Source organism: Phodopus roborovskii, unplaced genomic scaffold, assembly GCF_943737965.1.
Source record: "Phodopus roborovskii unplaced genomic scaffold, PHOROB, whole genome shotgun sequence".
In the NCBI taxonomy this organism is placed as follows: domain Eukaryota; kingdom Metazoa; phylum Chordata; class Mammalia; order Rodentia; family Cricetidae; genus Phodopus; species Phodopus roborovskii.
The window spans coordinates 30,210,298-30,760,443 of NW_026126434.1; the positions used below are offsets into that span (position 1 = coordinate 30,210,298).

At 47.0% G+C, this 550,146-nt stretch overlaps 29 protein-coding genes, 1 long non-coding RNA gene and 2 pseudogenes across 50 annotated transcripts; 10 read left to right on the top strand and 22 right to left on the bottom strand.

The window, feature by feature from the left end:
- Positions 1-8,418: 8,418 nt before the first annotated feature.
- Positions 8,419-20,764, bottom strand: Muc21 (mucin 21, cell surface associated). The gene is made up of 3 exons (XM_051186598.1): positions 20,689-20,764; positions 8,915-10,230; positions 8,419-8,577 (listed from the first exon to the last, which is right to left on the bottom strand). The coding sequence occupies exons 1-3, from the start codon at positions 20,762-20,764 to the stop codon at positions 8,419-8,421; spliced, it is 1,551 nt and encodes a 516-aa protein (XP_051042555.1).
- On the bottom strand, positions 20,650-28,748 carry Mucl3 (mucin like 3). Its single transcript, XM_051187456.1, has 4 exons — positions 28,656-28,748; positions 23,153-24,026; positions 21,322-22,522; positions 20,650-20,962 (listed from the first exon to the last, which is right to left on the bottom strand). The coding sequence occupies exons 1-4, from the start codon at positions 28,735-28,737 to the stop codon at positions 20,816-20,818; spliced, it is 2,304 nt and encodes a 767-aa protein (XP_051043413.1). The 5' UTR covers positions 28,738-28,748; the 3' UTR covers positions 20,650-20,815.
- A 3,953-nt stretch (positions 28,749-32,701) lies between these two features.
- Positions 32,702-33,753, top strand: Sfta2 (surfactant associated 2). The gene is made up of 3 exons (XM_051186568.1): positions 32,702-33,006; positions 33,199-33,287; positions 33,427-33,753. The coding sequence occupies exons 1-3, from the start codon at positions 32,946-32,948 to the stop codon at positions 33,511-33,513; spliced, it is 237 nt and encodes a 78-aa protein (XP_051042525.1). The 5' UTR covers positions 32,702-32,945; the 3' UTR covers positions 33,514-33,753.
- A 4,612-nt stretch (positions 33,754-38,365) lies between these two features.
- On the bottom strand, positions 38,366-48,121 carry Vars2 (valyl-tRNA synthetase 2, mitochondrial). The gene is made up of 29 exons (XM_051187376.1): positions 47,901-48,121; positions 47,720-47,801; positions 47,501-47,601; positions 46,997-47,118; positions 46,834-46,900; positions 46,639-46,736; positions 45,826-45,907; positions 45,573-45,692; positions 45,172-45,283; positions 44,708-44,796; positions 44,321-44,411; positions 44,022-44,149; positions 43,826-43,929; positions 43,556-43,637; positions 42,920-42,996; positions 42,772-42,847; positions 42,507-42,612; positions 42,304-42,374; positions 42,079-42,204; positions 41,894-41,998; positions 41,737-41,805; positions 41,561-41,639; positions 41,343-41,470; positions 41,105-41,257; positions 40,257-40,463; positions 39,213-39,324; positions 38,966-39,141; positions 38,724-38,846; positions 38,366-38,636 (listed from the first exon to the last, which is right to left on the bottom strand). Exons 1-29 carry the CDS (start codon positions 48,099-48,101, stop codon positions 38,541-38,543), a joined length of 3,183 nt encoding a protein of 1,060 aa, XP_051043333.1. The 5' UTR covers positions 48,102-48,121; the 3' UTR covers positions 38,366-38,540.
- A 383-nt stretch (positions 48,122-48,504) lies between these two features.
- On the bottom strand, positions 48,505-53,637 carry Gtf2h4 (general transcription factor IIH subunit 4). 2 transcript variants are annotated; one of them, XM_051187377.1, is made up of 14 exons: positions 53,524-53,637; positions 52,581-52,723; positions 52,224-52,328; positions 51,486-51,617; positions 51,201-51,297; positions 51,028-51,116; positions 50,755-50,866; positions 50,537-50,605; positions 50,285-50,368; positions 49,962-50,094; positions 49,657-49,787; positions 49,442-49,489; positions 49,220-49,298; positions 48,505-48,791 (listed from the first exon to the last, which is right to left on the bottom strand). In XM_051187377.1, exons 2-14 carry the CDS (start codon positions 52,718-52,720, stop codon positions 48,619-48,621), a joined length of 1,392 nt encoding a protein of 463 aa, XP_051043334.1. In that variant the 5' UTR covers positions 52,721-52,723; positions 53,524-53,637; the 3' UTR covers positions 48,505-48,618. The 2 variants fall into 2 exon arrangements, with proteins under 2 accessions (XP_051043334.1, XP_051043335.1); XM_051187378.1 differs by having other exon boundaries at positions 48,642-48,791; positions 49,657-49,746.
- A 5,061-nt stretch (positions 53,638-58,698) lies between these two features.
- Positions 58,699-79,012, bottom strand: Ddr1 (discoidin domain receptor tyrosine kinase 1). Of its 6 annotated transcripts, none has more exons than XM_051187380.1 (18): positions 79,004-79,012; positions 70,800-70,929; positions 70,604-70,706; positions 69,983-70,211; positions 68,271-68,418; positions 67,956-68,055; positions 66,314-66,500; positions 65,970-66,216; positions 65,139-65,222; positions 64,897-65,048; positions 63,914-64,079; positions 63,240-63,350; positions 62,046-62,290; positions 61,749-61,876; positions 60,994-61,212; positions 60,318-60,552; positions 59,780-59,929; positions 58,699-59,665 (listed from the first exon to the last, which is right to left on the bottom strand). In XM_051187380.1, exons 2-18 carry the CDS (start codon positions 70,885-70,887, stop codon positions 59,525-59,527), a joined length of 2,733 nt encoding a protein of 910 aa, XP_051043337.1. In that variant the 5' UTR covers positions 70,888-70,929; positions 79,004-79,012; the 3' UTR covers positions 58,699-59,524. The 6 variants fall into 6 exon arrangements, with proteins under 6 accessions (XP_051043337.1, XP_051043338.1, XP_051043336.1 ...); XM_051187381.1 differs by lacking the exon at positions 79,004-79,012 and adding an exon at positions 77,446-77,516; XM_051187379.1 differs by lacking the exon at positions 79,004-79,012 and adding an exon at positions 76,019-76,229.
- Positions 79,013-181,902: 102,890 nt separating this feature from the next.
- On the top strand, positions 181,903-183,160 carry Ier3 (immediate early response 3). The gene is made up of 2 exons (XM_051187389.1): positions 181,903-182,125; positions 182,236-183,160. The coding sequence occupies exons 1-2, from the start codon at positions 181,916-181,918 to the stop codon at positions 182,506-182,508; spliced, it is 483 nt and encodes a 160-aa protein (XP_051043346.1). The 5' UTR covers positions 181,903-181,915; the 3' UTR covers positions 182,509-183,160.
- Positions 182,853-183,613, bottom strand: LOC127224366 (uncharacterized). Of its 2 annotated transcripts, none has more exons than XR_007834701.1 (2): positions 183,372-183,613; positions 182,853-183,124 (listed from the first exon to the last, which is right to left on the bottom strand). It is a non-coding gene; the product is annotated as an uncharacterized LOC127224366 (long non-coding RNA). The 2 variants fall into 2 exon arrangements; XR_007834702.1 differs by having other exon boundaries at positions 183,315-183,613.
- A 7-nt stretch (positions 183,614-183,620) lies between these two features.
- Flot1 (flotillin 1) lies at positions 183,621-193,553 on the top strand. 3 transcript variants are annotated; one of them, XM_051187385.1, is made up of 13 exons: positions 183,621-183,711; positions 184,009-184,065; positions 184,302-184,377; positions 184,462-184,552; positions 184,725-184,868; positions 184,984-185,103; positions 185,578-185,673; positions 185,853-186,005; positions 190,193-190,374; positions 190,479-190,524; positions 191,115-191,252; positions 191,395-191,559; positions 193,287-193,553. In XM_051187385.1, the coding sequence occupies exons 2-13, from the start codon at positions 184,023-184,025 to the stop codon at positions 193,317-193,319; spliced, it is 1,287 nt and encodes a 428-aa protein (XP_051043342.1). In that variant the 5' UTR covers positions 183,621-183,711; positions 184,009-184,022; the 3' UTR covers positions 193,320-193,553. The 3 variants fall into 3 exon arrangements, with proteins under 3 accessions (XP_051043342.1, XP_051043343.1, XP_051043345.1); XM_051187386.1 differs by lacking the exon at positions 184,984-185,103; XM_051187388.1 differs by lacking the exons at positions 183,621-183,711; positions 184,009-184,065; positions 184,462-184,552.
- Positions 193,554-195,151: 1,598 nt separating this feature from the next.
- On the bottom strand, positions 195,152-198,677 carry Tubb (tubulin beta class I). The gene is made up of 4 exons (XM_051187390.1): positions 198,408-198,677; positions 196,986-197,094; positions 196,514-196,624; positions 195,152-196,405 (listed from the first exon to the last, which is right to left on the bottom strand). The coding sequence occupies exons 1-4, from the start codon at positions 198,462-198,464 to the stop codon at positions 195,348-195,350; spliced, it is 1,335 nt and encodes a 444-aa protein (XP_051043347.1). The 5' UTR covers positions 198,465-198,677; the 3' UTR covers positions 195,152-195,347.
- Positions 198,678-201,232: 2,555 nt separating this feature from the next.
- On the top strand, positions 201,233-219,089 carry Mdc1 (mediator of DNA damage checkpoint 1). Its single transcript, XM_051187391.1, has 15 exons — positions 201,233-201,439; positions 204,114-204,252; positions 205,442-205,822; positions 205,906-205,981; positions 206,377-207,674; positions 207,794-207,856; positions 208,005-208,097; positions 209,434-210,129; positions 210,235-210,278; positions 213,172-214,797; positions 214,873-214,995; positions 215,076-215,258; positions 215,519-215,644; positions 215,769-215,879; positions 218,136-219,089. Exons 2-15 carry the CDS (start codon positions 204,117-204,119, stop codon positions 218,301-218,303), a joined length of 5,124 nt encoding a protein of 1,707 aa, XP_051043348.1. The 5' UTR covers positions 201,233-201,439; positions 204,114-204,116; the 3' UTR covers positions 218,304-219,089.
- Positions 219,090-221,428: 2,339 nt separating this feature from the next.
- Positions 221,429-224,946, top strand: Nrm (nurim). The gene is made up of 4 exons (XM_051187392.1): positions 221,429-221,659; positions 222,891-223,087; positions 223,686-223,862; positions 224,135-224,946. Exons 1-4 carry the CDS (start codon positions 221,527-221,529, stop codon positions 224,414-224,416), a joined length of 789 nt encoding a protein of 262 aa, XP_051043349.1. The 5' UTR covers positions 221,429-221,526; the 3' UTR covers positions 224,417-224,946.
- A 758-nt stretch (positions 224,947-225,704) lies between these two features.
- Ppp1r18 (protein phosphatase 1 regulatory subunit 18) lies at positions 225,705-235,618 on the top strand. The gene is made up of 4 exons (XM_051187393.1): positions 225,705-225,783; positions 226,775-228,375; positions 233,501-233,714; positions 234,732-235,618. Exons 2-4 carry the CDS (start codon positions 226,780-226,782, stop codon positions 234,749-234,751), a joined length of 1,830 nt encoding a protein of 609 aa, XP_051043350.1. The 5' UTR covers positions 225,705-225,783; positions 226,775-226,779; the 3' UTR covers positions 234,752-235,618.
- A 1,728-nt stretch (positions 235,619-237,346) lies between these two features.
- Dhx16 (DEAH-box helicase 16) lies at positions 237,347-249,984 on the top strand. The gene is made up of 20 exons (XM_051187394.1): positions 237,347-237,622; positions 238,744-238,988; positions 239,081-239,246; positions 239,689-239,745; positions 240,244-240,498; positions 240,610-240,813; positions 240,897-241,091; positions 241,681-241,791; positions 241,904-242,019; positions 243,140-243,350; positions 243,529-243,627; positions 243,735-243,887; positions 245,417-245,557; positions 245,647-245,809; positions 245,895-246,013; positions 246,138-246,205; positions 247,142-247,304; positions 247,383-247,544; positions 248,515-248,688; positions 249,768-249,984. Exons 1-20 carry the CDS (start codon positions 237,416-237,418, stop codon positions 249,894-249,896), a joined length of 3,138 nt encoding a protein of 1,045 aa, XP_051043351.1. The 5' UTR covers positions 237,347-237,415; the 3' UTR covers positions 249,897-249,984.
- Positions 249,985-250,036: 52 nt separating this feature from the next.
- On the bottom strand, positions 250,037-254,501 carry CUNH6orf136 (chromosome unknown C6orf136 homolog). The gene is made up of 6 exons (XM_051187395.1): positions 254,312-254,501; positions 252,498-252,899; positions 252,049-252,137; positions 251,672-251,872; positions 250,400-250,469; positions 250,037-250,315 (listed from the first exon to the last, which is right to left on the bottom strand). The coding sequence occupies exons 1-6, from the start codon at positions 254,381-254,383 to the stop codon at positions 250,202-250,204; spliced, it is 948 nt and encodes a 315-aa protein (XP_051043352.1). The 5' UTR covers positions 254,384-254,501; the 3' UTR covers positions 250,037-250,201.
- A 202-nt stretch (positions 254,502-254,703) lies between these two features.
- Atat1 (alpha tubulin acetyltransferase 1) lies at positions 254,704-266,852 on the bottom strand. 4 transcript variants are annotated; one of them, XM_051187396.1, is made up of 12 exons: positions 266,705-266,852; positions 266,212-266,272; positions 266,037-266,128; positions 265,859-265,919; positions 265,617-265,730; positions 265,330-265,431; positions 260,949-260,994; positions 258,735-258,806; positions 258,222-258,465; positions 255,512-255,591; positions 255,383-255,425; positions 254,704-255,054 (listed from the first exon to the last, which is right to left on the bottom strand). In XM_051187396.1, exons 1-12 carry the CDS (start codon positions 266,809-266,811, stop codon positions 254,880-254,882), a joined length of 1,197 nt encoding a protein of 398 aa, XP_051043353.1. In that variant the 5' UTR covers positions 266,812-266,852; the 3' UTR covers positions 254,704-254,879. The 4 variants fall into 4 exon arrangements, with proteins under 4 accessions (XP_051043353.1, XP_051043355.1, XP_051043357.1 ...); XM_051187398.1 differs by lacking the exons at positions 254,704-255,054; positions 255,383-255,425; positions 255,512-255,591 and adding exons at positions 256,579-257,608; positions 260,763-260,831; XM_051187400.1 differs by lacking the exons at positions 254,704-255,054; positions 255,383-255,425; positions 255,512-255,591 and adding an exon at positions 256,579-257,608.
- Positions 266,853-267,205: 353 nt separating this feature from the next.
- Mrps18b (mitochondrial ribosomal protein S18B) lies at positions 267,206-272,824 on the bottom strand. The gene is made up of 7 exons (XM_051187404.1): positions 272,701-272,824; positions 271,502-271,607; positions 271,293-271,390; positions 271,101-271,169; positions 269,157-269,223; positions 268,212-268,271; positions 267,206-267,781 (listed from the first exon to the last, which is right to left on the bottom strand). Exons 1-7 carry the CDS (start codon positions 272,821-272,823, stop codon positions 267,492-267,494), a joined length of 813 nt encoding a protein of 270 aa, XP_051043361.1. The 5' UTR covers position 272,824; the 3' UTR covers positions 267,206-267,491.
- On the top strand, positions 272,084-289,272 carry Ppp1r10 (protein phosphatase 1 regulatory subunit 10). 3 transcript variants are annotated; one of them, XM_051187403.1, is made up of 20 exons: positions 272,084-272,149; positions 273,635-274,153; positions 279,761-279,878; positions 280,504-280,590; positions 280,712-280,847; positions 281,387-281,438; positions 283,440-283,517; positions 283,654-283,827; positions 284,009-284,227; positions 284,668-284,768; positions 284,974-285,121; positions 285,221-285,379; positions 285,472-285,718; positions 285,875-285,938; positions 286,047-286,241; positions 286,518-286,593; positions 286,841-286,954; positions 287,104-287,463; positions 287,554-287,889; positions 288,144-289,272. In XM_051187403.1, the coding sequence occupies exons 3-20, from the start codon at positions 279,772-279,774 to the stop codon at positions 288,251-288,253; spliced, it is 2,763 nt and encodes a 920-aa protein (XP_051043360.1). In that variant the 5' UTR covers positions 272,084-272,149; positions 273,635-274,153; positions 279,761-279,771; the 3' UTR covers positions 288,254-289,272. The 3 variants fall into 3 exon arrangements, with proteins under 3 accessions (XP_051043360.1, XP_051043359.1, XP_051043358.1); XM_051187402.1 differs by lacking the exon at positions 272,084-272,149 and adding an exon at positions 272,876-273,105; XM_051187401.1 differs by lacking the exon at positions 272,084-272,149 and adding an exon at positions 273,272-273,420.
- Positions 289,273-292,662: 3,390 nt separating this feature from the next.
- Positions 292,663-307,918, bottom strand: Abcf1 (ATP binding cassette subfamily F member 1). The gene is made up of 24 exons (XM_051187405.1): positions 307,731-307,918; positions 301,513-301,559; positions 300,849-300,941; positions 300,637-300,766; positions 300,287-300,324; positions 300,108-300,212; positions 299,736-299,810; positions 299,528-299,641; positions 298,410-298,508; positions 298,109-298,231; positions 297,770-297,870; positions 297,610-297,695; positions 297,333-297,472; positions 297,094-297,242; positions 296,778-296,861; positions 296,526-296,650; positions 296,087-296,371; positions 295,677-295,751; positions 295,522-295,592; positions 294,060-294,092; positions 293,800-293,968; positions 293,613-293,677; positions 293,449-293,521; positions 292,663-293,339 (listed from the first exon to the last, which is right to left on the bottom strand). Exons 1-24 carry the CDS (start codon positions 307,888-307,890, stop codon positions 293,173-293,175), a joined length of 2,607 nt encoding a protein of 868 aa, XP_051043362.1. The 5' UTR covers positions 307,891-307,918; the 3' UTR covers positions 292,663-293,172.
- Positions 307,919-310,744: 2,826 nt separating this feature from the next.
- Prr3 (proline rich 3) lies at positions 310,745-322,997 on the bottom strand. Of its 2 annotated transcripts, XM_051187444.1 has the most exons (5): positions 322,775-322,997; positions 322,394-322,516; positions 315,416-315,478; positions 312,478-312,768; positions 310,745-311,963 (listed from the first exon to the last, which is right to left on the bottom strand). In XM_051187444.1, exons 1-5 carry the CDS (start codon positions 322,935-322,937, stop codon positions 311,857-311,859), a joined length of 747 nt encoding a protein of 248 aa, XP_051043401.1. In that variant the 5' UTR covers positions 322,938-322,997; the 3' UTR covers positions 310,745-311,856. The 2 variants fall into 2 exon arrangements, with proteins under 2 accessions (XP_051043401.1, XP_051043400.1); XM_051187443.1 differs by lacking the exon at positions 322,775-322,997 and having other exon boundaries at positions 322,394-322,768.
- A 357-nt stretch (positions 322,998-323,354) lies between these two features.
- Positions 323,355-331,600, top strand: Gnl1 (G protein nucleolar 1 (putative)). Its single transcript, XM_051187409.1, has 12 exons — positions 323,355-323,560; positions 323,966-324,131; positions 324,408-324,544; positions 324,867-325,018; positions 325,115-325,186; positions 326,588-326,795; positions 326,960-327,055; positions 327,401-327,595; positions 330,225-330,403; positions 330,483-330,645; positions 330,872-331,012; positions 331,252-331,600. Exons 1-12 carry the CDS (start codon positions 323,488-323,490, stop codon positions 331,494-331,496), a joined length of 1,827 nt encoding a protein of 608 aa, XP_051043366.1. The 5' UTR covers positions 323,355-323,487; the 3' UTR covers positions 331,497-331,600.
- Positions 331,601-338,606: 7,006 nt separating this feature from the next.
- Trim39 (tripartite motif containing 39) lies at positions 338,607-438,415 on the bottom strand. 3 transcript variants are annotated; one of them, XM_051187412.1, is made up of 10 exons: positions 437,933-438,412; positions 436,264-436,359; positions 431,307-431,537; positions 429,929-429,951; positions 429,305-429,420; positions 428,586-428,770; positions 425,611-425,711; positions 425,443-425,525; positions 424,027-424,152; positions 423,751-423,879 (listed from the first exon to the last, which is right to left on the bottom strand). In XM_051187412.1, exons 1-10 carry the CDS (start codon positions 438,383-438,385, stop codon positions 423,773-423,775), a joined length of 1,521 nt encoding a protein of 506 aa, XP_051043369.1. In that variant the 5' UTR covers positions 438,386-438,412; the 3' UTR covers positions 423,751-423,772. The 3 variants fall into 3 exon arrangements, 2 of the variants coding, with proteins under 2 accessions (XP_051043369.1, XP_051043368.1); XM_051187411.1 differs by having other exon boundaries at positions 428,424-428,770; XR_007834703.1 differs by lacking the exons at positions 423,751-423,879; positions 424,027-424,152; positions 425,443-425,525; positions 425,611-425,711 and adding an exon at positions 338,607-338,617 and having other exon boundaries at positions 427,261-428,770; positions 437,933-438,415.
- LOC127224385 (H-2 class I histocompatibility antigen, Q10 alpha chain) lies at positions 345,036-389,191 on the bottom strand. 2 transcript variants are annotated; one of them, XM_051187424.1, is made up of 6 exons: positions 389,096-389,191; positions 388,624-388,893; positions 388,109-388,384; positions 384,836-385,111; positions 347,329-347,559; positions 345,036-345,948 (listed from the first exon to the last, which is right to left on the bottom strand). In XM_051187424.1, the coding sequence occupies exons 1-5, from the start codon at positions 389,166-389,168 to the stop codon at positions 347,369-347,371; spliced, it is 1,086 nt and encodes a 361-aa protein (XP_051043381.1). In that variant the 5' UTR covers positions 389,169-389,191; the 3' UTR covers positions 345,036-345,948; positions 347,329-347,368. The 2 variants fall into 2 exon arrangements, with proteins under 2 accessions (XP_051043381.1, XP_051043380.1); XM_051187423.1 differs by lacking the exons at positions 384,836-385,111; positions 388,109-388,384; positions 388,624-388,893; positions 389,096-389,191 and adding exons at positions 347,665-347,940; positions 348,242-348,517; positions 349,289-349,588; positions 353,652-353,780.
- LOC127224404 (H-2 class I histocompatibility antigen, D-37 alpha chain) lies at positions 366,564-370,017 on the bottom strand. The gene is made up of 8 exons (XM_051187449.1): positions 369,876-370,017; positions 369,418-369,687; positions 368,788-369,063; positions 368,080-368,355; positions 367,836-367,952; positions 367,631-367,660; positions 367,450-367,497; positions 366,564-367,309 (listed from the first exon to the last, which is right to left on the bottom strand). Exons 1-7 carry the CDS (start codon positions 369,943-369,945, stop codon positions 367,454-367,456), a joined length of 1,083 nt encoding a protein of 360 aa, XP_051043406.1. The 5' UTR covers positions 369,946-370,017; the 3' UTR covers positions 366,564-367,309; positions 367,450-367,453.
- LOC127224384 (H-2 class I histocompatibility antigen, Q10 alpha chain) lies at positions 373,766-377,741 on the bottom strand. 2 transcript variants are annotated; one of them, XM_051187421.1, is made up of 9 exons: positions 377,630-377,741; positions 377,173-377,442; positions 376,743-376,994; positions 375,752-376,027; positions 375,529-375,642; positions 374,960-374,992; positions 374,782-374,828; positions 374,554-374,650; positions 373,766-374,224 (listed from the first exon to the last, which is right to left on the bottom strand). In XM_051187421.1, exons 1-8 carry the CDS (start codon positions 377,700-377,702, stop codon positions 374,558-374,560), a joined length of 1,158 nt encoding a protein of 385 aa, XP_051043378.1. In that variant the 5' UTR covers positions 377,703-377,741; the 3' UTR covers positions 373,766-374,224; positions 374,554-374,557. The 2 variants fall into 2 exon arrangements, with proteins under 2 accessions (XP_051043378.1, XP_051043379.1); XM_051187422.1 differs by lacking the exon at positions 375,529-375,642.
- Positions 389,170-395,895, bottom strand: LOC127224410 (prostaglandin E synthase 3-like; annotated as a pseudogene).
- LOC127224411 (H-2 class I histocompatibility antigen, Q10 alpha chain-like) lies at positions 399,935-400,464 on the bottom strand (annotated as a pseudogene).
- A 17,643-nt stretch (positions 438,416-456,058) lies between the features above and the next one.
- On the bottom strand, positions 456,059-459,077 carry LOC127224389 (patr class I histocompatibility antigen, B-2 alpha chain-like). 2 transcript variants are annotated; one of them, XM_051187430.1, is made up of 6 exons: positions 459,003-459,077; positions 458,558-458,833; positions 458,047-458,187; positions 457,319-457,594; positions 457,124-457,228; positions 456,059-456,356 (listed from the first exon to the last, which is right to left on the bottom strand). In XM_051187430.1, the coding sequence occupies exons 1-6, from the start codon at positions 459,070-459,072 to the stop codon at positions 456,352-456,354; spliced, it is 873 nt and encodes a 290-aa protein (XP_051043387.1). In that variant the 5' UTR covers positions 459,073-459,077; the 3' UTR covers positions 456,059-456,351. The 2 variants fall into 2 exon arrangements, with proteins under 2 accessions (XP_051043387.1, XP_051043385.1); XM_051187428.1 differs by having other exon boundaries at positions 456,230-456,356; positions 458,047-458,322.
- Positions 459,078-462,229: 3,152 nt separating this feature from the next.
- LOC127224412 (class I histocompatibility antigen, Gogo-B*0101 alpha chain) lies at positions 462,230-464,510 on the bottom strand. Its single transcript, XM_051187457.1, has 5 exons — positions 464,441-464,510; positions 463,943-464,212; positions 463,583-463,762; positions 462,640-462,915; positions 462,230-462,234 (listed from the first exon to the last, which is right to left on the bottom strand). The coding sequence occupies exons 1-5, from the start codon at positions 464,508-464,510 to the stop codon at positions 462,230-462,232; spliced, it is 801 nt and encodes a 266-aa protein (XP_051043414.1).
- A 30,296-nt stretch (positions 464,511-494,806) lies between these two features.
- LOC127224413 (class I histocompatibility antigen, Gogo-A*0101 alpha chain) lies at positions 494,807-497,811 on the bottom strand. Its single transcript, XM_051187458.1, has 5 exons — positions 497,688-497,811; positions 496,666-496,941; positions 495,840-496,115; positions 495,604-495,714; positions 494,807-494,811 (listed from the first exon to the last, which is right to left on the bottom strand). The coding sequence occupies exons 1-5, from the start codon at positions 497,809-497,811 to the stop codon at positions 494,807-494,809; spliced, it is 792 nt and encodes a 263-aa protein (XP_051043415.1).
- A 12,710-nt stretch (positions 497,812-510,521) lies between these two features.
- LOC127224415 (patr class I histocompatibility antigen, A-108 alpha chain-like) lies at positions 510,522-513,466 on the top strand. The gene is made up of 5 exons (XM_051187459.1): positions 510,522-510,537; positions 510,837-510,847; positions 511,127-511,240; positions 513,045-513,261; positions 513,387-513,466. The coding sequence occupies exons 1-5, from the start codon at positions 510,522-510,524 to the stop codon at positions 513,464-513,466; spliced, it is 438 nt and encodes a 145-aa protein (XP_051043416.1).
- Positions 513,467-525,984: 12,518 nt separating this feature from the next.
- On the bottom strand, positions 525,985-528,030 carry LOC127224416 (H-2 class I histocompatibility antigen, Q10 alpha chain-like). Its single transcript, XM_051187460.1, has 5 exons — positions 527,895-528,030; positions 527,477-527,746; positions 526,939-527,214; positions 526,182-526,457; positions 525,985-526,064 (listed from the first exon to the last, which is right to left on the bottom strand). Exons 1-5 carry the CDS (start codon positions 528,028-528,030, stop codon positions 525,985-525,987), a joined length of 1,038 nt encoding a protein of 345 aa, XP_051043417.1.
- Positions 528,031-550,146: the final 22,116 nt, after the last annotated feature.

The following is a 550,146-nucleotide window of genomic DNA, read 5'->3' on the forward strand; positions in this document are numbered from 1 at the left end:
ATGCACGTTGTACTCAGCTTTTTTTTTTTTTTTTTTAAATATAGGAATTTTGAACGCAGTTCCTCATGCCTGCACAGCAAATGTTTTACTGAGGAGCCATCTCCCCAGCCATTAAATTTACTTTTTCTTTTGAGACAGGGTCTCGGTGGGTTGCTTAGACTGGTCTGAAATGTTCTATCATCTTGTCTCAGCCTTTCAGTAGCTGGGGTTAAAGGCCTGTGAAACCAATCCTGGCTTCTGTTTCTGGACACATTTTATCCAGCAAGCCAGCCACCCCGACCCCTAGAGAGATGTCATGGTGTCCTTGTCAGGGGCCTGCTTTTCAAGAGCTACTGAGCTCCAAGTCCTGGAGCGAAGGTCAGGCCTGAAGGAGCAGGTTCTCTCTGCAGGATGCTGCTGGTTAGACAAAGGTGTTGGTAATGACCTGTCTTCCCTGTGGAGCTCTCACACCTGGAACTGCCTGCTGAGAGAGAATCTGACCTTGATGGGGACAGGCCTATCAGCAAGCCACACAATGCAGCCCTCTTCCTGACCTGGTCCGTCTCACTAGACTGTGTCACTGGCTGTGCAGCACAAAGCTGTGCCATCCACACCTGCTCCCCAGTTTCACTCAAGGTGTTTGAGAACCAGAGGAATTCTAGCAAGAGTGTTCCTCTGCGTCTTGGTTAGCCTTAGCTCTCAACTTGACACACCTGAGGAGAAAACCACAATGGAGGAATTACCTAGATCAGGTTAGCTTGTGGGCACAGCTGTGGGAGGTTGTCTTGATAGCTAATTCATGCAGAAAGACCTGGATAGTTGGTGTGCGGGTGTGAGTGTGTAGTCCTGGCTGAACGAGAAAGCCACCTAAGCAGGACCGAGTGAGCCAAGGGAAGTCAGCAAGTGATGGATTGTGACCTGGAAATGTAAGTCAAATAACAAATAAATCCTCTCCCCCAAAAGTTGCTTTCAGAAAGAATTTTATCTCGGCAACAGAGAACAAAGTACAACACTGGGGTATGGCGCCTAATCTTCAGTGACATGTAAACATCCGGTTAGGCTACTGTGTGTATTGGATTAATTTATTTTTATTTAATCACACAGTAATGGCTTTTTCCCAGTGGGAAGCCACTCAGGAGGGAGGCTACTTGGCTTCAGGGGAGACAGGAAGCTTCCCCTACAAGTCAGTTCCCTCCCTCCTGCTGAGGATGTTGAGATAACTTCACCTTTGGGACACTCAGGCACAGCGTCTCCCAGTCAGTTCCATGGCTGCAGGAGGACTCTGGTCCCTGTAACCAGTTCTGGTGACACTTGGCCCATGATAGCCTTGAGGGTGTAGCCCATGGCTAGGGCCATGGGGATGGTTCAGGTGGGGAAGTTCCTCAGGCAAGGGCAGCCTCTCAGGGGCTGAAGTTCTTGACAGGCATGTCCCTGCTTCTATCTCTCCATCCCTCACCCCCTGCACCCTTAGCTCTTTGGAGCTCACACCTTATTTCTTCTGTCCAACTATACATCATCTAGTACCTGGCTTTCCCAACCCTCTCTCTTGCTAGTTTTAGCTCCTCATTTCTGTGTAACTAATTTTCAATCCCTCTTCTTGTTATACCCACCAAGAGACTCTGTCTTTACTTGCCTGCACTCCTGGATAGAAAAAGGGTTTCCACTCTGTAGGTAGTCACAAGAGAGGCTGCGAGCCTGGTAGCAAGAATCATAGCCATGGCCACTGAGGCCATTGCTATTAGGGCAACCTCCCATGGTCTCAGCTGGCCCCTTAGGCTTCCTTGCTTCCTGCATATGTACATACATGCAGGGAAACCATTAACACAGATAAGATAAATAAATCTTCCAATCCAGCCAGAGTTAGCAAACCTGCTAGCGTGCTCATGTGTTACCTAGTTTTCTGAGTGGCAGGCTTCTCACTGCCTAGTGGCTGGTGGGGCTTCTCATTGTAGGCTGGCTCTGAGGACTAAGTGGTTGTGAATTCAAATTCCTACCTCAGAGCTTGGCACACAGAAGCCTTTCAGAATGAAGACATAAGGTGTTTTAAAAACTCACTTTGTCAAGAGTCTGTATACCTTCCTGAACATTAATTTCTGGGGTGTCTATAAGCTTTTCCTTGGTCACTGGCATCTGAATGTGTCCCCCTGAATTTGGAGGTGGGTTCCATTTTCCACCTCGGTGTCAGCATGTCTGATGTTGACCCTCCTGTCTGCCGTGTGTTAGAAACGGTGACGACACCCAGATGACCCAGACACTTTCCCCATTGTGGGAAGCTTGGAGAAAGCATCCTTCAAAGTTGATTTTACTGGGGCTGGTGAGCCTGCTCCTCCAAAGGGCTTGAGTTCAGTTCCCAGTAACCACATGGTGGCTCATGAACCATCTGGTGCCCTCTTCTGGCATGCAGGGATACACGTAGACAGAACACTGCATAATAATTAAATAAATCTAAAAAAAAGTAGATTTTACCATATAAGGTCAATCCTTACACGCTATATGAATTAGCATATGGGCATTTTGAGGACCATTCTTCTGTCCACTAACACCTTAATTATTTTTATTTTTAATTTTTGCATCCCTCTCCCCTGTACCCTATTCACTCCTCCTTCACTGTTTCTCCTCAGATACAGGCGGGCTTCCCATGGATATCAGCCAACCACAAGACTCTATGTTTTTTCTTTTTTTTTTGGTTTTTCGAGACAGGGTTTCTTTGTATTGTTTTGGAGCCTGTCCTGGAACTAGCTCTGTAGACCAGGCTGACCTTGAACTCACAGAGATCCACCTGCCTATGTGTATGTATGTGCACCATGTGTGTTCCTACAGATGGCTGTGAGCTACCATGTGGGTGCCGAGAACTGAACACAGGTATTCTGCAAAAACAGGAAGTGCTCTTAAGTGCTGAACTGTCTCTCCAGCCCTCCCATTTATTTGTTTTTTTTATTTCCCTTCTAATGAGATTTATTTATTTTATACATATGAGTATTTTGTCTGTATGTGTGTATGTATGTTCGTGTACCATATATGTGCCTGGTGCCCTTGGAGGTCATTGGATCGCTGAAACTGGAGTTACACATGGCTGTGATCCACCAAGTGGGTGCTGGGAATCGAACCTGGTCATCTTCTAGAGCAGTTAGTGCTCTTAACTGCTGAGCCATCTCTCCAGCCCTCTTAATTTTTCTTTTAAGAGTCTCACTATATGGTCCTGTGGCTATTTGAACTCACTCTGTAGACCAAGCTGGCTTTGAGCTCACAGAGATCTGCCTGCATCTGCCTCCGGAGTGCTGGGATCAAAGGTGTGCTTTGATTTATCTTGTGTGACTGACTCCAGTTTGTCCTCCCAGAAGGGCTGCTTGAACCTTCCTTCATCAAGGCTTCAGAAAAGAGAGCACCAACCAGCATCTTTGACAAGATCTCAGCAGCTCTTTGACAGCTCACAGTGGTGAGATGTCTGGCCTCCTTGATGGCAGTGGGGAGGTTTGGGGGTGTAGCTCAGGGGTAGAGTTATTGTCTAACATGCACAACCCCCCCAAAAAAAACTACATGTTCCATTCCCAGCACTGCAAAAAAGTTATGGGTTGAATCACTATAAATGGAATTCTTGAACGGGCTTTACAAGCAAGATATCACCATAAATCACTCCTTCAATGATTTCAGGGGTCATGGCAGGGTTGTGGGGAAACAATGGCCTCACCCCCCATGGGAGCCTCAGCATGTCTACACTTAGGTGTCCTTGGCCAGTTACTTAATCACAGCGCTCCTGGAAGTCAGATATGAAATTAGCAACTAAAATTTCACCTGGGGACCTGGAGCGGTTAAGAGCCCACACCCTGCTTGCAGAGGATCCAGGTTCAGTTCCCAGCACCTACAGGCACCTACTCACAGCTGTCTGTGACTCCAGTTCCAGGGGCCTTTTTTAGCCTCTTCTAGCACCACACACATACAGAGTGCACATACACACATGCAGGCAAAGCACAACATTGTAAACACACTTAAGCATGAGTTTTTCTGTGATGGAAGCTGGGGGTTTGGAGGGTGTTGCTGTGTGATGACATGTGCCCCTGGACTCCTGAAGGGTGGGGGAGGTAGGTGATGACTGAGTAGTGATGGCTTGTGGGTACTGTAAAGCAGGCTTCTTCCAGGAGTGGGGAGGAAGTTCAGAATCACCCATTCCCCTGGATCTGTCTTTCACGATGGCTTCTCAGCATTGGCCCTGGTTCTAGCCATCTGGAGTCCTGATTTTAGCCAAGTCACAGGTGTAGGAAAAGGCACACTTCAGTTTGCTGACATTGATCTGGCTTAGTTCTCGTTTCCATTGGTGGCAGAGAGGAGCATCGTTGTAGGTGGAAATTCACATCTAAATTTGCTAAGTACAGGAGCTTCAGTTCAGATCTCTAGGAGTGGCTATTCTGTGGCTCCAATAGTGCAGAGGGTAAGTTCAGGGGAAAAGTCAACCAGTGATGATTAAGTTGAAATAGTGTCCACTTCATGGTGGTAAGAATGAGGAGGGGCAGGGAGGGGCAGGGAGGAGCCTCTTGGGGAGAAGGTAATATATTACTAAGCAAAGTGCTGAGTTAAAACCCGATGACTTAGAGCAGGCTAAGGAGGCCCTAGAATTGTAGCCAGCCAGAGTGACACAGTAAGACAGACAAACAAAACTAATCCAGTCAGAACTTTGAAGAAAATGGGGGCGCATCTTCATCTCTCCTTCAACTCTATAGACCACGCTGGTCTCCAATTCACAGAGATTCACCTGCCTCTGACTCCCAAGTGCTGTGATTAAAGGTGTGTGCCACCACCATCCCGGCCAGATAAACTTCTTTTTGTAAGTAGATCATCTCAGCATTTGGTTACCAAAGCAGAACATTGGCTAACACACTCCTCCATCAGTGGCTAGATGGGTTTGTCTGCCCCCACCCCTGTCTGGGATGGTCACTGTTAGAATGTATCTAGACTATAAAACCACCTACTTTGAGGAGGCTTAGCCACATGAGTTTGAAAAGCAGCACCACCAGAAGTGACAGGACACAGTGGATGACTCTGGAGCAGTTTGACCTGGGGAAGCTGTCAAGTCGGAGGCCAAGTTTTGCATGGTCTCTTTGGAGTCAATGGCTGCAAAGGAAGGCACTCGCAGGGACTTGTGGCTTAGGGCTTTTGTTTGTTTTTCAGTAAGAGAGGTCAGTTTTAAATGAAAAAAAAAAAAAAAAATGAGGACCTGAGTGTTCCTTATTATGGTTGAGGAGAAGGTTTTTTTATTGTAGATATGAAGGAATGAACAGCCAGGGCATCTGGAAGAATCCAGACTGAACTGGGCCATGGGAGGGAGTGGGGGGGGTGGAGAGGAAGAGAAAAGAGTGGGGAGCAAGCAGACCGAGGAACCTTGGGACCAAAATAGCTGAGTTATTATGTAGGGGCCAGACCAGAAGCTAAGGGGAAGGGAAGTCCAGCCCCTGGAGGGAGGGGTTTAGTGTGAGAAGTGCTGGGGGGAGCCATAGGTACTGACTGAGACTTGACAAGTTTCTCTGAGACCTGACAAGTTTGCCACAGCACAAGGAATTTAGGGGCCAGAACTTTTTTTTTTTTTTTTTGGTTTTTTGAGACAGGGTTTCTCTGTATGGCTTTGGATCCTGTACACCTCTGTAGACCAGGCTGGCTCAAACTCACAGAGATTCGCCTGCCTCTGCCTCCCAAGTGCTGGGATTAAAGGTGAGGACTACCAATGCCCAGCTAAGGGGCTAAAACTTTAATCAGTGTGAGGCATTTAAGAATCAAGTATGTGATAAAGTAGATTTGTATGTTGTGAGTGATTATGCTTGGAGACAAGTGACTACCATCTGGGGTTCAGTTGTGTCTCTGTGCAAAAGATTTATTCCATTCAGGCTTCTTGACTATTTACACCCCTTCGTGGAGGGTTAAGGAGAGTCACAAGACCCACACATGGGTATCAGCAGTTCCCTATATATGAAATTCTGCCTTAAGTGCATGTAGCTTTGGAGAGGAGCTAGAGTATATAAAGGCCAGGGAGCACAGTGGAGGGGGTTCTGTCTATGAAACTATGGGAGACCTGTATACTTGTTGGTTAAAGCCTCTCTGTATATGCATGACATATGGCAGGGTGCGTGGAGACCGGAGGGCTCCCTGAGTGAACGTGTGTTGTTGACAGGGACTCCATAACCTCAGACTCACTGGAAAATGGTAAAGCCTTCCCTGCTAGGGTGAGATCCAGAGTGACGACAAAGCCTTCTTGGGTCTGGGTATTGATAGTGCGTACAGAAAATGTCTACCAAAGCTTTCCTCTCTGGGTGTTTGTAGCCTGAAGACTGCTCCTACTGAGATTAGCTAAACAGGCCACCTTGTTTAGCTGTGTGCATTAACCCCGCCTCTCTGTCCTGCTCTATATAATGAATATGTTCATTTTCCTGGGGTGCTGCAGCTTCATTAGAGAGCCTGGCCCACCTGCGTTTCTGTAGGTATCTGTCTTTCTTCATTCTCCTGCTGCCCTAATCACGTCTACTCCTGAAGCCATGCTGGATGTGGCCAAGAAGAAGCCAGCCTATAAGCAACCCTGTATCTACACTCTGTAGGGAAGCCAAATAAACTCATGGGTTCTCCTAGAGTAAATGCTGGGAGAACTGTGCCTCAGTTTGTCATTGGTACCCCAGGAGGAGGGATGGAGACAGTTCATGTCTTCCTCCTGGGAAGGAATTTTAGCAACAAGATATAAAGACCCAGCATAGCTTTGAAACTGATCTTGGTGTGGTTTAAGCTACTAATCTTATTTAGCAAATATGTTATTTGCTAAATACTTCTCACTGTCACATCAGCTCTTCAACAGGGTTCAACAAGTCTGTGTTGTTTCTTATTTTAGCCTATTCCTGGCCCCAGCACAGCTCTGCTCATCCAGACATGAAGACTGTTTCCACAGTGCAGTGAAGGCCTCCAAGGTGCATTCCTACAGGACACGTGGTTTGCAAGAAAATAAATACACAAAAGGACTGGGAGTGAAGATCAGAGGCACACTGTGCACTTAGCATAGGCAAGGCTCTGTCTGCAGTCCTCTGCCTCGGGGATGGCTCAGTGGTTAAGAGCACTGGATACTCTTGCAGAGGACCCAGGTTCAACTCTTAGCATCCACAGGGTTGCTCACAACCACCTGTAATTCCAGTTCAAAGAAATGGGACACCCTCTGATGGCCTCAGCTAGCACTGCACACACATGAATATGAATAAATGGAAATGAGGTCGTTCGTGAATTCAGCCTGGTTGGTCTAAGCCTGCATCCTGTCTTCACAAGCTGCCCCCAGCCAGTAATTAGGGACCAGTGACACTGGTCCCTCAGACTCAATGAGCTCTCATGAAGCTACTTAGGCTCTGTTGACTAAGCCTCCACTGGTGTGGAAATGCCCTTGTGTGCTTGAACAGCAGTGTTAGCAGTTATTTTGATCTTCTGTGGATATATTCTCAAATTTTTTTAAAAACTGTATCCTATATATTTAACATTTGTCATAAATTTAGTAATCTCAGAGAACGTAGTTTGTACTCAACTGTGAATACAAATGTTGAAATAATAGCTTTATTACCCTTTAGAGTGTTTTTGCTTAAGTTGGGTGTCTTGGTGGGCTTGGACATTGTCGGGATAGAGGAGTAGAGCACCTGCCCTAGACCCTTCCCCTGAATCTCTCCCCCATCACTTTCACCAACTCCATTTTCCTGACCCTCCAGTTGTGGGGGTTTGAATGAGAATGTCCCCCAACAGGCTCACATAGGGGAATGCTTGGTCTCCAGCTGAACTGTTTGGGAAGGAATAGGAGGGGTGGCCTTGCCAGAGGGGGTATGTCACTTAGAATGAGCCTTAATGTTTCAAAATGTTGTTCCCAGTGTTCCTCTGTCTCTTAGCTGTGTCTCAAGAAGGAGTGCCTGCCTGCAGTCATACTTCCCCGCCATGCCTCTTATAGACTCTAAACTTCTGAAAGTCTAAGCCCCTAATGGACTCTTCCATAAGTTGCCTTGGTCATGGTGTCTCATCACAACAATAGAAAAATAACTAAAACAGCAGCATAGTGGATCATGCTTGGAGCAGGAAGACTAAGAAAAGGGGAACACACAGATCTCAAGCAAGGCCTCTGGGTTTTGCTGTGGAGACTGCGAAGGCTGCTCTCTCATATAACTAACTGGACAATTTCCTTCAGAGCTCCAGATGCCCACCCATGAACACACATTCTCTCTTTAGACATGTTGGATGTATCTATTTCTTTGTGAAATGACAAATGCATTATCCTCCTTCCCATGTCTGGTAAAGACAGGAAAAGGAAAGAATTTATCTTTCTCAAATATGTCAAGGATCCAAACAAAGTTGGGAAGGGACTCCTGGGGGGGGGGGCGCAGAATAGGAAGCAGCTCAGGTCTCCTCTGAAGGGTGCAGTCCTGGGCTTCTGGGTGGCACTTGTTATTTCCCGTTCATCTCCATGACCCCAGCGATTACTGGTCTCCTCCAGGACCAGGTAGGGCTCCCTGGAGGCGTATGGGTTTCTCCAGGAGAAAGGTTGGAGTTGTGGGGGTTGTAGAAAGCTATGTCGGCACCATTTCTCAGAGACAGGTATCTTCTCTAGAAAAAGAGCCCATAGTGTAAGAACCATGTCTCCCTCTTCCAGGCCCTTACCATGGAAGACTCTGCAAACATCCCCGTTCCCCACAGGTCTTCCCCCATGCTCCAGCCATCTCCTCCTCGCCTAGGACTCCTCCAGCCCACTCATGTTCCTCCTTGCACTCTTTACCCAGACTCTGTGGTTTATTGAGATGTGGATACACCCATCAGATCATGTGTTTTTACTTGTAATTCTCCCCATCTCTACTCCCTCCCTATCTACTTCTTCTGAGTTGGGAACTCTGGAACCCACCACCCCTCCATTCCCTAAGCACCCCCTTACAAAACAGGCACTCACCACGAAAAAAAAGACCCCAGCAAAGAGTGCCAAGGCCATGACAACAGAGGCCAGGGCGATGAGGAAGATTTCCCAAGGCTTCAGGGCCCCCCTGGATTTCACCTCTTTCACTGGAGGTGCAATTGGGTGGGTGTGTTTGGAAGTGGTGTATGTTCCAGTAGACACTGCCAGGTTAGAACTGCTATGCGTGGTTGTCCAGCCAGAGTCAGAGGCGGTGTTGGTCCCAGCTATGGCTGAGGCGGGTGTAGAGTCTGAGGCGGTGCTGGTCCCAGCTGTGGCTGAAGCGGGTGTAGAGTCGGATGTGGTGCTGGTTCCAGCTGTGGCTGAGGCGGGTGTAGAGTCTGAGGCTGTGCTGGTCCCAGCTGTGGCTGAGGCGGGTGTAGAGTCGGATGCGGTGCTGGTTCCAGCTGTGGCTGAGGCGGGTGTAGAGTCGGATGTGGTGCTGGTCCCAGCTGTGGCTGAGGCGGGTGTAGAGTCGGATGCGGTGCTGGTCCCAGCTGTGGCTGAGGCGGGTGTAGAGTCGGATGCGGTGCTGGTCCCAGCTGTGGCTGAGGCGGGTGTAGAGTCTGAGGCTGTGCTGGTCCCAGCTGTGGCTGAGGCGGGTGTAGAGTCGGATGTGGTGCTGGTTCCAGCTGTGGCTGCGGCGGGTGTAGAGTCAGAGGTGGTGCTGGTTCCAGCTGTGGCTGCGGCGGGTGTAGAGTCCGATGTGGTGCTGTTCCCAGCTGTGGCTGAGGTGGGTGTAGAGTTTGAGGCTGTGCTGGTTCCAGCTGTGGCTGAGGCAGGTGTAGAGTCGGATGCGGTGCTGGTCCCAGGTGTGGCTGAGGCGGGTGTAGAGTCTGAGGCTGTGCTGGTCCCAGCTGTGGCTGCGGCGGGTGTAGAGTCGGATGCGGTGCTGGTCCCAGCTGTGGCTGAGGCGGGTGTAGAGTCTGAGGCGGTGCTGGTCCCAGCTGTGGCTGAGGCGGGTGTAGAGTCGGATGCGGTGCTGGTCCCAGCTGTGGCTGAGGCGGGTGTAGAGTCTGAGGCTGTGCTGGTCCCAGCTGTGGCTGAGGCGGGTGTAGAGTCTGAGGCAGTGCTGGTCCCAGCTGTGGCTGCGGCGGGTGTAGAGTCAGAGGTGGTGCTGGTTCCAGCTGTGGCTGAGTCGGGTGTAGAGTCTGAGGCGGTGCTGGTCCCAGCTGTGGCTGAGGCGGGTGTAGAGTTGGATGTGGTGCTGGTCCCAGCTGTGGCTGAGGTGGGTGTAGAGTCGGAGGCTGTTGTCTTGTCAATGGTTTTTATTGTTGGACAGTTCAAGGTTGTTCTGCAGTTAATGCTGGTATTTACTGTGGTATAAGAGAAGGTGTTTTTGTAGATATAACCACGAATGATAACTGTCTAAGTTAAACATCCTTGCTTTGTGCTCTCTGCTTTGTCAAATTAATTTCTTGGGTGATTTTATTCAGTGTTCATGACTGATCTATGGACACAGTTATTAATTATTATCTAATGAAGAATTAGAAATATTTATGTGTGCCTGGTGCCTGTGGAGGGCAGAAGAGTGTGTTGGATCCCCTAAAGCTGGAATTATTGATGGTTGTTGGCCACCGTATGCATTCTGGGAATGGAACCTGGGTTCTGTGGGAGAGCAGCCAATGCTCCAAACTACTGAGTGATCACTCCAGCCACATGAAAACATCCAAGTTTTGCCAAGCATAGGCAAAACCATGTACTTGAGCCTCAACACAGATGTAAATACACACACACACACACACTCTACACACATGAGAGACAATTTTTTTCAGGTAAGTGGATAAAAGTTATATATGTGTATATAAATATATAACATATTCTGTTGCTGTTATAAAATACCTCAAGGAGAGCAATCTTAGAGGAAGGATTTATTCACAATTCCCAGTTATGGTCCTTCCTGTGTGCTGGGATAACAGGTCCCCAGGCCTTATAGCACTGTCCTGGGGGCTTCTCACATACTGCAGTAACCTAGCCTTCATTGAAGCATATCTGAAGCTTCCAGTGAGAACCAAAGACCACCGGGGTCTTTTGTCTTCTGCTCTTTTGTAGAACCCAGAAGGTTTTCACTGACGTCTACTTGAGACAGCGCTTTCTTCATCACCTTCTCACAGAGGCAGCCTTGATTTGTTTGTTTGTTTGTTTGTTTTGGTTTTTCAAGACAGGTTTTCTCTGTTGCTTTGGAAGCTGTCCTGGAAATAGCTCTTGTTGACAAGGTTGGCCTCGAACTCACAGGGATCTGCCTGCTTCTGCCTCCCAAGAGCTGGGATTAAAGGTGTGCCTCACCACTGCCTGGCTTAGAGCCTTGATTTTTATGATCACTGTTGTCTTTGTAATTAATTTGTGATAAGTCAGTTATCTTCTGACCATTTCTCATTTTTAGACAGGGCCTTTGCCAAATAATCCTGGCTGGCTGCTGAGACCTCAGACACAAGGGACTACACCCGGCTCTGCTTGTTTAATTTTATCTTTCTGTGTGTGTGTGTGTGTGTGTGTGTGTGTGTGTGTGTGTGTGTGTGTGGAGTTTCAAGCCCAGGGCCTCTCATATGCCTATGCAGGCACTCTACGCATGAGCTATACTATAGCTTTCTTCTTTGTTTTATGCTGTGTTATTTCCAGATAGGGTCTCACCACATTGACCAGGCTACTGTTGGACACGCTGACAGCCCAGATAAACCTTGCCATCCCAGCCCCACCAGTAGCTGGAATTACAGGACTGGCCACCAGCCCCAGGTTGGTGTTTGGACAATGTTCTTGCTCTGAGGATGACTTAGGCTGCTGTGGAATCAGAGTTACAGACAGGAGGGAAATTCAATGTCAAGAATATGAAAAACTGAAATTAAGAAACAGCTCAGGACTGGAGAGATGGCTCGGTGGTTAAGAGCACTAGCTACTTGCTCTTCCAGAGGACCCAGGTTCAGTTCCCACCTGTACCCTGTACCCACATGGCAGCTCACAGTTGTCTATAACTTCAGTTCCAGGGGATCAGATGCCCTCACACAGAATATATACAGGCAAAACACCAGCACACATTACATAAATAAATAAATATTTAAACAGTTAACTTTTTTTTCTATTTAAACACTGACCCACACTACACGTTATCACCCTTTCACAGACATGTAAACTGAGGCACAGGGAAGCCAGTCCTCCACAGTGTGGTTAGTGGAGCCATGTCTTAGGTTGTAGGCAATGTGAGACCAGAGCCCACAGTGTAGCCACTGACTCATGGGTGATGATACAATGTTTCCCTGAAGAGATGAAATGATGAATCTCTTCTCTGGGGAGAACTAGAGTTTGTCACAGCCTCCCCCACCTCCTCAGAGGCTCTCAGATCGTCCACATTTAGACAAAACTACTTACTACCTCCTAAAAGCAGGAACTGCACAAGCAGCCAGCACTGGAAATTGCTTCCCCTCTGCATCCCTGTGAAGGCACCTGGGTCCCAAATGCAGCCAAGTTCTAGAAAGTTCTTGAAGAAGATGAGATGATGATGAGCTCCCGGGAGCCCTGTTCTTCTAAGAGCTTTGTTCCTGGGAGGCCGGGGAGGCAGATGCCTTAGCTGCTAAGTCTCCTCAGTGATAGGCTGTCTTGTCTTTCTCATCATCAAAATGCTCCTGCCACCTTTATAGATTCCTGTGGGCCAGGGAGAGGCTGACAGACTGTGAACCATGAGTACCTAAGGAAACAGAACTAAGCCTGGGAAGGCATCGGCCTAAGGGTCAAAGGGATAGTACAAAAAAAAAAAAAAAAAAAAAAAAAAAAAAAGCGTGACATGATTACACCGGGCTGGGTTGAAACAGGAAGAGAAAAAGGAGCTCAAGAGTGTCAGGAGGGACCCACCCCTGAGGCAGGGATGGGGTCAGAAACCTGCTCTAGTTCAAGATTTTGTTTCCTGGTCCAAGAAATTCTGTGGTTTGGCTTGAGCAGAGAGGAAGCCCCAAGGATCTCAGCTGAAGAGCAGGACCCTATTGATTCCAAAGGAAGCAGTCATGAGGGAGCTGGGCTCCTGGGTTGCAGGTGTTGAATCAATAGAGGAAGAGACTGCCATCCGTAGTAAACCTGTCTTTGGGTTCTATCTTTGTTCATTTTCTGCTATAACAAAGTACCTGTCCTAGTTTGATTTCTGTTGCAACTTGGGGAGGAGAAGACTTATTTATTTGGCTCACACTTCCAGGTCATAATCCACCACTGAAGAAAGCCAGAGTAGAGACTCAAAGGAGGTTGAAGCAGAAACCATGGAGAAAGGCTGTTCTCCTGCTTTGCTGTCTGGCCTCCTTGATGGCTCATGCTCATGCTCAGCTAGCTTTCTTATACAATGAAAGCCCACCTGCCTGGGGATCCTGCTGCTCCTGTATCAATTAATAATCAAGATGGTTTCCTACAGACATGCACAGGCCAGTGCATTCTAGGCCATTTCTCCATCCAGACATCTCTCAGATGATGCTAGGCTGTGTTAAGTTGACAATTACAGTCAGTCAGGACAATTTCTGAAGCTGGATACTTTATTAAAAAAAAAAACTGATTTAGCTCATACTTTAGGAGGCTCAAAGTCCAAGATTGGGCAGCCCCATCTGCTTGCCTGAGGGGACAATATGGCGGTTAATGTCATGGTGGCCCCTGTGAGCGGAGCATATCACATGGTGAGATATGAAGAAAGGGATTTTAGGAATATGCCAGGTTCTCTGATCACACCTGCTCTCTCCAGAGCCAGAAAGCCCACTCCTATCATGAGAAAGCATTTATACCCCTCAAGATGTCAGTCACCCAGCTGACCTGATAAGGAGGAGCTCATGGACCCCCAGACTGATAGCTCCTCAGACTAAGGCAAGAAGAGCCTTCTGTGACAAGGGAGGTTCTAGGTTTCCTGTAACTCTACAGCTGAAAACTTGATGGCTCTCCAAGAATGGGACCTTGCCAGCCCAATCCAGACTTAGCCAGAGGGAAGGATCTTAGATGCAAATTCAGAGTCTATGGCTTAGCAGCTTTCTGAAAGCTGTGCCATGTGTACTGATCAGAATCTAAAAGTAACTAATCTCTTGTGCTCACAACAGGGGACTTGGAACACCTTGATAATTCTCATGACTCATCTCACAGGTCACACCTAAATGCCATAAGCACTTTCATTCTGTCTTTTGAGATCTGTGAGTTTGTTTGCTTCCTGAGACAGGGGCTTGCTACGCAGGCCAGGTGGGCCTCAAACTACAGACCCCCCCAACCCCTGCCTTATCCTCCTGTTGTTAAGTGTGCACCATCACACCCAGCAAATTTCTTGCCTGTTTGTGTCTGTGTGGTGCTTGGGGTAGAACCCTGAGCCTTCTGCATGTCATCCAGGGCTCTACACCTCCACAGAGCTACGGCCCCCAGGCTTAAATTTTACTTTATTTCTTTTCCTTTGTGAGAAATTAATGTTACTAGTTTACATGTCATCAAACATTGTCACACAACTACATGAAGATGCAAGGGAAACTGAGGAATACAACTTGAGCAACCTTACTGGGTATGACAACACATGTCTACAATGCCAGGACAGGGGAGGCAGAGGCAGAAGAATACAGGGTTCAAAACCAGCCTCTACTACACAGTAAGTTCAGAGCCAACCTAGGTTACATGAAACCCTCTCAATACACATCTAACCCACCCCTCAAAAACAAAAGCCCAACACCAAAGGTGTCTAGGGATGTTTGTGGGTAGCTCTGAAGGCACCACACACATTTTAAACCCATTTACTTTATAGTCTACATTTAATGTTTCTAACATCGAAGCTTTTGTAGACTGAAACATACTTTATTTCATGTTTGTTTGCATTGAAAATTTCTAATACTGTGTTGATATCTCTTAGAGTATCACCTGTAGATGTTATCTGAAGGCTGAGCTGAAGGAATGACCTTCCTCAGAGAATGTGCATAATTTTTCTAAGCATACACTGGTATGGCCGTTTGAAGATTCTTTAAGTTGGGTTATAAAACTGAGGTCTTAATCGGGAGGTGGTGGCACACACCTTTAATCCCAGCACTTGGGAGGCAGAAACAGGAGGATCTCTGTGAGTTCAAGGACAGCCTGGTCTACAAAGCTACACAGAAAAACTCTGTCTTGAAAAACCAAAAAAAAAAAAAAAAAAAAAAAAAAAAAAAAAAAAGTCTGAGGTCTTTTCCAGTGCTATGACTCCCGCTGGAAGTCATTTTAAATACTGCTGTGTTTACTGTTGGTTTCTCAAGGCAACACCTTCCTTATTTACCCTTCCCTGTGCCATGCCTACAGGCGGGTGGTTTTACTTGTATTCTAGGAAGGATGAGTTTCATTTTAGTTTGTGTTCTCAGGGAGGGTTCCTAATTTAAATGAGGGACTACTGGACAGGCCACCTGAACTGGTCCCACCAAGGTAGAAATATCTTGAGCTCAAATTCCGTGACTTCTTAACTTCGGCTTATCTAGCTAGGGTCATGCCACATAACCCAGGCTGCCCACAAACTCTTGTCCACCTCGCTCAGACCCCTGAGTGCCGGCTTTATAGGTGTGTACCACTGTGGTTGACTCATTTTTTTTTTTTAAGGTTTATTTATTTTATGTATGAGTACTCTATCTGTATGTCACTTTTGTGCCAGAAGAGGGCACCGGATCTCATTAGAGGTGATTGTGAGCCACCGTGTGGTTGCTGGGAATTGAACTCAGGACCTCTAGAGGAGCAGCCAGTGCTCTTAACCTCTAAGCCATCTCTCCAGTCCCTGGCTTATCACTTTTTTAATTTTAGCACTGCTCATTTTCCTGTCAACTTAACTCCCTGAAGATTTGCCAGCTCATCTCTTTTCCTTCAAGGTATTTTCAGTGAGCACTCCCAGTCCATTACAGAGTGTTGCAATTTTTTCGTTGCTGCGATAAAACACCCCCACCAAAAGCAACTTAGACAGTTTACTGTTCCAAATCACAGTCCATCACTGAAGGACTCGAGGCAGGGGTTGGAAGGGCACTCTATGCTATATTGTACAATTTGAAGGAAACGGAGTCTCACAGTCTAGAGCTGCCATGACCCCTAAAGCACAGCCCTGTTCCGATGTAAATTTGTTTAAACTTCACTCTAGAACCCGCAAGATGGCTCAGTGGGTAAAGGTGCCTGTTGCCCAGCTTAAAAGCATGAAAGAGTTTGCTTCCCCAAGTTTTTCTCTGATATGCATGTGCACACGAGGTAGGATACTTCCTGCAATCAATAAATAAATGTAATAAAAGTTTTTTTCAAAAAGTAAATTCTGAGCTGGGTGTTCGTGGTACACGCCTTTAATCCCAGCATTTGGGGGGCAGAGACCAGTCTGGTCTATAGAGTAAGTTCTAGGACAGGCTCCAAAGTAATACAGAAAAACCCTGTTTCAAGAAACCAACCAACCAACCAAACAAACAAAAACAAACAACAACAACAGAAAGGATTCTATTTAAATGTCACCAGAACCCCACAGGTTGGATACTAGAAAAAGGGGGCTTTTCCTTTTCCATTGAGAAGCTCCTTAGACCTTTTGGTATGGCTTCTGTTGATGCAGGACCTGACCTTGGGAGGACACAGGCTTGTCCCTGAGTTCTTTGGTGATTTGGGCTAGGAAGGTTCCCCTGTTTCCACACAAGCTCACTCACCATGCAGAAACTCAGTGCCACAATACCCTTAGTAACTAAAACCAGAGTAATGAGGATGAGGGATGGGGTGAAAACATCCAGCTGTTTGTTTGTAGGGGCGGGGTTGCTTGTTGTTACTGGCCCTATTATATGGCCCTGTCTTTGGGAGGGGTGGTCGGTTAGTGGATGGACTTTCTTGCCTTTGTTGTTTGATTATAATTGGCCTTCATAAGCTCATAGGGAATGGCACTATTAGGAGATGTGGCTTTGTTAGAGAAGGTATGGCCTTGTAGGAGGAAGTGTGCTACTGTGGAGACAGGCTTTGAGGTCTCCTACACTCAAGCTATGCATAGTGACACAGTTCGCTTCCTGTTGCCTGCAGATCAAGATGTAGAACTATCAGCTCCTTCTCCAGCACCATATCTGCCTGCATGCCATCATGCCCCACCATGATGACAATGGACTAAACCTCTGAACTGTGAGCCAGCCCCAAGGAAATATTTTCCTTGAAAATAGTTGCTGTGGTCGTGGTGTCTCTTTACAGAAATAGAAACCCTAACTTCGACATTGGTCCTTCTGATTTACAGATGAGGAGGTCAATGATGCTGCCACAGAGATATGCTCAGGAGAGAGGCATTTGGAGCTGTTGAGATTGTACATGGAGTCCCTTCCAGGATCATAGAATCAGAAGCAAAAGTGGTCATGTTAGGTGCTCTAGTTTCTGTAGAAGACACCACCATTGTTCAGGGTCTCTAATGGAAGTGGTCTCAGAGCCTGAGCTGGAAGGCAAGGTGGACACAGATCCTGCAGAAGAGGAATTGACAGTCTCAGAAGTGGTGGGGGACCCTGTGGTGGCCTCAGCAAGTGTGTTGGAGACATTCATTGGCACAGAAATGGTGCTGGAGGATATGACAACCTGGGAGGGTGAAATGGAAGCTATGTGTTCTCAGAGAGTGTGGGGGAGGTGTGGTGGTGTGAGCAGATGTTATCATGGAGATTGTGAGAGGCAATGATACTGTGACAGCAACCAAGGTGACTGCGGGTGAGGCTTGGGTTGTTTCAGACGTGAAGAGAGGAAGAATCCCTAGTGTGTTGGGATGGTTGACCACTATCTATGGATGCGCAGCACTGACAAAGAGTAGTTTTTGTGTGTTCTGCTTGGCTGTGGGAGAGAAATCCAGGCTATCCCATCTGTGATTAGGGCAGAAACTGACCTAGTAGATCTCATGCTAAGAGAAGGGAATCCAGAAACACAGTGAGCTCTATTCCACAGAAGAAATCCAAGGTCCACCCATCAGGCAGAGCCTCAGGAGAAGGGAGGGCTGCAGATGGATGAACTGGAGGCTAGCCTCCGGCCCCTGTCCACTGGGTCTTAGGCACTCCAAGCTCCTGTAGTGACCCTTAGGAGGCACAAGGACACAGACAGGACATGCAGAAAAGGAGGTATCTCCCAGACCTGCTTGTTAAGTAGTTATGCTTCCCGTGGGTCCAGTCTGGAGCTCATTAAAGGACTTCCCTGCAGTTTCAGGGTAATAGTTAGCAAGCCCCAGGGAAACTGTGCTCAGCTGGATGTAAAGGCTCTAGGAGGGAAATGATTATTATTATTAGCATCCAGATGGGAGGAATTCAGCTCAGGGAGGGGGGCACTGAGCTGTTTAGCATCCTGGGAGCCCAAGGTCACTCACTGTATGGGGACAGCTAAGTCACATCTGTCCAGACAACTGGAAACCACACACCCTTCTCTTCTTCCAGGAGACCCTGCCTGCCTTAGGCTTCACCAATGAGCTAAGTCTGGGATCCCTCTGACCCCCCATGTACTCTTTCTGAAGCCCAGTTGCTAACTGTCCCCAGAGGAGCCTGTCCCCTCCATGAGACATCTAGAGAGACTGTCTGTCCAAATGCATATCAGAGTTGGGATTCTGTCTTTGGGGGACTTGTTAATACCTAGAAATGTGGGAAAGTAGCAAATAATGACCTGTGATCCAGCTGCCTGGTTAGGGTTGGAGTTATTGTGCCCAAATTCTGAACCCTAAAATCAAGAGACCCATTCCCATGCAAAAGCAAATTCTTTTATTGTTTAACGAGTTAACTGTCTTAACTCAACCCCTCATCCATTCATTCATCAGAGCAGGTGGAGGGAGAAGGACCCGAAGTAGCTTTGAGGCAGCAAATTTACTGGGATATACAAGGGGAGTGTCCAGGGGTATGCATCAGTCTCAGGATTGGTCCAGTTCCCTGTCCTGGGTTGAATGGTTAACTGGTTGCTATGGCCTATAGGTCCTCCCAGGTGGTTGCTATGCTCTTCATGTCACTGTTATATTACTTTTACCCAAAAGCTTGTCCAAAGCCTGCCAGCTAACTTCTGATTGGTTCCTTGCCACATGGAGGGTATCTGACCTCCTAGTGACTGGGAGGAAGGGCAAGGTCAGGAAGCTCAGCATGTCTTGCTGAGTCAGAGGCCTACATCTTGCTGGGTCTTTTCTGCAGCCTGTCATGGCTGCTAAAGCAGGAGGCTAGGTGATGGTCTGGTCCCTTCAGAGTGTGGCTGGAAGGCCTGTGGCACACTGAGTGCCTTGTCAGCCACCTTTCTCCAGCATCAGTGGACATCAAGGCTATTTGGGTAGTGGGCCAGTGCTGTGGGAACTTATGGTTTTGGCATCTAACAGAGACATGGCTGCTTGTAAATACTGGTTTAATTACCTAGGTTATTTAATCTACATAGCACTTCCTGTCTATAAGTACTTCCTGTCTGTATATCACTTCCTGTGGTGACTCTTGTGGAAGTCTTTTAGTGTTCCTGAATTTCTGTCTCAGGCAGGAATGTTGTCATATATGTCTTTATATCAATAAACTATAGATGTTGGATGCTTAGAAATGTTGCTTCTAGGTCTGGAGAGACAGCTCAACCGTTAAGAGCAAGCACTGCTCTTTCAGAGATCTGACTTTGGTTCTTAACACCCATACTGGGTGGGTCACAACCTCCTGTAAGTCCTGTAAGGCCAGGAGAATATGATGAACTGCACACACACACACACACACACACACACACACACACACACACACACACGAGTCTTAAAAAAAAAAAAACAAAACCTTTCTTATCAATACTAAAATCCCCACCCCCCTCCCTTTTTGCCATGCAGATAAATCCACAATGAATTGAACTGAGCTTTTACCTAAACCCACAAATGGCCATTTTAGAAACAGTAGAAATTCTGTCTCCTCTCTCTGGCCCTTCAAAGAACTCCTGTCCTGCCCTCCAACCTCTCCTGTCCAGGGCCACCCATACGGTCACGAAACCAGGGAACCTGAAAGTGGAAGTCTGGAGTCCCTGGAGTCCGTACCTTACAAATGTATTTGCTTTTTTACGGAAGTCCAGCAGAGGGCGCTACACTGTGTCTACTGCGTAGATTTCCCCCAAAGCACACGATTAACTGCCTATAAGACTGAAAGTCAGAGCGCTGTGGGAGAGTGAGGAGAGGGGACGCTCTGGGGAGAAGATGGTGACTCTGCAAGAGGAAACTAGCGCCAACTTTTAGTGAAAGGTACAGGAATACAATTGCGGAGTGGGTGCACAACAGGGCGTGTGGCTGGTTGGTAAGACTGCAGGCAAACATATACCCTTCTGTATGTACCCATCCACAAACGGAAAATCCACCACAGACATCCGGGGTAATCAAGGGACTCACGAGAAGGGGGGAAGAACCACGTAGAAGAGGAGTTTTATGATCTTTGCAGGGTTGGGGGGGGTGTCTCTCTCTCCAGGCAACAGAGACTATGGAAAAGAAAACTCTCCAATCTCCCTTTATTCTTTGGTCCTTTTTTAATTAAAAAAATAAGATCTAGTACTCTGGGAATTCAGAAGAGTGTGCACCTTAAGTGGGGGTGGACAGAATTACTATAAATTAGTTTTTAAACCTGGGCCTGCCTCTATTCCTTGTGCTTCCCAGGGTCCTCCTTCACTCTCGGGGTGTTGTCTTCTGAGGTGCTTATGCCTCGCTTATAGCCGTGCCTCTTAGAATTTGGAGTGGTCCCGCCCGTGCTGTCCATTAAGTGCCTTCTTCTCACACCACACTCTACAAACAGCACTTGCATTATTCGCTCTTTCTTCCCTTTCCTCCAAATGTCACCCTTACCACCTCGATCCTCAGCTAGTCAGTTAAGAACATGGCTGACAGGGGTTGCAGCTGTTACTGTCAGTTTTTGCTGCCCTTTCTAAGTCCAGGAAGTTGGAGCCGTAAGTCCAATTCATCTTCCGGGAAAGGGAAGAAACCCGGAAGAGCAGGGGATATAGGTCTCCAGATCACGGAGGGGAAGGGATCTGGTTTGGTTTCAGGTTCTGCTGCTCCATCAGATAGACGGGGTAAGAATTGCGGCCCCCTCTCTCCTCAGGGTCGGAATCCTCAGAGTTCTGGGCCAGTACTCGGCGTGGTCTTGATGCACAGGCGACCTGAGATGACAGAAAAAGATACCACCAGCTGTTTGATTTCATCAACTATCCTTGGAGCTTTTATCTCTGATCCTGTACCTTTTGCTTGTCTGAGATCCTATCCAAGCCTTGGTCCATACCCCAGATCCAATAGAGTCCTGGATACACTGCCCTATCCACCTTGGCTTTATATCCCAACCCTCACACCCAATACTACCATATTTTCTCACATACCCCTGCCATCTCAGCCACAGCCTTCTCTTCCAATTGTTGTTGGTTTTCTACTGTTCTCACATTCCACCCCAGCTCTAACTCTTAAACTCTGACCTCTAATCTCTCCTTCATCTCTGTCCCCCTTACGCCCATCCCATTGCCCTTACCAAAACGATCAGGCCAATGGAAATCAGCAGGACAATCACTGCCATGAGGATAACAATAACTATGGCCCATGCAGGGAATGAGTTGCTCTCCCTGCTCGACCCAGCTGTGTGGAGGCCTGAGTTGTGGTTATTCTGCTGTGGGTGATGAGCTTCTGAAGTGGTGGTGCCCAGGTCCCTTCTAGTTGTCACAGAGCCAATTAATCCCTCGTGTGTGGTCTCAGTTTTATGGAAATGAGGAGAGAGAGCAGTAGACTTATCCTCTGTGGCCCTGACTGCAGGTCTGGTGGTCTTGAAGACTGCTACTGTTTTCTCTGGGTTTCTTGTAGCTCTTATGGTCTTAGTGGCCAGTGTGGTTTTTCTCCAGAATACTGTGGGACTTTCTGAGACTTGTGTGGCTTCCTGGGTGGTTGATGTGGCTTCTTCTGGGTGTTCTGTAGACTTTGCTGAGACTTGTGTAGTCTTTTCATTGGCTGGTGTGGTATCATGTTCTATAGGCATCACTTGGGATCCTGTGGTCCACCCATTACCTGATATGGTTTCTCCTTCACGCTCTGTGGATGCTGCTTGGTATCTTGTGGTCCTCTCACTGGCTGATGGAGTCTCTCTTTCATATGGAGTGGATGTTGCTTGTGATCTTGTGGTCCTCTCACTGGCTGATGGAGTCTCTCTTTCATATGGAGTGGATGCTGCTTGGGATCTTGTGGTCCTCTCACCGGCTGATGGAGTCTCTCTTTCAGACTCAGTGGATGCTGCTTGGGATCTTGTGGTCCTCTCACTGGCTGATGGGGTCTCTCTTTCATATGGAGTGGATGCTGCTTGGGATCTTGTGGTCCTCTCACTGGCTGATGGAGTCTCTCTTTCATATGGAGTGGATGCTGCTTGGGATCTTGTGGTCCTCTCACCGGCTGATGGAGTCTCTCTTTCAGACTCAGTGGATGCTGCTTGGGATCTTGTGGTCCTCTCACTGGCTGATGGGGTCTCTCTTTCATATGGAGTGGATGCTGCTTGGGATCTTGTGGTCCTCTCACTGGCTGATGGGGTCTCTCTTTCATATGGAGTGGATGCTGCTTGGGTTCTTGTGGTCCTCTCACTGGCTGATGGAGTCTCTCTTTCAGACTCAGTGGATGCTGCTTGGGATCTTGTGGTCCTCTCACTGGCTGATGGAGTCTCTCTTTCATATGGAGTGGATGCTGCTTGGGATCTTTTGGTCCTCTCACTGGCTGATGGGGTCTCTCTTTCATATGGAGTGGATGCTGCTTGTGATCTTGTGGTCCTCTTACCGGCTGATGGAGTCTCTCTTTCATATGGAGTGGATGCTGCTTGGGATCTTGTGGTCCTCTCACCGGCTGATGGAGTCTCTCTTTCAGACTCAGTGGATGCTGCTTGGGATCTTGTGGTCCTCTCACTGGCTGATGGGGTCTCTCTTTCATATGGAGTGGATGCTGCTTGGGATCTTGTGGTCCTCTCACCGGCTGATGGAGTCTCTCTTTCAGACTCAGTGGATGCTGCTTGGGATCTTGTGGTCCTCTCACCGGCTGATGGAGTCTCTCTTTCAGACTCAGTGGATGCTGCTTGGGATCTTGTGGTCCTCTCACTGGCTGATGGGGTCTCTCTTTCATATGGAGTGGATGCTGCTTGGGATCTTGTGGTCCTCTCACCGGCTGATGGAGTCTCTCTTTCAGACTCAGTGGATGCTGCTTGGGATCTTGTGGTCCTCTCACCGGCTGATGGAGTCTCTCTTTCATATGGAGTGGATGTTGCTTGGGATCTTGTGGTCCTCTCACTGGCTGATGGAGTCTCTCTTTCATATGGAGTGGATGTTGCTTGGGACCTTGTGGTCCTCTCACTGGCTGATGGAGTCTCTCTTTCAGACTCAGTGGATGATGCATGGGATCTTGTGGTCCTCTCATTGGTTGATATATTCTCTCCCTCGTGCTCTGCTGTAGTCACTTGGGCTCTTGTGGTCTTGTCACTAGCTGATGTGGTCCCTTTGATGTGTTCTGTAGTCATTTGGACAGGCTCATCTGAGGCAAATGGAGTCCGGTGTTCTTCAGCTCCTGATGTTGCTGGGGTCCTTGGAGTCCTGTATGAGATCCTTGGAGCTTCTGAGAATTTTCCTGAGGAAGATGTAGTTTTTCTACTGAGCTCTGAGTCGTGGGAAGGAGTTGTAGATTTGCGTGAGTGTGTTGTAGATTTGTGTGAGGTGGTCATTCGCCTAGTGCTCATGTCCACAGTTCTTGCCAGTGTACCTGAGTTCCTTGTTACTCTGGTTTTACTTGTGGACTTACAAGTTGTTCTTCCCTTGGGTGCTGAGGTTGAATGACTTCCCTCTGATGCTTTCTCTGTGTTAGTGGGTTTGGGGTCATTGGCTGAACGTCCATTCCTGATCATTGGGTCTTCTCTTTGGCTGGTGGCATTCTTTTCCATACCAAGAGTCATTTCATGATGGGCAGTAGCATTTTGGTTATCTGTGGCTTTGGAATTGTCTATAGGTTTATGAACTGGTTTGGCAAAGTGTACGGGGTTGCATGGCTTTTTGGGCTTCTGGGTTGCTGTAGACTTAGGGTGTCCTGGAGGTCGTTGTCCTGGGTCTAGGTCAGCATGGGCAGAAGGAGACCTGTGAGTAAGGCTTGGAGTAAGGGTGAGTAAATGGTCAGATGTTGAAGGTTCAACAGTCTTCTGAAGTTCTTGAAATGTGTTGGCACCTGTGGAGAGACAGACAAATAAGAAACTTTCTTAAATTCTTTTCTGCCTCTGTACTAGGCACCTTTGGGATGTACAGGTGTCTCCTCAGGAAGGCTCATTATAATATCACACTGTTTAACCCTATCCTCACCTCTAACTGCTGAACTTTTGCTCAAAATGTACCTTCAGCAAACATCCATTCATTCTTCAACTTTGCTGTCAGTCTTGGGTATCTGTCTTGGTTCTAGATCTAGGTGTCTCTCATTGGTTGATATGGTCTCTTCCCTTACCCCATGGGTATTGCTTGGATTCTTGTTGTCCTTCCATTGGCTGACACATTCTCAGACAAAAGCATCATTTAAAACTTCTCCAATTGCCTTTCACTTGCTTGTGTGCTTGTCGATATCCACCTCCTACCACACCTTCCTAGAACTCACTTTGCGTGGAAGAACCAAGAGGAGAAGGAATTCGCATCCAAAGCTTTGTGTTTCTGTTACATCAGTTCCATTCCAGATGTAACACTATGAGAAACTGAGGCAGACTCCTGGCAGAACTGTCCAGGTGGAGAGGTGCGGGAGGAGGATGAGGTAGAAGAGGATTGGGGAGGAAAATGGGAAACTTCCATTCTGGTAATGAAGTATGGTCTGAGAGTGGAGGGAGGTATAGTTCTGTCCCTGTAGCCTACCCGTATTGGGTCCCTCTCTTTGTACACATGTCTGAGAATAGATGAGGGTGATTCTTTTGACAGAAAATGGTTTCTCCTGGCAGGTCCTGACAGTGGAGAGCAAGGCTGCTGGATTCTGGGAGGGGCTCTGTTTAGGGACAGGGTGTGAAAGAAAACACACTTTTATCAGGTACTTGCCTTAATTCAATGAAAAAAACCAAACCAAAACAAAACAACTGGACAGGGACAATTCTAACCACAAGAGCTGGAGACTGGAGATTACCAGGGAGTAAAGAGACAGTTGAGATCGTCAGTCAGCAGTTGGCTCAGGGTGGTACCCAGAATCTGGACCGATTCCCAGTCATGGGAAACTGAGCCCCGCCCTGCCCACCTTCCCAGCCATGAAAATGGAGTCTAGGAATTCAGTCCTAGGGAGAAGCATGGGAAGAGAGGACAAGAGCGTGAGGAGAATAGAGATGCCCAAGTCCCACGAGGGAACAGAGTTTACAGGTGCAAGGAGGGGGCCTCGCTGCCGATCCCATCCCCCTTCCCTCTCAGTGACTGGGAGCACTGTTTTCCAGGTGCCACAGTGTAGAGCCAGACTGCCCCCAAAGGAGTTAAATGCTTAGTCCCCAGATTGTCACTACTGGAAGGCAGGGCCTACGAAATGAGGTTAGGTTATGGCAGCATACCCTTGACGAGACTGCTAGGATACCTGTGCCTTCCTCTTTCTTGTTCTTGGCCAAACAGTGAATGGCTTCACTCTGTCATACAATCCCATCATGATGGGCTGCAACAGGTTCACACCACCAGGGCCAGTTTTTTTTTTTCCCATGATTGCAATCATCAAAAACTATGACCCGAAACAAAACTTTTGTCTTCATAGTTGGTAATCTCAGGTATTTTGTCACAGTTATAGAAAGCTAAAACAGTCTGATTTCTTCACAGATAGTCTTTCATGATTGTGTTCCCAGCCCTCACCAGGCTCTTAGAAGCTGTCAGTCTCCCCATTTTTCTATCTGTGAAACTGGAATCTCATGGAGGAAGCGTTGCCACCTTAGCAATAGCAACGATAACTTTTGATCAATGTTTATTTTCTATAAGCCTGCCTCATTTATTTACCACAAGAACTCTCTCTCTCTCTCTCTCTCTCTCTCTCTCTCTCTCTCTCTCTCTCTGTGTGTGTGTGTATGTGTGTGTGGTTTTTTGAGACAGGGTTTCTCTGTGTAGCCCTGGCTGTCCTGGAACTTGCTCTGTACACCAGGCTGGTCTCCAGACCCTCCTGCCTCTACTTCCTGAGTGCTGAGATTAAAGACATACCCAGCAAGTAACATACATCCTGGGATGCCATGCCAGCCCCAGTCTAGTATCGCTTAAGACCTCAGCACCCAGCATGGGAGCCAGGCCAGTCTCTCGGGAAAGGAAAAGGCACTGTAGCAGCATGCTGAAGTATGGTTCTGCAAGTTTGCTTATTTAATCTTTTACAGAAACCCAGGATGTGGGAGTTACAACCTTGAGGTTTTACAGGTGGGGAGAAGGTTGAGATCTAACTAATGGGCATAGCCAGGTTCCCACTACACTCCATGCTTCAAACATGATAAGGGCCCGATAAAGACCCCACCAAGCGAACAAATATGCCAGTCATGGCAGAGAGTGCTGAATTCCCCTGGCCTTGCAGAATTGAGGAACAAGGCTGAAGTCCAGGCTTTGTCCCCATCAACTTTGTCCTCGCTCAGGTCACCTCATGCTTGGAAGCTCAGATTAGCAGCTTCCCATAACAGGCAACGTCATAAATACTTGCTGAATTGTCAGAGAAAACTGTTGAAGAGACTTTAGAATGCCCACCACCTTCTACTATGCACATTAAGGGGAAAAAAAAATACACACACATACACACACACACACACACACACACACACACACACACACACACACAGAGTGACTTCCAAAGGTTGAAAGATGCTGGGTGGTGGAGCACACTTTTAATCCCAGCACTCAGGAGGCAGAGGCAGGCAGATCTGTGAGTTTCAGGTCAGCTTGGTTTACAGAGTGAATTCCAGGACTGGCTCCTTAGCTACTAATGAGAAACTCTGACTTGGAAAAACAAAGCAGAAACAAAAATGAAGACTGGAAGACTCAGGACTGATATCTTCTGTTAAGTGACTTCCCAAAATGAACATGTGAAAGGAAGATGGTGGCCACCAAGTCTGGGGTGAATGTCAATTTCACAAGTTCTCACACAGCTCAGGCTGGACCTTGGAAACCAGGCTGACCTTGAACTTATTTGATCCTCCTGCACCTACCTCCCTAGCGTTAGGATTACAGCTGTGTACCGCCACAGTGCTGGAACCTTACTCAGGGTTTTGAGCACACTTGGTAAGAACTGTACCGTTGTAACTACATCCCCAGTCCCTGTTCCCACATTCTCCTACCTGAACTTTCCTTGCTGTGCTTTAACCTGGACATTGCCCCTGTATCTCTGGGACTTCCTCTGGCAGACTCTGGAGTTCTGTGCCCTACCTGAGTCTGCAGACCAACAGGTCCTGTGGATAGATGCTGGGCCAAAATGGTCCAGGAGGCTTCACCCATCCTGAGCGGTCTCTTCTCTCTCTCCCCTGACCTCTCTCCGTTGTACACAGTCATGTGCCCAGCCCTGGCCCAGCCTGCACCCTCAAACCCCCGACTTGTCACCATCTCACTCAGATGTGCCTGTGTACCCTCCAGTTTCTCCCAGCATCCTACCCCACAAGCTCCAAGGGCGCTTCCCTGGCCACACCCATGACTGCTGCACCCTGCCTTCTGTCCTGATGCAAATCTGCAGGAGATGAGGGCGAACTTGCTTTCCCACACCCCCCCCTGCTGGTTTGTTCCACTTGTGCTGTGACTTGACACCCGGGTGGGCCTCGACTGATACAGGGAAAGAGAAGCAGATAGGGAAACTGAGGCCGGCTCCAGTGCTCTGCCGTGATAGCAGCTCAGAATGCTGACAGAGCACACTATATGGGTCTCTCAGATGCACTGAAAGAGTCTCAGATCCTAATCCTGCCATCCCATGAGACCCCAACCAGACCCTGAGCTCAGGGAAGGAGCCTCAGCATAGTTTCACCCCCAGTTGGGACTATTGGAAGAAGATGCTGCTTGCTTTGTCGCAGAAGAAGCCACCCCCAGATCTCTGGTTTGGGGTCTCACATCTGCTAGATCATAAAGACCTTCCTCAGATGCCCAGACCACCTCAAAGTGCCCCTGCATTTGGCATTCCTACTTCCTGATCCAGCACCGTCTTTTAAGTCGTAAACCGTCCTAGCATTGCCACCCTCTCCCCTAGCAGCTCTTATCCGAGGCAAACATTTCTCATCCAAGTCTTGGGATGTTTTCCACCTATCAGATAGGGACAGAACCTCAGTGAGCTGCCATGAGGGTCAGACCATGCGGAGTAGGTTGTACCCCAGCCACTGGCACAGGCTGCCAGCATCCTTCCCGCTGTACCGTTGACAGGCGAGCTAAATGGCTGAGTCAAGTGGAAGAGCCCAGTCTGTATAGAACCTTCTGGACCATCCCGTGCTCTTAGCCACCAAGCTTGCTCTCCTCACAGCTATGTGACTCCTCGGCTGGAAGATGGGTATCATTGACCCTCTAGGGGTTAAGGAGACAGTGGGAGATGAAACACCAGTGGGTTCCTTGCATGTGGTGAGTGCCCAGTATGTGCCAGCTCCCTTGCCTAGAACTAAAGCCCACACTGTGCCTTTACCTAAGCTTGACGCTCTGAGCAGGTGAAACCTCTCAGACTGTCTCAAAAGAAACGGCAGAATCTAGATCTCTATCCTGCATGTCCTGAACTCACTAAGCAGTTTCACGGCCATCCATGCCACTCGCCTTCGTTAATTTCTGTGAGCACATCCAGCCCCATCAATAATGAGAAATAAGACCCTTCATGATTTCTACCCCCTATATAGTGGTGGCCCCGTTACCTCTCTGGGCATCTTACCTGCCTCCCAAGAAGCTGGAAGGAAGAAGAGGCAGCAGATGAAGCCAAAAGAGGAACAGAAGCCACTGGTCAGCTGAGCCATGTCAAAGCTGGGAGGCTGCTGAGGGACCATGGGCTGGGGGCCCTGCATCTTATAAGGGGTCAGGTTTGACGTCATGGGGGCTGAGGCTACTCTGAGCTAAGCCTTAAGCAAATGGAGCTGCCCCACCCTAGGGGCGCCCTGATAATGGGAGAGCGCAGCTGTGTCACAGAGCTAGGTAGTTACCTGGGCTCCACCAAAGGGGTGGGATCTACGGACATGGAAAGGATCTGGGTGGGGTAGCCTGCTTGCCTCCTTATCCAACTCCTGCAGAAGGAATGGCTTGTATGGGGTGGCCTGCAGGCTCTGAGTCAATGCTCATGTTCTAGAAGGATTGGATAGGGCACAGGACAGGTCCAGGCTCTGGGAGGAGGCACATACTCACCCTCCTCTGTCTCTGTCGTCATCCAGCTCCACACCCCTTACTCACACATGGCCACACTTTCTGCCTTGGGTGGAGTGTCCCCAAGATCAGGTGAAAGAGCAGAGAAGGGGCAGCCCTCACGTGGTCCACTGCACACAGACAGCTGCTTTCGGGTGGTAAGGTAATAGGACAGGCTGTGGAACAGCTGAGACAGTGACAGGGACAAGGCAGCAGGGAACCCTGGGACTGACATCATGTGTCTAGCCTTTGGGGGACACCTGTCCTTCCTACCCCTCCCCTGCCATCCCAGCCCAGCGGCTGCCTCTGCCTCAAGTCTGCATCTACCCCTGCTCAGACATGTGCACCTTCTATTTCCAGACATTCCAGCCCCCTCTGTTTCCTCACTGAAAGGTCTTAGTTGTGAGGCTCAAGGAGGAATCACGCACATATCCCCTTTGAACCCCATACCTGAGACTTCACTCATTCTCTACCTAAAGCAAGCATTCACTTAGAGACCCTTCCCTAAAGCTGATTTACTTGAAGGCCTCCTACATTGTGAGCACCCCGAGGCAATGTCTTTGTCCCCATCATATCCATAGCCCCAGACAGTGCCCAACATGCAAGAGACAGCCAGTCAGTGGTCCTTTGTCAGTGTTAGGGATGCGGCTCAGTGGAGAGTGCTTGCCTAACACTCACAAGGCTGTGGGCTCATACCCCAGCACCCTAAAAACTGTGGGTCCCCTGGTGAGTTGGAAGCAGGGCTGTTGCTCCCTTAGGGAAGTGGGCAGCAGAGGGGATGGAGATCTTCAGGGTAGGAGGCCTGGAGCTGGGGCCACAGGGACTCATGGGGACTAGTGGTCTGGCATGACTAGTGCCTACGCCCTTAGGCAGGGCTGGATCAGGAAAGAGGAGAAGCAGCCAAATGCCTATTAGCTCAATTAATGGGAGATTAATGAGCCTCTGTAGTTGTGCCTAAGACTGATGGCTCAGAAGTAGACAGGCTGTGAAATAGGATAGTGCAGCCTGTAGGATTTAGAATCCGAAGCAGAGATTTCCCCGTGCCTCTCTCTGGACTCCCTTTCCACTAGTCTTCTATACCATTCTTTCTCTAAGGTTCCTACCCCCAATACACTGTGGGAAGGGCCAAGTTTGCCTCCCAGGGGAGATATGGCAATTCTAGGAGCGATCCTCGTGGGATGTAGCTGCTGGTATCTAGCAGGAGGTGCTAGAGATGGTGCTGGCCCTTTGTATGCCTTGGAACACTTTCCAGATAGAAGAATCATCCAGCCTGATGTGTCAATGGTGCGAAGGGTAAGGATTCCTGGTTTAGAATAAGATTCAGCCAGAGTTTATGAGCAAACACCCTCTTCCCACTTTTGGTACAACTCCTCTAGAGAAGAGGAACCTGATGTAGGTAGAGCCCAAGAGCCTCTCAGGTTTTTGTTTTGTTTGTTTGTTTGGTTTGGTTTTGCAAGACAGGTTTTCTTTATGTTACAACTCTGGCTGTCCTAGAATTAGCTCTTGTAAATCTACCTGTCTCTGCCTCCTGGGTGCTGGGATTAAAGGCGTGCGCCACCACCGCTTGGCGCCTCTTGGTTTTGGTTGCCTCTCTGTTTTTTAAATAATTCACTAGGTGCCATTCTTTTAAGTTTGCTTTGTTATGTGTGCATGGGTGCTTTGCCTGATGTGTGTCTATGAGCCACTTTTGTACAGTACCCATGAGAGCAAGAATAGAGACTTGGATCGTCTGAACTGGAGACTGGAATTACGGGCAGTTGTGAGTCATCATGTGATTGCTGGGAATTGAACCCTGTTCCTTTGGGAGAGCAACCAGAGCTCTTAACTTCCCTAGTCCTCTCTTCTCAATGTATTGTTTTACTTTTTTTTTTTTTAACTTGGCTTAATCCTATCTATCTATCTATCTATCTATCTATCTATCTATCTACCTACCTACCTACCTACCTACCTACCTGTGTGTGTGTGTGTGTGTGTGTGTGTGTGTGTGTTTTGCTTTGAAACAAGGTGTCCTGAACTCCAAACTGGACTTGATTTTGCTATGTAACTGAGGATGACCTTGAACTTGTGATCCTTGCTCCTCCATCTCCCATGTGCTGGGATTACAGGCATGCACCACCATGCCTGGCTAGTAATTTTTGGAGGTGGTGGGTTTTTTTGTTGTTGTTGTTTATTTGTTTTTGTTTTTTGTTTTGTTTTGTTTTTTGAGGTAGAATCTTGGTATCTTGCTTTGGTTGACCTAGAGCTCACTATGAAGACCAGACTGACCTCCAATTCATGGCTGTCCTTCTGCCTCTGCTGCTTGGGTGCCGAGGTTATGGGAAGAAACTACCATGCCTGACCCAAGATGGCATCTTATGGTCAAAAAGGTGACTTTGAGTTGGAGCCAGTCACTAGAGCCTGGTGACTCTCTGTGTACATTAAATATCTCACCTGTGAGAAATGATGAGGTCAGCAATGTCACCTTGCTTTTTCCAGATGAGGGCAAATGGCTCTTAGCCATCTCAGCCCTACCCCTCATGAGCGTTACTGGCTGCCAGCCTGATGGTGGCCATGTAAGAGGTCACAGCTGTACCCCAAACTCATCTCCCTCAGGACTGTCAAGTCTGTGAGATAAAAAATGGATAGGATGTCAGAACTGGAGAGATGGCTCAGAGGTTAAGAGCACAGGCTGCTCATCCAGAGGTCCTGAGTTCAATTCCCAGTAACCACATGGTGGCTCACAACCATCTGTAGTGAGATTTGGTGCCCTCTTCTGGTGTGCTACACACCTGAACACAGTACACATAATAAGTAAATCTTAAAAAAAAAAAAAAAAAAAAAATGGATAGGATGTCCTGATAGGGGACCTGGCGGGGGGGCAGCTGCCCAGCTCTTGGCTCTTGCCATGGAGTCCTTCCTGTGATCACCCAGGCCCTCAGTGTCCTTAGCTGAGCAAAAGTAGCAGTAGAACTGCTTGCTCAGCACTATTAATGCTTCACATATGCACACATGTGATGCTCCTAGCTACCTCTGTGAAGAGTGTCACCAGACTGTGATGGTCAGCACCAGCCACACATCGGCGCCATTTAATAATTATTATTGAGCTGATTGGTGCAGTGTTTGCCACGCAAGCATGAGGGCTTGAGTTCCATGTCTGGAACACACATTAAAAAGCCTGGCACAGGGGCTGGAGAGATGGCTCAGGGGCTAAGAGCTCTTGTTGCTCTTCCAAGGGGCCCCAGTTCGATTCCCAGCATCCATATGGTAGCTCACAACTATCTGTAACTCTGGTTCCAGGGGGATCCCACACTCTATTCTGGCCTCTGTGAACACTGCACAGTGCTACTCATACACACATGCAGGCAGCACACTCACCCACATAAAATTAAAACAAAATCTCAAAGGTGGAAGCTCCCCACAGCCCAGATTTCCTACCTGGAAAGCCACTGGGATGTTAAGACACCTCTTGGCTGGGGCAGGCGAGGCCTCACCCACCCCTCCCTTTGCAGCCCACATTCCAGAGCCCTTCTTTGGCAGGAATGATGACAGCTATGAACAGTTAATCATTAATCCCTCAAGAACCACAGAGGGGCCCAACACCTGCAGGAAGGCCCCTTCTTGTCCCCACTCCTCCCTCCTCAGAGATCTGAAACAAACAATGGGGGGGTCTACCCCCCACATTACCCAGGAGCCAGTGAGTAGCCCTCTCCAGGGTCATGGGAACCACTCTGGGAGAACAGGAAAATCCAGTTGCCATGTCTCTTGATGCCCCCAACACCAGCACTGAGGGCCCAGGGCAAAGAGGCCATTTCCACATCTCATCTGCCATCTGAGAAGTGAGGTAGCCACAATGGGGTCTTGGATGCCTCTCTTCCTCCTCCTGGTCCTCCTCAACAGTTCACATGCAACAGGTGAGGGCTGGAGGGTAGACGTGGAGGTGAGAGAGGGGAGGGCGTCCCTTGGTACTGAGTCCCTGATCTGAGTGTTGATGGGACAGCACTGGAGGAAAGGAAAGGGAATCTGGAGGCAAAGTGGGACATGCCTCCCCGGTGGGTACCACAGCCCTGACTGCAGGGTCTTCAGGCACATTTCTGGGTTCCCAGGGCCAAAGGTGACTTTGAAAGTAAAGCTGAGGGAGGCCTTCCAGGCCAAGGTCTCCCAGGACTCCAGCCTTCTCCACATGCTCCAAAAGGTATTTCTGAGAAAGGGGATAGCGGTGCTGGGTGCTCCTCTGAGCTCCTGCGGGTCTCTGCTTGGGCTGGGGCTGGCTGAGCGAAATAGGAAGTGGGGTGCCATCAACACCTTGCCCTCTACTCACATTTGTTCCCCAGATCTGCATCCTCCTCCACCTCCCACCAGGGGCCAACATGACCCTCCATCACAAAGGGCCACCACACCACCTAACCTGCAGAACCTGAGGACCTGTGTGGAGCCTGAGCACAGGCTTCAGGAGTAGGCACTGGGAGTGAGCATGCAGACCCTTGCCCTACCGAATGCTAATAAACAAGTGGAATCTAATGACTGGCTTGGTGTATCCAGTGGGTCTGTGCGCACAGGGCAGACAGGAAAAGGGAGCTGTATGCCAGGCTGTCTGACTGATTCTCCTGTTCGCTGAGAAGAGGTGCCAGGTGACGATCCCTGAACACCACTGAGGCCTGGAATAAGAAGAGTGAGGTAAGGACAGATGGACGGACAGACAGACAGACAGACACACACACAGACAGAAGGCCTATCCTGCTGTGGTCCTCTTTGTCCTGCCCTTTCCACACCAAGTCTGTGTCAATTCTGAACCTCTGTAACATTGTCTTCTTTTACAAGAGAAAACCCAGGCTTGGAGAGAGGGTTGCTCTCCCAATGTCCAACTGCATCTAAAAAAAAAAACAGGCAGCATGCAGATGTCTCAGCTTAAGCAGACTTTTAATTGTAGCCCCTTGTCCTAAGCTTTGGGGCTGTAGGCTCAGGAACCCCTAGGAATGTGGACGGAACATCTCAGGACATAGCCCATTGGTCCAGGGTCCTGGGTGGCCTGCACAGCTGGTCAGGGTGGAAAGCAGGGTAGAGGGAGCTGAGAGGGGAGTGAGGCATGCAGCTGAGAAGCAGCCAGCAAGCCCCAGTGCTGGAGGAGGAAGCCTTAGAGGAGTGTGTGACACCTGACATGTGGACCTGGGGTCACAGGTGTCCTAGAAAGGTGGCTCCTCTCCAAGCTCCTATTTACCCACAAGATGGGGATGGTGGCAATGCCTGTATGCTAGGACTCCTCTGAGAGCACTGTGGGTAAACTGCGGAGGGACGGTCCACACACAGAGCCTGTGATGCTGTAGGTGGCACATTTGGGACAGACAGATGCCAGTGGAAGAACCCAGCCTTAACAGTTCAAATCCTCTTGGGGATCCAGAGTCCTCTTCCTGACTCCCTCCCTCAAGATTATTTGAGCTGAGCTTATCGGTACACACCTTTCATCCCAGCACTCAGGAGGGAGAGGCAGGCAGATCTCTGAGTTCAAATCCATCCTGGTCTACAGAGTGAGTTCCAGGACAGCCAGGACTACATAATGGAACTCGGTCTCAAAAAAAATAAAACAAAACAAACAAACAAACAAACAAAACCCAAGATAAATTAAATTACCTTGGCTTCTCACTACTAACTCTTGTAGCCTAGACCTGACTGACCCCTTGGGAGTGTTAAGATGACTGCTACTGTCCTTCCCAGTCCCTGTCCATGCCACCATCACCCCATATAAGAGCTAATTCCTGTGGAGGCGCAAGATACTCCAGAGAAAACATCTCTGAAGATGAGGAAGTGTAGAAGAAAAGGAGGTAGGAGAAGAAATGTTGCCTCCTTTCCCCTTGACCTGGAACATGTAGCATCGAGGACCCCAGTGCTCTGCGACTTGCCCTTGCACTAGCAAAGAGGTGGCCCCCATGGAGTCAGGGTTGTGAGACCAGCTGGAGGCTCCTAGAACTCAGGACCTGAGGTCATCAGGGTGCCATTCCAGATCCTTTTCCTAGAGCAATGGAGATAATGCCTTGGGGTTCACCATAGCTGTGAGGGGGAGCTGGAGGGATAAAAGCAGACAGGGAAAATGAAAGCACTTTTACTGAGATGAGGGCTTCGTGTGTTTTTCGAGACAGGATTTCTCTGTATAACAGCCGGGGCTGTCCTGTAACTCACTCTGTAGACCAGGCTGGCCTTGAACTCACAGAGATCTGCCTGCCTCTGCCTCCCAAGTGCTGGGATTAAAGGTGGGTCCACCATTACTCAGTGGGATGTTGGGGAGTGGGTGGGTGGGGGGCTTCTTGTTCCCAGAAGATATTTCAAGAAGAAATGGCATAAAGCATAGGGGCGGGGTTTCTAAATAGGGCCAATAGGTGAAAGGGGGCGGACCCAGGGACCCTATATAAGACCCAAGCCAGAATCTTGTTTCCTGATTCTGCTGCCTAGTCTTCCTCTTTCTCCGATACTCAGCTCTCCGGGCGACACACTCAGCAGCCTCCCTCCATGTGGCCAGCAGCACCCCATTACATTTTATAGGGCATTTTGTCCAGGATTTGAGAAGACTTCAATTCAAGGTAGGATATACTTGACTGAAAAGCACCGGGACTCGGAAGTAGCACACTCATCTAGCACTCCAAGGGCCCCTTCCGAGCAAGGGGACACCCTGACCGAGACTGACTGATGGGAGCCCTAGTCTACCTCCATCTGGAGTAAGGAGTCAGCGACTTTGAGCTCTGTGGCTAGTCTGAGATCTCTCTCTCTTGAGAACCAGGGTGGTGGGTTAAGCAAACCACTCCTAAGCGGAGATGGAACAAACCGGACCCCAAAGCGGGAGGAAGGGTTGGAGAGGCCAGACTCTCCACTCAACACACCTGAGAAAGGGCCATGGGGCAGGTCCTTTGTTTCCTCACCTGCCTGGCTCTCAGGCCCTTGAGCTCAGGTGGGCTGTGTGGAGGCAGGGAAGACTTGCTCAACTTATTATCTGCACGTGCTTGCATTCGTGCGCCTGCGCCTCTCAAGAGGCTTCAGCTGGAGTTATAGGCAATTGTGAGCCACCGGACGTGGGTGCTGGGAATGAAATTTGGGTTCTCCGAAGAGCTGAGCTATCTCATTGGCCCGCCTCTACTGCTTCCTAAGCAGTTGTCGCTTAGGGAAATTCAAAGTTTTCGGAGAGAAAAAATGATGGGCAAACTTGCTTTAAATTGGAAGTGCCTGAAATTCAAGCCGAGGCAGCGACAGGTGAGTGGTTCCACGTGGGAGTAGGAAGGTTTTGCTGGATGCTGGTATCCCGAGGTGCTTTTGCTGTTAGAACCCACATGGCTACTGCTGAGGTAATGAGACAAGTGACCTCTTCACCCCATACCCTATCCTCTAAACCAGGATCTCCCCACTCCAGGCCCCACCCCCATCGCTGCTCTCCTTGGCCTTGCTGAAGACACTGAGCTTCAAGGGTCTGAAAGCTTATGGGAGAGTGGGGAGAGGGATGGGGGAGTGGGGAAGGAAACAGGATCAGGCTGTAGGGCTGTGGGTGGGGCTCAAGGATTGAAGGCTTGCACAAGGCCAGGGTTCTATCCCCAGCACTGAGTCAGATTCTGGCCAAGCTGCTGGCAGTAACTGCTGAGCCCAGCCTGCTGGGGGAGGCTGGGGTAGAGGGTGCCACTGGATCTTCACACTGGCTCTTTCCACCCCGCATCTCCAAGCTTAGTTTTTTATATTTCTCTAGCTCACAGCTACATGTGGTAAATAACTCACCCCAAGTGCTGAGCTTGCTTACAGATTATAAACTTGAGGGAAAAAGAAAGTTAAATGAAATGTTTAGTTGTTTTGAGTGATGGAGTTTATATAGGAGAGATGACTCATTAATCTGAACAAGCTCCCCCTTTCTCTTTTGGTCCTGTGAGAAAGGTACCCATACCAGGTCTGTAAGACCCCAAGATGCTCTGCAGCGGGAGACACGGTCTGGAAGACGTTCCAGCGTCTCTAGTCTAGGTGGTCCTCATTGGCAGAGCATATTGTAGACTGCCCTTACCAGGTCTATCTGATCGTGGGTCTAAGAAAGGGACACCTGGTATTTTCTGTGCTCAGATCTGACCTCAATATAAGCTGGAGGATTTTTTTTTTTTTTTTTTTTTTTTTTTAACGGCCTCTAGTAGATCCTGACATGGATGATAGTGAGATGAGCGGGTTCCATGCTGGCAAAGTCTGAAAAGCCGTTGCAGATTTGCTAAGCACTTCAGTTTCTGCTAGGGGTTGTAAATGAAGGAGGCACTTTCAGGGAAGCCCCCAGGAGCAACAGGGGCACAGTTAGTGTAGCAGGGACCGCTCATTTCTGCACCACCACTGCCCAATGCCATGGACTCTTCTGTCTTTGGGACTGGGACCACTTTCCCTCCCAGTTGGGTAACTGCCCCTCCAGGCAGTTTGAGGCCTCAAGGATCCACTCAGTGGTTTACTGCTTTCTGCCTTGAACCCTTGGCCTCATGAGGAACAGCCAGTTTCCTGATATGTGGGCAGAGTGGCTAGCTTGTGCTCTGGTCTTGATGCTGTCCTGGCATGCCTGAAAGCTTGCTGGCAGGTGTTTCAGTGGCACTAGTGTCGGGTGTGGAGCTTGAGTAACCAAAAAGGCTTCCAGCCTGTGTATCTGGGGACCAAGCAGGAGATGGGCAGCAGAGGTAACCCTGGGACCGGGTAGGCTTGCCAGCTATGGCTGATGATGGGATAGTTGTCTGACTCGAGGTTTCATAGGACTGGCAAAGAACCAATAGACATTCTCCTTTGCTGGAGCAGTGTAAATTTTAGCTGGAAACCCGGTTTCTGATGAACACCTCCCTGCCTCCCTCTGCAGCTAGCTTGGCTATGATACTGTATTCAACACGATGCATGTGGGAAGTGTTAAATATCCTTGAGGAAAGGGCTTCTGTTTCGGAGGAAGTCCAGCCCTTCAAAGAGCCCCCACAATGTGCACGTCTGTGGCAACCTGCTTTGTAACTGGCCCCATGCAACAGCCACTAACTGTAGTTTGACAGAGCTCTTCCAGCTGAGGCAGCTGGCTACAGCACAGCCCCACCACACCCCTCTGCTCTCTGGACCTCCTCTGGGTCTCCCTTTGTGTGCCCCATCTAGGCATTTCTCTGAGGAACTTTTTTCCCAGCATTCACTTGGCTATTCTTGCGCCTCCCAGAAATCTTTGCTTAACTCCATCTAAGATTCACTGTGACCCATTTAATATTCCAGCACAGGGTGATGAAGAATCACACACAGGTATGTGGGGGGTTGTATCCACTTTATCTCCATCTACTCATTCTTGCATCACAGGGACTTCCGGTTTGTTTCCTTTTACAAAATGAAGGTGGACAGTGTCACCTCTGAAGCCCCATTGTAGCAACAGAAGGCAGATCTGTTCTCAAAAACCGGTCTGAGAAGGGATGCTGGCATGGATGTTGAGGAGAGCTCAGAGTTCCCTGGTGCTGGGAGCCTCTTCTAGCAGTTGCTGGAGGTGGGAGGCTGCCTGGTCCAGCTTTGAGAGTTCCAGGCGGAGGGCGGAAAGCTGGACAAGGAGAAGGGTTGGTTAGGGTGGGTGAGCTGGCCTCCCTTACCCATGTCCCACCAGGAATTCAGGCTTCCTCAGCCTTACCCTCTGCTGTCTCTCTGCAGCCCCCTCTGATGCAGTCTGGTTCAAGAGGCCATCAAGCTGTTTTTGTAACTTCTGCCTTCGGGCAGCTAGCCGAGGTAGCTGGCTCTGGGGGTCCACCAGGCCCTGCATAGCAAGTGAGAAGTCTGAGTCACCCCACAGCCTGCTCAGCCTCCCACTCTGAAGCCCTTCCCTTCCACACCCCACCTCCCACCCCTGAAATCCTTTCAATGGCCTCTGGTCACCTGCAGCTCCATGTAGATCTTAATGGTGTTATCCAGTGGGGCCAGGGCCCAGCCTGAGGGAGCTGCTGCCCCTGGGGGCAGAAACCCTACAGCCCTACAGTGGCTCAGGGTGCCCAGGGGCTCCAGGAAGGGCTGGAGTAGGTCCTGGTCTTCTGGGTCTGAGCTCTGGAGCAGCACTAGTGGAGGCAGGGACAATGAATCAGGGTCAGTGTGGGAATCAGCTCCCACCACTGCTGCCCAGCCTCACCTTGGGGTCGGGCTTTTGTGATCTGGTATGTGGCTCGGAGGGCGCGTAGTGCCTGTACAACCTCTTGGACTCTGGAGAAACAGCGCTCCAGCTCAGGCTGGCGCCAGGACTCCTGGTGAAGAAACCCAGAGTCAACAAGGAAGCTCCTGGGAAACAGCACTGGTGCTACTGATGTACCCTCATCAGCAAGCATAATACTCCGCCTCTGGGAGCAGAGCAACATGTGAGGGCACCATCCAGGGATCTGCAGGACCAGTGGCTGATGCTTGTACTCGCTCTGAAGTTACCAACCAATCCCAACCAGGCTAGAAATCTAAATGCTACCAAAATGCAAATCCCAGTGAGTGTCAGATCTAAATCTAGAACAATTTTACTTTGAATATTTTGCAAGCATGCATTATGTGTAAGCACATACATGCCTGCTGAATCCCCTGGAACTGGGGTTACAACTGTGAGCCACCAATGTGGGTGCTGGGAATCGAACCCAGGTCTTCTGCAAGAACAAATGCTCTTTAACTACTGAGCCAGCTCTCTAACCCCAGACATTTTTTTTTTTTTTTTTTTTTTTTTTGAGACAGGATCTCTATGTAGTCCTGGAATTTGTTATGTGTACCAGGCTAGCCTCAAACTCTCAAAATCCTCCTGTGTGTATCACCACACCCAGCTCGAACATTAATTCTTGAGGCTGAAAACAGCAATTACAGCAATTTAATGAGATAATAATAATAAAAAAAAAAAAAAACCAGGGCTGGGCATGGTGGCACATGCTCTTAATCCCAGCATTTGGGAGATAGGGGGGGGTCTACATAATAAGGTCCAGGACAGTCAGGGGCTACACAGAGAGACGCTGTCTCAAAAGAAGAAGAAGAAGAAAAAAAAAAAAAAAAAAAAAAAAAAAAAAAAAAAGGAGCTGGGCAATGCTTGCCAGGCAAGCACAGCAACCTGAGTTGGAAACCCATATAAAAAACCTCAGGGCTAAGTGACAGTGGTCCCACAACCTGCAGCCATCACAAGTCTGTCCCTGTATCCCTGCCCATGACTCACCAGGCTGTGGGCACTGGGGTAAGGAGCCACACAGATGCTGGGGACAAGGGCGCCACCTTGCCTGGGGGGCAGCCTTTGCCAAAGTTCTTCTGCCAGGAAGGGCATCACTGGGGCGAGGAGGCGCAGACCAACATCAGCACAGGAGAACAGGACCTGAGGGGGTCCTGGGGGGCAGGGTTCCTTTGCCAACACTGGCTTCACCGCTTCCTAAGGAGGGAGCTAACAGGTAGAACATCACACCACATCCTGCCTCTCCATCATTGCTGTGCTGGAGGAGACCAGTTCCTGGGACAGCTATCCCTGAATGTGCATGTGAACAGGGCCCCGTGCAGTGATCCCCAGAGAGAGGGGAGAGGAAGTAGCAGTTTAGGAAAAAAGTGTGTGCTTATCAGAAACTGGTTTTTCCTGCAGTGCTGGGAATAGAACCCAGAGCCTTGAGCCCTAGGTAAGTCTATAATGCACAATGTCCTCTGCCCTGGAACAAGGCTGAGAAATAGTAAAGGAAACCAGCCCATAGCTGCCACTACATGTCCTAAAAGGTCACTGAGTGGGGAACTGAGGTGGACAAGCATGCTGAAGGACTCATGGGACAGTGCTTAAAGACCCTGGTCTGGAACCCCAACACATTGTCCTCCTAGGATGTAGCTGCCCACATTCTAAATGTAGCAGCTAGAGTGACTGAAGCAACTTTCTAGATTCTTCCAGCCTTCTTTCTCTCTAGGATAGGCAGGCAAGAGCTCTGGGCTACACTACAGAGCCCAGGCCAGTGATGGAGTATCGTGCATTCCCTGACAACTGGACGTACCCATGGAGCTCTGGAAACTGCTAGGCTACGCCCTACCACTTACCAGGTAGACATCGCAGAGGTTGTGGAGCCAGAAATGATACAGGGTGTGGGTGACTAGCGAAAGCTCCCGGCTGAGGAAGCCCCTCTCACACTCCTGGGCTGCGAAGGCCAAGCGGCTCAGAATCCAGGCATCCATGGGGGAGGAGGGAGACACCTGTACGCAGGTGGACATGAGGACCTGGAAGGCTGGAGCCCTTTCCCTGCCACCTCTCAAGGCTTGCTGTCCTCCCTCCTCCCACCTTCTCTGCTGGCTGGGGTACAAAGTTCTCCCCCAGGGCACGGAGAATAAAGCGCAGGGCATTCCAGAGCTTGTTGCAGAAATGGCGGTAGTTCAGGACCTCAGAGACAGACAGGTGCAGGTCGCCCCCTGGAGGGAAAGAACAAGGAGTCTCCTTACCCCCAGCCAGCAGGGCTGTCCACAGGGGTGCCCTCTTCCATGCCATCCACTGAGGCTCACCCAGGATTCCATGGGAGCACAGTGCAAATCTCAGGGCATCTGTCCCACACTCGGGGATTCCGTAAGGGAAGTCCTTTTTCTGCAACCAAAGGAAGACAGGTGTGGCCCGGGCCTTCAAGGCTGCAGAGGAAGCTGGCAGCCAAGTTAGAGGCCTGGACAAAGGCCACAGGTCTCACCTGTGCTGCGGCTGCAATGGCTAGCTCTCCCAGGTCTAAGTTGCCATCTTTCAGCTTGGCCTGGAGCACCTGGGGATGAGTGACAAACAAGGTCAGGGCCACTCTCCCCATGACTTCCGACCTCTTCATCCCTTGAGCTAAAAGCCTTTGTTCTTACCTGCAGCTCCTGCCCACTGATGATATCCCGAGGGTCTAGCACATTCCCCAGGGACTTGCTCATCTTCCGGCCCTGCCTGTCCCGAACCATGGGATGCAGAAGCACCTGGAGACATGGTGAGGGGTCAGCAGCAGGGCTTAGGAACAAGGAGGGAGAACAGGCATGGGGGCACTAGAGGACATTACCTTGCTGAAGGGGAGCTGCCCTGTGAGCTGGGTCCCCAGCATAACCATGCGGCCCACCCAGAACATCAGGAGGTCACTACCGGTTTCCAGAAGTGAAAGGGGGTAGAAATGAGCGAGGTCTGGCGTCTAGGACAAGATGAGCAGTAAGGTCCAAGCCTGCCTTAGCCGGGCTCTGTGCACCTGTGTGCTGCCCACCTCCATGCTCTCCCTTTTAACCCACCTCACCTCTTGGGGCCAACCCAGGGCAGAAAAAGGGAAAAGAGCCGAAGAGAACCAAGTGTCCAGGACATCAGGGTCTGGGAGACAAAACAGGCAATGGGGACAGCTAGAACCTTGGGCTCCAGCTGCTAGTCCTCCCCAAGAAGGGCTCACCGTCTGCTCCATTCCCAGCGCCTCTCAGATCTGGCCAGCCTCTGCGGTGCACTCACCCCTCTCCAGGGTCAGCTCTGCTGCTGGTCTCCCGGTCAGTTTTGCTGCTACTGCTCGGGCCTCAGCCTCTGATCGTCCAACCACCCAGCATTCCTTCCTGTCACCCTGGAAAAAAGGAAGGGCTTAGTATGACAGGCTCCTCTAGAGGATGGGGGGGGGGTGGGTGAGGGGACTGTCACAGGTTAAGTAAGCCACCTTCCCAGGCACTGAACTCCCCGCTGCCTGACTAAGGTTTCCTTCCCCACCCAGTTGTTTCTCACTGACCTCTGCCTTCTCTCCAACCACCAGGTAGGCCGGAATCTGATGGCCCCACCACAGCTGCCGGGAGACACACCAGTCCCTGTCAAAGCGGATGCCAGTTGACACCTCCATGTGACCAGTGGCCCTCCCCAACTTTGAGAGCCCCTCTTACCCAATGTGGGTAAACCAGTGCTGCCATGTCTTCCGATGGAAGGGGGGCCAGAGCTCCAGAGCCCCTGACTCCACAGCCTGGAAATAAAGGTGGCCCACGCCTTTAATCCCAGTCATAGGCAGGTAACCTCTGAGTTTGAAGTTAGTGTGGTCTACACAGCCAAGTTCCAGCCAGCCAGAACTGCACAGTGAAGCCCTTACTCAAAACTACGAAAGGTGGCTTAGCAGGCAAAGAGCTTGCTCAGAGCATGACAGCCTGAGATGAACTATCTGGATACCACAACACACACAATTAAATAATTTAAAAATTTTAAGCTTTCATGCTCATGGATGATGCATATGCCAAAAATGTAGAGGTCTTAGTTGTCCCCTCCACCGTGTGTGTGTAGGGGGGTGGGTGGCTGGGGGACTGAGCTCCTGTGGCCAAGCTGCCAGAGCTTTTGTCTATAAAGCTATCTCAACAAAAATTCTCAGAAAGGACCCTGACTGCAGTCCAAGAGATTGTAGGCTAGCACATGCCAGCCCTCTCGGGTCACCCACCTCTATCGCCACCACACTCTTTAACAGGTTCCCGGCCTATGCTTGACAGTCTCAGGCACTTCCCCTCCTCCCACACCCCGTCTCTCCCTCCCCTTACCTTGGCAGCTTGGTCCCCCATTTCCTGGCAGCGGACAAACCACTGGCTCTTCAGCAGGTACTCCACCACATCCCCAGAGCGGCTGCAAGGGTAGCAGGGTTAGGCCCCGTGTGCTAAGCAATAGCTGGGAACAAAAATCTCACAGGAGCCTGGCCTGGTGGCACCCTCAGAACCCTAACTCTTGAGAGGCTGGGTTATAGCATCAAGCCCATCCTGCTGTCACTCTTACTAATCATGCCCCAGTGGAGGACTAAAATGGTGCTACTCTACCTGCAGATGGGGAGCACCATAGGGTGCTCCTGCAGGCCACGAAACAGGCCTCGTTCCCTCAGTGTGCACATAATCTTTTCCCGGGCCAAAAATCGGTGAAGACCCTGGGGAGAAGTGACAAGATCAGAGGCCTCAGACAAGATGAGGCAGGGCAGAGGGTGTCTTCAGGAGATGGGGTGACCAAGGCTGGCCCCACCTGCAGCCAGTCTCCGCAGAGGGCCGTCATGGTTCCATCCTCTGCAATGACACTTAGTGGGGTCAAGCCATGCCGGGCCCCCATCTCGGCATCTGCTGGACTGTGAGCTGGAGTCACCTTCACTGCTCCTGGGGGTAAACAGCCGCTGTGAGACCAGCCCTGATTTTGGTCTTGGGTTTCGAGAAGCACATATATCCCCCACCTCAGCCCCTCCTGCCATGACACATTCCCACCAGCAGCTCTCATGGTTTTCCCGTTCTGTTCCCTCCCTTCTTCCTGAACCCTCGACTTCCACACACCTGTGCCCACATGTGGCTCAACGGCGGTGTCTGTGATGAGGGGGAGAAGCTGCTCCGTCAAAGGGTGACGAAGCTGCCGTCCATGTAAATGCTAAAGGGAAAGGTGAGCAGTCAGGAAGAGGGGCGAGTACGGGGCAGCGGGTCTGGACCGTGAGAACCCAGAGCAGGACGGTGGAAGGCAGAAGCAGACAGTCCCTGACAGCGCCTCCACTGCTAGGGTGGCTGCTGCAAGAAACACAGGAGCCCATGAGTCTGGAAACACAGATGGGCAGCAGCTGCACTTGGTCTAGAGCCACCTGGGAGCAGAGAGGAGGGGGTCTCAGAAGAAGGGGCCAATGGTGACTAGAAAGGCTGCAGTGTGGGGTGCAGGCACACTCTGTCACTCACTGTGTATCGTGTGTCGTCTGGGTGGACGGCCACAGCCACATCTCCGGGCAGCGTCTCGGGCCTGGTGGTTCCCACCACGATCTCCGCACCTGGAGACAAACGTTCATGCACTGAGGTCGGCTGACATCGACCTCCTCCCACACAGGTGAGGCAGTTGGAGATGGGAGCAGACAGGGTCCAGCTGGCTAAATGGGACACTCAGAAACTACACTTTAGAACTCATCTTCCTTTGCACTGTTTTACCTAGACACAGGGGCCTCATGTAGCCCTGGATGACTTGGAATCTGCTATGCAGACCTGGTGAGCCTTAAACTTGGAATCTTCCCACCTCTGCCTCCCAAATGCTGTGATGCACCATCATTAGCTTAGAGCTAATCTTTCACCTCTTAATGCGACTCTCACAGAATCACACTAAGTTCCCAAAAAAGAGGGCCATGTGCGTTTTATTTCAGGACTACACTCACCAGGCTCACCATCTACAGGGAAGGCAACAGAAACAAGGAGCCCAAAAGACACAGGGGTTGGGCAGCTGGGCAGCTGGAGCACCGTGCGGCCAGGCAGGGGCCGGCTCTCCACCTGGAAGGTTGAGGATGCAGGTGAGAGAGCAGCCTCTCTGTAGGGCTCAAATGTGAGAGTCCACCTCAACCCCATCCCCATTCAGAGGGCTGGCTGGGGAGCCATCTTCTGTAGTAAAGTTACAGAGCTCAGATGCCACGGCAGCTCGCTATGCTGTGATTCTTTACAATGTCCCTATGAGGCATCATGCCACCATCTGATGACAGCAGTGGCCAGAGCTTGAGAAACTCACACACTGCCGGTGCCAAGGACCTGACTCTGTCAGCCCGCCTTTCTCCCTCTTCCTCACCTCAATGTCTGAGATGGCTGATCTCAAAGTACATGACCAGTTGACAAGCTGACTGCTCCGGTACAGCAACCCCGAATTGTAAAGTCGCACAAAAGCTTCTGTGACAGCTGCTGAGGAGCCCTAGAATGACCTGAGTGTCCACACTGCAGTCCCCCCTCAGCCGAACCCAGGGATTCCCAAGTTCCTCTCCCAACACATTCCACACTGCGACGCCCTCCCCACAGAATCCACGGGGACTATAACATGAACTCACAGCATCCATGGTGAAACACTCTCGATCCCAGTCTAAAGAGGCACCCAGAGCGCACAGCTGTTCATAGATCTCCCCTCCTTTCCTGTACCAGAGGTTCCTGTCAGTAAACATGACCAGAGCACCTCCCACACACCTACCAAGGATGCTCACCAATGCCAGATACCAGAAGAAATAAAGTGCAATGGCAGTGACCCAGCAGAGACTGGAAGCTGATGGGAACAGAACCACACACCCAGGGTGGGGCTTCCCCAGCTTTAAAACACACATAAAGGTCTCTGCAGGAGTGTCTAAACTTTTGGCGTCTCTGAGCCACACAGTGGTGTGCAAGCTGTGGCCCCAGGTTATAAGAACATGCATACATACATGTACACACACACACACACACACACACACACCCCTAAGCTGCAGCCCATGGGTTGTGAGCGCATATATACATTTATTTTTCGTAAAACTGTAACATGACATAGCTATGATGGGATGTGTGAGGCCCATGGGCCATGGGTTGTGCATGCCTGGCTGCAGCAGCCACTTTGTAAAAAATGTAAGAAAGTGGGAGAGACAAAAGCACATGACAACAGCTGTGGAAGGAGAAGGGCCAGGCGCATGACACTACACATACAAAGTGTGTACATCCTGACATAAACATAGCACACGCGCGTGCACACACACACACGACTCGGACACCCTGTCCATCCAATGCTCAGAATTCCAAAGCTTCTGCTCTGAGGCATTTAGGAACAACTGAATGCTACCGGTCAGGAGTGGTGGCAAGCAAAGATCCAGCCAGTCATGCAAGTGGCCCCACCATCTTACTCATGTTTCCACTGCCACACGGCCTTAAGGAAGTCTTCCCGGCTCAGTTGGTGTCTCCTCACTCCCTGCTCCTTCCACAGCTGCTTCTCCACCACAGCCTGAAGCGGGATCAAGTGCAAACGAAAAGTTAGTCAAGATGCTTAGGATAAAGACAGCTCCGTCAACCAAGGAAAGGAAATGGGACAAAAGGCCCACCTGTGTAGCAATTCCTGCGTGATCTGAGCCAGGGATCCACAGCACGCGATCCCCACGCATCCGGTGCCTGAGGTGCAAACACAGTAAGGGACCCCTGAGTTCACTTCCTCTCACTCACTCCAACCTCCCCTTCAGGACCCGCAGCAGCCCCACTGCCTCTTACCAGCGCACAAGTGCATCCTCTATCGCCACTGTCAGTGCATGGCCGATGTGCAGGGAGCCAGTGACATTGGGAGGTGGGATACACATGGAGAAGGTCTCCCCCGTAGCATGGGACAGCCGTGCCTAGACGAAATGAGGAAGTCAGAGGCACAAGACAGGACTGCTGCTACCTGAGGAGGAACAGCGCCCTCTGGTGACCTCGGGGCAAAAGGAACTTCAAGGAGGCCAGGTGTAGTGAATACCTTTTTTAATCCTAGGAGGCAGAGGCAGGTGGATCTCAGTGAGTTTGAGGCCAACCTGTTCTACATAGAGACCCTGTCTCAAAGAACCAAATGATGATGATGATGATTATAGAATTTCCAAGAATATCCAACGTGGGGAAAGCAAAAAGAAGCCAGGGGCCAAAAGAATGTTCGGCTGTGTAGCTGGCCTGTGCCCACCAGGTTTGTAGGCTGCTGTTCATCTGTCCTGGCAACCTCATAGGCCCGGTCCGCCCGGCACTCACCTGATACTCTGGCTTGAAGAAGCCCTCTCGCACCCACCACTGGTACCAGGCCGCCTCAACATATCGGGGGCTGTAAGCAGGAGGCAGGGACCCAGAAACATCTGTACAAACACAAGAGAAACCCACTACTGAACTGCATTTTGGCAGACTAAAGAGCAATTAAAAAAACAAAAACAAAACAACAAAAAAAAAAAAAACAAGTATCCTACAGCAGTTTACCTTTCTTTTCACCTGGCTCGGTGGGGGTTTCATACAACACTACTTCCTTGTGACTCCAGGCCTTAGTGGGCACTGCAGGTGACTGTGGGAGAAAATGGGGGTGCACCAGTCATCTGGATCCCCGCACCAGTGTCCTTCGGCCCCTTCCCAAGGCTTGGAGACCCAAGGACTGACCCCTGACCTTGCTCGTCTCAGCTAGCCCAGCCTCCAGGGCCGCCTGCTTCTCCCGCAGGCGCTTCTGTTTGGCTTCACGGTTCCTCCGAGTGAGGGGCGAGCTTTGGAGCTCTGGCTGTGTACAAAGTGACTGGGGCTTGGGGGGCCCCCGGGCGGGCCTCAGCACCCAAAGCGGCGGCCGGAAAGAGGCCAGAGGTAAGTGAGGCATTGTGAAGAAGTCAAGGTCTGCTCGCTAAGAGGACGTGGGGTGCAGGAGGTCACACTCCGTCACTCCCACCAGCTGGACCCTCTCGCTCTATGTCCTTCCGCCCAGGCGCGGAGCGCATGGTATCAACAGCGTTCTGGAGTCGCTGAGCCCAGGGCTCCAGCCACCGTCACCCTGCGCTAACGCGGACACGCGGAAGACAAGGCCCGGGTTCGGGAACCAGGGAACCCCCTGGTCTCCACCATGCGCCTCTCCGGACCGCCGCAGCGGAGTTTGCGAGCAGGAACGCCGCCGGCTGTGCGCACGCGCACGAGGGCGGGGCCACGCCGGCGCGTGCGTAGGAGACACTGGCTACCAGGGTACCACGGCCTTGGATGGGAAAACGCGGGCAGGTGTCTGGAGCCGCTTAGCTTTTTACATTAATTTTATTAAACAAGAAGTGTCCCGGTGTGTAAACAAAATACATCTGAGTTGGGAAGCTGCCCGCTCGCTCGTCCGCCTGGGCCCGGACCCGGCTGGCTCAGGAGCTGTGCTTCTGCCGCTTCCAAAAGCGCTTGACATCGCTGTGCCCAGCCGGCGTCACCACCATCAGCCGCTTGGCCGAGTTCTCGAACACGAGCACGCCCAGCTCCCGCGCGTGGGCCAGCAACAGTTCAAAGTCCACTTGCGAAAGGAACTGGTTATACAGGACACCTGGGGGGGGGGGGCGGGTGGGACAGGCAGGAGGTGAGGGGCTGCAGTGGCCTCGGCTCCTCTGGCCAGCATCCCGGCAGGGACAGCAGGCCAGTCTTAAGAGCAAATTCTCTAAGGCACCCAGACATTCGAAACGACAACAGAATACAACAAGAAAAAATGTGCAAACCTACCCGGGGAAGATGACTTAATTACCCTGCCTCCTACCCTCACCTAGCTAGCTTAATACAACCGCACTGATTCGGGACATATTTCCTGCTACCGATATATCAAAATAATGGGCCAGCTTTTCTCTCCCTCTCTGGGAGTGAGGGTGGAAGGCAGGAGTAAGAAACGCACAAGACACTTTTCATTCATCACAGCCAAGTTGCTGGCTTTACCTCTTTAGCCAATGACCAAGATTAAGATGGTCAACAGAAGCCACTCACCTTCAGTGAAACGAAGTCTGTCCCTTTCCAGCTCCCATAGCCGAATCTGGTCTGTAATGGTGGGAGGCAGCACCGGAGTCTGAGGGGGGAGAGGGGGAGGGGCTATAGGACCCAGGGCAAGTGCCCAAAGCAGTCTCTGTGTTAGCTGCCCCATTACCACCCATTCTCTCTTTGCTAGGTGCCCAGGCTGCCAGCTTCCAGCATCCTGGTACCCATCCATACCTGTTTGAGCATCACAGGATGGGCCCTTGTCCTTAGGAAATGGATGATCTAGGAAGACACAAGGATGCAGAAAGCCATCCAGGCAGTCGCCAAATGCTGCTGAGACAGCATCTCCTGCATTTGCCTAGCCAGGGGACCCTGGCAGACCTGAGACTATGTTCCTGTGGTGGCAGTACCTTGTCCCATCTCCCGACCTCCACTCCATGTAGGGATACCTGCTGGGCTGTGATGCCGCTGGCGATGGCCTGCTGCACACTCTCCCGGGTCACTTGGGCCACCACCATGTTGGGGAACCGGTAGAGCATCTCAGAGAAAAGAGCGATGAGAGCAATCTGCAGCTCCGACTCTGGTCGGGGGGGGGAGCGGTGAGGAGGCGGCTACCTGTTCCTGCCTCCCTCTAGCCCGGACCTCAGGTGTTAGGAGAGATACCAGAGAGCTCCTAAACCACACACATGGCCGTAACTGCATTTCCTCCGTGCCCCACTCCACTCCCTCCCTATCCACCTCCCTCCAGCCTCACCAGTATAGGCATACAGTCGGTAATTGGTCTCGACGACAATGAAGCCTGGCTGATGCACGGTGCCCCCAGCCCCGGAGACACCAGATGAGAGATTGATGGCCAGGCGTGTGGGGTAGTAACGCCGGGACTTCCTCTGGAAGGACACGGGGAAATAGGGTCCTCTTTCAGGTCACGGCCCTAACAGCTTCCTCTTAGACCAGTGCCAAACCACCAAACTTTAACTTCCCCCCTCCAAATGATCCAAGTATTAAGTTCTGGCAAGGGCTTTTTGCTACACCCCAACACCCCACTCTCCTCAAAGCCAGGTGGCTGGGTGTGCGTACCTTTCTCTGGAAAACAAGCCCGAACTCACGCAGGTGTTGCAGGAAGTTCAACAAAGAATCACTCATACCCTCTACGGAGTAGTCCTGGGGGAGAGATGGCAGCCGGGGACTGTGACACATGCCCCCACTCACCACCCAGCCCCTGCACTCCCTCCCCCCTTCTCTTGCTTCTCAGGTAGCTCTGTGGTCATTCTTACCATTCTACTTCTCCATACCTCTCTTTATCTCCCTGTCCTCCAGCCCCCTACTTACCTTGCCCAGAGTAGAGAAACTGAGCTGGAAGAGGAAGGAGAGAATCTCCACTAGGTCCATTCCCCGACTCTGAGGAGAAAGGGGCAGAGCAAAAGGAGAGATGAAAAAGGAAATGAGGCAGTGACAGGCAGAGCGAGTTAAGAAGCAGAGTCTGAGATGGTTGTTACTCAGTGGAACCTGAAAAGATTGGGCACACCATCCTAGGCCCTGACTCCTACCTGGGCTGTCTGCAGATACTGCAGCATGAAGTACCAGAGCTGGGCTGATGTGTCCAGTAGCAGGAACTGGAAGCCAGCAGAAGTGATACAAGGTGGCTCTCCAGGTTCAGCACTAGAAACAGAGAGGCAATGGGAGCAACATGCAAAGGGCTACCCATGTCCAGTTACACCAACTCAAACTTCTTTTCCCACCCAACTCTTTTTACTCCCTCCTAATCCCAGGCACCCCAGAGACTGCCGAGCAGGGAACGGCTGTGCTCTGCACCCCCTCACCTTTTCATGAGCCCAGCCTGGCTGAGGAGCTGAGCCAGGTCCTGGCTGACAGCTGCACTGGGGGAGCCCACCATGAAGTGCAGGACCACCTGCAGACGAAAGCATCAGACTGGGATCTCAAGGGCTACAGAGGATGGGGGCACAGCAGAGCCACACAGGGGCCTGATCCTCACCTCCCAGCGCTCCTCGGCATACTTGTCAAGTGAGGGGACGTCCCTGGCGTGCTTGTCTGGTCCCAGCTGACTTGTGTCATCTGACCAGGCCTTGCCCCTGTGGCCAGAATAGGCAAGAGTAAGGAGCCCTGTCTGTTTCCTGCTTCCCCATGGGCCATGGGAAGGGAACATTTTCTACACCCTACACCCACACCTGGTCCTGTGGAATTTTGAAGAAGCTTCTCTCACATCACTGTAATCAGCAGTTCCCCTGGCCTAGCTCAGGAAGAGAGGGAAACGACATACCCACCCAGAAGGGCAATTCGGAGGTTCTGGCGGAAGATGGGGTTGAGGATGAGGCCCTGGAGTCCACCGGGGAGCAGCTGGGTATGCCAAATTCGGAGGCCACTGAGCAGCCCTGTGCTTTCCTCCTGAGCCCTGGACAGGAGTTGAGGGGCATGCCATGAGCAGAAAGGAGATCTGCAGGGGGCTCCACTTCTACATTTTCTAAACTGGTGGTCCTTGGAACAGTATCCCAGAGTGAAGCTGTCTTTTCTTACCTCAGATGCCTATACTACAATGCTAAGTGGAGCCTAGTTTTTGTTTTTATTATTGTTTGTTTCTCTGTTTTGTTTTCTAAGTCAATTCACTTTTTTCTTTCTTTTCTTTTTTTTTTCTTTTTGTTTCAAAAGGATCCCATGAAGTTGGGGACAGCCTCAAGCTTACTACATAGCCCTTGAATTTCTGATCTTCCTATCTCTACCTCCCAACTTCCGGGACTGCTTTTTTCTTTTCTTTTGTCTTTTTTATTTTTTTTAAGTTGGCATACAACTAACTAGTTAGTTACAGATGTCACAACTCTGCAAAAGGGGAGACACTGTAAGTGAACTTTGGAAGGGGTTCCCTGTGTATCACAGAGCCTGTTGTTTGGTCCTGAGATCCTGTGTGTGTCCTGGACGTTCAGTCTGAGAATGCAACCACCGGGCAGCCGGCACCTGTACTCAGCACAGGCTGTACTCAGAACCTGCTGTACTCAGGACTCACTTGCTGAACTCTTTCTTCACCCACAGGGCCACCGCAGCCTGCGGCAGAGGCTGCTCCAGAAAAAGCATCCGCATCACCCAATTCTTAGCCAAAGAAGGGAGCTCCCTGTAAGGTTCAGAGGCCAAATGTTACCAGAAACTGCCTCATGCCTGCATCTCTGCCCTTGTTTGCCTCCAAAACTTCTCACCCCCATATCCCACCTCGTTACCAGTCCCACTACCCTCAGACACTTTGGAGTAACCTCTAACAGGCTGGTAGTCACACTAAGCTAAGCCTCTCCCCATGAACAGCTAATTCCAGTCCACAGACCCTGTTACATTCCCCAGACCATGGCCCTTGCTTTGAAAGTCTCCTCACCTGAAGACAGCCAGACAAGTGGCTGGGTGCCCATACAATCGGTCCAGCACCCCAGGGCTCAGGCCTCCTAGGAACTCCTGTAGATTCCTGCATTGTAGGTGCGCTCTGTTCAGCCCACCCCTTGCAGGGGTGATCTCCATCACCTGAGAGGCACACATGTCAGAGGCACTCCCCCATAGTCCAGGCCAGTGTCACTCTGACTCCAGATCTAACAGGTCCACTCTAACCCGTCATTTCTATACTTTCCTCTCTGGTGCCACTCAGCACTTATTTCTCCCAAACCCCTCATATTCCTGTTTCTTCATCAAGCCCCTCAGGGTCACCTCGAACTTGCTATAAAGCCAAGGATGGCTTTGAACACCCGATCCTTCTGCCTCCACCTCCCAAGTGCTGAGAGTACAGGAATGTAGCATAGTTGGCTTTTCATCCAACATCTCCCCTAAAATTCAATCTTCCCTCAGTCTCCAACTGGTGAAATTATTATTATTATTATTATTATTATTATTATTTTAATGTATGGTCCAGAGAATCAAATCCAGATCCTCATTGAGTGTGGACAAGTGACAAAAATATTTATTGTTCCATACTTGCAAAATTGTTGTGCATATTAACGATGCCTCAAATTCATCTAAGCGGTGACAAAGAGGCTTATATGAACCCAGCCTTCTCTCTCCTCCACCCTCCTGGTCAGATCACTCTACCATCTCCAAATCCGTCAGGTCCTTAGCTCTCACCTGGACACACCGGTATAAACTACCTCCATGCTCACCAACCTAAATCCCTTTCTATCCCTTTCCCTCCAAGCCAGCCTCAGCCTTCTCACTGAGACCCACGCCGTCCGAACCCCTCACTTCCCCCTGCCTTTCCTTTCACGCCACCTCTCATTCAACTCTCTCCCTTAGCCCTCTCATATCCCCTCACCACTCGTATCTCCCTCGCGTACCCCGGGTCAGGAGGCGTCGCTTAATCAGAGCCAATGTCTCTCATTGGCTTCTGGAAATGAAGGATGAGAAAAAACGGTGGGAGAACCACGAAGTCTTTCACAGACAGGAACAAGCCAAAAAATGGGGAAGGGAGCACAGGCTAAGTAAGAAGATTAAAGGGGATGAGAATAGGCGGTGCACTCGCCTGCCGCTTGGCATGGTGGGAATTGTAGTCGTCTCCTTGCTTACATTGGAGCACCGTGAGGAAGGTTTGACTACAATTCCCGAAAGGCACCGCAAGAAGACCAACCCAGAGAAGCTCCCTTTTCATTGGATTCCCTAAGAACACTCTAAGACAGATAATTTGGTTCCGCATCTTTCTTTTCCTAGCAACTAAAGCGACTTCTCTGTTCCTCCAGGAGGAGGCACCCAATCTGGAGGAGCTCCCAAGGCCTCCTATTGGCCCGCTGAGGCAGATCATGGGTGGTGTATTAGATTTAGAGATCTCAAACTTGATGCTAGCCATGAAACTGAGATAATGCACAGCGCAGAGCATTTTCACGAGGCGAGGATTAACACAATCCAGTTCGCCCTTATTTGGCAACTAAACGCTCAGTCTTAATCTCTTCCTCCACTGCCTTTCCAACTCTCCCAAGTAGTTATAAGACTCCATTACAAATTTTAACAGAAAACTGCTGTTTACTCTGATTTATGAATTTACTGGAGAGAAAGGCAAAACAAGAAGACATCAACTAAGATCAACTATAGTTTCTCCAATTCTTATGCGGCAAATTCTGGTTTTTGTTTGTTTGCTTTTGGTTTCCTGTGTCTTCCTGGATGTCCTGGAACATGTTCATAGACCAGATCTCTGGCCTTCAACTCAGAGATCTGCCTGCCTCTGCCTCTCAAGTGCTGGGATTAAAGGCGTGCCCACCACTGCCCATTTTAAATTTTGTTATCCTTACATCACAGAATACTAAACCCAACAAGAATAAGAAATCTGAGCTGGGAGGTGTTGGCACATGTTGTTAGTTCCAGCACTTGGGAGGCAGACACAGGTGGATGGATCTCTGTAAGTTGGATGCCAGCCTTGTCTACAAAGTTAGTTCTAGTTAGTACAAGCTCCAAAGCTACAGAAAAACAGGCTGTCCTACCTAGAGAGTTGCAAGACAGCCATAAAGAGAACCTGTCTCAAGAAACAAACAAACAAGGCAAGCTGTAAACTCCTGATCATACTACCTCCATTTCTGGACTGCTGATATTACATGGCAAGCATTGTCACCCCAGCTTCTACAAACAATTTTAATATGGTTATTCTTTGACCCAGAAAAGCCACCATTAGAATTGCATTATCCAATTCTTTAAACCCAAAACACATGAGGTAGAGGCAGGCAGATCTCTGTGAGTTCAATGCTAGCCCAGTCTACAAAAGCAAATTCCAGGATAGCCAGGGCTATTTTACAGAGAAACTCTGTCTCGAAAAACCTAAAAAAGAAATAAAGAGTTGTATCATCCTGAAATCCTCACCCATAGAATAGATTAGATGCAGAGATACCTGTGGCAGAGGCCAGTTAAATAAAACACAAAGCATCCCAACAAAGTGGAAGACTGGGCAACCCTGAGAAAGGAAAGGCTGTATGTATGTTAGGGCCTTGAACTGCACATGACCCTTCAGCAGAGGAAGAAATGCAAATTACAAAGTGGCTTGAATAGCCCATAAGAAACTTTGATATGTATATAAAATGGGAAGGTAGTCTGGGGAGGTGATTTAGTGACCAAAGCAACTCGGTGCAGGTTTAAGGGTCAGAGTTCAGACCCCGGGAACCCACACCCACCTGTATGACTAAGAGCATCCCCAGAGCAGCTTTCAAGGAAACTATCCCTATCATAGAACTCTGGGTGAGTGGAAACCCTGCCTCGATGGATAAGGTGAAAGCCATGGAGGGGGTGGTTCAACTTGACTCTGCTTGGAAATTTTCAGTTAGAGAAGGCAGCATTGCCTAATAAGGTCACATGGAGCACAGACTTAGATCTTGGATCTGTTTTCAAAGAGAGAGAGAAAGAGAGAGAGAGAGAGAGAGAGAGAGAGAGAAAGAATGAGAGAGAGAGAGAAAGAATGAGAGAGAGAGAGCAAGAGAGAAAGAGAGCCTGATGATTCCCTAATGAATTAAGCCCTTTGTTCCTTAAATTGGCTGTTTTGCAGCTTACAATCTCACAGTTGAGGAAACATGTCACAGAGACAAATACACAAATACATGTGAAATAGGGCATACAAGGGAACAAAGATCTGACCTGAAGATTGCTGAAGGGCTAGCAACACACACACACACACACACACACACAAAAAAAAACAAACAAACAAACAAACAAAAAAACAGAGAACACTGTTCCAGAACAAAAGCACATGGCAGAGGCCACATGCCAGGGGGTCTGTGACCTCGGGGAAACTGAAAGGACAGTGTATATGCAGAAGAGTGTGCTGGACTCTGTGGGTGCCCATAAAGATGACTGAACTCCATCTTGGCACAAGGACAGAGAGTTCAAAGCTGTCAGCAAATCACAAGACCTAAAGGTCAAGGTGTGACTACAGAAGGATATTTCAGCCATCTTAGTCTAAATAACAACAGACCTGAATCTGAGGTGTGGCTACCTTTGACTGTCAAGGCTAAGGAAGGAGAAATTGGATCTGAGGTATAGGTACTCCTGACCTCAAGGCTAGGGAAGAAGTTAGAGCTAAGGTGTGGTTACTGAACCCTTAGAATGAGAATGGAAGAAAAGTCTGTTCCATACACATGATACTGTGTTCCACTTTTTAGTTAAAGTGGTGAAAAACAAACTCGTGGCATTTCAGTATTGATTGATCTGCCGTCCTGACCTTTATTCTGTCTCTCTGTCTTTCTTTATTATCTATCTATAACTAGACTTTCCCTCATCCACACTCCCCACTCAGGTACAGACTTGGGGCCACTCGGCTGGCTCCCATTGCAGCCCCACAAAGACTGCTCCTGACACTGGACAGGACAGCCAGCCTTGGGCAAGCTTTTGTTCTAAAAAGATCAATCAGAAAAGGAGTTGGTGGAAAACACTTCAAATATAAGCATTCAGGAGACTAAGGCAGGAGGATTGTTAGTAGTGAGATCCTACTAGCAAAAAACAGCCAGGTATGGTGGCACACACCTTTAATTCCTGAACTCAGGAGGCAGAGTTCCACAGATCTCTGTGTTCAAAGACAGTCTGCTACATAGGGAGTCAGGCCAGTATTGGCTACTAGGTGAAACCCCACCTGAACAAAACAACAGAAAGATCTGGAAAAGGGAGTAGGAGTATAGCTCAGTGGTAGAGTGTTTGCTTAGCGTGTACAAGACCCTGGGATCGACCCCCAGCATTGTAACCATCATCGTCACCATATAAAATACACATATATACACATAAAATAAGCAAAATGTAATAAAAGGCACTTTAAAGGGGATGGTGAAATGGCTCAGCACTGAAGGCAGTTGCTGCCACACCTGAGTTTTATACCCAAGACCACCAACATGATAGAACTAGAGAACCAATTCCTGCAGCTTCTCTCTCTCTCTCTCTCTCTCTCTCCCTCTCTCTCTCTCTCTCTCTCTCTCTCTCTCTCACACACACACACACACACACACACACTGTGGCACCTGCATACACATCTCCATGAACATTCATGCACACAAAATAAATGAATGTAATAATTTCTAAAATGCAAGCTAGAGGACCTGGTGTGGTGGTGCTGTGTGCCTGCAGTTCCAGCACCTGGGAGGTAAAGGCAGAGGCATCACTCCCAGGCTATTCTCTGTTTCACAGCAAATTTGAGACAAGTCTGGGCCATTTAAGACTATAAGAGCTAGCCTCCAACAAAGGTCACTGTGGTTGCAGAACTAAAAACAAGCTGGAGAGCGACAGAAGCAGTCCTGGGTGACTAGCTAGATGTCAGTGTTGTGGCATGTACCAGGGCGGTTGAAATGTCAAGGAAGAACAAAGATCTGCCAGGCAGACCTATGAGATTTGTGCTGGCCTGGGTTTGGCCTCAAGAAGGATCAACAATGACTCTGGTGGATCATCAGAGTGGCTGCTGTTGCCGCTGTGGGAGAGGGGCAGGTTTGGACATGCCAGACTGAGCTCCACAGGAACCTAGAGTTACATAATTCTAAAGCTTACTTAGAGCAAGTCTGGGCACAGAGCTCTGGGAGCTATGGCTCCCTGCCAGGAATTCCATTGCCTATTATTCTAAAGTCTGACCTCTGAACTCTAACCCATCAATGTCTGTCTTAATCTTAAGGCAGTAGTCTGCCCTCCATAGCTTTAACGAGACTGTCAGATTTGTGACCTGGGCCCTGAGAGCCCAGTAATTCAACCTCAGATTAAATTAGCTTTACTGTTGTCCTCTCATTATCCACTCGGTTCACTTTGTGAATATCGTCAGTCAAAACCCCAGGGTCCTTATTTCTCAGGAATGACTATGCTTTCTCAAAACCTGCAATTAAGACTACAACTAGGCTTCCACAGTGGCTGCAGCTTGTCCCTGTAGGCCCGAGACAATCCTGGCTCATATTTGTGGCTTCCACCAGACAGCTCAGACCCAAGAGACATGTAATGCTTTCAAAACCTAACCCAGAGGTCGCCCGTGTCTCCCCAGCCCCTGGGATTCTAGGATTCGGACAAGGAAAAGAAATCACTTTATTGTTGATAACCTCAAACCAAAATCTAGCACTGCTCTCTATGACAAATGAGAGCGAAGCTCCTAGTGGCTTCCAAGGTACCTGTTGACTAGCCACCACTACTTATTTATTTGCTTTTAATTATTTATTAATTTTGTGTGCATTGGTGTTTTGCCTCTTTACGAGGGTGTCAAACCCCTGGGGAACTGAAGTTACAGACAGTTGTGAGCTGTAATGTGATTGTTGGGGATTAAACCCAGGTCCTCTGGAAGAGCAGCCAGCACTCTTAACCACTGAGCTATCTCTCTAGCCCCCAACGGACACCACTATCTATATTCTCCCTGCAGAGCATCCGAGTAAACAGGGCCCTCATGGTGCAACTACATGACAACAGACCAGTGCTGGAATACACAGGCAGGATGTGGGGCATGGGCTGGGGAAAGGGAAGATAGTGGGCTGGGAGTGAGGGGAGTAGACAGACATTACCCAAACCCCAAGGAAATGCACCCACAGTTGTGGAAAAACTCAATGTTTATTATTACCTGCCTAATGCAGGAGATTAAAATTGCCTCAAGCTAAGTCCATATATTAGTGTAAAAATCTGTGTCTCTCCCCCCAAAAAATGTACAAACCCACGTGATTATAGAAAAACCAATGTGGTAGCTACAATAGAGATTCCCAACCCCCAGCCTTGGGCTATTGATCCCTGTCCCCCATCCTAGTATTTAGTCCACAGAAACATACAGGCTTTGACAAGTTCTAGCTGCAGCACAGCGGGTGGGAAGGAGGAGTGTGTGACCGAGGATCGAGGCAGGGATCACCCCCAGGTCCAGTGTGTCAGGGGCAGAACAGAAGGAAGCCAGGGCTGAGGACCACTGTAGGGGTTAGGCTTCTTTGTCCACCTCGTGCCCCCCCCCCCAGTTTCTCAGTGGGCAGTGTCCAGTGTGTGACAGGAAGGAGGCTGGAGGCACAACCACCTCCCCAGAAACCAGTGTTGTCCAGTGGGGCCCAGGTACTCCAGTGGGCCTTGTCCAGTGTGTGCCCTCCATTGGCCCCATCCTTCCCCAGGGGATGGCTGGAAGAAGTCAGGCAGGATCCCAACCACAGGGCCAGCTGGGTGGGTGGTGCTCAGGAGGAGGAAGGAAGAACAGGAAGGGAGTGTGTATCCAGTGACAGAGGCTTCAGCTCCTTGGGCAGGCCCAGCCCACCTGCAGAAACGCTGCCTCTTGGGAATAGCAAGTCAGGGTGGGGTGGGGTGGGGTGCCATAGGCTTCTCTCACTTTCGTGTCCAGCTTCCCCCGAGTGCCTCCCAATGGTGAAGGCCTGCAAGGTCCTGAGTTTACACTGTGTTGAGCGCATCATCTGCCAGGAACCGATGAAGCTGAGCAAAGGGCGGCCGCTGATCGGGCTCCCGGCTCCAGCACCGAAGCATCAGCTCATAGAGGGTCTGTGGGCAGGCCGGTGGCCGGGACAAGTATACCTGCGGAATACCATGTGAATGAGAGGCAGGGACAGGTGCCTTTAGTCTCTGTCACCACATGGTCTGCCCCTCCTGGCCTCTACCACAAGCCGCATCCCCTCCCTCAGCTCTGACCTGCCGGCCCTGGTCCCTGAAGAACTCCCCGGCGTTCTCGATGACCTGCTCGTCGGTAAGCTGCCCAAAGGGCTGGGACCGGCAGAGCATCAGCACCTCCCATAGGGTCACTCCAAAGGCCCACACGTCACTTGCAGTCGTGAACTTCCCCTGCGACACAAGAGTGCAAGAAAGTCAGAGAAAGACCTCAGACAGGGTAGACCCAGGTCTATCCATTCTCACACTGGACTGTCCTTCTACCTGACCCTCTGTTCCTGCCTCCTCCTCTCCCTACTCTGACCCCATCTTTCTCTGCCAGCCTCCTACCTGCTGGTCATGAGCCTCTACCCTACTCCAACCCCTTCTACCTCCAGTTTCCAACTCTAACTCCTCCAGCCCACTCTTGGCCCCTGGATCCCTTTTCCCATGCACTATTCTTCCTTCTTTTCCCAGTCCCTTGACTTCCAAATGAGAAGATGCAGCCCCAGAAAGGCAAATGGCTGGTTGGGGAGCCACAGAACTGGCAGAGGGCAGCCAGTGTCCCCTCCCAGCTGCTCACCATAAGGATGCACTCCCAGGCCATCCACCGGATAGGCAGCACTGCCCGGCCCTGTACACGGTAATAATCCCCAGCATAGAGGTTCCGGCTCATGCCAAAGTCAGCAATTTTGATGGTGAAATTTTCCCCAACCAAGCAGTTCCTGGTGGCCAGGTCCCGATGAACAAAATTAAGTGTGGCCAGATAACGCATGCCGGAGGCGATCTGGGCTCCCACGTGCAAAAGCATAGGGTAGCTGAGTGAAGGAGGCAAAGAGAAGGTCACATGGCATTCCAGAAGCCTCCCCTCCGCACTCTACATATTTCTGTTTGGGAGAGGGAGGGAAGCCCACACCTCAACCACTGGAAAGGTTGCTCCTGACCCAGGTAGGGAAGAGGTTCGGAATGGGGCAGGTCCTACTCCATCCACCCAGTCCCAAGCAGTTTGTGCTTTGTTAGGCCAGGGCAAGGGGGATTCATGGAAGCTCCAAGCCTCTGCACCTGCTCCTCCTAAGATCTCAGCTTTTCTGGCCTTGTTCATGTATGACCATGGACATGAATTCCTCATCTTAGGTCCCTCTGGGATGTTTACCTGCCCATCCCCACCCAATGCTCCCCTCCTCTCTCCCTTGCTTAGTGAAGGTCAGGAGGCCCACTTGGGGTGCCCTTAGGAAGTCTCTGCTTCTGTGAGCGGGTACCTGATTGTGGGCCCCTGGTCAGACTCTCTGTCCCCAGGAACCCCCTGAGCTGCCTTGTTTTCCAGCTGGTGGGCACTAAGGAACTGGTTGAGGTCACCATTCTCCATGTAGTCTGTAATCATGCAGAGGGGGTCATCCTGCACGCACACGCCCAGCAGCCGGATGATGTTCGGGTCCTTTAGCCGAGACATGATCTTTACCTCCTTCAGGAAATCGTTCCTGGAGAAGCAGGGAGAAGGCTGCACAAGTGCCATGGCAGTGTATCTTCCTTCTCTCTCCCAAGGGTCTCCCTCCCAGACACCAGGCTGGGCTGCTCCCTGACCTTCATGGCCCCTTTCTAGACGCCCCCCCCCCCTTTCATCTCTAGACATTACCTAGCATTTTTTAAATTATATTTAAAATTTAATTAATGATGACATTGTTTCCCCCTCCCTTTCCTCTCTCCAACCTCCTTCGTGTACCCCCACCTCACTCTCTTTCAAATCTATGGCCTCTCGTTCTTTAATTATTATTGTTATATGTATGTGTGTGACTAAATCTATAAATGCACTCTGGATCCATTTAGTGTTGCTTGTATGTGTAGCTTTTAAGGCTGACCACTTGGGATTGAATAGGCATTTGGGGGCTGGTCTCTGGGGAAGATTAACTCTGCCTCTCTCAGAAGCTGTTAGTTGCCTGTAGGTGCATGTAGGCACCCCGTGTGACCTCCCCTTTTGCACTGGCATCTGTATCACTATTGCCACCATGGGTCTCACCTGGCATTTTTGGTGGCATCTGGCCGGAGGATTTTCACTGCTACCAGCAAGGGCTGTCCCTTGTGCACACTGATAGGGAAGTCACTACTGACCAGATCTTGAGGATTCTCTACTTCACACAGGTGCACCTGGAGAATGAAGGCCATGCACTAGGGCACAAGGTCCACCAAGGCCACAGTGTCAGATGGGATGTCACAGCACAAATGACAAGTAGTCCAGCCAAGGAAGCATGCAAGCATGGCCTTAAAGCCTTAGTCTGGCTAGACACAGTCAAAGCTGGGCAGGCATCCTCCTTACCTCCCCAAATTGGCCCTCGCCGAGCTTCTCCTTGAAGCGGAGCCGTGACCGAGGGAAATCCACTCGGGGGGGCCCATCCCCAACCGCCCCTGGGGGCAGAGCGGGCACAGCATAGGTGTTGCCCCCAGTGACGCCCTGCAGGGTGACAATGTCAGCCTCGGCATAATGGGGAACGCTGTTCTGGGGAGGTGGGGGCAGCAGAGGGGCGCCTGGCTTCTCAGGTTCCATATAGTCCCCACTGCAGGCTGGAGAGGTGAGGGGAGAGAAGACAGGATGAGGCATCAGGAGCAGCTCTGAGCAGCACGATTCTTCATGCCCCAATCTCCCAGAAGCCCCTGCTTCTACGTCCCCTAGGTCCCAGCTGCCAGCCTCAAACCAGAGAAGGCAGGTGTGAGAATCAAGACACACACCCAAAGGGTTTCAAGGTAGCACAGACAGTTAAGCAGAAGGTACCAGAAAATTTCACCCTCTGGGGTCTCCTAGCACAACCCCAACCACTAGGTAAGCCTGGGTTGGAAGAGAAACTCCACCCTCCTCCACCCAGCATCTGAAGCGGGCCCAAGCCATGAGTCTCTTCTGTATTCCAATCCCTCATCCCACTGACCACCAGCTCCCACTGCTGTCAGCCCAGTTCCTCCCTGCCAATCCCAAACACGCCAAGCTCAAAGACAGGCAGAGACAGGGCACACATTGAGGGGAGAGGGTGACAGGTCCTCACAGGCCCCTAAGACAAGATGTTTATGGACAGGAGGAAGGCAGAGCTGTCCCCTCCAGGCCCTGGGGTTAGGGCCACAATGAGAAAGCAACACAGAGGAAAGGGAGCAGACAGGAGGGGCGGCATGAGCCTTCACCTCTGGGACTGCGGAGAGAGGACACAGGGGGGAGAGGACAAGCGCCCAGGGTGAGGCCCTCCTCCTCGCAGCTCTAGAGAGAGGGGAGAATAAAGGAGGAGTTACAGAAGAGCGGCACTATAGCAGTGTCCTCAGTGGCTCTGGAGAGCAGTGTGAGAGGAGGGACAGAGCTAGGACCAGTAGCCTTCCTCGTGAATCCAGGGGTGGCAGAGCTTCCAGATGGGGGGCTCAGGAGAGCGAAGAAAAGGCCACAGTGGAAAAGTGGACAGTGCAAGGTGTGAGGGCTCTTCCCTGCCCAGTAGAGGTACGGGAGCCCGCAGAGCCCAGCAGCAGAGGGGCTTACCCTGGGTGTTGGTGGGTTTGGCCCAGGCGGGTGTGGGGGGGCCCGGGCCTCGAGGGGGACGGGCGTAAGTGGCCAGAAGGAGGCGGTAGGCCGGATTGGAGAGCAGCAACGCTGTCGGGAGAAGGAGGGGGGGAGACACCGGGAAGGGATGAGACTCAAGGCTAGACAGACAGGGAGACCTGGAATCAGGCAAGACTGGGGCTTATGGGGCTGAAAGTGCAGGCCCTCAAGGGTAATGGAAAGCAGAATGGATGATGGATATATATGGATGGAAGAGTGGATGATGGGTAAGTGCTAGAACTGCTGTCTGAGTGCTAGATGCTAGAGAGACAAATGGGTTTATGAATATAGATGGGTGGATGGATGAGTGGATAGATGAGTGGATAAATGGACCAAGACAGATGCATGGCAGATTAGGTGTGTGAGGATGGGTGGATGGATGGAAGGATGGATGGATAGATGGATGCAAGGAAGGAACAAATGTCAAGGGGTAAGGAGACAAGAGGGTACAACAGAAGTCTATGACACAATGACAGGGTGGGACCACCAGCATTCTGGGTAATACACAGGAAAACCTTGGGGGAGACTGTATGGAGGTACATAGAAATAAGACAATGAACTCAAACAGAGTATAGACAGTAAAAAGAACAGGCAGAGGACAAGGCAGGCCTTACCAGAGCCATTGGGGACGCAGGGTGCAGAACGGGGTGGAGTCCCCCGAGGCCGGGGCTCCTGGTAAGGGGGTGGCTCTCGAGGCCCTGGGCGGTTGTTGATGAGGATGGTATCCCCAGGGACAGAGAGGTGAACCGTCAGCTCCTCCTCCAACACCCGGCGCTCAGCCTTGTAATGGGATTAGATAACATTAACTGAACCACTGCTTACATGGCTTCCTGGGTGCTCGAATCAGAGTCAGTCTTTTCTCTCCTCATGGCAACCCTGCTTCCCTGATGTCACGCTATAGGACATCACCCTTCCAGACATGGGGGTCCAGGGCACACGGAGAGCAGACGCCCGCCTCTCGCCCCCTTTTCTCACTCATGGGGGTCCAGGGCACACGGAGAGCAGACGCCCGCCTCTCGCCCCCTTCTCTCACTCTTCTCCAGTTTTCGCTACCAACAGGTTGGTTGGGCTTTGGTTAGAGGGGCCCAGATGGACAAAGCTTGGCTGGAGGACACAAAGTGAGGCAAGGAGATTTGTTCTCCCGGCCCCTCCCCAAGGGCTGGTCGGCCACCTGCTACATCGTACACTGGATGGGCCCTGCCTCTTTGAGGGCACCCTCCAAGGACTTGCTCTGCTCTTGCTCCTCCCTGGCTCTGGTGGTCTTCCTCTCACACACCATGCTTGCTCCTTTTTTTTTTTTTTTTTTTTTTTTTTTAAGATTTACTTATTTATTGTGTATACAGTGTTCTGCCTGCATGTATGCCTACAGGCCAGAAGAGGGCACCAGATCTCATTACAGGTGGTTGTGAGCCACCATGTGGTTGCCGGAAATTGAACTCAGGTCCTCTGGAAGAGCAACCAGTGTTCTTAACCTCTGAACCATCTCTCCAGGCCCCATGCTCGCTCTTGAGAGTGGTCTATAGATCCTACCTGGCCCGACTGAGCTCCCATCCCCAACCCCACAGAACCCCGCCCACAAACACAAAGCCCCGCCCACCTTGCTGAGCAGCCGGCGCCAGTGCAACCTCCAGAGCATGAGCGCGATGATGAGCAGCAGCAGCAGGATAATGGCCACCAGACAGCCGATGAGGATGGCAGTTGGGCTCCCCTCCGCCTTGGCCACTGGCTGTTGACCCCGGGGTTCCAGCTCTGACAGAGGGGAATGGTCAGCACCACAGCAGGTGTCCTGCCGCACCTGAGGGGGAGACCCCGGAGGAACTGTGCCCAAGGACTGCTCACCAAAGCTGCTGAAGTTGGTAGGAGGTGGACCAGGCGGCCACCAGGGGGCGGGTGGGTAGGTGTCAGAAGAGTCGTTCACCACATCTGGAAAGAAGAAAGCAAAGAGAGGAACAGAGTCAGAGCAAGGGACCCGCGGGGACACACACAGGTGCATGAGACTTGAGACAGAGGGAACTGAGGGGACATGGTGGCTAGGAAACGAATCAGAACAAGCCAATTGGTACAGCATTCTGGAAGTCCCTGGCTAAGGGGAAGGGGAGAACTCAGGGAGGGCCTCATGGATCTGCAGGCTTAGAGCAGATGTTCTTTCTCAACTAGACAGAAGTCTTTCAAGCTTAACCAGAACTTCTGTCACTCTTACTCAGGATAGATCAGAAATGAGGGACTCACAAAGGATGTGGAGACAACAGGGATCCTACACATCTATAATCTAATGTGTGTGAAGCTGAGGCAGGGGGATCACAAGTTTTAGGCTGGTCCACATGACACTATTAGACCTGTCTCCAAAAAAAAAAAAAATTTTTTTTTAAATAAAGAATCTTTAAAAGTTAAATTAAAACAAGAATCTACCTGGGTGTGGTAGCACATGCTTTTAATGCCAGCCCTGCCTGCATGCCAGCCAGGACTACATGGTGAGACTTTGAATAACACAAAACAATAAGATAAAAAAGAATCTATAAAACACCAAAACAACAACAACAACGAAAAAGACTCTGTGAAGGTTTGGGGGCTGAGTGTTCTGCCCTAGTTTGAGAAATCTCACAGGTGACAGGCGACATAATACCAGGGATCCATATGCAGGGATGATGCCAGGCACACTCTGGGGCTTACTCGAGATGAAAGAGATTTCGCTGAAGAGTAACCAGGGTCCCGCAAAGAGGAATCGGCACTGCAGGAAGCGGCCCACGCGGCCACCCAGAGGCACTGAGATGGCCCTGGCTCTGGGGTCTCCAAGGCTGCCCCCCAAGGCATGGCGCACAGGCTCTCCCTCCCAGGCCATGGCAGGGCCTCTTTTAAATCGGCATTCCACACCTCCTGGCAGGCGGGCTCCCAGAGTGTGCATGTTGTTACAATGGACCTGAGGGAAGGAGAAGGGACACTGATTCAAGGGCAGGAAACCCCGCAGCAGCACCTCCTCTGGCACTGGTACCCTCCGGAGGGCGGAGCTCACTCACCTGCATGGTCTGGAAAGTCCTTAGCCGGTCAAACTCAAACTCCATCTCCACGTAGCCACTGGGGAAGCTGTGGTTGCTCCATCCCACATAGTCATAGCCTGGCCAGACCCGCAGCTCCTGGCTCTGCCTGAAGTCATCCAGACCCACCACGCCATCTGCCAGTTGGCCCAGACCGCCATACTGCAGCCTGATTGGAGGCAAGGAAAGGACTGTTCAGAGGGAAGATGACAGACACCATGCAGGTCTTGCAGGCACACCCCCAGCGGTGGACGGAATAGCCTGATTCTCACCCACTCTCCTTTCCCAGTCTATCACAACATCATGCAACTCTCTCCTCTCTTATGTGCATCATACCCCAGACTACCACAAGGTATTCTCCATGAGGTACATGCCACGCAGAAGTGCCACGGTGAAGGCACACGGTTCAGTCTATAGTGTATGTGTTTAATTTGACAAGTCCAACAGATAGTCTTAGCTGGGGGTATTGTCTCGTTTTGTTTTTAGATAGGGGATTCGGGAGTCTGGCTGGCCTATAACTTGCTATGTAGCAAGGGTGAACTGAAGGCCCTGATCCTACTGCCTCTACCTCCCAAGAGCTGGGGTTACAGGAGTTCTGGATGCCCTGCAGGTTTTTGTACAAGGTGATTCTTGTCTGGACATGGGGTGCCTCTTTCTAATCCAAACAACGTGCCACTTGGGCTAGTGCTCACCTTACTATCCTGCATTCCAGGCCTGTCCTTTCATTTCACTGCCCAGGCCACTTCCTGCTCCACATCACCTCACATGCACGCATGTGCACATGTGTGCGCACACACACACATATATACACCACATACCACACACAATATACCACATACCACATACATACACTTAGACATACCACATCCCCCCCACACCACACACATACCACATACACATATCACACACATAACATACCACACACATATGCCACACACCACACACACCACATACCACACATACATACCACACACACATAGCACATACCATACCACATACCACACACACCACACATACCACACACACATAGCACATACCATACCACACACATACCACACATATACCACATATCACACACATACCATACCACATACCACACACACACACCACATACCACACACATACCATACCACACACACACACTTAGACACACTACATCCCCCCCACACCACACACACACTACATACCACACACAATATACCACGTACACACACTTAGACACACTACATCCCCCCCTACACCACACACACACCACATACCACATACTCCCATATACATCACATACCACACACACATACCACACACACACACCACATCCCAACACCACACATACCACATCCCCTTACACACACCACATACCACAGACACACACACACACACACACCACATCCCCCCACACCACATACCACACATCCACAGTACATACCATACACACACATACCACATACATACCACACCCACACACACCACATATACACACATCACCCAGATACACACACATGCACACACACACACATATTACATACCATACACACATACATACACATGCGCACACACAACACATACCACACACATATGCACAGGCCTTCTCCCATCCCAAGCTCTGTGCAGGTCACCCCCTTACCCGCCAGCAGTGTATCCATCATAGGTGGAATCATTGAGATGCACCACCTCAGATAAGTACATGGTCTGCCCCACAGGGGCTGTGTACGACAGGAGTCCATCTGGGAGGGCGGAAAGAGGGGAGTTAGAGGGAGGCATCCAGCCTGAGCAATTTCAGACCTTTCTTACTGGTGTAGAGAAGGCAACACTGTCTAGTCTGCTCTCTCCTCAGTCAGTGACAGCTTCCTGACAGAAAAGGACATCTGATGCCCCTCCTCAGTCTCAATTTCCTGCTTCCAGGACTGGAAAGAGGTTCTTGTGGGGCTGACCTACTCACCCCGCCAGAGGCAGCCATAGAGTTCCACCCGCAGACAGACACTCATGACTCGGTCAGCCCGGGGGTAGAAGCGGACCAGCCGGGCCACCATGGGGGGCCCAAGGTCCTTCAGCACCACTCCACCAGGATCCTCGTTACCCGAAATCACCTGTGGGCCAGGAAAAAAAGGGTGGCTAGGTGGGTAGGGCTGCAGATCAGACCTTAGCTCCCAGCCTTAAGCTGCTCCCTGGCTCAGCCTACAGGGGCCACCGAAAGGCTGGCAAAGGGCAACACTGAGCACGCAGTACTGGGGGATGCAGCTGGGCATTTTAAAAGGAGGTTATGTAGCAGTGGCCACTGATGCCTCTGGCAGCTCTGGAGGTCTGTCCTCAGCCATGCCTCGCCTACCCTCTACCCCTGCCTGCCTCCATGTGTCTCCAAAGCATTTGTGCTGCTGGACTCTTACACAGAATCCTATCTCAATATCCTTGCCTGCTTCACCCCAGTCCCTCTGTTCAATCCAACAGCTGACCACGTGCCCACTCTGGACCAGACATGATCTCAGTGATGAAGTCAACCCCTCATCACAGGGCAGCTGTGCGGAACAAGAGGCAGCGTGTGGGGCAGAGGTGGGTGTCCAGACCAAGGTCTGCAGGAGGTGATATCTCCAGGGAGAACTGGATGGAGTGAGTGGGAGCATCTGGTGTCTGGGGGAAGGGCTTGCCAGGCACAGAGAGCAGCAAGTGTATGGACTGTGGGGAAGGACCTGGCTGGTTCCACACACAGCAATAAAGGCGGGATGGCACAGTGTATGTGCATGGGTGTGGCTTTGCACACACAAATGCAGTGCTTGCAGAGACAGGGGGGTGGTGCAAGACCTCCTAGGGCTGGAACTGGGTTAAATAAAGGCTTTGAACTCAGTCAAAGAATTGGGGTTTTTTGTTTTTGTTTTTGTTTTCTGATAGAGCCAAAGCCAGTGCTAGGCTGAGAGCTGGGTGTGTAGTTTGTAGCCCAGAGGAAGAGGTTTGATAGGTAGCGGTCAGAAAGGGACAGAAGCAGGCTGAATGGTTTCGACTTCATCCCAGCTATATGAAAAAATACATGGCTTAGAGCTGGGGGTGGGGGTGAGATGGAGTGACGGGATTCAGGAAATGCCACAAAGGTGGGCACAGAGAGGAGCTGAGAGCTTGAGTGAGCCACCAACACCATTCCAGTTTGTGGTCATGAGATGGGGACAGGGATTAAATTTCCCCAAGCTGAGAACAAGAAAAAGGGTCAGGGGCTCGGTGATGGCGGTGCCTTTAATCCCAGCATTCAGGAGGCAGAGGCAGGCAAATCTCTGTGAGTTCAAGGTCAGCCTGGTCTACAGAGCTAGTGCCAGGACAGGCTCCAAAGCTACAGAGAAATCCTGTCTCAAAAAAGAAAAACAAAACAAAACCAAAAAAAAAAAAAAAAGAAAAAAAGAAAAGAAAAGAAAAGAAAAGAAAAGAAAGAAGGAAGGAAGGAAGGAAGAGAAAAAGGAACGGATCTGGGACTAATCCACTACAGAGGTCAGTGGTGAATTTGAGACTGGCACAGGATATTAAGAGGCGGCCAGGCTGGCAACACTGTGTGATGCTCCTGGTGGAGTCTGGAGCTGGAGATGCTAGCACATGGGCCGTGGCAGATGCTGTTTAGAGCATGGCAAAAAGAAGAATGTGTCCTTCCCAGGTACCTTCCCTCCCCAGCCTCACCTCCTGACCCCAGCGGTCCTTCCAGTCCATCCAGCGGCGGCCATCTCGGGAGTATCGTAACCGGTAGCTGCGGGAGAACTCTTTACCCAGGCCCCCAGCATGGCGGCCCTGTGTGCCCACCAGAGCCACCAGATGCAGCCTCCGAAGGTCCACCTGCAGGTATTCCTCTTCTTTGGGGAATACAGGCCCTGCAGGACACCATGCCCCATCTCCATCACTGCTCTCCAGCCTGGGAGGAAAAAGGAGATCAGGGCAACACTTGACCCCAGGTCTCTTTTATTTTTGAGACAATGTGACTTGTATCTCAGGCTGGCCTCTGCTATGTAACTTTGAACTTCTGTTCTTCCTGCTTTTGCTTCCTGAGTGATGGGATCATAGCATCTGACACCTCGACCATTTATGGGGTGCTGAATACAGACAGAGCTTCATATTAGCTGAGTACCCTAACTGAGTCACATTGCCAGCCTGGTCGTGGGTCTATTTAAACCCTGTTCTTCCCACTACATAGATCTCAGTGGCCCCCGGCCTTCTCAAAAGCCCCTTGGCCTGTGCAAAGGGGCTGGAAGAGCACACAGGGGTCCATTAAAGAGCTCCTTCAAGGCAACTCCCAGAATCAGTTACCTGCTATGGCGGGCAGCGGTGGAGTCCGACCAGGAGCTGGACACGGAGATGTCACTGTCGGGAATGGTGCGGTCCTGCATGCCCAGGGCATAGCGGCACTTGGCTGAAGGACACAGGCACAGGATGGGTCAGCATTCCCCCACCTTTCTGACTCCCAAGCTCTATTCCTCAGGGACCCAAGATTCAGTCTCCTCACCGGGGTCAAAATGTCCCTTCATGTCAGCATCTCCAATTGTCACCAAGTGTAGCAGCAACAGTAGAGATGAGAGGACCCCTGTCCCCATTGCTCCTGATCCCTCCGGCCTATGGAGGAGGGGGCAGCATCTCTGCAGGGGACAAATAGGGAGGAGAGTCTACTCACTAAGGGATGTAGGTACAGCAGGAGACAGACAGGAGGGCTGCTTTGGGGATAAGAAGAGTAAATGGCCAACTCACTGCTTAGAGCATGGCTCTACTTTTAGACTGACTGCCTCCTACACAGCACAGGCACTGAACATAACTTTATGGTCAGCCACTTTATAAGGTAGATGTTATGATCCATATTTAACACACAAAGACACCAGATACAGACCTTCTCAAAGAACAGAGCCAACATGTCTAAAATATATTGTCTTTAAAAATCACCACGTTCACTAGAACTAGAATAATACAAATCAGACTGACAGAGAAATGTTTTGTTCTTTCAGACCAGGTCTTACAGTGTAGCCCAAGCTGGCCTCAAGCTTATTATGTAGCTTAAGGCTGATCTTGAACTTGCAAAAATCTTCCTGCCTCAATATCTCAATATGCTGGAATTAGAGATACACACTTGACATGCTTAATTTGACAAAGTATTTTTTAAGATTTAAGTTTTTAAATATTTATACATATTAGTGTTTGCCTGCATGTGTATGTACACCACATGTATGCAGTACCTGAAGGGGCCAGAAGAGGGAGGCAGAACTCCTAGAACTTGAGTTACAGATGGTTGTGAGTGGTCAGGATGTGGATGATGGGTCCACTGCAAGAGCAGTGAATGCTCTTAACCACTGAGCCATCTCTCCAGCCCCAACAAAGTATTTTTAAATGTTATATCTTCCATGGGAAAAGGGACAAAAGGAAAGCCACCATTGGGGGGGGACGTGCTATTACAGTATCAGAATATACTTGGAAAGCAATCTAGCAATATGATCATGGCAAAAGATTCAAACACAGGAAATTGGAGAAGTGTAAGGAAGTAAGATCTCAGAACTGTCCCACATGTCCATCCCTACACTATGTGAATGCTCACAGGGGATGTTCTGGGGGTTTGGAGTGGGGTGGTAGTGGTTAAGCTTCTATGTAGTTATGAAAAGAGAAAAAAGTAAAGGGCCAGAGAGATGACTCAGAAGTAAAGGCACTTGGCTCCAAGCTTGAGGACCTAAGTTCTATCCTTGGAACTCATGGGTGGGAGGAGAGATCCAGAGTGGAAGGTGAACACTGACCATTTTTTATTTGTTTCTTTTTGAGACAGAGTTTCTGTACATAGCACTGGCTGTCCTGAAACTGTGTAGACCATGGTGGCTTTAAACTCAGAGATCCACCTGCTTCTGCCTCCTGTGTGCTGGGATTAAAGGTGTGATCCCCACTACCAGCCATCCTATGACCTCACACACACAAATAAATGTATTTATTTATTTATTTAAAAGAAAGGAGAGACAGCTCAGCAGTTAAGAGTACTGGCTGCTGTTCCAGAGGAGCCAAGTTAGGTTCCCAGCACTAACATGTCAGTTCACAACTATCTATAACTCAAGTCCTAGGGCATCCCATGCTCACTTCTGGCCTCCAAGGGCACCATGCATGTCTGTGATACACAGACATACATGTAAGCCCAAACACTATACATAAGAAATAAGAAACACATTTTAAAGAAAAGCAGTAAAGAGTATTTGTTGCTCTTGCAGAGGACCCAGGTTCAGTTCTTAGCATCCACACTTAGCATCTGAGTCATGACTCATCCATAACTCCAATTTCAGGGAATCCAATGCTTTCTTCCTAGCTTCGTGGGTTCTAGGCGCGCGCGCGCACATGCACACAAACACACACACACACACACACACACACACAGACATACATACAGACAAAACACTCAGAAATAGAAAATTAAAAATATAGAGAGACATAAATACACACACACATAAAAATTAAATTAAAGAAAAATTAGTGTGAATCTAACTTGGCATGTGTTCCCTACTTTTTTTTTTTTTTTTTTTTGGTGTTTGATTCAGAGTCTCAAATAGCCCAAGCTGGCATTTACCTTTTAAGTGAATTGCCAGTGTGTGCCACCACACCCTGCCTTTCTTTAAAATGTGTTCCCCATGCCACTGGGCTTAACATGGAAAGCCACACTCAGAAAGTATGAGAATTAATCCACCACATGAAAGCAAAGGATAAACAAACCTACATCTGTTCACACTCTCACCTGTACACCTAGTGAGGCTGTGCAAGGCCACGAACAGGGCAAGAGAGGGAAGCACACTCGAAAAGCAGTAAGATTGGCTGGGTTAGTACTCTGTAAAAACTTGTGAGGCAGTAGCATGCATTTACATAAAATCTTATAACACTCAAGCCAATGTAAAACTTACTCTGGTTTTCAAAACCTAAGTCCTGGAGAAGTTTACCTGCCTTATTGAGGAAAATACAATAGAAACACCAACTTGCCTGAGCCCCTCAAACCTCTAAGGACATCAATATCCAACCAACTTCATGGTCCTCTGCGATTCCCTATCCCACTGTGGTAGCCAGAACAGCAGACTGGACATCCTCTGACACTTGGCAGAGACTTGGAACCCCATCTGGACCCTCTGTCAGAGGCCCCATAGAACTGCTTCCTCTGTTCCTTTTGGGGTATGGGCAGTTTACCCTCTCCAAAACCATTCCAGCTGAAGTTTCTATATAAATCCAGGGATCTACTGTCCTCTGTCCTGGGGACAGAAAAGCTCTCCTGACACCTGGTAGTGCCTGAGAACTGTACTGAATTCTAAAGGTCCTAGAATCCCAAGGGATACTACCTACTGCCCTTTTCACACCCCTGCCACCAGGTCCCCCCAGCTCTCCTTCCTCTGCCTTTGACATCCTGTTCCCCAAAGCCCCAACTTACTGAAGGTAGGTAGCAGAAGAGCCTTGCTCTGAGAAGGCTGAGTTGCCTTGGAGATGAGGGCGGGCTTAACTACAGGGGAAGCCAGGTCACCCCAGGAGGTAGGAGGAGTTGGGGGAGTCTCCCCCATCCCTTTGTCCTCCAGCTGCTCCCACAATGCTCTAGGGCAGGAATGTAAGAGGCAGCTGAGAACCCCCCATCACTGAAGCAGCAGCTGAAAGGGCTGACTGGATTGCCAGAGGCCATTTAGCTATCAAAAGAGAGCCTAGATCCAAAAGGCACCACGACCAGTCCCTTGCGGGTACAGCTCCATGGTAGAGGGGAGCAGGCCGCTGGGACTGGGAAGCCTGGCAGGGAATTCCTGGGTGCCACTCTCCACCCCCACCTCTGTAGAAACAGCAGGGCCCTTGTTCCCCTGAGTAACCTTCATGCCTATCCCAGATGACTCATCGGAGCCAGACAGTGCTGAGAGGAGCCTGGGGCAGAGATACAAAGCCAGGCAGGGACAGGAGGCTGGGGGAGACAGGGCAGAAACACAAAGCTGGAGGTAAACAGAGCAGGCTCCAAAAGCAGGGCACCGGGCCAAGCAGAGGAGCTGTTGAAGCATAACTGACAAGGTCTGGGGCTGTCCCTTTCTCATTGTCCCCTAGGTCTTGATTCCCACAATCAGATAGGCTTAGGAGTTTCACCTCATTGGCACCCTACCTGGCCCCTCTTCAACCCATCACAAGTCAAGGGTCAGGTAACTCTGCTTCAGGCCTTTCTTTGTCCTCTCCTAAACACCATCTCCCAATCCAGAGAACAACAGCACACAACTCCACATGCACACACACAGGGAGGTAGAATAAAACTTTACAAGCCCTCTGTAAACACTAGAGTAAACCAAATGTACCATGCTCATACCTCTGGGAGCCTTATGGTCTCTCACGAGCGTATTATTACCTTTCTTCTTTTTAACTCCTAATCCCCCTGCCTCTTGGGCATATCCTATGTCCCACCAAGACCAGCTCACACACAATTCTTACTCACTCCATACACATCTTGGCATCTTTTGTTGTTTGTATTTGATTGCTTTACGGTTTTTGTTTTGTTTTTTTTCGAGACAGTTTCTCTGTGTAACAGAACTCACTCTGTAGACCAGGCTGGCCTCAAACTCACAGAGATCCACCCGTCTCTGCCTCCTGTGTGCTGGGACCGTCCAGCCATTTATGTTTTTGAGGTGGGGAAAGGGTTGGTTAGTTGGGGAGATTTTTGTTGTTGTTTTGGTTCTTTTGAGACAGGGTCTCGCTATGTAGCCTTGGTGGGCCTGGAACTAGCTATGTAGACCAGGCTGACCTGGAATTCAGGGGGCGCCCCTCTCTCACGAGTGCTGGGATGAAAGTCATGTTCCTCTATAGAAGGATGGTTGGATTTTTGAGACAAGGTGTCAAGTAGTTCAAGCCTCCAAACTCACAATGATACCAAGATTTAAAGGCTGACCTTTAATTTTTGATCCTGCGGCCTCCACCTGTCAGTGATTACAGGAGTGTGCCACACACCTCGAGGTGACCTATAGAGCCAGATCTCACCATTTAGTGAGTTGCCACTTCTAGACACCTGTGAATACCAAATGTCAGGCAATGTGAAACCCACTCGGGCCCTGGGTACAGGATCCCCAGAGAACTGCTCCTCCCAAGCACACATGGTGACTAAGCCTGAGGGAAGTCAAGAGCAGGTGGGGACAGATGGGACTAGGTTAGGAAAAGTGGCAAGAAGGACAAGGCCATTTCTCGCTTTCTTACGCATTCTGTGACCTGTCCCTACAGTGCCGCTAGGGTCTGGACACACCTCCATCCTCTCAGCCAGTCAGTTCCAGGCCAGCCGGGCGGTGGCTGGGAGAAGGTGCTGGGCAGGAATGCCCGGCCAGAAGGGGACCCTGGGAGCGTTGCTCATTGGGTGGTGACTTGTCTCTTGGCACAACCCGGCAACCACCGAGCGTGGCTGGTCTGGTAGGTTGGGCGTCAGACTGGCTCCCTTTGGCGGGGCAGCTTAACAGAGCATGCTCGTGGGCACTGCCCAGAGAACACCGATAGGATGACTCAGTGGGCTACATATGCGCACCTGTCCTCTTGGGGCTCGGTTTCTCCCCTCACCCAGGAAAAGACAGATCCTTCCTTACGAGAAGATACTTTTTTCGGAAAGTCAGGGCCCTCTCTGTTTTGGATGCGGAATCAAAAGCCTAAGGCGGCGCACAGAGCTGAGGCTCCCCAACCCGCGCCCCCTGCCTCCTGCGCGCCACCCCCCATCGCCTCGCCCCCTACCTCTCATCGCTCTCCGGGGCCGACTCAGGCGTCCGGCCCCGGCTTGGGGCCTCCTCGGCGGCGGGGCGCGGGAGGGGAGCGCAGGCGCCGGCGGGGCTCGGGTGTCGGGAGGCGGCTCCCGCGAGCAGCTGTCGGGGGCCTGTTCCGGGGAGAGGAGCCAGCGCCGGGCCGGATCGCGCCCAGGCGCCGCCTCCCCACGCTCGTCCCCCGCCCGTCCTCCCGCCCCGGCGCCCGCTCTCCCACGCCCAGCGCCGCCCCTCGTTTCTCTCCTAACGCGGAGCCCGCCCCGCAGGTCCCCCTTCGCGCCTAGTCTCCCCTAGGTGATCCGCACGCCCATCCCCCGCCGCCCCGAGGCTACAATACAGCAGGGGCCCCGCTACAGCTCGCCCAGAACCCCAACGCAGTGGCCCCGCGAGGAGATGGCGCGTTCCCTCCTCCCCTTTTTCTGGGCTCGGTTCCTGGAGAGAGAGGGAGAGAAGCACGGAGGAGCAGCCCCAGGGCACGCAGGAAGCAGCGGGTTCCCACAGGCCCAGCACCGGAGCCGGAGCCCGGTTGGGGGAAGGGAGCCGGGCTCACCTGTCTAGCCAGACCCGCTTGGCTTTCACCTCCACCTTGCTACATTTGGCAACTCCTCCCCCCCCCTCCCACCGGCTTCCAACCTAGATTACCCCGGAGCCTGAGGACGGGTCACACTTTTAGTCTCCACTTCTTTCTGTCCCCTTCTTCCAGAACCCCTCCCCAACTTTGCAGCGCCCTCCTGTTCTCTCAGGAGCCCCGAAGTCCAGACTTCCAGGCTCTGAGTCCCTCTGGGCTCCCTGCTCCATCCAGGCTCGCTCTGGAGTTCTCCTTAGCAAGCCTTCCTCAGTTCCCAGCCAGCTCAGTCCCTGGTGGGAGCAGAGTCTGGGTTTCTGGCAAGAAGAGGCGCAAAATGGAAGACGGGAACGCAGATCCAGGGAGCAGCAAGAGCTGCTGAGCCACAGAAGGGAGAGATTGGGGGGGGGGGCTCGCGGCAGCAGAGCTTGTGTGGGAGGTGCTCTGACCCCATTCAGCACCACCTGTAAGTCCTACCTCTCTCCACACCCCACACACCTGCCAAGTCCCGGACAATGTCAGGTCACAGTAAAGTCTCCAGCAACCTCGCTGGCCTCACCACTCTGTAGCACCTCCCAAATGATTCAAAACTCACACCCAGAAGCATTTCCAAAGTGTCAAGAAAAACCAGGCAAGAACAGGAAAAAAAGCTACCAGGAAGATTCGCGGCCCCGAGGGAGAAACCGAGGCAGGCTGGGTCTCCAGTTTACAAACCCAGGGAAGCTCCAGATGCTGAAGGACTTGTTAATAGCCCCTATGGTCACTGGGAAAACTGCCTCCAGCCTGTCCATCGAGCCCTTAGGGACCCCCCCCCACACACACACCCAATTACCTACCCCTCTGCACACAGCAAAAGGAAATCAGGGCCCTGCAGAGGCTGGGCGGGGTGTGGAGTCCGGCTGGGGGTGGGGCCAAGGCTTCCCAGTAACCTCACCTGCCACGGCAAGGGGCCTTCCTCCCAGGAGAGACACTCTGGGGAAGCCCCGGACAGGCGGAGCTTCAGCTTCTCACACCCAGTGGGACTTTGCACGTCCCAGACTCACACTGACCAGTGAAGGGTCCATGGGAGGTGTGGAGGAAGGCAGAGTCTTGAAGCCTCTGCCCCCTTTTCACTCTCTCAGGGAAAATTCCTAGTCGGTGATGCCCACCTCGACCCAGACCAGGGCTGGAGAAGTAGGAGGGACACAAGGCTGGGGCCCAGCGGAGTCAAGTGACAGCAGAAAAGGAGCTGGAGCCGGCTGGAATGTGCTGCTTGGAGCCCAGATTCCCAGGGGCCAGAGAGGGAAATCCCAACCATCCACGGGCCTACAGAGCTGAGCCAAGAACCAAGATCGTGCCTGTCTGTGGCTCCCCAAGCCCCATGCTCCTCTCTCTCACTACTCACAACTCCAGAAGCCCGCACTATACCCTAGAATCCAGGAACGGGTCTCCCCTATGCTGGACTGATTTTCCCCCCTGAAAGCCCAGGGAGGAGAGGGGAAACAGCTGGGGGGAAATGTGAAGAGAAACACACAAGAGAAATAAGAGCTCAGCCACAGGCCTGCAGACCACCCGCCACTGCTGGGAAGCAGGACAGGACAGGAGCGAGAGGGGGGAGAATCAGATGGGCCTACCCTCACGGCCCTCAACACACACTAACCACAGTCCTTGTCCTGAGATGCAGCTGCCTCTAGGGAAGTAGGTTGGGTCAGCAGCTGGGGAGAGTGAGCCGCCTCTGGTGGTGATGGGGGGGGGGTGTAGTTGGAAAAGACCCTGGTCATAGGTCATGTTTTACAGCCACTGAGTTCAAATGTGAAACTGAGACCTGGAGTATGATAATAAAGGAAGATAAATCTAGGACATGAAAGCATAAATCTAGGACAGAAAATGAGAAAAATTAGCCATGGATAGTCTGGGAAAGAGGCCCAGAAGGGATGGAAGACCAGAGGAGAGAGACTGGTGGTTATGGAGAGACACAACTGACTCCAGAGAGGGAAGTAAGACAAAGTGAAAGATGGGAGAAAGAGGGAGGAGAAAGGATGGAATGGAGGCTGATTGGATGCAGAAGGAAGGCAAATGTTGGGGACTTGGAACAGCAAAATGGAAAACAGAAAGGAGGTTGGAATGAAATTAAGATCTGAGGGGGAGGTAGAGATTGAGATATGGAGAAAGGAAGGAAGGAAGACACGGAAGGGGGGGCAGACTTAGAAAGGAAAGACAAACTCAAGATAGATGGAAGGCCCAGGGATAGAACTGAACCCATCCTGCCAGCTGGCCAACCTGTTTTGCCACAGGGCCTCCATCCTTCTCCTCTCCCACCACGCCTCCAGGCCTACCTGGCCCCTCCTCATAAAGGCAGCCCAGCCCCAAGGTCCGCTGCTGCTCTCCAGGGTGAGTTGATTCCCTCCCTCTCACCTCCACGTTCTTCTGAGTTTCAGTGTCCCTAGGCTCAGGCTTTTGGGGATCCAGATCTGAGGCCGATGAAGCCTCCTGGCTTTGTCCAAACTCCAGCCTCGGGGGCCCGAGAGCAGCTGCCCTGGCCAGCTGCGGCTGGCTTCAAGGTGACCATGGCAACCCAGCCCCGCTCCCCTAGCTGAGCCTCTCAGCCCCCGCAGAGAGGGAGGGGACAGCCTAACCCAGAGAAAGAGAGGAGAGACTGAGAACTGGGAAACTGGACCAAAGGGGGTCTCCTAGACAAAGAGACCCCAGACAAAAAGACCCCCAGACAAAGGCCGCTGAGGAGGCGGTCCAGTGAAAAACAGCTTGGGCTGGCTGCAGTCAAAGGCTTAGACCTGAGAGCTCTCCTTCCAGACCAGAGGATAAGGTGAGATGTAGGTGCTAAAGTTGGAAGCAGAAGTTGGAAGCAGAAGGGCTCAGAACTGACTGAGGGTGGTCCCTCGGAGACCTCCTTCTGAGTCCCCAACAATGCGTGCCCATCCCCCCTTTCCCAGGACTTTGTTTCCTGAGAATTCCAGTTTCTTAACTGGCTATCTCTAAAGTATTACACTGTGAGAGCTCTCCCCCAGTTGTAGCCGTGACCCATAGAAGCACCCGAAGCCAAAAGGCAACTTCAGTTTTAGGAGTTGATTGGGAAAAAAGCATCCTCAGAGGACTCCCTCCAGTCTGTGATTTGAAAACTGTGAACTCCAAAGCCAAAGGACATTGACTGATTGGGCTGGCAAGGGATGGGCCACCAGGGGGTGGGGCCGGGAGGCGACAACTCCTCTCAGCCGGTAAGAGGAAGCCAAGCTCTGTCCTCTGAGCTCTTGCAATGTTGACTCCCCATCCCACCCGCCTTCCCTTGGCCGAGTTCCCTCCCACAAGGATGAGGGGCCTGGAGTTGGTGTGGGTGGTAACTCCGCTAGCATCAGCTTCCTCTGTGGCTTTCTGATGTGTGGCTGGGGATCTCTGAGTCCCGCCTCCTAATCCATTTCACGGAGAGTTACTAAGACTTTGCACGGGGCAGGACTCTGATTGAGCTCTGAGAGGTGTGTGAGGAGCGTGCTCTCTTCAAGTGCTCCCGCAAGAGGGAGAGCCTGTAGTCTTCCAAGGCAGGCTCCGTGTGCGCTGTACATAGAGCTGGGAGGAGCTCTATGTAAGCCTCCTCCTGAGTGGAGTGGGAGGGAGTACAACTTCAAGTAGGTTTAGGTGAGTTCAAGATTTGCAGATGAAGCTGAGCAGTGTTGATGCATGCCTTTATTCCCCGCATTGGGAGGCAGAAGCAGGCGGATCTCTGAATTCAGGGCCAGCCTGGTCCACAGAGTGAGTGCCAGGACAGGCTCCAAAGCTACAGAGAAACCCTGTCTTGAAAAAAAAAAAAAAGATTTGCAGATGAGGCACTTCCCACTCAGAGCTCCTTCCATATCACTTTTCCAAAATGAGGGTGGGGGGGTCTAGCATGGCTCCCTGAACGCACTCTTGGGTTCTGGGCCCTAGGCAAACCTCTGTGTTGATACAGACTTCATCCGTCTTCCATAAATTTCCAAGCTATAGCAACGAACAAGAAAACCACTGGGGGGCGCTGCAGCGCAGGTGACCTAGACGGAACGCGGAGAAAGGGGAAAGGCCTCGGGATGGAAAAGCTGGCAGAGCAGGGGTGGGGGTGGGTTGGGGAGGGTGGGGGTGGAGTGGGGGGTGGGGGCTGGAAGGAGAGGAGCCCCAAACCACAAATACCAAGGGATGGGTCAGAAACGCTGAATGTCAGCGCCGGGGGGCACCAAGCTGTTTACATTTGTGCTCCAAAACCAAAATGTCACTTTCTCTCCTGCTGTCATTTGCTAAGCGGCCCTCAGGATCCGCAGCCGGCCTGTGATGGGCCAGTCTGCTCTCCCGCCCTTTCCAGACTTTCTCAGTTTGATCCACACAGCAGTTGTTCTATGGTGGGGAATTTTTGTTTTGTTTTGAGACAGGGTTTCACTATGTAGCCCAGGCTGTTCTGGAACTCGCTATGTAGACTAGGCTGGCCTAGAATTCAAAGGTATCTGCCTGCCTATGCCTCTCCGGTGTATCAAATCACCATGCCCTGGTGTGATGAACAATTTTAAAATATGCTCACTCTTGCCAGGCATGGTGGTGCAGGCCTGTGATCTCATCACTAAAGAGAACATACAGACAAACAGGTAGGCAGAGACAGACTGGTGGTACAGGCATGTGATCTCAACTGCTTGAGAGGCAGGATCAAAAGTTCAAAGACTTCAAAACCTAGCTCCCCAGTAAGTTCTAGGGATCAGGTTGCCCTGTGGATCTACTATCTGCCTTCCTAGGCGCTGGAATCACAGGCAGGCCAACACCGGGTATTTATGTGGGTTGTGGATGTCTAAACACTGGTGGTCACACCTTGGGACAAGCAATTAATCATTGAGCTATCTTCCTAGCCTCACAATGAATTCGAGGCCACCCTGGGCATATGAGATCTGTCTCAAAGGCTGCAGGCACGACTGGAGGGAAGGCTTAGCAGTTAGGAGCACATGTTGCTCTTCCAGAGGACTTGAGTTTGTTTCTCAGCACCCATGTTAGGTGACTCACAAACACCTGTAACTCCGGTTCCTGGAGACCCAACATGCTCTTCTGGCCTCTGAGGGCACCCACACAGACACATAAATATAAATAAAAATAAGATTTTTAGACAGAACACTAAGCTTTTGATCCCATCACCCAAGAGGCAGAGGCAGGTGGACCTCTGAGTTCAAGGCCAGCCTGTTCCAGGATAACCAGAGCTACAGACATAGAGAAACCCTGTCTTGAAAGAAAGGAAGGAGGGAGGAAGGGAGGGAAGGAGGGTGACCTTAACTCCTTCATCTCTCAGGAAGAATACTAGCAACTCCCTCTGTCTTTATTGTTTGTGTACAAAGAATCGGCAGAGATCTGAAAATGGCCAATGAGGGGCTGGGGGGAAGGCTCAGTGGTAAAGGGCACTGGCTGCTCTTGCAGAGCACCTACATGAGGCTCACAATCATCTGTAACTCCAGTTCCAGGGAATGTGACACACCCTTCCAGCCTCCACAGGCATTGCACACACACAATGCACTTGCACACATACAAATCAAACACTCATACTCATAAGAATAAATTCTGCTGGGTAGAGCAGTGGTGGCACATGCCTTTAGTCCCAGCACTCGAGAGGCAGAGGCAGGTAAATCTCTGTGAGTTCCAGACCAGCCTGAAAAGAATAGATTCAGCTGGGAGTGGTGGTACAGGGCACATAGCTTTTAATCCCAGCTCTCAGAGGGCAGAGCCAAAGGATCTCTATGAATTTTAGGCCAGCCCAGTCTACCAATGAGCTCCAAGCTAGCTAAGACCCTGTCTCAAAAAACCAAAATGCTATTACTAATAATGATAATGGTAATACTATTTAAATATTTTTTAAGCGGCAAATGATTAGCTTAAGGCCACACTGGAATCCAAGGTCAATGTTTCCCAACCAAGTCAATGAGGCTTTGGTGGGACTATGAGAGAATCATTCACTCCATGTTTTCATTTTCTTGTTTACAATCATGGAATGCATGTGTGGCTCACACATGAATGACTGCCTGCATGTGAACACCTGACTTGTGTTTGTGCTTATCCTTGACAGACTCAATGTCTTGGTTGGTTTCATACCAAGTGAAAGCCACGAGGCCAGTACTAATATATTTCTTGGCAATTTGAATAGATTTGAGCCAGGGAAGAACTGAGTCATCACTGGGCACAGGGTAAAAACATCGTGTCGAGTTCAAAAGAACCTAGTATTAGGCGGGGTTCATGTTATTTCAGAAAAACAACACAATTCATCACTTTAAATTGGTGTTAATTTTCACCTTGCCCTATGTTTATGTTAGCAGCTACTCTGTTTGGAGGTTTTTATCACTGTTTAATTGCTAAAGTATTCAGATTCATAGCTAGCTGATTTGGCCCGCATGATAAAAATAGCTTCAGCCAAGCTCATAAAAATGACTGTTCTTCCAAAAGTGTCTGTTCATGCAGCCATGCATGCTTCTCCAGAGTCTCCTCAGTGCAGGACTAACATGAACCTGGGCCCCAGGGGACTCGGAGGGAAAACGGTGGTGCTGGGATCCCTCATGAAGGCCAAAGTCCTGTGTGCCCTCCCCACCCCACACATACACACTCCTCAGCTCCAGAAAGTTGGAGGCCAGTGGTGGTGGCCTTTGATCCCAGCACTTGGGAGGCAGGGGCAGGTAGATCTCTGTGAGTTTAAGGTCTACAGAGTGAGTGCCAGGACAGGCTCCAAAGCTACAGAGAAATCCTGTCTCAAAAAACAGACAAAAAGAAAGAAAGGAAGGAAAGAAGGAAGGAAGGAAGGAAGAAGTTGGAACCTGGGGCAGAGTGGAGAGAGTGGAGATGGGGCAATGTCAAGGCAAATTTAAAGGATAGACTCAGGAATTAAAGTGAGAGACCTGGGATGTATCTCAGTTGGCAGAGTGCTTGCCTGGCATGCACAATGCCCTGGGTTCAAGTCCAGCACTGTATACAACTGGGCTGTCTAGGCCAAGCACAGTAGTGCACCCCTTCAATCACAGGAAGGAAGAAGCAGGTATAGCTCCAGGACAGCCTGGCAGCTGGGGCTACACAGTGAGACACCCACCCCCAACCTCTCACTCTTTGAGACAGGGTCTCTCTGCACAGCCCTTGCTGTCCTGGTATTCAGGCTGGCCTAGGACTCAGGGAGATCTGCCTGCCTCTGCCTCCTGAGAGTTAGTAAAATCCTGCGCCACCACATCTGGCCTTTTTTTTTTTTTTTTTAACTTTTTTGTTGTTGTTGTCTTTTTCTCAAAACAACAAACCCAACCTGGGCTGTCTAATTTTTCCCCTATATATACATACTTATTTTTTTTCTCTTGGTGACACAGTATCTCCTGTATCACGGCTGACCTCCATCTTGAGATATCTTCCTACCTCCATCTCCTAAGGACAGGATACACAGGATACCGGGCTTTACGTAGTACCAGGGACAGAACCCAGGAACTTTTGTTTGCTAAGCAAGCATGCTACCAACTGAGCCTTAGCCCCTGCAATAGCGATATGCACACCTTGAAGGCCCTGACTTTAAATAGTATGCTTTTAAGAATGCTGTGGTTGGCTGGGCATAATGGTGGACACCTTTACACCCAGAGCTTAGAGGCAGAGCCAGGCTAGTTTGGTCACTTAACCAAAACTGCTGGAAGGTGCTGGCTTGGTTTGGATGTCGTCAGGTCACAGCAGGTTTTTCTCCCTGCTCACTTCCAGACATTGACAGGATGTCTTAGCTGCAAACATCACATCCCCACAGCTCTCCCAAAAGTTCCCTGCAGACTCGCCATGTCTCTGCAGTGAGGGCTAGGGGAGGCTGACTGGCCCTAAGAGCATTTTCCTGAACAGCTTTCTAAGGTTGTTGTCTGCCTGGCTGGGGCCAAGGAGCTTGGGTTCAGAGACCTATAAAACAACAGAATTGAGCCTGTGCAAGGTCAAATAAAGATGTGGAGAGAGGGTGAATTAGGCAGGGTATTACTCTGTGTCCCAGGCTGGCCTCCTGAAAGCTGGAATGACAGTAATGAGCCACCTGGCTTTTTTTAAGTCTCCTGTGGCTGGGACTGAACTTTCTGTGTAATTTTTTAAAGATCTGTTTTTTTATAATATGCAGTGTTCTGCTTCCATGTCTGCATCTATCATTGAAGGTCAGAAGAGGGCATTAGAATTAGATCTCACTAGAGATGGCTGTGAGCCACCATGTGGTTGCTAGGAATTGAACTCAGGACCTCTGGAAGACTAGCTAGTGTTCTTAACCAGTGAGCCATCTCTCCAGCCGCTGAACTTAATTTGTATTTAAGGTGCCTTAAACTCCTGATTCTCCTGCTTCCTCCTCCCAACTCCTTGGGTTGGGAAGGAACCACCCTAGACATAAAGTGGGTATCTTTGGAGGTCATTGTCACTTTCTACACACTGAGTTAATCTCCTAGGGGAAGAGAGCAGCGCTGGCAGCCTGGGGGGGAGGGGGAGGGTCTGGGAAGCTTCTGTGCTAGGCTGGCTGTCAGGGCCCATCTGCTTGAGAGCTCACAGGCCTAGTACAAACTCATCCAAGCAGAAGCAGCAGCGAAGCCTGATGAACTTGATCTGTGCCAGAGCCACTGACCTTAAAGCTTAATGCTTTTTATTGCTGTTCATACGTGTGCTGTTCTGGTCCTAAACTGCATGTATGCAGAGACATATTGTGTTTATCCTGTGCACCATGTGGGGATCCCAAAGAGAAGAGGACTACAGGAAACATTTGCTGAATAAAAGGGTAAGTGCACGTGGCTTGTCGCCACATCTAATCCAGGCCTGCTTCCACCCGAAGCAGAGGAGTGTGGAAGCTGTAGGACCCTTTGACATGTGGACAACAGGGGCAGACATTGGACAAAGCCACTGCCTGCTTGGTGTGGATGTGGGAGATCTAAGGGCTCAGATTCCTCAGAGTGAAGCTCCCTGGAGGCAGAGTCTGAGCACAGACAATTGAATCAGGGTTTGAGGGAACATCCCTGAAGTCCCAGAACTCGAGGTAGAAGCAGCTGGATTAGGAGTGTAAGGGCATAGTGAGTATGAGGCCAACTTGGGCTACTTGTGCCCCTGTCTCAACAAAGACAGAAGAGAAGGACAGAGGGGAAACGAAGGGAAAAGAGGAGAAAAAGGAGAAGGGTTTCCAGGGACAATGATAGCCTTCTGTACAAATCCCACAGGTCCCTGTCCCCACTAAGTACAGCTGTTCTGTAAATGATCCAGGGAAGTCTTACACCTAAATAAAGCTTCTTCAGGAGGCAGGGGCAGGGGCATATCTGTGAGTTTGAGGCCAGCCTGAACTACACAGTGAGCTCCAGAACAGCCAGGGCTACACAGTGAGAGCCTGTCTCAATACAAATAACTAAACAAAAGAGGCATTCAACACCAGGCTCAGACATTTAGCTAAAATTCCTTAACCTCTGACCTGTGGTTGTCAGCCTTGAGACCTTCTAGCTGAAAATACTTTATTCTTATGACCTGGGCTTGAAACTGCAGGACCACACTTCTTCGACACATCTGCTGTTTTTCCAGCACCTGGGATATCCTTTAAATGAGTTTTTCTGTTCTTTTTGAGAACAGGGTCTTGCTATATATCCCTGCCTAGCCTGAAACTTGATGTAATCCTCCTGTATCTGCCTCCCCTGTGGTGATACTTTGTTTATGATCTAGTAAAGCTAGCCACAGCCATAGAGGCCAGGCAGTGGTGGCACACACCCTTAATCCTAGGACTCAGGAGACAGAGGTGCATGGATCTCTGTGAGTTCAAGACCACCCAGGGCTACACAAGAGTGAATAAGTCTAAAAAAGAAACAGAGCTCATGCCTTTAATCCCAGCACTAGAGGGTTATATAACATAGGAGCTCAGAGCTGGCAATTAGTCTCCAGCCAAGATTATTCATGGAGCCAGGATCACCACCCCCCTCCTGAGTCTGAGGTAGAGATAAGAGCTAGTGGCTGGCTGCTTTGCTTCTCCAATCTTCAGCTTGAACCCCAACATCTGTCTCTGGGTTTATATTATTTGTGTTACCCTCCCTATTCTGGGGTTACACATATGTGCTCCCATACTTGGTTTCAAAAGAAAAAAAATCCAACATAAAGTTTATTCAAAGATAATCATCATATAATAAATTGCAGAAATGCAAAGCATGTACTTTAGCCTGGTACATGTCTATAACCAAGGCAATTCCTGAGCACACAGCAAGTTCAAGGCCAAACCAGACTATTTGAAACCTGTCTCAAAAAAATGAACAAACAAAAAACAAAAAAGAAAGGAAATAAAACAAAGATAATCCAAGTCCTTTGATAAGGGCAGTCACATGTGAAGCCATGACACCTCGTCCCCAGATAGGGTACACATCTGTCACCCTCCCTCCTTCCTTCCCTCCATTCTCAAGCAAACACTGACAGGATTCCTGCCTCTACAGAGTAGTGTGCATTTTCTAGACTGTTCTGCAGATGAACTTATACAGTCACTCATCTTTCTGGGCCTGGTTTTGCTCACTTTGGCTGTCAGTTTGAGGAGACAGTGTTTTCAGTTCAGGAACCAGGGCAGGGAGCTCCTTCCTGCCTCGCCTGGGAGTCCCAGGGTTTTGTTTGTTTAGGCTGTGTAATTTTTCTTTTTCTTTTGTTTTTAAAACAATTTATTTCCTTTTATTTTGTGTGCATCGGCATTTGCCTGCATTTACCTCTGTGTGAGAGTGTCAGATCTTGGAGTTAAAGACAGTTGTGAGCTGCCATGTGGATACTGGGAATTGAACCCAGATCCTTTAGAAGAACAGTCAGTGCTCTTAACTGCTGAGCTATCTCTCCAGCCCCATAGGCTGTGTAATTTTTCTACAAGGATGCCTACAGTACATTGTAGTTAATGGATCTCTCTTAATGAGAAACAACATGTTATATTATTATTTTTGCCAGGCTATATGACCTTGAACACCAACCTTACTTTCCCCCACTGATTCTTAGCAAAACCTCAGCTGGGTGTTATAAAGGGCACAGAGGAATCCTTGAAGAATATTCAGTCCCTTCAGCTACCTCATTTCCTGTATATCTGTATAGTCCTCTGACCCCCAGACAGGGTTTATTTGTTCAAGCAATATATCACCATGTAATGAACCTCAGACACTTGCAACAGTGGCATGCTATTGTGTATTACTGTATTTTGGATTAGTGTTAAGTGATTCATTGACAGACTCTTAACACTTTAGCCTAGACCTACCTGGAATTTGCTATATAGCCTAGATTGACCTTCTAACATGTGATAATCCTCCCCTCCTGCCTCCACTGGGATTTACAAGTATGAACAGTTAACCTGGTTAGAATATATCACTGTTTTTATTTATACTATATTGATTTATTTTAAAAGTTATATTTATTTGTATGGGGGTGCACCTGGATGCATGGCTTACTTGTGGAGGTCAAAGACAACTTTCTGGAGTGTTTCTCTCTTGATGTTGGGTCCTGTGGATTGAATCCAGGTTGCCAGGCCTGGCAGTGAGTCCCTTTACCTGTAATGAATATCTCCTTTCCCCACTGGGCTGGTTCATCAGCCTGATTGTCGTTTTAAACCTTTATCGAATGTCTTACAGTGAACTGTGCGTTGGCACTGAACTTTCAGCCTACAAGGAGTCAGTAAGGACTGAAGGTGAAATTGTATGGTGTCTGGAATTCGTTTGAAAAGATCTCCAACAAGCCAGGCAGAGGGTTCAATACCTGTGATCTCAAAACATAACAAGACCTTCAGCCCGAAAGTGAAGGGGCAGATCGATTTTGGGCAGTGACAGAAAGGCTTTTTTGGCTCTCTCTGGGGCTTTTGTATGTTTGAAGAGACCATCAGTTTTCTAAGCAGACTAGGAAGTACTCCAGTGTCTTTATGAGGGACCCTGTGTTGATAATTAGTCATTTCCAAACCACTGTGCTTCCTATGATAAACTTTCTAAGGGTACTTACCTCAGTCCTCCTCCCTGACACAAAGAAAGCACTGAATAAGCCATGGGTGTCTATTAGAAAGCAACTATGTTAGCATTGATCTACCTGTATCAGTAGCCACATCTGCCTGGAACTTGGAGGTTTCCTTTGATAATGTGCAAAGAACAGAAAAAAGAAAGTGATTCTTCTGAAAGGCTGTTTTTAGGAAGTTTCCTGGGAATATACTGGACTTCAGAAGTTTCCTTCTTACCTAATTTATGACAGAACCTGGAGACTCAGCCTACTAGAGATGGAACTCAGAGTCTTGGTCTGCTAGGCAAGGACTCTACTTCACAGCCCTTACTCTGCCCCCAAATTCCAAGTGTTTCTGAAAGAACTTTTAAGATGTCTAGAGTCTCCCTGGATGTGGTGGTACACACCTATAATCTACTCACATGGACGGTGTGGACAGGAGGGCCACCAGACTAGTCAGGACTACACAGTGAGACCCCATCTCAAAGGATCCAACACAAACAGACAATAAACCAAAAATATTTCTGGAGTCTCAATCCAGGGGGTAAAAAATATAATAATATAAGGGGCTAGAGAGATGGCTCAGTGGTTAAGGGTGTTTGTTGCTCTTACAAAGGACTGGAGTTTGGCTCTCAGCATCCACACAGGGTGTTTCACAACTGCCTTTAACTCTAGTTCCAGGGGATCAAAAACCCACTTCTGGCCTCCCCAGACACTGTATACACACAACACATGGTGATCTCTGCAGAGTAGTAAGTGCTCCTAACCACTGAGCCATCTCCCTGGTCTCTACAATGGAGAGACTCTCCTCCAAATTGCTATGTAACCAAGAACAACCTTGAGCACCTGCTCCTCATGTCTCTGCCTCCTGAGTGCTGGGGTATCGAGTGTACACCACCACACCTGGCTAAATGCCCTTAATTGTAAGTTAACAGCTTTCCACGGTATCCTAGCGCCGTGGTATACAATGAGCTAATCTAGATCAGCAAGGTCATAGATGGGTGGTTAATGATTATCAGGTTGCTAGGTGAAATCAGCCATGACTTCTATGAAGTCATGCTGCAAGGTTTTAAGCGGCTGGGTGTACATATCAGACATCTGTATCCCAGACCCCAGGAGTGGAGGAGGCCAGTCTGGGCCACTTAGAGATGTCGTATCTTTAACAACCCAAGTTGTTTGAGACATGGTCCTAGGATGTCCTGAAACTCGTGATTCTCCACCTGCCTCAGCTTCCCTAGCTCAGGGATTGCAGGCATGTGACAACAAAATCTTTTAAGGGTGTGTTTCAGTCAACTTTGTGTTGCTATGATAAAATGCCTGGGATAAACTACTTAAAAGGAAGGAAAGTTTACTCTGCTTTGTGACTCTTTGGTCCCAAAGCTACAAGACCAGGGTGAGGGAGAACTCCTTGGCTGGAGAACAGGGCTGAGCAGAGCTGCCCACTTCATAGTAGCTGGGAAGCAGAGAATCCATAAATGAGCCAGTACAGCTGAACATGTTGGTACTAGACCTGTCTGCAAGCCACCGGGGTTGGTGAGCAGGATGGCAACTTCAAGGTCGGTCAGAGCAACTGGCCACTTCAATACCCAGGGAGCTGAGTTCACACATCCACAGGAGAAAACTATGGCAGAGTTGAAACTAGGGGAAGAAAAAATGTATGCCCTGTTTCGTGACTCATGTGATCTTTGGCCTACATTCTGTCCTTTTGTTTTGTTTTGTTTTGGTTTTGGTTTTTTTGAGACAAGGTCTCATTGTGTAGCCTTGCCTGTCATAGAACTATCTCTGTAGACCAGGCTGGCCTCAAACTCACAGAGATGCACCTGCCTCTGCCTCCCAAGTGCTGGGAATGTGCCACCATGGGCAAGCACATTCTGTCCTTTCTTAGTAGGTTTTCTGCCTCCTGATAATAGATGTGTCCACCAATGCAGTAAGCCAGATCAAGCTTAATTGAAAAGTGTAACAGTGGGTATACTGAGCAAAGCAACCCCTAGGTGGGTTCTCCAGTCCCAGAGATCAAGGCCAGAGGAAACATACGCCCAGCCCAGAGCAGGAAAGTTTTATAGAGTGTAGGCCAAGGGTGATGATATGTCTGCCACAAGCTGGGTTTGTGCCTAATGGTCAAAAGCTGTGCACTTAGGCGGGGACTTGGTCCAGGACCATACAGAGGAGACTAGCAGCTCCAACGAAGCACTTAGCACCTAACATTACCCTGTTTGGTCTCGTTTCTAAATTTTAGACTATACTCATTTTCAAGGAGGGAGGGACTTGGTAAACTGAACATATTCCTTTTTTTTCCTCTATATAAAACTGTATCGAGCTGGGTGGTGGTGGCACACACCTGTGATCCCCCCACTCGGGGGGCAGAGGCAGGCGGATCTCTGAGTTAGAGGCGAGGCTGGTCTACAGAGTGAGTTCCAGGACAGCCACAGCTATACAAAGAAACCCTGTCTTTGGGGCTGGAGAGATTGCTCAGAGGTTAAGAGCACTGGCTTCTTCTCCAGAGGTCCTGAGTTCAATTCTCAAGCACCCACATGGTGGCTCACAACCCACTGTATACATAATAAATAATCTTTAAAACAAAACAAAAACAAAAAACCCTGTCTTGAAAACCAAAACAATAATAATAGTTTGTAATGCCAGTTACAATAGATCTTACTAATAAAAGCCCCGACCGAGTCAGATAGGGGTAAAAGCTGAAAGATCAGAGAGATGAGGAAGCAAACAACAGCCACACTTTACCTGGGTAACCTCCCAGATGAAAAAAGATGGAGTTCCTGTTTCCTCCTGCCTACAGTCCTCTCTCCGCCCAGCTGTCTCACTTCCTGTCTGCCTGTTGGCAAGCTCCACCCTCTGACCTTCAGATATGCTTTATTTGTACAAACAAGGTATCAATCACCACAATTCACCCTGCATGATCCCCCATCCCCTGCCCCCCCTCTCCAAACCCTCCCACTCAGAGAACTTCCTAACAAAGGGAGGGCACCACTTTCTTGGCCACTACTGCAGCTTCCTCCCTGGGCTACCAGCTACCCTGGTCCCCACCTAAGCTTTAGACCGTACTTGGGCAAAAAGCCAGCTTAAGGCAGACAAATCATCACCCCTCAACTACAACCTATAAAACCTTCCTGCCCTGGCTCGGGAGCACAGCCTCTCTGGCCTCAGTCTCTGAGATCTGTGAGCCAACCTGGGAGTTGTTTTGCTCAATATACCTGTCGCTATATTTTTTCAGACTTACTGCATTGTTGGAAAAATTTATTATGGGGGGCAGAAAATCTATTAATAATAATAAAACTATATCAAATCACCCTTCCATCTGCTATAGAATATGTAAGCTGTGTTGTCATTTCTTTGTCTTGCAAAGTCTAACAAGAAATCTCGGGTAAGAAGTGGAAGACTGGTTGGCATGACAATGGATTTCCAGTGGCTCGTCATCATCATTGACAGTCGCTTTGTTGGCACAGTTTGGATAAACTGTAGTGTCATCTGGAAGTATAGTCACGTATCAGGAGGCCAGCTTCAACATCTGGTTTATAACTCTGTAATCCCTGTATCCTTTGGGAGTTTTGCCGTCATCTGCGACTTTAGGCATGCTCTCAGGACAAGCCATCTTGCCAGACCCCACAATAACTGGTGGTCAGGCTTTCCCATCTATCACTCAGACTAATAGCCTTCAGTTCTGATCTTGGTGTAAGTTCTTTGCCTGAGATAATTTTTCCAACCCCTGGTGTAGCAATCCTCCCTCACATGCTTTTTTCCCCTTTATGCTTGTCATACCGATTAAAGGATAAAATGACTACTTACTTAATTCTGCGGGTGATGACTCACCTATAACATTGCTGACAAAAAGAGTTGAAGCATGACCAACTTTCTCTTAGATTTTTAACCCTGTCATGCCCTTTGGGGTCACATAAATAAAGATCCACACCCTTAATCTCAGCACTTGGGAGGCAGAGGCAGGTGGATCTCTGTGAGTTCAAGGCCAGCCTGGTCTACAGAGCTAGTTCCAGGACATCCAGGGCTTTTACACAGAGAAACCCTGTCCCAAAAATATGAAAACTAAAATAAAGAGCCACTCTTTCCCCAATGTGGTGTCCCCTTTGGGTTCAGTTCCCAGACTTGACAGGTTTGGGGTATGTATCTCTTGAATTTAATATCATTGACTGGAACAGAACTGTTTCAGAAAGGATCAATACCCCTAGTTATGGACAGGACAGAGTCTGGGCTGAGGACCCTTCTGCCATCCTTTGGTTGGATTCATGCAATACACCTTGAAGATTGCTGGAACTCCTGCTCATCTGTCACGACGCTCACCGACTCAAGAAAAGTGTGTGGTTCCCTGTTGTAAGATATTTGTTTACACTGTAAAAATGTATCTTTGCCAAGGCATCTTCTGATTGGTTTAATAAAGAGCTCAATGGCCAATAGCTAGGCAGAATGAGGTTAGTCAGTACTTCCAGAGACAGCGAGAACCTGGGGAAGAAAAAAGACAGAGTTGTCAGCCAGACACAGGAAGAAGAATGAGAGGTACAAGATGGAAAAGAGGTAACGCCATGCAGCAGAACACCGATTAAAAAAATATGGATTAATTTAAGTTACAAGAGCTAGTTGAGACAAGCCTAAGGTAAAGCTAAAGTAAGCTTTCATACTTAATAATAAGTGTCCAGGTCATTATTGGTGGGATGGCGGTCCAAAGAGAGCCTGACAAGACAGGCTGCTGCAGCTCCCCATCACAGGGCTCATAAGCAACCACTGAAAACGCCTTGGATTAAGATCACATTGGAAAAATTGGGCACACAGATGGGCACACAGAGCTCACAGGTCAGCACCCCCGCCCCAGCCTCTTCAAAGCTGGGAATAGACTAAATGGCACTTTATTGTTCCTAACTCCATGCTGCTCTAATGCTCTCAAAATGGGTCCTGGGGTCCTGGAGGTGGATTTTTTAAAATGTGTCTCCGAAGCATCTAGTGTCCCTGTTGTAGGTCCTGTCATGACCTTTATATGCTCAGATTTGGTGAACAAATTGGGCAACTTCAGAGATAAGTTGATTAATCCTTCCAGTCATTGATTCGATATTTTTGGATAAGGCTCTGCTTATCTGGAAATTTGTTCTTAAATTTAGTTAATGCAACAGCTAACATATGAAGACAGCGGTGTTTGATATCTTTGTTGTTGTTGTTTGTTTTTGGAGACAGGGTTTCTCTGTGGAGCCCGAGCTGTCCTGGAATTCACTGTTTAGATCAGGCTGGCCTTGAACTCAGAGTCCTTCCTGTCTCTGCCTCCTGAGTGCTGGGATCAAAGACATGTGCCACCACCACCCAGCTGCTTGCTGATATCCTGCTGGAAGAACTGTACCACTGTTTCAAGTAAGTCAAGCCTGTGGGAGATTGAGGGAGAGGTGTGTGTTAACGACATCAGACTGGGTGACAAGTCTGTGTCCTTAGACTGAACATGGTGACCATGGGAGGCCCCTCTGAGGTGTTGGCTTGCGGTGCATCTCCTTGGGTTTGTCTGAGTGCAGTATGGTCTCTGAGGATATGAGCATGAGGTTAAACATAGGAACTCAAGTTTGCCTGAGACAGTGTCCTCAGCCATCAGCATCCAAGCACGTTGGTTACTGGGGAGACAGGATTCTTCTTCACTGGGAGAAGGGGCGAGACACACCTGTGTCTGAAGGACTAATGCTTAGAAACTGAACTCTGTTCCGGGAACTTTTCCTTAAGGCTCTTCCTAAAGTATGATTTTAAAAAAGGAAAAGTATGGGTCAGAGAGATGGCTCAGGGGGTAAAGGAGCTTACCAGCATGTCTTAGGACCTGACTTCAATCTCTGGGAAGCACAGGGTAGAAAGAAAAAGCTAACTCCGCAAAGCCTTCCTCTGACTTTCACTGGAGTGGCATGGGGTATGTGCACACCAGTGTGTGACATAGATAAAAGTGTAATAAAATAGAGAAGTGAAGGGAGCTCCAGGGAATGAATGAATGAATGAATGAATGAATGAATGAATGAATGAATGAATAAATAGGGGGTATGCTTCGGTGGTGAAGAGTCTGCCAAGCACTTGTGAGGCCCCAGGACAGAAAAAATAAGTCAACAGTAGGGCATAGCGGTGCATACCTGTGTCCAACCACTAAGGAGGCCCAGGTAGGAAATCTTCCCGAGTTCCAGGTATCCCTGGCCTGGAGGTTACATTGCAAGATGATGTTCTTTGTTTGTTTGGTTTGGTTTTTTTTTTTTTTAAATAAAAAAACAAGAACCCACAGTCAAGATGGCACACACCTGTTATTCTATCCCTTAGGAGGTAGAGGCCATCGGACTGGGAATTCTAAGTCGTCCTCAGCTATGAACCAAATTTGAGGCCAGGTACCAAATGATAATCCAATTACCCCTTAAAGAGTTCCACTTCCATCTGCCATACTGGGGACCAAGCCCGTGAGCCCCTGGGTGCATGCCTGATTCATACTGCAACAGTGGACAAACGTCTTTTTCTTTCTCAATTGACAAGTGTTTCTTATGACCAGCATTCATAGTCTCGAGTTACAAGGCGACAGTTTGAGCAACAGCTGTGGATCACAAACCGGAGGTGTTTGTGAGAGACTCTTGTTAAAGGGAGTGACCGGGCTGCATACAGAAGCTGGGCCAGGTGGGCTCCCCTCCACCAGGCACCCGAGACACTGCTGCTTCGGGGACAGAGACAGGCTCCCCGGCATCGAATACCCAAGGCACTGCCCCTCAGGGGACAGAGACGGGCTCCCCTCCATCGGGCACCCCAGACACTGACGCTCAGAGACAGGTCCTTGGCCTTGGTGATGGTGTCCTTAAATCTCTACCTTGAAGGATATGGAGCACATTGGTGTCCGCTCAGCCAAGAGGTGAGGAACTAGAAGTCACCAAGAAGGCCCTAGGGGAACTCCTGAGTGTCCTGCCTCGGTTCCCAAGTGTACAGCATGGTGGGGTTCAGCACCACTTTCCTACTTGCTGTCTTTTTGGGAAGTGGTCCCTGCAAACATGAGAACGTACAGTATCCCAGGGACCCCTCTCTGAGACAGCCATCCTCCCCTCCCCCAGCCCCGCTGCCCACCTCTTTCAGAGATGGACCCTGGCCAGGTCCTGCTGACAGCTCGGAGAGGCATTGACGCCAACTCCCTCTCTCTTCTGACTCTCTCTCTGCTCAGCACCCCGAATTCTCTAGATTCCAGGGAGGGAGTTATCTCAGTTTCCAGCTGCTTGTGAGAAGTAAGCACAGCATTCCACACACTCCACATGTCAGAGAGATGGAGGAGCCAGAGAACAACATAGCCTCTCACTCGGACAGAGGACGGTGGAAAGATGGGAGGCTACTGAAGCCTCCTCCTGCCCCCAGGGACAAGAAATGCCAGCCTCGCCCAGGCCAGGCTCAGCGGCCACCACGCCTCAGTCTTTCGTCTCTCTTTCCTCTGCAGTCACCTGTTTACCTCTTCCTCCCATTCTGCCTTACCTTTACGTTCCTTTCTTAGCTCTTCACCCTTTCCTTCCCTCAGGGATCCACGCTGGCCTTACAAGTGTCAATAAGAACAAGTCCTTTGTGGGGCTGAGCAATGCCCCTGATGTTCAGAGCCTGTACTGCTCTTACATAGGGCCCAGGTGCAGTTCCCAGCACCCCACCCTAGAGCAGCTCACAACGTATTGGGGAGATCTGAGGCCTTCTTTTGAACTCTGAGAGCACAAACCCATACTCAGTCAACCACAAACATAGATAACGTAAAATTAATTAATTATTTGTTTAATAAAAAAGTCTAAAGCTGTCCTTAGGCCAAGTGCTATGGTGCATACCTGTATTCCCAGCCTCTGAGACAGGAGGATTATTTTAACCCAGGGCTTCAAAGTCATCCTGGGGAAACTAGGGTAGACCCTGTATCAAAAGAGAAAGAGGGCTGAGTGGTGGTGGTGCATGCCTTTAACACCAGCACTTGTGAGGCAGAGGCAGGAGGATCTCCATGAGTTCGAGGCCAGCCTGGTCTACAGAGAGAGTTCCAGGACAGCCAGAGCTACACAGAGAAATCCTGTCTCAAAAACAAAACAAAACAAAACAAAGAAAGAAAGAAAGATTGCAGCAGTGTAGGGCCTGGGAACGGAACCTGTAGAATTCTTCCTTAGCATGAGGCCCAGAGTTCTGTCCCCAGAACTGCAAAATGTTTTTGTTTGTTTTTTATATCCTAGTCAAGCATGGTGGTCCATACCTGTAATCATATCACTTGGGAAACAGAGGCAGGATGATTTTAAAAAGTACAGGATCATTCTGACCTACATAGCTAGCCTGTGCTACATGAGACTTTGTCCAGGAAAATGAAGAAAAATAAATAAAAGAATGTCCTAAAGACCCTTCAGTGTACCTTCAGTTCAGAGCTGAGGTCACACCCATAGGCCCAGCAGCAGCAGCAGCAGCAGGGGAAGTCTGTTTTCTGACTAGAGAACAGACTCCCCAGAGGTAATGTATACTTTGCTTTTCTTTACCCAACTTTACCCCCTCATCTGCAGCCCATACTTCCAAGCCAAGAGAAAGGACTTTGGACTCCCTTCGCCTAGGAGGCCAGAACTCAGAAGCCTCACACTGGCCGGCTTTTGTTTGTTAGAGCCTGCAGTGCCTTGTGAGGGTCATGTGGTGGGAAGTATGCAGTGCCCAGTGGCTCTGAGAGCAGCCAGAGAGGAAGATCCCTGGGCTGGGAAGCCCACGGGTCCCTGGACTGCCTCTAATTCCATGGCCTAGGGCAGCTCAAGGTCCAGGAAGACCTCAGGGGAGGCCAGCTACCAAGCAGGGCAGGACTGCTTTACCAGCCCTAAGAAAGAGCCAAGTATCATCTCATGGGAGGTGAAGGCAGAGGCAGGAGGATCACCATGGTGATGTCAAGGTCAGCCTGGGCTAGATAATCAGACTCTGCACCAAAAAAAAAAAAAAAAAAAAAAAAAAAAAAAAAATCAAGGACACAAGCCAAGCACACAAGAGACCCCTATCGCCAATTCTTTTCCCAGAATGCCTCATGTCTGAAACAGGAAGTCAAATATGCTGCTGTGACCTGCTTTCTGCTGAATGTGGGGGAGGGGGGTGGAAGAGAAATAGGGAGAAAGTGGTGGGGAGAAAAAAATTAAAATCTGATTTGGAGCTCGGCACCTCCGCCGTCCCTCTCTGTCCTTTAACACGGATGGCTTGTGATGCTCTTAGCCACTCTCTTACTCTTAATAACACAGGGGCTGGAGAGATGACCCAGCAGCTGAGAGCACAGGCTGCTCTTCCAAAGGACCTGAGTTTAGTTCCCAACACCCATCCACAACTCCAGTTCCAGGAGATCTGATGCCCTTTTCTGGCCTCCACAGGTATTAAAATAAAACACAAACACAGGGCCTACTGGAGGCCAAGGAGGGGAAAAGAGGCAAAGTTCAAAGCCATCCTAAACTGTATGAGACTATGCCTCAATCGAGACAAAACAAGGGCTGGAGAGATGGCTCCACTGTTCTGTATACAAAGCCAGGTGGATCACAGAGATCCACCGCCTCTACCCACTGAGTAGAGTACGGGATTAAAGGCCAGAGCCAACCCCACCTCATCAGGTTTTAATTTGTAGTTTTCTCAGCTCTACTTATTGCTGCTGCTACAGAGTTAGCCAGACATTTAATCCCAGTACTAAGCGTTTAAAACCAGCCTGGGATTTGAAATCAGTTGGAGACTGTACAGTGAGACCTTGGTAAACAACTCCATCTCTAATAATTTTCAGGATTGTTTTGTTTTGTTTTGTTCCTGCCTCACATAGTCTTTCCTGTCACTGCCTGTCTTAGTCATGGTGACTACTGCTGCCATGAAACATGAGAACCAAAGTGGTTTATCTGACTGACACTTCCACATAATTATTCATTATCTAAAGAAGTCAGGACAGGAACTCAAAGGGGTCCGAACCTGGAGGCAGGAGCTGAGGCAGAGGTCATGGAGGGTGCTGTTTACTGGCTTGCTCAGTCTGCTTTCTTATACAACCCAGGACCACCTGGACACCCACAGTGGGCTGGGCCATCCCCCATCACTCACTAATTAAGAAAATGCCCGTGGTTTGAAAGAAAATGACCCCCAAAGGGAGTGGCATTATTAGGGGGTGTGGCCTTATTGGAGGAAGTGTATCACTGTGAAAGTAGGTTTTGAGGGCTCTATATGCTCATGCCACGCCCAGTGAAACAGACCACTTCCTGTTGCCTGCATGCCTTCATGTCCTGCCATGATGATAATGGACTAAACCTCTGAAACTGTAAGGTACCCAATTAAACGGTTTCTTTTGTAAGAGTTGCCATGGTCATGCATGTGTCTCTCTTCCCAGCAATAGAAATTGTCCCTAAGACAATACCCTTCAGACTTGCCTACAGCACCATCTTATGGAGGCATTTTTAAAATTGTGGCTCCCTCCTCTCAGATGGCTCCAAGTTGTATCAAACTGACATAAAACAATGCAGCACACTACCCCCAATATTTGAGTATTTAACCCCCTTTTTATTTACTTACTTATTTTTCCCCTTTGTGGGAGTTGTTGGGTTTTTACTTGTTATTGTTATTTTTAATTTTTTGTTGTTATTTGTTTTTGTTTTGTTTTGTTTTTTGAGGCAGGGTTTCTCTGTGTAACCGTTCTAGCTGTCCTGGAATTCACTTTGTAGACCTGGTTAGCCTCAAGCTCACAGACATCCACTTGCCTGTGCCTCCCAAGTGCTGGGATTAAAGGTGTGCACCACCATATCCAGCTTTAAATTTTTTTTTAAATTTATGTGTACATGTGTGTCTGTGTGAAGGGGTGCCGCCTATGTGTAGGTATCCATGGAAACTAGAAGAGGACATTAGATACTTTGGAGCTGGTGTCACAGCAGTTTTGAGTCCCTGATGTAGGTTCAGGAACCAAGTTTAGAACTTCTGGAAGAGCAGCAAGTGCTCTTTATCACAGAACCATCTCTCTAGCCCTCACCATTTAGAGGAAAAGGAGAATAGCAGGTCTGGAGAGACAGCTCAGAGGTTAAGAGCAATTGTTGCTCTTGCTGAAGACCGGGGTTCAATTCTCAGTACAACCATCAGTAACTCCAGGTCTAGAGTGCCCAACCCTTCTGACCTCCCTGGGCACCAGGCACACATGTGGTACACATACACATGCAAGTACAACACTCATACACATTAAATAAATACATCTCAACAAAAGAAGAGGGTTAGGGACACCAAGCCCACACAGGGATACTGGGTGTCCTTTGGTCCCTAGGTCACAGGCATCCTACTGCACATCCACTGTGAATGTCCCCAAGACCATGAGCTGTGCCTGCTGAGGAGACCCATACCTTCTGTATCCTACATCTGTCTACCTTTGGCAAAAGCCACATGGTAACCATTCATCTACTGATTGCCTCAGGAACATCAAGGAGACCTCAATTTGTCCTCCTCAGACACCACAGAGGATTCAGAACCTCATCTCCTGTATTCTCTCTCAACTTCAACCCGCACCCTATCTCTTACAATCTGGCAACGCTGTGTTGAACATGGCATTTTTCTAGAAAAACATACCATTCTCTCAGCTTTATCCAGGAGATTTCTGAGCCCCATAACCTTGAAATCCCTTCAGACTTGCTGGATGACTTCCAATACCTTCCTTGCTTGTTTTGACCCAGGCTGGGGTGAGTAGTGCTTTATACAGAGGCAGAGTGTGTATGGCATTACATGATGCTCTCTATGCTATTAAATAAAAGCTAGCCTAGTCCCTTGGGTCCTGTTCACCTTACCTGGCCTCTCTGCAGCCCTCACTTTACTGTGCCCCTTGCTTCCTCTGCTTGCCTGTGCTAGGCGGCAGGTCAGCCAACAGACCCTGAGCCTCACTGCCTGGAGCTCCATCTTGGTTGCTGTGGGATAATCTTTTCATTTACTGTGAAGAAGTGTTCTTTGCCAACTCAGCTTCTAACTGGTTTAACTGAATGGCAGAAGAGAGTAGATGGGATTTCGGGGAGAGAGAGGAAAGGGAGATGAATCTAGGAATGCAGAGATGCCATCGAGATTCAGACCAAATTGGACTTAAAGAACGAAGGAGAGGTTTAAAAAAAAAAAAGGCAATGGGACAGAACGCAGATTAATAGAAGCAGGTTAATTAAGTTATAAGAGCTTGCTGGGAACAAGCCTAAGCTAAAGGCCAAGCTTTCATAATTAATAAGATGTCTCCATGTCATTATTTGTGAGTTGGAGGCCCCAAAGAAAGTCAAACAAAACCTGTCTATGACACCTGGCAGGAGACTGAGAATTTGCCAATGGCCCTGAACCTTTTGTTTTGTTTTGGTTACGAGACAGGGTTTCTCTGTGTGCCCTGGCTGTCCTGGAACTCACCTTGTAGACCAGGCTGGCTTCAAACTCAGAGATCCCCTGCCTCTGCCTCCAAATGCTTGGATTAAGGGCACATACCCCCACTTCCCTGCCAGCCCTGAGGCTCTTTATTAATGCCATTGATGGTACCTTCTAGAGGGTGGCAGAATTCATCCAGAAGCGGGGATTCATGATTCAGCTTCCACACACCTCTCCTCCCTCCCTCTGCTGGCCTCCAACCACTATTTTGTGACCCTGACAGCGTTTGAAAAGTGAGAGCAGGTTACCACACCCCCACCCACCGCGCCTTGTCAAGGGTTGTTACGTTACGTAACTAGAGCCGCGTGTAACTACGAAGTATGACAGACACAAGCTTCTGTAGAAGACCGAGTTGAATACATCATTTGGAAAAGCTGAATCACGACTTTGTACTGCAGTCCTAGAAAAGCCATTTGCAACAAACACTCGTACTAGCGAGCTTGCTCTCTAGATGTGAGGTGTGGAAAGGGTGCCTCCTGGTGGCATCCTGAAGGATCTGCACGCCCCACCCAACGCAGCTCCGCAATCTGCTATCTCATGCACAATTGGAAGGCTTTTCTTCCCTTGGGGCCAAGTTTCACTCCCAGCATTCTCTGTCCTGAACTGACACCCAGTTCCAGGAAGAACCGGCCTCTGGAACAAACTGCGGACTCCATGCGGGTTGTCTAAAGTAACTTTGAGAAGACTGCCCACACCAAGTGGCCCTGCCCTGCAAAAGGAGCCGGGATGCAGCCAGGTAGAGGGCCTCGGTCGCTCTCTGAACATTAGCTGCCCCATATCTCCCGCTTTTTCAAATACTCTGGGTCAGCCACTGCTAGAAAGTACTAAGTGGAAAATTCCAGAAACAAACAATTCATAGTTCTAAAGGCTTCCTATACTACACAGCGTTCTAACTGTTAGCTGCTGTTAATCTCTTATTGTGCCTAACCAGTTAAGACAGGCATGATGACACATGACTGTAACCCCAGAACTTGAGAGATTGAGACAGAGGTTTGAGGAGTTCAAGACCAGCCTGGGCAACATGAAACCCTTTCTTTAAAGAAAGAAACAAAAGACTTAGGGGCTGGAGAGATGGCTCAGCAGTTATAGGCACATACTCTTGCAGAGGACCTGGGTTTGGTTCCCAGCACCCACAATGAGCAGCCCATAACCCTAAAATTCCAGTTTAAGTGACCTGACACCTCTGAATAACTCAAATACCTATACTACACACACACACACACACACACACACACACACACACACACACATGCACACTAAAAAATTAGTTATCGTAGGTATACATGTATGAGACAGGCAAAAATGCGGCATGGGTTTTGGGCATCTCTTGTGTCGATATGTAAACTACAGCTTTTGCCTTAAAGAAACTAAGAGATAGCCATCGCTCAGGAACACATACTTTTGTTACCCCAGATTCTATGTTACAATATTTTTTATAGTTTTACAGAACCTGGCTGAGGCTTATTTAACATATCAAAGTGGACCTGGCCACCAGGTTCCCCCAGCATTCCTCAGTCCCTACCTGTTACAGGGTATGGCTGGCATATCCTGCCCCTACCCAAATGCTCCAGGCCGGGTGCTGGGATGCCCTTCCCCCAGAAGCTCTTCGCTATCTAACCCAGCTCCTTCCCGATCCTCACATGGCCTGGCCCGGCCTCATGCCCACTCAGGTTTCCCCCAGATGTCTCCGCCCTCCCTTTTATCTGCAACAAACTTTCTCCTCCACCTAAGACTCATTTTTTTTTTTTAAATCTTTTTCCTTTTTTTTATTCACAATGAAACTCATAAATCAAGACAAGTTTAAAACACGCTGGTGGGTTCACCAGAGAAGCAGATACTTGGATTGTGTCAATAGCTTCTAAGAGGTTTTTATTTGTTATCACGAGTTAAGGAGTTAATGAGTGGGCAAGGAATGGCTGTTCTTGGAGGCTAAAACTAGCTTGAATAAATTAGCTTCTGAACCTACAAAATTCCGACCCCTCTACAGTACTGAAATTTCAATTGGTCCATCTGTCTCTGCAGACACAGAGATTCCTTCCAGGAGCCTTGTGCTTATAGCCAGACACAGATTCTTTTCAGGAATTTTCATTTATACTTGAGAATCTTAGCATGAGTTTCCAGTGGCTAAGGCAAGCCTGTGCATGTTGCAAAGGAGGCCCACTGCCTATGCAGTGTCCTGCCCAGAGCACCTTGCCTGTGTCACCGAGAAATACTCAGTGCATCAGGAGAAAATTCTAGCTAGGGCAGCTCTTGCATTCTGCCTCTGGAATCAGTCACTGACTAGGTCAAAGAGGATTTGCAACATAATCAATTTACTCATCTGGATTTTAGAACCCAGGCATACAGCGCCCTGGGGGCAACCTGGTTTCCTTGCCCAGCATTTAGTTCCTGAGGGAGGAAAGTTTCCCATCACACATGACATCCAGGGACTCCCAGGGACTGCTGGCACAACCCTTCAGATCAGAGCTCCTCAAATTCGTCCTCCAGGTTGGAAGGAGGGTAACAGATCTTCCTTAGTTCTCAATTGCAGTCACTGCTTCCAGGGCTCCCACATGATCCTGGAGAAAGTGATTTGAATGTGATTAGAGGCTGTTAAAGTGCCTCCTGAATGCCCAGCCTAAAGCTACAGTAATTAACACGTGCAGAGATGGATGCTCTGCCTGCAAACCAGAACAGTTAGCCCAGCAGCTTCCAAGACAACAGTGAGGAGAGACACAATATTGATGAAAACACCTTAAAATCTATGCTGGGGTAGGGTGCATCCCTTTAATGCACACTCTCAGGAGACAGAGGTAGGCAGGTCTCTGAGAGTCTGAAACCAGCTGGGCTATAGTGGGTTGGTTCCAGGATAGCCAGAGACACAGTGATACCCTGTCTCAAAAAAAAAAAAAAAAAAAAAAAAAAAAAAAAGGGGAGGGGTGTAGTGAGATAGTCCTTCTGTGGCACTGACCACGCCCATTGGGGGGTGGAGCCATGGGCGGAAGTGACCTGTGGAAGAAGTAGGAGGGAGAGACGGGAAAACCTCTTTTACTGGTGTGACTCGGACAGGAGAGGATTGGGTTGAATTTCCTGGTGTTCATCTGTCTAGGTTGTAAGTTATTTCTCCCTGAATAAACATCTGTTCGGCCTATTTGTTTCTCCTGATCCTTATTTAACCACGTTATCTGGTGTCAGAAGTGGATGCAGAGAACAGGAAGGACAGCACACAAGGCTGCTTCAAGAGCTGCAGAAGAAACTCTTGGTGGTGCAAGCCTTTAATCCAAGCACTTGGGAGAGGCAAGCGGATCTCTTGAGTCCCAGGCCAGCCTGGTCTACAGAGCAAGTCCCAAAACAGCCTGAGCTACACAGAGAGACCCTGTTGTAGCGCTGGCAGCTGCATCTGGAAGCAAAGGGTTATGAAAGCAGCTAAATGTCAGGGGTTAAAGTGCAGAGCAGCAAGCCTCTGGCCTGAGGGTTTGCAGCCCTAGGTTCTGGCTTCTAATTCCTGGAGCAATAGGCTCTAAGCCATGGGCACCCAAGGGCTGGGATTGTCACTTCTGGAAGAGCTTCCTTCCCCTGCCTACCCACAATTCCTAGCCAAGTAGGGCCAAAGTCAGCTCATAGGAAACATCAACAGCCATCACAGATAGCTCATTTTTCATTCTTCTCCCAGGGAGCTTTTTATACATGAGCAAGGGTTGATCTTCAGAACAAAAAGCCTCAGAGAAGGATTTGTTACTTAATTTTAAAAGCTTTTTAATTAAAGAAAAAAAAAGTCTTAGGGACTGGAGAGATGGTCTGGCTATTCTTCCAGAGGACACAAGCTCTATTCCCAGCACCCATGTCTGATGGCTCCCACCCACCTATAACTCCAACTCCAGGGAATCTGACACCCTCTTTCTGGTTATGCACCACAGCTCGCGTGGAGATCTGAGGATGGTGTTCAGCAGTCAGTTCTCTCTTTCTATCATGTGCAATCCGGGTTTATCAGCAAGCACCTTTCCCTGCTGAGCCACATTCCTGTCCCCTAACCACCTCCGGGTGGCCTAAACAACCAACAGCATTTTCCCTCTGAGCTTTAGCTCCAATCCAGCATCAGGCCTCCTCATCCCACCCACCCTGCTTTTGTTTTGAGACAGTGATTCACTGTGTATCCAGATCTGGCAGGCCTGGAACTTGCTAAGTAGACCAGACTGTCCTTCAACTCAGAGAGCCCCCTCTTTTCTCTCAAGCGCTAGTATCAAAGATCTGTGCCACCACCCCAGGGTCTCCAGCCCCTTTAACTTCATTTTTAAAACGTTTGTTTGTTTGTTTAGGCTTTTCAAGACAGGGTTTCTCTGTGTAGTCTTGGCTGTCCCGGAACTTGTTCTGTAGACCAGGCTGGCCTTGGATTCGCAGAGATCTGCCTGCCTCTGCCTCCCTGAGTGCTGGAATTAAAGGCACTCAACACCACCGCTCGGCTTTATTTTTAATTATGTGTATGTGCATGTGTCTCTATGTATGTCTATACATGAGATTGCAGGTGGCTGTGGAGGCCAGAGGCATCAAATGCCCCTACAGTTGGATATGAGCGTGCTGGGAACCAAACTTGGATCCTCTGAAAGAGCAGTACATGCCCTTAACCAGTTCTCCAGCCCTTTTTCCCCCCAACTTTTTATTTCGAGACAGGGCCTGCTAAATCGCCCAAACTTGACACAAACTGTCTGGAATCACTTTGGACTCTTACTTGTGGCCACTGTTGCTTGGTCTCTGGGCTACCGGAATCACAGGCCCACCAAGGAAAGGATTTCTACCCTCACCATTGCACCGGTGATGAACAGGAAACCACACTAAAATGCCAAGGCACTGAGAACAGGCGCTGGAATGTGCTTCTCTGGTGGTCAGCATCTCCATCAAGTTTCTTTAGTCTTTTGTCTATGAGCCTCCATCTCTGGCCTCTCTCCGTTCCTCATTGACTCAGTGCTGCCCTCTAGTGGCCACAATAATTAGAACTGTACATTCGCTCTTCCCTGGTTTGAGCAGGGCGTTTGCAACAATGGAAAGTACTAATGTGTTTTAGAGTCACTCCCTTTCCCATCAGCATCTAGCACTCCCCACATCAGGAAGTATCCAAGGCATTAGCCGTGTTCCTGTCTAGATCCTGAGTGGAAAAAGTGAGGAAGCTTGGTCTTGACATGAATGAAATCGGTTATGACAAGAGGCTGGGACTGTAGCATACATAGATGGGAAAGTGCTTACCTCACATGCACGGAGCTTTGGGTTCTAACCTCTAGCACTGTGTAAACTAGACACCATTGCCCACACCTGTAACCCCGCATGTGGAGGTAGGAGGATCTAGAGTTCAAGATCAACTCGTGGGTCACGACACCTTCCAAGTTGACCAACCCTTTCACAGGGGTCACCTAAGAAAACACAGATATTTACATTACAATTCGTAACAGTAGAAAAATTACAGTTGTAAAGTAGCAACAATTTTCTTTTAATTTTTTTTTTTTGGTTTTTTTTTGAGACAGGGTTTCTCTGTGGCTTTGGAGCCTGTACTGGAACTAGCTCTTGTAGACCAGGATGGTCTCGAACTCACATTGATCCTGCCTCTGCCTCCCGAATGCTGGGGTTAAAAGTGTGTGTCACTAGCGCCCAGCAACAAAAATAATTTTGTGACTGGGCGGTCACCACAACATGAGGAACTGTATTAAAGTGTTGCAGTATTAGGAAGATTGAGAACTACTCACTGTTCTAAGCTATATCCTGAGCTACATGAGACCCTGATTTTAAAAAGAAAGGGGCCTGTGAGATGGCTCAGAGTTTAAGAGTACCTACTGCCCTTCCAGAGAATCAGATGAATTCCCAGCACCCACAGCGGCAGCTCATAACTGCCTGTAACTCTATCTCCAGGGTCCTATGGCTTCTATGGACCCTTCCAGTGCCAGCACTCAAATGTGTATGTCCACACAGAAACAGATTTATATGCATCACTAAATATAAGGAAGAGAGAGGCTTTTCCTCACACTCCATGATTTATTGTCTCCAGGTGAGAAATTGAGCAGTCTTGAGCCCCTCCAACTCCCCTGAAGGAAGTGTGTTAGCTGACTAGAAAATGGTGAACAGCCATTAGCCGTGGGGATTACAGCATGACCCCAGAAAACGAATGCCCACAGGTGGTCTACACAGGTTCCCAAACAAGACCTAACTATGGGTCACCAGTCACCACCAGTAGTCACCGAGGAGCTGTGGGAGGCTGGGGTAGCAGCGCTCTGACTTCCCAAGGTCCACCCCTCCTCTAAGGCCCCAGTGACAAGCACAGTTCCACCAAAGTTCACTCTGGGAAACCAATGGGCTTCCTGGCATAGCACAGGTGAGGGGTTGCTTACAGGAGTGTGCGTGATCTTCCCCAACAGGCCACACACACCTGAAAACCTTTACCCACCAGGGATGAGGGTTTCTCCATAGCCAGCTGCAAAATGGGTGCCCCACCTTCCCTGGCCTATATACTGTAGTTCCCGCTTCCAGGCCACAAGCAGTCAAGACAGCTGGATATTCAGGTGAGGTTTTCCTGACCCTACCCCTCCATGGGCAATGCACAAAGCTCAGCTGGGATGAGCCTTCTGCAAAGGGCAACTGCTGAACTCCCCATGAGGGTAGTGCTGTGCAACAGACAGAAGATAGGTGACTATCAGAACTACAGGTCAGCAGCCTTAGTGTGACTGTGGCAACCTTCAAGTGAGATCCAAAATTTATCTGGGCATGGAGGCTTGCACCTGTTGTCCCAGAGCTTGGGAGACTAAGGCGCAGTCCTGGCTACATAGTATCAAAACAAAACAAAACATGTGACCACCAGGGGGCGCTAGGAGCTCATCAAGGACAAGTCACACCATCTTTATTCCTCTCTATCCTCAGGGCCTCTAGATGGATAGGATCAGGCAGTAGGGGATGTTAAGGGTTCTACCCTTCACTATGATCTGCTGTCTCAGTTTAGATTTTTATTGCTGTAGTAAACACCATGACCAAAAGTAACCTGAGGAGGAAAGGGTTTAGTTCATCTCCCAGTTGGAGTTCATTACAGAGTGACATGGAGGCAGGAGCCTGGAGGACAGGGAGGAACACTGCTTACAGACTTGCTCCACATGGCTTGCCCAGCCTGCTTCCTTAGACAACTCAGGACCATATGCCTGGGTGGCACTGCCCACTATGGGCTGGAAACTTCAATTGGGCTTGCCCACAGGCCAATCTGGTGGGATCATTTTTCATAATTGAGGTCCCCTCTTCCAAGATGACCCCTGTTTGTGTCAAGTTGACAAATAAATAAATAACCTAACTGCCACACTTTCCATGACACCCACTTCCACCCCTCTGAAGCAAATGGGGAAATGGGTAAGGGAGCTACAACCAAGAGGAACTGTGGTGAATTCAGTGACGGAGTGGAGGAGCAGATTCCCACCATCTGCCCATTCTCGGCCCTTTCCTGGCTCTTCAAATCCATCCATTAACTCCTCCTCCAATTCTAAGTCTCCTCTGAGCTGGCTCTGTTCCTTCCTCTCCTTCCTACTCTTACAAGGCAAAACAGGTTAGCCAGGCAGGCATGGTGGCCCATGCCTTTAATCCCAACACTCAGGAGGCAGAGACAAGTGGATATCTGAGTAGCAATGGCTACACAGAGAAACGGGTGGGTTGGAGGGGAGACATGGACAGACCAAAATTCCCAGGTTTTTGTTTTGTTTTCCTTTGGTTTTTCAAGACAGGTTTTCCCTGTATGGATTTGGAGCCTGTCCTGGAACTCACTCTATAGACCAGGCTGGTCTGGAATTCACAGAGATCTGCCAGTCTCTGTGTCCCAGGTGCTGGGATTAAAGTTGCATGCCACTACTGCCAGACTCCAGGCTTGGTTTTGTTTGTTTGTTTTGCTTTCACTCTTTCCCTCAAGCTGCATCTCAAAGGGGTTCAGACCCAAAGAGCTTCAGGCAGAGAGTTTGGAGCAAGACTCTACAGCCCTTCCAGGCTAGGCACTTCCTTCCCTGCCCTCAACCCAGAGGAGCTGTGAGTAGGGAAAGGAGCCAAGAGAGTACAGCCTGGGGACCTGAAAGGGCTGACAGCTGGAGCTGTTCACTGACCCTGGGTCCTCCATGGAGATTCTGGCACACATGCCCATGTCTGTCATACTTTCAAGTGCTTCTCTTTCCTCCATGGCACACCTCAAATCTACCTTCAACTCCACTTTTATTACACTATCCCATCCCTTCCCCTTACAGTGTGTTTGAAACATTGATATTGATACACAGTATCACAAACCACTGCCATCCATTGCCCTAATGGTCTCTCTCTCTCTCTCTGCTCTCTTCATTTCCACAATCATCTCTTCTCCAACCTCTTAACATTCCCAGAGGTGCCTTCCTGAGTTCCACGGCATCTTGTGTGTTTTCCATACACGTCTAAGTGCTGGGCTTCATCCTCCGTCCCTTGGTCCATTGTCTGCCAAGCTTTCCATTCCCCTCTCCTCTCCTCTCTCCCTCCATCCCTCTCTCACACACAAAGCAAAGTGCCTCTTGGAGCTAGAGATATGGCTCAGTGGTGAAGAGCATGTATGCCTGTATTGCTTTTTTTTTTTTTTTTCTAAAGGTTTTGGTTGCCAGCATCCATGTCTGTCATCGGACAACCATCTGTAACTCCAGCTCCAGGGGTATCCAATGGCTCTGGCCTCCATGGGCAACTATACTCACATGTGCCCACAGGCACACACGTACACGCATGCACACACACTTAAGAATTGAAAAAAACAAAAACTTTTACTTCCTTTTTATTTTATATGTGTGAGTGTTGTGCCTGCCTGTATGTTGTGCACAGTGTGCATGCAATGACTGTGGAGGCCAGAAGAGACGTGTTAGATCCCCTGGAACTGGAGTTACAGGTGGTTGTGAGCTGCCATGTGGGTGCTGGCAACTGAACCCATGTCCTCTGTAAGAGCAGCCAGTGCTCTTAACCACCAAGCAAGCCATCTCTCCAGCCCAGCTTGAGACAGGGTTTCTCCATGAAGCTTTGGAGCCTGTACTGGAACTCGCTCTGTAGACCAGGCTGGCCTCAAACTCACAGAGATCTGCCTGTCTCTGCCTCCCGAGTGCTGGGACTAAAAGCATGCACTACCAATGCCCGGCAACTTAATTTCTTAAGGCTATGTGTTTGCACCGTGGGTTTATGTAGGGCTAGTGAAAGACCGAGAAAACTCTCTGGCTCCCAGCAGCTGGGGAACCAAATCTGGTCTTCCCTGAGAGAAGAGAGCGTTGTTAACCAACCAGCCATCTCCAAGCTTCCTCATATCTAAGTGGCTGTGGGGTGTTCAGGTCAGCAGGACAGTAAATTCTGTATCTCCCTGAGAGAGGCCAGCTAACTCCATTACAGTGTGAGAACTGAAGGGATCTTGGAGCCTCTGGCTCAGGCAACCAACCAGCCTGTCCCTGCTTGTGTAAGAGAGAACCTAGAGGGTATCAGGTTACTGAATATGGGGGACTTCCCTTACTGGTCCATAAATAGTTGAATGTTTGAGTATTGAGGCCAAGAAAACAGTCACCTGGCCACACCCACTCCTTGCCTAACTAGGTGTGAGCTCTGACTCAATGGGTCCCTAGGAAAATTATTCAGAGTTTCCTCATCATAGGTGATGAAAGGTGCCAGGGGTTTGTCTTATAGCTCCTCTAAGAGTCCCTTCAGCAGGTGGGTCTTAGCCACACCTGTCATCCCTAGCTAGGCCTAGACCTGCTTGATGCAGGAGGCATGCCTCAGGGGATATTATCTCCATGTTATTTATTCATTGTACTTGCTATATATCTGTCACCTCTCCCAAAATTGAAACTTTTAGTTGAATTTAATGAGTAATCATGGACAAGGCCAAGCATAGTCCCAGTGCAAGGGTATATAGTCCCTGCCTTAGAGGCTAACACAAGCACAGACCAGCACCCACAGCTCCAGAAAGCCTCTGCCACTGAGTGATACGGGTTTCCAGGGAATGCAAGGGCTCCTGAGGTGACCTAAGGACAGAGCAAATCTCAAGGAGAAATAGCAATAAGCAGGAGATAATGGTGGCATGTTGTTGATAGAAGAAGACTGGCCAGTTTCAAAAGCTGTTGGAAAATGTATCATCAGAAAATTACAATATAAGCAAAAAACAGTAGCAAGGAACTTTTAGAGTCAAAGCCAAATTCTGTAGCAATAGAAATACCCTGGGAGGTTAAGGAGGGACAAGGCCAGGGACTGAGGGACTGTTAACATAATATTTGACTTATTTGGTTTGAGATATAATGTGACATCTCATTTGTTGCCTCCCAGGTTCTGAGGATGAGACGCTGTGTACAGTGTGACAAGGTCATGTTTTGGGTATCACAGGCTGAATCAATGAGGCTGAGTTCTTTGGTTTTTTTGTTTTGTTTTGTTTTGTTTTTGTTTTTTTTTTTTTTTGGACAGGGTCTCACATTGCCCAGGCCTCACATTTACTATGACTGGCCTTGAACTCTCAATTGTCCCAATCTCCCAAATCCTGAGATTACTCTTGTGAGCCACTCAGCTGATGCTGAGTCTGCCCAGGGCTTGTGTTTTCCAAGTTTGTTCTGGTTGCAGCCAAAGTTCAGTTCCCAGTGGCTGTGGGCTCTAAGGCCCCATTGTCTTGCTGGATGCTCAGCTCTTAGAGGCTACCTGTGTGGACCTCTTACAAATCAGCATTTACTTCTTCAAAGCCAGGGAAACGTCAGGAAAGGCCACATCCCTGTCCCCGGCCCCCTCCCCCGACAGGCCATAGCTCAGACTCAGTCTCCTGTTGTACTTTGTTTCACCATCTTCATGGATAGGATGGAATTAGTGGCCCCATCACAATTATCCCCCTAAGAAGGACAATGCCCATCAAAAAAGAGGTTGCTATCGGGTATGGAGGTACTCTTTTTTAAAAAATGCACATCAACCTCTGTGTTTCAGTTAGCTTCCAGTTGTGTTTCAAATCATGCTTTGCAAGTCATCATTACACACAAATTGTGAATTTCATTATGTTGCAATAATGAAGATTAGAGAAAAAAATGTTTTACACTGCTTTCTGACTACCAGGACTTGAGAAAGGAGTGAGGCACCCTGTCTCTCTTATTTCAGGGGAGTTAAATGCAAATCTTCTCAATTTTTTTTTTTTTAATTTTATTTTGAGGTTGGGCAGATGGTGCCTTTAATACCAGCACTTGGAAGGCAGAGGTAGGTCCTCTATGAGCTTGAGGCCAGTCTGGCCTACATAGTGAGTTCTAGTCCAGCCAGGGCTACAAAGAGAGGCTGTGTCTTAAAAAAAAAAAAAAAAATCAGTTTTGATGCAGGATTTTTTTGTAGCCCATGGTAAACTTGAAGTTGTTACATCACTGTGGTGACTTCTATATGGATCTGGCATATGTATGGCTCTTTAAAACAAACAAACAGCAGCAACAACAGCAAAAACCAAGCAGAATTTATGGGCAAATGCAAATTGTAAACAAGACAAAGATTACAGGTCAGATTTGTATTTCTTCCATATCCTCTGCCACCCATCCTTAGATCATAGAAGCTATTCAATTATAACTTACTGAAAATACGTTTTAAAAAATTAAAACTCATCCATAACAGTGTTAGCTTTTTCCCACCTACACAGACACTGTCATCTAGTGGCAGGTGTTCAGTGGCCCCTTAACAAGTTGGTCACCCAGCCCTGGTGAAGGATGGCAGGGGCTGGGGATGCAGGTAGGCTGGTCTTGTATGTGACACTTGTCTATCAGAGACCACTTGGGTGGTTGTGAACACTGCGATTGGGAAGAACAGCAATCAGAAGATCAGGGCCATCCTTAGCAGGACACCCTCCTCAACAAAGAAACAAGAAGACAATTAGACAGGGACAATTTATTGAACGGTCATTTCATCAAAGCAGCAGGCATGCTGATACACAGACTCCATGGTCTGTAGCAACAGTCAAACTACAGACAGGTTTTTTCTATTTTATTTGTTTGTTTGTTTGTTTGGTTTTTTGAGACGGGGTTTCTCTGTGTAGCTTTGGAGCCTATCCTGGAACTAGCTCTGTAGACCAGGCTGGGCTCGAACTCAAAGAGATCCCCTTGCCTCTGCCTCCTGAGTGCTGGGATTAAATGTGTGTGCCACCAATGCCTGGCAAGGCTAAGTAATTTTTTAAGACAATCTCATGTAGTCCAGCCTGACCTAGGAATTGCTATGTACCCAAGGCTAGCCCTGAGTTCCTGCCTCTACCTACCATACCTGATTCTGATATTTTTTTAATCAACAGAAAAGAAAAATAATATACAAAAGCATTTATGAGTTCCCTAAATGTCCTTGCAATGAATCTCTCTTTCTTCCCTCTTTGTTCTCCATTCTGATAAGAACTTGGAACTAGCAGCCATGATGAAATGTGAGTCTTGATTGTGTACAGTGGTGATCCACACTGCAGATGCCCTGTCTCTCCTCTGAGTTCTCAGGTGCAGACCACATCACATAGTGTAGAAGCTCACCTCCTGGTGAAACTCATCAAGGGCTACGTATAACATTCATCTTGAATTTGGAAGGGCAAAGTAAAGATTAAGACTATATTCCTTGAGGTACTATTTGTTGGAAATCACTGGATACAGTCAAGGCTCTTGCTTATAAACCCAGCTTGTCAGAGGAGGGTGGGGGCAGGAGGATCAGGAATCCAGCCAGTCTCAGTCTCAGCTCTACAGTGAGTTTAAGGCCAGCTTGCATTTCATTAGACTCTGTATCCAAAAAAAAAAAAAAAAGTAAAAACGGGGGGGGGGGGGGGGGGGGGGAGGGCTGGAGAGATGGTTCAGAGATGGAGAGCACCAGCTGCTCTTCCTCAGGACCTGGGTTCAAGTTCCTGCACAAACTAGGCAGCTCACAACCATTTGTTACTCCACTCCCAGGGGATATATGATGTCATCCTCTGGCCTCTGCACACATGATACGAGGATGGCATACTTCCTTGCAAAATACCCACAGGTGTAAAAAAAAAAAAAAAAAAAAAAAAAAAAAGAAAGAAAGAAAGAAAATACCAAACAGACAAGAACCAGAAGGATTTCTCAGCGGTGGAAGGTACTCTCCAACAAGGCTTTCTGCCAAAGGCACTAGCCAACAAGGCTGAGAACTTGAATTTGATTCTTTGGTCCCCACATAATGGAAGGAGAAATGGAGTTCTGACCTCCACACATACACATGGCTCTGATAAATAAATTTGATTTTAAAGCATAAGCTAATTGCTAGGAATATGAAATAAGTAATTGTGAGTATGAAGAAGGGCTTCCCAAACCTTTCCTAGAAATACACACAGAAAATAATATCTGTGATACACAGATAAGAAAAGCAAGCCTGTCCTAAGCTGTACCCTCACACTCAACAGAAAGTCTACAGATAAAGTGATAACCTATGAAAGTTGTAGAAAAATGCTGACAAGCAACTCATCACTGCAAATCCCTTGGCGATTTCCCAGAATTCCAGAACTAAGTTCACAAAAGTAATTTCAGTCTTTTGCTTATTAATATGCAGGAAAGAGGAGTTGGGGGCATGGGTCACTTGGAGTGTTTGCCTAGTGTGAAGCGTGCCCTAGGTTCAATCACCAGCACTGTGTTAAACAAGGCATGGTAGAGGACACCTACAATCCCAGCACTTGAGATGTGGGAGCCAGGTAATATGTTCGAGGTCATCCTGGGCTATATATCAAATTTGAGGCAAGCCACAGTTATATGAGACCCTATTTCAAAAATAAAGATAATTAAAATTTTGGGGAAGAAAGCCAGATGTGGTGGCACATACCTTTAATCCCAACACTTGAGAGGCAGAGGCAACAGGTGAATCTCTGAGTTCAAGTCTACAGAGTGAGTTCCAGGACAGCCAGGGCTACATAGTGAAACTCAGTTGTCTCAAAAACAACAAAATCAGGAGTTTCTCTTTGCTTAACATTCTCCTGGGGGGTGGGGCGTAGAGACCCTGGGCAAGAGCAGAGGCGAAAGTGAGTGTCCAGGACAGGCTGGCCACTGCTGACACTCAGGGAAAACACCCCACTGGGTACAGTGTGTGCTTTAGCCCACAGGCCACCTCTCACAGGCCTTTGTTCATAAATGTAGAGTGAAGCCCTAGGAGGTGAGGAACTCTCCCATCTGATGACCTCTGGAGGTGAGGTTGGCAGCAGCACCTCTCTTCCCTTTGGAGAGACTCTGTGTCTTAGTTTGCTTTCCATGGCTGTGATAAAAGCAATCTGGGAAAGAAAAAGGATTTATTTGGCTTACATATCCAGAGTCACTGTCCATTGAGGGAAGCCAAGGCAGGAACCCGGAGGCAGTAACTGGAGGAATGTTGCTTACTGGCTTGCTCCCCTTAGCTTGCCTAACTGGCTTTATTATACAACTCAGGACCACCTTCCCTCGAATGGCATCACACAGAGTGGGCTGGCATTTCCTACATCAATCATTCATTAAGAAAATGCCCTATAGAATTGCCTTGAAGCAACAGGTTCTCTACTGAGGTTCCCTTTCCAGATGACCCTAGCTTGTGTCAAAGTTGACAAAAATCTAACCAGGACAGACCCTAAAAATTTTGAAGAGAATGGGGTTGGATTTTTTGCTTGTTTGGTGGGCTCGTTGGCTTTTGTTTTGACACAGGATCTCACAGTGTTGTTTAGTCTGAACTCAGACTTGGAGCTTCCCTCCTGCCTAGTCTTTCTGAGCGCTGGGACTGCAGCCACACACCTCACACATGTGCTGGATTCTAATACGCTATGCTATGGAGGCATTAAATCCCCCAACTTACAGAGACAAAAGTACACCCCAAAGCTGTGTGCTTTCCCTGTGAGGAGGCACAGGACTAGAGAGAGAAGGAAGCAGTGTGGGCCTTTCTTATGTGTGTCTGTTCTAGTGCATTTTGTATCTGGGAACTAATTTGGGGGAACACCCTTCCAGGCAAGAACGGATCAGACTCTGTACCCCGTAACCCTACCTCCACCCACAAAGTTACATGGACAAGAGTTGGGCTACTTTGCAGGTTCTGAGCCAGCACATGGTGTTGGGAATGGAACCTGGCCCTCTTCAAGAGCAACAAGTGTTCTTAACTGCTACACCATCTCTCCTGTTGTGTGACATGTTGATCACATTCTGACAATAAAGTTGCTTTGAGTCAGAGGGCAGAGGTAGCTACTAGCTGACCAAATTTAACCTTAGAGGTTTTAGAGGACTGAGGATAGAGAGACAGGAAGTAGTAGGGCAGAGCCTTAGAGAGGGTCCTGGCCCTTTTGGGTGGAGGAACCACAGAGGTAGGGTGTCACTGGGCACTTCTCCGCTGCTTCTCTGATCATTCAGGTTCTTACCCCGGGATCTGACTCCTGAGTTTTTATTGATAAAGAATAATTAGATAGACACACCATCTCCAGCCCTCTTACACTTGACTTCTTTGACTAACAAAACCTCAATGCAAAGCCAGAGGTGATAGCACAGGATTATAATCCCAGCACCCCAGAGGTGGAGATAGGAGGATCAGGAGTTCAGGTTGGGTACATAGTGAGTTCAAAGACAGTTTGGGCACATGAAAGAAAGATGTAATAGGCAAACTGGAGCTGGTAGAGCTCTTGGGAAGAGTCACCAAGGGCCCAGTTCTCTGCGTGATGTCTTTACACCTCTTTGTGCACCAAGGATACAAGACGGCCACTCCATTCCCAGGAGTCATGTTTCAGAGTGGCTTCCACCTCTGGACCAGCTCAAGTATAAGAGGCCTGAGAAAATGGAGGAGGCTGCTGAGAAACTACACCCAGAGTGGAGGAGGTGGTGAAACCCAGCAAGCCTCCCTCAGAAGAGCAGCCACGCGCACTGGCTTGTTCTGTTCCTGTGGGTGTCAGCTGATGAACGATAGGGAAAGAGTGGGTTGTTTCACTGCCTCAGGTCATGAGACAATGCAGCAGGGATTCAAAGGTTCCATAACACTGAGCCAGAGTTCTTTCTACGTCCACACATTTGTAAACCACACAATACAATAGCCCTTGAATGGGTACCAGGGCTCTAATAATTGTTCCCGAGGCAACACAATGATTGGGGCTTAATCTGATGCCTCAGACCATGAGGTCTGCTGTTTGACCTATTAAATAACACAGGTGGCTTGTAGGTGGGGGTCCAGGATGGAAAGCTTTAGTAATAAAAACTTTAATAAATAAAAAGTGTGTGAGCCGGGTGTTGGTGGTACTCATCTTTAATTCCAGCACTCCGGGAGGCAGAGAATCTCTGTGAGTTGGAGGCCAGCCTGGTCTACAGAGCAAGTTCCAGGACAGGCGACAAAGCAATACAGAGAAACCCTGTCTCAAGAAAAACCTAAATAAATAAATAAATAAATAAGAGCTTGAACAGAGATACCCAATATAAGAGTCTGATGCTCCCACAGATAAGGATTTTTAAGTCAAAAATCCCACATCTAGGTGTGTGGAATACTTTTCTATAATTTGTTGACCAGGGAGCCTTCAAAGACCCCCCCAAGACAATTCAGCTTGAGGACTCTGCTCTTGCTTGCCCATCAGAACTAGAGAGCAAGACTCTATTGCTGAAGACACCTCACACGCTTGAAGACACAGAGGAATGATGCTGGAACTGGGCTGGAAGCATCCTCCTTCTGGCTAGCATTCACAGCACCAGGAGGAGCTATGCATGCTGTTAGGGAAGAAAACTCATCAACGTTCTTTCCTAGCTGTGGACTCCACATGCCACAGTACAGACCTACTGGGAGTAACCAACCACTCTTGGCTTGGAGTCCACAAGAAGAGATAAACACCTAGTACTGTAAACCTGGGTAAGACCCTGTGGCTGGGGAGGTCACAGGCAACAGGGGAAAAGCTATCATAGCTGTTTTGCTAAATGGTCATGTAGTAAAACTTCCATCCAAATATTTATGTTTATTCTGATGGACCAGTTCAGCTCTCAGCTGCTTTGGGATATTTGTACACTGTGTGAAAATACATTGCTGTGATTGGTTTATAAAGGGCTGAATGGCCGATAGCTAGGCAGGAGGTATAGGTGAGACTCCTGGGAAGAGAGAGAGGAAGCAGAAGATGAATCTAGGCATGCATGAAATGCCAACGAGACATGGAGGGAGGCGGACATACAGAAAGGTAAAAATACTCGTGACAAAATGTAGATTAATATAAACTGGTTAATTTAAGTTATAAGAGCTAGTGGAACAAGCCTAAGCTAAGGCCAAGCGTTCACAATTAATAATGAGTTTCTGTGTCGTTATTTGTGAACTGGCAGCCAACAAAAAAGCTTGCTACACTCAGCCTTAACCAGAGGAATCTTTTTCAGCAGGGGACAACAGTTAAAGCAGACACACATAATGAGGCCACGTGCTGAGAGTAAGGGGCTGTTGGATGGTTTGCCCTAAAGGAGACATAGTGAGAGAGGGAATGTGAGGACTGTTAGAACTGGAGGGCCAGGAAGGATGCCATGAGACTCGGTATTCTGGATGTGGTATGCCCATTGTGATTGTGAGCACTCAGCAACTGTGACCCACATATGCAGGCACACATACAAGACTCGAAAGGGGAAGGAGGAGGGGGGAGGACTAGGAAGAAGAGGTCAGGGGGAGGAAGGAGGAGATAAGAGAAGGTAACGGGTGAATGTGATCACAACACATTATATATACGTCTATGGAGCTGTTAAAAATTAAAAATAAATACTAAATAACTGGCAACTTTTCGCCTTTTATTTGCCTGTTATGTACTTTCCTTATATGGTTTAATTTATTTTATAGTAGGGCTTTTTGTCTTTTGTAACTTTTAATGATGATAAGGTATGTATTTATGATGCTTGTGTAGAGGTCAAGGACAACTATGTGGGTTAGTTCTCTTCTTCCACCTTTATGTGGTGGTTTGAATGGAAATGCTCCACCTCCCCACCCCCATAACATCACAGGGAGTGGCATCATTTGAAAGGATTAGGACATGTGCCCTAGTTGGAGTGGCCTTATTAGAGGAAATGTGATGCTGGGCTGTGGGCTTTAAGGTTTCAGAAGCTCAAGCCAGGACCAGTGGCTCTCTGTCTTCCTGCTTCCTGCTGATACAGAGGCAGGTCTCTCTGCTCCTCTCCAGCATCGTGTCTTCCTGCACACCATCATGCTTCCTGACATGCTGATAATGGATAAACTCTGAACTGTAAGCCAGCCCTAGTTCAATGTTTTCCCTTATAAGAGTTGTCTTGGCCATGGTCTCTTCACAGCAATAGAACACTAAGACGTGAGGGTCTGGTGTTTTAAACTGAGGTTATCATGCTTATGCAGTTAGCACTCTGATTAGTCATCTCACTAGCCCATAACGGTTTTTTGTTTTATTTTTAAGATTTATTAGGTATACAACATTTTGCCTCCATGCCAGAAGAGGGCACCAGATCTCGTTATAGATGATTGTGAGCCACCTACCTTGTGGTTGTTGGGAATCGAATTCAGTTCCTCTGGGAGAGCAGTCAGTGCTCTTAAACTCTGATCCATCTCTGCAGCCCTAGCCCACAATTTTGTTTTTAATTTTTTACATGTATGAGCATTTTGCCTGCACATGTGTATGGGTACCACCTGTGTGTCTGGTGCCCGTGGAAGCCAGAATAGGAAGGTAGATCTCTTGTAACATAGGACCTCAGTGCTGGGAACCAAACCCAGGCCTGCAAGAGCAGTAAGTGTTCTTAACCAGTTGTTTGTGTTGGGCTTTGTGGTTCTCTGAACTGGCCTCAAATGCATGTTCCTCCTGTAAGGATTCAGGCATTATGCTGGCCTGCCCTGTCACCTGGCAGAATGCACTCAGGCAGTACCCTGGTCAGCCTAGGTGCAAAGGACCTCTTTAAAAGAAAGACCCTTGTCCACTTACACTCTTTCTGTCTCTTTCCATTGGGCAGATAGGACTTTTCCTGTCTCCCCCCCCCCCTTTCCTTTCCCCTTCCCTCACCTTTCTAACAAAACTTCTCACTAAGCTCTATCTACTTAGCAAGTTTGGTAACAGCTGTGTTACCACCATACCTGGTTTTATTTGGTACTGGGAATGGAATGGGGCTTTCCATATGGCTTCCAAGCATTCTTCCAACTGACATGGATATTATCCTTGGTTTGTTATTGTTGTTGGGTCCTTTTTCGTTTGTTTTTGAAATCAGGGTTTTACATAGGTCAGGCCAGCCTAAAACATACTACATAGCCCAGGGTGATCTTGGACTTTGAGCCTCCCTGCTCTGTTCTCAAATGCTGAAATTGCAGACATGAGCCACCATAGCCTACACTAGGTTGTTTTAAGGATTCATTTTTTATTATTTTTAAGTGTGTGTGTGTGTGTGTGTGTGTGTGTGTGTGTGTGTGTGTGTGTGTGTCAGAGGTTCCAGATCTCCCTGGAGCTGGAGTTACAGGTGGTTTTAAGTTACCCCACATGGGTGCTAAGGATTGAACTCAGGCCCCCTGTGGTAGCAGCAATACATGCTCTTAACCACTCAATCATTTCCTCAGAATAACACCGTGTCTTTGGTTTTCTATACAAAAGATTGAACCTAGGGCCTCATGCTTAGTAGACCAGTACTCTACCACCAAGTGAGGCTCCCAGCCCCTATTTGGATCATAATTTAAGACATACTTGCTTCATTCAGTCCTGAGACCTCAGGTTGCCAGGTATGATCCAGGCGCACAGGGTTCCACAGTTGGCACCAGCATCATTAAAAGTCACATCTGACAGAAAGTTAAAGCGAGGGAGATGAGGGCAGACAGACACCTGCTGAAGCACATGAGCTGTGAGTTGGGCTGGAATGTTCCCAGTGCCCCTCACTGTAGTCCAGGTAGTACCAGGGGAGCTGGCCATCTCACTGAGGAGCAGGAGTGTTCTCAGCTTATTTCACTGGCCCCGCCCACATCAATCACTCATCAAGGCAACAGCCCACAGACTTGTGTCTTCTCAACAAGGCCCTCTTCCCAAATGACTGTAACTCAGTCAAGTTGACAAAACTGGTCAGCACAACCAGGTCATCTGAAACAGAAAGGGGGTATTTCGTGACCCCCCCTAGAGGCAACAGCTTCCAGGGAAAGTCTGGGCACACCTACTGAGAGCAAGAGAGCATTGGGGTGCTGGTCTTTGTTGTGGGGATTCATTCCGCCAACAGCTTGGGGGTACCCCGCCTTAGGGCATGGCTTCTTGTCTGTGGACATGATCTCACAAAAGGAGAGAGATAGAGGTTGTGTGCTCTCTTGTGTTGTGAAGACAAGACCCGGGTGTGAAGCAGCATGTAGCCAGTTTCCAGCTCCCTTGGGCGTGTGTTTCTTGTAACAGGCCCTGTTGCCTTACTTTTTTTTTTTTCCTCCGGGCAGTCTCACTTTATGGCCCTACCTAGCTTAGAACTCCCTTTGCATTGGCTGCTTTGTAATTACAGCAGTTGAGAGGTGGAGGCAGGAGGACTAGGCATTCAAGGCCAGTCCTAGCCACACTGTAGTTTGAGATCAGTCTGGGCTACACAAGACTGTCTCAAAAATCCACAACCAAAACCAAAACTATAATGCAATGACTTGTGGCAATCCTCCTGTCTCTACCTCCAGAGTGTGAAGATTACAGGAGGGGACCACCACACCCTACTGGGTAGCAGGGTGTGGCTAAGTGGTTGAACACTTGGCTTATCATGCGTGAGGCTCCAGACAGACAGAGACGGTGACACAGCGAGTGTCCCTGCTGGCACTGGCAGTTGGCAGACACACAAGAGCTTAACAACAAGGAGCCCCTTTCATGCTTTTATGTGAAAAAGGAGCTCCTTCCTTCCTCTGGGCAGGCAGCCCATAACCTGACCAAGAAGCTGAATCCAGGCTGGCATCCAGCCCTGTTTACGAGACTCTGTCGGAGGTCATGGGCAGGATGGAACTGATCCAACCTTCCTGGTGACCCGGGCCATTTGTTGGGACACACTGGAAACATGAAAGCATTTTCAGTTAGGGACATGGAAAAGAAGAGGAAGGGGTGTGGAGAGTCTTGCATTTTCTCTGCCCTTTCTGTGGTGTGCCGGCAGGCACAGGTCCACATGCAGGCTCACACACAGCAGGGAGCCCATTCATTCCAAGCCTCCAAATGTTTTTGTAACAATTGTGATTCCTAAGATTAGGCCAGCTGGCAAGTGCAGGGGACCCTTACTACTGACAGTTCCTGAATTATATGCAAATTACATCCTGGAACCCCAACAAATAAACAGGAAACATGGAGTTAAGTGGCCAAAGTTTGATGGAGTTCAAGGAAGTTTATGTGACCACCCCCCAAAAGTTAGTAAATAGACAGAAAAGCCTAGGCTCTGTGAGAGTTAACTCCCTGTGACCCTAGAGCAGAGAAGGGAGTCCTGGGGGGGGGGCAGCAGATCCAGCATCCATTCCCCCTTCCTTTGTGTGTCTATGTGTGGTATGCGTGTGTTGTGTTCCTGATTGTCAGCACGTGTGTGTGTGTGTGTGTGTGTGTGTGTGTGTGCAGGAGCCCGTGCATGTGTGCGTGGAGGCCAGAGGTCACCATCGGGTGTCTTCCTCTATATTTTGGCACAGGGTCTCTCACCACACCTGGAGCTTCCAGGAACCCAGGACTTCGTCTGTGCATACAAGGCCTTCTTCACCAACCCTGTTTGCCCACCTTTGGATAAAGAAATGGATAGAAAACAAGTATCTTCTGAGGGGGGGGGGGGGATATGAAAGAAAATAACAAACGAAACCATCCAACCAACCTACAAGATAATTTAAACTTTCCTCATGTAGTAGCAAGGTATAGGTGGGCCCTGACCTGAGGTACCGCCAGCCCAGTTTCACTCATGAGCTGGGCTCCCAACAACAAACAACCTGAATTCTGGATTATTTGTTTTAGATTTGTTTTGTTGTATGGGTGCTTCCTCTGCCATGTATGGCTGTTTGTCTCTTGCTTGCAGTGCCTGTGGAGGCCGGAAAGAGAAGGTGTTAGATCCCCTAGTACTGGAGTCCTCTGGAAGAGCAGCCAGTGCTCCTCACCACTGAGCCAGCTCTCCAGCTCTGCTGTTGAAAGGGGCTGGAGACATGGTTCAGGGGTTAAGAGTGTGTACTTCTGTTTCAGAGGACCCAAGTTCAATTCCCAGCACCCAACTGTCGGTGGCTTCAGCTCCAGGAGATCCAACACAATCTTCTGGCCTCCTCCAGCACCTACAAACACTCTAAATGCACATAAATAAAAATAAAACACATTTAAAAATGAGCTCTTGCAAAGAAAAGAAAAGCAAGGGCCTGGGTGAGTGTGTGGAAAAAGGCAATGCCCCCAAAGAAAAGCTGGGTAGGGTGCCTTGTGTCCATGATTCTGACACTCAGGAGGATGGAGGATTGCTTTTCAGTTTAATCCTGGAGAGAGGTGGGAGAGGGAAGGGACAAAGATGTTGGTGTGAAAAAGAAGAAGAAATATATGGAAAGAAAAACGTTGGTGACTGGGATTGGAATATTTGGAGGGAGTGAGGAGAAGCAGATGGAGAAGGTGGTGAAAAAGGGAAGAATTCTGAGGGGTGGCGATACATGGAGGGAAACATTGACTCCCGAGGGTACAAGGAATCCCAGAAGATTTTTCCACCTTTGGATAGCACTTTGCCTTTCCATAGCCCAGTAATTCACGTCCTTACTTGGCTACTACTGCAGGCAGTCCAGGACTGGGCCAGCAAGTATGTGCATTCACCTCCTCCTTTTCCCTCTCACCTCCTCCTGTTGTACCCTCTGACACTGGGCTAGGGGCCAACTCAGCTTCAGCAAAGCTTGAACCAGGAGTAATCCAATCAAGAAGTGCAGCTCTGCTGAGCGGTAGTGGCGCACTGGGAGGCAGGGGCAGGTGGGTCGAGGTTCAGGACAGCCAAGGCTGTCTCGGTTGTTACCAGGGGATGGCACAGCCCCCACTTTGTGGGAGAAAACAGCAGAATTTCAGGTCAGAGATAACTGTCTTTACAATGTAGACTGCCCGGGATACACCTCTGTAGACGGTTCTCCACCACACTTTGTCACAGGCTGTCTTCCTTATGCTCAGCAATGGACAGACACCTCTTGGATTGGCTCTGTCCTCATTCTTGTAATCACTGTGAGACACTTTTCCTGAGGCAGCAGTGAAGGATGTGATGAATTGTGAAGCAGCTTCCACGAACTCTCCTCTGACTGGAACAATGACACCATTACTTTGCTAGTTGGGCCTAGGAAGCATGTTTAAATTGGCTCAGCCTGTGATGTGCTCAAATGTGACCATAAAAATTACGCCAGTCTCCATCAGGTTCCTGATATAAGACTCCTACAAGTCCATCAGCACAGCACATTAGCTTCTCCCCTACAACCCCTCCCACTCTTGAGAATCTCCTCACATTTCTTCTGGAACTCTACATCTCTCTGATGTTTCCTTATTCTTGGGAATTTGGAAGACACTGGTCTGGCTTAGGTGGTTTTGGTGACCCAATTGGGGTGCCTCTCTGTACGTCTGTTGTACAAGTGAGATTGAAACAATGTATACTTCAGGGAGGCTCTTTAAACAGGAAAGCAAACAACTCAAGACAGCTTCAGGAAGCCCCTGAAACCTACCGTATTCATTAGGCTATACAAAGAAACCCTGTCTTGAAAAAAGCAACAACAAAAAAGAAAGAAAATAAAAACAAATCTTCTTGTTGTTTTGGGGTTTTTTTAGACAGAGTTTCCCTGTATTATCCTGGCTGTCCTGGAACTCACTCTGTAGACCAGGCTGGCCTCTATCTCAGAGATCCTCCTGCCTCTGCCTCCCAAGTTCTGAGATCAAAGGTTTCTGCCACCACCACCCAGCTAAAATGGTTTTTAAAAGGCCCAAAAATGAATAAAATGAATATTTTGTTTTTGGTTTATCTGTGTAGCCCTGGCTGTCCTGGAACTGACTCTGTAGACCAGCCTGGTCTCCAACCCACAGAGATCCACCCAACTTTGCCTCCTGAGTACTGGGATTAAAGACGTGGGCCACCACCACTGCCTAAGTTTCTTTTTGTAAGGTTGTGCTACCACAGCAGCAATATTAGAAGAGTATCCCATCTCCTGAGGAGCTTAAGGTGAGCACAGTCTGGGACGTTTATCAAGGTTGAGATGCTAAGTTGGTGAACCATTTCTTCAGATGTAGCCCCATTTCTGTACAATCAGCAGCCAACGTGCCTCCTGGCCATCTGCTGTGTGTGAGCATGAGTAAGGAAACCCACTAAAGTCTGAATAATAAAAGGATTACAAATATTTATTTGGGGAACACTCACACAATAATGGTAGACAGCCTCCGAGGTCTTCTGCTCTGGGGCACTGGAGGCTGCGATCGGATTTTAAACCACCACCCAGGAGACAAGAACACATGATTCTGCCCCCCTTATCCATTCCCATGTAGCACCTGAGACCACACCTTAATGGACCAGTACCCAAAGGCTATTGGCTGAATGAATTCTACAACAATTCCCCTCTTTGTCTAAATAAGAAGGTTCTAAACCTAATACAAAACTATATACAATACGAACAAATATCAAGTATCATCCAGGAGAAAGAAAAGGTTAAAAAATATACACAAAAGTAGAACTACAACCAACAAGACCACTGTCAAACAAGAAATGTACACTGAATGTCCAGGGTATAGGTAAATGACTAATAATAGAGATTATTCCAACAGTTGGGGAGTTTAAGTCTTATACTTAAAATGTCTTAGCTAAGCTATGGGAGGATAGTAGCTGAGACTATCTAACCTTCAACCCCATTTAGTTTGGCAAGTGCCAAGCACCTTCAGGGCCATGGGTTTAGCCACACGTCACACCCAAAGCTCTGTACTACCACCTTTATCTCTAACCCGAAATCCTCCCCCACTCTTTTACTCAGGCACCCAACAAATATGTGCAGAATGCCACCGTGTTCCAGGCACTGTGCTGGCAATGGAATAGAGATGTCTACTAACATCTTTTCCCTGGCTGTGGGTCTCTATAACCCAGTGTGGTCATCGTTGAGTCAGTGAGATTAGTCAGTAGATGGAAGACTGGATAGGAACACAGGCTACTGTGATAATTTCAACATGGCCCTGCCTACCAATTGTGTGGCTTTATCTCTACACTCCTATTCCTTTCTGGAAACAACCCTAGCCAGCCAACAGATAAGAATAGATGGCTTACTAATGCTGGTTAGTAGTTTGGTTTTTTTTTGTTTTGTTTTGTTTTGTTTTGAGACACGGCTTCACACACTGCAGGCTGGCTTCAAACTTACCATGTAGCTGAGAATGACCTTGGTCCTTCTGCATCTACCCCCTCCCCCAGTGCTGAGATTAGAGGTAAGCATCACTGCACCTGGTTTTGATGAACATGGCTCATTTGGTAGAGTGCTCATATGGCATATAGAAGACCCTGGGTTTAATTCTTGGAACCACATAAAAAGGGTGTGATGGTCCATGCCTGTGATCTCAGCACCCACACTGTGGAGGCAGGAGACTCAGGAGTTAAAGGTCACCTCAGCTATGTACCAAATTTGTGGACATCTTGAGAGCTGAGGGTGGGAGAGAGGGGGAGAGAGAGACATTTTAAGCTTCCTTCTCCTAGAAATCCCCCAACTCTGCAAGCAGATTAGAGACCCCTGGGCTTCAGGATCCACCCTAGTAGAGTCGCCCTCTGCATGGGTATTCAGTGTCCTCAACCTCAAGCCCAGAAGGTCACAACACCTTTGAACTGCTGGAAAAACACTAAGCAGAAAGCAGAGTCCAGGAAAGAAAAACAGCAACATGGAGCCAAGCGAGGGAACCAGGCTTCTGTTGATTTTGACCCAAGTCCAGTTGCAGCCCAGGCAGGACGAGGGGATCTTGTCCAGGAAAACTGAAGCTGCAGGGAGGAGGGGAAGAGCCACAAGTCAAACTTGGGACTCTGATGGAAAAAGATAAAGTTCAAATAGCTCACTGTAGTGAGCAAAAGGGTCAGTTCCACACGGTTTATTCTTTACACTGTAGATAAGGAATGGGTTCCTCTACAGCTTAGAGTGGAGATTTTCACAGCCATGGTTGAAAAGTCAGGTCTGAGGGGGAAGACGGAGACGCTTGTTTTGTTGTGGGGAATCAACCAAGGGTTTCACATTCGGGAGACGACTGATCTACCACTAAGCTATAGCTGTACCCCTGATAAATCTGACTACATAAAATTTTTCATTTATTTATTGGGGGAGGGGCATGCATATCATGATAGGTGTGGAGGTCAAAGGATAATCTGCAGGAGTCAGTTCTCTCCTTCCACTGTGTGAGACCCAGACATGGAACTCAAGTTTTCATGCCTAGTGGCGGTTGCCTTCATCTTATCATAAAAGATTTTCACTGGATGTGGTGGGGCACACTTCTAAGCCCAGCACTAGGAAGGTAGAGGCATAGGCAGGCTGATCTCTGTGAGTCTGAGACCAACCTGATCCAGGACAGCTAGAACCATACAGTGATAACCTATCTCAAAAACATCACCAAAATTTTTTCATTGTGTATGTGTGTATATGTATATATGTGTGTATATGTATGTGTGTGCATGTGTATGTATATATGTGTGTAGGTGTATATGTGTGTATGTGTAATATGTGTGTATGTTTATGTGTGTTCATGTGTGTATGTGTCTGTATGTGGAAGTGCCTGAGGAGGCTAAAGGTATAGATTCCCTGGAGTTAGGGGTACAGAGAGTTATGAGCCACTTGACATTGGTAGGAATCAAACATGGGCCCTCTGCAATAGCAACATATGTTCTTAATTCCAAACCATCTTTCAACCTTTAGAAGCAAAATCTTGTAAAGTTCAAGGGGGTATAGTTCAGAGTAAAGTCCTTGCATCACATACATAAGCTGAAGAGTCCTAGTTGCATGATAGTATCAGCCCTAGCACCCCCACATAGAAAAGCAAAAACTGGAAGCATTCCACAGTGAGATGAAAAACAGACACCACAGACAAGTGGCTAACACTCCACTTGTACAGCTCAAAAAGTAAAGAGACACAAACAAGTGTTCCCAAAAAAGGAAATTCAAAGCAGGTGTTGGAGCTTGCTTCTAATAAGAAATACAAAGCTTTAGTATCATGTCCTGAAAATCAGATTGGGAAGAACTCAAAACCTGTCAACAAGAGTGGCTGGCAAAGCTGTGGGGACCAGACCTCTAGGGCATCATCGGTGGGATGCAAAAGAGGTAACCCACGTGGTGGTGGGGGGTTGGCAATAATCAGATAAGGAACCATAACCGTGGGGTCTGCCTCTATTCCTAGTCTCTAAGGAGGCTGATCCCATGAGCTTAGGAGTTCAAGGGCAGCCTGACAGAGTCGGCAGGACTCGGACTAGGAGGCGGCACAGGACAGAAGGACGCTGGAGCTGACATGGCAGCCTACACCTATAATCCCAGCGTTACAGGAGGCTGAGACAGGAGAATCACCAAGAGTTCAAGGCTGGCATGGACTACAAAAGTGAGAGCCTGTCTCAAAATACAAAGAGGGCTGGGGTGTTGCTCTGTTGGTAGAGCATTTCCTTAACTTGCCCAAAGACCTGGGTTGGATTTCCCAACACAGAATAACCTGGGCTCGGTGCCATGCATTGATAACCTCAGCACTCAGGAGGTGGAGGCAGGAAAATCAAGAGTTCAAGGTCATCATCAGCTACACAGTGAATCTTTGGCCAACCTGGATTGCATGAGACTATCTGAAAATAAAAACAAACAAACAAAAAAATAACCTACCCCAAACCAAACAAAAGTGCTAAATACTATTAAATATTACCCCCAGACTGTCCCCTCTGGAGTAACTGTAAACTATGGCATAGTTGCCTCCTTTGCTTCTTCTCACCTCTCTTTCTCTCTCCCTCTCTCTCTGGGGGGAGGGGGTTGGAATCAAGGTCTCACTATGTAGACCATGATGGCCTGGAGCCCATATCCATCTGCCTACTGGAAATTTTGTCTTCTTTCCCAGACTTGGCTCAACTAATCCTCTGCCTCAGCTGGGGACTCCATTTTGAACAGATAAACCTTGCCCAGGATACAAATGTTTCTCAGTCAGAAAACCTAGAAATGAGTCCTTCCCTCCCCCTCCCCCTCCCCCTATGCTACCGTAGATTCTTAAGTGGCTTTTCTCTCCTAGGCTCACTTGCTGTTTCTATGAAAAGTAATAATCACACCTTATCTGCCCAAGACCGCAAGGTCTTTCCAAACTTGCACCCTGCTCTGGGCAGTTTCCCCTTGGTTGTTATATGAAGAGGAAGTCGGTCAAGCTGATCTATATGAAGAGGAACCTCCTTAGTTCAGGGGTCAGAATAGGGTAAGATAAGCAGAATGACAAATATCATGACATAGGAGGGCTGGAGAGGTGGCTCAGAGGTTAAGAACACTGGCCATACCTAGCAGAGAACCCAAGTTCAGTTCCCAGCACTCACATGGTGGCTCACAACTATCTGAAAGTCTAGGCCCAGGGGATTTGATACCCTCTTCTGGCCTCTGGGGGCACCAGAGTGTGCATATACATATAGGCTGGGAAAACACTCAAATACACAAGACTCTTTTTTAAAAAGAAGTAAAAAATGTCACATAGAGGTCAACTCGGGCTACAGGCTACTCCCCACCCCTGACCCCTGCCACCTCTCTTTTTCTGTCTCAATGTAATTCATGTTTAGTCCTTACTACATGAAGCATGCTAGGCTAGGTCCTTCACACCATCCATTTGGAAACTTCAAGAACAAGAGATCTGCCAGCCCAGGTGGTTCAGAGCATAAAGGCACTAGCTTCCAAGCCCAAACCCTGGGTTTAATCTGAGGTACCCACGGTGTGGAAGGAGAGAACCAAATCCTGCAAGTTGTCCTCTGACCACACACACACACATACACACAGCCTGCTTCTGTAGCTGGCAACAGTAGCCACAAGCAATCGAAATCATATCTAGAATTACTTCCTGGAGTCAGTGAAGCGACAGGGCCAGGTACAGTGTTGAGCACCTGTGACCCCCAGTACCGAGGAGATTGGAACATCTGCTATGAGGAACTGAGTGCCCTAATCTCTCAACCGTACCCAGCCAGGAAGTTATATCCCTACCTGAATTCTAATAGCTCCATAGAGGTCTTCACAGACTGCTGAGGCAAAAAGAAACGTCAAGTTTTCAAAGTCACATACTTACTATGCTAGACCTGCATGGCAAGGAGACACACACAGGTAAGAACTTGTGTGCACTTTTCGTTGGTTGGTTTGTTTGTTTTTCTTTTTCTTTTTCAACAAAGTCTCACAGGGTAGCCCTGGCTGGCCTTGAACTCACTCTGTAAGCCAGGCTGGTCTGGAACTCACTCACAGAGATCTGTCTGCTTTTGCCTCCCAAGTGCTGGGACTAAATTCATGTGACACCAAACCTGGCTTTTTTCTTTTGACAGTGTCCTGTTGTGTACCTTAGACTGAACTACCTCAGTTTTTCCTGTGCTAACATATACAGACTGTGACACCATGCCCAACTGAGAAACCACCTTTCAAAGCCTTTGCTTTGATGACTTGAAAGATGGCTCCATTCTTAACATCACAGGCTGCTTTTGCAAAAGACCTAGGTGTGGTTCCCAGCACCCATATAGTGACTCATAATTACCTGTAATTTCATTCCAGGGGATCTGATGCCCTCTTCTGTGGGTACCAGGTCCACACAAAATACATAGATATACATAGAGGCAAAACACTCACAAAGTAAAAAAAAATAACCTTTAAAAACTACTTTGCTTCTTTGGGGACTCTACAACCCCCAAAAACTGTGGCCTGAGTTCTCTGGAGAAGACCCTGTGTCTGTCTGACTGACAGACCAGAACACAGACTGCTCTGAAAGCTAGAATGTTGCAGACCCTGTCTTTAGTGTCCTTAAAAGCCATTAACTACCAACTTCTTCATCTGACCTAACATCTTGTAGCTAGCAGATAAATCTTCCAAAATGTTTAAACTTAGCAAACCACTGGTTCTAGCTAAGCACGCCAGATAACCACTGGTATCCAAGATCACCCACAGCAGAGATTCCCCACTGGCTGTAACCCACCTGCTAGGTGTCCCCCACCAATGTGTTCCTTAATTGCCTTTCTTTTGTTCTGTGACTACTGAAGCTCGATAGCCTGTCCCACATAGAATATGTCATTTCTCATCACCCTGAACCCATGTCCCGGGCCATGATCACTTATATTTGGCCTAGAATAAACTATCTCCAAGAACAAGAGCAGTGTTTTGTGTCAACACAGCTGTTACTAACACTGTATTAGAGCATTAGGAGACCAGAGAAGGGGATAGTTCTTAGGACTCATGAATCAGGGTAAACTGAAGATGGACATTTAGATCTTGATGGAAGCCCAACTCCATTATTCCATGATAAATATGGATGTTTGGAAAGAGATTTGAGAAACTGCTTCAGGAAATGTTTCTACTCAGCTCAAACATTCATCAGAGTAAGATGTAAAACTCAAGTGAAAAGGGGGGACTCATGGTTGACATGTGGTCAGGAAACACAAACAGGAAGCGGGATAATAAACACAATGAGGGAAAAACCCCAGAAAACCTGGAGAGTTGCAGTGCTCCCCCAGGATCTCATGAAGGTCGAGCCTGGGTCAGTTTTTCTTCCGAAGTATGTCCCTTGACTGAGTAGGTCCAAACCGTTCTGGCATTTCAGGACCTAGCATCCAAAAGGGTAGAAATGGGTGGGTTTCAGGGCTGGCAGAGTCTGAACTTCCTGAACAAAGGTATCTTGGTGAGATTGGGGCAAGAATGTGGGCATGATAAAACATGCCTGTCATTCCAGCACTCAGGAGGTGCAAGTTGCAGGACCAGGAGGCCAAGACCAGCTTTGCCTACATATGGGTTTAAGGTTAGCCTGTGTTAACACACACACACACACACACACACACACACACACACACACACACACACACAATGGGGTGGTTGAGGGGCTGAAGGCAGACTCCAGATTCATTTCCCCAGAGTGTGGCTCTTATTAGCTATGCACATGGCCTCTGTTCCCTTCTTTCAAGATTTACTAGTGTACTGTTTAGTGACATCCTAATTTATCCTACGTCTTTCCTTGTACCTACCAAAGTCATTTGGGATACAAATTTGAGGAAGATAAATAATAATGGCTGTAATTACTGACTGTAATATTCTGAACACTATGTCCCAGAGCCTTGCTCACAACAGACTCAGCCACTAAGCCATATCCCCACTTCTATATATCGGCTCCTCCTTTAACAGTAACCGGAAACAGACAGCAGACGCTTGAGAAGGGGAGGCATTCCACAGGAAGTGGCGACTACCAGTCAAATCCTGTGAGGAGTCTGTGTCAGAGCCAGTCAGTCTAGTGAAGTACGTCTCCTTACCCACCCTCATTACACAGGGTTAGGGTTGGGTTTGTGAAGCTGTGCTTGAGTGCTTGAGTGGGGAAGGAGAATATTCAACTACAGGACACCTGAGGCCCAGGCTTGGCTGTTAAGTGCATTCCTTGCACTGGGCATAGTGGCACACACCTTTAGTCCCAGTACTTGGGAGGCAGAGGCAGGTGGATCTCTGTGGGTTTGAAGCTAGCCTGGTCAACATAGTGAGTTCTAGGACAGCCTGGGTTACATAGAAAGACCCTGTCCAAAAAAAAAAAAAAAACTTGTTGCTCTTATAGAAGACCTGGGTTCCATTCCCAGCACCCACAAGAGTCTATAACTCCAGTTCCTGGGATCTGTCACCCTCTTTCTGGCCTCATCTGGTATTGCATGAATATGGTGCTCATTCATACCTACAGGCTCATTCATACTCATACATATAAATAAATCTAAAATAACTTTATCTACATCACATTAAATACTTATACATACACACTCATACACAGTCACACACTTCTTTTTGTTGTTGTTTTTTGAGACAAGGTTTCTCTGTATTGCTTTGGAGCCTGTTCTGGCCTCAAACTCACAGATCTGCCTCCCGAGTGCTGGGACTAAAGGCGTGCACCACCAATGTCCGGCTTACCATTTATACACTTCTTAGACTCCCTTACCCTTTCAGAGCACACAGCAGGGTCTCAGAGGCTTGTGTCCTTACTCCTGGTGTGGCCTTGGTGATATCATCTTTAATGTCAAAACTTGGAGCCTCCTTGCAGACCACACACTCTCCTTTGTTGGACTTTCTGCTGGTCAGTTATGCATTCGAATCCTTCCACCATCCTGTGACCTCTGAAGAACCATACAATGGTGCACTGTTCACTGCCATCTTCAGTGTCTCATGTAGCATCCAAGAAAATCTTAGTCTTGGTGGGTGAGAAGATAGGACAGGCATGTGGGTGGTGGGTATCGCAGAAGTGGAGTACAATGATACCACGCTCCTTATCGGCTTCTGTCTAATCAAGTAAGTTAACACAGAGAGGCACACACTTTCCTCCCCAGAGAGGTCTGTCCCTGCCAACCCTGCAGACAGAACCAATCAATCCCAAATGTCACAACAGCCTCACAGTTCTGACAACCCCATCCAATCCTGGGGCCACCTGAACAGCAAGTATCTCAAGAGTCAACGACCCTGCAATGGGTGACTGTGCCCACTCTACTTCCTATTGTGTGGGGGTGGCCTGCAGTCAGCAGTGACTCTTATGTGCTGCTTCCAGAGGTCACACATCTGGGAACAGGAGTGAAGGGATCTGGGAAGGCGACCATGGAGGCTGTAGGGCTGGGAGTTCTTCATATCTGCCCTAGTCCATGGGGTGATGGGGGGTAGAGACTTGATGATTGGGAGAGTGTGCCAGGAGCAAGGAACAGCAGTTCCTGCCATGCCTGTGGGCTGAAGATAAAAGGGGGTGACCTGTGAACCATACCACAGGGTCACCTATTGTTTCATCCTGCACTTTTGCTTTCCTTCTGAGCCTTGAGGAACATGTTACTTAGGTGTTTTCGGGTGCCTGCAGAGCTGCTGTGTACAGAGAGACAGGCGTGGTGGCACACACATGTGATCTCAGCACTCAGAAGGCAGAGGAAGAATTGCCCAGAAGTTCCAGGCCAGCCTGGGCTACATAGTAAAAACCTGTCTCAAAACAAAGGCAAGAGGCATTCATTAGGTAGAAGTGCCCACTGCTGAGTCAGACAACCCAAGTTTAACCCCTGGATCTCTACACATTGCCCTCCATCCCTGTTATGTGTGCTGTGCTGCCCATACCCACACACAAACAATAAATAAAGAGAACATTTACATGTTAAATGCCTCCTGGGTGCTAGGATTAAAGGTGTGCACCACCAATTTTGTTTTTTATTAAATCAAAGGTCAAGAAAACCTCTGGGGGCCTGTCCCAGCTCCAGCCTGGCTTGCTGGCCACTCCTTCAGTACAACATCTACACTGACCCAGGATTTCCCTGCCTGTAGTCCTCAAATTCTGACAACCCGAAACAAGAGCTCTGGGGGCTCTGCTCTCCACACACTCTGTAGCCTCTGGTGTTCTAGGGGTCCCTCGTCACCGCAGGGGCACACCTGGGGGGCAGAAAGGATCCCGAGCGAGCGTGGTCCTGAGAGAAGACTGATTTACAAACTGCTCCCACATCCAGACCACAGGCTAGACATCCACAGTCACCCTCAGAAGGGGAGGTCAGCTCTCCCCTGTGTTGTGCAGCCCCTTCAACCCCCAATATAGGCCACCTTTCTACTTGCTCCCAGAATAGCTCTTCTCTTTTGAGATACAGACCATAATGACAAGGTTCAATGCCTCTCCAGGAAGTCCCCATGACTAAAACCTTGGCACTTTGTTCCTGTGTAAAAAGCTAGTGCTTTACAGCTGCCTTTTCCTGTGCACACACCTCCTCCCTTCCTAACAGATGTGGCTGTCCTTGTGTGGTCTGCAACTAGCTGTGTGTGACCACTAGGTGTGGGCCCTATCCTCCCAAGTGCTCATCTGGGTCAAAGGGGATTTTACAGACCCAGAGAAAGCCTCATGATGCACTGGTAAATCATCCTGCGGAGGTGGGGGGGCGACTGGGAGGATGGAGCTCCCTGATTCGCCGAGGTTACCAATCCTATTGTGTAAACACATCCTCTGACCAGTTGGTCTGAGCTAGCTTTCTCTTGACAAAATAAGAAACAACCCCCCTAGAAGTGAAGGGAGGAGGGGGTCATCATCATGCTCCTAGAAGGCTGGGCCTTAGAAAGAGTATGAACTTCTGGCTGGAGAACTGATGCATTTGATAAACTGCTGGCCACACAGGGACAAGAACCACAGTTCAATCCCCAGCACCCACAGAAACAGCCCAGCATGTGCCTTTAATCCAGGCTCTGGGAAGATAAGACAGCCTCCCCTGATCTGTGAGCCCTGGGTCCTATAGAGACTCTGCCTTACTCCTGAGTAACAGCACCTGAGTTGATCTCTGATCTCTACCAGTACACACACTCACATACATGTAATGTACACACACACAGACACACACAGACACACACAAACACCACAATACACAGAGACACACACTCACACACCACCACCAGGCCCCGCTGATTAGAGTTTTTACAGCTGTGGCTGATATGGTCTGCTTCACTCTCCTTGGAGATGATACACAGAATGAGAAACTATGTCCAAAAAGGGAAACCGTGCCACAGACAGGGTGTCCGCTTATCCAAGGCCTCAACTCCTGCCAGGCAGAGCACTCAAATCTGTCTGCATACCCTGAATGCCAAAGCATCAGATCAAGGCCTGTCACAGGTAACAACAAGCACAGGGATTTATGGCATACTATGTAGCACATTACAGCTCTGGTCACACACCCAGAAGAACCTTCCAGCAACAGAGCACCATACAAGGAAGCCAAAGCTTAGTCTCACAGGCTGGGGAGGGGGAGGAGGAGTCGGAAAGGACAGGAGTTCATGGCTCACCAAGAGGGAATTTCTGCCCTGATACATCAAGAGACGGAAGACAGAGTTGGGGGGAGATCTGGAGCCTTGTGGCAAAGAGTTTCTGGTGACCCGAGAAAGCATCAGAAACTTAGGTATGAAGGAGCTTTTAATCAAATGAATGAGGACTGAGGCTGCGGCTCAGTAGGTAGAACACACAATTAGGATGCAGGAAGCCCTGGTACCACATAGAGTGAGCATGGTGTTGCATGTCTACAATGCCAGCACCTGGGAGGTAGAGGCAGGGGGATCAGGAGTTCAACGTCACCTTCAGCTGTGTAAAGAGCCGGAAGCTAGCCTGGGCTATGTGAGACCTTATCTCCAGAGAATCATTGGGTCATATGTGACACTTTCCAGCTACCTGAGACTTCACTGAGTCTCCAACACATCTGTGTTTGTTCAGTCACTGTATTCCCCTTAGCAACTGGGGAGACAATGATAAGAAAAAACAAGGATGGGACCTTTTTTATGTTATGATCCTTAAAAGGTAGCTCACATCTGCAATCCCAGCATTTAAGAGTCAAAGGCAAGAGGACCACTGCAAGCTCAAGGTCTGTCTGGGCTATACAGTGAGTTCTAGGCCACATAGAATAAAGAAGCAATAGTCTGTCTCAAAGGAAAATTCTAGAAACAAATAACAAAAACAAAACAAACAAACAAACAAAAAACCAAGCATATTAATGCCAAGACAACAGGACATGCATGTATGAAGGAAAGGCACAGACAGGACCCTACTTCACACCATAGACAAAACCCTATAGTAGTCAAAAGCACTTGCTGCTTTTGTAGAGGACCTAGATTTGGTTCCTGGCACCCACAGGATGCTCAAACCCAAATGTAACTCCAGCCCTGTTCTGGGCACTGCATACATGTGATGCTGACACATACTCACAGGCAAAACACTCAGACATTAAATAATAAACGGAGAAAGAGAAAAGGAAAGAATCCTTATGATTCAATAAGAAATACAAATGCCTCTGTTTATTTATTTATTGTTTGTTTGTTTTTGAGACTGGGTCTCAGGTAGCCCTGGCTAGCCTCCAACTTACTATGTAGCTAAGTCTGTCTTTGAACTTCTCATCCTCCTGCCTCTACCTCCCAAGAGTTCAGATCACAGGTGTGTGTCACCTGGCTCAAATACATTAATTTGCAAATGGACAAGCTGAACATTATGATGGTGCCTACCATCCAGCTACTTGGGAGACTGAGGTAGAGAGGGTCACAAGTTACAGGCCAACATGGGCTGTGTTCTGAGACCAGGGCATGGGGGAAGGGAGGGCATGTTAGCTGTGAAAATATTAAGTAGTGAACTCTAAAAGCTGATTACTTCCTCAAAAAGCTGAACTCGGAATTACGTGACCTCAGATGACCTAGAAATGTCACTCCCAAGAGAAATAAAAACATTTCATTCAAAGTCTGTAAGAATACCCAGAGCAGTGTTCTCACACGGTAACTAAAATGTGAGTGTCATATAGTCCATCAAGGTGGGAAGGCAGGGTGGCAGGAACATGAGGTGGTTGGTCATGTGGTATCTGTCTATAATCAGGAGGCTCTGCTCAATTTACTCTCCTTTCAATCCAGAACCAGCACATGGGACGGTTCACTTTCAGGGTGTTTCCCTCCTCAGAGCCCTTCCTGGAAACACTGTCACAGTCACACTCAAGAGATATGTTCCCATGATCATTTTAACCCAGTCAAGCCGACCACGAAGATGAACCATCACCCAAAGTATGTGGCCAGAAGGGATGGCAGAAGAAGATTAGGCAAAGCCAGGAGAAAGTGCACACTCTAACACGGATGAACCCTGAAATGCCCTGAATACTCAGATCTGCTGATGCAAAGGGGGCTGCCTGGGACTGGAGAGGAAAAGACTTGTGAAGACTGCCTATAACTCTGTATAAGGCCTTTTTGTTTATGTAGTTCAGGTTGGTCCCCAACTCAGAACAATCCCCTGCCTCAGCTTCCCAAGTGCTGGGATTGCAGGCATGAGCCACCACACTCAGCTCTGTATGTGGTCTTTTGTGGATAATAAAAATGTTCTAAAATCAATCATGGCGATGGCTACACTACTCTGTTAGTATTTTTAAACTTTCATTTATCCTCTAAAAGGGCAAACTAGGGAATGGAAAGATGGCTCAATAGTTAACAGTCCCTGCTGCTCTTCAGGGGACCTGAGTTCAGTTCCCAGCATCCACACTGGACAACTTACAATAACCTACAGCTCCAGGGGATCCAATGCCCTCTTCTGGCCTCTTCTGACACCTGCACACATGTGGACATACACACAGAGAGACACATATATACACATAAATAAAAAGAAATCATCAAAAACTATAAGTAAACAAAAGAGCAAATTGTCACAATGACATATGGCAATTGTCCCAGCACCTGGGGGGCTGAGGCAGGAGGCTTGCAAGTCCAAGGCCTGCCTAGGCCAATTTAATGAGAGCCTATCTCAAAATAAAGAATTAAAAAGGTGGTGCTGAAGAGATAGCTTAATGATTGTGAATACTGGTTGCTCTTCCAGAGGACAGCATTCAATTCCCAGCAACCTTATAGCACCTCACAACCATCTGTAACACTGGAGGGATTTGAGACCCTCTCTGACCTCCCTGGGCACCAGGCGCACATATGGTGAATACACATATATACAGGCAAGGCACCTATATACATAAAATAGCTTTTAAGTTAAAAGAAAAAGAGTGTGGATATAGTTCAACAGTAGAGCTCTGGTCTAGTACGTTCAGGATCCTAGGTGGGAAGCTATAATAGATCAAAAGGGGAGTGGATCTGCTGTGGGTTTCACTCAGTGAGCACAGATGTAATGGCACTTATGCTTACCTATGCTTTACTGCAATGGTGGCTGACGCCTGTATTGCTACCACTTGGGAAGCAAAGGCAGAACGGAGCAGCATTGTAAGTTTGAGAGCAGCTTGGGCTACAGAGTAACTCTTTGTCTCAAGAACAAAAGAAAAAAAGTAACTAGATAAAAGCATGTTTCTTCCTCCCACCATCAGTGTGAGTACCAAAGGAGATGAAATTAGAAGGGAGGGCCAGGGTGAGTAAGCCCCTTCAAGAACCAGGCCTCAGGACCAGATTGAAGACCAAAAAGGGGAGTGAGCATAGCTTAGCTTTCTGCTTAATGGACTCATTGTTTAGTGTCTAAGAGGTGCACTTTTGAAATTCCAAAAGTGAAGTTATTCAGGAGCCCAACTCAGTCTGTTAGGATTTGGTGTTCTTACAAAGCTTCCCAGGGACGGGATCAGCCTTCTATTCTTGGCCTGTGTTTACCTTCAGTGTGTGTGTCTTTTTCCAGGCATCCCTGACTTTGCTTACCTTTCCTCCCATCCACTCCCAATTTACTTAAGTCTATTAGTCACAAAAATCTGCGATGAAGAAATGCTCCTCCCTTGCTGAAGGTTCCTGTCCCCTCACAAAGACCACCCCCCACCCCACCCCCGAGTTCCCCATGGCCATTGAACCTGCAGTGAAACCTGTGATTCCTGTCTCTGCAAGTTGAGAGGCTTTCCCTCCAGGTCAGAGCCCTGCTAGCCGGATGTCTGTTTCCTGGGTTCCTGAACCACAGAACTCTGGCTGAAATCCAGACAGCTGACGTCACCTATCCAGATGGCGGAAACCATTGCTCAACAAAAGGAAATTGAAGCTAACGCCCTACTTCTCTGTGACCCTCTCCTTCTCCTTCTCTCTCTGTCTCTCTCTAAGCCCAGAAGAGCATTTTCCTAGGCAGCAGTCAAGAGCCAGCTCTGGCCCATGAAGTATGTGGAGGTCAAGGATGGCTGCATCAGCTGCCTAATGTAAGGCTGATTGCTGGATGCAGAGTCAGAAGATGTAAGTCTGAAAAGTTCTGCCGCTAGGTTCTGACTTTTGACAAGCCACTACATTTCTCTTGATTCTATTTTTTCAGCTATGAGTAATCACGCCCTCCTTGCAGGAGCTATAGTTGCCGGGCTGGAGTGATGTCATCAGTGTAAGCACTTTTGTAGCCTGAAGTAGATGGCAGTGTGAGTCCTGCCTAGGAGTACCTTCCTCAGAGAAGCTGGGCTAAGGATGCAGGAGAGAGGATGGAGGCTACTCCTGAGCCAGGTAGCCTGCCCCGGCCAGCTCTGCTATTTGATGTTCCTGTGCCCAGTTACCAAATGGCCAGAATGAGTCAAACACAGCAGCAAACACAAATAGGTGCATGGAGACAGGAGAATCGTGATTTGGGCCAGTAAAAGTGCCCTGCCACACAAGCATAGTGACCCCAGTTCAGATCCCTAGCATGCACATAAAAAGCTGGATTATATATCTATGATGCCAGCACTGGGGAGGCTGAGACAGGGGAATCCCTGAAGTTCATTTCCCAGCCAGTCCAGCTAAGTGAGCGAGCTCCAGATTCAGTGAGAGACCTTGTCTTAAAAAGTAAGGGGGAAAATGATGGGAAAAGTTACTTAATATCAACAACCTCTGGTCTCTACACAGGAGAAGGAAAGAAGGGAGGGAGGGAGGGAGGGAGGGGCAGAGAGAGGGAAGAAGGAAGGAAAGAAAAAGGTAAAAAAGAAACAGAACTGGTACAGTTGGTCCATTTTCATCTTTGTGTTTATCTTGAGATGGGACTGTCCACTCTGGTCTCCAGCTTAAGGGCTCAAGTGGTTTTCTCCCTCCTCAGACTTCCAGGCAGAAAGGAAGGTTGATGCCATCATGGCTGACTAATACAGTTACATGGGAAACAGTATGAAAGGTACCCCAAGGAGTTATCCAAGCATGATGGCACATGCATACAATCCCAGCACCAGGAAGGCCGAAGAATTGCTTCTCCAATACCAGCCTGGGCTAAAAAGTGAGATCCTGTCCCAAAACAAACCAACTCACAACTATTGCCTGATTTCTTCACATGAAAGGTAGAGATAGGAAGGTCAGCAACTCAAGTTCATTCTTATGCTATACAATGAGTTCAAGCCCAGCCTGGGTCTCATACCCTGGAGAGATAAAGTAAGCTCTGAGAAGAAGGGAAGAGGAAGGAAGAGCAGGCAGGACAGAGCAGCCCACATGAATTTGATGCTCAGTCCAAGGCAGATTCAGTAAACTCAGGCTGAGACATTCTCCAAGGCCATCTTATCTACTTACATGCCCTGTGTGGGACATTCAGCCCAATTCGGAGACCCCTGCATTATCCACACAGTAGACAGGGTAATTTAGCTTACATCTGAACATGCTACTTTCTTGATTATGGCATCCAGAATCTCTGCTAGCCCATCTACAAAAGACAGACATCTAAACATACTGCAGTCTATATCAGGTTCTTGAGTTTGTAGCAGCTTATGGACCCAGAGTCTGCAGCAGGGTCCAAGTCCTCCGTAGCCTCTCTCGATGTCCCTCACCTCTTCCTCGGGGCGCCTGTTGTCCCTCAGCTCAGTGCTTCTCCTCTTCCTCTCCCTGAACCCTGCCTGCTCTATCAGACTCCCAAGTATCCCCAAAGCCCTCCTAACTCTCTAGGTGGGCCTGATTCCTTTCTTTCTTTATTTTTGAAGACTCCCTTCTTTCCCATCATGCTCCAAGTCTGATCAATAGGTGACTGGAGAGTAGGTAACGACACGCTGATAACCAAGCTTGGTTTTTGCTGCACAAGCATGACAAATGATACTTGCCTGTGCTTTGGATAAACAGCTAAACAGGATTGTTCCTCCTGCCTTGGCTTGTGGTTGATTGCTTTGATCTTATCAGCCTCCCTACTTCTCACTCTTAAAACTTTGTGGATTCTTTTTCTCCTTCTCTTTCCCTTTCTCTGTTTCTTTGTGATTTGCTTTTTGTTTGAGGCAAGTTTCACTGTGTCGCCCTGGTCGTCCTGGAACTTGCTATGTACACTAGGCTAGCCTTGAACTCATTATGTAGCCAAGGCTGACACTGAAACCCCTGAGTCTCTTGAGTGTAAAAGACTCTGTGTGTGAATATGCCCTGCTTATGTGGGTATGAATGTTCTCAATTTACAGATTTGGTGGCCAAGGTTCACAGCTATGAGGTTTGTTTAATAGTCAGTAAATGTCAGAAACAAAGGCTGAATCCCTGTCTTTCAGTTCCTGAGAACTGCCCCACCCACTTCATTGGAGTTTGGGGCCTGGTGTGAGGTTGGCTCAATGGCATCCAGGAACCCATGTTTTTCTCACCAGCCTCTGAATGACGACTGCAGAAAGACCTCAGTGCCTCCTCTGAAAAACGGGAGATGGGACGGCTGGCAGTTCCCAAGAGAGACACAATTATTACAGACCTTTCAAGCCTGAGAGGCTGAGGCAGGAAGATTATGAGTTCAAGGCCAAGGCCAGCCTGAGCTATATAGGAAACCATGTTTCAACCCTCCCTCCCAGCCCCTCAAAAAAGAAAAGATTAATCCCAATACTTAGGATGCAGAGCCAGACAGTCTCTATAATATTAAGGTCAACTGGGTCTACACAGGGAGACATTGTCAAAAAAAAAAAAAAAAAAAAAAAAAAAAAAAAAAAGGAAAAAAGAAAGAAAAAGAAACCTTCCAATCAAAACCAGTCTGTGGTGAGAGAAAGGCTGTTTGGTTGGGGGAGGAAAAAGGAAGGAGGAAGCCTGTGGCTGACACTATCAAATTCGGGAAGGCCTCACCAGCTGTGTGCTTAAGAGTCATGTGGGGTGTTGGTATGCACACCTTCAATCCCAGTACTCAGGAGGCAGAGCAGGTGGATCTTTGTGAGTTCAAGGTCAGCCTGGTCTACAGAGTGAGTTCCAGGACAGCCAGGGCTACACAGAGAAACCCCCCCATCTCAAAACAAAAACAAAAACATCTAGAGCCTACTTCAGGATTCCAATGTATACTAAAAACTAGCTGAGACATCCAGCCTCATGAACTGAACAACTACTAGATTCTCTCATCTTCCTTTGGTAGACAGTGATTGTTGGACTAGCTGGCCCACAGCCTGTAAGCCATTCTAATAAATGCCTTTCTATCTATCTATCTATCTATCTATCTATCTATCTATCTATCTATGTCTCTCTATATATAGATAGATATAGATAGATAGATTTACTCTATAGGTTCTGCTCCTCTAGAGAACTCTAACTAATACAGCACCTAAGTCCCCAAGTTCAAGGCCAGCCTGAGCAACACAACAAGACACTGGCTCAAATAAATAAATATAGAAGTTGAGTAGATGAGCTGAGTATGGAGTACATACTTGTAACTCCAGCACCTGGGAAGCAGAGGCAGGAGGATTGCCATAAGTTCAAAGCCACTTTCTCTAAAGAGTTCCAGGCTAAGCTGGACTATATAGCAAGATCCTAACTCAGAAAAGCAAAGGGGGGGGGGGTCTGGGTCTATAGTTCAGCAGCAGAGTGTTTTCCAGCATGTGTGTGGCTTTTGGTTTGACTCCCAACACTGCCAGAAAAAGTAATTTAGGACTGGAGAAATAGCTCATCAGCTGAAGAATCTTCCTGTTCTTCCAAAGGACCAGAGTTCAGTTCCCAGCACCTATATCAGATGGCTCACAACTTGCTGTAACTCCAACTCAAGGGGATCTGAAGCCTTCTTCTGGCCTCCACCACCACACTCACATGTGGTGTTCACAGATGTGGGCACACACACACACATATGCATAAATAATTTAATTAATTAAATGAACAAAGAAGATAAATAGACAACCACCCATGTAGAATAATAAGGGCTGGATGGCTCAGAGGTTAAGAGCACTGGCTGCTTTTCCAGAGGACATAGGTTTGATTCCCAGCACCTACATGGTAAGTCACAACCATCTGGAACTCCAGTACCAGGGACTCTGATCCCTTTTCTGACCTCTGAGGGCACTAGGTATACACATGGTGCATATATACACCTGCAGACAATGCATTCATACACATAAAATGAAGAAATCTTTAAAAGAGAGAAGGAGAAGACAAGGAATGGAGCTGGCAAGATTGCTCAATAGGTAGAAGAGTTCAATCCTGCAACCCATGGGAGGAGAGGACCTAGTCCTGAAAGCTGCCCTCTGCCCTCCACATATGTGACATGCACATATACACATCATACACAATAACAATAATACATAGTTTTAAAATGCCAGTGAGGATACTCAGCTGGTAATGGCTCTTGCTGCCAAGCCTGCTGACCTCAGTTCAATCCCATAATACCCACGTTATAGAAGGAGAAAACTGACCTCCACACATTTACTGTGCACGTGCAGCTCCTCTCTCTCTCTCTCTCTCTCTCTCTCTCTCTCTCTCTCTCTCTCACACACACACACACACACACACACACACACACACACACAAATAAATAATAAATCCTTTGAAAAGAAATAAAACCAAACAAGTACCGATGAGGTTGGTGGGCAAGAGCCCTATACTGCTGGTGGGAATAAAATTAGTACAGCCACTATGGAAATCAATATTGAGGTATCTTAAAGAACTGAAAGCAAAACTCCCAGATTTCATGCCAGGTGGTAGTGGCTCATACCTTTAATCCCATCACTTGGGAGGCAGAGGCCAGCGGATCTCTGAGTTAGAAGCCAGCCTGGTCTACAAAGTGAGTTCCAGGACAGGCTCCAAATCTACATGGAGGAAACCTGTCTCAAAAAACAAAACCAAACAAACAAGAAAACTCCCAGAGCTCACATGCAGAAAGTCTTGGCATCCACTCTCAGTTCCCTACCTCAAATCCTACCATGACCCAGTTGTACCACTGGTATACTTCCAGTAGCATCAGTACAAACAATAGAGAGAGCTGTACCCGTGTTTACTGAGGCTCTCATCACAGCAGCCAAGTCATGGGAAACAGCTTAGATGCCCATCAAGGCATGAATATATAAAGAAAGGTGGTACATTTATATATGTGTATGTGTGTATATTTTTACACACACAATGGAGTGTTATTCAACCATAGAGAAAAATGAGATGATGTCATTTGCAAGAAGAATGGAACTGGAGAGCACATGAAAACCTGGATTTAGATGAACACCTAATCTCTCTCATTTGTTGAATTCTGAGACTATGAAAGCACAAGGGTATGAAAGGGGAAGGAGAGAGATAAGAGAGGGCAACAGAAAATGCCAATCAAAGCTTGTGGTCTGCAATGATGTCAACATGAAACCCAATTCGTTGTGCAGCGAGCACAGACTTAAGCTAAGTGTGCATATCCATACACACCAATCACCTGCGTAGGTTCCTGATGGATGTTAAGATGCCTTTGTAGGAAAACCACAGTTCTCAGTGTTCAGAGCAGCTTTGCCTATAACTACCAAAGAGCTAGTTAAGGGGACATTGAGATGGTTCGGTGGATAATGACACCTGACGCCAAGCCTGATGGAAGAGAGAATGGATTCCTGAAAGCTGTCCTCTGATCTCTGTATATGTGTCAAGGCACTCAAGTGTGCCAACATACATATATATGCATTCTTAATACACACACATATATACTTACATACATATACACATGCAAACATAACCCTACACATAAATATCTGCTTTAAACTCATGGCCCTCACTGCAAAGTCAGGGAACACAGCCTGCACTGCCCACTGCCAAAGCCCAGTGTATGCTACATAGGTATTGGACAGATGTTCCTTGACAAAGTAAAGGACTTTTCTAGCAATGGATGGACCTGACCTCTACCATCACAAGGCACAGTCTGGCCTCTGTTGTTGTTGTTTCTTTATTCTTGTTCTTTGGTAGTCAGCCACCTAGTTCCCAAAATAACCACACACATACACACACACACTCTCTCTCTCTCTCTCTCTCTCTCTCTCTCTCTCACACACACACACACACACACACACACACACACACACACGGAAACTTATTCTTACTTGTGAATGCCTAGCCTTACTTGGCTTGTTTCTAGCCAGCTTTTCTTAAATTATCCTAGCTACCTTTTGCCTCTGGGCTTTTAGCTTTCTCTATTTTTTTTTTTTTTTTTTTTTTTTTTTTGCTTCTTACTCCATGCCTTGCTGTGTGGCTGTGTGACTGGCCCCTCCTGTCCTTTCTCCTTCTCCTTTTCTCACTCCTCTGCCTGGCAGCCCCACCTACCCCTCTCCTGCCTAGCTATTGGCCATTCAGCTCTTTATCAGACCAGTCAGCTGTTTTAGGCAGGCAAAGTAGCACAGCCTCACAGAGTTAAACAAATGCAGCACAAAAGAATGTAGCACATCTTTGCATCATTAAACAAATATTCCACAGCATAAACAAGTGTAACATATCTCAGGACACAATGACAGGCAGCTGGGGTGCATCCCTGTCCCTCGCTGACCCTGTCCTTCTCAGCTCAGGCCCGGGTCACAGGCTCACCCTGTCATTTCCAGCTGTCTTGGAATAGGAAAAATTGAGCAATCTGATGAGTTTATTGCTGCTGTTACTTTATTTTGTTTGCCTTCTTTTGAGAAGGGGTTTCACTAGGTACCCCAGAATGGCTTCTACATTGTAAGGGTTCTCCTGCCCCAGTCTCCGAAATGCTTGGGTATAAGCACATACCACCATGCCCAGCTGTCATTTTACGTTTTGTTTTGTTTGAGATAGGGTCTCCTATGTAGCTCTAGCTGACCTGCAACTTGATTTGTAGACCAAGTGGGCCTTCAGATCCCAGAAATCTGCCTGCCTCTGCTGGGACTAAAGACACGCCACTACACCCTTCTTCATCTCATGTTTAAAAACCATTTTAAAATCATAAAATCTACTTGATAGTTTAAAAACAAACAAAAGCCAAGGTGCAGTGGCACACAGCTATAATCCCAGCTCATGGGTGTTGAGGCGGGGGTGGGGGGATCCCTCAAGTTGGGACATTTGCAGCCTTTAGGTCGTGGGACCTGGCTGACTGGAAGCACAGGGATTTTAAGGGATTAGAGTCATCCCTCCTTCCAACCTAGCTTTCTGATCTTCACCTTATAGTCAGTTTTTGTGGTCTTGAACTCTGCCACACCCTCCCTACCATGATGGGCCACTGTACCCTCTAAACCCCTGAGCCAGAGTGAGCTCTTCTACTGTTTGTCAGGGATTTTTGTCACAGCCATGCAGAAATAATACGTACCCCATGCCTGTGTGGGCAGGTATGAAGGCTCCACAGTTGATATGGATACTGTCTCTCATAAGCACTCTGGCGTTAGCTGGAGCTCCAGTGCCCGGCAGACCCCGCCTCCTCTGTCACTGTCAGGCTTACACAGCCCACAGCAAGTAGAAAAGTCTATGTGGTTAGCACCGCCCACTCCCTGCCAATCCTGTGGGCTCCCCTAAACCCAGGCTGTTTTCCTGCCCCCCTGTTTCCATTGTTTGTGATAGAATCTCACTTCACAGCCCTGCTTCACCTGGAATTCACGATGTAGCCCAGGCTGGCCTTAAGCTGGCAATGATTCCCTGCCTCTCTACCTCCCTAGTGCTGGGGTTACAGGCAGCACTGCTACACCAGGCTGTTTCTGATGACCCACACAAAGCATATGTAAAACCAAGAAAGGCGCAAACAAACAAAACAACCTTGCAGCTAGCATTCAGGAGGATGAAGTAGGCAGGCTGCAAGTTCAGGGTCAGTCTGGACCACCCAGGGGGACTGTCTCAGCAAATAACAAAGCAAAGCCTTGCCAACGTGAGGAGGAGGGAGTGAGGTAGAAGGAAGAGAGGAGAGGAGAAGGAAAAAGAGGTGGAGAAGGAAAAGGAGGAGCAGCGGAGGTAAAAGAGGGGGGAGAAGAGGAGGAGAAAGAGAGTAAAAGGAAGAGGGGGAGAGAAAGAGGGAGAGAGAGAGGAGCTGGAGAGGGAGCAGAGGAGCAGGAGGAAGAAAGGTCATTCATTACCTATTGTGCTTAGGAAGTCAGAGGTCTCTAGTGTTGCCCTTAAGGCTAGGTTTGGTTTCAAGCCTCTATTAGGTGTTCTGTTTGTTTGATCTTTGTTGTTGCTATTGTTTTGTAATGATTCACTAGAGCTAGTTATCAACAACCATACTGATTAAGCTAATTAAGAGTTTTAAGTTTTTTTTTTTTCATTGACAGCCAGACCAAATGTGGGCTTGAGCATCAGTGTTGTGCAGGTCAGTGGAAGAAAAAGGATCACTCCAAAAATGTGATTCAGGCTTAACAAAAGCAGTCCCGGGGTGGAGGTGGAGTGGGGGTTGCGGTTCAATCTTAATGGACTGAACTTTGCAAAAGCGGCCTTTGTTATTACACAAATCACACCTTATCTGAAGTTGTCTAAAGGAACCATTACCTAAGCAATTATTTCTCAGTCATGAAACCTCCTGGTTTGCCAGGTCCTCTCAAGATTTAAGTTATGCAAAGGCTCTGGAATTCCTTCTAAAGATCAACTCAGATAACAATCATTGACTTTTAACAAAAGGCAGTTCAGATCCTAGGTGCTATCATCCAAAATTCAAGCCAGATGCCATGACTCTATCACTAAGAGATTATTTCTATGAGCCTTCACATTAGCACCATATTATTTAATAAGCTAAGAACTTGCTCTGTTCCAGGTGTTATCATTCTTATAGAATTTAACCAAGAGTTTTTTAGAAAGCAATCCAAAGAGCAGAATCAAATCCTCATCAGTGATAAACAGATAAGAACACACCCAATGAAACAGTTCAAAAATTATAAATTTTGCTATTTTAATTCATTTACTATGAAAATTAAACATTCATTTAAGCATTAATCAAATGATCAAGAGACCATACCATCCTCCATATCATGAATGACTAATACATCTGGAAATTCAAACAGCATTGGCTTAGTACTTTATGCCCTGATTGCAATTGTTTTGTACTAGAAATTGGACTTGTTTTAACTTTTTTTTTCCCCCTCATGAAGGGACCTTTAATATTGAGTTAGTCCCACTCTGAGGGAAAAGCAAAAAACATTTAAACCAAAAATTAAGCAACCAAGAAAATTCTGGGCAGGTTGTGCTAGCTCATGCTGCAGCGGTGGAACCTCGCCATTCTTTGGAATTCAGGTTTTGGGGCAATTTGTTGTCCCGGCCCTCAGCTGAAAGACCTGACAGGCAACTTGTATAGCCAGAGAGCACTGGGTGCCAGCTGACAATAATTCTGTTTTGTTTTGTTTTGTTTTTTTTTTTTAAACAGAAAGAGCCTTTCTCCTCCCTCTATTCCTAATCAGAAGAGCTTTTTTTTTTCTTTTTTTTCTTCCCTTTATTTTTTGTTTATGGGGCCTTTTTATTTGTAGGCCCTAATTAAACATTTTCCCTTCTACCAGGAAAATCCATTTTTTTCTCATTTAAACACTTCCCCTTTTTCTACCAAGAAAAACCTTTTTCCTGGACTTACTGTTTTTCTCAGGAGGTTTTGTATCTTTAATATTTGCAATAATTGTGCACTTAATGTTTTTATCTTTTAACAAGCATTTTAGCTACTGCACATAATGTAGCTTCTGAGATTGGGGAGTTCAGATTCCCCGTGTCCCTGCCAAATCCCCAAGTCCTCACTTTTTACCTCTAGTCCTGTTGTCTGGATTCCTCTGAAATTCCTTCAAAAGAGCAACTCAGATAACAATCCCCGACTTTTAACAAATGGTAACAATCCACAACTTTCTTAAAAGAGGCAACAATTCCCAACTTTTAACAAAAGACAACAATCCCCAACTTTTAACAAAAGGTAACAATCTCTGGCTTTTAACAAAAGGCAACAATCCTGGACTTTTAACAAAAGTTAACAAGCATTGACTTTTAACAAGTAGGAAGACATAAGTACTTTCACTCTAGGGTTCAAGCCAGATGCAATGGCTCTGTGGAATCTCTCCTTATACATGAGCCTCTCAAAAGTCTTTTGGTATCCAAGTTTAGGGACCCAGTATTATTTATTTATTTAATATACTTTGTTGTGAAGGTGTCAGACCCCCTGGAACTGGAGTTACAGATAGTTGTGAGCTGCCACATGGGTACTGGGAATTAAACCTGGGTTCTCTGGAAGAGCAGCCAGTGCTTTTAACTGCTGAGCCATCTCTCCAGCCCTAGGGATACAGTTTTAAAGGCAAAACCCAGGAAAATACATCAAAGTAAGATGAGGGTCAGTGCAACCATGAAACATTCATTCCTGGCAGAACACAGAAGTTATTTTAGATGTAGCTAGTCGATTATTTTGGCTAGTATAACTGGACTGTGGTCTTAGCCATGGAAATCTCAAATATGTGGTCAAGGCAGACGTGACTGTTTCAGGGAGGAAGGTAGAGGGTTAAGAACTGTCTATTCAAACACAAAATGGAGTCAGAACAGGATGGTGTTACCTTAGTCATTTCGGTTTTATTTTGTTTTTCTCCATGTGTGTATGGTGTATGTGAGTGTGTGTGTGTATGTGTATGGTGTATAATATGTGTGTGGTGTGTGTATATGTGTGTGTGTATGTATGGTTTATGGTATGTGTGTGGTATGTGTGGTGTTTATGCATGCATGCAGGTTACTCACCCATAAGGACATATGAGGAAGCAGGAGGTTGGGGTTAGATGACATCCTCTCCTACACTGTACTTATTTTCAGACATAGCCTGTTACTGAGCTTGTGGTTTTGACTGGACTGGCTGACCAAGAGCCCCTGGAATCTGCCCTCCTCTGTCCCAGCTTTTACTTAAATACTTGGGACCTGAACTCAGGTTCTTACATTCATATAGCAAGCACTTCTTCACCCCCTGAGCCATCTCCAGCTCCCTGACCTGCTCTGCTGAGACAAGTGTTCCTGTAGCCTGGGCTGGTCTTGAGTTCTATATGCAGCTGGGACCAACCTAAACTTCTGGGTCCTCTACTTCCTGGGTGACGTGATTACAGGGAGCGATGGGATAACAGGCAGGTATCATGAAAGGGCTCTGCTCTATGATCTTGAGCTGGTGATAGCTGGGGTTAGGGACCTGTGCCAAAGCTCTGAAAGAGTCTCATGTAGCCAGTCCTACCTGCAGCTCTGCTCTAGAACAGACTGAGGGGTCCCTGTGACCTGAAGAAACTCAGTGCTCAAGTCACTGAGTCCCCAGAGGTCCAGAGTCCAGCAGCTAGCTAAGTACTAGCCCCCACCTCTGGCTCTTTCTACCAGTATCTTCCAGAAACAGGTTCCAGCCAGAAACAGGTTCCAGCCAGATTCTTCCTTCCTGCTTCAAAAAAAAAAAAAAAAAAAAAAAAAGCACCAAACCCATAAACAAGGACAAGGGAGCTGTGTCCTGACTGCCCTGAGGGGACATTTTTATTGCTTGTTAGTTCTAAACAAATTGTTCATAATGAATTGTCCTTCCTAAGTACTCTAATCTTATTCAGTCTTGACTTATTCTAGAGATGGTGTCAAATCCCTCAGGATAAGAGCTTTCACACAGGTCCCCACCTGTTTTTAAGGGGAGCTTCTGGAGATTAAACCCAATCTTTGTCTGCCACCTTATTTTTATCTTTTTTTTTTTTTTTTTAGTCAGAGTGTCATGTATCCCAGGCCAGACTCTGACTAGTTGAGGATGACCTTGAACTTTTAAAAAGCATTTATTTTATTTATGTGTATATGTGTGCCCATCTATGTACACCAGGCCCATGGGGCTCAGGAGAGGGCATCAGATTCTCTGGAGCTAGAGTTAAGAGTGGTAGTATGAGTTCTGGGAACCTAACCTGAGTCTTCTGGAAGACCATTCAGTGCTCTTAACCTGTAGAGCCATCTCTCCAGCCCCAACCTTGAACTTCTGATCTTCCTGTCTACACTTCCCACATGCTGAGATTTCAGGTGCAGTCCACCACACCTAGTTCTGTGTGGCACTAGGATTTGACTCTAGGGCTTCAGGAATGCCAGACAAGTCAGCAGCCTACCAACTGAGACATGTCTCTAGCTCCACGGGGACCCACCCTAAAAGAACAACAGGCAGGTAAGTTGTAAATCTTGCCAACTGCCAAAAGAAAGGGGGATGGAGGAGAGGAAGAGGGAAAGCCATGCTGTTTGTGGTGGAGATCAACCAGCAGCCACATGGCAGAGAGAGGAGGGCTTGAGGGACAGAGCGAAGAAGCCAGAGTGTCAGGAAAGCATGCCTGGAGTTTAGGCAGAGCCTGAAAGACGGATAAGAAAAAGAGTTATACGTTGTCTGATTTACAATTTGGAAAGGCACAAAACCAGTCCATAGAGCTCTCTGGAAGCATGTGCCAAAAGTCTTAATTACATTTGCTAATAGGGAAACACAGGCTTGTTTGTGGTGTTTTAAAAAGAAAATGGCCCCCAAAGGGGTGGCACTATTAGGAGGTGTGGCCTTGTTGGGGTAGGTGTGGTCTTGCTGGAGGAAGTGTGTTACTGTAGAGGTGGGCTTTGAAGGCTCATATATGCCCAAGTCACACCCAGAGAGGCAGACCACACTTCCTGTTGCCTGTGAATCAAGATCTAGAACTCTCAGCTTTCTCTAGCATCATGTCTGCCTGCATGTTGCCTTGCTTCCCGCCATGACTATAACAGGCTAAGCCACCACATTAAATATTTTCCTTTACAAGAGGAGTGGTAGTCATGGTGTCTCTTCACAGCAATAGAAACCCTAACAAAGACAGGTCCCTTGTTGCAACCGGGCTGTGCTTTTCAGCAATATCTTCTGGACTCTCTTCAGGGACTCTAGCCCTGCCACACAATGCCAAGCCTCAGCTACTCTCTGTGACCTCTTCATGCCTTTGAAACCAGTACCACCTAGATGACTCTTACACTACACTACCAACTTTATCTGCCAGCACAAATTGTAACCTTACCACCTCTGGAACACAGCTTGTGTGGATGACCCTGACTGAGGAAGTCCCAGAAGATTTCCTGTCAATGACTGGCCTCTTCTTAATCACAACTAAGTCTTCATCCCCAGCTGACCAGCATCCAGGGTCCCATAAAGGAAAGGCTTAACTTTGGTGACTTTGGTCTCTTTGTCAATCACAAATGATTCTTCAGCTCCCACAGAAAATTTCACCAAGCTCTGAACACTCAATGGCTTTTCTTGCCCAAAGTTCCAAAGTCCTTCCACAATCCTCCCAAAAACAACTTCTGTCCTAGTTAGGATTACTATTACTGTGATGAAACAGCATGGCCAAGGCAACATGGGGAGGAAAGGCTTTAGTTCAGTTTACACTTCAAGGTAACAGTCCTTCACTGAGGATGCTTTAGATGACAGGCCACCCACAAAACAACATGGCTGTGTCTCTGAAGGCTAGTAGAGGCAGAAAGGTGATGAATTTAAGGTTATCCTCAAACACAGTGAGCATGAGGTCAGCCTGGGCTACATGAGGCCAGCCTGGGCTACATGAAGCCCTGTTTTGGAAACAAAGGAGAAAGAGAAATTAAAAGAGAGAGTTATGAGCAGCCATGAGGGTGCTGGAACCAAACCTGGATCCTCTGCAAGAGCAGCCACTGAGCCATCCCTCCAGTGCCATTGAATGTATTTTCCAAAGTGTGGGAAGCCACTGGATTTTTAAGCCAGGGAAAAACTGTGCATGCTTGCTTGCATCTGGGATGGCTCAATCCGGCTTCAAAAATGAAGGATCCAAGCAAGAGCGCCAGAGGTGGGAGATGGAGGCAGGCACCCCCAGGCGGGAGGCTTAAAAGTGGTGATGTGGACATGAAGAAAAATGTGGACTCCAGAAAGATCTTTATGAGGGAAAAAATTCAAAATATGTATGGATTACCAGGTATAGTGGCACTTGGGAGGCAGAGGTAGGTAAATTTCTGTGAGTGTGAGGCCAGCTAGTGTGAAACAAAAACAAAAACAAAAACAAACAAACAAACAAAAAACCCAAAGATGTGAAGATTCTCAGAATGGGGGGGGGGGACAGGAAAGGGTTACATGAACATTTCTAAGGTGGAATGGACAGAAAGAGATGTGGCCTCAGCTAGGAATTTGAAGATCCGGGTTTGCTTTTTTTTTTTTTGCTATTGCTGTTGTCACTTAAGACAGCATAGCTAGTAGCCCAGATGAGCTTCAGATTCAATGTGTATCCCAGGATGACCTTGAGTTTACATCTACTTGCTTCTACTTCCCAAGTTCTGGGATAATGGGCATGGACCCAGTGTAGGGGGTGCTGGGCATGGAACCTAGGGCATGCCAGGCAGGCCTTCTACCAAGTAAACCCTACCCCCAGCCCCTATGTGTACAATTTTGTTGAGTCCTTTGAAGGGTGAGTCTTACACAGAATTTACGGGATTGCATGGATAAGGTCAAGTTTTAGGTCACAGGCACGAGTGAGAGTAGTATATCTCCACTGTAAACAGAAATTACAAATCTTATCACTCACACACAAATAAATAAATAGATAGCTAGATACAAAAAAACAAGCAAAAGTTACTAGTCTTGTTTGTGAAATTCCAGAAGAGAAAGGGAATGACCAACGTCATATATGCTTAGTCCTCTAGCCTGATTCATTGCTATTTTAACATTCCTACTTGACACCTCTTGATACAAAAGAAATATCGTCTCTTTGTTGGCAACTTCCATAGCAAATGTTAATTGTTATGGAATTCTTTTTTTTTTTCTGTAAAGTTTTTTATTTTTATTACATGTATTTACTTCCTGTGGGGGGGGGCTGTCAGGTCAGAGGACAGTTTGTAGGAGTCAATTCTCTCCTTTCACTATGTGGATTGCAGGGATCAAATTCAGGTCATCAGGCTTCGCCACACTGAGCCATCCTGCTGGCCCTTGTTGGCACCCTTGGATCTCAATTCGACATCTCAATCTTCAACAAGATTCCAAGGCGAGAGCCCCCTCCATGTCCCCGTACGTAATGTTCTGCTTTCTGTTCTGGCTCGGTTTCCCACCTGCATTACTGTTCTCATATCCCGGACCTGTGATTTCACAATCCTACCCAACTCCATGATCCCAGATCCTGTGAGGTTAACTCATTAGCAAGGGCAAAATTTTAGAAGTGGTGTTAAGTCTGTCTAGATAGCCTAGCACTTAAGAGCACATACTGCTCTTGCAGAAGACCTGGGTTTGGTTTGGTGTCTATATAAGGTGGTCCATATCTCCCTATAACTCCATTTCCAGAAGATTTGATGCTCTTTCTGGCCTCTGAGGACACAACATGCACATGATGCACACAAACTCATAGTGTACACACACATACACATAAAAATAAATCATCTTTGAAAGGGTGGGTGAGCCTGGCGCTGGTGGTGTCACGCCTTTAATCCCAACACTCAGATTCAAGTGGAGTCCAAGTGGAGTCCAAGGCCAGCCTAGTCTACAGAGTGAGTTCCAGGATAGTCAGGGAAACCCTGTCTAGAAAAAAAGGGGGGGAGGGTATGGGGGTTTTGGTGGTGTCACTTCCCCAGGATTCTGCCAATGAACATAGCCTAACACTGGCTGTAGTATACTTGAGAGATGTATTGGAATCTCATTTACTGATATTTCTTCCTCAAAGACTGAGGGTACCTCAGGAACAAGAACAAGAACCACTGGCTCCATGCCCTGTCCCTGAGACCATGTCAAGTACACCATAATTCAGGAGCTGTGTTTGTGTTTCTTGATCATATGTTTATGTTATCATATGTTTATGTGAATCTGTATGTTTGAGCACCTACACATGGGTAGAAGAGGGCATCATCCCTTGGAGCTTCCTTTACAGGCCATTATAAACCATTTGACGTGGGAGACAAAAATCAAACTTGGGTCCTCTGCAAAATCAGTATATGTTGTTAACTGCTAAGCCATCTCTACCCACTGGTTCTTTAATATTTTAATTCATGTATTTTCATGTGTATAAATATTTTGTCTGCACATATGTATAATATCCACCAAATGTGTGCCAGTGTCTGAAAAGGTCAGAAGATGGTGTCAGACCCCCTGGACCTAGAGTTCTGATTGTTTGGCCCACAATATAGATGCTGGGAACCAAACCAGGGTCCTCTTCAAGAGGAACAAATGCTTTTAGTCACTTCAATGTCTCATCCAGGACACCCCAGTTTTTAAAGACAAGGTCTCCTATGCCCAAGCTGGCTTTGAACTCACCTTGTAGCTGAGGATGGCCTCAGACTTCTGATCCTTCTGCATCTACCTCCTGAGTGCTGGGATTATAAGTATATGCCACCACACCCAGTTTATTCTATTCTGTGTTGGGGACTGAACCCATGGCTTCCTTGCAAAATAGTCTACCAATTAAGCTACATCCTCAGTCTTCAAATTGATCTTAAGAGTAACTGAGGATGCCAGGCAGTGGTGGCACACACCTTTAAGCCCAGCTCTTAGGAGGCAGAGGCAGGAGGATCTCTGTGAGTGAGTTCGAGGACAGCCTGGTCTACAGAGCAAGTGCCAGGACTCGAGACTTGAAAAACAAAAAACAAAAAACAAAAAAAAAAAAAAAAAAAAAAAGAGTAACTGAAGGTGAGCACATGGTTTTTCTAGGACAGTGTTTTGGTGCAATGTGTTAATATGTTTTCAGTGTACTGGACATTGTGCTGGGCAGTGAGACCATTAGGACAAACAAGAAGATGGCAAGCATGGTAGCACATGTCTACAGTCTCAGCATGCATAAGAATCACCAGTCTCAGCTGTTTGATGAGACTTCACACACACACACACATACACACTACTCACACTGGAAAAGCCTTTTTTTTTTTTTTTTTTTTTTTTGGACAGGGTTTCTCTATGTTATGGCCTTGAACTCACAAAGATCCACCTGCCTCTGCTTCCCACCTGCCATCACCACCTGGCAGGAAAGGCTATTCTTAACTTGTACATCAAGTCACGTATCTAAGATACATATCAAACAAGAGAAACACAAATGACAGTTTATTTCTAGCTGTGGTTACTTCTATAAGGAAAAGTACTGGGCCCTGAGTGTGTCATAGAAGTCCCGACTTGTGTGGGATGAAGGGTTTCTCGAAGAATGAATTCACAACAGAAGGGATGAGACTTACTCACAGAGCAAGGGAGGGAGGGGGGAGTGAAGGAGGACTTAGAGAGAAGGAAAGGCTAGTTAGCATCCAGTATGCTGCCACATGGCCCTTAGCCCCCACCCCATCCCACACATAGGAAGTTGAGGCAGAACTGTAGGTTTGAAGCCAGCCTGGGTGACATGGTGAGATCTTGTCAAAATAGAGCAGAAGAAAGGACTAACAGGCATTCGTGAAGGCCTGGAGCAAGGAGCAGAGAGGAGAAATATTGAGTGGTTTAGGTTGGAGAATTGTGGGTATTTTTTTCTTTGTATACATTTTACATCTAAATTTTCCACAGCTAGCACTCTTATTTTAACCCTCCAAGGAGGGAAAATAATTGTTAGTTTAAACAAAATAATAGAGACTGTGGATAAAAAGGGTGTCTTGGGGGACAGTGCACATTCCAGGGCATTGATGACATAAGTGGTGAGTAATTCCTGTGTGGGGGAAGCAGGAGGCATATTGTCCAGGCATGAATAAAGAAACAAGGATGACTCATGCATGGTAGTGTAGAAGCCGGCCCACAGCCCATGAAGGTGAAGCTGGAGCATTGGGGTGGGCAGAGACACAGTCAGTGAGTTTTCACCAGGGACTTCATGGAAGAGGTGGTCCCTTTAGCAGAGTTTGAATGGGGAGAACTAGGCAGAGAAAGCCCATCCTCACCAGGGATGGTGGCACTTGCCTGCAATCCCAGCATTCATGAGGCTGAGGTAGGAGGTTAGCCACAAGTTCAAGTCCACACAGGCTACATAGTCAGTTTCAGGCTAGCTTGAGATACAGAGGGAGGCACTTTTAAAATATATATATTTATTTTATTTTAAATTGTGTGTGGGGGCGGCTCATACACCCACACTCAAGTGCACACACACATAAGTATGAATGTCCATGGAGGCCAGAGGTGTTAGAGCCCCTGGAGCTGGAGTTATAGGTGGTTGTGAGCGACCTGATGTGGATTTTGAGAATTGGACCCAGATCCTCTGGGAGAGCAGTACTCACTCTTACCACTGAGCCATCTCTCTAGCCCCTGAGCCCCTGGGGTTTTTTGTTTGTTTGTTTTTTTAAAGGGTATGGTGACAAATTCCTTTAATCCCATCACTCAGGAACAGAAGTAGATGGATCTCTCTGTGAGTTTAGATCAGCCTGGTCTGGTGGAGGAGTGTCAAGACAGCTTTGTAAATAGAGGCCTTTACTGGAGAGCCTCGAGACCTGAGTTTGAGCTCTGGGACCCACTTGTTGGAAGGAAATAACCAATTCCCACTAGCTATTCTCTAAACACCCAAATCCATACCACTTCACACGCACGCACACACACACACACACACACACACACACACACACACCGATAAATTAGTATTTTTTTTTTTTTTAGTTTAATAAAAACATAGTCAGGTGTGGTGGCACACACCTTTTAGCTCAACACTCAGGAGGCAGAGGCTGGTGGCTTTCTGAGTTCCAGGCCAGCCTGATCTACATAGTGAGTCCATGTCTCAAAAATTAATTAATTAAAATAAAGTAGAGAACAGTCTAGGAGGACAACAGACTGATCTCTGGCCTCTGAAGGCAGGTACACATGTGCACATGGGTCTACATACTGATGACATTATTTTATAGATGAAGGGCCCTCACCTGAGGTTCCAGACACTCCCTCCTTCACCTCCTACTCCTGGCTATAAATCTATCCTGACTGCATCTGGCCTTGGTGTCAGGGTGAGAAAACTGTAGTTGCTTTGAGGCCTCCATAGCTGGACCTGGTTAGGGGTTAGGGTGGCATTCTGCTGGACACGTCATCTTAGCCACAACAGCATGGGCATCAGTTGGGGGATGTCGAAGTGCCCATCTAGGGCTCAGATCTGCTGTGGAAAACCAACAGAGAGAGAGGACTGTATGGCTGCACAGGCATCTTGACCTTCTCACCAACAAAACCTGGTTTCTGTGTGTGTGTGTACCTCAAGGCCCCCAGTCCGTCCCAACAAAACCGTGATGCCCACCTGTTCGTCAGTTTTTCAAGAGTGTTCCAGATAGCAGGGACACAGGAGGGCAGTTAAGATCAGCCCTGAGATGCTGTTGTCCACTCTAGGATGAGATCCAGTAGTGCGGCTGTTTTTGGGGGGGTTACCCCTCACCTGTGCCCTTAGGTAAACCTCCTAGGTACACTGGTTCCCCAAGTTGGAATTTGGTGAAATGTTACTTTTGTTTTGTTTTGGTGTCCAATAAAGAGGCAGATGTTTGTTTACACCTCCTCAGGCAGAGTCGCTGAAGCACACATGCACACAAATAAAATTAAAAAACACCTATCCAAGAACACTGCTGGTATTACAGGGGGATCAGGAATGTGGATCAAGCAAGAGGTGGCCGTCCTTGGTACATCAAAGGAGGAGAAAGCCCTGTGCCTCCAGCCCCCACATGCGAAGTGGAAGTTGTGGTTTCAAAAGTCCTTCCTGATCTCTAATCTCCAAAAGAAATTGCTAGCCTGTGACATTCTAAAGAGATAAAAGATTGCTTGGGGAGGGAGAAGGGCACCAGCAAGATTTAGAAACAGGCTTGATGCAAGTCCCAAGATCTGTCCCGGCCTGCTCCCGGATGAGATAAACACCCACTCCACTGCATCCTCAGCGCCTGCCCACTTCGTCCTCAGCAAGAATCTCTCCTGAGGGGACTGAGTTGTTTTCGTACTGAGATATAACTTGAGGAGGGAGCAGAATTGATTCCCCTTGGTCCCTCTGAGTTGAATCTATCGGAACTGCCCCAACCACTACCCCTGTGCATATCAGGGTCTGGTGGCTTCATCTGAACTGTCCCTGGGAAGATCCCATTAGTGCCCACTTCCCACCTTGTAGCTCTCATTCATCAACCAGGATCCTGAGATGGGATTGCAGGGGGCTTCCTCCTGACCTCTCCAATTCAGAGGCGGAACTCAGCATGAAAGCTCTGTTCTAGAAAATCATATAAAGTCATTGTTTTGAAAATGTATTTATCTAGCTCCCCCTAAAGTCTTCATTTTAAGTCACCTGGTGCTTGGGCTGGAGAGATGGTTCAGTGGTTAACAACATTGGCTTCTCCTTTAAAAGAGTTAGTTTTGGGGTTCCCAGCACCCCATAACTCACAGCTACCTGTAACTGGAGATCTAATGGATCTGACTCCCTCTTCTGGCCTCTGTTGGCACCAGACACACATATGGTAGAGAGACATACGTGGAGATAAAACACCCATACACATAAAATAACAGTTGGGTATTGGTGGGCATGCCTTTAATCCCAGCACTCTGGAGGCAGAAGCAGTAGGATCTCTGAGTTTAAGTCTAGCCTGGTCTACAGAGCAAGTTCCAAGACAGTCAAGGCAGAGAAATCCTGTCTCAGAAAAATAAATAGGTAGATGATGATAGATAGATATGTTAAATAAATAGAATAAGTCACCATGCCTCTAAAATGCAGAACCGGTCAACAGGGTTCCCAGGGCTCCCCTGTACTCCTGTGGTGGCCCTGTGCTGATGTGGAAATGAAGGAGCTATTCTGCGACAGACTGAAAGCATTGCTTTCTTGATTAGATGAGCATGCACCTAGAGACCCAGGTCCAGGTCACCTCCATTCACAGCTAAATGTTTGGACCTGAACCTGGGCCAAACCACTTTCCCCTCTGAGCCTCAGTTCCTTCCACTGAAATCCTCTCAATAACTACCTTAGATCAAATCACACAGTATGTGTGAAAAGAAAATGCTGGACTGAAAAGTGTCCTTCCTTCCACAGACATCTACAGCAGTAACCCTATCCGTGCTTCTACTCAGGTCTCAGTCACTCCTGAAAATAACAGAGATAAGCAATCCGTAAGTTCTGCTGTTTTGAGTGGCATGATGAAATCTAGTACTGTCCCACCCAAGGTGTGAATCATCTCTGTCCAGTGTATCCATCTTGTATATACACTACTCACCCTTGCATCGTCATGGCCCCGTGATCCAGGATCTCCTGGGGGGATGGGACCCTTCTCACATATGCTCAAAAGGTCAGCAGTGGCCCAGTACTTTGTCACAATGCCTATGTCAAACACCTCAATTCATCACATCACCATAAAATCCAGAAAATCGAGAATGAGTACTACACAGCTTTTTTTTTTTTTTTTTTTTTTTTTTTTTTTTTTTTTGAGACAGCATTTCTCTGTGTAGCCCTAGCTGTCCTGGACCTTGCTCTGTAGACCAGGCTGGCCTCAAACTCACAGAGATCTGCCTGCCTCCCAAGTGCTATGATTAAAGGCATGTGAAACCACTGCCTAGCCACAGTAAGCTACTTCAAGAGACTACATCACACAATTTTTGCTACAGTATTATAATAATTATACTATTTATTATACTTATTATTCATCTATTAGTGTCCCTAATTTATGAGTTAAATTTTATCATAGATAACATATATATAAGAAAAAATGTAGCTTATGTATATTCAGTACCGGTTTTGGACATACAGGGGAAGTCGTGGAATGTGTCTTTCTACAGTAAGGCACAACTACAGTATTTCGCAAAGATGGCCCCTGCTACAAGCTCTCCTTGGCACATGACTGACACTCTGCTGTGGGAGCCCATTCTGACCAATGGGATGTGAGGGAAGTGACACGGTTATAAAAAAGCAATGCTATCAGGCTGGAAAGATAGTTTGGTGCGTGAAGGTATTTTGTCACCAAGCCTGACACTTGAGTTGGATACAGTTCCTCTCTGATCTCCACATACACATTGATATTCATAGGTATTAGTAGGTAAATCAATGTAATGAAAAGCTGAAGAAGAAGATGAAGAGGTTGTTAAAAGGCCAGGCAGAATGGTGCTTCAGTCCCAGCACCCAGAAGGAGGCAGAGGCAGGTGGCTCTCTGAATTTGAGGCCAGCTTGGTCTAAACAGTGAGCTCCAGGCCAGCCAGAGCTACAGAGAGAGGCCTTGTCTCGAAAGGAAGAAAGAAAGAAAGAAAGAAAGAAAGAAAGAAAGAAAGAAAGAAAGAAAGAGGAAGGGAGGGAGTAAAGGAAGGGAGGACAGAAGGAAGGAAGGAGGGAGGAAAGGAAGGAGGGAAAGGAGGAAGGAAGGAGGGGAGGGAGGAGGGAAGGGAGGAAGGAAAGCAGGAGGGGAAGGAAGAAGAAGGGGAGGGAGAAAGGAAGGGAGGGAGGAAGGAAGGAAAGAAGGACTCAGGATAAAAGCTCCACCCTGACTTAGTCTGATCCCCAAAAGCCACAGTGGAAGGAGAGAAACAACTTCAAAGAGAAAAAGTTGTTGCCAGACAGTTTCAATCACAGCACAATCACAGACCTCTGTGATTTCAAGGCCCGTCGGTTCTACATAGCAAGTCCCAGTGCAGCCAGGACACACAGAGAAAGATCCTGTCTCAAAAACAAACAAAAAATGTTCAAGCCATCCTTGGTTATTTAGCAAGTTCAAGGCCAGTCTGGTATATGTGAGACCCTGTCTCAAAAAGACGTGGGGTGTCACTGAGTTCCTTTGTTTGTTCCTTCCTAATGTGGCCCCCCTTTCTCTGCTTTTACTAGAGAGACAGCAGAGCAGCGAAGAGCACTGTTCTTGCACAGGATCAAGTTGTTCCCAGCACCTACACTGGGCAGCTCAGAACCACCTGGAACTCCAGCCCCAGGGGATACAACACAACACCCCCTTCCTGCCTCTTTGGACAACTGCACTCACGCATTCATTCACATATACAAACACAGACATACTCACATGGTCATTATCAAAAATAAAATGAATATTTTTAAAGTGACATCAACCAGAGGGCTGAGGTGGAGCTCGGCTGTAGAGTATTTGCACAGTCCACCCGTGAAGCCTGGGTTTGATCCCTGGTGCTGTCAGGGTAGGGGGATTATGCCTCGCCTATTAGCAACCACGCAGCATGCAAGAGAAATGCAAAGTAAAACAGGCTAGCCCCGTTCCTACTGTGACCAGCAATGCCTGAGCTAGCAAAACACTTCAAGACTCTCCACACTCCTTGCCCTTTGACACATTCCCCCAGTTTCCAGTCCTCATATGAGATCAGTTACCACACTGGGAAACCTGAGGCCCACACAACAATAGCCGGCACCCACCACCCACTGGAATAGAGGAGGCTGTGGGTGATTCCAGTTGCCCATTGCAAAGGCAAGCCTGTCTCCACCACTCTGCTCCAGTGCCCTGCTGGCAGGATCCGTGAACGTGGCAAAGCCCTGACTGATGTCACCAAGTCAGGGTGGTTTGCTGGGTGCATGATGCAACCCGACCATGAAGTAGTTTTAGGTCAGTTGAGCAATTTGGGCATTTCATTCGAAGGCTCTCTAACGACTAGGACTGTCACCTCAGCTTCTTGGGAGGTTAAGGCAGACGGCAAGTTCAAGGCCTGCCTGGCCTACAGAGTGAATTCAAGACAAGCCTGGGCAGCTTAGTAAGTAAGATCTTGCATCAAAATTTTAAAAAATGGAGGTCAGGCGTTGGTGGTGCACACCTTTAATCCCAGCACTCAGGAGGCAGAGGCAGGTGGATCTCTGTGAGTTTGAGACCAGCCTGATGTATAAGAGGTAAGAGACAGCCTCCAAAACCACAGAGAAAGGCTCAGCAGTTGAGAGCAATTGGCGCTCTTCACAGAGGATATGGGTTCAGTTCCCAGAACTTACAGTTCCAGGGAATCTGATGTTCTTTTCTGGCTTCTCCTGGTATTTCAAGCACATAGTGTGCAAACATCTGTAAAAATAGATGCTAAGAACATTTTTAAGAAGCCAAGACTCTAGCTCAGGGGAAGAACACTTGTCTAGCATGTGAGAACCCAAGGCTTCATCCCAGCACCAAATAGGAACAGAAAATAAAGTGCCCTAGGAAAGGTTCAAGTTTGTCAGAACATCAGGCCACCAAACGTGAGCTCACTGTGGCTCCTCACCCAATTAGCCACAAGCTCTTCTCTGAAAGGCCAGCAACAACTCAGAACAAAAACATTCAACCTCTTCTACTCAGTGCCCTTCAGCATCTTCCTTTGACTTCCGGTCCTAACAAAGAGCCACTTACCACACAGCACCCACCCACCTTCCCACCACTGTGTCAACTGTTTTCCTAAAAGAGTGCCCCTCTGTCCATCTGCAACCTTGTTTAATATGTCACTTGTGTGCTGTGGGTCCCCCCCGTCCAGTGTCTGTGTGTCTATTTCCATTCTTCAGATGTGAACCCTGACCTTGGGCCTCCAGGCTGTCATTAGCTATCGCCAATTGTTTGTTTCCTTAGAACCTCAAGTCCAACACACCCAAAACCAATGCTTTTTACTGCTGCCTTTTGGGCCAAGATCCTGTCCCCAGTACTTAGCACATGCACTCAGCCACCTCCCTTCAGCAGCCTCTCTGGGACACACTGCACACTCACTCTCTCTCTCTTTCTCACTCACACACACACACACACACACAGAGAGAGAGAGAGAGAGAGAGAGAGAGAGAGAGAGAGAGAGAGAGAGAGAGAGAGCCCTTGTGTTAAGGTAAACCTAACTCCTGACTCTCTGGTGCAGTTTCCAGCCTAAGTGTGCACTAGCTTAGCTTTTTCCCCTTTCCCATCCCATTTTCCTTGGTTTCTCACTCCTGAGAGTGTCCTTCAGCAAATCCCCTGGACACAAGGTCCTGCCTATGGTTGTGCTTCTATGTAACTCACTCTCAAACACCTAGCAAGCGTGGGTTTTGTTTTTTTGTTTTTTGTTTGTTTTCCTCCTCGGGATCCTGGCCCTCAAACCCTGTAACTGGAAGTTCATTATGAAAACATTCATACATCCCAAAGCATCTCCTAGCAACTGCTTCTCATTTCTCACCATCTTCATTTGCACATCTCCCCTCCCACCAGCTTATGAAGGTGACGTGCTCCCTGCTACGTCTTATGTCTTTTCCCTCCTCCACCAGCTTCTGCACACATGTGTCAGATTAAAATTCTAAAATACCTCTGATGGTTTGTCTTCCTTCAGAAAAGTTCACTGCCTGGAGTAACAAAATGACATGAGATAAAAGATTCCTTTGTCTCCTTTCCAAGATGTTCAGAGAGCAGGTCACCACCTTATTTACTTAACCTCGTTTGTTAATATTTCTGTCTCTATTCCAGTTAGTTCTTTCAGAGTACAAACTCCCCTCCTGAGTACACCAACTTGCCTTTCCCTCTCCTACAGGTTTCCAAGTACTGCTCCTTTGTGGGTGGGGTGGCCAGCTGCCCAAGCCATCCAGGACCCACCTTCCTCCTCCTATTTCCCATAGGCCACAAGGCCAACTGCAACTCAGCCCTCTCTAGACCTCCACCTGCAGCCAGACAGAGCTAAGCCCATTTGAAATATGCCCAACCAGGAGTTTCTTCTGTTAGTGGCTTTTACAGGAGTGTCCCCACTACTGGCAAGAGGGTGGAGCTCAAGCTGCCATCTTGAACCATGAAGATTCTGCCAGGTGTTGAGGACAGTGAGGCCTTAGCTAGAACAGCTGCCTACACCCTGATCTGTCTTGATCTGGACTCTGTTAGTGAGAAATGAGTTTATAGCTAGAAAAAGTCACCATTCTGTCACTCACAGCCAAACCTCTCCTCTCTGGCACACAGTCCTCCACGGTTTAGCTCAGATCTTTGAAGGAAAGAAAGGAAAAGAAATGTCTGCTTGGAGTCAGAGAGTCTGCCTAGAGTGTGTGGGGCGGTATCTGCCTGGAGTTGGTGTGTCTGCCTGGAGTCAGGGTGTCTGCCTAGACTTGGGGTGTCTGCCTAGAGTCGGGGTGTCTTCCTGGACTCAGGGTGGAGAGGCCCTGAGTTGCTTCATTTTTGATTTCTATAATATAAACACTCCTACCAAGGTCAGTACTAAATTGCCAGGGGCTGGCAAGATAATTCTGAGGGCCACTTGCCACCAAACCTGATAACCTGAGTTCAATCCCAGGAACACACACTGTAGAAGGAAAAAGTTAACTCTTCAGAATTATCCATGTGCATGCCACAGCACGCACGCGCGTGTGTGCGCGCGCACACACACACACAAATAAATAAACAAACAAAATAAGATAATAATGATGGGGCAGGAAAGATGGACCCATGGCTAAGAGCTCATAGTGCTTTTGCAGAGAACTGGGGTATAGTTCCCAGAACCACATGGCAGCTCACAGCTGCCGGTAATCCCAGTCCCTAGGGACCTAACATTTCCTCCTGACCTCCCCAGGCACCAAGCATGTATGTGGTGCACAGGTATATCAGACACTCATAAATACACTTAAAAATAAATGCACCTTTAAAAGTAATAATTAAAATAACTTTAAGTTGCCATCCTGGTGTCGGCTGGCTCTGGGGAACTGGTGTGGCCAGCTCTAGCTTGTTCCAGAGAGCAGCAAGGGCTAGAAGGAGACCGGCAGCTTGTCACACACAGGTCCCATAACAGACACTTTCAAACTGGATCTCCTTCAGTCCTTACTTACAATCAGTACTGAGAATAAGCAAAGCCAAACCTGTTTACCCATTCATTCATCTTCTTAGGAAAAATCCAGCACAAAGGGCTAGAGAAGTAGTTTGGTGGTTAAGAGCACTGGCTGCTCTTCCAGAGGACCCAGGTTCAATTCCCAGCAATCACATGGTGGCTCGTGACTGTCTGTGTCTCCAGTTCTAGGTGATCCAATGCCCTCTTTGCAGGATCCTGAGTTCATATGAGGCACATATTCTCACACAACTACACACACATACGCATAAAAATAAAAGATAAATAATTTAAAAAACCCAGCACACATTGGTTTATTTTTATGTATCTTTTTAAAAACAACTTTGGCTGGGTGGTGATACCAGCACTTGGGAGGCAGAGGCGTGGATCTCTGAGTTTGAGGGCAGTTTGGTCTACAGAGTGAGTTCCAGGACAGACAGGGATACACACTACACAGAGAGATCTTATCTCACCAAAACAAACAAACAAACAAACAAACAAACCTTTGGTAGATTCATTAGCTACCTCTAATAGGGTTATTTAGAAGTTGGAGGGCTGGGAACAGGAATGCTGTGTGTATTTTCTGAGGTTTGGCCATTCTACACCCATTCTGTCCTCCTCTGGTAAGAGTTGCTGTGTTCTTGTGGGGAGTTACTGTAATTCTAGTAGGAGTTAGAGGTAGGACGATCATGGGCTTCAAGGTCAGTGAATTCCAGTCCAGCCTGAGCTACATAGGATCCTATCCCCAAAAAATCAAAACTATTGCTGGCCATGGTGCTTCACACCTTAACTAGAGAGGCAGAGGATCTCTGTTACTTTGAGGCCTTGTTTACATACCAAATTCCAGGCCAGGCATAGCTGGATAGTAAGATCCTGTCTCAAATACAACAACAGCAAAATCCAGGCATGGTGACACACTCCTAAAAAGTCTCAGCACCCAAGAAAGGCTGGAAGATGGGGAGCTCACATTCAGGCTGGGCTACAAGAGCCTCTATCTCAAGAACAAAGCAAAGCAACAAAGAGCTATTGGTTAATGTGTCCTTTCCTATTATTTTGGTATCCCTTGTGCCCACATCTGTAGTGCTAGGATTATTGTCTTATTGTTTTTCTGAGACAAGGTCTCCTTCTGCAGTTCAACCTGGACTTGAACTCATAACAATCCTCCTGCTACAGCCTTCAGTGTGCTCCTTTTTACCCTGACCTGACCTCAGCTGCCCAGAGGAGTCTCCCGAGGCTTTAAATGGTCAACACGAGCCAAATACTACACGAGCCAAACATTGGGTGGGTTGTAGAGATTGCTGCCAGTTAGAAGCCGATATGAACTACACAGAAGTTCCACTTTAGGGTGAGCTAAAGAATAAGATCCTGTCTCTAAAATGCCAAAACTTCGGTCTGGAGAGATGGCTCTGCCATAAAGAGTGCTTGTTGCTCTTGCAGAGGACCTGAATTGGATGCCTAAACATTCATGCCAGGTGGCTCACAATCTCCTGGAACTCCAGCTCCAGGAGATCTGTCACCTTCTTCTGGCTTCTTTGGGAATCCACACATGTGGCATACCCTCACACACACATGCATATGTATAAATAAAAACAGAAACTATTTTTTGGATTAATAAAATCTTTTTTAAAAAAATTATTACTTTGTTATTTTCTGTGTGAGAGTGTTTTGTCTGAATGTATGTCGGTGTACCGTATGTGTGCCTCGTGACCAAGAGACCAGAAGAGAGTGTCAGATCCCCTGGAACTAGAGTTTCAGATAGTTGTGAGCTGCCATGTGGGTGCTAAGAATTGAACCTGGGTCCTCTGGAAGAGTAGCCAGTGCTCTTAACCACTGAGCTGTCTCTCCGTTCCCTAAATAAAGTAAAATCAATCCAGCCAGACATGCTAGCTTTGCTCTTATATTCCTTTAGTCTCAGCACTTGGTAGACAGAGGTAGGTGGATCTCTGTGAGTTCCAGGCCAGCCTGGTCTACCAATTAGAGCTACATGTGAGACCTTGCCTCAAAACAGCAATTAGTAATAACAAAAACAGAAAACCACAACTGGGCAACTGTGCACTCTCACTGCTAAAGAAGTGAGAACAAGCTCATGCCTGGGACAACATGGCCATCTTTCCAGGTCAGTGAGAGATCCTGTTTCAGAAAAAAGGGGGCGGGGCAGAAGTTGACCTCTGGCCTGCACCAGCTCACACAAGAGGAAGAAGAAAAGCAAAAGCATTGGAAAAATGTAAGGAAGCTGAGGTTACGCACTCAGAACTTCAGAATATTTCCAAATCCCTGCTGGCAAGGAAGTGGCTGTGTACCAGGCCAGGCAAACCTGCTTGGTGGGCAAGGCTGGGCTTCTTGTGTTCCTCATGGGAAGGGGGGGGGACGACACTAAGGACAGAGCTGGAATTATATAAGTGTTGGACTGGGTGCTGGTACAGGCCAATGGAGACTCATCATGGATAGGGTTACAAATTACAGGCAAAGCAAGCACTATTACAGCTGAGTGTCCAAACCACTGTGTCTGGAATCCTGAGAATGCAGGGGGGCTTTGGCTTTGTTTTTAATATGCTGATCATTTGAGTGGAGAATGGAGAGAAAACAAACCACTAAGTACTGTCAATCCACATTTATCTTCTAGAAAGTAAAATGGATTTTTCTTTTTTTTATAATTTATTTTTATTTTATTTGCATTGGTCTTTTTCTGAGCATGTATGTCTGCATGAGGATGTCAGACTTGTAGTTACAGACAGTTGTTATCTGCCATGTGGGTGCTGGGAATTGAACCTGGGTCTTCTGGAAGAGCAGTCAGTGCTCTTAACCACTGAACCATCTCTCCAGCCCTGTAAAATGGATTTTTCAATTATCTCCTTAAAAACTACAAGGGAAGCTGGGCTGTGGTGGCACATGCCTTTGATCCCAGCACTTGGGAGGCAGGATCTCTGTGAGTTTGAGAAGCAGCCTGCTCTACAGAGTGAGTTCCAGGCCAGCTAGAACTACACAGAAAAACCCGTCTTGAAAAATAAACAAGAAGTTATAAGGGAACCGTGGTCAAGTTTCACTTTCAGTAAGGGAGCAGGAGTTAAATCCAGGTTGGTGTTGTAGAGGCACCCCTGCTGATTCTGTGCTTGTCTGAGACTTTGTCTATCACCCTGTTCCATGATAAGGTCGCTCCAAGAAAATTCTAGGACATTTGCTTTCTGCCTTAGCATTCCATTCACGCTCAGCCAGCTATGTCATTGGCTCAATCTCCTCCCCCAACCTTCCCCCCCCCCCAAGAGTATGTGTGTGGGGAGTGAAACAAGGTCTCACTATGAAGAACAAGCTGATCTCTTATTTGTAGCAATTCCCCTGCCTCAGGTACCAAGCTCTGGGATTAATAAGCACTGGCAGTCATGCCTAGCTCTGTTGCATCAACACAGGAGGAGAAAAGTACTTGTTATATATGGTCTGATAAATGAAATAATGTTAGTTACTATGTGTGAGATGGAGACACACAGAAATATAGAAACACTTTTATGTGGATATACTTATCTCTTATTTTCCCTTAACTAAGTTATAAACTTTTTTTTAAAAAAAGACAGTTTCACTATGTAGTCCTAAACTGGCTTGGAACTTGATACAAGACCAAGCTGGCCTCAAACTCACAGAGATCGGCCTGTTTCTAACTCCCTGTTACTATCTTTAAAGGTACCTAGTTCAAGATCCCTATTTTACGTCTTAACCTGCATTGCTCTTAGTAGAGAGACATTTGACAGTCAACCTGCTGAGTGTAAGGTTCACAGCATGTTCAACCAACCTGTGGCTTGCAGCCACCTCCTCAGCCACACACCAGTGTCCTGTAGGGCTGCTGGGAGGGACTGCTGAGCTCACAAGGGCAGAGCACTCTGAATTAGTTGGTTTTCCATGTGACCAATGGGAGTGGGAACTTGGTGGCCTCGGCTTCCTTTCGCATCCTGGGCTTCCTTTTCGTAGAAGTGTGGGTAATGGGTGTGAATGGAAATGTGTTTCTCTTCCTTCCGAGAGTTCTTAGGAAGTGGTTTCTAGACTCCTGAATGGGCAGTGTAAGACACCATGGAATGGGGGGGGGGGAGAGATAAATCTTGACTCTTAAAAGTATCCACAAAGGCCAGAGATGAGGCAAGATGGCACCATACGTCACTTGCTTGGCATTTGTCATTCCCTGGGCTCATCCTTAGCATTACACACAAAATTAAAGCCATCCGTCTGCACCGATGTCTTTCCAGGGTCACCCTGCTTCCTGTTCTCTCCAGCCTAGTATCAGTACCACATCTTCCTGTGAAGATGGGAATGTTGTATTTCTGCCTTTCCTGTCTGGTCACCAGCAGCAGCATTTGCTGATTGATAATCATTGGCTCTACTCTCTTTGTATTTAGACTAATTGGTTTATTTTGTTTGTTTTTAAAGGCAGGTCTCCTGTAGCCCAGGGTCGCCATGATCCTTCTGCCTTGTCCTTTCATGTGCTATGCCCTCACCCATGGCTCCAAATGGTTCTCTGAGGTGTCCTTGAGACCTTCATGGACTCACCTCTTCTAGAGAAAAAAAAAAAAAAAACTTTAGAGCCGGGTCATACTAGCTGCCTGTCTTACCTCCTACGCCAGGAACCAAGCTAGGGGCACTGGGCTCTCCTCAAGGGCTGGCATTGGATCAGAATGACCAGCCTGTAACTGTAGCCCAGGGAGTTATTATAGATACAACTTTTGAGTTTAAGCCTTCAGAGTAGCATAAACCACCAAACCTAAGAGTGAGGGCAGGGAGCAGTGTGCTGCAAGTCATGAGGGCCTCAGAGAGGCAGGAAAGCATGCGTTCCTGAAGCCAAAATTCCCGGGAGCCAAATCCAGCTTGCCTCAGCTCAGATGTTCAGGGCATTAAGGGGTTATCTCCTAACCTGACAACAGAGGACCAGCCTTGCCTTCTAGGAGGCTCACTGGAAAATTAAATGGATGAAAACATGGAAGCAGACCATGGTGAATAGGTTGTAGCCTCATCCACCCCATCCTACCCTGCCACAACTAATGTGCCAAAACAAGGGAGACCTGGGTTCAATCTGACACCTACTATGTGAATATATATGGTCTTGAGGAAGCCTATCTCATGCATGAAACAAAGACATAGACAATAATTGTAGGGACGAGATTTGAGTTCACCCCTTAGCACAGTGCCCTGACACAAGGCATTGTGTAAGCTAAAGATTCTGGGCTATAACTGCACACACACACACACACACACACACACACACGCACGCACACACAGAGCCATTGGGGAGAGGCCAGAGCCTGGTGCTGAAACTGCTGTGGCCTCCCAGGATGTGCAGGTCTGAAGAAGCTTCTGGTAACATACCAGCCCATTTCTGTCCCCTCAGGTAACCCCGGGTGGGAACCTGTTCTTTGACAAAGAAAATGCTTTGACTTGCATTTTGAAAGCGAGACTTTACCTTAGGGACATTTTAATGCCATCTCCTTAACAGCCTTGCAAAGCTGGGCGTGGCCATTGCAGCTTTGCCTGTCATCAGGCTAGGGCAGGACTGTCTAAGACTAGCCTGAGACGCAAAGTAAGGTCTTTCTCAAAAGCCAAACCACTTCAAAAAAAAAAAAAAAAGTTAACAATTCTCCTGGAGTTAAAAATATACTGGTAAGCTAGGTTTGTGGCTCAGTGGCATGATGCTTTCCTACCAAAACAAACAAAAGAATAAAAATAGGGGCTGCAGAGAGGCCCCAAAGTTAAGAGCACTTGCTGCTCTTGCAGAGGACCAGGCTGGGGTTCCCAGTACCCACAGGTTAGCACACAACCACTTGTGACTTCAGCTCTAGGGGATCTAATGTCTTCTTCTGACCTTTATTCACTAAGTAAATGATGTACATACATGTAGTCACTCATGGGTAAGCTACACATAAAATAAAATAAAAATAAACAAATTGATTGGCAATAGTGGTGCACTTTAGTCCCTGTACTTGGGAGGCAGAAGCAGGCAGATCTCAATGAGTTTGAGGCCAGCTTGGTCTACAAAGCTTGTTCCAGGACAGCCAGAATGTTATAAAGAAAAACCCTGTATCTCGGGGAAAAAAACAAACAAACAAACAAACAAACAAAAAACTTAAGGAAAAAAAAAAAAGAAGAAGAAGAACAAAAAAGGGTCTGGAGAGATGGCTCAGTGTTTTAAGAGCACTGACTGCTCTTATGGAGGACCCAAGTGCAATTCTCAGTACCCATATTGGTGGATCACAAGAATCTGTAATTCCAATTCCAGGTAATCCAACACCCTCTTCTAGCATCCATGGGCACTAGGTATGTATGAGGTGCAAAATATTCATACACAGAAGAAATAAATAAATCTTTAAAAAAATAAGTCATATCTGGGAAATAGTGGAACACACCTTTAATCCCAGCTCTCAGGAGGCAGAGGCAAGCAGATCTCTATGAGTTCAAGGCCAGCGAGTTCCAGGACAGGCTTCAAAGCAATACAGAGAAACCCTGTCTCAAAAAAAAAAAAAAAAAAACCAACAAAACAAAACAAAAGATTAGAGCTAAAGAGGTGGGCTCAGTAGTTGAGCTCTTACTGCTCCTCCAGAGGTCTAGGCACTCACATGGTAGCTCATAACCACCTGTAACTCCAGTTCCAGAAGATCTAATGCATCCTTTTGCCACATGGTACACATGCTGGCAAAACACTCAGATACATAAAATAGTTAACTCTTTATAGTTTGTTTCCAGACAGCTCTGGCTGTCTTAGAACTCACTATGTAGACCAAGCTGACCTCAAACTCGCTGAGTTCCACCTGCCTCTGCCTCTGCCTCCAACTCCCAAGTTCTGGGATTAAAGGCTTGAGCCACACCACTGCCTGGCATAAATCTCTTTTTAAAACACTTTTAAGACAAAAAATAGCACAAGAAAGAAAAGTAAAAAGAAAACATCCAATTATTCCAACTTACAGGAGTCAATTTTCCTTCCAACCATGTGGGTTGAAGGAGACTTGGTGGCAAGATCTTTTACCCTCTGATCCATCTTGATGGTTCAATGGTTTCTTAAGAATTATTATTACAATGCATTTACTTATTTATGCTGTGCATATGCATAGGTGGATGCATGACAGAGGAGGAGGGAGGGAAAGAGGAAACGAGAACAACTTTCAGAAATTGATTCTCTCCTTCCATCCTGTGGGACCTCCATATGAAATCAGGTTTTCAGGCTTGCAGGCAGCACCTTTGGGCACTGAGACATTGCTTCTACCATTGGTTTGCTTTTTTTTTTTTAAACAATGTCTTGCTATGTCATCCTGACTGGTGTAAGTCTCTATACTTAGATCAGGCTGGCCTAGAACTCGAATGAGCTTCCTGCCTCAGTCTACCAGGATTACAAACCAGCACCAACTCTACGTAGCTTTTTGTTTTTGTTTTTCGAGACAGAATTTCTCTGTGTAGCTTTGGAGCCTGTCCTGGAACTATTCTGTAGACCAGGCTGGCCTTGAACTCACAAAGATCCACCTGCCTCTGTCTCCCGACTGCTGGGACTAAAGGCTGGGCCACCAACACATGACTACACTTAGCTTTTTTTGTTGTTTTGTTTTGTTTTTGAGTCAGGGTCTTGTGTAGCCTAGCAGACTTCAAACTACATATATCTTTGGCCTCCTTATCATTCTCCACATCCAGAGGGCCGAGATAATAGGCTTGTGCCACAGTGTCTGGTTTATGCCATGTGAGGGATCAAACCTTGGGCTTTAACCATGCTCAGCAAGCCCTCCAACCACTGAACCACATCTTCATCCCTGAATCATATTACCTGATCCCAAACTGAACCCAGCCACAACAGTAAGAGTGCCAAGTCCTGGCCTCCAGGACCAGTGACACCTGGCTTTTGGAAGGTTCTTTGTGGTCCATCACTGTCCTTATTTCTGGTAGTGAATAGTAATGAATACCAAAATCATTAAATAAATTGGTCCAAGCTGAGATTCAGCAGCTCCAAGGGTGGCTCAGCTGCCCAGGAATGTGGGAGTCCCTGATTTCCTTTCTGAACTAGGGAATGCAGCTATACAACCACTCCTATATTCTGGGGGTTGACCCTGAGGTTCAGCAAACAGGAGCAACTCCAAATGGACAGGTACCATCCAGGGAAGGAGTTTGACGCTGACCAGGAGAAGAAACGCATGCTATTCTCCACGTTCCCCTTGTGAGCCATCCACCCATTGTGCTAGATGGGATTTCCAAGGCCTTGATTGTCTGAGATAGGGAAAGCCATCAGTGTGCCAGAACTGCTCAGGAGCCAGGATGACGGCAGCTTAGGACCCAGACACTCTAGGGAATCTATGAGACAGTGGAGAGAAAACCTGAAGAGAAAGCAAAGCTCCTTCCAGTCTGCCAGGCCCAGCTTCCTCTTTCATGAGGTCACAGTCAAAGCCATACTGGGGCGGCACTGTGCCAGGGACTTAGTGAGGTTGTTTTTTCCCTAACTTGGTTCTGAGTCACATGGCATCTACCCTTCCCAGAAAACCACTGCAGGGCTCACCCTTGGCAACAAATCAAGCCCATCCTAACACGCGATCCCCAATGGCATCTGGCCAGCCATCTATTGAGCACCACCTCTGGCCCTGAGGCCTCTCTAGGAGGGGACATTCCCTCCCAACCTTTAAAGAAAATGGCCCTGTGGCAGCTGCAGTGAAAAGGGGAGGGAGGCACATCTTTGAGAGATGCTGCTGATTCATGGCCCTTTGGAAGTAGAAGTGGACTGGAGGGCCTTTTGTCTAAGGCGTCTGGCTGAATATAGATCAGTCAGCAATAAATACAGGGTACCAGAAAAGGCAAGACAATGAGAGGCAACTTTATCCACTGTACCTTTCCCCCTGTGGTTATGTTTTCCTCTTGTGTCAGAAAGGTGTGGGAGGGGCACGGGGAGGGGGAGAGGTTGTAGCTCAGTTGATAGAGTGCTTGCTTAGCATTCAGGAGGCCCTGGGTTCAACCACACTCTCTACTTGCTGACACTGAAGTAATAAAGGGGCTGCAGACTGACTCCCATGTGATCAAATCTATACCGACATAAAGAACCTAGCTCTTTCCAGTCAGTTCTGGGGCTGCAGTGTGGCTCATTGGGTAAAGTGCTTGCCTTGAGTGTGTAAAGTTTCAGTTAACTGACATGGCAAACACCATGCCAGCACTCCGGAGGCACAGGCAGGGAGCTGTAGAGTGAGAGGGCAGGGTATCACCCTTTGGCCTCTTGACTAAGATCAAGAAGAATTGGAAGGGAGTCAACGAGACCTACAAAGCAAGATCTTGAGTCAGAAAGGTGTGTGGGGCCTTTTAGCTCAGTTGGTAGAGTGCTTGTCTAGCAAGCATATAGGAGGCCCCATGTTCAAAGTCCAGTGGTGCATCCCTGCCTGTAACCCCAGCATTCAGAAGATAGGCTGGAAAGTCAATCAGTCCAATGTTATCCTCAGCTACATAGAGAGTTCAAGGTCAGCTTGTGCTACATGAGTCCCTGCCTTTAAAAATAAAACAGTGTGTGTGTGTGTGTGTGTGTGTGTGTGTGTGTCCTGTCCTTCCACCATGTGGGTCCTGGGAATGGGAAAATTGAAAACAGCAGCCAATAAGATGGACAAAATCAGCCTTCATAGAATTATAATCTGGTGTTGGGCAGAGGTGGCGCATGCTTTGATCCCACCACTCCAGAAAGCAGAGGCAGACAGGTGGATCTCTGTGAGTTCAAGGCCAGCCTGGTCTGCAATGTGAGTTCCAGGACAGCCAGAGCTACACAGAGAAACCCTGTCCTGAAAAACCAAACTAAACCAAACCAAACCAGATAAACCAACAAAACTTGCAATCTGACAAGAAGTAAACTGAGGGCCTAAAGAGAAGTGTTAGTGCCTGGCCCTGAAAGCTGGTATAGGAACCCTGTCTTGGTGGAAGAACAGGGGTGTGGAGCGCTTCCCCAGCTTCCTGATCTCTGTAGACTCTAGATCCTTTGATGCAGCTGGGCAGAGCTGGGCTGGTCCAGACTGAGCTGTGTCACAGGGCAGGTGGCCCTATTACTTCTGCAGCTTGCCTGAGTGCTCCAGGCACATTTGCTTTGCTTTTGCGTCATACTTAGGAAATCGCCAGGACCTGATTGAAGCTAAACAATCAAATTCAGGGGTCATTTATTAACTACCTAAGACACACAAAATGTTCTACTCCCACCAATGAATGTATGCCTACGGCCAGAATTGTTCCTTGCTGAACTGTATGTGCCTAGGTGAGCTGGGAGTTAGGGTGAGTGGGTAAAATCACTTGAATTGACTGAACGAGAAGAATGCAAAAGTCTCTCCTTTCTCTGTGATAAACAAAGAACCACAAAAGCTGCCTGAGATAAGACAGCAAAGGGAATGGAAAAGGAACTGCAGATTGCATCTCCTGTAATCTTATCAATTGGAGGCTTCTTTCCTACTGAAACCAGCGCACAGTGCCCATCTTTGCTACAGAAATACTCCTGCCCCCAGACTCATAATGATGGCTGCTACCCAAGTAGCATGGACTGCAGGCCAGGAACCTGTCTGATGCATTTGTTTGTTTACTTTTTTGGCTCTTTCTTTGAGTAGAGTGAGGTAGAGGGTCACTATCATCCTTCCTCTGTTCTCTTTATTTATTTTATTTTTTGCTTTTGAGTCAGGGTCTCTCTATGTAGTCCTGGCTGCCCAGGAATTTGCTATGTCAAAAGGTAAGGTTCCACCTCACAGAGAGCACCTGGTAATTAAAGGCATGTCCCAGCATACTCAATTTATTTTTTCTAAGATTTATTTTATTTTAATTATGTGTCTGTATGTGTGGGGAGGAGGGTGTATATACACATGAATGCAGGTGTGCTGCAAGGTCTGAAGGGTGCCTGGAGCTGGAGATATAGGCTGTTTGTGAGCTGCTGGATGTTCGTGCTGGAGTCCTCTGGAAGAGCAGCAAATGCACTTAACCACTGAGACACCCCCTTGATTATTTTTAAATTTGTGTTCATTCATTGTATAAAATGAAGGGTTTTGTTTTTATTACGGCATTGTATCTATACACTTTGCTCAGATTCACCCCTCACTCCACCCCCACCTCACCCCACCCCACCCGACACCCCACACCTTGAACGGTTGTCTTCCCACTGCCTCTCATTCTCTCCATGAGTCCCTGTTTCTCCTTTCATGTTTTGTTTGTTTGTTTGCTTTTTTATGTTTTCTGATCTAGATTGTGAATGTAAGAGAAAGCATTCATTTATTGTCTTGTAACTTAATGATGCCTGTGCATTTAATCTCTGAGTAACTTAAAAACCAGTCTGCCCACTTGCCAATTGAGGAAATGGGTTTTCAAAGAGTAACTGGCTCGACATTGTATGGTTAATAAATTACAGAAATGGACATTAAACCGGATTTCCTCAATGCCACTAGTTTATAATAAGTTCCCTTTGCCTCCCATGGTTTCCAACTCAAATGTGTCTCAGTCAGCAACGTATTCACATGGCGTGCAACTAGGAGACTTTGGTTGTTGTTCTCAGCCCCCAAATTTCTGGCTCCATCCTCCCACCCTGCTACCCTACCTCAGAAGCAGACACTTTCAAATGTCTGCCCTTCCCCTGTCAGTCTGCAGCCACCATCTCCCAGACCCTTGGCTTTCCATTAGGTTATGGTAAGCAATATAGTGGTACTCCAGAAGGGACAGCCATCCTGGCCTAGTCCTAGGAGAAGGAGAAGGCAGGGGCTTCCTCATCTGCAGGGGAGTGGATGTTGATAAACCTGAGCCACAGTTTAGCATTCTCCATTCTACTTTGAAGAGGAAATGCAGGCAAGGCTCTGAAGGGATAAAGCTGGACAAACACAAACACTGGGATGAAGGCTAGCTCCTCCAAAGAAATAGATCTAAAACTATGTACTGAGGGGCTGGAACAATGGCTCAATAGTTAAGAGCACTTGTTGCTCTTCCAAAGATCCTCATTACACCCACAGCATGCACAGAGCAGCTCACAGCCTTCTCTAACCCAAGGGGATCCAACACTTTCTCCTGCCTCCAAGGGCTCCAACTGCACATGGTGTACAGACATACATACAGGCAAAACACCCATACAAACACAAAAAGCTTTTTTTTTTTTTTTAAAGCCAAGTTGTTGTGGCGCACGCCTTTAATCCCAGCAATTGGGAGTCAGAGGCAGATGGATCTCTGAGTTCGAGACCAGCCTGGTTTACAAAAGCTAGTTCCAGGACAGCCTCCAAAGCCACAGAGAAACCCTGTCTTGAATAAATAAAATTTTGCATTAAACCCCAACTAGGCACCAGACCACCTACCGAGGATACCATAGAGGTCACCCAGAGGTGAAGGGTAGATAGGACCTGCACACGCCTGAAGATTAGATTAGACCCAGCTTTGGTGTGTACTTTGGAGAAAGAGCTCACTGTAGGCAGCGTTCAAGAGGTTCCGGGTTCAAACTCCAGCGCCAAAAGAAATTACTTAAAAGGTAAACAAATACATAAAAATGGTGATTTTTTTTCCAAATTGCTAAGAAGTAAACAAACAAGAGGCTGAGAAAGGAGTGATGGGTGGGAGTGAAGATTCCAGATAAAAGGAAAGAAACGAAGGGACAGGACATGACACACTGATCTGGGAGATGAAGGGGAGGGGAATGGGGGATTCAAGCAACTCAGGGCCTGTTTCTCTAGGATGAGAACACTGGGCTCTGATCCAGCTGGTGCTCTCAACCTCTGGTACTTCCTGGCTTTAGCTCATCACCCAGCCCCCAGTCCTACACTCCACTCATTGATTCAATGATTCACTTTCCATCTTTCCCTGGCTTCCTGGGTGGCAGAGTCCCCAGTCTCCAGAGATGGTGGAAAATGGGGTGAGAATGAGTAAGAATGAGTGGCGACAAGCTGGGTTCTTTGGGACATCCCTGTATGGGGAGGATAGTGAGGCTAACTAGGCCCAGCTGGAGTTAGGTCTCCAGATGTGGGAGTTAGTGTTGAAACCTGAACCTAAGGTCTCTCTTTTGTTTTCCCTGAAGCCCTGAGGAAGTTTTCCATCACAAACAAGTTATGCATTCCTAACTTTAGGGGCCTCCTCTCCCCCTTCTCCCACCAGACAGTTTCCTTCCATCCTCATCATCACCTTCCTGGTGTGTGAGTTACCTTGGGGAAGGTAATGGGAATGCTGGCAGATAGAAGAAAGATGACATTTGTTTATGCCTACGGGAAGAGGTGTATGTAATGAAGAATTGTCTCCTGTGTTTCGATGGGGCTCATAAGCCCAGCAAACAGTCATATACACAGTAGCGAAACCTCTATTCCTAACACAAGTGTGAGGCTGATTTGATTTCCTAAGCATCCTTATTGTATGTGTATGTTTGGCCTTTGTGGATGTCTGTGCCCCTGACTCCAAAGGAGATCAGAAGATACTATTGGAACTGGAGTCATAGATGCTGGTCAAAGCCAGGTCCTCGGCAAGAGCAGAAACTCTCATAGCCACTTCTCCAGCTCCCCAGCTTTTCCTAAGATACTGTTTCTCTGGGAAGTTTAAAGGAATGTATTCATGTTCCAGAAGCTTGGAGGCCCTAGCCAGTCTGAAAATGTTATAGTTCTATATTTTCGTCTTTTCTTAATAAGATTACTGAGGGGTTAGAAGAAGGCTCAGTTTACTGCTCCTTCAGAAGGCCATAGTTTGGTTCCCAGCACCCATAACAGGCAGCCTATAACCACCTGTGACTCCAATTCCAGGGGTCCAGCACTCCTCTTCTGGCTCGTTCGGCCATGTGGATTGCACATGACTATGTTCAGGTATATACATTTTTTTTTTTAAGGATTATTGAGCAAGTGCTGCCTGCAAGGCACTGTGCTGGGTTCTATGCAGGACAAGGTGCGTGTTCCACAGGCTCTGACTGAATGATGGAAGTCACGTATCTTGAGATGAGATAAAGTTCTGAGCCAGGTATACCTCAGGCCCCTGAAGCCAGTTCTGTTTTAAGGTCCCTAAGTGTCCTTACCCAAATCTGGCGATCTCATGCTGGTCTTATTTTAGGCTGCTGTTACTTTCTACCTGAGCCCCTCCAGTAGCTCATGCCCCCTCATAGTCTCACCCTTAAGGGTGTGGTGGTCCCCGTCCCAGTCAATTCTCAGCTTAGATTGTTCTTATCCTATATGCTCCATGATCTAGGGCCCTCTCTGCTTAGCTCTTCCTGCCATTAGCACTTCCCAGGAAACTTACTGTGACAATACTTTCCTTGTGATTCCTCCAAAAGAATCCTGTACTTTTCCAGCTCTGAGCCTCTTCTGATTCCATTATTATTTTTTTTTCCACAGTCACCCTTCACATCAGAATGTGTCATATCCCACCTAATGGGTCACCTCAAGTGTCACTCTTGACTGAAATGTTCCTGAAGGATTAATCAAATGGGAACACTAGCTCCTCAGGGCCCCCTCAGAAGGGTTCTAGTCACAGTCCCCTTGTAAACCCAGGGGATTAAAACCTTCCAGACCAAAATCACAGCACTATCTGGTTTGCTTCCCTCTTGCAAAACTAACCTCAGAGCTATCAGCAGTGCATATATATTTGTATATGATTTGGTTACTTATTCAGATGTGTGTATGTATGGGGTATATGTAGACAACATGTGGAAGTCAGACGGTAACTTTCTAAGAATCGGTTCTCTTCTACTATGTGGATACCAGGGATCAAATTCAGGTCATCAGACTTAGCAACAAGTACCTTTATCCTCCCCCACCCCTTCCCGAGCCATCTCACCTGGCTTTATTTTGTTTGGTTTGGTTTTATTTTAAGATATGCTTCACTTTTATTTTATGTGTATGAGTGTTTTGTCTGCATGTATGTATGGGCACTCCATGCATGCTTAGTACCCACAGAGACCAGAAAAGGGCATCAGATATCCTGGGACTGGTTGTGAGCAGCCATTTGAGTTCTGGGAACTGATCCCAGGTTCTTTGTAAAAGCAGCAAATACTCTTAACAACTGAGCTATCTCTCAGTGCCTTCTTTGATTTTTATTTATTTATTTATTTATTTATTTATTTATTTGGTCTGTTTGTTTTGAAACTGCATCTTGCTATGTTCAAATTTCTGGGTTCAATATATCCTCCTGCCTCAGCTTGGCAAGCCACAGGAAGAGGGTTGCAGTTTCATATTGTGCTGGGTGGCTTCCACAACACTTTTACTTTGATTGTTACAGGTGCTCAATAATGTTGACTTCTGTGTCTAGGAAGAGAGACAGAGGTCTGGAAAGCAGCACAGAGTTCCTGTGCATTCTGAATGGTGATAGTGTCTTATTATTGTAGAAACTTCTTAGTTTTACATCTTATGTGACCCATCCAACAGGGGTTACTGACTTCTTGTCCCTGCCTTATCCTTCTTTGAATAGCTTCTCTTGGGGTGTCCCTAGGTAGTCATTGCACCTTCGTTGTGTGTGTGTATGTGAAATGCACGTGATGTGTGTATTCATTTTCATGTGTGCTGAGGCAAGCAGAGCTGGGTCAGTGAGTTTTAGTGTGTTCTTGGTCTTCTTGGAAGTTTGTGCAACGACTTCCCTTCTGACATGTGTGTTTTCTACGCATACTTCCAAGTATGCGAATGTGTTATTCTGCGGTCCCTTGATCTTGCTGGACCTCTCTCAGGATGGTGGCTGAGCCATCTGTTATATGTCTGGGAGCCCCCTCTAGCTACCTCATGTCCGGACATGTGCTTACCCCCAGCGATTGCACCCACCCGCATTAGTAACCTCCCAGGCAAAACGTGCACTGGGACACCTAGGGATTAAACAGCCAAGGCTCCGCCTACATTTTGTTTCCTCCTCGGAATTTCCAGCCCTTTGTAGCCAACTGCGAAGGCGGAGTTCCTTGGGCCGTCCCCTTCCTTGACTATATAACTAGCGCCGCCTCGCTTGGGGATCAGCACACCTCTTCTCTCTCTCTCTCTCTGCACGGCTCTGAAACTATGTGCCACTCGCGCAACCACCTGCACACCATGACTGGCCTGCCGGCCCCGGCTCCCGCTCCCTCTACCAACTCGGAACTCCGGAGGGGCTCCGGTCCCGAGATTTTCACTTTCGACCCTCTCCCGGAGCCGGCGGTGGCGTCTGCCGTGCGTATGAACACTTCCCGCGGGCACCGAAAACGCAGCCGAAGGGTGCTCTACCCTCGAGTGGTGAGTATCGCCTGAGTGGGCAGCAAGGGGTTCGCGTCGTTCTGGTACCTACCGGGAACACTAGACGCGGGGCCCTTGATCTCATTTAACCTTCTTTTATCTCCTCCCAGGTCCGGCGCCAGCTGCCAACCGAGGAGCCCAACAGTGCCAAGAGGGCTCTCTTTCTCCTGCTCACCATCATCTTCTGCCAGATCTTGATGGCTGAAGAAGGTGTGTCGCAGACCCTGGCTACGGAGGATGCTACCAGCGCCGCGTCACCTGAACCCGTCTCTGCGCCCATTACTGCGGCCCCGGTCCTCGAGCCCTTAAACCTGACCTCGGAGTCCTCAGACTACGCTCTGGACCTCAAAGCTTTTCTTCAGCAACACCCAGCGGCCTTCTGAATGCGACGGGTCACACTCGGTCCGAAAAAGAAAAAAAACAAAACAAAACAACAGAGGCACCAGGCGTATCTGGTGCGCCAGAGCGTATCCCAAACTGGGACTTACTTATAAGGCAATGTTAACTCAGAACACTACGGCCAAGATGCCGGTGCTTGAGGCGAGCCCGAGGCACTGTGGGTCCTGGCTAGGTCCACTGGGAAGGACAGAAGCCTTCTCAGCGTCCTAATTAATATTTATGTATTTATGTATATCCTCCTAGGTGAAGGAGGGGGTGTATGTAATATTTATTCTAACTTATGCAGGGGAGCGAGATATGCTCCCTTGCTGTAACACAGACATCTGGATTATTTATTAATGATTTATAGGGTCGGTGAGACAGAGTGATGGGAGGGAGGACCTGGGTGGGGATTAGACTTGGTGGTAGGTCATGGGTTTAGGGGCAACACCCCGTCTTTCAGCCCCTCAGCTCTGTAGTGTGTTGTAAGGCTTTCCGCAGACCCTTGGGAATCCGGTCTGTGGCCTTTGATGTCTTCCGGGTTGCTTCTCAGGGGCGGCTGCGGGAGTCTTGGGTCCATGGATTGTCAGAGGGCGGCTGTTGGGGGTCGCCTAGTATGTTCTGTGAACACGAATAAAATTGATTGCCGGTTATTATTACCAGCAGTTCTCTAAGTGTATCTTTTCATGCGGCTAAAAAAGGGGGGGGTTGCGGGAGGATGTGACTAGTTCCCCGGTCCGCACCCCTTCTTGGGTCCCGAACTCTTTCTTGGAGTTACAAAGCTATATCCGGTCACCGGATACTGTCACACATTGCTGGGTCTGCGGTTTTGCCAGTTGGATGGTAGTGTGGCAACCTGCTTACTCACGGCGGACGGCGGGTACCCAGCGACCTGCCTGGGAGGGCGTGGCCTCGGTAGGGGGCGGAGCTTCCTGGCCGGGGCTGGCGGGAGAGCCTGGCAAGACCCCCGGGCTGCCGAGATCTGGAGCGCTGCGGACCAGAGCGGGGCCTGCCGGGAAAGGGGCGGGCCGAGGGGTTGGGTGGGGGCGGGGTCGCGGCTGCTGCAGCAACAGGGTGCGGCCGAGTCCGGGGCACCAGCGCTGCTTCCAGTAAGCTTGGTGTCCGAGCTGCCCCTGCCTCTCGCTAGGGCTCTGCGCGTCACCGTGCTTCCCAAGACCCCGGTAGGGTTGCAACCCGAGTCCCGGAAGGTGAGTGGGGAGGGGAGGCGGGGCCTCGGGCGGCCGAGGAGCGAGGATACGGAACCGTATACAGACCTTTGGGCGCGGAAGATCTTTGTGGGATGGAGGGGCTAGGTGGCGTGGGAGAAGAAGACCGTGAGAATCAGCAGGAGTAGAGGAAGAAGTCCCTGGGGATCTTAGGACTGTCACAGGGTGCTTAAGGGACTGGGCGGTGGCAGGGGCAGAACGTTCTCCTGAAGGGAGGGGAGAGGAGGTGCCACAAGGCCCGTTCCCCTCTGCAAAGGCTTCCTCTCCATCCCCTTCCAGCTGCAGCCTCAACCATGTTTTTCACTTGTGGCCCAAATGAGGCCATGGTGGTCTCCGGTAAGTTTCTTCCCAGCCAGTAACACCCGCTCCACCCTACAAACCCCTTTAAGCCTGACCTCTGCTCCCTCCTCTCCTCCCTTAGTTTACCAGCCCTAACCTTCTGCCCATGATGGCCACAAACCACTGTGATTCCCTGCCTCTATTTTCCAAGAACTCCCAGGTTCTCCTTGTGTGTTTCACCCTTCATAGTCATTTTAGTTCTACCGTGGCCACATTATGCCCTCACCTTACAGGGTTCTGCAGGAGCCCCCCAGTCATGGTGGCTGGAGGCCGAGTTTTTGTCCTGCCCTGCATCCAACAAATCCAGAGGTAGGTAAGCACAGAACCGCCCCCCCCCGGGGGGGGGTATTTTCCTCTGCTCTTTCTCTTACTGTCTGCTCCTTTTCCCCCTAGGATCTCTCTCAACACACTGACCCTCAATGTCAAGAGTGAAAAGGTTTATACCCGCCACGGGGTCCCCATCTCAGTCACGGGCATTGCCCAGGTGAGGCTTTCAGAGCCTTCCCCACAAATCGTACAGCCATCTTTTCCTGGCCATTGGGCACCTTTGACGAGGGACTATTCTGGACTCTGCCTTTCTTCTAGTCTCACCTTCTCCAGCTAGCCGCCCCCAAGGCACTGAGTTATTTTTCCTCCTTTCTCTACTATGGCTGCAGGTGAAAATCCAGGGCCAGAACAAGGAGATGTTGGCAGCTGCCTGCCAGATGTTCCTGGGGAAGACCGAGGCAGAGATTGCTCACATTGCCCTGGAGACGCTAGAGGGCCACCAGAGGGCCATTATGGCCCACATGACTGTGGAGGTGGGACTGGGGGACAAGAAAGGATCAGGGTAGGATGCCGGGATGAGCAGCACCTGAGGACCACCTTGTCTGTGATAAACAAATCTGACCTCCCTCTCCTCATTTTTCTCTCTAGGAGATCTATAAGGACAGACAGAAATTCTCAGAGCAAGTTTTCAAAGTGGCCTCCTCAGACCTGGTCAACATGGGTATCAGTGTGGTTAGCTACACCTTGAAGGACATTCATGATGATCAGGTAAAAATATGCAGTTGGGGCAGGCTTGGTGGCTGGAGCCTGCAATCCCAGCACTGGGTATAGGGTAGGGGGACTAAAGCAGGAGGGAGCCATAGGTTATCTAGGCTACGTAGTGAGTTCCATTCCAGCCTGGACTACATAGTGAGTTCCAGACCAGCCTGGGCTACAAAGTGAGATTCTGTCTCAAACAAACAAACAAAAAAACAGCCCATGATGGTAGCTGCACTTGGGAGTCAGAGGTAGGTGGATCTCTATGAGTTGGAGGCCAGCCTGGTCTATAAGGCAAGTTCCAAGACAGCCAGAGATACATAGTAAAGAGACCTTGTCTGGGAAAACAAAGAACAAGTTCACTGGTAAAGCATTAACCTAGCCTCCTGTGCTGGGGGCTCTGGTTCAACCCCTGCATCACAAAACAAAAAAAGCCTTATTTCATCTCTCAAATCCTCCTGAGACCCTGGTTTCACTCTCCCACAGGACTACTTGCACTCTTTGGGGAAGGCTCGCACAGCACAAGTTCAGAAAGATGCTCGGATTGGGGAGGCAGAGGCCAAAAGAGATGCCGGGATTCGGGTAAGGGAGATTGGGTTTTCTTGATCACTGCTGACTTGTTAGACACCCGAGGGCACAAGGGGGTTTGGAGGGTCCAGCTGAGTGCAGTTGGCCAAGCTGGGTCATCAGGGGGTGACAATAGAGACATCTGGCAGAGAGCAGGCCCTTACCCCTTGGCCTCCCTCACTTATCTGTCCTAGGAGGCTAAGGCCAAGCAGGAGAAGGTATCTGCACAGTGCCTTAGTGAAATAGAGATGGCCAAGGCACAGAGAGACTATGAGCTGAAGAAGGCTACCTATGACATTGAGGTCAACACTCGTCGAGCACAAGCTGATCTGGCCTATCAGCTGCAGGTAAGTGCAGCCACACAGGGCTTGTGTAGGCTACTCGGTGATTCCTCTCCATTCTCTCTTCCACCTGTATAGGAGACACTTCTATCTTTGTTCAGATTCTAGTTCCCCAATGTTAACCCATCTCCCCCATATAAAAAAAAGACAGAACAGTCTCAAGCAGAGACTGGAGAGGTAACTCAGTTGGTAAATGTGCTAGGTGGCATGTGATCCCCATGTTGGGGTGGTAGAGGCACCTTGGGGGATCACTGGTCAGCAGAGCTAGCATAATCATCAAACCTCAGGCCAATGAGAGACTGTCTCAGAATGTCAGGTAGATGGTGCCTGAAAAGGAATGATGGTGTAAGTTATCCTCTGGCCTCCACAAAGACACCTGTACATGCATGTGTGTGTGTACATACATGTAGGCTGGAGCATTCAGCTGAAAATCTCCCAAAAAAGAGAATGAGCCATGTGATGATGGTGGCACACCCTTTTAAACCCAGCACTTGGGGGGCAGAGGCAGGTGGATCTCTGTAATTTCAAGGCCAGCCTGGTCTACAGAATGAGTTCTAGGACAGCTAGGGGTGCTATCCAGAGAAACCCTGTCTCAAAAACCAAAAAGAAGAGAGAGAGAGAGAGAGAGAGGAAAGGAGGAAAGAAAGAGAGGCCATGAATTGGATTGATGAAGAGGGCTAAGCTATGCCGGTCTGTAAGGGCATCTGGCTGCAGATAGTGAGGAACCACCTGTGCTCTACTCGCCAAGCTGTGTTCTGGGTATGAGTCTGCAGCTGTTCAGAAGAGGAGAAGCCTTTTCTCACTTGCACAAGGTACCCCAAAATTGTGGTGATCAAAGAAAAGGGTGAGGAAGGAAACATATCTGGGCCTTGAATTACAGAAGTGATCTACGGGCAGCCCTTTATGTTACAGGAAGGTTTAGTTGGTCCCTGTCATTCATGGATTGCACATTTGTGAATCTGCCTGCTCACAGGCATTAGCGGGTGAGCCCTAGGTCAGTGCTTGCAGCATTTGTGTAAAGCCTGGGCAGGCACAGCATGCTGAGAAACTCTAGTTGCCTGATGTAGTGTCCAGATGAGATCAAATAAGGAAAATGCTGCTTTGTTTTAGCTCTCAAGCTGCAAAGGACTTCACCACATATCAACATCATTTCTGCTTTTTTTATGCTTTTTGTTAGTGATTTTGCTGTTTAAAGTGACTCTTGGGACTGAGGGCATAACACACACACATGCTCACAATAAAACAACACTCACATAGTACTAAAGTGCTGTGTGGACTTCCTTAGCACAGACGCTGTGGTATGCCTTATGGATAAAGTGTGTTTTTAGGTTACCTTTGTTCAGACAGGGATGCATCAGCTCTGTGTGTTTCTTATGAGGTATATTTACTTTTTGTTTTTTGGTTGTTTTTGTTTTGTTCTTTGAGACAGGGTCTCACTATGTACGCTCTCTGTCTGGTCTGGAACTGACTGTGTAGACCACTGACTGGCCTCAAACTCACCTGCCTCTATCCTCCAAAGGCTAGGATTAGAGTTTCACACCACCATGTCCTGCTTGTTTGTTTGAGAAAAGGTCTCACACTATAGTCCAAACTGGCCTCAAACTTGTAGCAGTTATCTTGTTTCAGCCTCTTTGTTTTTAAGAATTATTTTATGTTTTGTCTGCATATATGAGTTTTGCCAGAAGAGGGAATTAGATCCCATTATAAAGATGGTTTTGAACCACTATAACCTTGGAATTGAACTTAGGATCTCTAGAAGAGCAGCCAGTGCTTTTAACTACTAAGCCATCTCTCCAGCCCTGTTCAGCTTCTTTACTGCTGGGATTACAGGCCTGTACCATCATGTATAGCTTGGAAGGTATCTTTGGGTTTTCAATACAGGGTTTCTTTGTGTAGCCTTGGCTGTCCTGGAATTCACTCTGTAGACTAGGCTGGGCTCAAACTCAGAAATCCACCTGCCTCTGCCTCCCTCCCTAGTGTTGGGATTAAAGGCGTGCACCACCACATGTGTCTAGAATGTATCATTTAAACAAAAACACTTAAACAAAATTAAATATTTATTGATGTAGACTAGGCTGTTCCTTGAACTCACAGAGATCCTCCTGCTTCTGCCTCCAAATGCTAGGTGTAGCTGGCTTTCTTGAACCTCCAACCCCCAAATCATAACACAGAGACTTACTAATTATGAATGATTGGCCCTATCTTAGGCTTGTTTCTAGCTACCTTTTTTTTTTTTTAATTTAAAAAATTAAAGGCATCTCTCTGCTGCCCTGAGGCTCATTTACCTCATCTACAAACTTTTCTTACCACTTTCCTGCTTCCTCTATGTCTGTCTGACTGTCTGACCCCCCCCTTTTCTCTCTTCCCACCAACTCTACCTTATTAAACCAAATAGGTACCTTAGACAGGCAAGGTGAAACAGCAACACATCTTTACATAGTTAAACAATTATTCTGCAACATGAACAAATACAACACATCTTTACATAGCTAAACAAATATTCTATTCCACAACAACTGGGGTTAAAGGTGTTCACTGCAGTCCTGTGGTAATTGAGCACACCTTTAATCCCAGTACTCGGGAGGCAGAGGCAGGTAGATCTGTGATCTACAGAGCTACACAAAGAAACCTTGTCTTGAAAAAAAATACATTTACCTATTTTTATGTTATGTGTTTATTTTATGTGATAAGTGTTCTGCCTACATGTTTGTATGTGTACTGTGTTCATGTGTTGGTGGTGCCTGGTATCTGTGGAGGGCAGAAGAGGGCATCGCATCCCCCAGAACTGGAGTTACAGATGGTTGTAAGATGCCAGGCAGGTGCTAAGCGAAGAACACTGGTCCTTTGCAAGCGCAGCCAGTGCTTTTAACTGATGAGCTGTCTCTACACCAGCCTGCATTATTTAGTTTCCCTTATGTGTATTCAGGTGAGTGACAACCTCCAAGAGCCAGCCCTCTCCTACCACGTGGAAGACAAATGTCTTAATGTCTTTTAGCCATCTTGCTAGTCCAAGATCACATCAAGTTTGAGGCTAGCTTGGGCTGTGTACTTTTTTGTTTGTTTGCCTTTCAAAACAAGACAAGGTTTCTCTATGTAGCTTTGTAGGCCAGGCTGGCTTCAAAGTCACAGCGATCCACCTGCCTCTTCTTTCCAAGTGCTGGCAGGGCTATGTACTTTTAAGATAACCTGGAATACAGAGTGACAACATCTTACCAAAAAAAAAAAAGACTGGCAAGATGACCCAGTGGTTAAAAGCATTGCTGCTCTTCCAAAGTTCTGAGTTCAATTCCCAGGACCCAAATGGCGACACCATCTATAACTGTAGTCCCAAAAGAACCAACACCCCTCTTCTGGTGTGCAGATGGACATGAAGATGGACATGCAGAGGAAATACCCGTATATAAAAAATAAGTCTTTAGAGATTGGTGGTGGCACAAGCACTAGTATAGCTGACTTTAAGACCAACATGATCTACAGATTGAGTTCCAGGATAGCTATGGCTAAGACACAGAGAAACTCTCTCTTGAAAAACCAAATTGATAACAACAAATGATGATGGTGGAAAAGAGAAATCTGAGCATAAACACATAGTCTGTGGAAGCTGGTTATAGCAGTTGCTTCTTGGAAGAGAACCAAATGGTTTGAGGTAAGAGGTGAGAGGAAGCCACCTTTTCCATATCTGCTTTTTCTTTTGAATTTATTTTGTATGCAAAAGATAAAAATGGAAAAAAAAAAAAAAAAAAAACGTATCTTCTGGCAGGGTAGAAAAGGCAGTACTGAGCTGTCAGGGCTAGAGTTGATCGTGGCTTGCCCTAAGAATGGCTTGCAAAGGGAAGTGGAGAGATGAGGATAGGACTGTGGAGGCAGAAGGTGACCACCATGGGCACAGTGCACTGTAGTTACTCAAATGAGAATCTGGGAGGGATGCTTGCCCCACCCAGGGGAGAGCAGGTACCTGGTCCTGGTCACAACCTTACAACCAGGCAGATGCTAAGGTCTTAAACCTGCTCTGAGGAGTCAGGAGGCGGCCTTGATTCTGTCCTTGAAATTGATCCCACTACCCAGTAGGCTGAGCAGACCAGGAGGCCACTTCCTGGGTCTCTCCCACACCGCAGGTCTGGCTTTTCTATCTGGCTGATGGGGGAGCAGGGTTCATCTCCTCAGCCCTGGCTAGAGTGTCTCTTGCTCTCCAGGTGGCCAAGACCAAGCAGCAGATCGAGGAGCAGCGGGTGCAGGTGCAGGTGGTGGAGCGGGCCCAGCAGGTGGCAGTGCAGGAGCAGGAGATCGCCAGGCGTGAGAAGGAGCTGGAGGCCCGCGTGCGCAAGCCGGCCGAGGCTGAGCGCTACAGATTGGAGCGCCTGGCAGAGGCAGAGAAGTAACGCCCCAGCCCCGCGCCCCTCCTGGCCCCCTTGACACTCATAGGCAGGCAAGGTGCCTGCAGGGCAGCGAACCCACTTCCCTTCTGTTCTCTGTTCTCAGGGCCCAGCTGATCATGCAGGCAGAGGCCGAAGCTGAGTCTGTGAGGGTGAGTTGGGGCGTGCCTCCTGCTTGGCTCCGGGAAGGGCTTGGGGGTTTTGTGGCTGTTTAAACAGCAGGCTGGGTTCAAACTCACAGAGATCCTCCCTTCTCTGTCTCCCTATTCTTGGATTAAAGGCATGTACAACTGACCCCAGCTGTTTTTTTTTTTTTTTGTTTGTTTGTTTTGTTTGTTGTTGTTGCTTTGTTTTGTTTTTGTTTTAACGTGGGGGACACGATGGTGCATGTGCTGTCTTGCCAGTGTGGAGATCAGATCTCTTCTAACTCACATGTGAGACCTGGGAATTTTGACTTAGGTTGTTGGCCTTGCCAGCAAGCACTTGACCATCTCAGCATTGGCCTTATTCGTTTTGGTTTATTATTGGGGGGGGGGGTTGTTTTGTTTTTTAGAGACAGGATTTCTCTGTCGCTTTGGAACCTGTCCTGGAACTAGCTCTGTAGACCAGGCTGGCCCCGAACTCACAGAGATCCTCCTGCCTCTCTGCTTCCCTAGTGCTGGGACTAAAGGCATGCACCACCACTGCCTGGTGATTTCCGTATTCTTAGTGAGTGCTGTCAAATGCCCTGTAACCTCTACAGATGCGTGGGGAAGCCGAGGCCTTCGCCATAGGGGCCCGAGCTCGTGCTGAAGCTGAGCAAATGGCTAAGAAGGCAGAAGCCTTCCAGATGTATCAGGAGGCCGCCCAGCTGGACATGCTGCTAGAGAAACTGCCCCAGGTCTGGGCGTGGGTGGCACTCCGGGAGAGGGGCGAGGTGAAGTAGGTGATTAGGGGGACCATAAATTAGGAGGGCCAACTATAAGCTGGTGACCAGCTTCAGAAGTTTATAAGAGATGGTCAGACCTATCTCTACCTACCAGGTGGCAGAAGAGATCAGTGGTCCCCTGACCTCAGCCAATAAGATCACACTGGTGTCCAGTGGAAGTGGAACCATGGGGGCAGCCAAAGTGACCGGGGAAGTACTAGACATCCTAAGCCGCCTGCCGGAGAGTGTGGAGAGACTCACAGGTGTCAGCATCTCCCAGGTGAGGGTGAATGCTCTGTGTGTGTGTGTGTGTATATATACGTGTACGTGTACATATACATGTACACCTGTGTCATGTGAGACAGTACAATAAGTGTTTTTATAGGTGTCCAGGAGCCCAGGAAGTCAGTTTTACTAGTAGTTTTCCTGCCGGTCGGTCCCACAGCCACGCCACCCCAAATAACACACAGAGACTCTGTATTAGATATAATGCTGTTGGCCAGGTACTAGATTCTTATTGGCTAGCTCTGTCTTATTAACCCATTTCTATTAATCTAAGTATTTCCACGTGGTCTCATCTTACTGGAGAGTGGGCCTGGACTTCTGTTCTCCCCAGTCTCTACATGCTGACTCTTCCTTCCTATTTCCTCGAATCCTCCTTGTCTCCTAGTCCCGCCTATCTTGCTTTCCTATTGGCCAACAGTGCTTTATTCATTAATCAGAATGAGAAGCATATTTACAGAATGACATCTCCCATTAGACAGTGCTTTGCTGGCACCCAAGTCAACCTGCTGAGGACCCAAGTTCAATTCCCAGAACCCATGTCAGGTTCTTGCTTGGCACATTTTAGGCCACTGAGACCCTAAAAACAAAATGGTGAACAGTGCTTGAGGAACAACCACCAAAGTGTCTTTTGCCTTTCACACACAAATGCACATACAAAAGAACTACCTCTAGGCCCAGTGGTGGTGGTGTTGCAAGGTTTAACTCAGCACTCAGGAGGCAGAGGTAGGCAGATGTACAGAGTAAGTTCCAGGAGAGCCAAGGCAACACATAGAAACCCTGTCTGGTAAACCCAAACAAACAAACAAACAAAAAACCCAAACAAACAAGCAAGAACTACCTCCAATATGTTAAAAGTAGCCCCTGTGGCTGGGAAGCAGAGCTTTAGCCAGGCTAGTCTTTGTAGCCTGTGTGCCTGGGCAGCACAGGAGAGCAAAGAATTAGCTGCCACCTAGTGATACTTGGTGTCATGACATATCATTTCTTTCCTTGAGGTTATGGCAGAGGTCAGAATAATGTAAATCACTGCCCCCTTGCTGGGGTGTTGGAGAGATTGCTTACAGAGTGCTTAGGGCAGTGCCATGTGTGCCTCAAAAATGTGTAGCTGGGTGTAGTGGTATAAACCTTTAATCTCAGCACATGGCACAGAACCAGACTGATCTGCGAGTCTGAGGCCATCTGGGGCCACATAGTGAGACCCTGTTTTGGGGGAGGGGGTTCTTGTATTTTAAAGCTGACAGGATTTCTCTGTGTAGCCCTGGCTGTTCTGGAACTCACTCTGTAGGCCAGGCTGGCCTTGAACTCATAGAGATCTTCCTTCCTCTGCCTCCCGAGTGCATAGATTAAAGCATGCACCACACTGCCTGGCAAGACCCTGTCTTTTAAAAAAAAAAAAAAAAAAAAAAAAAAAAAAAAAAACTGTGTATAAAAGCGATCTTCATCAAGCCTGGTTGTTGGGCCCTCCTTGAAGCCCAAGCTAGGTTTTATGCCAAAGAGAATATGCAAGCAAAGCTCTGGTCCCTCTGACCTCTTCAGTTGACAGATCCCCATGACTAGCTGATACCTTGATTTGCTTTATAGACAGGATTGTCCTTGAACACAAGAGATCCACCTGCCTGTGCCTCCTGAGTTACGTGCCACCTCACCCACCTGAACCCATCCTTCCAAGTGGTTGCTGTTGAGTGCGTGTGCGTACTGCCCATGTGCTTTTCTTTCTCGATCTAGGTGAACCACAACAAGCCTTTGAGGACAGCGTGAGCCCTCAGCGGTACCTGGACCTGTGGCTCAAGTGGTCTCACTGCATGCACTTCTGGCCTCCCTGAGCATGGCCCCTGGCAGAGGGGCTGCACTGCCAAATATTCTGTGCCTTGCCTTGGAGGAGTTTGCTCCCTTCTCTGCTCATTGCCAGTGCCCTACACCAGATTTTGATGATTCCACTTAAAGCCCATCCCAACTATTTAACTTCTTGATTAAATTAGACTGTGAACCTGTTATCTAGACTCCTTTCTATACCCAGACCAAAAGGTGGTCAAATGAACCAAGAGATTAATAAGGTTGTGACAAGATGGAAGCAGGGGCCCAAGAATCACTCGTGCCAGGCCAGCCTGGACAACACAGCTGGAACCCACTAGAAGTGGGCTGTAGGGAACGCTTGGCATCAGAATCTTCCACTCAAGTCGGTACTGTTTTGAGTACCACATCAGATAACGCCTGTGTTGTAGCATTCACATCTAACCCTCAAACATCCTACTTTATACATGAAATACATCATAGTACCTAATGCAACTACACATGTGTGGTAGCTCCAGCCTGTAGTGTTAACAGAATCAAAGAGATCAACTCAAAAGCCAGCCTTTCTGGTTAGAGGTAAAAGAAACACTTGTGGAGGCAGAGGCAGTCCCTGGAATTCAAGGCCAGCCTGGTTTACACACAATGATCTCCAGAACAGCCAAGGCTAGAGAAACCCTTGAGGGTGTGGTCACCATTAATAGCTACAGGCTGGGAGGTTGCAAATGTGGCCTGGGGGACAATTCTCATGTATGAATATGACCCAAGCTTAGTGTTCCACAACCTTGCACTGATTGCTGGCATTAAGTTATATTTAAGCATGTTTTACTAATTGTCCTCTTCTACCTGGAGAGCTAAGTGGAACCCATCACCAATAAAGAAAAACCTGCTGGCAAAACACATGGGTCTCCACGATGGGAAAGGCAGCGGCAGTATTGATCCAATAGGGGCACAGCTCAGTGGAAGAGCATTTGCCTAGCACAGTGGAATAATGTGCAATCCTAACACCAAAGTCAAAATGAAAATACAGCCAGATATTTGCTTACCCAGAATTTTAGGATGAGCTTGGGTATAAACTGGGCCCCCTGCCTCCACCAGCAATGTTGCCTGCCTAGAATAAGCACATCTCACACCTTTTTTCCAATTCCCATTTATTTTTGTCTCTTGGGGCAATGTCATCTTTTCAATATGAAAAAAGGCAGCCAAGTTCAACACAAAATAGAAGGGTAGGACCAAACCAAGAAAATAGAAGCAAAGCCATCATCCTCCCTCTGGGAAAGGCCCCAGACACCCAGGTGGCAGCACACCTTCCCAAATTTGGGGTTTAATTAAGTAGATGGGGCATTTTCTGGACAGTGACCAAGGCCCTGCCCCCCCACCTCTTGGAGAAAGGAACAGGGAAGACAGTTCCAATGGCAGATTTGGCTCAGGACAGCTGGGAGGCTATAAATGGGAGATAATACTGTTAATACCTCTCTCCTGAGGCTGAGAGATGAAGCAGGGGGGGAAAAAAAACACCTGTCGATAAAAGCCTCAGTGGATCCCCTTGACTGGAAAACCCCACCCCTCTTCCTAGTGACCTTTCTCTAATCCACTTAGCTTTAGGGTGGTGGACCACTATCTGGGTTTTTAGTAATGGGTTGGTTCTACAGGTGATCTGGAGCAGAAGTCAGGTTCCTGGAGAATACACTGGAAAAAATATTAACTGACAGTTATGAGAAATGGATACCAGAAGGAAATACAGGGCAACACTCAGAATGGCAGAAATCTAGGTTTGTCAGAGTGGAAAGAGAAAGGAGACATTCCACAAACAAATATTTATTGAGCGCCTTCTGTGTGCCAGGCACTGTTCAACCCCCCTCAATGAAAAAAAGATAAAAAAAAGCAAAAACAAACAAAAACAGGACAGAGGCAACAGAAAGAAACTCTGAAGGAGAAAAATGGGCAGCTGAAAGCTGAGGGAACTAAGCAGCCTGAGGTGATGCAGGGCTCGCTGCCTTAGGCCTCTTCTTCTGCCTCCTCCCCGAAATCCTCCTCTTCTTCCGCTGTGGCATCCTGGTACTGCTGATACTCGGAGACGAGGTCATTCATGTTGCTCTCGGCTTCAGTGAACTCCATCTCGTCCATGCCCTCACCTGTGTACCAGTGGAGGAAGGCCTTCCGGCGGAACATGGCCGTGAACTGCTCTGAGATACGCTTGAAGAGCTCCTGGATGGCTGTGCTGTTTCCAATGAAGGTGACGGCCATCTTGAGGCCACGTGGTGGGATGTCACAGACGGCTGTCTTGACGTTGTTGGGGATCCATTCCACAAAGTAGCTGCTGTTCTTGTTCTGCACATTCAGCATCTGCTCATCCACCTCCTTCATGGACATCCGCCCACGGAAGACAGCTGCCACAGTGAGGTATCGGCCATGGCGGGGGTCACAGGCAGCCATCATATTCTTGGCATCAAAGACCTGCTGGGTAAGTTCAGGCACAGTGAGGGCCCGATACTGCTGGCTTCCACGGCTGGTGAGTGGGGCGAAGCCAGGCATGAAGAAGTGGAGCCGTGGGAAGGGCACCATGTTGACAGCCAACTTTCGGAGATCAGCATTGAGCTGGCCTGGGAAGCGGAGGCAGGTGGTGACACCGCTCATGGTGGCAGAGACAAGGTGGTTTAGGTCTCCATAGGTGGGCGTGGTGAGCTTGAGGGTACGAAAGCAGATGTCATAGAGGGCCTCGTTGTCAATGCAGTAGGTCTCATCTGTGTTCTCGACCAACTGATGGACAGACAGGGTGGCATTGTAGGGCTCAACCACGGTGTCAGACACTTTGGGTGAAGGTACCACACTGAAGGTATTCATGATTCGGTCAGGATATTCTTCTCGGATTTTGCTGATGAGCAGGGTGCCCATACCAGAACCGGTACCTCCGCCCAGTGAGTGGGTCAGCTGAAAGCCTTGCAGGCAGTCACAGCTCTCTGCTTCCTTCCGCACCACATCCAGGACAGAGTCAACCAGCTCTGCACCCTCTGTGTAGTGACCCTTGGCCCAGTTGTTGCCTGCCCCAGACTGACCTAGAATATGGTCAGGGGAAAAGAAAATCAAGATATTGGAGACATTACTAATCTTCACCTTTGGAATAGTCCCCTTGGGTACATGGGAATTCATTCCATGTAACTCACCAAAAACAAAGTTGTCTGGTCTGAAGATCTGGCCAAAGGGACCTGATCGAACGGAGTCCATGGTTCCGGGTTCTAGATCCACCAAGATAGCTCGAGGGACATACTTGCCACCTACAGGGAATCAAAAGAACTGTCAGCGCCCTCTGCAGTGAAGATGGAACTTGGGGTGGGAAATACCACAAACCACTAAACTTGTCATTCCAGGCACTGCCACCTGGCGGCAGTAGAGCTAATCTTTGGCGCTTTGTGGTGGCTGTCTAAAGGAAAAGGGTGAGACTCAAGCAAAGGGGTTAACAGGTACTTAATGTGGGAACAGGTCATGATGCGGCTGCCTTTAAATCCAGCACTTGGGAGCTAAATTCCAGGGTAGTCATGGCTGCATAACAAGATCTTGTCTCAATAGAAGGGCAGGGTTTAAAAAGACCAGGGGGAAATGTTAACAGGGAAAAAGAATCTGGATCCCTTCCCTCACCTGTGGCTTCATTGTAGTACACAGAAATTCGGTCCAGCTGCAGGTCGCTGTCTCCATGGTAGGTACCGGTGGGGTCGATGCCATGTTCATCGCTAATCACCTCCCAAAACTACACAAGGAAGAGCAATGAGTTCTCAATGGCTGAAATCCTAAGGCATTTCTAGACGAGGCTGACGGGTTGATAACTGCAATGCCATTATCTGCCTGCTGAGCCTCCACGACCGAACCTCCAACGCGGGAAGGTCACCACCTTTGTGGCTAAGGTAAGTGGCGGACAGTTCAAAAGGCTGAGGGTTGCAAGCATCCATATGGGCGGACTGGACTGCCAGCCGCCCTCTTGGCTCAGCATCCGGCCAAGCGCTTCAGGGTGGGCACCGCCCCTCCAGGCCAGCACAAAAGAGGGTTAGGGTAGAAAGGTGCGGCCACTGCAGTCGCCCACCCCTTTGCGCGCTCCACGTGACTGCGGTGGCGGGCCGCTCTTCCAGCGGCACCACAAAGGCGGGAGCTCGGGGGCGGGGCCTGGATCGAGGGGCGGGGCCAGTGCGCCCCTGCAGGCTAGGGCTGCATTGTCCCTGAGCGCTAGGGGCGCTAGCCCCGCCCCCGAAGGGTCTCACCCTTCGGCTACAATTTAGCGGCCGCACTTCCTCCTCTCCACACCCATTCCCCCCCCCCGGCTACATTGTAATTAGGCGCAAAAAAAAAAAAAAAAACCCACGACCTCACTTTTTTCTTTGCTAGCTCCTCTCCCCTAAATAGTTCCTACAAACACATTGTCCTGAGGGACCTCTTATAGACACACAAATGTCTCACTTTCCCATTAGGTAGGTCACACCCTAAGATTTCTTAAAGGTAATGGAGTAAAAATCCCTAGCACAGAATCATCATCTACCTAAAGGCTAAAACAAGCCTGGGGATGGCGAGAGCGCGAGGGTCTCCAAGCCTTTGTTGAGAGGTAATGCGCACCGGAGCAGTCTTAAGAGACCTCTGCAGCTGCCCGCCCAATCTCTTCCCTTCCCCCGCCAGTCCTGCTCCACCAAGGCCCTCCAGGCGGGGTGGGGGTGGCGCAAGGGGAAAACCTAGCTTCGGCTTTGTCTCGGATCGTTTCCGCATTATCTCCTCTCCCATTCTCGAACCGTTAGAAAACCCCTGTTTTAAATAAGCACTTTACAGTCCCTCAGACTCTCCGTCCCCCAAACCCAAAAGTCTCTTTTAATGGCTTTTCGAAAATGTGCTAAGAAAAATATTTCTCCGTCTCTCAATATCAGAAACCTAGCTACAAATATAGGTTATATTTATACGTGCAAAACTTTGAGGGGCCAAAGCCGGAGGATGGAGAATGCAAACACCCGATGGTAGCATTATTCATGATTAACCTGGATTTTTCATCCTCACATATTTCCGGTAAATTTTTAAAATTCTTACCTTAGCACCGATCTGGTTGCCACATTGTCCGGCCTGGATGTGCACGATTTCCCTCATGGCTAAGGTTTACTGTAATAAATTTGTGCTGGTTTCAAGGTAGGTACCGAGCAAGATAAAGTAATTTTTTTTTTTTTCTTGGCTGGTTTCAGGCTGGAGGGATGGAAACTGGCCCCAGAGGCTGCAGCAGCGAGATGCGAGCACGACCGCAGGAAGGTTCTAAGAGGCAGAAGAGGCCGGCGAACGCAGGAGGGAAGGCGCGCAGGGCGGGGCGCGCGTTCGCGCGGCTGGGGGCGGGAGATAGGCGGGAACCCTGGTCGCAGACAAAGCCTCTCCAGCTTGCGGCTGATTAGACCAGCGGATCACGTGCCAGGCGACCATTGGTCTGTGAGCCAGTGGCGAGCGCAGCCCTTTTTGGGAGTTGTAGTTCTCTATTGTCCACGCTGCAAAATGAAGTTAGGCATGGGTGGATACTGTAGGAGGTTTAGTGGGCACATTTCATGTGGGTGTGATTGTATTTATTTTTTCTGGAAACTGACCTCGCACGAGATTCCTATCCTCTGTTCCTGAGAGTGGTTTTTGTGCTAAGAAGTTTTGGGAAATGTAGAAATTGGGAGGTCTGAAATGCCCTGATTTGGGAGGTGGGGTAGCCACTCCCTGCAAGCTGCCCACTGCAGTATCTCTGGTAAAGGCAGACTGCATAGCTCAGCGGAAAGTACCGTGAAATATGGCATCCTGCCCTGGTACATACTATCTAGTTCTTTGTGGTCCCAAGACAGGAACTTCAGTAAGCACACTCCCTCGCATCCCTCCAGAAGATAGGATTACCCTCCCTTTTCTAAGGGAGTTGTCCCAAGGATGTTTCAAAAGAGAAACAAAATTGCAAGGACTTTCCAGACAAGAAATGTTGCTTGGGACGGATGTTCTGAAAGAGAGAGGCTGTAAATCTGCGGCGTAGGGTGAGGTTGGGTTGGGCCTTTAGGACGATGCTGAAGACATCGTGGTCGTCCTGTTAATATAGACGATAAAATGGGATGCCTCTCAAACACTTGGGTGAAGACAAGTGGTCGTTTTTCAGTTGGTTGGTTCTATTGCTTAGGTGAGGGCACTGAAAGAGGGGAGTCAGAGCCCATAAGCTTTTCCCCAGGGTTTCATTTGATAGAAACTAAGTACCCTAAAAAAGTGTAGATGGATACAAAATGATTACTTGGAGTCAGCAGAGGTGGTTCACATGGTTAACACCAGCATTGTAACTCAAAGGCTGGAGGATCTCCGGAAGTACAAGGTCAACCTGGGCTACTTAAGAGAGTTCCTGTGCAGGCTGAGGTACAGCTTTAGACCCAGTCTCAAAACAAACAAACAAACAAATAAATAAATAAAATGTCCTCCTAAACAGTAGGATGGTTGAGGCAGAAGGATTTTTTTTTCTTTTTCTTTTGGTTTTGTGAGAGACAGGGTTTTTTCTGTAGTTCTGGAGTCTGTCCTGGAACTTGTTATTGTAGACCAGGCTGGCCTCGAACTTGGAGATCCACCTGCCTCTGCCTCCCAAGTGCTGAGATTAAACGCATGTGCCACCACCATCCAGCCAGAAAAGATTCTTGTAAACTGGAGGGTAATCTGGTCTACAAAGTGAGAGCCTGTTTTGAAAACAAAATATACATGTGGCTGGAGAGAAAACTCAGCAATTAAGAGTATTTGTTCTCAAAAAAGACCCAAGTTCAATTCCCATCACCCACATAGAGGCTTTCAACTATCCATAAGTCCAGTTCCAGGGAACCCAACACCCCCTTCTGTCTTTTGCAGGCACATGGCACACAAATAGTACAGAGACAGACGTCCAGACAAAATGCTAACACATATATCTATAAATACATCCTTAAGAAAGAGAAAACAAAGGAAGGGGTGTGGTAAGCAGTATCGGTAATGTAGGACAGGTGTGGAGGCCCAGAGAGGCAGGAGTATCAATGAGTTCAGCGCTAACCTGATCTAGGCCAGCCAGAGATACATAATGTAACCTTTAACTCTGTCAGAAAGAAAATGTATCAGACATTGTTAACATTCAGTCAATATGCAGCTCAAGATATCTTTTAAACGAAGGAACATTAAATAGCATTAGTACCCCTTTATTCATTAAAAATACAATGTTAATGTCCCTTTAGTAGTAGGAACAAGGGGAAGAAATCCAACTTAAAGCTTCAAATGTCTGCCGATTTATTGTGAACATAGAGATAACCAATAGAAAAGAACTTAATCTATCCAAACCAGTTTCCTGCTATGCTTTCATGTTTTATTATAATAGAAAGTTACTTTACATCATTCCCGTCTTTTGAAAGATGACAGATTTTCAGGTTTTAGCAAAAGTTTGCCTACCCACGTTTGTTTTATTTAGGATCTTCTAAACAGGAAGGTGACCTCAAAATGTCCGACATTTTATACAAATATGTATTTCTTACTAAGCTTTCCAAATTAAAAGGAAATGAAATTCCTCTGCAATGGGGAGTTCAAAAGCGCCACGCCTACGGGCACTTTTCCAATCTGCAGCCTCCAGCCACGACTGCAGGATGCAACCCTTCATTTCACGTGAGTCGACTAGCGCCATTTCTGGGACGACTGAGAAGGGCGCTCTGGTCTCGGAAAAACATCTATGGTATGGCCCTTCTACCCGCCGCCGCAACTGGCGCGAAACTCTGTGGTAGGCGTTTGGAAATCTGCGCGGGAAGTGTACGGCGGAGGACGTAGCGACGGTGGGTAGGTCCAGGGCGCTAGCCAATCACAGAGCCGGTTTTTCATGCCACACCCCTGTCTGTTACCAGCGCTTCCTTCAGCTTGTTTCCCGCCGCCAGCCAGACTTTTGAGCTGTGAGGGGGCGAGGCGGGAGCGGGGCTTCCGACGTGGGCCTTAAACCAATCGGCGCGCTCCCCTTTGTAAGAGACAGCTCCAGTAACCAATCAGCCAACCGACTCTCTTCCGGATTTCGCATTCCCGCCACCCGGGTGGCAGCCGTTACTGGTGCCGCGCGCGCGGGGTTTCAGTAGGTGAGTTCGACCGCCCGTGCCCTGGATACCATCTTGATTTCTCTTGTGGGAAAGAGGGGCGTGCCTTTAAGTGTCACTCACTGGGCGGAGGTAATTTGGGTTGTCGCTTTAGATTCTTATATGCTAATTATGGCCCGAGGTGTCGGTTTGTTGACTCGGAATCTTTAGGCCACGAGGGTCAATCAAAGATGGTTGCGCTTCTATTGGAGCAAGGGTCGTAGGCGTCGGCTGGGTTGACAGGTGTACCCAACATTCCCTGTCAGCGGTTTCGCCGTGTGTGACATCTTCATAGGTAAAATCTACCCATGCAGTTTTGAATTCTTGTCTTTAATGTGTTCCTTCATCAGTAACTCCGGCGACGTAGCTCCCATGAAAGCAGGATTTATTTTGGTTGGCATGTATTCCAAATAGCGCGAGAGATACCAGGTGCACCTAATCATTGTAAAGTAAGAGGGATAACTTGTGTGTGGGTGTGGGGAGAGGTAGATACAGCTCCACCGCGACGGGTCTGGAGGGATATGTCAAAGTCTGGCCAAGGAGTTACATTAGGGGTGATTTTAGGCAAGGTGATCCTTGAAACCCATCTATGTTGTACTTTCTGCATCTGAAAAAAAAAAAAAAGAATAGTTATACCTACAGGGTTCTTTGAAAGAATAAATGAATTAGACAACTTAAAAGTATTAAAAACAGGTGGGCGTTGGTGGCGCACACCTTTAATCTCAGCACTCTGGAGGCAGAGGCAGGTTGATCTCAGAGTTTGAGACCAGACTGGTTTACAGAGCTAGTTCCAGAACAGGCTCCAAAACCACAGAGAAACCCTGTCTCGAAACACACACACACACACACACACACACACACACACACACAGTTTGACCAGGCCGATAGTGGCTCACGACTTTAATCTCAGCACTCGAGGCAGAGGGACCTTTTAGTTCGAGGCCTGCCTGGTTTCCAGAGTGAGTTCTAGGACAGCTAGAGCTACACAGAGAAACCCTGTCTAGAAATAACAAAACCTAGAGTTTGTACAAGGCTGAGTTTGATCCGCAGTAGTTCCTTGAGATCTGTGTGTTGGTTAGAGGTTAGAAAAATGTAAACTAGAAGACAGTTTATTTTAGGTAGCAATTTCTCAACAACCACACCTATACACAGGTGAGGCCTGGTTCTAAGGAAGGTTATCAGGTCCTCTGGAACTAGAGTAATGAACTGTAATGAACTGTGAGCTATGTGGGTACTGGGAATTGAACCCAGGTCCTCTTGAAGAGCATTCAGTGCTCTTAACCACTGAGCTATCCCTTCAACCGCTAAACTTGCAATTTTTTTTTTTTTTTAAATAAAGAGGTCTTAATATGTTGTCCCAGCTTACCTGGAACTCCTGGACTCCAGCAATTGCACTGCTTCATCTTCCTCTGTAGCTGCACTGTGGACATACAGTTTTATCATGCTTTTATATACTTTAAATTAAGTACCCATTTGGGGGCTGGAGATATATCTCAGTGGTAGAGCATTTGCCATGTGTGATGCCCTAGGTTTAGTTTCCAATGCCTAAAATTCCATATAATATCCCTTTTTACATAATGTATATAATGGTATACTTGGTTGGACTTTAATCTATTTTTTTTCCCCCTGAGACAGGGTTTCTCTATATATGGCTTTGGAGCTTGTCCTGGAACAAGCTGATGTTTTTCTATCAGTTATTCTGAAGAATATAAAAATATTGGGGATGGAGCATGGATAGTAGGAATATGTCATTGGTAGAATGTTTGGCTAGCCTGTATGAGGCCATAAGTGCAACAATTAGTACTACCAATGGGGAAAAAAACAAACCAACCAACCTTTTTTTTTTGTGTCAGGCCTTTAACCCCAGCACTTATGAGGCAGAGACAGGCAGATTTCTGAGTTCAAAGTCAGTATTATCTACATACTGGGTTCCAGAACAGTGAGGGCTAAACAGAGAAATCCCATGTAAAAACAACAACAAAAAACTTTTTTGATTCAAAAATGTTGGCATGTGTCTATAACCCTACCACCTGAGGTGCCAAAGCAGAAATATTAAGAGCTAGAGACCTGGTCAGGCATGGAGGATGATACATGCCTTTGATTATAGCACTTGGGAAGCAGAGGTAGTCAGAACTCTGAGTTCAAGGCCAGCCTGGTATATGTAGTCTGTTCCAAGCCAGTCAGAGCTACATAGTTAGATCCTGTCTACACACACACACACACACACCACACACACACACACACACACACACACACACACACACACACACACACGTGTGGAAACCAGCCTTGGCTGGTTACAATAAGACCTTGCTTCCCAAAACAAAACAAAAATAGTGTGTTGTGTGTATATTTATACTTTTGGCCATGACAAAATATTAAGGTCTGCCGGGTGTTGGTGGCCCATGCCTTTAGTCCCAGCAATTTGATTATAGCACTTGGGAGGCAGAGGCAGGTGGATCTCCATGAGTTCGAGGCCAGCCTGGTCTACAAAATATATTCCAGGCCAGCCTTACCTAGAGAAACCCTGTCTGGGGGGGAGAACAAAAAAAGAAGAAAGGAAGACATCACCTCCACATCACTCCATGTTTCTCCAGGCTTATCTCCAGTTATTTTTTTCCTCTACAAGTATGTATAAACCAATGACAATAACAATGATAATGTGTTTCCCTCACAGATCATGGAAAACACCCAGGTTATTGACTGGGATGCTGAAGAAGAAGAGGAGACAGAAATATCCAGTGGGTCCTTGGGGTATAGCTTGGAGCCTATAGGGCGGCTACGTCTCTTTAGTGGTACTCATGGACCAGAAAGAGGTCAGGAGATATTGGGAGCTGAATGAGTATGGGTCTTGTCATTTCCTTAGAGGCAGATGGATAGTTGGTAGAACCTTATGTGTGTTTCTAAGGGAATATGAATAATTGTTGCACTAGGGATCACCCAAGTTGACTGTTCCAGGCTGGTGCCCTGTATTTTCTGGGAATGATTTTCTTTTGTTAGAAGAAAATGAAGAGCTTCAAATAAAAATGGAATGTGGGAGCTGAAGAGATGGTTCAGTGATGAAGAGTACTTACTACTCTTGAAGAGAACCTGGTTTAGGTTAGCAGTACCATGTGGTAGTCAAAACCACCTGTAGCTCTGGTTCCAGGGAACCTGATGCTCTCTTCTGACCTCGGTCACCTGCACACTTATTGTGGACATAAACTCACACAGGTGCACACTTACACATAAATAATGAGGAAAAAATAATTTTGAGACAGACTGTCCTAGAACTCACAGAGATTCTCCTGCTTCTGCCTCCTACTGAGTGCTGGGATTAAAGGCATGCACCTTCACCAACAGGCATAAAATTTTTAAAAAGTTAAAATACATTGTGGCTTAGAAATGGATATGTAACGTGATTGATTAGTATACTTACAATGATTGAGATGGTAAGATTTGTATTGTGTGTATTTTTTGTTTTTCCTTCGAGACAGAATCTCTATATAGACCTTGCTGCCCTGGAACTTATTATCAAACTGGCCTCAAACTCATAGAAACCTACCTGTCTCTGCCTTTCAAATGCTAGAACTAAAGGCTTGTGCTAATATGCACAGCCTCTATCGTGTATTTTATTACAATAAAAACACCCTTTGGGCATGGTGGTGCATGTCTATGATCCCTGTACTCAGGAGGTAGGTATAGGTTGAAGATAACCTAGGCCACATAGCAAGTTTGAAAACAATCTGGGCTACATAGTGAGTCCCTGGATCAAAAATAAAGCAAGGGTTGTAGCTCAGGGAAAGAGTGCTTAGCTAGCATGCATGAAACTCTGTTTTCAGAGCAATTGAACAGCAAGAATGTGAGTAGATAGAATATTGCAGCTGAGTTATGTGTTGTAAATGTTCTTCTATGCTGGCATGCTGGTTGTTTTTTAATGCCTGTAAGAGCTTTGAGTGAACAATAGGTCCCATCTTCAGGCCAAGACTCTGGCCTTACTCTTTAATGTTTCTTCTTGATCCTTAGATTTCCCACTCTACCTTGGCAAGAATGTAATTGGCCGAAGCCCTGACTGCTCTGTGGCCCTGCCTTTTCCATCCATCTCTAAACAGCATGCAGTGATTGAGATCTCAGCTTGCAATAAAGCCCCTATCCTTCAGGATTGTGGGAGCCTCAATGGCACTCAACTGGTAAAGCCCCCTAAGGTCCTAACCCCTGGAGTGAGCCATCGTCTGAGGGACCAGGAATTAATTCTGTTTGCAGACTTTCCCTGCCAGTACCGTCGCTTGGATGTCCCTCCACCTTTGGTCTCTCGGGGACTTCTAACGGTAGAGAAGACCCCCAGAATACAGGGAGGATCCCAAACCTCCAGAGTTTTGTTGGCTGAGGATTCGGAGGAGGAAGTGGGTAAGTTTGTGCCTTGGGTGTGTATGTGAAGAGACAGGGATGAGGTTGTAAACTGTCAATTTATTCCTTCCTGTTCTTGCCAGATTTTCCTTCTGGAAGGTATGTGGCAAATGGATCAAGGAATCCAACATCTCCGTCAGCAACAGTGGTTCCAGAAAGGTGAGTACCAAAGTACTAGATATCTGAATCTTTTCTTTGTTTTTGTTTTTTGTTTTTTTTTTTTTCTTCAGAGTCTTTGTATCCCGAACTGGTCTTAGACTCATGGCAGTCCTCTGGGTTCAGTCTCTGTATTGAGCTTCCTTGCCTGGTTTTAGACACCTGGGCCTTTGAATAAGGAGTCAGCCCTGAAGAGATGAGGTGATTATCTTGAAAGGTAGAGCCGAGAGCCTAGGCATAATTATTTCCTCGGCTGAATTAAATTATGAAGAGTACTTCTGGTGTACTCAGTGGGTATGTGAAATCAGCTGCCAGCAGTGCCTGCTCCCAGGGCACTCACAGCCAAAGTGGGACGGCCTAACCAGGAAGTTCATTCTGTGGGTCTTTTATCTTTGCAGTGATGAAGAGGGGTCTTCTCCAGCCTCAAGTGTCCGTGGACCGTCTTTGCCCTTTGACTTGGGTAGTGACACAGATGAAGAGCAAGGTCAGCAGCCGGCAGTGGGGGAGGCCTCTCCAGTTGCTAGGGATGGTGCTGCTGCAGAGACCGAGCAGCCGGAAGCTAATGGAATGACAGCTGGCATTCAGGTGGTACTGGCTCAGCCTACTGAGCAAAAGTGCAGGGACACAAAAGTCAAGATTGGAGCACGCAACAGAGCGGCTCTGGTTCGGACAGTTCTGGACAGGAGCTCCACTGTAGGTGAGGACAGTGACACAGAAGTGGATGAAGATCTCCAGCCTTCTGGCTTTGTGGACAGTGATACAGATATGGAAGAAGAGAGGATTCCTGTGACCCCAGTTCCTGGGAATAAGCAAGTAATGCTTGGAATTGGTACAAGGGATCCTGGAGCACCTGGTGTGGCACATCTACAGGACAACACAGCTGGTAGTGACACAGATGTGGAGAAGGGCAGGACTCCACTGGCTGTCCCTCCAGAGAGAGACCACACACATATGGTGATCAACAGTGACACAGATGAGGAGGATGAAGTCTCAGCAGCACTCACCTTGGCCCATCTCAAAGAGAGAGGGATCACTTTGTGGAGCAGAGACTCAGGCGTGGAAGAGGTCAAGTCCCAACCACAGGTCCTTGTGGAACGAAGCCAGAGTGCCTCTGGGAGAGACAGTGACACAGACTTGGAGGAGGGAAAGAGAGAAATGGTCCCTGACAGCCCCATGGACATAGATGGGGCTCTTATTGTCACACATTCAGAGAGCCAGCCTCCCTATAGACCCAGTGATGTAGGTGAGGGTGTGGATATGAGCTCCCCTGGTGACCATCTAGAGGGAAATGAGGCCTCCTCTGCCACAGTAGACAACAATGGTGCACAAGTGGAGGAGGAAGTCCCACCAGAGCCAGCAGCTGTTACCCTAGAGGAAAAGCACCAGCTACCTCTAGAGGAAGCCCAGCCTCCTGAGGAGGCCTGGGAAACAGCTGTGAGGGAAGGCTCATCTTCAGCAGCAGCAGCAGATGTAAAATGGATCCAGCAGCCAGTGGTAGAAGATGCTGGGACAGAGTGGGCTGTAGCTGTTTGTGAGCAGGAGAGCACTCTGGAGGTAGGGGTCCAAGGCAGGTCACCTGTTGCACTGGTGGAGCCGGTGGTGGTGTCTACAGCTACTGCAGGAGATCCCACCCCCACAGGAAAGGCAAGAGGAGCACAAATGGGCAGGACTAAGAATGCCAAAGACTGCAGTGATGGTAAGCGCTGCCCGCTGCTCTGCCCTTGACTATTGAAGTAAACTGGCTATAAGGGTTAGGAGAGAACTGTAGAAGTCTGAGGGTGAGTTGATATTTTGTCTCTTATCTCTTCCCACCAGAATCTGAGGATCTTTGTCTTCCTGCTACCCAGTGCTTTGTAGAAAGGGAGGACCAGAACTCAGGTGAGGACATTGTGTTCTTTGGATTTGAGTGCCAGTTGAGTGCCGGGTGATTAGACTGGTGGTCCTTGAAAGATGGTGTGGCCAAGATGGGGAGTGGGACTCGGACATTCTGGGAGGAACTATGTTCCAGCTATCTTTTCTTCTGCAGCTGTCCAGAGTTTGGAAGATGAGCCTACCCAAATCTTCCCATGTACTCTTCCACAAGAGCCTGGACCTTCCCATCTTAGCCTTCAGACTCCAGGTACAAGAAAGTCTCTCTGAGGCCCCAACTTTGCGTCCTTCCTTGTTTTCTTCCTCTACATCTTTTACTATTGTGTCTTATTTAGATTTATCTATTTTATATGCTTGAGTGTTTTGCCTGCATGAATTTACGGTCACCATGTGTGTGCCTGGTGTCCATAGAGGTCAGAAGAGGATGTCCTATTCCCTGAAACTGGAGTTAAGAACTGTTGTGAGCTACATGGGGGTTCTCAGAACTGAACCCAGGTCCTCTGCAGGAGCAACCAGTACTGCTGACTGCTAAGCATCTCTTCAGCCCTTTATATTCTTGTTTGTTTGTTTAGAGACTGGAGCTCATGTAGCTGAGAATGGCCTTGAATTTGTGGTTCTCCAAGTGCTGGGATTATAGGTGTTTGCCACCACATCCACCAGAGATAGACCAGGATTTCGTGAATGCTAGATGAGCTCTCTACCAACTGAGCTGCATCCCCAGCCCCACCTTTCATAGTCTTATTTTGCTGATGTTCTCCATTTCATCAGGAAAAGAAATCCATACCAGACATAGTGACACACACTTGGGAAGCAAAGGCAGGAGCTCAGGGCCAGCCTGGACTATATGAGACCTTATCTCAAAAGCAAGATGGAGCTGGTTAATCCCAACACTTGGGAGGCAGAGGCAGAGGCAGAGGCAGAGGCAGATGAATCTCTGTGAGTTTCAGGACAGCCAGTCAGGACAGCCAGGGCTACACAGAGAAACCCTATCTTGAGGGGGAGAGGGGGAAGGGAAGGAGGATGGGCTAGAGAACTGGCTGAATAAGAGTGGCAAATGTTCTAGAGAACCAGAGTTCATCCATGTTCATCCATGTCATACAGCTGACAACTACCTGAGACTCCAGTTTCTGGAGATCCAAAACCCTCTCATTTCCATGGGTACCCCCCCACACACACATAATATATGCACACACATGTGAATAAACATTTCTAAATACATCTTTAAAAATAAGACAACAAATTAAAGCAGATTGCTGTCTTACCCTGATTCTAGTTCAGGTGATTTGGGATTGGCCCAAAAACTTAATTTTTTTTCTTCTGCATGGTAGAGGTTGAACTGAGGGCTTTATGCATGCCAGGTGAATACTCTCCCCAGCCCCATACCCAGTCCTTATTTTTCAGATGAAGTTCCTGAGGGAGAGATTATAATCTTCTAAATAGCATTCAATGTCATAACTACCACCCTTATTCCCAGCTTGCCTTTAGTAACCCATTTAGCCATTTGTGAGTCTGCCCTAGTTCTTAACCTTATTGCCTTTTTTTACCTGCATGCCTGTCTCCTTTTTTCTGATCCTCTTTAGGTCCAGGTACCCCAGATGTGCCTTGGGAAGTCTTGGCTACACAGCCGTTTTGTCTGAGAGAACCTGAGGCCTCTGAACCCCAACTTATTGCCACCCACCTTGAAGCTCATGGATCCCATCCATCTGTGCCTAGTGTATCAGCAGGGCCCCAGCATCTGGTTCACACAGAGCTGTTGGGAATTGAAGGCAGAGAGATGCAGACTGTGGAGAAAGCCATGGGTATACCAAAGGACACAGCAGACAGGGTGGCCCCTGAGAGAGAGCTGCTGGAAAGGAAAATCAGGGAAAGAACACCAAGCAGTGAGCAGGAAGACCTGATGGGGGAAGAAGAGCTAGCTCAGGGGGTGGAGGACAGAGGGCCAAGGAAGGTGCTAGCTAGAGACAGACAGGGACAAGAGCCTGACATGGTGAAGGGTAGTGATTCTGAAGGGAATAAGGAGAGTGTGATGGAAGAAATGGAAATGTCCAAAGACATACAGAAGAAAGAGAGGGAAGCAGGGAGACCAGAACCAGAAGTGACCCTGGATAGGGGGGTGACAGAGGGAGGGAGCCATGATCAGAAAGAGCAGATTGCCGATCTAACACTAAAGCCTGGATTTGGCATGCGGGACCTTGAGGGACTTGCATCAGCCCTCATAGTCTCTGGGAGCCAGGGCCATGGAGGAAAGGGAACCCCTGTGAGCCCCAGGAGGCAGCAGAGAGGTAAGTGAGGGCAGAAGGAGCCAGTGTGCTATGTAACCCTCATGACAGCTAGTCCCTGAGCTATGGCTGCACAACACTCAGACACTCCTGTTCTATTCTGTCTAGGCCACTTGAGTTTCAAGATGACATCTGCTGGAGAGGCTTCCAGGGTGAGCTGTGTTTTTGTCCTGCTCCTACTTCACAAGTTGTCCCCATCCCTGCTGCCCTGTTACCATGCCTGTCTTTTATCTGTACCTTTGTTTATAGTTCCTGTTTTCTTAACTACATGTACATTTGTGCATGTTTGTGAGAGTATGTGTTTGGGGGAGGTACATGAGGAAGCCAAGTAACAAGCTGTGTGTTGTTCTTCAGGAACCGCCCAACTTTTTGGAAAGGTGGGGGTGAGGATCCTCAGCTATCTTAGAATTTATTGCGGTAAATAAGGATCAGGATAAACAAATAGGCCGAATAGATGTTTATTCAGGGAGAAATAACTTACAACCTAGACAGATGAACACCAGGAAATTCAACCCGATCGATCCTCTCCTGTCCGAGTCACGAGAGCGCCTTCCTGGCCCCCTCCGACCTCCTTCCTCAGGTCACCTCCGCCCATCGCTCCACCCCCCAATGGGCGTGGTCAGTGCTACAGAAGGACTACCTCACTACAATTCCCCTTTTAGTCTAAAGAAAAGATTTAGGCTTAATACAAAACTATATACAAAACAGTGAATAACAAGTGTGCTCTAAGATAAGGAAAATCGAGAACAAAATGACCTACATATCTAGTCCTAGGGTGAGGGCAATGGAGTTTACAATAGAGTTGTCCTAAGCTGGAAAACGTAAGTCTAGTACCTAATATATCTAACTAGGAAGAGAGAATAATAGTTGTGATAGTTTAATCTTCAACCTCATCAAGACCTGAGAAGGAAATTAACAATACTAGAGTAGACAGGAAATGTGGATGGACAACTTCCAAAAGGTGCAGCAAGGACAGAAACAGCAAGCCACCTGAACAGTCACCCTAGGTCTCACAGCGACGTTGGTACACCCAGATTTGGCTAAGGCCAAGAGAACTTGACAGACCACAACAACAGCAGGGAAATAGAATGGCTGTCTTACCCTGACTTGGCAAGGTCAAGCAGTCTTCTATATTTGTCTCCTGCAAGCACATAGGACTGCATGTCCAAATCAGTGGTCAAGGTGGGGGCAATTCTATGCCCAACAGGCCATTAGCTGAGGCGAGATTGAACTCCAGCAGGAGCAACAACAGTGTCCAACATATTTTCGGGAAAGTGCACGGTGCTGTCAGGAGCAACAGTGTCTCATGTCAATGGAGTACTAATATTAAAACATTTAAATGCCATGTTCTGCATGTCTATGAAGTGATTGAAGATTAAGCATCTATATCTGACTAATCTCATAGGTACAGGAAATGTGAGTGAAGATAATCTGTAATACTCGGGAACTTAGCTAAAAAGACTGATTAAAACTTTCCTGAGTAAAGCAGGAACAAATACTTAAACAATATAACTATTTACATATACCTACATGTAAATCCCTAAAATAGAGGTAGAGTATAAGTGTCAAGACAAGAGGTAGAACTATAAAGGGCAGCAAGATAAATATCCCAAATTGTATCAATATACAAAATGTCTTGAATACAGGAAAAGTATACATACATAGAATATGGTAAAAAATAATGTGCATAAAATATTATAAGTGGAAACATTTAACACAATATAACAAAATATAAACTTAATTTTACATAGCTTACCACATAAGAATACACAACAATGTAAGCTGTAAAATACTATCTCATTCTTACTCAAATTCTCAAGAAAATAGGCTAATCTACCTATATCCCATCTAAACCATACCTTTACCAACCATTCCCTATTCCTGTCTAAAAGATAAACCCGAGTGTGAGCATCACCCAATCCCAAATAACTAAAACCAACCCAAAGACGATGACTATTATCCCAAAATTCCAAGGGTAGGGAAAGGGGGCGTAGTCATATTAAGATTACTTCCTGCTGAAATGGGACGATGATTGCTCCAATGGATCCTGTAGGAAGAAAATTTTTAGTAACCAAATTTCTCAAAAGAACTGGCTGTGACATATGTAGTTAGTCACTGTGTGGCAGAAAATTCTTGACTCTAGTTCTATTTGAAACTCTGGTCAGGGTGTAATAAAAAGGTGCACCATTACAGCTAGCTAGTCATGAGTTGTCTCGAGCAAAACAGTCTGAAGTAGACTGGGATGCTTGACCATCAAACTCTGAGGGCCATCATGTCTACCTGCCTAGCCCTGGGATCACAAACATGTCACTCTGCCTGCCTTTTTTACACAAGTTCTGGAGATCCAATTCAGATCCTAGTTGCTTGCTTTGCCTACTGAACTGTCTCCCTAGTCTCACGTTTCCAGTTTTCTTTTTTGTCACTTATTGCTTGGCGTCTGTTCCTGTGTCCTGCCACCCATTGTCCCCAAGTCTCTTTGTGCTTCTGTCCTTTTTGCCCACCGATGTCTTAGTTACTGGGTACAGCCACCTTTGCAGAACACTGTACTGGAGTTATGGAGAGATTCCTTATGGTATCCAAAAGATTGCTTCCTGTCCCAAGGACTTCCTAGCCTAAAGAGAGGTCACAGAAAGAGGTGCCAGTGAGCATGCTGTGACCATAAATAAAACCAAAGGCAGACATGCTGACCTAATGGGCCTGTCATCCCAGCACCTGGCAGTAAAGGTAGAAGAATAAGTGGAGGACATTGTGATCACATGAGGTCCTTCTTCAGAAACACCGAGAAAGATCCATGCCCACCTCTTTTTTTTTTTTTTTTTAATAATTTCTTTTACATTCATTGGTGTTTTGCCTGCGTGTGTGTCTGTGTGAGAGTGTCAGATCCCCTGGAACTGGAGTTACAGACAGTTGTGAGCTGCCATGTGGGTGCTAGGAATTGAATCCAGGTCTCCAGGAAGAGCAGCCAGTGCTCTTAACCACTGAACCATTTCTCCAGCCCCACCAACCTTTTTCTTGCTGCCTTTATCACTTGCTTCTCCTCCTCAGGGTGATCCAGATACCTTGGCCCATCACCTGCTTTCTCCAGTTCCTGAAGCTTCTGTTCCACCTCAGAGTCTCTTCACCTCTCAGAGTCAAAAGCAGTCTACACCCCAGCCTCTGTTTTTGACTTCTTCCCCTCCTGAGACTCTTCACACAAAGCCTAACATCAGGCCTCGGCGGTCCTCCAGGATGACACCTTCCCCACACTCTTCTGCTGCCCTTAAGCCCTATAGTACCTGCTCCCCAAACCTGTCTGCTGCCCCTAGAGCAACATCTCGGGCCACTCGAGGCAGGGCAAATAGGTCCTCTACCAGGACCCCGGAACCAATTGTCCCTACAGACTCTGAGCTCCAGCCTTCAACCTCCACAGAACAGCCTGTCATCCCCAAACCCACATCTCTGGTCACTCAGGGCAGCACAGATGGTTCCTTTGTTAAAACACCTGAACCAGTTGTTCTCACAGGTCTTGAAATCCAGCCTCCCACCTCCACAGAACAGCTTGTTACCCCAAACCCCGCACCTCGGGCTACTCGGGGCAGGCCACGTAGGTCTTCCATCAAGACCCCAGAACCACTTACTCCCACTGTTCCTGACTTGCAGCCTCCCACTTTCACAGAACAACCTGTCATACCTAAACCCATATCTCAGGCCACTCGGGGCAGGTTACATAAGTCTTCTACTAGGACTCCAGAACCAGTTATCCCCACTATCTCTGAATTCCAGCCTCCCACCTCCACAGAACAGCCTGTCACTCCTAACCCCACATCTCGGGCCACTCGGGGCAGGCCACGTAAGTCTATCAGAACCCCAGAACCAGTTGTCCCCACTGTCTCTGAACTCCAGCCTCCCACCTCCACAGAACAGCATGTCAACTCTGAGCCCTCATCTCAGGACAGGACACATAGGTCTTCTGTCAGAACTCCTGAAGCAAGCATCCCCACAGTCCCTGAACTCCAGCCTTTCACATCTAGAGTACATCCTGCCCCCAAGCCCACAGCTCTGGGCACTTTGGGAAGGACATGTAAGTCCTCCATTGAGGATTCTGAATCAGTTGGACCCATAGCCCCTGATTTTGAGCCTCCCATCTCCATAGACCATCTTGTTGCCCCTGAGGTGACAGGTCAGAGCATAACACTAAAGTCTTCACCACTAAGTGGTTCTCCAGTTTCCTCCACCTCTGAACTCCAGCCTCCTATCCCCACAGCCCAGCCTATTCCCTTGGAGCCCATTCCTCAAGCCAGTCACCGAAGGAGGCGGAAGGCTGCTGGGAAACAGGGTTCCCACACAGTTCCCATTGGCCAGGAGCCTTACTCTGCACCTTCTGAACCTGAGTCCCAATCTTCAACCAATCAAGGCTCAGCATTAGAAGCAGCTGAGTCTGTTACTGTTGTTCTTCCTGAGCCTGCCATTCCCCAGGTTCCAGAGACCCCCACTCACATCCCCCCGATGCAAAATGAAGCAGCTGGGAGATCAGGGCTCATTCCCAAGCCCCATACCGAGGCTTCTCGGGGCCGAAAGAAGCCTCCTACCACTACAACCTCACCACTTCAAAAACGTCCCCGAAGACAAGTACCCCAGAAGACCATAGTCCCCAAGGAAGAAGATCCTGCAGAAACGCCAGTGAAGGAAGAGGTAAGGGGACAGCTGGGGCCTCCTAGCTAGGAGTGAGAGCTACAGAACTCAAACACCCAATGATATGTTTTTCAGTCTCAGGAGAGAGCAATTCCAACACCAGGCAAAAGGAAGAGGGACCGTGCAGAAGATGAGACCCAGCGTAACCCAAGTAGAAGCCGGCGAACTAAACCTAACCAAGAAGCAGTAGCTCCCAAGGTAGGAAACAAAGGGCTGGGGATTGAGAGATAAGTGCTGCTGGTGTGGGTAGCTGTGACCGTCTTCACTCTGTCCCCCAGGTACTGTTCACAGGAGTTGTGGATTCTCGTGGAGAGCGTGCAGTCCTGGCTCTGGGAGGCAGTCTGGCCAGCTCAGTAAATGAGGCCTCCCACTTGGTCACTGATCGCATCCGCAGGACAGTGAAGTTCTTGTGTGCCCTGGGGAAGGGGCTTCCTATCCTCTCCCTGAATTGGCTGTATCAGGTGAGAAGCCAAAAGATGTGAGTGGCAGGAAAAGCCTGCTCACCTACCCTCCAAGGAAGCTGAGAGGAAAGGAGATGGAGAATCAAGCATTAGTGAGGCCGAGACTGCTTTGGAAAGATACTTATTGTAAGGGCTTGAATGACTCAGTGGTAGAGCACTTCCCTAGCATGCTTGACATCTTGGGGTCAGTCCTCAACACTGGGGTGGAAAGGAAGACAGGATAAATTCTCTTCAGATGAACTGCCTGTTCTTTCCCTTAGTCCAGAAAGGCTGGTCACTTCCTGCCACCTGATGACTACTTGGTGACTGATCCTGAACAAGAGAAGAATTTTAGCTTCAGCCTTCGGGATGCCCTGAGCCGGGCTCAGCAACGAAAACTGCTGGAGGTGAGAGGCTGCCTTTTGCACCATGCTTTGTGCTTTGGTGCCACCCCTTGTGCCCCCAGGAGGTTTCCCAATCACCTTAGCCTCTCAGTGCAGACATCATGTCTCCACCACTCCTCTTCCTTAGGGCTATGAGATTCATGTGACCCCTGGAGTGCAGCCCCCCCCACCTCAGATGGGCGAGATCATCAGCTGCTGTGGGGGCACAATCCTGCCCAGCATGCCCCATTCCTATAAGGTATGACTGGCATGTGCTGAGCCTGAGGAAGGAGCCGATAGAAAGGCAGTGGGAGTGAGAACAGAATGGAGGACTGATGGAGGGGAAGGGGAAGAATGAGGGAAGGCAGTGGGCTTGGTTTTGTTTTGAGAGTTAAATATTTCTAAGTAGCCAGATGTGGTACCACACCACACACTGGCATTATAGCTCTTGGGGCTTGGAGGCAGGAAAAACAGAAGTTCTAGGTATGAACTCATGTAAAATAGCAGTCTGATCTGCATGTGACTCTGCCCCCCCCAATATTTATTAATAATATGCACAGGGAATAGGGACTGGAGAGATGATGGCTCATCGGTTAAGAAATCTTGCTGCATCCTGAGCATGAGATCCCAGCGCCCACATCAGGTGGCTCATAAACACTAACTCCAATAAAAAGGAATTTGAAACCCTCTTCTTCTGGCCTTCATGGACACCTGTATGTTTGTGTAATATGCAAACAGACACACATATACAAAATTTATGTGTCAATATTTTCCAGATTTAGTCCTTTCCTTTGACTGTATGCCACCAATGCCCAGCACTTGAGAGGCAGAGGCAGGCAGCCAGATCTCTATGAGCTGGAGGCCAGCCTGATCTACAAAGCTAGACAGCCAGAGTTATTCCATAGAGAAATCCTATCTGGAAAAAAAAAAAAAGTTATTTGTTATTTATGTGTATGGATGTTTCACCTGAATGTGTGTGTGTGTGTCTGCACCATTTGTGTACTTGGTGTTGGTAGAGGTCAGGCATTGGATTCCCTGAAACTGGAGTTACAGATTGCTATGAGCCACTATGTGGGTGCTAGGAACCAAACCTGGGTCCTCTACAAGATCAACAAGTGATCTTAATTGCTGAACCTCTCCACCCTCATTTATTTTAATTAAAAAAAAATAAACCCCCATATACTTTGTATTCATATGCAATAGTTTAAATTATGAACTTTTTTTAAAACAATTCAGTGAGAACTCCCAATTTCTTTTCTTTTTTTTTTTTTTTTTTGAGACAGGTTGTGCTGATATTTATGATTTAATAAAGATTACCTGAAGTATCAGAATGCAAACTAACTAGCCATACTAGTTAGCCATAGAAGCCAGGTGGTGGTGGTATATACCTTTAATTCTAGGACTCAGGAGACAGAGGTAGATGGATCTCTGTTCAAGGTCACATTGAACTACATGAAATTGATCCAGTCTAAAAGATACACAGTTTATACAAAGATCTTAGCCCTTGGGGTCCTATCATGCCTTTAACCCCAGGACTTGAGAGGTTATAAAGGAAAGAAGCAAAGGGTCACATGTGGCAATTGGTCTCCAGCCATGCTGAAGAGAGCATAGCAGTCTGGGATTGCATTCTGAAGCTTGGTGGAGACAGGATTTCACATTTCAGTCTGAGGTAGAGGTAAGAGCTACTACTGGCTTGGCTGCTTTGCTTATCTGATCATCAGCTTGAACCTCAGTATCTCTGGGTTTTTATTATTTGTCAGGGTTTCTCTTTGGCTTTGGAGCCTGTCCTGGAACTCCGTAGACCAAACTGGCCTTGAACTCACAGAGATCCTCCTGCCTCTGCCTCCCAAATATTGGAGAATTCCCATTTCTTAAAATTCAAAAAGCCAGAGTTCATATAAAGCCCATGTATGTGTTATATGTCCTGGTTTTCTTACTGTGTAGTGTCTGGTGATTCCAACCACCTGACCCTCTCCTGCCTTTATAGCAGTTAACTTCCCAACAGACACTAGACTGCTGTCCCTGGGAAAATTCCCCAGTCAGATTTTTTTCTGTGTGTTCCCTTGTTTGTATCATTTTTATCTTATCCCACTATATTCTGTATTTCTTGCAAATTATAATTATAAAAGCAGCAATGGGGGCTGGGAATAGAGCTCAGATGGCATCTGCTTGCCTGGCTAGTACATACAACTCTGGTTTTGATACCCAGCATACATGAACTGGACTTGGTAATACAGACCTGTACTCCCAGCACCCTGGGAAGATCATAAGTTCAAGATCATCTTTAACTACATAGTAAATTTTAGGCCAGTTTGGGTTGTATGAAGCTCCTTTTCAAAAAGTAGAGGGGAAGGTGGGCTAGGCAGTGTGCTTCATGCATGCTTTATATTATGTGTTTGTGTATATATACATATGACTGTAAATGTATACAGTCTCAGTTCTGAGACTGCTTAGGGGATCCTGCATCTGTTTCTGGGTCCTTCCTACCTAACTGGCTTTGCTATGTCTTCTACAGCCTCATCGAGTTGTCATAACTTGCACTGAAGACCTGCCTCGCTGTGCTGTTCCGTCTCGCCTGGGGCTGCCCCTCCTGTCTCCTGAGTTCCTCCTGACAGGAGTGCTGAAGCAGGAAGCCACACCAGAGGCCTTTGTCCTCTCCAATTTGGAAATGTTATCTTCCTAAAAAAAAAAAAAAAAATCTACCTCTACCTCTCAGACCAGCAAACACTCCTAGAAAACATTCGCAAAAAGGAACACACACAATTAACACTGTGCAGAGTGGTCCACACCTTTAATCTCAGCACTTGGAAGGCAGAATTAGGCAGTCTTTTGTGAGTTCCAGGCCAGCCAGAGCTACATAGTGAAATTCTGTCTCAAAAACAAAACAAAAAAAACCCTTCAAGGCCTAAGAAGATGTATTGAAATAATTGCTTTGGGAATATGGATAAGAACAATGAGTTTTTGAAAAAGAAAAAGGATTTTCCCCCCTCTGAGATGTCCATTTTGAAATTGGCCAACCCAAGCTGGGGGTGTAGTACTGTGGCAAAGCACTTGCCATCCGTGGTGGAGGCCCTGGTTCAGTCAGCAGCCTGTAGCCACACTGACTAAGCTGCTGTTCTAGGCCAGCACCCTGGTCTTGCCCCCTTTTCCTTTTTCTCCCAGGATTCTTAGTCAAAGTGAACCAGTTCCCAGAAATACCTGACTGAGAAGATGAGAGTAGCTCATGGGATATGTTTTCTGGTATGTGACTCTCCTGGTTAGAAAGGGCTTTTAGTTTTGCTGCACATGGCCTGCTTTTCCAGTATCTGCTGTTAGCTTTGGTCATTTCTGTGGTAAGTCAGTGCTCACTCAGCCTGCCTGATGTTGAATTTCTGGTGTGGTGACATAAGACAGTTTTGAACTTACATTCATTTATCAGTATTGATTTAGAGTAAATTGTATTTGTTTTTAAAAGTTGGTCACTAACCTCCGCAGTCAATAGTTTGAAAGTTTCTTTAAAATTTTTTTGTTTTTGCTTTTTGTTTGTTTGTTTGTTTTTGTTTTTGTTTTTTTATTTTTCGAGACAGGGTTTCTCTGTATTGCTTTGGAACCTATCCTGGAACTAGCTCTGTAGACCAGGCTGGCCTTGAACTCAGAGATCCGCCTGCCTCTTCCTCCCAAGTGCTGGGACTAAAGTTGTGCACCACCAATGCCCAGTGAAAGTTCCTTTTAAGTTAAGTGAAAAGCTAGTCATGGGCATTTCCAGTAGTTTCAGTATGTAGGGGCTGAAACAGGATGGCCATAAGTTCCAGTCTGGCTATTGAATAAAACCCTGTCTTTAAAAGGAGGGTTGTTTTGTGGTTTTCGAAGTTAGCTGGTGGCATCTCTATGGTAGAGATGGCACTCATCTGGCCAGCCTGATTACCATATGACCCAGCAATATGGCTCTGCCTGCTGTGCTTGGCTTCTAATTCCAGTAGTCCAGGTAGGGGCAAGTGGGATCAGAAGTTCAAGGTCAGCTTTGGCTACATAGCAAATTGGAGGCCAGCCTAAAGCTACAAGAGACTAAAAAATGAAAATCAGGCACTTGATAAATGTTTTTTTGGGGAGAAGGGGCCTTTATGCTTGCTAGGTAATCACTTTGCCACTAAGCCTCATTCCCAGCCCTTTACTACTTTTTAAGATAGCCATATATAGAAGTACTGTAGATGGCTGGACAATGGCGGCACACAACTTTAATCGCAGCACTTGGGAGACAGAGGCAGGTGAAACTCTGTGAGTTTGAGGCCAGCCTGGTCTACAGAGCTAGTTCCAGGACAGGCTCCAAAGCAATACAGAGAAACCCTGTCTTGAAAAACCAAGGGGGGGAAAAAAAATTCATTGCATCCCAGACTCTGAGGACCTGAGCAAGGAGTCTAGTGTTTCATTGTGAGGAGTTGAGAATATTGGAGCCAGAAAGAAAGAGGTTGTACATAGTGCAGAATAAATAATGCTGTACTAAATATCTCTTTTCTATGTGAACTTTAATAAAAATACAGTTGCTTACTTTGTATACTTTTCTGCAATGAGCTATGTATATAAGCTTCCAGAACTACTCTGGTGTAGTATATGTAGCCTACTTCCTCTCCAGGTGGTAGGCATCAAACTAGGCCCTGCTCAAGTTGGCAACTGTTTTACAACTCATTCACACACCTGCTATATGCTGTGTCTCTGGTTTTTCCTTTTGGGGGTGTTGGGATTCAGCAATGCTACTCAAATAAATATTACACATTAAACTATAGTCCCAGACCTCTATTAACTTGGTGCCTGCAGAAGTCAGAATTCGGCCTTGGATGCCCTTCCTCAGGAGTCCACTTTGTTTTTCTTTGAGACAGGGTATCTCACTGGGACATGGGGCTCTCCAATTAGGCTAGGCTAGCTGGCTGGTGAGCCCTAGGCATCTGTCTCCCTAGGGCATGAATTAATCACTTTAAGGATGAAGCAGGGTAAAGAGAAACCACAATGCTTAGTGCAATCCTTGTTTCCCACCTACGAGTTCTGGTACCACTTCAGAGCACCTAAAACAGTGGAGCCCAAAGGTGCTATGCTGCAGTCCCAGTACTTGGAGGCAGAGGCACTAGGATCAGTTCAAGACTATTCTCAGCTACATAATACCAAGTTCAACGCCAGCCTGGACTACATGAAGATTCTGCCATTTAAATAAAAAGTGGAGAGAGAACTTCCTCAAAGAAACATAGTCTCAGACTCAGCCCACTCAGTACAAATTTCCCAAAAAGAGCAGGCTCGGGAGAAAATGTGCTATACAGTGCGTGACAGCTTGGTCCTGTGGCCGTGGGCGCACCCAGCCTGGGTACTGCTAGATGTTCCTTCATCCCTCAGCCTAAGGGCCTTGCCCTTGCTTGTCAGGGGAAATTTTTTATATCCATAACTTTGTTCTATCTGTAAAACCCACGTCTTCTGATGACCCTTTCGGACTGGGTCTCCATGTGCAGTCGAAGCTAACTTCAATCTTCCTGCCTCAGCCTTCAGAGTACTAGAATTACAGGCACGAACCATCACGAGCCTCTCTAAACTGATCACCAAAGAAAAATCTAGGGCGTGGTGGCACCGCCTGTGACCCCAGCACACCAGGGACTGAGGCTGGAGGATAAGGAGTGGCTATTGTAAAAGACAGAACGTTTTTCATGTTTCCACGCAAGGGAGGCTTTTCACTTTCCACGCGAACACTGGCCACACTAAGATTCGACCCACGCGGTGGCTGCAGAGCCATTGCCCTGACAACGCCTGGGGGTTCCAAGCTCCGCACTGTGACGAGCGCCTCGCGGTCCCCGCCCTGCGGCCAGCACCCCATGGAGGCGGGACCTGGGCGGGACTAGAAGCCGCGGGAACCCTGGGTCCGCCTCCTCGGCAACTGCTTGCGGCTCGCCATGGCCCCGGCGCTGCTGCTGGTCCCGGCGGCCCTCGCCTCCTTCATCCTGGCCTTTGGCACCGGAGTAGAGTTCGTGCGCTTCACCTCCCTGCGGCCGCTGCTTGGAGGAATCCCGGAGTCCGGTGGTCCGGGTGAGCCGCGGGATCTAGGGCGAGCCGAAGCGGAGAGGAGGAGCCAGAGCAGCGTGGAGAGGGCGGAGCGGGGAAACAAATGACAGAGAAACGCCAAAGCTGCGAGGCGCCGCAGGGAAGAGAACAGAAAAGCTAAATCAGAAACTCCAAGATTAAGTTGTGCAGAAGCTGGGGAGTGAGGGCTGTCAGAGTATGCGGGGACAAGGGTAGGCTTTTGTGGAGAGAACCAGAGACAGGGGAAATAAGAGGAAATATTAGGAAACCGCGACAGAGGTCTGCGGTGGCTCACGCCTTTAATCCAAGCACTCGAGAGTCAGAGACAAGCAGATCTCTGAGTTCAAGGCCCTCCTGGTCTAGTGAGTAAGGGTTATGTATTTACAGAGACCCTGTCTCAAAATAAAAATAATAAATAGAGCCACACCAAAGGTGACTTCCTCAGACTTGCTCTGTGTGTGTGTGTGTGTGTGTGTGTGTGTGTGTGTGTGTGAATATATGTGGAATGTGTGCTTGTGTTAGTTCCTGCGTGTGCAGGTGCAACTGAGGGCCAATCTTGTGTCTGTCTTTAGGAGCTAGCCACTTTTTTGTTTTTAGACAGGTACTTGCTATGTCCCTGTCCTCCTCCCCGACCCCCAAACTGGCTTGAAACTCAGAGGTCTACCTACCTCTGTCTCCCAAGTATTTGGGGGACAGAGTCTGCCACTGAAACCAGTGGCCTACCAACTAGGTCAGATGGATTCCCTAGAACTGGGGTTAAGGATGACTGTGAGCTGTCATGTGGATGCTGAGAACCAAACTGGGTCCTCTGGAAGAGCAGCCAGTGTTCTTAACCGCCAAGCCATGGCACCAACCCCTCTGGGGATTCTTCTGTCTCTGCCTCCCCAGCACTGAGATTACCACCATACACCACCATGCTGGGCTTTTTGTAGGGGTCCTAGGGATGGAATTCAGGTCCTCATGCTCACACAACACTAATGGACTGAGCCACTTCCTCAACCCTCCGACGGTGGCTTTAATAATGGCCCTGCCAGCATTCTCCTGAGAGCCTTCTTCCCCAGAAGGAGACCAGGGAAGATGGAAGATGGAACAGGAAATTGAACTGGGTATGGCCTTGACAAGATCTTGAAAGCACCAGAGGCATGGCATAGGGCTCCAAAAGAAGATGAGGGTAAGGGGAATGTTCTAGTCACCTCAACTGTCCCTTTGTATCTTTCTCCTCCCCCCACCCTCCCAGATGCCCGCCATGGGTGGTTGACTGCCTTGCAGGACCGAAGCATTCTGACCTCCCTGGCCTGGGATCTTGGGCTTTTGCTATTGTTTGTGGTGCAACACAGCCTCATGGCAACTGAGACAGTGAAAGCATGGACATCCCGGTACTTTGGAGTCCTTCAGAGGTCACTGTATGTGGCATGCACTGCCCTGGCCTTGCAGGTATGTGCTTACAGGTATGTGCATGTGCTTACACTGGAGGGACAAGATGAATGTGTAAGAAAACAGAAAATCTCAGCTTCCACTCTCCCAGAGCATATATCCTCCATTCTATCAGCAAAGGTCTGATTTGGACATTCTCCAGCACAATGTGAGGAGTCTCACCCTTGCAACTTTGTGTATATATATTGGTTCTTTTGAGTCAGGGTTTCTCTATGTAGCCCTGGCTGTGCAGGAACTCCATCTGTAAACCAGGCTAGCCTTGAACTCAGAGATACACCTGCCTCTGCCTCCTGAGTGCTGGGATTAAAGGTGTGGACCACCACTGCCTGGCTTGCTTGAGATCTTAATTCCTCCTTAGTTTCTGTCTTGTCTCAAGAGAAGTCGCCTTCCGTTTAGTCTTCTCACTGGATGTTTGGTATAGGCTAGTCTGGTGGGTATCCACCAGCGCCCATTCCATCCATTCTGTAAATCCTATATAGAAATGGGTCGTACCCCATCCAGAACCCTCCGCATGGTAAATACCGGGGGAGGGGGACAGTTACAGGTTACTGTGGGGCAAAGGAGACCACTGGCATGCTTAGTATTTCATCTTTCCCAGCTGGTGATGCGGTACTGGGAGACTGTGCCCAGAGGCCCGGTGTTATGGGAGGCTCGGGCTGAACCATGGGCCACCTGGGTGCCCCTCCTCTGCTTCGTGCTCCATGTTGTTTCCTGGCTCCTCATCTTCAGCATCCTTCTGGTGTTTGACTACGCTGAACTCATGGGCCTTAAACAGGTGAGCATCCCATATCCCTGCCTGAGACCTATGTCCACAATTCTTTCCCTCCCATACCTTCTCAACTCCTCTCATCTTTCTGGTCCCTTGCCACCTTTTATGATCATCGGTCTTCTTTCGGCTTGCCTTCAAAGGTCAGTAACTATAAGTTTTTGGGCTTGAGCATGATGGGGTAGAGTCTCAAAAAGGGTCTTGGGCCTGATTTTTAACATGCCAGGAAGAGTGCAGAGTCCGCTGAGAGTTTGATTTCCATGCTGTAATCTCTCTCCTAGGTATATTACCACGTACTGGGGCTGGGCGAGCCCCTGGCCCTGAAGTCTCCTCGGGCTCTGAGGCTCTTTTCCCACCTTCGACACCCAGTATGTGTGGAACTTCTGACAGTATTATGGGTGGTTCCCACATTGGGCACCGATCGCCTTCTCCTGGCTCTTCTCCTTACCCTCTACCTTGGCTTGGCTCATGGGCTTGACCAGCAAGATCTCCGCTACCTTAGGTCTCAGTTACAAAGAAAACTCCAGCTCCTCTCCAGACCCCAGGATGGGGAGGCAGAGTGAGGAGCTAGTGGCCAGTTCCAAGGCCGGTACTTCCTCAAAATCAAAACCCCTTAATCCAGGCCCTGTTTGCTTCAGACCAGAGGCTGGAAACCATGTGCTGAAGGGGTGGTTCCTTCCCCTGCTTGAGACCTCTACTCTAAATTTAGAGTTTCAGCCACTGACAGGGTCCACTTCTCACCAACCAAGAGCGCACGGCGCAGGCAGGCGCACTAAGGGTCCTGCCTTGAGCAGTCACTCCCCTAGTACTGTTACCAGATCTGCACCTCAGGGATTCCCTTCCTAGCTTCCACTTCAAGGAGCTATGGCACGGCCAGTCTGCAAGTTTGCAGGTAGTGACTATCCCTTTAGCACTGCGGCTGTGTACTTCCCCTGCTCCTGCCTTAATTTCCCCACCTCCTTAGGTCCTGCCTTACAGCTTCTTGTGTCTCCCGCTTTTTTAAATCGGTCTCCTAAAGCGATGTCTCGTTTTTAACTCGGGCTGACTCAGGGCTCCCTGGTGTCTCAAAGGGTATGCGCTGCAAAAAAATAAAAAAATTTCTACATATGTTGTACAGTTGTCTGTCCATGTCTCTCAAGCCGCAGAATCAAGTGTGGGAAAGACGACGAGGCCAAGCAAGTTCTTGAAGTAGCAGCCAAGCACTCTGACGCCCGGCGGGCTGGGGCCACACCCCAAAGGCCCGCCCCCATCTCCCAGTCACCCAGTCCTGCTCCCTCCAAATAATAGCTTCTCCGCCTATAGATCAGGGAACCCGTTGGAGACAAGAGTAAATCTCCGGGAGGGGAGCGGACTCCCAAAGCCATTTGCCTCAGAATCTGGGGCCTGGCAGCCACCCACACCGCCACGGTAACAAAGACTGGCCAGGGAGAGCGAAAGCGTGGGGAGGAGCGGCGAGTGATGGGAAGGGCGGGTCCGACTCCAAGCAGCTGCTGCTTCCTCCCCAAGTCCCTCAGGGGGCCTGAGTCACGGGCCGCCGCCCCGGGTCGGCCAGCTGGAGCAATAGGTCTGGACACCCAGCTTCTCCAGGGCTGCGAGAGGAAGTGGGTGAGCTCCTCTGGAGACAGAACGAAGAGCTGTGGACTGTCACACTGCAAGAGGGGAGTGCCACCGCGGAGTCCCACGCGGGAAGGAGGGCAGTGAAGCCCCGCCCTTCGCCGGGCTCCGCCCTGCGCCCCCTTCCCTCGCCCCATTGTCCGTAGACAAAGCGGTCGCCGCCCCCGCCTGGCCCCCGTCTGAGTCTCCGTCCCTCCTCCTAGGCTCCCTCTTCCCTCCTCCTCTACTTCCCTCCCTCCGGATCTCCCTTTGCCTCTGTCCTCTTCTCTCCCGACGCCTAGCTCCACCGCACCTCCTCCTAGGGACCCCAAGGCGTGTAAGTTGATTGTGGGGTTCCCACTTTAAGGGAAGTGTCTCCTGGTTCCTGATCTCCCTTGGAGTGCCTCCCTTTTGTGCAGACTGTCTGTCCGTGCAGCTCCCGCGGGTGCATGGCCCGCTGGGTCAAGGTTCCCTGAGAGCGGGGTCCCTGGTTGGGGACAGCAGAGACGGGCCCTCGGAGCACCCAGGTCCTAGGGCGTAGTTGGTGGGGAGGCCGGTGAGGTTGAAGGGACTGGACACCAGGGTACTGGGAATGTGTAAGCAGCACACTCATTTGCTCGGGTACCAAAAGTCCCCGAGGAGGGTATTTCCCCTGACCCGCCTCTGGGGCGGAGTACGCGGTGGGGTAGGGGCCGGACTGAGGGGCGGGGCCGAGCGCAGCCGGGAAGGCAGCCGGGACCTGCGGGGCCAGTGCGAAAAGGCGCCCTTGCCCTTGCCCGCTTGCCGTCTCCCCTTCTCCCCCAGACCTCTGCCTTCTTCATCTGTCCTCAACCTTCTCACATCCCCTCCGACCCCTTCGCCCCCTCTCCGGCTGGTTCCCGGGTCTTCCTTCCCACTTATCTCCCTTGGATACCGGGGAGGCAGCCTCGACTGAACCCTCACTTCTCAGCCCCAGTCCCCCTTCTCCGCCCCATCTTCTCGCTCTCTCCTGCCTTTCCTTCCCTTTCTCATATCTTAGGGACTGGCCAGTGCCCACAAACCCCAATCTGGCGCTGCCTCTGCCCGGAATCTCGACTCTTCCTCTCCCATTATCCCCACCCCCAACTTGGCACCCAGCTTTTCTCTTCACTTTCCCAGTTCTTGCCTCCTCTGCCCTCCCTCCTCTCTCCCTGTTCCCCTCTGTCTTCATCCTTAGTTCCACTGTCCTCTGTTCGTAAGTCTCTTCCCGCATCACTTCCTCCTCCTCCACCCCCATTCTCAATCTCCTTGCCCCTCCGAAGCCTACCCTTCCTGTTCCTGTCCCCCAGTGCTTTCTCCTTCACTTCCAGTGACCATGACCGCTATCCCAGATTGGAAGCTACAGTTGCTAGCCCGGCGGAGGCAGGAGGAGGCAGCGGTTCGTGGCCGCGAGAAAGCAGAACGTGATCGCCTGTCCCAGATGCCAGCCTGGAAGAGGGGAATTCTGGAACGACGCAGAGCCAAGTTGGGCTTGCCTCCTGGAGAGGCGAGCTCTGTGCCTGGGACTGCAGAGGCTGGACCTCCAGATCCAGACGAATCCGCTGTCCTCTTGGAAGCTATTGGGCCAGTACATCAGAACCGATTCATTCAGCAGGAGCGACAGCGGCAGCAGCAGCAGCGAAATGAAGTGCTTGCTGATAGGAAGCCCGGGCCTCTGGAGGCTATAGAGCGGAGATCAAGTCCTGGTAATTTAAGAGAGCAGAGCCCCAAGGGAAGAGAGTCGAGAGAAGAGAGGCTAAGTCCCAGGGAGGCCAGAGATAGGAGGCTGGTGATAGGGGGAGCTCAAGAGTCATGTTCCAGGACTTTGGAGACTCGAGACTGCAGGCAAAGCCCTGCAGAACCCAGAGACCTAAGTTCCAGACCAGCAGAGGCTCAGAAATGGAGGCTGAGCCCTGGAGAAACTCAAGAGGAGAGTCAGAGATTAGCAAGTCCTGGAGACCATAGTCCTAAGAGAAAAGAGGTATTGGAAAGCAGACTGAGCCCGGGGGAGTCTGGTGACCAGAAGGCCTGCCTGACAGAGGCCCATAAATGGACTCTTGACCCGAAAGAACCCCAGAAACAGAGCTTGATACAGCCGGAGGCCACCGACTGGAGGCTGAAATCAAAAGAAGAGAGAAAAGTCTACTTGGAGGAGTATGGGAGAAAGGAAGAGACACCAAGTCCAGGAATTATCCTAGACCAGTCTCCAGGGACAAAGGAGAGTCAAGACACCACCACCTCTGGAGATGTGGAGACTGCTGAGCAGAGGTCCAGCCCTGTGGAGGATGGAGACAGGATCTCCAGGCCCACTGAAGGCTGGAAATGGACCCTAAACTCTGGGAAGGCTCGAGATCGGACGCCTCGGGATATAGAGACTCCTCAGAAGCCAGATCCTCCAGCATCTTCAGAGAAACACCTGGGGCTTACTGGTGTGGAGGTTGAAGGGGAGGCTGAGAAGGAGGAGGCGGGGGCTCAGAGCAGGCCTCTGAGAACCCAGCAGAACCTCTGCTCTGGGCCCTCCCTCCTACTAGAGCACGCCGGGGCCGGGGCGGACCGCTCCAGACAACAGGAAGAGGAAGCTGCAGAACTGCAGCCCCCAACACCAGCCCCTCTGTCTCCCCCACCCCCAGCCCCAGCTGCCCCCCAGCCCCCCGGGGATCCCCTCATGAGCCGACTGTTCTATGGGGTGAAGGCAGGACCGGGGGTGGGGCCCCCCCGCCGCAGCGGACACACCTTCACTGTCAACCCACGGAGGTGTGTGCCCCCTGCCAACCCAGCCCCTCCGGCCACCCCTGCCACAGCTGATGCTGCAGGACCTGGACCTGGGAAGAAGCGGTACCCAACTGCTGAGGAAATCTTGGTGCTGGGGGGCTACCTCCGCCTCAGCCGCAGCTGCCTTGTCAAGGGGTCCCCAGAAAGACACCACAAACAGGTAAGAAAGCTGCCACGCCTGACTGGAAGAAGTCTCCCTCCAGCTCTGACTGGATGACTTTTCTATATGCCTGTGCTCTAGTCTTCTATTTATTCCTGCCACCTCCCTTCCTCCTTCTGCACACACACCCTTCCTCCGGGTAGCCCTCCTTTGCCACTCATTTGGGAGCACCAAGGATTCTGCACAGAAGTCAACTGATATGTTGGGGTGTGTCTGGCCCTGTTCGTCTCCCTCCCTCATTCTCTCAGTTCCCTCTCTCTCTCTCTCTCTCTCTCTCTCTCTCTCTCTCTCTCTCTCTCTCTCTCTGTGTGTGTGTGTGTGTGTGTGTGTGTGTGTGTCCCGCTTTTGAGGTTTTGATCTTTTGATCTGGCCAGGACCTTTTGGTAGGAGAGAAGGAAAAGAGAGATAACCACTTTGCAGCCATGAAGGCAGCATGAACATACCCTGGAGGGCAGAGCAATGTGGAGGCCAGAAGTTCAGGGAGGTTGGAATGAGGGTCTCAGCCCCAAGAAAGAAGGGGCAGAACTAAAGGAGGATGTCCCAGGACAGAGAGAGGCCAGTGAGAAGGACCAAAGCTTTTAGACCCCAAGTAATCCCCCCATCTTCCCACCCCCAGGAGAGGGATACAAATGACATTTGAAGTGGATGACCTCCGGGTTGCCTATCTCCCCCCAGCTGGGCAAATGTTAGACAGTGCTTCCTTCTCTCTGGGGACAAGAAAAGCCTTCTCCTCTTCCAAAATATCCCAGTCCCTTCCCCCATCTTTTCTCCCTGGGCTTCCCCTCCCCCACAGAACTGGCTCAGCCTTGGTTTTCCCCTCTGTCCCTCCTACCCTGGCCTCTCCCTCCCCTTGGGGTAGAAAAAGAGAGAAGTTCATTTGCACTGAACTGAGCAGAGACTGGCCCAGGCACTGTGGGAGTTGGGGGCAGGGGTGGGGCTGAGGCCAGCAGAGGGTCGGAGGTTAGACTGGAATGTAGACAAGCGAGGAAACACAGGACAGGAAAACTCCCTCTGGCCGGTCCCAACACTCTCCTCCTCTGTATCAACCGGTTTCCTCGGTGAAGAATCTCTGGGGAAAGACAGTGCTGCACTCAGGTGCCTCAGACCAGAAAGAAGACCCTCGACACAGTGCAGGGCCTGGGAAGCCATCTCTTCCTTATTCTGTTTAACTGTGTGTTTGGTGTCAGTGGAAGACCATAGAGACCAAAGATCCATCGGGGTCACCTGGTTGCTCCCAGTTCATCTTGTTTTTAGAGAGTGTTCACTGTCATTATATCATTTTTGAATATGACTTTTCTTTTCTCACCTCTGTCACTGAAGCTCCAAGGGTAGTACCTAAGAGCGAATGTACCCTTTCAGGGCTTGGCAGATGTAAAGGAACTCCTCCCAGGGTGAGGCGATCAGAAAAGTCATTTCCTACTGAGGTTGGCTTGTGTCTTTGGGAAATGAACAGAGGGCTCCATAGACCTTTGTGGCCCGAGCCTAGAAACCTTCTGGGGGGGGGTAGGAGGGCAAGGAACCTAATGCAGAGGAGGCCCTGTGATGGTGACCATGCCTAGGTCATCAAGTAGGAGGGGCGGAAGCAGACCTTCCAAACAGGAAGCCTGGGGTGGGGGCGGAAGGCTGGTGGTACTGAGTGGGAACACTGGGCCTGGGGGCCTGCCAGAGCTGTGCGCAGGATGTGGTGAGAGAATCAGGAAGCAGCCACGCTGGGGTGAGGGTGGAGAGCAGGCAGCCGAGTTCCCTAGACAGATGGTCAATCTGCCTCCCTCAGCTAGGTCTGCACCCGGACCTCTCCATCCTCTGTCCTGGCCGTTACCACCATCCCTCACCCCTAAGTAGTTCCTTTTCAGACTACTTCATCAGACTTATCCCTGCCACCGAGAGAGGCACCACCTCCCCCCTGAACCAGGCTGTAGCTGGTGCTCTTCCTCATCCGGAGTGGCCTCTCTGGCTGGAGACCTGCCCCTCCTTCCCTGGTCCCCTTGTGACCTTATATAGCTGATGAGAGAGGAGCCAGTGAGTCATTTCCCTCCCTGCCCTACCCCCCCCCCCCATTCGGGTTATGCATTCCTGAGAAGCCCAGTCAGAAGCTGGGGGGAAGTGAGGCACAAGGGGGTGACACTGAAGTCGCTGAAGTCAATGGAGTGAATACAATGGATAAAATGAACTGATGATAAACTACAGGGTTGGGGAGGGGAACTTAGGAAAGAGGAGAGAACAGGTTTCTAGAAATTTGGATAAAGCTGTCAACCACAGAAGCAGTATGGGTCCCTTTTCAGATACTGGGATGCTGGCCATCAGGAGGCTGTCCCTCTGTTCTATCAGCCTTCCCACCTAGCCTTGATCATTTGCTGGGACCGCACCTGATGTCTAGACAGGTGTGGCAGTGTGGCAACTTGTACACTTCCTTTCATGGCAACCATGTATATGAGTAGCCTTCTGCACGAATGATCTCAACCAAGCACAGATCGAAAATAATATTCAGGCTCTCCAGGCTGGTGGCTCAGACTTGTAATTCCATCTATGGATGTTAAGCTCAAGGCCAGCCTGGGCTATTTAGTGAGCTCCAGTGTCATAAATAATAATAATAATAATAATAATAAAGGACTGGAGAGATGATACAGCACTTGCTGCTCTTTTAGGGGGTGCTGGGGGGTGGGGCCTGGATTCAGTTCCCAGCACTTGCATGGTGGCTTTTAGCCCTCCACTGAAGTTTGCCAGGGGATCTGATCCCTCTTCTGACCTTCTGTGGTACTGAATGAACATGGTGCACAGACATGCAGGCAAAACGCTAAACACATAAAATGGGGGGGGGGGAGTTTCTTAAATAAATAAAGTTGAAGGTACATTGGGAGGGTCTGTGTAAGTCGTATGTAGTACTATGCTTTTTTATATGTAAGGGACTTGAGCACTTGGGCATTTTGTGTGATGAGGTCTTACTACAAACTCCCCCAAGATATTAACAAGTTCTCTAGTGAGTTAGAAGGTGGTGAGCGCTTATGGAAATATTAGTACAAGGGTGTGTGTAATAGGGTCAGGACACAGAGTAGGATGGAAATGTGGTAACTTCCAAACAGGATGCCCTGGAGTAGAGGAGCCTTGGGGACATTTGGGGGAAGAGTATCCCAGGCAGAGGGAATGGCCTGGAGGCAGCTGTGCACCTGGGAGCAGAAGGAAATCACCTGTTGCCTTCAGTTAGGCTCTGGATTTTGTTCAAAGTGAGATGAAACAAGAAGTCATTTCAGGGTTTGAACCCAAGGAATAACAGATGCATACAGTCTTGGTCACCCTACTTTCCTTAGGTACCAAGGTGTCTCGTCTTTCCACACTATAGATCACATGGAGGCCCTGGGATGCTGGGCCACAGATGCTCTGGGCAGAGCACCTGGAATCCCTTCTTGTTTGTCTCCCTAAACCCTCTGGCTGGCAGAGTTAATCCCACTGTGTCCTTAGGAGGGCAGAAGGGCGCTGAAGATAGCCTATTTTTCAGGGTTTCTGCCCCTCTCTGGACTTTTGCCTCTGTTGTTTTTGTGGGTACCCTCTGTCCTCCTCTCCACTCCTATCCAGTGTTTGCCTAGACTTCCCCAATCTTGTCAGATCTCCAGTTGCATATTCCCATTCCTGGGACTCTTCTGTGTGTTGACTCTTATAAGCCTTTCCATTGTCTTATCCATTCCCCAGGCTGAACCTGGGGATCGGTTAGGAGAAAAGGGAGGGTTGAGAAGGAGGCAGGCTCTCTGGAGCCTGGGTTTCCCAGGAGCCATCAAAGCCCTGACTGAGGCTATGGAAGGCAGGGCACCTTCTAGGACTCCCTTCCCAATCAGCTTTTTCCTGCTTGCCAGCTTGCCAGAAACTTCACTTCCTTTGGAATGTCCCAGAGGGTGCCCCAGAGTCCAGGTTGTGGCCACAGCACTGCCTCTATGCACTTCAGTTTCTTTTTATGCCTCTGCCAGATTCCCAGCCCTTGCCACAGGCAAAATCTTTTGTTTTTTTGGGGCTCACTTTTAAAGACAGGGTCTAACACTGTAGATCAGGCTGGCCACAGACTGATCTCCTAAGTGCTGAGATTAAAGGAGTGTCCCACCATACTCAGCTGACTTTGGTTTTTTGAGACAGGGTTTCTCTGTATAACAATCCTGGCTGTCTTGAAACTCCCTTTGTAGACCAGGCTGGCCTCAAAAGTCCCAAAGATCCACCTGCCTTTGCTTCCTGAGTGCTGGGATTAAAGGTGTGAGCCACCACCACCCACTTTTTTTTTTTTTTTTTTTTTTAATTTAGACAGTTTTAATAAGACTTGGAAGGCTGGCCAGGAATTTAGTGTAATTCTCCTGCCTCAACCCCCTGAGTGCTGGAATTACTGGTGTAAGGCACTACACTTGGCTGTTTGGGGTTTTTGTTGTTGTTTCTATAATTGGTTTTTTGTTTTGTTTTACATTAATTTTTGGTGTGGGGACACACCTGACACAGCACTGTGGAGGTCAGAGGCTCCCAAGATTAAACTCAGGGCATCAGGCCTGACTGCAAGTACCCTTAGTACCCTTAACCACTGAGCGATCCCAGTGGCCAACATCTGGTTTGGGTTTGTTTGTTTAGGTTTATTTTTGCTAAGCAATGGTACATGGACCTTTAATTCCAGCATTCGGGAGGCAGAGGCAGGCAGATCTCTGAATTTGAGGCCAGCCTGGTCTATAGATCACGTTCCATGACTGCCAGAACTACACAGACTAACCTTGTCTCGAAATCCGAAACACAAAAAGATTTATTTTTATTTCATGTGTACGAGTGTTTTCCCTGCCTGTGTGTGCACTACAGGCATGCCTGGGGTCTGCAGAGGGCATCAGGTTGTGTTTTCTCTGGAACTACAGTTACAGATGGTTGTCAGGGGCCTGGTGGGTGATAGGAACTGAATCTAGGTCTTCTGCAAAAGCAGCAAGTACTCTTAACCACTTCACTGAGCCATCCCTCCAGCCCCTAAGTGTTGTTTTGTTTGATGTCATTCGAAGGGAAACAAAAATTAAGCTGTAAACGAAAGCCGAGGCCTCAACTGGATGGAAGTGGGAGAGGTCTTTGGATGCCTTAGTAATGAACTTTCCTCCTCTCCCCACTCTTCCCACTTTCAAAGCTCAAGATCTCCTTCAGTGAGACAGCCCTGGAGACGACCTACCAATACCCTTCGGAGAGCTCTGTGCTGGAGGATCTGGGCCCAGAGCCTGAGGCCCCCAGTGCTCCCATCTCCTCGGCGACCCAGCCTGACGATGACGACGAGGAGGAAGAGGAGGAGTTGCTACTGCAGCCAGGGCTCCAGGGCGGGCTGCGCACTAAGGCCCTAATCGTGGGTAAGCGGCTGGCGGAGGGCGCCCCCTCGTGTCCGTGGCGTGGTGTTTTGAAAGGGCTTGGCAGATGCAGCAAGTGCCCTCAAGAGTCTCCAGATTTCAAAGCCAGAGTTTGCTCGTTATCCAGATCTCCAGTCTGGTTAAAAATAACCCGAGTTGGGTCAGACGGCCCTTGTTATGAATTCCAGCTTGACTGTTACTTATGGTGTGATCCTGGATCCGTGTGTGCTCTGTTACAGTTTATCGTCTGTGGGGTGTGCATGCCCACAAGCTAGGAATTGAGTCAAGGGCCGTTAGCATGCTAGGCAAGTGCTATACCACTATGCCACTGATCAGTATCCCTAGCCTTCATTTTATCGTTTTGTTTTGAATCAGGTTTTCTCTGTATTGCTTTGGAGCCTGTCCCGGAACTGGCTCTGTAGACCAGGCTGACCTTGAACTCACAGAGATTCACCTGCCTCTTGTCTCCCAAGTGCTGGGATTAAAAGCCTTTGCCACCAACGCTCAGCACTTTTTACCATTCTTAAAAATAGAATTACTTTGGGGTATGTAGCTCAGTGTTAAGATCACTGCCTACCACTCAAGCTGAGATAGAAGTACACGGGCAGCCTGGTCTACACAGTGAGTTCCAGGGCAGCTTGGGCTATACTGATTGAGACCCTGTCAGAAAACAGGGAACAGACAAGGTTGTGTGTCCTGCTTTAATCCTAGCACCATGAAAATTGGGTAATAATCACAACTCCTGCAGCTGTTGGAAGAATTGAGACTCTTGTGAAGCACCTAGGACTATAGCTAGATATTAAATTACTTTGACTTTGATGAAATGATTGTGAAATTAAACAAGGTGCCTAGTGCACAATCCCAGCTAACTATGGTGACCACTGTTGGTGGTGACTGACACACACCCAACACATTGTAAAGACTTCTCTTACACCAGGCACTCTTCAGTTCTGGGACATATGGGGAGGCTGGTGGCAGAGGCCACCCACTTCTCTGTCTTGATCACTTCTTTTCCTGCAGATGAGTCCTGCCGGCGGTGACCATCTTCCAATTTGGGCACATACCTCCTTCCCATACCTGAAGATCCTGAAGTCTGGAAGATTCAGAGCCGACAGACCCTGGCAATGAGCCTGGCAGGGAAGGGCAATGAGCATATTCCGACTTGCTTTTCCCATCCTGTTTCTGGGGCAGAGCCAGTAGCCTAAATTTACCCCTAACCCAAGGTCCCCCGTGGGTGTAGCAGTCTCGTGGGCTGGAGCATCCTTGGTGAGCTAAGAACGAGCATCAAGCCCTTGAGTGGAACACAGGATTCACCTGGGATTGAGTTACATGGAGCCCCTCCAGCTCTGTGACAGGGTACACTGTCCCCACAGCCTTCTTTGACTTCCCACCGCTCCCAGGGACACTCAGGATTTAAGGGCTCACCTACCTTGGGAGATCTAGACCCCACTCCATCCACAATCACTCTTGTCCTAGGTCACTGCCCCTTTGTTTACAGCTTCCTTCTTGCTTGGTCACAGCCTGGTTTACATACCCACCAGCTCCCAGTCCCACCTGTCAAAGTCCCAGGTTTACAAGCTATGACTACCCACAGACTTCTGGAGGAATCTGCCACCTTCCCTTCCATTTGTTTTATTGAGAGTGACCTGGGGTGGTTATGTGACTTTCTTCAACTTTGCTCAGTATTACTGTGCCTCAGTTTCTCCCAAGAGGGAAGGCTGGGGATCCTCACTCTGAATCCCATGAGAATTATTTAATTCTGTTCCTCCACGTGGTTCACATTGAATTGAATTGCAGTGTGGGGGGACTGAAGGAGGTGCCTCAACTCTCCCCTATTAATCCTTTCTCATTTGCCTGGTTTGTTTCATTTTGTACCTTTCTGTAATAAAAAGGAGCTCTTTTCAACACTCTTGCTGCCTCTTTCTTTTAACATTTCCTCCATTTTTATTTGGTGTGGATGGGTGTTTTGCCTGCACCATCCTTCTTGCCTGGGGTCTGTGGAGGCCAGAATGCCTCAGACCTCCCAGAACCTTCTGGGGTCTGGGAATCAAATATGTTCTCTAGACGAGTAACCAGTGTGCTCAACCATTGAGCCATCTCTCCAGCCCCTTCTCTTTCTCTTTTTAAATTAATTATAATTATGTTTTGTGTTCTTCCAGCTCACACAGCCCCCCCCCCTTTTTTTTTTTTTTTTTTTTTTTTTTTTTTTTTTGAGAGTAGATCCTGGATAGATTGGAATTCAGTATGTAGAACTGACTGGCCTGGAACTCATAGAGATCTTTCTGCCTCTGCTTCCTGAGTGCTGAAATTAAAAGTTTACACCACAATACCCTACTTTTTTTTTTTTTTAAGTCTTTAAAAAGACAGATGAGGCTGAAGAGATAGCTCAGCAATTAGGAGAACTTGTTCTTGCTGGGGTCCAGATTCAGCTCCCAGCACCCATATATAGTGGCTCTTGACCATCTATAAATCCAGTTCCAGGGAATCAGACATTTTCCTATCCTCCCTATGCGCCAGGCACACATACGGTACACAGACATACATGTGATCAAAACATTCACAAAATCATATGTGTGTATGTGTGTCCCATTGTGGTTGATTCACACATTTAATTCCATCCCCAGGGCAGCAGAGACGTGCAGATCCCTGAGTTTAAGGCCAGCCTAGTCGCTAGAATGAGTTCCAGGGCAGCCAGAGCTACACAGAGAGATCCTGTCTCAAAAAACAGCCATTAAGAGCACTCTATGCTCTTGCAGAGAACTTGGTTTCAACTCCCAGCATGATGGCGCTCCTGTAACTACAGTTTTAGGATATCCAACGCCCTCTTCAGGCTTCTGAGTGCTATACATACTGGAAAGTAAAACGTTCATATATACATAAACAAAAAAGCAGAAAGAAGGGCTGGAGAGACGGTTCAGTGGTTAAGAGCACTTGCTGCTCCTACAGACAACCTGGTTTGGATCCCAGAATCCACAGCATGCAGCTCACAACCGGCTATAACTCCAGTTGCAGAGAGGCACCACATCCCTGATCTAGAAGGGCTCTAGCACACACATGGTGCAGATATGCAGGCAAGCACACATGCATATACATTTTTTTTTTAAAAAAAAATCTTAAGATACTGGAACTCCCACATAATTTACATATTGTTAGTTAAGTAGCTTTAAATTATTTTTTTAAAATATTTTTAATTATGTGCTTGTGTGTGACTATGTGAGAGTGCAGGTTGTCAGTAGAAGCCAGAGGTGTTGGATCCCCCTGGAGCTGGAGTTACAAGTCGTTGGTTTTGAGGGATGTGGGTGCCAGGAGTAGAACTCGAGTTCCCCAAACCTGATTTCTATTCCTTTTATCCCACGCTATGGAAACACTTTCTAGTACTTAGGGCCTGGAGAACTTGCTTGTGTTGACTGAGCGCAGCATCGGGGCACGGACCATCACCGGGGGCGACAGAGAGCTTTCGCTGTGAGAGTCCGGAGTCTGCGCGATTTGAACCCTCCCAGCCACCGTTAAGTTCTGACCGGAAGAGCTAACCTCTTTCCGGGTTTCACGGGTCTGGAAGCCAATTTAGGGCTACTCAATCCGTCAGTCTGGAATAGCAGTCTCTACGGCAGCCCGTGCGGGGCCGAGGCGCTGCGCACCCCTCCTGGCCCCGCCGCCGTCCTGGCCGGTTCGGTTGCTGTGCGCCGGAAGCGGGACGCGTCGCCATGGCGACGCCGGCGGGGCTAGAGCGATGGGTGCAGGAGGAGCTGCACTCAGTGCTGGGGCTGAGCGAGCGGCACGTCGCGCAGTTCCTGATCGGCACGGCGCAGCGCTGCGCCTCGGCCGAGGAGTTCGTGCAACGTCTGCGCGACACCGAAACTCTGGACCTTGGCGGGCCGGCGCGGGACTTCGCGCTGAGGCTCTGGAGCAAGGTGTGTGCCGCCGGGCGCCATCCACTAGCAGCTACATTAGACCGCTTCACGTACGCACGTCTTTTGTTTAGAAATGGAGTGTAAGCTAGCTGTCTATTGTAGGATAGCTTGGAACTTTCGATGTAGTACACGGGCTGGCTTCGAACTTGCTGAGAGAGAGCCTCCCATAACAGAGAGATCTACCACTCCTGGTTCTGCCAAACATCTATCTTTTGGCCTCTGTTACCTAGGTGCTGGGCGTACAGCGTTGTGGAGGAGACTTAGTTAGGAGAGAGGGATCTGCAAACATGCTTAAACCCAGAGCCCTGTTAATTACAGTACATACAGTACAGCCCCTCCAGGGCTGAGGATGTATCTCAATTGGTAGAGTGCTTGTCTAGCATACAGTAAGCCTTGGGTTCAATCCCAAGTACTAGGGGAAAGTCGCTGGGAAGGGTACGTTTGTGGGGATTAGCAATTAAGCAATTGGTGGAGACAGGAAGAGATGGCTCAGTGGTTGCTCTTTGAGAGGGCTTAAGTTTCCAGCAACCAAGTCTAGTGGCACACAACGACCTGTGATATTACAGCTCCAAGGGGATCTGATGTCTTCTGGCATTCGCCAGGTACTCATACCCATACACATAAGTACATACAAAATAAATCTTAGAAAGAAAATGGGTTGTACAATGTAAACTCCTTGAACTCTGGGCCATTTTTTAAAAATGCTATTGTGGGACTGGAGAGATGGCTCAGAGATTAAGATCACTGGCTACTCTTCCAGAAGTCTCTGATTCAATTCCAAGCACCCTACAACTGTCTGTAACCCCAATACCAGGGGATCCAACACCCTCACATAGACTCAATGCAGGCAAAACACATGCACATAAAAATAAATCATTAAAAAAACAAAACAAAACATTGTGTTTGTATGTCCATGTGTGAATGTCAGAGGACAACCTGTGGGTGCTGGGTCTTGCTCTCCACCGTAGGGTGCTTTTCAATAATCATTTGCTAACTGGATCCCTGGAAGGAAGCTGAGGGCCTGGTTGAGCTGACAACATGGGACAGTGAATGATAAAGACTGGTTTGAACTGGAAACTGAGGGCAGGAGCTGTTCACACTTGCTTGTTTTCTGCCGACAGGTCCCACGGAAGGCTGTGGTAGAAAAGCCAGCTCGGGCAGCTGAGCGTGAGGCCCGAGCCCTGCTGGAGAAGAACCGATCTTACAAATTGCTGGAAGACAGCGAGAGTGGTGAGGAGGCTGTGGGCAGAGATGCGAGCAGCCTCCAGAAGAAGCGGAAAAGACGGAAACACCTCAGGAAGAAGCACCACGAGGAGGAGGAAGAGGAGGCAGAAGAGGTCTCTGAAGCAGGGAAGGGGAAGACAGGGTAAGTCAGAAGTGAGGAGAGAGGGAAGTGGTTGGCTCTAGGGATGATAAGCTTTCTGGGCACCCCTCTTTGATCTACTGGGCTGGGTTCAGGGACAGTAAATCACCCACGGAGGAGAAGCCAGCCTCAGAGGATGAGTGGGAGCGGACAGAGCGAGAGCGTCTTCAGGACTTGGAGGAACGGGATGCCTTTGCAGAGCGGGTTCGACAGCGGGACAAGGACAGGACCCGCAATGTCCTGGAACGATCAGATAAGAAGGTAAAGAACATTGGGTAAATCTGGATTTGGTTGCAGAGATGTCTCTGGGAAGACAAGGGTTGTCTGTCACTAGGGTTCCTGTGTGGGGAAACAGGGTTCTCTGGGCTTTCTGGCTAAGGGTCTCACTGTCTGGTTGAAATCACAGAGATTCTCTGGGCGTTGGTGGCACATGCCTTTAGTCCCAGCACTCAGGAGGCAAAGGCAGGTGGATCTCTGTGAGTTCAACACCAGCCTGGTCTACAAAGCTAGTTACAGGATAGACTCCAAAGCAATACAGAGAAACTGTCTCGAAAAACCAAAAGAAAAAAGAAAAAAAGAAAAGAAATCACAGAGATTCTTCACTGAGAAGGGACAGTGAAGAACATTGGTCATTTTGGGGGGAATAGTTGTAGATGTGCATATCTTTGACCTCATGACCCTCTTACGTGATTTCTCCTTCTAGGCTTATGAAGAGGCTCAAAAACGCCTCAAGATGGCTGAGGAAGACCGGAAAGCCATGGTGAGACCCTGGGTTCAAGAAGCAAGATCCAGGGTTGGAGAGATGGCTCAGAGCTTAAGAGCACCGGCTGCTCTTCCTGGGGTCCTGAGTTAAATTTCCAGCAACCACATGGTGGCTCATAATCACCTCTAATTAGATCGGGTGCCCTCTTCTGGTATATAGACATACATGGCAGCAAAACACTGTGTGACTAATAACTAAATACATTAAAAAAAAGCAAAACCCGAAGACAAAAGGAAAACTGATGGAGTGGTTGGTGAAATGTGGGTGGGTGATCAGTCTCTAGTGGAAGGGGTCTGGCTGATAGGAACCAGGAGGGAAGTCACAAACCCTCCCAGTGTGAGTAAAACTTGGTTTCTCCTGTTTCTGAGACTTGATGAAGCAGCTAGTACCAAAAGGCCTCCCTGCTGCCTCTTGCTAGCTTTACCACATTCCTTATGTAGAGAGCTGTGTTGTTGCTCTGGTAGATCGAGGATTTGCCTGTCCCTCCTCACCCAGGTCCCCGAGCTTCGCAAGAAGTCTCGTCGAGAGTACCTGGCCAAGCGGGAGCGGGAAAAGCTGGAGGACCTGGAGGCAGAGCTGGCTGATGAGGAGGTCCTGTTTGGGGATGTAGAACTGAGCCGCCATGAGCGCAGGGAACTCAAGTACAAGCGACGAGTGAGGGACCTGGCCCGGGAGTACAGGGCTGCTGGCGAGCAGGAGAAACTGGAGGCCACTAATCGATACCATATGCCCAAGGAGACTCGAGGACAGGTGAGGGGGGCCCTGCCTACTCATGGGTGAGGCAGCGCAGCGGCTGGGGAGGAGGAAGTGGGCAGCTGGGGCCACCCTTCTTCAGGGCCTTGAGTGTGTCTCTCTCCGTAGCCAGCTCGAGCTGTGGACATAGTGGAGGAGGAATCAGGTGCCCCAGGAGAGGAGCAGCGGCGCTGGGAGGAGGCCCGGCTGGGAGCTGCATCTCTTAAGTTTGGGGCCAGAGATGCCGCCGCCCAGGAGCCCAAGTACCAGCTGGTGCTGGAGGAGGATGAGGCCATCGAGTTTGTCAGGGCCGCCCAACTCCAGGGTGACGAGGTAAGAGGAAGAGTCTAGGATGTCTCCAGGGCCTCAGATGAGGGTGGGTACCGGGTACCTCAAGCTCCCATCCTCTTCCCCAGGAGCCATCGTCAGTTCCACCCCCATCAGCCCAGGCCCAGCAGAAGGAATCCATCCAGGCCGTCCGCCGCAGCCTGCCTGTGTTCCCTTTCCGAGAGGAGCTCCTGACTGCCATTGCCAACCACCAGGTCCTCATCATCGAAGGCGAGACTGGCTCCGGGAAGACCACACAGATCCCGCAGTACCTCTTCGAAGAGGTCAGTCATCATATCATGTCACTAAGGGCCCAGGCCTTGAGTCCAGTTCTGGCAGACCTGTGTGTAAGGGTTGGAAGAGTTCTGTCCTGTCCCGTCTGTCCCCCAAGTCCTGAGGCTTTTCAGACACATTCAGATCATCCTCTCTGCCATTTTGTTCTCACTGCCTGCAGTCACATCCATGCCTGGTGTGAGTGAAGAACATACAGGTCTTCCCTGCCATCAGGGAGAGAGGAAAAACATAAATCTGAACCTTGTGCGCCTCAACCCTGCATGGTCTTTTTCCTGCTTTCCCTCACAGGGGCAAGAGAACTAAGAATAAAAACACTTGTTTTCCTACTCTCTGACCTCCTGTCCCACCTTGCTTCTGGCCTTTGCCTCAGCCAGTCTGTCCCTGGTCAGTTCAAGTCGAGCAGAGCCTTGACTGTAAGTAAAGGTCTGCAGGGCTAGTTCAGCATCCCCCTGGGGACCCTGGTTTTCATCTTGTCCATTCTTTTCTGGCTTTCATTTTTCATCCGTTTTCTTTTCCTGCCTTGCCTGGCTTAAGCCAGTGTGTCTAGCAGAGGAATACCTCTCTCTCCTCTCTTTCTAGGGCTACACAAAGAAGGGTATGAAGATTGCTTGCACCCAGCCCCGAAGAGTGGCGGCCATGAGTGTGGCTGCCCGAGTGGCCCGGGAGATGGGTGTGAAGCTTGGGAATGAGGTAAGTTTTTTGGTGGATTCAGGAGAGGGAAGCCTCTCTCATGTTGCTTTCATGGTCCCACATCTCAGGTCTGGGCATGGATCATTCTTTTCTCCTGTTTGTCTCTGGCCAGGTTGGCTACAGCATCCGATTTGAGGACTGCACATCAGAGCGAACAGTTCTCCGTTACATGACAGATGGGATGCTACTACGGGAGTTCCTCTCTGAACCTGACCTTGCAAGCTACAGGTACACACTGGTACCTGCCTCTCAGTGGATACCACCACCTCACTCCTCTGCTGCTTACTCCTCTCTGAGATTCTTGTTTTCTTTAATCTTTTTCTTCCCACAGAGCCAGTCAGCTGACATACGCACTCAACTCACAAGTTCTCTTTAGTGTTTTGAGACACGGTTTCATTCTGTAGCTCAGGCTGGCCTGGGACTTGTTATGTAACCTGAGCTGGGACTCGCTATGTGGGTCTCAGCAAGAGCCACCTCACCAAGCAGGGTTTCCTTTAAGGCATGGTCTTATTTCCACTTCTTCCATTGAGAGTAGCTGTTCTGACTGGCGCAGATGTACCTGACTTGTTCTAGTCCTGGCTTCTGGACTCTTCTCTGCCCTGTTGCCTTCTTCACATTTGAAAAAAAAAAAATGTGTGTGTGAGAGAGAGAGAGACATGTGTATGTATATATGTGTGTGTGTATGTATGATGCATGTGTGCATATATATGTGTGTTACATTGTATATGTGTGTGTGTATGTGTATGATGTATGTATATATGGTATATTTGTGCATATATATGTATGTGTGTATGTGTTTACATTGTGTATATGTGTATGTATGTGTGTATATGTTATATATGATGTGTGTGTTACATTGTATGTTTGTGTATGTGTGAGAGTGTCTTATGCATGTGTGTATGTATGTGTATGTTACATGTGTGTATATATGTGTGTGTTACATTGTATGTTTGTGTATGTGTGTATGTATGTGTATGTGTGTGCTATGTGTATATGTGTATGCCATGGTGCACATGTAGGGGCTCAGGAGAGAGTTTGCAGGAGTTGGTTGGTTCTCTCCTTTCACCCTGTAGATCAGGGATCAGGCTCAGGTCATCAGGCTTGTTGAACATTTTACCAAAGCCATCTTGACTGCTTTTCTTGGCCAAGGCCAGGATGTGCTGCAGATCACAGAACCCTGACCTTGTTCAGCATCTGTCAGTCACATAACAGGAACACTTGACTTTTCCTTGTCCAGCCCCCATTCACCTCTCACTCCCTTTCATCCAGCTACCTGCTATCAAGTCCTGCACTGCTCAGAGACGCCTACTATCCCTGTCCTTCACCACTCTCCCATTGCTTCCCCTAGTGTGGTGATGGTAGATGAAGCTCACGAACGGACCCTGCACACAGACATTCTCTTCGGGTTAATTAAGGATGTTGCTCGATTCCGACCTGAGCTCAAAGTCCTGGTAGCTTCGGCCACACTGGACACTGCCCGATTTTCCACCTTCTTTGATGATGCTCCCATCTTCCGAATCCCTGGACGCAGGTTTCCAGTTGACATCTTCTATACCAAGGTGCCCCTTGGGAGGATGGGCTTCATTGTGAGGCAGAGGAGCTAGGGCCGGTTTAGGAGGCTGTCCAAGGGAAGGATCTCATGGGACACCCATGTTGTGGGGAAGATAGAAGATACACTGAGCAGGGAGAAGAGCCTGAGCAGGCGGCCCTCTGTGACTGAATCTTCCTCCTCCATAGGCCCCCGAGGCTGACTACCTGGAAGCCTGTGTAGTGTCTGTGCTACAGATCCACGTGACCCAGCCCCCTGGGGATATACTAGTGTTCCTGACCGGACAGGTGTGAACTGTGGTGGGAAGTGGGTGGAGTGTTTCAGGGAAGGTTGGGGCTGGTGTGTAGACTCTGTGACTCTAGGTCTCCTGCCCTCCTGCCCTGTCTACATTCAGGAGGAGATTGAGGCTGCCTGTGAGATGCTCCAGGACCGCTGTCGCCGACTGGGTTCCAAAATCCGGGAGCTCCTGGTGCTGCCCATTTATGCCAACCTGCCTTCGGACATGCAGGCCCGCATCTTCCAGCCCACACCTCCTGGGGCCCGAAAGGTCAGTGGGAGAAGCAAACCTTTACTCTTTCCCCTGTGGCCCACACAATGAGTGTTGAGTGAGGCATGTGTTGTCTCTGCACCTTGTTTGCTAGGCTGTTGGACACAGATGGGGAATAGCTAGGCTCTTACCTTCCAGCTAGAGAGAGATGAAATCAGCATTAGCTGAGAGATAGCAAGCTTTAAGTTCCATGGGTTGAGGACGCCTTTGTTTGCTAGGACAAAGGATTTGAGTGAATCTTTGAGAAAAGGGTTGGGAAGTCCCATAGGAAAGCCGATGTGTGTTGAAGTCTGAGAGGCATGGGTTTGGGAGTCTCAAGTGGTGTAGCAGAGGACAAAGCTGAGTAGCCACAGGCTAATTAATCTATGTATCTATCAACCATCATTATCTATCTATCTCTATCTATGTGTTTATCAATCATCATTATTTATCATCTATCTATCTATCTATCTATCTATCTATCTATCTATCCATCTATCTTGGTTTTTCAAGACAGGGATTCTCTATGTAGTCCTGGATGGATACCTGGAACTCACTCTGTAGACCAGACTGGCTTCAAATATATCCACCTGCCTCTGCCACCCGAGTGCTGAGATTAAAGGTGTGTGCCACTACCATCCAGCTGCACTCAGCTTTTAAGAACCAAATGATTTTAAGTAGAGTCCTGACCCTCACTGAGTAAATATTTATTGAGGGCTTGGAGATGTGGCTCCATGATAAAACACTTGCATAGAATGTTTGAGGCTCCAGCATTGAGGCCCAGCACAGGCTGCATGGGGAGAGAGGACTGAGGTGAGGATACACTGATGGGCAAAGTGAGACTTACAGTCGGATGGGAGGAGACACTCAGTGGGCTTGTAAACCTGTATCAGCCTGTGTTGAGTTCAGTGAAGAGATTCAGAGTAGTATGGGAACATGGAAGCAGACTCAGGGCTGAAGATGAGAAAGGGCAGGAAGCTGTTCTCTAAAGGCCAGGGTAGAGGGAAGAGGAGGGAGGACCCAGGCTGCTGTCTGGGAGGACTGCTCTGCTGAGGGGAGGGCTGGTGCAGAGCATCTGATAGAAGGGCCTGCAGGAGTCTTGGGGATCGAGCACATGGATGACGGCAGAACAAGCCCTGGGGAATGAGGAAAGGTGATTGATGTGACCAGAGAAGCAGCCATAGGTGAAGTAGCTCAGGCCGTGAGGGGTATAGGTTGACCCTGTAGTTGGATCTGGGTGTGAGTTGGTGGGTGAGCAGGCTGTTAACAGAAGTGATGTGTGCAGACAGGTATGGGATGGTGGTGGGGAGGTGAGGACAGGGTCCTGGACATCCCCATCTTCCATCTCTGGAGGGAAACTCTACATTCAGTTTCATTTCTTTATTATGCCCCTGCTTACTGCCAGCCCCTACCTGTCACCCTGCTGCGTGTCTCGCCTCATCTCCTGACCTCTGGACACTGTCTCCCTTTGCACTGTCCCTCACTACACTGAACTTTCTCAGGGTATCCACGTGGGCTGCGTCACTGGGTGACTCTGTCCTCTCACTTAGGTGGTTGTGGCAACAAACATTGCAGAAACGTCGCTCACCATTGAAGGCATCATTTATGTGCTGGACCCAGGGTTCTGCAAGCAGAAGAGCTACAATCCCCGCACGGGCATGGAGTCTCTCACGGTCACACCCTGCAGCAAGGTCTGCCTGCATCTCCATGAGGACGAGGGAGACAGATTGGTCCTCCAGAGAAAGCTTGATCCTTGTGTTTGCCTCTCCTACCTTTCCAGGCCTCAGCCAATCAGCGAGCTGGCCGTGCAGGTCGGGTGGCTGCAGGGAAGTGCTTCCGCCTGTACACAGCCTGGGCCTATCAGCATGAGCTGGAGGAGACCACAGTTCCTGAGATCCAGAGGACAAGCCTGGGCAATGTGGTGCTGTTGCTGAAGAGTCTAGGTGACGGGCTGCCTGCATGCAGACTCTTCCTGACGGCCTCGGGTGCTTTTGTAGGGCCCTCTTCATTCTTTATTCCTTTCTCCAGGGATCCATGACCTGATGCATTTTGACTTCCTGGACCCTCCACCTTACGAGACCCTGCTGTTGGCTTTGGAGCAGCTTTATGCACTTGGAGCCCTCAACCACCTGGGAGAACTCACCACGGTGAGGAGACAGCATGGCCTGGGACAGGATGAAGGAGAATCTGATGGTGATGCCAATGGCTCCCGTAGTGGTGGGTGGAACCTGAGGGGAGACCGGCCTCACCTTTCCCTTTCTTTTTTTTAAGTCTGGTCGAAAGATGGCCGAGCTGCCTGTGGATCCCATGCTGTCTAAAATGATCTTGGCCTCTGAGAAGTAAGTCTGCTCACCTACCCAGCTCCTGGCACCAACTGGCCACATCTCCTCAATCTCAAGTGTCATCTCTGTCTTCTTTTTCCATCGTGGTCTTTATTTAAGAAGACTCACCACCCCTTTCGATGCCCTAGAGGGTCTGTGAGTCACTGTTCTGTCCCTGATTGGGATGGTCAGTGGGCACAAGTTGTTAGTGCAGGTACAGCCCAGGGCCAGTCATTGTAGCAGAGAGAGGCAGAGGCAAGTGGACTCCCTGAGTTCTAGGCCAGCCTGTATATACATAGAGTTCCAGGCCAGTGAGAGCTGCATAATGAGACCCTGCCTCACAAAATAAACTAATTAATAAAATAAAATCTGGGACCCTGTGTGGTGTCTGCTGCTTCTGGAACTTGATTCTCCCCAAGGCTTCAGGACAGGATTTAATAGCTAGGTCTGTGTGGAACCATCTATAAAAGATGTCAACAGTTAAATGCACCAGTTGCTCTTGTGAAGGACCTGCGTTCAATTCCCAAAATGCACATGATGGCTCATAACTATCTTTAACTTCAGTTCTTCTGACTTCCACGGGCCTATGGCACACAGACGTACATGCAGGCAAAACATTTTATACATTTAAATAAATCTTTAACAAAAAAAAAAGATGTTCCTTTGCTGTGCCTGAGATCAAAGATCTCAGCAGGCTGGGTGGCACACACCTTTAGTCCCAGTGCTCAGGAGGCAGAGACAGGTGGATCCCTGAGTTCAAGACCAGCCTGGTCTACAGATCAAGTGCTAGGTCAGTTACATACAGAAATGCTGTCTCGAAAAACATGACAATAAATAAATAAATAAACAAACAAATAAGTAAAAAGAGGAAGAGAGAGAGATCAGAGACTCTGTCTGACCTCGTTTGTTCTTTGATGTCTTGCTTTGGCCTCCTCTCTTGCTGCCCTCCATTAGGTACAGCTGTTCAGAAGAGATCCTGACAGTGGCAGCTATGCTGTCTGTCAACAACTCCATCTTCTACCGGCCTAAAGACAAGGTTGTCCATGCCGACAACGCCCGTGTCAACTTCTTCCTTCCTGGTGGGGACCACCTGGTTCTGCTAAATGTGTACACACAGGTCACTGGGCAAGTGGGAATTTGGGAAGTGTAGGATACTTCTGTTCCGACATGTACTAAACACCATTCATCCTCACAGTGGGCGGAGAGTGGCTACTCTTCCCAGTGGTGCTATGAGAACTTCGTACAGTTCCGATCCATGCGCCGAGCCCGGGATGTGCGAGAGCAGCTGGAGGGGCTCTTGGAGCGTGTGGAAGTTGGCTTGACTTCCTGCCAAGGAGACTACATTCGTGTGCGCAAGGTCAGTGTTTCTGTTGTTAATGTTTTGTCTTTTTTCTCTCCTTCTCTTTTAATTTTTTTTTTTTTTTTTTTTTTTTTTTTACAAGACTGGGTTTCTCTGTGTAGCCCTGGCTATACTGGACTCACTCTGTAGATCAGGCTGGCTTCAAATCCAAGAGATCCACCTGCCTCTGCCTCCCAATTGCCAGAATTAAAGGTGTGCACCACCACCTGGCATCCTGTTGTTTTCTTTCATGTGTGTATGTAAGTATATGTGTAAGTCTCAGTGGACAACCTGCAGGAATCACTATAAGATAAAACTTTTCCTGGGCAGATGCTACACACATCTCTTACCACTGATAGGGAGCCCACAACAGTCTAGCTTGGTGAACTAGTATTTTATTTGGGTTACTCATAGGAATATGAGCAAAGGATTACTGTGTTACTTAAAGGAGCAGAAATGACTCAAAGGCAGCTGCATCACCAAAGCCCACCCCACTATGGGTGACAGCTCACAAATCTGGGAACCTAGAGTTTACTGTATAGCCTGCAGGCAGCTCAGTAGGTTGGAAAGTGTCCTTTACAAGTGGCTCAGTTGTTTCTTCCAAGCAGCTGGTCAGGCCTCTAGAGTCTTCTTTGCAAATTGGCATGTCTGAGGGACACAGCAGGAAGGGACCTAGTGAATCTGGTCAGGTTTGGGACCTCCTTGAGCTGTTTTGAGTTGTTTGAAGAGCTGCTCTGCAGGGTGGTATGTTTCCATCTTCTCAGGGAAAACTGTTACCCAGCATACTCCCTTCCTCATACACATCAACTTCTGAGGGCATACCACAGTTTACCTGCCTCAGCTCTCTTCCTTGTTTACCAGAGCCCATTCTTCCCCAGACAGCACATGCCAATGGTTCTTCCTGGATTCCTCACCTTTCTTGTTCAGCAGATGTGGGAAGTAGAAGCCCCAGATGATGCCTAACCTTACGTTCTTGCCTGCTCTGTAGGCCATCACTTCAGGTTATTTTTACCACACAGCAAGGCTGACTCGGAGTGGCTACCGCACAGTGAAGCAGCAGCAGACTGTGTTTATTCATCCCAACTCCTCTCTCTTTGAACAGCAGCCACGCTGGTTGCTCTACCATGAGCTTGTCTTGACCACAAAGGAGTTCATGAGACAGGTAAGGGACTGTTGCTTGGTTAGATGGGCAGAGACTGGGGAGACAGTATGCTGGCATCTTAAGCTCAATCTATATTTCTGGGACTGTCATTGAAACAAGGCCTGTTAGTTTAGCATAGGGTCAAATGTAATCAAACTTAATGTATGCTTGGGATGTAGCTCGGTGGTACAGTCCTTGGCATCATTATTGTAACTCATTCAATAGATAATCGAAGCTGTGCCTCATGGCACAGGTCTGTGGTCCCTGGTGCTCAAGAAGGTGAGGCAGGAAGACAATACATTCAAGGTCTTCCTAGGTTAACAGTGAGGCTGGAGAGATGGCTCAGTGCTCTAGAGCACTCACTGTTCTTGCAGAGGACCTAGGTTCATTTCCCAGCACCCACAGAGCAAGCAGCTCACAACTGCCTGCACTCCAATTCCGGGGAATCATCTATCACATCACCCTCTTCTAGCCTCTGCATGCACTGTACTCGTGCACATACTTACACACCTACACACACATAATTACAAGTAATAAAGCAGAGCTAGAGATGGCTCAGCAGTTCAGAGCATGGACTGCTCTTCTAGGAGACCTAGGTTCAATTCCCAGCACCCTCATGTGGCTCACAATTGCCTCTAACTCCAGTTCCAGGGTATCTGACACCCTCTTCTGGTCTTCATGGGCACCAGGTATACATGTAATATACAAAAATATGTGTAGGCAAAACACTCATACACATAAAAAGTCCTTTAATTGTGGAAAAAAAAAATAGAGGGTGTGTTGGAGACCTCAGTGAGTCTTCTGTAGCAAGCATGAGAGCCTCAGTTCATAGCCAGCATCAATAAAGTGTGCACTACAAGCTGGGACCACAGAGGCAAACGGAGCAGATGAAGTCTGCCCTAAGGGACAGGCTCTTCTCGGGGTTCACTAACCTGCTATCTTGAGCAGGTCAGGGTGTGTCTGCCCTACCAGCATGAAACATAGTCAGGTGTCTTTTCCTTGCCCTCAGTCAAAGGGGAAGAAAAGCCTTTCCTAACCACACAATTAAAATTGTGGCTTGGAATTGAAGGAATCCTATTGACCTCTGCTTCCTTTTATAGGTATTGGAGATTGAAAGCAGCTGGCTTTTGGAAGTGGCTCCCCACTACTATAAGGCCAAGGAACTAGAAGATCCTCATGCTAAGAAAATGCCCAAAAAAGTAGGCAAGACACGAGAAGAGCTGGGCTAGAGGATGACAAATGGACTGGACCACACAGCTTCCTTTTCCTTCCATACTTTATTTAATATCTAGTAAATAAAATTATTTTTGGAATGAAGTGTGTGGAAACTTTGAGGCCCAGAGAAAGTGACATGAAACTCTACCTCAACGTTGCTTAAACTTTATTATTTACAAATTAAATTACACAGCAGCTTTACACAGCATGAGATGGGAAGGAGGGTGGAGGGAGGTGGCTGGCTCTCGACATTCTTGTCCACCTTCACCTCCTCTTGTGCGTAGCAAAGTCTTCAGTGATGGCTTCACCCAAGTGTGCATCAAGCCTTGGGACACATGTGTAAGTTCGGCTCTGGTTCTGACAGCCCCAGGGCCACCAGAGCTCCCACTAGCAGCTTTTTCACAGGCGCTGATGGTGAGTGTGATGGTGTCAGCTGCAGGGACAGGTTAATGGAGGCTGGGGAGGAACACAGACAAGTTCTGCCCTCCACCCTACCCCACCCAGTCCCAACACTCACCTTGTCTAGGTGATGGCGACAAATGAGGCCACTGGAATTTAGGTAGAAGGTGGAATAGGCATCAAAGGTCCTGGAGAAGGGAAAAGCTTTTTGAGGGCACTGAGTCATCCTAAGGCTTGATTAAAGTATTTGTTAAAACTGGTTCCTAAAGTTTGCCATGTATACCAGATCCATCTGGTAAACTGTTTTGATTTCCAGCTCTCGGCTGGAATACTGGGACTATCACAGTCACTCTCCACTGTGCCCAGCCACCTAGGAACTTCAATTCCTCATGCTCAGGTTATAATCAGAGCAATTACATCAGACTGCCACTCAATAGAAGACCTTAGAATATTCCACTGTGCGGCAAAGTTGGTGAAACACTAGTTGTTTGACTGTGTGTGGAGGTGGGTAAGTGCATTCGTCCTGGCAGAAGACCATTTGGGGAGTCGATCCTCTCCTTTATGGGCACTGGGTACTGAACTGAGGTTGTCAGGCCTGGAGGCAAGCACCTTTACTTCCTTATTGGCCCAGAATCATTCATTTAAATGCCTAAGTACAATGGCAGAGGCTGAGCCTAGTAATTTGGGAGGGATAACCCATGTACTTCACCCAGGGTTGTGAGACTACATTTAGGATGCAGTACTTTTGTTCCTTTGGTTTTTGAGATGGTTTCACACAGTTAAATTTGGCCTTTACTCCTGATCCTCCAGGAAGCAGGAATACTTTGTTCAGTTACTAAGATTTATTATATTTGCCAGATACAAGTAGCATAGGAAGAAACTGAAATCCAAGGATTTCTTTTTTGTTCTTCAGAGGCAAGGTTTCTTTATGTAGCTCTAGCTGTCTTTGAACTCAAGAGATCTGCTTGTCTCTACCTCCCTAGTGCTGTGATTAAAGGTGTGTGCCACCACCACCTGGCTGGGGTTTGTTTCTTAATGAACACAAAAATTATTAGTTTTATTAAAAGTAGACTGGGCCATCGAGACAGTTGCATGAGCACAGGTGCTTTTGGGCAAGCCTGTGGACCTGAATTCAATTTCCAGGATCTACACAGTAGAATGAGACAACTGATTGTCACAAGTTGTCTTCCAAGCCTTCACTTAAACGCTATGGTATGTACTACTACCCCATGCACATAAACACAAATATAATTTTTTTTACAAATTACAAAGAAATAGACTAAAATAAAATCTCTACTCTCAGGAAAACTACAGCCAAATCAAGACAAGATGACCAACTTTCAACACAATAATTTTAGGGAAGCCACTGCAGTTCCGGGCCCCCTCTTACCGGTAAAGATCCTCTTTATCACGCCTGTAGAAACGCATGAAGAGCATGTGTATGGGCAGACCTACTAGACGCCAGCGGGCTTGCAGGGTCCAGTTCTCAGGGTGGCGGGTCAGCTGCAGAATCTCCAACCGAAACTGTGCAAAATAGTTCCAAACCAGGAAGCGGCAAAGGGTCAGGGACATAACGTACCATGTACGGCCCCTGTGAGAATCAAAGGGACAGGAATATCAGGACTTGCAGAACTAAGGAAGCCAAGCTGGCTTCTGTCCAAGGAGTGGGTAAGAGTCAGTCTCAAGCAGCCTAGATAGAACCTTCTCTGAGACAAGGCTCGTGTTTAGCACTGGGTCCTCTTCTCCCTCCCTTGCCCCAAATCTCACTTGGTGCGAACGTTCAGGATCTCATTGATGAATTCCACATCCATTGAATATAGAGTGTAGTCATGTGAGCGAAGAAAGAGGGTAGGAAGCTGGGAAGAAGAAGATGGAGTGAACTCAGTGCGAAAGAAAAAATCCCATTTCAGGATACACATAATTTAATTTTGAGGCAGGGTGTATAGCCCAATTTGGCCTTGACCTTGGTATCCTCTCCCCCCAACCTCCTGTCATCGGTTTGGCTTATTTTTCAGTTATCTACTTTTAGGGTTGTCTAACTTCCACTCCCACCTGAAAGGTCATCTCCAATTTAACTGTCCTTCACTCAAACAGAAGGACAGTCGTTTCCCCAGGAAGATATTTCACGGCACAGTTATATGCCTGCCTCTTGTTGCCAGGAATTCAGTTGACTAATTTGTCTCCATACTCTTTCCCACTACCAATGAACTGCTTACCTCTTGTCTCAGTTTCTCATGCATGACAGCCAGGTGTTCCTCCATATTTTGATCTCTTGATGGAGTGACAGGGGAAGGGTGGGGAGCTCCAGGAGCTTGGAAAGGTATCCAAGCCCCAGGGTGGGGACAAGGGGGTCCCTCAAAAAGGCTCCTAAGCCCATCCAGACAGCCATTGTGCAACTCAGGTCCTGGTCCCTCCTCCCCCTTTCCCAGAGGAAGAACCACCCACAATGAGTTGAGAGCCTGGACCTGACAGAGAGGTCGTGGAGGAGCCTGAGGAAGAGGGTGGGTGGGAGGGTGTGGGGGTGTGAGGGACCATGGAATAGGAAAAGATGGAGAAGCGGGTGGAGTGGCATGGGGCCAGAGGGGTGGGAATGGTAGAGCCCGAGGAGAAAGCTGGTCCTAGAGAAAGAGAACAGAAAGAAGAAAAACAACAAAAAAAAAAAAAAAAAAAAAAACAAAAACAAAAAATCAGATGTCTAAGCGAGGCATGGCGGTGTAGGGAGACAGAGGCAGGACTGCCGATGAGTTCCAGGCCAGCCAGAACTACACACAGCACGACCTAGTTTCAAAAACAAAAAGATCTGAAGACTGTCTAATGCTTCACCCAAGTTGGGCTGTTAACAAGCTTCAATCCCACCTGCACTTGTAGAAGGGAGAATTACCAGAGGTAGGGGTAGGCTCATCCTATCTCTAATGAAGACACCGGGAAAGAGGACAACGGTACCGGTGCCACCCTCCCCAACTCTAGGAAATGTACCTTTTCATTTGTAATCCCTCACTATTTGGAGCCACTTTTGCATCTCTGACTCTAAGAATTGTAAAAATATATCTTATGGGGGCTGGAGAGATGGCTCGGCAGTTAAGAGCACTGACTGCTCTTCCAGAGAACCAGGGTTCAATTCGCAGCAGCCACATGGCAGCTGACAACTGTAACTCCAGTTTCAGGGGACCTGACACTAATGGCAAACCACCAATGCAATAAAACAAATTCCTTTAAAAATATGCATTATGAACGAATGAAGAACCGGTTTATGGTATCATGGATGGAATGATGTGACTTATAACGTGTTCATGACTCTGAAACAGCTACGCAGGGCAAAGAACATCCAGGTGAAACCTCCAGGACTCTTTCCCTACGCCTCGGTTTCCTGTGAATGGAGGACTGTGAGGCCTGCAGAGACTTTACAGGAACATAAATGTGCATTAAACCTCACCATCCATAAAGTAGGACGTAAATACAAACTTTTATCATTTTGGGCCTCACTGAATGACATAATCCTGGCCAACTGTCGAAGCTTGAACTCCTCCGGTCACTAACGTTGTTACTGCAAGGATGGCAGGCATCCTGCGTCAAAACTGACTCCAAGTCCCTTTGACTGCCAAGGAACCCCAGGGGCGGGGGTACCTTGGTGCCTAGCTTTGCCCTCCGGGAGCCTTCCCTGCCTGTCAGGGGCGTGGCCAGCACCGTGGAGCCCGGACCGGTTCGCGGGCCAGCCTTGCCAGCAGGACCGTTCTGCAGGTGCACCGCAGGCCCGCAGTTCCGGCCTCCCCGTCCTGCCTGCCCTTCAAATCACCTCCAGGCACAGGTAACGGCGGAGGCTGGGGCGCGAAGCGGTACCGCAACGGGCTCGCCCGTTCCCGCTGGCCCTGAGCCCACAGGCCTCCACCAGCCCCGCGCCCCCTAACGCGTGCTGCGCCGGCCCGGCTGGGAAGGGGCTGCAGGGGCCACTGCGCCTGCGCGGCCCGGCGCCCCGCCCCTCGCCCGGCTTCGAGGGTCTCCGTCCGCCCCCGGACGGCCGCCTCCGCCTCACCTGGGGTCGAGCCTGGTAGGCGCGGAGGCAGGGCCCGAGGCGTCGGGCGGCCCCCCGGCTCGGGCGGTACATGGTGTTCCGAGGCTGAGAGGCTCTGCGCCTCCCGCGTCCCGTTTCCTCGCTGGGCGGTGCGCCCCGGGCCGGCTTCGTGATGGGGAAGGAGGGAGGGGGCCGGGGCCGAGGGAGGGAGAAGGAGACACCGTGCGCCTGCGCAGTATGGGCCCGTAGCCGCCTGAGCTGCCGCTGCGCGGGTGCGCGCCTGCGCGCTCCGAGAACGCCTGCGCAGCCTCTTGGCTGGCCCAGCAAAACCTTGAGTGACTTTGAGTTGAATGCTTTAATGAGCATGAGGGGTGGGTGGGTTGAAGTAATGATAAGTCACTTTGTTCAATGGCTATAGTGATAAAAAATAAATACTTTATTGCTCTCGTTAAAAATATGATAAAAATGATCTGAAGCTGTAAGGCCTGTTGAATGAATGAATGAATGCATCCATTATGAGGGCACAGCTTTCTATATCCCGTAGTGAGGGAGAAATAATACGGACTTGGAAAGAGTGCGAGGGGAGTGGTCACCAAGGCCTAGTGCTGCGGCGTTCCTGCAGGTTTCGGATGAACCTGGCGTTGAGTATGTCCCCACCTACCGTCCAGGGCTGAGCTGGTGGAGCCTGGACCCTTGGAACAAGTGAGTGCATAGGTTCCTCCCCAGACCCATCCTGTAACAAGACCTGATCCTCACTGGGTGACCTGGTGGGCAGGGAGATGGAGAGTGAGTTTGTTAGAGCTAACACCAATTACCATTAGAGGTTCTTTGAGGTCATAGGGTGCTAAGTTTTAATGGGAGAACACCTGTTGGGTTATAAGGCTGGGACAGTTCACACTGTGTCCAAACTTAAGGGCATGACGGAGGGAAGCACCAGAGCTCAACCCACAAGGAAGAAGGCTTATACGATGTTAGGTAGAAAGAAGTGTGGGAACTGCTACCCAGTTCACACTTAGAAGGAAGTGTGTGAGAGCAATGTTAGGCAGTATGTCAGAGGTGCTGGCAGCTGTTAGGGGGAAGTGTGGACCTCACCTATCCTCTGCTTCCTGCTCCCCCTGCTTCAGTTCTTGGTTGCCTGTGGAAATACCAGGCATCTGGGGAGACTGTAGTGGTGTGTGTGTGACCCACTTGGTTGGAGAATAAAGAAGAGTGACCACTTACCTCTACCCAGGGATGAAGTACTGAGTCCCCCATGGCGGCTGTAGTGGCAGCTTTGGGCTACCAGCCCCGGGGGAGTCCCCCTGTAGAAGAAATGGGAGATGATGGGGAAGAGGTTCAGGATGACAGATGGCATGGAGGGGTCAGAGGAGAGAGGAGGGAGGGATAGCATGGGGACAAGAATGAAGGGCAGCTGTCACCCAAAGCCTTTTTTCCAGCAAAGGTAGGAGAGGGCTTATTTTGTACCTCAAGATCTTCTGACACATCTCTGCTGTGTTGCTTTATTGGGGTGGTGGGGTGATGTGATCCAATTATGTTATAAAAACACTCATGCATACAAAAAAAAAAAGAAAGAAAAAAGAAAAGAAAAAGAAACAAAGAGCTTGTAGGGCCATGTATCCTGATGTTTGAAAAACTGGTTACCTTAAATATAAGAAATATCAGACCAAAATAGCAAGGCCAAATTTAGGAAGAAAACGCTGTCTCTTCAGGAAGATGACAGACTGATGTACTATTATTATTATTATTACTGAGACAGGGTTTCATTCACTATGTAGCCTTGGCTGGACTGTAACTTGCTACACAGACCAAGCTTGCTTCACACTCTTATCAAGATCTGCCTGCTTCTGCCTCCCAGGAGCTGGGATTAAAGGCCATTTGCCACCATGCCTGGTACGCTGTAGGGCACATAGTAGGTAGGAATTGTCTTGAGAGAGCACTGAGGGATTAGTGGGGCAGACATGAGGAAGTTAAAGAGCAAGAGAGGAATCCAGAAACAGTCCTGAGGTTAGTGAATCCCAAGATCCCAGCAAATCTTAACACTTTATCAAGGGCTGGCTAGGGGAAGGAGGTAGAAGTCACTGGGGGGGAGGGGACCTAAGGTTCCCCTGCGGATGGAAAGGTCTACAGAGTTATTGCAACTCTTAGGATACAACCAGCAATACAGAGGGGGAAGGGCAGATCCTGAAAAGGGGGTGGGGGGTTCTGAGCTCTGCAGACCTAAGAACTGAAGACAAGAGCGGAGGTATGGAAACCCAGGAGGACAGGTGAAGCACAAAACACACTGGCACTTTAAGCTGTTTTTCATCAAAAATGTCAATTTAGAAAACAGAAGAATCCACACTTTATTGAGACAGCACTGAGAGGGAGAAGGAAGTTGTATGTGGGGAGAGGGAGGTCCTGCTCCCAAGGACTTGAGGGAACACAGTGGGCACCTGATCTACCATCACACATTCAGAGGGTGGGGAGAGAAAGGGTCTTTCTATGCCCTGGACATGGAAGAAGGGACGGAGGTTCTTGGAGGAAAAGGAGAAAGGGAAGCAGAAGGGTGATCCCCATGTCATCTCAAGACAATCTCACAAGTTTACTTAAAGGGAGGCAGGGAGGTTAGAGGGGATTCCAGGATCTAACGGACCAGGCTTATGTTCAGGGACACAGCTAAGTGGTTCTAGGGCCTTTGCTGGGATCTACTGTCAAGACAAAGACTTGGGTTATCCTAGGAAAGTGATGGTGTCTGTGGGTCCCCTGTAGAGACCCCAAAGCAACATTTGACACATCTACACAACACTTGGAAAGTAAGAGTTTGGTGATGTTGGGAGGACCCTGCTTGGAAGCCAAGGCTTGTCTTGTCAGCCTATACTGTTCTGGGGCAGAGCTTGCTCACAGTCTGGCATCAGCAGACTAATGGACAGGTTTGTGTGGCAGCAGGATGCAGGATTAGAGCTACCAATGGGTACTAGAGGGAATTATCCATTGACAGGACACTCCAAGGTTTCCATGTCAGGGGAGGCCCTTGGACCTGCTCTAATAGTGGTCTGGAGTCTGACCATAAGCAGAGAAGAGTGCCTCTCTAGGGAGTCAGTAGGAGCCCGAGTGTTCTGGGAATGGAACAGGGTGTCTATGGAGTACTATGGGAGTGTGGGGTGTCTTCTGTGGTAAGAAAAGCTACAAATGTTAGGCTATTTAGAACCCTGGCAACCCAGTTGTTCAAGAAAGGGAGAGAAAAAAAAATCTTGATGGAAGAGTGGGTTACAGGTTTTGGGAAGGGGGAGGAAAGGGAGCAGCTGTCAGTATCGACTCTCATCGGAGCGGGGAAGGGAGCTGTGGAGGGGTGTAATGGACAGGAGGAAGGGACAGGGCAGGCAGGGAGAGAGAAAAACAGATGTCAGAGGAGAAGCTGAGAGGAGCCATAAGGACAAGCCCACTCCCTGCCTACCCAGAAGGGCTCTTGGCACACAGACCCTTGACCTTGCAATCCAATGGTTCCCAGTCTATGAGACACATGCCTATCTCCAGTAAATGTTAAAACAAGAATTCTCCAGTTGTGAAAGGCTCAAGGCCCCCACCCAATGGATCCTGTCTTCCTACTTTTTTTGATGACCCTCAGAATACATCTCTGGCTCCATGTAAAATCCCTAAATCCCTGGATTCCTTACTCTTTCCAGACCAGTGCTGCAGAAAATCTGTGTTCCTTTCTTTTCTTTTTTTTTTTTTTTCCAGACAGGGTTTCTCTGTATTGCTTTGGAGCCTGTCCTGGAACTCACTCTGTAGACCAGGCTGGCCTCAAAGTCATAGAAACTTGCCTGCCTCTGCCTCTGCCTCCCTAGAGCTGGTTAAGAGTTGACTGTTTCACATTTCTGGGGGATTCATCTTATCCTTCACCATTCCTAACTTCTAGACATCCCGAGGCTTCCAAACTTTCAGGCCTTATTACCTGGTGCGTCTGCGCTGGGCTGGGCTGCCCCCAGGGTCAGAGGCCAGCAGAAGGCGGGCAGTAGGGTGTGGGGGGCAGAGACGCAGGGAACGAAGCAGCTCCTGCTCTGGTACAAAGGGTCGGAGGGGACCCCGATCGGGTGAGTTCCCCAGGCTGCTGGAGCGTGGAGGTGGGTGAGCTGGAGGTGTGGCACGGCGAGGGGCCCTGTTCAGGGGCCAAGGAGGCTCCACAGCCACCTTCAGGACTTGGGAAAGGAAGAACAAAGAGGGTAAGAAAGGGAAGAAAAGGGGAGAGAAGAGAGTCACAATAATAAAGATTAGGCAGAAAAAGCAGCTTAGCCTTTTATTATTGTCTAATTACCTTCCCTTAACCACTCCTCTCTGGGTCCTTATGCCTAGCCAGTCTCCTTGATCTGGTTCTCCAAGCTTAGCCACCCTCTTCTGAGTCCTCAGGCCCAGCTACGCCCCCCCACAACCAACTCGCCCCCCCAGCCACCCTCCCCAGCCCCCTTACATTCTCTGTCACTGGAGGAGTATGGCTTAATGTCTCCCTCTGCCCTTTTCGGTGGCAGCTTCCGTGCTGGAGCTGATGGTGGTAGAGATACAAGTAAGTTTTAGGAGATGCACTTTCCACCCCTCCTCCCTGCTACTTCCCCACAAACCCAGATTTCTGTTCCCTGATACCACAGCTCCTCCTGGAAATGCCAGTACAGAAGCCATGCTGTGCAAAGCCAGCACACCAAAGGGAGTTCAGGGGAGGAATGCTGGAGCACTTTCTGGGAGAGCCAGAAGGAGTAGGCCAAACACAGAGTTTCAGGAGAAAGATCCAGGGGAGACCAGGGCCTGGGAAATACAGGAAAGGATGGCCAAGGGAAGGTGAGCTCTTACTGTCCATGGGTGTTGTCAGGCCCCCCTGGGGTTCTGGGGCAGTGGAATAGTCCCAGCTGGGCCAGTGAGGACCCTGGGTGCTTCTAGATGAGATGGACAAAGCCCTTGGTTAATTGGGAATTGTTCTGGGGAGAGGAGTGGAGGGGAGGTGCAGAACCTCTCCTTCCTATACAAAAAGATATGAAAAGACTAAGGTTTTATTAGGTTTTAAAGTAATAATAAAAGAATGTGTTGGCACATGCTAAAGGCATGTCCCTGCACTGGAAAGGTAGAGGCAGGCCTGATAGACTTAGCGGGTTTTAGGACAGTCAGAATTACAAAGAACAAGGAGCCAGCCAGGCTCCTTGTGTGATGGTGGTGTACACCTTTAATCCCAGCACTCAGGAGGCAGAGGCCGGCTGATCTCTGTGAGTTCAAGGCCACCCTGATCTATATAGCTAGTTCCAACACAGTCAGAGATGCATAGATCCTGTCTCAACCTCTTCCTCCCCAAAAAGAAGAGAAAAAGATGTGGGCATCTGCAAAGGGCTTCAGCAAGAGGGAATTACTATATGGCAAGGGTGGATCAGGTTCTGCATCACAAGGATGGAGACCCCAGCAGTTCTCCGTGGATCTACATCCATCTGGTGACACCTCACTGCCTGCTGAATGGTAGCCTCAGAAACCACCATGCCTCATGGACATGATGGGCCTCTGGGACCCTGGGCTGACACTAATAGGGAGCAATGAGCTGTTCTTTGGGCTACTGTTACTCCTTTCCTAGGCCAAGGGGCCTTCCCATGAAGAAGGCCACTCTGTGCCATGCAGCCCCACACCACTGATGAAGGCTGTGCCCTCTCCCTGAAGATGTCCTGGGGGAGGGAGCAGGATGCACTTGTGAGTTTGATCCCAAATGGGTCTTTTTATCTATTTATTTTTATTTTAGACAGGGTTTCTCTGTGTAGCCCTGGCTGTCATGTAACTTTGTAGACCAGGCTGGCCTTGAACTCACAGAGACCTGCCTGCCTCTGTCTCCCGAGTACTTGGATTAAAGGCTTGTGTCACCACACCCAGCCAAGTTTAACAAAATTCATACAGATCTGTTTTGGCTTCCTGGATGTTGGTAATTAAAGGCACGTGTCACCATGCCAGGTTAAAATGTTATCAGTTTTGAGCTTTCTCTCCTAAAGCAAATATTTAAACTTTGGACTCATCACATCACTATGACATGAAAAGAAATCAAAGGACTGCTGGGCTCACTTGTCCGTCCCTACCTGGCTGACAGAGCCTATAAAGAGTTTACAAAGTAATTTGATTTTGGCCTATTTTGAGTGAGCTGGCCTAGTAAAGAGGCTATGCTGACATCAGTGGTCAGCAAAGCTCTGAGGGGGCTTGCTTAATGAGAATCCTTGCTGAGAACAGGGGTGGGGTGCACCTTGGTAGCAGAGCAGTGTGGTTAGAGCACATGCTTCAGCGTCAGCAGGGTCTGAGTTCTTCCCAGTTATAAAGTGCACTAACTCCCAAGCAGGGCCAAGGCAAACAGAGGGAACTGACTGCTGGCTATGTGGGGGCTTTAGAGCCTGAATGGCCAGCAGATAGCACTGCACACTTTGGAACCTCTTGAGAAACTAGACCTCACTGTTCTTTAACTCCACCCAGTCCATGCAGGCTTTACCAGCAGGCGTGAGGTCGACCTCAGCTGCACGAGAGTGTCGAGTTGCCCTCAGAGAGGGAGTGGGGGTCCCTGTGAGGAAGGAAGAGGTGGTGGCCCTCAGTGGGGGCCAGTGGGACCAAGCGAGAGCCCACCTCTTTCCTTTCCCACTCCCCAACTACTACGTCAACACAAGCTAAGTAAACTTACGATGCTGATGGGCAAAGAAGCCTTCAAAGATCACGAAGTTGTTCACCTGGAAGATGAAGCAAACAAAGCACATTGTCCACTCAATCTCAACACACAGTGGCTACAGAAACTGTGCCAGAAAGACCAAAGCAGTGGTCTTTGGCATAGCTCAGCTAGTGGGAGTGTTTACCTACCATCCCATGAAGGCCTGGGTTCAGGCCTCAGCACCACATACATTGAGTACAGTGGCACATGCCTGTCATGGTAGCATATGGAAGAGAAGAGGTAGGAGGACTGTGTTCAAGGTTATCCTCAGCTACATAGAGAGCTGGAGGCCAGCCTGGGCTATGTGAGGCCCTGCTCCAAGAAACAAAAATAAGGGGCTGGAGAGATGGTTCAGTGGTTCAGAGCGTTTGCAGTCCTTGAAGAAGACTGATTTCCTAGCACCAGCACGGCAGCTCACAACCATCTCTAACTCCAGGGGATCTGACACCCCTTTCACCTCCTCCATTGGGTACTAGGCACATCGGTACTTCACATATATTCATGCAGGCAAAATATTCATACATGTAAAACAATAACTCTATCCAGGCAGTGGTGTCACCTGGCTTTAATCCCAGCACTTGGGAAGCAGAGGTGAGGTAGGAAGATCTCTGAGTTCGAGGCCAGCCTGGTCACCCTGTCTCAAACCAGCCACCCCCTCAAAAAAAAAGAGAGAGAGAGAGAGAGAAAACAAAAGCCACAGTAGAAAGAGAGAGAGAGAGAGAGAGAGAGAGAGAACAAAAGCCACAGTAGAAAGAACAAAAGGCAGACTGTTTGCCCTCGGGGAAAGACAGAACACTCAAAATCCCTGATCCTAACAAGCTGATTTAAAATTCCCGTGGAATTATAAAACTACAAATAAGGATGAATGTGGTGGCTCATGTCTTTTCTCCCAGCACTTGGAAGCAAGAGGCAGCAGCTGGTCTATAGTCAAGAGAACAAAACCGAAGTCTAACACTTCCTGTTTTCAGAACTTAAGTGTTGAACCACAGAAATCAATGCTGTATGATAGAATTTTAAATAAAAAAAAAAAAAAAAAAAAAAAAAAAAAACCCAAACCCATATGGTGTTTGGAAAAATAGACCTCCACAAGCAGAGTTATCGTCACAGCACCAATGCAGAGTAAATCCAGGGGCTAGGCAGATAACTGCTCTTCTGGGTCCCTTCCATTCCCAACATCCACGTGACAGCTCGGCTCACAACCATCTGTATTGGTTGTGATGGCAGGGGCTCCATCGCCCTACTGCCACCTCTGCAGACACTGCAAGCACATGGTGTACATACACACATGCATATAAATCTTGAACAGAGAGCTCACAGGACATCTGCTAATATTAATATTATACCATCTGCCATCTGCTGGTATTCCTTACAAGCTAGCTGCTCCACTTGTTCATGTAAACAGTGTAATGTTCTGATGTGAAGAATGCCCTTTACATTGCTCTTACTTTTACTTTTTTTTTTTCCCCCTTTGAGATGGTTTTACTCTACAACCCACCTTGGGCCTGGAATTCATTTTGTAGAATAGGCTGACCTTGAACTCACAGATATCTGCCTGCCTCATGTTTAGCAGTGCTGGGATTAAAGGCATGCAGCACCACCTGGCTGAGATTTTGCTTTTCACTATGTAAAAACTGAAGCCTTTATTTACAATGACCTATGTGGCCCTAATGTGCTCACTTCCTTTGGCCTCATCTTTCATCTACTGCATTCCTTTTGTCACACTGATCTGGGCATATTCCTACTGCACAGCCTTTGTACCGGCCCTCACACTCTGTGGGACACTTCCTTCACACTGTTCAATAAATGAACTAACTAGCTTCTTGGTGTGACAGGTTCCTCCAGTCTCACTTGCACCTGTAAAGGCCCTCCCCCACCAACATGGGCTTCATTTTCTCACAACACTTACCCTTAACTGCAGTAAAGAATACTTTTTATTTTATAAGACAGGCTAGGAAGCCCTGCATCTCGATATTTAGAGTAGGCTGGCCTTGAATTTATAGAACCCTGCCTGTCTCTGCCTCCTCAGGGCTGGAATTAAAGGAATGCACCACCTTGCCTGGCCCTGGGATACATTATGTTTGCCTGGTTCCCCATTTAGAAGAGATTCTTTTGTTGATTAAGTGGTTCCAGTGCCCACAACAGTGTCAGACACACAGTCGGTGCCTGTTGATGCATTAGTGATGTGTCTCTAAACTCAGAGTCACCTCCATGATAAACCAAGCTCCCCAAGGGCTGGGATGTCTGTAATTCTGGATCGTCCATAAATGTTGACTAAATGAGAAACACCCTGTGTAAGAACAGGTGGGAATGAACTGCTTATATTTGAGGATGAAAACTAAGTAAACAACCCATGTTCAGGTGTGGCGGAAAACTCTCGAAGCAGAGGCAGGATGATCTCTATGGTTCAAAGCCAGCCTGATTTTACACAGATAGCTCCAGGACAGTGAAAGCTACACAGAGAGGCCATCTCAAAAAACCAACAACAGGAAGGAAAGAAGGAAGAAAGGGAGGGATCGGGGGAGGGAGGAAGAAAGGAAAGGAGGGAGGGAGGGAGGGAGAACCCCTGATAACAGATAACAGAATAGGAAGTGGCTTAGAGATTAAAAGTCCTTACTACTGGACTTAATGCCTTTAGTCCCAGCACTCAGGAGTCAGAGGCAGGTGGATCTCTGTGACCAGCCTGGTCTACAGAGCTAGTTCCAGGACAGCCTCCAAAGCCACCGAGAAACCCTATCTCAAAAAACAAAACAAACAAAAAGAGTCCTTACTACTCTTGCAGAGCAACCAGGTGAGGTTGTCAGCACCTCTGGCCTCAATGGTACCTACTCACTGTATACATTATCTTACGCAGGCACACTCACATACACAAAAATAAAAACAGAGAATTGATGATTTTTAAACAAAGAATAAAAATAAAAGGTAGGCATGGTAATACAGCAGTTAGGAGTTTGGGGCAGGAGAATTGCTGTGAGTTTAAGACCATCCTGGGCTATTCTGGGAGTCTCAGGTCAGCTGAGTTACACAATGAGACCCTGTCTGAAAATAGACAAACAAACATCCCCTGACTGATTGTGGTGGAGGTAGAGGTAGGTGGATTTCTGTGGGTCCAGGCAGGTAGCACTAGATAATGATACTCTTCTCAAAACATGAAAGCTGTGCATGGTGGCACATGCCTTCAATCCCAGCAGTCTGAGCAGAGGCAGGCAGATCTCTGTGAGTTCTGGGACAGCCAGAGCTACATAGTGAGACAAACAAATAAACAAATGAAAAAACAAACAAAAAAGAAGACAGGATGAATATTTCTAGAACATGTGATAGTGTAAGAAGAAAAAGATTTAGTTGTAAAAATAAAAATAAATCACACTGGACACTGTGATGTAATCCTAGCTCTTAGGAAGTTGAGACAGGAGGATCATCAGTTTGAGGTGGGCAGGGCTGTGGTGTGTGTGTGGGCACTATACAGCAAGTTTCTTTCAAAAACCAAACAGCTGTCCATCCATCTGTCATCCCATCACCCATGAGGTAGAAACAGGAGAATCACCATGAGTTCAAGGTCAGTCTTAGCTACATAGTGAGACCCTGTTTCAATTTAAAAAAAAAAAAAAAGTGGTCACATGTATATATAAGCAAAGGTAAAGGGACTCAGATTTAAATACCTCTATGCACTTGGGAGAGGGGACACAGGAGAAGTTGAAGGGGCAGCAGTGCTGAAGTTACAGAGCTTATGTATGAAATTCTCCAAAAAAAAAAAAAATTAGCTGAGGTGATAGTACACCCCTTTAATTCCAGGACTCTAGAGGTAGAAGTACGTGGATATCTGAGTTCCAGGACAGCCAGAGTGACCTAGTAAGACCTTATTTGGGGGGAGGGAATTGGAGGTTAGAGAGATGGCTCAGAGTTTAGAGTACTTGCTGTTCTTGCAGAGGACTAGGGTTCAATCCCCAGCACATGGTGGCTCACAGTCATTTGTAACTCCAGTTCTAAAGGTTCTAACACCCTCTTCTGACTTCTGTGTGTACAGGCATGAACATGGTGCACATATATACATGTGGGCAAAACATTCATACACATAAAATGAAATAAGTCTAAGACAACAACAAAAAAACCCAAGGTAGGACTGGCCACATATCTCAAGGGCACTTGCTGATCCTGAGTAACTGATTCTCACATGTCTTTCATCTCCACACACGAACTGGGAATGCACAGTAAGAAATGTCATGTTTTTAAAAAGGGGAGTAGAGATGTAATTCAGTGGCTGAGCACAAGCACAGCATCAGCATGCCCAAGGCCCTAACTTGGATCCCAGCAACTACAAAAGGATCAGTCTGACGGGATTGCTCAGTGCAGAGCCTCTGACCTGTGGGACTGTGGTCTCCAGGTTGTAGTGTTTGTTCAGGAACTTCAGCAGCTTTGGTGATGGTCGATCAATGGCCAGTTGATGTGGCTCAACTCGCTCTTTCTGCAGGAAAATGGGAGGCTTGGGGGCAGGGGGCAGTGGGGGAGCATGCTAGTAGGAAGCTGGGAGCCTGGTGAAGGAACATGAGAAAAATGGGCCACTGTGGGGCAGGCAGCAGGGACTCTGGCAGCCTCAGGTGAGGAGCCTTTTAGATCTGTTTTGACTAACCCGTAAAGACTGGCTGGTACCTGTAACATATACTGAAAGAGTTCTCTCCCGTGGCCATGCCGTTGCACTGACTCGTGGATGTAAAAGTCCAGAATGCACAGTGGTTCCACCTCATTGTGAGCTTCGCGGTCATCCTGTGACGTCAAGAACAACACATCTTTTTAGGAGTTAGGCATCTTTGTTGCCCACCCACTCCCACCCTCCTCCACATCTCTTCTCTGGCTTGGAAGCTTACAAATGCCCAGTTTGCAGCAACACTCACCAGTACAAAGAGCTTCTTGTATCCGACTTTGAGAAAACCTATAATGGCTCCTTTCCCTGCCCTGTGGGATGGGGGAAATAATGAGCCAGGCAGTAGCAACTGTCTGGGAGAGATAGTAAAAGAAAGAAGGACAGCTAAGGATAATGGTGTGATTCACATGGATGACAATAAAACTCACGGTCGGGCTGAAATATCCTTTAGTATATAAACAACATGGCGGTTACTCTGCATCCTGGAAGCACTCGTGATGGGTGCAGGGAGGTGCTGGGCCTGTAGAGATGAAGGCAAACTGTGTACAGGCCCCTTATCTGCCACCCCAGCTTGCCTTTACTTCTCCTAGAAGTGCCCCATACCTTGGCAGAGGCCTTGCCCAGTTCATCTAGAATAGTCATGATTTGCTGCTGCAGATCCACACTAGAGAGAGATGGGCCGGTCAGATACTCGCTTGGGTCACAACATCCCATGAGTCACTCCTAGCAGCCTGCTTGACTCCCACCCAAGCTCCTCCATGGGGGTCTCTGCCCTTGCTTGGAATTCCTCACCTCCCACTTCATCCCTCCATTTCTCAAACTTTGGTTTCACAGCTTCCATGCTAAGATTTACTGTGGGGCAGTAGGAAGGGCGGGTCAACCATAGCCTCAAGTTGAAGCCACACATGGGCCAAGGGGCGAAAGGTTAGGGATGCAGGCCGGTTAACCCAGCTAGATCCAGGGTCAAAGGCCACCAAAAACCAGGCTGTGAACCGCAGAGAGTAGCCAGCAGTCAGTGAGAAGGGGGCGTGGTGCCTTGACCAGGTTTGGAGAAGAACCGGGACAGAAGGGCCACGGGGCGGGTTTGAAATGTCACCGGGCCGGCGTTGTGGTTCCGGGTCGGCGGGCCGGAGGCCGCAGGTGCTGGTCCAGCACGGTGATCCGCTCCGGGAACAGCGCATCCACATCGAACGGGAACTCCATGGCCCATTGTGCGGGACCGGACACGCCCCACACGACGTCACTTCCGCTACCAGGTCCGTACACCCCCCCCCTGGTCTTTCTCTCCAGGACCCGCCTCCAGCAATCACCCCGCCCCCAGGGCAGGGTCTAGCATCATGGGAGACCCCATTCTTTTCGGTCCCATAGCAACGGGACTCCTTGTAGGTTTGTGCTCCTGTAGTACCATGGCAACCAAGGATTTTTCACAGGGGCCTCACAGCAAACAGCTGAGGGGACCCACAGGACGGGATCGCCTTCATACTTTCCCTGCTGGAGTTGCAGGCAGAGTGAGTCAGACTGAATACACTCCCCACCACAGCAGCACATCTCACACACTTCACCATGTTCTGAAAAGTCAATTCAAAGGAAGCCAGAGACAGAAGGGACACAGCTTTATTGTAGAGAAGCTGGGCCAGCAGGTTTGAAATAGGGACAGTAACAAGTGCACACACCAGAGTCAAGTCTCCTAGTCACATCTGAGTCCCTCTCCATAGTCACTTTTGCCTCTAGACCTCTCCCCTCAACCTCAAATTTGTTTGTCCTCTTCAGCAATCATTTCCTTAGGGTCTGCCACTGTTTAAAACTGACTGTTTCAGAACATGTCATCACATAGCCCTAAAGACCATTTCCTTAACCCTGACTTCTTCCACAGTTCACAAGTCTTAAGCACTCTGGGAGCCCATTTGCTCAGTGGAGGTTTCTGCTGGTGGTATAGTGGGCATCTCGGGCATCGACTCAGGTGGAGGGCCACTTTCTTCTAGGAGATTTCCTTGATAGAGACGGCGAAGGCGTGACAGTTCTCTCTCTGGTGGCTGCTGCCAGCTGTACCATGGGTACCAAGGTTTGCCTGACAACAATGTGGGGGCTGGCGGAGTAGCAGTGACAGCTCCATGAACAGTACAGAAGTCAACATCTCGAGGCTCAACCTGGGGAATGTAGTAGCTGAGGAGACCTAAGGGATTAGAGGAAACAACAAAGGATGAGGAAGTTTGATTCAGAGACAAGAAAAAGGCACTACAGATAGAGGGACCAATCAAACGAAGCAGGCACAGTCAGGCAGTGGTGGCACACGCCTTTAACCCCAGCACTAGGGAGGCAGAGGCAGGCAGATCTGTGAGTGAAGTCAGCCTGGTCTACAAAGCTACACAGAGAAACCCTTCAAAGCTGTGTTCAGTCACTGTATAAACTGCTGAAGGGCACCCACTTTTCTCATCTGTTAGAAGACTACAGATCTTTGTGCCTGAAGCAGTGTCTTAATATGTAGTCATCATAGCCAGAAATTTGCAGCTGGGAACTACAGGCTCCAGCACCACAGCCAATTCAGAAGAAACTCTAGGAACATATGACCACCTTCTAGTCCAAGTCACCTTGATCTCACTTACCACACTCCCTGGCTTTCTGGATGGCCTGGGTCAGCTTCTTGTGCTGCTTCATACAGACCCCTAAGGAGAAAAAAAATTAACTCCCATTCCATAAAGGAAAAGTTAGCTAAAGTTTCTATACAAAGACAGCTCGATCGTGTAGGAGTTGGCTTTACCTAACTAAGGACTCCCAACCCCTGCCCCTGCCCCTCCCATGCAGCCAGTTTCCCATCTGCTTCTTCTGTTCCTGCCTGAAAGCTAGATAAGGACTTCGGATGACTAGCCACTACAGAGACATCATTATCATGGAGTGAAAAGCCTGCAATGGGCCAGAAGATAGCTCAATGTGGGGTTAAAGGTTGACTTGGGACAATCCAGAGAAAGATCCCGTAAGGTGATTTCAAATTAGGGAATGTGACAGAGTAGCAATAATTACACAACTTCCATTTTGGAGACTGATAGTAAAAAGAACACTTCCAAAAGGAACTTACTACAGTGCCATGATCCTCCCATGAACATGGAGTTCAGATTATTCTTGCTGTATAGGTCCTTCCATCTCTGTCTATGATATAGGACACTCAGCTTGGCTATTGTAGAGGCCATATGAAAAATTGGACATGGCCACAGGCCACAGAGGGTAATGAACGTAGACAGTGTCCTGAATTATTAATTTAGTTGTTTTTCTTGTTTTTTTTTTTTTTTTTTTTGAGGTTTTCTGTTTGTTTTAAAGATGGGCTCTCTCTACAGCTCTGGTATTAAAGGTGCAATTTACAATTCAAAGTGGCTCTCAAGAGGTTCACCTCAGCCTTTTGTATACATGTTAACTGTTTTAGCTTAATGAGTGTCCTCATTAAATACCATCTCCAAAAGCTTCAACCACACTTCCATGTGTTATAACCAACACCATAAACCAGGAGTGCTCCAAGGAAAAACACTAAGTGGTATTTACAGGAATGCCAAGCTAACCTGTGTAAGGGGCATGGAAGATGATACCCGTGTGGGCGCAAACAAACTGTTCCAAGAGTTTCACATTCTGCAGGAGAGAAACAAATGCATGAGGTGGTGGTCAAGACTGAGTGGATGCCTTAAACATCCATATAGCCCGTTGTGGTGGCATATTCCATCAGAACACAAAGAAAAGCCCAATAGAGAAGGATGAGTTTGAGGCCAGTCTCGGCTACATGTCAGGTGTAATCCCAGCACTTAGGGAGGCAGAGGCAGGGTGGACCTGTGAGTTTAAGGCCAGCCTCATAGCTAGCTGCCTTTACTGCTCAGTGTCTATCTTGATACTTCCTTCAGTTTTAGCCTTACCAACTCATTTCACATGTACATCCTACATTCTGCCACCAAGTTATGAAGAGGCATGTTCCAAAATGGCCCCTTTTGGGCAAAAAATTGGGGATAGTTATCAAGAAAATACCCATAAATCATGCTATGGTGGATATGAGTAACGAATAACTAATGCAATAGCCCGCTAAGTATAATGCATAAAATACAATGTGTAACTAAGAGTAATTTAAAAGTTCTAATTACATAAAACAACCAGACAAACCACTCACAGGAGTTGAGCAGAGAAGAAAGTACATACACCTACCATCATCCTGGCCCAGTCACTGCTCTCTTTCTGTGACCGCCTACATAAGGAGACTGGGAAGGCACCCTCCATGATGTGCTGGAAGGATATGAACCCTCACCAACAGACTAACACAGAGTGATCCAGCATCCTCCATGTGCAGCCATAGTTTTGACTCCTGTGAGGATCTTTATGGTCTACACTATCCACTAAGAAGCAGCATCACCATTTTGAGGGGGGAAAAAAAAAATCTGTTCCATTCTACAGCTCCCTTCATATCTGCCCTGTAGCCCCCGGTACCAGCATATTAATGAACAATGGGAGAACAGAGAAATAGCAGCTAAGCAAGGTAGAAATCCCAGAACCGAGCCTGCCGAGACAGGAGGACAGTGAGTTGAGGCTAGCTTGAGATATATAAACAGACCTGTTCTCAAAAGAGAAAAATGAGTTGGGTGGTGCACACATTGGAGGTTTGTTTCTTCATGAGCTCTTTTGCTAAAAACATCATCATCATCAACAACAATAACAAAAAACCCAAAACAAAACAAAACCAAAAACCCTTTGAGCTAGGTGTGGCCTCATCACACACCTATACTTCATAGCCCCTAGAAAGCAGGAGGATCAGAAATGTAGCTGCAGCCAGGTGGTGGTGATGCACACCTTTGATCCCAGAACTCTAGAGGCAGAGGAAGTAGAATCTCTGTGAGTTCAAGACCAGCCTGGCCTATAAGAGCTAGTTTCATGACAGCCAGGGATACACAGAGAAACCTTGTCTTGGACCCCCCCCCCAAAAAAAAGTTTAGCTACATACCAAGTCCAAGGCCACTTGGGATCATGTCTAGGTATCATACCCAGGAGAAATGAGCTTTCTTTCCCTTCACTTCTGTAACAGGTAGAGTAGATTATGACAGGGCCTGCAACTTGGAACTTCACACTTCAGTTTCAGCTATGCCAATGTGGGATTAGACACATGCAAACCAAGTCCGATTTCAAATATGTGTCATTTTTTGTTTGTTTTTCAAGACAGGCTTCTCTGTGTAGCCCAGGCTGTTCTCAAACTCAGAAATCTGCCTCCTAAGTGCTGGGATTAAAAGCCTACACCATCTTGTCCAGCTCTCGAAATTTAGACTTTTGAGTTTTAAGAGAACGAACTAAACCACTGTAATAAAATCCACAGTAGAGGGTGAAAGTCTGGAAAAGAGGGATGTTTTCACATTGGTGGCCATCAGGACTGTATGGGTACAGGAATACAAAAAGAGTGTGAGACATCTCTGATGATCTCTTTAGCATTCCAGAGAGGATCCAAATCCTAACTCTGGATAAAAGATTTTCCTTACCCTAAAGTCAACATGCAACTTGTGATCCCGGCAGATGGGGCAAGGGTTCCCAGCAACTTCATTTTTACGCTGTAGAGAAGAAACCAGTAGTTAAAAGATACAAAACACAGTCACAAAAAGAATTTGGTATTACCTTCCCTATGTCCCCCTTGTCACACCCCATCAAGGTGACAGACAACCTTAAAAACTTACAATACATGTCTTTCGGGTCCGCTGAGGCGGTATACCACCTTTGTGGTTGCGGCGGTAGTCAGCCCAGACCGGGCGAGAACCATAGCGGTTCTGGTATTCTGAAATAAAAACCAGATGAGCTTATTTATTTGCTCGAGGAGGTGATAGGGGTCTTATCTAGCCACTTCCTTCAGGCCCCACCCTCCTTTGCTTCCTCCCAATCTGGGTACCTTCCGAATCCAGATATTTCCAAGGTTCATTCTCATAGGGGGAAATGGGAAGTGAGGATGGAGAACCTTCTTCAGGACCTTTGGTGCAAAGAGCCCGGAGGGGAACCTATAAAGGGCATCAAGAGGATGCAATTATTTGGTTTATCATACTTTGGGGAGAGAGGTGGAGTGTGTGTCCAAAATATATGAACAATTCAACAGGAAGAGACATGAAAGTTGCATTTCTGTGTTAACTGACTAGCTCCACTCAGATCCCATAGGACCCATAGGATAAGCCAACCAGTGGAATGTAACAATTTAAAAAACTTGGTAAACAAAGATCTGGGCTTGTTGGGCATTATTTAGATCTGGTGGAAGAGAGAAAATATGTATAACATTTGGGAATAAAATTTTTGGAGAGCATGGGATGCACCAGACAAGGGAGGAAAAATTCAAAGTCACCGAGTTGACCAGTTTTACAGAATGCTGCAGGTCGACATTCCATGGGGCAAAACAAACTTTGAGTGCTAACGCCAGCTTTAAAGCTACCAACCCTGTTATTACTTCGGTTGTGACCTCTGTCGCTACTCTTTAGTCCCACTTTAGGGAGTGTCATCGGGACAAGCCTTCAAGCTATTTCTCCCTGTCCTGCCAGGAGCCTCCAGGGTGGTGAGTACCTCAGGCTAGAGGGTAACTCCAATCCAGAGAGAGCAGAATTAGACGCTCATGCATGCTCTGATAAACTGAAGTGGTAGGAGATTGAGCTGGGAGTGGTGGATTATGCCCGTAATATCAATAAACTGGGAGGCGGAGGCAGAAAGGTCAGGAGTTCAAGGCCACCCATGAGGTCGAACTAGGCTGTTGGACTTGTCTCCGGAACAGGGAGGGAGGGGGATTAAAATTAGTCAAGGACACTTCCTGGTTGGGCACAACTGCAAATACCAACCTTATAGTTAACCATTTGCCCACGTCTAGAGGAGTAATCCAACCACCTAATTCTTTGCCTATTGGTACTCGGAGAAAACGATGGCGGGTAGGTAACCCTGGCTCTTCTCCCTAAGGCTAAGTATTAGAGAACGCGCGTCGTGGGGGACAGAAAGGTGGTGCAAAACTAAGCCGTAACAACACGGAGGAGCTGTGCCCCTCAACTGCTCGCGGCGGAGCAAAGGCCGAACGTAAACACTACCCGAGGACGCAGAGAAAGTCCTCCCGGCTGTTACCTGCAGTCCAGAGGAACTTCGCAAGAGGCTAGGAAACACTCTCAGCAGCGTGTGCGACAAGGAGGCAGCCATCTTGACGCACGCCTCACGTACGGCCGGGCGGAAGGCAGAGTCACTGCGCATGTTCAGACACGGGCTAGGGCGGGGCCGAGTGCAAGCCTCACCATGCGGAAGGCGGGTGCTCACGTGCGTCAGGACGGAAGCGTCCCAGGGCGGGGTCGGCAGAGGGACGCGAATTTCAGCTGCGTCACAATCGAACTAGCCTCCCAAATCGCTTTTCTCCCGGACTAGTCACGATGACTCGCAGATTCCGGGCTTAGTGTATGACACTAAAGTAGTTTTGGGTGCGATTTAGAGCGGGCCGATGCCAGTGCGCATGCGCATAGTCGTTCTGACCAACCCAGGGTGAGACTCGTGGGCCGGGGCGGAAGTGGTGGAGGCAGAGGAAAGGGAGGTGCCGGACGCGGCGATCACGCGCTAGCGCAGAGGGCATCGGAAGGAGCCGGAAGCGGGAAGCGAGGGGCGGGCTCCCCGGAGGCGGGGGGAGAGGTGGCCAATCCGCGGGCGACCTGGCCTTCATGTTGGCCAATCATCCTCCGCCTCGCGCACAATGTCTCGCGACGAGGGCGTTTCTCCATCACGTTAGGGTGCGTTGGGCGGTGGCCGGGTATAAAAGACTCCGCCCGAGCGGGCGGCCGCCATTCTGGGGTTCGTTTAGAGGTAAGTTTGGGTGCTCCGTCGCTTGGACGGTAACGTTTTACCGAGAGCGGGTGGCCCGGGCAGCGGGGAAAAGAAAGATGGGTTTATTCGGCAGCCACGATTTGCCTAGCGCGGTTATGTGCTGGGACGACAAAAGGAAAAATGGCGTTTGGGAGTTTTATAAGGCGACCCATATTGATTACATCTTTCTCCTTTTGTGTTCTTTTCATCCCAGGTTGAATTTTCTCGGAGAAAGACAGGCCGGCCATCAGGAAAACAAACAAGCCTCAGCAACATCTAAGCCCTTGAAAGGATCCTGAGAGGGGGGAAAGGGAAAACAGCAGCCACCAGCCCAACCACTTGTGTCTTCTACCCTTTCCCACCTATCTTGCCCACCCCACCAGCCCACGCTGCTTGGGACTTGAAATCTGTGGCCGAAGGACCGTCACTACATAACTTCAAAAATAATCAACCACCCTCCCCCCCAAACCCACCCAATCTCACTCATCCAGCGTTTCCTTTTTGGTATCCACTCAGGATTTTTTTATTCAACGAACCCCCCTCCCTAAATGGAGTTGGGTGGGGGGAATGTGAATACTGAGTTGGTCTTTACTTTTTTAAGAGACTTTTTGATCCAATGAGGCCCCCCAAGTAATTGAGTTTGGGTCCTGGTTGGTTGTTTTATTTTTTTTCCTCCAAAATTTTACCCCTCCCCCCTGAGCCCGAGGTGCTGACGTCGCAAAAAAATTGGATAGTAAGTGTCGAATTTTCAAAAACCAGCCTTGCAACAAGAAATCAACGTTTCCCGTTGCGAAACCAAAAATAATGAGAGGAAGAAATAAGACCATAGAACAAATGTAGAATACTGGAGAAGGACCAATCGGGTCTCTTAAATCTCCATTAAAAAGGTCCTGTGGGTCTAAACAGTCTTTGTTCTCTCTCCCCTGCCACCTGCCTCTTCCCTGCTGTGGAGCAGGCAAGGAGAGGGTGAAGGGAGGGCCAGCAAGTGAGGATATTGACGGTTAACCCTTGATAATCCAGCAAATTTCCAGACTGCCAAAGCATAATAAGCCTTTGCTATTATAAGGAGGAATGGTTACCTTCCTCTGGTTAGCAGTCTTCAAAAGGGTTAATGAGCTCACATACAAAAGATGGTGGATCTTGTGGCCCAGAAGTCCCACTTCTTTGTGTGTGAGACAAGCAAAGCGCCTTTCAATTTGCCAGATTAATAAGCAATCTGTACATAAAGATTGCAGGGTAAGGAGATGGGCAGAGAGAAGTATTAGCTGGCTATGTCTTTAAAGTGATTTGTTAAATCCTCTCAATTTTAATGTAATTTGTTTGGGATATATTGTATGGTTATAGGTGGCAATCTAAGAATAAAGATTGCAAGACACTTAAATTTAGGGCAAAATATAATCTTAGTAACAAGTACATACAATATAACATTGGGGAGGTGAAGAATGTCTTGTGATTGTTTCAGGTTGCATAGGTTATTTAAAGGCAAAAGTGATTAACATTTTAACTTGATACTTTTTAGTGGTTGGTGGATACAGTTAAGAGGGTGGAAAGGTTGGGGAAATGTGGAACTCAGAAGTATAATTTTAAAAACCATTAGTGCAATTGAATGCTAGCTTTCTAGAAGATTTGTGTCGTTAAAAGAATTTTTTCCTTCCCTGCTTCAAATATGGCGACTTTTCCTTGTCCTTTTGTCTTCCAAGCGGCGTTGCAGGTTGTGTCTTGATCCATTTTTTCCCTGTCCTTCCACCTCAATACTATTTGTTGAGGGGTCCCAAGGCCTCCCCCTTTCCGGTTATAGGGAGGATTGGGGTGGTCGGCGGTAGTAGTAAATTGAACTTCAGTTTCAAATTCTTAACCCGCAGAAATTTGTATATTGACTTTATTTTCAGTGAGCTCTTAAACTGAATTAAAATAGGTTAGATTGAGGAATGGGGGGCGGAGGGATGGCTTCTGGTTTTTTTTTACTTAGTGCTTTGTAGTGTGAGTAAAGCTACCGGCAGATCTGGATGGCTTTTTAAATTTTTTTGAGTCGTCCTCTCCATAACAAAATGGCGTCCCTGTCCTTTGTTTTTCTCTTTTGCCAGTCAGCTTAGGGCTGCCCTACAAACTTGGTCAGGGGGAGGAGCCTCTTTGAAAGGTGATGTAATCAGCTTGCTTCCTCTGAAAACTCCTCCCCCAAGCAGATGCTTTCTCTCCTGCAGATTGCTGCTGGGGAGAAAACATTTTTCGTTTCCTTTATCTTTCATAAAATATCTTACAGGGATAAAAGCTTAACTGAGAACAGGAATGGAGGCTCCCCTCGTGTAGTTATAGTTTGTTTAACAATCAGTCCATTGCTTTTATTTTCACCTTTCATCACAAACTAGGACATGGACCTTGCTTCAGTTGACAGGTGTGAAAAAGTAAACCCAACTGTGCTTTCGTTTTGGGAGACTGGGGCAAGACACAGGGCTTGTAACTTGAATAGACAATTGGGCCTAATGAAGCTGAAATGTGTCATTCTGTTCAGGACGGGTCCTCGTACTTCCAAATGTGGTTGCCTTTGTAACAGTCTGGGGGAGGGTTGTTACTTGTAGGACTTTCTTATAAATCATCCTTATTCTCACCTCTCAGTTTGGGAATAAACTCTTGTGCTCAGTGCCATCACCTTCTGCAGTTGCTTAGTTCCTGTATGTTGGCACTAGGATGAGAAGTGACTCTTTAGGAAAGGAGGCTGCAGTTGTAAACTCGAGGCAGGGGGAGTCAAGCTACGGTTTCTGGTAAGCAAAACATTTCTGGTATTACATTTCACAACCTTTCTTTTTTCCAAAGAGCCACCTTTTTGAATTTCTTTTTCCTGCCTTCTAAAAAGAAATTCCTTTAAAGCATTGAGAAGAATGTCCTCTTCGTGCCCCACCTGGTCAGTGCTGTGGCAGTTGATGCATGTTGAAAGCCACACCCTTGAGGGTGGTATTGGGTGTTGGTTCTTTATCTCTTTTTCCAAACTTTTTCCAAGTCAAGTCTTTGACAGTTTCTTCTTATACTTTACATTTTTGCATTTAAAAGTCCTGCATTGAAGTGTAGAGTTTCTAGGCAGTTTGTAAACCTTTTGTTCTGTCCTGTGGTAACTTGGGTTTGACAGGGCTCATTTTCTGCTGGGTGTGGATTCTCATTATTACTTGGACTTGAATGGGAGGGCCTCTTCCACATGTCTATTTACCACAGTCTTTATTTTTATCTTTTAAGCAGTTTGCCAGGTGCCTCTGCAGCATACCTACCTTGGGAGCTGAACATTCCACCCACAGGGGTTCCTGATCTCTAGTGAGCAGGGATTAGTAAAGAAGACCTTCCTTGCATGGGAGATGAAAACAAAGCTTTTTAGGGGACCTTGGAGAGCCTGGTTTTCATGGCATGGCCAGAGTTCTATTTGGGGGACTTTTTCTGAGGGTCAGAGTGGTGGACATAATTTTCCATCTTTATTGAAAGCAAAATACAGTATTCCTGGAACCAGGTTACCAGATTTTCAAAATAATGATGGAGGAGGAGTAGGGCCTTACCATGCTAAGGTTCAGAATTTACGAACCACCTGAGACAGTCCTTCCATTATTGGGTCATACCAGGAAGCTCTTGAGACACTGAAGGAAGAGCAAGGCATTTTGGTTCAGGAGATGCTCAGGTCCCAACAAATAAGAGCTGACACTTATTTGTCCTTTTAAAGTACCCTGGCATGGACCTTGTTTCCTGAACCGATTCAGGATTTAGCAGTGGTAGAAGTTTAGTGACTAGCCAGGATGAATGCTACCAAACAATTCTCAAGTCAAATTCATTTTGACATTGGGTAGGAATATGATCTCTAGTAAAAATTGTAGATCATTCTCCAGTGCTTAGAAGGTGGAGGTACATCACAGGCTTTTGTCCCCCTTCTTTTGTCTGTGGCCCTCAAGGACATTAGCAACTGGTTAGGACAAAACAAAAACATGACCTGAGTTCTTTATGGTTACAGAAAGCTTCCTCTTCAAACTCTAGAAGTGAGGAATACTTGGGCACTGTCCCTACCCATGTATGTAGCTTTGGGCCTTCACCATAGACTTCAAACACAATGGGTTCTTCTTTTGTTCCCACTGGAAGACCTTACCACTTACCTGTGAAAATGGGGACCTAGGCTGTAAGGCACTTGGAGTCCCAAATAAAAAATACCACTGAAGAAAAGGCACTGAGAAAAATGTATATTTTACTATGAGGAAACATCAAGTTCAGTCATCTTCCCAAATATAAGGGGAAACTTGCATCTTAACATGCCTATTTTGACTATTGTGCCTTTTTGTTTATGTAGATGGGAATTTAAAAATACCTAGGTACCATTTCCACCAGAGGGCACTAAACATAGCTTTGTACTCGATGGTCCAGTTTCTGTAAAGGTGGCTGCCCTCTGTGTGTCTGACAATTGAACAAAGGGACATTTGAGCTAGGCTTATTAATTCCTAGGTAGACATACAAAGGACAAACCTCTGGGTTACCTTCAGTCAGCTGTGTTCAAAGGGACAGGAATGAAGTAATGTTTAATTTAGGACTTGTCAAATTGCATACATTGTCATTTGGGGTTCTAATAGGTTTATGTATGTATAAAAGATTTTTAAGTTTCCTAGTCTGGATTGCTCATGTATTATTACTTTGGGCCCAGTCATTCCTTTTCCAGTCTAACTGATGTTACTATAGCAGAAAAGTTCACAAGTCACTGCTGTGTACATATAGCCACACCTCATTGAATTTGCCCCCTAACTTGTAAACATTTCCGGTGTTCTTGTATGTTTTTCTCCTCTGACCTCAGGTTCCAGGGTGTTGGGTGATAGCAGTTAACAAGTTTTGCTCCATGCTTAGCATTTCTTCCCTGTGTCTCTGTTCAGCCAGCAGACTTTTCAGCCTTCAGAGCAGAAACCACAGCCACCCCTCCTTTCCCTGGGCCTCTCTCCTGCTGCTGTTGCTGCTGCCCTGGGTATTAGGAAGCCCACATTTAAAAGTAATTTCTTTTTAAACACTAAATTTTTAATCTTGTTTTATCTGGAGAATCACTGTTGTCATTGACAGCCTCTTTACTCAGGTTAAGCATGTCTAAGCCAGGAAAATAGTCACACTTTTTACACATATTTCTTTCCTGGTTTGTCTGGGAACAAACAACTATTATATTGTGAGAGTCCTATTTTCTGTAGAAAATGTAATGATTATTTTGTTAAAACTGATATTCACCCTTGTGGGGCTGCCTCTGCTGTTGGTGATGGGTGAGATGCAGGGGGGGTAGGGGGCAGGGCTTGCCTTTTTCTTATCAATACTGACCTGACCACTGCTGATGAGGAGACTCATGTCTTTGGTTCTGGGGAGCTGGTGGTGATAGAGTTGTGACTAAAACTCCCAATCAGAACCATATCACTCCTAATTATCTCTCTGGAATTCTGGCCTGGAAATGACTTTCTTTCTTTGGAAGGAGTATATATTTTAATTCATTCCTTTCCCAGCTTGATTTGAAGTGGTATCCACTTTCCACATCATCAACTTCATTATGTCTTTTGGCTCTCAGCTTTGGCCTTTTCTTGGGAGTCTTGGACAGGGTGAGTTTTGAGGGCAGGAGAGGGTCAGGCTTGCATCTTTGCTTCTGAAACTACAAGCAAACTTTCTCTTGAACTTTGGAACAATAAAAGCTGGTTTGGTGTTTGTTGGATGAGTAACATTCTTCAGGGCTGATGAGTCTGCCTGATTTCCTTTTTAGTTTCTGAGAGCTACTGAGTTCCCTGGGGAAGGGCTCTGATCAGGGCTTGCTTGTTTTCTCCATCAACCACTTTAGCTGACACATGGTGCCACTTGCGATTTTGACTTAAACAGCCAAGATAAAAGGGAATTGGTTTCTGGAGAGAGGATGATTGGATTGTTGAAAATGTTTACCCAGGATTGGCTCAGTTACCTTAGGAAGCTACAGCTGCCCCACATCAAAATTAGTGGCCCCTAACTGGAGACAGGACTGTCCAAATGAACATCGTGGAGACTTAAGCATTGTATCATGGGTCTTAGCTCTGATATACTCTGCTGAAATGTAACTGTCCTGAAGAGGGTTAACTGAGAAGGAGAGGTAGGCTGTTGGGGCCTTCACTCAGTTACCTATCAGGTCCAGTCTACATTAACCCCTAGTTTAAGTGGCCAAGGCTGCTACGTTAGCACAGACTTGATTCTACTGACGTATAGAATAGTACAGTTGGACAAAGATTAATCAGTGTCTTAAAGGTGCCAGTGGGACTTATTAGAGGGATAAGTTAGTGGGGCTGTCTTTGCTACTATTTATCTTGTGGGTTTTTGTTTTTTCCTTTTATCTCAGAAACCACCATCATGGGTTCAGGTCCCATAGACCCCAAAGAACTTCTCAAGGGCTTGGATAGCTTCCTTACTCGGGATGGAGAAGTGAAGAGTGTGGATGGAATTGCCAAGATCTTCAGGTAAGCTGTGTCTTTGTTGGGTTTCTAGTCAGAAGAGACTACTTGTCCTGGCTGAGTTGAAATGAGTAAGAGAGAGAAAAGTAAATGGGAAGGCGGAAGCCACGTGCAGACTGGTTGTGACAAGAGAAGAACAATCTCTTAGCTATTGGCCATGATAGAAGCTGGAGATTTGGTTTATAATCCCAAGAGCCATGGGCTGAAAGCCTGATGCAATGCAGGTGGGGGAGCCTATAACAGAATTCTTGGTTCTGCTTTGGGTCATGTTATGCCATCCAAAATGTCTTTTCCTTCAGGGATCTCAGGGTTTCCAGAGAAAAGCAAACAACTAAACCAGTTTTAGATTACAGGGGAAATGTGTGATCCTTGACTCCCCATGGAGGCAGTTGTTTCTGTGTGTTGGGACATGAGGGATGAATCCTCTTCAGGTAGCTCTAGATTCATTCTACAATCCTGGAAGGCTCCAGAACTCTGAAGATTAGAGTCCTCTGCCACAGGACATTAGCTGGCATAGTGTTTCTCATGCTTATTATCCCAGCACTCAGGAGGGGTGGCTAGCCTGGCAGTCTCTGACTCAGAGTCAACAGCAGATGATTTGCCCCATGTCTAACTTGACTACTTTTTCCAGTCTGATGAAAGAAGCACGAAAGATGGTGAGTCGATGTACGTACTTGAACATCATCCTGCAGACCCGAGCCCCAGAAGTGCTGGTCAAGTAAGTGGGAGGCAGGGATGGGAGTCGGGGAGGCATGGGGTTTCTGGGTCACTGGACATGTGAGCTTGCTAGTTCTAAAACTAGGAAGGGTTTAATGGATTCTGATCCCATCTGTCTGCAGGTTTATTGATGTTGGTGGCTACAAGCTTCTGAACAACTGGCTAACATATTCAAAGACAACCAATAACATTCCTCTCCTGCAGCAGATACTGCTGACCTTGCAGCACCTCCCACTTACTGTGGACCATCTCAAGCAGGTACCTCCACGTCACATCATCCACTTTTCCTTTCTGGGTTAGCCTAACTGATGAAAACCTCGCTCCAGTTCTGATGGGTAGCAGTCTGGAATTTATAAGGTAGAATGGCAGAGGAAAATGGGAATGTGGAATTGGAAGACAGGGTGTGGATTTATTTCCTTCACCAGGCATATGACCTGATATATGACCCAAACCCTTTGTATATCTGAGCCTCAGTTTTCCATCTCTAAAGTGGGAATAAGTTGACCTGTAACTAAATCTAGTCTAGCACTCTACTGAGCTGTGTCTTCACCTGTTCTTCCTGGGTTTCTCCAGCAATACGTAAGAATGTATCTATAGTTGGGCAGGGGTGGCATATGCTTTAATCCCAGCACTTGGGAGGCAGAGGATCTCTTGAGTTCCAGGCCACCGAGGATTAAAAAAAAAAAAAAAAGTTTTGGTGGTTAAAGTATGCCAGTGCTATTAAGCGGTGGTTTAGTTAGCGCTGAGTGAGTTTGTCTTATTCCTGGCATTTACCGCCTGCCATTTCCTTCTCACAGAACAACACAGCAAAACTAGTGAAGCAGCTGAGCAAGTCAAGCGACGATGAAGGTGTGTGCCAGTGTGCGCCCTGGACCTGGGCTCTGCAGGGTCATTTCTGTGTTATGGCCTTCCCTTTTGTCTCCTTTACTGCATTATCTTTGACCTGACTCCTGTCTTCCCTTCCTCCCCTTTTCTGTTTCTGTTTGGGAGACAGGGTCTGTCTGTGCAGACCTTGCTGTCCTGGAACTCACTATACTGACCAGTCTGGCCTCAAACTCAAAGAGATCCCACTGCCTCTGCCTCCCAAGTATGGGATTAAAGGCATGAGCTACCACCACCTGGCCCATTTTACTTTTTGTTTTTATAATACTGGGTTTTACGTGTGTTTACATGTTTCTGGGGAGTAAACCCCAGGGTACCCTGGCATGCTGAATAAGAACTTACGTATTAAGTGGAAACCACTCTGTAGCTTTCTACCCATATATATATATATATGTATGTATGTATATATATATATATACATATATATACATATATATATATATATATATATATATATATATATATCCAAGTCCATTTAAATGAAAACAAACATTTATAGACAATATTTGGGAATTTGGGCGTCGTTCTTTCCAAACTACTTCCTGCTGGTAAGGGGCGCTGTCATGGGGGATACCCTTTTTAGTCTTATTAATTTTCAGTATTTGGTTCTTTGAGCATTTTACAAGTTTTATGGTATCTCAGTGTGTCCTTAGTAATTTGGAGAGCATGTCACATAGAAGGAGATGTCATTCTTCACTGTTGGGTTGCTGTCACCTGCTTCCAGCTAGCTTTATACTGCTTCTTACTCCGAACAGAGGGTGTTACTTTATTATTGTTTCTGTGTGTGGATATTTTACCTGCTTGTATGCAGAGCCATAGAGACCAGAAAGTTCATTAGATCCCTTGAACTAGAGTTATAGATACCTAGGAGCCACCATGTCCTCTAGAATAAAACACCCATCTCTCCAGCCCCTGAATAGAGAGGTTTTTTGTTTGTTTTGGTTTTTAAGACAGGGTTTCTCTGTGCAGCCCTAGCTATTCTGGATTTGCTCTGTAGACCAGACTGGCCTGGAACTCACAGAGATCTTCCTGCCTCTGCCTCCTCAGTGCTGGGATTAGAAGCATGTGGCACTGCCATCCAGCTTTGTTTTGTTTTTGAGAAACTAGGTCTTAGTATCTATCTCTAGCTGGGCTGATACTCTCTGTGTAGATCAGGTTGGCTTTAAACTCTCAGATCCACCTGCCCCTGCGTTGCCTCCCAAGTTGGCTTCAGATGTGTCCCATGCCCAACTCCAAACAGGCTTTAAGATCTTGCTGCCCTGTAGATACATGAAATGTGCATTGCCTTGAGACAGTAATCACAACTGTGTGCCTGTTACAGAAAGACAGGTCTTTATGGTGTATGGCCATCTTGCTTGCTAAATGAGTCTGCATGATTGGAGAAGATAAGTACCAAAGAAGAGTTTCTGCTGGCTATGTTCCTCCAGGGAAGGCTAAAAAAAAGTTCTCACAGATTGAAGATAAATCCAGTCCTTTAGATTCTCAGGCATATTTTTTTCCCTATGTAAATTGCTTCTTAACACATAATCGGGCCTGCTGGTGTGTTCTCATTTTACCTTCCCACCTTGATTGAAGTCATTGCCCCCAACAGCAAGGAGTCAGGGGAAAGGCTGCCTCAGATTTCTGTTTTAAGCATATCATATTCTTAAGAATTTGAGGGGCTGGAGAGATGGCTCTGAGGTTAAGAGCATTGGCTGCTCTTCCTGAGGTCCTGAGTTCAATTCCCAGCAAGTACATGGTAGCTTACAGCCATCTGTAATGAGATCTGGTGCCCTCTTCTGGCCTGCAGGGATAAGTGCAGACAGAACACTGTATATATAGTAAATAAGTCTTTAAAAAAAAAAAGAATTTGAGGTATTTTTTTCCCATTGAACAGATTTAACATTTTTTTTAATGCCCTATTTTTTGTTACTGGAAATATATTGAATTATTATTCAATAAGTAATTTTTTCCTTTTCTCACATGCAGAGCTCCGAAAATTGGCCTCAGTTCTTGTCAGTGACTGGATGGCTGTCATCCGCTCCCAAAGTAGTGCCCAGCCTGCGGGTAAGCTCCTTGGCACTTTACCCCAGGTGCTTTTCTTTTCCATTAGAGAGCAGCTCTGGGGTGACCTTAGGTTGGTCTGGAACTCTTCTCTTTATCTAAATGAGACATCCTTACCTGATTTATTTTTCCATAACAGAGAAAGATAAGAAGAAACGGAAAGAAGAGGGAAAAAGCCGAACTGTGCTTCCTGAGCGACCTTTGACTGAGGTGAAGGCTGAGACCCGGGCTGAGGAGGCCCCAGAGAAGAAGAAGGAAAAGCCCAAGTCACTGCGAACCACAGCACCCAGTCATGCCAAGTTCCGCTCCACTGGTGAGGACCCTAGCTGGCTTTGCAGAGCCATCCATCTATCTGCACAGCCAATAGTTTGTGATTTCAAACTCTGAGGAAGAAGGCTAAAGGAGAAGCTGCAGGCACCTACTCAAGGCTAGAACATCTAGGGTTGGCAACAGGGAGGGACAGTGAGAGTCAGGGTCACCTTGTATCTCCCCAGGACTAGAGCTGGATACCCCATCTTTGGTGCCCGTGAAGAAAAACTCCAGCACTGTGGTGGTGTCAGACAAGTACAATCTGAAGCCCATCCCCCTCAAGCGGCAGAGCGCCACAGCTGCTCCAGGAGATGCTGCCCCACCTGCAGAGAAGAAGTACAAGCCCCTCAACACAACCCCCAATACCACCAAAGAAATCAAAGTGAAGATCATCCCCCCACAGCGTGAGTCCTCCTGGAGTGCCTGTGGCATGGGGAAAGCTCTTCTGGGTGGGGGAAGATGTGCCCTTCAGTGATTTCTTTTGCTTTGCCTTTAATGTCTTGGCATCTTAGATTTTTTTTTGTATCTGTGGAATTCCCCTTCCATGTTAGATAAGTGGCATGAAGCTGTGCCCTCTCAAGTGATAACTTTTTCAGCTATCTCTTCATGGCTGGACACTCTGGTGTACAGTTTGCTTAATGAATTAATGCATTCTAGAATTGTGATTAAAGTCATGGCTGCCAAAAGAAAGATGGAATAATGGGGATTTCCTGTGTGAATCCTTATTCCTGGTCATCTTGGGCAGGGACCCCACATGCCCACTTTTGTTTTCTGCCTGGGCTCTGCAGGAATAGAAATAGAATTGTGAAGGAGTTTCAATTCATTCCATTCTTTCCTTCTGTAGCTATGGAGGGCCTGGGTTTTCTGGATGCTCTCAATTCAGCCCCTGTCCCAGGCATCAAAATTAAGAAGAAAAAGAAGGTGCTGTCGCCTACTGCTGCCAAGGTGTGAGCCTAGAAGTGGATTTTGGTGACTGTGGGGTATGGGGGGGGGGGGTACAGAAGACAGGGCACCATAGCCAGGAGCTGTGTGGTGGCTACAGGAGTGCTTTCTGGGATAGTGTGGCCTGGGACCATTGGGTATCTAGGATCCTGACTTTGCTGCCCTGGGTGTCCTGTAAGCTCATTGGATGCTTTCTCTTTCCTAACAGCCCAGCCCTTTTGAAGGGAAAACAAGCACTGAACCAAGCACGGCCAAACCTTCTTCCCCGGAGCCAGCACCCCCTGCTGAGCCCATGGACACAGACCGCCCTGGCACCCCAGTGCCACCTGTGGAAGTTCCCGAGCTCATGGATGCAGGTAGCCTATGGTGCCTGGTTAGGGCCATTTCTGAAAGACTGCATCTTGGGCTGGACCTTAGCTTGCTTACAGCTCTTCTGTAATCTCTCTTGTTTTCAGCCTCTTCAGAGCCAGGAGCTTTGGATGCAAAGCCAGTGGAGAGTCCTGGTGATCCCAGCCAGCTGACTCGGAAGGGCAGAAAGAGGAAAACTGTGACATGGCCTGAGGAGGGCAAGCTGAGAGAGTATTTCTACTTTGAACTGGATGAAACTGAACGAGGTGCGATGCCGGATCACAGTGTAGGGTGTGCTAAGAATTTGAGCATGGGCCGTTTACTCACTTGTCTCTTGGCCTCTCTGCCTCCCTTGCAGTGAATGTGAACAAGATCAAAGACTTTGGTGAGGCAGCTAAGCGTGAGATACTGTCAGACCGACATGCTTTTGAGACAGCCCGGCGACTAAGCCATGACAACATGGAGGAGAAAGTGCCTTGGGTGTGTCCCCGGCCTCTGGTTCTGCCCTCACCTCTTGTCATCCCTGGAAGCAATAGTCAGGAGCGATATGTCCAAGCTGAGCGGGAAAAGGGCATCCTTCAGGAGCTCTTCCTGAACAAGGAGAGGTGAGTACAGGCACCAAGGCCTGAGGTGTGGGATGCCTGTACCATGGGACAGTGATGTGGGGCCTTAGGGAGGCACCACAGAGAACTTCAGGGGCTGAATTAACTTGTGTTCTTTTTTATCTCCTTCACCTGTGGTGCGCATTTGCACCCTTACAGTCCTCATGAGCCCGATCCTGAGCCCTATGAGCCCATACCCCCGAAGCTCATCCCCTTGGATGAGGTGAGTCTTTGGACGAGCTGGTGTGGTGGACCGGCAGTGCCGGGCACTCGTGTGAGGATACCTCTGTGTTGTTTTCTACAGTCCTGATTTGTTTACTTCCGTTTTTAGGAGTGTTCCATGGATGAGGTACCATATGTTGAGACCCTGGAGCCTGGGGTTTCTGGTGGCTCACCTGATGGGGCAGGAGGCTCCAAGCTGCCTCCAGTTCTGGCCAATCTTATGGGAAGCATGGGAGCTGGGAAGAGCCCCCAGGGCCCTGGAGGAGGAGGTATCAATGTCCAGGATATCCTCACCTCCATCATGGTATGTGAGCTGAGCCCTCTTCCTCAAGTGAGCTCCGCACGTTGTGTCCCACTCTTCACCCTAGCTTTTTGTTTTTGCGTGTGTTTGGGTTTTTCCCATTTAGGGTATTGCTGGGTTTCAGTTTTGGGAAAAGGTCTCACCATGTAGCCAAGTTGATTTGTGACTCAGCCTGCACCCTGTGCCCAGCTCAGCCCAGTTCTTTGTCTTCCATTTACATGTACGTCCTTGCTTTACCCTGGCTGTCACCCTCGTAACTGTCATTTTACTTGCTCACAGGGCAGTCCAAACAGCCACCCTTCAGAGGAACTGCTGAAGCAGCCAGAGTACTCAGACAAGCTCAAGCAGATGCTGGGTAATCCTCAGGGCCAGCCACAGGAAACCGGGGAGGATCCCCTGTGGCAGAGGGGGGGATACAGGGCTCCCCAGATGCAGAAGAGCATGGGACTGTTGCCACTGGGCAAGATATGGGAGGGAAAAACTGGACGGAGAGCATGGCTCTGCCAGGTTGGTCTAAGATCAGTTGGGTAGGGTACACTTGTGTGGAAAGCCATGCCATTCTTTGAATTCTCTTTCTGACTGACTCCTGTTTTCATTTACAGTGCCTCATGGACTTCTAGGTCCTGGTCCTGTAGCCAATGGCTTCCCACCAGGAGGCCCTGGGGGCCCCAAGGGCATGCAGCATTTCCCCCCTGGTCCTGGAGGGCCAATGCCAGGTAGGTGAGAGGGATTCGGTGGGCTTACTGCTTTGTTTCAGCATGGCAACAGCCAGGGACCACAGATGGTGGGGCCGGGTCAGGTTAGAGGTAGGAATAATAGAATGTAACAGATAACTGATTTCTTGTTTTCCTCTTTTATCTAACAGGTCCTCATGGAGGCCCTGGTGGACCTGTGGGTCCACGTCTCCTGGGTCCCCCACCCCCTCCTCGGGGAGGTGATCCCTTCTGGGATGGCCCAGGTGACCCCATGCGAGGTGGCCCAATGCGTGGGGGTCCAGGACCTGGTCCTGGACCATACCACAGAGGCCGAGGAGGTCGTGGAGGAAACGAGCCGCCACCACCCCCTCCATTCCGAGGAGCCAGAGGAGGTCGTTCTGGAGGAGGACCCCCAAATGGCCGAGGGGGTCCTGGTGGAGGAGGCATGGTTGGAGGTGGTGGGCACCGACCCCATGAAGGCCCTGGTGGGAACATGGGCAGCGGCAGCGGACATCGACCCCATGAAGGCCCTGGTGGAGGAATGGGCGGCGGCAGCGGACATCGACCCCATGAAGGCCCTGGTGGAGGAATGGGCAGTGGCCATCGACCCCACGAAGGACCTGGTGGAGGGATGGGCAGTGGACATCGTTCCCATGAAGGCCCTGGAGGAGGAATGGGTTCTGGTGGTGGCCATCGATCTCATGAAGGACCTGGTGGAGGGATGGGCGGTGGACATCGTTCCCATGAAGGCCCTGGAGGAGGAATGGGTTCTGGTGGTGGACATAGACCCCATGAAGGCCCTGGACATGGGGGACCTCATGGCCACCGGCCACATGATGTCCCTAGTCATCGAGGCCATGACCATCGAGGGCCACCACCTCATGAACACCGTGGTCATGATGGCCATGGGGGAGGCGGCCACCGAGGGCATGATGGAGGCCACAGTCATGGAGGAGGTGAGGATACTTCCCACACATACATTGATTTTAGAGTCCTACACTAGATTGTGGGGGGAAGCCAGGGGAGAGGTAGAAAGAACAGGAGGGTTCCATCTCCTTGTCTTCTCTGTATATAAGGAAGGCAATTAACCACTCTCTATCTTTATATCAAAGCCCCCAAATATTGTGTCTTTGAAGACTTGTCCCAGTTGTTCAGGTCTTGAGATGGTGATGATGGCTGTTTTCTAACCATTCTGCCCTCATTCCCACAGATATGTCAAACCGCCCTGTCTGTCGACATTTCATGATGAAGGGCAACTGCCGCTATGAGAACAACTGTGCCTTCTATCACCCGGGGGTCAATGGGCCCCCATTGCCGTAGGCCTGCCTGCCCCACCTGCACCCCTGTGGACTGCAGCCTTGCTCCTTCCACTCTTATGGCTTCTGTGAGGCCTACTTCCCCTTCTCCCCAGCTGATGAGGAGCCGGCCCCCTCAGTTCCCACCTGGTTGGGTTCCTGGGGGTTTCTGATCACTGGTGCGCATTGATGTACATATTCCCCTCCAGTCTGGAGAGGAGAGAGGCTGGACACACTCTATATGCTGGACTGCTGAGACGGCTGGCTTCACTTTGTGAGGAGAATTGCCCTGTGCCCTAAACCCCTTCCAGTATTAGCCCCAATGCCTGAGAACCTAAAGCTGGTCACCCTGGAGACCTCTGCTCTCCACTTGCACACGGAACTGAGTTGGTCAGCTGCACTTAGGAAACCAAGCCAAGCTCATTATCCCCATGGGGTGAGGGGTGGTGAGGGGTACCATATATCCCACTGCACTGAGGGCTCAAGCTAGCTGGAATTGAGTTCTGGAACCACCCTCTCTTGTGCCCCACATGGGCCAGTCACCATTGAGCCCTTTCTCAAGGAAGACTGGAACTGTTAGTACCCAAGTCACTGCGGGTCTGCTAGGTTCAGTGATGGCACATCCGTATTCATATACAGTTAAAATTGTAGCTGTCAGAGGGGAGGCCTGCAGTCTTAGGCCACTCTTGCCTGCAGCCATTTTAGAGACTCCATTGAACACTTCCGTGAGACCAGCTTTCATCAACTTCAAGCGGGCGCACTGGGCCTGACGCACGACATGCACTGCCTTTGGGAATGGGCTTGCTCCTTACCCCATGTGGACCCCGTCAGTGTGAGGCTGCTTGGGTGGATTCAGCAGGAGTGGCCCTGTCCCAGTCCTCTCCTTCCCCTGTCTTGGCATCAGTTGTTTTCTATGAAAACAGTGGGTTGGTTTTGTGCAGGGTCTTGGGTTAGAACCACAATGGATTTGAGGAGTTTTTTCTTTTGATTTTGTATATTTTGTACATTAATAATAAACAGTGGAAAGAGAAGCAGCTTATTTAATCCCTGCTGTGTTTTGACTCTTGCTTTTTTTTTTTTTTTTTTTTTTTTTTTCTTTTGACTTCTCCAGACAGAATTTCTCTTGTGGTACAGCTCTGACTGTCCTGGAATTCACTTTGTACACCAATTTGTGACCTCAGACTCAAGATCTGCTTCCTGAGTGCTGTGATCAAAGGCATGCACCACCATCTCCTGTCTTTCTAAAAACATTTTGTCTATTCTTAATTTATATGTGCATTGGGGTTTTACCTTCATTTCCATATGTGTAGGTAAGGGTATCAGGTCCTCTAGTTAATTAACTAGAGTTACAGACAGCGTGAGCCACCATGTGGGTGCTGGGAATTGAACCCAGGTCCTCTGGAAAAGCAGCCAGTGCCCTTAACCACTGAACCATATCTCCATCCTGTGCTGGCTAGTTTTATGTCAACTTGACACAAGCTAGAGTCATCAGAGAGGAGGAAGCTTCAATTGAGAAAATTCATCCATAAGATCAAACTGGCCAGTGATGGTGACGCACACCTTTATGTCCAGAGGAAGAGATGGCAGAGTTTGAGTACAGACTGGTCTACAGAGTGAGTTTCAGGACAGTCAGGACTAAACAGAGAAACCCTGTCTTGGGAAAAAAAAAAAACTAAGCTGTAGGGAAGCCAGTTAGGGCATTTTCTCAATTAGTGATTGCTAGGCCATTGTGGGTGGTGCCATCCCTTGGCTGATGGTCCTGGGTTGTAAAAAGAAAGCAGGCTGAAATGCCAGATATGGTGCTTTAACACCCACCTGCCTCTGCGTCTCTGAATTTGAGGCTAGCCTGGTCTACAAAGAGAGTTCCAGGACAGCCATGACTGTTACACAGAGAAACCCTGTCTTGGTGTGGGGGTGGGTTGGGGTGTGGGGAGGGGATTAGACCGAGTAAGCCAGTAATGAGCATTCCCCCATGGTCTGTCAGCTCCTGCCTCCAGGTTCCTGCCCTGTTTGACTTTCTTCAATGATGGACTAGATGTAGAAGTATAAGTCAAATAAACTGTCTCAAGTTGCTTTTAGTCATGATGTTTCATCACAGCAATAGAAAAGATAACTAAAACAGTCTGACCTTCTTCTGATCAACACAGGCACCAGGCATATGTGTGATGCACATAATTACAAGGAGACAAAACAGTCATATGCATAAAGTCTAAAAGGAGAAAAAAAGTTGCTTTGCCAAGCCTGTGCTCCATATGGTGGAAGAGAATGGATCCCTCCAATTGTTCTCTGACCTCCATACAGCCATAGCACACACCTTTAATTCCAGCATGCATGAGGCGTAATCAGACAGATTTCTTAGAGGCCATCCTGGTCTACATACTTTCAGGCCAGCCAGGGATTTATAGTGGAACAGGATTTGAAAAGAGGCAGAAGGCCTTGAAGGGTACACTGACTTGAGGAAGGACGAGAATCTGGGATGTAAGCAGCTGAATGGTGGCCCTGATTGCTGTGGGAACCATCCAAGGGACCTGACGGGATCCAAGTCACATGGATAACCTGTAGTCGGATCCTAAGACTGCATTTTTACCAAGTTTGCAGGTGTTTTGACTTTGTTAGCAGATCGGCCACATGAGGGCAGTAACCTCTTAGCCCTCACAAGCACCATGGCTAAAAGATACCCTCTCCCACCGTGGGAATTAACCAGCCTGTGGTTACAGCTCTCCTTGAATCTCTTTCAAGGCTCATCACCTCTCCCCGTCTACTAGCCCAAGACTCTTTAAAGAGAGCTCAGTGTTTTCCCTACGTTTTTAACTTTAAGGTAAAGGCTGGAGTGATGACTCAATCAGTGGCTGCTTCCTTTGCACAGGACTGGCTTCAATTCTCAGCACCCATATCAGATGGCTTACAGCTGCCTTGAATTCCAGTACCAGAGAATGCGACACCCTCTTCTGACTTTTGCACTTCCCCACACCCCTGCACCAACATGTGCATACTCACATACAGACACATAAATAAAAAAGAGTAAGAATGGCCCCCATAGGCTCAAATATGTGAATGTTTAGTCTCAGGGAGTGGAACTATTAGAAAAGGCTATAAGGATTAGGGGGTGTAACCTTGTTGGTGGAAGCGTGTCACTGGGGGGGGGGGGGAGGTTTGAGGTTTCGAAAGGCTGTTTTAAGCCTTTTGAAAGGCTCTCTCTTCCTGCTGCTGGTGAATTAGGACATAGGTCTCAACTACTCCAGCACCATGCCTGCCCATGCTTCTTCCCAGCCATGATGATAATGGCAGGGAAATTCTAATCAAGCCACCAATTAAATGCTTTCTAAGAGTTACCTTGGTCATGGTGTCTTCTTGCTGCAACAGAACAGTGATTAAAACAAAATATTTTTATTTGTGTATGTCTGTGTAGGGGTATATGCATGAGTGTAAGTGTACTAGGATCCCCTGAAGCGGGTCTTACAGGTGAGTGTGAGTTGCCCAACATAGGAGCTAGAAATTCATAGCCTGTGGAGAACATCAAGGACTCTTAACCACTGAGCCATCCCTCCAGCCTACAAAAATTTGAGATTCATTTTATGGGTATGAGTGCTTGCCTGAATGTATGTGCATTGCATGTATGCAGTACCCTCTAAGGGCAGAAGAGGGTGTCAGATCTACTGGGATCAGAGTTGCAGTGTTACAGTGCATGCAGGGTGCTAAGAATTGAAACTCAGTCCCCTGGCTGTGCAGCCAATACTTTTCATTTTCAAGACAAGGTCGCTTTAAATATTCCATAGTGGCTGGACTGAAAAACCCCTTCATACTCCTCAGTGTACCCACTTCTGTTGCTTGGAAAATAATTTTTCCACAATGGATTCTGTATTTGCCCTGGAAATGTAGTGTTCACGCCTTTCCCCTTCAACGTTTCACATTTAGCTGCTCCCATCGGTTTTCCCCATTTCCCCTTCTCCTCATCAGCTCCAAGTGTTTGCTTCTCCCAGGTGCACAGGCCCTGATTCTTAATCCTGTTCCAAGTGTGACTGTGACTCCAAATAACCCTTCTCTGGAAATCTGTCCTTTCTGACACATGGCAATCTTTAACCAGAAACATTAAGCACGTGTGAGTCAGCTGTATCCTAAATGCCCATGCCATGGTTTCCAAGGCAGAGCTCTTTCTTAGCTTCCCCAGTCCTCCTCAGCACCACAATCTTAAGGCATGGCTCATGTAGCCAAGGTTTGCTTCAAATTCACCATGTAGCCAACGAGGGCCTCCCTCTACCTCCTGGGTGCTGGAATTACAGGTGTGCACCCTATCCCAACATGGTTTGTTGTTGGTCTTAGATCATCACCTCGGTCATTTCCCCTTCCCTAAGGATACAAGGGCAGGGGAGGGGACACCAAAAGCTGAGGAAAACTCCACACAGGGACAGAACATCAGCACCCCACTCCTTTATTCACCCCTTCTGAAAGATTTCAGTTCAGCAACTTCTTTCCTGCCCTCAAGTCCCCATCAGACAAGAGGCCACAGGCACCAGATCTTGGGTTGGTGACACAACAGGTCCTGGACACTGGCCTCCAGCCATGCTGTGGTTCTGGCTGTTTGTGTCAGTGAGTCGGGACCCTTCCAAAACGAGGGACCAGAAAGAGTCAGCCCTGAGTGGCCAGAGTCTTGAGAGCAGAGGCCATCTTAACTTGGCTTAAGGGGAATCGACCATAGCAAAGGTCAGCCCTGCCTGAAAAAGATGCTGAGGATAAGCCAGCTCAGTTATCTGAAGGGGAACACAGTCCTTTGGTGGGAAGGACACAATCCACACGGATCCTGTCACACACATCAAGGGAACACTCCACCTTCATGGCCCATGTGGCTGAGTTGGCAGTAGACACAGCAGGCGTCTGGGTGGATAAAGGGGGATGGCAGAGATTCCAGCCACAGGAGCTTGTCTCAGAGGCTTCCAGGAGGGGAGCTCAATCCCGAGGCCTATTGACCATGACTTCACCCAGGGCCTCCAACACCTCTCGCTTGTAGTCATCGAAGTCACCATCGATTTGACTGACGCTCTGCTCCTCCACCACCCACAACTGGCAATTGGTTTCCGTGATGAGTCTGGCATCGTGGCTAACAACGATCACAGCTTTGGAGAAAGATGATAAAAACAGGGCAGGAGAGGGGAATCAATCGTGGAGAAGGAGAGCCCCAGTCCACATCTCTTCAGCTGCTCCTCCTCCCCGCAGCAGACTTACCTCCCTTGTACTCGTTGATGGCCTCCCCCAGGGCATCAATAGACTCTATGTCCAAGTTATTGGTTGGTTCATCCTGTGGAGAAAAAGAGGCCCATGGCAGAGCACCGCAGCACCTGTTTGGAGCTCTTAGTTTCAAGCCCTTTTCCTGTGCCTGGCTCACTCACCAAGATGAGGACATCAGGCTCCCGACAGGCCAGCTCAGCAAATACGACTCGGGCTTTCTGCCCACCTATCACAAAAGGAGAGGTATATTCAGACTCCTGTCACCAGCCTGCAGAAGCCATATTCTCTACGTTCTCAGGTTATGGGGGCTCTTCCTCCCAGTCTCCAGGGAGAGTCCATGAAGTCTACCAGAGAGTTTGCAGATCTGGATGGTGTGGGCATGGCTCTCCAGGCCAAAGCGTCCCAGGCACTTCCGGGCATCCTGGTAGGGTAGGTTGAAGCTCCGCTGCAAGTACTCGGTGGGCGTCTCCTCCATGTGCAGCTGCTCTGCGTACTGCTGGTTAAAGAAGCCAATTTTCTGCCCAAGGGGAGAGGGAGGTGGTCAGTGTGGTCAGTGAGGGGCCTGCTTCCTGCCAGACTTCCACACCTCAGTCCCATAGCCGTCTTACCAGCCGATGGTTCTTTCTCATCTCCCCATTGGTCTGCAAGGAAAAAGCAAGTGTAAGAGCAGGGACCTGAGAGGGTGGTGACACCATAGCCCAGTTTTTCTCTTTTTATTTATTATGTATAGGCCTGCAGGCCAGAAGAGGGCAACAGATCTCACTAGAGATGATTGAAAGCCACCATGTGGGTGCTGGGAATTGAACTCAGGACCTCTGGAAGAGCAGCCAGTGTGCTTTACCTCTGAGCCTTCTCTCCAGCACCTCCCCCGCCCCTCTTTTTTTTTTTTTTTTTTTTTCTTTCTTTTGGAGATGATCTTATTCTGTAGTTCAGGCTAGCCTTGAATTCACAGTGATCCCCCTGTCTGAAACTCCCCAGTGCTGAGTTTCTGACTAGGAGCCACCAGGCCTACCTCAATGTTTTCTTTCTTTCTTTTCTATTTTTGAGACAGGGTTTCTCTGTGGCTTTGGAACCTGTCCTGGAACTAGCTCTTGTAGATCAGACTGGTCTCAAACTCACAGAGATCTGCCTGCCTCTGCCTCCTGAGTGCTGGGATCAAAGGTGTGCACCACCACCTCCCAGTGGACCTCAATGTTTTCTTAAGAGAAACAAATATCAGAGTTTGGCTGGGAATAAATGAGTACAAGAAAGGGAAAATGGCTGGGCAGTGGTGGTGCACGCCTTTAATCTCAGCACTTGGGAGGCAGAGGAGCTCAGTGAGTTCAAGGCCAGCATTCACAGAGTGAATGCCAGGACTACACAGAGAAACCCTGTTTCAAAAACCAAACAAGAAGCCGGGTGTCGCTGGCACACGCCTTTAATCCCAGCACTCAGGAAGCAGAGGCAGGAGGATCTCTGTGAGTTTGAGACCAGCTTGGTCTACAGCACTAGTTCCAGGACAGGCTCCAAAGCCATAAAGAACCATCTTGAAAAAACAAAGCAAAACAAAACAACAACAAAAACAAAAAAAAAACCAACCAAACAGGAAAAAAAGGGTACGGGTACAGGGGTGGTGGTGGCATGGGGTGATGGGGTGAGAGGAAGGCACTACTGAAGGAGACAACACTTCCTTGTAGTGACTGGAAGTCAAGCTAGGTGGGTGACATCAGCCTGTAATCCTACCTACTTAAGAGGCTAAGGACAGGGATGGCAAAATTTAGCAAGGTCTTATCTTAAAAGTAAAACAAGACCAAGGATAAAGTGTGTTAAAGGCCCCAGGTTCAACACCAGTATTACAAATGACAAAAACAAGCTTGCACTGTGGTGTGAGGGTGCAACAGGGAAAATTTAAGACTTGTTAGCTGGAAGAAAAGAATGCACAGCTCTAACAGATAAATGACAAAGTCCTGGGCTCTGTCTCTGCATCTTCCCACAGTTTACACACTTCTAATCAGTCTAACAAAGACACACTGTCCCCTGTCATCTGGTGAATGCTGGACCTCTCCTCTCCCTTTTGGCTTTAGGACTCACTGGTGTCAGCTTGCCAGTCAGCAGCAGGAGTAGGGTGCTCTTTCCCACACCGTTGGGGCCCACGATACAAACTGGAAGGAGACAGGTGGGTGATCAGAGAAGCAGCCTTAATCTGAGACTCATGCTCCCATCCAAGTCACCCAGGACCAACTCACTCCTTGAGTCCATGTCGATTCCAAAATCCAGGTTCTTAAAGAGTGGCTTCTGCCCCTCGTAGCCAAATGTCACACCTGAGAAAAATCACGTACTTATAATTTCCCCAGTCATCCCAGATGCCTGGGTAGGTAGCCCTGGCTCTTCTCCCTAAGGCTAAGTATTAGAGAACGCGCGCCATGGGGGACAGAAAGGTGGTGCAAAACTAAGCCGTAACAACACGGAGGAGCTGTGCCCCTCAACTGCTCGCGGCGGAGCAAAGGCCGAACGTAAACGCTACGCGAGGACGCAGAGAAAGTCCTCCCGGCTGTTACCTGCAGTCCAGAGGAACTTCGCAAGAGGCTACATACAGCTTTGGTAGACTGTAGGGCTACTAGGGTGTCACTGTCCATGGCAGCAATCGGTTCCTTACCATGCAGCCCTAGCACAGGTGGACTGAGAGGTGGTGGGTCTGGGAAGGTGAAGCGCACGGTGTACTCCTTGGGACGCTTCAGGAGCTCAGGGGGGTCCTGAGACTCTTCATCCTGGTTTTTCCGCCTGCACTTCTGCTGTTTTCGAGTCAGGACTTCCTTTGTTTGCTTTTCAGCCTGCTTGGTGGACTTGCCCCCAGCCTTTAGCTCCTTCAGTTTCTTCTCCTGTTTCTCGTACTGCTTCATCAGTTCTTTCTGCTTCTGTAGGTACATCTTCTTGAAGGTCACTGGGAGCAGAGGAACAACCAGGGACAGGTGAATGGGGGCGAGCAGCCATGTATGGAGGTCTTGAAGAAACAGCTCATCACCAAGCTCAAGGTCTGCTACTTAGGCTCTGCCTGGGGGCCCACCTGTCCCCAAGCTACGAAAGAGCATGCTTACTGTAATTGCCCCTGTAGTAATGGAGCCTCTGGGTGTTGAGGTGGATGATATCAGTGCAGACATCGTCCAGAAAGCCCTGGTCATGGGAGACGATCAGAAGCGTCTTCTTCCAGCCTTGAAGGTAACTGCAGTGTAGACAGGAGTGTGGTGTGTCACAAGGGTATGAGCCAAGGATGTAGATAATGGGGTGGGAACAGGGGAAGAGGCACATGGGAGCCAGAGACACAAAGACTGAGAACATGGGCAGCGCACTTATTGAGCCAGATGACGGCGTTGAGGTCCAGGTGGTTAGTGGGCTCATCCAGCATCAGTAGTGTGGGTTCCATGAACAGTGCCCTGAAGAGGAGTGGAGTTAAGGTCAGAAAAGGAAGACATCTGCTCAGCAAACCCAGAGCCCTTGATTGGAAAACTTAGTGAGAACTTTTTTTAGGGTTCAAAATGGAGAATGACCCAAGTTGTCACAATGCACAAGTGAGGGCAGTAAACACGGGCCTCAAACCTGCTTGCTATGTAGTCCTTGGAAGAAAGGAAGGGGAAGAGAAACTGGCAGAGTAGAGGTAGGGCCCACCTGGCCAGGGAGACACGCATGCGCCAACCCCCAGAGAATTTCAGTGTGGGACGATTCTGCATCTCAGGGTCAAAGCCCAAGCCAGCCAGGATCCGCCTTGCCTTGGCCTCTGCAGCCGCTGCTCCAGTAGCCCGCAATTCCTCATACACCTGGGAGGAGGGAGAAGAGGACACATGTCCAAGGGTCCAAGGACCCCCCCCCCAAGGCTTACCTTGTGTCCCCTGCGCCATCTCCTCTACCTTTTCTAGTTTCTCGGCAGCCGTGTCATCCCCCTGCTCCAGCTGTCCCTGAAGCTGTCGCTCCTGCTCTAGTAACTTCAGTCGCTTGGTGTCTGCACGAAGAACAGCTTGTACTGCTGGAGTTTCATCAGCCACCACCTCTGCAGGCAGGGAAGGTCAGGTGTCAATGTCTAACCCTAACCCACCAGACCTGGGCAGCACTTTGCACTCCTTCCAAATCAGGCACTCTCCATCCCTTAGTCCCCCTGCCCGCAACTTTCCTAGTCCCCAGCCTCACCCTGCTCACACAGCAGCACATCAATGTTAGGGGGGATGCTCAGGGCACGGTTGGCAATATGCTTCAGAAGTGTGGTCTTGCCTTTGCTGGAGAACAAGAGCCATGAGGACCTGGCCACCCAGTGCAATCCTCCTTTTCCCCTCCAGTCCCATCTTCTTACCCATTGGGTCCCACCAGCCCGTAGCGGCGGCCTGCGACGATGTACAGGTCAGCATTGACAAACAGCTCCTTGCCATGGGCTGAGATGCTGAACTTTTCCAACTGCAGCCAACAGAACGAATAAGCCCAGGACAAACATGCATGTGAGAAATCTTCCCTTTCTACAGTACTGCCAGCCTTCCTGCCCCTCTCCCTCCAAGCATTGCTCAAGCTGGCAAAACCTTTTTCCTTAGTGCGTTCACCCCTTAACATGCCTTATGGTTTCCCAAAAGCCCATATGAAAGGTGAGGATAGGCCTCTGCTGAAGTGAATAATGGGGGAAGGGCCCTCAGACCCCCACCTTGATATCAGATGCATTTTCTAACATCGCCTGGCGGGAAGACAACTCTGCTTGGGACACAGAGAAGTCATTTTCCTCAGCATTAGCTGCTTTTAATGATTCCATCTGGCGTTCATAATCCATCTGAGGAGGGAAAGAATGTCTGATGTCATAACATAGTAGCTCCATACTGTCAAGGCTGAGACAGGGCTGAGGGACACAATTCCGCCCTTCTATCAGCTGCTCTACTTCAAGCAGCCCCAAAGCTCTCCTCAGACCTCACCTTACAAACCCATAGAAACCATGAAGACCAATGGCTGACCTGTTTTTTTAGCTTTTTCTTTTCCTTTTTGCTAAGGTGGGCATAGGGGTCGTTTGCATTCGACTCCCCATCTTCCTCTTCTTTCTCTTCCTCTTCACCCTGTGAGAACACATGACAATAAACAAACGAAAGCAGCAGCAGCAGCACCACCAAAGACTAAGAACTTCTTTACAAAGCTGATTCTGCTGGGGGTGCATACATTACTCGCAGCATTTGAGGCAGTGAGTTCTACCTCCTGGTCTACCTTCCTGGTCTATAGAGTGAGTTCCAAGACAGCTTGGGCTACACAGAGAAATCTTGTCTTGAAAAACCAAACCAAAACCCAAAACCCAACAACAACAACAACAAACGAAAAAACTGAAGATTCCTGCCATGCACCTAGTGGGGCAGGGAGCTGTCTTCTCTACCCAATCTAGAAATGGCTTATGGTCCTCTCTCTACTTATCCCAAGCCACTGGTCTGCATGCAGCCCTCTAGCATTTCAGACCAGGAACCACTAGTATGACATGCCTATAACTAAAGATATAACTTCCAAGTGTAACTCAGAGTGGAGCAAACAAGTTTGTGTCTAATATGTGAAGATCAGATGGTGCAGTGTGCAGCCTGAGGATGTCAGCAAGAGCTAAGACTGCACGTGCTTGAGCTACGGAGACCTACAGCATACAGATGTGACAACTGAGACCAGGAGCAGAGCTAGGCGTGTTCTCTACCATAGTGCCAGTGAATGAATGGTACAGGCAGAGCCAAGACCGTCAGAGGTGAACTCCAGGCCCTGTCCTCTTCCACCCAGAGCTGTAACTCTAACCTCTGGGACAAACCTGAACCAATGCCTATCTTCATGTGGCCCATGGGATAAAACAGCTATCACTTTCCAAGATTTGTAAGACAAAATGAGACAGATATTCTGTGTGGCCTTGGCTGTCCTGGAACTCACTCTGTAGACCAGGCTATCCTCGGAACTCACGGAGATCTGCTTGCTCTGTTTCCTGAGTGCTGGGATTAAAGGTGTGTACCACTATGCTGGGCAGCAGGGCCTCATTGTACAAAGTCTGGGGCCCTTGCTCTGGTCAGCAACAGACTCCACCCACCATCCACCCCCAATCCAGGAAAATACATACCTGCTCTGCCTTGGCTTTTTCTCGGTCCTTCCCTGGCTTGGGAGGCTCCTTTTCTTCAGTTATTTCTTCATCATCTTCCCCTTCGCTGTCTAGAGCTGCAAACTTATTCTGAGGCTAACAAGGAAAAGACAGGCTTGATGAAACAACACCACCCCCCCCAGCTACCGCCCCCATGAAAGCTATCAGCACTGCCTGCAGCCACTCTTACCTTGGCCTTTCCTCTGGACTTTTCCTCCTTACCCCGTCTGCTCTTGAGCCCAGGCAGCTGTTCCTCAGATACAGCCTGCAGAAGACACACAAAAGATGACTTTGCCACTCTGCCAGCTACAAGCATTTCTAGAGAGCCTGACATGGTTCTCTAGACAGGGACAACAGACAGACAGACAGACAGACAGATACACAGACGGGCAGACCGAAGAGGCAGGCGGAGAACCTTTATTTTAGATTCTGACTGACAGACTGAGACTTTAAAGAGAAGAGCCCTGCTGGTGTAAGCAAGGAAAACATGGATGAGGTGGTTTACAAGCAGGAAAATGGCTTGCTTGAGGGGAGGTGCTGGGTGGTGAAGCTACCACCTTACCTTATTGATGCGATTCTTCTCTGGCTTGGCAGGCTTGGAAGCATGTTTTTCTTCCTCCTCCTCCTCACTCTCATCCTGAATCAGGGCATCAAAAACATTCCCACCCTACAGGAAGGGGCACGAGTTAGTGGGGTGGCTGTGACTGCCCTCAGGAGTCTGCTCACCTGCTGACAACTCACCTTGGTTTTCTTCCCTCCTCGGGGAACCGGAGCAGGCACTGAAAACGACAAAGAGGGGAGGAAATGGTCAGGAAAATTCCAGTGTTTGGGTCCTTCACTTCACCAACTCAAAGACCTTGCAAGGAATGAGGCCGTATTCCCTGCCAACCATGGATGTCAGATGTCTCCTACCCCTCAGGTTTCTTTTCTTTTTGAGACAGAGTTTCTCTGTGTAACAACAGTCCTGGCTATCCTAAACTTACTTTGTAGACCAGGCTGGCCTTGAACTTAGAGATCCCCTGCCTCTGCCTCCCAAATTTGGGGTTAAAGGCTTGTGCCGTTACCTCCGGGTATCCCCTCAAGAAACTTACCTTCATCTTCATCAATGGCTGGTACAGAGAGCTTCTTAAGACGCTCCATGAGCTCCTTCTCCTCTCCATCGTCATCATCCACATCCTTCTTCCGCCGGCCTTTTCGGGTGTCTCGTTTTTTCTTCTGTTGCTGAGACAAGAGTGTGACAGCTGAGGTCTTGTTAGCTGAAGGTCAGAGGGGCTGGTGGGTCCATGATGTCTACCATGCATACCTGTTGTTGCTGCTGCTGCTGCTGCTCCTTCTCTTTCTGTGTTTTTCCTTCTTCTCCAGCTTGCTTATCTTCTACTGCCAGCTCCTCGAAGAACTACAAAGGGGGTAAGACACAGGCAAGTTGCTCAAAAGCCACTTAGCCATCTGCATGAAGGCCCTCCTCATCCTGTTTCTCTCTCCTTTAAAAAGAACCAGTGGTCATTTTGTTTTTTATTCACCATGCCCGGCTCTCACTCATGTTTGGTCATTTTGTTTTTATTTATTTTAATTCACCATGCCTGGCTGTCACTCATGTTTGCTCCACATGAACTTTCAGTTTCCACTTTTATACAAAGGATGACACATGCATGCCCCTGAAGCTATGAGTCCATTGATACTTCTCAGCCTCCAGAACTGCAAGAAAGCAGTGTTTGCTCTTTGCAATTTTCACCCCCTAGACAGGGTTTCTCTGTGTAGCCTTGGGTGCCCTGGAACTCACTCTTGTAGACCAAGTGTGCCTTGAACTCAAGAGACCCACTTGCCTGCCTCTGCCTCCTGAGTGTTGGGATTAAAGGTGTATGTCACCATCACCACTGTCCATATCTTTCTGAGTCTTCAATCCCCCCCACTTACACTGCCTGGGAACACCCATGGCCATTTCTCTTCCTGCACCCTCATTTTCTCACCGTCTTTTTGGTCTTCTTGTCCTTTTTGCCTTTCTTCACCACTTTGTCTGGAAGGTTAAACAGACATCACAACATTAGCTTATTATAAATGCCCAGCAGTCAGTATAAGCTTCCTGCAGAGTCCCAGCTGGTTCTACCATGAAGAACTAGTTTAATCATCACTCCCTGGTCTTATAGAAACAATCAATTCTATTTCATCCATTCATACAAACACCTAATTTTTAAAATAGCATTTTAAAGATTTTTAAAAATAAGTATAAGAGTGTTTTGCCTGGGGCTGGAGAGATGGCTCAGTGGTTAAGAGCACTACAGGTTCTTCCAGAGGTCCTGAGTTCAATTCCCAGCACCCACATGGCAGCTCACAACTGTCTATAACTCCTGTTCCAGGGGATCCTCACACAGACATACATGCAGAAAAAAGACACCAATGCACATAAAATACAAACAAATGATTAAAAAAAAAAAAAAAAAAAGAGTGTTTTGCCTGTACATGTATATGTGCACTGTGAGCCTACCATCCCGCCATAACCAACTGGAGTTATGGATGTCATGAGCCACTATATAAGTATCCTCTGCAAGAGCAGCAAGTGCTTGTAATCATTTGCCATCTGTCCTGCCCTACAAATACCTATTTATTAAACAGACACAAGGTGTCAGAAAATGCTTGCACTGGGGATACAAGGAGCAAGTAAGGCCACCATGGTTTCCTCTAGTGATTGTAGGCTTTGGAAGACAGGTCTTTAAAGAGAAAGGGCGTGAACTTGCCTAAAGGGAAGAAAAGACAGATCTGGTGGGGAAAGGAGAGCTGGCCTCAATACTAGTGCCAGGCATGATCCCTGTGAAGGAGGCATCTGGCTAAGCCTAAACGAGAAACCGTCAGGTACAGGTGGCGTTACAGTACCATATTCAGATCAGCTGTGAGAAGAAACACATGAAAACAAAGACCTACTATGGCTACAACCAAGATATTGAGGGTCAAATGGAACAAGGTCAGGATATAGGGAGGGCTTTTTAGTCCATGGATTCATTGGTATCATTTTTTTCAAGTCTTGTATCCAGTTCAGAATGGGGCAAGGAGGAGAGGGAAAGGGCAGAATCCACAGGGTGGAGAAGAATTCAGACATGCACTATGAAGCACATTCATCCCTTCAGGAAACAGTGGAATGTGAGTGAAGCATAAAGGCTATGAGGAACATCTATGAATGAACCCCACTCAGGCCCATGTCCCATCTGCTATGCTAAAACTACAACTAAAGGACATGGTTATTTTTCCTGTGCACTCTTGCAGCCTAGAGAGTTAACCTGAAAGACCATTTGTCTCTCAGGGAGCAAAGGGAGTCAGACTGATTCCACTTCTCACTTCTGCCCACTGTGTCCCTCTAGGCAGTGGTCTATGTGTAGCCTCCACTCCCCATCCAGAAGCAGAAGTGATCACATGACTTCCCTTCATGGCCAGGCCCACCCCCATGTCTTCTAAATGACCACACTCACTCCAAGCAGTTTGGTCCTCAGTCCTGTGAAGCTTGAGCAGCTCTCTGCTACCTATCACTGTATTCTTAAAAATATATATTTATTTTATGCATATGAGTGTTTTATCTGCTTGCGTGTCTTCTTATTACACATGTTCCTAGTGCTCAAGGATGCCAGGAGAGGGCATCAGATCCTATGGGATTAGAGTTACACCTAGCTGTTAGTGGGAAATGAACCAAGGTCTTCTAGGAAGTGCTAACTGCTGAGCCCTCTCTTCAGCCCCACAGTATTTCCTCCGATCAGAATCCCACATGTTCCACAGTACTTATTTATTAGGAAAGTCTTACTATCTACTTTGCCAAAACAAGAACAAAACCCCCCAAAACAAAACAGAAAACAATAACCCTGGAGATAGTAAAAGACAATCCCTCTATTTTAGAGTCTCAAAGCCTAACAGAGCCAGGAGGTGGTGGTACACGCCTTTCATCCCAGCACTTGGGAGGCAGAGGCCAGCCCAGTCTACAGAGCTAGTTCCAGGACAAGCTCCAAAGACACAGAGAAACCCTGTCTTGGAAAAAAAAAAAAAATAAATAAAAAACAAAACAAAATAACCCTCCCCAACAATAATAAAACCAACCCCTCACTGGCAACACCTCAAATTACTAAAATTAGGACAACCACCACACGTGTAGCACTGTGACTGGGATCTAGGGCTTTACACACATTAGCCAGTTACAACAGAACTACATCTTCAGTCCTTTGTTTTCACCTTTTATTTTGAGGTAAAGTCTCACCATGTTACCTAGGCTGCCCTGAACTTGTGATCTGTCCTGCTTCAGTCTCTCAAAGATTTAGAATTACAGGCCTGAGCCACCAGGTCAGACCTCTTCCTCTGCCCCACCCGCACCCCCACCCCAAAACAAGGTTTCTCTGTATAGCCCTGGCTGTCCTGGAACTCAATCTGTAGACCAGGCTGGCTTTGAACTCAACAGAGATTCACTTGCCTCTGCGTCCCAAGTGCTAGAATTAAAGGTGTAAATCAGCATGCCTGACTTCATATTTCCATTCTCTAAATTCCTGTCTGTTAAACTGGCCAGAGGTGAGCAAAGCCTGTCTGTGCACAGGCCAGCTGTGAGGAAGTATCACAGGCCAGCAGGACTGGAGCTGTGCTGCATTTCCCCTCTTCTAATCTGCTACAGCTCTTCTTTCTTTAAGCAAAAGAAAATGCTGTAATATTACTGCTCCTGGCCTATTTGTAATCCAAGTTAACAGGCAGGCTGAGGAAGGAGAACTGGGTTTGAATCCTGTATCAAAATGAACAAGAGCAGAGGATTAATCTATCTTGACCAGCTCAAGGCCATTCTCCACTTTACAGCTGGGTGTATAATGACTCAAGTCTAATGCCAACACTTCAAAGCTCAGGCTGGCGAAACACATGTTGTTCAAGGCCATTCCTGGCGGTAAGGCCAGCCTGGGTGGTATCAGGCCTTGTGTTACAAGCAGTTTCCGGACAGCCTAGTCTCACAGTAGCAAATAACACGCGGAGACATTGTATTAATTATAAAACTGTTGGCCAATTGCTAGTGTTTCTTAATGGCTAGCTCTGTCTTAAATATTAACCTATTTCTATCAATCTAAGTGTTTCTACATGGTCTTATCTTATCAGAGAGAGGGTCCAGACCTCTTACTACTTCTGGTCCTACATTTCTACTCCTTTCTAATACATCTCCCAGAATTCCCTTGTCTCCTAGTCCCACCTATCTTGCTTTCCTATTTGCCAATCAGTGTTTTATTCATCAACCAATAAGACAAACATATATACAGAACATCTCCCATCATCTTGTATTAAAATAAAATAAAAAACCTCTAAGCTGTGTTTATAAGGTGCATATGAAGCAAAAGTGAATTTGATGTTTAGACTTGCACCCTATACCCGAGTGATTATTCCACACATGCAAACCCTGAACACTCAAGGGTCTAACAGTCTGGTCAGGGCAGTATTTCTTTTTCTTTTCTGCAGAGTTTCTCTGTGTGGCCTTTGCTGTCCTGGACTATGTAGACCAGGCAGGCCTTCAACTCAAGAGTTCAACCTGCCTCTGCCTCCCAAGTGCAGAGGCAGAGGCAAGCACCATCACACCTACTGGGCATCACTTCTTAACAAATACTTTTTTTTGGCCAGGTGATACTACCTGTTTCCTCATTTGCCTCTGGTTTCTCTGGCTGTTCTTGGAGACACCCTCTCACCCTCCTTCCTGACTATGTACCCCCTTATTGGTGAGGTTCTTCAGGTTTCCACCCCATCTTTTTTAACTCAGTCTGCACTCTCTATAGAACTGCTTCATCTATAACTACACTCATCTACATCCTTACTTCAATTTTTCTCTCACTAGAGACAGCTAAGCATGTGTCTCTGTCATCTCCTCTTAGAAACCTCCAACTCAACCTTCAAAGCACACTGGGCTGGCCAGGTAGCTCTGAGAGTACAGATGCTTGCCACATAAACTCAGAGAGCCAGGTTCAATCCACCCACAAATGGAACTGCCTGCATAGTTGTCCGCTGACTTCTGGACCTCCACACTTACTCCTCCCTCGAGAAAAGAGACAAAGGCACTGGACCCATGATGCAGCAGTTTGGTGCACTTGCTGCTCCTTTCAAAAGGCCCAAGTTGGATTCCCAGCACTTACATGGTGGCTCACAACCAAGTGCCAAGTGTAACTCCATTTTCTGGGGATAAGATGTCCTTTTCTGACAAGACATGCACATGGTATATATGTTCACCCAGGCAAAACATTCATATACACTAAAAACACCCGACACCATTTTTGCATGTTTTCTATCTTACAGCCCAATACTACTCTCTCTTTCTTGTTAAAAACTTTATTTTCAGGGAGCAGGAGGCAAAGCACACCAATACGTCAGAGGCAGAAGCAGGGGGATTTCTGTGAGTTCAAGGCCAGCATGGTCTAGAGTAAATTCCAGAATAGTCAGGATACACTGAGAAACCCTGTCTCAAAATAAACAAACAAACAAAACAGAAACAATTTTGTTTCTAGGTCTGATGAGATGGCTCAGCAGTTAAGTGTACTGGCTGTTCTTCCAGAGGACCAAGATTCAATTCCCAGCTAACAACCCTCTCTAACTCCAGTTCCAGAGGACCCAATGCCCTCTCAGGCTTCTGAAGGCACTGCATGCATGCAGTACAAAGGCAAAGTAAGCATTCACATAAAATATTTTTTTTCACCACCAGCTAGACATGGTGGTGCATATTTTAATACCAGCATTCAAGAGGCAGAGGTATATGGATCTCTATGAGTTCCAACCAGCCTGGTCTACATAGTGAGTTCCAAATCAGTTAAGGCTATATAGTGAGATCTTGCCTTAAAAAATTAATTAAAAGTAAAATAAAAACAAAACTTTCAATTAAAAATACTTTTTTTCAGGGCTGGAGAAATAGCTTAGCGGTTAAGAGCACTGGCTGCTCTTCCAGTGGTTCTGAATTCAATTCCCAGCAACCACATGGAGGCTCACAACCATCTGTAGTGAGATCTGATGCCCTCTTTTGGCCTGCAGGCATACATGCAGATGGAAACGCTGTCTACATAACAAATTAAAAAAAAAATTTTTTTAAAGTACTACTATCAACCAAATAGTCTATTCTTCGCCGCTGCCCCCACCACCACAGGGTTTCTCTGCCATTTTGGAGGCTGTCCTGGAACTTGCTCAGGAGACCAGGCTGGATTCAAACTCAAAGACCTACCTGCCTCTGCCTCCGAGTGCTGGGATTAAAGGTGTGAGCCACCACCTCCCGACTTATTACCTACTCCTTTAACTGCATCTTGATTAAGAGTGGAATTCTTCAGTCCTTACCCTTTATCAGTCTCTGGGTGTGGTCCAGGCCACTGGACAGTGACACTTCCAGTCTCGGCTGCATTACTGTTTCCTTGCCCCTTCTTACAGAAATTACTTCCAGAGCCTGGGTAAACAGTATTCCTGAGTCTACCTTGACAATGCCACTCTCTACTTTTCACTGTTACCATAATAAACTGATAAGAGAGATTCAGGCCAGCTTTGGCTATTTAAGATTGTCTCAACTAAGCAGGGCTGTGGTTGGGTACGACTTTGATCCCAGCACTTGGGAGGCAGAAGCGGGCGGCCGATTTTAGAGGACAGCCTGATCTACATAGTGAGGTTCCAGGACAGCTAGGACTAAGTAGAGAGTCCCTTCCCTGTCACATTAAAAAAAATGTTTGTCCCAACTACAACAAATCAAACGCTTGTGAAACTGCTGTAGTCTTTCGCGTCTATTCTATCTCCGCGCTGGAGTGACTTCAAGCCTCTTAAATAAGAGTTGTTCCCTTCATCCCACACCCACAGCGCAACAGGGGCAGCCTACTCGGACCGAGGCTCGCTTGCTAGCTAGCAAAGGACCAACAAAGGGGTGGGCCGTTCTCTCTGGGAGGCAAGTGTAATGGATTAGGGTCTCCCGAGGTGCGCAAGCGTACGGCACGGGGGATCGTGGGCAGCAGGGCTCACGTCATTCTCTCATGTACCGTCGCAGGGAAGATGATAACAGATCTCCTGGCTCCTGTCCGCTTGTCCCTCCCTCGGAGCCATATGCTCGTCCTCGCCTCCGGTCCGCCGCCCGGAGCTCTGGCACGCGGCTTCTGCCCCGACGCACACGCGCGGGACCCAAGTTCCACAGCGGCTGCCGTCGCCCCGCCGTCCCCCACAATCCCTCCCCGCTCACCTTCAGGGCTCGTGTCCTCTCCTGACCCGAACCACTTGGGTTCGGGTGGCTGCTGCTTGGGACCCTTAGGCATCGCGGCGGCAGTTGCAAGTCCTCCGGAGATGTCTGGCGGTGTTTCCGCTTCCGGCGGCGTGGGGCCGCCAGTGGGCGGGCTCTCCATTAGATGCCCCGCCCCGCCCCGCCCCGCCCCCCGGCAACCAGGGTGCGCAAAGGCCTCGGACAAAGAGGCGTGGCAGTACTTCAGCCTTGGGGGCGTGGCTTGGGAAGACACGTGATTGCCTGGGGTGGGCAGCCTGCTCTGACCGTCCCCACGCCTGAGCTGCTGGTGTGGCGACGCGGTGACAACCAAAGAGCAACGTAATTTCTGGGTAGGAGGAAGTGGTGGAAGCATCTTTTATGTCTCCGAGTCACCCAAAGCTGGTCTGGAACTCTCTTGTGTAGATTGGGCTGGCCTCGGATCGGGCCCAGAGATCCTTCTGCCTTTGGCTCTAGAGTGCTGAGTTCAAGGCCTGTGTCGCCACATCCTGCTCTGAATGTTTCTGTTGTTGAGACAGGGTCTCACTATGTAGTACTTGGCTGGTCTGGAACTCCTAGTTTTCTCCTATGCCTCTTTAAGAAAGCTGGGATTACAGGTCTGCACTTTTACCCCTGACTGGTTGCTTCATTAAGACAGTAGATCTCTCTGATCATTCCCCACGACTTTCTAACCTCTTCTTTTTCATTTATTTATTTATTTTTGAGACAAGGTTTCTCTGTCTAGCAGTCCTGGAACTCCCTTTGTAGACCAGGCTGGCCTCAAACTGAGATTCGCCTGCCTCTACCTCCCCAGTACTGGGATTAAAGGCGTGTGCCACCATACTTGACCCTTTTCTTTTTAATACTACACACTGTAAATTATACTTAAAGACATCACAGCCTGTCAATTTAGGAAGCAGTAACCTTACTGGTCCTTGGTTGATATGTTACAAAATACCCAGATATACAGTTACACACAAGGAACTCCACCCTAACAACCAGAAACCACTGGACTGTTTTTTTTTTTTTGTTTGTTTGTTTGTTTGTTTTTTCTGAGACTGGTTTTCTCTGAGTAGCTTTGGCTGTTCTGGAACTGGCTCTGTACACCAGGCTGGTCTTGAACTCAGGGATCCCCACTGCCTCTGCCTCTTGCAAAGCATATGCCTTTTCAACCACAATCAAGATATGGCTGGCTTCTAACTAAAATGAATGACAGGTCTAGGAGCTTGAGTGAGTCATTTCTATAACTGGGTCAGCTCTCATCTTTAGTCATGCATATATATATATATATATATATATATATGTATATATATATATGTTTATATCTATTTATAGTTCAGGCTTGCCTCAAGTCCACTGAGTGGCCAAAGATGGTATTGAATTCCCCATTTTCTTGTCTCCATCTCCCTCCTGAGTATTTCAATCACACACCTATGTTGATATGCCTGGTTTATTTATGTTTTTAAAAAAATTTTTTTTTGTTTTTGTTTTTTGAGACAGGGCTTCTCTGTGGCTTTGGAGGCTGTCCTGGAACTACCTCTTGTAGACCAGACTGGTCTCGAACTCAGATCTGCCTGCCTCTGCCTCCTGAGTGATGGGACCAAAAGTGTGCTCCAACACCCAGCTTTAAAAAAAAAAAAAAAAAAAAAAAAAACTTTTTAAATAGGCTTATTTATTCTTGTTTTATATATACATTGGGATGTTTTGCTTGCTTGTATGTTTGCATGAGAGTATTAGATCTGCTACCTTGTGGGTTCTGGAAATTGAACCCAGGTTCTCTGGAAGAGCAGTAGGGGCTCTCAACTGCTGAGTCAGCTCTCCAGCCCCCGTTTACATGTTCTAATACTTGAGCCTAAGGTTTCATGCATACTATTAAAACATCCCACCATCTGGGCCACATTCCTAGTCCCCCATGATGCTCCTGTCCCAATTCACTTGCCAATACCCACACATCAGAAGCCAACACTTTGTCCTACTCTCCTAGCACACCTGACACAGTTGTCACTAGCCCCCCACCCCCAACCCCCATTTTTTTAATACACCTTTTTCTAGTGGACTGATCCTTCTCCCTCCTTTGCTGGCCTCTGCCCCCCCCCCCGAGGTCCAGATGTTGCACTTCCAAGCTCAATCTTTTTGACAGTCTCTAAAAATAAATTACTCATATGTGTTTTGCCTGCATATGTGCACTGAGTACATGCTTGGTGCTCTCAGGCCAGATGGGGGCGCCAAATCCCCTGGAAGTGATGTGGGTTCTGGGCACCAAATTCAGGCTTTTTTAACTGCAGAGGCATCTTCTCCAGCCCCAAATGCTTTCATTGTGATTGTTCCAAAGGTCAACTTTTCTCCACTACCCAAACCTATGCCACCATTGCAGCTTACCTGTGTCATTTTAGTAATTTAAATCTTCAATTCTGGGGCTGGAGACACATCTCAGTGTTTAAGAGCACATGGGGGCTCACAACTGTCTGTAACCCTAATCCCAGGAGCTCTGATGCATTCTTCTGACTCCATGGGCACCAGGCACATGTGTAGTGCATATACATACATTCAGGCAAAATATTTATACTCACAAAGTAATGAAATAAATTTTAAAATGTTTTTAAAAATCTCCATTTCCAAGTCTGTACCCCAATCTAAGGAGACAGGCATGTCCAAACTCAACAAGTCATTACACAGCTTGACATTGTTATCTACAAAGGTCACGTGGAAAACTACATGATTTGATTTACAAGGGGGAAGAAATCAAAATAATTGTGAGCAACTCTTCTGATTTAGCTTTTAGACCCAAATCCTAAGACTTACATCTAAGGTCTCCCATACTCCTCCCCCACTTCCTACTCCTCCTCCTGAGCACCCCTTAGACCTTGACTTCTTGCCACTGCCTCATCTGCTCCCCCCCAACCCTTTCCAGAGCGCAACTGTGCTGCTGGCTCAGATGAACTAAGTGGGGTTAGTGGTCTCCTAGCAGCCTCACCTGTACTTTAGAGATGACTACAACACGGAAATGAGGGAAAAATACTGGTTTCCATTGTGTTTATTTACTAATATAAAAAAAAAAATTAAAAAGAAAAAAACAACTCATTCCTCTTGCTCACACATCTCCGGACCTTCCTTAGGACCAGCTCAAAACCCAACATGCTCACTGCCGTTTTCACAGAAAACACCCAGCGTGAGAGAAGAGGGTCAGAGGTGACAGTACTGTCCAGGTTCTATCCTAAGACAGGCCAAGGCCAGGTGGAGATTCACAGAATGCAAATGAAAGAAAGGGCTGGTGGCCTCGAAATGGTAGGGCCTAACTAAAACAAGCCAGGCAGGAGCTGGGTGGTGAGGCCCGCCTGAGGCTTTACAAGACACCACTGGCCTGCATTAGACCCAGAAGACTGACGGCAGGATGGGGAGGCAGTCTAAGCAAGTCTCACATTCTCCCGTGCTGGGAGGTAGGTGAGGTCTAGAGGGCACCAAGAGCCTCGCTCAATTTGGCAGAAAAACGTTATCTAGTGTTGGGAAGTCACAAAAATGTCACGACAATGAGGAAGGCTATGAGGGATGCACAGTCTCACAAAGCACAGTGACCACAGGCCTTAGCAGTGGGGCTCATGCTACTGACAAGAAACTAGGGCATCCGAAAGCAGGGGAAGCTGTTGTGGGAGCAAGCCTGTACCAGTCGCTCAAACCTGACTCTGAGGCCAGACAACCTGGTGCATTTCCTGGGCAGCTCAAACACGGGGACGTCACATCAAAGGACTTCAACAAGCAGCTGAGGACAGAAGAATGCGCCAGGGGTTTCAGGGGCTGAGGGCAACACTGGGGGACAGGTGGACAGATGCACAAGAAACAGCACCAAAGGTTTCCTGTTCAGCAGTCATTTGGCAGAGGGGAAGATCCAGAAGGCAGTGGAAGGGAGCAAGATGGGGTCCCAGCGGTCTCTGGAGCCTTTCGGAAGACCGCACACCGCACACCAGTGACAATCACAACTCTGGACCCCAAACAGGGGAGATGATGAATGGGGAGGACATGTCACTGACTGAAGGTGATTGAAGAGCCTTCACATAGCTATAATGGGGCCATAAGGTCAGAGGGCTCCTTCAAGCCTGGGTGGGAAGGCACAGTCTCACAGAGGAGGTCCATTGACGCCTGGATGGTAGAAGGCACAAAGGTCTTCATATCGACAGTGGCCCTTTTTGGAGAAGTGTCGGCAGACAGGGCGGTCAGACTTGTCTGTGACAAATGAAAACAACAGCTTAGAACCTAGTAAGAGCTGGAGACAGGAAGACTGTCACAAAGTTTGAGGTCAATTTGTACACTGGTCCCCTCCCCAAAAAAACAAAAGCAGCTTTTCCTCCCCTACCCTCCAAAAATCCCAAGAAAGAGCATGAAACAGTACAGTGAAAAAGCCAAGGTTTCCACCACACACTGTTTTACAAGTATTTTTTTTTCTTTGTTTCTGGTGTTAAGAGGTAGAACACAGAGCCTCAGATATGCTACCAACTTGCTCATCCACTGACAAGACTCCCAGACCACCAAGTATTTTGGAAAGATATTCTTTCTGAGGGAAGAAAGATATTCAGGGACTACTTATATGCCAGCTAAGAGGCTGGCAGCTCAGTGGTGGAGGAGTCCTTAACCCAGGAAAGGCCAGACATTAATTCTTAGTGCTGCTCAGGGACAGCCCAAAAAAGAGACCAGGGCAAGCATGCAGGACAAGGCAAAAGCATAACAGGGCTAGCCTTACCTTCTAACATGTGGGGGCTGTCCTTGGGTGGGCAGATGTTCTTGGCAAAAGACCAGCTTTTGAGCCTTCGCGGATTTCTTGGCTCTGTATGAAAGCTTTCCCTAAAGGGAGCCCCATAGCCTGGCCTGGGAAAAGGAGGCTCAGTATTGACACCCCACCAACCACGACCATATGGGCTACATCTAGGACCAAGGCCTCCTCGAATAGGGCCTCTGCCCCGGGGAGGAGGTGGTAGGCTCAGCAGTGGTGGGATCACTGGTGCCCTTGATCCTGGAGGAACCCTGTGAAGAGCTACAGAAAGACAGGACGATGATTGCTAGGCAGCTAACCCTGACCAAAGCTCCTCCCCCACTAGCTGCAGCAAAGCATTCTGACACATCATCTAAGGACACATGTCAACTATCACATCTTTACCTGGGTTTCTATTACAGAACCCTGTGTATTATAGGCAATCACTGAGCTAAATCCCCAGCCTGACTTCTAACATCACAGACTGTGAATCATGCCTGGTTTTGAACTCTGGCTATCTTTAAGAATCATGAGATTTATCCAGGTTTGTCTGGAGTGGTAGTTTGTTAATTTTATTTGCAGTGTAGTGTTCTATCACATGCATTACAACTGACTTGTCTATTCTACTAATGTTGGACATGTGGGTATCCAGTGTGTGGCTATACACATTTTTACATGCATTACAAATTTTGTTCAGGTTAAATTGCTCCCTACTACAGTGCATTCAAGTCTGATCTTATGTTTGTGTACCACACTCTTGCCTGGTGCCTATGCAGGCCAAAAAAGGGCACTGGATCCCCTGGAACTGAAGCAGAAGCAATGAGCTGCCACGTGGGTGCAAAGAATGGAACTCAGGTCCTCTTGCAATAGTAGCCACAGTACTCCTAACCACCTGGCAACCGCTCTCTAGCCCCAAGGAAGAGACTTCTAAAATAATTCTATCTTATTTGTGTGTGTTGGCTTTGTGTGCACAGGTATCAAAGTGCATGCAAGTGTGACAGAGAGCAGCTTGTTGAATTCAGCTCTTGTATAAGTAAGGTGGGGCCCGAGGATTCAAGTTAGGTTGTAAGGTATAGTGGCAAGCACTTTAACCTGCAGAGCCATCTCTGCAAAACCTCGACTGTTTTTTTCTTTTTTTGAGACAGGGTTTCTCTGTGTAACAGCTCTGGCTGTTTCTGGAACTCGAACCTGTAGACCAGGTTAGCCTCAAACTCACAGAGATTCACCTGCCTCTGCCTCCTAAGCACTGGGACCAAAGGTATGCGCCGCCGCCGCCGCCGCCACCACCAAGCTCAACTATTTTTTTTTTTTTTTTCCTAGACAGGACTTTCTTGTATGGCTCTGGCTGGAACTATGTAGACCAGGCTGGCCTTGAACTCAGAGATCCTCCTGCCTCTACCTCCTGACTGTGGGCTTAAAGGTGTGTGCTATCACCCCAGCCTAGATCAGCTATTTTTTAAGTGTATGGTTCACGTGCTGTGAGAGTTGTTTGAACAAGCCCTTTCCTTACATTCCAACAGTCCCAGGATCCATACTGTTGTTTCTATGAATCTGAATTTAGATGACTTGTGCACTTTCTTAGTACAATATGCTCAAGGTTCACCCATGCTGTGGCACTAACTGCTTTTGATTCTTATAAATATAAATGTCAAAGTGAAACTGCTGGCTTCTATGGTAGTTCTCTACTTTCACTTTCTTTTCCTTTTGGTTTTTCGAGACAGGGTTTCTCTGTGTAGCCCTGGCTGTCCTGGAACTTGCTCTTTAGACCAGGCTGGGGCCTAGAACTCAAGAGATCTGCCTGCCTCTGCCTCCAGAGTGCTGGGATCAAAGACATGCAACAACACTACCTGCCTTTACTTTTACTTTCTTAAACAAGGTCTCTGTGTAGCTCAGGCTAGCCTCATAATTAGCATTACAGTTCTGCCTCACCCTCCAAAATTGTAGACATATGCTACCATGTGTGGCTTACTTTTGGTATTTTAACAAATCTCTATACTGCTCATTGTAAGTAGTTTATATGGCCTCATGGCTAGTTAGCAGTATTGTTAGATTAATACAAATTTGTATTATTTGATGTAGTTCATTTACATATCTTTCCTTTATGATTAGCATAAGTGCATGATGCATAGAGGCCAGAGATTGATAGGCTCTCATCGATCCTGGAACTTGCTGATTTAGCCACTCACAAGCCACCAAACCCTATCCTAGAGTCCTCCTATCTCTGCCTCATCACTGTGCTGTACCCAGCTTTTGACATGGCTGCTGAGGTCTGAAATCAGGACCCCATGCTTTTGATACAAGCACTTTTGTTTGCAAACTCTAGTCAGGGCCATGAAATATTTACATCCTTTTGTTTTACTCCTATTTATTTTACAGTATTACCACAAGGTCAAAGTTCATACTTGTACATAAATACCCAATTAAGGCATCATTACTTGTTGACAGAGCCACTTAGACAGGATCTCACGTATCCCAGGCTAGCTAGTGTTGACTTGCTTCGTAGGAGAGGCTGGCTAGGAGCTCCCGATCCTCTTGTCTTGTCTCTCAAGCATTACAAACGTACGTAGATTATTCTGTGAAAACCCCAATGTCATAGCTACTGTAGTTTACACCAAATCTTTAAATGTCATCCCACTTTGGGTCATCTTGGTAGCATCCCACTGAAAGCCTCTATGTTTCCCTATGACGAGAATGTTTATCTCTACACAAATGGAACAGACACAGAGTGACTGTGAAGGCCTCAGACCTAGGAGCGAATCTGGAAGTAAACCGACATTTAGACAATACCGTGTTCCCAAATGGTAAATACACGACCACTGGTTAAAACATAACCCCTGGACTTTTGTTTTAAAAGTCTGTGATGAGCTTTTTTCCATCCCTTCGCCAGGACTTAGAACCAGCACACACATCAGGGCCCGATTCTCCTCACCTGACTTGGGATCACCAGGCTTTCCATTAGCCATGGGGGGAGGGCCCAGAAGGCTGGGTGGTCCTAAGAGCAGATGTGAAAACACAAGTCATCAGACTGCGCAAAGGACTGATCATCATATCTCGTTCTTGTGTGGTCTTAGTAATCACTTTTTTTTAAAAAATAAAAACCAGTAAAGTCAGATATATCCACTCAGCAGAGCCGCAATCTCTCACCCCGTCCATCTGCCCGTCCCTCTGCAGAGTTGTTCGAGAATGAGCAAAACAGTGGAGATCCCATCAGAGTAACAGGTCTCTTGTGGGAACCCACACAATTCGCCATTACAAGATGGCGCCGAGGACTGTTGTAAACAACCCTGTTTTGGCGCGTGCCCTCCTCGAGTCTGCCTGGCAACAGCTATGCACCAATCCCAGACTGACTGGTGTCCTTTCAGGAAGGAACGCCCATCCTGCCTAGATATAAGCCGCTCCCTTCCTTGCTTGCGTGCCCCTCATCTCCAGCTCTCCCTCAATCAAGAAGTGCTTCAATAAAGTGTGATCAGAGAAGGATCCTCATGTCGGTGGTCTTCTTCCCCTGCGGGTCAGGGGCGCGCCACAGCTGGGGCCGAAACCCGGGAAACTGCATTCAGCGGACACTAGTGAGGGGCCAAAAAGGATCCAGAACTCTACACACGAAGCGGCGACGTCGGTAAGTCCTCTCAGGTATGTTGATTGGCGGGGTTAATCCTGGTGTGTACGCTCTAATTTTTATCTGTATAGTGATTGTGGTTCTTTTCTGCTGTTTTTGGTTGCGGTGTCACAAACCCGGTGAGGAGTGCCTTTGCTGGGTGTAAAGTGAAAGTAAGACCGTTGTAAACAAAGCGGCGTTTCTTACCATATTGTAAGTCCCTCGTAAATAAGTGGGCAATATGGGTAATAACTTGGGTGCCGGTCCAGGAGCCTGTGATTTCTTTGGCCCGATACAGAGCCTGTTAAAAACAACGAGGCTTAAAGGTATCTTCGGGCACAATACATACTATCGTCAAGGATTTCGACAAGATAGCGCCCTGGTTTGCAGTCTCCGGCGACCTCACTCTTGGTTGCTGGGAGAAACTTGGGAAAGATCTAGAGACCGCTAAGCAGGAGGATCGGCTTGGTAAGGGAACGCTTCCTCTATGGAGGCTGGTACATTCATGTCTCAGAGACGGCAGAAATATGGATCTGATTAAGCAAGGACGTAGAGTGTTAGCTGAGCATCAGGACAGCCTATCTGAAGCCGAGTCACTAGGAGAGGGGAAAGAAAGGCCTAAAAACAATAAGGATAAAAAGGAAAAGAAAAAAACTATATCCAGGATAGTAAAAGTGAAGGGTGGAATATAACAAAAAACCCTTTGTATCCAGTACTGGATGAATTTGCTAATTTAGAACTTTCAGAAAATGAAGAAACAGATAAAGAGGAACTAACTGGGCAGGAGGAGGAGGAGTTAGAGGAGGCCGCTACAGGGTATGAGGAAGAAAGATATGAACAGCGGCCAGGACAGACTTTTGCCAAGTCAAGTGTGGGACCTATGGCGCCTTTGGCTCCGCACTGTCTTGGCTCCACCCCCTTATCGTCCTTCCGGTGGAGGATGTCACTTTATTAGTGGGAAGGCCTGGGCGTGTCTTGCGTCCGCATTTCCGGTGTTTCAAGATCCTCAGACCGGCAATAGATATCATGAACCTGTCTCATATAAGCAGTTGAAAGATCTTGTGGAGGCATCAAAGGCCTATGGAGTAAATGCTAATTACACTCTTACATTGTTGAATAGAATTGCCAATCAAGCTCTCACGCCGTCAGATTGGTTTGAGATTGCGAGAGCAAGTCTATCCACGGGACAATATTTGGATTTTAGATCTATTGTCACCGATGCGGCCCATGTGCAAGCTCGGTTAAATGCCCAGAATCAACACCAACATTGGACTGCAGATATGCTCTTAGGACAGGGACAGTGGGCAGCAAATCAAACGGCTTTTCCGATAGAAGTTTATGCACAAATAAATGATATTTACCAAAGGGCTTGGAAAACTGCCCAACAAAGGGGAGATCTCTGGAAATTTAACAAAGATCATCCAAGGACCTAACGAACCATTTTCAGATTTTGTGGCTAGAATGTTGGAAACTGCAGGAAAAATATTTGGAGACATGGAAACAGCCATGCCCCTAGTCCAACAGTTAGTTTTTGAGCAGTCTACTAAGGAATGTAGGTGGGCTATCACTCCCTGGAAAGGAAAGGGATTAGAGGCCTGGCTAAGGGCATGTAGAGAGATACCTGAAAACCCTGAATGATTTTCAACAATTATTGGGGGATATTAATTGGTTGCGGGGATAGTTGTCTATTTCCCGCCATGAGTTTCAGCCCTTATTTTCCATCTTAGAAGGCAATCCAGATGTTAATTCCCCCCAGACACTTACCCCCCTAGGTGAAGTTGCAATTCATAAAGTTGAAGCTGCTATTGAAAAGGCGAGTCTAGATAGATTGGATCCAGGAAAGCCTTTGAAATTATGCATCTTAAAAACACAAACTTATCCCACAGGTGTATTGTGGCAGGAAGGTCCTCTTTGGTGGCTTCATGGTCACTCACTTGGAGCAAAGACAGTACAACATTACCCTACCTTAGTGGCTATCCAAGCATTGATAGGGTTAAAATTTAGCCTCATGCATTTTGCAAAAAATCCAGATGTTTTAATTGTCCCCTATACCAGGCAATAGGTTGGAGTACTTGCAGGAATAATAGATGATTGGGCAATTTTAATGTGTGCCTTTTCTGGTATAATAGATAATCATTATCCTAAGAGTGATTTATTATCATTTGTTAATAAAGATTTAGTTTATTTTCCTAAAATAACCTCCACTATGCCCTTGGTGACTGCCATTACTATATTCTCTGATGGGTCAAAAACAGGCAATGGGGCTTATGCAGTTCAAGGACAAGAACCCGTAGTTTATAATTTTCGCCCTGATGCACCTCAAGTGGTGGAATGTCAAATGGTTTTAAAGATTTTTGAAAGATTTGATGAACCTTTTAACTTGTTCTCAGATTCATTATATGTGGTCAATACGGTTGCCAATTTGGAGGTTGCTGCTAATATTCATCCATCGAGTATGGTAGCACCTATTTTGGTACAAATTCAAAATTGTATTTTAAATAGAAAACATCCCTTCTATATAGGACACATTCGGGCCCATTCCTTACTCCCGGGACCAATGACGGCCATGAATGATTTAGTGGATAAAGCAACAAGGTCTACAATTATGACCGCATTGGATCCTTTGGAATCCGCAAAACAATTTCATCGCTTATACCATGTTCCCGCTAATACCTTAAGGTTAAAGTTTCATATTTCTCGGAGCACGGCAAGAGATATATAGTGAAGAATTGCATGTCATGTGTTCCTTTTCATCATCCGCCGCATATTGGCGTAAATCCTAAGGGCCTAAAACCACTATCCCTATGGCAAATGGATGTTACACATGTACCTGAATTTGGAAAATCTAAATATCTCCATGTGTCAGTAGACACATGTTCGGGCATTATACATGCCATGCCATTATCAGGAGAGAAGGTTTCTCATGTGAAAACCCACTGCCTTGAAGCCTGGGCAGCATGGGGCAAGCCACACAGAATAAAAACGGACAATGGTCCAGCTTACACCTCTCATGGCTTCCAAGAGTTCTGTGCTCGCCTTGAAGTTTACCATACCCTGGGATTGCCATATAACCCCCAGGGGCAAGGTGTTGTTGAGAGAGCCAACAGGACAATTAAGGAATTGCTACAAAAACAAAAAGGGGGAATAGCAGAACATGCTACCCCACGAGAAAGAATATCCTTAGTCCTCTTTACACTTAATTTTTTGATTTTGAATGACTCAAATCAGACTGCTGCTGATAGACATACACAATCAGTCTCGGTTCCACAAGTACAGGTTATGTGGAAAGATGTATTGGATAACAAATGGTATGGACCGGATCCTGTTATTCAGAGATCCAGGGGATCTGTTTGTGTTTTCCCGCAGGACCGTACGGATCCAATTTGGGTTCCGGAGAGGCTGATTCGAAAAATCGACAATGAAGAGGAGAAGGATGTCAGCACTGATGATATTCTGGAGGAAAAGGATGATGCTGTGGTTACTAATCCATCTGACCCATGCCAATGAAGAATATTTTTGGTCATTTACCCGAACATGGCCAATACCTGTGCCTGTACATAATGTATCCTCAATCTTCCCTCAGTTCTATTCTACCCTTTGCCATTTTGGGGTCCCCTGCAAAGCGAAAGACAAAGTTAATGAGGAACAACAGGCGTTTAATCAATCTCGAGTACCCCTGCAAGGAACGCTCTGTTTTTCTAAAGATACCAATGCGTCCCCTTGTGTCCTTGTGCAAAGACAGGTGTTGTCAGCATTTGAAGACCCATTAAGATCCTTGACCCTAGATTTAGAGGTAAAGATGTTGCATGAAGCATTGTCTCAAATAGCATCAGGCGCTTTAGTGGCTCAGGTACCGGAACTAATGGCAGCCCGGTGATTAATGTCACTACATATTGGATGAATGACTTTTATTGCCCCAAAAATTAGTAGGCATAATAGCTATGGGTCATACAACGGATCTAAGCCCACACATCTTTGTCCCAATGTGTTTTCTGAATATCCGCCTGAATTTCTTGATTGTAGAGGAAAATATGATAAAATAGTTCCCATCTCATCAGGACTTTGGTTTACGCCAGATTTGATGATATATCAATATAAGAATAATTCCACAAAAACGGGTTGGCCCTTATCGTCCTGGATCCTCATTAATTCCAAGGGTGCTGCTTGTGACCTCTCGCCATTAGTTAATCTAGAGGATAGTAAAGTGGAACTTTACAATGTAACTGGAAGTCTGAACACCACCTACAAGAAGCTTACAGTATCATGGGCACACAAACAACATGATATTTCCTATCCCAGAGGCAGGGTATGTGTAGATCCACCATTTTTGTTTTTGCTTTTTAATTATTCTCAGGACTTGGTTGATTGTGAGAACCAGACTTGTGTCATCAGTCAATGCTGGGGTGCTGAATATTATAACTCAGCATTGGTTATGCGTCTGCCAATTTTTGTACCTATTCCTGTAAAGGCAGACCCAAGCAATTTTCCTATAGCCACTCTGTTCAGACAAAAAAGGGACTTTGGTATTACAGCAGCCATAGTTACGGCTATAACCGTCTCTGCAGCCGCTGCGGTTACTGCCGGAGTAGCTATGGCAAATCAAGTACAGACCGTTCAACAAGTTAATGAGGTGATACAAAAAACTTCTAGTACTCTTTATGTTCAAGAGAAGGTAAATACTCACTTGGCTTCAGGAATACTTATGCTCAATAAGAGGATAGACTTATTGGAAGAGAACATACAAGATCTTTTTGATATTATGACAGTGAGTTGTGTGGATAGAACCCCGCACATTTGCATTACACCTTATCCCGCCTCCCTTAATGAGTCTAAACAGCTATCTTGCATTTTAAGTGGAAATTGGTCTAGAGAATTTGAACAGCTTCAAGCTAATTTTACCTATCGCATTCAAGTGCTTAATGATACTAGGGTCGAGTTAGTCACCTTGGGACAATTTTCAGATTGGATGGTGAAGACATTTTCCTATTTTAAGGAATGGATCGGAGTCGGTATGTTCGGCATGTTTTGCCTGGCAGGCATGACTTTAGTCCTGTTCCTGATCTGTAGGATGGCGATTCGTCAGAAAAAGGGAAAAGGTTGCCATTGCTCGAGCCTTGACAGCCCTGGAGGCCGGCCAAACTCCCCAAGCTTGGATCAGTATTTTTCAAGATCTCTAGTCTAGTGTCCATGCACCCGGAGGCCTTGTTGCCATTGTACCCGGTGGGACTAGATGGCCGATGAAGTCTAGTGCCTATGCACCCGGAGGCCTTGTTGCCATAGCACCCGGTAGGGCTAGATGGCTGTTGAAGCAGTCGGTCAGAGACTATTCCGGATAGTTTGCACCTGAGAGTGCACTGAGCCGATCCACTCAGGGGAACAAGATGTCGAGCATATAGGTTGCTCTCGTAATCGTCCTATCTCTGGAAAAAGAGTAGCGCACTCAACAGGGCGGCGTCCTCTGTTCCCAGCTATGACCGATGATGCCTTAATAAAATAAAAGGGGGAAGTGTGGGAACCTACACAATTCGCCATTACAAGATGGCACCGAGGACTGTTGTAAACAACCCTGTTTTGGCGCGTGCCCTCCTCGAGTCTGCCTGGCGACAGCTATGCACCAATCCCAGACTGACTGGTGTCCTTTCAGGAAGGAACGCCCACCCTGCCTAGATATAAGCCGCTCCCTTCCTTGCTTGCGTGCCCCTCATCTCCAGCTCTCCCTCAATCAAGAAGTGCTTCAATAAAGTGTGATCAGAGAAGGATCCTCGTGTCGGTGGTCTTCTTCCCCTGCGGGTCAGGGGCGCGCCACAGTCTCTTAAAAGCTCTTTCCTCACAGTGCTGCATCCACAACATGCCCAGTGATTTCCACATACTCCAATCCCTCACCTTAACTGTTGGCCCATCATATGTTTTTTTCTTCTCTCCTTCCCTCGGGGGAGTAGGTTCACAGAACGCTGCACTTTCACCTAACCAGTGGAAGTGTGGTCACAAATTGTCTTCCCATTCATCACAATCTGTAAATCGCTGCTGCTGCCCCTCTTCCCCCGCCATTCTGCGGCTGCGCAAGCCACCTGTTCAGCCGCCACCTCCCCTGCCTTCTCCAAAAAGGGTTAGGAGCCAGACTGAGATTGAGGGTTCAAGCAAGCGAACTCCTCATTCAAGCTTCCACCAGCAGCCCTCCCCTCCCCCGTCCCCACCCTACCCCTTCTCCACGCGTGCGCCCTTCCTCCTTCCGTTAGACCCTCCCTCCCCCGCACCTCGATGCTCGCCTAGCCCCTGGCCCGCTGACAGGCGTGTGCACGCCCTCCCCCTCACCAATGGGGCTCTCATCCTCCTCGTCCCCGGGTTCGTCCCGGTCCGACAGGGCGGGCTGTTGTGGCAGCTGCTGCTGCTGCTGATTCTGCTTCTTTCGTTTCGGCATCGTGGCTGCGGCAATGGCTGCAGCAAGATTTGGAGGGCAGTGAGGAAGGGGCACACTAGATTTGTTTCCGCTTCCGGATGGGCAGCGGGCCGGTAGACTTGAGAGTTTCGCCTCCCCACTTCCGGCAGGTTGTGGATCCGCGGCAGTATGCTCCTCCAAAGGGGGAGGGGAAACCCGCTCGCCCCGCCGCTCACCGGGCGGCTTTGCTTGCTTGCCCAAGTCATCTTTTCCCCACATGGGAGAGCACCCCGGCCGCGTTACCGTGAGACACACACCTGACAAACTTGGGTCCTCCGGAGGCATGCGAGGAGCCCGTCGCACCCTAAGGTCGCCACATCCGGTCCCCCGGTCACCATGGCAACGCCCGCAGCCACAACTTGGTACTCTCTGACCTCTCTCCAAAAGTCCTTGTCCCGCTTGCGTCTCCTCCGCGCCCATGCTCGCTCGCCCGCTCACACGAGCGGCCGGTGAGCCTGCCTCTTAGCACCCTCCTTCTCCTCCTCCTCACCGAGTGCACGCGCCATAGGCCAGCCTGCCGGGAGACAGGCGGCGCGACCGCGCAGCTTCGGCTCCCACGCCGGGGGCCGTCCCTGGCGGCTGCCTCGCGGCGGGGCGTGTCCTCGCCCCGGCCCCGCCCCCGCCAGGTGAGTGGCAGCTCCTGGGAGCTCCAGGAGGGTGCTGATGACACTGGTCCCTCCCGCCACTGCCACTTGGTAGCGCCCGTGACGGAGTCGGCCCCGGGCCTCCCCCGCGCGCCTCCCGCTCGACGCCCCGCGCCGCGCACCCCGGAGCCGCGGCGGGCTCTCACGTGCCGCTCGCATCCCGGCCTCCCCGCCGCCCGCTCGCCCGCCCGCCCCTGACGTCACCGCGGCCCCGCCTCCCCAGGGCCCCGGGCCGCCGGCGGGGGCCGCCCGGGGGAGTCAGTTGCGGCGGCGGCAGCGGCGGCGGCGGGGAGCTCGGCGAAGGGCGCGCCGGGGCTCCGGGGGCCATGCCGAGGAAGAAGCCCTTCAGCGTGAAGCAGAAGAAGAAGCAGCTGCAGGACAAGCGAGAGCGGAAGCGAGGTCAGGGAGGGGGCGGGGCCGCTGCGCAGCTCGGGAGGAGGGGTGTGCCGCCGCCGCCGCACCGCGGGCCCGGTTAGGTGGGGGGGGGGGGAGCGGGTTCTCGCGATCCCGCGTGGGCTGCCCCGGTAGGGGGGTTCCTCGCAGCGGCGCGGGAGTGTACGGGGGCTGGGGGAGGGGAAGCTCTGCTGCCGCCACCGGGCGCCGTGACGACCTCCCGGGCCCACCCGGGAGAGAGGGGACTGGGGCGCTGGAGCGGGCGGGCGCGCGCGGCTGAGAGAATGGAGTCTCCGAGAAGTTGGGGCGGCTGCAGAAGAGCTTGTCCCTCCCCGATCGGGGCGGAGGTGGAGGGCTTTAGGTATCCCGAGAACCGGTCTCCACACTGGCGTCACCGGTGCTTCCCCTCAGGGCTTCAAGATGGGCTTCGCTCCAGTTCCAACAGCCGCAGCGGGAGCCGGGAGCGGAGGGAGGAGCACACCGACACCTCGGATGGAGAATCCGTGACCCATCATATCCGCAGGCTCAACCAGCAGCCTTCCCAGGGGCTGGGACCGAGAGGCTACGATCCCAACCGGTGAGCGGAGGAGGGCGTTATCTTTGCGCTTCCTTGAGGAAAGCTGGGCAAGGCTTGGTTGAAAGTGGAGCTAGCGAGGCCGGTAGCCACCTGGTCCTCTCGGGATGGGCCACATCTTGCTTTCCCAGAGGGGCTGTTTGTTTTTGTGGTGAGGGGGAGCTTCCCAGAGGAGACCTGAACAGCCAGGGGAGGGGGCTTTGCGAAGTTGGCTGCTTTGGAGACGACAAGATCGTGGTCACAGGACTCTCACTAGGTGTATGGTCCCTCTTCCCTTAGATACCGGCTGCATTTCGAACGGGACAGCCGGGAGGAGGTGGAGAGGAGAAAGAGAGCGGCCAGAGAGCAAGTGTTGCAGCCTGTTAGTGCTGAGATGCTGGAGCTGGATATCCGGGAAGTCTATCAGCCTGGCTCAGGTGATCGACGGCTGCTTGGTGTTTGCCATCAGCCAGGGGAACTAGCTGACTGGGAGGAAAGGAAGGATCTGAGATGCATGATTGAGTTTGAAAAAAAGTCCTAGCAGGGTGGTGGTCAAGATTATACAGAGAAACCCCGTCCTGAAAAACTTAGGTAGGAAAAAAAGCCTGGGCAGTGGTGGTCCACATCTTTAATCAGGAGGCAGAGGCAGGCGTATCTCTTAGTTTAAGGCCAGCCTGGTCTACAGAGTGATTTCCAGGACAGCCAGGACTGTTATATAGAGAAACCCTGTGAAAAAGAGGGTTTTTCCTCATTTCCCAGTATTGGACTTTCCCCGCCGTCCTCCTTGGAGCTATGAGATGTCCAAGGAGCAGCTAATGAGCCAAGAGGAGCGGAGCTTCCAGGAGTATCTTGGGAAGATACATGGGGCATACGCTTCAGAGAAACTCAGCTACTTTGAGCACAATCTGGAGGTGACAGTGGATTGGGGGCAGAAGCGTGTGGTCCTAAGTAATGTTCTGGGCTCAGGCAGGAGGACTCCAGGCCAAATCCCCTTCTGATCTTTGCAGACATGGAGGCAGCTGTGGCGGGTGCTAGAGATGTCTGACATCGTCCTGCTCATCACTGACATCCGACATCCAGTGAGTGATTGGAAAGGTCCATAAGAAAGATTCTAGAGGGGTGGGGGGTGGAGGTGGGAGGGGTCAAAGGCAGGAGTGGGGAGATAGAAGTGTTATGACATTTCTGACAAGCATGTGTCCAGGTGCTTGCCATTCCACTTCTAGAACATATGTTTGGAATTGTGAAGCCAGAGGTCAACCTTGGATGTGTTCCTCAGAGGATGATGCCACCTTGTATTGTGGGATGGGATCTCTTACTGGCCTGGAACTTAACAAATTGCCCTTGGGATCCTCCTTTCCTGGTGCTGGGGTTACAGCCCCTTTCTTCCTTTTTCTCTTTTCATACCTTGGGTTAAAGTTTTTAGTCTGGTTGGGCGGTGGTGGTACACGCCTTTAATCCCTGGCAGGCGGATCTCTGAGTTCCAGGCCCATCTGATCTACAAAGCTACACAGAGAAATTCTGTCTCAAAAAACAAACAAACAAAAAAGTCTTTAGTCAGAAGTTCTTTTTGTTTTTTTCCCTTTTTGTTTTGCTCTGTTGGGTCTTACCTGAGCTTTACCACTGAGCTGCACCCCCCCCCCCAGCCTGAGAAAGTCAGTGTTTATCTATCTCTTGTCAGAGCCTGCCATTCCTCTGCTGGCCAGCTCACATGCACATACACCTCATGTTCCCAGTCTTCCAGAACTAGACCAATGGAAATCCCGGTATCAAACTCCAGAGTTGGAAGGCAACTGGGGGCTTCTTGGGCTCAGTCCAAAGGTGCCTTTCTTCCTCCTCTCATTTCTCTAGCACAGTGTCATTGCCACAGATCCCGCCTGGAATGCTAGTGTAGTGGGTGAGGCTATAGACCCCTGCTGGACAGCCCTGTGAATCCAGATTTCCCGACTGCCACCTCATTGATGCCTTCCAGTGGAGAAGGGGAGGTATACGTGGACATTTAGGTTGGAAGTCCTCGATGCATGCACACATGTACTTCCACATGCACCGTCACATGCACGCATGATGTTCACAGTCATACACACTTAACACAAATGTGTACCCAAGTGCATATACTTTCGTGCATGTGGCTGTGCACTTGTGTACACTTACATAGTTATGTGCACATGGAAGTAGGTGCCACTTATCCAGCCCCCATTCCTGTCCCTGTTCTAGTCTTTACCTCAGTGTGCCAGGCATTGTGGTATTTTCTATTCATCTCTCTCGTCATGACATGCAGGAGGCACTCTGAGACTTGCCTGGGTTGTCACTAACACCTGCTTTTGCCTTACTTGTTCAGTGTGGCTGGTGAACTGTCTTTGACCTTACTATATCTACTTCAGCCAGGGACTTGCGTTTTGTTGTGCCTGGTGATGGGGGAGCTGGAGCCAGCAACCTCTGGGTTCACTTCTCGTCATTCTGTCTTCTTACCAATTCTGTCACAGGTTGTGAACTTCCCACCAGCACTTTATGAGTACGTAACTGGAGAACTTGGACTGGCCCTAGTGCTGGTCTTGAACAAGGTGGATCTGGCTCCTCCGGCTCTTGTGGTTGCCTGGAAACATTATTTTCACCAGCACTACCCCCAGCTCCACATTGTCCTCTTCACCTCTTTCCCTCGGGACACCAGAACTCCACAGGAGCCTGGTGGTGGTAAGTGGGCTGTGGAGAGGGTGCTGTGGGTGAGGGGAGCATGCGGTGGAGAGGATGCCGTGGGTGAGGTGAGTGGTACAGGTCAGTGAACAGAGAAGCCTTTTGGCAAAGGAACCTGATTTATGGCAGAAGAGATGAGATGCATCTTCACCCTCTTATCTCAGTCTTGAAGAAGAATCGAAGGCGGGGGAGAGGATGGACTCGCGCCCTGGGGCCAGAGCAGTTGCTGAGAGCCTGTGAAACCATCACTGCTGGAAAAGGTGTGTGGCCTTGAAGGAGCTATGGAAGGCTTTGTGTGCAGCTAAAGGGTTCACTTCTCAATATCCTTCTGTTACACAAGTTTTAGGAAGGTGTTGAGATAAGGAGAAACCTCTGATAGGGGAAGGATAGCGTCAGGAAGTGGATAGGAGCCTCCATGGCTTGATGCCCCTAGTCTTAGCTGCTCTGATTGAGAGAAGTCTGTAACTCCAGAGTGGGGTCCAGTACAGGGGGGTGGGAGGGCTCTAGTCTTCTCCAGTACACATGTGCATGCTGTGGTTTCTAGGAATGCTGGTGACGTAAGCTATGCATTATCCATAGTGGCTCCCTTTATCTTCTTCGAGCAGTGGACTTGAGCAGCTGGCGTGAGAAGATTGCTAGGGATGTGGCCGGGGCCTCCTGGGGTAATGGCTCTGGGGAGGAGGAAGAAGAGGAAGATGGGCCAGCAGTCCTGGTAGAGCAGCAGACTGACTCAGCGATGGATCCCACAGGCCCCTCCAGGGAGCGCTACAAGGACGGAGTGGTGACCATCGGCTGTGTGGGTAAGGATGCAGTGGCCTGCCTTAATGGCCTCCTAAGCAGTTTTTCAGTGTTTGTGGAAGAGGGACCTAGGCCTATTTGGGCTGCAGGTTCTTCAAGGGAAGAACCCTGCTCTTGGTTCTGAGGTAACCGAATAATTCTGTCTCTGCTGGGCAAGTCCTTAAGCTGTTGAGTTTTAGTGACTTTTAATTTTACGAATGAGGTTGCTGATGAACAGTTCAAGAAAGGAGGTAAGGAATGGCGGGCATAGTGCTGAGCCTCTCGATGCATAATGCTTCTTATATACTGCCCTGAGTGACTGGTAGAAAGTCATTGTTCAGTTGTGGGTGTTGATTCCTCATACAGGGACCCCTAAGTCATAGCAGGAAGCAGAAGTATCAGCTTTCTCTAGGTCAGAGCCCTTTTCAGGGTGGTCACAGGCATTTAATCCTAGTACACAGAGGCAGAGGCAGGCAAATCTCTTGAGTCAAGGCCAGCCTGGTCTACAATAGAGCAGCAGTTTTGAACCTGTGGGCCGTGACCTCTTTGAGGGTTGATATCCTTTCACAATAATAGTCAAATATCAGATATCATTAGAGCTATAAAGTATCAGTGAAAATAATTTTATGGTCGGGGCAGCCACCACAACATGAAAAACTATTATTACAGGGTCTCAGCATTAGGAAGGTTGAGAGCTACTGCTGTAGAGGAAAAGGAACGTGTGATTAGGGTCTAAGGGTTCTTCTCATGTTGGGTGTGAGGTGAGAAGAGAACTTGTCAATTTAGTATCTTAGATATTTGTGGGCTTTGGTTTTTTAGATTTATTTTGTATGTGTGTTGGTGTTTTGTATACATGTATGTATGTGCATCGCTTATATGTATGGTGCCTGCAGCAGCCAGAAGAGGGCACTGGATCTCCCTGGAGTTTGGGTTGTGGACTGTTGTTAGCCACTATATGGCTGCAGAACAGAACCAAGGTCCTACAAGAGCAGTGACTTCTCAACCCTAAGACCCCCTCCGGCCCTGGCAGTTTGGATCTTAGTTTTAGATTCGTGAGAAGCCAATAGTAAGTAGCGCCAATAGTGGCATGGCAGGATCTGGTTTCTGCTGAATGGAGTGAATGGTGAGAGATGGACAAGAAAGAGAATCCGGAGACATGTCTCAGTCTAGAAGACAACCCAGAACTGCGGAGAGGAGCTGGGTGTGTGTTGAGTTTGTAGTCCCAGATCTTGGGAGGGCAAGCATTTATGAGAGTCTGAGGTTAGTCTGGCCTGTGTGCTGTGTTCCAGGCCAGCTTGGAAGGTGGAGAGAAAGCGAATGCTCATGGCTTCTCTTGGCACACAAGAGAAAGCAAGGATCGAAGAGGACTTTTTGCTTGTTTATTTTGAAAGGCCTGAGCAGCTGGACTACTGAGCTGGGGAAACTGGGAGGAGAGCAGGTTTGGAGGGCTGGAAAGTGGGACGAGAACTAAGGGATTGTCATGGACTGTCTCAGCTGTAGAGGTGGAGCAGCCTGTGGGTTAGGGGTCTGGAGATTGGGGTGTGGGAGGGATTTCAACTTAAGGAGGCACTGAGGAGTATTCTGGGATGTAAATCCACGGGGTGAAGAGAAGGCTGGAGACTGAGGCAGAGCAGTGTTCAGTTTGGGCAGAGGAAAAAGTGGAAAACCAAGGGACAGCTTGGAAGTGAAGTGAATGCAGTGTGCTCATTCTGTCTGAAAAGGCAGCCAGGCAAGGGAGGAGAGAGCCACACGAGGGCCATCCAGAGAAAAGCCACAGGCTGCGGGATGGCGCTGTCTCATTCTGAATGATCAGGTCCTGAAACCAGGGAGCAGGAGTGAAAGCTCCCCAAATCAGAGCTAGGCCCTGTGTCAGAAGATAAGCAGATGCACCGCCAAGGAAAATGCTCTACTCAGGTTCTGGCTGTGAGCGCCGAGATCTCCAAGGCTGCTGGGCATTTTTGTCTGTGTTAAAGTGTACCGTCATGCCAGGCATCTGTCTGACCACTAAACTATATTAAAGGAAGGGACTGTACTAAAGGGTCACAGCACTAGGAAGGTTGAGAACCACTATCCTAGTCTGGACCTACGGGGATCATTACCGTGCTGGAGTCTGGGATGCAGTTACCTGAGTGAAGGGATAAGTGAATTTGACGGATCCGTGTCAGGCCAAAGAGGGGTGCTTGGAATTGAGTGGAGACGAGAGGCAGCAAATCTGTGTGCATAGCCTTGATACAGGGAGACATGAGTGTGGGTCAGGCATTGAGGGCCTCAGTAGGGGATAAGAGGTCTGTGTGGGTCCAGCTCTCAGGCAGAAAGAAAGTTGGTATGGCCATGAGAAAGAATTGAGCCAGCAGGCATCTCCTTAGACACGTCCTGATGGCTGTTATAAAGTACAATTGTTTCTGGTATCTAAATCCTGACTGATGTTGGGGCAGTGGGGGAGAGGGAAACGTTTTTCTGTAAGTTGAGGAACCGACCCCCAAGAGGTCAGCAATCAGTCGCCTGGGAGCTACAGCTGTAAATGCTGAGGCCAGTCAGAGCCTGACGTCTGGGTTGGTGGCCGTGGTGCTTCCTTACCCAGAGCCATCCTCCTGACACCCTCTCTGGCCTTGAGTAAGGGCTGTCCCACAATCCCTTGCATTGCCTTCCTAGGTTTCCCCAATGTGGGGAAGTCCTCGCTGATCAATGGGCTGGTGGGGCGGAAGGTGGTGAGTGTCTCCAGAACACCAGGCCACACCCGGTACTTCCAGACCTACTTTCTCACCCCCTCCGTGAAGCTCTGTGACTGTCCAGGCCTTATCTTCCCCTCTCTGCTGCCCAGGCAGCTGCAGGTATGCTGTGGTGGAGGGGCTGCAGGGGATGGGGAGGAGAGGGCGGAACTGAGGAAGGTGCTGAGTGCCCTTTCCACAGGTTCTGGCTGGAATCTACCCCATCGCCCAGATCCAGGAGCCCTACACTGCTGTGGGGTACCTGGCCTCCCGCATCCCTGTGCAGGCTCTGCTGCACCTGCGTCACCCAGAGGCAGAAGACCCTTCAGCTGAGCATCCCTGGTGTGCCTGGGACATCTGTGAAGGTGGGCTTCGTGGTCTCTGCCATTTTTCTCCTGCCTGCCCTGCCTTCTCCACTCAGATTCTGGCCTTAAGGAAGGGGGCTGTGTGCCTACCCCAGATGTCTTTCCTCTGCCACAGTCAAGACCTGGTGCCTGGACTGTGGAACATTGGAAAGACCATGACATGGGACTGATAGGACTGGAACCTGGTTCACAGGCATCCCTTGCTGACATTATTTTCTCCCTTCAGCTTGGGCAGAGAAACGAGGTTATAAAACAGCTAAGGCAGCTCGCAATGATGTGTACAGAGCGGCCAACAGCCTTTTGCGGCTGGCAGTGGATGGTCGCCTCAGCCTGTGTTTCCACCCACCTGGTTACACTGAACAGAGAGGTGAGAGCCCAGGTGTTCTCTGCAGTCCCTGCTGACAGGTGAGGCCAAGGGGGTGGACCTCACAGCCAGACAGAGGGTCACTATGGGCCAGCTCTGATGATAGTGTACTGATCTGCAAATGTGGGTGACCGCACAAGCTTTGTCTGGCTCTGCAAATGACAGAGTGAAGGGGGTACACGCCAGCCCTTGTCCTGACCTCTGCCCCATCTCTTGCTTACACACATCTTTGTGTTCCTCAGGTACCTGGGAGACTCACTCGGAGACTGCAGAGCTGGTGGTGTTGCAGGGCAGGGTGGGGCCAGCAGGTGATGATGAGGAGGAGGAGGAAGAGGAAGAGCTGAGCAGCTCCTGTGAGGAAGAAGGAGAGGAGGACCGGGATGCAGACGAAGAGGGAGAAGGAGATGAGGACACCCCAGCCTCAGGTCCTGGGTCCTGCCTAGCTGCCCGCAACCCATATGCCCTGCTGGGCGAGGGCGAGTGCTGAGCCCCACCTGTGTCCGTTACCCTCTCAGTAGCTTTGCTTTTGGACTGAGCCGAAGGTGTTCCCCTTGGCCACCCTGATTGTGAATAAAGATGGTCTGCTTTGTAGCCCCTTCCCCAGGTGTAATGATGCACAGATTGAGATGCACGGGAAGAGGATAAAATATGGGTTATATATTTTATTCTGGGAGAAGTCACTTACACGAGAAACCAATGGCCCGAAAGTTCCCACTCCAAGGATCCACACCCAGGCTGCTGTACTTGACCCAAGCTGGGGTCGGGGCCTCCAGACCTTGTCTCCTACAGGTCACTTCTGTCCACACCTGTGCCCACCCCCATTGGGTGTGGTTAGTGCAACAGGTTACACAGGTGGCTGGAGGTGAGAGCGGCTGTTGGAGGCTGACAGCTATGGGAGGCTTTTTGCCTTTCTTCACCATTCTCTTTGGGAAGCAGAGTTAGTTACCTAGGGCCTGGTGCTCACATTCCCACAGAGCACTTGAGTCCCCATGGGCTTCTGAGGTCTAGGCAGGCTCACCCGGATTAGTCCTCCTGCCTTTGAGCTGTGTGCTGCACGCCCCCTGCTGCCTGACCTTGTAATAGCGGGTTTTTAGGTGAAGGAGCCACAGAGGTTAATAGGAATTTTCCAGCAGACATTTATCAGGAGTTTGTGTTTGGACCTGTGCATAGCACAAAATGCTTTATATGATGCAGAAGTCAGGACTGGCCATGACCAGACCTCATGGAGCACAGATACTTGGATTAAGATGAGTGTGTCTGGCTCCACAAATCATGGGGACTCTCTGAGTATAATTCTGGAATTAATTGAGACGTAACTATGACAAAACACTTGTGGAAATGTTAATGAGATATGTACAGGTGGAGACTTGATTACCAGCAAATAGTGCACACATTCGAAGTTTGAGCAGAGCAGGCCTTTAAATACAGATTTGTTTCTTTTAAGAAGCTAAGATGGGACAGCGATGTCACACGCCTTTAATCCCAGCACTCAGGAGGCAGAGGTAGGTGGATCTTTGGGAGTTCGAGGCCAGCCTGGTCTACAGAGAGTTCTAGGACAGCCTCCAAAGTTACAGAGAAACCCTGTCTTGAAAAACAAAAAGGAAAGAAATTTTAGCCGGGCGTTGGTGGTGCACACTTTTGATTCCACCACTCAGGAGGCAGAGGCTGACAGATCTCTATGAGTTTGAGGTCAGTCTGGTCTACAGAGCTAGTTCCAGGACATGCTCCAAATCCTGTCTTGAAAAACCAAAAAAAAAAAAAAAAAAAAAAAAAAAAAAGCTGAGAATTGGACTGGAGAGAATGGCTTAGCAGTCAGCAGCTAAGAGCACAGTCTGCTCTTCTGGAGGACCCCGGTTCAATTCCCAACACTCACATGGCAGCTTACAACTGTGTCTTTAGTCACAGGGAATCTGGCACCCTCACATGGACATACATGCAGGCAAAACACCAATGCATATAAATAAAAAATAACCTGGAAGCTAGAATCGGTAGAGCTCCATTTACTCTGGTTTAGGGATGGAGCTCAGACTTTTAAAGTCTCACATAGAAGTTGGCAGGTGGCTGGGGCCATCTTTAGGAGTTCGCTATTTCAACAGAGATGAGAACTCTAGGCTGAATTCTTGGTGAAAAGGGAGGGGGCAGGCACAGTTTGTCTGGGTAGAGTGGTAGCATGGACCACAGGGCTAGCTTCCTGGGTTAGTAACATTTTCTTAATGTCAGCACTGATCTGCCCACCAAAGAGAAAGGAACTTACCCTGAGAAGAAGCTGAGGCCTCTGGCAATGCCTTCCCTTCAAGTTTACTTCCCTCAATGGCTCCAATGTGGACCTAAGTCCTGGAGGCTGCACTGCCATATAGAGTTAGGACCATAGCATGTGAGCATGCATGAAGGTCACATAGAATGTGCTAGAAAACAGGAGAAGCTCCAACTAAGGGAAAAAAAACCAGTCTCCCATCTAGAGCTCTTTAGTTTCACAGACAAAAGCAAAAAGTGAGGCTTCTGTTTGTACTCCTCCCTTGTTCACTGTCTGCTGTTAACCCTTGGGATTCACCAGGGCTGTATGGAAGAGCTAGGCTGGGATGGAGTTGATATAAGGAACACAATGGACTTGAGCTGAAGACATTGCAGGAGTCAATACTGTTTTAAAGATTGGCCACTGTCAGTGGCTTGCTCATAGGAAAATAAATACCAGGCAAATAGCTGTCTTAGTGACAGATAGGTCAGGGAGAAGGAAAGTCATGTCCTAGATCAGCACCTGAGGCTGGGGAGCAACTTCTGTTTCCCTCCCATGCTCAGATGCCCAGACCTTTCCTCACTTTCTCCTGCTTGGGTTGTATCCACTAAGTGGGTACCTGACTATAGCGGCCTGAGGCTCTGACATGCAGCTAGCCAGTCTAGCAGAAAGCCAAGACTCTTTGAGGCAAGAATATTGTTTAATATAGCTCTCATTCTGAAGCAGATAGCTGTGTGTGGTCCAGGGGAGTCCAGTTAGCCAGCGTCAGAACCAGTGATGCAATCCACAAAAGTTGAAAACTATTTGCCAGAAGTTATGGAACAAAAAATATTTTGAATAAGTGTCTAATCCCAGCAGAACACAGAGCAACAAAACACCCCTGGTAACAAGTTATTTGCATGTACCACTTAACTGTCATAGTTAGGGTGAAGAGTACTGTGAACTCTGGGGATTCATTTACCTACTGAACATTTGTTGAGTACCCATCAATCACTGCTAGTTGGTAAGAAGGGTAAAAGTGGCCCCTTGTGGAGCTCATGGTTTATTAAGTGATGAAAGCAATAAAACAACTATTTTTTTTAAATGTGGTAAGTGCTAGGAGAAGGGTGGTAGAGGACCCTCTGGGGTCCTAATCTGAAAGCTCTGGGACACAGCTGGAAGCTGGCATGTGCAGACATGGAGGGCAGGAGTCAATGCCCTCCTTCGTTTTTTCTTTTTTAGGTAAGGTCCTCTCTGGACTTGGAGCACATTAATTGGCTAAAATGGCCAGCTGCTAAACTCCAGGGATTCTCCAAAGTGCTAGGATTAACATACACCTTGCCACACCTGGCTTTTTACAGAAGTGCTGGGGACCTGAACTCAGTGCCTGGAGCTTGTGTTGCCATCTCCATGGCTCTGGGAGCTGGGTCTTAGAGTAGTTGTGCAAGGCTGAGAAAAGTCCCCTGATAAAGACTGCTGTGGGGACACCTGACGGTGCAGCCAGACTCCACCCATGAAAGAAACTGAAGGTATTGTGTTAGGCCAGTGGACTATTTGTACAGTAGAGAAGGGAGGAGAGTAACATTATGTACAGTGTAGCATGAACAGCAAACCTGGGAAATGAAGAAAGTGGAGAAATTACAGAAGAGAAGGCAGGAGGGAGTGAGACAGGAAAAGCCACAGTGTGTGCACTGGGGTTGAAGGTCAAGGCCTATGACAACCTTGGAAGCCTAACACTCAGCATGTCTGGGACAGTGAGTACAAGGGAGATGGGAAAGGTGGTGGAGGTCTCCAGCTACATTAAAGATGCTTAGGAACTAGCCATGGAGCTAGAAGTGCTGAGGCACACCTTTAATTCCAGCACTTGGGAGGCAGAGGCAAAAGGACCTGTGTTTCAATCCAGCCAGAGCTTCACAATGAGACTGTTGCAAAAACAAATAAAAGAATTGAAATTTTAGCCCTGTGACTAAAAGGCAGAAAATTAATTGGCCGTAGACCACTGTGGTTGCAACATAGATACTGGTTTGGAAAGGGAACATGACCAGAGAGGTTTGTAGCCATCCTAGGAGGAAATCAAACCAGAACCAGTGGAAAGAAGGCAGTTGTAAGTAAATTCAGGATGTAGATAGATTGTTGGCTTATTTTGCAGTGTGTCTGTCTGTGTTGGTGGGAGAGTAAGTCAAGGGTGTATATATATCATGCATCTGACTTGGCAATTTCCAGAGATAGCATGTACAAGTGGAACTTGAAGGAAGAGGTGCTGCCTGGAGATGTTTGTAACCATTAACATAGAGGTGGGAGGAGGCAAGGAATAGGTCACCTACAGAGTTTAGTGTGAGCCGAGAACCTGGCCAGGAAGAAAGTGGAGAATTTACAGACTTTTCCTATCTGGGAAGAGGAGTCAGCCAGTTAGAGAAAACCTGGACTGCATAGGACAGGGAGGAGAGAGTGACCAGAGGAAGGTGTTGAAGGCAATGATTTTACAGGTATGGGGGTGGTGCAATGAAGTGGTTGGAGAGGTGAGTTCAGAAGACTAAGTAATAATCTAGTGGATGGAGGTGCATGCATTGGAGTAAGGATGCACTGTTAAGGAATTTGGCTGTGGGTGGAGAGGATGCCAGCTGTTTAGAGCACTTGCTTCTCTCTTCCAGGGTTCCCAGTATCCACATGCTGCTGCTGTAACTGGCAGTGACGTTCAGACGACTGTGCTGGTGCAGCTCAGTCATGTGTTGAAATATCTATGTACCAGCAAGTAGTGATGAGTAACTACAGCAGCAGGAAAAACACCAAGGTCTGAGTCTCTTGGAACTCCAGGAGACCCCAGCAGCCGTGACCTAAGGGTCTTCCCTCCCAACCCTCAAGTTTGCAGTGCCACCTACTGGTGAAGCTGCGTCATAGCAGTGCAGAGGAAACCCTAAAATCGAGTTTGTCACAGCAGGGCTGTGGTGTGTGCCTTTAAATCCTGCTCTCTAGGCTACACAAGAAGATTGCTGTGGATTTGTAGGATATTCTGGGCTAAGTAACAAGACCTTATCTCATAAAACAATTGAAAATTATCTTTGAGCTATTGGGTAGCTACTGCTTTATTTATTTATTTATTTATTTATTTATTTATTTTAGTCTTTTGAGACAGGGTTTCTCTGTGTAGCTCTGCAGACCAGGCTGGCCTCGAACTCACAGAGATCCACCTGCCTCTGCCTCCTGAGTGTTATTTTTATTTATTTATTTATTTATTTATTTATTTTTTGAGACAGGGTTTTCTCTGTGAAACAGTCCTGGCTGTCCTGGCACTGGCTCTGTAGATGAGGCTGGCCTCAAACTCACTGAGATCCACCTGCCTCTGCCTCCCAAGTGCTGCTCGGAATAAAGGTGTGTACCGCCACTGCCTGGTCTGCTATTGCGTTTAAACATTTAGCTTCATTCTTCTGTTCATAGCAGGTTTCAATGACTTTTAATTAAATATTAAAGCTGAATTTGAATGATGACACAACAAAGTTTGGGAAGTTTAAAAAAGTTTATCTTGGGGATAGAAAGAGGGTTCAGTGGTTAAGAGACCCTGCATTTGATTCCCAACACCCACATGGTGGCTCACAACTATCTGTAACTCCAGTTCAGATCCCTCATGAAGTGTGAGAACCTTTTGATTCTTAGGAAAAAGCAAATGAATAAATAAATAAATAAATACATACATACATAAATGACACTAATTATCTAAAGCCCAGGATTCTTCTGTTATAGTGTAAAAATTAGAATAGTATGGAAATTATTTCTAGGTTTTTTTTTGGGGGAGGGGTCAAGACAGGGTTTCTCTGTGTAGCTTTGGAGCCTGTCCTGGCACTTGCTCTATAGGCTAGGCTGGCCTTGAACTCACAGAGATCTGCCAAGTGTTGGAATCAAAGGTGTGCGCCACCACCATCCGGCTAGTTTTTTAAGTTTTAATTTTGAAGAATAGGACTGGAGAGATGGCTCAGCAGTTAGGAGTATACTTGCTTGTTAGTTGGGCAGTAGTGGTACACACTTTTAATCCCAGCGCTCAGGAGGCAGACACAGGTGGATCTCTGTGAGTTTGAGGTCAGCCTGGTCTACAGATCAAGTTCTAGGACAGCCAGGGCTACACAGGGAAACTTTGTCTAAACCAAACCAAAAGAACAATAACAACAACAACAAAACCCAAACCAAACAAACAAGAGTGTTCTCTGATGTGGGTTTGTTTCAGGTCAGGCAGCTTACAATGACCTGTAACAGCAATTCCAGAAGATCCAACACTTTCTTCTGGACTCTGGATATACTTACACACACACACACACACACACACACACACACACACACACCAATAAAAAGCTGGGTGTGGTGGTGCAAGGCAGAGACAGTTAGATCTCTGTGAGTTTGAGGCTAGCCTGCTATACATAGTGAGTTCCAGGTCAGCCAAGGCTATATAGTAAGACCCTATCTCAAAAAAATAAAAATTAGAGGTTGGAGAGATGCCTCAGCTCTTCCAGGGTACTGGAACTTGGTTTGATTGCTAGCACCCATGTTGGTCAGTTTATAACTGTAGTTCCATCTCCAGGGAATTGAACACATACGGCCTCTGTTGGCAACTGCACTCACACACACATACCCTCAGACAGATCTACATGCATATACATAGACCAGGCTGGCATGGGACTCCCTCAGAGATGCACCAGTCTCTGCCTCCCAAGTGCTGAGATTAAATGAGTGCACTACCACTGCTGGGCTATAAAGAGAAATTACTAAAATACATGTATTCTTTCCTTTTCCTTTCCCTTTCCCTTCCCTCCCCTTCCTTTTTCCTTTCCTTGTTTTGGTTTTTTGAGACAGGGTTTCTCTTTGTAGCCCTGAATGTTCTGGAACTCTCTCTGTAGACCAGGCGGGCCTCGAACTCTGAGAGCCACCTATCTCTGCCTCCCAAGTGCTGGAATTAATGGCGTGCGCTTCCCCCGCCCAGCTGGAGTTAATTTCTAGCCGCCTAACAGCCTATCTTTTGAGTGCAATTGTCCCCACTAGGCTCATGTGTTTCAATGTTTGGAGCCCAGTGGTGAGCGGTTTCGTTTCGTGGAACCTCTAGTAGGTGGAGCCTTGATGAAGTAAGTAGGCCACTGCAATTGGGAAGTCAAGGTTTTTAGGTGGGGTTCCCCTTCACATCTGCTTTCTTTATGTCCAAAGACCGATCGCCATATTACAAGCTCCGCGTGTTTCTCCTTAAACGGTAAGCCAAAATAAACCTTTTATTTTTTGTTATTTCTGATTGTTTTTCAAGACAGGGTTTCTCTGTGTAGCCTTAGCTGTTCTTTGCTGTCCTGGAACTTGCTCTGTTGAAATAGACCTTTGAAAGTTGCTTCTTGTTAGAAATTGCGGTTATCAAAACGAGAAAAAAACTACAATCCTCAAACTTTTCCAGCTTGGAGCCCTTTCTCTAGTACTTTTGATTTTTTTCCGGCCTCGATTTTAATTCCCTCCCTTCTCCTCCATCACACTCCGGCTTTACTTATTTAGACCTAACTGACAAAATTGCGCTTGTTTGAAATATGTGGCACGGTGTTTTAGAATACGCGGTTGCCCCCTCGGTGCTTTGCTTGCAGCACGGGACTGGTGAGGTCGATCCGTAGAAATCTCGTGAAAAAGAGAAGTGTGGTGGGTTGTGTTTGAAAACTCAGCTGAGTGGAAGCGGCAGGCTGACTCCCGGGGCCACTCAGCGAGCCGCTCTAGCCTACTGAGTGAGTGCCAGTACAACGAGAAACTTGTCTCAAAGACAAGGAGATGCCTTAGGAAAGACGCAGCTATCCTCTGGCTGAATGGTGACCGGCACGCCGGTGGCCCCCTCCTTTAATCCCAGCACTGGAGGGAGGGAGGGCAGAGAGGCGGCTCTCTGTGAGTGTGACGTCAGCCTGCTCTACAGCTCGAGTTCCCAGCCAGCCAGAGCTATCCCGTTTCAAACAAACAAAAAGCATAGAATTTTAAAAACACTTTGGGAAGAAAAAGGTAGCCAGTAGAAGTGGGAGAATAAAAGGAAAGGGATGGGCATTAAAAAAAAATGTGATGTAAGGATTTTTTTTTTTAAACTTTTTAGTTTGGTTTTTCGAGACAGGGTTTGGTCTCTCTGTATAGCACTGACTACCCTGGAACTCGCTCTGAGGACCAGGCTGCCCTCGAACTCACAGAGATCCACCTGCCTTGCCTCCCGAGTGCTGGAATTAAAGTGCACCACCAACACCAGGCTTCCTTCATTTTTTTTAAAATTAACTTTTAAAAATTTATATGCAATGGTGTTGGATCCCCTGGAACTGGAGTTAGACAGGTGTGAGGGCCACCGTGTGGGTCCTTGGAATTGAACCCCCATCCTCCTGAATGAAGAGCAGCCACTGCTCTCAATCGCTGAGCCATCTCTCCAGCCCCACATTAAGTGTTTAATAATATCTTGCTTGATAGGAGCTAACTATTCCGGACCCACCTCCATTACTTCTCTTTGCTGCTAGGCTGATAATGAAAGCAGATGAAAAGATCGTACAGAGAATGGGATGCTTTGAGAAGGAGACAGCCACACTAAAGAGCAGCAGGATTTTGCTCACCTCGTGCCCTTCTGTATTCTCTGGTTGGAGAGGGACCAGTCCCTTCTCCCACCACTTGTCTGTCACCTCTAGGTGATGCCATCCATTTTAAAGAGTTTACGTTTTTTTTTTTTTTTTTTTTTTTTTTTTTTTTTGTTCTCCTCCCATGTGGTGATAGAACCTGGGCCCCGGCATGCACAGTAGTATAGTTACAGCAGCCTAGCAGCCTAGAGTGTTTTCTGGTTGGATTCCTTGATAGGCAGGGCAGCTGATAAAGGCGGTCCCTGCATGGAACATCTTGGTCGATTCCCCCCTTCGTGACCCTTTCTCTCCCTGGGTTTTCAGAGAGCTGGGAGGAAGTGGGATACACATGTCCTTCCTTTTCTTGTGGTGTCCTCTTATGGTGTTGGCTTTGCAGCTGAAGCTGCTGGGCACTGATCCTGATGGAGCTTCCAAGGTCGAGTGATGGTACCCCTCTAATTTTGTGCCACTAGGGGACACCAGGAAGTCCTGCATGGGGTGCAGGCTGACAAATGTAGGCAGTTGTCTGGCATTACCTAATGCCGGCCGCTGTACACTGTCCTTGACACTGGGACATTGGGAGGTGGAATTGCAGTGAGTCTGGGGTGCCAGTCTGCTGCGGTGCTAGGGTGACTTCGAGTCATCTGTGGTTTGAATAACTATAGTCTGGCAAGCATTGCATCTGAACCACTACCAAAGGTATTGAGGACAAAGTAGACCTGGCCCAGTTGAGCTCCTCAATGGTGTGTCCATCTTAGATGCAGGCTGTGATGTGTTACCCTGAACACCTGCCAGCTGAGCTGCTTAACTAAATTATCTCTGGCTGTGATACATAGACAGTGATGTTAAAATTCACAACTCTGAGGTTGGTGAAGGGAACCCCTCACCCCAGTGAAACAGAACTTAGGCAATGTATCTAACTGTCCCCTTCAAATGGAAGAAGAGATAGTTGGGTGCTGAGGTGTACCATTCACCCACAGTTTACATGTTGTCAGTGTGGTCAAGGGATTTGTAAAGATCAGATTGTAAGGTCAGTGACAGGTCTGAAGAATGAGAGTGCAAGCTGGCAGTGATTATGCACACCTTTAATCCCAGCACTAGGAGGCAGGTGGATCTCTGTGAGTTCGAGGCCAGCCTGGCCTATAGAGTGATTTCCAGGACAGGCTCCAAAGCTACAGAGAAACCATGAACACACACACACACACACACACACACACACACACAAATAGTCTTAATTTACCAAACGGGCCACTAGAGGGCAGCCTCCAGCAGGAGGTTGAGTGTCAGTGGGCAGGTCGAGTATCAAGTCCTATAAGCTGGACTTCAGGAGCAGAGGCTTCAGAGTCCAGCCCTCTCCTCAGGAAGGCAGGGCGGACTCTTCAGTCCAGCCTGCCTAGAGTGAAGGGTGAATCTCGCCAGAATTCTGGTGAGGAGCAACCAGCCTTTCACAGCAGCTGGTAGCTTGATTGCTTTTGGTTCATTCTTTCTTTGGATTTGTTTTCACAGGATTAATACACATTTTGATGGGAGATGTCATTACATGGAAATACTTAAAATGATAGAAATGGGATAATATTTAAGACAGAGCTAGCCAATAAGAAACACTAATAACAGGCCAACAGCTTTATATCTAATACAGCATCTCTGTGTGTTATTTGGGGCTGATGCAGCTATGGGACCAGGCTGGCAGGAAAACTGCTCATAACAACATTTTGTCTCAGTTCTTGTCTTAAATGGCTATTTTGGCCAGAAATATCACTCATTTACCATGTAGCCCAGGGTGGCCTAGGAAACATTATCTTTCTTCGTCAACCTCCTGGGAGCTGGGTTTTTAGGAATGCTTCCTCACACCTACCCAGCTTACTAATTCAAGAATGACACAACAGAAAATACTCAAAACCTGTTGCCGGTTTTTTTCACCTTGCTTTGCTGTCCTCTAGGCTGGTGGGATTCTTTGTCTATATTAATTATCTCTTTGCAGGTCATGTTCAGTGATGTCACTTTGCAGTTGTTGCTGCTGCTTTTTTTTTTTTTTTTTTTTTTTTTTTTTTTGAGACAGGGTTTCTTGTGTAACAGTCCTGGCCATCCTGGAACTCTCACTCTTTAGGCCAGGCTGGCCTTGAACTCACAGAGATCTGCCTGCCAAGTAATGGGGTTAAAAGTGTGTGCCACCACTGCCTGGTTATTATTTTTTTAATCAAGAATGAGCTTTATGCCAGGTGGTGGTGGCGCACACCTTTAATCCCAGCACTTGGGAGGCAGAGGCAGGTGGATCTCTGTGAGTTCAAGAGGCCAGCTTGGTTTACAGAGTTAGTTTTAGGACAGCCAGAGCTACACAGCTACACAGAGAAACCCTGTCTCAAACAAACAAACAAACAAACAAAACAAAAACACATCAAAAAACAAAACAACAGCAACAACAACAACAAAACAAAAATAAAAATAAAAGAAAAAAGAATGAGTTTTGTTATGTTTTTCTCTTCTTAAATACTTTCACACCCCTGTGTGTTTGTGTGTGTGTAGTGTGTGTGTGTGTACATGCATACCACTTGTGTACAGGGGCCTGTGTGCAGGTGCCTGAGGAAGCCAGAAGAGGACTGTGAGCTGCAGTTACATGTGGTTGTGAGTCGTCCAAGGTGAGTGCTGGGAACTGAACACTGGTCTTCCGGAAGAGCTGGAAGAGCTGCAAGCTCTCTTAACTGCTGAGCCTCCTGTCTTCTGTCATGTCTTTTCTGTACCATGTATTAAAAGTCATCAAGTGTTTTCCTTCACCCTCTGAATGTGATCTGTCATAATGATGACTTTTGTATGTTGCGGGTCCCTTCCTGGGCTACCCTTCTTGTTCATTGTATCATATCACTGGTGGGGGGGATGTCCTTCTGTATATGTTTCTCTTATTGGTTGATGAATAAAACACTGATTGGCCAGGCAGAAAGGTAGGCGGGGCTAGGGGACAAGGAGAATGCTGGGGAGAGAGGTGGAGTAGAGTCACCTTGCTGCAGAAGGAGTAACATGCTGGATTATGGGTAAGTCACAGCCTCCTGGCAATACATAGATTAACAGATATGGGTTAAGGACTGGAGAGATGTCTCAGTGGTTAAGAACACTAGCTGGTCTTCCATAGGTCCTGAGTACAATTCCCAGCAACCACATGGTGGCTCACAACAATCTGAAATGAGACATGGTGCCCTCTTCTGGCCTGAGGGATACATGCAGACAGAGCACTGTGTACATAATAAATGAATAAATCTTAAAAACAAAACAAAACAAATATGGGTTAATAATTTAGAAGAAGCTCAAGCCATCAGCCAACAGTTTCATGATTAATAGAGTGGCTGTGGGAAAATCCACATGTCACTATGAACAAGACAGCTGTTGTGCAGGCTCCCACCTACAGCTGCTCAGCCTGTACAATCGAGCAGCATCCCAGTAGATGGTGTAGAACAGCAGACATGACAACAGACTGGGAAATGGAGGCTGAGCTTCAGAGTCATACCCTAGGCACTGGGGCACAGAGCAGGTGCGTGTGTACACTCACAGCCTGCTTGTGAGGAACTATCATATCAAGAACAACAATTTTGTCAGGTATAGGTAGTGCATGCTTTTAATCCTAGCACTCTGGAGGCAGAAGCAGGCAGGCAGATCTCTGTGAGTTCAAAGCCAGCCTGGTCTACAGAGAAAAACAAACAAACAAACAAAAAAAAAACAAGACAAAAAAAAAAGACAAGTTTTAAAACATTACATTAGAAGGTCCCTAGGAACCAAGCCAAGGCCATCTGGGGAAAAGGTTTTGAGACACATGGTTGATAAATACAGGAGGGTCAAGAGTTGAGAGTCATCTTCAACTGCATGGTAAGCTGGAGGCCAGCTCATCTGTGTGAGGTTCTGCTAAAAGCAAGCTTAAAAACGTGTGAGGGATATTTTAAATTAAAACCATAACAATCAATTCACTGTGCTGGTATTTTGTTTAAAGAGTTTTCACTAGCTAGTATTTTGTTGTGGGTTTTAATGCTCATACAGCACATAGATTTGTAATATTTTAAAATTATTATTATTATTATTATTATTATTTGGGGGTTCAAGACAGGGTTTCTCTGTGTAATGGTCCTGGTTGTTCTGGAACTTGCTCTGCAGACAAGGCTTGCCTCGAACTCACTGAGATCTGCCTGCCTCTGCCTCCCAAGTGCTTTTACTTTTACTTATGTATATGCACATATGTGTGTAAGCATGTATTCAAGGATGTTTGCAAAGGCCAGAAGAGGGCAGGGCCTGTGAGATGGCTCGGTGGGTAAAGGGTCATGCTATCAACCCTGAGGACTCAATTTCCATCCCCAGACTCCACATGGTGAGAACCGACTCCTACCAATTGTCCTCTGATCCCTAATATATACACACACAATAAATAAATGCAAATACAATTTAAAATTTTATTTTTTTTATAATTATCCTCTGGCCTGTGTGCTTACCGTATACCACATAAAAAGCTTGCCTCACATCCTCACTCACATCCTCACTCAGTCATTCCTTCCTATGCCCTCTGACTGCAAGCATGGGGAATTCCACAATGTAGGGCTTTGCTCAGAGTCACAGGTTCCAGCATGTTTCTTGACATGTCTGCTCCTCACAAGTGGGCTCTTTTCAGCGCCTTGTGCGCCAGAGTGATAAGCCTACCCTCACCACAAAGGGCCTGTCGGTTATTCCCCATCTGTGACTAAGAGAGAGAAAGATAGCTGCAAAGTCTCCCAATGCTGTTTTGTAGGCAGAAGAAGTCCACACTCTAATCTCTGCAGGCTGAGCATGTTTGTCTTAGTTAGGATCACTGTTGCAGACTGAGTTTCTTTTCCGCCTGGTCCTGCTGCTGATTAGTCCCAAATAAACGCAGGGAGACTTATATTAATTATAAACTATTTGGCTGATGGCTAGGGCTCCTTACTGGCTAGTTCTCCCTTAATTATTAACCCATAACTACTAATCTGTGTCTTTCTACATGGCCTTATTTTACCAAAGAACGTCTGGTGAGCCCTATCTCCCCAGTAGCTATGGTGTCTCCTCTCAGTTCCTCTCTGCGTCCTCTCCCCAGAATTCTCATCTGGTAACTCCACCTATACTTCCTGCCTGGCTGTTGGCCAACCAATGTTTTATTCATCAACCAATAAGAGAAGCATATATACAGAAGAACACCCCCCCTTGCACTACAACTGTGATAAAACAAAATGACCAAAAGCAACTTGGTGGGGATAGGTTTTATTTCACCCACAGTTACAAATAACAGTTTATCTTCAAAAGCAGCAAGGACAGGCATTCACACAGGGCAGGAACTTAGAGGCAGGAGCTGATGCAGGGGCCATGAGGGGGCCCTGATTACTGATTTGTTCACCATGGCTTGATCAGCCCACTTTATAGAATCCACTGATATTAGGAGGCTTTTTTCCTCTGTCGAGGTTCCTCCTCTCAGATGACTCCAGCCTGTGTGTGTCAAGTTGACATAAAACAACCCAGCACACGTTACTTTTCATGGCAACTAGGATTTGGAGATGGTGTTCAGGGTGTGAGGAGGGGGAGGGCATCCTGGGGCAGCCGAAAAGAACTAGTGATGTAAAGGTGTTTCAGAAAAGGTAGGCAAGCCAGAGTTTGAGAGAGATGGGGTTCAGATGGGCGAGAACACACTAAACTGCTGGCTTTGATGACGGAGGGTAAACTCTCCAGCCAAGGGCTAAGGAAGGAAGTCTGAGGATTGCATTACCTTTTACTAATAGCAAAATCCCTGCACAGTGATTACAACTCAGAAATGAGGAATCCAGGCTGCATCACCAGCCCTGTGCTCTTCCAGATGGGGGTCCAGCTCTCCCCAAGGATCGTGAACCAAGCCACCAGTCACACTTCTCCTGTGGCTCGCTGCCAGTCCATCCACTTACCGAGAGAGCAGGCTTCTTCCCTCCATTTATTCTGGTCACGTACCCTCCAATAAAAACTACATCCTTTGGGCCTAGCTGTTCCTTACAATTGACTTGGACTGATGACAGAATTCCTACAGGGGACCTGTTGAGGTCACTAACTCTGTGACTTATTGGAGAGTCGTCAGCCCAGGTTGTTTCTTATGGCTGTCAGGACATGTAATGAGATGCCAGAGTCCGTGATGCCTGTCAACACAAAAGCCAATGAGCAGAGAGAATAGAACTTTTAGGAGTGGGGAGATGGCTCAACAGTTAAGAGTGTGCATTTGCTCTTGGCAAAGTACCAAAATCCTGTTCCCAGTTGTTAGAAGACAAAGCAGACAAGCCAGAATTAAACCTTGGAGCTCTATAACTGATGAGGGACAGGAGGTATGGTTAGAGTCACTTTCGTACTCCATGACATGGCCCCCTTTAAAACAATTCCAATTACATTTTAGGAGCTGAAAAGATGGCTCAGTGTTTAAAATAAAACCTATACATTTTCTACCTTGCTAGTATGTAAAAATGTCCTCCTGTGTTTTGGTTTTTTGAGACAGGATTTTTCTCTGTGTAGCCCTGGCTGTCCTGGAACTCACTTTGTAGACCAGGCTGGCCTCAAACGCATAGAGATCTGCCTGCCTCTGCTCTTGATCGTTGGAACTAAAGGTGTCTCTGTTTTTGTCCATTTGTAGGTGAGTGGGAACATAGTCTCTGTAATGAGCACTCTTTCCTGCCAGCCTGGTCCCACAGCTGTGAAAGCCCCAAATAAGCACAGGGATGCCATATTAATTATGAAACTTGGCCAATGGCTTGGGCTTCTTATTGGCTAGCTCTGTCTTAACATTAACCCATAATTATTAACCTATGTATTTCCACATGGTCTTATTGGAGAATGCCTGACTCATGTCCTCTCTTTCTGGACTCACATGACAACTCCTCTCTGTCCTCACTTCCTAGAATTCTCCTCTGGTAGCCCCGCCCATCCTTCCTGTCTGGCCAGTAGACACACAGTGTTTTATTCATTAACCAGTAAGAGAAACATGTGTGCAGAAAGGCAACTGCTATCAAGTCTCAGCTTGTGCCATGGTACGGATTTCATCCCAGTTGCCTCTCATCTTCAGGGACAAACTCTTCTGTAGAGTTGGGACAGCCAGTATGAAGTTAACTGTGAGGCTATCTGAGAGCAAAATATATATATGCACATGTATGCTTATGTACCAGATGCACATATACATAAAAAGGCTATAATCCTCATACAGTTATATAGTCACACATGCATATTTATGCATATATGCATGCATGAGCTCGTGCACGCTTGTGCGTGCATGTGTGCATGCACACACACATACACACACACACACACACAATATGCTTCCATTCCATGCATCTCTCAGATTCACAGATTCACTTGGGAGCCGGTTTGCTTTCCACTTAAACTCTCCTAAGAAACTCAGGCATTTGAGGGAGAGAGATGTTTTATTCCACGAGAAGTAGGCTCACATCCCTTGGAACTTTCTGGGTATAGAGACATGGTGCTGTGGCACCGTTGACAGTGTCATGGTTAGAAGTCTCTAACACCCCTCTCACCTGCAGTGTTTCCCCTCTCACGGTGGTCCCATGGCAGGAGTTACAACTTGACCCTCTTTCCAACACAGGGCACTCCTTTTCCTTTCTTGAAACTGTAGCAGGCAATTCCAACAAGAGGCACAGCTGCTATGAAACCGACAATAAGCAGGAGAACACCCCTGGACACTGTATGTCCACATCTGCTGCCCCTAACACACTCTTCTGTGGTTGGGGTACTGCACTGAAGAGGCTCTGAAAAAGGAAAAGAAAGATGAAGGGCCCTGGCCCCGCCCAGGGTCTCCAGAAGGGCTCCTACTTTCCCTTGCAATAGGTTCTGTGTCCACACTCCCTCCTTACCCCATCTCAGGGTGAGGGGCTCAGGCAGCCCCTCATGTTGCACATGGCATGTGTACTTCTGTTCCTCCCCAGAAGGCACCACCACAGCTGCCCACTTCTGGAAGGTTCCATCCCCAGAAGGTCTGGTCTCTACCAGCTCCATGTCCTGAGTCTGTTCTTCCTCCTCCCTCTGCCAGGTCAGGGTGATGTCAGCAGGGTAGAAGCCCAGGGCCCAGCACCTCAGGGTGATGTCACCTTCAGGCATGGGATGGTAGGTTACACTTGTCTGGGGAGGGTCTGTGATAAACAGATAGCTGCTAGTAGGCACAGCTTCATGTGGAAAAGGCAGAAGTGGGAGACATCCCAGGGACCTTTGTGGACACATTTAGGGAGCAGAGACCTCAGAGAGGTGCTGGCAGATGACCACAGTTCAGGACACTCAAAAATGTCCACATCTGCTTGGGAAGCCACCCCTAGCACAATGTCCCCACTCAGACTAGCTACTACATCCATCCCTGTGCTAGAGTAGCCAACTACAGAGTGAAATCTCAGCCTGCTGGCCACACAGAGGAGGGCTGGGCTAGGAGGGGGCGTTTACCAGTTCGGAAGAAGTTCTCTCCTCCCAGGGCCAAGTATCTCTTCAGCCACAGTATACATTCCTTCTTCAGGTAGCTGCTGTCTTTCTCCAGCCAATACTCACTGTTTTCCCACTTCCGCTTGGTGTAGCTGGCAATGAATGTGGCTGCTATATATTGCATAGAGTCCAAATCCAAGGTCAGGTAGTCCCTGCCATCGTAGCCATATTGCCAATGTCCCGTGGTACTTCTGTCATCTTGAATCTCACAGCCATACGTGAACTGGAGGGTGTGAGGGCCTAGGAGCCCCCCCCATAGGACAAGCATGTCAGTACCCACAGATTTAGGTTTTTCTGTGTTGTCACGCAGGCCATTCATCCCTGCAACTCTCTTTGCCTTGTGCACATGGAAACAGGACATAACCCCACAGGACTCCTGAGCTAGCAGTCCCTGAGCCCAAGAATAACTAGGGACAGGAGCATGGCACACGAGCATGACGGTAAAGGACAAGCTATGCCCAGTATATTTCTCCGTGAGGTTCTAGAGAACACAAGCACTGACTTGTAGGGTGGGGTGGTGGGGGTGTACACCTGCAATCCTGCAAGTGGGGAGGTGCAGACAGGTCATCCTTGGGCTCCATGAGTCCCTGTCTCTCAAAAAAAAAAAAAAAAAAAAAAAAAAAAAAAGGCAAAACAAGCAAAACCCAAACTGAACCAAAACAACCACTGACCAACAAGAAAACAACAAGCTTTTATGTTGAAGAATTCTCTAGTGAGTTTTAAAGTCAACTGTAATGAAGGCCACTTGGCTTGGAGTAATAAGGGTCCCCAGCATGAGTGCTTCCTCAAAGAAGCTGTAAGCGCTTTGAAGACAAATGCTCAGAACCTGCTTGGGAGGTTGTACATCTGTGACTTGGACTGACAGGTGTTGAATGGACAGACCCTGAGCTCTGGGAACAGACTGGGCCAGTCTGTTCTCAAGGGATGGCTAATCTGTCATGACACTGAGGGCCTCCTGCCTCTGGGAAGTGTGGTAGGTAAACTGTGTCACCACGTTCTCCAGGCACATACCTGCTTGCTGGCGGGAGCCATCTATTGCTCTCTGACTCTTGGGCCCGGAGCTGTTGTAGTACTGCTGTACATTTCTCAGGCTCAACTGGAAAATCTTCATCCGATTGGTGAAGACCTGGGTCTCATCATCACAGTACCCTGGATCTCCCCTCAGCCAGTCCACAGAAGGCTCTGCCTTCATGCTGTCGCTGTCATAGTGGATGAAGGGCTGGTCATCTATAAAGCCGGTGGCAGAAAATGCAGGGACTCCTGGACCTGGCTTAGTCACAGCTGAGTACGAATAACGCAGAGAATGTGACCCTGAGGTGGGAAACAGGATTTAGTGTAAGGAACTGATGGAGGGAGGACCCAGTCCTAGAGTGGGGGTATGAGTGTGTGTGCCTTTGTGTGCCTGTGAACTATAGAAGAGTCAGGGTACGCAGCATAACGACAATTGCATAGCAACCCACCAGCCAAACGAGTCAAATCCCACACTGCAACTAGGAAAATGTAAGTATAAGAGGTGGGAGAGACAGGTCAGTGGTTAAGAGCATCGGTCACTCTTACAGAAGACCTGAGTTTAAGTCCCAGCACGCACATGGCCCCTCACATATATGCAGCATCTTCCCCCACTCTACTCCGTAACACAGATTTTTGTTTGTTTTAAATTAAAGAAGTTAGGGCCAGGTGGTAGTGGCACATGACTTTGATCCCAGCACTTGGCAGGCACAAAGCAGGTGGATCTCTTACGAATTTGTGGCCAGCCTGGTCTACAAAGCTACACAGAGAAACCCTGTCTCAAAAAAAACCAGTAAATAAACAGACAAACAAATAAGTTAGAACACAAAGTAATGGCTTCTGTCTAGTGTCTCGTGCATATGTGCCATTATGCTGGGGTTTTGCTTTCTGAGTTCTGGGGATTGAACTCAGGACTTCTAAGTGCTTGAGGGCTGCTCTCCCGCTGACCTTCACCCCAAGCATTTTTTCTTTTTGTAACAATTATTTTAGGGACCTGAGAGTTGGCATCTGTTGCTTTTGCAGAACACCCACATGGCTGCTAACAACCATCTGTAACTCTAGTTCCCGGGGATCTGATGTTTTCTTCTGGCTTGTGCAGGGACTTCACATATGTGACACACATGGTCACCCACGGAGCCAGAAGAGGGTGTCGGATACCCTGAAAGGGGAGTTGCAGTGGTTGTGAGTTGCCCAACGTGGGTGCTGGGGACTAAACACACACACATACACACACACCCCAGGCCTCTGCAGGTGCAGTGTGTACTCCTCACCAGTGAACCGTGTCAGCAGCCTGTGCTATTGGGTTGTGATGTCATTCTTCACTGCTCCATTCCTTACGCCGCCTCCTCCAGCTGCTTGGCTCTTTCCTAGTCAGGTCAGTTTTCTGCTGTCTTATCTGTGTGCTCTGTGTCACCTGCCTCCTTGATGATCTCTTCTTTCCTTTCATGATTCCCCTCCTAGTTTTGCAATCCCCGAAAGCACATATACACGTGTGTGTATAATCTTACCTTTATTTTTAAAATGTTTGTTATTGAGGCAAGGTCTCATGTAGCCAAGACCGGCCTCTAAATCACTGTGTGAAGCTGACCTTGTACTTCTGATCCTTCTGTTCTACCTCCCAAATGCTGGGATTACAGGTGTGCACCATTATGGCCAACACACACACACACACACACACACACACACACACACACACACACACATTTTTCTTAAACTGGAGTTCTAGACATGAGAAAATATGTAGTATTTGTCTTTCTGAGGCCTGCTTCTTAGTGTACTGATTTCAGTTGCATCCGTTTCTCCCTGACACCATAATTTAATTTTGAGTGAAGATGGTATGCAATTCCATTGTATGGCTGAGTGAGATTTCATTGTATTGAACCAAATTCTGTGTATTTGAACTGTGTTTTGTTTATCCAGTCATCTGTTGATGCACGTCCAGGCAGGATTTCTGAAACACTGTGGTTGTTCTTTCTTTGGGAGGGGTAGAGTATAGGCCACCCACATCCTGAAGACATACAATAGTTATTTTTCTCGTGTGTTAGGGTGGGCAGGCAGAGTCTCACTCTGAGGCCCTGGGTAGCCTAGAGCTCACAGCAGTCTCTCCCCAGTCTCCCAAATGCTGGGGCTACAGGGTCACAGGCGTGAGATACTACACATCTCAGCTCCATTTCAGCTTTCAGAAGAAAGCTTATAGGAAGCCAGGCTTCCCCACTGTAACACTCTATAACCCAAAGCTGCTGAAGCCTCCAAGAGACTCCCAGATGAGCAGGCAGGGGTACCACACCTGGCTGTCCCTGGGAGCCACAGTCAGAGCCCTTTTATACCAACCTCTGTTTCTTGTGGTAGGAGGGATGGACCCAGGACCTGGGCAAGCACTCCTCCAACTGAACTCCATTTAGCCTCTGTCTCTCTTTTTTCTTTCTTATTTAAAGTTTTTTTTTTTTTCATTTTACATACTAACCCTAGTTCCCCTTCCCTCTCCTTTTTTGGGGGAGTCAACAAAGTCTGGCATACCAAGTTGAGGCAGGACCATGACCCTCCCCTCTGTATCAAGGCTGAGCAAGGTATCCCACCATAGGGGATGAGCTCCAAAAAGCCAGTTCATGACCCTAAGATAGGTCCTGGTGCCACTGCCAGGATAACCCCCAACCCGACTGACACCCGCCACTACCCTTAACAGATCAAGCCACATAGCCATCACCCACATTCAGGGGGCCTAGTTGGTCCCTCATGCGGGTTCCCCAGCTGTCAGTCCAGAGTCTGTGAGCTCCCACTAGGACAGGTCAGCTGTCTCTGTTTTTACCCATCATGATCTTGACCCCCCCCCCCTTGCTCATATGAACCCTCCTCCCTCTCTTCAACTGAACTCCAGGAGTTTAGCCCAGTGCTTGGCAGTGGGTCACTGCATCTGCTTCCATCAGTTACTGGATGCAGATATTATGTAACATTTAGGGTAGTCACTAACTGATTAGAGGGGAAGGCGGGTTCAGATACCCTCTCCACTATTGCAGAGTCTTAGCTGGGTCATCCTGTGGATTCCTGAGAATTTCTTCAGCACCAGGTTTCTCTCTAACGCCACAATGGCTCCCTCTATCAAGGTATCTCTCTCATTGCTCTCCCACTCCTCTCCTTGTTTCTTAAAGGAGTCCTTTACGTTTCCACCTTCCGTCAGCTACTACATACTTCCCTATTCGAGCTGCATGAGTCCCTACGTGACACTTGCAACCCTTAAAAGTGCTTATCTGTTGTTGCAGTCCTCTCTCTCTCCTCTCTGGCCTGTTCTCTGTCTGTCTGTCTGCCTGCCTGCCTTCCTGCCTCTCTCATGTCCCCATTTCTAGATGGCCTTCCCTTTTACACTAGATCAGTGTGTGTGGCGTGTTCTCTTAGCAGCATGCTTTGGCATGGCCTGCCACAAGTACACACTTTCACCTGATATTCTCATATGGTAGAAAGAGAGAACTGACCTCCACATCTGGGCTGCAGAATGTGATGCATGCTATACATATGTGTATGCAGACACACAAACAAATACATGTGAACTCTAATGTGGACAGTGTATACTTTATAGGTAAACATGCAGTTCAAAAATGCACCACTTGCAGCTCTCCCACAGGACTGTGGTTGGCTCTGAGCACCCACAGGGAGCCTGTAACTTTAGCTCCAGGGGTCCCATGCCCTCTTAGGCCTCTGGGTACAGCATACATACACACATGCAAGCAAACACATTAGAATGTAAGGAAAGGCCCGACCTCGTTTGGTGGTGCATGCCTATAAGCCCAACTTCTGTGTCTTCAAGGTCAGCCTGGTCTATGTGGTGAGTTTGAAGACAGCCAGAGCTATGAGTAAGTGTCTTTGTTTTGTTTTGTTTGTTTGTTTTTAAGGTTTTTCTGGGAGCTGGACCACATGGTCATAGTCAGCATGTGTCACTCTTTTTAATCACTGAGCTTCCTTCCCTTTTCTCCCTCTCTCTCTCTCCTGCCTGCCTGCCTCCCTCCCATGACCCCTCCCTTTCTGTCTGTCTCTCTTTGGTTTTTCGAGACAGTGTTTTTCTGTATATTTGGCTGTCCTGGAACTCTGTAAATCAGGCTGGTTTCGAATTCGAATTCACTGAGATCGCCTTCCTCTGCTTCCTGAGTACTGGTATCAGAGGTGTGTGCCACACTGCCTGGCCTGAGTTTTCTGTAGGTCCTGGCTTCTAATTTGCCAAGTGTTTAATGGCCTTGAAACCTAAATCTTCCCATCTCATCTCCACTTCCCAAGGGCAACCCTTCTGCAAAATGGCCTGAGGTCGGGGTTGGGGGTCTTTCCTGCCTTGAATGTGCCCAATGATGTGGCACAAAACCCCTTTCCACACCCAACTCACGCGCTCCGCTGTCCGGGGGGCGACTCAGGAAACAGAAGATAAGAGCCCACATGGAGTCAGGCGCACCGTTCAAGTCTGTCCTCCCCTGAGAAACTAGACTTATGAGAAATTAGAACTGCGTATAGGAACTAGGACACAAGCCAGGATCTAAGTCACTGAAACTTTCAGTTAGTAGTGATGGGGTAGGGTGTGGGGAGCTGTTGGTAACTGAGAGGGGCGGATCTGACAAGGCGGGGTTTAGGGGTGTGTCTTTTTTCAGGAATTCCAACAGGGCTTTCCCACCGAGAGCTTTCTTTCCTGGAAATGTGGGGTTCCCCGCCCCCAATCCCGGACCACAGGCAGGCGGGCGAGTGGCTGCTGCGGGGGTGTTGGGGGTTTTGCGTTTTCTCCGGCTGGAACCTTGAGGCGGCTCTAGCTTGTTTACTTTTTGAGCTCTGTGGTCCCGCCTCCCGCAACCGCACCCTTAGCCCCAGAGCCTTCCTGACAGTTACACCACTCTTCTCAGACCTGATAGGCCAGACCACTTCAATTTCCAGTTTCTTGGGTAATTAACAGTAAGATTTTTGAAGGGGCCCACAAGTGACTCAGTTTCCATCTGGAGTCTATGTTGAATATAAGACATTAGAGTTCATGCTTGCTTATTTCAGTCTCCTTGAGAGCCATGAGAAAGTTCTGGTTAGCCCTTGGGCAAATGACACATTGTCTTAAGAGGCAGGCTGGTGAATGCCAGCCAGAAAAGGCATACAGAGATAGAAAATGAAGCTGCTGCTTCCAGCAGGATTCACGTGATAGATAGTAAGCTTGCCTGCTGGATTAGGACAGAGCAGGGGGCTAGTTAGCTGACTCTTTGTTCTGCTTTGCCTGTAATCTGTGTATAAGCAGGTTCTAAATTAAACTCGGGGCTGTCCCGTGTGCTGAAAGGCTGTCTTCCGGAATCTGTCCTGAGTTTCTCTCTCTTGTTTCTTTTATCTGCTGTTTCTCAATCCTCACACCCCTACCCAGGTATCCTGTCTGATTTGTTGGAGCAGGCTCTGATACCTCTCCCTTTCTTCCTCTCTTTTTTTGAGATAAAGTTTCTCTACATAGCCCTGGCTGTCCCAGAATTCACTCTATATAGACCAGGCTGGCCTCCACTTAGACATCTGCTTCTTCCTCCCAAGTGCACCTCCTGGCTCATTTCCTGTTCTTATAGAGGACCCAGGTTCAGGTGCTAGCATCTGAGTGATAGCTCACAACCCTTTGTAGCTACAGGGAATCTGATGCTCCCTTCTGGCCTCTACAGTTACTGCACTCACATGTATAGTCAAACATGTACATAAAATAAAAATGTAAATCTGAGGCTGGAGAGGTGGCTCAGTGGTTAAGAGCACTTAACTGTTCTTGTCAAGACCTGACCGAGTTTGGTTCCTGACATGGGACTCCATTCTGGGGGATCTGATCCCCACCTCTGAGGGTTATACATACACATAGACACACATGTACATATAAATAGTTAAAAATTAAAAAACAAATCTTTAAAACCATTACATACAAAATAATTCCAGTACTTCAAAGGCAGAAGTGGGTGTCTGTGAGTTCCAGGCCAGCTGGGGCTACATAGTGAAATCCTGGCTCAAAAAAAAAAAAAAAAAATATATAGAGAGGAACTGTGTATAACACAGTACCATATATGGAAAACCCACGGTGAACTCCTTACTGAATGGGGAAGACTACAGTTCAGTTTCATCGATGTTACTCAACATAGTCCTGGATTTTCAGAGTAGTGGGGCAATTCAAGGGCTATTGGACCATGGGGGCCTCCATATAACTGAGCTTCTAGAATAAAATGAGTGTACTGGTGTGGGAGGCAGAAGCAGTTCCTCAGGACTCTGCTCCCCCCCCAGGAGCCATGAACTAAGAACACTGTTGGAGAGGGAAACAGCTTCTAAGGCAGAGAGAGGTGTGAAACTGTTTGCAAGACAGGGTCATCCTGGTCTCCAGGATCAAGGATGAAACTCACAGTGTCAAATGCAAGTGGCTAAGAAACAAAATTTTGTGGACTTTTTAAATTTAATGTCAGCAAGTGAAGAGGCTGTGCCCAGTTGCTTCTAACATTCCACAGCAGAGGGACCTGGGAGTGCACAGCTGTGGAGATCGCCTCCTATATCACTGTGGTTGACAGGATGGTGGCCGGGCTGAGCATGTCAGTTGTTTTCTTTTTCATTCTCACCAAGTGTTTCCCTGTTTTTGTTTTGTTTTGTTTCCAAGATAGGGATTCTCTGTGTAGTCCCAGTTTTCCTAGAACTTACCTTGTACCTTGTAGACCAGCCTGGCCTCAAACTCACAGAGATCCCAAGTGCTGGCATTAAATGTGTACACCACCATGCCTAGCACTATTTTCTGTTTTAAAAATATATCACTTTTCTGAGAGAAAATTATTTTTAATGTGTGTGTGTGAGGTGTGTGTGTATGAGAGAGAGACAGAGACAGAGACAAAGAGAGGTGTGAGAGAGAGTATGTGTGGGTCACATTTGGGTGGGTGCCGGAGGATGTGTCATTGGATACCCTGGAGCTGGCATCACAGGTGACCATTTTGCTGCCTGATGTGGATTCTGGGAATTAACTTCTGGTCTTGGAAGAGCACCATGTGCCCTGTGCAAACCCATGTCTGGGTACACCAGTGCCTGTGACTTCAGTGCTATGGGAGGTGGAGCGAGGTGAACCATTGGGACTTGATAGCTACCAGCCTAGCTCCGGATTCAGTGAGAGACCTTGTTTTGGGGGAATATGACAGACGTAATAGAGCAGGAACCTAGCATCCTTCTTTGGCCCTTCGAAAATGCTTGCAGCCCTCATGCTGTACCACACACAAACTAGGGGACAATGAGGATGGAAGAATGGGTTAACAAAGAACCAAATGTAACGGTAAACATGCATGAAAGTGGCACAGTTAAGTCCAAAACCCAGACACTGAGACCTGCGCAACTAGGGACTGATCTAACTAATCCAGCATTCAGGAGGCTGAGGCAAGAGGTTTGCCATGAGTTCTTGGCAAGCCTGGACTATGTAGTGAGTTCCAGAGCAGGGTAGGGTACAGATGAGATCTTGTTTCAGTAAAAGGGGTGATGGGATTAGGGACAGTACAGCTGTTACAGAGTGTATGCTGCTCTTGCAGAGGACTGGAATTTGGTTTCCAGGACCCATGTCCAGCAGTTCATAACCACATGTAACTCCTGTTCCTAACACACTCATCTGGACTCTTGGGTCACCCATACATACAGATACACACAGAGACACATGTGTAACGCATGTTAAAAACAATAATCAAATTAAATTACACAATAAAGAAAAGGTGGTCAAAGGACCTGAACAGACATTCTGTAAAACATGACAAACCTATGAAGAATTGTCAAGATTCACTATCAGAGAAATGCACCCAAAACCACAGTGACACACCACTTTGTTGGAGAGCCAATTAGCAACAGCAATAACGGAAGAAAAACCACTTGTGTGGGTGTAAGGGAAAAAGAATGTAAATTACCATAGCCATTATGGGGAGAAGCATGGAGGACATTATCATCCAAACAGAAAATATAGATACTGTATGACCCAGTTATCCACTAGTAGGTATTTATCAAAGGAAAGGGAAGGAAGATCCCAAGAGATGGCTTAGTCAGTCATGCAAGCGTGAGAGCCGGAGTTCAGAGCCCCAGCACTGGCAAGGGAGATGGACAGATAGACACATGTCTCTCTGGAGCTCACTGGCTGCCCAGTGTGGCTGAATGGATGAGCTCCAGGTTCATCTAAAGATACAGTATCAGAAAATGAGGTGAAGCTCTGTATAGCTTTGGAGCCTGTCTTGGAACTAGCTGTTGTAGCCTCTGACTCCTGAGTGCTGGGAATAAAGTCGTGTGCCACCAATGCCCTGCTTTGTCTTTTTTTTCTTAACAACCTTTTTTCTTCTGTGATTATAGAACTTTGTATAGAGACTGTTTAGATCAAACAGGGTGCTTTAAATACTTAAAAAAAAAATTAAGGGGGTAGGAAGGTAGCTCATGTGTTTGTCATGCAAGCATGAAAACTAGAGCTGGCACCCTCAGAACCCAAGTAAATGTTGGGTGGGTGTGTCAGCCTGCATGAAATTCCAAACTCTAGCAGTAGATGGAATTCCCCAGAGCAAGCTGGCCTGCCTTATCAGTGAGTTTTGGTTTTGTTGAAAGACCCTGTCATAATGAATGGTCATCACTGTCTTGTTCTTTGTGACTTAGATTGGGTTTTGATCTCTTACCTGACTGCAGGGCCAGAGCAACTGGCTTCTGTTTTGGGCATTTTCTTGTCCTACTAGGTCCTGCTGCCCTTCTTAGTCCCAAATAAACACACAGATTCTATATTAACTTTAAATTGTTGGCCTGTGGCTAGGGCTTCTTATTGGCTAGCTCTGTCTTAATTATTAACCCATAACTACTAATCTATGTCTTTTCACATGGTTTTGACTTACTGGAGAATGCTCGGACCTGTTACTCCTATGGCAGCTACATGTCGTCTCTTCTTGTGGGCTACCTCTGTCTACTTTTCCCAGAATTCTCCTCATCTCCTAGTCCTGCCTCTATGGCTAAACAGTGTTTTTTTGTTCACCAACCAATATGAGAAACATATATACAGAAGGACATCCCCCACCAGGCTAGGTTTTTAAATTTTTTGCTTTGTTTTAATCTTGTTACTGTTGTGTTGGTGATGGGGTTGTATTGCTTGTGTGTTGTGGCATGTGTGTTCAGCTCAGGGGACACCTTTGTAGAATTGGGTCTCTCCTTCCATCTTTACTTGGTGGAATTCTAGGTTCTCAAAGAGGAGTTTGGGGAGGGCCCTGGGCTTTGGGCCCTGCATTTCCTGGCAGAGAGAGGAGAACAGGAGCTGTCACATCCTCAAGTCTCCTTTGGACACAGGACACAGGGGATTCAGTCGCCTGCAGCAGCCTTCAGTTTGGTAGAAGGAAGTAAACTCAGGTCATAGTTAGGCTTCAAAGCAAGCACTTTTCACCCACAGCATCATTTCATGGGCCCCTGGGTAAGCTTTAAGCTTCTTTCGATGGTACATTGATAGCTTCCAGGCTGTAGGTAGACACCAATTCTGGACATTGTTCTGCAGCCCATGTGCACTGAGGATCTGAATTTTTCATCCCTGGAACTTGGAATCTTGCTGTTGCCACTGCTGGGTCTAACTGGTATTCCAAAAGATTATTGAGCAATGTGAACAGAAACTAAGGGGGTGATGCTATTAAACCCTCAAAACCTATGACCTGTTAAATGCTGAGCATGGGGTAGGAAGGTAGATGGCTAAAACTTGTACAGGAGGAGCCCTGTGATGGTTCATTGGGAAAGAACTCTTGCCACCAAGCTGACGGCCTGGACCTCAGTTTGATATCCAGACCCACATGTCGAAGGAGGGAACCAACTCCCTGAAATTGTCCTCTGACCTCTACACACATTCTATGTCATGCCTGCATCTACACAAAATAAATGCTTAAAACAAAAACAAAAACAACCCAGGTGTGGTGTTGCATGCCTTTAATCCTGGCACTCAGCAGGAAGAGGAAAATTGATTTCTGTGAGTTCGAGGCCAGTCTGGTCTACGTAGCAAGTTCCAGGCCAACTAGATATGCATAGTAAGACCATGGCTCAAAAAATGAAAAAAAAAAAAAAAAAAAAGGCCTTCCCCCAAGTGGGAAAAAAAAAAAAACCCTTGAGCTGGCAAGAGGACTCAGAGGGTAAAGCAGCTGCCACCAAGCCAGATGATCTGCATTTGATTCCCCAGGACCAAACTCCTGCAGGTGCCCTGTGCCCTCCGTCCACATACTGTGGCACATGTACAGTTAAAACCCTTGTACATGAAGTAGAAATTGGACTATTTAGGAAAGGAAGGCGGCAAGGGGGAGGGGAACAGAATGGGTGACGGCCATGAACTTGGTCATAGCATTGTGGTCCATTTAAATGGGAATATCATGGAGGTCCTTCATATCATATGATTATATCCGAATTCTCAAAACTTAAGAAAATTAAGTAAAGGAAGCAAGTTGGGGAGCAAACATTTAAAATCATGTGGTACTCTGTTTGAAATAACGAGATGACTTTCAGAGTACAAAATCAAGCCGGGAGTGGTGGCAGGTCAGATTGTCTAAGAATCTGGATGTGATGACTGCTGTCAGGTAAAGGTCGAAAGCCGAGCATGTGACCAAGTACTGGGGAGGCGGTGGGGGCCAGGGTCAGGAGTTAGAGGCCCGCCAAAATTACATGAAACCCTGTCTCAAAAACACAAAAGCAAAACAAAAGCCCATTTAAACAAACAAACAAACAAACATGAATGATGTTCCCAAATTGCAAAGGCATAAATAAAGTTAGCAGATGTAATTAAACTAATGAAATTAGGCATGTGGCTATTTCCATTTGGGGACAAGCCTAGAACAGTCACTTAACTGTATTTCTTTGTGTACTACGTACGTTACTACCCTTTTCCTACCCTCTTTACTTTGTGAAGCCCTCAGACTTTGGGCTTTTCTCCTTGCTTAGCTGCCAAACCAGATACCAGCATGAGTAAGTTCTGGAAGCAGCTTGAACTGGTGTGTATCTAGAGTCCCCCAGAGAGATCTGATGAGAAAAGGGACCATTTCCTGACAGCCTGTGGGGAAAAAGAAACTTAACAAAGGAAAGAGAAAATGAAAGAGGCTGGAAATGGGGGAGGTGGGGTGGCACATGCTTTCCTAAGGGAACAGCCCAGTTCTGCTCTTATACAACAGGATCCTATTTCAAAACCTTCCACCATTCTGGAAGAGGCAAGGAGGGTGGCAAGCTGTGGGTGACAGGAACGAACTGCATGGTCCCAGGGGCGGGGCTGAGACAATACACCACTGAACTAACTCTAGGGAGGGTGGGTGGACATGGCCCAGCTTCTGCTAGATAAAGTGTGAGTTTGGGAGGGGTGTTAGGAACTAGCAGCCAGCTGACCCCCGGGCCCCCCACCCCCACGATGAGCGGTACGCTCAGGGCCGTGTCATCACTAAGTCAGCCTTACATGGCAACCCAAGCTTTACCTGGCTGCCAGAGGACTCAGTTACGCATGCGCAACCCCCCCCCCTTTTTTTTAAAGCAAGCACGCCAAGCGCCAAGCACGCACCGATCTCTTGCTCCCTCTTGCCCCCTCTTGCTCTCTCTCTGTCCCCCCTCCTGCTTTCGGTTGGCCACCAGCTACCCCCTCTTTCTCTCCCTTCTCTCAATAAACTCCATGTGGGCGCTCGTGTTTGTGTTTCTTAGGCATTAGCTGCAGCAAAAGAACAACAAGGGAAAAGCCATTTTTTCATTCCACGCCCACCCCCTTGTGGAATTTGTCTTCAATCCTTCCAGGCTAATGAATCCCTAAACCCAAGCTTTTCCTCCTCCCCTCTTCCTTCCCTCTAAGCCTCTCGTGTTAAGTATGAATTTTCTTGGTGTTGGTTTTTGGAGGGAGGAAGGGACAGGCAAGGCCTGACCTATGTTTTGTCACTTGTTTGCACACAGGTCCGTTGGACACAGAATAACAAGAAGAGGAAGGCACAATGCTTACTCGGTGAGGTGACAAAGGAGACACGAAGACTTACATTTGCTTTCTTCCACTTGGATTCAGCTTGTGCTTCAACTTTACATCTCAGTTTTTAGAGAAATCCCCACTGCTCTTCCTTTGCCATTTGCTGCTACTTAGGGGCAGTCTCAAGGGACTGGCAGGCTCTGCAAATCTTTATATAGCAGTTTTCCAAGTGGGCACCCAAAGCCATGACTGTCTCTGGTCACACTAGAGGGGAATGGAGGAAATAAAATGATTAATGTGTGACAATATTAAGAGGTGAGTGAAAGGGGCTGGAGAGATGACTCGGTTAAGAACACTGGCTGCTCTTTCATAGGATCTGAGTTCAATTCCCAGCACCTTCACGGAGGCCCACAACCATCTGTAACTCTAGTTCCAGGGGGACATAATGGTGTCTTCTGGTCTCTGAGGGTACCAGGCACACAAGTGGTTCACAGACATACATGCAGACAAAAGTATCCATACACATAAACTTTAAAGAAGTTTTTAAGAGGTGGATTTGGCAGTTGCTGGTCCTCTAAGCTTAGCCTGACCATCACCATCTGCCGTGGTGACTGAGCAGAAACCTCAGCTTGCGACTGGGAAATGACAGAACTCAAAATTAAGAGGATACTTGATACTGAGTCTGTTCTCATTTTTCTCTGGGGAACAAAGGAGAAAACTTTATAGAAAACCTCCCACCTAGGATTCATTAGCCACCACCCCTCCCTGCTTTCTGACATTAACAGATACTTAAGATTCCATAAGTGCTTATGAAAGAAAGCGATTAACCAGGAGTGGGGAGACTTGGGTCATGTCATGTGCACTGCCTTGAGTTAAATTCATTACTCATGTCTGGACTTCTGAGTCATTCTTCGAGTGGTTGGTATTGTCCAAATTTGGAGGTAGACAACTTTTTCACCTCCCCAGGAAATTCATATGACATTTGATATCTGATGATGAATGTGGTATGTATGTTCTGTGTGTAAAGAACACCCCAGCTACAGCTTAGTTTCTGTTTTTATAAAATGCCCTGACTGGAAGTGGCCTGTGGGAGAAAGGAATATATTCAATTTATTTATTTGCTTATAGAGTTTTATTTATTTATTGTTTTTTTTTGTTTTTGTTTTTTTTTTGTTTTGTTTTGTTTTGTTTTGTTTTTTCCCAAGACAGGGTTTCTCTGTGTAATGTCTTGGAATTAGGTCTGGCCTCAAACTCAGAGAGATCCACCTGCCTCTCGAGTGCTGGGATTGAAGGCATGTGCCCACTGCCACCTGGTGTTTATTTAGTTTATAATTTCAGTTTACAGTCCAACTGGAAGTCAGGGTATCAGGTTGTTAGAACATCCAGTCATATCATGCAGAAGCAGTGAGCAGTGAACGTGTACAGATATGCCTGTTTGCTTGCTCAACTCTTATTTCTTCACTCATAGAGTTCAGGACCCCCCCCCCCCCAACCTGGGGCCATCCACAGTAGGCTGGGTCTTCCCAGGTCAGTTAATTCAGACAGTTTCCCACTGACACGTCCACAGTCCAACCCAATGTAGACAGTCCCTCACCAAGACTCTTCTCATGTAATTCTAGATTGTGTCTAGGTGACAAAGCTAGCACAACACTCAAAATTTCTACTGGACTGAAGAACTTGTAGTCCCTGAATGTAGCATGGTGTGTTTAGGAAGGACTGCAGTGAAGTTAGTCGTGGCGTGCCCCCTATCATGGTAGCCAGATATAGATATGCTGCTGTGGGTGAATTTGCCTAAAGGAAGAACTCCAGTTAGAAGGGGGTTAGGAATAGCATTATCTGCTTTGTCATCAGATAACTATAAAGGAAGATAAAATAAAGATGCTAGTTTGCATATTCTACAGCTGACAGCTGGTAGTGTGAAGAGACAAAAGAGTTCAAGTCCACTCAGGGATAAAGGGTTTATCCTGGGATCCAAAAAAATGGACCCCTTGGGAAAGGAAGAGAAGACAATTTAAAAGTTTAACTCTTAGTTGAGAGAAGAGAAATATCTACAATCCAGCATGCAGGCATACAGGGGACTTAACAATGGCTACAAGGGAATCTGGTAACCCCAAAGTATTCCCTTCTGATCTACTAAGGTGATGGGAAGTCAGGCAGTGGTGGTGCACACCTTTAATCCCAGCACTTGGGAGACAGAGGCAGCTGGATCTCAGAGTTCGAGACCAGCCTGGTCTACAGAGTGAGTGCCAGGACAGCCAGGGCTGTTACACAGAGAAACCCTGTCTCGAAAAACCAAGGAAAAAAAGGAAGAAAGAGGGAGATCATGGGGAAACTTGTATGCAGCTGTGGGAAACCATTGTGTGTCTGCAGGATATGGTAATGTACTGGAGTGCCAGTGGAGGAGGGTATAATACCCCTACATCTCCCTCTCACCGTGTCCTGGTTAAGTTAAACACCATCTCGACACAACCCAGAATCACTGGGGAAGAGAATCTCAACTAAGGTATTATCTACATCAGGTTGACCTTTGGCATGTCAGTGGCGATTTTCTTTCTTTTTGGGGGTGAGGAGGGTTTTCTAGTTAGTTGATGTAGGAGGGCTCAGCCCACAACGGGAAGAACCATTATCTAGGAGGGAAATCCCAGGCTGTATAAAGAAGCTAACTGAGTATTAGTAAGCCATGCCTGCCAGTCAGTAAGCAACATTGTTCATGGTCCCTGCCAGCTTCTCTGACTATAAGGTAAGTTCCTTTGTTACAGTGTGTGGACTAGCAGGCAGGTGCCATGGGTGTGTGCTCATTTCTTTCTTCCCTGACTGTGGACATGACATGAGCCGTTATTTCAAGCTGCTGCTACTGTGACTCCCTTAGTGATGAACTGTTCCCTGGAACTGTAAGCCCAAGGAACCTTCCAGTGCCTGCATTGTTTTCTTTGCTAAAATGTTTTATCATAGCAACAGAAAGGAGACTAGGACACATCGCTAGCACAATTTACAGCAGCATGAAGGAAATTAAATCATGCAAGACCTCTTAAATCCTGAGTCTGTACTCTGCCTTATACAACCAGTGTGCTAGATCATGAGCAACGGTGAAAGGCCTTAGAATGCATAATGACCAAAACTTAGAATTGAGACTCTAAGATGTTTCTGGCTTTGTCACATGACCTCACCACAGCCTTCATTCTGAGCACACATGATGCACTCTTTCACCGTGCCACTCTGCATACCAGAGAATAATGCTTGAAATTTCTCTGCTCAGATTTGAGGCTACTGTATGTCAGGAATTGCAGTGTTTGAGATTGTACATGATGTTTTGTGCATTTATAGAGATGTGGTTTAATCATAGAAAATTAAGACAATGTTTTCCTCACGTTCAAGTGTATTGAATTATATTAGAATGTTTGGTTTTGAAAATCGATATCTGAAAGGCCAAAGAGATGGCTCATCCATCAAGACCCCAGGCTGCTCTTGTAAAAGACCTGGGTTCAGTTCTCACCCCCTCATGCTGGCTCACAACTGTCTAACTCCAATTCCCGGGACCTGATGCCCTCTTCTGGTCTCCAGCAGCACCAAACACACATGTGATGTACAGATATACATGCATACACTCACACAAAATAGAAACAAAAATATTTTTAAAACTTGGTGTTCCAGCAGGGAGGTGGTGGTGCACACCTTTGATCCTAGCTCTTGGGAGGCAGACGCAGGTGGATCTCTATATTCGAGTCTGGCCTAGTCTACAGAGTGTGAGTTTCAGGACAGCTGGGGACACACAGAAAAACCCTATCTTGAAAAACAAAAAACAAACAAAAAAACTTGGTGCTTGAGTTGCTAACTTGAGTCTCATGAAAAAAAGCCAAAAACTGCTCCTGCTCCAGTTTAGGATTTAGTCAGTTAATAGAGTGCTTGCCTAGAACACAGGGAACCCTGAATATAGTCATCAGCACTGCAGAAAATAGGGATTGCTACAGAGCAAGTTCAAGGCCAACCTGAGTTGCATGAGACCCCGTTTCAAAAAATAAGCACAACAAACTGTTAAGTGAACTTTGGTTTGGGGTTAAGACATGATTTCCCAAATGGCCTTAAACAGTCTTCCATCATTCCGTACCATGCATTTATATGAAGTGGCCTTTTCAGTATAGATGACTATATAAAATCAAGCTATCAATATCTACGAAAAACACTGAAGATGCTATGCTCTTCAGGGTCAAATACACAGACTTAATCACCCTGCCGTGCCCCCTCCCTCTGTGTGTTCTGAGAGAGGTGGCATTGAACTTGCTATATAGGTAAGGATGACCTTGAACTCCTGATCCTTGTGTCTTCACTTTTCAATTACTAGGACTGTGTAACGAGTACTCCTTACAGAACTGCAGGAATGTACCACCACGCCCGGCTAAGTTTAAATCCTTTAAAATAAGCATAACCATGTACAAATTTGTTTTAATCTTTAATAAGTGGTAAAAATTATATATGTATACCAAGCAATTAGTTTTAAAGTAAATTATTAATGTTTGATTTGTATACCAAAAGTCCAAGGCCATGTAAAAATATCCTGGGTGGTGGCAGTGCACACCCTTAATACCATCAACGGGGAGGCAGAGACAGGTGTATCTCTGTGAGCTGGGATTACTGTGAGTTGTGAACCCCTGAAATAGGTTCTGGAGTTGAACTCAGATCCCCTGGAAGAGCACTCAACCACTGAGCTATTGCTCCACCCACCAGGCACCCCAGTCCTTCTAATGGCCTTATGTGGGCATTAAGGAAACTAGATGGCTAAATGATTAATAGACAACATTGTTGAACAAAGTGTGACCTGCTCATGCCATCTCTTTAGCCTCCCTTCCCTTTTTTTTAAAAGACAGGCATTACCATAAGAGGGATAGTGGGCTCACAGTATGGTCCACCTGTAATAATGAAAGCATGTTCCACACTCAGCATGAAAACATCCCTGCAAAGGCCACTGTCACTGCAGAACATTGTATTACATTGCTGCAAATTATTTCCACTTGGCAAAGATAGAAACAACAGGAAATGATGGAGACATGGGAGGCCAGATCCCAGATCTGCTCCAGGGCACTAAAAAGAAATCCTCAGAGCAGGGAAAGACAGCTGGGCGTGGGTGGCGCACGCCTTTAATCTCAGCACTCTATAGGCAGAGGCAGGTGGATCTCTGTGAGTTTGAGACCAGCCTGGTTTACAGAGCTAGTCCAGAACAGGCTCCAAAGCGATACAGAGAAACCCTGTCTTGAAAACAAAAATTCTTATCTATCTAAAAATTCTTTTAGTAATAAAAACAGGTTCACATCTGAAAGTAACTTTCTTATTACTAGCCTTTTAAAAAAAATTCTCTCTATAGAAGAAGCCGATATAAAAGCTGTATTCTGAAGGTCATATTACATTTATTAAATAAACAATAGAGACAAAGTCATTCTATAAATACATAAGAAATCAAAAGGTTTTCCATACAGACAACATTCAGTCAGGATTCATGGGGACAGGATTGACCCTTTGGTCTGAGGATTCAATACAGGTAAGAACCAGTGGCTGGCTGCTCTGTTTCTCTGATCTTTCAGCATTAACCTCTTTATCTGCCTCTGGGTTTTTATAAAGGCCAATTCGCTCTACACTCAGGCTTGAAAAAGTCACATTGACAGTAAAACCATGGCAATGCTTGGGTGTCCAGTCAGCTTCCTTGATGTATAGTCTTCAAATCAGGCAGAGAGGCACAGGGCAAGAATCAGTGACCTAGAGAGAGCCCTGAATGTTAAGATACTCTGCATAAACATTTAGTTAAACCTTGAATTTTATAATATAAAAATAAGGTTAGAAACACATGCAGAAAGCCAGTTTTTGTTCTTTTTTTTTTTTTCAGGTGGAAAAGTGGCACTAAAGTTATTTTATGTTTTGATGAGACCTTAGCTAAAGGATCAGAAGTGAAAGCATATTTTATTCACCAAAATGACAGTCTAAGAAGTCACTTTTCTGATAAATCGCAGGATCAGCATGCTGTTAGGCAGGGCCGGGCTCCCGGATCTTCACTGTCCTTACAGGAGAAAGCAACACAGACATTTGTTTCTTGAATCAGAACTTGTTACACAATCCCAGGAGGCAGTTGTTGTCTGAAGCTATATGACAAGAGTTGTGAATAGTGAGTATAAAGACAGTGAGTCCCACTGTGACTCATTGATGTCTAACCCTGAGAAACCCTGGGACCCAGCCCTCTCCCCTTTGCCTCAACCCCAATCCCAGGCCCCCAGGGTGTCACCTTTTCAAGCCTCCAGAGAAAAGTCAGAGCTCTGGGCACTGTCCCTGCCTGCAGAAAAAGAAATGACAAGGCACATTTAGGAGACTGAGAGGATGTGGCTGGAGAGGAATTATGGGCTGGCAGGGCTCCCCATCAGCTCCATCCCAATGGCCTCCGGGACAGTCCTGATCCCCACACTTACCTACAACATGATCATAGCCTTCTTTTCCACCTGTGAGAAGAAAAGCTGTGAGAGACCAGGGAGGAGCCTGACCCTAGGAATTTTCCAGAATCAACAGCAGACCCAGGTCAGAGACAGGAGCAGTGGGGGTGTGGATGTGTTTCCATGAGACAGAGCACAATTCTAAAAGGGGCTGAGAGAGAACTCAGACCCTGCCCCTTCCTACCTGCATTTCTCCTCCTCTTCCTCACCACAGCCACCACAGCTCCAATGATGGTCAGAGCTCCAAGGAGAACCAGGACAGCAATGACTGCCATGATGGGGACAGTGGACTGAGGAGGCTCTGGGAAGGGAAGGACAGGAAGGGGAGGTGAGGGTCATGACCACAGCTCTCAGCCCTGACCCTGCTCAGGCTCTGCAGAAGTTTCCATCTGTTCCTGACCCCAGCTCTGTACCCCCTCCCTCCTTACCCCATCTCAGGGTGAGGGGCTCAGGCAGCCCCTCATGTTGCACATGGCATGTGTACTTCTGTTCCTCCCCAGAAGGCACCACCACAGCTGCCCACTTCTGGAAGGTTCCATCCCCAGAAGGTCTGGTCTCCACCAGCTCCATGTCCTGAGTCTGTTCTTCCTCCTCTCTCTGCCAGGTCAGGGTGATGTCAGCAGGGTAGAAGCCCAGGGCCCAGCACCTCAGGGTGACATCACCCTTAGGTCCAGGATGACGGGTCACATGTGTCTTTGGGGGGTCTGAGGGAAAGAGTTGGGAAGGTTAGGCATCTTGCTTGCTCCTGGGGACTCAACAGTGTTCATGTGGCCATTCTGGGAATGGACAGGAGAACTGGGGTGGGTTAGGGTGTCCATATATTAATAAACCCCAGCTAGAGCAGACACTGGGGGTAATCTGTTCTTTGGGGGTGCTCTAAGATGACAGTAGGCGGCTTCAGAGCTCTGCAGACTGATGGAGGGGAAGGGATTTCTGTTCCTGAGCTGAGGGAGGGCCAGGAGAGTCTGACCCCAGAGGCGTGAGAAAAAAAAAAAAATGCTCATTTGGGTCCAGGGCTATCATCAAAGCTGACCTGCTGTAAAAGGACTTCTCTCCCTCGCCCTCTCCCTCGTCCTCGGCCCAGCGCCTGCTGAACAGTTCATCCTCTGAGCATGCGGGGAGGGGTCGCCAGGTACCTGAGCGCAACAGGGTCGCCTTTCCCAACTCCAGGTATTTCAGGAGCCAGTCTATGCACGGACCCTGCAGGTACGCCCTCTGGTGGTAGGCCTCGTCTGTCTTTTCGGACTTTAGCTTAGAGATCTGAGAGGCCAGGTCAGTTGCCGTCCAGGTGCGCAGGTCCTCGTTTAAGGAGATATAATCGTGGCCATCGTAGGCCTCTTGACAATACCCGCGGAGCAGGTGCCCGTCCGGCCCCAGGTCGCAGCCGTACATCCATTGCAGCGTGTGAGGCTCTGGCAGGGACACGATGGTCAGCGCCACCTTGCTGCCACCCTTCCTCACTGTCAGTCCATAGCCCGCCCTTTTATTTTGTTTTGTTTTGTTTTCTCGAGACAGGGTTTCTCTGTGGCTTCGGAGTCTGTCCTGGAACTAGCTCTTGTAGACCAAGCTGGCCTTAAACTCATAGAGATCCGCCTGCCTCTGGCCACCAACACCTGGGCTAACCCCACCTTTTAAAACGAAAGTGCAACGGAAACCTGAGCGAAACTCAGCAGGGTCTTTCCTGTTTGAGGCTCTGGGCAGGTGACCCAAGCCCGTCCCAGGGGACATGAAGGGGTCGTGTCTGTGATGGGGCCGCGGCCACTCACCATCGTCAGTCTGATTGTAGTAGCCAAGCAGGGTCTTGAGGTTCGATCTGAAGTTCTTCCCTGTGTTCCTGGCTTTCCGTGTCTCCTTCTCCCAATACTCCGGCCCCTCCGGCTCCATCCACGCCGCCCGCGGCTCCATCCTCGGATTCTCCGCGTCGCTGTCGAAGCGCACGAACTGCGTGTCGTCCACGTAGCCGATGGCGATGTACCGGGGCTCCCCGAGGCCGGGCCGGGACACGATGGTGTGGAAATACCGCAGCGAGTGCGAGCCTGGGGGTGGCGCGCGGTGAGACCCCTGACCCTCCTCCCAGGCCCAGAGTCCCGGGTGAATGCAGGGGAAACACGGGTGAGGGCCACGGAGATACAGGGGTGAGGGCTGCGGAGATACGTTTCCGGGATAATTGCCCCCACCTGGCGCCCTCCTCCTTCCCACAAAGTCCTCCTCACCCCTTACTCACTAGCCTGGGTCTGGGTCAGAACTAGGGCAGCTTGAGTCAGGAGGAGCTTGAGCATGGAAACAGAAGCCATAGTCCTCAATACCCGGGGTCTGTGAAGAGTGTGAACTTTGTTCCTGTAGACTGTTGACGTTGGAAACTGTCGCTGATTGGCTTCTCTAGTAACCAGGCGTCCAACAGGAATGAGCATTGTGAGTGCATCATTTGTGTCCAGCGAGAAGAACCCGGCCAGGGATGAGAGAAAAAGTGAAACTATGTATGGAAAACCCCTGCTGGGCACCTCTCGACGTCTTTACTAAAGAAAATACGGTAAGAGCCATTACATGACCTGGGATTTTAACCTGACCCATGTCCTAAGCACTTATAACTATTGGGCACATTGTTTCTCTGAGTCTTGGTGTAGAGTCTATGTAAGTTTTGGTTCTTTTAATTTATTTTTGAAATATGTTTGTGTGTTTTTGTGTGTGAGTATGAGTGCAGGGACCGAGGAGGACAGATTTCCTGGGGCTGGAGTTATAGGTGACTGAATTCCGTGTGAGTGCTGGATACCAACCTCAGGTTCTTTGTAAGACCTAGGTATATGCTCTTAACAGTTGAGCCACCTCTTTTGTCCATGGGAGGATTCTTCTTAATACTTTGATCTGTGGAATTTTATATATTACACTATAACTACACAAGTGTAGTTATTAGATGGTTAGTTATAACGTGATCCCATCATTGAATGTTTCTATTCTATAATATTAAAACGGGGGCGGGGGAGGCACTGGAGAGCTGGCTCAGAGGTTAAGGTTGCTGTTCTAGAGGTCCTGAGTTCAATCCCCTGCAACCACATGGTGGCTCACAACCATCTATCATGGGATCTGATGCCCTCTTCTGGCATGCAGGAATATATGAAGAAAGAGCACACGCACATTAAAAATAAATAAATAAATAAATAAATAAATAAATAAATCATATATATATATAAAACTCATTGGTTTGAGGCTGGAGAGAGAACTCAGCAATTAAGAGCACTTGATACTTTTTCTTGCAATGACAAAACTAACAAATGCAGACATTCATTACAGATGGTTGTGAGCCACCATGTGGTTACTGGGAATTGAACTCAGGACCTCTGGAACAGCAGCCAGCCAGTTCTCTTAACCTCTGAGCCATCTCTCCAGCCCCAGAAAAGAGATTTTTATATCAATGAATAAATATTGATGGTCTGCAGTGGTGGCAGGATTCACAGTGGACAGGGGCCGCACTGGGGAACTGACTGGTTTGGATCTCCATGCTAACCAAATACACAGGCTCACAGAGTACTCTGAAGGAGGTGCCAGGAAGGAAACTCAAGACTCAGGGGATCTAGGAAATAGGGAAACACGTGGCTGAGTCTATGCTGAGCAGCAGTGCCAAGAGAGCAGACGGAAAATAGCAGAACTGTCAATGGTGGTCAGTTTATGAAGGGTCTAAGGCTGAGCAGCCCCTTATACCAATGGGGGAATGCAGGAAGAGCTAGTTATTCCCGGGTCCTCCCTATGTTACAACCTGAGAATCTAATAGGGTGTGGTGGGGACAATGAGGAAGGATAGGAGCAATGTTATCTTCTGTACTGCAAAGATTCATTTATATACCAAATTGTAGGACCTGCATTCATATGGCCCTGTCAGAACATGGTAAAAGAATGACATATAATGAACAATCCCTTGGGGAGCTGTAAGAAAAACTCCAGGAAAAAAAAAAAGGCAGAGAGTCTTTTAACCTCGAGTTCATTTTGTTCTCTGGACTATTCTTGGACATGATTTTGTGCCTCCTATGTTAAGCATTTGCATTCAATTTATAGGACATGTTTATAGCTATAGAACCCAATCTGGTTAGTGTTGCCTGAATCTGGATATGACCCACGTTTTCCCAGGTATAATCTATAGTATGGTCCAGGCAATTGTGTTGAAATTCATTTGTCCTGAGAAAGCTCTGGGAAAGGGCTGCTCTGTTGATATCTAATACGTGCTTACTGACATTTATTTACACTTTTTTTTTTCTGAACTCAAACAACCTTCCTTGGATCAATGCTTTCTTTGTTACATTCATGTATAAAAGTGTACTGAAAGTGAAGTAAAGTTGTCTACAGCATTAGACTATAGACTGCCCCATTCTTGCAGGGCCTCAGATCCTAGGTCTGGCAGACACAGATCTGCACAGGCTGACAAAAGTTGACAGTGCCCAAAGAGGTCTGCAGAGGGCATCAGATACCTTGGAACTTGAGTTACATATGGTTGTGAGGCAACATGTGGCTGCTGGGAATTGAACCTGGGTCTTCTGGGAGAACAGCACTGAAGTAATGATCTAAGCATAAGGAAAGGAAGTGTATGACCTTGAATAGAACCCCAGTCTTCTTCCAGATGGTCTCTGGGAGTCTCAGGTTGTCAACATGTCCACAGAGGAGATGTTCTTCCTTCTTGCATCCCTGTGGTCTGGCTTCACCTTAACAATTGTAACCCTGTCAGGTGTCCCCCAAGACCAATCTGTGATCTCATGTAGGTTCCTTAGCACCATGTTTGAGGCTAATAGCTTCAAAACTCATCCCAATGGTATGCACAGCTATCTGTGACAAGCCTACACACATGCTTTTGGTATGGTTTCTTCCTTCCTTCCTTCCTTCCTTTCTTTCTTTATTTCTTTCTTTCTTTCTTTCTGGTTTGTTTGTTTTTTGAGACATGGTTTCTCTGTGTATCCCTGACTGTCATGTAACTCACTCTAGACCAAATTGGCCTCAAACTCAGAGATCCTCCTACCTCTGCCCCCCAAGTGCTGTGTGCCACCTTCAACTTTCTCTTTCTCTTTTTCTTGGCACCTCTCTAAATTCTCCTGCTTAAAGTCTACATTAAAATACTTTTACTGGTTCTTGTTCATGGCACCTCCTAGGTAATTGGTTGTGTCAAAATAAAGCTGAATACCTTCTTCCAGCCAGAAGCTGTCAGGAACACTTGGAAGTGGACTATGAATGCAAGCTTTGCACTTTCTGTGAGAGGTGAATGGTCACAGGAGTAGCTGATGATGCTCTGGGTGAATAGTGGAAGGACTACATGGTCCAAATCAGTGGTGGGAAGGACAAACAAGGTTTTCCCATGAAGCAAGGTGTCTGAATCCCACAGCAGGGTGTGCCTGCTGCTGAGTAAGGGATGTTTTTGTTACAGACCAAGAAAAAACTGGATAGAGGAGGTCCATGTCTTTTCACAGGTGCATTGTGGATGCCAATATGGGTGTTCTCAACTTATAAGCAGAGGAGACAAGGAAGTTCCTGCACTGACAGATACTACTATGTCTCAGTGGGTGGGATCCAAAAGAGCTGGTAGAATCTGAAAACTTTAAGATTCTAAAGAAGCTGATGGTCAATATAGTGTAAGAAAGTAAATAAAGAAGGTGAGACGCCCAGGACCAAAACACCCAAGATTCAGCACTTTGTTACTTCATGTGATCTTGACACAGACACAGATGTATTGTTCTGGAGAAACAATTCATTAAGGAAAGTGAGGATGAGGCTGCAGAACATCTTAAACTTTTGGTAGAGAGAATGAAGGAAACCCAAGGGAAAAAATTGCCAGGAACAGACCCACAAGAGATGCAGGCTTTCACTGAGAGCTTCTACTTAATCTAATTTTAATGGGTCTTTAAAAGTAACATATAAATAATCGGACCTTCAAAAAATACCTTTATTGGACCAGCTAGAGTATTCAGTGGGTAAAGGCACTTGCCTCCAGGTGTGTTATCCCGGAGTGCCATCTCTGGACCTACATGGTGGAAAAAGAGAACAGACTACGGCCAGTTGTCCTGTGGCTTCCACACATGAGCTGTGGTTCTCTCTCTCTCTCTCACACACACACACACACAATAAATAAATAGATTTATGCCACCTTAAAATAAAATGTTTATTAAACCCCAACTCTACTAGACCACAATCCTTTTCTGCACCAAAGCCAAAGATCCCTAAAAGGCCCCTAAGTGATTAAGGGGTGCTACTCAGAGAGATGTGGATGAGGGGATGGAGCTTTGTCTTCAACCCTGTTCCCTGTGACAAAATACCTGATGAGTAGCCACTTAGAGAAGAGATAGGTATCAGATCTCCAAGACAGAAAGGTGGGACCTGTCTCTGTTCATGGTGGCAGGAGATGGCCTGCTCATGTCCTGGTTAGGAAACAGGAAGGGGGCTCCAATGTTCTGCTGGCCTTTTCTTGAGACTCCAGCTGATGAGTGAAGCCACCTTATAGTCAACATGATTTTTTCCTCCTCGGTTAAACCTGGCTAGGAACACCCCACAGATACACCCAGAGGGTCGGCTCCTAGGTGATTCAAGTTGACTGTGAAGATGTCTGGTGAGATACAAAACAAAAGATTCCATTCTGAGCTGGGTGCTGCACACCTTTAACCCCAGCACTCAGGAGGAGGCAGAGGCAAGCGGATCTCTGTGGGTTCGAGGCCAGCATAGTGTACAGAATGAGTTTCAGGACAGTCAGGACTGATTCACAGAGAAACCCTGTCTCCAAAACAAAACAAAATATTCCATTCTGTAGTAGCTGTTCTAGGCATTTCCACATGGGGTGGGGTGGGGGAGAGGGTGGGGAAGTGGGGGCATCCCTGAGTGAGGAGACTAAGCAGAGACTTCTGAGAGCCACAGAGTGGTGGGAGTACAGTCAGGTACCTTTTCAGGGTGACAGATTAAGCAATCCTGGAGGTCTGAAGAAGTGGTCTGGATGATTCCTACAGGACTCAGTATTCCAAAAGGGAAGGACCATCTCCTACAAGATTCAGAGCAGATGTCATTGTAAAGTGGTGACATTTTGAATAACTTACTCCTCACTTGAAATGTCCAAGTTCAAAGACTCTCTCCAGCACCAACACATGTCCTCTGTCTTCCCCAGCATGTCACCTCATCATTCATGGCTATCTCGCCAGAGTCCTGGCCACTGTCCCTGCCTAGGAAAGAACAGAGCAGGACCTAGTCAGGCTTCAGAAGGCTGAAGGTGAAGTGTGTGTGTGGGAGCTATGGGCTGGGTGAATGCTCATGGACTCCAAGGGTCTCATAGACCACCTCTCACCACACTTACTTGATTCCTGAGTGTCGCTCCTTCTTCTCCCACCTGAGGAAAGAAAGCCATGTATGGGTGGTATGGGATCAGGCAGTTATGAGGGCCTGGAGCAGTGGTTCTCAATCTTCCTAGTGCTGCCAGCCTTTAATACAGCTTCTCATGCTGTGGTGAGCCCTCAACCATAAAATTACTTTGTAACTGTAATTTTGCTACTGTTATGAATGTAAATCTGATACAAAGGATATCTTATGTGTAACCTCTAAAGGGGTTGAGAACCACTGGCCTAGAGGCACCCTCTTAGTCCCCAGCCTAAGGGAAATTTCCATAACTGAGATGATTTTAATACCTTCCTGGAGGTTTGTCCTCAGTGAGACCTCTGCCTGTGACAGCTGGGCATGAGGTTTCAATCACCAGAACCACTCCCCAAGCAAAAACTTCCCTTCAGTCCCCTCTGCTTTTGAAGGCTAAATGAAAAGGTCCCAGATGAAGTAGACAAAGAGCTGAGGGTGGTACATCCCATTACCTAAGCAGGACACTTCTACCTATGGCTTGAAGCCGTTAGTGGGCAAGAAAACTCAACATCCTACCTGCATCCTTCCTCACACGTATGTAAAGCACCAAAGCTCCAATGAGGATGAAAAATGTGGCAACTGTGGCAACAGTGGCAACAGTTGGCATGATATTCTTGTACCTAGCAGGCTCTGGGAAAGGAAGGGAAGATGAGGACCACCCATCTCTCAGCTCTGACCCTGCTCAGGGTTTCCAGAAGGATTACAGCTTACCCCAGCTCTGCACTCACACCCTCCTTACCCCATCTCAGGATGAGGGGCTCAGGCAGCCCCTCATGTTGCACATGGCATGTGTATTTTTGCTCCTTCCCAGAAGGTACCACCACGGCTGCCCACTTCTGGAAGTTTCCATCCCCTGTGGGTCTGGTCTCTACAAACTCCATTTTCTGGATCAGGTCCTCCCCATCCAACTGCCAGGTCAGGGTAATGTCAGCAGGGTAGAACCCCAGGGCCCAACACCTTAGGATGACATCACCTTGAAATCTGGGGTGATGGGTCATCTGTGTCTTTGGGGGGTCTGAAGGGAAGAGTTGGGGAGATTAGGCATCTTGCTTTCTCCTGGGGACTCAGCAGTGTTCATGTGACAATTCTGGGAATGGACAGGAGAACTGGGGTGGGTTAGGGTGTCCATACATTAATAAACCCCAGCTAGAGCAGACACTGGAGGTAGTCTGTTCTTTGGGGGTGCTCTAGGATGTGAATGTGACAGTCTGGGTAGGAGGCTTCAGGGCTCTGCAGACTGACTGATGGAGGGGAAGAGATTTCTAGTCCTGAGCTGAGGGAGGGCCAGGGGAGTCATAAAAGCTGGAGTCACTGGGGCATGGAAGGAGGGCCTGAGAGAAAAAGCTCCTTTGGGTCCAGGGCCATAGCCCAAGTAAAGAAACTGTTGATTAGTTACTAAAAGGTTGATTTTCTGTTAGAGAAAATGAATTTCTTAATTGTCAGTAAGAGAAGGGCTATTCTCTGAGGGAGTCACTCTTGGTCAAAGATCTGGAAGCCAAAGAGATTGCTGCCTCCCAGGACTCTGTGGAGGAGTGAGTTAGTTCACTGTCTCCTTCTCCTCCTTCCAAAAAGGAAAGGCTCTAACCCAGAACCTGTCTTGCTGGGCAGTGCTTAACCTGTGAACTATCCCCAAGTGTTCTCATCCTGCCCAAGCACCCCCCCCCCCAGCTCTCTAAACCCCCATCAAGCAGCCAGAGGGAAACTTGGGCGGGGTGTGGCTCCCTGGGCACCTGAGCGCAGCAGCATGTCCTTCCCTTTTTCCAGGTGTTTCTGCAGCAAATCCACACAGTTGCCCTTCAAGTGGTCCCCTAACTTGAGCTGCGAGATCTGAGCTAAGGTGCTTCTGGTCGCTGCCCAGGAGCTCCAGTCCTCGTTCAGGTTGAGGCAGTCTTCGCCATCAAAGGCCAGCTGATTGTACCAGTGGAGCAGGAGCCCATCTTGCCCCACTTTGCAGCCACGCATCCCCTGAAGCGTGTGAGAGTCTATAGGGGACAAGGTGGTCAGCCCTCTCAGGAAGCGTAGCACCACTAACTACAAACCAAATCCAAGCAAATCCTTGAGGGCTCTTTTCAGGTTAAGGAATTGGGCAGGTCTCCTGTGATAGCCCAGTCCAGAGAATCTGGGCAACCTTGGTGCTTCCAAAGGGTCAGGGTCACTCACCGTCCTCGCTCTGGTTGAAATAGCGAAGCAGGGTCATCAAGTTCGCTCCGGACAGCTGCGCTTGAGTCCTGGCCATCTGGGTCTGCAGCTCCCAATACTCAGGTCTCTCCTGTTCCATCCACCCCACACACGGCTCCACTCTGGGAGTCTCTGCGACACTGTCGAAGCGCACTAACTGTGTGTTGTCCACGTAGCCCACGAAAATGAACCGTGGCTCCCCGAGGCCCGGCCGGGACACGACGGTGGTGAAATTGAGCAGTGAATGTGAGCCTGGGGACAGCGTGAGGTGAGATCCCGACTCTCTTTCTGGGACCCTGGGCAGGTGCGCGAGCCGTGAGGGGAGTGGGACACCGGTGGAAGTCTGGCTGGCAGATTGAGAGTTGTGGCTTCCTGGGTGCCGCCCCCACCCTTTCCTTCCGAGGTCGTTCCCCCTCCCCCCCCCCCGGGTCGCACTCACCGGCGCAGGTTTGAGCCCAGAACAAAGGGTCTGCCAGCAGCAGGAGGAGAGCAGGGTGCAAAGTGGCCTCCATCCTTGGGGACTCTGAGTGTCTGGTTCTGGGCGGATCTTGGGCAACTTTACAAACCAGAGAGACAGTGATTGGATTATTTCAGAACCCAACTTCAAATGAGAGTGAGAATAGGTGTCACGTCATCAACATCTAGGCAGAACAACTCACCAGAGGTTGAAAGTGGAATTCATGCAGATTGCCCCATCGCCACCCCGAGACTGTGCTGACTTCCAGGAAAGAGCACCTGTTGGTCAACCCGTCTTCCAAAGTCCTATTCAGACGCTGTCTGTCTGTGGAATCCAGGGTAGCCTGCAAATTGATCTCAGGCCCTCTCTAATTCAAAGCTGTAGAAATGCACTCCACCCCACCCTGGGACAAGGACTCTTCCAGAAGAAAACACATACCAGGGATTTTGAGGGCAACAGCGAGCTGTTCTGGGAATTTAGTGGGGAGATAGGTTGTCTCTCTTTTCCTAGCTCTCTTTCTCCCCTCCCATTCCCGTGTGTCTGCCTCTCTGTCTCTCTGTGTTTCTGTGTCTCTTTTTCTCGGTTTTTCTCAGACAGGGTTTCTCTGTGTAGCCCTTGGCTGTCTGGGAACTCGCTCTATGGACCAGGCTGACCTCGAACTCAGAGATCCAACTGCTTCTGTCTTCTGAGTGCTGGGATTAAAGGTGTGCACCATTATGGACCCGCAAGATAAAGTTTTCTCAATATGCCTGCAAAGCTGTCCAGCAAGTGTGATGGAGACTCCAGTAAGTCTGTGTCTCATTTTCAGCTCAGGGTTCAGCCCACAGGGAACTTATGACAAGGTTCCATTTCTCAGTTCCAGGGTGAGGTCCCTGTCTTTTCTGGGAGTCATGAGGGAGCAGAGGGGGTCTGCTGGTAACTCTCCATGGACCCAGAGCTCTTTGCCATGGTCAGTGAAGAAAATCTCCCACATAGAATTATTACACGTGGGTTTGGGCCCAGGAGGACCTGGTTCTTTTAAGATTTGTCCTGATTAAGACAGGCTCTCAGATTAAAGGTAGCTGATAGGGAGCCCTAGTAACTTCAGCAGAGTCCCATCACCATCACTGACCTTAGCATTTGATGGACTGACCAGAGGAAGGTAAATAGCCAGGCTGTGTTTTTGGGGAGGGCCATGGAGAAGGAGCCGAGCACTGCTTCCTTGTGTGGGAAATTGGTCACAGTAGGCTGTGAAAGTCTAATAGCTAAATGGTTGAGGATGGTAGTGAATAGAAATGAGAACATGGCCACTCCTGGGTGGTAGGTATAAGGGAGAACAGCCAGAAGCATCTGGAAGAGTCCAGACTGAGCATGGCCATCAGGATGCACTAGCCTGCTGGGCGGTGGTGATGCATGAATGCCTTTAATCCCCAGCACTTGGGAGGAAGAGGCAGGTGGATTTCTGTGAGTTTGAGGCCAATCTTGTCTACACAGTGAGTTCCAAGACAGCTAGGGCTGTTACACAGAGAAACTCTGTCTTGAAAAAACAACCAACCAACCCCCCCAAAAAAAGAAAAAAATCAGCTGACCCATGAATGGGGTGGGGAAATCGAGAGGTACAAGAGAGGGAACCAGGAGAGTGAGAAGAACCACAGGTGTCAAGAGCACTGGGAGTGTAGCCAAAATGGAAAGCACTTGGCCAAATGTCTGCATTTATATAAGAAAGAGAAGCTGGGGAGGGAAGCAATGCTCAGGGGTGGAGAGGTTTAGGGGAGGGATGGAGGTGAGAAGTGCTGAGAGGAGCCAGACTCTGTAACCCAGGGGTTCTCAATCTCCATGGTGTTGCAACCCCTTAATACAGTTCCTCATTTGTGGTGACCCCCAATCATAAAATTATTTTTGTTGCTACTTCATATCTGTAACTTTACTAGTTATGAATCATAATGCAAATATCTATCTTTTCCAATTGTCTTAAGTGGCCCCTGTGGAAGGGTTGTTCCACCTCCAAAAGGATAGTGACCCACAGGTTGAGAACCACTGCAGTAATAGGTACTTAGACTCTGGGAGAGAATGGTGGCTAGAGTCCACTTTAATTTGTTTCTAGGCACCTCAGTTACCTATTTGTCCTGAGATTTCCTCAGGACCTAACAGGTAGCATGCCTTATTTGGCTGTGAGAATTTTAATTCTTCAAACTGGAATAAAATGATAAGAATGCAGCCTTACAATAGCTTGGGGTAGGATAATTCCTCCTTGTTGAAAGCTAGGGCCTCAGCCCAGAGTTCTAGAAACTCCACAGGAGGTCTGTGGGAAAATTCAACTTTTCAATGACCTGGTACCTTGTAGCAAACCAGCCAAGCTCAGCATCTGGAAACATCAAGTGTTCATTACTATCCACAGTGTGTGACCCCAAGAGTCCCTGAGTGATCCTGGCTCAGGACCTCTCCCAGGTCACAGTTCAGTTTTCATCTTGCTGGGTTTTCTCAAAACTTCAGGAGAGCTGGGATCACATGACTTTCTCATAGGCCAGCTGGAAAGGGCTCAGCTTCCTGTTGACAGTCCCCAGGATTCCTCTGTCCCTACTTACCTAGGTCTCTCTTGAGACTGCTTTTGACACAACAGCAGGCTTCCCTAGAACCAGCCAACAAAGAGGAGGGCAGGGCATGCAACAAGCTCAAGATCCAATCCCAGATCACAGCCCATCCCCAAACCTCCCTCTTTCAGGAGACAAGAGTGAGTGCTGAACTCCCCAGAAGAGGAATTAATTTCAACCCTTTAAGAGCAGAGTTCAAGGACAAGTTACTGGGGAAAAGGATTTCTATTTTTTGTTTCCACAGAAAATGAAAAGCTGTGGATTCCTTCCAGACTAAATGTGGTTTGATCAAGCCAGACTGCCTGAAACAGAGTACCAGGTGTTCCTACATTCAAAACAGCTGGACAAAGCAGCCTTACAGACTACAGCCAGGATTTCTGCATCTTCTTAGAATTCCCCATGACAGCGCCCCTTACCAGCAGGAAGTAAGTAGTTTGGAAAGAACGAGGCCCAAATTCCCAAATATTGTCTATAAATGTTTGTTTTCATTTAAATGGACTTGGTTATATATAACAGAATAAAAGCAATAAACTTGGTAGACTAGGAAAAAAAAAAAAAAAAAAAAAAAAAGAGCAGAGCTGAAGCCTGGCTTTAGTGGTGCCCGCCTTTAATCCCAGCACTCAGGAGGTAGAGGCAGGAGGATCTGTATGAGCTATACAGAGAAACCCTGTCTGGAAAGACAAACAAAAAACCAAAACAAACAAACAAAAAGAGCAGAGCTGAACCTGTGAAAACCCACCCACACTAAAATCTAGTGTTACTGCAGCATCCTATGAATCAGGAGGTTTTGTTTTGTGTGTGTGTGTATGTGTGTGTGTGTGTGTGTGTGTGTGTGTGTGGTTTTTTTTTTTTTTTTTTTTTTTGAGACAGGGCTTCTCTGTGGCTTTGGAGGCTGTCCTGGAACTAGCTCTTGTAGACCAGGCTGGTCCCGAACTCACAGAGATCCGTTAAAGGCTTTAATTAAAAAAAAAAAAAACTTAAAAGTTGGAACAACACAGAAAATTTTTTTTAGATTTATTTATTATTCATGCAAGCATGCCAGAAGAGGTACCAGAGCTCATTATGGATGGTTGTGAGCCACCATGTGGTTGCTGGGAATTGAACTCAGGACCTCTGGAAGAGCAGCCAGTGCTTTTAACCTCTGAGCCATCTCTCCCACAGAAAGACTTGCAAGAGTATTTCTTGACAATATCTTTATAATAAAGATCTTTTTTATTTAACCTATTTATCATTTATTCTTTTGGCAACCATCAGGTAAAATGAGCAAAACAACCTTGCTCAGGGTACTTATACATTCTTGTTTTACTTTATACAAGCAGTAAACATGTATGAGTTAGCAAAATTCTTGGCTGAAGACACATTACAGAAATTTGGCATCATGTTTCCAAGCCAGGACTACAGAAGCTAGAGAATTCCCAGTAAACCAACAGTACATTTTTTTGTTTATTTTTTATTCATCTATTTATTTTACATACCAACCACAGCCTTCCTCATTCTCCCATTCCAGTCCCTCCCCTCATCTCACTCAGGTCCCCCTCCCCCGCCCCCCATCCCCTCCTCTTCTCTCTCCATCCAGGAAAGGGCAGGTCTTCCATGAGAATCAGTAAAACATAGCATATCAAGTTGCAGTAAGACTAAGCACATCCCCATATATTAAGGCTGGCAAGGAGACCTAGTATGAGGAGTAGGGTCCCAAAAGCCAGTAAGAGTTGGAATAACTCCTCCAGCAGCACATTTAATTCCTATATGTTATGTTGATTTTTAATTGTCTGCCATTAAAAGTCTTCCTTTTTTTCCTTTATACAAATAAATTTTTGTTTACAAAATACAATATATAACTAAAAGCAATTTAATTTTGAAATAAAAGTTCACTTAATGACAATGTACATTTATAGTAAAACATTGATGTTTAAACACAGTATTAGTTGTGTAAAAATCATGTTATAGCATGTAAAGTTTGTTTAGAAATTCATGGTTCCCAACATCACAGTATCTTGTGACAGCTTGAGAGCGTGACTGCAGGTTTCCTGAGGACAGAGAAGAATTCACAGAGAGACTGAGGATGCTCTTGTCATTAAGTGACTTAAGAACTGATGCTGAGAATCAACTGCTTGAGACTCCTCACAACCAAGAGTCTTTGGTTTCACCGAATGTCTACTGATCACTTACTTCACCAATAACTTAATTGGCAGAGAGACCTCACTGCAAACACTAGTGTCCCTACAGGTCAATAAAAATGAGAGGGGCCAGAAGGTTTCATCTCCATTTTCAGAGGCAAAAGATAAAGCTGCATTTTACAGTTAAAATCAGTGCAAAGTCAAGCCTTGAGAAACTTTTCTCCCCAAGAGCAAAGTTCTAATGTTACACATACAGAGGCGGGGGCAGGGGGGGATGGGGGGGACGGGATGGGACATGATGCTAGCAAGATGTCCCAGTTGTTAAAAGCACTGGCTCCTCTTTCAGAGGTCCTGATTTCAATTGCCAGCAACCAAGGGTGACTCACAATCATCTATAATGAGATCTATAATGAGAAGAGGGCACCAGCCCTCTTCTGACCTGGAAGCATACATGCAGGCAGGACATGCAGGCAGGGTTAGTGTGTATAAGTATTTTTACTTACAGAATTTAAAACCCTCTACCACTCAGGTCATGACTGCATCAGAGCCTTCCACATTTAACATGATTTCCACTGCAGAGCCCCACTGTGGAGATGGTATCAAAGCTGAAATGCCTTTAGCAAGTGTTGGTGTGAGAGGAAGAATCCAACACAAAACCTCCATGTAGCTGTTTTCCCACAGGACCGGAAACTTGAGATATGACTTTGGTGAGCCTGCCATGTGTGTTTTCTGAGTGAGGGTGTGTGGCATGTTGTGAAGTGGAGCAGAACAGGACACAGTCCCCATGGGACCTGATCCAAACTGAGACCCTGAGGACCAATCCCCTCTGCTGATCCTACAGACAGGAGTTAGAGTCTGAAAGATGGTGAGTGGGGGAAACTCCAGGCTACAGCTCTGGAAGGAGGTAGGAGCTCAGGGGATTGAAGCTTATCTCAGCCCTCAGTCTCCTGAGTGCAGGGGCCTAGTCTGTCCTGGAAGGGACAAGAATAGAAAATACCTCCTACTGTCATCACTCAGGGACTCCATAGGATAAAGAGAAAGGTACCACCCTCAGGAACAAAAATGGGTCTAACCCTCCACACAAGCTAAAGGGACAAGAATTCAACACCGAAGACCATTTGAACAGCCACAGTCATGACTGACCAGGCTGACCAGTCACAGCAGCCCTGGCTGCACATAATCCCAGGGACAGGACAAGGCTCTGATTATCCCTATGTCCCTGTGATCACAGTCTGCCAGCATGTGGTACTACTAAGTGACAAGGACAAAAGAGCCAAGGAGGGCAGAGTGGAGGAGGGACCACACCAAGCCCACATGGACTGAGCTCCTCCTGGCACAGCCCCATCCTCACTCAGCTCCCACACACTCCTCCTGTCCCTGCTGACACTCAGCATAGCAGAAACAGATTCTGGAAGGTTCTCCAGGCTACCACTTATTTTTTCCATCACACTATCAGAATTCTCTCCTTTAATTTGAACTGTCAGTCTCTCAGGTCAAGGACATGAACTATCAAGTTTACATTCAGCATGGAGGTGACAGGATGGAGTTGTCCTCCCCTGCCTGTGCTGGGCCAGGAAGGTTGGCCGCTGAAGGGGGCAGGGGCGGTGCAAGGCAGTGTCCTGGTGTGCTAGGGTGGACTGGGCTCCTAGCTCTTCACACAAGAAAGCAGACAGCTCCAGACATTTGTTGCTTCTTGAGACAGAACTTGTAATGCAGTCCCAGGAGGCAGTTGTCTCAAACTATGTGACAGGAGTTGTGAATAGTCAGTATAAAGACAAATCAGAGGCCCACCTTGACTCATTGAATGTCTAAATCTGAGAGGCCCTGGGAACCAGTCTTCTCCTCTTTGTCTCAGCCCCAATCCCAGGCCCCCAAGGTGTCCCCTTTTCAAGCCTCCAGAGACAAGTCAGGGCTCTGCCCTGCCTGCAGAAGAAATGACAAGGCACATTTAGGAAACTGAGAGGATGTGGCTGGAGGAGGTACTATTATGAAGCTCCCCACCAACTTCACCCCACAGATTTCAGGGACAGTCCTGCTCCCCACACTTACCTGGAGCTGGAGCATAGTTCCCTCCTTTTCCACCTGTGAGAAGAAAAGCTGTGAGAGACCAGGGAGGAGCCTGACCCTAGGAATTTTCCAGAATCAACAGCAGACCCAGTTCAGAGACAGGAGCAGTGGGGGTGTGGATGTGTTTCTATGAGACAGAGCACAATTCTAAAAGGGGCTGAGAGAGAACTCAGACCCTGCCCCTTCCTACCTGCATTTCTCCTCCTCTTCCTCACCACAGCCACCACAGCTCCAATGATGGTCAGAGCTCCAAGGAGAACCAGGACAGCAATGACTGCCATGATGGGGACAGTGGACTGAGGAGGCTCTGGGAAGGGAAGGACAGGAAGGGGAGGTGAGGGTCATGACCACAGCTCTCAGCCCTGACCCTGCTCAGGCTCTGCAGAAGTTTCCATCTGTTCCTGACCCCAGCTCTGTACCCCCTCCCTCCTTACCCCATCTCAGGGTGAGGGGCTCAGGCAGCCCCTCATGTTGCACATGGCATGTGTACTTCTGTTCCTCCCCAGAAGGCACCACCACAGCTGCCCACTTCTGGAAGGTTCCATCCCCAGAAGGTCTGGTCTCCACCAGCTCCATGTCCTGAGTCTGTTCTTCCTCCTCCCTCAGCCAGGTCAGGGTGATGTCAGCAGGGTAGAAGCCCAGGGCCCAGCACCTCAGGGTAACATCACCTTGAGATGTGGGGTGATGGGTCACATATGTCTTTGGAGGGTCTGAGGAGAAGAGTTGGAAACTTCAGGAGTTTTTCATTCTTCCTGTAAACTCCAGTTACTTATGTGATTATCCTAGGAAAGCCAGGTGCAAGTAGAGAAATCCCCCAGCAGTCCTCGAGACAATCTTTCCTTTGGGACTATCCAGAATTTGGGCGAAAGAGCCAGATATCTCACCACCTGTTGGGAAAGGAACTTCTGCTCCTGAGCGGGTGGGCTGTGACACTCAGCACCACAGGAGTGAGTGGGCCTCCAATGACAGCGTGAGCATCCTACCAGGCCTGAGAGCAGCCATGGCTCACAGGTGCTGCTGTTGGTCCTTCCAGGCACTGGGCCATAGACCCTGAACTGTCCTGAAAGGTAGGTGAGCCCTGGTAGAGCCAGTCCTTGATAAAGGAGACCCTATAGAACTTTCCACCTTCCATACTTGAGAAATAAGGAGATAGGGGACAATATGTCAAAAGGAGAGATACCCAGAGTTTTCCCCAATTCCAGGAAGGAGACAAGGGTGTACACTCTCTACCATTGTACTTGACACAGTGATGATTTTATACAAGCTATCAGAAGTAGACAGAGGATTGGCATACTAATACCAATACTCATGGTTCCCAGATACAAAATCAATATAAAAAAGTAGCCTTCATTTATCCCAGTAGTATACATTCAGAAAAATAAATTAGGAAATGTACAACATTCAAAGCAACTCCACCAAATGAAAAGAAATGAAAGAATTCTACAATTGAAACTTTAAGATCTATCACAGAAAATCATAGAAGACAATGTAAGATGATGGAAAGACAATCCATGCTCCTAGACTGACAGAGTTAATATTGGGAAAATGGCCATACTACCAAAATTAATCTACAGATATAATCTGCAATATTTACAAAACTCTGAATTATTCTATAGCTTTAGAGAAAAAAAAAGAAGATAATTTGTATGGAATGAGAAAAGGCCATTAACTGCCAACAATCCTAAGGATTAAGATTACTTCTGGAGGACTTGGCAGTGCTGGAGCATTCCTTCAATCCCAGGATCTGTGTGGCAGAGGCAAGTGGATCTCTGTGAGTTCTATGCTAGTTTTGCCTACAGAGCTAGTAGGACTGTAACACAGAGAAACCCTGTCTTAGAAAACATAAGAAAACAAAACAACAGTGCTGGAGAGTTATCCTCAAACCTCAACTTATCCTGCAGAGCTACAGTGATAAAGACAGCCTGGAAATGGCATAAAGTAGACAGGAATATCAAAGGCATAGACTAGAAATCCTGGAAATAAAATGACAAAGCTATGCATATTTACTTTTCAACAACAAAAAAAATGCAAAATACATACTGGAAATAGAGCTCATGCTACACATGATGCTGCAACACTGTTTGTTTTTTAACCTGAGAATATAAATTTAAATTCTCACCTCTCAAGTGCAGAGCTTCAAATACACAGAGTTCAGGAAGACAACCTAGGGGAAACCCTTCCAGATACTGGGGTGGACAAGAGCTCAGAATAGGACAATACCACAGGAGCTAATTAGGCTGTGCATCAGCATGAAGCTAAAGTCTCTTCACAGCACAGGACACAATCAGCAGAGGGAACAGAGGACACAGTGGGAGAAACCTGTACCAGCTGGATGCAGACAAGGGACTAGAGCCCTTGATTTACTGAGAACTGTAGAAACTAAACACCAAGGAACTAATATTGCCAATCATTCAGTGGTTGAAAGAACTGAATAGACAGTTATTTTAATAAGAGAAAAGGGCACTAATATGTTTAGTGCTTCAGTATCTCTGGCCTTCATGAAAGTCCAGATTAAACTATTTTAAAAGGCTGGAGAATTGGCTCAAATGTGAGTATCACTTGATGCTCTTACAGAGGACCTGGGTTAGATGCACTGTCTATGACTCCAGTCCCAGGAATCTGACACCCTCCTCTGACCCCAGACACCAGGAACTCACGTGGTGCACATGCACACATGCAGGCAAAACACTCATCCCCCAAAAAGAATGAAATAAAAATGAAAGTTAAAACTGCTTTGAGAGAACACCTCACCCCAGTGAGAACGGCTGACACCAAGAAATCTGACAGCAAATGCTGAAGAGGACATGGAGAGAGAGTTTTGCTCACTCCTGTCTCTCTCTCTCTCTCTCTCTCTCTCTCTCTCTCTCTCTCTCTCTGTCTCTGTGTCAATTAACACAGTTATTGTGGAATCATTTTCTATATTTCCTAAAAAAATTAATCATAGAACTACCATGTGACCCAGCTATTTTATACCTGGCCAGAATATACCCTACTGGTGAGATATTTACACCCCATCATTATTGTTCATTTATTCACTAAAAAAAGTAATTTAATCCATCAACAGATGAGTATATAATGGAAATTTGGCACACATGTAAAATGGAATACTATTTGGCTCTAAACAGTGCAACACAAAATACACAGGAAAATGGATGAACTTAGCATGTACCATATTAAATGAGGTCATACAATCTGAAAAAGAAAAACTACATTGTCTTTCATATGTGGTACATAGCCAACAATATATGTACATATGTAAGTAAGTGTACATATATGTACAGTATACCATGACCACAAGACAACAAGAAAGACTTAAATATTGGGAATGAGGAAGGACTGAACACAGATACCGAGTTTTGAAACAGGTTATAAAGCTAATTGTGTTCTCAATATATATCTGTCAAGCATTTTCTGTTTCCTCATTTTTTTTTTTTTTGCATGTTGGTATTGGATAGGTGCATGAATTATATTTGATAAGGAATGTGTAAAATCCAACGTGAATCTCTACAACTTCATAATGGGTACACTATATATATTCAGTGAAGTGTATAGCCTCTGTTCTGGTTAATTTTAGAGTGTGACCTTTTCTGTAATAAAGTTTAAAGAATTAAAAATAAGTAGAAAAAGGGGCATTACCCCCAGATGAGGGGTCTCTTCTTCCTCAGGGCTGAGCTTAGCCCGAGGGCAGAGTTGCTCACAGCCTGTACCTGTGCGCAGCAGCTGGTCCTTCCCGTTCTCCAGGTGTCTGTGGAGCTCTGGCACGCACTCATCCTGCAGGTAAACTCTCCATCTGTCTGCAATACCAAGCTGCTCCCACTTGTGCCAGATGATCTGCACACTCATGTCCACAGCTGTCCATGTCCTCAGGTCCTCGTTCAGGAAGATGTAATCCTGGCCATCATAGGCGTACTGACAGTACCGGTGGAGGAGGCGCCCGTCCGGCCCCACGTGACAGCCGAACATCACCTGGAAGGTGTGAGAGCCTGCGGGGACCTCGCGGTCAGCTTGGTTCCCCGTCCATCCGTCGTGGGGGTCATCCACGTCCCGCGGCCCTGCCCACCCTGGGACTCCTCTAAACTGAAAGAAAATGGGGTTTCAGTCCGTGTCTCTCTGGTCCAGAGTCTCTGCAGGTTCCACATTTCGGGGAAAACCTCGGACTTGAGACCACGGTTGATCTGGCAGGGACCAGGGAGGTGGTGACTTCCGACCCGGGGTCACTCACCGCCCGCGCTCTGGTTGTAGTAGCGGAGCAGGGTCTTCAGGTTCACTCGGAAAGTCTGCTCGTTGTTCTTGGCGTTCCGCGTCTCCCTCTCCCAATACTCCGGCCCCTCCTGCTTCACCCACGCAGCCCGCGGCTCCATCCTCGGATTCTCCGCGTCGCTGTCGAAGCGCACGAACTGCGTGTCGTCCACGTAGCCGACAGAGATGTAACGGGGCTCCCCGAGACCCGGCCCGGACACGATGGTGTGGAAATACCGCAGCGAGTGCGAGCCTGGGGGCGGCGCGCGGTGAGACCCCGACCTCCTCCCGGGACCGGGCAGGTGCGCGGGCCAGGAGGGGAGCGGGGCGCGGGGCTCGGGACGCGGGTGGGGAAGGGGCGGGAGGGTCTGGCCGGGCGATGCGGGGACGAGGCTTCCCCGAGGCCGCCCCCGCCCTCCCCGCAGAGGCCGTTTCCCTCCCGGCCCCGCACTCACCCGCGCGGGTCTGGGTCGGGGCCAGGGCGGCCGCCAGCAGCAGGAGCAGCGTGCGCGGTGCCATCGCCCGCATCTCAGATCTGGGCGTCCGGGGTCTGCGTGATTTTATAACCCGTGTCCGCGGCGACGCTGGTTGGTTCCCCGCGATCTCCACATCCAATGGGAGTGAGGATCGCGGAGTCGTCCGGACAGAAGGGCCTGACAAAAGAGAAGTGAAATTTGGGATAGGGGATCCCTAGCTCTGGGCTTCCCTATCCCGGACCTCACTGGGACTAAGACTGCAGAAAACACTTAAAATTGGAATAAAATGATAAGAATGCAGCCTCACAATAGCTTAGAGCAGATGGAGAGGCCGGGTAATTCCTTTTTGAAAGCTGGGGCTGCAGCTCAGAGTTCTCAGAACTCCACAGGAGGACTGTGGGAGAATTCAGCTTCTGTTACCTGCTACCATGTAGCAAACCACCCAAGCTCAGCGTCTGGAGATCAACCATTCATTACTCCCCACAGTGTGTGACCCCGAGAGTTTCTGAGTGATCCTCGCTCAGGATCTCTCCCAAGTCACAGTTCAGTTTTCATCTTGCTGTTTTTTCTTAACGCTTCAGGAGAGCTGAGGTCACTTTGAGATGTGGCTACCTCACAGGCCAGCTGGAAAGGGCTCAGCTTCCTGCTGACTAATCCCAGGATTCCTCTTCTACTAGTCTGTGTCTTTGTTGAATCAGCAGCTGACTTCCCAGAGCCAGACTTCAGAGAAAGGTTAAAGGAAGGGGGAGGGAAAGGGAGACGGAAAGAATGTGAAATGTGCTCTCTATCCAATCCTAGATCACAGCCCATTCTTTCTGCTTCTTTCATGGGTGGTAGTGAGCAGGTCCTGAACACCCCAGAGTGCCCACGTCCTGCTCCAACCAGTGTTCCGGTCGAGCGTGTGTGTGTGTGTGTGTGTGTGTGTGTGTGTGTGTGTGTGTGTGTGTGGTGTGTAGTATGTGTGTGTGTAGTATTGTAAGACCCTCAGAATGAGGAGTCTTCCAGGTTCTGTTGATACCCCAAGAACTCAATGTCCAGTCCAGTTGCTGCAAAATGCAAGAGGCTTTAATGAACAGGAAATGTTTGTGCAAACGGGCTCCTCCAGCATGCAGGCTAGGGAGAAGCCCCCTCCCCTGGGCCCAGGTGGTTTTAAAGGCAAACCCACTAGCTTAGAGAGGGGGTGGGACCCTCTGTCCATTGAGTACGTGACCCTTGGAGGCCGGATGGTCTGCTATTAGGGTCTACTATTAGACCTTAGGGCCTCAGGGTGTGCTAATTAATCTTGTCTGGGCAAACCAGAGTTACAGCTATCTCTTGACCTTATTTACCACCTGTTGACTCACAGGAAAGGAGGGGCAGTGTGAATTCTTCTTATCTCAGGGCCTTGTGAGAGGAAGCTAGCAAATTCCAAGGAACAGATATTGGTTTCCAGGTTAGTCCATCATTAACATTACTTTTTAGGTCTTTCAGTATGTGTGTGTGTGGTATGTGTGTGTATGTGTAGTGTGTGTGTGTGGTGTGTAGTATGTGTAGTGTGTGTGTGTGTGGTGTGTGGTATGTGTGTGTATGTGTAGTGTGTGTGTGTGGTGTGTGGTATGTGTGTGTATGTGTAGTGTGTGTGTGTGGTGTGTAGTGTGTGTATGTGTAGTATGTGTAGTGTGTGTGTGGTGTGTGGTATGTGTGTATGTGTAGTGTGTGTGTGGTGTATGTGTGTATGTGTAGTGTGTGTGTGTGGTGTGTAGTGTGTATGTGTAGTATGTGTAGTGTGTGTGTGGTGTGTGGTATGTGTGTGTATGTGTGTGTATGTGTAGTGTGTGTGTGTGGTGTGTAGTGTGTGTGTAGTATGTGTGTGTGTGGTGTGTGGTATGTGTGTATGTGTAGTGTGTGTGTGTGTGTGGTGTGTGGTATGTGTGTATGTGTAGTATGTGTGTGTGTGTGGTGTGTGGTATGTGTGTATGTGTAGTATGTGTAGTGTGTGTGGTGTGTGGTATGTGTAGTATGTGTAGTATGTGTGTGTGTGTGGTGTGTGTGTATGTGTAGTATGTGTAGTGTGTGTGTGTGTGTGTGGTGTGTGGTATGTGTGTATGTGTAGTATGTGTGTGTGTGTGTGGTGTGTGGTATGTGTGTATGTGTAGTATGTGTAGTGTGTGTGGTGTGTGGTATGTGTAGTATGTGTAGTATGTGTGTGTGTGTGTGGTGTGTGTGTATGTGTAGTATGTGTAGTGTGTGTGTGTGTGGTGTGTGGTATGTGTGTATGTGTAGTATGTGTAGTGTGTGTGTGGTGTGTGTGTATGTGTAGTGTGTGTGTGTGGTGTATAGTATGTGTGTGTGGTGTGTGTGTGTGTGTTCTTTTCACTATGCACCCTTCTACCTCAGCTTCAACCTCTTTCATACCTGTGTTCATTCTCACCCACATCACACCTCCAGTGGCAAAACCTAAGAGCACAGGGGCTGGAGAGATGGCTCAGTTTTTCACCCACACTCTCATTACCCCAACTTAGGGTGAGGGACTCAGGCAGCCCCTCATGCTGCATGTGACATTCATGTATCTGCTCCTTCCCAGAAGAAACACTACAGCTGCTCACTTCTGGAAGCTTCCGTCCCCTGCAGGTCTTGTCTCCACCAGCTCCATGTCCTGGATCAGTTCCTCTTCATCCTTCCTCCAGGTCAGGGTGATGTCAGCAGGGTAGAAGCCCAGGGCCCAGCACCTCAGGGTGACTTTACCTTCAGGTCTGGGTGATGGGTCACATGTGTCTTTGGAGGGTCTGAGGGGAAGAGTTGGGAAGTTCATGTGTTTTGCAGGAACTTCAACAGGGTCCCTGTGACTATCCTGGGATGGGGCAGGAATGGGGTGAGGGAGGGGTGAAAATCCCCTCTAGCTTAGACACAGGGTTCTGGATAATCTTATCTTTGAGTAATTTTAGATATGGGTGAAAGAGCCCAGGATCACAGAACTCTAGGTGTCACATCAGCAAGAAGGGACTTCTGCTCCTGACTGGGTGAGAGGGGTTGATGGATTCAGCATCACTGAATTCATACTGTAGAGACCTTGGGTGTGGGCAGAGAACTGGGTCTGAGCAAGGCTATGGCCCACACAGGACTGCAGACTGAAGGTCATACAGGGACCTTTTCTTTTTCCCTCCTGAAACACACTCAGAACTGTCCAAAAGAAGGGTGAACCCTGGGAGAGTCAGGATAAAGGGTCAGGAGACCAAATAGAAGATTCTACCTCCCATATTTGAGAGATAAGGAGACAGGTAGATATCATGTCAAAAGGAGAGACACCCAGAGTTTCCCCCTAAGGAGACAAGGGTGTACATTCTCCACCATAATATTTAATACAGTGATGAGTGTATATAAGCTACCAGAAATAGACAGAAGATTGGCATAAAAGGGATCCTGACAACAGATTCTTTACTTAAAAGACCTTGGTGAGTCTACAGGAAATCTTGATGGGGGATGTCCTTCTGTTATTGTTTCTTTTATTGCTTGATGAATAAAACACTAATTGACCAGTAGCCAGGCTGAAAGTATAGGCGGGGCTACGAGAGGAGGAGAATTCTGGGAGAGGATGCAGAGAGAGGTCTCAAAGGGAGACACCATGTAGCCACTGAAGGAGCAACATGCTGGAGCCTTACTGTAAGATAAGGTCTGGTAGAGATACATAGATCAATAGTTATGGGTTAATAATCAAGAGAGAGGTAGCCTGTAAGAAGCCTAAGCCATCAGCCAAACAGTTTATTTGGGGCAAAGTGACTGTGCGACAAGGCAGGACAGAAACTTCATCTACAAAAACTTTTTGTATCTTGCCAGATACAAAAATCAATATAAAAAGTACCTTTCATTTATCCCAGCAGTGTATTTTTCAGAAAAATAATTTAGGAAATGTGAAACATTCAAAGCGACTCCACCAGAATTAAGTGTTTAGAGATATATCTAACCAAAGAAATGAAAGACTCTTACAATGAAAACTTTAAGATCTGACACAGGAAACCACAGAAGACAATGTTAAAAGATGGAAAGGCAACCCATGCTCTTGGACTGACAGAGTTAATACTTGGACTGACAATGGCCATACTACCAAAATAATCTATTGATTTAATGCAATACTTTTACAATGCTGATACATCTCACAGCTTTAGAATAAATGAATTTGTGTTGAATGATAAAAGACCATGAACAGCCAAACCTTCTTAAGGCGCTACACTCCCGACCTCAGTGCAGGGCGACAATGACAAAGACGGCCCAAGACTGCAATAAAATGGACAGAAAAATCAAAGACATTGAATAGAGTTCCTGGAAGTAAAATGACAAAACAATGCATATTCTTCCCATAAAGAATGCAAACACACATTGGAAAAGTGCCCATTCTACACATTATGCTGCAATACTGTTTTTTTTTTTTTTTAACCTGTGAAGATGAATTTAGATTCTCACCTCCTACCTTGTACAAAAGTCAACTTGAAATAGAGCAGAAACTTTATTAAGTTAAGACTTGAAACACCTAGAGTTCAAGAATACAACCTAGGGGAAACCCTTCCAGATACTGGGGTGGACAAGAGCTCAGAATAGGACAATACCACAGGAGCTAATTAGGCCGTGCATCAGCATGAAGGTAAAGCCTCTTCACAGCACAGGACACAATCAGCAGAGGGAACAGAGGACACAGTAGGAGAAACCTGTACCAGCTGGATGTAGACAAGGGACTTGAGTCCTCAGTTTACAAAGAACTGCAGAAACTAAACACCAAGGAACTAACATTGCCAATCAATAAATGGGTGAGGGAACTGATTAGACAGTTTTTTTTTAAAAAAAAATCTTCTAACAGGTTATTAGAAAGAATGTAGAACTTTTTAAAAATCCCCACTGTAGCTGGGCATTGGTGGCACATACCTTTAGTCCCAGCACTTGGGAGGCAAAGGCAGGTGGATATCTGTGAGTCTGAGGCCAACCTGGTCTATTGAGCAAGTTCCAGGACAGGCTTCAAAGCTACAGAGAAACCCTGTCTCGAAAAAAAACCAAAAAAAAAAAAAAAAAAAAAAAAAATCCCCACTGTCATGAACACAAAAAATAGCCAGGGCATAAACTGAAAGCAAACAGGAAACAAAAACAAAAAACAAAACAAAATCAAACAAACAACAACAACAACAAAACCCAACCCAAAAGTGTATTAACATTTCCCATCCATCTGCCATACTGACAGTGCAAATACAAATCTGGTCTAAAATGTACAGACTCTCAAGCAACAATGTACAGCTTTCTTTGTCCTCCATGCTAAGAGATGTAAGAGCTTGAGTGCCAAACAATACCAAATGTATAGACTTCAAAAACCACCTAAGGGCATTCACTAGTTTCAGCTAAAGTATGCCCGAACACTGACAACTGAACACATACAATAATGTAAAGTACATTTTTTTTTTTGAAAAATAAAACTTAGTAGAATAATTCTGAAAGGTACACTGGAAGAATGGCAGGGTATCATCAGTTTAGGATATCAACCAATTTGTTCCAGCTCCCTTCAAGTCCATGGTCTAGGATCTAAAACTAGTTCTCTTTCCCTAAGCTGAGAGCTTCTTAACATGTAAGTAACTGTTATGAAGAAAGAAGACTTAGATGAAATGTGTTTACTCATCAGAGCTGCTGCATCAGTTGCCTAGGATCCCAGGTGCTTCATGGAATCCTGGGAAATGTTCATACATAAGGATAGTGCCTCAGATGACTTAAATTGCCCCACACAATGGTACATTATCAACAGAAAAAAAGTTGAAAAAAAATGGGTTAAAGGAGGCAAACACAGCATCTGCCTGTACAGCTATCAACTCAGGAATTTTCACAATTATCAGATCTGGCAGAAGGTATTTCCCTTTCTCAAAATCCAGGTGATGACAGAATTCCCAACTCCAGATCTGACATTTTTTCAATCATCACTGTCTTGTGAATCATCCTCTGCTCCATCTACTTCTGGTAAACCTACATCTTTCTCACCACCCATGTATCCATCCTCTCAGAGAAGCATTCAAAACTGGACATGTCTCCATCTGAATCATCCTCCCAGTCTTTCCAATTGTTGAAGTCCACACTCAGCCAATTAAACTTTGCCCTCTCCTTTGTTAACTTAGGCCACTACTGGACAGATTCTCTTTCCGAAAACAACATAAAATTGGTCCGTTCTCACCCTCATTCCCATAGACAGGGTTTCTCTGTAGCTTTGGAGTCTGTCCTGGGACTCACTCTGTGTAGAGAGCCATGGTGCCGGTTTCCTGTCTATAAGCCAGCAAGGCGCAGATGCGCGATCCACGATCTACGTCATGGGGTGACCGTTACGAGCGTTGCGGGCTGCACCTGTCAGTAACGGACATGACTCCTCTGAGCATATATAAGCAGCGCCTTTTTCCTCCTTCGGGGTCTTCCCTCAACTTGCTGTAAGAAGCTGCGCAATAAACATAGTTGCAGAAGAATCCTGTTGTTGAGCGTCGTTCTTGCAGGCAAGGTGATAGTGCTCGACAACTCTGTACACCAGGCTGGCTTTGAACTCCCAGAGATCCGCTTGCCTCTGCCTCCCAAGTGCTAAGATTGATGGTGGGCACCACCACCACCTTTATGCTTGGAATCATTTGGATCAATACAGTGGAAAAGATCAATTTCCTTTCTCCTTTCTCCAAGACAACTGCAAGTTTGGATTTTTCAAAATTCAAACTAACATCTTTACTGTCTTCAACATAGAATTCAATGAATCCATAGTTCCTTAGATCCTACCACTTTGCATAGTAAGGCTTCATTGTGAACCTGGCAGGGGGCCAGGTAAGAATGGGTTGTGGGCTTCACTGGAGGCAGCTGCAGCTCCCATGTTTTCTGCCCAGTGGCAGCAGCCTCTTCTTGCTCTTCAGCTACAGCAGCAGTTAGCTCGACCTCCCAGAATACACCCTGCTGAGAGCTGCTCCTTCAGCCTGGGAAAAGAGGAAAGTGTAGGACAAGGGGTTGCAGGATGGAGAATGAGCGTGCATGTGTGCGAAGGATAGTGAGCAACAGTTATCTTAATATGAGAAAAAGCACAAATGGCCACTAATATTTTTAGTGTGTTCAGTATCTCTGGCCTTCATGAAAATGCAGATTAAACTACTTAGAAGTGCTGGAGATTGGCTCAGAGGCAAGGAGCACTTGATGCTCTTGCAGAGGACCTGGGTTAGATGCACTGTCTGTGACTCCAGTCCCAGGAATTGCACCCCCTCCTCTGACCCCAGACACCAGGTACTCACATGGTGCACATGCACACAGGCAGGCAAGACACTCATCCTCATAAAAGAATGAAAAAAAAAGTGAAAACTATTTTGTGATAGCACCTCACCCCATCAGAATGGCTGTCACCAAGAAATCTGACAGCAAATGGAGAGGAGATGGAGAAGAGCCTCACTGTGTGTGTGTAAATCATTTTGGAAATTTCTAAAAAAAAATTAAAATTAGAACCACTGACTGTCACACAGAAAAACCCGTTTCAAAAACCAAAAATGAAAGCAAACAACAACTAAGAATGTAGGACTAGCATATGACGCTGGTACTTTACTTCTGGGCAGAAGTCTGCACCCTACTGGTGAGTTATTTGCACCCAGTGCTTATTGCTGCTTTATTCACTAGAGCCAAGAATTGGATTTAACCCAGTTGTCTATCAACAGATAAATAGATAATGAAAATCTGGTATACACATGAAATGGGATACCATTTGAAGCTCTAAACAATGTAATCACAAAATATTCAGGAAAACAGATAGATTTAGAATGTATACTATTAACCGAGCTCACAATCTCAAAAAAACAAACAAACAAACAAAAAAAAACTACAATGTTTTTCTTTATATGTGGGATATAGCTAAGAGTATATAGATATATCTAAACAAGTGTGCGTTTGTGTGCAGTGTAACAAGAGAGCCTAAATACTGAGGGACTTGAAAGGACTGAACAAAGGTAATTTGACTTGAATTATGAAACAGGATATAAAGCTAATGGTTTTCTAGTTCTAAATCTGTCATGGATTTTCATTTTTAAATTTTTTTTTCTGTGTTGGTGCTAGATAAGTGCTTGAATTATATTTGATAATGATTTTGTAAAATCCAAGATGAATCTCTGCAAGTTCATAATGGCTACTCTAACTGCATAGAATTAAACTGAGATGTAAAACTTCTGTTCTGGCTAATTTCAATGAGTGCCTTTTTTCTGTAATAAATTTCCAAACAATTAAAAATATGAAGAAGACACAGGGGCATGACCCCAGCTGAGGGGTCTCTTCTTCCTCAGGACTGAGCCCAGGCCTAGGGCAGAGGAAGTAGTTGGGAGTGGCCCAAGGTGGCCTGTGCACTCAGGAGAAGCATTCCCATTCTCCAGGTATCGCCTGAGGCCCTGCACATATGTGCCCTCCAGGTAGGTCCTCCATCCCTCAATCCCTCTGCCTCACCAGTCTGTTCCCACTTGTGTCCCTGTGCCAGCATCCTCAGTCCTCAGGTAGTCATTTAGAGCAATGTTATTGTGGGGAACCCCAGAGCAAATTAGCATCCTAACAGCAATCTTTCCTACTACTCTCTTAGATACTAACATACAGGTAATTTTCCATTCCCCTATGACTGTTTTCCTGTTCAGCATATGATGAAGCCTGACCCTGAAAGAGTCCCAGCTGCAGGCTTATCTTAGAGCAACTTACCTTAGAGCAGAACAGCTGCATCCTGCTGGGAAGGGCATTCTGCCTCCCTCACTTCCTCCCTTTGGCCCATTCCCTCATTTTTCCACTACTTAAACCCTATGGTTATATTCAATAAACTAGACTTGATCAGAATACTGTCTTGTCTCCATCTCTCGGGTCGCTTGTCCCCTCATTCTCCCTCCCTCTCTTAGGATCCCCTACCCCGAAGGCGGCCAGGCATGTAATCATGTAATCTTTGCTGTTGTTTTAAATTTTTTTTTATTTTACATATCGATCCCAGTTTACTCTCCCTCCCTCCTTCTTTCCTTCTCTCCCACCCTCCCATGCCCCCCACCTTCCCCTCCCATCCCCCCCCATCCCACATGTAGGGTGATGCCTTCCAGGAGGGGTCATCTAAATCTGTCAAGTCATTTGGAGTAGGGACTAGGCCTTCCCTCCTGCCTATAGGTTGAGTATCCCTCCATGGGGAATGAGCTCCCAAAGTCCTTTTGTGCACCAGGGATACATCCTGGTTCCAATGTCCAAGGTCCCTTAGACTGCCCAGGCATTCTGAGACCTGGATGTTTAGATATATCCATATACTCTTAGCTATATCCCACATATAAAGAAAAACATTGTATTTTTTTTTTTTTTTTTTTGAGATTGTGAGCTCGGTTAATAGTATACATTCTAAATCCATCTGTTTTCCTGAATATTTTGTGATTACATTGTTTAGAGCTTCAAATGGTATCCCATTTCATGTGTATACCAGATTTTCATTATCTATTTATCTGTCGATAGACAACTGGGTTAAATCCAATTCTTTGCTCTAGTGAATAAAGCAGCAATAAGCACTGGGTGCAAATAACTCACCAGTGGGGGGCAGACTTCTGCCCAGAAGTAAAGTACCAGCGTCATATGCTAGTCCTACATTCTTAGCTGTGCCTGGGATGGAACAAATGACCACTAATATTTTTAGTGTGTTTAGTATCTCTGGCCTTCATGAAAATGCAGATTAAACTACTTAGAAGGGCTGGAGAGTTGGCTCAGAGGCAAGGAGCACTCTGCTGCATACAAGAAACAGATCTAAGCTTCAAAGACAGACATTATCTCAGGGTAAAGGGTTGGGAAAAGATCTTCCAATCAAATGGACCCAAGAAGCAAACAGGTGTGGCTATCCTAATATCTAATAAGTTAGACTTCAAAATCAATCAAAAGAGATGAAAACGGTCATTTTGTATTCGTCACAGGAGAAATCCATCAGCACAAAGTCTCAATTCTGAATATCTATGCCCCAAATACAAAGGCACCCACATTCGTAAAAGAAACGCTACTAAAACTCAAAGCTCAGGTAGAACCTCACACACTTATAGTGGCAGTCTTCAACACCCTACTCTCATCACTAGACAGGACCAGCAGTCAGTGTAGGACCCTGCATGGACCCCCTGAGGCAATCCTGAAGCTGTTGGCTGGAACTCCTTGCCCCAAGGCTGTTGTTGGTAGTCTTCTTGTTTTTTTGGTAACACACACCTCGTGACCATATGTGCCTCACAGGGAGGTGCTAAGCCTAAAATTCCTGTAATTTTCCACTGTGCTGTAAGTCAGTATTTAAGCCTGTTCCATCCCCTCAATAAACGGTATTCAGCATTTGGCGTTCCGACATTGCCATTAAACGAATGACCGGCTGTCTTGTCTTTATTTCAATCTCTATGTCTTCCCCGGATTCGTGGAACAGATGGTAGCATGGGCGCTACAAGTCAGAAACTTAACAAGGAAACAAAAGAACTAACAGAAGTTATGTCTCAATTGGGTTTAACAGACATGTATGGAACATTCCATCCAAACACAAAAGATCCTTCTCTAAAATCGACCACATACTAGGCAACATAATAAACCTCAACAGATATAAATAATCTAAGCGAACTGAAGGCACCCGCAGAGGAAGCGCCCAAGGCAGCCTTACTAAGGCTGGTGGTGTGAGTGCCTGAGGGGACCGCCCCCCCCCCCCTTGTTAGTCCTGGTCAGGGTCAGCTGTTTTCTAGAGCCAGCATCCCTGAGATTGCGCAGCTTCAGGGCCAACCTCAGACTTGGGACCCGTGCAACTCCAGACTTGGGGACGTGGAAGGACGTTAACTCCGACCCGACCTGGAGTCACTCACTGCCCTCGCTCTGGTTGTTGAAGCCCAGCAGGGTCCTCAGGTTAACTTGGTCAATCTGCTTGCTGTCCTTGGCTCCCCCAATACTCCAGCCCCTCCCACCCCATCCATGCCACCCGTGGCTCCATCTTTGGATTCTCCACATCGCTGTAGAAGCGCAGGAACTGCTTCTTGTCTATGTATCCGACGATATGGACCAGGGCTCCCTGAGGCCGGTCTGGGATTCGATGGTGTGGAAATACCATCGAGTGCGAGCCTGGGGGCGTCGGGCGTTGAGACCCCGACCTCCTCTCGGGACCCCGGGCAGGTGCACTGCTGGGAGGGGAGCGGGACGACCGGCTCCGGACCCGGGTGGGGAAGGGGCGGGAGGGTCTGGCCGGGCGTTGCGGGGATGCGGCTTCTCGGTCCCACCCCTGCCCTCCGCACAGAGGCCATTTCCCTCCCACTCACCCCCGCGCGGGTCTGGGTCGCAGCCAGTGAGGCCGACAGCAGCAGGAGCAGCGTGCGCGGTGCCACTGCCCCCATCTCAGATCTGGGCGTTCGGGGTCTGCGTGGACTTTACAACCGGCGCCCGCTGCCTGCGGCCACGCTGGTTGATTCTCCAGGATCTCTACCCCACCCAGCGCTGGGCCTCCCCACCGCAGACCTCGCCTGGGAACCAAGACTTTATCTGGAGCACTAACTATGTGCTATGGGACACAGTGCTATTTGTCTTGTGTCGCTGAGTCTGGAATTGAGGAGGGGCCTCTGGAATGAGGATCTCATTTCTTCATCTCCTCCCACCTTCCCCTCCTCCTGCGCTTCCTGTACCAAGTCTGGAGTCTTCTGGGAGAAATCACACCCCAGAGACTAGACTAGGATGACAACAGTGGACAGGCCTGGCAATGCGGGAGAGGGATAGATTTCCCCCTCCCTTTTATGTTTTATTTATTTCCTTAAAAAAAAGTATATTTACCGTGAGTGCATGTCTCTGTGTATAGCCATGTTCTGCCCACACACACCTGTGGGGGTCAGAAAACAACTTGCAGAACCCAGTCCTCTCCTACCACGTGGGTCCTTAGGATGGAAGGCAGATGGTCAGGGTTGCTGGCAAGCTCCATAGGTTTCCTCTTCAAAGCTAGAAGAGTTGGCCCACAAATACCATAGAGACCTGGTTCCTGTGTTCACCTGCAAGAGCAGGTCACATGCCAAGCAATTGAGTTTGGGCTCTTCACAATGTGTCTAAACAGACTTTACTTACAAAACGCCCAGTGTTTCTTTTCAAAGGGAGCAAAATTGCCTCCGGATTGTTGGGTTTTACAGTGCTCCGGTCATTCACAGATGGGAGATTATGTGGATCCAGGACATTGTCTCAGGACAGTAGACTTCTCCATGGGAAAGTGAAACCCTGTGGGTGGTGAATCCAGCACTATACTGAAACTTATTTACACTTTGTGTTTCCCTAGTGCACACACTTGTCCAAGAACGCTTAATTAATTAATCTCAGAAAGAAATGAACTATATAAAAATAGCACTTAAATTTCTGTGAATCCCTAATTCTGTCAGAATGCCTGACCTGTACCATCCTCACAATTGTGGTGCTGTGAGCTGACAGATGGGCTGGTGAGAGAAGGGACAGTGGATCTGATAACTGAGTTGGCTCCAGAGTTCCTCAAGCCTGAGCAATGTGCATACTGGACAAGAGGTTGGATCTTGTCCTTGGTGGGGTGGGTTGGTGGCCAGGTGGTAAATTTCAATGATGCAGGTCTCTTATTTCTGGGATTTATTGATTTGTCCTTGTAAAATTTCAGTTACCAACTGGTTACTAAAAACAGGAACCGAGAGAAAGAGAGAGAGAGAGAGAGAGAGAGAGAGAGAGAGAGAGAGAGAGAGAGAACACCAAAACCTAACCACTAGACCACCAGGGAGTGACTAAAAGCAGAGGCTGAAGGCAGAGGCCAATAGGGACTAGTGTGCAGAAAGTCACATGACAGCACAGTATGTCACAGTGTGCTCCAACCAGAGCTGGAGAAACTAGTCACCTAAAGGTTCAAGTGTCCACAGCAGCCCTGCTAGCTTCTGCAGTTCTAGGCATTGCCTGTTCTACAAATTACACACATGAGAAGCTATGTAGATTTCCAGGGAAAACTCAAGTCTACTTTTTTATCTAAATTAACATAAAGAGAGGTTCTTGGGCAGTTCTGTGTTAAATCTGAATGTAAAGGATGCATGGTTAGGCTCTGAAGATGTGTTCATTAAAAATCCATGAAATAGGGGCTGCGGAGATGGTTCTGCAATTCAGTTTGGTGACTCACAACTGTCTGACACTGTAGCGCTCCAGGACCCAACTTCTTCTGGCCACTCTGGACGACAGGCAATGCCTTTTCTGGGCCATTCTGGGTAAACCAGATAGATAGGTCTGTGTGATTAAAAAAAAAAAAAAAAAAAAAAAAAAAAGAAAGAAAGAAAGAAAGAAAGAAACACACACATACACGTAGGCAAATACTTTTTACAATTTTTAAAATTTAGATAAAATCTCATTTTAAATATCAACCCAAATTCCCTCTCCTCCTATGGCAAACACTTTTATACATATTAAAGAAATAAATAGATCATTAAAACTTTTATAGCTTGGCCTGGTGGCACATGTCTTTGCTCCCAGCCCTCAGGAAGCAGAGGCTGATGGGACTCTGTTATTGCAAATTCTTTGTATTTGGTTCTTTTTGAGTGCTCCTCCATCTTCCCAGTCCTCCTCTCTGTCTAATCATTAGAGAAAATGAAAGAGTGTGACAACCCACTCTCTCTGGATGCTGTAGTAGTGATCCATTGCTGCATATGTACCACTCAAAGATCACCAGCTGAAGACATGAGCTATGCACCACCCCCTCTCTGTGTGTGGCAGCCAAGCATCCAGGATAGCTGTTCCACCTGCACACACTGGGATTAAAGGAGTGGCTACTATAGGGCTTCTTTGAGAGATTTACACAATGTGTATTTTGGCCACATTCACCCCCATGCACCCTACAACTTCTCCCAGATCTACTTCAATTTCCCTTCTTTCTTTCTCCCTCTGTGTGTTCTTTTAATATTTCCTTTCTTTTTTAGAAGCTGCACCCTCACTGCCGAGGTTCTGGCCCCTGGTTCTGCTGCCTCTTCATCTTTGTTCCCAGAGCCCTAAGAGCAGAGGTGCTCTTGTAAACATTGGCTGGGGCTAGGCACCCCATGACCAATAACCACATTTTGACTAGTTGTGGCTTTCTGTCGTGATCTTGGTCAGTGAGAGCTATACATATTTGTGAAAATAAGGATAAATATTTTAACCTTAGCCCTTACCTACCCTAGCCCTCTGCATCGGTTACCTCAGGGATTCTTTGCTAGGGCTGAGAGGAGATAGGATCAGTGCAGCACTGGCAAAAATTTGAGAACAGAAACTTTTCAAAACCATCCGGGAGTGCCAGGTAGTAAAGTTAAAAGGGCCAGAAAGTCTTGCATCTCTCTTGAGGTGAAGGCTATCGCTGGGTGCACACCTGGGTCCCCTTAGCAAGTTTGTCTTGTGATCTCAAACCCAGTCTCCAGAAAGAGACTGAGGAAGGGGAGAAGGGAGAGGGAAGGTGGAGGGAGCGGGATAGGAGAAAGGGTGTACTTTCAAAATAAGGCGAAGACTTGGATGGCAATAGCACTGGGTAGCCACCTCCCCTCATGTGTTTTCCAGGTTGCCATCTCCTTCAACACCCTAAACACTTGTCAGAAAGTGAGCTGCTGTGCAGGGCACAGGGCTTTTATTTCCGTTGCACCAAGGAGAAGTAGTGAGCAGTCCTGGCTTTGCGCAACTTCTTTTAAAAGGAGTGTGTGTGGGCGGGGCGGGGGTGGGGAGCAGGGAAGTCGAGCATTTGCTTAACAAGCGTTTAGGGAAGTAAACCTTCCTGGGAAGGTCCACACCCTGAAATAACAGACATTCTGCCAGTCACCACAAGGAGAAAGAACCTGCTATTGAGAGTTCTGTTCTGTACCTTATTTGGTGTTTGGTGACTAGTTTCTTGAGTTCTTTGTATATTTTGGAGATCAGCCCTCTGTCAGATGTAGAGTTGGTGAAGATCTTTTCCCTTTTGGTCTTGTCAACTGTGTCCTTTGCCTTACAGTAGCTTCTCAGTTTGAGGAGGTCCCATTTATTAATTGTCGATCTCAGTGTCTGTGCTACTGGAGTTATGTTCAGGAAGAAGTCTCCTGTACCAATTTGTTTAAGGGTACCTCCCACTTTCTCTTCTAAGAGGTTCAGTGTGGCTGGATTGATGTTGAGGTCTTTGATCCATTTAGACTTGAGTTTTGTGCATGGCCATAGACATGGGTCTGTCTGCAGTCTTCTACACAGCATCATCTTGTTGTGCCAGCACTATTTGTTAAAGATGCTTTTCTTTTTTCATTGTATACTTTTAGCTGTTTTGTCAAAAATCAGGTGTTCTCAGTGTGTGGGTTAATATCAGATTGATTCCATTGGCCTACCTGTCAATTTTTGTGCCAATACCAGGCTGTTTTCAGGACTATAGCTCTATAGTAGAGCTTGAAGTTGTGGATGGTGATGCCTCCTGAAGTTTTATTGTACAGGGTTGTTTTGGCTATCCTGGGTCTTTTGTTTTTCCATATAAAGTTGATTATTATCCTTTCAAGGTCAGTGAAGAATTGTGTTGGAATTTTGATGGGGATTGCATTGAATCTGTAGATTGCTTTTGGCAAGATTGCCATTTTTACTATGTTTATCCTACCAATAGAGGAAATCAAAAAGGCTGAAAGACACTTAAGAAAGTGTTCAACATCCTTTGCTATCAGGGAAATGCAAATCAAAACAACTCTTACTCCTGCCAGAATGGCTAAAATTAGAAACACCAATGACAGTTTACACTGGAGAGGATGTAGAGAAAGGGGAACACTTTTCCACTGCTGGTAGGAGTACAAATTTGGACAGCCACTTTGTAAATCAGTATGGCAGGAAAATGGGAATCAGTCTACCACAAGATCCAGCAATTCCACTCTTAGGAATATACCCCAAAGATGCACATTCATACAACAAAGACATCTGTTTAACTATGTTCATAGCAGCATCATTTGTAATTGCCAGAACCTGGAAGCAACCTAGTTGCCCCTCAGCTGAAAAATGGATAAAGAAAAGGTGGCACATTTACACAATGGAGTGCTACTCAGCTGAAAAAAAAAATGGAATTTTGAAATTCACAGGCGAACAGATGGAACTAGAAGAAACCATCTTGAGTGATGTAATCCAAACACAAAAAGACAAACATGGTACGACGTACTCACTCATATATGGATTTTAGACATAGACCAAAGAGTCACCAGCCTACATTGCACACCACCAGAGAAGCTAGGAAACAAGGAGGACCCTAAGAGACATAATTGTCCCCCACAGAAGGGGAAAAGGACAAGATCTCCTGAGCAAATTGGGAGCATGGGTGGAGGGGAGAGGGAGTTAGGAGAAAGAGAAGGTGAGAAGAGGGGAGTGGAGAACATGCGGGAGCAGGAATTTGAGTTCTGGGAAGAATAGAGGAGAACAAGAAAAGAGATACCATAATAGAGGGAGCCACTATAGGTTTAAAGAGAAATCTGGCACTAGGGAAATGTCCATAAAATTACCAGAGTAGTCCCAACTAACAATCTAAGCAATAGTGGAGAGGCTAACTTAAATGTCCTTCCTTAATAATTTTATTGATGACTGCCCCATATGTTATGAGTAGGGTTTTCCCGCCGCTCTGGTCCCACTGCCATGCCAGTCCCAAATAACACACAGAGACTCTGTATTTGATATAATTCTGTAGGCCAGTTACTAGTTTCTTATCGGCTAGATCTGTCTTAAATATTAACCCATTTCTGTTAATCTAAGTACTTCCACGTTGTAAGGAGTAAGGTTTTTCCTCCCGCCGCTGGTCTGGTCCCGCCGCAGCGCCAGCCCCAATTAACACACTGAGACTCTGTATTAGATATAATTCTGTTGGCCTGTTTTTTGTTTCTTATCGGCTAGCTCTGTCTTAATTATTAACCCATTTCTATGTATTTCCACGTGGTTTCACCTACGGGGGAGTGGGGCAGGTGTCTGGTCTCCCCTGTCTCTCCATGCTGACCCCTCCTTACTACTTCCTCTTTCCTCCTTGTCTCCTAATCCCTCCTATCTTCCTTTCCTATTGGCCAACAGTGCTTTATTCATTAACAAGTATGAGAAACATATATACATAATGGCATCTCCCATCATCTCCTCTTTTCTGTCTAAATAAAAAAAAGGGTTTTAACCTTAACATAGCAAAATATATCACACAACAGTTATCAAATAAGAATCACAGTTAATAATATTTAGTTCATTAACATTTAGTAAGATTTAAAGACATATTTTATCATCTATCCTATCTTTGTGAGTCTAAAGTCCTATATGTAACTTATCTTTAATCCTAACTAAGGAAAACTATAACCATAACTATTTGTCTTCAACTCCTTCAAAGACCACAGAAGGATAGTATATAAACTCTAGAAATGACAGAGACATCTTGCCTTGTCAGTGACCTGAAGTTCTTCAGTAACCTTCCATCTTCAGCCCATAGGCCATAGTGTGTCTGGCAGACTCCTCAGCAAAGCAGGAAACTTTAAACTGTCTTCTTGTATTGGCAGTTTGTCAGCCACTTTTCTTTGTGTCCTGCAGACTGTCTGGCAGATTCTTCCATGAAGCAGGAACTCTGTAGCAATGTCAATCTTGAATCAGCAGTCACTTTCTTGTGGGTCCTGCATGTCCAGTTTATACAGCATAAAGCCAAACAGTCCAGACAAGAGCAGTATCTTGTCCAAATGGCTAGTCTTGCCATATTGGGAGCAAACTTCATAACTCCTTTCTTCAAGGTCCATCTTCCTTTCTGATGCAGGTTATGTCTCACTGTCAAGAAAAACCCTAAACCATTTTAAATGCCATATTCTGTAGGTCTTTGAAAGGTTTGAAGAATGCCTATTTATCTCAAATACATGTCTGTATATCTAGAAATCTTAACTAACTTAACTATAAGATCTGACTATCATAGGTACTATCTATAACCTGTACTACATTACACATTGCATTTCTAAATGAGCTATCTAAACACAATACCTAAACAAGAGGAGAAATATACATATCATAAAATTGACCTTAAATTGTATCAATAAATGAAAAATCAATTCCAAAACAAAGTAATCATATCTATACCATAATCCCCTTTTTACCTTTAAAAAGAATTGGCTGTGATCATTAACCATTTATAACCAAGTCCATTTAAATGAAAACAAACATTTATAAACAATATTTGGGAATTTGGGTGTTGTTCTTTCCAAACTACTTCCTGCTGATAGTGGGTGCTGTTATGGGGAATCCTAAGAAGACACAGATATCCTGGCTGTAGTCTGCAAGGCTGCCTTGTCCAAGCTGTTTTGAATGTTGGATCACCAGGAACGCTGTTTCATGGGGTCTGGCTTGAACAAACCACATTAGTCTGGAAGGAATCCACAGCTTTTCATTTTCTGTGGAAACAAAAATAGAAATCCTTTCTATCCTTGAACTGAAATGTTGGAGTCAAAGCATTTTTAAAATATATAAATTGAATTAGTCCAGCAGAATTTCCTTCAACAGTTGTTGTTTCCTCAGCAGTCAAACAATACAAAGACAATATAATACTGTATAGTATCCAGACTCTCTCTGAGCTTTCCATCTTTAAGTGGCTTTATTATTACTCTCTTCTATTTTTTTCATTTTTTGAAACAGAGTATCTCTGTGTAACTTTTATCTGTCCTGGATTTACTCTGCAAACCAGGTTTACTTTGAAATCACAAGATCTGCTTGCCTCTGTCTCTCAAGTGCTGGGATTAAAGGCGTGTGATACCCAGCTGTTCTCTGTCTTTTTAAAACCATTTTTTTCCCAAGCCTACATATTTTTTAAAACACACTGTGAACCTTTAGAGGTTTTTCTTAATATGAATCTGTCTTTACTGTAAATCTTTATCTTTTTCTGGCCACGAGTCTTTCATCTAGTAAACAACAACATTGCTAAAATGAAAATCATAGCTGTGTTAGCCGGTGATTTACTGCCAGCAGTGAGAGCTGTGTTCACCACCTTGGTCTAAGCTGCCACCCAGCAGCATGCTGTAGGCCTGGAGATGTGGTCACTGCCACCACCAGCTCTCATATACACCAAGAAATTGTTAGCAGTGCTTCTTAAAAGCCATGCAGTTTTTTGCCGCTTATGCTGAGTCAGGAATCCTCCCTTTTAAAGGAGCCACGAGAATATCTGCTTGTTTCTCGCAAAGCAGAGTGCAACCCAGGAAAATGCTGTTACCAAGAAACCTTGCTTGTCTCTGTTCTTTTGTTTCTAAAACCCTTTTTAAGCTTTTGTTAAATTTTAAGTGGAAGTTCTTATTAGCCACGTGGGTGCCATTTGTAAGGAGTAGGGTTTTTCCTCACACCGCCGGTCTTGTCCTGCCGCCGCCGCGCCAGCCCCAATTAGCACACAGAGACTCTGTATTTGATATAATTCTGTTGGCCAGTTACTTGTTTCCTATTGGCTAGCTCTGTCTTAATTATTAACCCATTTCTATGTATTTCCACGTGGTTTCCTTACCGGGGAGCCGGCATTCTGCTTTCTCCGGTCTCTCCATCTTGACCCCCCCCTTACTACTTCCTCTTTCCTCCTTGTCTCCTAGTCCCTCCTATCTTCCTTTCCTATTGGCCATCTCCCATCACCACATGGTCTTATCTTGCCAGAGAGAGGGGCTGGTGTTCTACCCTGTAGTCCTCCATCTTGGATCTCCTCCCTACTTCTTCCTCTCTTCTCCTTGTCTCCTAGTCCTGCCTATCATCCTTTCCTATTGGCCAACAGTGCTTTATTCACTAATCAATAAGAGAAACATATTTACAGAATGACATCTCCCATCATCTCCTCTTTTCTGTCTAAAATAAAAACAAGGGTTTTTCCTTAGCATAGCAAAATATATCACACAACAGTTATCAAATAAGAATTACCGTTAACAATATTTAGTCCATTAACATTTAGCAAGATTTAAAGAAAATAGTCCATCATCTATCCTATCTTTGTGAGTCTAAAGTCCTATATGTAACTTATCTTTAATCCTAACTATGGAAAACTATAACCATAACTATCTGTCTTCAACTCCATCAAAGACCACAGAAGGATAATATATAAACTCTAAAAATGACAGAGACAACTACCCTGGTCAGTCACCCGAAGTTCTTCTGTAATCTTCCATCTTCAGCCCATAGGCCATAGTGTGTCTGACAGACTCCTCAGCAAAGCAGGAAACTTTAAACTGTCCTCTTTTATTGGCAGTTTGTCAGTCACTTTTCTTTGTGTCCTGCAGACTGTCTGGCAGACTCTTCCATGAAGGAGGAACCCATAGCAATGTCCATCTTGTATCAACAGTCACTTTCCTATGGGTCCTACATGTCCAGTTTATACAGCATAAAGTCAAACAGTCCAGACAAGAGCAGTATCTTGTCCAAATAGCTAGTTTTGCCATATTGAAAGTAAACTCCATAACAAGTTTCTTTAATGTCCATCTTCCTTTTTGGTGCAGGTGGTGTTGCCAGGAGCAGTTATGTCTCACTGTCAAGGAAAACCCTAAACCATTTTAAATGCCATGTTTTGTAGGTCTATGAAAGGTTTCAAGAATGCCTATTTATCTCAAATACATCTGTGTATATCTAGAAATCCAACTAACTTAACTATATGTTTTGACTATTATAGGTAACTATCTATAATCTGTATTAAATTATACATTATTTTTCTAAATGAGCTATCTAAACATAATACCTAAACAAGAGGAGAAATATACACATCACAAAATTGACCTTAAATTGTATCAATAAATGAAAATCCATTGCAAAACAAAGTATTCATATCTATATTATACTCCCCTTTTTACCCTTAAAAAAAAGATTGGTTGTGGTCATTAACCATTTATAATCAACTCTACTTAAGTGAAAACAAACATTTATAAACAATATTTGGGAATTTGGGTGTTGTTCTTTCCAAACTACTTCCTGCTGGTAGGAGGTGCTGTCATGGGGATCCTAAGAAGATGCAGAAATCTTGGCCGTAGTCTGTAAGTCTGCCTTGTCCCAACTGTTTTGAATGTTAGATCACCTGGGATGGTATTTCAGGGGGTCTGGCTTGACCAAACCACATTAGTCTGGAAGGAATCCACAGCTTTTCATTTTCTGTGGAAACAAAAGTAGAAATCCTTTTCCCCAGTAACCTGTGGTTGAACTTAAATTTTGGAGTCAAAGTATTTTTAAAACATGTAAATCGGATTAATCCAATTTGTTTTAACAGTTGTTGCTATTTCCTCAGCAGTCAAATAATTTAAAGACAATATAATACCGTACAGTAGTCAGATTCTCTCTGTGCTTTCTGTCTTTACATGGCTTTTTTATTACTCTATTTCTTTTAGTTTTGTTTTTTCATTTTAGGAGACAGAGTTTCTCTGTGTAACTTTTGTCTGTCCTGGAATTAACTGTGCATACCAGGTTTACTTTGAAATCACAGAAATCTGGTTGCCTCTGTCTCCCGAGTGCTGGAATTAAAGGCGTGTGCCACCACACTCAGCTACTCTCTGTCTTTTTAAAACCATTTTATTCTTTTTCTCTCCCAAGCCTACGTATATTTTAAAACACCCTGTAAACCTTTAGTGGTTTTTCTTAATGTGAATCTGTCTTTACTGTAAATCTTTTATCTTTTCTGTGGCCATGAGTCTTTTATTTGGTAAACAACAACATTGCTAAAATGAAAGACACAGCTGTGTTAGCCGTGGTCTATCCAAGATGGCGGCGGGTAACTTTACCACCAGAACTGAGAGCTGTGTTCACTGCCTTGGTCTATGCTGCCATGCAGCAGCATGTTGCCGGCTTGGAGATGTGGGCACTGCCATTTCCAGCTCTCATCCACACTAGTAAGTTTTAAATGGAAGTTCTCATGTCTATGTTCGGTGCCATTATGTTATGAGTTGTTTTTCCTCCGCAGGTCTGGTCCCACCGCCGCACCAGTGCCAAATAATACACAGAGACTCTGTATTTGATATAATGCTGTTGGCCTGTTTCTAATGTTTCTTATTGGCTGGCTCTGTCTTAATGATTAACCCATTTCTATTAATCTAAGTATTTCCTCGTGGTCTTATCTTACTGGCGTTCTTCTCTCTGTCTTCCATGTTGACTCTCCTCCCTACTACTTCCTGGAATCCTCCTTGTGTCCTAGTCCTATCTTGCTTTCCTATTGGCCAACAGTACTTTATTCACTAACCAATAAGAGAAACATATTTACAGAATGACATCTCCCATCACCCATATGCCATCCTAGAACCTACCTTCATCCAGTAGCTGATGGAAGCAGAAGCAGACACCTACAGCTAAGCACTGAGCCAAACTCCTGGAATCCAGTTGCAGAGAGGGAGAAGTGATGGATGAGCAATGGGGTCAAGACCAGGCTGGAGAAACCCACAGAAACAGCTGACACTAACAAGGAGGAGCTCATGGAACCCAGTGTGATAGCTGGGAAACCAGCATAGGACCAACCCAGACTTCTTGAATGTGGGTGTTAGTTAAGAGGCCTGGGCAGTCTATGGGATCTCTGACAATGGGAACCAGGATATATCTATCCCTAGTGCACTTCGGGAGCCCATTCCACGTGGAGGGATACTCCCTTAGCCTAGAGACACGGGGGAGGGCCTGGGCCTTCCCCCAAATAACTTGACAAATTTTGATGATGCCTCATAGAAGGCCTCACCCTCCCTGGGGAGTGGATGGGGGATGGGATGGGGGATCAGTGAGGGACATGGGAGGGAGAGAGAACTGGGATTGATATATAAAATAATAAGAAGAAAAAAACCAGAAAGAAAGAAATTTCCGAGGCTGGATGCAGAATCCAGGAGCCAGAGTTTGATGCAAGGGTGTTCCCATGCTACCTCTCTGTTCACTCCTTCACACAGCTTGGGTCCCAACTGTGTTACTCCAGCTTGGTACCCATACTTGGACTCCTTCCCGAACCTTGACTGCAGGGTAGTCATGGTTGCTTGGCATCAGCTTTCTTGCCTTACCAGTTTCCTTTCCCAGGAGAATCCAGAAATGCCTACACATTTCATCCCTTGCAGTTTCAGGTCTCTGCAGGGTTCCTAGTCTAGTTTCAAAACCTCAACCCTTAACTTGTGGCTCCCAGAGCAGAAGCACTAACCTGCCCTGACAATGAGATTGCTGAAGGGTTTCAAATCACCAGCTTCATTACATGATTTTCTTTAAGGGTGTAGTCTTCACTCTCCACCTTTCTGGTTAGATACCTTTGAAACAGGATTAATCTGAGGGGTTTGTGGCTAGCTCTAGAATGTGTTCATAATTTCACTTGCAAGATACAGAACCTAGCAGGCCTACTTTGGTTAAGGACACATTCAAGCAGGGAGTGGATCACAAACTTAGTCTCTCAGTATCCTATAGAGCCCATTCTTGTTTTGTTTTTTTGAGACTGAGTTTCTCTGTGTAACAGTCCTGGGTGTCCTGGAACTCAATCTGTAGACCAGGCTGAGCTCGAACTCACAGAGATCCACCTGCTTCTTCATCCCTGAGTACCAGGATTAAAGGCGAGCACCATCACCACCACGTGATCCCATTCTTAAGATGATCTAGGGTGACGAGTGTTACCATGACTAGAGGTAAGGGTCATTCTTGCCCTCTGGGATTGGCATGCCCTGAAGAATTGTGGCATGCCTGCCCAACTCAGCACCAGGAACCTCAAGTGCTGGAACTCAGCTGAGCGCAAAACAGAGAAAACTTGAAGTACTCTGGTGGCATCTCACCTTGCCAGTGAACTTGTAGTAGTGGCCACACCCTTTGGGCGTGTTTTCAGGTGCAGACTTGACCCTTTTCTCCCTCTTTTAAAAAATTTAAATTAGAAACATTCTTATTTCATATATCAATCCCAGCTCTCTCTCCCTCCCATTCTCCCATCCCCCCCCCCACTGACCCTCATCCCATCCTTCTTCTACTCCATAGAAAGGGTGAGGCCTTCTATGGGAGATCATGAAAGTCTGACATCATTTGGGGCAGGGCCTAGGCCCTTCAGCCATACCTCCATGTGTCTTGGCTGAGAGTGTATCCTTCTGTGGGGAACAGGCTCCCAATGTCCATTCGTACACTGACTATAAATGCTGTTCCATTACCAGGAGCCCCATAGACTGCCCAGACCTCCTACCTGACACCCACATGCAGGGGACTGGTTCCATCCTATGCTGGTTTCCCAGCTGTCCATCTGGGATTCATGAGCTCTGCCTTGTTCAGATCAGCTGTTTCTGTGTGTTTCCCCTGCATGGCTTTGACCCCTTTGCTCATCACTCCTCCCTCTCTACAACTGGATTCCAGGAATTCAGCTTAGTGCTTAGCTGTGGGTCTCTGCTTCTGTTTTGTAAGCTACTGGATGAAGGCTCTGTAATGGCATATAAGGTAGCCATCAATCTCATTATAGGGGAAGGGCATTTAAGATAGCCTCTTGGGCTGGAGAGATGGCTTAGAGGTTAAGACCACTGCCTGCTTTTCCAGAGGTTCTGAGTTCAGTTCCCAGCAACCACATGTGGCTCACAACCTTCTGTAATGAGATCTGGTATCATCTTCTGGCTTTCAGGTATACATGCAAGCAGAACACTGTATACATAATAAATGAATACATCTTAAATAAAGAAAGATAGCCTCTCCCCCATTGCGTTGATTCTTAGCTGGGGTCATTCTAGTGTATCTCTAGATATTTTTCTAGTGCAGGATTTCCCTTTAAACCTATAATGACTCTCTCTATTAAGGCATCTCTTTTCTTTCTCTCCTCTGTTCTTCCCCTGACTCAGTCTTCCTGGTCCCTCAAGCTTTCCTCCCACACTTGACCCTTTTAAGGTTGAGAACTCTCTTGGTTCTCAGAGAGCATAGGAAGGGCAGAGACTGCATCTTCTAGAGCGGGAAGGCCACTGCAGTTGTTAACTCCTATCTGTGTAAGTTCTTCCTCAATAAAACACCTATTTAACTTGGGTCTGGTGAATTCATTTAAACCCTAACCCTTCAAAGTACCCTTTGAGTAGCCAGTTCCTGTTTTTTAAGACCACAAAAAGCACAATATTAGAGGATGCTAGGTTCTTTTTCACAGGAGAAGAAAAGTTTTGTTGCAGCCAGAGTGTGTTCACCTGGTGTCCCTTCGGTGTGGTTTTTCTAGAGATATTGTCATTTCTGGTTGGTTTACCACATTCCACCATTCCTAATAAGGCTGCTGATACCACTCCGGATGTGGTGAAGTTAGAGTTAAATCACCAGTCTGCACACTGCAGTTAGTGCAGCGCAAGGTGGATGATCTTCACAGGTCCCCGGATCCTGGTATTGTGAGTTGTAGGATCTAGGGCTCACCATGCACCACAGTCTCTTCTTCTTGGTAAGCAGATCTGGGCTGTTGGTCAGGTGGGAAAGCCAAGAAAGCCCCCATGTGGCTGAGCTCATTATTTGGGGGTTTGGATGGAAGGCATGAGTGTAGTGAGATATTCCCCCTGCCAGCACCAGTTGCACTGACCCCAGTGGGGAGGGGGGTGGGGAATGGCAAGGGAGTAGGGAAACTGCAAGAGACTGCCAAGCAGCAGGGCTGGGGGGAGGGAGTGGTAATGCAGTGCAGATGCCCAGCTGCCTGGGTGAAACCTAATTCCCCAGGCCCTGTGAAAATCCCTATCTCACTTTTGACACCAAAATACTGCATGGGAATCAAGGTTCCAGGACATAGTATTGGCTGATGGATGTTTATTGGGGGCAGGTTCCTGTTCCAAGGATGCCTCTGGATGCTCTCTGTCTCTGACCAGGAAGGAAGATAGTGAACTGGGGTCAGGGACCCCAGACCCAGTCCCCCCCCCCCCCGTCACATGGCACCTGCCCCATGCCCCAATGGACATGGTCAGTGCAACAGGTGTGAGCAGGGTGTATATATCACTACACATGAGTTGGGGCCTGAGGATAGAGAACTTTTTCCTATGATGAAACCTTGCTAGCGAAGGGTCAACGTTTGTGTAATTGCCCCCAGTGAGTAGTGGGATGGTTTGAAATGCCTCATCTAAGGCCAAATATTCAGGGTACCACATCTCTCCTTGTCTATTTTAAGAACTGTATCTTTAATTTTCTATTGTAAAATGGTATATTTTTAAAGTCCTTAGGATGCATACATAGTCCTCACTGAGTAGTCACGTTGGCCTCTGTAGTGTCCCCCTAGTAAAACACACACCTGCTCCCTCCTTCCCCACACTCAGCTTGTGGCTTTTCACGGAGCTTCCCTCTCTGAAGGAAAAAATGCTTTGCTAAATCTGGTGTTTCTTTCCACCATCAGGACATTTCTCCAACAGGGTTCAGACTTCTTTGGTTCTCCTCCAACCCCAGGCGTTGGGGGTCTGGCACCATTGTGGTCACCACAGGAGTGTTAGTAGCTGCATCTCTCTGGCTGGGCTGGGTAAGTAGACTTTTTAGCTTTTCTTTCACATCTAGGTGAGAGAAAGTGAAAAAACAGGAGCATGCTGAGGACAATATGTGTAATGATGGTGAAGTGTGTGTGGGACGGAAAATCTGAGCTATCTTGATGAATCCTCAAGCAATTTGTCATAGCACGTCTTATAAGTGAGTCCTGAAGCAGGTAATGTTTATGCTTTGCAACACTGGAATTTCTTCTTCACTTACAGACAAGAATGGGGAACCTGAGATTACTCCATGGGGAGGAACCACTGGATCTCCAAGAGGAAGATCCATGCCAAGGACACAGCAGCCCTCCCGATGAACACAGAGGCTAAGCCATCCCCACAGGTTTCCCCAGCATCTCTGGACAACAGCATCTGAGACTGCTAACTGCTGGAGCCACTACAAAACCCTGTGATGGGTGATCAAACAGGGGAGGAGTGATTGAAAGCCAGCATGCTCAGGGATCGCAGGCTTGAATTTCCTTACCTAGATCATGTGTAGACCAGATGGCCTTCACACACTTAAGGCTCAGATGCAGGGAAAAGGTTTTTGTTTTGTTTTGCTTCATTTATTATTATTATTATTATTATTATCATCATCATCATCATCATCATTATTGTGTGTGATGGGCAAGGCTCAAACAGGTTTTCTGTGTAGTACTGAAACTCCCTGTGTAGACCAGGCTGGTCTTGAACACGGAGAATAACCTTCCCATGCCTCTTGAGTGCTGGTGTTAAAAAATATGTATCACCATGCCTGGCTGGCTAGGAATTACTCATCTATCATGGTCATTGTCCTCTACTACATGTCCAGAGAATACTGAATAAATTCTTAAAACATCTGAAGCAGCTGGCATTTCTGTTCTTTGGCAGTTGACTGTAAGCAAGAATAGAAAGGAGGTAAAAGGAAGGGCCAGAGGGAAGTTAACAGCCAGCAGGGTGGAGAGAAGCAAGGCAGGGACATAGCAGCAGAGCAAAGGTGTTTGCAGGGCAGTGTCACATCAGGGGAGGCCATGGTGTCGCTTTATAGTGATGGAGCAGTGCCCAACAAAGCATACCCCAAGTAAAAACCAAACCAAACCAACCAAACAAACCAAAAAACAAACTGAGATGGCTGAGTGGATAAAGGCTCTGGCCACTAAGCCTGAAGATGTGAGTCTCTAGAATGGTGTGGGGAGGGAACTGATTCCCCAAAGTTGCCCTCTGAGCTTACATAAAGCCTGACATCCCTCCCATGCAAATAAATTAGAAAATATAAAATTAAAAAAATTATTTGAACTTTGATATACTGTGCAGTCACCCTGACTTTTTTCTCAAAGGGGAATGGCTACTTTATTCAGCTGTCAAGATGGCTCAGCCCATAAAAGTACCAAGAGCCTGTGTGTTACCTATAAGACATAAGAAAGCCAGATTTTAGTTGGTTAGTGTCTGAATGTGAGTCCAGCCACAGCAGCCTATGGAGAGATAGGGAGCAATGGCTGAGGACTCTGTTGGAAACTCCCCAAAGCAGCAAGTCCCCCCAATAAGACATACCATGTGAAACAAAACACCAAAACCAAGGTGGCAGGAGAGGCTAGGGTCTTCAGTTTTCCTCTGACCCCCATATATTCAGGGTTCTCTAGAGGGACAGAACTTATAGAATGGTGGTGGTGGCACATGCCTTTAATCCCCAGCACTTGGTAGGCAGATCTTAATGAGTTCAAGATCAGCCTGGTCTATAAAGCTACAGACAAACCCTCTCTAAAAAAAAAAAAAAAAAAAGCCCAATAATTCAAAACCAAGCCAAACCAAACTGAACCTTCAAAATCACCAAAAAACCAAACCAAACAAAAAACTCACTAAGTTCTGTCTGACTGGCATGTTTTTCATCTGCCTTCCTGCCTTTGTCACCAAAACTTGTGCCTACGCCACCAGCTTTATTCCTATCACAGCTCCTCTCCTTTTCCATTCTTCACTCAGTCTTTTTTTTTTTTTTTTTTTCCTGTGCCTCAGCTGGGAGAGTGCAGGAGGGCCGGGAATTCAGGGTCATCCTAGGCTGTAAAATAAATGAAGTGGGAGCTGGAAACAGAAGCTGCAAACTTTTTGTGTTTGTCCTTTTCCTACCTACCCTGACAGTTTCAGTTTCTTCTTTCTCTTCCTGCTTTATTTTCCAAGGATACAAAGTTAGGAGGGATCGATCTCTGAAGGCCCTTTTCCTCCTCTATCTTTTCCCCTGCACCTCTCCCTCCCCATCTGTGTATCCACCAAATTCCTGGCACAGGAAGCTCAGAGCTTCCAGGGATTTGCTGAAGCAGAGAGACTGGAGACCAGGTCTGAAGCGCCCAGTGCTGACAACAGAACCAGCTGCTTCATAAGAAGCACTTGGTAAAAGACACTTGCAGAGTGCGTGAGTTTTAAGTTAAAAACAAAACAAAACAAGAACTAAAACATTTCTGCGCGCGCGCGCGCGCGCGTGTGTGTGTGTGTGTGTGTGTGTGTGTGTGTGTGTTTTCCCAAATGTATATCTCCTCCGTTTTTCTTGAGCCTTGTACTCTGCCCACACCTGCTCTACCACTCAGCTTGTGGACAGTTCAGGAAGGCCCGAATCTCCTTTTCACAAGGCTGTCAGTTTTCACTCAGTCTTGTCATTGACCCTTTGCTGGGTCGGTAGCAAGGGCACCCTGCCTCTCAAACTCAAAAAGCACCTCTCCGCCTCTGCGAGGCAGAGCCCCGCCTGCACCTGCCCGCTGGTCCCCCATACAGTGGCTTCCACCATATGACAAGTGTGTTGAGCTTTGTTGAGGTTCTTGCAGCTTGCATTGAACAAGCCAGTGCGTTACCCTCCCCACCCTGAGCAAGGCTGGGTACATGAGCCTGGAGACTGGTGTGCTAATGCAGTTACAGGAGGGAAGAACTCACTAGGCTCCACAAGCGTCTCAGAATTCTTTTGCTTTTGGGGTTTCAAGAGGCTGCAAGCCAGCCAGACTCGGTTTTGTATGTGAGGTGAGAATCATTTGCAGACACAGCCACTTGTGGGTCCCCTCGGGGCACAGCAGCAGACGCCTGGTAGACTGGAAACGCCTCACTTGTGTGCCTATAGAATGGATGCACAAAAAAGCAGCGAACACAGACCCAAGGGTCCCCAGCACATCCTACAGTTTGCAGAACAAACCAGCCAGTGCAGGAGGCAGAGGAAGGACACAATTCCACCTCAAAACCCTAGTCTTGCCGGTGGAGTGGCGGGAGGGGGAAACTCTCCATCTGTGTAGAGAAAGTCAAGAACATCTTTCTGCAAATTTCAATGAAATGGAAATGTTGAAGTCGAAATAACAAAACCGAAGGAGGGTGGTAAGGAGAGAATGAAAATTACAGAGGAGCTGGAGTGATGGCTCAGGGGCAAAGAACACACACTTCTGACCCTCTTAGCTGGGGGCTCACAGCCCAGCTCCAGGGATCCCAGCACTTTTAGCTTTTATGGCCACCTGGGTTCACATGTGTGCACACAATTAAAACTCATAATTTAAAAATATAGCCGGGCGGTGGTGGTGCATGTCTTTAGTCCTAGCACTTGGGAGGCAGAGGCGGGAAGATTATCTGTGAGTTTGATACCAGCCTGGTCTACAAGGGCTACTTCCAGGATAGGCTCCAAATCCATAGAGAAACTCTGTCTCAAAACACACACACACACACACACACACACACACACACACACACACACACCACAGACATCACCCCTGATTGTAGATGCAAAAGTTTTTCTTTTTCTTGAGAGCATGTTTGGAGGTTCTAGGTCTCAGCTAGACAGGTCATTCTGTATTGGGTGGGGTGGGGTGATGGGGGAAGTCGTCCTCCTCCACTGAGAGCACAGCTTCTGGAAGGATTCCAAGCTGCGAGGAGGGAAGAGGAGGTCCAGTCAGCTAGATTGGCATGGCAACAGGCAGCTAGAGTACACAAACATTAAGGAGAGAGCAAACTGGAGGTGAGTCAAGGCTACTAAACTTTCAAAGCTTGCCCACGGTGACTTATTTTCTCTAAAAAGGCTGCAATCTAAAAGTTTCATTTCATGACTCCCCAGTGTATGAACCAGGGACCAGATGTTCAAATGAATGAGCCTTTGGGGAGCATTTCTCATTCAAATCATCACAATCCCTAAACAATCTTTCTGCTATTGTGGGGGTATCTTGCTGGCAGGTCACTATTGCAGCATGCAAGGTCTATAGCTGGGAACGACCATGGATGACTCAGTGACTCTTTTTGGACTAGACCCCACATTCTCTCACTCCTTAACTCTCAATAATTCGATTGTATTATGAGTGAATGTTAATGACTGTTAGGTCACTGACATGTATGAGTGTTTCACCTGCATGTCAATATGTGTACCATGGCTGCTTCTGGTGCCCAAACAGCTCAGAAGGTGTCAGGGGGCCTGGCTCAGTCTTATGCTGGTGCTCCGGCTGTCAGATTGGGGGCCCTCTTAATTATTAACACACAAATATTAATCTATGTGTATATGTGACCTTAGTTTACAGGATAATGCCCAGGCATCCTACCTTTCTGCTGGCCACAAGTGTCTCTCTCTTTTTCCTTCCCAGTCTGGTAGCCCTGCCTATACTTCTAGCCTGGTTACATCCTGCCTGTCCATAGGCCGAAACAACTTTCTTCCTCAACCATAAGAGAAACATATATTCACAGTGCAGAAGGACATCCATCATCAACTGGGGGTACAGAGTAAAACCCTGTCTCAAAAAACATGCCCCTTCCCTGACAAAGAAAAATCCTTGCCTAATTTTCAATATCACCACATATAGTATTTGATACTACTATGTGAGGCGGTCAAAACCAAATATTTGCTTTGTGGAGAATCCACTTTTCTGAATTCTGAGAAACAGCAACATTTGATCTTTCTCCACTTCTCACAGTAAGGGTACCTTGTTTCCTTGTTTCCACCATCTCTTTCCTTCTCCCTCCCTCCTTCCCACCCTTCCTCCACTCTCTCTCCACACTGAACCTGCAGTCTTGGGCATAAGGGCTTTACTACTGAGCAAAACAACTATACCACTGAAGTGGATTTCCTTTCCTTTCCTTATTTTCTTCTTCTTTTTCCTCCCTCTTCTTCAACTCTGTAGCCCTGGCTGTCATGGACTCACTGTGTAGCCCAGGCTGTCCTGAGAGGTCTGCTGTCTCTGTCTCCCCAGTGCTGGGATTAAAGGTGTGTGCCACAACACCTGTTTCTTTACTTATTTATTTATTTTAGATTTATTAATTTATTATGTATACAGTTTTATGCCTGCATGTATGCCTGAAAGCCAGATGAGGGCATGAGATCTCATTACAGATGCTTGTGAGTTACCCTATGGTTGCGAGGAATTGAACTCAGGACCTTTGGAAGAGCAGCAACTGCTCTTAACCACTGACCCATCTCTCTAGCCCCACCACACAGGGTTTCTCTGTGTAGTCCTGGCTGCCCTGGAACTCACTCTTATAGACTAGGCTGGCCTTGAACTCACAGAGAGTCTCCTGAGTGCTGGGAGTAAAGGCATGCGCCACTACTGCTCACCTAACACTTGGCATTTGAAAACCAGTTTTCAAGAAGAATAAATTTGAGGTTTAGACAATGATCAGTTTTGTATAAATATGAAAAGTGTTCTGTTTTTGCTTGACTTTTTTTTTTTTTGAGATAGGGTTTCTCTGTGTAACAGTCTTTCCTGAAACTAGCTCTGCTGTAGATCAGCCTGGCCTGAAACTCACAGAGATCCACCTACCTCTGCCTCCTAAATGCTAGGATCAAAAGTATGCCTCACCACTGCCTGGCTGCAATGGACTGATTTAGTTAACTTTTAGTTTTGAAAAGGCACACATCTTACATTATTGAGTTTCTCAGAGGCACTTGAGAAGGCTATCATACACCATGAGCTTTATTCATGGTTGGTGCAGGAAAACCACTTTGGCACAACCTAACCTCTATCCTCCAGACAGGTAGAGCTTGTTTTGAGATAAGGTCTTGCTGTGGTGGAGGCTAGTTTCAAACTCACAAGCTCAAGTGATTTTCCAGCCTAGGTCTCTTCAACCTCTGGTACTATAGTGCAGATCATGGTGCCAAGCTAGACCAAAGGCTTATTTCTCATATTTGAAGCTCTCTTTGATAACAACCATGGCCTGAGAGTCTTTGCTGTAGTCTTTGGAACATACACACAATCCAACCTGTTTCTTCAAGGAGCTAGAACACATGAACAGACCACAAAGATTTATGGGGAAACTATATTCATGTGTGTGTATGTGAGAGAGCATGTATGTGTACCATATGTCTTCAGGAGCCCAAAGAGGTCAGAAGGGGTCAGGTCCCCACAACTGGAATTATGGATAATTGTGAGCTGCCATGTGGATGCCGTGAACCCAGCCCTTGTCTTCTGCAAAAGCACAAGTGCTCTTAACCGTGAGGTCAACTCTCCAGCCTTCCAGAGTCTATTTTCCCCATGTGGAGCTTGATCCTAATGGTCTCCTACACAAGATGAAATCTCTTGATTGAATCATGAAATCAAAACTCAGGCTTTCCTGCTCTAAGCTGAGGAGGCAGCTGGGTTGATAGAGTGCTTGCTTAGCAAGTGCACTGCATGATCCTGGGTTCAATCCCTAGCATCACATAAAAAACAAGTGTTTTGGTGAATGCATGTAATCTGAGAACTGGAGGTGCGAGGATCAGAAGTTTGAAGTCATCAGTGCTTACATAATAAGTTTAGGTTAGCCTGGCCAAAAGACCTTTTTGATTAGGAATGGCCCCCACAGACTCATGTGTTTGAATCCTTGGGCCATAGGGAGTGACATTATCAGGAGGTGTGGCCCTGTTGAAGGAAGCATGTCCCTGGAGGCAGGTTTGAGGTCTTATATGTTCGGACTATGCCAAGTGTGACACACACATAGCCTCCTTCTGCTGTCTTCCATCAAGAGGTAGAACTCAGTTCCTTCTCCAGCACTATGCCTACATGCCTCTATACTTCTCACCACCAGGACAATGGACTAAACCTCTGAAATTGTAAGCTGGCCCCAATTCTACGCTTTCCTTTGGAAAAGTTGTTATGGTCATGGGGTCTCTTCATAGCAATAGAAACTCTGAGACAAGGCATGTTCCATTGTGTGCGCACACACACACACACACACACACACACACACACACACACACACACACGTTGTCCATGTCCATAAATTAGATTTAGTGTGCAAGAGCCAAGGAACATCAGAAATGACTTACTGGAGAAGCCAAAGAACATGAGCTAAAGATGCAGACTCCAAGTATGAGGTGTGCTTTTATAGCACTAGTCCCTGACGGCTATCAGTAGACCCAGCCAGGCACAATCTCTAGAAATGGATTGCTAAATGTCGCTGTTACGTACACACTACTTAGCACTTTTTACTGACTTGTGGAATCAGTGGAAAGGCTGAATGGGGGACAAAGACAAAGCAAAGATACAGTAGATTGCTACAAGCATGGTCCCAGGAAACTGATAACCCAGTGTTCTTGTCCTGGTACAGACTCTTTTTCAAGGAATCTGGCCTTGGAGGTGTGCCTTGCTTTGGCCAATGAGACATTAAGTTACTGAGTCTTCTGGAGCAGTTTGGGAGTTAACTCCTTCAAAATCCCAAATGTAGCAAGCATTGTTGCCTATGGCACATTATAAACAGATTTTTAAAAAGACGCATCAGTAGGTAAGTGTAACACAGGGTTAAAGGTAAAAGAGAAGAAAATTTCACTCCCAGGACAGTGAATTTTGTTTCTACACTTCTGGGGGGGGGGGGAGGGTGGGGTAACATGATAGTGTGTAGCCAGCAAAGAAGTCAGTTTACAAATTTTGTCTTTGAGTAGGCTCTCCGTAGATTTCAGAGAATTTACCCATGGAGCATACATAAACAGACCTGCCATGTTTAGCACCTTTTATGTTGTTAGTTCAGGCCTGAACAGTTTTCCTTATGATTTTATAGAGGACAAATCTGAGATGAGGAAAGGGCCAAGTCGGGGTATACCCAGAGGACAGGAACAGTGTCTGCCTCTCCATCTCAACAGTCAGGACCACCTCAACGTGCGATCCGTTGAGAAGGTACATGAACATGTAAGAAATGCTGAAGCTTGATTTCCAAACACACGATTGTATTGAGGATGCAGGGGTGACAGGGCACCAGAGCCTTAAGACAAGGGCTGCTCGGTGGGACAGAGCAGTGTATGATAACTGGGAGTTCTCTGCATGGTGGGGAATAAACATGTAAGAAGAGGAAACACCACCCCAAAAAAGGAAAATTATATAACCAGTTGAAATACCACAAAACACAAAGTCAAACAAAATTCAGCTTTTATTTATCTGGAAAATGGAGTGAATTCATCATTGGTGCTTGAAGCCTGAGGCTGTGTGTTCTCCTTAGAGAGGTGGGCTGTGTTTGGCAGAGGCTCTGATGGTTTGAAATCTAGGCAGTTGGAGGAGAATCAAACCAGAGGAATTAGTATCTTAATACTGTGGCACCCCTAACATGGGTCAGGCCTGCCTGCCTTGCTTTCCCACTCTGCACTCCTCTCTCTTGGGGGCCCCCTCATCTTCCCCTTCCACTGCTCACCTGCCTGATTTTCCAGCTGGGCTTCAGGCCTGTCACCCCAGAGCAGATGCTTGGGGTCATTGAGGAACCGCTGGCTACGCTGGCATGTCAGGCAGGTCTGCACTGTCCAGCTCTGTCCCTTACAGCCTGGGATATTGGGGGGAGGGGAGAGAAGAGAGTGACCAGGTTTCTGAGGAAATGGTCTTGCTTTTTTGGTTTGCAGTTTTCTTCCACTGTCAGCAAGAATTCCATCCTGTCTGCATTTGGAATGCAAATTTGATGTGTGTATGGAAGGCCCTGCTCAAACATCAATTCTTTGAAACTCTGAGATGAAGATCAAACTCTTATAACAAGGTCTAGCTTTCTTGTCTCATATCTCTATCCTACCTACCTCAAATTCCAGCCTCCTGTGTGTTCATTTTCTTATAGCACAGTCTTTCTTTTTAAAATTACTTGTATTTATATTTATTATTTATATTGTGTACATGTTAGTGTTACATGCATGAGTATGCCTGTGTGTGTGCACAGGAGTGTTCATGTGGCTGTACATGTGGAGGACAGAGATCTAGTTTGGGTGTCTTCCTTTACCACATTGCACCATTACCTTTGTGGGACAGGGTCTCTCACTGAACCTAGAGCTAGATGTTTCCAGTTAAGACTGGCTGGCCAGAGAGGCCCCAGAATCTGTATGTCTTCACCTGGCCCCCAAGGGTGCTAGAGAGCTGAAGACAAGGCCTCATACTTGCACATCAAGCACCTTGCGCACTGAACCATCTTCCCAGTCCCTTGACAGCAAGTTTTCTTGTGTGGGGATCCTAACCAATGTCTAGAGTTTCTGTCTGGTTCTGTTTATCAGGACATACATACTTCCCTGTCATTGGTAGAATTAACACAGCACTCTACTCTCTTCCAATCCAAGCCTTTAAAAGTACTACTCTAGTAGCTGGGTGTGTTGTCTCGAATGTAATCCTAATGCTAGGGATGCTGAGGCAGGAGATTTCAGGGAGTTGGAGGCCGATTTGGGCTACCATGACACACACACACACACACACACACACACACACACACACACACACACACACACAGACAAAAAACAAAACAAAACAAAACAAAAAAAACCTAAAACCAAGGGGAGGTTACGTGTTTTTGCTTGAAGTTAGGGTCTCACTATGCAGTCCTAGCTTGCCTGGATTATGTAGATCAGGACGGCCTTGAAATCATGGAGATCACTTAGGATTAAAGGCATGAACCACTGCGACCCACTCAGCTGTTAGTACTTAATCGTAGAAATTAAGTAATAAGCAAATAGGGTTATTTTTTGTTTTTGTTTTTTTTTAGCTACAGAGTGTCATGTAGTCCAAGCTGTTTTTAGGGACAAGTTAGCTGCAGACAGCCAGAAGTAAGGAGCAGCTACGGTGCCCCGGGGGCAGCACTCACGTCTCTGGCGTTGAGTGCAGGTGAGGCCCGGGATGAGGAGAGATGAGCAGCCGCGACAGAGCGTCCTCTTCACCGACGGGTCCCTGAGTGAGGAGGAGAGGCAGTGGGCACCCGCTCGCCCGCCTGCCCGCGCCACTGGCTCCTCCCGCCCGCTCGCCCGCGCCTTACTGCCGCAGGACCAGCCGCTTCGCGATGGTCTTTTCCGTGTGGCAGTAAAACCTGGCCAGGGCCTGGTTCTCCGGGTTCTGCGACAGGACGCAGTGTGCAGCCTGGGGACAGGGACAGCCACCCGGGTCATTCCGCGGCCGCAGCACCGGACTGCTGCCCGCCTGGACCTCCGTCTCACCTGGTATAGGAAGCTGAGTCTCTGGAAGGCCTCACGGTCCTTCACTTGGCCCGCCATGAGCGTGGGCCCCTTTTCGCGGATGTCCCGCCCCCCCACACGCAAGGCCTGCTGGGAACTGTAGTGTCGGGCCCACGACCTCACCTGCCCTGTGCATCCTTCCCCGGCAGGGGGACCTAATTTGGTACTCCTCATGTATTTATTAGGTAGGGTTCCAACAGGGCTAGTGAAGCAGGTGTAGGATCTTAAATCAGGGAAACATTTCCAGGACAGACGTCTAGTCTCTTCACGTACGGAGAGGATTTTGTGCAGTAGACATCAGACTAGACTTTCTTACTCCCCTGCAGCCAAAGACAGATGTCTGGAAACAGGCAAGTCTAGCTTTGTGTTATATTTCTGTTATCCCAGCACTTGGGAGATTGAGGTAGGAATGCTGCAAATTACATACAGGTCAAAACGGGCCATATGACTAGACCCTAACTCAAAACCATAAAGTATTGGTGCCTGGTGGGGCTCAAAGTGGGAAAGGTCATTGTCATGAGGGAGGAAATAAAGAAACAGGATAAGACATCCCTGAGGAAAGAGCTTAGCCCTTGGAAGACACGACTTTCTTCTACTTTTCCACTTATTAAAGAAGTCACTTGCTGTTACAGTACTGGCCTCGTAGACAGTTTCTATATGGCACAGAAACCTGCCAACAGTATGGCCTGTCTCTCTGCTAACCTAGTAACTATGCCCACTTAATAGCTGAGAGCATCCAAGGTCAGGAGCAGAGGGATTTGAGCTGAATCCACAGTTGAGGACTTCAGAACTAGTCAGGGGAGGCAGAGATCTCTTCCTGCTTCAAGGCTCCTGCCAGGACATCAGGGTGGAGAACCAGGCTTGCAGCTCAGAGCAAGATTAGCTGAAACCCTGGTGTTGGTGTTTTGTAAGGGCCTTTCGAGTCAGATGAGAAGAGTATGTTAAAACGCAGATTCCTAGGCCCACCCAAACCTCCATTAAGGACAGAGGGTGAGACCCAAGAACACGTATTTTTCATACCCAGTGAGTCTCACATAAGGCCACTGTCAAATTACCACACAACTCAGATCACATCAGTGGATCCTTTGTTCCATATTTTGACCAACCAAATTATCTTGCCACAAAGAACCACAGTCAAGGCACAAAGGTAAGAAGAGAGTGGACAAAGTCCTGTTGAGGTGGGAGAATGGAAATGCCCTTGATGCAGTCTCGTATGAAGATTACCCAAGCAGCAGACAATTCGGGTTGTTTGGTTTGGCATGCATCTCATCACCTTTTGTGACAACATATGTTCCCTATGGGTTGTTTATTTTGGCCTAACTTAAAATGATTTACATTCTGAGAAGGGGAATGTCAACGGGTGAAGGATGGTAATAGAAGCGAATGAAGCTGTCTGTCTGGCTCTTTGCTACATACCACCCTCTTCTACCCTGTTCTCACGGGGCGAGAAAAACTCCATTACCTTTTTTCCTTTCTGGCTTAGGCACCTGAGCCAGGGGACAAGGCAGACAACTTGGGAACAACTACTTTTAACATTCTTTAAGGCCAGGGCTTTGGACACACCATTTTCTTTCCTCTAATAGCTGACTCCTCCCCAAGTTCCCTTGGGAAAACAGTGGAAGGGCAGATGTATGTGTCCTGTAGAATCACTTCCATCTCACCTCCAGAGGGGAGAAAGGTGGGCCCACTTCTTGGAGACAACCAACTGTAGGGGACAGGGAGAAACCAGCTTCGAGACCTGGATTCTCCTTTCTGCCCACCTTATCCTTCTCCCCAAATTCCAACCTCTGGCTAATCCTATGGGTAATGGTAACATTACCCTAAGAGGGGAAAACAAAAGAAATCTCCCTCTTCTTCATTCATTTTTAGAATGTCCCTTTAGCCTCCTCCCTGATCTTCCTCCTAACTTTAATGCCCAATCTCTGCCTTCAGAAAAGCCTCTCAACTTCTAAGACTCATGACAGCAACTGTCACTCATCTTTCTACACAGAGGTATATAGATCCCTATGCGCTCCTACAAGGAACAAGGCTACGCTTGAGTCACAGAAGCCTTTTAAAGGTTTCTGTTTCATGCATTTTAAGCAAGTTAAGACTCTTTCATATAGACTTTCTATTTCTAGAAAAGCCTTTTCTTTACCAACCTGTCCTTGTGCAATAGGAAACCAGCTGGACACCAGAGATTACAGTCCCCTGGGAGCCCGCTCTCCCACTACAGTTAAGTAGGGACACTCATCTGTGCTGTCATACAGCCCAGTCCTGTCTTTACTCCTTCACACAAACCATCTCAGAGACCAGGTGGTTTCTCAAGATGGTTCAGGACTGGAACCATGCAGACAACAAGACATTCCAGCAGGTCACAGTAAGGAAGACCCGTCACTCTTGACCCTGCATCACCCCAATTAAGCTCCACCTCTTGTCACTCCCAATCTGTTGGGGGCCTGATAGTAAGTGGTGCAGCATTCTTCCGGCCAGCCCGGATCCCTGGGTAGAAGAGGGGCCAAAGTTTTTCAGTAAAAGTATCAGTGAAGGTGTAGATATGTGAGCGGTCTGTGACGTTGTAAAAAGACAATGTTCCAGCCTCATAGTCTAGGAATATGCCCACCCTCTTAGGTTTCACCTTGATGTGCAAAGGAGTAAAAGGTGTGGTGGTGGCTGCATACTTGTCCCCATTCCACAGCCGTACACGCCAGTAGCCAGTCTCAGGGAGTGGAGTCAGTTCGCCCTTTCTGCTCACAGAGTCCCGGCATACTCCTACTGCCCAGTGGGTCTTGTCGCCCACCTCCACCTCCCAGTAGTGTCGTCCTGAGGTGAAGCCTTCAGTAGCCAAGACACAAGGGTAGAAAGTGAAACGCTGTGGTGTGTCAGGGAGGTCTCTGAGTCTTGTCTCCACAAACTTGACACTCTTCCGATCCTCTGATAGGACGAGGTTAGGATGAGCCGTCTCAGGGTCCAGGGTCACATCCGCTGGCGGGAGAAGCCAGAGTGGGGAGCTAAATGAGGATGGGAATAGCTAAACATCCCTGCCTCACTTTCCTAGCCTGCCTGTACAAAACCTGGCCCCTGAAAGGTCCCCAGAACACTGTGGGTTGGTTAACTTTCCCAAATCATGCTTGCTTTTGCTGTATGGAAAAAATGAAAGGCACTGTCTAGGGGAGGGAGGGAAGGCCAGAAAGAAGGCTCCAGATCAAGTGAGCTGTATGTAGGGGCTGGGGACAGGGTGAGTTCGGCTTGCACCCCGTAACAGTTCTGCTCTGTGACTGTTTTTCTCTACATAAATGTTAATGATGTTCCCTTTGCTCACTCCACCTGATGAGTTAGGAAACCTTTAAGGTTTCTAGGTCCCTATACTGAGCAGATGACACCTAAGGCTTCTTCTCTGAAGTCTATGATTTAAGGTGGGGCAGGTGGGGCTGGCATGAGAAGGAAGCTCACTCAAAGGGTCTTAACCTCCCATTCCGTTGCATGCCCTGTGCCGGTTTCCTTTTGGGAACAACTTACCAATTAGCTGTTTAAGGATTTTCCTGAGGGCAAAGTACTGCCGGGGGAAATTGCTGAAGTTCTTTTCCAGCTCTATAGATACTGTTGTCACCTCCATGGTCTTCACCTTCTCACATCTGGGAGGGATGGGAGATAAAGAAAGCCAGAACAGAGTCAGGGGGAGCTGCAGCCAACTGATCATGTGAGTGGTGTGGTGTCATCTTTGGAGAAAAGCAGAACCAGGCCTCTCCCACTGTCCTTCCTCCTTGAAGGTAGTAGCTTCCTTTTTATTATCCCCAGAGAGCTATGAGGTTCCCTTGACAGGCCTGTATGTTGAGAATGAGTCTCAGGACTTCCTTGGAATATTCCTACATTTCATGCAAACGGACAACTACCTCTCCACTGCTTCTACTCCTGTGCTCCCAACCCTTCCGCCATCTTGTTTGCACACAGCTCCGCCCACAGGCACAGCTCCCCATTATCACTGCTCTAACCAGACACTACCTGATGTCAAAAGGGAGGTGAAGCATTATCACTTCTAATGGTTCTCCTTCTTCACATCTCACTTAGACACTGCATAGCCTTCCCTTTCTTACTTCCTGTAGCCTCTAAGCCAAGACCTAATTCAGAGAGACAGTCACTTACTTTTCCAGAGTACTTTTCACATCCTAGAGGAAAAGAGAAAACAAAGTAAGATTGGCCCTAGAATTCATGGGTCACGAAGGCAAACAGGTTCTCCCTCCTCCCTGAAAAGTGCTAGATCTTCAAGCTAGGCACCAGGCAAACTGAGGGCCCCAAATCAAGGGGTGAGCTTCAGATGGACCTAAGTGTGAGTCTCTCATGGAATGCCCAATTTCAACTGTTGATCATAACAAAGCTTGATAGTTAATATCACTTCCAAATGGTTTCCTCAACATTTGTCTTTCTTCCTCAAAGACACTGGAGGCTCCCTGTAGGGGACAGAGGCCGTGGCTGCTCTTTTGTCCCTCCAAATTCCAACCACACACCTTAGCATCAATGAGAAACAGTACAGACAGTTCCAGACTGGTGGCACAGGATGCTTCACACTGTGGTCTGGACATCCCTGTCTAGTACTGGTTAATAAACAGTAATTTACATCAGTCCTGATTTGAGACTATTTGGGATCCAGATGACAAACACAACAAATCTCACCTCTGCAGAATTTCAAGTTTAATGCAGTTAGCAGAGTACACACAAATGAAAGACAAAGGGATAAATACCAAACAACATATAATGCACACAAGTGTGCAGTGATACTCGAGTCAGTGGTCTTATCTGAAATAAGTAATATGCTTCCTACAACCTTGTCATCATCACCACATATCTGAAGATGGACTATATCAAACATTTCAAAGGTAGCAATGTACTACTTAAACATATTCTGAGTATCCTTTAAATTATGCTTCTATAACCCCTGCTTTAGCACTAGGTAAGTTAAGTTCTAGGATTGGAAAGTAAGGGTAACTATATTTACAAAAATGGGAACATACAGTTGATCACTAAGTAGAAGGGACTTCTGTCTTCTGGGAAGAATTATCTTTTGGGGGGTAAAAATTACATTAAAAAATTTATTTTATGTGTATGAGTGTCTTGCTTATGTATGCTGTACACCATGTGCAAGCAATGCCTGCAGAGACCAGAAGAGGGCACTGGAACCCAGGAGCTGCAGTTACGGTGTGTTGTAAGCTGCCATGTGGACGCTGAGAACTAGACCTGGGTCCCCTCCAAGAGAAGCAAGTGCTCTTAACCACTGAGCCAACTCACTAGCTCCAAGCATATAATTTCTGAAAAGATGTAAGGATATTAAAAAAAAATTTTTTTGGAAGGGGTGGTGAAAATCTGAGGTGCCCTACTCTAGAAAAAGGTCCTCTGCACACATCTGAAGAGAATTCTGGGCTGAGGGAAGTAGAGTAAGAGAGGGTGCACCCCAGGCTGACAGGATGGCCTGCACAAACCTAGAATGCATTTGACCCGAGGAACTATGCAGGAGCAAGGGTCGAACCTTAAGCATCTCGAAGCCTGACTGTAAGCACTTGCCCTCCACCTCAGCAGCTAAGTGGGCCAGGTCCCGGCGCTTGTCCCCAAGGTGAGCAGCATTTTCTCTAAGTCTCTGTAGGATGTCCTGCTCTTCTTCTTCCAGTCGTGAAAGGAGAGTCTGCTGTTCCTCATCCAGCCTCCTGTGGAGCTCTTCAAACTCCTTTAGGATTTGCTGTCTGCGGTTCTCCACTAGTCTCTGAGAACAAGGGAGGGTGCAGTCAGGACCAGGAGACAAAAGGAAGCCTCTCCCAGACCCTCCAGGCTCCATATAGACTTCCTGGTCACTGGGAAGACTTGAGTAGCATTCCTGCTTCTCTCCCTGTGAGGCTGCAGTAACCCAACAGACGACTTGTCACCTGCAGTCGGTCACCCAATATCTGATTTGCCGTTGCAAATCAGTGGAAAGATTTAAAACAATCAATACTTGAGTTTTTAAAACCTAAATTAGCCTTTTATATTTTCATAAGATATTCAAGATTCAAGAACTCAATGATGTGATGATATCCACTGTTATGGATGTTTTTGCTATTTTCTACTCTGATGTTTGGCTTATAAAGTCTGACAAAATACAAATACTAGAAAGCCAAAAATTTCTTTCTTTCTTTCTTTTTTTCTTTTTTCTTTTTCTTTTCCATACAGGTTTCTCTGCAGCTTTGGAGCCTGTCCTGAAACTCTGCAGAACAGGCTGGCCTCAAACTCACAGAGATCCACCTGCCATTGCCTCCTGAGTGCTGGGACTAAAGGTGTGCACCACCAATGCCTGGCTATAGAAAGCCAAAGATTTCTATCACTAATAACCATGATACATTAATCTGATAAAAATCAGAGAAATAAGAAGCTATTACAATCAGGATCAATTTAATGAGTTGATGCAAAATATATATTTAGCCTTTAGGGCCAAACTTGTTTTGGTTGCTTTTTCTATTCGTTTTTTGTTTGTTTTTCCAAATAGGGTCTTGTAATATAGTGTAAGCTAGCCTTGAACTTGGAATCCTCCTGCCATGCTTGTATGTCCCCTCTGAACATGTTAAACATGCTAAGTCTTTTCTGATGGATTGATAACCCCTGGGAAGAAGCTGTGTCTGCAAAGGCTAACTGATTAGAACTGAAGTGATGTGCAGAGAGGTTGGACATTTTGTCTTGGGCTAGCTTTAGCCTTCTAAATAGCCTTTCCTGTGCCTATCTCTGTGCTGGACTTAACAGCCTGTGATTAACAGATAAAACATATATTAATTTAATAAATCCCTAATTATTGCTAACAAAAAACTAAGCATTGCCAGACAGCATCTGAGGCCTATAGCGGAGATTTACTCCATTTTGCTGTATTTATAACTATCTATTTCATGTTTCTACTAATAGTTCTGAAAAGTGCCTTGTTCTATGGCTTTCTTTGTTCTGTTCTATAAAAACTTCATGAAACCGTTTCTAAGTTGAAACATGGAGTTTGGGATGACCTAAATCTGTGTTTCAAGGCCATGGTCTCTCATATTTAGCTCCAGAATAAATTCTTATCCCTTTTGATGGGAGGCGAGAGCTGTTTTTTCTATTGATAGAGAATAGGTATTTCCCATTCCAGGATCATATTCCAAATATTTTTTTTTTTTTAGTAAATTAGTTGCTTAAAATTTGAAACATGCTCTTGATTGCAGCACATACTTTAACTTCCAGCAAACATCCTTGAAGTTTGAGAGTACAGGACTCAAATAGCAGTCACACTACTCTCTGAGGGTTATCAGTACATCCTCCTCCCTCTGTGCCTTCCGGTAAATGACAGTCCCCAGGGAAGGGGTCTCAGGTCTTTGTGACTGACAGGGAGGCATCAACTCAAAAGACAAGTAGAGATGGGACTCAGAAAGAAGTGGGCAGGGACAGAGTCAGTGCCAGGCTGAAGAATGGCTGGGATATAAGCAAAAGCCCATGAGCCTCACAAGCTTGATGGTCCTGATATGAAGCTAATCTCACAAACAAAAGACATGGTTTCATTACAGGGCCCTTTGCTGCTTCCTCACTTTGAATGGAGCAGGATGTATTCTCACCTTTGTCCTGAACACAGATTTGGAATGTGTGCGGTGTTAGAAGCAGGTGTGCTGAACTGTACTCATGAGACTATCTTTTAGGGGCCGAGAGATGACTCAGTAGTTAAGAATGCTTCCTTCGCTTCCAGGGGACCTGAGCTTGGCTCCCGGCACTCACATTGGGTAGCTGGAAACTGCCTGTAACTCTAGTTCCAGGGGATCTGATTTGTCCTCTTCTGGTCTCTGAGAGAGTATGTACATGGGCATGCAAGCACACATACATATATACACAAAAACATACACACAAAAAAAGAACACTCTATTACTGTATTCTGCTTTTCTTAGACTTCACCATGCCGTCAAGCTGCTTGTGGTGTTTGACTCACATCTACCTCGGGATGAACCCACATTTGTTTCACCTGATAATGTCACATACAGGTGCAAGCATATGACTATAGTATAGTGCCTTTTCACATATTAGAAATTACTTCTAGCTGGGAGCACTGTACATGCCTTTAATCTCCATATTCAGGAGGCATAGGCAGACATAGCTCTGTGAGTTGAAGGCCAAGTCTGGATGAAATAGAGTTCCAGGCCAGCCACAACTACACAGTGAAGCTCTATCACCAAAACAAAAACAAAAACTAAACAACATTCACTCTATGGTGCTACGGGATAGGACAGTCTCTTTAAAATTATGTAGGTAAGTTATCCTTTTTTGCTTTTTTAGGCAGGGCTTCTCTGTGTAGCTTTGTAGACCAGGCTGGCCTTGACTTCAGAAGAGATCCGCTTGCCTCTGCCTTCCGAGTGCTGGGATTAAAGGAATGCACCACCACTGCCTGGTTTGTAGGCAGGCTATCTTATCTGAATTTCCCAGGCTGGCCTGTGCTGGCTCTGAACTTATGATGTGAACTTGTAATATCACTGCTCAGGCTTCCTCTGTGATTATAGGTGTGCCCCACCACATCCAGTTCATAAACTTGTATTTTTTGTCTGCTATGCTGGTGAACTGATACCATACCCTCAGTTTTGGATGTTCTTTCTTGCAACCCTCTCCTGTTTTAGTATCCTGAGTGTGGGGATTATATGTATGTTTTATTTATTCAAACTTTTCATAATTAAAACATTTTTTATTTACTTTTATTTCATGTGCATTGGCACTTTGCCTTCACGTGTGTCAGTGTGAGGACGTAGGATCTTCTGGAACTGGAGTTACAGATAGTTTTGATCTGCCATGTGGATGCTGGAAATTCAACTTAGGACTTCTGGAAGAGCAGCCAGTGCTCCTAACCACTGAGCCATCTCTCCAGCCGCCTAAAAAACTATTTTAAAGTGGCTATTGAGTCCAATTTTGGAGGTTGAGTTGATAGGGAAGCAAAGGGGAAAAAGGGTGGGGGAGGACACATTTAAAGTCATAGGAATTTTTTGAATTTTTTCTCTGTGGCTTTGAAGGCTGTCCTGGAACTAGCTCTTGCAGGCCAAGCTGGTCCTGAGTGCTGGAATTTAAGGCGTGTGCCACCACTGCTGGGCCTGAATTTTAGTTTTAAATATCACTGAAATGAAAATTTATAATTAAAGACAACAGTCATACTTCAGATATTATCACAGTTTAAAGGAGAAATACCCTCTGTAGGCTCATGTATTTAATACTCAGTCCCCAGGACCTTTGCAGAGGTTACAGAACCTTTTGGAGATGGAGCTTTGCTGCAGGAAGTATGTCACTGGGGGCAGGCTTTGAGAGTTTATTATAGCTTTATCCTACTGCCTGTTTGCTCTACTTCCTATGTATGCATAAAAATCTGATTTGGCAGCTTCCTGTTCCTGCTGCTATAGTGCTCTACCCTGCCATTACAGACTCCCTCTGGAGCTGCAAGCTAAAATATAACTTTTCATCCTTAAGTTACTTTTGATCAAGGTATTTTACCAAGAACTCCACAGATGAAGGCTGAATGAATCAACATTACTTTAGATTACTTAATTATAAGGATGCAGTTCTAAGCCAAATGTTATGGTGCACACCTTTATTCCCAGCACCTGGGAGACAAAGGCAGGTGGACCTTTTTGGGTTTGAAACCATAATGAGTTCTACCATAATGAGTTCCAGGCCAGCCAAGGTTATATAGTAAGACTCTCTCAAACAAATAAACAAACTGGTCCTGTGGGGCTGGAGAATTTAAGGGCTTTCACTGTTGTTCTTCCAGAGGACTTGAGTTCAATTCTTAGTACCCATATGACACTTGCAAACAGTTCTGAGGAATCTGATACCCTCTTCTGGCCTCTTTGGGCATCAGGCAGGCACCATGTTGCAAAGACACACATAGGCAAAATAGCCATACACATTAAAAAAAAAAAAAAAAAAAAAAAAAAGGAATAATTAAAAACAAAAAGGTCACTGAACCGTTCTGGGAGCTCTTGCTCAACCCCTCCCTCTCTCCCTATGAACTTTCCAAATTCTCTTTCCCCCAAACCTTCTAAGAAGCTCCCATCTTACATTCTTTTTTTTTTTCTTTTCTTTCCCGAGATAGGGTTTAAAAACTTTGCATAGCTTTGGAGCCTGTGCCGCCACCACCACCCTGCCTCTATTTATTTAAAAAGTATTTATTATTGTATGTATGAGTGTGTGAATATGTGGGCTATAGTGCACATATGGAACCCAGACATCAACTCTGTGGATTCATTTTTATATTTCTACCTTCATGTGGGCTTCGAGTCTTGATGCTGGCAGAGCAAGCACCTTTATCTACTGAGCCATCTCACTAGCCCCTTCATTTTTTTTACCCTTCTCAGTACTTAGGTGATTTAAATATAGTGTGTAATGACAAACCAGCAGATCAAGTAAAGTATTGATGATTCGCTCACAGGCAAATACCCAGCCAAGCAGTGAAAGCAACAGGCTGCCTGCTCTACCTTGAGCTCCCCTGGTTTCTTTTCTTCAGAGGCTTTGCAGCAGGTGATCTCCTGCAGCTTCTGTTCCAGGGGCTCCAGGCACTTCTGCAATTTCTCCTGAGGGTTGGGAGCAAGTAGGAGAGGAGATGTTTGGAGTTAGTCAGTACATCCATTACTCAAGAGCTTAGCCCATTTATTATTCCTTCTGCTGTTGGAGACTGTTTTCAGCCTGTCTGAGTGTATGTGCGTATGTGTATGCTGGCACCCATGGAGGTCTGCAGAGTGCATCAGATCCCCCCCGGGGACTGAAGTTATAGACAGTGGTGAACTGCCATCTAGGGACCAAATTCAGGTCATCTGCCAGACTGGTACATGCTCCTAACTGCTAAGTCATCTCTACAGTCCTGATTGTTCTTCCCTTGAAGTACTTGGGATCAAACCAAGGGCCTCAGGCATGCTTGGCAAATGCTCTACCACTAAGGCATATTCCCCACTCTTAAATCATTTAATTTCTATTCTCTCGTCACTTCAAGATCTGACTCTCTTCTTTGCCTAGAACTGGACCTTTTACAGATCTCCTTTTCCCTGCCATGAGTTTGTCTCTGTATGTTTATGGCACACCTGTCTTTCCTCCCCTGAATCTAGCAGTCTAGCTGTCATCAGTTGTTTTGTTTCCCACTGTTTTCTTATGGACAACTGCCTATCACACCACTCAACATTATGTTTGTTCTGGTGGTGGTGAGATTCTATGCAGGGTGTGTACACTAAGAACACAGTCTATTACCAGGTCACACTTGAGCTACAAGTTACCTTTCACACCTCGATATCCTTATTTTATTTATTTATTTATTTATTTATTTATTTATTTATTTGTTGTTTCATGGTAAGGTCTCCAGCAGCCCAGACTGGCTTCCAACATGTGGTCACAGATGATCTTCAACTCTCCATCCTCCTGCCTCCACCCTCTGAGTGTTTGTCTGTGCATCACCATGCCTGTCTTGATATCCTTTTTTACCTGTGCTTCCATTCAGATCTAACCACTTATAAACAAAAGAAAACTTGACTGTAAATTGCCTGAAATATTTTTCAAGATTTTTGTTAATTAAGCAGAATGAAATGAAAAAAACTAAACTTTTACCATCTTTGATTTTTTTTTAAAATTTAATTACTAAAACATTTACCCTGTGCCCTCACTAACAATTTAAATGTTAAATGTCTTGTTACCCATTGTATGAAGAAGACACAGACTGATTCAACTTAGTCTGATGGATATCAGTCTAAAGTGATGTTAGTTAGCTATTTCCAAAAAATGGGAAAAAAAAAAAAAAAAAAAAAAAAAACACCCTGAGTAAATAGGCATAAATGAAGAAATCAAAATATTTTTCAGTTCTTCCAAACTATTTTCAGACCCTTACACTGTTCACTCGTTTGTTTAAAATCTGACAGAGTCCAAAGCCATATACAACAGTACTCTGAACTCTTGTATTGCAATAAGTCACAAAAGTTGTGGGCACTCCTCACTGTTCCTGTGGAGGACAACTGGCCAGATGTACTGAATACCTACGTACATAGAGTTCTGAGGGGAATGTGGAGGAACATAGATAGCCTTGCCTCAGGAGCTTAAACCCCTCTAACTCAGAGAGTATGCATGCTCTTTCCTCACACGGGCGTCATGTGTCTGGTTGCCCACCTTGTATTCCTGTGTAGCATCATCCAGGGGCACGACGGTATGGGCCCGGTGGGTATGAGAAATTGCACATATTAGACAGACAGCCTCCTGTTCTTCATAGCAGAAGAGGCTGAGGGCCTCATGGTGTTCAGAGCAGAGGCTTTCATCTCTGATCTTCCGCTTGACTGCCTGGAGCTGTTTGGCTATTTCCACCATACTGCCCAGTTGTCGATTAGGCCGGAGACTCCGGTATCGGGATGTCTTCCGGCAGACGGGGCAAGGGAAGTCCCGCTCTAGGTCCTCCCACCAGCGGGTAATGCACGCTTTGCAGAAGTTGTGCCCGCACTCGATGATGACTGGCTCCTTCAGATACTCCAGGCACACGGAACAACTTGCCTCCACTTGCAGGTTCTCCAGAGCAGCGGCAGTGGACGCTGCAGAGGCCCCAGCCTCTAATAGACTTGTCTCTGCCATTATTTAGCTTGGAGATGGAGAGACAGAAAAGAAAAACATTAGTTGGAGGGTTACGTTGTTGTTGTTGTTTTTTTTTTTTTTTTACTCCTATTCTGACATTAGCTCCCATTAAGCCCCATCTTGGTATTTTCCCATCTTGTGGAGTAGACTCATCTGTTGCTCTGTTTACAGTATTTGTGACTTCTAGCCAATATATTGCTTTTTCTGATTCGGCAAGAAAAAGTAGTCCCTAGTTATTTCTTTCACCTCTGTTGTCATTACAAAGAGAAGTTTCCTTTAACTCTAACTTGACATATTTTTCTAGTAGATGTTGTGGCTCAAACCCAGAACCCCAGCATTTCTGAGGTAAAAGCAGCAATTGAAGGCCAACCTGGGCTATACACAGTGAGTTCTGGGCCAGGCCAAAATACTCAGATCTCTAAAGGGAGGGAAGAAAGTCTAGGAAGTGAGGTATGCCATATAAACCAAAGTATTAAGGCTCTGGCTGGGTGTGGTAGCTCACTGTGAGGCAGGAGGATCAGATCAATACAAGGATGAGGCTAGCCTGGGCTGTACAATAAGATCCTGTTTGAAAATAATATTTTCAAATAAGATAATTTTTAAAGTGTTTTGTTTGCTCTCTCTCTTTTTTTGGCTAACAGTACTGGAACTCATTATTATGATTATTTTTTAAAAGAACTTCATATATAGGCACTGCATCTACATAAAACAAAACAAACAAAAAACCCTACTTCTTGCTGGGCAATGGTGGCACAAAGCTACACAGAGAAACACTGTCTCAGAAAAACCAAAAACCAAAACAAACAATCTATGTGCATAACACATAGATGTTTTAGGATTTTTTTTTTTTTTTAACTCCAGCTTAACCTTGATTGTCTGCTACTCCCCCCTTTCTAAGGGTAACACATTGAATGAGTTACACTACAGCAAACTCTTTCCAGGTAAATGTGAAATCATTCCTTTCCATGGATTAGCCAAAAGTAAGAATGCTTCCTCCTAGATGTTTCTCTCCGGGATCTCATTTCTACTTGTGTGCAGCTGGGATGGCTGCAAAACAACAAATACATTTCAACTCTAAGAGAATACTATTGAGCAGAGGGCAATGACTTTTTAAAGAGAGCTGGCAGTCCATCCCCGCCCCCCTTCCCTCAACTGCTGTGAAAGTCCTGCATTCCTAGAACTCACTCTGCAGATCATGCTGGCCTTGAACTCATAGACATCAGCCTGCCACTGGTTCCCAAGTGCTGGGATTAAAGGTGTACCCTGCCACCACCCTTCAAATTTAGTCTTTCAAGGTTGATACTGATAAGTAATTGCTTGGACATTCAGTGGATTGACTAGGAATTAAAAGAAGGAAATTTGGGCTGGAGAGATGGCTCAGTGGTTAAGAACATTTGCTGTTCTAGAGGACCAGGGTTCAATTCCCACCACCCACATGACAGCTCACAACTGTCTGTAACTCCAATTCTAAAGGATCTAACACCCTTATAGACATATATGCAGGCAAAATAACAATCAATGCTCATAAAATGAAAGTAAGTAGGGCTGGAGAAATGGCTTAGTGGTTAAGAACAGAGTCATCCTGAGTTCACTTGCCAGCAACAACATGGTGGCTCACAACCATCTATAATGCGATCCAGTTTTCTCTTCTGGCATGCATACAGAATACTGTATACATAATAAATTTTTAAAAAAATAAGGAAAATTTCCAGGTATGGTGGCACATGCTTGGAGTACAGCCTGGATTTAGTATGACCACCTTGTCACATGAAAAGAGGCAAGCAATCAAAGCCCTATTAGATACAGCCTTAGACTTGGAAACACACCACCAGAGATAAACAGAACTCAAAGTCACTTCCCACTTCATCCTTAAGATGTCAATACTTAACCTCTCTGGTTCCATAACCCCTACTTCCCTTCTGAGATAGAAAGGGACCTGAACACCGGAAGGAAATCTGGTAGGCACCCACACATTGACAGAAAAGTGGTCATGTAACGAATTGGGGCGGCAGTGATGATTCAATTGACAAGTTTTAAGTAAGAGTTGGTAACTTATCTCCTGAGAATGGAGGGAAGGAATTCAGATCCAGGTAAGTTCAGTTGGATGGCTTCTTCCCTACCTATTAGATTCCAATTTTGACTAGTGACTCTGCCCACTCCCTAATGTTACAGACATTAGATAGCATCCTCACCTCAATGAATAGAATTATATGCACACTTAAGTGGCAAATAAGTAGTGTGAAAGAGAAATGGGCTCAGGGTTAGTGAAGAATGGAGAGGATTCGGAGGTGAGGGTGGTGGAGAGGGCAGCCAGAACACGGCCTTGTACCCCTCTGGCTTGGTGCTTCCTCTCTCTCCATTACTCTGTCTCAGCAGAACTAACTTCAGACGCGTCCTCGTTTTGCCTTTTTATCACTGTCGGGTACCACCTCGGGAGCCTCTCTGGAGCACTATCCACAACTCCGTGCCACCGGGTCTCCATCTTCTCCTGGCCACAGCGGGAGCATGAGGACCACTGAGGGGGCACTCGTCGTGGTTGGCAGGGGAGGAGAGAGGGATGCGTGTCTAAGTGAGGGACAGAGAGGTGTGACGTGAAGGTGGGATGCCTGCTGCCAAGTCCAGACCCGCGGTGACTGTGTCAGTTTCACCCGGGGAGACCAGAGGCGGCGGGACAGGGGGAACGGCGGGGTAGCCAAGCAACGCCGGACGCGCTGACGTCGCCGGGGCGGCAAACGTCCTCCGGGCCCGAGGCGGGCGGAGGCAGCTGTGGTTGCGCGCCGGGCAGCTGACGCGCTCGCCGGGCGTGGGGCCGCGGCGTGAGGAGCCGGACGGTAGGGGCGGGCTCTGGGCCTCGCGCGGCGGCGGCGCAGCACCTACCTTCCCGGCTCCGTGTCCCGGAGTGCCGGGCGCGGAGCCGCCGGAGCACTGGCTCCCTCCTTCCTCCTCCCCTCACCCCCGCCCCGCGGCGCGACACACAATACTCGCCGGAAGCGGAAGCGGCTCGTGGAAGACGGGCGCTCGGAGCGCCCGGGCCCGGCAGGGCCTAGCCCGGCGCTGCCGCTGGTGGCGACAGAGGGCCGGAGGTGAGGATCCGCACGGCTAGGAATGGGCGAGAGGGAACCCACCGCGTCGGGTGGCTGAGGTGCCGGCACCCAGGTGACTGGAGCAGCCCTCGGGAGACGGACGGCCGCGCATGCGCGTCGCGGGACGCCGAAGCCCATGGCCCGCAACGCGTCTCGGCCGGCCAAGCCGCCTTGTCACCGTGTCTGCTGCGGGCGTTCGCAGAGGGGCCGGGAGCCGTAGAAGCCTGGGCAACCACGAGTTATGGGCTCTGGGCCTCACTTTCCGGGTCTCCAGGTCAATTTGGGGGAGAGGGTGACTGTTTTCAAGGCGGCGGCGGATTACGTGGCTGACCTGAGAGGCTCTGCTGACACGTCACTTCCGACTGGCTGAAGTTTAGCATTTTAATGGTCCAGGAGTAGGTGCTTTATCTTGGCTGCTTTCGGAGGTGAGGCGCGCTCCTTATCCTCTCCTCCGGTTGGCTGACCTTCACGAAATGCTTTCTTTCACCTGCTGGAGCCGGGAGTACGGAGAACTGGGCTGGCCCAGGGCTTTTGCTGCTCACGCCATCCGTCCTCAGCTCCTTGGATGCGGGAGGACCGAATCCAGTGTTCGGTACACATTGGGTGAGAACCAAAGTCACTTTGAGGCTCTTTGAGGTCTTTGGCTTTACGTTTTCCCGGGAGAGCAGGTAGAGCTTGTGGGTGGGCTCCAGGCTTCTTGAACTACGCAGCCTCCCTGTTTTTTGGAAGTGCCACAAATCTGTGATGTTGAAGACTTTGTGGGAAGGAATGAGTTGATGGGGAGGGACAGTTGATCGATGGTACACATGAACTCAGGGGTTAGTGCTGGGATGCATATTTACACTGCTAGTAGCAGCTTGTCCCTCTGTCGTAAGACAGACCTTTTCTGGGTATATAAACACATGCTTGCTCACCTCAGATAGGGCACTTGCCTAGATCGACGTATGTGTGTCACTAAAGTCTGATTTTTAAGATTTTTTTATTTATTATGTATATAGTGTTATCTCTGCATGTATTCCTGTAGGCCAGAAGAGAGGGCACCAGGTGTCACTACAGACAACCATATGGCTGCAGGGAATTGAACTCAGGACCTCTCTGGTAGAGCAGCCTGTGCTCCTAACTGCCGAGCTATCTCTCCAGCCCCAAAGAACGAGTTTTACTGAGGTTATTTAGAGGAATATGAGTGAGGGGTTCCTTACAGGATCAGAGAAGACTCAAAGACCCACATTCACCAAAGTCCATCCCAGCATGGTGATGGCTCACAAAAAGCTAGAAACCTGGAGTATACGCCACAGCTCAAAAGGTTGGACTATGTCCTTTCCTGGTGGCTTAGTTGGTCTGAGCATCTTCCAGGATGTTCAGCATGCCCTTATTCTAGGCATTATCTGCCTCTGGTGGGTTTGTCTAGGAGTGGTCCTCAGCAGACTACTGTTTATAAAGTATATAGGGAATCTGCTCAATTTCAGGGATTTCCTGAAGCTTTTTGGAGTTGTTTAGCTTGTGTCTTAAGGTGCTTTCTTGTAGTACTTCAATCTCTTTAGGATATTCTGTTGTTTTTCCTCTCTATAAACTTCCTGTGTTAGGACGTTTCCCTCTATGATGCAAGGTTTTAATCTCAGAAACTGCCACATAACACCCCTCCTCTTTGCTGCAGCAACTGCATGCATCTTATTTGGATTTTAATATGTGCCCTCCTTTCAGAGGAAGTGATTCCTGTACGTTTTGAGATTGTTTGATTGCTTGTTTTTGATTTTTGTTTTTTTTTTGTTTTTGTTTTTTTTTTTTCTTTTTTCTTTTTTTAGATAGCACTTTGTGTAGTCCAGGCTAGACTTGAGCTCACTAGGTAGCTGGGGCTGGCTTTAACCTCTATCCTTATGCTTCACCTCCGAGTGGGAGAAGCCCCAACTGACGGGCTTTTTTAACCCTCGTACTTAAAGAGTCCAAAACCATTTTTAATGTCAGAAAACATGCAGTGCCTAAAGTTAAAGATTTGGGACCACAAATGGCAAATACAACAAATCTACTTCAAAAGATTATCTTTGCTGTTCTTTGGGGTTTTTCTTGTTTTTGTTTTGCTTTTTGTTCCTCTTTTTTGGTAGTCAGTGGTTTTAAGAGTAAATCTGGTAATGATTAATTTTGCTTCACTGCTGTCGTATTTGGGCATTAGGACTTATAAGCTGCAGCAGTTGTTATAGTTCACAAACACCTTATTTCTAACATAAGTTAGTTTGAAAGCCGTTAACTAGTCTTCTGCCATTGCCATTGTCCCTTAAACATGTCCCAGTGTGACCTTTCCCTCTGTGGCACCCTTTCTGCTATGGGGACTTGTCCCCTCCCCCTTTAGTCTTGTGTCTTGAGAATTTTCTCCAGTCACCTGCCCTGTGCCTATCTTTCGAGTGCCCTTTCAGGCATGTGGAGAAAAAGGCAAATAGGTTTGAATTAGCACTGTGTCTGTGGCACGATATCGCAGTTCATAAGCAATTGTAAGTAATACTGCCAACCCATTCATGTCGTGCCCCACTTTCTGTTGTGCCTTGGGTCCCTCCATGAGTTGATGTTCACATCTGGTCTCTGGGAGCGTTTTTCTATTTTGGGAAGCTGGGTGGTGGGGATTTCAGTCTGCTTGAGGAGCTTTCTGAGAGGTTAAAAAAGTCAGGATTTTCTCAGTTGTTTGGTTATCTTGTCATTAGGATAGCTTGTGTTTTTCTTAAGCTTTTTGTACTGCCAGGGAAACCCTAAAATAAAAAACAGAACCACAGTGTGTCTGTACTATATAGAGTTGTCATGTTTTTCAGTGAAGGGCTTCATTTCATAGAAATGATTTCCCCTGTGTTTGAATGCTGGCCTTTACATCTGAAACTTGATGCAGACCTTTAAGTGCTTCCAGCCTTAACTGATGATTCAGATTGTTTTACTTATGTAAATGGATATTGCTTTTCTTTCAAGATTTCTTGCAGGGTGGGTGTGTGCCTTTTAAAAATTGCTCTTTTTTGTCTTTGACTAGACAAGCCTTTACTTCCCGAGTGAGTTCCACAATGGAATTTGAGCTAGACATCCTCCAAATGAAGGGGTTTTCGATTTGGTTTTCCAGCTTTTCCTAAACCTTGAGTAGTGGTATGCCTATTGCTGTATAGATCATTATAATCACTTCCTCATAATTAATTTTGGTTTCAAGCCCCAAATAGGTGAATCAGGTCACATTTCACTCTGGTCTCCCCCAGCCTCAGCAGTTTCTCATGGTTTGTTCTCTAATTGTTAAGAGGTTGTGAGGTTTAGTTTCTGGTAGTCCTGAAATGGTGTATCACATTTGGGGTACAAGTTCTTACTTTGATTTCAGTATTTGGTAGGATGGACTAGCACTGTGTCTCAGCTCTTCTGGAGAGAAGAAGCAAAGCAGTGTGAGGTCTGTGACCGGAGTCAGTGAAATGGCTGTTGGGGAAAGTAGAGAAGGGATGTGTTTGGTTAGCATCAAAACAGACATCAGGTCCCAGTTGTCAGAATTGGTCCCTTGACATTCCTTTCCCACTAGTTAAATAAGGGCCAGTGTCCATGGCCTTTAGACATGTTAATTCATCCTTGACAACTTTCTTCAGGGTGTGGGTATTTTCTAGGGAGCTATCCTGTCTGGTTTGCCAATAACTTACTTCCCCATCCTAATTGATGTTCTACTGTCAATTTCTCCAGCTTTTTATCCATTTGAAAGAAATGTATCTAATGTAAAAACATGACCATGTAAGTTGCTGCTCAGCAGCCTTTAGTGGCTGCTTTATTCAAACATATTCAAATATAGGGTCTCTCATTATCTCATTATTTAGGTTAAAGAGCTGCCACTTTTTGCTGTGATGATGGCCAATAGTGTGTTGCATTAATTTCTGTTGAATTCAGGTGCAGCTTTAGATTTTTTTCTCCCACTATACTTGATTGTAGATCTCCTTGGACCCTGTGTCTGAGTACCAGGATGGCTTGTGAGTTAACAGGACACATACTGCTGTTTTTTATTAAATCCAGTAGCTGCTCCTTAAGCAACTCCTTAAGCAATTCTCCAGTTATCTGTAGTGGTTCAGCCACACATGCTTTAGCCTGGCAGGAATTCTGTTCCCTCGGGCACTGACTCTTATCACAGCCTCTAAAGGGAACTTTATCTAGATCTCTATCCTGCTACAGAACTCAGGTTGAGGTGAAATTTTTTGCTCACTCAGAGAGGCTGAATAGTAGGAAGCTAACCTCCTCTCCTAGCTCCTGTCTCCCCCAAAACAGGGTGTCCTGCTCTGCGCTCACTTAAGAACCTTACCTACACAATGCTCCTCCCTACCACTTCCTGTCAGCTAGCTGCTGACTAAGCCTTCTGACCCCAGGTTAATTTTATTTAATCAAACACATGTAACACATCTTTGCATCATTAAACAAATATTCTACAGCATAAATGAGTGTAACACATCTTAAATTAATATTACACAACAACAGGCCTCCCCTAGATCTAGTCTCAAGTGTTTGGCCCTTGAATTCCAGAGTACCTGTTGAGTAGTCTTTAGAGGAGACACACCAGGGCCCGAGAATCCTATTCTTTGTCCTTGTTATTACAGGAATTATCAGACCAGCAGCATTCTACACTAACCTTGTCACAAACACAAAGTAATTTCTCATTTGACAGCTGACTTTTCAGCAGGTTGGGTGACATCCCAGTGATAGCTGGGGCTCCTGCTCTCTGTGCCTTCTAGATGTGTCATTGGAATGAGGCAGTCTGTCTGTGTGGGCTCTGATTCTACTGCTTATACCAGAGCACAGGGCTTGGTCCTTGTTCTTCCCATTTTCTGTAGCCATCACTTCTTTGGTGTGCCACCCAGATCCATCTCTCCAGCCCAAACATTTTTCTTAAATGTCCCACTGCCAACCTCTCACTTTACTGAAATACTAGTGGAATTTCAGCTCAGCGTCTCTTACACTGTCTGCCGTGTCCCTCTTCACCTATGTCATTGTCAGTCTTCCTTTCTTTGCTGGTGGCATCTGCATTGTTTTCTTGTTATAGTGTGCATCTCTGTTTAATTCTTTTTTCCATCTTTGATATAGTTCGTTAGGAAGAGCTCTAGGTCCATGTACAGACCAGATCCATATACCTGTCCCTTCCTGTGTCTCCACCACTCATGCTGGGAGGAGAGACTGACATTTCCAACATAGCAGAGTTCTCAGTTCTCTTCTTAGGACAGAACCAGAACAATCCTTTACAAAGTTTTACGTTGTTTTGCTCAAAATTGCCTCACTTGAAATAAGAATAGTGACTCCAGTCTATTGGACCTGGCCATCTTCTGACCTCTGTAACTGTCCTCACCTCCTAGTTGAAATGGTCTTGAATTACACTGCTTATCATCTACGTCTTCCTGTTAGAGCATACACTTCACAGGTTGAACGTTTTGTTGCTAAAATTTCTAATCACTTGATCCTTTAGTTAGTTGTAATTTTTCTAGTAGAAGTTCTTGCTTTGATGTTGAGAGATGCTGACCAAGGTGGTGGCTGTTTAAAGTTGGGGTAGTTGAGGTCTTTGATTGATTGAGACTGAGTCTCATTTTGTAGTTCAGGCTAGCAGTAAGGTCAGGATTCTTCTCTTAGATTTCCCAAGAGCTGGGTTGTACAAGCTTGTGACAAGCGCAAGGCGATTAAAAGAAAACAAGATCGAATGATTTTGCTACATCCACCAAGTCTTCGTTTCACAAAAGAGTTTTCCTTAGCAAAGCCAGGTATGGTGGTGCACACATATAATTCCAGCAATCAAGATGATGTTGCAGGAGGAGGATTGCTGTGAAGCTGGCAAGGATTTATCTTTTAAAAATTTTTCCTTCCCTATTCATGGTATATAATGGTATTTAGTGGCTTTTTACCCAGTAAAACAATGTTCAGAATTGGAGTTAGTCCTCTAAATCCTGCTGCTGCTTTATCAGCTGGTGTATGTAATATCTAAATACTTAGTTCACTTTGAACAGTGTCTACATCAGTGGTTCTCAACCTGTGGGTCTTGACTCCTTTGGAAGTTTGCATATCAGATATCCTGCATAGCAGATATTTACAATTCATTACAGCGAAATTATAGTCATAAAGTAGCAACAAAAATAATTTTATGGTTGGGTTCATCACAACACGAGGAACTATGTTAAAGGTCCTAGCATTAGGAAGGTTGAAAACCACTGGTCTGCAGTGTGTTCCAAGATTCATGTTAAGAAACTCATACTGTGTGACAGGGTCTGACTATATAGACTCAGGCTGTCCTCAAACTTGTGGTCTTCCCATCTGTCTCCCGAGTGGTGGGAGTACAGGTGCACACCACCCCGCTGGCGAGACCACTTTTCCAGTCACCTCCGTGGCTGTGCCCTGCTGATACTTCCATATCTAGAACTGTTTCCTTCACTGAATTCTTGATCCTTTAGAGCACTGGTGCTCAGCCTTCCTAATGCTGTGACCACTGACCATAAATTTGTTTTTGTTGCTACTTCATAACTAATTTTGCTGCTGTTATGAATTGTAAATGTCTAATATGCCACCCCTATGAAAGGGTCATTTAACCTTTGGGGGGGGGTTGTGACCCACAGGTTGAGAACCACTTCTGGAGTGTCATCTTGGAGAGCTGGAACCAGTGTCTTCTACGCTGCTTACATTGTAGCTGCCTTCCATGAATCACAAGCATTCATCATGACATCTAGAGTGGTGAGCCCTTTGCAGGAAGTTTTAATCACTGTGGCAGCTATGTCTATGTGAAATGCATTTCTTTGGTAGTTAAGACTGTAAAGTCAAGATGACCCCACACGTCGACAGGATGGGTGTTGCGTTAGCAGGAAGCACAGTCTAATTGCTTGTCTCTGAATGCTCTCGAGTGGTAAGGAACATTGAAACTGATATTTTGAAAGGCTAATATCTGAGCAGCAGGTCTCAACAATGGGCTTAAAATACTGAGAAACCACATTTTAAGCAGATGTGCTGTCATGCACACATGCTTCTACACACATGCTTTTCCATGTAGAGAGCTTTAGTGTTATTCTTAATGACCCTAGGATTTGAGCATTGTTTTCTATTTGCAGTAACTTAACTGTTCGCCTCTTAACAGAATTAACTTGTCTTTTGAAGTGAGAAGTGATGTCCTGCACTACTGTCTCGCCAGCGGCACACTCAGGATCCTTCTGCAGTAAAGCTTTAATGCCTCTTGAGAGGGAGAGCATAAGCTTACAGAACGGAGACCCCAAACTCCCAAAAACCCATCCCTTATATAGGATGGCAACCGCCGCCTCGGACGTGTCATCCCCTGACTGGCTGCACCTCCTTGGACCATATGACGCCACGGGAGAGGCAGAGCCCAAGGGATGGAAAGTTACCCAGCGCCTGCGCACTAGCTTGTTTACCATTCGGTGCCTGCCGGATGCAGGCGCCATCTTGTAATGGAGAATGCAGGGACGGCTCCCTACATCTCCCCCTTTTTTATTAATTAATGAAAAGGCTTCAAATTTACAAGCAAATAGGTCACCCATATATTGAGGGATAGAGACAGAGGTTGTACCTTCCCAATCAAACATTAAGACTATGTACGAGAGTTGCCATTAGGCTGTTAGCTTGACCCAAAGCGCTCTCGACCTGTCCTCTGCCGTTTTTCTGGGAAAGGGAGACTAGGGCAGGCAATCCTTATGCAGGACAACATGCCTCCCAGAGAAGCCTGCATACAGGGCAACTCTCTGTGCGATGTCTTGCTCGACATCCCTCATGGGCTGCTCAAGCCAGACACTCTACCCTGTGCAGTGAGCCTAGGCTCCGGGTATGCAAGAGCTGTTTGGCCGGCGGCCTATTGCTTAAGCATAGTTAGCCAAATATCAGTGGAAGCCCCTTGTTCCAAAGCTACAAGCGCCTGGGTGATAACCACCTTGTCTCTCTTAGTTTGATTCCTGAGCCTACAGACCAGCCAGAGAAGCAACACCAATCCGCAGCAGACGGCTGCACCAAACAATCCCACCCCCACCCATTCCTTAAAATAGGAGACAGCTGAAGCAATCCATGATGACAATCCCTCCGTCAATGACAGATCCAGGCACGTGGAATTAATCTGAACAATAGCGGCTCTCAATTCACGTAGCGTCTGCTCAAATTCAAAGGTCCAATTCTGCAACATAAACTGAGAAAGGCTTTTAGACAAATTAGCCGCTTTGATGAAATTCTCATATTGGATGGAGGTGACGCACAGGCCAGGGAGCTTGTGCTCGCAGCCTAGTATCTAGTTGTTCCTGTACGAGGTCAATACGTTGGTTCACCAACATCAGGCCTCCCTGTATCTGAGTATTTGCCGAGGCCTGTCTATCCAAGGCTTCAGAGACAGTGGCCAACAGACCATTAATGGTCTGTGCAGTTTGTACCGAGGTGGACAATGCAAGGGCAGAAGCCGTAACGGCTGCAGTAACTGCTGTGGCGGCCACTATACCAACAATAATTGCGGAGATCCCAAAATCTCTTTTTTCTCTAAAAAGCATCATACTTCTAGGTGTATCCACCGGGACGGGCACAAAGCGTGGCCTGACTCATATCCCATTTTCTTCATGATGTTAATAGCTTGTGGTGAATATTCATTAGATAAAATAAGCCCCATACCTTGCATTATGTCTCGTCCCCGTAAGTTAACAGGGAGAGGGAGCACGTATGGGGCAAACTGTCCTTGATGGCCCTCCATTGATTTCCAGGTGAGTGTAGAAGAGCTAATAGTGGGGTGAGAACGGTAGCCCAATCCCTGTAAAGAATGTGATGATTCTATAACAGGCCAAGATTTTGGCCACCAGTGAGAGGAAATTATACTCTTATTTGCCCCTGTATCCAAAATACCTTCAAATTTCTTGCCATTAACCCATAGAGACAATTTTGGCCGATCATGGAGTTGAACAACTAGGTAGGCTGAGTCCTGTCCTGAAGAGCCCATCTGCCTATTCCCCGACTCTTGATAGGGGCTGCCTGGGAGGAGTAGTAATTGAGCTATTCTATCTCCTTGACTGATAGAAAAGACCCCATTTGGACTAGAGCATAACACCTGGATCTCAGGAGAGTGCTGGCTGTCAATGGTGCCTGGGTGAACAATTAGACCTCGTAATGTGAGCGACCCTCTGCCGAGAAGGAGACCTATACTCCCTTTTGGCAATGGTTCGGGGGTTTGGACAGGGACGGGCTGTATACCCATCTGAGGCATTAATAAGAAGTCGGAGGCGGCACGCAGGTCCATTCTTGTTCCGTCTCCGGGGGGAGGGGGGGCTCGTCCATCACCCTGGTGGATCTGTTCCCGTATTTTAGTGGGCCCCGGGACTGAGGGCCCATTGCTCCGTTTTTTGGAATCTTGCTTGTTGGTGTTTCCATGGGAGGGAGAATCCTGCCCTTTATATCTCTCACCGAGTGGCACTGGGTGGCCTTATGATAGCCTTTGCCACAACGAGTGCAAAGAGTCGGTGGATCTCTCTTCCTTTCTGACATTTTACAGTCTTTTCTTAGGTGTCCTGCTTTTCCACATCTAAAGCAAGTTCTTTTGTCAGGCCCCTTAAGGGGGCGCTTCTGAGACTGTAGGATGGCAGCAGCTAACCCTGCATTAGTGAGGGTCCTCCAAGTTCTCTACAGACCCTAAGCCAATCTTGTAATCCCTTATTCTTCCTCGGGGCTATAGCTGCACGACATTCTTGGGTGGCCTGTTTAAAAATAAGCTGTTCAATTAGAGGCATGGCTTGTTCTGAATCACCAAAAATACAACCGGCAGCCTCGGTCATTCTGGCCACGAAGTCAGAAAATGGCTCTTGGGTCCCTTGAATAATTTTAGTGAGCTGTTTATTAATCCCTCCTTTCTTGGAGAGCGCTTTCCAGGCCCTAATGGCCGAACTGGCGATTTGTTGATAGGCGCCCCAATGGTAGTTTGTTTGATCAGCTGCAAAATGACCCTGGCCTGTTAGTAGGTCAAATGTCCATTGTTGCTGTTCAGGAGTCAAGGCCATCGCATTAGATCTGGTCTGCTCTTGGGCGGCCTCATGCCAGAGTGCTTTCCATTCCAAGTATTGGCCCATGCTGACAAGTGCCACCTTTGCGACCGTCTGCCAGTCGGCTGGCGTCATAGCTGTCGTGGCCAGTCTATCTAGTTGTGCAAGAGTAAAGTTAGCTGTAACCCCATATTTTCTAACTGATTCTGCCAGCTCTTTTCTCTGATTATATTCCACGGGTGCATGAACCCGTCTTCCTTCAGCGCCTTCAAAGACAGGGTAAGCGAGGCGCAACTTTCTTTTTACCCTATCTGGGAGAAAAGAGTACGACTTCGGATGCATCTCATAGGCAGGGGGCGCCGAAGGGACAGCCTGCAAGAGGACTGGTTGATGTCACGGTCCCTGAGACCTTTTGCTGTTTTGTCTGTAACCATCCGGGTGGTATCTTTCTTCCTCATATCTAGCAGCCTCTTCTAATTCGGCCTCTTCCTCAGTATCTAAAACCTCATCTCCTGACTCCTCGGAGTCATCAGAGCTATCTAAATTTAAGGCTTCAAGCTCACGTACAGGGTATAAGCCAGCTCCTCCCTTTGATGTAACAACAGGGGGAGGATCCCTGTGGTCTGGCAAATACACCCCCTTGTCGTCAGTCTTACCGGGGGGCCTTTTTCCTTCTTAGGGATGGATTTTTTCTTGCGCGTGCCCAACCTCTCACTACGCTCGGTTTCTGACATGCTATCCTGAACCTCTTCAAGGGTGCTCCTACCTTCTGCTATGGCGCCCTTACAGGCTTCATCTTCGAGGCAATTCATAACAAGCTTCCAAATCGCCTTTGTCCCTAGTCTCAAGTCTCCGTCTGCCCATTTGCAGTCAAGATCTTTGCCTAGTTTATGGTAACGGTGATAACAAAACATAATGGCAAGAAAGATCAAGAGGGCCCCTAGTACAATCACAAAAAGCCTCAACACTACCTTCCCACAGTGGAGATAATCCCAAACCAAGGTCCAGAAAAGACATACCTCTCCGAGCGCATCTGCCTGCAGTTCTGAATCCTCCTTATAGTCAAGGGGTCTCCGATGGTGCTGACGATAGCGAGGTCTCAGATTCCCCGGTTTCGGCACCAGTTGTCCCGCGCTATCATCTTGCCAGCAAGAACGATGCGGCACACTCAGGATCCTTCTGCAGAAAAGCTTTAATGCCTCTTGAGAGGGAGAGCATAAGCTTACAGAACGGAGACCCCAAACTCCCAAAAACCCATCCCTTATATAGGATGGCAACCGCCGCCTCGGACGTGTCATCCCCTGACTGGCTGCACCTCCTTGGACCATATGACGCCACGGGAGAGGCAGAGCCCAAGGGATGGAAAGTTACCCAGCGCCTGCGCACTAGCTTGTTTACCATTCGGTGCCTGCCTGATGCAGGTGCCATCTTGTAATGGAGAATGCAGGGACGGCTCCCTACAAAGTGAGGCGTTAGCTTTTCTCTACCTGTGAAAGTGGAATCCAGAGTCATATTCTGCTGTATGGCTGTATTGTCTACTTTGAAAACCTGCTGTTGTTAGATCTTCTGGGGAGAACTTGCTGTTTCTACACGGGCATGGAGACAGTTTCTGCCTTTAAACCTTGGGAACCATCTTTGCTATCTTCAGACATCTCTCAGACTTCAGAATTGCATTTAAAGTCCTGGTCTGCATTAGGCTTTGGCTTCTGGGAATGATGTAGTCAGTTTAATCTTCTACCCAGACCATACAACTTTTCCACACCATTCATGTGTAAAATGAAGTAGCCATTTCATTCTTCAGGAATTTTTTCTTCATGTTCACAACTGGGCTAACTAGTTTGCCTGCCCTAGCTTTCAGCATTTCTTTCTCATTTAGCTTCATCGAATAGCTTATGGTTTAAAATGAGAGCTGGGGCAATTTCTTTCACTTAAACACTTAGAGACCACAGTAGGGTTGGTTGGTAATTTCAGTATTGTCTCTGGGAATAGGAAAGGCCCAAGGAAAGTGAGATGGGGAATGGCCAGTCAGTGGAGTATCAGGAGACACATATGTGTTGGATAAGTATACTGTCTTATATGACATGGTTTGTGTTATTCTAATGAAAATTTGGTATTAACAGCAAAGATTGTAGATTACAGGTTGTCATAATTTACAAAACAAAAACTTAAGTTTTATGTTTTGTTTCGTTTTTCTTTGTGTTTCAAGATAGGGTTTCTCTGTGTAACAGTCCTGGCTGTCCTGGAACTCACTCTCTAGACCAGGCTAGCCTCAAACTCACAGAGATCTGCCTGCCTGTAACCTCCTGAGTGCTGGGGGATTAAAGGCATACACTACCATGTCTCCCAATAAAAATTTTTAAGTGGTGCCAAAATTACAAAAATGTGACACAGAAATTGAAATGAGCATGTGCTATTGGAAAAGTGGCTTTAACAGACTTGCTTGATGCAGGATTTGTAAAAACAAAAACAGTATCTATGGCATGCAATATGTTGGTCAATGATTGGTCAGTACGCTATGCTACCCTTTTTAGTAGCTTTTTTCATTTTTTTAAGATTTTATTTATTATGTATACAGTTATCTGCATGCATGCTTGCACACCAGAAGAGGGCACCAGATCTCATAGATGGTTTTGAGCCACATGTGGTTGCTGGGAATTGAACTCAGGTCCTCTGGAAGAACAGCCAGTGCTCTTAACCTGAGTCATCTCTCCAGGCCATCCTCCCTTTTAGTAGCTTTAACATTGGAGCCTCAGATTGTTGTGCTGTGGCAGCTGCAGCACAAAGCCCTCACTCCAAGCTCATGGCCTGGGCTGTCCAACAGTTGGCTTGGATTTCCCCTTCCCTATTTCCCCAGCCCTCCTGCACCTTGCAACAACACAAGCATATAGTTTAGAAAATTGTTAATGGTCATATTTTCCAACCAAGGATGAATCTAAATTATACTCTAATTCTTGAGTCTGCATATGAGTGTTAGGATTGCTTGGGCTAAGTGGCAGGGAAAGGAGTTAAAAGAATGGCAGCAGGAACTCATGTCAGAGAATGAGCATCTGTCAGAGCCTTTTTTGCTGGCTTTGGAATCCAGTTTCTTCATAAAGGCTGTAGGAAAGAACAGTTTACTGGAAAGTCCTGGAAGGAAGCTAAGAAATGAGCCTGCACGAAAGTCTGTGCCTTGTGATTGGAGACTGCAGGGCCTGCCCTGGCCTTGTGACCAGCAAGGAAAAACCCGCCCAACCTCGACCAGCAAGGAAAAACCCGACTCTGGGAAGATCTTCAAGCAGTTTATTCAGGATCCTTGAACATGCTTCTTCTTCTGGCGACCTCGGGGAAACGCCTCGCACAGGCTTAAATCCCCTTGCACTGACCAACTCCAGTGAGCCACGTGGACCCTGCAGATAGGCTGCTCTTATACGGAAGCAAGCAAGCTGAACAGGCTTAGCCAAATAAGGACTTGTTTACCACAGAGAGGGCTCCCCATTGGGAAGGTGGAAGCCAGTGCCATCTTTAAGGCGCGGCACTTCGCAGCTCTCTACAAGGCAGTGCCTGACAAAACACCTGTTGCTGTTCAAGAAAAAGGGACATTAAGAGGAACGGGACAAGACTTACACACAGGAATAAGAAACGTAAATTGGGGATTGAAGGTTGAAATGAGACCTGATGCTGGCTGCCCTGCCACATGCAGTCTTTACTGTGTATGACCCTACACATAGGATAAGGCCCAGGGCTGGAGCTAGGTCCCTGTGATCAGAGGTTCAGGTGGGAGGAAACTATACTGGTTGGACGAGTTTGAGAGAAGCAAAGATGACCCAGGTTAAATCTACAGTGGGCTGAGCACCAGCTGGGTAACAGCCCCATCCATGTTTGGATCCTCAGTTTTCTCTTCCCACCCAAACAGACCCATACAGCAGAGTAGATTCTGGAATGTTCTAGTTTTATTTCTTCTCCCAAGTTTTAAATAACTTGCTGTACACTAAACTATGGTGAGCTAGTGGCAAGGTCCATTCTCTGATATTCAGATAAGCTTTATTTGTACAAGCAAGATATCACCACATATCCTTCCCCCCTTTTTTGTCTAAAAATAAAAAAGGTTATAACTAATAAAACTGTATAAATAAGTACAATATATATGTACAATATGTATAAGCAATAAGTACATTAACAATGTCTAGTCCATTAGCATTTGACAAACTCAGAGAAAATAATTCCATTCTTAATGAGTCCAGTCTTACACCTAATTTATTTTCTATTCTAATTTGCATTTATTACATTATCTTTTAATGTCTTTCAAACCTATTACACTTAACACATCTTTAGTGAATTTCTTTATTGAGTTTGTTAAACAAGGAGAAAACTATAACTATACTATAATCTTCAGTTTCCTCAGATAACTGAGAAGGGAATAATATTAACTGAGTAAGCAGGAAGTATGAACAAATGACTTCCAAAAAATATGAGAAATGACAGAAACAACTGGCTGCCTGTCCATTGGCAAATAAGGCCAATGTAAAGGGAGACACCATGTAACTTACGAGGAAGAAAGAGACCCAGGGCATCGCCAGTAACCCAAGACCACATGGAGTACACAGATTAATAGAAATGGGTTGGCTAATAAGAAGCTTGAGCTGCAGGCCAAACAGTTTCTAATTAATATAAGCCTCTGTGTGTTTATTTGGGACTGGATGGGTCGGAAACTTCGTCTACAGTAAACCAAGCAACCCTGGGGTAAGAATTCCTAATAGATTCATATCTAGATGTTGTTCTTAGTAGACAGGCAGAGAACTCTAATGCCAGTTTGCCTGAATAGACTCACATTTGCTGACATCTCACAGTGAACACAGTCAGACGACAATTGCAGAAAAAGAAGTCAGGAGCTCTTCATGACATAGTGCGTTCACCGTTGTATGGCTCAATTCCATAGTCACACTGCAGAGGAAAATTCATGAAAAATGCAGGTCACTGAGTAGTGGTACTGAGTAGTCCACTGTATTCATCCACCTGCATTCCAAACCCAGAAACCTAACAACATGGTCCTGCCCACTGCCACTCTTGTCTCTGACTTCAGGTTCTCCTGTGCCTTAGAATTTAGAAGCATTAAATGCCCATAGGAGAATGGGAGGTTGGAATTAAGGTCTCCTGTCTATAATGTCACAAGGGTCACAGGGCTAGACCTTCCCCAAACTCAGGTGACCTGAACATAGCTGCCACTTCTCTGCTTGTAGAAACAAAACTTGTGAGAAGCCATGGAGGCAACAGGGCCATGACAACAAATCTTGGGACATGGGGAAGTATCTTGAACTTGATGCAGATCTCAGGGCTAGATAAAGCAACAGGAAGGGATTTGTGCAAGAGGACCAACTGTTCTCTTGGAGGTCAGTGTCTCTAGAGGGATCTCTAACCTGTAGGGGCTGGGAGCAAGGTCCTCAGGGCCATAGTCACATTGGTAATAGACAGTTTCTTATTTTTACATGATTTGCACAGCAAAGCAAAGTGTGTGTTTCCTTACAAATGGCTCAGTGGGTAAAGGTGATTGCTATGCAAGCCTGTTGACCTGGTTTGATCTCCAGAATCCACATAAACCTGGAGAGAACTCTACAAAGTTGTCCTTTGATCTATACATGCGTACCATGGCACACATGAACATACTGATACCATGTACATTCACAATAAAGAACAGACCCCGATCTTCTCACCTTTCCTCCTTGGTAACTTTTTCCACACAGCAGTGACCACAGCTCCAAGGAGAACTGGGCCAGCAGTGATTCCCACAATGGAGTATGTGTGCTGAGGAGGTGGATCTGGGAAATAAAGGGTAAAGTGAGGGGCCTTGGTTCTACTCGGGGTTGCCACAGGGCTCCTGTTTTCCTTGATAGCCTACCCCTCCTTACCCCATCTCAGGGTCATGGGCTCAGGCAGCCCCTCATGTTGCACATGGCATGTGTACTTCTGTTCCTCCCCAGAAGGCACTACCACAGCTGCCCACTTCTGGAAGGTCCCATCCCCTGCAGGCCTGGTCTCCACAAGTTCCATGTCCTGGGTCTGCTCCTTCCCATCTTTCTGCCAGGTCAGGGTGATGTCAGCAGGGTAGAAGCCCAGGGCCCAACACCTCAGGGTGATGTCACCTTCAAGTCTGGGATGATGGGTCACATGTGTCTTTGGGGGATCTAAAATTCAGAGGTTCAGGAACTGCATTACCTTCACTGATGTACAGGACACTTGAGGTGGGAAAGGAGGCACAAAACCCAGGCTTCTAGGATACTCTGTACCCTGGAAAGACCTAGAACCAGTTGGAGCCAGCCCAGAGTAAGAGGTTCCAAGTCTCTGAGAGAAACATTGGGTTCCGACCTGGGGGGGGGGGGGAGGCCGGGTGACTCAGAATTCTAAGTTTGACCAAACTTCCAAAGACACTGGAATGGGGGCAGAAACAGTCTCCAACTAATGTCCCAGGCTGCTGGAGTGAGGTTAGTTACAGTAGGAACTGGCTTCTCCCACCCTGGGGAGCAAGACAGGGGCTTCTCTAATTGTCTAGAGAGAACCTAAGAAGATTCACCAAGGCTAGACCAGAAGGGAGAGAAGTGTCTTTGCAGGGAGCCAAGTGTTTGCTGCCTCTTAGTACCTGCACGTTGCAGTATCTCTTTCCCCTTCTCCAGATGGATGCGGAGCCACTCCATGCATGTAACTTTAAGGTAGGCCCTGTGGTGCTCTGCCTCATTCGTTGCCTCATACTTGCGCTGGGTAATTAGAGCCACCTTGTTTGCTGCAGTCCAGGAAAGAAGGTCCTCGTTCAGAGAGATGTGGTCAGTGCCATCATACGCTATCCTGTAGTACCCACCTCGGAAGCGCCCATCACTGCCCATATAGCAGCCACGCATGGACTGGATGCTGTGGTACCCTGGAGGGCAAAAGTAATCAGCTCCAGGGGCCTGACCCAGCTCACTGCTCTTAGCTTTGCCCCTAAGGCTAAGAGGACTAAAAGTGAGAGTGGTGCCCCCCCACCCCCTCCGCTCGAGACTGGAGGATTTCTCTAGCACTGTGGGGTGTAGGAGATGTGCCAGGCACTATTCTTGTGTTTATGAGCCAGGCCATCCAAGACACATGACTAGGTGACCCGTTCAGGGGCCACTCACCTGATTCACTCTGGTTGTAGTATCGCACCAGGGTCCTCAGATTATCACGGAAAATCTGCGCGTTAGCTTTGGCAATCCGGGTCTGACGCTCCCAGTACTCGGGTGGATTCTCTTCCATCCACTTTGCCCGCGGCTCCTCTCTAGGTGTCATCGCATCGCTGTCGAACCACACAAAGCGCGTGTCGTCCACGAACCCGAAGGCGATGAACCGCGGTTCCTCGTGTCCCGGCTGGGTCATGGCAGAGCCAAAATAACGCAGCGAGTGCGAGTGTGAGCCTAGAGGAAGCAAGAAGCTGACAGCTGCTCCATCTCCCTCCCAGGATCATCTGGTGTGCGGGGCGAGAGGGGAGTTAGGAGCAGGGGGTCGGGACAGGAAGTTGGGTGTCTCTGGTGCCCGCCCTCTCCCTCCCCGCAGAGGCCGTTTCCCTCCTGAACCCACACTCACCCGCGCTGGTCTGGGTCGGGGCCAGAGCGGCCGCCAGCAGCAGGAGCAGCGTGCGCGGTGCTGTCCCCATCTCAGATCTGGAGACTATTTGAGCTCTGCGGGGGGTTTTAGAACCCGGAAGCTCGTACTGGCGTCTGCCGAAAACGTACACCCAATGGGAGTGGGCATTATCTTCGCGTCATAAGTGTCTAGGCAGAAGAATCTGACTCTGTAGGCGAGCGGAAATCTCCAGGGCTGTTTTTTTTTTTTTTTTTTTTTTTTTTTCTCAGCCACCTGCTGTCCTGACCAGGGACCTGGGTGTTTATCCTGCCTCCCAAGAGCTTTTCTCATGTTGTCTCTTAAGAGTTGTCTAGGTCAGCTGTTCTCAGACTTTCTGGCTTCAGGATCTCCATGTGCTCTTAAGATTTCGTGAGTTTCCCCAAGGAAAACTTTTTTTTTTTTTGTGAGTTATATGTATAAATAACAATAGAAACTAAAATCTTGTAACATGTTTTCAGTTTGTTTAGAATATTAACAAATCCATTATGTTGACAAAATTTCCAGATGAACAGTATGGATTTTTTTTTTTTTTTTTTTTTTTTTTTTGCACTTCACAAGTTTGCAAGTCCTTTTCTTAATCTGTTTCAGTAAAGGCTGATGGATTTTATATATGCTTTCTGCATTTAACCTGTTATTCCTGTTGAACATGAAACAAACAGCTTGCCTTACCTACATATGTAGGCGAAATATTTTAAAGCTCTTATCTGATAATTGTGAATACTCATGTTTGATACCACAGCAAAATAAAAATGTATTAATATTTATTTAGATGGGGCTCTTGAATTCTACCTTGGACTTGAAGTGAAGATGGAGTGTTGATTCTGTTTCTGGATGTGTGGCCAGCTTTGTGTGCAAATCTGTATATTACCTCAAATAAAGTGATTGTCAATCATATATACATAATGTGCATATAACTTCCCCTTAATGTTTACAGTTACTATAATTTTCACTCTATAGTTTGCAGTAAGACACAGGTGAGGCATCAATCTGAGGAGTGATTCTAGAGAGACAGCAGCGTTTGAGATTTACATTATACCAAAAGGAGCCATTTTCCCATACCTTCTATCGTTTTGGAGTATGTCATGCATAGAATCAGCAACTTTATTGAATTTTTTTTTATGTGTATGAGTGTTTTGCCTGCAGGTATGTCTTTGTACCACATATGTTCAGTGTCTGAGGGGACCTGAAGAGATTGTTGGATCCCCTGGGGCTTGGGTTACAGATGGTGTTAGCCACTATGTGGGTGCTGGGAACTGACCCCATCATCAAGAAGAGCAGTCAGTCTTCTTAACCAGTTCAAGAATCGGCAACTCTTTGAATCCAGATATTCTGCTTACTGAGTTTTCTCCTCCGGCTCTCACTCCAAAATCAGTTCACCTCAATTAGATCTCAAGGAGTTTTCTTGAGGCAAAATGAGTGACTTAGGGAACCAGTGGATGTCTTCCTGGAAATCAGAGTGTTGTTCCATCTGGCAGTCAAGGAAACCAGCCAACAGTCCTTTGTGGCCACAGGAACGATGGCAGTAGCAGTTTGATGTAGGGTGGAGACAGCTTCATGCTGTGTGTGTAGCAGGCGAGGAGCTCTGTTCAGAGTCCTCTATTCAAGTGAAGATGAAATTCTTGACTTGAAAAAGAAGAACTTAAGAACTACCAGTATGAAGCAAAGTTCAAGTTTATTAGGAGGAGGCATTAACAGGTTTGAACATGAGGTTGGATAGAGGTTGGATAGAAAGAGAGGATAGAGAAGATGGAAAGATGGATTTCAACTTCTCGAGGCAGAGATACTATTTTAGTCATCTTGCTTTGATTGGGTTTACCCACTAAGCAAACCATGGGAAGAATTTACCAAACAACACTACCAAAATATCCACATCCGCATTTTCAAGAAGGAAGAATAAATGTATAGTTCACTGGAAACTAAGTTCAGTCTCTGACAGAGATCTCCCAGGCCTGCCTGTCCTGGATCAGGAGAGATGGCTCGGAAGACACACTGTCAGTGTGGAGAGGAGTCGTGCTCACGTCTAGACTGAACTCATTTCTTTATGTCAGTGCTGACAGGAGACAGACACTCGGACACAGTTAGATGCCAGTTTCGGAAAGAAAAGTCAGGAGCTATTGTAGTCACACAAGGTGGGTGTTTCACACTATAGAAGGAAATAATTAAGAACAAATCCTGAGTGAAGAAAGAAAGAAAAAAGATCACCATAGCTCAGCAATGTGTTCTCTGAACACTTCCTATCCTTCTGGGAGAGATGCGTCAGATCCCTGGGCACTGTCCCTCCCTAAAGCAGTACAGAGTAAGTTCTCATAAGAGCCCACAGCAATAGGTCCAAAAAAGAAATGTGGGAGCCTCTCCATGGGTATCTGTCTATTCTATTCCAAGGGTCTCTAGAACCACCTTCCACTTAATTACCGGCAGCCATATTATAGCTGCCTCTTTCCCACCTGTGGGAAGAAGCAACCAGCGAGAGACCATGAAAGTCATGAGATGAGTGGGAGGAAACTCCTAGTTCAACCCCAGGGAAGTTTCTAGAACTGTGACTGCAGCTCCATGGAAGGAGGAGGAAACATAATGGAAGATTGTACATAACTGGCCTCCTGTAGGTCTGTTCTCAGTAGGGACCTTTTCTGTGACATCTGTTGTGGTGATATCTTACTTGTACAAATAAAGCCTGTCTGAAGATCAGAGAATGGAGCTTGACACTAGCTAACCATAGAGGTCTGGAGGTCTGTACAGACAGACAGGAAGTGAGAGAGCTGGGTGGAAACAGGATATGGATGCATTTGTAGATAGAAGTTCCTGTCCCTATTGGTCCTGTAGCCATTTAGTCTTAAATAAACACACAGAGGCTTATATTAATTATAAACTGTTTGACCTGTGGCTCAGGCTTCTTATTGTCTAGCTCTCTCTTAATTATTAATCCATTTCTATTAACCTGTGTATCATCTCCATGTGGTCTTGGCTTACCAGTAATGTCCAGGTCTCTTCCTTCCTTGGCAGCTACATGGCATCTCCCTCGCAACTCACTCTCCGCATCCCTCTTCCCAGAATTCACCCAGTATGGTAGCCCCACCTACTACACTTCTTGCCTGGCTACATCTTGCCTGTCCTTTGGCCAAATCAGCTTTATTCATCAGCCAATTAGAGAAACATATGTTCACAGCATACAGAAGGACACCCCCCCCCCATCAATCTGTGGGGAATCAGAAACAGGTCTCCATCAATAAGGGGATGGGTCTGCCCATTATTTGTTTTATGCTTTACAATAGAGTTAATGTCAGTACACAAACCCCAGCATCTCTGTGTGACTACAACTTTCCTCTTAGGGGTCAGGGTACAATCCCCTGGGAGACAAGAACTCAGATCCTGCTCCTTCCTTACCTTTATTTCTTCCATATCAGAAAAATCACCACAGTTCCCATAACCAGAGCTCCAAGAAGCAGGCCAATAAGAATTGCCATGAGGATGATGGTTGGCTGAGGAGGCTCTAATGAGGGAGAGGAAGGAAGAGTGAGGATTCTGACCCTTGCTCTCAACCCTAGTTCTAAAGGGCTCACAATTACCTGACAACAGACTCTTGCTCAAACCCATCCCTTACCCCATCTCAGTATGCGGGGTTCAGGTAACCCTTCATGGTTCACGTGACAGGTGTATTTCAGCTCCTCTCCAGAAGGAACTACTATAGCTGCCCACTTCTGGAAGGTTCCGTCCCCTGCAGGCCTGGTGTCTCCCAGTTCCATATCCCAGGTGTGGTTGTTCCCATCCCTCTGCCAGGTCAGGGTGATCTCAGCAGGGTAGAAGTTCATGGCCAAGCACTTCAGGATGACATCCCCTCCAGGTCTCACTTGATGGGCCACATATGTTTGGGGAGGGTCTGAGGGGAACAATTGGAAAATTCAGGTATTTTGCATTCCTGCTGGGGCCTGAGCAGTGCACATGTGACCATCTCTGGAAAGGATGGGAGAGGTGGACAAGGGAGGGAGCAGAATTCACACAGCAGTCTAAACTCAGGAACTGGATGATGTATTCCTTGGGAAATTTCAGAATGATCACAAGGCCAGCACAGAGTAGGAGACTCTGAATCTCCCTCTAGGTAAATGGACTTCTGGTTCTGTCTGGGCGGGTCTGAGAGACTCAGGAACCCTGGTGTCAGACATTCAATGCCATTGTTCATGAACAGTGAACAGGCCTGAGAGAGGCCATGATTCCCAATGAAGTTATGGAAGGGAGCAGCTGCTTAATTGACACACAGGACTATCCTGGGAGAAGGATGAACCCTCTGGAGAGAGAATTTCTCTCTCATGTTGAGTCATGAAACTCTGGAGCAGCCTTATACCTTTGATGCAAGATAGGGTAAGTATTCCAGCTGCTCCCTGTTGAGGAGGAGGCCTCAGGAGATGGGAATTCTAATCTCAGAAGAAGGAGTTGGCAAGAGCCTCTCTTACCAGAGCGTAACAATATCTCCTTCCCTAGGTCCAGGCATCTACGAAGCATTTCCACACACTTCCCCTGCAGGTAAGTCCTCCAGCTCTCTGCCTCACCATCTTTCTCCCAGCTGTCCTTTATGATTTGCGCTGCCTTGCCCTCTGCAGTCCAAGTGCTCAGGTCCTCATTCAGGGTGATGTAATCGTGGCCATAGTAGGTGAACCGATAGTGACCGTGGAGGAAGCTCCCATTATTTTCCACATTGCAGCCAAGCACCTTCTGTATGGTGGGATAGTCTGGCCCACCCCCATTCAGCTATCAGTCACTGCTGCTTCAAACCTTCCCAGATTTTGTCCCAAACTAACCCTCTAACTGGGTCACAGTCTGTGGCTTAACCTTGGGCCTGGGGACCTGGGGTGGAGCAAATTGGGCAGGACCATGAGGGCATGGAGGGGTTGTGATCTGGGGTCACTCACCGATCTTGCTGTGTTTGTAGTATTTCATCAGGACCTCAAGAAATTTTCGATCACTCTGTGACTTGTGCAGGACATCCTCTGTTTCTTCCTCCCAGTACTCAGGTGGCTCCTGCTCCATCCAAGGAGCCCGAGGTTGCATCTTTGCAGTCGCTGCATTGCTGTCAAATCCCATGACCTGTGTGGTGTCCACATAGCAGACATGGATGAACCGGGGTTCCCAGATATCTGGCCCATAAACCAAGGCGTCGAAAAGTTGCAGCCAGTGTGAGCCTGGGGATGAAGCACATCGAGACCCTGACCCTTCTGCCTGGACCCAGGGCAGGTTGGTGGGCTGGAAAGGGAGCAGAGTAGGGGTGGTGAAAGGGAAAGGGACAGGGTCATCCAGCTGGGGAGAACAGGAAGGGTCTTGTTAGGCGATGGAGGAGAGGCAGAGGTAAGGATTCCCAGTGCTGCATACTGCTCCCCAAAAGGCCATTTGTCTCCAGGTCCCACACCCACCTGCACAGTTCTGGGTCAGGGCCAAGGCCACCACCAGCAGCAGGAGGGCACAGGGTCTAGATGTCCTCATCCTCCGAGATGAGTGGTGTCTCTGTCAGGACTTTTTATAACTGATGTGGCTGACTGGCTTCGCTAAGAATTCCCAAAGGTGGTGATGTAGATCTGGTGGGTTGGGTCATGGAGAGATGAACTCTTGGAAAAGAAATAGGGCCCTGCTTCCCAAACTTTGGATCCAGTTGTGAGGCCTTGCATCCTGGGATCAGTGTCTGAGCCCAGTTGCTTTACTTCACCCCCCACCCCATCTCTATCCCTTTGGTCCTGGTCACAACATCCTCAAGCCCAGCCCAGAACTCAGAAAGTCAGTAATTCTCAAGCATTTTGGTGTCAAAAATCTCTACATGTCCTTGGACATCGTGTAGATTTCAATGGTTATTGAGTGCCTGTGTATTATATCAGTCCGTATTAACCACGATAGGAACTGGAGGTTCTGAGACATTTGATTCAGTGTAGATATTAATAAGCAGCATAAAAAGAGAAAGCTATTTTCCAAAATGAAATGATGCTATGAAAAGAACTTTTTGGATATTTAACATTTCTGGGAGGCCTTATCTTCATCTTTCCCACTACAGATTGCATGGATTTTGTGTCTCCTTTTTAACAGTTTTGTTTTATTTGAATTGTACAAAAAAATACAGCTTTACAGACATATTTTAGGCAAGACAATTTTAAGATTCGGTCTTATTTGTATGTATTTGTGTGTCTCTGTGCATACACCACACCATAGACACACTAAAGAAGGGAGACCCAGAAAGACCCAAAAGACCCAGAAAAGATAGTGGGAAATCCTGGAGCTGGAGTTTCAGGAACCTGTGAACCGCCCTACTTGAGTGCTGGGAAATCAACTCAGGCCCTCTGCAAGGGTAGCAAAGGCCTTTCACATCTGAGACACCCCTTCAGGCCCAGCAGAAATATTTTCATTAACATCTTTAAACAATTCTTATTTTCTTTTGAGACAGGGTCTCAGTATGTAGCTTTGGCTGGCCTAGAAGTGGCTATGTAGACCAGGATGACCTAGAACTCAGATGTCCACCTGCTTCTGGCTCCAGATTGCTGGGATTAAAGGAATGTGCGAACAAGGTGAGCTAATCATCAATTATTTTTTTTTCCCTCACTAATAGTCACTAAATGGTGCAGGTGGTACTTTGTTAAGATTGTTTACATGGTGGAGCTTGCAACATCACTGAATTCTTCATCTGCTGCATCCATATCAATGGGAGGGGCTCGCATATTGAATGAATGCTATGTGAATGAACGTTATTTTAAAGTACAAATTATCAAAAACTCAGTCTTTAACCTGGCCATGCATTTTGTAGAAAGCTTTGGAAGCCTTTAGTAGATGGTGAATCTTTCAGGTGCTGAAGTCACTAAGGCTGTCTGGAGAGCTTAGGTTTTATCTTTGTGGGAGTCAGCTGGAAAAGGGATGTGTGGGTGATGAATTGACTTTTACACCTTTTATGGTGGAGGAGGAAGACAATACACCTCTAACTATACTACAGAGGAGTGCAGAGCAGGAAGGAAGAAGACCTCCGCCAGCTGTGTGTGTGTGGCAGTGTATGCGAGTTCAACATTTTCAGAATAGTTGTTCAGTTAGACAATTTCTATTTTCAGGTTCCTGGAATGAGATCCACTCTATGTGAATAAAGGGAGTGTAGACTGGAGCTGGGAGGAGCAGAAGAAGATTGTTCAAGGTTACTAAATAAACTGCTTAAAGAAGAGTCTGAGCGTTGCTTCTTCCTTGATGGTCAAGGTGGTCGCGATAAAGAAGGAGTTGGTGGGTCTAGAGAACACCCTCTCCCAGTAGAAGGAAGCAGAGCCATGAGAAAGACAGAAGGCCCTGAAAGTCTCCATCGCTGTATCAGTAACAGATATTTTAAGATGGGAGAGAGGGTACAAGGGAGGCAAAAGTTGCAAGCATCCACAGCAGGAAAGACACTGGAAAACTGTCTCCCCTCAGTCCCCAATCAGAGCAGTAGCCGAGTGCCATTTTTCAAAGACTTCTGCTGAGCAGGTGGCTGTTTAGCCCAGGTTCATCCCTCCAGTAGCCATACTCTTGGGACCGGTCAGAGCACATGCATGGGAATGTGTGCTGGAACCTAGCAGGGTTCCCGCACACAGTGAGGAGGAAACTTTGAATCAGACCATGCAGAATTAAGTGTAATAGTAATCTAGAGTCTGCAGGGAACATAGATACAGGTGCCAAGTGTATACTCACTAATATTAGGAAGACCCTCACAGAGGCCAGGCCAGTGTTCAAACTGCCAAGGGCATGGCTTCATGAGTGTGAGCAGCACCTGAAACCTGACCCACGAGGGACTGACTGTCTAGAGTGGACTAGTGTGCCTAGTGATGTGGACTGTGCCACATCACATCTTTTGCCTTGTGAAATTGCAAAAAGTTGCCCAGTGGTGCAGCAGACATCTGGGAACCCAGGAAGGAAGTCCAAATTCATCAAGGCAGCAAGAAGCAAGCAGTGGAGACTGTATTCAGACTTTATACCCCACACAGCTCTCTCTCTCTCTCTCTCTCTCTCTCTCTCTCTCTCTCTCTCTCTCTCTCTCTCTCACTCTCACTCTCTCACTCACACACACACACCTACTCCTCTATTTATGATACACTTGGTTTCACACTGCCATTGTATTGTGACCCCAGACAATGCATTTAGTGCAGCAAACGCAGATTCTATAAGTTTATCACACATCATTTTCTCTACAGATTTCACTCGTTTTTTAGAACGTGAATCAATCATCCACTCTGGCAAGAAATTGCAAAACCCATGTATACATCCTTCCTTTCAAGAGGGAAGTATGATGTTATAGTTCAATGAAATCTAAAGTTCAGTCAGTGGTGAAGATTTCTAAGCCAGCCTCTGCTGAAAGAGGGTGAGGGCTTGGAACAGAGAGGCTCAGTGTGGGCTGAACTGGGTTCCGCCCTTGAGAACATTGCCTGGTGGGAGACGATATGCAGACATAGTCAGATGCCAATTGCAGAATGAAAAGCCAGGAGCTTTAGAAGTAACAGTGGAAAAGGAAGGACCTGAACAAATCCTCTGGTTCAGTCCAACACAAGGCTCTGTCCCATCCTATAAACAAAAGAACAAGGAATCTATCTTCATTGTCGGGTGTTGGTGAGTGGAGACACTCCTAGGAGCCCATTGCATGTTCAATGTCTCAGTCCTGAGAATCAGTATAATGCAGGACATTATCCTATGTCTCTCCCCATGTCCTACTGTCCCTGTAGGGTCACATCTTTAAAAAGCTTTGACAGGAGCCCCTGCATCCCAACATTGTCTTTCCTGGAAAAAAGCAGAACATGACCTGATCAAACCCAACAGGAGATGGGACTAATGGAGGGGTAATGGCGACCCAAGCTCCTCCATGGGCTTCTGCCTGTTCTACCCAAATCTCAGGTCCAGGCCCCACAGTGATTCTTACTGTTGGACTGAGCAGAGGTTCCTCATATTTGAAAGCATTGAGAAAGCATTTTGTGAGAGTCCAGGAAGGAAGAAGATTCATGGGAAGGAGGGGGGGAGAGGTATCCAGAGGAGTCCCGTAATCCTTATCTCCCAGAAGTTTCCAGAAGTGTAACTACAGGCATAGGGAAGGATGGGGGAAACCCAATGCCTCCTAACTGGTCTCCTGAATGTCTGTTACCAGTAGGGGTCTTCTCCATAACTTCCCCTTGGCAGAATCTCCATCATCAGAATGATGAGTCCATCAATCATTTCCTGTATGCCTTATAAGAGAGTAAATCTCCACACAGCTGAGTAAGCAGCTATGTGCAACTACCCTTTTCCTCTTACCGGTCAGGGCATGTACATAGATAGCTCAGGCTTGAAGTCCTCAGAGAGACAAGACCTCAGATGCTACTCCTTCCTTACCTTTATTCCCCCTCTTCCATGATAAAACTTCTTGCCTTGCCACCTGTAGTCCGGGAGTTCAGATGCTCTGTCTAGGATAGGTAAGCTGACAGCACCCTCAGGGAAAGTGCCCTTTTGTGCCCAAGTCACAGCTATGTACATTCTTTAGAGCATGATATCCTGGTCTCCTGCCATTGCTGTCACACTTGCCACCAATTAGCACCACACACACACAAAGTCAGACTCTCCTCCACACAATTGCCCCAAGACCTTATTGACCCTAAACTGCACCCAAAACTGGGTATGGTCACCAAGCCTCTCCAGGTTCCAGAGTCTCCACAGGTCAGTTTGATGGGGTCTTTCCCTTAGGTAAGGAGAAAGCAGTGACTTGGGTCTGTCTGGACATGGAGGAGTCCTGACCTTTGAACCAGTCTTACTCACCCACAGAACTCTGGTTATAAAAACTGAACAATTTCCTCAGTTTTTCTTTGAAACCCTGTGTGGTTTCTAGGACTTTCTGTGTCTGTTTTCCCCAATACTCCTGACCCACCTTCTCCACTAGTGCCCCAGTGGCTTGGTCCTGTCTCTATAGAATCCCATTGTCCACACAGCAGCAACAGGAGACCCATGCCTGACAAGAGGGTGTAGAAATACTGCAGCAAATTGTGAGCCTGGGGATGTTGTATAGTGAGACCCCATTCTCCTCCCAGAACACCTTGTTGAGGCTTGGACCTGGAGAAGAGTAGGGTTCAGGTGGGGGTCTGGGCAAGAGCCATCCAATTGATGGAGCAGAGAGAATGTGATGAGGCAAAGGGAGGCATGGCTTCTCTTGTGATTTGTAGGCCCCTGCATGGACCCCTGAGGCACCTTGAGCTAGCCTGAAGCTGTTGGCTGGAACTCCTTGCCCCAAGGCTGTTGTTGGTACTCTTCCCGTTTTGATGACACAGACCTCGTGACAACACACACCTCACAGGGAGGAGCTAAGCCTAAAATTCCTGTAATTTTTCACTGTTCTGTAAGTCAGTATTTAAGTCCGTTCTTTCCCCTCAATAAAGGGCATTTGGCATTTGGCGTTTCTACATTGCCATTGAACGAATGACCCACTGTCTTGTCTTTATTTCAATCTTTAGGCTTTTGCCCGATTCGTGAAACAGATCATAGCGCCGGCACTACAAGTGGAGCTCCCACCGAGATTGGGAAAGAAAGGATCGCCTAAGAGATCGCCTTCAGAGGCCGGCTGGCAAAGTAGATGAATGAAGGTGTATTGAAGGATGGGTGCCACTAACTGTAAGGAAATGCTCAGTGGGCAATTAGTGGCCCTATTGAAAAGGCAGGGCACCAGGATTAAAACAAGACTCCTAAAGGATTTATTGCCATAAACTAAAAGAAAAAATGGCACAGATGAATAGGACTTTTGAGGAAGTACAAGATTTAGAATCTGTGCAATCTATCAGGGAACAAAAGGGATCCCAACTAGGAGATGATGATAGTCCTACCATAGCTGGTGAAGAGGATACTTTGGAATCAGAAACTGAAGATGATGAGCACATATGCTGTCTGCCACGGTACAACTCCTTTTTGATTCTGATTCCTTTAGTAGGGCCTCTACACCTCGAGGGTTAGAAGAAGAGGTCAAAGATTTAATAACCAATGTAGAAGCGTTAGAAAAGGAAAGACAAGTGTTTCCAGTGATTGAGACAGTGGATCCTCAGGATAACAGGGTTAGGGAGCACAGCCCATTAAATTTTAAGGATATAAAACAGCTTAAAGTGGCTGTCACTGCTTATGGGACCCATGCTCCTTTTACTCAGACAATTTTTGAGTCTTTTGCAGTGTTAAATTGCACCCCTAGTGATTGGATGCAGCTCTGTAGAGCTGTGCTGAGTGGGAGTGACTATTTGCTCTGGAGAGGAGAATTTCAAGAATTTTGCAAGGAAACCACCCAAAGCAATGCTGCTGATGGATTTCCTGCTAGGAATTTAGATATGATCACAGGCACTGGGCAATATTCTATACTTGCAGCTCAAATTCTTTTTGATCCAGCGGCCTATGCACAAATTGCTGTTGCTGCTACTAGAGCATGGAAAGCCCTGCCTAATAAGCCTGTAGGGGATCAACTATCTAAGTTATTGTAGGGACCGTCTAAGCCCTATTCAGAATTTGCAGACCGCCTCCTACAGCTGGCAGGTCACATTTTTGGTGATGTTGAAAATGCTATGCCCATAGTTAAACAATTGTCTCCCTTAGAAACTGCTCCTTACATAGCTCTGGTCTTTCGTTTACAAGAACATTTACTAGCATACAAAGCCTACTATGGAGGCGCTCTCATCCAATTTTTGTAGGACATCTCCGAGCACATTCGGATTTGCCCGGCCCTTTGAGTGAAGGAAATGCCATTGATGATTTTAATACTAAAACAGATAGTGCCATCTTGATGATGAGAGAGTCTGGTTGTGAAGCAGCCTGCAAAGCTCATACAACCTTCCACCTTAATGCAGGTCACTTAAATTCCATTTTAAAATTACTAGAGACCAAGCTATTGATATAGTTAAGAATTGTTCCCTATGCAGAGTTCTTACCTGTTCCACACCTTGGAGTTAACCACTGGCCAGGGTGTCTCGCCTAATGATATCTGGCAGATGGATGTTACCCATGTTCCTTCCTTTGGTCGACGACAATTTGTTCATGTATCTGTGGATACCCATTCTCATCTCATATTTACCTCTGCTCATACTGGAGAAAGGCTTAAGGATGTTAAGAGCCATTGTTTACAAGCCTTTGCTTATGGAAATGTCCAGACAATTAAAAACTGATAATGGCCCTGCTTATCAGGGTTGCAAAATTTTTTTTTTTACTCTCACATAAGACGGGTATCCCCTATAATCCTCAGGGTCAGGTCATGGTGGAGCATCACACAATTAAAGCCTATCTTCATAAAACAAAAAAGGGGGAGTTTACAGAGTCTCCTCATAATCTCCTTTCTCTTGTCCTTTATATTTTAAATTTTTAAACTATTGATGGTGCTGTTCGATCTGCGGCCGACAGGCATTGGCGTCCTCGGTCATCTGACTATGGCTCAGTTATGTGGAATAATGTCACTACGGACAATGGTGCAGCCTCAACCCAGTTCTAGTATGGGCCGGAGGGTCAGTTTGTGTCTTTCCACAAGACGCAGATAACCCTGTTTGGGTGCCTGAGTGTCTGATTAGCCATATGGGGAGGGATGGTGATTCCAGCCAGAAAGAAGGTCAGATGGATCTTCAAGAATCTACCCATCCTGATGCCTGTGGGTATGAGTAGCCATATGTGGCCCTTTTCCCTGACCACTAATTATAGTTTGGATCAAGCAGCTATAAATTTACACTTTGACCCAAAGGATAAGAATTTCACTTTCATCTCAGGTACTTGTATTCTGGTTCCTTCTTTTTGTTGTAAGTAATGCTACTAATTTTGGAGAAAGTTTCAATTGTTCTCAGCAGGTCTGCTGGTTAGCTTCTGGACATGTGAAGTAACAGCTGTTGTGGGCTGTGTACCCCAGGAGTGCAGCAGAGAGGAAAGGAGATTTCGGGAATACAGTTGCAAGTGCCTCCTCCGCCATTGAAGCAACAGTTTCAAGGATAGCCCTCTCCCAATCTGTAAATACTGTAAGCACAGTGGATCAACTATCAGGTGATTTGGCTATAGTCTTAGTACAAAGTGGAATTTTTAAACTAAATTTACAAACTAGCCTCCTATATGAACACTTGAATTTTTTTGTGAGAAGCTCATATGGCTTCTTGTTCTCTGTCTTTCACACATATCTGTGTCAATGCATCATTTTTCTCCAGAAATCCTGGAGTGATCAGTTTTTAAATTATACACATGCTTTAGCCATGCAGACCATTAACATCAATGAAACCTGAGTGCCACCTGCCAGTGTAGAAGACCTTTTACAAGGACTTCAACTTACAGGCACATTACTGGGGTTCATAGCCCTTGCACTTGGTGCTACTTCGCCACAGCATTAGACAGGCCCAGGCCAACTTTCAAACAAGACAGAATCTACTGTCTTTGGCTCAAGAGAAAATGCCTCTGCCCACATGTGGCTGACAAACTATTCACCAGAGACGGGTAAGGCAGAAGGGGGCAAATATCCAACCTAAGACAGGGGGGTTACGGGCCTCTCCAATGATGGGTAAGGAATTATGCTGACGTCCTCTGCCACCTAAGGCATAGTTTATATTAAAAGAAAGGGGGACCTGTAGGGCCCTATATGGACCCCCAAGGCACCTTGAGCTAGCCTGAAGCTGTTGGCTGGAACTCTTTGCCCCAAGGCTGTTGTTGGTACTCTTACTGTTTTGATAACACACACCTCGTGACAACACACACCTCATAGGGAGGAGCTAAGCCTAAATTCCTGTAATTTTCCACTGTGCTGTAAGTCAGAATTTAAGCCTGTTCTTTCCCCTCAATAAATGGCATTCGGCATTTGGCCTTCCAATATTGCCATTGGAGGAATGACCCGCTGTCTTGTCTTTATTTCTATCTCTAGGCCTTTGCCCGATTCGTGGAACAGATGGTAGCGCGGGCGCTACAGTGATTCACCCTCACTCCCTCCTGCACAGGCTTCTGACCCCACACTGTGGACTTCAGGGTCATAGTCCTTGAAGCAGTGAGGACCAGAAGTAGAGGGCACAGGGTATAGGAGTCCTCATCTTGTGTGCTGTGTAATTGTTTTTTTTTTTTTTTCCAAAACGCAATCTTGTAATTAGGAAAGAGTGACTATTTTCAGGCACTCTCTCTATATTTCCAAGGCCCTATTAAAAGAAATTGAAACAAACAAACAAGCAAGCAAAGAAAACCCCAATGGAGCCAAACACCACACTTTGGTTTGAATAGGCTGCCTTACATAAAATCATGGTCTGAATATACTGGACAAGAGTCCAGCCTCGGAACTGCCCTCTATTCCAAAGCAAACCCTTTAGGGCTTCACCTTTTTTTTTTTTTTTTTTTTTTTTTTTTTTTTTAAGATTTATTTATTGCATGTACACCTGCAGCCAGAAGAGGGCACCAGTTCTCATTACAGATGGTTGTGAGCCACCATATGGTTGCTGAGAATTGAACTCATGACCTCTGGAAGAACAGCCAGTGCTCTTAACCTCTGAGCCATCTCTCCAGCCCTAGGACTTCACTTTTTAAAGCTATTATAAAAGTGTGGACATTATAACCATTGTCCCTGCCTGGAAAATAAAACAGGACCTGGCCAAAGCCCACTAAGAAAGTGCATGCAAAAAGGAGGAACTATGGGCTAGTAGAGACATTGGACAAAGCCCTGCATCTGGACAAAGTCCTTGCTTTACTAAAAGAACAGGGACTGAGGATTTATGAAGGTGACACAGATCAGAAGTGACAATGTAAAGGCCCAGGTGTCCTCAGCCACAGATGAGCACATCTCTGACCACATTTGGCCACACTGAGCCATGGTCTCTTATCACAGACAACTGACTCCCCTCAGAAAGCACACATTCTTTAAGTTCTCAGCCTACATATTTTCTTCATGATTTTAGCCATCTTCGTATAATAATCACCTACAAAGGTGAAACTATATAGACCTCCTTCCTTTAATCAGAAAGTATTGTTGTGCCCAAATTCTGAACTCCAAAATCACCAAGAAACCCATTCTGATGCAAAAGCGAAGAGTTTTATTATTTAGTAAGTTAACTGCATTAACTCAGGTTTTCTGTCCCTCCGACAAGGCCAGTGGAGAGCAATAAGGACCAAAAGGAAATGCGAGGCAGGGAATTTATTGGGTAGAGCAAGGGGAGTGTCTTGGGGTTTGCAACCGTTTCAGGATTGGTGCATTTCTGGGACCTGTCCTGCATTGATTGGTCAACTGGTTGCTGTGGCTTATAGGCCCTCCCAGGGCGGTTGCTATGGTCTGCCACCCACGGTTACACACAACTATGGTAAAGCTTGTCCAGAGCCCACAGCTAACTTCTGATTGGTTCCTTGACACTTGGAGGGCATCTGACCTCCTAGTGACTAGGGCATGTCCGGCAATGTCAGAAGGCCAGAAACTCAGCAACATGTGCTGAATCAGAGGCCTACATATTACTGGGTCTTTTTTGCAGCCTGTCAAGACTGCCAAAGCAGGGGGTTGGGTGAGGGTCTGGTCCTTTCAGTATGAAGCTGTAGCTCAGTGAAAGTCATGTACAGCTAGAGATGGCTGGGACCCAGCCTTGCCTCTACTGTAACAGGAAAGAACCAGGGAAAAAACGCAGGACAGTGTGGCTAGCGGACTCAAAGCCTAGGGCTGGACTGAGCTTTTCACTCTTTTCACACTGTGCTGACAGGAGACAGTCCATTGGACACAGTCAGATGCCAGCTGCAGAAATCAAGGTCAGAACGCAAGCTCTTGAAGTCAGTAGGGAAGGAGAAGCCCGAAGCAATCCGCTTTGGGTCAGTCCCTGGCATGGACGACGCTGCTACTACTGCTGCTTAACTAAGTCCGGCATTTCAACTTTGTGTATCACAATTCTCCAGCACCCTTAACGTTCATTTTTAATGAAAGGCGGCAGAATAGCCATGCCTTTTGGAAAATTTTGTACAGGCTTGGGTGAAGGATGAAAATGTGTATAATGGTAGTGCTAATCCCAACGGCTAGAATAAAATCATCATAATCTGGCTGAAGTTGAAGCAAGCTTGATTTTATTGGAGTGCACCCAAGAGGTGGCCACCAACTGCCTCCTAAGTTGGGTTAAAGAGAGAGCAGCCTGAATCCACCTCTTGTGAATAAAATCAAAAGTAGTTTTACAGAAGGGAAACAATGGAGCAATAAGGAAATTTTTAAAAATCTTAAAAAAATGATATAATCACTCACCATCTCATTAGGAGGAGTAAGAGAAGGCCAGGGAGGGCCAGAGAGAATCAGAGAGGGTTAGGGAGAATCAGGGAGGGTCAGGGTATTCTCAAAAAAACAAATCAAGTTCAGGAGATGGGGAAGGTCAGGTTCCAGGAAACAACTACTCAACTCTCACAGTAAATAAAAACGGAGTCAGGCAGATTACTCTTCAACCTGTTTAAACAACACAGTTTTTTGAAAGAATTCCTTCCGTTGTGGAACTATCTAGAATGATAACTCTTCACTACTCCCATACAAATTAACACCAGGCTGCTAGAAACTTTAAATAATAGATATTTGATAATCAAGATTTATAAATTCCTAAGGTCTACTCAGGTTCACACTAATATTTGCCTACCTTTGTCTTTGTTTTCTTTTAAGCTTTAGCTATTTGGATAAACTAAGCCATAACCCCTCCTTTCTCCCTTTGCTGACTCTGAACATCCTCCGTACTTGAGGGTCCTGCTCTGCTATACCAAACAGAGGCAGATGGTGAGTACTTTACCATTTTGAAGGCGCTTGAACCCATCACGGTAAGTGTAACTACTTTAAGTGCTTACAGATTTCGCTGGTGAAATCTGTTATAATGTTAGCAAGCTAGATTTGTTAAAACTTATTTAAGTTCATGAACACTGAGAGACTGATGAACTTAGTCAACAATATTCTTTTTTTTTTTTTTTTTTGATGGTTCGAGACAGGGTTTCTCTGTGTAGCTTTGGAGACCAATCTGGCCTTGAACTCACAGAGATCTGCCTACCTCTGCCTCCTGAGTGCTGGGATCAAAGGTATGCTCCACCACTGCCCTGCTCAATAGTCTCCTTTTTAAAAACTAAAGATGTAATAACACAATGAAGAAGACTCCCTCAGGAATGTGGATGCAACACACTACGAAGGGCTCCATGACACTTTAAAGTGCTGAATGGAGGTGGCACCTGTGTCAACCTAGTGAAGTGACAAAGGTAAAGATGTACATTTAAATTAGTGTGGTGACCCATGCCCTCAATCTCAGCACTCAGGGGCAGAGGCATGTGCATGCCTGTGAGTTCCTGAAGAGCCTCCACCCCAAACAAGAGTAAAGTTATCTGAAGATGTTAATAAAAATCCCCCACCCCCGGCTGGACAGATGGCTACACACTGTTTAGACCACCAGACTCAGTCCCTTCTTAGAGTCTCCCTGCTTATAACTTCCTGCGAATCCTCCTGCATGGTTTTTAACACCCTCTTCTGGCCTCCGCTGACAACAGCAGCCCAACATCCACAAACATATCGACACACAAGCATACACATAAACAACAAAAAGTAAAAAAAAAAAAAAATGGATCTACAAGTATTCTACCTGTATACTTCTGTGAAGCTGCATTTTCTATACTGCACATAAAACTAAAAGGTTAAAAAGAAGAATCCAAAGGACAAGGACAGGCAGACATGTAAATATCTTTTATTTTCATCATATCATTCTATTTTGGAAAACAGTCATTACTTTTTGCAAACATTCTGTCTACGTGCACTCTATTGTTAATGTATTCACTGAAACACATATTTCAACATTCTCAGGTTCTAACACGGTGAGCAGATTGATATAATCCATGGAAGTGTACCTTTGAGGGCTAATCAACTTCCAAGACTCTATAAACACCTTGACATGTCAGTGTTTGGAAACTGATGACTCAATGGCCTTTAGCCTGGACTCAGAAGGATGTTGTGACCATGGTGAGGATGAGGGCAACAAAGATCAGGGTAAGCAACTTTTTTCCCAGGCATTGCTCCCAGGATACCAGGTCCCAGAGCTAGAACTGAGCCAGGAAAGCAGGGCCCTGAATAGGCTGACTGCCAACATGACAGAACAGCACAGACACGGGACGGACCCTACAAATGCCTGAGATCTTCTGATCACATGTTTTGGTAGAAGAGGTATATTGAAAGAATGGGGATTAGGAGCTAGCAAGATGACTCAGGTGGGAAGGGTGTAAGTATGTAAAAGCCCAGGCCTGACTGTGATGTCCCATCAAGAGATGCTTAGATTCCTGGTTCTACAGGAATTACAATTGTTCTCAGTTCCGTGTTTGAGTCTGGTGTCAATGTCTTCTGTTGATGACATTTGTTGACACAAGTAGGGAGTGTTTCTGTCATTGTGCAACCATGGATCTCTCTTGTATTCTCACCAAATTTGTTAAGAGTCCAAGCTGGATTCTGACAGACTAGGGGGTGATGTCAGTAACACCAGCAGGAGGAACTCTGTCAAAAGAATTTTTTTTTGCAAGTTCAAGCTTAGCCTGGGCTATATACTAAAACCTTGTCTCCACAGGAAGTCATTAAAATTTAATAAATAAATGAATTAATTAAAAAAGTAAATTGTAAGGGATGGATAAAGTTGTGTTATGCTAATTCAATTCTATATAATCCCAGGCAGGAATTAGGTTGATGAAAAGAAATTTATGTGGGATATACAAATAGGGCAATACCTGATGATAAACTGCTTAAATCCCTAGAGGGTTTCATAGTCGACACTATAAAATTTATAGGATTTTGGGTCATCTGATCACTTTCAATGAAACTGGAAACCCTTCCATATGAAGTAAGGGAATTCTATGTCAACAACTGTCTGCAGAGAGAGTCACAGCAGAGAGAGAAAGGGGAATGGTGTAGATGAAATGAATAGTATTCTCTGTAAAACTCAGGTAATTGACAGTCTAGACACTACACAATGTCTGAGGGACAGAGATTCTGCTCCAGTTCCAAAAGAACATTAACCAAGAGAGACTGTGTTTGTGGTCCTAAGGCACAGCTGAGCATTTTCTCTTCTCTTGTTTCCCTGGCTCCAAGAGATAATGCACATGGCAGATTCTCAAACTCTTGTTAAGCAGGTGCAGAGCCCCTAAAGAAGGGAACAAGGCAGGCAAGTAAGGTGTCTGAAGCATGTGATGGGGATCTTTATGTATATCTGTAGAACAGACTACCTGCCTCAGGTAAGGAGTGCATTTCCCAGAAAACCCTAGAGTCCTTCAACAATAGGACAAGCCAGCATCCTCTGTCCAAGAGAGGACATGTGAGTTCAGCTTCCCCACATCTTTTGATCTCAGTAGAGGTGCCCTGGTCCTCTCATTTCTACCTGTGTGCAGAGCTTACATATCTCTCTGGTCTATTCTGTTGTCTTCCTTTCAGCATCCATGGGAACTTAACCTTTTGGCCAATACATCTTTTACCATGGTCATCCTGAAGGAGCGTCAGGAGGGCAACTCACACTGCCCACAGAAGATTCACTCTCCATGTGGGATTTCAGCAGCAAAATATCCAGTCCTGACCTCTGGGATGCGACTTGGAACACAGGCCCTTCAAGCAGGGAAGTGACTCATCAGTTGACTCCTCAGATGCAGTGAATTAAGCAGAAGGGTCCTGAGTATTGGCGTAGAAGAGGGTCTCCCAGGGCCACAATTGTGATTTTCCAAAGTGTCTGACATCCCTGTTCTGCTACTAGAACTGGAGAATGGTCTCTCAGGAACCACTGTCCTAATGACTATCACGAGGGTTAGAATTTACAAGGCTACCATATTCCCTCTGATCTGAACTAATGTGCCTTGATCTCAAGTACAACTTTAGACCCCTGGTTGCAGTCCTTGGCATTATCTTCAATGAAGTTTCAATGTTTTGAAACTCTCAGTTCCTAAGGCAGTCAGCATATCCTCATATAATCCACATAGGCATGTTTATCCTTTAAATCCACACAAAGCCAAAGTATGTGGAAACACACTAAAATCAAAATGCTCTAGAATTGCTGACATATTGACCCCTGGGCTGCGATTCAGAAGAGTGTACTGAGCAAGTTGTCCCTGAAAGACAAAAAAGTAAAGTTAAAGAAACCCCCACTTGAAATGAAGGACCGATTAACCTGGAAAGCTAACCCAGACCAATAATTGTTCCTTGGAATTTGCTAACTTCCCCTCACAAGGCCCTGAGATAACAAGATACCAAGAATTCACAGTGTCCCTCCTTTCTTGAATAGGGTCCTTAAGAAACAAAGAGATAACTGTACCTCTGGTTTGCCCAGACAAGATTAATTAGCACACCCTGAGGCCCTAAGGTCTGTTGACCCTAATAGCAGACCATCCAGCCTCAAAGGGTCAGGTACTCAATGGACAGAGGGTCCCACCCTGTCCCTAAGCTTGTGGGTTTTGCCTTTAAAAACACCTGTGCCCCGGGGGATGGTGCTTCTCTCCTCTAGTCTGTGTGCTGGAGGAGCCCGTTTGCGCAAACATTTCTTGTTCATTAAAGCCTCTTGTGTGTTGCAGCAACTGGACTGGACATTGAGTTCTTGGGGATACCGACTGAAACTGGGAGACTTCTCATTCTGAGGGTCTTACAGTCCCCAACTACTGCTCCTTGGATACCAAGTCCAAGAGCTCAGAAATACATGCAGAAAAAAGTATCATACACAAATAAATATAAGCCAGGTAGTGACAGTTTATGCCTTTAATCTCAGATTTCAGGAGGCAGAGGCAGGCAGACCTCTAAATTCTAGGCCAGTCTATTCTACAGAGAATGTTCAGGATGGCCAGAGCTATCTCAAATTCTATCTCCAAAACAAACAAACAAAAAAAAAAAAACCAAAAAACAAATAAGCAAACAAAATAAAAAAATCAAAAAATAAATGAATTAAAGGGGGGAGAAGGGGATGCAAGCAAGAAATTAAAAAAAAATTACAAACAGCTAAAGCATAGGAGAGATTATGGACAAGGCTCTCCAGTCAATCAGAGCAGTGACCAAGTGACATTTCACAAGGACCCCTGCTTAGTTGCTGGACTGTTATCTACCTGATGACAGTCACCATCCCTGCTCAGGCTATAGTGAGTGGCAGAGCAAGTATAAGATCTCTATTGTTTCCCACAATCAGCTTGTCTAGCAAGCAGCCCACCACTATGCATATGAACCAGGGCTGCAGGAGGTCAGCCTTAGAGGAAATTGCAGAGAAGTAGCATGGCTGGAGGGAGCACTGACTGGTCCTGTCAGCTTTCTAACTCTGATCTTCAGGATGATGCTTCCCTAAGATTTCCAGTGACAGGGATAGAGACCTGTTAGGTTGAGTCATGGAAAGATTAACCACTGTAAGAGGAATCTCTAGAGCCCTGCTTCCCCGCCCCAGACTCAGCTCTGGGGCCTGGTATCCTGGGAGCGGTGTCTGGGGACAAGTTGCTTACTGTGATCCCGTACTGGTCCTGTTCACAACATCCTTCTGAGTCCTAGTCCATGTGCTGATACAGCTGAGAGAACCAAGGAAGGAAAGTAAAATAAAAGACTACATGCCTCACTGAAGTGTCCATCTCCGGGCCCTGGCTCTGGGGTTTCATTGCCTCACTGTTGTGTTCCATTTTTTTATTGGTCAGCTGAGGCCACCTGTGCCAAGCCTCTGCTACCTGGTGATCAGAGATGACAGGCGTCTGCAGGAGGATGAAGGAATTTAGGAGGGGAGGTGCTGCTCTGTCAGTGGCCATGCACACCATGTCCAGGGAGCCCAAGAGTGGAAGCAGCAGGAGCTGAGAAAGATAATGTATTAGTGACTTATCTCCGATAATTCCCAATGCACAAATACTGCCAGTGTCTCCCTATAACACCAGGATGACACTCCACAGATCCTCAGACCCAGGTACGCAGCACAATACTCTGTATACATGGGGACCTTCTAAATAACATTATACATGCTATGGCCATCATTTAACATCTCTAAGATTAAGGATCCGTTGTATGTACCCTTATCCTTTCCTTGGGTCCTGTGCATATGTGGCCTCCTCTTGTCAGGTCTGGGTGCATAGAGTCATCATTGCTTAGTTCTAATTTTTTTTGGTGCCATAGTTTGGGTTTGTGACCTGGGGCAGTTCCCATGGCTGTATAGCTGTTGCTTGGCTGAGTGGGAAATGGGAAGCAACAGACATGCAGAATGAGGGAGACTTCCTTTACCTAAATTGTCCCTCCCTGCACCAAAGGCTGTGAGGTCAAAAGTTGCTCAGGTTTCAACACTTTGCCTGAGGCTTGGTGCTATATTCCGTGTGTGTGTGTGTGTGTGTGTGTGTGTGTGTGTGTGTGTGTGTGTGTGTGTGTATTTGGGGGCGCTCTAGGATTTGCTGGAGGAAGGTCTTCAGATCTGAGCTGGATAGAATGTCTCACATACAGGAGAGAAAAGATCTCTACCATATCAATAAACAACCTGTCTTCTGTAGTGAGGTAGTCCTTCTGTAGCACTGACCACGCCCATTGGGGGGTGGAGCGATGGGCGGAGGTGACCTGAGGAAGGAGGTCGGAGGGGGGCAGGAAGGCGCTCTCTTTCTGGCGTGACTCGGACAGGAGAGGATCGGGTTGAATTTCCTGGTGTTCATCTGTCTAGGTTGTAAGTTATTTCTCCCTGAATAAACATCTATTCGGCCTATTTGTTTATCCTGATCCTTATTTACCGCAATAGTCTTCTTTTTCTGAGCTTCAGTTTTAGGAGGTGTGCTTCTCAGATTTACCCCTCACTTAAGGGTTGGAGAATCTACCAAGTGTCTAGCCTTGTTTTGGGCCCTGGGAATCAGCAAAGAACAGTAGTATCATTACCCTGGTATTGGAAGGGTGGCTTAGTTTTTAAAAAAATAATAACTGCTTTTGCAGTGGACCTGAGTTCATTCCCAAGCAACCCCAAGTGACCACTCACAACGTCCTATTACTTCATCTCTAATACATTTCACAGGCACCTCCAATCAATTGGTAACTACTATACTTAACAAACAAACATACATGTAAGGAGTTCGGTTTTTTCACCTGCCGCCGCTGGTCTTGTCCCGCCGCCACGCCGCCAGCCCCAAATAATACACAGAGACTCTGTATTTGATACAATGCTGTTGGCCCGGTTACTTGTTTCTTATCAGCTAGCTCTGCCTTAATTATTAATCCATTTCTGCTGATCTATGTATTTTCACATGGCCTTCTCTTACCGGGAGGCGGCTGGCGTCCAGCTCTCTCCTGACTCTCCATCTTGACTCCTCCTTACTACTTCCTATTTCCTCCTTGTCTCCTAGTCCCTCCTATCTTCCTTTCCTATTGGCCAACAGTGCTTTATTATTAACCAGTATGAGAAACATATACAGAATGACATCTCCCATCATCTCCTCTTTTCTGTCTAAATAAAAAGAAGCGTTTTAACCTTAACATAGCAAAATATGTAACACAACAGTTATCAAGTAAGAATCACAGCTAACAATATTTAGTCCATTAACATTTAGCAAGACTAAAAGAAACTATTCTATCATCTATCCTATATTTGTGAATCTAAAGTCCTATATGTAACTTATCTTTAATCCTGACTAAGGAAAACTATAACCATAACTATCTGTCTTCAACTCCCTCAAAGACCACAGAAGGATAGTATATAAGCTCTAGAAATGATAGAGACAACTCACTGCCTGGTCACCCAAGGTTCTTTTGTAATCTTCCATCTTCAGCCCATAGGCCATAGTGTGTCTAGCAGACTCTTCAGCAACGCAGGAAACTTTAAACTGTCTTCTTGTATTGGCAGTTTATCAGTCACTTTTCTCTGTGTCCTGCATGCATACTGTCTCGCAGACTCTTCCATGAAGCAGGAACTCTGTAGCAATGTCCATCTTGAATCAGCAGTCACTTTTCTGTGGGTCCTGCATGTCCAGTTTATACAGCATAAAGTCAAACAGTCCAGACAAGAGCAGTATCTTGTCCAAATGGCTAGTCTTGCCATATTGGAAGCAAACTCCATAACGAGTTTCTTCAATGTCCATCTTCCTTTCTGTTGCAGGTGGTATTGCCAAGAGCAATTATGACTCACTGTCAAGAAACACCCTAAGCCATTTTAAATGCCATATTCTGTAGGTCTTTGAAAGGTTTGAAGAATGCCTATCTATCTCAAATACATCTCTGTGTATCTTGAAAAACCTAACTAATTTAACTCTAAACTTTGACTATCATAGATAATTATCTATTATCTGTACTACATTATACATTACATTTCTAAATGAGCTATATAAACACAATACCTAAAGAAAAGGAGAATATACACTCACAAAATTGACCTTAAATTTGTATCAATAAATGAAAACCTGTTCTAAATCAAACTATTCATATCTATACCATAATCCCCTTTTTATCTTTAAAAAGAATTGGCTGTGATTATTAACCATTTATAACCAAGTCCATTGAAATGAAAACAAACATTTATAAACAATATTTGGGAATTTGGGCGTCATTCTTTTCAAATTACTTCCTGCTGATAGGGGGCGCTGTCATGGGGATCCTAAAAAAATGCAGAAATCGGCTGTAGTCTGCCAGGCTGCCTTGTTTAAGCTGTTTTGAACGTTGTATCACCAGCAACTCTGTTTCAGGGGGTCTGGCTTGATCAAACCACATTAGTCTGGAAGGAATCCACAGCCTTTTATTTTCTGTGGAAACAAAAATAGAAATCCTTTTCCCCAGTAACTTGTCCTTGAACTTAAATGTTTGAGTCAAAGCATTTTTAAAATATATAAATTGAATTAATGCAGCAGCATTTCCTTTATCAGTTGTTGTTATTTTCTCAGCAGTCAAACAATGCAGAGACAACACAATAGCATACAGTACCCAGATTCTCTCTGAGCTTTTCATCTTTACTTGGCTTTATTATTACTCTGTTTCTTATACTTTTTATTTTTTATTTTTTGAGACAGGGTTTCTTTGTGTAACTCTTATCTGTCCTGGAATTTACTCTGCATACTTTGCAAATCACAGAGATCTGCTTGCCTCTGTCTCTCAAGTGCTGGGATTAAAGGCGTGTGCCACTACACCCAGTTCCTCTTTGTCTTTTTACACTCATTTTATTTTTTTTTCATGTCTCCTTATTTTAAAACACACTGTAAACCTTTAGATTCTTAATATGAATCTGTCTTTATTGTAAATTTTTATCTTCATCTGGCCACAAGTCTTTATCTGTTAAACAACATTGTTAAAATGAAAGTCTTTGTTGTTTCTGCCATGGTTTATAAAAGTTGGCGGCGGCTATTTTACCACCAGCACTGAAAGCTGCGCTCACAGCCTTGATCTGCATGCTGCCGGCTTGGAGATGTGGTCACTGCCATTGCCATCTCTCATACACACCAATAAATTGTTAGCAGAGTTTCTTAAAAGCCCTGTGCTTTTTTGCGGCTTATGCTGAGTCAGGAATTCTCGCTTAAAGGAGCCGCGCGAATATCTGCTTGTCTCTAGCAAAGCAGAGTTCAACTGAGAAAAATACTGCTACCAAGAAACCTTGCTTGTCTCTGTTCTTTTGTTTCTAAAACCCTTTTTTAAGCTTTTGTTAAATTTTAAGTGGAAGTTCTTATTAGCCACGTTGGGTGCCATTTGTAAGGAGTTCGGTTTTTCCACCTGCCGCCGCTGGTCTTGTCCCGCCGCCACGCTGCCAGCCCCAAATAATACACAGAGACTCTGTATTTGATACAATGCTGTTGGCCCGGTTACTTGTTTCTTATCGGCTAGCTCTGCCTTAATTATTAATCCATTTCTGCTGATCTATGTATTTTCACATGGCCTTCTCTTACCGGGGAGGCGGCTGGCGTCCAGCTCTCTCCTGACTCTCCATCTTGACTCCTCCTTACTACTTCCTATTTCCTCCTTGTCTCCTAGTCCCTCCTATCTTCCTTTCCTATTGGCCAACAGTGCTTTATTATTAACCAGTATGAGAAACATATACAGAATGACATCTCCCATCACATACACATAATTAAAAACTAAAAATGAACCATAAAAAAGTGTCCTCCCCACCATCTCTCTCTCTCTCTCTCTCTCTTCAAGGTTTCTCTGTATTGCTTTGGAGGTTGTCCTAGAACTAGCTCTGTAGACCAGGGGGCCTGGAACTCACAGACATCTACCTGCCTCTGCCTCCTGAGTGCTGGGATTAAAGGCATGTGCCATCTGTAGGGCCCTGCATGGACCCCCGAGCCTTGAGCTAGCCTGAAGCTGTTGGCCAGAACTCTTTGCCCCAAGGCTTTTGTTGGTACTCTTCCTGTGACACACACCTCATGACAACACACCTCATGACACACACCCCGTGACAACACAGGGAGGAGCTAAGCCTAAAAATTCCTGTAATTTCCCACTGTGCTATAAGTCGGTATTTAAGCCCGTTCTTGCCCCTCAATAAACGGCATTCAGCATTTGGCGTTCTGACATTGCCATTGAATGAATGACCCACTGTCTTGTCTTTATTTCAATCTCTAGGCCTTCACCTGATTTGTGGAAGAGATGGTAGCGTGGGCGCTACAGCCATCAATGCCCAGCACCAGTGTCTTCTCTTAAGAACAAGTTTAGTTAGTTGTAAAGTTGTCATACATGCCCAATGGCAGTGTGTATTAGCCTACTTTTCTATTTCTGTGACAAAACACCATGACCAAAACAAACCTGAAGATTTTATTTCATCTGACAGATCCTAGGTCATAGTCTACCATTGAGCAAGTTAGGGCAGGAACTCAAGGCAAAAATATGGAGACAAGAACTGAAGCAAAATCCTTGGAGGAACGCTGCTTACTGGCATGTTTATATATATAATACGGGACCACGGGCTGTAGGTGCCCATAAAGATGGCTGCACTCCATCTTGGCACAAGGACACAGAGTTCAAAGTTATCCTCAGCAAGTCAGAAGACCTAATGACCAAAGGTGTGGCTACAGTAGGGTGTTTGGCTGTCTTATTCTAAGTAACAACAGACCTGAATCTGAGGTGTGGCTACTCCTGACCATCAAGGTTAGGGAACGAGAAGTTGACTCCAAAGTGTGGTTACTGAACTCTTAGAATAAGTGAGGAAGAAAAGTCTGTTTGTTCTGTATACATGACACTGTGTTCCCCTTTTTGGTTAAGGTATATAAGAGTGGTGAAAAATAAACTCGTCGCATTTCAGTATTGACTGATCTGCCCTCCTGGCCTTTATTCTGTCTCTCTGTCTTTTCTTTATCATCTATAGCTCGCCTTTCCCTCATCCACACCCCACCCCCACTCAGGTACGGACTTGGGTCTGCTTGGCTGGTTCCGAATGCAGCCCCACAAAGACAGCTTCCAACAACCTGGCCAGCAGTAGCTATACAACAGTGAGTTGGGCCCTCCCACATTACTCATTACTCAAGAAAATGCCTTACAGACTACACTAGGGGAAATATATTGGAAGAATTAAAGTTCCTCTTTTAGTATAAAACTGTCTGTGTCAAACCGACACAGCTGAAACAAAAGCCAGAACATGGTTTCAATGAGAAATGCCCCTTATAGACTCAGTTGTCTGAACAGTTGGTCTCAAACTGGTGGTGCTGTTGGGGTGGAGAAACTAACTGATCTGGAAGAATCCCTCATGCCCTGAAAATCTCTCACAGCACACAGCTCACATCACAGTGAGGCCATGCTAAGCACCCTAGTAAAACAGTCCCCTGAGCTGTTAACCACACTGTGCATCCCCTGTCACCTACCACCTGCCTCTTCCTGCATGAACTCTGCCCTTTGTCACTCTGCAGTGTCTTCTCTCCTTGTTCTACACAACACATGCAACTCAAGGATGGTTTACACTTTGAGACTGTAGTTCTCTGATGTTTCCTACATGGAAATGTTTCCTGTTTTTTATGCAATAGCTCTCAACAGAGATCAGTTAGGTTTCATGATCATTGTAGAGCTCAGATCTCCCCTGAGGGAGAAGGGAGAGTCATGCTGAGTTAAGGCAGAAATGAAGGTTCCCAGATGGTGAACCCCAGCTTATCTGAGCCCTGGCTCCTCTGTGCAGAGCCTCTTTCCTTCTTGAACTCTGGACTCAGGCAGATGGTTTTGGATCAAAGACATGGGCCAGAAGAGTCATGGTGCAAGGGTTCTCATTTTGCTTTAGGAGTACAGGCTGACTTGGGACTGGTCTCTCTTCACTTTATAACCTTGATCTTCAGAAGGTGTTGGGCTTCTCTAGAATTTTCCAATAGGAGTTACAGGGTCAAACTTCCTTTTCAGTCACAACCCAGGGACAATATGTCAACAGTTCTAGATAATTTTCCTCACAAGATGTCTACACATACTTAAAATTTCTGTGTCTCTCCAATTAAATATGTTTATGTGGATTATGCCATTATGGGAACTGAGTTTTGGGACCCTTACTTCACTGGAGATAATATCAAATAATAGCAACCTGGAGTCAACAGTTGAACTTGTGGATCCAAGGACAGTTGCTCCTATTAAAGGGGACTTGCAGGATTTGTGCATTCTGGTCTTTGTGATTTTCATCAAGCCATTGGTCCCTCAAAGACCTCTCTCTAGTTCTACTATCAGAGGTGGCATCTCAGGCACATGGACATATCCTCAGCAGACCTTCCTTTACTGTTCCATGCTCAGGACCAAACTGTCCATTTTACAAGTCACTTCTTTGCCTGAGGGCCTGAGGCTTAAGTAGTGTCCCAAGGGTCAAGCCTGGATACATTGTCATGGAAATACCACATGGATTATGAATCTGGGGGCAGTGAGAGGTGGGTCCCTGATCCTACTCAAGGTCAGGTCCTAGTCCTGTATGTGTGGGCCAGAGGTTAGGTTTCATGGGTACCTAAAAAGAACAGCAGGAAGGAGAGGAGAGCTAAGTAGGCTCTGCCCTCAAATAGAGAAAAGAGGACCAGGGCATCCCTACTGAGGCCAGGGCATAGGGGACAGCTGCCCTAGTTTGATGAGAAATGGGCCCCTTGCCTGGGGCGAGGCTGGTAGTCTGTTCCACAAACACACACATGCAGGAAGAACCCATCTGTAGTGAGATAGTTCTGTGGCACTGACCACGCCCATTGGGGGTGGAGCCATGGGCGGAGTGACCTGTGGAAGGAGGTCGGAGGGGGCCAGGAAAGGCGCTCTCTTTCTGGCGCGACTCGGACAGGAGAGGATCGGGTTGAATTTCCTGGTGTTCATCTGTCTAGGTTGTAAGTTATTTCTCCCTGAATAAACATCTATTCGGCCTATTTGTTTATCCTGATCCTTATTTAACCGCGTTATCTGGTGTCAGAAGTGGGATTTACCTGGGTTTCGCCCCCAAACGGCAGAAGCTGCCCCCCTCCCCCACCTTCCCCAACGGGCAGGGTTTAACTAGGTGGACTCACCACAGCTTTGGGACATTTGCCTCTTCCTTACTACAAAGGAGATCTTTGCCGCTAAAGCAGACCTGAGAAGGCACTTACCGCTTAACACTTTTTGCCCATTTCCGCATGGGACTTTGCATTTGCACAGAGCCGCTCGGCGGCACCCGCCCGGCTTGCACGCGTTTCGTCTTGTGTTACAAGTAACTCCAAAAGTCCCCTTTTAACAAAATTCTGCTTGTCATAGTTTGTTAAGAGCTATTCTACAGGGACTGGAATCAGAAGGATCGTCTGCTGCCAGACAATATTTGGTGGCACACTTCTAGGCAGAACCGGAATAAGACGGGCCTCAGTGGCTAGGAGCTATTTGGTGACACACCTCCAGGCGTAACTACCACAAGCTGAGATATACAACTAAAAACATCAAAGTTCCAGGACAGCAGAATTACACCTAAGGTAATTGTAACATCCTTTGCAATTTAAGGAGAGAGGAAGCAAAAGCTCTTAAACTTCAGGGCTTAAAGAAAGGTTATAAAGCTCCCCAAGATAAAATTCTTGGTGAGGGTCTCTATGCTGACCCAGAAACGCAAGCTGCCTATGATGAACATATCTTGTCTCTATGCAATACAGCAGCTTTGAATGCTTGGGATAAGGTTCATGAATTAGGAGAGAGGATAGAACCCTATACCAAGATAAAACAAGGACCTAGAGAACGTTTTAGTATCTTTCTAGAAAGATTATCTAGGGCAGTACAATTAGAGATAGCAGACATAGATGCTAGGCGAATACTCATAGAATCTTTAGCTTATGCGAATGCGAATCCTCAATGCAAACAGGTGCTTTGGCCTTTAAAAATGTGATCAGCACCCTTGGATGAGTGGGTCCTATATACAGGAAACATTGAGTATAATGACAATAAGACTGAAGCATGGGTAGGAGAAGCCATATCTAAAGGTCAGAGAAGATATCAAGATAACAGAGTTCCTTACTATGGTGACTTAGAAGCTTGGGTAGGAGAAGCCATCCCCAAAGGTTTAAAGAGATATCAACATGTCAGATGTTATAACTGTGGTAAGATAGGACATCTAAAAAGAAATTGTAGGCAAAGCTTCCCTAGAAATAACACTCCCAGGAATGAATCAAACAGAAGGCCTCAGCCTCCTGGGTTATGTAGAAGGTGTGACAAAGGCAGACACTGGAAAAATGAGTGTAGATCCACCAGAGACAAGCAAGGAAACCCTTTACCATCGGGAAACTCCTTGGGGGGGCCTCTCGAAGGCCCCCACGTCACAGGTGGTTCGAACATTCCCAGTCACAGTGGAAGACAATCTCCCACAGGACAATTAGAAAATTCTGTGCCTATTATAAAAACTCATACTGCTCTGGATGAGAAGCTAGTGACGGAAGTTGAATCAAACATGACAGAAGGAAATAAAAAACGTATATTTTGGCAAACCGCTATAAATAGTCATAGGCCTAGATTGATAGTTAAGATGAATAATAGACTGTTTGAGGGTCTCCTGGACACAGGAGCTGATGTAACTATCATATCTAATAAATCTTGGCCTCAAAGATGGCCCCTGCATGAGGTAAATGTTCAATTCTTAGGGATTGGAACCCTGTCTCAGGTAAAACAAAGCACGAGATGGATTGAATGTATAGGACCAGAAGGACAGAGAGGGAGGTTGAGACCATATGTGGCTGATGTAGTGATAAATTTATGGGGTCATGATCTATTACAGCAATGGAATACACAGATTAACATTCCTCCAGTATTAGATAGGAACCATAGACGACCTCATGATTGTGGAAAAAATACTGTTAAGTACTATACAAGACAGATACCAAATATCCAGGCAATACAAAAACAGAATACAAGTACTAAACAAACAGAGGAACCAAAAGCCCTACCTTTAAAATGGCTAAAAGAGGAACCTGTCTGGGTAGGACAATGGCCTATGACCTCTGAGAAGTTAAAAGCTTTAAAAAGCCTGGTTCAGGAACAGCTAAATGCTGGACATATTGAGGAATCAACCAGACCTTGGAATTCTCCTGTATTTGTGATCAAAAGAAATCTGGTAAATGGAGAATGCTTACAGACCTGAGAGCCATCAATAAAGTTATCCAGCCAATGGGCTCTCTATAGCCTGGAATGCCCTTGCCTTCATTGATACCCAAAGAATGGCCTATTATAGTTATTGATTTAAAAGATTGCTTCTTCACTATACCTTTACAAAAACAAGACAAAGAAAAATTTGCCTCACGGTACCTAATTACAATAATTCTCAACCGGTAAAGAGATATCAATGGAAGGTTTTGCCACAGGGAATGCTAAATAGCCCCACCCTGTGCCAATATTTCGTACAAAAACCGTTAGAAATAATTCGTAAACAGTTTCCACAATCCATAATCTATCATTACATGGATGATATATTGTTAGCTGACTCTAAAGGAAAAATATTAGAAAAAATGTTTGAAAAAATAAAGTTTTACCTCGCTGGGAATTACAAATTGCACCTAAAAAAATACAAAAAGGAGAGTCTATCAACTACTTAAGATATAAAATAGGTCTACAGAAAATTAGACCACAAAAAGTACAGATCAAAAGAGATCGCTACCAGACTCTTAATGATCTTCAAAAATTACTAGGAGAGATTTCTCAACTACAAACCATAATTGGAGTAAAAGGACATGATTTTAAAAACTTGAAAATGGCCCTAAAAGGAGATAAGGACTTAAATAGTCCACAAATACTATCAGTTGAAGCTGAAAAAAAATTAAAATGGGTAAAAAAGAGGATACTAGAAACACATGTGGACCGTGTGGATCCAAACCTAGACTGTATTCTGGTTATATTATCATCTAGAAAATATCCTTCAGGGATTTTGATACAGAGAGAAGATATCATATTAGAATGGATATTCCTACCACATAAACAGAATAAAAAACTAAAAAGATCTCTGACTTGATTATAAAAAGTAAATTAAGACTTGTCAGCTAATAGAAAGGGACCCAACAAAACAAACATCACCCTAAAACCGGTTTGAGACTGTTTTGCTCGAGACAACTCATGACTAGCTAGCTGTAATGGTGCACCTTTTTATTACACCCTGGCCAGAGTTTCAAATAGAACTACAGTCAAGAATTTTCTGCCACACAGTGACTAGCTACATATGTCACAGCCAGTTCTGTTGAGAAATTTGGTTGCTAAAAATTTTCTTCCTACAGGATCCATTGGAGCAATCATCGTCCCATTTCAGCAGGAAGTAACCTTAAGATAACGACGCCCCCTTTCCCTACCCTTGGAATTTTGGGATAATAGTCATCGTCTTTGGGTTGGTTTTAGTTATCTGGGATTGGGTGATGCTTACACTTGGGTTTATCTTTTAGACAGGAATAAGGAATGTTTGGGAAAGGTATGGTTTAGATGGGATATAGGTAGATTAGCCTATTTTCTTGAGAATTTGAGTAAGAATGAGATAGTATTTTACAGCTTACATTGTTGTGTATTCTTATGTGGTAAGCTATTAAGTTTATATTTTGTTATATTGTGTTAAATCTTTCCACTTACAATGTCTTATGCACATTATTTTTTTTTACCATATTCTATGTATGTATACTTTTCTTGTATTCAAGACATTTTGTATAATGATACAATTTGGGATATTTATCTTGCTGCCCTTTATAGTTCTACCTCTTGTCTTGACACTTATACTTTACCTCTATTTTAGGGATTTACATGTATGTATATGTAAATAGTTATATTGTTTAAGTATTTGTTCCTGCTTTACTCAGGGAAGTTTTAATCAGTCTTTTTAGCTAAGTTCCCGAGTATTACAGATTATCTTCACTCACATTTCCTGTACCTATGAGATTAGTCAGATATAGATGCTTAATCTTCAATCACTTCATAGACATGCAGAACATGGCATTTAAATGTTTTAATATTAGTACTCCATTGACATGAGACACTGTTGCTCCTGACAGCACCGTGCACTTTCCCGAAAATATGTTGGACACTGTTGTTGCTCCTGCTGGAGTTCAATCTCGCCTCACTTAATGGCCTGTTGGGCATAGAACTGTCCCCCACCTTGACCACTGATTTGGACATGCAGTCCTATGTGCTTGCAGGAGACAAATATAGAAGACTGCTTGACCTTGCCAAGTCAGGGTAAGACAGCCATTCTACCTCCCTGCTGTTGTTGTGGTCTGTCAAGTTCTCTTGGCCTTAGCCAAATCTGGGTGTACCAACGTGGCTGTGAGACCTAGGGTGACTGTTCAGGTGGCTTGCTGTTTCTGTCCTTGCTGCACCTTTTGGAAGTTGTCCATCCGCATTTCCTGTCTACTCTAGTATTGTTAATTTCCTTCTCAGGTCTTGATGAGGTTGAAGATTAAACTATCACAACTATTATTCTCTCTTCCTAGTTAGATATATTAGGTACTAGACTTACGTTTTCCAGCTTAGGACAACTCTATTGTAAACTCCATTATGCCCTCACCCTAGGACTAGATATGTAGGTCATTTTGTTCTCAATTTTCCTTTCCTTAGAGCACACTTGTTATTCACTGTTTTGTATATAGTTTTGTATTAAGCCTAAATCTTTTCTTTAGACTAAAAGGGGAATTGTAGTGAGATAGTTCTGTGGCACTGACCACGCCCATTGGGGGTGGAGCCATGGGCGGAGTGACCTGTGGAAGGAGGTCGGAGGGGGCCAGGAAAGGCGCTCTCTTTCTGGCCTGACTCGGACAGGAGAGGATCGGGTTGAATTTCCTGGTGTTCATCTGTCTAGGTTGTAAGTTATTTCTCCCTGAATAAACATCTATTCGGCCTATTTGTTTATCCTGATCCTTATTTAACCGTGTTACCCATCACATGCTCAGAAACCTGACTCGCCTGCCCCAGTCCCTTTAGGAGGCTCTGCTCCTAGGATGTTCTCCATAACAAGAGTGGGAGAAACTGCCATGTGCACAGCATTCGACATCTGGGATCCATAACAGAAAGCAAGAGAAAATGCTGAACTGTCCTTTAGGTCCCAAATGTGGTCTGTCTTGGTGAATGTCCTATGGGAACTGGCACAGAATCTCTGTGCTTCAAGTATTGCTTGCAAGCTGTACATCTCAACAATGTTAGTTTTTCTGATAATGCTGCTGACTTCAGCTGCACCACTCTTATTTTCTGTCTGCTGCACTCCTTTCTATAGCTGGGGATTAACAATGGATGATTTTACTTCATTCTGAAGGGTTTGCACTTTTGTTGGAGGTGATTGGATGCTTTGAAATCCCATGCTCAGGCTTTAAGAACTACCGTGAATCCTCTAGAGATTTAATTTATTCATCGTCACTCGTCACCTAATTTGTGTACTCCATATCACTTTTCTTACACCGACCTATTTTCTTTCTGAAATCCATACTACTTGAGATTTCCTTGGATTGGCATTAGCATAGTGTAGCTATATCCATCTCTTATACTATTTTGTCTTTAATTCATTCATTTTTTTAAAATAATAACTTACTTTAGAATAGGGTCACAGTATATAGCCAAGTTGATGTTGAACTTACCAACATCCTATTAACAGACCTCCTCTGTGCTAGTATTACAGACATAATGTAACACCCAAGGCTATCAGAAACCAGGCTTCAAACAAACAACTTTGATAGACTACCACATAGATCTATTGTGGGACAATGACAGGAACACTTCCTAGTGGCGTCAGTAACAGTTGACAACAGAAGACAATGACATCTGACTTGTACACAGAACTAAGAACAAGTATTATTCCAGTGGAAACGTGAATCAAAATATCTCTGAATGGAACACCAGACTCAGGCTTGAACAGGCTGACCGCCAACATCAAAGACCAGTACAGACACTGGACAAGACCTTACATATGTCTGAGACCTTTTGATCACATGTCCTAGAGGAACAGGTTTACTGAAAGAGCAGTGATGAGGGAGTAGCAAGATGACACAGGTGGGGAGGGACTGTGTGAAAGCCCAGGGTTGACAGAGCAACAACTGTGCACAGCCTCACTGGCCTCGACGCAGCAGTCAACTGGCAATGTACAATGACACAGCAAACATGACTTTATTTTCTCAGTATAGTTTTACTCATGTTTAGTAACAAGCCAATCACTTACTCTTGCAAGAAGTTGCACAATCATAAAAAGTGCTTAATGTCAAGAAAGAAGCATGAATGTGTAGCTCAGTGAAAACTAAAGTTCAATTAGGAATGGAGGTTTCCCAGCCATGTTGGAAGGGAAGGGGAGAGATGAGAAGGAAGACACACAGTGTGTGTGTGTATGTGTGTGTGTGGGCTTTTTGCTGCTCATGACCTGCTTGTATTTTGTTCAGAAGAAACAGACACACAGCCACCATCTGATACAGAAAGAGACAACAGGAAGTCTTGAGGCTACAAAAGGAGAAGGAGGAATCAGAACAAATCTTGTGTGCCTCAGTACCACATTATGGCAGCTGTTTTATCCTGTAGAGGAAAAGAACAAGGAAGAAATTCAGATCAGTGTCTTAAATGGTGACATTCTGAACAGCCCATCACACACTCAAACTGTCCTGATCACTAGAGACCCCATGTCCCAGGGTTCTATCCTCTGACCTCAGGTCCTTAGGGTGTCACTTTTTAAAGCTGTAACACGAGGCTGGACATCCTTGAAACTTGACCTCCCAGTGGAAAGAGACTCAAGAGCAGATCTAACTCGCTGACACTGGAACTAAACGAGGAGGTAAGGGCTGGCTGAGAACCTCCATGGGCTCCTGCGTGTACTGGCACAGGTGTCTCAGGGGTGAGTGCTCAGTGTAAGGACCGGCTAGCCTGACCACAGCTGCCTCACATGTTACCCCGGGATTGATCCTTTTATTAGAGCTAATGGCAGAATCAGGATCTAGAACACCTGGAGGACTCCCCTGGTCTATATCTCAGGAAGTTTCCAGAACTGTGACTGCAGATTCAGAGGAGGATGAGGAAGCATGATGGAGGACTGCACATGTGGAGGACTAACTGAACTCCTGCATATCTGTTCCCACAGGAACCTTCCCATCTGACCTGTGAGGATCTGGTCTCTGCTACCTCTGTCATAGCAGAGATGAATCTGTTCATTATTTCCTTTATGCTTCACAGTGGAGTTAATGTCAGCTCATCAGCACAAGACACAGTGAGAAACTGTGTGCATGAAACTTTGGTCTCATGTGGCAGGGCACACTCTCAGCTGGACTTGATATTCCCAGGGATTCATGAGCTCAGACCCTGCCCTTTCCTTACCTTTAGTCTTCCTTTTCCATATCAGAAAAGTCACCACAGCTCCTATAAGCAAAGCTCCAAGAACCAGGCCAGTAACAATTGTGATGGTGGGTACAGAGGGCTGAGGAGGCTCTGAGGGAAGGATGGAAGGAACAGTGAGGCCTCTGACCTCCAGCTGTCAGTCATGACCCTGCTCCAGTTCCCCAAGAGCTCCCGCCCTCACTGTGAGAGGCTCCCTGCTCACTCCCAGTCCTCACCCCATCTCAGGGTGAGGGGCTCAGGCAGCCCCTCATGTTGCACATGACATGTGTAGCTCTGTTCCTCCCCAGGAGTCACCCCCACATCTGCCCACTTCTGGAAGGTCCCATTCCCTGCAGGCCTGGTGTCCATTATTTCCATATCCTGGGTGTGGTTGTGTCCATTTCTCTGCCAGGTCAGGGTGATCTCAGCTGGATAGAAGTCCAGGGCCCAGCACCTCAGGGTGATTGTCCCATCTGCTCTCACCTTATGGGTCACATGTGTTTTGGGGGGGTCTGAGGGAAACAATTGGAAAATTAAGGCATTTTGCATTATTCTCGTGCATCCAGCAAATCTTGTGTGATGTTTGGATTGGACGGGAGAAATGCAGACTCCACATATCAGCCTAAAGTGCAGGGCATGACTAGGACAATATATTCCTCGGAAACTTTGAGAATCTGTGAGAATCAACATAGAACAGGAGCCTTTAGATCTCTCTCTAGGATATGGACTTCTGGTTCTGACTGGGTAGGGATGGAGACACTCAGCAATTCCGGAGTGAGACCTACACAGTCATGGTGTGTGAACAGTTAAGAGGTCTGTGAGAGGCCATGGTTTACAGAGCAAATGGGAGGGAATTGTGGCTTATTGTACAGACTGAACTGTCCTGACAGAAGGGTGAGCCCTGGGCGAGTCTCTCTTTCATGTTGAATCAGGAAACCCAGGAGTACTCTTGCACCTTTGTTGCAAGGCAGAGTCCTTATCCCAGCTGCTCCCAGATGAGGAGGACACCTCAGGGGACAGGAGCTCCAGTCTCAGAGCAGATGGGCAGGTTCCCTTCCTTACCTGTTCTCAGCAAAATCTCCTTCCCATTCTTAAGATGTGTTTGGAGAGTCTGCACGCAGATGTCCTCTAGGAATATCTTCAATGATTCTGCAAAATCGAGCATCATCCACTGGTACCTGATGATTTTTGCTGCCTTGCCAACCGCAGTCCAGGTGTTCAGGTCCTCATTCAAGGCAATGTAATCTCGGGCATCATAGTTTAATTCGTAGTATCCGCGACGGAAGTACCCTTCCGACAGGGCTGTACATCCATGTATCATCTGGACTGTGTGATATCCTGTCCAAGCCCCCACTCTCAGTCACTCCCACAGGCCAGGCCCCTCTATTTGGTGAGCCCAGCCCATTTGACTCCTAATTGACTATATTTGGACTTAAGCTACACAGAAATTCAGGTCAATGTCCTATGGTTCTCTGGAGCCTATTCTCCAGGGGCCACATTTTCTGAGGGTGGACCAGAGGCAACCACTGGGGACCTTGAAGTTTGGGTTTTCTGATTGGAGTTTACTCACCAGTTGTGCTCTGGTTGTAGATGTGGAGCACTGCTTTCAGTTCATCTGTTAATTGCTTTGTGAGATTCAAGGCTCTCTGAGTCTCATACTCCCAAAACTCTGGCGTCTCCTGATGCATCCATGGAGCATGGGGTCTCATCCTTGGCTTGTCTGTTCTGCTGTTGTATCCCATGAACTGTGTGTCATCCACATAGCCAAGATAGGTATACTGGGATTCCATAAAGCCATGCCAGGTTAGGAGTGTTTGGAAAAACAGCATCGTGTGTGAACCTAGTGAGGTGGGCCTTTAGATTTAGATCCCTACCTTCCAACTAGGATCCCATGCTGGTGCATGGGGGCTCCAGTTGGGAGGGGCTTCAGCAAGGGTTAGGGGTCAGAATTCAGAATGGAGAAGGGAACACGCTGGTCTACCTGGGGTAGAGAGGAGACGAGGTTCCCTGGTGATGCTACCCTAGGGTAAGGGTCTTTATGCTGCTCTGGGTTAGTTCTTTTCCCTCCCGACACCAACACTCACCCTCTAGATGGTTGGTCAGGGCCAGCTTGGCCATGAGAAGCAACAGGAGAGCCTGGGGTGCAATGGTCTTCATGCTGTAGGATGAGTGCAGACCGAGTCTCTGCTTTGTCTGTTCATCGTACATTCTTGATGTGGAGGAGTGTGATTGGCTTCTCTAAGAATTCCCAATGGTAGTGAAACAGACCTTTTGGATTGGGCCATGGAGAGAGGAAAACCTGGAGGAGGACTCTCTAGGGCCCTGCTTCTTCAACTCAGATCCATCTCTGTGTCCTGGCATCCTGGGAGCAGTGTTGGACGGCAAGTCGCATACTTTGATCTTTGTCCTGCTTGTCCTGGTCACAACATCCTTTGAGTCCTGCTCAGAGGCCATTGAGTCACCAATTCTCAAGCATGTATATGTCTTGATGTCTACATAGTTTAGAAATTTATTTGCTCTCCAAGGCACTCAGGATCATGTATTGATCCATGTTCATCGTGTTAGGAACTGAGAATTTTCGGGACATTAGCTTAATTGAACACATTAATAACAAAGTGCATGTAAACAGAATTTTTGCAAAAAGTAATGGGTATTTTCCAAAGTATAATGATATGATGAAAAGATGTTTACATTTCTGCCTGCCCTTGTCCTCATCTTTACCACTAAAAATCCTTTGGATTCGGATTCTCAGTTTTATTCACAATATGCAAAATGCAGTTCCACAGGAATATGTAGAAAAATTACTTTTAGGAAAAATTTCAGTTTGTGCTTATGTGAATGTGTGTCTATGTGTATGTGGGTAGTGCAATTGTCTCTGGAGGCTAGAAGAGGGTGTTAGAAATCCTGGAGGAGGATGCACAGGAGTTGTGAACTTCCAGGACTCCAGCTCTGTCCATGTTACAGATTAGCCATCTCTGCAAGCACAGCGGGGATACTTTTATTAATGTCTTCAGATCATTTTTCTTTCTTTTGAGGCTGACCTACAACTCACAGACATCCACATTCCTCCTCCTCTGGAAGTGCCTAGTTGAACATGTGGGCTATTTTCCTGGGCTAATTGGTGATATTTATCATTGATGTTTCACTAGGTTGACACAGGTGGTGCCTACATTCTGGAAAATACAACAAAATCCAAATTTTTCGTGATTTGTTGCATCTATCTATGTCCACAGCACCTCAGGTTCCCAGGCTTATATTAACCTACAAGACATGTATGTTTACCACTCTGGACTCTCCTCATCCACATAGAGAGAATGGCATGCCAAGAAGATAGTCCCTAACTGAACTGTGTTTGGCCAAAGCCAAGATTCTGCATCTCTCTCTCTCTCTCCCTCCCTCTCTCTCTCTCTCTCTCTCTCTCTCTCTCTCTCTCTCTCTCTCTCTCACACACACACACACACACACACACACAGACAGACAGAGTGGATAGAACTCTTGGTTCTTCCCACTGTGTAGTTTTTTTCAACATACTTAAGAAATCTTCACTTTTTCACCATAATATAAACTATGAATCAATTATTTCTCCCAGCCCCCTCTGCAATCACTTACAGCAATGATAAGCTCTACGCTCTTGGGAGAACTTTACCAGTTTGAGAGAAATTTAATCCTTCACCATAGCCTTGATCATGTCTGAATACTTACAAACTTTTCTGTTGCAATTTGTGATGATATTAGCAGGTAAGATTTGATAATGTTTACTTAAATGTACGAACACTGAAAGAGTTCTAAACTTGGTCAACAACATGATCTAACAGTGTTAATAAGAATATTAACTCTCCCTGTGGCTGAAGAGATGCCTAAACTGTGTAGAGGACCACACTGGAGCCTCAGAGGTTGGGAACTCGCAAACTCCTCTGTACCTCACTCCTGGGTTTCTCTTTTTAATTATTTTTATTTAATCAATGTTTGTTTTCTTTCATTTTGCACACTGCCTCCAATCTAACTCCCTCCCCATCTACTTAACTCCTGGGTTTCTAACAACCCTCTTCTGGTCTTCATAGAGAGCTGTATTCTAATATTCACACATACACAGATACATAAATACACACATTAACAAAATATAAAAATATACTCTAAAAATATCCTTCCTGTTCATTTCTGTAAAGGTACCTGTGAAGGTTCCTACCCTGCACATAAACTACAGAGTTCAAAAGGAAACTCAGAATCCAAGGGATTGTCTAGAGGGATGAGAACAAGGGCAGGCAGACATGGAAACATCTACTATTTTCATCATATTATTGCCTTTTGGAGAATAGTTGTTGCTTATGGTAAATATTCTGCTTTCGTGCATATATGCACTTTATTATTAATATTGATCAGTGATGCAAATGTTGCATATCTCACATTTCCTAATGAGGTAAACATGCATTGATATAACACCCATATTGAGGAGTACCTTTGGGTGGATTAATTTTCAAGGCTGTGTAGGCATTCTGACATTCCAGTGTTTGATAATTGTTGACTCCTTGGCTTCTGGTCTGTATTTAGAAGGTTTTGTGGCTAAGACCAGGGGATCAGAATTAGAGTAAGCATTTCGTCCTCAGACACTGCATTAGGATCCTGGGCACCAGGGCTATATCTGAGCTGGGGAGGCAGGGCCCTAGAGATTCCTCTTCCAGGAGTTCAACTTTACCATTACCCAAGCCCAATGGATCTCTATCACTACCATTGGGAATTCTTAGAGAGGCCAATTAGTCTCCTCAATGTCAAGACTATTAAAGTGAACACAGACCAGCAGAGACCGTGCTCTAACTCACGAAGCAGGATGAAGACCCTTGAGACCCAGGCTCTCACTCTACTGCTCCTGGCTGCACTGACTCTGACCTAGTCGCCAGAGGGCAAGTCTGGAGAGAAATGCTCCAACTTGGGAGAGCAGGAATCCATCCCTGCAGGGGCAGTAATAGGGGAGGCTTGTGTCCTGCCTAACCAAGCCATAAACCTCTGCTTCCATTTCCATTAAGCATTCTTAGCCCTGCTGCCTTGATACTCCGCACCCACCCTGCACCCCCTCCCACATGGGTTCCTAGGAGGAGGGCTAGAATTTCACCTAGGGCTGCCCCTAAGCCCCAAACTCCTTGCTCTATTTCCAAAGCCTCTTGACCTGGCTGAGTCTCGTGGAGCCCCAGTACATTTTGCTGGCTATGTGGACTACACACAGTTCCTGAGATTCATCAATAGACCAGGGACCTCAGACTTGGATCCCCACATGCCATGGATGGAGAAGTAGGAACCAGAGTATTGATAGAGGCAGACACAGAGCCCTGAGAGTTGGAAAGCACTTCACGGTAGAACTGAAGACAGTGCTACTATACTGCTACTGTACTATCTACATCCAGAGTGCCACTAGTGACTGAACCCTCACCAGAAGTCCCAACCTTCAGGGTCACCATAGGGTCACTCTTGGTCACCACCTCTGATGTTTATTGCAGAAAATGTAACAAGGAGCCGGTAGAATCCAGAGAGCTATGTGACACTGACTGGGTTTAAGACGAAACCTGGTGGGTTAGAAAGGCCATGTGAGTGGAGAGGACCCACTGGAGGGTCTCACTAAGGGAACTGGTGTTGTGGGAGTGCCAGGATATCTTACAGTCCAGGGGAAGTATGCTCTGATATACTGCCTGGTGGGAGCTACTACTGAAGACAGTGTGAATTAGCCTACAGTGGCCTGGTCCAGTGACCTCAGGAGCATTAGGAGGAGAGCCTGGGGAACAAGTACGTTCATCCTGTGTGATGGGTGGAGACTGACTCTGCTAGTCTGTGTTCACTTTATAATAAGTCTTGATACTGGGGAGGCTGATTGGTTCTCTATGAGTTCCCACTGGTAGTAACTAGAGTGTTTGGATTGGGTTGTAAGACCCTCAGAATGAGAAGTCTCCCAGTTTCGGTGGGTATCCCCAAGAACTCAATGTCCACTCCAGTTGCTGCAACATGCAAGAGGCTTTAATAAACATTTGTGCAAACGGGCTCCTCCAGCACACAGGCTAGAGAGAAGCAGCTCCCCCCCTCCCCGCCACAGGTGTTTTTAAAGGCAAAACTCACAAGCTTAGGGAGGGGGTGGGATCCTCTGTCCATTGAGTACCTGACCCTTTGAGGCTGGATGGTCTTGCTATTAGGGTCAATAGACCTTAGGGCCTCAGGGTGTGCTAATTAATCTTGTCTGGGCAAACTGGAGGTGCAGTTATCTCTTTGTTTCTTAAGGACCTTATTCACCACCTGCTGACTCACAAGAAAGGAGGGGCAGTGTGAATTCTTGGTATCATGTTATCTCAGGGCCTTGTGAGGGGAAGTTAGCAAATTCCAAGGAACATATATTGGTTTCCAGGTTAGTGCTTCATTTCAAGTGAGGGGTTTCTTTAACTTTACTTTTTTGTCTTTCAGGGTCATGGAAAGATGAACTTCTGGAAGAGGAATCTTGAGGACCTGCTTCCCTGGCTCAGATCCAGCTTTGGGCCTTTAACCTGGGGCAACTCCTGGGCATGAGTTGCCTTACCCTGCTCCCTGTGGTCCTGGTGCTGGTGTCAGCTCTTTCTGTATTCAGACCAGATGCCCACGAGTAAGACATTCTCAAACATTGTGATGTCAGGATCTCTACAGCCTTAGAAATAAACAGCCCCCAAAGATATTCATGTTAATAGACATTGTATCAGTCCATGTTTTCCACATTAGAATTGTGAGATTTGAGACAACTGCTGCATCAAACATGCCAATAACAAATTCCATGTGACTAGAATGTTTAAAAAAGGAAATTATGTTTAGAGAGATGGCTCAGAGGTTAAGAGCACTGACTGCTCTTCCAGAGGTCCTGAGTTCACTTTCTACCACCACTTGGTGGCTCACAACCAACTGTAATGTGATCTGATGCCCTCTTCTGGTGTACAGACAGAACACTGCATACATAGTAAGTAAAACAAAACAAACAATAATTCTTAAAGGAACATTATGTATTTTCCAAAATATAACAATAGGGTGAAAATAATACATTTTAACACTTCTGTCTGTTTCAATTGTCATTTTTTCCCACTAGAGACCATGTGTATTCTGAGTATCCCCTCTCATCTTTATGTTGTATTTACAGTGTAGAAAAGGCAGTTTCCCAGAAATATAAAGGAAGGACATTTTAAGAATTGGTTTTACAGCTGGACAAAACAGCCCTACAGACTACAGCCAGGATATCTGAATCTTCTTCGAATCCCCCCAAGACAGCGCTCCTTACCAGCAGGAAGTAGCTTGGAAAGAACGACGCCCAAATTCCCAAATATTGTGTATAAATGTTTGTTTTCATTTAATTGGACCTTGTTATATATAATTAAATAAAAAAAGAAATCCTAATTAAAAAAAAAGAATTGGTTTTGTTTTTTGTTTATGTATATGCTGTGTGTCCATGTGTTGTGATATAGGAAGGGCAGTTGGCTGTGGAGGTGGAAGGTGGTTTTAGAAACCCTGGAATAGCCGGGTGTTGGTGGTGCATGCCTTTAATCCCAGCACTCGGCAGAGGCGGGCAGATCTCTGGGAGTTTGAGGCCAGCCTGGTCTACAGAGCTACATGCAGGAACCCTGTCTCAAAAAACAAACAAAAAAGTTGGGGTGCTAGAGAGATGGCTCAGCGGTTGAGAGCACTGACTGTTCTTCTAGAGGTCCTGAGTTCAATTCCCAGCACCCACATGGTGGCTCACAACCATCTATAATGAGATCTGGTGCCCTCTTCTGATGTACAAATATACATGCAGGCAAAATACTGTATACTTAATAAATAAATACATAAATAAATCTTTTTTTTTCTTGGAATAAGATACACAGGAGGCTGTGCGCAGTCAGACTTCTAGGACTCCAACTCTGGTCCTCTATAAGAGAAGGGAGCATTTTACAGTGTAGCTGTCTCTCTGGCCACATTGGGAACCATTTTATTAACATCTTCAGATGATTTTGCTCTTTTTTGAGGCTGACATGGAACTCACCAAAATCTACATGTCTCTGCTCCCTGAACGCTGAAATTAAAAGCATGGAACACCAACCAGTTTACCTGGAGACTTTCATCTTTGACCCGTTACTGGGTTTGACACAGGTGCTACCTACATTCATTTGGATGTAATGTGAAACACCATAGAATCCTTCATAGTGTGCTGCATCCATCCAGGAGAGTTTTGTTTCTTGAGTGCCTGTTGTATTGTTACATTTTAGTTTTAAAAAGGAAAATATTATTGACTAAATTCACTAGTCTCTCAGTGTTCATATATTATATAAATACTATCAAATCTCAAGTGTTGACATTAGCATAAATTTCACTGAAAGTTTATGTGCATTAAGAAATGGTTAAGGTTATGGTGAGGAATTCAAGTGTTCCCAAACTGGTAACATTCTCATTAGAGGTTACAGTTTGTCACATGTGTAGGGAGCTGTAGGGCAAATAATTGATTCAGATTTTATATTTTATTAGAAAAAGCAAGATTCCTAGATATGTTACAATAAACTACAAGGTGGGCAGGAAGAAAATGTTCTACCCCAGTGTGTAGCATTGACTGCAGGGTCATAGTTTTGGACAAGCATTATTCACATAGGTCTTTCTTTCATGCAGTTATGTGGTATGCTGTTCAGTTTGTTGTGGATACTCTTTTTGTACACTGTGAACATGTGTCTCTACCTAAGGTGTCATCTGATTGGTTTATAAAGAGCTTGTTAGTATTCAGTCATCTGTACTGGCCTGTCCTTGGGGTTCTGACAGAATACACCTTCAGCTGCAGCCACTAAGATCAACACCTGTTCATATTCAGGACGTTCCCTTTAAAAAGGGCCCTGCCCAAGTCTCACCTGTTCTCCCTCCCTCCCTCCCTCCCTTTCTGTCCCCCTCTCTCCTCTCCTCTTTCCTTTCTCTTCTCTCCTGCTGCTCTTGTCCCCAGAAGCAGGTATCCCCCTTTCCTTTCCCCCTTCTTACAATCCCTTTCCCTAATTAAAAAAAAAAAAAACCCTCTGTTTGAATCCTGTCTCATGGCATCTTTCTCTGGAGCTGTGTTTCTTAAATTACAGAAGAGCTGAATGGCCAATAGCTAGTCAAGAGAGAATAGGTGGAACCTCTGGGGGAGAGAGGACCCTTGGGAAAAAGAGAGGCAGGATTCGGCAGCCAGGCACAGAGGAGTAGGATGTAGCGAGGAGAGATAATGAGCCATGTAGCAGAAGATAGAGTAATATAAATGGGTTAATTTAAGTTATAAGAGCTAGTTGGGAACAAATCTGCACTAAGGCCAAACTTTCATAATTAATAATAAGTTTCTATGTCATTATTTGGTGGAAAGGATGTCCGAAAACAAAAGTTGCTATATCAGTCCGTTCGGATGAAGGGAGCACAGATTGAGAGACACACAGATATGGTAGAGTATAATGAACATGGAGAAATGAGGGGCCATAGTCCCATGCATGGGGATGAGTCCAGGTCTTGCCTACTGACCTGGGTAACTCACCATCCTGTCTCTATATTCTATCATGTAACAGGATCATTAAGGACTCTCAATGATGGGAGGTGCGGCCTTTGTTTCTTTACTGCTCCTTTCATTCCTTTCCACTCATTACACCTGTGATGACTTCCTGGGAATCTCAGTCTCACTGCAGAATCCCACAAAGTACATGTGGTCCACTTAGCTGAACCCAAGCTCTGGAGGCCAGACTTGGACAGCAGTGAAGAGAAAAATGGCAGATTGTGATGATAGTTAGACCCTGCCCAGGGACAGACACCTACTAGGTGCACAGAACAGGAGAGCCCACTGCAGGGACCTGCCCAGCTGGGGTGACAGGGGGGTCTGGTTGGGAAAGGGCAGAGCAGCTGCTTTCCTTGCATCCTTGCTCAGCCCTGCAGAGGAATTTTCTCTCTGGTCCCTGCACTTACCCTCTGGTGTCTGGTGTCACATTTTATGTGGGAGTTGAAAGAGCAGAAATTTCTTAAGTGTACTGCAAGGAGCTGCAGCAGGAGGAGAGAGCATCAACAGGTAAGGCAGCCACCACTAGCAGGAATGAATGATGGCTCAAGTGTGAGTCTGCATGTTCTCTGTTTAGTTTATAGCCCTCATATCAGTTAAAATGAATGGCTTCTCTACAAGTTTTCAGTGGGAAGCATGGATGATATGAACACAACTCTAGCGTACTGAACAAGCATCGGGTGCTCTTGGGTGCTGAGCCTTCTCTCCAGTGCAGAAGGGAGTGCTTTTAAAGGAAATGTCTTGGCAAAGTCAAAGATTTATTTGTTTATTTATTTATTTATTCATTCATTCATTCATTCATTCATTCATTCATTTGAGGCAGGAATCTTTCTCTATAGCCCTAGCTATCCTGTAACTCAACATGTAAACCAGGCTGGCTGGCCTGGAGCTCAGAAACCTTTCCCTGCCTCCACCTTCCCAGTGTTGGATTAAAAGTGTGCACTATGAAGCTGGCTCTGACTGAAGATTTTTTTTTTTTTTTGAGAGAGGCTCTCAATGTATTGTTGTCACTGGCCTCCAACTTACTTTGTAAACCTGGCTAACCTTGCCCCTAAAAGCACCTACATTTCCCTCCCAAGTGATGGGATTAAAGGCATGAGCTACCACACTGTCTCACTCTAGATTTTTACATTTTGTACTTCACTAAATCTCATTACAGGTGGCACTTGTTCAACACTGTTGACAGTGTGAATGTGAGCTATCATTGAATCTTTCATAGTCTACACAATTAATGTCCATAGGAGAATTCCAATCATTGAGTGGGCATCACTTTACTCAATATGATTTTGAAAGCAGTGCATAGTTTGACGAATCCAAAGATCTGTCAGTGTTCACACATTGAAAAGAATACCATCAAATCTTAGTTGTTCCAATTACCACAAATTTCGCCAGAAAAATTTGTAGTTGTTAAGGATTAGTTAAATTTATGGCGTGGAATTCAATTAATCAGAAATGAAACTTCAAAGCCCACTCCTAGTGACACATCTTTTCTTTTAAGGCTACCCCCCTGTAATACTTCCCAAAAAGTCCACAAACTGGGAACAAAGTTTTCAAATAAATAAGCTTATGGTAGTCATTTCATTCAGACCACCACATAACTCTACCAGAAGATCTGTAGTAGTATAAAAGCTACATGCCACTCCTGGGTATATACCCAAGGGATTTTTTTTCTTATTTTACATATTGATCCCAGTTCCCTCTCTCCTTCTTTCCCTCCCTCCCTCCCTCTCATCCCCTCCACCCTCCCACACACCCCACCCCCCCACTCCACAGGGTGGGTGATGCCTTCCAGGAGGGGTCAACAAAATCTGTCAAGTCATTTGGAGTAGGGTCTAGGCCCTCCCTCCTGCCTCTAGGTTAGGGGAGTATCCCTCCATGGGGAATGTGCTCCCAAAGTCCTTTTGTGCACCAGGGATACATCCTGGTTCCACTGTCCAAGGTCCCTTAGACTGCCCAGGCCTTCTAACTGAGACCATGTTCAGGGGGTCCGAGTTGGTCCAATGCTGGTTTCCCAGCTATCAGTCTGGGGGTCCATTAGCTCCCCCTTGTTCAGGTCAGCTGTCTCTGTGGGTTTCTGTAGCCTGGTTTTGTTCCCATTTTCTTATCACTTCTCCCTCTCTGCATCTGGATTCCAGGAGTTCCGCTCAGTGTTTATCTGTGGGTGTCTGTTTCTGTTTCCATCAGCTACTAGATGAGGGCTCTGTGATGACATATACGTTAGTCATCAATCTCATTATCAGGGAAGGGTATTTAAGGTAGCCTCTCCACTGTTGCACTGATTGTTAGTTGGGGTCATCCTTGTAGGTCTCTGGACATTTCTCTAGAGTCAGTTTTCTCTTTAAACCTATCATGGTTCCCTCTTTTATGGTATTTCTCTGTCTCTCTCTCTGTCTTTCTCTCTCTCTCTCTGCTCTTGTCTATTCCTCCCCTGACTCAATCTTCCTAGTCCCACATGCTCTACTCTCCTCCCCTTCTCTTTCCCCTAGCTCCCTCTCTACTCACTGCCCCCCCCACTCCATATGCTCAGGAGATCTTGTTCCTTTCCTTTTCTGTGAGGGACCTTGTATGAATCTCTTAGGTTCCTCCTTGTATCCTAGTTTCTCTGGAGGTGTGAATTATAGGCTTACCCAAGGTATTCTAATCTTACTACAGTTGTACTTGTTCATCTATGCTGTGCTATTCATAAAAGTCAGAAATTGGAAACAGTCTATGATGGGTGAATGTCCTTCTGTATATATGTTTCTCTTATTGGTTGATGAAGAAAACACTGATTGGCCAACAGCCAGGCAGGAAGTATACGTGGGGTTACAAGAGGAAAGAGTAACGAGAGAGAAGGAAGCTGCAGAGAGACGCCATGTAGAGACCAGGAAGATAGGATGTGCAAGGTGTTCTCTGGTAAGATAAGGCCACGAAGAAATACATAGATTAGTAATTATGGGTTCATAATTAAGAGAGAGACACCCAGGAAGAAGCTCTAGCCATTGCCCAACAGTTTGTTTATTTGGGGCTAATTGGCTGCAGTACCAGGTAGGACAAGAACCTTCACCTACAAGTCAAAATGTCCATCAGCTGATGAATGGATTGTGAAAAGGTGGCACATTCACACAACAGAATGTTATTCAGCTGTTAAGAAAAAATGAAACTACGAAATTTCAGGAAAATGAATGAAACAATCATCCTGAGTGAAGAAACTCAATCAAACATAGAAAAGTGAACATTGTATGTTTTTTTTGTGGATGTTTGCTTTGAAACTTTAGATAAGTGGGTTTTATTTACAATATCTGTAGCAGGGGGAGGAAGGGATTTTCCAAGGAAGGGGAAATAGCATGGTGGACAGGAAGGAAATAGACTATAAAGAAGTCATTAACACTTCAGGTTTACAGTGTAACAACCTTGAACACAGACCACTGGTGTGGACTTAGTGAAGCTTCAAAGGTAGAAATCTACAGTCAGCTAGTGCTGCAGCTCATGTTATTAATCCCAGTGCACTGGAGGAAAATGCAGATACATCATTCTGTGTTGGATGATAGCCTGGCTTACATAACAAGTTCCAGGCCATCTGGGACTAAGTAGTGAATTCATGTCTCAATTGACAGTTATCTGAAGATGTCCATTAGAAGACATCTGCTTGAGCTGGAAGAGGGCTCAGCAGATTTGAGCTCTTGCTGGTCTTGCAGGGACCAGAGTGGATTCTAATGAGCCAGCCAGCCTTCCCAACCCACAGACTACTCAGTTCCAGGCCCATGGTTTTGTCGCCCTCTTCTGGCTCACCCAGGCAGCAGGAATACTGGCATACAAACACAGGGCCGATGTAGGGACTGAAAAGTGAATGTTTATATATACTCACATGTATATCACATATATATGAACTTTGACGTACATTTGTGAACATGTACATTTCGGACTTTCAAAAAGCCAGAAACTCTAAAGAGGATATACAAATGGGAAAGGTGAGGAGAAGGACATGCAGAAATTATAACATCCTGTTTTTATCTGTTTTTATCATTGGAAAGCAGCTATTTGTCTCATGAAACATCTGTGTACAATCAATTAGTTACATCTTCAAAGTAGAAAATGTCCCCAAAATCAATGTTCTTAACATGGTAAATATTAATTGATATCTACATAGTCATAATTACTGTTGAAATCCACACAATTTCTAATTAGTGTAGAGATGCCGGTTTCAATGCACTGGAGACTGTCTGATCCCCGGCCTCTGAGAGGGACTCAGAAGGATGTTTAGACGAGGGCCAGGAGGACAGGCCTCAGGGTAAAGCAATGTGTGCCCAGTGTGCCCAATGTGTGCACTGCTCCCTGGATACGACGCCCCAGCTCTGGATCTGAGGTGGGGAATCAGGATTGCAGAGATGCTGATCCATGCCTCTATCTCAGTACCCAGCATATGTATGTCTATGAATTACAGACCAGCCTCAAAAAAATTATATTAACTGGTAAATAAAAATATTTCCCCTTGGAGGATTTCTATTTTTGTTCCACAGAAAATGAAAAGCTGTGGATTCCTTCCAGACTAATGTGGTTTGATCAAGCCAGACCGCCTGAAACAGAGTACCAGGTGATCCTACATTCAAAACAGCTGGACAAAGGAGCCTTACAGACTACAGCCAGGATTTCTGCATCTTCTTAGAATCCCCCATGACAGCGTCCCTTACCAGCAGGAAGTAGTTTGGAAAGAACGACGCCCAAATTCCCAAATATTGCTATAAATGTTTGTTTTCATTTAAATGGCCTTGGCTATATAAAATAAATAAATAAATAAAAATATTTCCCCTTGGATAGAGAGATGGCTAAAATGTACAGAAGACAAAAATCAGAGTCCCAGAAGTCTGGAAGCTCAAAACTTGCTGGTCATCCTATTCCACGGTTACTAAGAGGCACTTCTGTCTTCCACAAACGATTTCACTCCCAGCATTCACATACAGACAAACAAAAGTACACACATGAACGAAAAACATAGATCTTAAAAATATCTCCCTGTACATTTTTGTGAAGATGCATTTTTTACACTGCACATAAAACTAAAATTCTTATAAGGAGAATAAGAATCCAAGATTCTGTAGGAAAGTTAAGGATAAGAACAGGCAGACATGTAAACATCTACTATTTTCACCATATAATTTTTATTTTGAGAAACAGTTGTTCCTTTTGTAAACATTCTGCTTTCATGTTCTTTATCATTAATGTTCCATGAAGCAAATATTTAAGATTTTTAATTCCTAACACAGTGAACATGGATCACATAATGCTCACAGGCATTAGCACCTTTGAAAGTCAATCAGTTTCTAGGACTCTGTAGAAATCCTGATATCTCAGTGTAAAACCTGCTGACTCAATGGCCTCTGATCTGGACTCAGAAGGATATTTTGACTAGGAGGAGATGGACAACGACCATGGTAAGCATATTGTCCCCAAACACTGCTGCTAGGATCCCAGGTTCCAGAGCTAAGTCTGAGCTGGGAAAGCAGGGCCCTGGAGATTCCTCCTCCAGGACTTCATCTTCCCATGACTCAGCACAATGCTCTCGCTCACTACCATTGGGAATTCTTAGAGAAGTCAATCAGCTTTCTCCATATCAAGATTATAAACTGAACACAGACAAGCAGAGATTCAGAGTGTACTCTTGAAGTAAAATGAAGACCTTTGTTCCTTAGTCTCTCCTCCTGCTGTTCCTGGACAACCTCGCCCTGACCAGACATCCAGAGGGTAAGTGTGGTGTCAGAAGGGAAAAGACCTAACCTGGGAGATAAAAAGGCTCCACCCTTGGGGCAATAGCACAGAAAAGTCTGTGTCATGCTAGCTCAGCCAGACCCTTAAGTCCCTTCTCCATTTTGCATCCTGACCCCTGGCCCCTGCCCTGCTTTCCCCAGACCTGGGTGCAGAGCCGCATAGGGTCCTAGGTTGGAGGTTGAGATCTAAAGGTCCATTCCACCTAGGTTCACACTCACTGTGCTATTTTGAAACTTTCCTTACCTTTCCTTTGAGGATGACACTCGGTTTGAGCAATTCAACAGCAGAGCAGAGCTTCCAAGGATGGAGCACAGGTCACCATGGATGAATCCGAAGAAGCCAGGATGCTTGGAGTGGAAGACACATCAGGCCCTGTCAGAAAGACATAGGTTCATAAGAATGCTGACGAATCTGTTCCACATCTACAACTATAATGAAACTGGTGAGTGAGTCCAAATCAGAAATCCCAAATCTCATGCTCCCAATGGGATGGCCCCAGTGTGTCATGTTGGGGATTTATCCCTGTGAAATGTGACCCATGGAGACTAGGCTGAAGAGAGTCTTGGGACACTGACCTGGTTTTCTGTCCAGTTTAAGTCCAAATCTAGTCATTAGAAAGCCCACACAGGAAGAGGCAAGCCACTGGAGGGTCCCGGCAAGGGACCTGGTCTGTGGCTGAGAGTGAGGGCTTGGCCAGGGTATCACTCTATCCAGAATCTGTATGGCTGTGATTTGTTGTCCCGAGTGTCCCATCACCCCCAATGTGAATTAACCTTCAATCTCCATGACTACATCACCCTGAATGAGGAACTCAGCACTGTGGGCAAAGGAGCTGAAAATCTCAGGCTTGAGTGGGAGGAATCAAATTTTGCAAACTTTTTTGTTGTTTTGGGGTTTGTATTTCTATCTATCTGTCTGTCTGTCTGTCTGTCTGTCTGTCTGTCTGTCTGTCTGTTTGTTTGGTTTCTCTGAATTGCTTTGGAGCCTGTCCTGGAACTAGCTCTGTAGACCAGGCTGGCCTCAAATTCACAGAGAGCCACCTGACTCTGCCTCTCCAGTGCTGGGATTAAAGGCATTTGCTACCAATGCCTGGCTAAATTTTGCAAACTTTATGAAGACTCACATCCAGGGTCAATGTGTGGACTCACTCCGCACACAGCTTGACTATGGGAGGAGGATTCTGCTGAGAACTGGTGAGAACAAACACTGTCCCATCTGCTCTGACACTGGAGCCCCTGTCCCCTGAGGATTTGTCCTCAGCAGGGAGCAGATGGAGCAATAACTGGGTCTTGCATCAACAGGGGAAAGAGTGTCATGGGTTTCCTAATTCAGCAAGAGAGAGGGACCCCAGAGGGCAAAGCCTTCTCTCAGGACAGTACAGTCTGTCATTAAACAGCAGTTCCCTTCCGTTTGCCTTGTGTCATGCCTGTTCACTGTCCATGCACTTTGGAGGTCTGACTCCAGTGTGGCTGAGTCTCAGGCCCCATCCAGTCAGAATCAGAAGTCAATATTCCTAGAGGGAGATCCAGTCTCCTACTCTGTGCAGGTTTATGCTTGTTCTAAAACTTTCCAAAAGATAGATTACCAAATCCATATCCTGAAATTAGGCTGATGGGTGGGGTCTGTCTTTCTCCTTTAATCCAACTCTTCCTTCCATTCAAAACAAGGATACATGAGCACCTGATGGGTTATGTCCTTCTGTATGTATGGTTCCCTTATTAGATGATGAAAAAAAAAACACGGTTTGGGCAATAGCCAGGCAGGAAGGATAAGCAGGGCTACCATATCAAGGAAAAGAGGGAGAGATGGAAACCTGGGGAGGTATGCCATGTGGAGACCCAGAAGACAGGACACATCAGGCATTCTCTGATAAGATAAAGTCATGTACAAGTAAACAGATTAGTAGTTACGGGATAATAATCAAGACAGAGCAAGCCAGCCGGTAAGAAGCTCTATTCATCAGCCAACAGCTTATAAATTAATATAAATCTTTGTGTGTTTATTTAGTGCTAATCAGCTGTGGGACCAGGCTGGAGGGAAACTCCAGCTACAAACAATGATGGATCCCAGGAAGAATGCAAAAAGACTGAATACTTCAATTTGTTTCCCTCAGATATCCCACAAGTGTGTGTGTGACACATAAGATTAGAGTTGAAGGGAATGCTGCTCTAAGGTGCTGGGCCCTGGATTCCTGGCATGCTATGACCACCTGACCTGGCAGAAGGATGGGAACAATCAGACCCAGGACAAGGAGGTGATAAACACCAGGCCTGCAGGGGATGGAACCTTCCAGAAGTGGGCAGCTGTGGTGGTATCTTCTGGGGAGGAGCAGAGATACACATGTCATGTGCAACATGAGGGGCTGCCTGAGCCCCTCATGCTGAGATGGGGTAAGGACTGGAAGTGAACACAGACCCTCTCAAAGTGAGGGTGGGAGTCCTTGGGGAACTGGAGCAGGGTCATGACTGACAGCTGGAGGTCAGAGGCCTCACTGTTCCTTCCATCCTTCCCTCAGAGCCTCCTCAGCCCGCTGGCCCCACCATCACAATTGTTACTGGCCTGGTTCTTGGAGCTGTGCTTATGGGAGCTGTGTGACTTTTCTGATATGGAAGAGGAAGACTAAAGGTAAGGAAAGGGCAGGGTCTGAGCTCATGAATCCCTGGGAATATCAAGTCCAGCTGAGAGTGTGCCCTGCCACATGAGACCAAAGTTTCATGCACACAGTTTCTCACTGTGTCTTGTGCTGATGAGCTGACATTAACTCCACTGTGAAGCATAAAGGAAATAATGAACAGATTCATCACTGCAATGACAGAGGTGGCAGAGACCAGATCCTCACAGGTCAGATGGGAAGGTTCCTGTGGGAACAGATATGCAGGAGTCCAGTTAGTCCTCTACATGTGCAGTCCTCCATCATGCTTCCTCATCCTCCTCTGGATCTGCAGTCACAGTTCTGGAAACTTCCTGAGATACAGACCAGGGGATTCCTCCAGGTGTTCTGGATCCTGATTCTGCCATTAGCTCTAATAAAAGGATCAATCCCGGGGTAACATGTGAGGCAGCTGTGGTCAGGCTAGCGGGTCCTTACACTGGGGACTCATCCCTGAGACACCTGTGCCAGTACATGCAGGAGCCCATGGAGGTTCTCAGCCAGCCCTTACCTCCTCGTTTAGTTCCAGTGTCAGCGAGTTAGATCTGCTCTTGAGTATCTTTCCACTGGCACATAAAGTTTCTAGGATGTCCAGCCTCGTGTTAAAGCTTAAAGAAGTGACACCCTAAGGGCCTGTGTGTGACAGGGAGAGGTCAGAGGATAGAACCCTGGGACATGGAGACTCTAGGGTTTGGGACGCTTTGAGTGTGTGATAGTGTGTGATTAGCTGTTCACAACATCACCATTTAAGACACTTATCTGAATTCCATCCTTGTTCTTTTCTTCTACAGGGTAAGACAGGCGGGCTGAGCCTAACAGGATTTTTCTGGTTTCTCTTCTCACTGTGGTCTCAGGACCTCGTGCCTTCTCTTTCTGTATGTGACATGATGGTAGCTATGTTTCTGTTTCCTCTGAGCAAAATGTAACCAGATGATGAGTTCAGCCAAGCCTTGAGCAGCAGCAAGCCCCATCCTACCCTGACCTTTGTGTCCTCCCAGGTCATCACTGAACCTGCAACAGGGGCAGGGCTGGGAAACTCCAATTGCTCATAGTGCTTTAGTTTTTCAACCAGCTACAACTTAATGCCCCTGTCTTTTATTATTATTATTATTAGTAGTAGTAGCAGTAGTAGTAATTATTTAATACAAGGTTTCCCTGTGTAGTCCTGGCTCTCCTGGAACTAGGTCTGTAGACTACACTGGCCTGGAACTCTCAGAGATCTGCCTCTGCCTCTGCCTTTGGAGTTCGGGGACAAAAGCTGCGAGCCACCTCTGCCATTTGCTTCTGTCTTTATTTAAGCGTTTTTTATGGTTGTGCAACTTCTTGCCACAGTGTGTGATTGATTAGTGTCCTAAAGATGAGTGAAAGGTGATAGAGAAAATAAAGGCTTAGAATCTTATGGAATCGTGTGTGCTGTGCTAAGTCCATTGCCTGTAGTGACAGTTGGAAGTTGTGTGCAGCCACATGTGGCCAGGGCTGTGCACAGGTGTTGCTCAGAACACCCTGGGCTCTCACAAGGTCTCTTCCCTTCTCACCTGGGCCATCTTTCCAGTTGCACCCAAATGGTTCATCCTGTTAAAACTATGGTGATAGTCTGGAGCTCTCTGTCTTAATTAGGGCTCTGGCAACTCCTTCTTACAGGATGGTGATGCTTTATAGACACACTAACCCCCTTTATGAACTCAGGATAGTATCCTTGTTCTGGTTTGTAGAATTTCCTCCCTTACTTGACTGATATTTTCACGTATGGGTGGTCATCACCCACAACTTCAGTCAGCTGTCCCTGACAAAGGCCAGTGCATTCCCTGTAGATTCTAGTGGACTGTGGCTGTCTGTCCTGCTGTCTTCCATCCTGAGGAGGTGGCGTCCCAGACTCCTCTGATTTTGTTCCTTGTATCTACCGGGAATAAGGCTTTTTTTCCCCTTGGAACTGAGTCTGAGTCTGCTATCATTCTTCCCAGGGTCACCCACTTTCTGACAGGAACAGGGGTGTCTGTCATTGTCCTTTCAGGCCCATGGACCCTTGACTTCAGGAATCTCATGCTGTTGTCATCAGACATTTTAGGGTGAAAGCCTGGATTCTGACAGCTGTGACTGTAAACTAGGATTGGCCAGCACAACAGGGTAAAGGCATAGGCACAGAGAAAAGAGCAGAGAAGGACATTCACCAATGTGGGAAGAGGAGCAAACAGATCTCCAGGTTAGTCTCTAGGTCCCGGCGTGAGGTTCAACTTTACTTACAGGGAAAGTGGACACCCCACCCACTTTCTGCTCTTCAATTTTCCTATTTTATTTTACTAATAAACCTTAGATTTCTGGACATCCATCACCTCTCCTGATAGCAGTTACTTAATTTTCCCAGTTTATTCCCTGGCCACTCTTTCAAGCTGTGCCCATGAGCCCTCATCTACCATGGGTTTCTCATCCTTGAACTCCTGATTTCTCACCCTAAATTCCAAAGTGCTGGCGTCACAAGGTGTGTGCCTTGACATATAAGTCTTCTGAGAAGTTGTGAACTACTCTACTTAACAATTTCTGTAAGAGATGCCAGAAATTAGGAAGTGATTTTTACAGATAGGAAGTATGCAATTACTATGTGAATTTTTATTGTAGTTATTGTTGTATTAAGACATGATCACATGTAGTTTAGGGTGGTGTTGATCTACTAATATTTATGCCTCCTCTTTTGATGTGCTGGCATTAGAGGCACACAACCACTATGCAAAAAAATTTGGTGTTCCAGTGTGAGAAGTTTGTAAATATATGCTTAGAGAACACTTTTTAGTAAAAAACAAAAGGGTGGGAGGCGGGGACTAAACAGCTTCAAGAGCAGCAATCGCCTGCACTTCATGGAATGGAAATGTCCATTTAAAAGAGTCGATGGCAGAAAATTAGAATTGCTTACACTGGGATTGATATGTACAGAAGCTCATGGAACTCTCCCAGAAATTCATGCACACCAGCATCTCTGGACTCCTGTCCACAGGGACTGAACAGCATGCCAGGAAACTGCACAAAGGGAAGTACCTGTCCAAAATAGTGCCCATGCAGCCTCTGCCACATAGAGATCGTGGTTCCTTCTCCCCACTGTGTGCGCCTTTGGAAAATACTTGATGGATATGTTCTCTTCCTCTTCTAATAAACAATATGAATCAATCATTGCTACCAATGCCCTCCCTATCAGCTACAACAGTGATAAAATATAAGCCCCCAAGGGAACATTAGTAATTTTTGATAATTGAGTTCCTCACCATAAATTTGACAACTTCTTGTGCTTACAAACTTTTGAGACATTTGTGGTGATATTGACAATTGACTTTTGGTAGTTTTTACTTAAATTTATGAATACTGGGAGATCTAAGGACTTGATAAAACCACACTCTTTATTAAAATTAACATGTGTATAAATACAGCACATGCTCAGTATACAAGACGCTTCTACCGACATAGATGCAACAGCCAATGAAGACTTCATTGGTATTTCAAGTCCACAGCGTAAACAGCCTTGAAGAAGCAATGCCTGTGTCAGTTTTGAGAAATAACACATGTAAAAAGATTCAAGGAGCCTTGACATTTATTAAGTTTTAATGACCTTCATGTGCATGAGTATTTTGCCTGCACTTATGTCTATGCATCATGAGCATTCTAGCTGAGAGAATTAGGCCCCCAGGGACTGGAGTCACAGAGAGTTGTGACCAGCCATGTGGATTCTAGAAATCCAACACAGGTTACCTGCTAAGTGCTCTGATCTGCTAAGCTAACCATGTAGTCCAACATTCAGGAGGGATGTCTTTGAATTCCAGACTAACCTGATCTACACAGCAACTTCCAGGCCAGGGATATTTGTATAGTAAGACCTTGTCTGCAAAAACTACTGTTACCTGATGATGTAATAAACATATTCTGCCTCCAGCTGCTGTGATGCCTCAGCAATGAAAAGCACTTGCTGTCCTTGCAAAGGACCAGAACTGGATTCCCAGCACAGACATCAGGCCACTCACAACTTCCTGTAAATCCAGCTCCAATGGTCAGAGTGATCTCATCTTCACAGACTACTGTAAGTTACAGTACAACACACACACACACACACACACACACACACACACACACGAGCTTTGGAAAGTTTGTGATAATGGACCACCAGTGGCTAGATGCCATGGAGCCATCTGGAATGTAGATTCTGGAGAAACGTTGGAGCTGGAGAGTTACTGCAGCAGCCTGCAGTCGATTTGAAATCTCCAGGGACAAATAGACTAGGGAGAGAAGGTAAAGTTAAGGAGTTTAGGGGAAAATTTTATCTTGTGTGCACATTTGAAATTTCCAGACCTATTGTCTCCAACTTTTGAGGAGGGGATTTTCAAGGCCAGGGAAAGCGGGGAGAGATTCCACCTTCTAGAACAGGAAGTAGGTGTTATGGTAGAAACTTCACCCCAGCCCCTGGCATCCATATGCCCAAAGATTCTGGGATGTTCTGGTGGAAGTTCCATTTCAAGCCCCCTCCCCTGTCTCCCTACAAACCCTACTTCATCTCAGAAGGCCCTCCAAATGATGATCCCTCTCCCAGAGAAGCTCAAGACCACTCCCACAAGGTAGTTAAACTGTCCCCCCCAGAAAATAGAGGTATAGTTTTCCAGTCTCTCTTTCCCATATCCTGGGAGGGGGAAGTCAGGGAGCATTGTAGTCATTAAACATGGGCTTTTTGTAACTCAGTTTGATTTTGTCTGATTTGGATTGTTCATCAGCAGAGAGGCTTATGGAATACAGAAACTTTTCAGTAGGCTATTGGTTGACAGGAGAACTTAGCTGGCATCTCTTTGACATGTGAGGGGCTGATTCAAGTCAATTCCCCGAAGCTACAAGCATTTCTTGTAAGTTTATAAAGAGAGAAGAAAGTTTTAGATATATTACCAATATGACTGCTTCAAATCTGTACTAAGATACACATTGTAGAAATGCAGGAGACTCAGGCCTGTGAGTCATAATTAAAGCCAGGGAACAAAAAACGATTCTGGGTTAAAAGCATTAACACACTTATATTAGACAGAGATATTTGACTGAGAAGCACTTTTAACTCTTCTCTTAGAAGCCAACCGAAAGAAATTTAAAATCCCCAATGTTAAAACCCTGAACTTTTGAAGTCTTAAGATAAAAATAGCACACAGAGGGAAAGAAATCTGAAATGTTTCTGTTTTTACATGCTTTAAATCACTTCCTTATGCCTTTACAATTTGTCTTTACACACCTGAAAGCACATTCTTAGACCTTTGTAATTTGCATAAACTTTAAACTTTTTATTTCCATCGAACCATTTACCATGAGATACAGTCATTGTAAACAATAAAGGAATAGTAAAAACTTATTTGAAATCTGTTTGGTGAGTTTATCTCCTTTCAGAGTTTGGCAGCAAGGTAAACTGTCTTTCTTGGATAGAGACCTATTAGCTCCCCAGTGAGGCCTGAGGCTGGATTTTTACCCATGAAGAGAAGGCAGCAGGAGCCTTAGGGGAGGAACTAGCATGCTTGCTTCTGCTAAGGCTATGGTTAAAGCCAATCAATATCATCAGAGATATGAGAAGGGTAAATAATAGCTGGAAGTATATTCCAAATGGCCTATATATCCATTAAATTACAGAGACTAACCCATTAATTAGACAGGTTACTCTAGGCTCCCATGGTCTCCATAGCTTTGTTGGGGACACTAGTGAGCCTTCAGCTATCATATGGGATAGCGTGTGATATTCAGTTGTCACTAAGAACAGCATAGGGCTTTGGCTGTAAGACCCAGCTCTGAGAGATTTTTTCCTGCAGAGCAAATTCTGGAAACTACCTTACTTTGACCAGGCAAAGTAGGGCAATCAATGCAGAAACGTCCAGTTTGGGCAGAGCCCTGGCATCAGGGGAAGCAGGGGTGAGTTTATCCCAGTGGTTAGTGTCACCACAAATCAGGTGGGGTCATTATGCCCCAGCTATCTTTTTTGGATACCTTAAGAGTTCCTGATAGTAAGGTACACTTCGGTCTGTTATGGAAAAGTCTTTCTAAACGTTTTAAATGCTACATTCGCAGATCTCTCAAGAGTTTGAGGACCCTCTATCTACTAACTATACCTAATTTTAGGCTACATCTTGACAACATATACAGGAGTCTAAATAAAACTTGCTGGTAAATGTACAGTTTACAAGTTAGTAGCTTTGATAAGATTAGGATTTTATAGTCTTATTCCTGTTAAGTTTGAGCCTTAACATTTGAGTTGAATATTTAATTGAAGATCATTTAGTATCAAAATAAACTATAAATACAGTGCATAGAGAGCCTGGAAACTTTCCTGATCTTTTTAAACTATTGTTGTAATTTAAAAAGCAGTACTCGAGAGAAAGATGCAATGCAACAGAAGTTGGGTGGAGGGGTTATTGCGGGGGAGGGGGGGAGAAAGTGAATGGGAAAGGGGGGAGGGGAGAGACGAGATCTGCCTCTGAGGACAGGAGTGGCAGAAGAGAACAGAGGGGCACAGAGAAAAGAGAGATCTGTTTCCTCAGAGAAATGGGGGAGGGGAGAGCAGGAGTGGAGGAAGCTTGTGTCTTAAAGGGAGCTTGGCACCAGGGAGCTTGCCTGCCAGGAGTGAAGCACTTTGCCAGGTCCCCAGGGAGCAGGGAACAGGGATGCATTTGCCTGGATGATGACATTCCTCCCTTCTTTATTTATTAAAAAGGTGAGCAGATAGGCGAGGCAGGTCAAGAGAACGATGACATCGAGTTCTTGATGCTGCTTCTTGCTCACTGGGAGGTGTTCACCATCTTTGGGAGACTGAGAGCTGGGGTGCTGGCCTAGTCCTGGGACAGCTTGTTGTTTCAATGATGTCCAGGCTGTGTAGAACCATCTCGTGTCTCTTGGACCTGGCAAGATGCTGGCGCAGAGCAGTAGACATGGTTCAGTTTAGGTTTTTTTTTTTTTTTTTTTTTCTTTTTTAAAGTCCTGGTGATTGAACGGGAGGGGATCACCAATGAGGGAAGGGTTACTGAGGATTTTTCAAGATGAGGGAAGAGGGTTTGGGGGCCAGAGAAAGTTGAGTTGTGTCCAAATTTTGAACCCCAAAATCACCAAGAGGCCCAACTGATGCAAAATCAAAGAGTCTTTGATTATTTAACCAGTTAACTGTCTTAACTCGGGCCCTTAGTCCATCTATCCTGGGTGGCTGGTTTGGGAAGGACCTAGGCGAACTCCAGGCAGGGGATTTATTGGGAGGAGCAGGGGAGTGTCTAGGGCTATGCAACAGTCTCAGGACTGGTGCACTTCCAGGTTTGGAGGGCCTGTCCTGTGTTGATTGGTTCACTGGTTGCTATGGCCTATAGGCCCTCCCAGGGTGGTCGCTGTGCTCTGCATGTCCCTGTTATACCACTTTTACCACAGAACACTGTAAAGAATGCCAAAAGCCTGCAAGCTAACCTCTGATTGGCTTCTTGTCACATGGAGGGTATCTGACATCCTAGTGACTGGGAGGAAGGGCAAGGTCAGGCAAGCACATGTTGGTGAGTCAGGGGCCTTTTCTGCAGCCTGTCATGGCTGCTAAAGCAGGGGTGGAGTGGGGGGTTCAGGGGGTGAGTGGGGTGGGTGGGGGGTGGAAGTGGGCTGGGTGAAGGTCAGACCCATCAGGTGGAGAGGCTTAGACGGTTGATTGACAGTACCTATCTGGACTGTGTCTGACCTGTTTAGAGTGATTCCAAGTTGATTTCCTGAAGCTTAAAAGTATTCTTGCAGTTTATAAGAACATAAGCTTTAGATACATTAACAATTTTACTGTTTGTAATTTGTATTGAAATTTACATCGTAGAAATGGCAGTATACTCATGCCAGAAATGATTTTGGTTGAAAGCATTAACACTCTTCCTTCCATCTGGAAAACTGTGACAGACGTTTTTAACACAGTGAGATGCACCTTTAAAGTCTATAGTTAAAAAGCACCCAAAGGGAATTTAAAATCTTTAGCTTGCCTTTGTGATTGTATAATACAGTGTTTTGCACTCTGTCAGAGGTGGATTAATAGCTTATCTGAACTCTATCCAGAACTGTTAGGACTACAAATTTTTCAAGTCTTAATATAAGACATTCTCTTTGTCAGCACTTAGGCCTTTCCATCTTCAGACCTTCATAACTGTTGTGATCTGTTTTCCCACCAGCCTGGTCCCACAGCTGTGTCAGCCACAACTAACACACAGAGACACTGTATTAGATATAAAGATGTTGGCCTGTTTATAGTATTTCTTATTAGCTAGCTTGCCTTAAATATTAACCCATTGCTATCAATCTAAGTGTTTCCATGTGTTCTTATATTACTGGAGAGAGGGTCTGGACCTCTTCTTTCAAGTCCCTACATCTTGAATCCCCTTACTACATCTCCCAAAATCCTCCTTGTGTCCTAGTCCTGCCTATCTTGCCTTCCTATTTGGCAACAGTACTTTATTCATTAACCAATAAGAGAAACATATATATAGAAGAACATTCCCCATCGCATAATTTGCATTTACACACATTAAGTCACTTTCTTAGACTCTGAAACTTTCTTAGATCCTCACATCTTAAGATTTCATGTCCTCACATCAACTTTAAAACACCTTCTATCTAATTCACCCATGAATACAGGTGGCTGACTACTGAGAGCAGTCACTGTAAAGTAAGTTCCTTTAGACAAAGGAATGGTAAGAAGTGATAGTGAAATGTGCTTTGTGAGTTTATCCCATTTTTGAGTTTGGTAAAAGAGATAAACTTAGTATTGGCTCTAAGAGAGTGAGGCCTGTGACTTGAATTTTTGCATAGAGAACTGAGAAATCTGCTGAAGCCTTGGCTGTTGCTTTCAGCTGACAAACCTACCAGCCATCAAACTGCATTAGAGTTCTTGAGAAGGATAAAATTTTACCTGGATTAATGATTGAAAATAACAGAAATTTACTTGCTGGTCACCTGGACAATCACTCACCAGGGTTCTCCATTGGCACTGAGGGCAGAGCTTTCAGGGCAACATTCATCTTCTGCTGTTTGGGTTTATGCCTGCAGGCTTCAGATAATTCAGTGGATTAGGAGTTTGTAGGAAGACCAGCCTACCTTTGCCCTAGGCAACTTGAGGCAGTAAATTCCCTACTGTCCTGTTGGCCACAATCTGAAGAGGCCTTTGCAGCAGTTGGGGTGAGAGGCAGGATTTCTCAGTGGCTTGCACTGCTAAGTATGAAGCAAGTTGTGGGTGTAGGTTCTGTGCCCAGCTATCTTCTTTGGAGAAAATGGCAGTGCTGCCAGGAGCTGGCATGCCTCTTGTTTACAAAAAGCTTTTAAATAAAACATTTTAAATGCCATATTTTGCAGGTCATAGGCATTTCAGTATGGTGTGTCTATTGGGTGTATCTGAGTAGACAAACTTTGTCTTTAGTTACTTGTATTAAGCACACAGGGGGCTAGGTAAGTTTTTATCCCTGTAATTAATTACATCCATATTTAGCATGGCTATAATGACCCTAGTACAGGATCTTCCTGGAGAACTGGATACAAACTGAGAGATTGTTGAGGGATGTTGTACTCAGAGCCCTACAGCATGAGTGTAACTGATTGTAACTCAGGGGGTCAGATTTATGCTTATGAAGGGCAAGAAGTAAAGAAAAGTTCCCTTTTGTAATAGAGGCATAACATTAAAGACTGACAATACTGAAGGTGGGACAGTATGGTAGAGAATACTCTTTTGAGTTTAGTTTCTGAATAGATCTTTATAATTTTACATTTTTATCACCATTTAAAAGTACATACCATTCTAAAATATTTGAGACTTACTGGCTTTAGTCCAGAAGGAGATATAATGAACTGAAATTTTTTTAAACTCTTGCTGCATATATATATATATATATATATATATATATATATACACACATATATATGTATGTATGTACATATATATGCATATATATGCAATTAAGCTACATACATACATACACAGAGATTTAAAGCTAGCTTGCATTCATACTTATAGAATTAAATCCAAATAACATGTTCACACAAAGATATATTAAACAGGAGGTGGATAAAATCCATTTGGTCAGACAAATGTTTAATCTTAAGTTTGCCCTTAGTAAAAATGGTGATTTTCCTCATGGTCACCCTTAGCAAAGACAGCAGTTAAGGATCTTTTAACATCAGACACAATGGCAACTGTCCATATGGTCACCCTAAATAAAGATGAGGGGGGTTTACATGATAGCAAGATGCACATATAGGGCACAGGCATATCAGAATCACACTCAAATGGCCACACCATACACACATCTTTTTTCTCCCCATAAGTATGCAACAGACAAAAAATGAAAAACTCTTCCCAAGTGTCCCAAGCCAGCTGCTGCTTATATTAGCCCACCATGCCTCTAGCTGGGGCCAGGATTCCCTTTCTGCATTTTGAAGGTTTTCAAGTGTAATTGAAAGTAATTGGATGATCTGAGATCCTATGCATATGCCTTAGTGGTGACTGTGAAACCCTTTAGGGATTCAAGAAGTTTATCACCAGGTATTGCGTATTTGTATATTCCACATAGCTATCCTTACATCTCACTACTTACTGTCTGACTCAGATACTCAGCTGAGAGTTTTGAAGAATGGACTTGGCATAGTACAGTTTTGCCCATCATGAATAAAATTAAGTTTTTTAATTCATTTGTCTATTTATTAGATATTAATCACTTCCTTTGGAGACATGGTTTCAGTATGTAGCCCAGGTTGATCTTGAACAGGCATAGCTCCTCCTGCTGGTATTACTGTCAGAAATCAGGTTTGGACTCTGACAATTTGGTGAGAACACCAGAGAGACCCATGTTTGAACAATGACAGAAACACTCCATACTGGTATCAGTGAATGTGGACAACAGAAGACACTAACCACAGAACTGAGAACAAATGTAATTCCTATAGAACCAGGAATCTAAACATCTCTTGATGGAACATTAGAATCAGAGCTAAACAGGCTGACTGCCAACACGACAGAACAGCACAGACATGGGACAGATGCTAGAAATGCCTGAGCTCATAGGATTACCTGTCTTGGTTAATAAGTTTATTGAAACAACAGGGATTAAGAACTAACAAGATGTCAGAGATGTAAAGGGAGTATGTGAAAGCCAGGGTGGGAGGAGCAATGGCTGTGCCCAGGCAGGCCTCTGCTGTCCCAAGAGGCAGCGAGTTAACAGCATAAATGATTCTGACAGAATCTGAGACTTTGCTTTCTCCATCAAGGTTTACTCATCTTTAGTACACTAATCAAATACCCACTCTGAAAGAAGTTGCAAAACCATGAATGATTCTTAACGTTAAGAAAGATGCATTAAGTTGTAGCTCAGGGAAAAGTAAATTTAAGTCAGAGACGGAGGTTTGTTTGCCAGCAAAGCCCCTGCTGGAACAGCGATGGTGACTGCGGAGGGAATGATGGTGGGTGTGTGGATGGGAGGAGAGGGGCTGTGCTCATCACCTGGTTACTTTGTACTCACAGGACACAGACACATAGTAACAGTCCGATGCAGGAAGAGAAGTCATCAACTCTTGAGGCCACAGTGGGAAAAGAGAGAACAGATGAATCCTGTTAGGCTCAGTCCAGTTGTCTTATTCTGTACAAGAAAAGAACAAGGAAAATATTCAGATCAGTGTCATAAATGGTGTCATTCTGAACAGCTCATCACACACTCAAACAGTCCCAATCCCAGGAATGACCATGCTGCAGGGTTCTATCCTCTGACCTCTCCCTGTCTCACACCAGGCCCTTTAGTGTGTCCTTTTTAAAGCTGTAACACACGGCTGGACATTCTAGAAGTTTGACCTCCGAGAGGAAAGTGACTCAATAAAAGATGAAATATGCTGACACTTGAACTAAATGAAGATGTATGGGCTAGCTGAGAAGGTCCATGGGCCTCTGTCTTTATGCCACAGATGTCTCAGCAATGGGTCCCCAGTGTAAGGACCCACGAGTCTGAACACAGCTGCCTCACATTTTACTGTGGGATTGATCCCTTTTATTAGCGTTCATGGAAGCATCAGGATCTAGAACACCTGGAGGAATCCCCTGGTCTATCTCAGGAAGTTTCCAGATCTGTGATTGCAGATCCAGAGGAGGATGAGGAAGCATGATGGAGGACTGCACATGTAGAGGACTAACTGGACTCCTGCATATCTGTTCTCACAGGAACCTTCCCATCTGATCTCTGAGAGCTGAGGATCTGGTCTCTGCCACCTCTGTCATTGCAGTGATGAATCTGTTCATTATTTCCTTTATGCTTCACAGTGGAGTTAATGTCAGCTCATCAGCACAAGACACAGTGAGAAACTGTGTGCATGAAACTTTGGTCTCATGTGGCAGGGCACACTCTCAGCTGGACTTGATATTCCCAGGGATTCATGAGCTCAGACCCTGCCCTTTCCTTACCTTTAGTCTTCCTCTTCCATATCAGAAAAGTCACACAGCTCCCATAAGCACAGCTCCAAGAACCAGGCCAGTAACAATTGTGATGGTGGGGCCAGCGGGCTGAGGAGGCTCTGAGGGAAGTATGGAAGGAACAGTGAGGCCTCTGACCTCCAGCTATCAGTCATGACCCTGCTCCAGTTATCCTCTCTCTTACTGTGAGAGTCTCTGTGCTCACTTCCAGTCCTTACCCCATCTCAGGGTGAGGGGCTCAGGCAGCCCCTCATGCTGTACATGACATGTGAATCTCTGCTCCTCCCCAGGAGACACCACCACAGCTGCCCACTTCTGGAAGGTTCCATCTCCTGCAGGCCTGGTCTCTATCACCTCCATGTACAGATCCTGGTTGCTCCCATCCCTCTGCCAGGTCAGGGAGATCTCAGCAGGGTAGAAATCCAGGGCCCAGCACCTTAGAGTGATATTCCCATTAGCTCTGACATTATGAGTCACATGTAATTTCGGGATGTCTGGGGAAATACATTTAAAGATTCAGTTATTTTATATTCTTTATGAAGATCCATCAGTGTGTATGTAACCTTGATTTCAATGGATGGGACAGTTTACTATGAGAGATGCTGTCCCCACACAGCAGTCTGTCTAATCCTAGGATACAGATCAGAGCCAGCATAGGAATATGGACTTCTGGTTCTCACTGGATGGGGCCTGAGACTCAGCAACACTGGCTCAGGTCACAAACACACATGGACAGGGAACAGGCCTCACCGAGGTCAGATTCAAAATGCACATGGAAGGGAGCTGCTGAACCATCCAGACAGAAGGTTTACTATTCCTCTGAAGAGTCCCCTCTCTTGATGAATTAGGAAACCCATGGCATCCTTCCCCTTTCATGTGAGACCTAGTTAGTGTCCAGCTGCTCCTTGCTGAGGAGGAATCCTCAGGGGACAGGGGATCCAGTCATAGAGCAGCTGTGGCAATTTCTTTCCTTACCTGTCCTCAGCAGAAACTCCTTCCCATAGTCCAGCTGTTTGAGGAGGAGGTACACACAATTATTCTTTAGAAGAGGCTTCATAGTTTTTGAAAATTGTGTCTCCTCCCACTCTTGCATCAGGATCTCAGCTGCCTTGCCAACTACAGTCCAAGAGCTCAGGTCCTCATTTAGTGTGAGGTGATCATGGCCGTTGAAGATTAATTTACATTGTCCACGGCTAAATTTCTGTCCAGGCAGCACATGGCAGGCCACCAGGATCTGCACTGTGTGATATCCTGCCCAAGCCCCTACTCTCAGTCACTTTCAAGGGTCCAGGTTCCTTGGGGCCCTCCTGTGGCTCTGACCCTCCCACTTGACCTTTGTAAATGAAAATATTTACAAAGCTTAAGTTGGGCAGAAAACCAGGTCTGTGTCCCAGGTTCTCTGTAGCCTAATCTACATGGCTCTCATTTTACTGGGGTAAATCTTGGATATGGGGAATTGGGGCAAACCCTTGGGTGCTTGTAATTTTGGGATTTCTGATTCAGGTTCACTCACCAGTTTCACTTTGATTGTAGAGGTGTAGCACTTTCTTCAGTAAATCGCTGTAGAAGGAAATTAGTCTCAGGATGCCCATTGTCTCCTTCTCCCAGTATTCTGGCTGCTGATGATCCAGCCAAGGTGCACAGTGCTCCAGCCTTGGAGTCTCTTCTCTGGTGTTGAACTTCTCAATATGAATGTCATCCAAGTAGACACCAAGGATGAAGTGAGGCTCCAGGAGGTCAGGCCAGGTGAGGAGAGTTTGCAAATAGCTCAGGGAATGTGAACCTAGATGCAGTGGACCTTTAGTTCTAGATACTCCACATAGTGTCCTATGCTGCTCCCTACAGTCCTCCCAGGAGAGCAGGAAGCAGGAGAAGGGATGTAAAATAAATAAGGGCAAGAAGGTTGTGGCTGGGCTAGGGAAGAGGCAGACTTTTCTGTGCTGCAGCCTCAGGGGTGAAATCCACCATTTTCCACTCCTGACATCCACACTCATCCTTTGGATACCTGATCATAGCAAGGTTGCCCAGGATCAGCAGGAAGAGAGCCTCAGAAACTAAGGTCTTCATTATCCTTGAAGAGTGGACACCGAGTCTTTGCTTGTCTGTGTTCAGTTTATAATCTCGATATGGAGAAAGCTGATTGGCTTCTCTAAGAATTCCCAGTGGTAGTGAGAGAGAACATTATGTTTGGTCATGGAAAGATGAAGTCCTGGAAGAGGAATCTCCAGGGTTCTGCTTTCCCAGCTCATACCCAGCTCTGGCACCTGGGATCCTAGCAGCAGGTTATGGGGTCAAGATGCTTACCGTGGTCATTGTCCATCTCCTCCTGGTCAAAATATCCTTTTGATTCCAGCCCAGAAGCCATTGAGTCTGCAGTTATCTGATGGAGGAATGCCCTCCTGTAGGCTGTGAATATGTTTTTCTTATTGGTTGATGAATAAAGCTGTTTCAGCCAATGGACAGGCATGATGTAGTCAGGTAGGAAGTATAGGAAGGGCTATCAGACCAGGAGAAGGCTGGGAAGAGGAACACAAACAGTGAGTTGCCAGAGAGACACCATGTAGTTACCAGTAAGTTAGGACATCCAGGAATTCTCTGGTAAGCCAAGACCACATGGAGATACATACATTAATAGTAATGGGTTAATAATTAAGAGAAAGGTAGCCACTAAGAAGTCTGAGCCATCAGCTAAACAGTTTATAATTAATGTAAGCCTTTATGTGTTTATTTGGGACTAAACGGCTATAGGTCTAGGCAGGATTCCATCCACAATTCTAAGATTCTACAGAATCTTAGAAATGCATTGACCATCAAAAATGTTTATGCTTGTGTGAATTATGTCAGTCTATGTTCAGTACATTTGTAACTGATAAGTTTTAGCATTTTCTTTATTGAACATTAATGATATAATACATGTAAGCAGAATGTTTGCAAAAAGGAACAACTGTTTACCAAAGTACAATGATATGGTGAAAATAATAGATCTTTCTCACTAGACACATTTTAGAGTCTGATTCTCATTTTTACTGTTATAGTATTATGTACATCATAGGAAAAGCATCTTCACATATATGTACAAGGTTAATATTTTAAGTTTTATTTTTATATTTTGTTTCTGTGTGTATTTGGTTGTGTTTGTGAAGGTTGGAAGTACAGTAGTCTGCGGAGGCCAGAGAGGCCCTTACCAACCCTTGAGTAGGAGGGACAGGAGGCTGTGATCTTCCAGACTTAAAGGGCTCCAACACTGGTTGTCTACATGGTTTAGCCATCTCTCCAGCCATAGGGGGGATTGTTTTTTTATCAGCATCTTCAAATCATTTTACCTTTTTCTTTTCTTTTCTCTCTCCCTTTCTCTCTCTCTCCCTTTCTCTCTCTCTCCCTTTCTCTCTCTCTCCCTTTCTCTCTCTCTCTCTCTCTCTCTCTCTCTCTCTCTCTCTCTCTCTCTCTCTCTCTCTTTGCTGAGTCACAGACATCCACATGCTTCTGTGCCCTGAGTACTGAGAGAAATCCATGGGCCACCAGACTTGGCATACTGAAGATGCTTATCTTGGATACTTCACTAGAGTTATTCAGGTGTTACTTACAAACTGGAATTTAAAATATTATCGTATCCTTCATAGTAGCTGCATCCATGCCCATAGAAGAATCAAGTTCACTGAGTACATCTTGTGATATTAAATTTTATTTAGAATTTAGAATATTATTGAGGAAGTTCGTCTTTGTGCATACATTTAAAAGAATCTTCATCCTAAATGATGGTTAGAGAATAAATGCAGTTTTCCTTATTCACATTGTTATCTGGAATGAGGGTGACTGACTTCTCTAAGAATTCTCAATAGGAGTGACAATGACCAGAAATGCCATGGAAAGATTAACTACTAGGAGAGATCACATCACAGACTCCAGACTGACAGCTGGGGAACTGCATAAGACCTAAGCAGCCTCCCTGACAAGGCTGTCAGTGTGGGGCTTGGGCACTCTATGGGGCCTCTGGCAGTGGAACCAGTATTTATCCCTAGGGCATGATTAGATTTTTTTTGGAGCTGATTCCCCATGGAGGAATATTCTCTCAGCCTAAATACAGGGTTGAGGGACTGGATCTGGTCCCTAATGATGTGACAGCCTTTGATGATCTCCCATGGGAGGCCTCTCCTTCTCTTAGGAGTGGATGAGGATGGGAAGGAGAGATGTGGGGGTGGAAGGTTGGAAGGTAGAGGGAACAGAAATTGGCATGTAAAATAAGACTGTTTTAATTTAAATAAAAGATTAATAAGAAGAGAATAACAACTTGGAGAGGCTTTTCAAGAACCCTGCTTACCCACCACAGATCCAGTGCTGATCCCTGGTATCTTGAGAGCATTGTCTGGGGACAAGTTGCTTACCCTGATACCTGTAATTGTCTTGTTGACAACATCCTTCTGAGTCCTAGCCCAGATGCTGATCTGGCTGACAGGATCAAGGAAGCAAAGGAAAATAAAGACTTATGTCTAGCACTGAAATGTCCATGTCTGGTCCTTGATCTAGGGTTCCCATGGCCTCAGTGTTATGTCATGGTCCTTTCCTGGCCAGCTCAGTCTACCTGCAATTAGACATAGTTCCCTTATCTCACAGGAGCCTGGGGCAGACAAGGTACTAGGATGGGAGTTGGCTGCTGTGTATTTGGTCATATAGTTCATGTCCCCAAGAACATAGAGAAGGGACAGGAGCTGAGGAGGGTAATGTGCTTCTGACAGAACCCTGATGATTCCCAGCCTAGCACAATATCCCCATATGACACCTGGCGGATGCCTCCACAGACCCCCAAACCCAGGCATCAAGCACAATACTCTGGACACCCTGGGAGAACCTTCTAAAGACATGACATTACCCAATGTGGGAGTGCATTGACCACCATTTCATATCTCTGAGACTCAGGCATGACTCCTCATTCCATTTTATTGGGTCCCTTGGGGGGGGGCTTCCATTGTCTCATCTGCACCCACAGAGTGAACCATCATTACTTACTTCTGATTTTAACTTGGTGCAAACCAGACATTCACTGCAGGATCCTGGCAATGAGCCTCAAGACAGAAACCCAATGCGTTCTCTTCCTGGCGCTCTTCTGCCCTCTACTGGCAAAGCTTCAGGGTCAGCTGGCAAAGAACACAGTTAAGGGACTCAAGCCCATTTTTACAGCTGAGATGCAGCATAAACATTTCTCACACAAGGGGAGCAATTCCTGAACCTTCTAGCAAACTCAAAACAGGAGAGTACCACACACCTAAAATGTGAGGGCATCAGTACATGAAGATATTTATCAAGGACATTGTTTTTGCTTCGTAATCAGTGTATTAAAGAGACATTCACATATTTCGGAGATGGTTTGAATTCTGACATCCTGATTTAAGGACATGGACATATGGTGACTTTAAACATTCATTAAGACTATTCATCACAATTGGCAATTATATCAATGTCACATTGAGATGATTTGGAGCATAAATCAAATGGTTAAAAATAAGCTTGCAACATGCATAAGGAATACCTTAATATTCATATTACTTCTCTATGTGCAGGTCTTTTCACTGTGGGAAGTACCAAACAGGGCTTTTCAAGCTGAGATGGATTAGAACACTCAATCTCTCCCTGGACAAAGGCAAGGTGTTGAGAAGGTTAAAACATTGCTAAACTCTGACATCACTGTTAATATTAATGAGTTCTGGGGCTAGAGAGATGGCTCAGAGGTTAAGAGCACTGCTTCTCTTCCACAGGTCCTAAATCGATTTCCCAACAACCACATGGTGGCTCACAAACACCTATAAGGAAGTCTGGTCCCTTCTTCTGGCCCACAGGCAGAAAAGTGTCTACATAATAAATAAATCTTACAAATGTTAATGACCTCTGTATGTTAATATTGTGAGCATTCTTTCTGGTGTTAGTTTTCCTGTAATAAACAGACACTGGGGTTGGGACAACTTGACTACCTAATTATCAGCAATTGGACTCAGCTTTGATGTTGGAGGCACCTTGAGTCGATGTGAAAAAACACCTTAACAAAATGCAGTTTTGACACTCCAGCTCAGGGAACATTTTAGAGGGAGAAGTCTCTTAGGAATGTTAGTAGTTATATCCATAAACCCCACCCAAATGACTGCCCTACGATGATCTGAACAAGGACAATACCAATAGACATGTCCAAGTAAACAGAGTAAAGTACACATGTGCTCATCCCTACACAAGAACGGCAGGAGCCCAAGGAAAGGTGGAGGTGGGAGGAAGTGTTCCTCAGAGAAGAGCACACTGACTGGTTATCCTATACCACCTGGTCATCCTTGAAAACATACATACAAGTAACTCTATACAGGCATGGTGGTTTGAATAGGAATGGCCCCCTGCAGACTCATGTGTTTGAATGCTTGGCCTATAGAGAGTGACACTATTAGGAGGTGTGATCTTGGAGGAGGTGTGTCACTGTGGAGTAGGCAGGTATTGAGGCCTTGTATGCTCAAGTTATACCCAGTGTGGCACCCAGTCTATTCTGCCTGCAGATCAAGATGTGGAACTCTCAACTCCTTTCCAGATTCATGTCTGCCTACATTCCATGCTTTCCATCAGGACGATCATGAGATACATCTCTATCCTGCTGAGATCACCCTGACCTGGCAGAGGGATGGGAGCAACCAGAATCTGGATATGTAAGTGGTGGAGACAAGGTCCACAGGAGATGGGACCTTGTAGAAGTGGGCAGCTATGCTGGTGCCTCCTAGGGAGGAGCAGAGATACACATGTCATGTACAGCATGAGAGGCTGCCTGAGCCCCTCACCCTGAGATGGGGTGAGGAATGGGAGTGAGCAGGGAGCCTCTCACAGTGAGGGCGGGACCTCTTGGGGAACTGGAGCAGGGTCATGACTGACAGCTGGAGGTCAGAGGCCTCACTGTTCCTTCCATCCTTCTCTCAGAGCCTCCTCATCCCGCTGGCCCCATCATGACAATGGTTAATGGCCTGGTTCTTGGAGCTTTGCTTATGGGAGCTGTGGTGTCTTTTCTGATATGGAAGAGGAGGACTAAAGGTAAGGAAAGGGCAGGGTCTGACATCGTGCCTGCGTGGGAATATCAAGCCCAGCTGAGAGTGTGCCCAGCCACATGAGAGCAGTTTCATCCACACAGTTTCTTACTCTGTCCTGTGCTGATGAGCTGACATTAACTCCACTGTGAAGCATAAAGGAAATAATGAACAGGTTCATCACTGCAATGACAGAGATGACAGAGACCAGATCCTCAGCTCTCAGAGATCAGATGGGAAGGTTCCTGTGAGAACAGATATGCAGGAGTCCAGTTAGTCCTCTACATGTGCAGTCTTCCATCATGCTTCCTCATCTTCCTCTGGATCTGCAGTCACAGTTCTGGAAACTTCCTGAGATATAGACCAGATTTCTCTAGATCCTGTAAGCTCTGCTTCCTAAGTGACCATATGAATGTGGACTCCACACTCTGAGTAAAAGTTTAATATCATTGACAGTGTTGGAGTGGTAATACAACCAAATCTCCTAGGACAAAGAAGGATATTTTAAAGTGTAGTAGCTATTTTTCAAAGCATAATTAGGTTGGAAGGAATAGATATTTTATGCATGTTCACCTTCTGGCAAATACTTTTATCTTTCCCACTTCAAAACAATGGGTGGATATTATGTCTATTTTTTTAAACAGCTTTTAAAATATGAAAAGTTAAGAAAATGCAGTGTAATGCAAAAATGTATGTTTTATATATTTTATGATTGTGTGTATGCTTTGCTGTCTTAGATCCTAGTGTCCAGATCTGCAACTAGTCATGAATAATATATGAGTGAAAAACAACCTTTAAGAGATTAATAGTGAAATTTAACTTCATTTATCCTGAAACTGAAATTGAAATTCAGAAAAGTGGTTGCTGATTTAAAGTTGCTTTTCTTGTTGCTGCAACCCCATATGACATAAATAACCTGAGTTCAAGGGGTTTGTTGGGCTCACAGTGGTGAGGAGCAGTCTGTCATGATGAGCAGCTCCATGGCAGCCGGATGTTAGGCAGCTTGACCATGTCAGATTAGGACACTAAGAACCAGGAACGCAAGGCTCACAGGCTTCTTCCTTTCCACGCTTATTCAGCCTGTGGCCACAGCCTGTGGTGTGTGCCCTCTTCATTTAGTTAACTCTCTCGGCAAATGTCCTTGACAACATGCCCAAATGTAGAGAGCTGCGAAGTGCCGTGCGCCTTAAAGATGGCACTGGCTTCCGCCTTCCACCTTCCGGATGGTGAGCGCTCTTTGTGGTAAACAAGTCCTTATTTGGCTAAGCCAAATAAGCTTGCTTTCTGAGCAGCCTATCTGCCTATCTGCAGGGTCCACGTGGCTCACTAGGGTTGGTCAATGCAAGGGGATTTAAGCCTGTGTGGGCATTTCCCCAGGGTTAGGAAAAGAAGCTTGTTCAAGGGTCCTGATTAAACTGCTAGAAGATCTACCCTGAGTTGCATCTTCCTTGCTGGTCGAGGTTGGGCACGACACCCCAAAGTGTGTCTCTTAGATTGACAATGAATATTAAACAGCTCAGTCAGCTTTTGAGAAACAAGAGGAGCCTGGCTAAGGGGTAACTAGGACCTGAAGGTAGTTCTGCTGTGGTAGAGTTCATCCAGAACCTGTTCCCAGTGGGCCACTCCAGAATGAAACCTCAGGAGGTCATCGGAGTAGCTGCTGTTTGCTAGTCTTGCTGTGTACTGTAGATGCTGGGTGCTGCAGTTGGTTCTGGTGCTATGGGAACCGATGCTAGAAAACCAGACACATGCTGGCTGCAGAAACCTGGCAGTCTTCAAGACAGAAACCCAATGCTTTCCCTTCATGGTGCTCTACTGTCCTCTACTGGCAAAGCTCTGGGACATTTTTGTAGCTGAAATGCGCGAAATCATTTCTTACCCCAATGGGAGCAATATCTGAGCCTTACAGCAAACTCACAACAGGAGAGAGACCACACACCTATAAATGTGAAGGTATTAGTACACTGAGATACTTATCAAGTACTTTTTTCTTTGTAATCAGTGCATTAAAGAGACATTCACATATTTCAGAGATAGTTTGAATTCTGACATCCAGACTTAAGGACATGGACATATGGTGACTTTAAACATTCATTAAGACTACTCATCACAATTGGCAAGTATATTGCCAATATATTGAGATGACTTTGGAGCATAAATCAAATGGTTTAAAATAAGCTTGCCACATGCATAACAAACACCTTAAATGCATATTACTTCCCCATGTGCAGGTCTTTTCACTGTGGGAAGTTCTAAACAGAGATTTTCATGCTGAGATGGATTAGAAGACCCAATCTCTCTCTGGACATGAGGCAGGTAGTTTAGAAGGTTAACACACTGCTAAACTATGACATCACTGTTAATATTAATGATTTCTGGGGCTGGAGAGATGGCTCAGAGGTTAAGAGCACTGGCCTCCACAGGTCCTTTGTTCAATTTCCAGCAACCACAAGGTGGCTCACAACCATCTATAATGAGATCTGGTGTGCAGGCATACATGCAGGCAGAACACTGTATACAAAATAAATAAATAAATAAATAAATACATATTTAAAAAAATTAATGAGTTCTTTATGTTAATATTGTGAACACTCTTGCCTATGTTAGTTTTCCTGTAATAAACAGACACTGGGGATGGGACAATTTGACTACCTAATTATCAGAGACTGGACTCATCTTTATTGTTGGGGGTACCTTGAGTAAAGCCACTGTTTCCAGTTGATGTGATAAAATACCTTAACAAAAAGGAACTTAGACACTCTATTAGTATTCAAGCATCTGTACTGGCCTGTCCCTGGGGTTCTGACAGGATACGCCCTCCTCAGCTGCAGCCACTAAGAGCACCACCTGTGCATGTTCACCATGCTCCCTTTTAAAAGGGGCCCTGCCCATCTCCCATCCTTTTCTCTTTCTTTCTCTCCCTCTCTGTCTGTTCCCCCTCTCTTTCTTTCTCTTTCCCCCATTTTCCTGTCTCCCCCTCTTTCCTTTCTTTTCTCCTCTTTCCTGCTGCTCCTGTCTCTGGATGTCTGTCTCCTCCTTTCCCTTTCCCCTTTTTATGATCCCTTTCTCAAACAAACAAACAAAACCCTCTTCTTGAACCCTTTATACATATTTCTTGTAAAAGTTAAATCAATATCAGATAAGCATACCTGATAAGCATAAACATACCTATAACCCTTAGTGAAATAGAAGCAGTCACTAAAAGTTTCCCAGCCAATAAATAAAGGAATAAATAGACAAGCCAATCAACAAACAAACAGTGTCAGATGGTTTTAGGGAAAATTCTACCAGACATTCAAAAAGGACATAATTTCAATATTCCTCAAATTATTCCACAAAATATAAACAGAAAGAACACTGTCCAATCTGTTTTATGAGGTCATAGTTACCCTGATACCCAACTCAGCAAAGAAAGAGAATTATAGACCAATTTCCCTTATGAACACAGGTGCAAAAAATTCTCAATAAAATACATGCAAACTAAATCCAAGAACATATTGAATAGGTCATTGTATTAGTTAGGGTTTCTATTGCTGTGAAGAGGCACCATGACCACTGCAACTCTTATTTATTTGTTTGTGTATTTATTATTGAGCAATACATTTTCCCCATTCCCTTTCCATCCTCCCCTCTCCCCTTCTGCCCCCCCCACCTACCCCTGTGCTCCCAATTTACTCAGGAGATCTTGTCTCTTTCCCTTTCCTAGGAAGATCCATGTATGTCTCTCTTAGAGACCTCTCTGTTACCTAGGTTCTCTAGGGTTATGAATTGTAGGCTAGTTATCCTTTGCTTTATGTATAATATCCACTTATGATTGAGTACATACTGTATTTGTCTTTCTGGGTCTGGGTTACTTCACTCTGGATAGCTTTATCTAGTTCTGTTCATTTGCCTGAAAATTTCAAGATGTCATTGTTACTGCTGAGTAGTGCTCCATTGTATAAATGTACCTTGTTTTCCTTATCCATTTTTTCATTGAGGGTCATCTAAGTTGTTTCCAGGTTCTGGCTATAACAAATATGTTGCTATGAACATTGCTGAGGAAATGACCTTGTGTGAGTGTGTATCCTTTGGGTATATGCCGAAGAGTGGTATTGCTGGGTCCTGAGGTAGATTGATTCCCAATTTTCTGAGAAACCACCATACTGATTTCCAAAGTGGCTGTACAAGTTTGCACTCCCACCATTAGTGGAGGAGTGTTCCCCTTATTCTGCATCCTCTCCAGCATAAGTTGTCATCAGTGTTTATGATCTTGGTCTTTCTGGCAAAGATGGCATCTCAGAGTTGTTTGGATTTGCATTTTTCTGATGTTGTGGATTTCCTTAAGTGTGTTTGAAGCCATTTGAAATTCCTCTGTTGAGAGTTCTCTGTTTAGATCTGGACCCCATTTAAAAAAAAAAAAAAAGGATTATTTGGTTTTTTGATGTCAAGTTTCTTGAGTTCTTTGCATATTTTGGAGATCAATCCTCTGTTGGATGTGGGGTTGGTGAAGATCATTTTGTCCTGTTGTCCATGTCCTTTGTTTTACAGAAATTTCTCAGTTTCAGGATGTCTCATTTATTCACTGTTGCTCTCAGTGCCTGTGTTACTGGTCTGTTGTGCCAATGAGTCCAAGGCTAGTTTCCACTTTCTCGTCTATAAGATTCAGTGTGGTTGGTTTTGAGGTCTTTGATCCATTTGGACTTGAGTTTTGTGTGTGGTGATAGTAGGGATCTATTTGCATTCTTATACATGTTGACTCCTAGTTATGCCAGCACCATTTGTTATAGATGCTTTCTTTTTTCCATTTTATAATTTTAGCCTCTTTGTCAGGTGTTCATGGATGTGTGGGTTAGTATCAGGGTCTTTTGATTCAATTCCATTGGTCCACCAGTCTGTTTCTATGCCAAATAGTAGTGTTTGCAGTCTGGTGTGGTGATGTCTCCAGACATTCCTTTATTGTACAGGATTGTTTTGGCTATCCTGGATTTTTTTGTTTTTCTACATATTAAATTGAGTATTGTTCTTTTGAGGTATGTGAAGAATTCTGCTGGGATTTTGTAGTGGGGTCTTGCTTTGCCAGCGAACTTGAGGTGGTGGTTACATCCTAGGGGTGTAACTTCAGGATTTTGATGGGGATTGCATTGAATCTGTGGTAATTGCTTGCAGTAAGATTACCATTTTTTACTTGTTAATCCTACCTATCCAAGAGCATGGGAGAGCTTTCCATTTTCTAATGTCTTCTTTAATTTCTTTCATCAAATATTTAAAGTTCTTGTCATACAGGTCTTTCACTTGTTTGGCTAGAGTTACCCCAAGATACTTTGTTTTTTGTGGCTATTGTAAAGGGTGATATCTCTCTGATTTCTTTCTTATTCTATTTATCATCTCTATATAAGATGACTACTGATTTTTTTTAGTTAATTTTGTATCCTACTACGTTGCTGAAAATGTTTATTGGTTGTAGGTGTTCCCTGGTAGAATTTTTAAAGTCACTTATGTACACTATCATATCATCAGCAAATAGCAAAAGTTTGACTTCTTCTTTTCCAGTTTGCATCCCCTTGGTCTCTTTTTGTTATCTTATTGCTCTAGCTAGAACTTAGAGTATGATATTGAATAGTTATGGAGAGAGTGAACAGCCTTATCTTATTCATGATTTTAGTGGGATTGCTTTGAGTTTCTCTCCACTTAGTTTTATGTTGGCTGTTGGCTTGCTGCACATTGCCTTTATTATGTTTATGTACGTTCCTTGTAGTCTTGCTCTCTCCAAGACTTTTATCATAAAGGGGTGCTGCCATTCTTATTTAATTTTAAGAAATCTTTAATTTCTTTCTTCCTTTCTTTCTTTCCTTCCTCCTTGACCAAGTGGTGATTCAGTTGAGCATTGTTCACTTTCCATGAGTTTATGGGCTTTCTGCAATTAGTGTTGTTGAATTCTAACTTTAAGCCATGGTGATCTGATAAGATACAGAGGATTATTTCAATTATTATTATTTTTTAATCTGTTGAGGTTTCTTTTGTTACCAAGTGTATGGTTCATTTTAGAGAAGGATCCATGGGGTGTGAAAGAAGGTATATTCTCTTGCGTTTGAGTAGAATTTTCTATAGATGTCTGTTAGGCCCATTTGAGTCATTACATCTGTTAATTCCTTTATTTCTGGCAGATCTGTCCAGCGATGAGAGTATAGTGTTAAAGTCTCCCACTATTAGTGTGTGGGGCTTGATGTATGGTTTACTCTTTAGCAATGTTTCTTTTAAAAATGAGGATGCCCTTGTATTTGAGGCATAAATGTTCAGAATTGAGACTTCATCTTGATGGATTTTTTCCTTTGACAAATATGAAATGACCTTCTTCATCTCTTTTGACTAATTTTAGTTTGAAGTCTACTTTGTTAGATATTAAGATAGCCACACCAGCTTGTTTCTTAGGTCCATTTGATTGGAAAATCTTTCCCAAACCCTTTACTCTGAGGAAATGTCTGTCTTTGTAGATGAGGTGTGTTTCTAGAATGCAGCAAAAGGATGGATTCTGGTTTTGTATACACTCTGTTAGCCTGTGTGCATGCGTGCGTGCGTGCATGCGTGTGTGTGTGTGTGTGTGTGTGTGTGTGTGTGTATTTTAATAGGTGAATTGAGTCCATTGATATTAATGGATAATAATGACCGGTTCCTTTTATTTTTATTTTTGCTATTGCTGTTGGTATTGTGTGTGAGTTTCTCTTCTTAGGAATTTGCTGGAGTGGAATTATCTACTGCCTGTTTTTGTGGATGTAGCTAACTTCCTTGGGTTAGAGTTTTTCTTCTAGCACTTTCTATAGGGCTGAATTTGTGGACAGGTATTGTTTAACTCTAGTTTTGTCATGGAATATCTTGTTTTCACAGTCTATGGTGATTGAAAGCTTTGCTGGATGTAATAGTCTGGGCTGGCATCCATGGTCTATTAGTGTCTGTATAATACTTGACCAGGACCTTCTGGCTTTCATTGTTTCCACTGAAAAGTCGGATGTAATACTGATAGGTTTACCTTTACATGTTATTTGCCTTTTTTCTTTGAAGCTCTTAATATTCTTTCTTTATTCTGTATGTTTAGTGTTGTGATTATTATGTGGTAAGGGAATTTTTTTGGTTCAGTCTGTTTGGTGTTCTGTAAGCTTCTTGTATTTTCATAAATATGTCCTTCTTTAGGTTAGGAAGTCTTTGTCTATAATTTTATTGAATATGTTTTCTGTGCCTTTGAGCTGGACTTCTTCTTCTATCCCGATTATTTTTAGGTTTGGTCTTTTCATGGTGTCCCAAATTTCCTGGATATTTTGTGCTAGGAATTTGGTGGATTTAACATTTTCTTTGACCTATGAGTCTATTTCCTTTATCATATTTTCAACACCTGAGATTCTCTTCTCCATCTCTTGTATTCTTTTGTTTAGGCTTGTATCAGTAGTTCTTGATAATTTACCCAATTTTTCCATTTCCAGAGTTCCCTCAGTTTGTGTTTTCTTTATTGCCTCTATTTCAGATTTCATGACTTGAATCATTTCCTTTACCTGTTTGATTGCTTTTTCTTGATTTTCTTTAAGAGATTTGTGGATCTCTTCCATTTTTTAGTTTTTCTTTTCCTCTATTTCTTTAAGGGAATTTTTCATTTCATCTTTAAGGCCCTCAATCATCTTCATAAAGTTATTTTTAATGTCATTTTTCATCTGCATTGGGATGTTTAGGTCTTGTTTACATAGAACCACAAGTTTCTGGTGGTGCTGTGTTGCTCTTTGTGTTGTTGAGTGTATTCTTACTTTGTTGTCTACTTATCTCTTTCTCTAATTGGTAGAGGTGGAGTTTGTGCTTCCTCCAATTGATGCAGTTGGGGGTCATGACACTGTTGAATGCTCCTTCAGGTGCAGGCAGGGCTGAGCCTCCAGTGATTGCTCCTCCAGGTGTGGATGGGCCCAAGGCTCAGATGGTCTCTCTTCTCTGTGCAGTTGGAGCCACAACTCACCTGCTGAGGTACTGATGCCCCCCCCCCCCTCTCTCTCTCTCTCTCTCTGTCTCACAGCTTCTGGACCTCCTGCTTGGTCATTCAATATCTTTCCTTCCTTCCTTCCTTTCTTCCTTCCTTCCTTCCTTCCTTCCTCCCTCCTTCCTTTTTTCTTTTCTTTCTTTCTTTTTTCTGTTTTCTTTTTCTTTTTTTGAGACAAGGTTTCTCTATGTAACAGCCCTGGCTGTACTGAAACTCACTTTGTGGACCAGGCTGGTTTCAAACTCACCCATGGAAACTCTTATAAAGGAACACATTTAATTATGGTGGTTCTTGTACTGTTCAGAGGTTTAGCCCATTATTGTCATGGCAGGAAGTAAGGCAGCATGCAGGTAGACATGGTGCTTGAAAATGAGATGAGGGTTCTTACATCTTGATCCCCAGGCAACAGGAAGTGATCTGAGACATTGGGTATCCTGAACATAGAGGACTTCAAAGCCTACTCCCACAGTGACACACTCCTTTCAACAAGGCCCCACCTACTCCAACAAGACCACACTTCCTAAAAGTGCCACTTCCTTTGGGGCCCATTTTCTTTCAAACTATCACAGTCAATCTATCTTGATCAAGTAGGCTTCATCGCAGAGATTCAGGGATGACTCAACATACTGGGGAGGGGGCAAATTATCTCATTAGGAAAGGGAAATATAATAGTTATGAATGGATGGGGGCTGAATCAGGAGTGTCCAGTGGGAAGGTGGAAGGGAGAGGGGGATAAGAGAGGGAATGCAGGGAGAAACAACTAAAATTAAGGACTATTTTGAGGAGTAGCATGAAACCTGATACAAAAGCTCCTTAAAATGTGTACATATATGAAAGTAATCTAAATGAAATCACCAAGTAATGGGGGAGACAGAGCCCCAGCTGGACATCTCTTGTCACCAAATGAAACTTCCAATATGGAGGCTGAGTTACATCTAATTGAGTTGTTGGTCACTAGGGTCTCATGGGAATCCCCAGCCGTATAGGTTACTTTCTACAAAGTGGCTGCAGAGCCCCACTGCTGAAGACTTCACCTATGGCGGTAAATAAGGATCAGGATAAACAAATAGGCCGAATAGATGTTTATTCAGGGAGAAATAACTTACAACCTAGACAGATGAACACCAGGAAATTCAACCCGATCCTCTCCTGTCCGAGTCAGGCCAGAAAGAGAGCGCCTTTCCTGGCCCCCTCTGACCTCCTTCCACAGGTCACTCCGCCCATGGCTCCACCCCCAATGGGCGTGGTCAGTGCCATAGAACTATCTCACTACATTCACCTATACAATTCATTTTATGGAAGGTGTCACATATAATCAATCTGCAGAGCCTATCTTTATGGAAGGTGTCACGTGTACTTTAACAAAGAGTTTTGATGTAGTCACGTCTTAATTTTTCTTGTACACAAGTGATTGAGTCAATTACCAGACCATAAGGGGAGAGAGAAAGAGGGAGAACAAGAGAGGAACAGATGACCAAGAGAGGCAGCTGGGGTCAAGAGATCAAGAAACCAGAGTAGCTAAAATGACTCAGTTATATAATGGGGGGGGTAGGGTAAATGGACAGGGTGAGAAGTGCTGGGCAGAGCCACAAGTACCAAGGGGCTAGCCAGCAGCTGCTTTTGAATGTTAATCAGCCATTTGTCCAATCTTTCAGAGACCTTACAGATCGGTTGTAGTGGCCATTAATTTTTAAAATAATAATAATAAAATAAATTTTATGCTTAAGGGCGTTTTGTCTGCGTATATGTCTGTGCACCATGGAGGCCAGAAGAGGATGACAGATCTCCTGGGACTGGTGTTACAGTCATCTGTGAGCCTTCAAGAGGATTCTGGGAAGCAAACCAGGGTCTTCTGAAAGAGCAGCCAGTGCTCTTAACTACTCTAGCCCTAGAGGGAGAGCTTTTGAATACACCAACTGTTGTGCCCAAACTCTGAACACCACCCCCAAATTACCACGAGACCAGATCCGATGCAAAGACAAAGAGTCTTTAATTTTACGAGTTAACTCGGTTCCCCCATCTATCCTACACAGCAGGTGAAGCAGGAGGACCTCCAGCAGCAGTGGTTCAGGGCATATATTTCGGTAGAGGAAGGGGAGTGTCTGGGGATCTGCTACATATCAACAGTTTCAGGATTTGTGCACCTCCAGGCTTGGGCAATGTGTCCTGTGTTGATTGGTTAGCTGCAGCTGCAAGAAGGTTGCTATGCCTAGAGGCTCTCCCAGGGCAATTACTATGCTCTGCATTCCACTATTAGAAGTAAGGCACATCCAGAGCCCACCAGCTAACTTCTGATTGGTGCCTTGCCACGGCGGAGGGTATCTGACTTCCTAGTGATTAGGGCAAGGTCGGGAGCTCAGCACATGCTGCTGAGTCAGGGGTCTACATCTTGCTGGGTCTATTTTGCAGCCTGTCATGGCTGCCAAAGTAGGAGCCTGGGCCCTTCACAACTAAGCAGAGTGATGTCTAACATTGCGTCCTGTAAGAGGCAGAGAATGTCAGAACTGGGATGGTGAGCATTACAGAATAGGCAAAAGAGGCTGGGTGGTGGTGGCATGCACCTTTAATCCCAGCACTTGGGAGGCAGAGGCAGAGGCAGGCAGATCTCTGTGAGTTTAGGACTAGCTTGGTCTATAGAAGCTAGTTCCAGGATAGTCTCCAAAGCTACACAGAGAAACCCTGATCAAACCAAAAAAAAAAAAAAAAAAAAAAAAAAAAAAAAACCAAGCAAACAAACAAAACCAAAAATTAAAAAAAAAATAGACAAGAGGAAGGGATCAGAGAGATAATTATGTCAGGCCTCTAGGCACTGTGGAGGCCTTCCACGAAGCTCTACCAGGATTGAAAATGTTAGGCATGGTGCCTCATACTTGTAATCCCAGCACTCCAGAAGCGGAGGCCAAAGAACAGTGTGTTTAAGACCAACTTGGTCTACTTAGTGAGTACCACACTGGCCAGGGAAAGCAAAATCCTTTATCAAATAACAGGAGTACTAGGTAGATGGACTGGACTGCCCAGGGGCAGTGGGATCTGGGGGAGCATGCACAGAATGGCCTGTAGGGGCAAGAACCTTTTGGGGACAGGCAGACAAAAGTGACTGAGGCAGAGGGATAAACACGCCAGGCAGACAGAGCTTAAGTGGGAAGTTTTATTAGAAAGGGGAGAGAGAGGGAAGGAAAGAGAAACAGGTAAAGAGACACACACAGAGGGGACAGAAAGGAAAGGTCCTGTCTGTCCCAGGGGAACAGCCAGAAAGAAAGTAGGGAAGAGGGGAGGCGGAAAGTGGAAGTTTTTCTTTTAAAGGGGTCCTTTACACCTAGACTGAATAGGGTACTTACTGCCTGGGTGCTTTCTGCCAGGTGACAGGGGCAGGCCAGCATAATGCCTGAATCCTTGCAGCCCAGTCTCATGTTACTGAAGGATGTGACTGCTCATAGCTATGTTGGAAGGGAAAGCTTATTATAGATAAAAGGGAGAGCGTACCCAGAGGTGGAGACACGTGGAAGAGTCCTGAGTGAACATGACCCTGGGCCATGTGAGGAGAGGAAGAAGGGAAGGAAGAGGAGACTAAGGGACAAGCTGTAGCAGCTAAGAGGACAAAAGGTTTAAAAAATGCCCCGGGGGTAACCAAAATGGATGGATTAGATAGAAAAGAGCCTCTAGGGGAAGGAGAGTTCGTGTGTGTGTGTGTGTGTGTGTGTGTGTGAGTGAGAGAGAGAGAGAGAGAGAGAGAGAGAGAGAGAGAGAGAGAGAGAGAGAGAGAGAAACAGGTAGGGACTGAGGGATTCTGGAATAACCTGGCGGCCAGGTCTTCTTTGATATATTAAATAAACCTTAGTCGTTTGTTCCACAGTTTGAGCTTAACACATTTCAAGAGTCGTTTCTTCCTACAACACCAACTCAAAAAAAAAAAAAAAAAAAAAAAAAAAAAAAAAAAAAAAGGAGGCGGTGGTGCACGCCTTCAGCCTGGTCTACAGAACGAGTTCCAGGACAGTCGGTGCTACATAGTAATACCCTGTCTCGAAAAACCCCACACAAACAAACAAACAAAACAAACAAAATCCCACCTAGTAAAAGAGCTGGTAGGTGATTTTAGGATGTCCAAAGCACAGGCAGCTAGAGCTGCACCCTATCCCCTCCACCAGCTCCCAAGAATCCCAAAGCATTCTTTCCAAACATCCTGCCCACTGCCTGGGAAGGGCTTAGGACTCAGAGCCCATTTGCAGCTGAGACCACCTCTTTAGAAGCACCTGGAGAGCGGATTCCGGTGGAGCAGAAAGCCCTGAGCTGATTGGGCCTTCAGCGTAGTAGGTGCGGTTGAGTCCCTGGCTGTGAAGCTTGCAGGCTCGCCAGGCTCCTGAGGAGGGCCTAAGAACCGGATTTTGCAGGCTCTGTAGTTTTTCTTCTTTTTAGACAAAATTTCACTCGGTAGCCCAGGCTGGGTTTGAGCCCTTTTGCCTCCGTTTCCCTAGTGCCAGGATGTGTTGCATTTATTTTAGTGTAGGCAGAGGGTACACACATGTTGAAGTCAGAGGACAATTTTCCATCATGTAGGTTGTGGGACTCGAACTCCTGTCATGGCTCGGTGGCAAGCGCCTTTACCCACTGAATTCTCTCTCTCTCTCTCTCTCTCTCTCTCTCTCTCTCTCTCTCTCTCTCTCTCTCTCTCTCTCCACCCCCCCCTCTCTCGCGCGCGCTCGTGTGTGTGTGTGTGTGTGTGTGTGTGTGTGTGTGTGTGCAAGGCTATTTGCCCAAACATCCTGGCTAGGAGCTTTGCAAATGGCAATTTTTGTAAATGGATCCTGGAAATACTAGGTAGACTGACGACTGGTCTTGAGCTGGGCAGACCATGAGGAGGAAACCCCATTTAAAACCCAGCCCCTGCAGATACTGCCGACCACCCCTGGGCCAAGGGAGTCAGAAACCGGGTCTCGAAAGCCGAGGAGCTCCTGCACCCTAACCCACACTAGGCCTCGCGCGACCTCAGCAGCTGGGCGACTTGCATGACGTGCCGGCCACTTCCGATTTTCACTTTCCTTTTCTCGGGCCCGGCCGCTTCACCTCCACGGCGGCGGCCTGGGGATTTGCCCAGTGATCGGTGACGTCAAGCAGGCTGAAGTTTCCATTGGAGGGCGGAGTTCGGCAAGGGCCAATCCCAGGGCTGGCCCCGGAGAAATCTCGGCGGAGGGCACTGAGCGCCGGGAGACTGCTGGGCGGGGAGGCTGTGGTTCCTGCTGCTAGCTGAGGCGCTACACCCGCAGCCGCTTGCCGGAGAGGAGTGACCGGGCCCGGAGCGTGGCGCGGGTGAGTGCGGCCTGCACTGGTGGGACACGGCGGCTCCGCCTCGCGACCCGGGTGGGGACGGAGAAGGCGGCCGCGGGCCCAAGGCAGAGCTGGACAGGCCCGGGCGGGCAGGATGGCGAGCTCGGGTGCCCGCCGTGTCCCCGGCTCGCTTCTGGGCCTTTCGCCCTGAGCTCGCTGTGTTCATGGCTCTTGAGGTCTAGCCCAGACTTACTTCAGTCTCTTCCAGTCCCCAGATCCAGAAGTAAGCGGGACCCGGATGACGTTCTACCTGGTGGCTTGAAGCCCTGCATGACCAAAAGCAGGTCTCCACCTATATATTTTATTATTTATTTATTTATTATCATCTATCTATTTATCTATCGATTATTTACTATGTCAGTAAACTAGCTTGTACCTGGAGGTGTGTATAATACCTGATATTTACTAACTAATTAGCTTTAGGGGGAAGATAAGTGTGAAATAGGATGGTGATGGTGCATGCCTTTAATCCAGCACTCGTGAGGCCGAGGTAGAGGAAGATGGATCTCTGAGTTCAAGGCCAGCCTGTTCTACAGAGTGAGTTCCAGGATAGCCAGCAAAGAGAAACCCTGTCTTGAGACCTAAAAGAACAAAGAAATAGGATAAAAAGTATTAATTTAACTTTGTGGATTGAATGGGAGGGGACATTTAAAAATTTCTAGTACATTCCAGATTTTGATAATGCAACCATTTGTGTGTGCCTCAAAAAAGGGAAGAATGACATGTCTTCATGCATGCCTGAACCTCTTGTTTGTTAGGTGAAATCATGATCCCCAGAGTAGTCCTCCCAAGTAAAAACAAAACAAAAAACACCTTTTCTAAAAGCACACTTTCATTAATGTTTTTAAGACTGCAATTTGTTTTTTATTATTTATTATTATTATTATTGAGACATAGTGTTGCCATTTATCCGAAGATGGTCTGAAAGTGGCCGTGGCCACCCATGTTAGCCTTCCTCCTCTTGAGGGCTTGGATTAGAGATTACAGACATCGGCTAGGATGCCTGGTTGCCATCGTTAATACATTTTAAGTTTTAGAGCAGTTGTAGATTTACAGAAACATTGAGAAAACAGTCTGTAGAGGTCCTATATAACCTCAAACTGACTCCTCTCTCATTAACATTTTATACATGATTATCGGCCAGAGTCCACATATATTTATTCAAATTTCCTTTTTTCGAAAGAAAATACTTATCCCTCCATGTTCTCATCCAGATTACTGCATTGTATTTGGTTGGCTGTGGCAGTTTTTAAACTTTTTGTTAACTTTCAGAGTTTTGGGAGATACTATGTAATGGATACCTCAAATAATTATTAACCCACAAAGAAAAGGGCTTATTTTGGCTCACAGCTTTGGAGGTTCCAATCCACAGTCCGGTGATACCTATTAGTGAGACAGCTCATAGTAAGTACACAGTGAAACAAAACCACTCTTGTCATAGCCAGAAAAAAGAGACAGGGACAGACAGAGACAGACAGACACCCTCTGTGATGCTCTCTTAGTGATATTTTCCAGTAGTACCAATGCAAGGAACAAGTCTTTCTCTCATGGACCTTTGAGGGATACTACTGTGTAAACTCTACATGTACTTGCGTGGTACCCTCCTATTTTATGTCTTAAGATTGGGTTTATGTGTTAAAAGGATGGAATTAGGTTGCCATATTCACAGCACCTTAGCGAGGATTTCATGTTGTCAATATTTATAGTGACACTGCCCAGCTCACCTGGCTGAGTGCATGTTGGTTCTCTACACTATCAAATTCTGCACAGTTTTCTTCCTTTGCATACAGTATCATTTGGAAGGAAGTCGCTCTGCTCATCTAAGGAATTTGAGGGTTATGGATTTTAAATTATTCAGTATGGGAATTGTGCCTTCTTCGTTAATATATTTGCCCGTTTTTTGACTTGCAGGTATTGATTTTAGACACCAAATTATAGTCCAGTAGTAGTTTGTTTTGTTGCTCAAATTGGTACAGCTTTGACAATTGGAAGCTTACTGCCTCTGTGTCCCTCCTCTTTTGGGCATTTAGACATTTTTTTATGTCACCTTTCAAACTTCAAGCAAGTTGGTAAACTTGTCCAAACAATTTCTGTTGCTGTAGTTTTTTTCTTGCCAGGTTCCGCAGCTACCTCAGCCCAAAATAAGCACACAGATGCTATATTAATTATGAAACTGCTTCTTATTGACTAGCTCTGTCTTAATTATTAACCCATTTCTATAAATCTATGCATTTCCATGTGGTCTTGGCTTACTGGAGAACACCTGGTGTGTCCTGTCTTCCCGGTCTCTATATGGCATCTCCTTGCACTCCCTCTGCCTAGCTTTCCCAGAATTCTCCTTGTCTCCTAGCCCCGCCTATCTTCCTGCCTCTATGGGCCAATCTGTGTTTTATTCATCAACCAATAAGAGAAACATGTATACAGAAAGACATCCCCCATCAAATTTCTTCTCATCAAAAGACAAGGAAACCTAGAATTGGATCCATGGATAACTGGATTTGTTGCTCTTTCAGAGAACCTGGGTTCAGTTTTCAGCATTCATGTGTTTCATAACCATCTAACACCCGCCTCTGAATCTTGCAGGCACTGTATACACATGGTGCACATACATACAGGCAGACAAAACACTTGTACACACAGAACTAATCTAAAAACTTAAAAAAGAAGAAGAGGAAGAGATAAGGAAATTGAGTCTTGCCAGCCATAATGATGATTGCCTGTAAGGCAGAAGCAGGTGGCTGATCTCTGAATTTGAGACCATTCTGATCTACATAGTGAATTGAATGGAAGGCCAGCCAAAGGTGCATAGTGAGATCCTGTCTCAGAAAAAAAAGTTAAGGAAACTGCAGCACAAGGGGAGTGGATGACTTGTTACTTTCTATAAAAGAATAACAAGCAGGACTGAGACTGGATCTCTTACTGCACCAGCTCTGCAAACCTCAGGTGGAAGGCACCTTTTGAGTTCAGGCTTCAGGAGGTGGCATCTGACTTACACTCCCAGGATCACAAAAGAAAATACATGGGAAGGAGTTGTTTGTAGAAAGCAAAGGATTAGCTTAAGATTGGCATTTAGGGTGAAGTAGACTTTGGCCAGGTTGATAGAATATTGGAATGCCGACCTTCCCTAAGAGGGATGGGTAGGAGAAAATCTGGGTGTCTGTGACAGAAGATGGCTGATACTCAGATCCTGCTGCTGAAAAGGGCTTGTGAATGGGAATCTGATAGTTTCATGAAAATTAGGAGCACAGTGGGACTTAGAATCTGGGAATGGCATTTTATAGAGGTGACTCCATGATTTGGACTTGCTACTGGAGCTAAAAAGATCATTGAAGTATCACTCTTATTTTCACATTCTGATTGGATGAGAATTACCCCCCCACACACACACAATACTTACAGAGCAGTGTGATAGTATTATCATAGAAGTACAGAACTCACTTAGAAGGAACAGAGATAGGGACAGTTTTATTCAAGGCTGAACTGGGCCAGAGAGAACAGAATGTACAAAGACAGGATGAGTATGGGATGTGAAAGTCCTCTTGCTATGTTCTTACTATGGAGAACTAGGCAAGGTGAAGCAGGACTGGGGGCTGAATGTGTAAATTTGAGCTCCTCTCCCCAAAGGAGTTTATTTAGTATGTGTATGGGCACATGTGTGTGTGTGTGTGTATCAAGGTCAGAGAACAACTTGTTAAGAGTCAGGTGGTAGGTGCTGTTACCTGTTGAGCCTTCTCTTAGTTTGAAGTGGGTTAATCCACTTGTAGTCTGGACCTTTAAGGTAGGAAGACACATACCTTCACATACCTTTTATCTGGACATTGAGGC

Coding starts and splice junctions, on each gene's coding strand:
- Muc21 (XM_051186598.1), bottom strand. CDS start 20,764: ATGAATTGGACTTACGGCTCCAACTTCCTGGACTTAGAAAGGGCAGCA. Junction 10,231..20,688: donor CAGTAACAGCTGCAACCCCT/GTCAGCCATGTT, acceptor CTTATACCACAG/TAAATACCAGCATTAACTGC. Junction 8,578..8,914: donor CTGGGGTCTTTTTTTTCGTG/GTGAGTGCCTGT, acceptor CTCTTTTTCTAG/AGAAGATACCTGTCTCTGAG.
- Mucl3 (XM_051187456.1), bottom strand. CDS start 28,737: ATGGCTCAGCTGACCAGTGGCTTCTGTTCCTCTTTTGGCTTCATCTGC. Junction 24,027..28,655: donor TCCAGCTTCTTGGGAGGCAG/GTAAGATGCCCA, acceptor GTCTCTCCACAG/GTGCCAACACATTTCAAGAA. Junction 22,523..23,152: donor GCCAGTGAGAGGACCACAAG/GTCCCAAGCAAC, acceptor GAGGACCAAAAG/ATCCCAAGCAGCATCCACTC.
- Sfta2 (XM_051186568.1), top strand. CDS start 32,946: ATGGGGTCTTGGATGCCTCTCTTCCTCCTCCTGGTCCTCCTCAACAGT. Junction 33,007..33,198: donor CAACAGTTCACATGCAACAG/GTGAGGGCTGGA, acceptor CTGGGTTCCCAG/GGCCAAAGGTGACTTTGAAA. Junction 33,288..33,426: donor TTCTCCACATGCTCCAAAAG/GTATTTCTGAGA, acceptor TTTGTTCCCCAG/ATCTGCATCCTCCTCCACCT.
- Vars2 (XM_051187376.1), bottom strand. CDS start 48,101: ATGCCTCACTTACCTCTGGCCTCTTTCCGGCCGCCGCTTTGGGTGCTG. Junction 43,638..43,825: donor ATGGTGCTCCCCATCTGCAG/GTAGAGTAGCAC, acceptor CTACCCTTGCAG/CCGCTCTGGGGATGTGGTGG. Junction 38,637..38,723: donor CTGCAGAGAGACAGCAGAGG/GTAAGGCTGAGG, acceptor CTCCTTGTCCAG/CTTTCCGCCCTCCGCCTGGA.
- Gtf2h4 (XM_051187377.1), bottom strand. CDS start 52,720: ATGGAGATCACCCCTGCAAGGGGTGGGCTGAACAGAGCGCACCTACAA. Junction 50,867..51,027: donor CAGGCTGGGCTCATGAAAAG/GTGAGGGGGTGC, acceptor CTCTGTTTCTAG/TGCTGAACCTGGAGAGCCAC. Junction 49,299..49,441: donor ATCCTGTGATGCTCAAACAG/GTATGGATGGGT, acceptor CTCCCCCCTCAG/ACTCCGGTGCTGCCTCCCAC.
- Ddr1 (XM_051187380.1), bottom strand. CDS start 70,887: ATGGGGACAGGGGTCCTCTCATCTCTACTGTTGCTGCTACACTTGGTG. Junction 62,291..63,239: donor CAAACCCACCAACACCCAGG/GTAAGCCCCTCT, acceptor TCACCTCTCCAG/CCTGCAGTGGGGACTATATG. Junction 59,930..60,317: donor CCTGGGAGTGCATCCTTATG/GTGAGCAGCTGG, acceptor CTTGTGTCGCAG/GGGAAGTTCACGACTGCAAG.
- Ier3 (XM_051187389.1), top strand. CDS start 181,916: ATGTGCCACTCGCGCAACCACCTGCACACCATGACTGGCCTGCCGGCC. Junction 182,126..182,235: donor GGGTGCTCTACCCTCGAGTG/GTGAGTATCGCC, acceptor ATCTCCTCCCAG/GTCCGGCGCCAGCTGCCAAC.
- Flot1 (XM_051187385.1), top strand. CDS start 184,023: ATGTTTTTCACTTGTGGCCCAAATGAGGCCATGGTGGTCTCCG. Junction 185,104..185,577: donor AGGACATTCATGATGATCAG/GTAAAAATATGC, acceptor ACTCTCCCACAG/GACTACTTGCACTCTTTGGG. Junction 190,525..191,114: donor CCGAAGCTGAGTCTGTGAGG/GTGAGTTGGGGC, acceptor TAACCTCTACAG/ATGCGTGGGGAAGCCGAGGC.
- Tubb (XM_051187390.1), bottom strand. CDS start 198,464: ATGAGGGAAATCGTGCACATCCAGGCCGGACAATGTGGCAACCAGATC. Junction 197,095..198,407: donor GCAACCAGATCGGTGCTAAG/GTAAGAATTTTA, acceptor TTCCTTGTGTAG/TTTTGGGAGGTGATTAGCGA. Junction 196,406..196,513: donor ACCAGACAACTTTGTTTTTG/GTGAGTTACATG, acceptor ACCATATTCTAG/GTCAGTCTGGGGCAGGCAAC.
- Mdc1 (XM_051187391.1), top strand. CDS start 204,117: ATGGAAAACACCCAGGTTATTGACTGGGATGCTGAAGAAGAAGAGGAG. Junction 210,279..213,171: donor CTGCTGGAGAGGCTTCCAGG/GTGAGCTGTGTT, acceptor TCTCCTCCTCAG/GGTGATCCAGATACCTTGGC. Junction 214,996..215,075: donor AAGAAGCAGTAGCTCCCAAG/GTAGGAAACAAA, acceptor TCTGTCCCCCAG/GTACTGTTCACAGGAGTTGT.
- Nrm (XM_051187392.1), top strand. CDS start 221,527: ATGGCCCCGGCGCTGCTGCTGGTCCCGGCGGCCCTCGCCTCCTTCATC. Junction 221,660..222,890: donor CCCGGAGTCCGGTGGTCCGG/GTGAGCCGCGGG, acceptor CCACCCTCCCAG/ATGCCCGCCATGGGTGGTTG. Junction 223,088..223,685: donor GCACTGCCCTGGCCTTGCAG/GTATGTGCTTAC, acceptor CATCTTTCCCAG/CTGGTGATGCGGTACTGGGA.
- Ppp1r18 (XM_051187393.1), top strand. CDS start 226,780: ATGACCGCTATCCCAGATTGGAAGCTACAGTTGCTAGCCCGGCGGAGG. Junction 228,376..233,500: donor CAGAAAGACACCACAAACAG/GTAAGAAAGCTG, acceptor CCACTTTCAAAG/CTCAAGATCTCCTTCAGTGA. Junction 233,715..234,731: donor CACTAAGGCCCTAATCGTGG/GTAAGCGGCTGG, acceptor CTTTTCCTGCAG/ATGAGTCCTGCCGGCGGTGA.
- Dhx16 (XM_051187394.1), top strand. CDS start 237,416: ATGGCGACGCCGGCGGGGCTAGAGCGATGGGTGCAGGAGGAGCTGCAC. Junction 242,020..243,139: donor CCTGACCTTGCAAGCTACAG/GTACACACTGGT, acceptor TGCTTCCCCTAG/TGTGGTGATGGTAGATGAAG. Junction 246,206..247,141: donor ATGATCTTGGCCTCTGAGAA/GTAAGTCTGCTC, acceptor GCCCTCCATTAG/GTACAGCTGTTCAGAAGAGA.
- CUNH6orf136 (XM_051187395.1), bottom strand. CDS start 254,383: ATGTACCGCCCGAGCCGGGGGGCCGCCCGACGCCTCGGGCCCTGCCTC. Junction 250,470..251,671: donor GATAAAGAGGATCTTTACCG/GTAAGAGGGGGC, acceptor TCCCTTCTCCAG/GACCTTTGATGCCTATTCCA. Junction 250,316..250,399: donor GTCGCCATCACCTAGACAAG/GTGAGTGTTGGG, acceptor CTGTCCCTGCAG/CTGACACCATCACACTCACC.
- Atat1 (XM_051187396.1), bottom strand. CDS start 266,811: ATGGAGTTCCCGTTCGATGTGGATGCGCTGTTCCCGGAGCGGATCACC. Junction 265,432..265,616: donor TCTTTCAGTATATGTTACAG/GTACCAGCCAGT, acceptor ATTTTCCTGCAG/AAAGAGCGAGTTGAGCCACA. Junction 255,426..255,511: donor TACTTCATCCCTGGGTAGAG/GTAAGTGGTCAC, acceptor GTATTTCCACAG/GCAACCAAGAACTGAAGCAG.
- Mrps18b (XM_051187404.1), bottom strand. CDS start 272,823: ATGCGCAGTGACTCTGCCTTCCGCCCGGCCGTACGTGAGGCGTGCGTC. Junction 271,391..271,501: donor GAAATATCTGGATTCGGAAG/GTACCCAGATTG, acceptor TTTTTATTTCAG/AATACCAGAACCGCTATGGT. Junction 267,782..268,211: donor CCAGAAAGCCAGGGAGTGTG/GTAAGTGAGATC, acceptor CTAATCCCTTAG/GTCTCCTCAGCTACTACATT.
- Ppp1r10 (XM_051187403.1), top strand. CDS start 279,772: ATGGGTTCAGGTCCCATAGACCCCAAAGAACTTCTCAAGGGCTTGGAT. Junction 283,828..284,008: donor TGCCAAGTTCCGCTCCACTG/GTGAGGACCCTA, acceptor GTATCTCCCCAG/GACTAGAGCTGGATACCCCA. Junction 285,122..285,220: donor TCCCGAGCTCATGGATGCAG/GTAGCCTATGGT, acceptor TCTTGTTTTCAG/CCTCTTCAGAGCCAGGAGCT.
- Abcf1 (XM_051187405.1), bottom strand. CDS start 307,890: ATGGAGAGCCCGCCCACTGGCGGCCCCACGCCGCCGGAAGCGGAAACA. Junction 298,509..299,527: donor AAAAAGCCAAGGCAGAGCAG/GTATGTATTTTC, acceptor GTGTTCTCACAG/GGTGAAGAGGAAGAGAAAGA. Junction 297,243..297,332: donor CTGCCGAGAAACTAGAAAAG/GTAGAGGAGATG, acceptor CCCTCCTCCCAG/GTGTATGAGGAATTGCGGGC.
- Prr3 (XM_051187443.1), bottom strand. CDS start 322,736: ATGTGGGGAAAAGATGACTTGGGCAAGCAAGCAAAGCCGCCCGGTGAG. Junction 315,479..322,393: donor GGAGGATGAGAGCCCCATTG/GTGAGGGGGAGG, acceptor ATCTGCTCTTAG/GACCACCCAGCCTTCTGGGC. Junction 312,769..315,415: donor GCCTGGTGATCCCAAGTCAG/GTGAGGAGAATC, acceptor GTCTTTCTGTAG/CTCTTCACAGGGTTCCTCCA.
- Gnl1 (XM_051187409.1), top strand. CDS start 323,488: ATGCCGAGGAAGAAGCCCTTCAGCGTGAAGCAGAAGAAGAAGCAGCTG. Junction 325,019..325,114: donor ACTTTGAGCACAATCTGGAG/GTGACAGTGGAT, acceptor TGATCTTTGCAG/ACATGGAGGCAGCTGTGGCG. Junction 326,796..326,959: donor TCCACAGGAGCCTGGTGGTG/GTAAGTGGGCTG, acceptor CTCTTATCTCAG/TCTTGAAGAAGAATCGAAGG.
- LOC127224385 (XM_051187423.1), bottom strand. CDS start 353,703: ATGTGGGCTCTTATCTTCTGTTTCCTGAGTCGCCCCCCGGACAGCGGA. Junction 347,941..348,241: donor AGAGAACTTCTTCCGAACTG/GTAAACGCCCCC, acceptor TGTTTATCACAG/ACCCTCCCCAGACAAGTGTA. Junction 347,560..347,664: donor GCCCCTCACCCTGAGATGGG/GTAAGGAGGGAG, acceptor TTCCTTTTTCAG/AGCCTCTTCAGTGCAGTACC.
- LOC127224404 (XM_051187449.1), bottom strand. CDS start 369,945: ATGGCTTCTGTTTCCATGCTCAAGCTCCTCCTGACTCAAGCTGCCCTA. Junction 369,688..369,875: donor TCTGACCCAGACCCAGGCTA/GTGAGTAAGGGG, acceptor CGCCACCCCCAG/GCTCGCACTCGCTGCGGTAT. Junction 367,953..368,079: donor GCCCCTCACCCTGAGATGGG/GTAAGGAGGGAG, acceptor TTCCCTTCCCAG/AGCCTCCTCAGTCCACTGTC.
- LOC127224384 (XM_051187421.1), bottom strand. CDS start 377,702: ATGGAGGCCACTTTGCACCCTGCTCTCCTCCTGCTGCTGGCAGACCCT. Junction 375,643..375,751: donor GCCCCTCATCCTGAGATGGG/GTAAGGAGGGTG, acceptor TTCCTTTCCCAG/AGCCTGCTAGGTACAAGAAT. Junction 374,829..374,959: donor GAGCGACACTCAGGAATCAA/GTAAGTGTGGTG, acceptor GTTCTTTCCTAG/GCAGGGACAGTGGCCAGGAC.
- Trim39 (XM_051187411.1), bottom strand. CDS start 438,385: ATGGCAGAGACAAGTCTATTAGAGGCTGGGGCCTCTGCAGCGTCCACT. Junction 436,360..437,932: donor ATGCTACACAGGAATACAAG/GTGGGCAACCAG, acceptor CCCAACCCTCAG/GAGAAATTGCAGAAGTGCCT. Junction 429,952..431,306: donor CAGGCTTCGAGATGCTTAAG/GTTCGACCCTTG, acceptor CTTTTCCTCTAG/GATGTGAAAAGTACTCTGGA.
- LOC127224389 (XM_051187428.1), bottom strand. CDS start 459,072: ATGGGGACAGCACCGCGCACGCTGCTCCTGCTGCTGGCGGCCGCTCTG. Junction 458,323..458,557: donor CTACAACCAGAGTGAATCAG/GTGAGTGGCCCC, acceptor TTTGCCCTCCAG/GGTACCACAGCATCCAGTCC. Junction 457,229..457,318: donor GCCCATGACCCTGAGATGGG/GTAAGGAGGGGT, acceptor TTTATTTCCCAG/ATCCACCTCCTCAGCACACA.
- LOC127224412 (XM_051187457.1), bottom strand. CDS start 464,510: ATGAGGACATCTAGACCCTGTGCCCTCCTGCTGCTGGTGGTGGCCTTG. Junction 464,213..464,440: donor CCTGACCCAGAACTGTGCAG/GTGGGTGTGGGA, acceptor CTTCATCCCCAG/GCTCACACTGGCTGCAACTT. Junction 462,916..463,582: donor GGACAGCTGGGAGAAAGATG/GTGAGGCAGAGA, acceptor TGTTCCCCTCAG/ACCCTCCCCAAACATATGTG.
- LOC127224413 (XM_051187458.1), bottom strand. CDS start 497,811: ATGTACGATGAACAGACAAAGCAGAGACTCGGTCTGCACTCATCCTAC. Junction 496,116..496,665: donor GGAGATTTTGCTGAGAACAG/GTAAGGAAGGGA, acceptor TGTTTCCCTCAG/ACCCCCCCAAAACACATGTG. Junction 495,715..495,839: donor GCCCCTCACCCTGAGATGGG/GTGAGGACTGGG, acceptor TCCTTCCCTCAG/AGCCTCCTCAGCCCTCTGTA.
- LOC127224415 (XM_051187459.1), top strand. Junction 511,241..513,044: donor TGGAGTGGAAGACACATCAG/GCCCTGTCAGAA, acceptor TGCTGCTCTAAG/GTGCTGGGCCCTGGATTCCT. Junction 513,262..513,386: donor GCCCCTCATGCTGAGATGGG/GTAAGGACTGGA, acceptor TCCTTCCCTCAG/AGCCTCCTCAGCCCGCTGGC.
- LOC127224416 (XM_051187460.1), bottom strand. CDS start 528,030: ATGAAGACCTTAGTTTCTGAGGCTCTCTTCCTGCTGATCCTGGGCAAC. Junction 527,747..527,894: donor TGAGGCTGCAGCACAGAAAA/GTCTGCCTCTTC, acceptor CACTGCATCTAG/GTTCACATTCCCTGAGCTAT. Junction 526,065..526,181: donor GCCCCTCACCCTGAGATGGG/GTAAGGACTGGA, acceptor TACTTCCCTCAG/AGCCTCCTCAGCCCGCTGGC.